Genomic DNA, 547,931 nt, shown 5'->3' with positions numbered 1-547,931 from the left:
GGTAGCGTCACTGTGGGTAGCGGGGAGCAGGGGGAGGGGCGGAGATGCAGACATTCAGGCCCCCATCCCTCCCTCTGAGACATCTGCTTTCTCCCACTGTCTCTTGTAAAGCCACCAGGGCGGGAGGGAGGGGGGCAGGCTGAGTCACCCACCCAGCTGTCTTGCCTGGGGTGGGGCCCTGCTCCAAGCCTGGACCCCAGGCAGGCCTTCCCTGTTCTCCCTACACTTAGGCTCCAGGATAGAAAGAATGTGCGTATGTGTGTTTATGGGGGGAGTGTTTCTGCTTGGAGCCCACAATCCAGCTCAATAAGAGGGCATCCCAAACCCCTGGGTGTGGTCGAGGTACCCAGGCCGGACCACAGGAGCTTACAGACAGCTCTGTATCCCAACACAAACCTTGACCTGAACTTGGAGCTCTAATTAAACACCTTCTCTCCAGGTTTTAGTGGGAGAAATTGGGACAAGACGGGCCTCTCCTCCTCTTCCAAATTCTTCATTCTACTCTTCTCCACCTCACCCTGGGCACAGCAGATGCGAAAGGGAGCAACAAATCCTAGCTCCTCCCACTGGGAACATAGAAGGTGACTGTCACCCCAGTCTGAGCCTTCTTTGTCTCCACCCTGCCGCCGCCCATCCGCCTAGGATCCAGGTGTGCAAATCCACCCCCCTTTGCCGGAAGCCCAGCCTCCCCAGCCAGGATCAGTGGGGGAGAAGAGAGGCAGGTGGCTAAATATAACATGTACACACGCCACCCCCGCCCCTACCCCACGTGTGCACACCCCCGCCTGGTGTCCCAGGCCTGGACAGCTGCACCAGAAGGCAGGGGAGACAGACTGCTGTGGCTGGCTTAGCATGGGACCAAGCCTCCACTCGTGCCGTTCCCCCATCAGCCAGGAAAGCCCTTCGCTGGGATCTGCGAAGGTGGTTGAGTGGACAGGTTTCCGACACTGACATTCTCTGGGACTCCCCAAGCTTACCTCCTGTCTGTCCTGCTAACTAAATCGTCCACATCACTAGTGAAAAAGACAGGAGCGACCCCTTTCAACAGGAATAAAAGCCCATCTCCCCACACGACTTGCAACTCACTACTCTTTACAAGAGATGAATCTGCCACACCTACGACCCCTGGACTGGGGACTGGTGAAGGCATGTCCAGAGAGCTAAGAGCAAAAGTTTGGAGAAGATAAGGGGAAGTCAAACCACAGGGCCCCCACAACCACAGATCTGCAAGCAGCATTAGTTCTCTTTGGTTTAGGTCTTCATGGTGAAAAGGGCAGTAGACAGGAGGAAACCAAATTCTTGGGGGGCTGAAGAGGGGCTAAACTTCCAGGCTCCAAAGTTCTTTTTAGAAGAGGGTGGAGTCAAGTAGGGTGGGGTAGGGTGGGGCCAGGCCGGGATGGGTGAGGGAGGAGTGGCCTAAAGCTTCCAACGGCTGGATTTCAAAAATGTCACTGTATTCCCGGTTTATTAAGGCCAAGACCAAAAAAAGTCAGACTGAGAGGATGGGACAGAGCAAAAGCGGCTGGGCCTGGCTGGGAAAATGAAAGTGGCTCACCCCAAGGGAGGGAGACCGAGAGGGACAGAGTCCTAAACCCTCCAAGACACCAGGCAGAGGGCGGGGAAGCTGCCCGCCCGGGCAGCCAGACCTGGGCACAACACAACTTCCTGAGTGGGAGCCTCTGCCTCCCTCCCTTGCATTCCTGGGCCAAGCAGGCCAAGGGCTGTGGGAGCTGCGGGGGAGCCTGAGCTGGGAGCCACTCTCCTGGAGCTGTTTGGGGGGACTGTCAGAGTCCAGAGAAGGTCCCAGAGATGCAGTGAGTGAAGGAGAGTTTCCCAGCTCTTAGAAAGAACCCGGATAGGGTCGAGCCAAGGGGGCCACCTCCATGCCCCTGCGGTGGGGGGTGGGTTGTCACCCTGCCTTGGTGACCTCTCTCCAGCACCAGTGGACATATGCCAACTTGGGAGTTTGTCTTAGTGGACCTCATGTATTCAGACCCAGGCTGGGCAAAATGGGCACTGTGCCAAGCCTGCCAAGAAAGTTCTAACTGGACCCTTTCACCCACTCCAATGTGTCCTGCAGTGCCCAGACTTCTTAGACTTGGTGGGGTCAGTTCTGCTTTGCTCAAGCCCCTCCCGCCGCTCCAAATGGCTGGCAAACCTTCCTGACTGAACGGGCCTACCACCAATCCCTCCTTGGCCCTGATGCCCTCACCCTTGGATACCCATCTCCCAGAGACCCCTCCCTTCTCTGTCCTGTCCTGCCGATTTCCCTTGGCACTGCCAGTCACCCGCTAGGGGCAGTTCCGGGGAGGGAGGAGACTATATGGCAAAGTTATCAGCCGCCTGGGGCCGGGCAGGGGTGACCAGTCTGCCCCTCCGCCGCCACCTGGGCGTGCCGCCACCTGGGCCCACTCACCGCGCTTTAAGCTCCTTAAACTCCTCGCGCACTTTGCTCAGCTCCAGCTGCAGGCGCGCGCGCTCCTTGGCCACCGAGTCGAGGGTCTTGCGGGCATCACCGAGCTCGGCCTCGTACGCGGCCTTGATGCCGGACACCTCGCGGCTGACCACCTCCTCCGACTCGGTGATGCGAAGGCGCAGACCTGCATTCTCCGTCTCCAGCGAGCGCACACGGTCGATGTAGATCGCCAAGCGGTCGTTGAGCTCCTGCAGGTCCTCCTTCTCCTGCAGCCGGGTGATGCGGGTAGGCGACAGCGGGGTGGAGCTGGCCTGCGCCCCGCTGCGGGTGGCGCGCCGCTGGGACGGAGTCTCCATGGCCGGCAGGGTGGCAGTGCTGCCCGCGGGGCAGGGATCCCGGGAAGGGCGCGGGGCTCGGGACGAAGGACAGAGGCGGGTCGGGGCCGGGGCCGGGGTCGGAGCGCGCCGGCCGGCAGGCTCTCAGCTTGCTCCTGGCAGGCGTGGGGATCTGGGCCCGGCGCTGTCGGACGTGGGATCCGGGTTGGCTGCAGTGGCTGCGGCGCTCCCGCGAACACTGAGTCACCGGCGACTGGGCAAAGGCTCTAATAGGTCCTGGGAATGGGAGGAGGGGCCACTGCTCTTAAAGGAGCCGCCGCATACCCGTGGGGTGGGGGCGGGAGTGGCGAGCAGAGCAGAGGACAGCCCAGCTCGGGCGGAGTGGAGCCCCACCCTCTCCCTCGCACCTCAGTCTGCCCCGGGCTTCGCTGAAGCTCGCGTTTTGGTTCCCGCTTGCTCAGCGCTCCCGGCTGCAAGCCTGCCCCCACTGCCTCAGGCCTTGCGGGTAAAGGGCAGAGCCAAGGGGTGAGATTGGGTGGGCGAAAGGTGGGAGTGGAGGGAGAGGGAAAGTGGATGTAAAGCAAGGGAGGGCGCTAGGCAGACAGATCCAGGAAAGGGGAGGGGGGAGGGCTGAGGCTGGTGCCCATCAGGGTGACTCACTCTTCCACCACCAGCTCCCCCTTTCCTCCCCATAGTAATAGTGAGTCACCCCTACCCCCCCCACACACACGTGGGCAGCCCATTCAAAGTTGCCATCTCAGAATGCCAGGGTGGGGTGGGGAAGGAATCCCTGGGGGCACACAGCAAAGTTCCAGATTCTGAGGTCCATCCCCTGACCACCTTCCTTTGGACCCAAGCAATTGGGAAAAGAGGCTGTGTAGGTCCCTCCCCCTTCATCCCTCCTACCGCTTACCCCACCCTGCCAAATCCAGGGCTGTACTGATTTTTTTTCTTTTTCCAGGACTGTACTTATTTTAATGGATAATTTAAAACAGATACCAGAGCTGTGTGTGCACTCATCACGTTGCCAGGACATCAGGTCCTAGATTTTTGTGGTTCCTGAAGGGGCCTGAAAGTGGGAGCAGAGCAGGGGGCTGGATGGCCAGTGGTGAGTCTCCATCCTGGTTTCATCCAGAAAGGGGGTAGTGGGGAACAGAGACAACAAAGCTCCCACAACCTTGCTGGATGCAAAGGCCAGCACTGCACTTATCTACATTCCTGCGCAGCCAGGTCTACTTTACAGCTGGCTCTGGGGAGGGGCCAGGCCCTCGCACAAAACAGGATCACCCAGGTCCCCAGGCTCCCACCCCAGGCTCCACAGCCTCCATCCTTGGGCCTCACCAAGGACCCCTTTGGTCAGTCTTCCACTCTCATCCCCTAATCCTGGCTCTGGCCCCACCAACCACATTATCTTTTCTAAGAGGTGGCAGAGCTGAGGCGCTGGAAGCCATGGGTGCCCTGCCCCTGGCATCCCACAACTTATTCTGAGGAGGAAACAGGAAAGTTAAATTATGTTGCTAGCTCCTACAGCTCCAGGACACCAGGATTTCTGTAATACGCAAAGGAAGCAGAGTTGGTCAGGCCCTCTGTTGTGGGTTCTGGAGCTGGCCTCAGATGGACGAGAGGGGCTGCAGTAGGATTACAGCAAGAGCTCTGAGTGTTTAGGGAGGAGCACCAGGAAGGGCGGGGATGCTCAGGTTCCCAGCTCTAGGAGGGTACTGGGCAGTGCAGAGCATCCAGGATGCACACATGTGAGGGACCCAGGACTCGGCTACCTCTCTCCTAGGGCGTGGCACCCACCCTGGGCTCCCCAGACGAAACAGTCTTGTTCTGCTTCTCCCTCTTCTGTTTCCCAAACTGGGAGCAGAGGAGGGGGTGGGAGAGTCAGTGAAATGTGAGGGGCAGGGCTCCCGCAGTCCCACTGCCTCAGCCCCCCCCCACACTCAGAGCCCCCACTCTGCCCCACCCAGTCCCCCGCCCGGTCTGGCTTCCCCTCCTGGCTGGGGAAGCAAAACCACACTTAACTCTTCCTATCCCGGACCTCCTCATCTTTGGGGAAAAGAGGCAGAAGAGAGGTGGGAGGAACCCCACCCCAAATTTCACTCTAGGCCCTTTCCAGAGTCCCAGTTTCCAGGGCCTCACCACCACCAAAATGACCTCAATCCTAAATCTGAGCTTCAAAGCTGGGCTTTCTCCTGAATACTCAGTCCTAACTCTGGATCCCCAGTACAGGTCCCCAGTCCCAGAGAAGCCGGAGAAAGTGGAAGAGGCCAGTTGAGAAGACGGAGCCTGCTGAGGGGTGCGTGGCAAGTTGGGACTGGGTGGACCCCAGGTCCCAGTCCTGCCGCTCCCCTACTATGTGACAGATAATACATCTGCTACTACTTCTCTGGGCTTCAGTTTCCTCATCTGGCCAGAGTGGCTACCAAGACATGGGGACTGAGCTACTCTGCTTGGTCTCAAGGCAGTTGCTCACTGGTGGGAAAAACATAGGAAGAGGCAAGACCAACCACAGTGGCTAAAGGGCAGTATAGGACCCTGACCTGGCAAATGAATTCCAAATGGGTTCCAGAAGCCTGGGAGCTGGAGCATAATCAGAACACAGTGGTTGAGTCCAAGGGATGGTTTGGGCAGTGAAGGAGCTCTTGTCTTGAAGACCAGTGACCTGGGAGGGGGGCCCTCCAATGTTTCCACAGCATCCTGGGCCTCCCTCGAGGACCCTTCCTCCCAAAAGTGCTGTGGGGACAGAAGGGGCCAAGTCTTGGTTATCTGTGTCCCCAACAACGGGCCCAATGCCTGGCGCACAGGAGGCGCTCAGTGTTTTGAAATGAACAAATGCATCTGGCCCTGCCATTTTCAGGAGAGTGACTCTGGGCAAGTTACTGCATTTCTTTCAGCCTCAGTTTCCTTATCTATAAAATGGGGATACTGCATTGATTAAGTTACAAGCATTTGAAGGGAAGGTCCTTAGAAGAAGTAGAGTGAGGGACTTTATAGAAGTGCCTTATATAGAGATAGAGAATTCACTCATCCAACAAATATTTATTGAACACCTACTATGTGCCATCCACTGCTCTAGACACTAGGGTACAATAGTGAATAAAACAGACAAAAATCCCTGTCCTCTTGGAGGTGACATTATAGTGGAGGGATATAGGCAATAAATACACAACATTACAGTTAGTCAGAAGGTGGTAAGCACTATGACAATAAAAATATAAAGCGGGACCTATATGCTTTCACCTACATTCTCAGGTTGGTCCACAAAACTACCTCATGGGTCGGAGCGTCCCCGTTTTACAGGTGAGGCTGACTTTCCCAAGACTAGACAGTAAGTAATAGGCCAAGCTCAGACTTGGACCAGGCAGCCTGGTCCAAATCCAAGATGTGCTTCACTATCTCATGCCACTTTGGCGGGAGGCGTGGGAGGTGCTGGGGTGGACTGGGGCCCAGAGGAAGTCTGGACACAGGCTGGGCAGAGGCTGGGCAGAGGTGAGGCGGGGAAGTGTGCGAAGAAGGGCAGGCCGGGAGACATGGAGAGGAGACAGGAGCTGGGGCTGCATGCGATGGGGTCTGAGGGGTAAGATTCTGGCTGCTTGAGAAGGCTGGGGTCAGGAAGGAGAGAAGAGGGGCATGGAGACCAACAAGCAAGGACGCAGAGGCGCCGGCCTGGCAAGAGGCAAGGCAAACGGAGTGGGCTTAGCAGAAGGATGAGACCAGGAGGGATTCCAGAGGCAGACTGACTCATGCAGGGAGTAGGTATGAGGACCTGTTAGCCCTGTTATCGGACAGTAGGGATCCGCGTTCCCTTGTGGATCCTACACAATAGCTCTACAAGGTACATACCCGCAATTAGCCCCATATGACCCACGAGGAAAGGCGTTCTTTTAAGGCAGGGTCTCTCTACTCTGGCTCTATTGATACCAGATAATTCTTTGGTGTGGGGAGTGTCTGTGCACAGGGGGATGTTTTGCAGCATCCCTGGTCTCTACTCACTAGATGCCAGTAGCACCTCTGCCCCTCAGGACAATTGAATATGTCTTCAGACATTGCCAAGTGTCCCCTGGGAGGCCAAATCTCCCCCAGTTGAGAACCACTTGTCTAAGGTCCCATGGTTGAGAGCAGAACTGGAATTTTAACACAGGCTGTCCTGACTGAATGCCAAGATGGTACCCTCAGGCTGTAATCCTGGACAGGTGGGGTGGGAGGGAGACCTCAAACGGGTCCTAGGCCATTGGGGAGCCAGTTCTACTCCCCCATAGGGCTGGTAAGGGGTGACTTTTGGAGGCGGGTCTAGGGAATGGGGTGATTTGGAGAGTCAAGGCCATGGTTTGGGAATGCCTTTACTGTGACTTAGTTCTTGAGGGAGGGTCCCTGTCTTGTTCATCCTTTGATCACAGGGTCAGGACGAAACAACTGTTAAAGTGCTGAGTCACTCATGCCTCATGCACAGGTGATGGTCATAACCTTGAAAGTGGAAGGACTTGCCTGTCCTTTAGGTGGCTGCCATGTACCAGGCACCGGGCTAGGGGCTGCCTGGAGGGCATCCTATTTCATTTTCACCTCAGCCTTACTTATGAGGTAGGTAGGATTATCTGCATTTTATATGCCAAGAACCCAAAGCTCCGAGAGGTTGAGTGATTGGCCTGAGGTTGCACAGCAGAGTAGACTGCCTTCTTCCCACCCAGACTCAGCAAGGAGGAATGATGCAGGTTCAGAGCGATTAGCTCAGTTTAGCTCAGTGGAGAAGGCTCTTAGAAGGAGCGGGTGATCAAGAGCCATTTGTAAAGCCAGAGAACCCCTCATCTCACCCGTAAAACCCAACATACTAAATGACAGAGGCAAAGTCTCTCTAGTAGTAAGGTTTGGGGGCCCCTGCCTGGTGACCTTTTGCCTCCCATGCAGGAGGCCTCCAGGGCTCTGGGGAAGAAGCCCCTCTCTTCACAAATGCAGAGGAGAAAAGACCTGCCCAAGGTCACACAGCCGGGCCTGCCCAGAACCCCCCAAATAGCACTCGGACCACATGTCACACTGTCACAAGAGACATCACTGTGGGCAGATCTGAAGGGGCTAGCCCATCTTAAGGGACCCGCATGAACGTTACTAGGATGGGCGGAGGCTATCAGCCAGAGTGGCGGTCTTCCCTCACTGCTCCAGCCGGGCCAGAAACGGCTGGATAACACCTGGCACCTGGCAGGGCTCTCCCTGGCGACCCTTTCACAATCAAGATCACTAACTTAATCCTCTCAAGTCTCTCTGAGGTGCACAGAGCAAGCACTGTGACCCCCCTAGTACACATGAGGACATTGAGGCTGGGCCCCTTGCTCAATGTCACACAGCTGACAAGTGACAGAAGCAGGCCCGAAACTCTACGTCTGCCTCCAGGTTAACTACACCCACCTCGCTTCCGCCCAGACCCCAAGAAGACCAACCCCAGCAGCAAAATCCTGGAGGCCAGTAGCTCCTTCCCACCATCCCAACCCCTCCCCCATGCTGTTATCAGCGTTACCTGATAACCAGTTGGCCCACGACCGTGCCCCCCCCCCCATGAGTCTCAGGCTCGGAACGGTCACAATGCACACTACAGGACGCAGTCCTGCCACAATACACACCAGGGCAGAGCCAGTGGAACAGAGAGGCAGCAGTGACATCCCCTTCTCTCCTTTCCATCCCCCAGCTTTGGCCCCGCCCGACCTGGTGGAGGTGGGGGAGGGCAAGTAGGGGTGGGAAGGGGCGGGGCAGCGGAGACGTGGGCGGGGCCATGTGGACGCGCCGCACCGCCCCCTTCTCCCCACCCCCCTCCCGCACAGCAGTTGGAGCTGTCGTCCTGGAGGCGGGCGGCGCTGCCGGAGGCGGCTGACGCAGGCGCCGCGTGTGGGCGGCCGCCTGCGAGTCTGCATGTGTTTCTGTGTGTATGTGTGTGTGTGTGGTTGCTGGGGCCTCCCTGGACTCCTAAATGGGGGTTTCCTCTCCCTGTTGCCAAGGAAACAAACAGAAGCGCCACAACTCCAGGCAAGGGGCTGGAGGAACGGGTCCACAAGCCCCACATCCCTGCACGCTTCCAGGAAGTGAGGCAGAGAGGGTTCCCCTTTCACCCTCCCCACGTCCAGGTGCCGGGCAAACGTTTGTGGGGCCTGAAACCAGAGTGGTCAGCTGTCCGGGTTTGCCGAGCCCTGGGGAGTTCCCCGGTACAAGGCCTTTCTGTGCTAAAACCGGGCCAGTCCCCGGCCAGCCGGGACAGTTGGTCTCCCCAGGAGTCCGTCCAGTTTCTGTGGGCGGCCCTCTTTTAAAAATATGAGGCTATCTTTTACAAATTTTACAGGGGCACATGGCAACGTGGCCACGTGGCAGGGCAGGCTCCTCACTGGGTCCTGGAAGGGCCTGCGCAGTGGGGGCTCTGCAGCTTCACCCGCCTTAGCTTCCTGATAAATAAGCCCGTCCCCAGCCCCTGCAATCCCCAAGCTCCTCAGGCCACAGGAGTCAAGTGGGAAAGAACTCTTACGGGAGGATGGTGGTGAAGCAGGAGACGTCCGGATGGGTGGGGCGGAGCAAGGGGCACTTTCTGGAGAAGTGGCGGATGGCAGGTGGCTAGGCATGGGCTCTGCCCCATCAGGAGCGCCTGGAGGGAGGGACTGTGGAATGGGGAAGGGACTGCCCAGCGCCAGCGCTTCATTCGTTGCGGGGAAGCCAGAACTTCGGAGCTAGGGGGAGTCTTGCGGCATCCTGCAGGCATCCTGCAGGCATCCTGCCGGCCAGCCGTTCACTTCGGGGCCTGACTCTGCCCAACTCCCAGATTCCTCTTTGCCCCGTAAGTCCAAAGCTTACAGGGCACCCTGAGAATCCACCTTACTTTGGCCCTTGACCCCTGAGGGGCTCTTTATGACAGGGACAGGTAATGGGAAAACCACTGGAGGAGGGGTGGGGCAGCGGGGCCTGGCTGGGAAGGACAGGATGCACAGGCCCAGGGAGGGGCCCAGGGGGCATCTGTTTCCTCTTGGCCATGGTTCCCTCCATTCTACCCCCAGCAGAGATGAAAATGGTGCTGGCTTCCTGAAGCAGAGCTTCCTGGCCTGGGGATGGACCAATACGATGTCCATCAAAACATCCCAGTTCCCTCACCTGTCTCCCCCTGCTGCTTCAGGGAGCTGAGCTCAGGCTTAGGGGTGGGGGTATATTTCCTGTTGGGGCAGAGAGGTGAGGTCCTGGGGCTCAGTGAGCACCAACGATTGCCAGGAGTGATAACCAGGCTGGGTTCCCAGTGGGATGGGGTCGGGGAGAGGCAGGGGACCGTCTGGCTCAGGGGTCGGGTCTCACTGAGGCACCTTAGAGGCTCTGGGTGGAGGATGAACCATGAAGGGCAGAACACAGCGGGAAAGTGGGATGAAGGGAGAGATAAGGGTGGGTAAAGGGAGGAGATTGGTGGGGAGCTAGTACCACGAAGGAGGAAGAACTGAGTTTTGAAGGGGTTGGGAATCACATCTGGAGTCTAGGCCAGGGGGCCAGAGAGTGGGGAGCTGGGCAGAGGGGAGGCCCAGGAATTGAGGAGAGGGGCAGCTGCCCAGGCAGACGCCAGCCAGCGCTCCAGCCCCAGATCCTGGTGGGGCAAATATTTACCTGGCAACGGTTGCTAAGCAGAGAGGAAGGAGGAGGGAGGCCAGTAGCTGGAGGCCTTGGAGGCTCCTCCCCATCCCTCACAAGAGACAGCTTGGAGGTTGAGTGAACCACCGGTACTGGCCTGGTAGGCCCAGGAGGATATAGCTGACTATGTCCCTTCATGTATCTTGGGGTCACCTCTACCCACCCAGCAGGCCAGAAGGCTGGGCGAGGTGGAATTTAATCCCTGGGCTGCCAGGCATTTTTCCCCCACCCCCCCACCCCACCCCCAGGACAGCTCTTGGCAAAACACCCACTTCCCAATCCGCTGGTCGGTGGGGGTGGAAAGGGGGAAGGTCCAAAGAATCAGGATACAGTGAGGACAGAGATGCTGAAGGAGGGAGTCAAGATGTCCAGGAGACGGAGAATGGAAGAGAGGATGAGGTTGCTGAAAGGAGGGAAAGGAGGGAGTCCATCAGAGGCCGTGAAGGGGCAGGTGGGGGTTGATGGGCCCAGAGAAGAGGGGTCCTCAGGGGCACTCCCTGCCCTGGCCCCTGGGCAGAGGAGGGGGAGGGGCAGAGGAGAGGAGGGTGTGCTCTGATGGAGCCAGATGTGGCCCATGTGACATGGGCTGTCTTTGGCATGGGCACAGTGGGCAGGATGAGCCTCCAGGAAGGATTAGTCAGAAGCTGGGAGGGCGGAGGAGAGCTAGTCCAGGACCCCCAAGGAAGCAGATGGGAGCTTTGGGGAGGCTGGAAGGGCTCACAGCCTGCGAGGGGGAGCGGGTAGGGCCATGGGTTGCCCTCCCCAACCACCCTTCAGGTTCCCATCCATTCCCCTGGCAGAGCCTCCATTTCCATGTGCAGAAAGACACCCCTTCCTAGGGCCCAAGATGTGTCCATCACACAGGGGGGACTCACAGGTCCCCTTCCTTACCCACCTCCTCAGGGTAAGGTCTCTGCTCTGCAGGGCTTCTCCCTGGGGGTCCACAGGTTCTCACCCTCTGCCACAGGCCCTCTGGAAATTGGGGCACAGAAATGGGAAGGCACAGAGCGGAAGCTGCTGGGGCCGAGAGGAGGGTCCTGGAGCCCCAGCTTCCCGGTGCTGATGGGGGTTCTCAAAGGTCGAAGGGTTGGTCAGAGTGGCTGCCACCCTGAATGGGGGCAGACAGAGGGCTGTCACTGTGAAGCGACACCAGAGGAGGGACTTCTCCAGGACCCCATAACAACATGAGCTGGGCCAGAGGGGTAGGGCACCCCAGAGCAGACCTGAAGGGTGGGCCAGGGCACAGCAGGTAAAGAAGACCTCTAGCAACAGAACGAGGGACCCCTGGAGAGCCCGGTCCAAGCTGGCAACCAAAAGAGTGTTGTTTTCCAAACTCCCATCGGAAAGTTTGAAAAATATACATGGAAACATGACTCACTGCCCCCTCCCCACGGCCCCCCTTTCCTGGTTTCTGTGATTTTTCTCCCAAGAGTTAATTCAAATCATATTCTCACAGAAACCAAGCTTAATGAGGGAGGGCAAAGAGCAGCTGAAGGAGGCTGAGAGGCGCCACGGGAGGGGCCGGAGATGGAGAACTGTGCTGGGCAGGGCACACAAGGCTGCAGGGATTGTCCCCTGTGGTCACCTGGGGGGGGGCGTTCAACTTCCAAACACCAGCCCAAGTGAAGGGTGGGTGTAGACTCCACTCACACCAGTCCCTCCGAAACTGGGATGGCCACCACATCCCAGGCCGAGAGCTGGCCTTCTGGCCTCCTCTTTGGAACCCCACCCAGGGCCACCACTGAGCCAGGGGCTGGGAGGGGGTGGTGTGGGGAGCTCTCTGAACTCAGCCATCTCCACTGCTCCCCCCACCCCCGAGACTTTTGTGGAACAGGCAAGGGCACACCCGTCCCTTTGAGCTAGGGAGTGTCCCACCCGACAGGGTGTCTCTGGGCCAAGAATTCCCAGCTTGTCCCTCAGAGGGGGACTGGGCCAGGATGAGTGGCCCTTCCACTCCAGAGTTCCTGGAACAGGACTCTAGGCATTCCCAGGGGTGATTCCAGAGCTTCCATACTCGCCATCCCTCCTTGGGTGTCCCAGATGGAGTCTCCAGGCCTCCCCAACTCCCTGCCCCCTCTGCTCCTCCTTCCTTAGCCTCTCCCTCCAGCTCCCTAGGCCAGTGAGTCCCCAAGTCCTGCGGGGTCTACCTCCACAATCTGTCTCCATTCTGCACACTGCCTCCAGCTCCCGTCCGCTCACCAGCACCCCTGGGTGACAGCAGGCGCCTCCCTGCCTCTTCCCTGCCTCCGTTCCAATCCCTTCTCCTCCCTGAACCACAGCCATCTTTCCAAAATGTCACCCTCCGGCATGTTTCCACCAGACTTCAGACTAACAGAGCATCCCACTGTATTCGGGACGGGGTCCAGATCCCGTGAGTGGGCTTGTCAAGCCCTCCACGACCAGCCGTGCTCAGTCTCCGGCCTCCACCCTCAGCCTGCGGATCCCAGCAATCGCGACCTCTCGCTTACGTCTAAGCTAACTCCACACACTTTACCGTCTGACCAACTCCTCCTCATGCCCCAGGCGCAGCTACAGGTGCCACCAAGACTGGACCGGGTGTCGCCGTTAAGCCAACACCTTTCGTCATCCTGTAGTGACGCTGTCTGTACACCTCTGATTCCCCCATTAGGGGAGCGCCCTGAGGGTACAGGTTGGGGGGTCTGGCCCGCCTGTCTTCCCAGCCCCCAGCACAGCGCCTCGGACACGGGAGGGGCTCTGTTCACGCTTGTGTTGACCATGTCACCATGCCTCCATCATGAATCAGCACCCTCAAAGTGCTCAGCGTCTCCCTCCACTTATTCCACACCCCACTCTTCAGTGCCTGATGCGAGCCTCCCTTTCCTCCATGCGGCCCTCACTGCCTGCCTTCATCAGAGCAGTACATGTGCCCTGACTCCACGTGTCTCCACACCCAGCCCGGGGTACACCGTCCCACCAGCAGTGACAACAGCTACTGTTTATACAGCACACACTATGTGTCGTGGCTTGTTCTAGGTTCTTTCCATTCATGGCTCATTTGATACCTAGAGCAGGAGCTAACGAGAGCTTGGCCGGAGAACCTGACTTGTCTGAGGGATCAGGACAGACCTGTCCAGGAGCCCGAAACCCCGCAGCCACTGCGTGTACCGGAGATGGGCATAGGTTAGGCCCTTAATGACTGTTTATTGAGGGAAGAAACAATACAATCACCTGCCTTTATAGCAGGTTGTGTCACTACTGAAACATTATCTCCGGGCAGCCCCGGAGTAAGCATAGCAAGGTCAATATTCTCATTTTATAGAGGACTTAGTCCAGGTGAGCGGGAGGAATGAGATTTCGCCTCACAGGTAGTAATGAGATTTCATTCAAACCTCCAGGGCTGTGCAGAGGGTCCTGTGTGGTCCAGGACAGGGGGCCGCTGTGCCGGGGGCTGGGGAAGGGGGTTACTGGAGCGTTTTCAGGGGTCAGGGCTGGGGGGAACCTCGGAGACCACACATCCAGTGGTTTCAACTCTCACTGGGCATCAACCCCACTTGGGGGAGGGGGCTTTCCAAACTGCCAGCGCCCAAAGCCTCAGATATGTTGATTCAGTAATTGGTCTGGGGTGGGACCTGGGCCTTTTCAGTAATCACCACTTCACTCTGTCAGCTTATAGATGAAGCAGCTGATGTGAGCAAAGTGGGAATTATGATAACAGCTAACAACGCACGATGCCACACTGTTCTAGGTCTTGCAGGTATGTTACCCACCTGACCGTCACCAGGACCCTGCACTGAAGGCACTTACTGTCGGCTCCGTGCTACGGTGAGAAAACAAAGCACAGTGGGTCCCAGGTCACACAACCAGTAAGTGGCGGAACTGGGATTCAAACCCCAGAGACCTGGCTTCGGAACCCACACTCCCGACCTTGACCCCACAGCTGTCAACTCCAAAGTCGCAAAGCAGCCAGTGGAAGAGCCAGGCCTGATCCCATGTGTCTGGGCAGAAAAGTCCGGAAGCCAGTGAGAGTGGGTAAACTGAGGTCAGAGACGCCACGGCCCAAGTGGGAGGCCTGGAGGCTCCTGACGGGGCTGAGTGGTGCGGGGGCTGGGCAGCGGGCACCTTCTCCCCAGGGCCACCCTTCACTGGCCTGCCTCCCTCCCCTCCTGTAGGGGAGCCCGGACCAGCCCCAGCTGAGCTGTCACCCTCCCTGAGCTAATTGATGCAGCCTCCTAATTGCTGATCACAAGGAGGCAATTAAGCCCAATTAGGGAGCAAGAGAATTCGTGCTCAGCTTCCTTGGCCTCTGCACTCCCCCCCCACCTCGATCTCCAGGCACCTGCTGCCCACCTTCCCCTCCCCCAGGGAACAGAACTGCCACTTGTATTGAGCATGTCCCAGTTCACATTCTTTCTTTGCTCTCCCAAGGGTCAAGGGTCAAGCACCTGTTTGTCCCCCACCCTCACTGCAGGGCAGCTCAGTCTCCTCTAGTCCCGCTAGACAAGGGCATTCATGTCACCTCATAGTTCACAAGTACGTGGCCACCATCCCATGCCCCCTACCCACAACCCTGGATGTAGGGTACCCCTCATCCTTGCTGTAGGGGCTCAGGGACAGCAAGTGATTTGCCCGAAATCAGAGTCCACTTTGACCCCAGAGCGCGTACCCTTGATGTCCATATGGGATAAGTCGGTTGATGGCACCTCCGTTATTCCTGATGTAACATGGCAGGTAAACGAACTGCTCCACTATGCTGGCTTGTCCCATGGAACCTGCTGTCTCCTTCTGTTCACTTGCCTGACTGTTCCCGGAGAACCCAGGGCCAAATTCAAAGCCAGGAGACGGGCTCGGTGTGAGGGCCCTGGGAGTGAGCACGAATTTACTCTGTAGCTCTGGAGAGACTGTTTCCCGCCCATGGGCCTCAGTTTCTCCATCTACAGAACAAGTGGACTGGACGGGAAGATTTCCACAGCCCTTCCTGCTTCCACCCTCTGCTACAGGGGCAGAGCTGGTCAGGGCTGGGCTTTCCTCCAGCGTGCCATCAGGGCCTGGGGGGGGCGGACAGGAATACCCCTTTCATACTGAAATTTGGGGGCCCCATAGCTCAACAAGAATGAAACCATCCTGACGGCAACTGGGGGAGGTCAGGAACTCCCAGGCTCCAGCGGGGGAGTTGCAGGACAGACATCACACACACACATACCCACACACACACTCCTGCCCCCAGGGCCGGAGCACAAAGAAAACTACGGGGGAGGGTAGAGGAGAGTGAGAGCCGGGCTGGGTCACAGTTCTGGCCCACGTCAGGCCACGCATTCTGGCAGCCTCCGACCCGCCGGTGTTGGGCCAGCAGGGACGCTGGGGAGCTAGGTCTTGGCCACACTCTAACTTCCATGCCCTTGTTCTTTCTTTACTGCTCTTTGGATCTTCACAAGCATGGTTAGAGTCAGATGAACCTGTCACCATGGGCCTCGTCTATAAAACGGGGTGACAGTAACCCAGCAGGGTCGTTGGGAACAATAAGTGAGATGCATGCTCAGTGAGAGGGCAGAGAACCCAGTTCCGTCCTACACCGGGCAGGGTATGGGCCCCGGGGCCGGGCTTGGGGGAGTGTGGCTGGACACCCAGGAACCACAGGGCATCCGGTCCCCGACACCCAGCACCCATTACCCAGTCCCTCTGCAGCAGCCTTCGCTTTCCTGTGGTGAATCACTGTTCAAAGGCTCTGGGGACCCAGGAGTCCCCGGCTTGCCACAAACACTACCATTGTCATAGAAACCGGGCCTCCCCTTCCTCTTACGCTGATTGATTTCACCACATTGTCCCCCACGCTGTGTCTGGTTCCTAGATCTCAGCTTTTGACTCATTGATTGAACCGCTTCTCGTTTCAGGTCCCCAAGTTACTGTCAGCCTGTCCCCACTCCGTGGTCTGTGGCCCCAGCCCCTGAGCCGGGCCCGTGCCCCAGTGGTCCCCACTGCCTTCGCTGTCAAGTTAGGCAGGGCACCCCCTTAGGAAAACATCTGTCCAGGGGCAGGGGCGGTGAGCGCGGCAGCCTGGCTGCCGGTCAGGAGCCGACAGCTCACCCGCCCCGCTCAAACGCAGCCCGAGGCTGTGAGACCAGCAAGGGCAAGGGAGGTGGCTGCGGGCAGAGACCGGCGGGCGCTGGCGCCACCTGCTGGCCGGGGGGACCGGGCCCCCCCGCCCCCGCCCTCCTTAGCGGTGGCCCTGTCCAGACTAGTCCAGAGTGGCAGAAGGCCCTGGCTCTGTGTCCTCTCAGGGAACAGCCATCCACACCATTTGTTCATCCGTTCACTCACAGATATTCACCATCTGTGTGTCCTCATGGAACCAGCAATTAAATCACGAGTGCCTCAAAAGGGGCAGCTGGGGACGGGGGAGGAGGGCAGAGGACCAGGCACCCGACCCAGGCTGCGGGTTTGCAGCGGCCTCCCCGGGGGCGGGATGCCTAAGCCCTGAATAATAAAAGCAACATTTATTAAGCGCTTTCTGTGTACTAGGTGCCATGTCAGCACTTACGTGCCTCTTCCCACTAACCACACAACCCCATGAGGTAACTGCTACTATTATCTTCGTTTTACAGACGGGAGAACAAGTTCAGAGACAGCAAGTGATCTGCACAGGCGCCGCCCGCTCACCTGCGGCCCAGGTTTGGAGGACATCCACACTCCCACGGCAAGGGAGGGGAACGCGTGATCCGGCGGAGGAAACCACAGGCATGGAAAGCTCGGGGCCTGGGCACAGGGAGATGGGCAGAGGCGCCGGATGGAAGCGCCCAGGGAGGGAGGAGAAACGCCAGGGAGCGAATAGAGTTTGGAAGTGGGAGGGACCAGCAGGGTCAGAGATCAAGCCAGATGAAACCTGAGATCGGTCACAGCCCCAGCTCTGAGAGGGCCCTGGTCAGTGTGGGAAGAAGGCTGGGCCCAGAAACAGGGAATAGCTGGCCCTTTTACACAGGTCTGAGGTCAGGGCTTGGGCCAAACAACAGACCTTGAAGTCTGCGAAGGCGGCGGGGAGATGCGGTTACCCACAGGGGAGGCATGGGAGCACTTCTAGAGAATGGGCACTAAGAGGCACCGGTCACCATGTCCTCCGCTCTCCAGCACCCAGCCTGAACCCATACGTGGCAGGAACGCAGTACTGGTGCGAATTCACTGGCAGGACTTCTGACTGGTGTGGCTCAGGAGAGATCTCCGAGCAGGTGAACCCCTCCCCTGAATCACCGAGCCTTGGCAGTAGCATGCCCTTGAGAGGGCAGGGGAGTCTAGATACACGGGTCAAGTGCTCCTGCCAGGCCCCCTCCACCCACAGGCCTTCAGGCACTGTTCTCCCTGCCGGGAGCCCTCTCTGCCCCCTCCTCTTAGCTGTCCCCCACTCATCCTCCAGAGCGGAGCTTAGGCAACCTGACCACGCAACGGCCCTCAGTGGCCCTCCGGAGTCCGCTGTGGCAGCCAGCATTTACCCTCCACAAGTACCTAGCCCACAGTGCTGTCAAAGCCAGTGTCCGCTTTCTGCGAGCTATAGCCCACTGAAAGCCCACCAGGACAGGGGAAGGGTCTCTCCAAAGCCTAGCAGAGGGGAGGCACTCGATAAAAATGTGTGTGGATTAATTGAATGAATAAAAGGAAGAAAATTACTGTGTGATACTAAACAAATCACTCCCCATCTTTGGGCCTCAGTTTCCTCTTCTGTAAAGTGGGGGCAGGAGAGTGTGGAACAGTGATGTGCTTCTATGTGCTTAATAACCTGTGGGGGAAGCCCTGGTTTGCGGCAATTGCCAATTTCCATGGTGCAAATTCTCTCACCATGGCTGGTTTCAAGTTGGGCTCTTACCAGCACGGGTAAGGCACCTGTAGCTCACCGCTGCAGGTGGGTGGCTTGGGCCAGAGGGCCTCCAAGGCACTTTCTAGCTCCAATATTCTTGTACAAGGCCCCTCCCAGGAGCCTGTAGCTCGGAGGTTAAGCTGCTCCCCACTCTCATTACCTCCCCAGCACCTCCAATTATCTCTTGTACCCACTTCCAGGACCTGGTGCCCTTTAACTGCCACGGTGTGCTCAAAGCCCTAAAAAAAAGGCCCATGTGACTGGAGTGGAGAATGGGAGGGAGGGCAGGGTCAGCTGGACAGGTGTGCTGGGGCCAGAACATGACGGACATTCTAAACCACACGAAGGCATTTGGTCTTGAATCTAAGGGCACAAGGTTTTAAGGAAGAGAGTTTCATGGTCAGATTTTTTTGTCAAATGATCTCTCTGGCCACTGTGTGGAGAATGGATTTGAGGGGGCAGAAGAGATGAGGGAAGAGGAGGGAGACCAGTTAGAGGCTACTGCAGACAGCAGATGATGGTGGTGCGGGATAGCAGGGCAGGCGAGAAGTTGTTGGACTTGGGAAATGTTTTGAGGTGTAGTGGAGAGGACTGGTTAATGGACAGGATGGGAGCAAGTGAGGGGAAAGGCAGGAACCTGGATGGCTGCGGACTGCTGGCTTGAGCACCCATGTGGATGGTGATCCTTTACTGGAAATGGGGGAAGAGCAGGTCTGGAGTGTTGTGGCAGCACCAGGACTAAAAACTCCTGGTACCAAGCCAGCGTCTGCCTTCCCCGTGGGGGCCGCTGGGAGAAGGCATGGAGAAAGTGGGTCAGAGGAGAGGGGACATGGCAGTGGGCAGAAGCCAAGGGCACAAAATAATAGTAACAACCGCCGACATGCTGCGCTTTATACAGGTCTGGTTAAATTCTCACAATATGAGCAAACTTTCTAAATTCGCCACCTCACACGTTTCTACCCCCATGTCCTGCTTTATTTTGCGCCATAGCGATTACCACTACCAGAAATCACATGATCTCCTTCTTTACTGTCTCCCTCCCTTCTCTGTCTCGTTCAGTGGTGTATCGTCCGACACAGCAAGTGTTCAATATATAGCATTTATTGGATGAAAGATTTTAACTCTGGATTAGGTAGGTATTACTATTCCCCTTCAGACTCAGGTAGTGGGACTCAATGCCTGTTTCCTTAGCCTGTCCCTTGAACAGTGTCTCCCGGGGACTCAGGAGGGCAGCTGGACGCGAAGCCAGTGTTAGGCAGCTGGAGGGGGCTCAGGATAACCTGGGGAGCTGGTCAGACCGCGGGGACGTCCAGGTCCCGGCCACCTGGGTTTTCATCCTGAGTCAGGAGTAGACTGGTAGCCTCGATGTCTCCCACATATCGGATGCCCTGCCAGAAAAGGGCAAAGTGGAGCTTGAGAGGACACCTGAGGAGGCAGGGCTGGGCAGGGAGCCCTCGCTGGGCAGGAGAGAAGCACCTGGGCCCCAGAATGGCAGCCTAGACTGGAGCCGCTCCCAGCAGTTGGCCTGCAGCGCCACCTCGTGGCCAAGGTTCAAATGCACTTTTCCTCCAACTGTCCCGTTCCTTAGGATCCAGGCAAAGAGGACACCTGCCCAACCAGCAAGCCCCCCTGGGCACCTCTGGCAGCAACCTCCACTCATCCCTCCAGTGCTTTCCCTTCGCGTGAACCTCACTCATCCTTCAGGGACTCAAGACCTACCTCACCCAGGAAGCCTCTGCAAACTGCTCCAGCGTCAGTGACCACTCCCTCCTCAGTCTCCAGAAACTCACTGGCTGTCACTGTTTACCTCTGGGGTCCTAGGCTCTGGAGTCAGACAGATCTGGCTTCAAACACTGGAGTGTCCACTTCCCAGCTGTGTGACCTGAGCAAGGTACTTAACCTTTCTGAGCCTTAGGTCTCTGGTGTTCAGCTAAGATGGCGATTCCAGCCTCACAGTTGTGACGAGGATTAGATGAGATCAAAGCTATGAAGGCCCAGAGAGCCAGGCAGTGAGCAGGCACTCAGGAAATAGCAAGTCCCTTCCCGCCCGACTCTGACTTCTTTCCTTTCCTGAAAAAGGAAGCATGATGGAACAGAAGGCACGAAAGAGGAGTCACAGGACCAGGGTCCTCTGGGCCATTAGGTAACTGATGAACTCATTCATTCATTCATTCATTCATTCATTCGACTTCGAGTCCACCTAAGACAGTGTATACAGTGAGTGTATCTTTTATATCTGTTAATTCACCTGTGCCAGGCTGTGTCTCACGCCTCGGTTTCCTGTTAGTGCCTAGCACAGAGAAGGCACTATACAACAACCCACCAAGGGCATGTATACTGCCTCCCCCTCCCTGCCCCAAGAGAGCACCCTGCTCTGGCTGGCAGCAGGAGCCTCTCCCCCTCCCGCACCCCAGCCCGAAACCAGAGCTGGCGCCACTGGGTGAGGAATCTGGGGACCAACTGTCATAGCTCCGGTATCACCTGCCTCCGGGACGCCTGGGTCCAGCCCTGAGTCCCAGAGAGTTCCTGTCAGCCAGCTGTCCTGCGGGACCCTAGCTCGGCCCCAACCCCTCTGAGCTGCTCTCCCGGGGGAAATCAGAGAGTGCAGGAGACCTGGTAGGGGGAGCTGGAGGGGTCCCAGGGGAGGAGCAGAGGTGTTTGTCTGTCCAGGTCCAAACCTCAGGCTGGGCTTCGAAGCCCTTGGAGGTCAGGTCCATAACAACAGAAGGACTGGCAGTGACCTCCTCTCTCCTCCAACTGCTGTAGCCCTCCGAGTCCCAAAGACCATCTGGCTCTCACATTGACGCCCATGATCACTGAGCCAGGTAGACTTGTTTCTGTCCTGCTGAGGGCAGAGACCAGGTGTGGTATTTCTTTTGTGTGTCCTACAGAATTTCCCCCAATATATTCTCATTGATCGAAATGAATGAGTTGAGTGTGTACCAACAACAGAACTGGCTGCACTCTCAGGAGCAAAGTGGACGTCCCGTAAGGGAGGGGGGCATTTAAGAAAAGAAGATGGAAGCCCCATGAAGCAGAAGAGGGGAGGTTCAGCTGACTAGGTAGGACACATGGACATGGGTGACATAACCTCTAGAAGGGCCAGCCAGCTTGGTAGGGCACTTGGTGGCAGCCTCCTGTGTCTCCCTCCCTCTCTCCTTCCCTAGAATAGGGCAGGGAGGGGCAGTATCAGGTGTGTGGCCCCTTCACTTGGTACCTGGTGTCTAGTCGGAGATATTAGGTGCCCCGTTTTGCTCAGAAAAGAGAAGAGACACAGCTCTTCACAAACAAGCAGTCTGGGTCACCCACCCCACTCCTGCCCTGCAACCAGGCCTGTGTGTGCACACGCGTACCCTTGCACAATGACACACATACAGCGAACTGAACAACGCCACAGCGTCCTTTGTTCCTCAGGCCTGAGGCCAGGAGCCCTGTGTGTGTGTGTGTGTGTGTGTGTGTGTGTGTGTCAGAGTTTGCCTGTACTCCAGTGCTCAACAGGAATTATTTTGGGGATTACCTGCTGTTTGTCTGAAAGGGTCTTATTGCTGCAAGTCTAGATCTAGAACTGACTTCAGGAGACTCACGGTGGGTCAGGATCTCCTCCAGTGCCCGGCACATTGTAAAAGCTCAATAGGAAGTAGTTTGCTGAATGAATGAATGAATGAATGAATATTAATTAATGAAGACCACAGTCTAGCCAAAGCCAACTGTAAGGGGAGGGCAACCAGGGCCAGGAAACTAACATTGATCGAACACCTAAGAGAAGCCATGCACCAGGCCAGGCATTCGGTTTATGATTTCCATTTTAGAGATGAGGAAATTGAGGCTCAGCAGTAAATAACTGCCCAAGGGGCAGAAGCCACAGGCAGCGTGTCTGGCTCGAGGCCTGCCCCTTCCTCTTACACCACAAAGCTTCAAATACACTGTTACGGTCAACACATGCTTACTGAGCTTCTGCTGTGGGCCGAAGCTGGGCACTGGGGGGCCAGGACAATGACAAACATGAGAGACACGGTCCTGTTCTCTAAGGTCCTGAGGGGGAGAGATATGTCACCTACACACCTTTCTGGTCATAAGGCAGAGAGTGGAGGAGGGGAGTCCCCCGAACAAAGGAGGCCAGCAGCCTGTGGGAGCAAGGAAAGGACTCATCAAAACCCCGCCCCAGAACCTGGCCCCTCAAGGTGCCCACCTTTGGGCTCCTCTGCTGCCTGGATGCTCTGGTGGTCCCTGCTGTGGGTGGACACGCCCCACACCGTCTGCAGGCACACACTCCCACGTGTATACCCGTGCCACAGCCACAGACCTAAGCTCGCTCACACACGTCCCACACTCCCACTCGGGTTCAGAGTGGCCTCTGCCTTGGATCTCTAGCAGGGAGCATGAAGGCACCCAGGGGGCTGATTTGTCCTTGTGGACCAATGAGGTGGGTGCAGCAGGGACCGCCATCTCCCTTACCCCATGCCTTTGTCTACCCCTTCCTATCCAGCAGCTGCCCCCCTCCCCACTCTTACACACTTGTTTCTGTCCTTTGTTTTCCACCCTGGCCAAATCCCCAAGGCTTCTTTGGTCATTAACCTCCTGCTTTAATTAGCTTAGCGGGGAGGAAAGTGGAAGCAGGGCAAATTCAGGGGTGGGTGTCTAGGGGGAAATCTCATTTGGGTGGGGACAGGAAGGCTCAGACCAGCTGGTGACAAAAAATGCCTGGCACACAGTAAGTCCCATGCAACTGTTTGCTATTTCTATTAATGTGAAAAAACAGTCACCTGGTCCACAGAGTAAGAACGTTCCCCTAGTGAGAGCCCCCTGGCCCCAGTACCTCAGCTCCCCCAATCCAGGGTCCTGGGGCAGAAGGAGATGGGATAAGAGTAGGGAACAGCCCACTCCCACCGGGCCTTGTCTCTCCATTTCTTCCTCTCCCACTCTTGCTTGGAGGTGGTAGGAAGAACCCAATCCCACAATAAGGTTTGTCGTGAACCTTCCGTTAAGTCCCTGATCCAGAGGGCACCCTTCCCAACTCAGGGGCCTTCCGTGGTTCATCAGTCACGGCTCCCCCTCCCCGAATCTTCTGCCTAGCGAAGGAGCAAGAGCCCCGCAGCGCAGCGTGCCAACCCCCAGCCCCTCCAGAGATCCTTTGGCTCCCACCCTGCCATTGGTGTGCAAATTTACTCTCTCCAAGAACCAGTTTAGGGAACTGGGCTTCGCAAACGTGCCAGGTCTATGAGGTCATCTCGTCTGTTCCCCCAACATCCAAGCAGGACTTTACTTCACAAAGTAGTTCAGATTTTTTTGTTTCCCAGCGCTCCAGAAAAGGACACTTTACCAGTGTAGCTTACCCACCCATTCTTATAAAACTCTTGTGCGAAGTTCTTCACGTCTGACCTCCAGCCCTCATGCTACAATCCCATCCTTTCTCCTCTTGGGAAACACTCAGGCATAAAAAGGTGACAAAAGAAATGGTGAGGATACGGGGTGAGGGGAGAAGAAAAGATTGCACCACATTTCAACTTCCCCAGACTCCCTCTAACAGTGCCCAAGTGTCCAATCCATGCCTTCAAAACTTATTTTTACTTTCACCAAATTTCCAGAGTCGGAGCTGAATTAATGGGTTTTCAAATGGGGGAGAGGTGGGTGAGTGGAATGATGGGGGGGCCAACGAACAGATGGCCCTCAAGTTGTATGCACGGCCCAGGCCTGAAGGAAGTCTGGGTCCCCAGTCAATCCGGTCTCTCCTTCCTCCTTCTGTGGCACCCAAAGCTCATGGCTCTCACCCCAAACTGTTCAGTCACATGACACCTTTAAGACTTTCCCTGCCTCCCCACTCTGTCCCCCACTTCTGTCCTCTCCCCCCACCCTTTCATCCTTCTCACCTCAATCATTCTACAGCCCTCCCGGCTCCCCTCCACTGGTCAGAAGGCCGTGAACTAACTCACCTCCCAGTCGGCGCCTCTCAGATCTCCGAGACTGGGGGGCGGGTGGGGATGAGGGGAGACGGCTTGCCGCTTGGGGATGAGGGGACCCCGTCTTTTGCCTGGGGGTCCCACCCTCCAGCCCGGCACCCCATCCTGGGCCCCACTGCGCGCAGAGCCGGGTTCTCTCCGCATCACGGCTGCGGGCTTTGTCTGCTCTGCGGAGAGCCTCTCCCCGCGGCCCGGAGCCGGATCGACTCTGGGAGAGCGGGAGGGGGAGCGGAGAGGGAGCGCGGCAGGGAGGGGGAGAGGGGAGAGAGAAAGCCGCAGTGACCCAGCCGGGACCGCTCCCCGCCCTCTCGTCCCCCCTCATTACCATAAGAAAGAGGGACCCGAGACCGGCCGGGATCGCGAGGGAGCCCGTCTTGGGAGGGGGACGCCCTCCATTAGCCTTTTTTCAACCGTTGCGTTTCTGGACACTAAGTCCTCTCCCCGCGCCCGCCCCTGGGAAAAATTAGGGACCTAGGCTTTCATCCCACACCCAGCTTGGCCTCCGAGCCGCGGGTAAAGACCGAAGGCAATTCCCTATCCTCCTCGGGTCAAGGAATTCGTCCCCGCGCCCCCGAGGGCGGGAAACTACAACTCCCGGCATGCCGCGGGCGCCCCCGGCGCGCCCCCCTCCCGTCAGTTCCATGCTGCTCCATCCAGTTCATTTAAAACAAAAGAGTTTGAGCGCTGGAAGGGGCTGGGCTCTATTGGGGGCCACTGAGCGACGCTCCTGGACTGGGGCTCGGTGCGGGAGCCTAAGGGGGGCGTCTGGACGGCGGGGTCTAGAGACTCCCGGGTCCGAGGCGGGAGGGGTGGGGGCAGAGATCCCGCAGCCCCCCGCCCCCCGTCACCCCCGGAGAGGAGAGGAGATCTGCTTTCTTGGTTTTGCTTCTCTTTCCCCCCACCCCCACCCCGGGGGCTGGGGCGAGGGGAGTCGGGTTACAGGGTGTTTGGGGAGGGGGGCTTAGGGGGAGGGTCTATCTTTCTATCTCGCTTTCTTCCCCCCTCCCCAGTTCTTTGTTCCCCCCTCCCCACACACCCCCTCCTCTCCTCTCTCCCCTCCCCTCCTCTCTCCTCTTTTCCCTTCCACCACCTCTCTCTCTCTCCCTCTCTCTCTCCCCCAGCTTTTGTTTCGCCATGCCTAGTCTAGTGGTATCTGGAATAATGGAAAGAAATGGGGGCTTTGGAGAACTAGGGTGTTTCGGGGGAAGCGCTAAGGACCGAGGGCTGCTGGAAGACGAGCGCGCCCTTCAGCTGGCTCTCGATCAACTCTGCCTCCTGGGTTTGGGGGAGCCCCCCGCCCCCACGGCGGGTGAGGACGGGGGAGGTGGGGGGGGCGGCGCCCCTGCGCAGCCGGCCGCCCCCCCGCAGCCGGCCCCGCCGCCGCCGCCCGCGGCGCCCCCGGCCGCCCCGACGGCGGCCCCCGCGGCGCAGACGCCCCAGCCCCCCACCGCCCCCAAAGGGGCCAGCGACGCCAAGCTCTGCGTGCTCTACAAAGAGGCCGAGCTGCGCCTGAAGGGCAGCAGCAACACCACGGAGTGTGTACCCGTGCCCACCTCCGAGCACGTGGCCGAGATCGTGGGCAGGCAAGGTAAGCGGGAGACGGGATCGCGGAGAGGGACTGGATTGGGGGCACCCCATCCCTAGCGCGGAAAGTTCATTTCCTCTCTCCTTGTCCGCCTCTGACTCTGTCCCTTCCCCACAAAGGGGGACCCGCCCCCTACCCTGATTTCCAAGTGCCACAAAGTTCCCTGCTACCCCCAGTCGGGACTGTTCTCCAGATCCTTCCTCCCCCAGGGCCCTGCCCTTAGACAAAGAAATATCCTCTCTTAGAGAGAGGGAAAAGGGAGGGGATCGGACTCCCAAACCAGGGAGGCTGTCCTGAGGGGGTGTCCACTCAAAGCCAGAAAAGCTGGAGGAATGTGCAAAGAGTTTACTTAGAGCCCCTACTCTGGCATCTGCTAGTGGGCTGGGGAGGGGGTACCCCTGGGACCCCCAGCCGCCTGGAGTTACAGACTTTGGGGGGAGACCTGGCCCAGGGAGCCAGACTGAGTATCTGTCTCTTTGTTGGGCTGAGTGTAGGAATGGAAGGGGGTGTGGCTCATGGGAGGGTCCCAGCCTTGGGAGGAGATGAGGAGGGGGCTCCTGGGAGGAGGGGATCCTGTGGTCACCCACATACCAAAGTTGGACGGTCTGTGGGGTTTTGGAAGGGGTGCCTCCAGCGAAGTGCCACGTCCTGGTGTGGACCTCTCCTCCTCCCTCAGGCTTTTGTTCTGGGCTGGCCACGGCCAGGGGCCAGAGGCCTGGAGAGGGGTCTCTGGTCGTGAGAGAGTGGGACAGGGCTCGAGGGGGCGTGCTGGGGGGCGAGAAACCTTCGCTTGGACATTTGGTGCAGGGCCTGTCTGGGTGCCTTTGGTGGGGGTGTAGAATTAATCCAGTGTAGTCTGTCTGATACCACACCCTCCTCCGCTCCAGCATCCCTGGGCGGGTGGGGGTGGGAGTGTTGGTGAGGGTCCAGATTGAGCAGACGGGATCTTGGGGACCCTTCCCTCTCCCGGTTTCCCAAAGGGGAGTGGGGGGGCGGGATTTGGAAATTGCTAGGGGGCCGGGCTGGGGAGGTGGGGTGGGGGAGGAGCAGGGGAGGAGCTGTCCCACAGTGGGGAACAATAGAGGAGCTGCATTCCGGCCGGGAGTGAGGGAGGAGGCCGGCTGCTGGCAGGGGAAGAGGGGAGGAGAGCCAGGGGGCCCTAACCCTCATCCCACCTCATACCCCTGGAGTGCTGGGGGTTGGGGGGGATTTTGCAGGGAGACCCAGAATGGAGGAGGGGCAGATAGATGCCACTGGCCTGCACAGCCCTCGTCCCCCCAGGGCACTCCATCTCTTGAGATTTCTGATTTAAAAAGTTGGATTTCCTCTTGTTGCCAGAAACTGGGGACCCAGAGCCCTAGAGTTGGGTGGGGACACTGATGTCTTTTCTTGGGTGTGGGGGTGGTCTTGGGAGGCCCCGGAATTTCATGGAGTCATTCTTTCCTCTTCTGCCTCCGCATCAGATGGGCCTGCCTCTCATAAAAGTAGGGGGGTTTCTCCTGTTCAGAGAGGATAAGCTTCCCCCTCATTCCTTAAGTATATTCAAGTCCCCTGTTGTGTAAACCCCCTTCTCCTGCAGTGTGAGTGCTCCACTATTTGACCTCTAGGAAGGTGAAGCCCAGTGGGTCTTCCCTTCAAGAGATGCTTCTTCGGTCTTTTGAAAGCCAGGGTGAGGTCCCCCACCAACTCTGCACTTCCAGGCGGCCAGCTCTCCTCCTTACTCTTAGGCCCTGGCCTGCCCTCCTCACCCCAACCCCAACCCCCAAAAGCACCTGGCTCTCAGCTCTCCCAAAACTTCAAGCCAGAACCCAGGTGCCTATCAGACTCCATGTGAGTAGAAGTTGTAGGAGCGGGGACATCACTGGTCCTCTATACTCCACGCCTCACAAATAGAACAATCACTTACTGGCATTAAAGCAGCAAGGATGTGAGCTCGACAACAGGTAGGACTTCTCAACTGCCAAGAGGTTTGAAGACAAAAAGGGAGGAGCAAATTCTCCTTCCTGAGGTCTTCTGAAGGTGAGGAGGAGCTGCCCCCAACCCACTCTGTTGTCACTTCGGCCAGTGTGCTAGGGTTGGAGAAGCCATCTGGAGTGGAGGAAGGAAAGAAAATGAGCTCCCTTCAGGCCTGTGGCTGGAGGGTTGGGGCAGAGTCAAACACCGAGGACTAGTGGCCTTGGTTTTGAGGAGATAGGTGTGTAGTGTGGCAGGGAGTGAGAAAGGGGATGGTGCGTCTGTACCTGGACAGGGGTGCGAACCCTCCATATGAGAATGGGGTGAAAGTTGTGGGGCGGGTATGGGCCTGTGCTGTTTGTGCTGGGGCGGGGAGGGGTGGAGGAGTCCTGGGGTGGAGGGAACATTGAGGAAGCAATCCCTGTGTGAGTGTGAGAGGGCTGTGTGCAAGTGCCCCACCAGTATTGTTTAGAGAAAGGTACAGAGTGCAGCATGACGCTCAGGCCCGTGTGTGTGCAAACTCACACACGTGGCATGTGTGCTGCGAGAAAGCCTGAGAGGCTATGTGCGAAGCTCGGGGCAGGGAAAGGGGACGTGGGAGAGGAGAGAGGCTTGTCCAGTCAGCCATCGAGGTGTACAACCTTGGGAGACGGTGTGGCCCGCCCAGCCTCCCTCACTCTTCTCTTTCCCCTTCTCCCTCTTTGTCTCTTTGTCTCGGCTTTTTTCTTTCTCTTCCTGCCTCTCTCCCCAGTCTCCCAGCTTTAACCCACTCCTACTTCAAAGCAGGAGTATGGGTCCAGAATACCTTCTACCTCACCTTATCAGCCGCCAGCCCCTCTCAGCTCTCCTGCTCCCAGGGGACAGGGTGGCAGAAGTATCCCTGGGGCCTGGTGCTCTCCCTCACGAGTCATTATCTTTATCTTCATACTCTTTTCCCTCTTGAAACTGATTCACAGGCCCTTGCCAGCCTCCCATTCGCCACTACTTGCTGCAAAGTTGCTGAATTTGAGAAACACTAGGGGGTGGAAGGGGTGGGGGGGGGGTGTCGGTGTCCTAGAGCAGGTGGGGGTCAGTGGTCCCTGATTAAGTTGGAGGACACTTTTAATGAATGGAGGTCACGTGAGGAATATAGATTGAGGGGTTACTGAGTGCACTGGGGTTCTGTGGAAAGATCAGGGTCAGCGCCAGATGGGGGATTAAATGGTTTGGAAGCTTGTGAGTAACCAGGAATCAGTAAAAAAATATAGGGAACTGCACGTGCTTGGAAAGGAATTACCCTGTTTCCCCAAAAATAAAACTTAGCCGGACAATCAGCTCTAATGCGTCTTTTGGAGCAAAAATTAATGTAAGACCCGGTGATATATTATATTATATTACATAAGACCCGGTCTTATAGTCAAATAAGACCGGGTCTTATGTAATATAATATAATATATCACCTGGTCTTATATTAATTTTTGCTCCAAAAGACGCATTAGAGCTGATTGTCCGGCTAGGTCTTATTTTCCGGGAAACACGGTAGTGCATAGATTTGAGGTTAGCAGCTTGTCTGGGAGGTTCGGTGATTATTTCTGGGTTTCAAGGAGTGAATGAATTTGGAGGGTCCTCAATGGAATTCGAGGGAAAGCTGGTACATCTGGAAATCTGTAGTTGATAGGCGTCGCGTACATCAGACATACGATGCATGGATTGTTCAAGTGGGGGGGAGGTTCAAAGGGTAGATGGAAAGGTTGGGGGGGTGGGGGTGGGAGCACAAACCTTCCTGCACCGTGAGCTCCTTTCTCAACCCCCTTCCCTCCCTACCCCAGGCTGCAAGATTAAGGCCCTGAGGGCCAAGACCAACACCTACATCAAGACTCCGGTGCGGGGCGAGGAGCCAGTGTTCATGGTGACCGGGCGGCGGGAGGACGTCGCCACAGCCCGACGGGAAATCATCTCAGCAGCTGAGCACTTCTCTATGATACGCGCGTCGCGCAACAAGTCGGGCGCCGCCTTTGGCGTGGCGCCTGCCCTGCCGGGCCAGGTGACTATCCGCGTGCGGGTGCCCTACCGCGTGGTGGGGCTGGTGGTGGGCCCCAAGGGGGCAACCATTAAGCGAATCCAGCAGCAGACCAACACGTACATTATCACGCCAAGCCGCGACCGCGACCCGGTGTTCGAGATCACGGGCGCCCCGGGCAACGTGGAGCGCGCGCGCGAGGAGATCGAGACACACATCGCAGTGCGCACCGGCAAGATCCTCGAGTACAACAATGAAAACGACTTTCTGGCGGGGAGCCCCGACGCCGCGCTGGACAGCCGCTATTCCGAGGCCTGGCGGGTGCACCCGCCCGGCTGCAAGCCGCTCTCCACCTTCCGCCAGAACAGCCTGGGCTGCATCGGCGAGTGCGCAGTGGACTCTGGTTTTGAGGCCCCGCGCCTGGGCGAGCAGGGCGGGGACTTTGGCTACGGAGGGTACCTGTTTCCTGGCTATGGCGTGGGCAAGCAGGACGTGTACTACGGGGTGGCCGAGACCAGCCCCCCGCTCTGGGCGGGCCAGGAGAACGCCACGCCCACCTCGGTGCTCTTCTCCTCCGCCTCCTCCTCCTCTTCCGCTTCCGCCAAGGCGCGCGCTGGGCCTCCGGGAGCGCATCGCTCTCCCGCTACCTCCTCCGAGCTGGCGGGACTCCCGAGACGCCCGCCGGGAGAGCCGCTCCAGGGCTTCTCCAAACTTGGTGGGGGCGGCCTGCGGAGCCCCGGCGGCGGGCGGGATTGCATGGTGTGCTTCGAGAGTGAGGTGACTGCCGCCCTCGTGCCCTGCGGACACAACCTGTTCTGCATGGAGTGTGCAGTCCGCATCTGCGAGAGGACGGACCCGGAGTGTCCTGTCTGCCACATCACAGCCACACAAGCCATCCGAATATTCTCCTAAGCCCCCCGCCCCGTGCCTCCTGGGGCCACTCCCCAGGGGCCCGCCCCCCGAGCTGTTTTCCATTAGGGCCTTTTGGAAATCAGTAATTCGAAGGGCAAGGTGCTTAGAGATACTCGCCGCTGGGGAGAGGGAAAGGGAGGCGATGGTGGCTGGAGGGTGGGCCACTTTCAGAGCCTCTGGTCACCCTGTCTGTCCTGGAAAGGTTGGGAGGGGGCCAGACCGAAAATTTACTAGAGTTACAACTCTGATACCTCAACACACCCTTCAATCTGGAAGCAGCTAAAAAACTTTCGTTTTGCCAGAGGTGGCAGCTAAGGCATCCTGACTCCCTCTGTCCACCTCCCCGTGTGTCACACTACCCCTCCCTCTGTGGAGGGGAGGGAGAGGGAGAATTACCACGTGTATCTAGAGGTGCTCTTTCTAATCCCCAAGCCCTCTGGTCCTGACCTCAGACCTCCTAATGTGACCCTCGACCCTCCACTGCCATATCCTGTTTGGGAATTCTTCCTGGGTTTCCAACAGGGGGAGGGGGTTGGGGCCCTTTCAGAAGCCTACAGAGATTGGGGGGGGGGATGCCAGTCAATAAAGGGCTCAGACTTGTCTGTCCCCACAAAGCTGGGCTACAGGAATCTGGAGGGGCCTCCCTCTGCCCCTTCAGCTTTCCCCTCCACTCTCCCCGTCTTTCCTCCGTTTGGGTTCTTCCTTTCTCTTTTGCTCTTGCCGGAGCTCTTCTCTTTCCTTCCCCTTGGCGGCTGTCACTCCCACCCTGTCTTGCTCTTTCTCTTTCTTCCTTTCCTCCCTACCTCCTGCCCCTTCCAGCCCAGCTTTGGGGATACCATCCCCCCTGGGGAGAAGTAGGGGAGGGACATGTTGGTGGTCCTCCTAATTTTCTGTCATCTGGACGCCCTCTCCCCAACTCCTCCAAAGAAACACCTCGAATTCTTGATGGAATGTATCCCCATGCTCAGTGAAAATTTGAGGAGGGACTAGTACTGGGGTACATAAAGGGCCAACCCTCCACCTGGGTCATCTTTGGGCATTACATTTAGGGAGCAGTTCTTGGGCTGGGTTCCCTGGCGGTGGGAGGGGCAGAGCAGGGGAGTGGGTCTGCTGTTTCAAGGAGCAGGAAGGGCCTGAGGCAGGAGAGAGGCTGCTGGAGGGCAGGGCTCTCCTCCCCTGCAGCACCCCACTTCCTGGACCTGACCTTTATCAGTGAGCAAATCATGGAGTCTCTGCCCTACCCACTGTGACTGAGGACAGAAGCCAGGTCTGCAGAGGGGTCAGTGCAGGGCCCCTCCGGAGAACCTTGGGTTACAGGCCTCCCGTCCCCTTTGCTGCTTCCCTACTGCTCACTTGGGTCTGCCACCAGCCTCCCACCCTCCTGGTTCCGCTGGCCGGGCCAGGAGAGAATGGGGGATGAGAGTCCCTGGGTGTCCCAGGAGATTCTTGTATATAGTGGTTGGGACTATTGTAAGTGATCTCTGAGCACTTAAGCTCTGGAGTCCCATTCTTCCTGGATGGAGAGGGGGTGCAGGGATGGGGGTACAGAGGGGATTTCCTCTCCTTCATCCTGTTGTGAATTCACTTACCTCTCCTCAGCCTTCCCCTCCAGACCACCAGCCAGGGAGGGGAGAGGAAGGAGGTCACAGCCAGGAGAACTGGCCTGTGACAACTTCCCTCCTTCCCGCCAATGTGAGCCATCCTGAGATGTCTGTACAATAGAAACCAAACCAAATGGGCACCCTCGGTCGTGCGGGAGGTGGGGGCGGGGATGGGACGTCTGTCGATCCCCCTCCCCCTCTCCACTCCTTACCCACAAAGGCAGAAGACTGTTACACTAGGGGGCTCGGAAAACTTAATCCCACCCTTACTCATTGAGCCAAACCTAGAAACAACAAAAAACATACATAGTGAGAGACAAAATAGAGGAGAGAAAGAGAGCGTGAGAGGGAGCCAGATAGGTGACCAACACAAAGGAGAGAAAACAAAACTAGCAAAAAAAAAAAAAAAAAGCAGTTCTTTATAATTTAATATTCTATTTTAATAAAGGCGTTTATTACCGTATAAATGTAGCAAAGAACCTGGGCTAATATGAAAAAAAAAAGACTTTTTATTAGGTAATTTATTATATGAAAAGGATATTTTATTTTATGATAAAGTGATCCTTAAAAAAAAAATAAAAAAACTTTAGAAGGTTTAGAATATATGTAGGGAGAGAAAAAAATACATTTGTATTCAGAGTTAAATCTTAAAAAAAAAAAGTGTTTTTAATATATGTTCGGGTTTACGTTCCTTTTTCCCCCCACTTTTTTTTGGGGAGGAATGTCATTTGCTTTTCCGGGGGAGCATCCTGGGATGGATGGTGGAGACCGGCGAGGGGAGCCTGGTCCCGCGGGGGCCCTGTAAGTGGATTGGATGTCACTCCGCAGGCTCCCCTCCCCTCTCCCCCTCCCCCTCGGGGGAGCCGGCAGAGCCAAACAAAGAAAGGGATTAACAAGAAAGGAAGAAGCTGGAGGACTGAGGACAGGATCCTGGGGTGCCCCCCCTTCCCCTGCCCTGTCCCAGGGGCAAGTGAGGAGGGCAAGTCCAGAACAGGCCTAGCAGGTCTACGGGACCCTCAGAGGTGTGAGATTTCAGAGAAATTGTTTTTGTTTTTGTTTTTAACCAAAAAAGAGAGAAGAAAAAGAAAGAAACCGAGGGGTTTAAAAGAAAAGAATACTACAAAATAATAATTATTAATAATAATAATAATAATTCAAATTTATTTCATATAATCCTAGAGAAAAAGAGAAAGAATTACTAGTTACTTAGTAGATGATATTCAGATAGCTTAAAGTTTAGTAGCATTGCGGGCCCCTGGGTCCAGTAGAATGTATAAAAGTAAGGAAAGGAAAATAGAGGAGGGAAGTGTCTGACCCACCCTGAGTCACCCCATCTTCAGATATCAGGGTGGGAGCTTCCGGTCTGCTGGGGTTGGTTCTGAGAATCCTTGGGTTTTTAACCTGTGGGACAAACATGAGGGGCTCAGTTGCCAGGGTCTTTGAAAGGATGGACGTTGCTCATCTCAACCAGATGGGGGCAGCAGAGGGGGAGAGCACGTCGCCCGCACCCCAGTAGCTGGGGGCGGGCCATCCTGGCTATCCTATCCTGTTTCTGCTGGGCAGCCCTTACTCCAAAGTGACATGTCCAGTCTTGGGGCGCTCTGGGAGGATGGAGACTGGCCAGCTCCAATGCGCCTGAGCCACCTCCCGGGCCTAACAGGAAGTCCTTCTTGAAGTGTAACCTCAATCCACTTCACTACGGATGAATTCAAGAGCCTGGCAGGTCATGCCACGGGCTGGAAGCACACACTTCTCACCTCAGAGTTTGGAGGGTGCTGGGGGAGTCTGTCCCCCATCCCTGTTCCCACCAGTATTCCACTCGGCTTTTGGCAGCTGTGGGAGTAAGAATCTCAATTGTTCCCCTTTAAAAGCTGTACTGTCCCATAGGAGTTAGATTCCAAGAAGGACTTCCACCGGGGTGCAGTGGAGACGCTGTCCTTGATGGCCTGGGAAAAGGGGCCCGCAGGGGTGGGAGCAGCACAGACTTTGGGTGACCTCCACCTCCATCTGTCAGTGTTCAGGGAGGGGTCATCCACCGAGCCCTGGTTCGAGGGAACACCACCCACCCCGTCGAAAATTGGGAGCTTGGCTTTTGCATGTGAGAAATCAACTAATTTTGTAAGCACTTGCCTTCTACCAACCCCAGCTTGCAATCATGTCAGGCCCCGCCTTCCAGGCTATCCAAGGGGGGGCAGGGGGCGGCTCTCCTTTCAGCAGGAAGAGCCTACCCCAATACACCAATGACTGTCAAGCCCCTCCTGGACCTAGACCCCAAACATCTCCCTCTCCCCAATGTACTCTTCTCGCCCCATCTCGGACAGGTTATCCCCTGCTCTTTTTGTCCTAGAAACCCCGCTAGTTTGGGAAGGTAGCGTCTGGGGTGGGGAGGGCCTCCCCTTCACCACTCGAGGGTGCGGGTGGGGTAGGGTGGGTGGGTGGAGACAGCCCTGGGGCAGGGGGGATGGTCTCTCCACTGTAGAAAGTAGAGTAGGATTGTGGTCAGACTTATTCTGAGGCATCTAGTGAGGACACATACAAATCCACCAAGGAAAAAATAGTTCAAAAGCAAAATAAAGGCGGGAAACAACGGACCCATGAATAACCGAGTCAAAGTGATGTTGCACAAAATGCAGAGAAACCAAGAAGGGGGAGGGTTAATGTATTAAATGTGCTATTAAGAACTTAATTTTATTAAAAGTATTATTACTTAAGGCTCTGGCTTTTCTCTCTGCATGTGGGCATTGTAGCTGGGGTTCTCTCTGCAGGGTAATCCTGGGTGCCTGGGGCCATGGATGGCTCCTCTTGTCGGTTCTCCACAGCTCCCCACTTACCCCTTCTATTTCTTGGGGGTGCAGTCAGACCCCCTTCCACCCGGCCCTGCAAAACGGGAAGGCTAGGCAGGGTGCCCGAGACCCTGCCCGGACAGCCAGCTCCTGGGCTTAATGGAGAAGGGGCCCAAGACAGACAGACCCTCCCCACTCACTCCCACCAGATTCAGTCCTCTGTACACATCACACCCCCTCTTCTTTGGGTCTGGCAGAAAACTGGATGGAGTACTTGGATCGTTCACCTCCCAGGCCTAACCCCCTTCTTGCCCCAACACACAAACTGGGCTGGCTCTGACACCCCCTTCTCTCTGACATCTCCCCTGCCTCCTCCCCTCACCCCTGGCATTGGCGTGACCTCAGTTCTTGGCACCAGGGCCCTGGGCACCAGATGGTGCCCGCCGATGGTTTCCTTTGTCTCGCCTTCCAGATACCCCCTCTCTGCCATGCTGTCCTCCCTCCCCCACCTGCCCTGAGGGTTGGCAGAGGGAAGGGTGAGCACCTCCCACCCCCTTGGCACTGTCCCCAGACCACAGGACTCCAGAGGCAGCTGGCCCTGGGGGACAGTGGGGATGGTGGGGAAGATGGAGGGAGGGAGCACTGGGAGGGAGGGGCCAGAGTTGAGGGAGGCAGCATAGCCAGGCGTTGGTACAAAACAGTTTATTTGAGGGCCCTAGTCTGCGAATTGGAGGGCAGATAATAGAGAAATGGGGGTGTGAAGAGCTTAGAACTCCGCAGGGCTGTGAACAGGGAACTGGCCAGGCTGGCATCTGGAACCACAGGGCAGCGAAGGTCCTGCAGCTGGAGTGGGGCTGGGGGCCGGGGTGAAGGTCAGAGGTTGATGCAACAGGACCTCTTCTCGCCAAGGCCGAGCTCCTGCCCGGCCTGGGCACTGCCCAGGGTGACAGCGTTGGGCCGCGTGCTGTTCTGCCTCTGCTTGGACACCTTTGCAAAAATCTCTGAGGGCGCAGAGGGCAAGGGTCAGGTCAGAAGGTGTGGAGCCCGAGCGCCCCGTCTTGTACACACACCACATGCCACGTTCTGAGTACGAGTGGCCACACCTGGAGGAGGCTTTGCCCAAAGGCAGTGGAGTTCGTGTCCCTTACTTGCCTGGGTGGGGAGGGCCTAAGACGGCTCCCCAGGAAGTATGGCCTTCTGGTTCCTTCCCTAAGCTCCAGGCTGCGGGGGGTGGGGTGAGGGTGGGGCGGGTGCTAGGGAGGCTCTGAGGAGGCTGGGGGTCCACAGAGGGGCTGAGGAGCAGTGGGGGAGGCGGGGCTGGGCGTCTGCGTTCCTCCACCGCCCGTGGAAGCCTCAGGGGTACGATGGGGTGCCCAATGGAGGCAGGGGCTCTGACCTTTGAGAACCGTCTGGAAGGCCAGCTCCACATTGGTGGAGTCCAGGGCCGAGGTCTCCAGGAACAACAGTCCATTGTTTTCTGTCAGGAAAGGAAACACACCAGTAATTGTGGGGTCAAAAGCAAAGGTAATGACACTTGCTGTTTACTGTGTGCTAAACCGTGGCGTGTGAAGCTCCTTTAATTCATAAAACCACCTGTGAGGTAGGTTTGCACACTATCGCATTTTCTAGAGGAGGAAACCGCAGCCCAGAAACAAGAGGACAAAGACCTTGCTCGGTGTCCTATGTCTAGTAACTGGCCAAGCGTCGTCAGGCAGGACTGTGGGCCTCCCAGCCTGTGCCCTTAACCACTGTATCTTGCTGCCTCTAAACCTCAGAGGACTCCAGGGGGAAGTGTGATGGGAGATGGCTGATGCTACATTTGAGCTCTCTGAGCACTGTCTTAAAATAAATAAGTGCCCATCACCCCAATCTCAGGGCAAGCAGTAAGACAGCACGAGGGACACAGGGTCACCAGCGGAAGGGCTGGGAAACCCTGTGGAACAGGACATGGAGGAAGTGCAGGCCGGCCCAGGAGCTGGAGCAGGGGCTGGCACTGCTGGGCGGGCGTGGGGAGGGGTCAGCCTGGGGCCTGGCAGGCTCTCTCACCAGCAAACATGCGGGCCTCGTCGGTGGGCACCTCCCGAGCCTGGCTGAGGTCGCTCTTGTTGCCCACAAGCATGACGACGATGGTGGCCTCCGCATGGTCGTAGAGCTCCTTCAGCCAGCGCTCCAGCACGGTGTAGGTCTGATGCTTGGTTAGGTCAAACACTAGGAGGGCCCCCACAGCACCACGGTAATACCTGTGTGGGGTACAGGGGTAGACAGACGCCAGGGCAGGTGGTTGGGCCCAGCCCTCAAGGCAAAGCCACAGATGAGTACCAGAGATTGGGAAATAGAAAACTGAGGGCCAGGGACCCAACAGGGGACAGGGCAGCCGGAGGCCCCACCCCCACCCCATGTCTGACACGGGGAGCCTTCAGAACAGGGGTCTTGGAGCCTCTGAAGACTCCCCTCCCTGCCCTACAACCACTGGCTCCCTCCTTCCTTCATGGCCCCTCTGCCTCCTCGGGTCCTTGGCTCTGATCTTAGCCCCTGCCATCCACCAGCACGGACCTGGGCTCCTGGATGCTCCACCTCCAAGGTCTGCCTCACGTGGCTGCCCGACCCACAGGCCCGTCTGCTCCTGTGGCCATCCTTCTAGGGCCAGCTAAACACTGCCCCCGAGCAGTAGCCCTGACTGGACATGTCCTCACAAGCACCTAGCCCGGGTCCTCGAGCCAGCGGGAGCTTCTTCTGATGGTGACATCTAAGTGCTCCCGTTTTACTGAAGACTCAGTCCACTGAGGCTCGTAGAGGTCAGGTGAGCGACCCCTTAAGAGCCCCTGGCAGGCGCTGCCCCCACCACACACACACAGACCCCCTTCTCACATGTGGCCTGACACTGGCTGGGAGACACTCTCCTGTGGTGTCCTCTGAGTCTTTGTAAAATGCAGCAGAGGGGTCCAGCCCTTCACCTTGGTGGTTAGACCGTGAGGGTTGCAGTGCTTTGTGAGGGTGCTCTCAGCCCCTGGACCTGCCCCATCCCAGCCCCACCTGGATTCACGGGCTTGGGCCTCGTGACGGCAGCCCCTCACGGCCATGGTACCCAGAGGATGGCACAAAATGCCCAGTGTGAGGCACCTGCGCCTTTCTGGGCACACAGCAGAGGCTGTGGTGGCAATGACTCTTTTGGGTCCCAGTGGTCAGGATCACTAGACCGGGCCTCAGACTCTGTGTGGCTCACAGTACTGGTGTGTCCTCAGCCAGGGCTGTGGCGACCTGCGGTCCCTGCAGGGTGCACATGGCTGTGTGCCCTGCTTCCTGTGCCCCACCTGTCCTCTGGAGGTGTCCCCTGACCTCCCCAGCACCCCCAGCCCGGGGCTCACGCCGAGGTGATGGCTCGGTACCGCTCCAGGCCAGCCGTGTCCCAGATCTGAGCCTTGATGGCGGCGGTACCCAACATGACAGTGCGCGTGGAGAACTCCACCCCGATGGTGGTGCGGCTGTCGTGGCTGAACTCATTGCGCGTGAAGCGGGACAGCAGGTTGGTCTTGCCCACGCCAGACTCTCCGATCAGCACCACTGAAGGAATGGAGAGAGAAGGGCTGAGTGGGCAGAGGGCCCAAGCCTTCCTGAGCCCCGGGGTCTGCCCACCAGCAAAGGGGAGCTGAGTTCAGAAGACCGAGGAGGGAGCTGAGGCTCCTGACCGCTGGGCTTGCTGAGTCCATCGAGGCAGAAGGGCTGGGAGCTGGACGCAGCTAAGGGTCTGGTGCTTTCAAGTTCCCAGGCCCGTCCATTGAGACAAGGCTGCAGTCAGCCTGGGTCCGGGCTGAATGATGTCTGGGGCCTGCTCGTGGGTGTTACATGGGGACGTTAGCAGGGCTGTGACTGCACAGGGATGGCAGGCCTGGGGGAGGGTGCACATTCCCGGCTAGGGGACACGTTGTTGTGCTTGTTTCTCTGTACATGAGCTGGGAGGATAAGTGAGAGGCTGGGGTGTGTGTTTGCACAGGAGCAGAGGTGTGACTAGGAATGTGGGTGAGGAGAAAGTTTGGCACATGGCACGTCCGGAGGTGAATGTGTAAGAAGCTATGATCCAGTTGTCCCCTAGCAGGGTCCGTCTTGCAAGGTGAAGACTCTGGGGCTGTGTGTGTCCCTCAGCAAGTTATTTAACCTCTCTGACCTTTTTCATCCGAAAAACGGGAATAACACTAGTACCTGTCTTGTGGGTTGTTGCAAGAAGTAAATGAGACATTGCCAGGATGTGGTGAGTGTGCAAAACCGTTACTGCCATGACTGTGGTTGGTGGGTCAGTGCGGTTACCCTCAGGTTTTCAGGGGCAGGGAGCCGCTGGGGTCCAGTGGCGGCTGACGTAAGCATGACCAACACACTGCCCGGTACTGAGCTGAGCAGCAGGACGAGAGGAAGTCAGTCATCGGGGTGGTTCTGGAAAGGCATGCTGGTGCCCAGGGACTGGTTCCCTCTCAGCCTCTGACTAGCTATGTGACCTTGAGCAAGTGGCTCACCTTTTCTGGGTTTGTTTCCTTGTTTATAAAACCTAGAAATGCACCCGCCTCCAGCTTAAGGCATTTCTCATTTGTGTAAGGCAGGAAAGAGCTGGGAACAGTATGGCTGTGTGTGTGTGTGTGTGTGTGTGTGTGTGTGTGTGTGTGTGTGTGTGTGTGTGTTCCTGCCTCTCCCCTGCAGGGAAGCTCATCCCCACTCACCCTGCTGGGGGGTGGAGGCCTAGCCTTGTCCTCAGGCTCCAGAGGCTCGGGCCTTTGGTGTCAGACAGACCAGGGCTTGTGATGCCTTGTGACCTTTTGTAAGCTACATACCCTGTCTCTCATCTGCGTCTGTGAAATGGAGATCTAATTCTTAACATTTATCTCAGAGGCTTTCCACATATGAAGTCACTTCATCCTCACAACAGTGCCACAGGCAAGTGCCATTAGTTCCACCGTTGCATTTTTTACAGACAAAGGAAGGAGGCGCTTGGGGGGTTAAATGACTTGAGCAAGATAACATAGCTAGTGCGTAAAAACACAGGTGTGCTGCCCAGATGTGTCCTCCAGGAAGGACTTGCCCCAGCCCAGGGAGTGCAGTCAGCAGGCAGCCTCCAGCTGCCCGCTCCGCTCCTCCAGCAGCTGCCTCCTCCTGCGTGGGGCAGACAGCTGCCTCACCCGAGGTCACGCGCCCTGGGCAGCCTGCATCCAGGGCCCCAGCAAGGCAAAGGTATTACGGGGCTCCCGGCCCATTGGCTAAGGCTTGGTGACCCTGTCTTGCGTTTTCACTTCCCTCTCTGCCCAATCCTGTTCCCTCTCCCTTCCTTTCACTGGTGTTGGTCCATAATAAGCATCTTGCATCCTAAACTTCTGGAGACCCCGCAACCTGCAGTAGGTATTAAGCGGCAGGGCTGAAATCGGAAGGCAGTCTGCCTCCTGACCATTACGCTTTCAAAATGAAAGAGAACTTTGGGGGCTGTTGTGGTGATTAACGAGCCAGCGGCTAGCACACAGTAAGGGTTCAATAAACAGTAGTTACTCCTGTGTTTCCCCAAAAATAAGACCTAGCTGGACAATCACTTCTACTGTATCTTTTGGAGCAAACATTGATATAAAACCTGGTGTTATACTATATTTATTGCATTATATTATTATACATTATATTACATTGCATTATATTAATTATATTACATTATTACAAGACCCGGTCTTACAGTAAAATAAGACCGGGTCTTATATTAACGTTTGCTCCAAAAGACACATTAGAGCTGATTGTCCCGCTAGGTCTTACTTTCGGGGAAACACGGTAGCAGTGTGATCGTCCCAGACTATTGCTAACCTTTACCCTGTCTCCCTTCCTGGGAAAGATGCTGGGAGTACAGGTTCCCCAACCTCAAGTTGCCTGAGTCCCAAGTGAGGGCGGGGCTGAGGCTGGGAGAGGCAGTGGGGTGGGGTGGCTGGACAGGGAACCACAGCCCCGCCAGCCCACCCTGCCCTGAAGGGGGTGAGGAGGTGGGGGTGGCGAACAACGGGGGAGGGGAACAGGAGGACGGGACACAAACACGGGCTGAGATAAAGAGCAGGAAAGACACGTGCACACTTTCAGGGACAGCCACGCTGAACCCAGTGCCTGGCTTTACATGCCAAGGGACAGACCGAGGAGGCCACGGCCCCAGGAGCCCTCAGAGTCCTGTTAGCCCCTGCTCAATGCACAACATCTTCCCTATATCTCCACCTAGCCCCATGACAGACAGAGCGGGACCCTCCTTTGTCCCCTTTTCTGTATATCTGCCCAGAAAAATGACTTTCTTCCCCATAAGTCTGCCTGAGGGAAGTCCTCTCTGAAGTCTGACCTCCGCCCCTTCTGCTGCAGTGGCTGACTATTCCTAGGGATGTGGCATTAGGAACGGGCAGAGGAGCCTCACTGGCACTCTTAGGGACCGAGGAACACATTATTGACACAGTAGAGCATTCGGGCCGCCCCAGACACCAGACCTTCCCAGCTCCCTGCAGCTTTCTTTCTTATCCAAATGATGAGCCCAGGGGGTGGGGGGGCGGGGGCAAGAGGGTGGATTCCTGGTTAGAGATTAAAACCAAACAAAATAGGAGGCTTTGCCTCTGGCTCTGTTGGTCTCTTTCTGGGTTTCTCAGGCCTCCTCTTTCCGAACCCCAACTCACCCTTGAAGACAAAGTTATAATCTTCCTCGGTCCCGTTCCCCATCTCGGCTCCACATAAGAGGGTACAAGTGTCTTCGGGGCACAGGTGACTGTCTCCGCGTTGGCTCAGCACCTTCAACCTTCAGCTCTTAAGAGACCTGGGTCCACCCCTCCTCTCATTGGGGGTAAAAGAATTTCCGGCCGGCCAGAGGGACTGAGGGCCTGTGTCAGGCCAGGCAAGGCCTGGGGACGCTCCGCTCTGGCAGGTAGGGGTGCTGTAAGGAAGCTGAGAGGACGGAAGCTGAGAACAGGAAGAGCAGGGCACTGGAGACCTGGGGCCCAGGTGGGTGGAGACGGTGACGTCAGACAGGTTAGACAGGTTGGGTGTCTGCTCTCCGCCTAGGCTCCCGCAATGAGGTGAGCAGGCTCCAGGGGGTGGTAGTGGGGAAGCTGGGGCAGACGGGACCTTCCGAGAGACAGCTGAGGACCGAGTGCCTGGCGCTAGGCTCCTAGCACCTGCAGCCCAGGGGGGCCCAGCCGCCAGTAAGTGACAAGGCCCCTCAAGGAGCAGAAGCTGGCTTGGCCTCCTGCTTTTCCTTTAGAGCCTCTGGTGGGGGCCCCAGGGGAGAGGCTGATGGGGTGGCAGTCACCTATCTGTGCGCAGAGCTCTGGGAGTTGCATCTTAGGCCCGGCAATTCCTGCCCCTCCCAGACAGCTCTGGGCCTGGGAGGGGCAGCATTTCTCATACTGGGTGGAGCTGGAACTTGCTACCTATAGGCTTCCCTGCGATGGGTCCCTTTCTATAGCACTGGGAAAGGGGCTGGTAGCTTCCCGCCCACACCTGCTCTAAGGACACAGGTAGGAGGAGACCTGGACAGAAACAGCCAGGTGGGGTGAGGGGTGCAAGCGTAGGGCCAGGGTGAGGACACGAAGGCCTGAGAGGTCTTCTGGTTTCTCCAGATCCCTGCCCAGGACCTGAGGCCTCACCGGAAAGCAATGGTGTCTGCAGAGGGCTTCGAGACCTGGAGCTGCGCGTCAGAATGTGAAGGCCTTGGAGAGGAAAGGGGTGGCCCCCTCCCAACCCCAAGAGTAGGAAAGGCAACCCCGCCAAAGTCGGGACCTACGGACACTGCACTCCCTGGCTCTATATTCTCTTTGTTCAACATGACGCCCACTGGCCCCGTTCCTCGGAGCTCACTTCCAAGGTTTTGCCAACCAGGTGGGTGAGACTCTGAGTGGCGAGGGCCAGGTGAGGCCACTCCACTGGAGATTCTGGTGGGGGCGCAGGACATGAAGAACCCGTAAGCCAGTCCTGCTCCTTTCCATCCCCTGACTCCTCCCAGCCAAGAAAGCAACCAAGACGTAAGACAGGACTGAAATTTATTCTTGGAAAAAACAAAGTCCCTCCCCTCCCCCCACACACCAGGAAGGATTCCCCAGGGGGCCCTGCCCCTCCAATGGTCATCTCTCTTGCCTGACCCCAGCTTCCACCAGTGCCCCTTACGACGCTGCTACCTGGGTAAGAGGTTCTTCCAGGTACTGCACCAAGGCTTGGGCCTGCGGGAGGGGGAGGAAAAGCGTCCCACATGTGGCCTGCCACGAAAGGGACCCCAAATCCAGGTCGACTCCCCATACCGAGCACCCAGCCCCCAGCCCCAGTGGACAGGGACTGGGTGACATGAGGACCCAGGAAGGCGGTGGGGACGGGAGTGGACCCTGACGGAGCACAGGGGCCGGGCCCAGGTGGCGGAGCAACGAGCACACATACCTTGGCCTTGAGCATCCCGAAGCCGACGGTCTCCTTGGCATACATACACAGCAGTAGGTTGGCCACTCGCGTGATGGCCACACGGCCCTCCTGGTGGGGGTGACATCGTGGGATGGGAGGCCCTGCTTGGCACCCTAAGCCCCCTTTCCCCACGGGCTCCTCGTGAGACAGACTGTATCTTCCTTCCACGCCCCGGGCAGGGTTGGAGCTTCAGCTGGGGGCTTTGGCCACAGCCCTGGACATGGGGTCCTGTGCCCAGATTCCAGCCTCAGCACAGCCACGAACCAAGTCACCCCAGAAAACTCAATCTCCCAGAAACTCGGTTCTCTTTCTGTAACCCCTACCTCATCCCAGTTGCTGAGGGTACTAGCACACGGGAAGGAATTCCGGGCTCTTCTAATGGGCTATGTTATTATTATGGGTTCACCTCCAAGACACTATAAGAGGCTTGAGAGCAGAAACCCCACTCCTAGTTCTCTTTTCCAATGGCAATGTGTTTCAAACTGCACACCCGACGTCCGGGTTAGGAGATTAATTAAGAAGGTTGATTAGCATCGAAAGAAAAAAGGAAGGAAAAGAAGAGAAATGAAGAGAAATGCATTGCATGTAGTCAGGGAACTTGTTTGAGCGAGTGATTGTTTGCACGGGGCTCCAGCATCAAATGTGTTTCTTACAGCTGGGCTGTGGTCAAATGTTTGAAAGCTATTGCCCTATAGCACTAGGTCTGAGCTGGGCACCCAGGAGTCATCGGCTGAACTGGAATGCATCCTTGGCTGGAATGGGGGCCAGGAAGTGGTAGGTAGCTGAGTACAGTGGAAACCCTTCATTCTTGCGGCCTTCTCAATTCGGTTCAGCAAACTTTCACTAGGTATCCAGTGTGTGCTAGGAACCATGTACTGCCTGTCTGGCATCATCTATCATCCTCCCCCCATTCTCATGCCACTCCAGCCACATCTCCCTTGTCGATCTGTGACCAGGCACCTTTCTGCCTCAGGGCCTTTGCACTTGCTGTTCTCTCCATCAGAAATGTTTATGCCCCAGACAGCCACATGGCTTGCCAACTTCTTTCAAATCTGTGATGAAATGTCACCTGTTCAGTGAGATTATCCCTGGCGCATGCCACCCTTATCTCAATTCCTTGCTTTATTTTTCTCCATAGCGTTTTTAGAAATCTAACATACTATTTTTTTAACTTACATATTTTTTCCTTCCTCAAGGGATTAGACAAGGGTCTGGAGACTCTTATAGGCCTGTGAGTCAGTGACTCTGGCATGACAGCACTTTGTGTGTACCTCACTCTACAGTTTACATCCACTCTGTTAGTTGATCTTCACCACAGCCCCTTGAGGTGGGGACCGGGGTTTATTGTTTCCACCTCAGAGAGGAGATAAGGAAGCTCAGAGAGGTTAAGTAACTTACCCAAGGTTCCACAGACGGTAAGTGGCTGGCTGAGACCAGAACCCCAGGCAGACCCGGGGTCCAGGGCCCCTTCCTCACCACTGTGATGCACAGGGTTCTGCCTATGATAAATGGTGCTGCGGGCCAACTCTTAGCAATCTTCCCGAGATCCTGCCCCTCCAACCATCCGGGACCGGGTCCAGGTCGCCCCGGGGATCCCTTTGGGGGACAGAGGAAGTGGCTTCCCACTCCATACCATGCAGTCCATGAGGATGAATTTGAGATTGTCTTCATTAAACGCTTGGTTCCCGTTCCGGTCGTAGGCGGCCCAGATGTTACTGGCGATGGCGGCGGTAACCCGGGCGTCAGTATCCCCGTAACCAGAGTAAGCCAGCAGAGATCCCTCGTTATTCAGCAGCCTGGCGAGGAACCGGAAGGGGCAGCGACGTGCTCAGGATGGGGAGTAAGAGTCCTGGGTTCCCATCCCAGCTCCCGCCACTGGCGCTTCTAGAAAGCAAGGGTCTAGGTTGAGTGTGTCCTAGAAGGTGCCCAGAGCACCCAGGCCGTCGCTTTCCCCTTTCGAGAGGGGCCCTCCAAGGCGGCTGCCCACTCTGCCTCCTCCCTTCCCGGAGATGTTTCCCCACCCCTCCCTCGGAGAGCCGCGCGCTGCCCGACTCCAGTGCTCGTCGCTCGGGTCCTCGGTCCGCACTCACAGGGTGCTCTGGACACCTCCAGTGTTGGCTTGGCTCAGCACCTGGGTCAAAGCCTTGGGACGTAGCATGCCTGCAGCTCCCAAACCTGGGTTTTTGCACCCAGACCTCCGAACTGCCTCCTGCGGGCCTCCGCCAGCCCTTTCCGGTAGTTCAGCTGACCTGCTCCGGAACGCCCTGGGAGTTGTAGTTTCTCCGCCTGGTTTTGTAGTTTTGACTCAACCCCGCTTTACCGCGGAGGGCACTGGGAATTGTAGTTCCTTGAGGCCTCGTGAGGCATCCTGGGAACGATAGTTCGCCTTTCCACTGAGACCACGCGGTTGTGGGGGAAAAGAGCGGGAGTGAAAGGACATTGGCGGTATTGGAAGGACATTTAACCCCCTCGGGGAGAGAAAAGTCATGTCCGCTTGACAATCCACGACTCAGTAATTAAAAAAATAAAAAAATAAAATCCCTGTGTTTGTTAGGCACACCTTTGGTTGCTTTTCAAAGCAATTTTCTACATTATGCACAATTCTGGGTGATGAAGCCATAGATACTATTGAGGAAACTAAGGCTCGGGAAGGCCATGCAGGCAAAACCCAGGTCGCTGGAACAGTACCTAATAGAGTTCATTCAGGCCACGATCCTCGGGGGAATGAAATCAATTCTAGAGATGAGATTTTAGGTGGACGTCCAGAAGTGGGAAAATTCATCCTACCAGTCGGCAGAGGCCCCAGGCCCGAGAAGGATTTGGGCTTCTCAATAAAAGACCAGCTATCGCAGGGGACGGAGATAAAGCGGCGACACAGAGTCCTTTGTCCCGCAGCGGGAGTGACCCGTGGTGGGGGCAGGAGCTGTTTTGGGTCGGAGGGGACCTCGGCTCAGCTCTGGCCCGCTCGGATGGGCTGTGGTCTCCCGTGGGGCGCTCGCCCCTCACCCCAGCAGTGAGGGACTCGCCCCGCCCCCGTCCCGAGCGCCCCAGGGGCCGCCGCCCAGCGAGGCCCAGACCAGGCTGCGGGACCCCAGGCTCGGCCCTGGGCGGACACTGCTGCAGTGGCCCCCCCAGTCCGCCCGGGGCGCTGTGGCTGCGGCTGGTCCGGAGGGGGCGGTGAAGCCTTGGGGAGGGGAGGGGAGGAGAGGGGAGTGTTGGAGGCGCCGGAGCCTAGCCGGGCCGGCGGGGCGGGCGGGGAGGAGGAGGAGCCGGAGCGGGCTGGCGGGCGGCCGGGTGGCGGCGGCGGCATGGCGGAGCCGAGCGGGGCTGAGACGAGGCCCCCCATTCGGGTCACCGTCAAGACCCCCAAGGACAAGGAGGAAATTGTGATCTGCGATCGAGCCTCGGTCAAGGAGGTACTACGGTCGTCGGGGGGAGCGCGGAGGAGGGGTCCGCGAAGAGAGGGGGGTGGCTCGGGACTGCCGGGCGCAAAGAAGGGCCTGGGAGAGGAGGGCGGGGGCCCAGACGGCACTCGGAGGAGCGAGAAGGGAGGAGAGGCGGGTCAGGGGCGTCCTGCGAGGGTAAGTTGGAGGAGCATGGCACGCGTGTTGGGGAAGGGAGGCCGGGGTTTGCCTTGTGGCCTGGACTGGGGGCGTGGTGGAGAGAGGGGAGGGGGACACCTTGCGCAGGGAAGGGGAAGGACCCTGGGCTTGCGCCCCGGTTACTTATGGGGGTTCGGGGCGCCGAGGCAAAATGGGGGCCGGGCATGGTGCTGAGCCGGGAGAGCGCGCGGGGGACGCCGCGGAGACCTCGGGTGCCTACTGTGCGCTTGGGAGGACGCCCCGCCTTCTTCGCCGCCCCGGCAGTGGGGGGAGGATTTCCTTCTGCCCAGATCCTTCCTGCGCTTTCCAATCCAGGTGGTTACATTTGGTTCTCAGCCCTCCGGGATTTACACAGTGTGCAGTAGGTGCTCAATAAAAACGTATCCGATGAGGGAGTGTTGCCTGGGTTCGCCACCCCCCTGTGGCTGCTCCAGAAATTCACATGGGCGGGGCTTAAGATAGGCCATCTGGTTGGAAGGGAGGGATCTGGAAGCTGCCTGGCTTTGCAAGTGCACTGGTTTGGGAGCGCTGATAGATTTGGGAGTCTAACTCTTCCCAAGCCAGCCTTTAGTACCCTCGCTGCCCACCCCCGACCCCCAACCTTATAAAATGGCTATATTCCGTAATTTAAATCCTTTTCTCTGCAAAGCTGGATTTGAAATCAGCTGTAATTGAGAGGCAGTGTGTTTGGTTAAGAGCCTGGGCTTTGGTGTGGAGACCTGAGTCCAGTCTGCGGCGTGCAAGTCACCTACCTGCTCTGCTGCTCAGTTTCCTCGTCTTTCTAATAGAGATGATGACTATTGTGTATCTCATAGGACCTAGACACTTAACTCGTGAATAGTTAGTGCCGGTATAATAACTGGGCTCCTTGTGTTGTAGTTGTTAGAAGCACTTTGGGAATGAAGAGGGGAGAGAAACTGGGGGTGTGAGACGAGAAGGCTGAGGGAGACTGGGCCTGGGTCCAAGGCTGCTGAAGAGTGCTGCCCAGGCAGTACCCTCAGGGACCTGGGCAGAGGGACTGGGGCAGGGGGACAGGTAGCAGAAGGGCTTCTTGGGATGGGAAGCCCTGGGCTGATTGAGGGAGGAGCCTCTCATTGGTCCATCGCCTTGGTTAACAAAGGAGCTGCTTATGGCAGTTGGAGCGATGGAGTGAAGACTGCAAGGGGGACGTCCCACACCTAGAGGTGGCAGCCGAAGAAGGCAGAGGCTCTTGATGGGCGGAGCCCAGGCAGCCTCCACAGTGACCTCTGCCTCTTGATCACAGTTCAAAGAGGAAATCTCACGGAGGTTTAAGGCACAGCAGGATCAGCTGGTCCTGATCTTCGCAGGCAAGATCCTCAAGGATGGGGACACACTGGACCAGCACGGGATCAAGGATGGGCTCACTGTCCATCTGGTCATCAAGACCCCTCAGAAGTAAGTTCAGGAGAGGAGCAGGCCGAGCTTCTCATTGGCCCACCTTGCCCCATCTGATACTTTCTCGCCCATCACTCAGCTCTGCCCGTGGAAGGTGGCTCCTGGGTGGTTTGCCAGGCAGGCCTGTGATCTCACCTGCAGGGGACTTAGGTCTCCCAGAATGCCCTGAAGACACCCGATGCTGGCTCCTTCTTCCCTCTGTCCGATTTATAACTGCCCCCCCCTGCCCCCGGCATCACCCCACCCCAGCCTCGGGGTTGCTTAGGACGCAGCGTGGGTTTGGGCAGTAGCTGCACAGCAAACACGGAGAGGGTTGCCTTCCCTCTTCCTGCCTTCATGGAAGCTAGGATCTTCTTTCTCTGTCGTCAGGGCTCAAGATCCGGCTGCCACCACTGCTTCTCCCCCCTCCACTCCAGACCCTGCCTCAGCACCCTCCACCACACCCGCCTCACCTGCCACCCCTGCCCAGCCCTCCACCTCTGGCAGTGCCACTTCGGATGCTGGCAGTGCAAGCCGGAGAAGCAGTGGAGGGGGGCCCTCCCCAGGGACTGGGGAGGGCCCTCCCAGTGCTACTGCATCCATACTCTGTAAGCCCTTAGGAAGGAGGACACTGTCCTGTTTGGGGGTTGGGGAAGACCCAAGGGGTCTGATGGGGAGAGGGTACCTGAGCCACATGGGGGACGAAAGCTAGCCTATGAGAGCTTCCCAGAGGAGGGAAGCATGGCTAAGTGTTCAGAGTGAGGGGAGAAATAGTGCTGGGGATTTGGGGGACCCTGGGTGAGCATATTGGAGTTAGGGGTACTCAGCAGGCCATCGGTGGTCACACCTGTGCTCAGGACTGTGCCTGGCTCCCAGCCTCTGCCACCAGAGGGCTCAGCCCGATAGGCTGACGTCTCTGCCAGCAGTGGGTCTGGGCTGGGCAGCGGGGATGATTAGAAAAGGGAGATGCAAGAAGCGGGGGGCCCATCCCGAAGACCTGAACTCCGTGGCTCTGGCCAGGTGGGGGCAGGGCTCCTGTGGCCGACTGTGACCTCGCCCTCCCCGCAGCTGGCTTTGGGGGCATCCTGGGCCTGGGTAGCCTGGGCCTGGGCTCCGCCAACTTCATGGAGCTGCAGCAGCAGATGCAGAGGCAGCTGATGTCGAACCCCGAGATGCTGTCGCAGATCATGGAGAACCCGCTGGTCCAGGACATGATGTCCAACCCCGACCTGATGCGTCACATGATCATGGCCAACCCCCAGATGCAGCAGTTGATGGAGCGCAACCCCGAGATCAGCCACATGCTCAACAACCCCGAGCTCATGAGGCAGGTGGGTGCGTGCGCGGCGTTGGCGGGGTGGGGGGTCCAGCACCCCGGTGCCTGCCCGGCCTGGTCCCACATTGTCCTGCCTTGACCTGGGCGTGCAGTCGTTCAGCAGCACACGGGGAGTCCAGTGATGCAGACATGGGCCTGGCCTTGCAAGAGCTGCTCGTGTCAAAGGAAGTGGGACGAGTCAGCAGGCAGTTGTAATATAGTGTGGTCGCCACGACCGCAGAGCTAGTCACAGGATCCCCGAGGAGCACATGGGGGGTCCTAATCCTACCCCGGGGCTCCAAGGGGGCCTCCTAGAGGAAGTGTCACCCAAGCTGAGACCCAAAGAAGGAAAAATAAACCAGAGGAAGAAAAAAAGAAGAGTGTCCAGGGCTGAGGGACAGCAGCACGCAAAGGCCTGGGAGTAAAAGATCACGGGGTGTCCCAGGAGTGCTGTGGCTGGCCAGGGCTGGGTGGGGAGGGGAGACCCAGGGGACGCAGTTTTGTGTCAGTCTCTGGGAGCTCCGTCTCATGGCCCAGCCCAGCAGGGAACAAGGAAAGACTGTCTCAGCTGAGTTGTGGACACCGTGCTGGACCCAGCAGAAGGTAAGTTCCATCAGGGCAGAGATTTGCAAGTGTCCTCTTCACTGTCCAGGACAGTGCCTGGGTCCCGGCAGTCACTCAGTGAATGCTCCCAGATAGCTGCTTCTGGACTACGAGTCAGAGTCTCATCTTAGGCGTAGGGTGCTTAGACGAGGCAAGTGTGGAGCAAATTTGGGAAGAAGGACAGGGAAGGCATTCCGAGTTGCATGGGAACAAGAAGAAGTCATGCTCATTTTCTCTCGTGCACTGCTGTCCTCCCGAGTTGACACAGACCACGCCTTATCGAGAGAGAGCCATTTGCTCTAAAGAGAAAACCTCCATGTTTCTCGGTCTTTAGTCAGGCCAGAGACCGGGGGTGGGATGAGAGGGTGTTGGTAGCGTTGTCTCAGCTTGAACCCTTTCCCTCTCCAATCTGTCACTGACCGGAAGCACAGGATGGCCTTGGTTGGACAGACCTGGCTCCACCACTGACTGGCTGTGTGTCCCCAGCAGTGAGTCACTGAACCTGTTTTCTCATCTGCAACATAGGGAGATAAATACCTCCCTGGGATGGTTATGGTGGGCATTAAATGACTTGAATTCTGTAAATTACTTAGACCAGTGCCTGTGTGTCATAGGTGCTCGATGGATGTGAATTCCCACTTGGACGTCCTCCCCTTTTTCAGATCCCTTCTTGCTTAGTTTCCTTGTGCTCCCTAATACTCTGTGGACCCCCTGGACCTGCGGGAGGGCAGCTGCTGCCCTCACCCTTTATGGGATCACTGCCCTCGCTAAGAAAAGCCAAGCAGAATGCCCACAGGGAGGAAGTTCCTCAGGCAGGCGCTGGGCCCGCCCGCCTGATGCAGGCCACCTCCTGGGCTCGATGCTCCTGGTTCCAGGGCCCTCTGTCTCGCTTCTCCCCCAGACGATGGAGCTCGCTCGGAATCCAGCCATGATGCAGGAGATGATGCGGAACCAGGACCGGGCCCTCAGCAACCTGGAGAGCATCCCTGGGGGCTACAACGCTCTCCGCCGCATGTACACGGACATCCAGGAGCCCATGTTCAGTGCTGCCCGGGAGCAGGTGGGGCCGGAAGTGGAGGTGGGCGGGGGGAGGGGGGGCGGGCATCTGGGCTCCAGACTCCCTAGCCCGACCCAGGCGAGCCTGGGGTGCTATCCACTCCTCTTTCCTTTCCCAGCCCCCCAAGGGTGGGCCTTGGCTCGAAAACCGTTCTCACAGTGACAGCCAGGGATGGTCCCAAGTCGTCCAGGGCTGAGGCGCAAGGGCTAAAGGTAGCAGAGTTAGTTGCGCAGGGAGGTGGGTGAGGTGTGGAGTCCACGGCACTTGCCGTGGGCCTGACAGACCTCTTGCACCAGGGGCTCACAGGTTGTGGGGCCGGCCTGGGGTCAAACAGCCAACCCTCGCACAGTGTCTCAAGTGTGGTCCCCGAGTCACCTGCGGTGGGTCACGTGGAGAGCTTATTGAGAATAAGATTCCTAGTCCCCACCTTGGAGCTACGTACCAGCCCCAGCTCTGGAATCAGCCTCTGAGAATATGCACTTTTAAAAATGCTTTATCAATTCTTTCCAAATGCATAACCAATGTAGATAAAAATAGCCTCTGTATCTGCGTTGCCATATATATAAATAGATTCAGGGCCTTTTTTGGTTCTTTATTTTTAAAGTTTAATTTACACTGAATACTTTATGCATTTACATGTTTCAAAATTCAAAAGGTGTGCAGAGGAAACAAAAGGGTATTTTAAAAATAGGGAAAGGTATACGAGCTCAAAGAAGTATACAAGAGAGACCCTTCTGTTTTCATATACCAACCACCTCTTTCCTACCTGAGAAGTCACGAATGTTGCTGTTGTGGACATTTTCTAGACGTATTTAATATTTGCAAATAAGACATTTCAGATGGAATTGCAGCCTTCACCTAGCCCTCTCCCATTGTCCGGCTTTCTTTCCCTCCACAGCTAACTACCACCCTGGAGTTGGTGTTTGTCGTTTTGATTCTTTTATTACCTATGCACGTAGTTGTAAATACTCGATAGCATTGTTTTGCACATTTTTCTACCTTATAGATGTGGTATCATGCTGCCCATATAATTTTTAATTTGCTGTTTAAACGATTTAAAAACATTTAATTGAAGGATAAAACGGCGACAGGAAGTACACATATCATAAGTGTACAGCTTGATGGATTTTCACAAACTGAACATCCCTTCCAGGTGGGAAGGTGGCATCTCACGTTATTTTTTTTGCTGTGGAAAGGAAAAAACACCACGTCTTGGGTGGCCCATGCTATTCCCACGCTGTCTCTGTCCTGCACCAGGTCTCCACAGATGAGTATGTGTCTTGCTGACTCTACTCGGCCCCACTGGTCTGTCTGTCTGTCGGTGCAGTGATACCACGTCTTAATAAGCCTGGGCATCCGGTGGCATGAAACCCACCCCACCATCATCTTCACCAGCATCTTCATTTGTTTTGGCGTTGCTCTTTCAAATTACTGTTTGTAGGGATCCACTCTGAATTTTTAAAGGACTTTTGGGTTTATTTTAAATTCTATTTAAGTAATTACAAATAAATATGCATCGGAGTAACGCATTCACCTAGCTAAAAAAAAAAAAAAAAAAAAGCAAGTAGTTAAGAGAGGCTTATAACAAGCACTCCAGCTAATTCGGAGGGACCCTAAGGTGTGAGAACCACTGGTTTAGCGCACAGAACTGGTTTAGCATTTGGCGTCAGCAAACCTGGCTTCAGATGCCTGCGGTGCCGTTTCCTGGTGATGGGATTCTGAGCGCGTTGCCTGACCCACCGATCTGGTCCTCGGCGCCCGGATGTTATAGCTGGTGGTTCTCAGTCATTTCCGTCTCAGGGTCCCTTTATACTCTAAAGAATTACTGCGGGTCCCAGAGAGCTTTGGTATTCACTGTGTCTGAAATTAAAATGAAGAGATTTTAAAAATATCTATTAATTCATTTAAAAATAATAAATCCGTTGTACGTGAACATAAATAGCATTTTCTTTTGAAAATAACTTTACGGAGAAAAGAGGGACCTTGCTTTCCATTTTTGCAGCTATAAGACTGCTGGATTCTCAGGTCTGCTGCATTCAGCCCGTTGCACTGTCACACGTTATATAGCTTTTGGAAAACTCCAGTCAGTACTCACAGGAGAAGGAAAGTGCAAACGGCAAATAACATTTTGGAATTATAAAAACAGTTGCGAACCTTGCAGGGGTCCTAGGACCACACTTGGAGAACTGGTGTATTAGAGGGATACTGTAAACATTCAAATGAATGTAGCAGGCACATAGTAGGTGCTCAATAAATGGCAGCTGTTACCCTGACAGGCAGTTCAGGAAGAGATTTGGTCCTTAGGGTGCACCAGGAGGAAGAACGCAGGGCCCAGGACCAGGAGGGGTTAGGTGCCAGGCCGGTGAGCAGAACAGGAAATCGGAAATGGACAGACTGAAGCTGTGGTGCCCGGACCCTGGCATCTGCTGAGGTGAAGGAACCAAGCTCAGAGCAGGGCAGTCCCCGATCAGCCCTGGTTCCCGTGACCCACTCTGAATACACAGGGAACGTGACTGGATGTGAAACCCCATGGTGGGGAGGTGCTGAGGCTGCTGAGAGACCTGCTTAGGTCCTGACCACCTGGGGACTCAAGACAGGGGAAACGGGCCTGGGATGTCCCTTGGACAGATTTTTCCTGGGAGCTGGCGGGTCCGGAGAGGGGAGGTCCAGGGGCCACCTTGAACAGCACGCCATATGATGGGTGCAGACCCTGAGCCGGTCCTGAGTGACACAGTGGGAGCTGGTGCTGAGGGGGACTTTGGCTGAAGCCGCCTGTCCGGGGAGGTAGGCCGTGGAGGGAGGGAAGGAGGAGATTGGAGACGGAGGGAGGGTGTGCCCAGCTGGCGATGTGTGCCATTGTGCCCCTGGAGGGGCAGCCCACTAGGGGACCCAGGCATTCAGGGAGCGGCTCTGGGGAGTCCCATCCGACCAAGGTGGTCGGGGACAGGGAAGCTGGGTCAATTCAGGGTTAATGTAAAAGCCAACAGTTACTTACTGAGCGCCTAGAGAGTCAGGAACGGGGTGCAAAGGTGCGCCCCACGTTGTCTCCAGCCCTGAGGAGCTGAGGAAGGCAGGGTCTCCCTGCACACTGGGAGTGGGTGTGAAGCCCTGTGGAGCACACGGGATTGCAGCCCACGTGCTGAGAGCCACTGGGAAGGTGGGAGGGCTCAGTGGTTAGCAGCAGCCAGCTCCCACCCTGCAGGACAGGGGCGCGCTGCCCATTGTGGGGCTCCCCATCCAGCTGAGGGCCTCGGAGCTCTGAGATCTCTCTCCCTTTCCTGGGGAAGGGGAGGCTGTCAGGTGAGAGGAAAGAAAGGGCGGAGCCCTTGCCCCTGATTTGTTTCAGTCCTTAACCCGAAACCTTTCCCTCCTCCCAGTTTGGCAACAATCCTTTCTCTTCCCTGGCCGGGAACTCCGACAGCTCGTCCTCCCAGCCTCTGCGGACTGAGAATCGAGAGCCCCTCCCTAACCCCTGGAGCCCCTCGCCCCCCACCTCCCAGGCCCCCGGGTCCGGTGGGGAGGGCACCGGAGGATCGGGGACCAGCCAGGTGCACCCGACAGTCTCGAACCCCTTTGGGATCAATGCGGCTAGCCTGGGGTCAGGTATGTCCTGGGGTGGAAGGAGCTTAGTGGGGTCCCCATGGCTGTCCCTCAGGCCCAGGACTGAATGGGGTTCACACTGCTCCAGAATATTGAAGACAGAGGTGAGACTGTACTGAAGCCACAGGGAGGGCTCTGCAGCCTGGGGTCACGGCCCCACCCCTGAGAGGGTGACGGCTGGTTCTGGCCATGTCCTCATGTCCCCGGGAGTGACCTAAGTAGTGACTTGTGGATAAACCAGACCCCACCTAAGCTCTTTCGGCATGACGGGGAATGGGGGTGTGGGAGAGGAATCAGGGCAGACCTGGGGACATGTGAGGCTGGGGCAGAGGGATATGCAGGCTGCCCTGTACAGAGGCGCAGGTTGCGCACTGCTCAACCCCGGGGCCTGCCCCATTTGTCTGAACTCTACACAGGACCCTGGGGGTGTGTTTGGTAGATGCCCTGATTTCTTTGTACCCTGGGGGACATCTCATCGCAATTGGGAAAGTCCCTTTTCCTCTATGTGCATCACTTCCCTTTTTTTATAAAATAGGGGACTTGAACCTGATCCTGGGTTCCAAGTTGTGCTCCTGAGTCCCAGGGGGTCTAGGCCATCTCCAGGATGAGGGAGGACCAAGCGAGAGAGGCTCCAGGCCTTCTCCGGCTCCAACCAGACCGTTGACTTACTTGGTTTCTGAGTGGGATTTGCTTTGAGGAAAGGGTCTTTGCCACTAAGACAAGTTGGAAAACCATTGATCTTGGTGATTTTAGTCAGATCCTTTCTGAGTCGGATGTTATCGTGGCAGGAACAATCCAGAGGGGCAGGAATCAGACCCAGTTTCCAAGTGGCTCATCCTTAGCAGGGTCTATGGGAAAGGGGCCAGGCCAAAGCAGGGCAAGATGACCTTGGAGTCAGGAGAGCCCTGGCCCACGCCCGGTACCTGGGTGGCCATTGTACCGTTGCCTTTCTGAGTCTTGCAACCACTCAGTGTGTAAAGGAAGGTAGACCCGCAAGGCCGCTGGTTTCCATCGGGACCCCTTTTCTCCTGTCTGGTTTCTCTTTTCCTGCTTGGTGTAGGGATGTTTAACAGCCCGGAAATGCAGGCCCTGCTCCAGCAGATCTCAGAGAACCCCCAGCTGATGCAGAACGTGGTCTCCGCCCCCTACATGCGTAGCATGATGCAGACGCTGGCCCAGAACCCCGACTTTGCCGCTCAGGTATGGAACTGGCCCCGGGGCGGTGGGGGGTGTGTGTGTGTGTCCATTGGGTGTGGTTACTCGGGACCAAAACACTCCAGACACAGCCTGCCTGTGTCTGTAGGTCAGGCTCCCCCCCTTCCCAGCTGTGTGAGCTAATAAGCAAGTCGTTGAACCTCCCAGTTTCCTTGTCTGCAAACTGGTAATAACAGCAATTCCTCGTAGACTGGTGAGGATTACGGGAGTCGGTGCATAGGAAGTGCTTTGAGCTCGGCACATGGTAGGCACCGTGCCCTTGGGGTTGTCAGCCCTCGACATCGTCACACGCAGGGCTGAGCAGCCTGGCTCCTGACACTCCTCATTGCCTGGAGTGTCGTTCTGTTCCCTCTCACTGTCCCACTTAGGTTGTCAGGACACTTAGGGGTCTGGCCAGATCTCCTGCAGGGGTAGTGGTGCTGAGGGAGGCAAGGCTGTGGGGGAATTCCCAGGGTGGCTAGGCCCTGGCCTCCCCCAACTACCTTGACCCTGGCAGATGATGGTGAATGTGCCGCTGTTTGCGGGGAACCCCCAGCTGCAGGAGCAGCTCCGCCTGCAGCTCCCCGTCTTCCTGCAGCAGGTGAGTGAGGAGCCTGAGCCCAGAGGGAGGGCCTGCAGGGAGCCTCAGGGTGCAGGCTGCCCCCTGCCCATTACTGCCTCTCTGCTCCTTCCCCACTAGATGCAGAACCCGGAGTCGCTCTCCATCCTCACCAACCCCCGTGCCATGCAGGCGTTGCTGCAAATCCAGCAGGGGCTGCAGACCTTGCAGACCGAGGCCCCCGGGCTGGTACCCAGGTGAGGGTAGGGGCAGGTGGGCAGTGAGGTTCTGGCTCCGGCTCCCCTCGACCCCTCCCTCCACCACTCAGACCAGCCGTTGTGTCTCTGAGGGTCCGTTTTCCTGTTTCCTCTAACTACTTTTCCTTCTGGACCTCATGTTCCCATCCCTTTCTCAGAGGCCATCTCCCACCTCTTGGTCTCTCCCGCCCGCAGCCTTGGCTCCTTCGGGATGTCCCGGACGCCTGCGCCCTCGGCAGGCGGCACCGTGGGGCCTGTGCCTGAGGCCCCCACCTCCTCGCCGGCCCCGCCGGCCACATCCTCTCCCGCTGGGGCTCCCAGCGCCCAGCAGCAGCTTATGCAGCAGATGATCCAGCTTTTGGCAGGAAGTGGAAACTCACAGGTACACGGGGCAGTGGGGCGGGGGCCGACTGCCGCTTCCAGCCTGGCGGTGTCAGGGGTCGCAGCAGAATAGAGACAGAATAGAGAGCAGGCTTTGGTCAGCCAAACCTGGTGTTAGCTCCTGGCCGGCACTTTCCGGCCCTAGGCAAGTTGCCGGTGGGGGTCGTTCCATTCCCACAGCTGTAAAATGGAGATGAAAATCGTAATAGCCCTTAGCATGTGCTTACAGAGAAGAGCTCATTCCTGTATTCCTCACAACTGCCGTATGATAATTTCTGGGTTACAAAAGGGGAAAACGAAAGCCCAGAGAGGTGCAGTGGCTTGCTCATCACCTCGCTGGGACGTAATGGAGCCAAGATTCAAACCGAGGCATGCCGGCTCCAGAATTTATACCTTATCCACTGTCTTATACCACTTCTGCTTCTATCAAAGGGTTCTTTTGCTAATTAGAGCAGTCTCCATCTCTGAGACTAGAGAGGAGGATTCTGGGAGGTGAGCTGACTAGAGCCCTGGGCCACAAAGTGAAGGCCAGGTGTTTAGGGAAGGAGTGAGGGTGACCTTGGTGAGCCCCTTAACCTTTCTCCGGCCTCCATGACTCATCTGGGAAAAGCCTTTCAGCAGAAATGTGTGCCCAGCTCAGGGCGAGGCAGCCCGTGCTAGGGCCGGGCCAAGTGATCGCCAAGGCCTGACTGGGTTTAAGCTGGCTTAAACCATGGATGGCACTGAGAAGATGCACAAAGGGCCGGACGGTGCTTTTGTTCTGTCAGGGGTCCTCTGTGACCCTCGGCAGGTCCTTTCCTTCCCTGGATCGCACTCCTTCTGTCAGCAGCCACCTGGCCTGTGATGTCTGGGCTCCTTCCAGCTCTGAGAGTCTTCTGTCCTCTGGGCTGGCACTTCCTCAGCCTCTCAGAAAACACTTCCAGGAGACATTCACAGGAGTGTCAGACAGGAAAAATCTTCTTTTTTTGTTAATAACTGTGCTTGTTGATTGGCTAAAATTAAACAGGTTCTGTCTTTCCTGGGGCCCTTCTCTGGCCTTTCAGATGGCTGTATGTGTGATGGTGGCCAGGAGGGGTTCAGCATGCACCTTATCGACTGCAGAGCATTTAGCTTTTGGGGTGCTTGTTAAAACCTCCAGACTGGGGCCTTCCCCGGTGGCTCAGGCGGTTAGAGCTCCATGCTCCTAACTCCGAAGGCTGCCGGTTCGATTCCCACATGGGCCAGTGGGCTCTCAACCACAAGGTTGCCAGTTCAATTCCTCGAGTCCCTCCAGGGATGGTGGGCTCCGCCCCCTGCAACTAAGATTGAACACGGCACCTTGAGCTGAGCTGCCTCCCAGATGGCTCAGTTGGTTGGAGCGCGTCCTCTCAACCACAAGGTTGCCAGTTCGACTCTCGCAAGGGATGGTGGGCTGCGCCCCCTGCAACTAACAACGGGCAACTGGACCTGGAGCTGAGCTGCGCCCTCCACAGCTAAGACTGAAAGGACAACAACTTGACTTGGAAAAAAGTCCTGGAAGTACACACTGTTCCCCAATAAAGTCCTGTTCCCCTTCCCCAATAAAATCTTTAAAACAAACAAACAAACAATAAAACAACAATCTCCAGACTGTTGATGGAAAGCCGTTAGGAAGACAGGCTGATCGAGGCCTATCTGTTACTTTGAAATTTTAAGAAAGATAACCCCTGCCTTATTATTACACAGTTGTTTAGTGACTTGGGGCGCAGGGCTCCTTGGCCCGTTTGCAACCCACGCTTCCCTGCCCCACTGGTTGACTCAGGACGTTCGAGAAGACCTACTGGTTGTCTTCTCTCCATCAGAAGCCCCCAGCTGCCGATAGGCCCCGCTCAGTCTTGCACCCACTTCACGAAGCCTGTCCCCTGCAGGTGCAGACGCCAGAAGTGAGATTCCAGCAGCAGCTCGAGCAGCTGAACGCCATGGGCTTCATCAACCGCGAGGCCAACCTGCAGGCCCTGATTGCCACAGGAGGGGACATCAACGCGGCCATCGAGAGACTCCTGGGCTCTCAGCTGTCTTAATCCTGCAGCCTGCCGCCTGGTCTCCCTCCCTGGATGCCAGCCGGTGGTTCCTGTCAGCCCCTCCCTCCCCTCTTCAGCTCGTCATCCCTTCCATCTTCTCCCCTGTCCCCTCCAGACAACAGGGTGGCTTTAGAGGCATCGGTGGGCCCCGACCCCGTAGCGCTGAGAACTTTGGTTCTACTTCTGCATCTCTTACAGACTCTCCTCTCCTGCTTCTGCCTGAGCAGAGTTGTTTAAACAGTTTTCACACTTTTGCTGATGGGCCCCACAGCTGCCTCCTGCAGTCTTTGAACTTCTCAGTGGCCGTGCAGAGTTGAAGGAGGAACTCGCACTCTGGTTTTACTGGAACAGGGTCTTCTGTCTGGATCACTCGAGTTTGCTTCTTGTGTTTACTTCTGGTAACTCTCTTCTTTCTCTCCCCAGCCCCTCCCTGCCCCAGCCTAACCAGCGCTAGGATGTCATACTCGGAAGGAGGGCCGGGTGGAACAGGCTGGGGTTTTCTTCCTCACGCCTAGTCTGGTCAGCACGTTTTCAGGGGGTCTGTTGGGACTCCCAAGGGGAGATGCCTGGTCTCCCTGTCTGAAGAGGGAGATAAAGACAGCCCTGCAAACAGGAATTAACAAGCCCTGGGCCAGCCCAGGGGAGACTGGTGCAGAAGAGGCCACGAGGTTTCCGGAGGAAGGGAATGTGCAGGGAGCGGAAGCACTAGTTACTCTGTCAGATGGGAGAGTCCCGGCAGAGGACACTTAGAGACAGATACTCATGGAACTGGAGTTGAAAGGGGCTCAATGAAGCTAAACCGTGTGGCTCACAAGGGGTCACACTGGCTCCATTTCCTCAAACACACGTGCCGTGTACAATCTGACACATTTCCGTGAAGCCAGGGCCTGCCTGTGTCCTCAGGTACCAGTGATTTGAGCCCCCCACAAAAGACATGAAGTGGATTGGGGGCTGTGTGGGGTCGGTGGTGCATGCATGCACACATGTGTGTGGGAGTTAAGTGGGAGGGTGGATTCTTAGGTGATGTCTGCTTCAGAGCTCCCCCACCAGAGAAGGAGGCGGAAGGACCAGTCTCGGGCAGTAATACATACCACCCGGAGAGCTCGGCCCTGTGGCCCCTGGATGTGGCGTAACCCAAGGGTAGTATGGATACCCCGTCTGAAGCTGCCAGGGCTGTGATCAGCTCCCTTACACTCACTGCTTTCGGGGAATGGTAGAGGGTCTTTCCCTCCAGAGCCCCTGCCCTTTGAGTTCTTCACTGTTTCCCCCAGGCCAGAAAGTGCTGTTTGAGCAAGGAAAGGAGAGGGTGGCAGTGGCGCCTTTGATCTGGATTTGGGTATTGCTCTGTTGGAGCACAGGAGGCTCGTTTCACCTCCACTGCTGCTTAGCCCGGCTGTTAGGGCTATTAGGACCCGTGGCTGAGAATATGGAGGCCCGAGGAACAGAATTTCCTCCCCATGGGAAAGGGTCCCAAGCGATCCAGAGAGGATGTCTGCGTGGCTTCCCTCCCTCCTTCAGCTCCCACACTGGCCTTTGTAAATAAATGGTGTGGTCTTTGTTGTGAGGGTGTCTTTGTATTTGTTTTGCGTGGGAGGAGGCTGGCTGAAGAGGACTTGGTTTTAGAGGGTTTTCATAAAGTAGCTCTAGGGGAATGTGCAGTTGGGTTCAGTTACCACTGGTGCCGGGAAACATTGAGGGTTAAGGGCTAAGCGGTCATGGGATAGCTACAGCCCCTGATTTAGGAATGGGAAGGATTGCGCTCTTCCGTTCCCGTCCCCATTGGTCAGCCTGGGAGAGGAATGTATGAAGGTGTTGGGAAGATAGCTAGGTCATTACTTAAATCCTCTGACCTTTTGGCAAGACTGTCCTCTCCTTCCCTCAAACAAAAGGAGCAAAACGAACCTTTGCATCCAGAACGTATGCAGGTGGAGTTTAGTCGTTCTTGGTCTTGAGCCCTGAGACTAAACCTGTTTCTACCACTGACTATGTGGATTTGAGGAAGCCTTCATGTCTGAGGTTTTATCCCTTGTACAGTAAGGTCGTGTGCTGGAGTTCTGTGATATATGAATGATCCGTGGGTAAAAGGTTCCACTAGAGATCATGGTAGACTGGGTGTTTCAGACCAACTCGCACTAAAAATTCTAAAAACGGGTGACATACTTAAAAAGAAAAAAAAAATCTGAAAAACATCAAAGGGCCAAGATTGGCTTGAAATCCAGAGAGAGAAACCTATAGGCTGCCTTTGACCTGGGGGCTTTGGCTCACTGGGAAAATGCTGCTGAGAGGGTTTCAAGGGCCTCGAATGATGAAGCTAGAGGATCAAAAAATTGGAATCTGAGGACAGCTGAAGGTGGGTGTGCTAGTAAAGAGGATGCATCAGGGAACAGCCAATTCCATTCTGCCTCCTAGTCTCCCACCATTCTGACGGGTCCAGAAGTTCTCAAGCCTCAAACTTGGAATAAGATGATCCCAGATGCTTTGTAGAAATCTTGACTGTAACGTCAACCTAGACCTCAAAAATATTGTGATAAATAATTTTTCAACTACAGCATCAACCACAATAAAAATTAATCAAGCACTTTAAATGAAACCAAACAAATGACAGTAAGTAGACCCACGGCAATTCCATATATAGGAATTATGCAGAAATTAAAACAACGGTGCTTAGTGTTTCACCAAAATAAAAGCCAAACTTGGAAATTTCAGCAGCTATCTGAAACTACAAAAACGGACATAGCACAATTAGAAAAGGACCAAATAGGAATTTTAGCTAGAAAAACATAATAAGGTCTCAGTACCATATTTCCCCGAAAATAAAACCTAGCCAGACAATCAGTTCTAATGAGTCTTTTGGAGCAAAAATTAATATAAGACCCGGTATTATTTTACTATAAGACCCGGTCTTATATTAATTTTTGCTCCAAAGGACACATTGGAGCTGATTGTCTGGCTAGGTCTTATTTTTGGGGAAACACGGTAGATGGGTTTAACAGCAGATTAGACATGGCTGAAAGGAGGAATTGGTGGGTTCCAGAAATAGGTCAGAAGAGCTACACAGAATGAAACTTGGAATAATAAAGAGGATGGGAAATACAGAAAAGACCAAGTTGGGCTAACATTTAATTGGCGTCCCAGGAGAGGAGAGAAGGGAAGAAGCAATCGGAAGAAATAATGGCAGGATTATCTAGGCTTGATGAAAACCATCAATTGGCAGATTCAGGAAGCCTAATGAGTTAAAATGAACTTGCACGCCGCAAAAAGCAAAGGGAAAACGGTTTAAAGCAAGTAGAGAATAAAGACGGTTTATGTTCAAAGGAGCATACAACTCAGAATAACTCTTAATATATGCAAACTGAAAAAACAGATGTCGTTTGGGAAGTAGGAGATCCCAGGATGGAATGAAGAAGGTAGCCAAAGAATCTGTGTCACAAGGGTATGAAATAATGTCACCAAAGGGAGAAAGAGTGGGTGCTGGCCTCAGTAACTTGGAAATGAGTGGAATTTGCAAGACGAAAGGCAAAAGAAACTGCACATACTCTAGTAGGTACATGTCCCACGGATGTACTGCTAACAACTGTTACTATACGTGGACACTAGAACTGAACAATTGAGTCAGTGGTGGGAGCCAGGTGTCGCACTGTTGGAGTTCACAGGTAAGCAAGGGGGTGAGGCTAGAATGACGTATGTAGTAATGGATTGGAGGGGGAGACATGAGTATGAATTCCCCGAATGTGGGTTTGGCTGATGTTTTCTCATGTTCAGATGGATTTTGCATTTTGACAAGCATGTCCCAGAAGTGATGTGCCTTTTCAGCATGTCATATCAGGGTACACAGGTAATGCTCATCTCCATCACTCGGTTAAAAGGGTGTGGTGTCTGGTTTCCCCTCTGTAAGGTTATTACCTTTACCTCTATACTTAACAAATACCTTGAAGGAGATACTTTGAGACTATGCAAATATCCTGTTTCTCCTCAAATGTTCACTCCCTAATTTTAGCATCCATTGTTGGGTCTAGCTGCGATAATTGTGACTCTGGTGTTTTTAATAGTGCTTTTCTATTTACTTCACTCCTTCCATATTTGTTGGTTGCAGTTCTGTAAGGAAGAGCCGTCCTTTGTCCCCCATTTGTAGGTTTATTTTTATGCACTTTTTATTATAATACACTTTTCAAGCATACATGGGACATTTACAAAAATTAACCATATACTGCGAAATGCAACACATCCCGATAACTTATAACAGTTGCCCACACGGTGCCCTGCCCAGATTCTCTTTACTGGGCCATATGTCCTTTCCCCTCTGCTGTTGGGGTGATTGCTAACCGCTCACAGATAGCCTCTTCACCAGAAAACCGCCCTCAGTCAACAGGGTGGCCGCCTTGCTGGAGAATTTTCGCCACCCAACCTTGGGCAGCCCACAATGACTGACGGACAGGGCCTTACAAAAGGCCAAACCTTTGCCTCAAAAGTGTGACCAGTTTTGAGGTGTAACTCATGCCACAGAGCTCCCTGGGGTCAGGCCGAGGTGGACTCAGAGACCACATTCTTGCTTAGTTTGTCCCCTGCCCTCCCCTGCTCCCTCACTGTCCTCCCTCCCCAGGGCGGTCTCTCAATAATTCACCTGCACAGGGCCCTCCCTCTCAGGCTCCGCTTCTAGGGAACCTGACCTCAGACAGCCACAGTCCCTGATCTCTGACATTCCTTCGGAATTATTAGCATGGGGGCGGGGGGAGGAGGGGAAAGACCCCGGAGGGTAAGGGCCCCTCTTGTTGCTAGGGGCAATCACAATCTTAAAAATGGCTTCTGCATTCACTTTGGGCAAACAGTGTTTGTTCGTGTCTTACTGTTTGATACAATTAGAAGCTCAAATGCTTTATTTTAGAGCTGAGAGTCATTAGGAAGAAAATGACACAACTCTGGAGTTGAAAACCTGAAAAATTAAGCCTGAAGCCTCTTCCCTTAGTGACCTCAAGACTCTTTCTCTTCAGGGGGCTTCTCAGAAATCCAGGCCTCAAGGGTTTAAAAAGCCGCCTCAAACCTCCCTCTCAAGGTCTCACCCACCCACAGGCTAACCCCGTGTCTTAGAGATGGAAATTCATACCGAGTTATAAAAGATGAGAAGATGTTCAGAGAGAGAAAGAGGGAGAAGGGTAAGAAGAAAGTGGATACATGTACCAAAAAGAAAAAAAGGTCAAGAAAGAGAACGACCTGGAATCATCAGGCTCATACATGCCATCCACAAAAACGAAATGTGCTTTATGTACACGCTGAAGGATTACACGCTCTGTTCTCCTGGCTTCTGCCCAGACCTTCCCTTGGAGTCTCCCCAGGGGCTCATTGCGACCTTCCCTCACTAACAGAGCCTGGGACCATGCCACGCTCATCCAGATCCCTCCTTCCTACGGAGTCCAATGCCTCGTTTTCCCCCACCGACTTCTGCCACCTGTGGCAGCAGCTACACAGGTATTGGCAGAACCAGGCCAAACTCCAGGGGCATGACTGGGTCTGGGAGGTGGGTTTGCTCAAGCTACTTTCCAAGATGCTCACGTGCTCCCTGGGCCTCCGTGGGCGGATCCTGGAGTATAGGCGTGGCTTCCGGCTCATCCTAGGAGATTGCAAAGAGGTTGGGGCCCCCTCGGAGTTCTCGCCCTCATCATCCGTGTCATCCTCCTCTTCCTCCTTTCTCTTTTTTCTTCTCCCCATCTGGAAAACGACAACCTTGCTCCGCTTCTTCCTCTTGGACTGAGCAAGGCCGGCATCTTCTTCCTTGGGGAATCCGAGAGCAAGGAATGAAGTTGCTCTCCATTGACCCATCCCATTACACAGCAGACTTCTAGTGGTGGGGTGGGGGAGTGAGGCGGAGGAGGACAGATGGGAAGGAAAACTTAAGGCGAGCACCCACCGGCGTGTGCGTACAGGTGGGAAGCACAGATAACCGAAGACTGCGCCGCTTGAAGTAGACATTCACTTAAAATTACTAAAGAGAAGTTACAAAGCGGTGTCTGCAAAGGACAGAGGCATTTTCTGAATGCGTTAGAAGAGAGCTCATTATTTTGAAAGGATTCTGATGCAGATACTTTGATTCAATACTCATTTTAGAAGGCAGATAGTAACCCTCTAACTTATCAATTCTAGAAATACTGGTTGTTCGTATTTGGGGGTGATATGTTTATTGATTGTGGCAATGGCTTCACAAATATGTACACACATATGTCAAAACATCGAATAGTACGCTTTAAATATGTGAGGTTTATTGTGTGTCAATGATAGCTCAATAACAAAAAACATGGCTAGCATTTCAACCCTCCTCCAAATAAACAAAGAGTTTATACATCAAGTGTGCTTAACAGCATATAAATGTTGAAAGAATACCATGGGGGACTAATAAAAATGTGGTAGTAACTGGGGTAGCTATCTCTGTGCGTGAGATCTTGAATCAGACAAACTGAGCTCAGACTCTAGCGTGTTTACTTCCTTCTTAAATGCTCTTGGGAGAGTTACTTAACTTGCCTGTGCCTCAGTTTCTTCATCTGAAAAATGGGGATAATGACTATCTACTTTATAGCGTTGTAATGAGGTTCAAATGAGAGAGAAATTCTTGTAAAGTGGCATGTAGTAAGTACTCGATAAAGGTAAGTCGGGATTGCTATTACTGCTGGTATTTTTTTTTTCTGGAAGCAGTAAATTTGAGCCATGTTGAGTAAAGCAGTGAATTGGAAGGATGTAGAGAAGATACGGAAGATTGCCACAGGACACCTTAGGGGAGATCAGTGAGCTAAAATGCCCACATGGGTGTACAGCATGTGGAGGAAGGGGTGTGGAGCAGGCTACTCACACTCGTCAGTTCCAGGCTCCCTTGGTAGCCCAGGTCTTCAGTGACGCTATGGATGGACGTCAAGGATACATCCAAGTTGCTAGAGGAGGTACTTTTTGTCCCTGGGCCTCCCCAGGCTTCTTTGGTTTCCTAAGGGGGAGCAGAAGGAGAGGTCAGTGAGGAGCAGTGCAGGTCACAGGAGCAGAACCACCCTGCCCTTGCTCCTGCCTGCATCCCATCCTGCCCTCTTACCCTGAGAGTCGAAGATGAAGACACGTTCTCATTCCTTATCATTATCCTAAGGTTCTGGGATCACCAGTGCGATGAGACTCTGGCGTGCCCCTGCCCTCCCTCACCACACACTCTAATCCCCATGTCCTCACAGAAGTGGTTGTCATAGCGATAGGGAGGGTGGGGTCCCAGGACCACCGGTTCAAGAAAGGCTCCTGTGAAGGATGGGAGAGCTAGCGCGCATGTGCGCGCACGCACACTATTTCATTTTTCAGAAAGAGGAGGCTGGATATGCTCAACCCCCTCCCCTCAACCGCCATCACCGCGAATAGAAAGAAGATGGGGCTTAAGAAGAGAGACTGGTCAAATTTTGAAAATGGGACCAAAACCCTAAAGGGCATCTGGACATAACAGATGTAGATTTCAGCATCCACCTGGGAATGCGCGTGTGCGGGAGAGAAATTCAGCAGGAAGCACAAAATAGTCCACCACCCAGTTCCGGTGGCTGGGTCTGCATGAGACTTCAAGGGATCCCGGGCTTAGCGGGGACCTTTCCGTGTCCGTTTCAAGAACCGGAGCTCTCTGTCTGAGCCTCCCATCCGCTCCGTGTGGCGAGGCAGTAGCCAAGATTCCATCTTCCATACATCGTTCTTTTCCCTCCACACCTCCCTGGCGAAGCTTCTTTGGTCTCCCCTGCACACATTTATCGATCTAATGCAAGCTGCAATGCATGATCCTGGCAGGGTCCTAGGTTTGTTTTTGAGAGTCAGAAAGGGCATTTGGGGGGACATTGAATATAGACCATATGTTAGATAATAGCATCAGAGCAATGTCAAACTTCCTGGGCGTGGCAATGTCACTGCGGTTCTGAGAAAGTCCTGGTACCTGGGAGATCCGTGTTGAAGCTCACAGGGGTGAAGTATCATGTGCAGCTTTCAATCAAATGGTTCAAAAAATGTGTGGTTGAATGTGTAGTGTTTGTACATGTGTATAATGTACACAGGGTGCCAAAAATGTATCCGCATTTTAAGAAAGGAAAACACTGTATTAAAATTACGCTGATGGCAACCACTTTGAGCACTTCTTGTAATTGCAGAAGTCAAATGTGACTTGTATTCGTCTTTTGTTATTAGTACATATTTGAATATTACAATTTTAATAGTTTTTCCTTTCTTAAAATGTGTATACATTTTTTTGGCACCCTCTGTATATAACATCCATACATGCAGTAATTTATACATAGATAGAAAGCAAATGGGCAAGATGTTAGCAACTGCCAAATCGAAGTAAAAGGTAGACAGGTATTAATTGAACCGTTCTTTAAAGTTTCTATAGGTTTGAAGTTTTCCAAAATAAAACAATCGTGTGTGGGGGGGGCAGTTATTGAGCACCTACTGTGCTCAGCAGTGTTCTGGGCTCTGTAGCCCGGCCTTCTTTTCCAGCCTGTCCTGTTTCCAGCCAAACCTGACTACTACGTGGTCAGCAGTAGTGGTTTTCTCCTCTTGCTGCAGCTTAGTTCTGTCCTGTGAGTATTTATTTCTAGGATAGTCACTCAAACTGACACAAACTCTGGGTGTGTCCCCGCCCTCTAGATGCTCGCAATCCAGTGAAGGGACAGACGTGGCAACAAGTCATTTCACTACAGTGTGGTGGGTGCGGTGGCCGTGTGGGAACGCAGGGCAGGGGCCCGACGACACTGCCAGGTGTCCCCTTGTGTCTGGAAGAACGAGCAGGTGGGCACAACTGGGTATCTGGAAGAAAACAGACCCGTCAGGAGCTGACCATTAACGCACACAGACTCCTTGCCTGGGAGGGGAGACGTACATGTGCTCACTTCCTCCGAAAAGTTGCCTTCTGGAGTCACTTCTGCCTGCCTGGAGTAGACACTTGAAGTCCCTTCTCACAAAGAACCCTTCCGTTTCCCACCACTGGGCCCTTCTTCCTGCTGCTGCCCCTTGTGGTGAGGCGGGGTGATCACTGTTTCTGATTTGTCTTCTTCAGAGTGGCATCTACAAACCAAACAACAAGCAAGGCGCTGTCTTGCTCATAGAGACAGCCTCTCCAGCACAAAGATGCTGTGCTAGTTTGCTAACGTAGCTCCTTGTCACTAGAGATGAGGGTCAGCAGGAACAAAAGGGTGAAGGGGCTGAGGGGGACACAGGGCCTTCATACCGCACTCTCCTACTGTGGGATGTCTTTTATCCCTCCAAGGGGGATTTCAGCTTCCTTCCCCACTAATGAGTCAGGAAACTTGAGAGGGAGAAGGTGAATCCCCTGTGCTTTCTACCCCCAGCCGCACCTGCCACCAGGAAGGTATCTTCCCTGGGTTCAGGCATTCAGTGGAGTCAGCCAAGATGCCGGCATTTCCTGGGGACTGGCTGGGAGCTGTGCCTCTTCTCTGCTTTTCTTCTGGAACAACACTTCATCCATCTCCCAGTGATGGAGAGAAGTGTTGTTCCAGAAGAAAAGCAAAGAAAAGTCTTTCTGCGTATCAAAACCCTGAGCTTTGTGATTTCAAAACCCAAGTCCAGAGATGTGTCAGAATATACAAGAACTGTACTGTCCAATACAATAGCCACCTATGGCTCTTCCAGCTTAAGCTGAAATTAGTTAAAATGAAATAGAACTAAGAAAGTCTGTTCCCCAGTCTCACCAGTCACAATTCACGTGCTCAATAGCTACATGTGGCTGGTGGCTACCGTACTGGACAGCGGAGGTATTACAGAACGTTTTCATCATCACCGAAAGTTCTGGTGGGCGGTACTGCCTTCGAATGAAAGGGAGATTTGTCTGTTTTGGCCACTGCTATAGAATAGTGTCTGAAACATGGGACAGTGATCAGCACATGTTTGTCGAAGGAATACTGGAGAAGTTAGAAGTGGTTTTCCATCCCATCTATCCCTTCACCCAAGTGTCTCCGCTGGATAGAGCCTGTCCAAACTGGGGAGGAAGAAAAGAAAGCGGAGAGAACGGAAGAGAGGGAATTTTAAGTACACACTGTTCCCCCAAAAAGTCCTGTTCCCCTTCCCCAATAAAATCTTTAAAAGAAAAAAAAGAAAGACATCAGATAAGGAGACTACTGTAGTAAAAACACCATACAGCAAGGACTAAGAAAGGATTTACATTCTTGGCACCTCAAAGGGCTTCCGAATAAAGCTCACGGCTTGGTGACTTACTGGGTGTAGGGGATGACTACGTGTCTCACCTGGAAGAAGGCTGGCAGCCCTGAGAGAAAGAGCTTTTCTCTAATTCCTAGTTCGACAGTACATTCGACATTCTAGATCCAAACCTCTAGGTGTGCCCGTTCCACAGAGCATCTCCTCGGGCTGGTCACACACTGTAAGGGCAAGCCAGCTTCAAAGGCCACTGAAGAGGGCCGAGTAACAAGCGCGAGCGTGGAGCACGCACACCCAAGCCTGTCTCCCGCGCCTCGCGTTCCCGAGGCGGGCGGGCACTACAAAGGGAACGGTGGGGCTTGTCCCAGAACTACAACTCCCAGAAGGCATCCGGCGGAGCACCGAGGTTTCCGGCCAGAGCCTATTTCCGGTCTTTCGGGTGCTGACGCTCGCTTCCGGTCTTGGTGGCTCCGGAAAGGCTTTTGGGCTGAACACGGTGAGTGCCGAGGTTTTAGGAGTGCTCGCCGGAGGGGGAAGAGTCTCGTGTCCGCACGTCAGTTAGCGGCTGAGGGTTAGCTCCGGGAGGGCGGGCAGGGCAGGGGGCGCCGCGGGAGGACGTGTAATCTGGGCGGGAGGGGGGAGGGGCAGAGCGGATTGAGCCCCCGGAGGGACCCAGAAAGGGATGTGGGGGGGAGGACCCCACGAGCGCGTGGGGGGGGCTCCCAGTGGAGCTGGGCAGAAGACGAGAGGGCAGCGGGAAGGCAGCAGCCGAGGGGACCCCTGTGTAAAGGAAAGCCGGAGGCAGCTGCAGGTCCGAGATCGGCCGAAATCGGGCACCCAGAAGAAAGCCCTGCTCTGGCCACGTGGTGTCATCCATCTCAGGAGACCCCACCAGTTAGGGAGCACCCCGGGCTCCTGGCAGAAAGAGGGTGGCGGATACGCTGGCGCTGTGGCCTCTACACTGTTCTGTGGAAGGGGCTGCTGCTTTGGTAGACGTTGTCCTGGAGGAGTGTTAGGAAGATGCTGGTGATTTTACACGCTTGGATCGACTGCTCACTTGGCTTTTTTCTGCACAGATGAGGCTGCTGGCATTTGTGGCCTTGGCGCTATTTGCTGTCACTCAAGCAGAGGAAGGAGCCAGGCTTTTAGCCTCCAAGGCACTGCTGAACAGATACGCGGTGGAGGGCCGAGACCTGACCTTGCAGTACAACATCTACAATGTTGGCTCCAGGTAAGGAGGCTCTGGGCTACAGGTGGGGCCCTTTTCAGGGTTCTTAGATGTCCCAGGTGGGAACAGGGACCAATAGGGATTTATCTTTGGGAGACTTCCACTGACAGACGCCATGAGTGAATGAATACACTGCTGGACCTAAGTTTGGAAGAGGAGGACATTCTCACCTGAGCTGCAAGAATTGTGCTGAAACAGGGACAGGAAAAAAGGAGAAGGCAGAAAATGTGTGGTCCTTTGTTACATCCTGGGTTAGCGCTTCTGCTTCCTTTGTCTCATTAGCCTGTACGCATTTTGGTTGCCTTTTCTTTATTTCGTTCCCTTTAATTTTCTCTGTCATATGCATTTGGCTCCTTCTCTCCTTACACACACACACACACACACACACACACACATACACACACACACAGAGAAATTGGGGTAGGAATGAGTTTGAGCCCATTCCTTCCTAGATACCTGAGTATTTTGGTGTCTTGGGGCCATAGAATCCAGCTCTTGACCTGGATTCTTCAGTGCAACAAACCCAAGCTACTGTGTGTCTCAATCTGTCTTTTGTAGTTCTGGATTTTTAGGGCATGCAGGCAGACTTGATTGCTGGTTGCTTCAATTTCACGTCCACGGCTTTCTGATCTTTTCTGTTGCCTCCGTCTTCTAGTGCTGCATTAGATGTGGAATTATCCGATGACTCCTTCCCTCCAGAGGACTTTGGCATCGTCTCTGGAATGCTCAACGTCAAATGGGACCGGATTGCCCCGTATCCTCTTCACACTGGGTGATGAAGGCTGGCAGCGGGGGAGGGAACATGGCCAGCAAAGCTGCAGCTCCCTTCAAATAGTTCAGGTGTGCGTGGCTGTTCTTCTGTCACCTCTCTGGATAAGATGGGGCAAGAGAGCCTGGTGACAGTTGTATGATCGTGATCTAGGTAGGCCTGAGGAAGGAGGTTACTGGAGTTCAGGTTTTAAGGTCCTAAAACATACTCTCTTGGGAAGGTGTAGGCACTTAGAACGATGTTGGCTGGGCAAGGATATATAAGGTGCTTTTAAAGGAAATTCAGTTGGATGCTAAGGGGTGACCTTCTAAAATCTCTTTACTTAGGTCAGTGAGTCTCTCGTTGTGATCTGTTAGTTATTTCCTGAGTGTTTTGAATTAGGATTCCCCCCCACCGCCCCCATGAATGGAAGTCTATTTAGATTTTCTCTCCCCCCTTCTCCCGCCTCCCCCCGCCCCACACTCCGTTTCAAGCCGTTGTTTCTCAGTCTAATCGTGAAGGACACAGCTCCCTGGCCCATGGTGGTATTGTGAGCCTTACGCTCCCCCCGGCTGAGGCATTCGGTCGCCAGTCGTCGGTCAGCCGCTCACAGCAGTTCACAGCCGCTCACGCTGGCTGCTGGCCACTGGCCATTCATGGCAGCACACAGCAGCCCGCAGCAGCTCACGCTAACCTCCGGCTGCTCACGGCAGCCCAGGTCCAGGGAGAGCTGTTGTTCACAGTCCCAGCTGCAGAGGGCGCAGCTTACTGGCCCATGTGGGAATTGAACCAGTGGCCTTTGGTGTTAGGAGCACGGTGCTCCAACCGCCTGAGCCACTGGGCTGGCCCATATTTAGATTTTCAGTGAGTTTAAATGATTAATTTTTCATCCATAACACAATATTGCTTTGAAAGTTTACTTCAAAAATCTCAATACTGAGTACATCGTAGAGCCTTAAAACTTGGCTAGAGGGCCGGCCCGGTGGCTCAGGCGGTTGGAGCTCCATGCTCCTAATTCCGAAGGCTGCCGGTTCGATTCCCACATGGCCCCGTAGTGGGCTCTCAACCACAAGGTTGCCGGTTCAACTCCTCGAGTCCCTAAAGGGATAGTGGGCTGCGCCCCCTGCAACTAGCAACGGCAACTGGACCTGGAGCTGAGCTGCGCCCTCCACAACTATGATTGAAAGGACAACAACTTGACTTGGAAAAAAGTCCTGGAAGCACACACTGTTCCCCAATAAAGTCCTGTTCCCCTTCCCCAATAAAATCTTTAAAAAAAAAAAAAAAAAAAAAAAACTTGGCTAGAAAGACGTCATATTGTACCCCACACTTTAGGCTTAAAAAAAGTCTCCATTTATAATTCTTGCAGAGGAACGCAAGTATGATACCACCACATGGGTCGGCAGCTCTTTTTGTAAATGGTGCATCTGGTCCACAGGTTGAAAGGCTGTTGCAACTTGAGCTCCATCTGTTTCCCTTCCTTAAGTCTTGGGCCAGTGCTAGCAACGTGTCCCACACCGTGGTCCTGCGTCCCCTCAAGGCTGGCTATTTCAACTTCACCTCAGCAACCATTACTTACCTGGCACAGGAGGACGGGCCCGTGGTGGTGAGTTGACGACGCTCAGGTCTGCTCTCCTTTGAAACCTCTTCCAGAAAATTATCAAAGCAGCCACTAAACTCTGGGGAAGATAAGAAGGACCGGAAACGGGGCCATTGTCCTTAGGAAAGAAGTGTGGTCGAGCCCTAGAATGAAGCAATTGAAATGGACGGGAGGGGAGTACTGCGGCAACCCCTTCCTCTTTGTTCCTTCTGCTTTGCTTTTCATCGAATGTGTCTTTTACTGCCCAGTGTACTGTTGTTCTTGCCCTTCCAATTCATCTTCTGTGCTGCTTTCACGTTATTCCCCGTCGTCTCTGTTTCTGCATCTTTGCCTTGCTTAGAATGCTCTTGCTATTGCATCAAGGCCGAGCTTTTCTGCCTGTCATTGCGGACCCTCCAATGTCCAGCTGTTCTCTGCCACTTGAAAAGAACCCTCCGTCCTAACGAGGCCAAACCCCTTCCTGCTTCCCGCCCCCAGTGCTGTTCTTTCCCCCTTGTTCTCTGTTTGAGGTACTCTCTCCTTCACTTCATTATCCGAGGCCTTCTCGAGACCCAGCTGTGAGCTGCAACTCCGCGTTTCTGGCTCCTCTGGCTCCTTTTACAGTTCCTACCGCTCTTTCCTCCTCATTCTTTCGATCACCATCCATGGACGGCGTCTAAACTTCTGCAGCTTGGAGTCTATGCCACTTGAACCGTTAATTATTTCCTGTCCTCGGTAGTTCTCTTTCTGGTGTGTCGGTCTTCTCCCACCCCCACCTCCCAATTTAATTATAAGCTCCTCGAGGCCAGGGACCGTGTCTTAGATTTCTCTCCATTCCCCGTATATAATAGAAACACTCATAAGCAGTCTTTTGATTGATGGATGTAAAGTCAACAGACATTTCTTGCGCCCCTGCAATGTGCTAGACTCTAGGGAATACCAAGAAGAGTAAGACACTGTGCCAGCCTCAAAAAGCTCAGGTCGTGAGTTTATACAGGCCTCTGACACAACCATACAAATGGGCTGTGGGCTCCTTGGGGAGTGCCAGCAGAGAAGGGACTTAGCAGTCGACCACTAAACCACTAAAAGAAATGGAAGATTCACTCACATTCAGTGCACTTTCTGAATGTTCTTTTTTTTATAAGCCTTGTGGAACTGTATTTTTGTCAGCCTAGTGACATTTTCACACTTGGGTCATTTCTGCTTTCAGAACCAACTTCAGGACTCTTTGGTTCTACCTGGTATTTGATGGGTTAAAAGACACGAAATCAAAGGCTCAGCTGCCACTTTAGAGCAGAGTTGTTTGCTGTGGCCTCCGAGTCTTGGCTTCTCCACGACAAAGGAATGTGGGCCAGACTCAGCCGTGCGCTAGTAACGTGTGTTTCGATCGGGCTTTCTACGTTTCAGAGTCCTCATTTCATCCGAGAAGAGTATTTCCACTTGAGGGATATGGAATGACTGCCAAATGCAAGCCATTCCATTCCACACTTGGCCCTGCAGAGGTGGTGAACAAGTCGCTCCAGAGTCTGAGGCTGGCAGGGAAGGATTTGGTTTGGATTCCGGCTGCATACCTGGCCTGCCTTGTTTAGTAAATGCTCGTGATGTGTTTATCAGGTCTCCTGGCTCCAAACTTTCTCCTCCTTACAGCACACGAAGAAACATCCGCTCTGTCTCGTTCAGAAGCTTTTCCTCCTTTTGAAGCTCTAAGAATCAAATGTTCGAACTAGGCTGGCTGGGACTGCCCCTTCTCAGATGAGAAAATGTGGGACTTGCCCTGACGCCCTTTTCTTCTTTCCAGATCGGCTTCACCAGCGCCCCGGGGCAGGGAGGAATCCTGGCTCAGCGAGAGTTTGACCGAAGATTCTCGCCCCACTTTGTAAGCCGAACAGTGTTCTCTTATCATCCCCCTGGGATTAGAACACCCTTCTGCTTCTGGGACTTCTTAGCCTCCTTAGAAGATTTGTGTCGTTGGTTGGTTCTTGCCATATCTGTTTTTTGGTGTCTGATACAGCCATCAGATACCCTGATTAAACCATGATTAGAGAGTTTTGGTGATGAGAGCACAATTGTCAGAAGCAAAACTGCCCTATTTCTCTCTCAGCCTCGGGTAGAGCCCCACCTTGGATTCCTGGGTCTATTTTGAGATTTAAAAGACTATCTGCTTAGATTCAGAGTCACAGAGCATTGGGAAGGTGAGGAGGGAACTTTGCCGTGGTCTAGGAAAGACTCTTTTGAAGATTGGCCTAACACACTGAACGAGGAAATTCATTTATTCATTCATTGAGGGAATAATTATGAAGTTCCGAATTTTGTGCTCCGTGCCGTGCTTTGCTTTGGGAAGTGGTGACCAAGACACAGTCCCTTCCATTAAATATCTTGGGGGCTCAGAACAAGTCTGGGGAAGAACGTTACAGATCATATACAAGGCGTGGGAGGTGTCCTGCGGCCTTTCTAGAGGAGGTGACGTTTAACCAGTCAGAGGATTAGGAAGAAGCAGCAGCTCCGAGTGACAGAAAGCCCGGCGCAGTCCAGGAATGGCAGGTAGTCTGATGTGGCCGGAGCGTGAGGGTGAGGTGGAGGAATGGGGGCCGGGCAGAGGCGGAAGTGGGATTAGAGCACAGGCTTGACTGTCAGGGCAGCTCCCGGCCGTCTCCCTCCTCAGAGCTCCCCTGGGAGGGAAGCGCTTCTCTTCCGGTCCAGGTTGGGTCAGGTAAGGACTTGGCGTCGCAGCTTCAGAGGTGGCTTGGTCTTCAGAGAGCCATTCTCCATCGGGTGGTCGGAGCGGAGCCTTCTGCCGAGGTTCTGCGTGAATCTGGGGCTGGCTGCTCCCTTTCTGGTCGGGCGCCTGCCTCCTGGCTCCCCTTCGCCGCGCCCCGGACCCTAAACAGGCCTTTTGTCTTCCACAGCTGGACTGGGCAGCCTTCGGGGTCATGACCCTGCCCTCCATCGGCGTCCCCCTGCTGCTGTGGTACTCCAGCAAGCGGAAATACGACACCCCCAAAGCCAAGAAGAACTGAGTGCGTGGCCCACAGCCCTCCCTTCCCGAGAAATCCAGGTGCTTTCTAGACTCCAGAGGGTACCTCAGACGCAGCCCTCTCCCTCAGCCTGGCCACCTCCTGGATCCCACCCTGCTGTCAACCAGAGTGAAGGGCCAGGCCCAGGAGTCCAGAGCCGCTGGGTCCCCTCCTGAAGCCATACAAGCAGGACTGCCATCGGCAACAGCCTTGAGCCGGCAGGGCCCTCGGGCGCCCCCCTGAGGTGCCGTGGGGGGTGCTGCCGGCAGTGTGACGCTCCCAGGGGCACAGGAGGGGGTGCTGGGGACTGCCTGACACCCGCCCCATCGCCTGCCCTCCCCTCAGAAGAGGGGGGGAGGTAAACCGAAAGCTGTGGGACTCTTGGAGGCGACCCAGTCTCTTCTGGGTGAGGGACGTGCTTACCAAATGGGGTTTTCTAATAAAAACAAATGCCACTCTGACTTGTCCATTTCCTCGTCGGCTGGGTGGGCACAGCTCGGAGCTGAGGCCCGAGTGCTGAGTCCCTGCCTCATGGCTGTGGGCTGCTGGGTCCCGATCCCACCCAGACCTGCCCCCACCGAGCACCTGTGTTTCCATCCCCAATTTCCAGCTCTGTCCTCACCAATCACGTTCCCCTAAACCTTCCTTGCCTGTTAGCTCCTCTCCACATCTGGAGGAGACACATGGGGAAAGATGGTCTGCAGATAAGCAGCTGTTCTGGTCCCAGGCCAACAGTCTGGTCTGATTTATTGCCGAGTGTTAATGAAAAGCTATCTTGCACCTGATTCTGGCCCGCCCTCTGTTTAAGAACCAGCTCTTCTTGATCTTGACTTTATTTTTAATGCCTCTGCACTGAGTTCAGGCTGGGCCGGAGTGCCTGGATGTCCCCACCTGTCCCCTAAGCATGGCGTGTGGAGAGGCAGTGGTTTTTGCAGCGGCTGGCAGCAGTGGGGAGGCCGCTCTGAGCCGAGTCTGTCCAGCCCAGGAATGCCGTGGTCGAGATCAGCCTCCCAGGCAGGGGAAAAGCCCAACAAACACCCGCTTTGTTCCTGCCACCAAGCTTCCCAGTTTTAGAGTCTGTTGGGCATGGGGGTGCTGCCCAACTGGTTTAACCTTTCCTTCGCCCAGCAGTGGAGTCTCTGGGCCCCAGGAAGGATGAAAAGGACATGGAGACAACGGGAAGCTCCGGGTGGAGTAGCCCTCCACCAGCTCACCTCCCTCCTTCAGGGGCTGCGGCTTGGACACCCCAGGGTGGCCCAGGTGAGGGCTAGGGTACGTTTGCTGGGTCCGTGTGCTCCTGGTGGAGACCTGGGACGTGCTAGAATGGGGGAAAAAGTGGGTCAGTGTGGGGTTGAGCCCCGCACAGGGAAGGAAAAGGGCTGGTGTGATGTGTGTCGTCTCGCTCTAGGACGATGAAGACTGAAGTGTTAGTCTTTGGAGCAGGGACCACACTGTCCCATCTGTGTGGTCTCCCCTTGAAACAGCGTGAGGAATTAACCCGTGGGAGGAGGCCGTCTACCTTAGAGGCCAGGATAAGCTTCACCACTGCGAGGTGATACAAGGTGGCTTCCTCAGTCTGAACTCGGAGGTGTGCCCTTCCCGAAAGCCGGGTGGTCTTTACCTTTCCTTGTGGAGCTTGGCACTGTGTCCTGGCCAGTGGGTAGGATGAAGGACGCTGGGGGGATGGGGGTGGGGGGCCCCAGGCCTGGCGGATGATGAGAGATGCCTTGTGGCGGCACTTCATGTCACAGGCACCTTGAAAAGGGGCCAAAACCAGATCCTTCATCTCAGGAGAGACTTCCTCAGAGTCAGGATGGAATTTGAGCCCCGTAAATAGTGGGCTTGGAGACTGTAAGAGCCTCTGACATCTACAGACAGACTTCGCTGGAATGGCTGGCTTTAAGACTGAGCCCTCTTAACTTCCTGAGGTAATCTGATGGGGGAGGAGTGGCCGATGGCCCTCCTCCACCCAAGGGAACCGCCCTAGGGAGGTTAGAACCCTGACCTCCCAACTGCCTGCTGGCAGACACCAGTAAGCCCTGGTCCCACATCCTTCCTGGAGGTTGGGTACCAAACTGAGGGGCTCCTCCCTAAAAGGCAATACAGGGAGTAGCCCAGCTGCCATCATGTTCTAGGTCCCACCCTGTAAACCAGCTGTCTGTCCCTCCCACGTTGTCCAAACTTTCAGCTGGCCCCTGCTCACCCACACACCCAGCCCTGGTACCAGGAGGAGCCAGGCGCCCGGATTCCACCCCCTTCACAGGCCAGGCCTTGCGACTGCCTAAAGAAAGTCTATGGGAGACGGTGTAAGAATGTCCACGAAACTGGCAGTAATGCAGCCGTTTGGGAAGTCCTCGAGGCTTGGTCTCTCGAGAATGGCTCAGGGTGCGGGGAGCAGCACGGACCACAGACAGAGGCCGTAGTGCTGGGCGTCCCCCCCATCCAACAGTCACTGGGTCGGGCCTCAGGTAAATCACGCCCCCTTCCTGTGTCCTTCTGACCAATTGTGAGATGGTCTAATTAGAGGGTTTCTGAGGACCTCACACCAGTAAAATGAGGCAGCTGTTTGCCCTGTGTTCTTGTGACGTGAGAAGCAACCTCTGTCACCCGTCACGTGGTTTGGGGCCCCGCCAAGTAGGGAAGGGCACCGTTCCCACAACTGGCAGCAACTACCCTCTTCCTGTGACCCAGAGTAAGAGTTTTCGAGCAAGTGCACACAGACCACGGATAACCTAATGTAAGCCTCTGCTTTGATGGAGCAGGATAGGCACAGAGTGAGGGTGACACAGCAGGGGGCCGCTAGACCGACTAGTATGGGAGCAGCACGTATGTGTCGCTGTTTGCCCATATCTCACGTGGCACCCCCATTTTACAGATGAGGAGACGAGGCTAATGGGTGACTTCTCCAAGGCCCCGTAACGAGGGGGCTGGCAACCCCAACGGGGCCGGCAGGAGGGGCTCCTCAGTACCTCAGGAAGTCCAATGTCTGCCCACGCTGTCCTCTGCCCCAGGGAAGCAGTGAGGGTGAGTCAGCCCCCCAAGCGTTATGGGGCGGGGTTGGGGGAGCTGGTCCGATATCCTGCGCCCAGTTTGCATAACAAGCTGGAGGGAGCCGTGTGTACGCGCTGAGCTGTTGGTCACTGGTTCCTGTTGGCAGAAGCAGAGCCCTCCTGAGAGGTGGCTGCCCTGGTGAGGGACCCTCCCTGTGTGTCCTTCATGATAGAAAATACAGTCCCCTCCCTGCCGTAACCTGCCCCTTAAAGGGCCCGACAAGCGGTTTGGAAGCCACGTGAGAGAGGGCGCAGGGCCTCCCTGACCCCAGGGGGACCTTGCTGTTAAGTAGGTTTCCAGCTGGGGGCCGTTCCCTGCGATGTCCTCTTTCCCCCTCAGCTCCACTGGTCCTGTCGGAGGGAGGGAGGAGGCTCCCTGGACTCTAGTTTCCCATGTACTCCTCTAGGGTGACCCCCAGCTTGGCTTGTCCTACCCGTTTCCACGTGAGTCTGAAATCTGGTGGCTGCCCTTTGTCCAGGGAATGCTGAGGACAGGAGACCCAGGAGCCCTCAGGATCAGCGATGGCACCCATGGGGTTAAAAGCCTGTGCACACACCATCCAGGGTGTTTGAAGTGGGGCGGGGAAGGGGAGGGCCAGAGGAGTGGAAGAGGCAGCTGGTCTGGACGGCGATGAGTCCCCCCTGTCTCCTATGCAAACTTCTGGAACATGAGCCTTTCCCTTCCACGGACCAAATGAGAGGCACCCCCATTAAGGTGCTGGGCTGGGTTCACAGAGGGGCTCCCTGGAGCAGGACTTCTTCCCACCTAGACATCACCGGCGGAGGGCAGGAGCAGGTGTCCCAGCTTTGGGATATCTCCCAGGTCTGGTGAGTTTCTCCCTTCCCTTTTCTTGGGTCCTCACCCTGGGACTGGGCATTCTCCCCACCCCCAGAAGCAGAGACCTTCAGGTACCCCCTGCACCCCAGAAAAGGGCAGAACAGTTTGTAGCTTCTCCGCCAGCCTCCTGCATTCAGCTCCCGTTTTTAATTTGGGGAGCATTGTGTGTGTGTGTGTGTGTGTGTGTGTAAGTGTGCAAATAGCGAATCACAGGATGGCCAACAGTTAACATTTACTACTTGTGTGACAAGTAATGCTAAGCCTTTTCTGTATGTTCTTAATCTTTACGGTCCTGTGGGGTTGACAGACCACAGTCCCTGCGTTAAAGAGGAGGCTGAGAGAAGTTAAAGAGCTAAGGCTCGTCCGTCGGGGTAAACTGCAGGAAGGGGCTTCAGACTCCTCGGACACCATGCCGTCTTCTGGTGTTTTTCCTTACTCGGGAGGTATGGATGGGAAGTACAGCTCTGGGGTTTCCAAATCTTGCCCTTCTAATTTATTCAGGGTCCCCTTCCTCTAGTGCCTGACGTTGTTCCTTTATCACTGTGGGTCAGTTGTGAGATTTAAAGGCCACCATCTCATAGCTGAGAGCTGGGTACTTCCCGATTCTCATAGCTGAGAGCTGGTGACCCCGTCCACCAGAGTGGGGCCCCCCACTCTGCCCCCTACTTTTGGCTGTGCCCTGGGATCTGATGGGTTAATTCCCCAGGACACAGTGGCCAAAGTCTTCTCAGGTGTGTCCCTCTGAACCTCAGACCCTCTCCCGCCCCACCCTTCTGGCACAGTACCCAGAAGGCATGCCAAGAAACTGGCAGGAGGTAGGACACAGGTGGTTGTCTGGCCCACCTGCCACGGGGAACCCTGGGTCCCCGCAAACATCCAGGCCCAGCAGAAAGGAAGAAGGTGGCTTTGCAAGGCTACGTTTGGTTTGCAAACCAATTTTAAGCAGCAGTGGCAAAAGAAAAGGGGGTCACGTGTAGAAGCCTAAAGCTGCCCAATTCCTGGCTGATTTGTGAGCCTGGCAGGTTGGGGCAACTTAGGGTGGGTGTTTGAGATGCCCGACTGCTGACCTCGTGGGAGGAGGGGTGGTGAGCTCAGGGGGTTGGGGATGGCTGACTCTGGCTTTGAACTTTGGAATTCAGCCCAAACAACGAAATCCATAACTCTGCCCTGTGGGCCCTGGAAGCAGGTGGGAGCCTCTCAGGAGGCAGCTGGAAGCTGACGTGGGCAGGTGGCTGGTGGCCATGCTTCCCGTCCCACTCAGAGCTGGTACACAGGTCCCACCGTTGTGTTTGTGCACAGACCCTTTGGGGTCCTCTTGTCTATTCCTGGCCCTGAATGAACGAACCCTCTCTATACACCTTCCGCCTTTCCTTTGATTTTTGGCATTTGATAGGAAAGCCAGAGAAGGAGAGGGAGTTCCGGGATGCCAGTGTTCAGTACACGGCAGTTTGCTGGGTTTCACACTGAGATAGAGTGGCGATGTGTCCAAACCGGGGGCTCGGGTGTAGGAACTGCCATACAAGGGGGTGTCCAGGGCGCAGCTGGGAAGGAACTGTGGTTGCCGGGGTCTTTCTCTGTGGCTGAGAGAAGCCCTGCTTCTCTCCAAGAAGTCTGCCCTCCTTGCGGGACACTGTTGCATTAATGGTTTACCTTCTACAGGAGAAGCAGCAGGTGGGTTAAATTTTGAACCATCAAAGGGTTTTCTATGACCCCATCTCCCCCTGAGGGCTTGGAGACCCGCAGGAGAGGCCAGCAGACCACTTCAGTCCTCTCCCTCCCATTCTTTATCACCTGGGTCTTCGGGGCCTCCCCATTATTGCCCCCTTCAGGAAATTTAGGACCCCACCCCCCACCTCGCACCCCCGCCATGTTTGTGGGCAGCAAACAGGCAGAGCCCTACCTGCCCCCATGGCCTTGTTCAGGTTTGTTTACAAGCTAACAGGAGGAATAAAAAGCACAGTTAGCTTCCCCCAAAGAAGTGAAATTCCTTTGGATGTTGCTTCCTTTCTTTGGCTGGGGTGGCGTGGGGGGTGAATACCAATATGGCCAGATGTCTCTCAAAGCCACTTGTTCTCCCTGGGAGCTCGTCTTGGGCTTTCAGAAAAGAACTCAGGCTCCGTACCGGGATGGGTTTGCTTCAGAAGCTCAGCTCCGCCTCCGACAGGCCTATGACCTTGAGCAGGTTACTGTACCTCTCTGTACAGCCTGTTTCTTCAGATGGAGAACAGGGATAGTGATAGGTTATGAGGAGCCCACAGATGAAGTGGGTTAACTCTCCTCCTGGAGGTTCCGGAGGCTACCGGGGAAATGGGTTTGCTGGGGTCTTCACAGTCCCCAGTCCCCCCAGCTTGATGGTGAGTGCCTGGTTGGTGTACAGTGAGCCTTGATATCTCTTATTCCTCCTTCCTGAGATGTTGAGACCTGGCGGCTGGATATTAGGAGTCTGCAAACATCTGTAGAGACCCGGTTGATAAGTATTCCAGGCTTTGTGGGCCACATGCACGGTCTCTGTCGCAACTGCCAGCTTTCCTGCCGTACTGCAAAGACAGCCAAAGACCACATGTAAATGAAAGAGCGCGGCTGTGTTCCCCCCAAAAAAAGGACTTGATTTATGAGCACTGGAATTTGAATTTCATACAATTTTTATGTGTCGCAAAGTAGTAGTCTTCTTTCGATTTTTCCCCCCCAATGTTTCAAAAAAAGATGGCAGGACAGATTTGGCCCACAGGCTATATATTATAGTTTGCAAGCCCCTGCTTTCGTGTACTGGAGGCCACTCTGTCTCCCTTCTCTTTGAAGGGGACAACTTCATCAGGGACCCAAAGGACAGCAAAGCGATTTCTTCTTGCTCTGGTTGTGTGTACTGTGTTCTATCAGAATTATTTATGACAGTTAGTCCCTGTCACAGTTGTGACATGTCATCCCGTGGGTTATTTATTCTCTCTTTCTTCAGAGAAGATGGTGGGGTAACCACCTCTTCTGCTTCTGTCTTTGGCCCCCGCCCCTCTCCAGCTCTCCATTTCTCCACGCCCGGCCTTCTCTCTGCCTCTCAAGAGCAACAGTAATAGTAGTATGTTTCAGCATCTAATACGGTCCAAACACGTTAGTCACACTGCATGCGTTGTCACCTAGTCTGTCAACATCCTTACGAGGTGTTATCATTCCCATTTTACAGATGATTCTGAAGCTCACCACCATTAAGTTCCCAAGGTCATGTGGCTTATGAAGGTGGCAGAGCTAGCCAGTCTGACGGGCTTCAAAGCCACTATGACACCGTAAAGAAGTTAGGGTCTCACAGTTTTGGATGAGAGACATCTCTCTCTATTAAAATATTATGTACTCCTATCCCAGCACCTGGTAGACCAGCCAATAATCATCGATGATTAGGGCAATGATGGGAGGTTACACACTCGGGGGGAAGCGGGGGGCCGGCGACCCTGATGGTCTGTGTTGGTGGGAAAACCATGCAATCCAGGGGAAGGGGAAGGAGTTAAAAGGACTTCTCAGAACCTTTTCTTCTCGCTTTCCTCTCCGTCCCCACCTCAGGCTGCTGGTCCCAGACCTAGTACATCATCTATCTCTGCTCAGCGGAAGCAGGGATGTGACATGATGTGACCTCATTGGAACTAAATAAAGCCATTGTGTGAGACCCAGCCCTGGTGGCTCCATTGCACCATTTCCTGAGCTCAGAAGGCTTGGGGAGCGGTGGGAGGAGGCTGGGAGAGAGCTAACAGAAGAAGAAGGAAGGAAGGGCCCAGAGCATGGGGGCGCCAGCTTGGGTGTCTCTGGGAGGGGGTTGAGGAAGCCTTGCTAAACCTCATCTCTTTGAGGGACAGAATCAAATGATTACCTCACCGCCTGGAGGGGTGGAGTTCAGGAAAAACGAAGAACTTTCTGAGAAGTGGAATGAAGATGCGAAGATGGAATCCATTTTCCCAGAGGGCAGAGACCATGCCCGACATGACAGAGCTCCAGGGAAAGGGTAGAGCTTCGAGAAGAAGTCAGAGTCCAGTGTTCTGAGGTGGCTGGAGAAGGATGAGACCAGGATCGGATCTGTGTGTGCAGTGGGCCAGGGCTAGGTAGGGTGCCATGTGCCGCAGGTGGCATCTCCAGGAAGGGAGAACAGGCTTCATTCCGTTCACTGTGTTTCGCTCCTCTTGCCGCATCCAGCCCTGCGGGCAGCAGTGGCTCAGCAGACAGAGGCTGGGGACTGGCGTGGAGCTCAATCAGTTTTCCTCTTGCGAGGTCACTGAATGCCAGGCCCAGGTCCTCAGTGCCCCCTCGGTGCCCTCAGGTGCTGTCCTGTCCCCAGTCCCCCTTCCTCTCTGCCCGGTGTGCACCTCCAGCCCTGACGCTTCCATCCACCCCTGCTTTGAACCCCCCTCACCCCCCAGCCTCAGCTTTGCAGACCGCTGTTGGCAGGGGCCCTGGCCTGGCCCTCAGGCTCTGTCCTTTCTGCCCCTGCAGATGTGCCTGTCATGTTTACAGCAGCACATCCGGTGGCAGGAGGCCCGAGTCTGCAGACAAGGAGAGACAGGACCTCCTGGTGGCTGCTGCGGGGTCCCCTCTGTGTTGCTTCCAGATGTGACGATCAGGCGTGAGCGCAGGGCCTGGACCTCTCTTTCTGTCTTCAGACCCAGCTGGCAGGTCCGCAGATGCCACCTGTGGAGGCCTGAGCCCTGGCCCCCCTCCTTCCCTATGGCGAGCGGGCACAAGCGCCCTCTCGGTGGTCCTGGGAAAACGGGGCAGCACACAGGCCAGTGACACAGGGAAAAGTAGACTGGACGCTCCTGGTGGGGTGGGGTAACAACAGGGGGTAGGCTTGACACCCTCACAGAAAGCCTTGGAGGAGGCAGGATTGTGGCTCCCTGCTCCTGGCCCGCCTGGCTGCCCCCACCATCTCGGTGGCTGGGGTGTCCCCAGAGAAGGGGAGCCTGGGAGACTCCTTCTGGCAGAAGGTCCAGAGGCGGAGGACGGGGCAGCGAGGTGTTGAGAGGTCTGCCCTCCATGTGGGGGCTCTCCCCACCCTTCCATCACCCTGGGACTCTGGTATCTGGTACTTGTTTCTGGAGTGCGGCTCAGCATTCCATCTTTACGAGAGCCTGAGGGTTCTTAACTCTGAGACATACTGAGGCACGCCCTGGTGGCAGCCAGGGGTGTTGGGCAGTGAGAACAGCGCCCACCTAGGAGACAGAAGGCCCTGGAACCACTGTGCCTGCTGCTGGAGGCCTTCCCTCCACTCCATGGGGAGAGGTCAGAGTGGCGCCCTTCCCCCCGTGTGACCCGTCCGGGAAGAACTCATAGGACTTCTCAGAGTTTCTCTGCCCAGACTCCTCCCTCTCCCACTTGGCCAAATGCTAAGCACTCCACCCCCCAGGCCCATCGCAAGGGCTGTTTTGGACCTTCGTCCCCCTTTCTGAGTCCTCCAGCTGGTTAAGCATGCTCCTTCCTTCAATGGCACGAGGGCTTTCGTTGAAACGTTTCTTGTGGCATTGGTGTGCCCGGGGCAGTCAGTCGTATGGTTGGTGCTTCTGTCTGCGTCTAAGCATGTGTCGCTCACTAGCTTGTGGCTTCCTTCAGGACAGGAACAGGATCTGTTTCTCTTCGCTCGCCTTGGTTTTCTGCCACAAAGGTGCCCGGGGAATGGAACAGTAACGAGTGAATGAGGACGTCATTCCAAACTGGAAAGAACACTAGGCTGGGAGTGGGAACACCCACGTGCTGGGTGATCCGCTGTGACCCAGAGCCAGCCATTGGCCCGCTCTGGGCCTCCCTCGGGAAAGGGTGGGGGGCCGGACGCCCTCGGCCAGCTGCCTGTGACACCTGTCTGGTTCCGAGGGTCCAGTGTTCTAGAACGCGGCTCACGGCTCTGTCTTCTTCACTCAGACTGGCCTGCGTGAGCCCCCCATGAGCAGAGACGTCCCAGAGGTGTTCCTCGCAGGGGGAGACCCACTGCCCCACGGCCACACTCGCCGCTGCCTGTCTGTGGTCGAATCTAGAGAGCAGCTGGAGGAGGAGGAAGAGGAGGAGACAAAGGAGGGCCATGGCGTCCACGCTGTGCCCCTCCGGAGGACGGGGGCTTTCCGTGCCCAGAGCCACCACTACGACCCCTTCAAAAGGCATAGTTGGGGGCCAGACGGGAAGCAGCAGGATCCTCTGAGCAGGTAAATCCCCAGGGCCCTCCTGTCCTTCCTTCGTCCACGTCCGGGGCCTGGGGGAACATGCCTGGAAAGGAATGGCAGGAGTTGAAGAGACCTGGGCCCCTTGTTCCTTCTCTGGAGACTCAGAAACCACCAGGCCTAGGGCGGGCCTTTGGGGACCACAGACCCAGCCTTTCAAAATGTGGCTGTCCCTACTGGGCCTAGCGCCTCCTCTCTACCTGCTCTCAAGGACAGGTGGGGGTAGGTATGGAGGGGGCAGGTACAGAGCTGGGGTGAGTACAGGACGCCTGGGTCTTGTTGCCTGCACCTCCCACCTTGGGTTTCATAGACCCGTACAACGGTGTGGCGCTGGAAGGCGCTCACGGATCACATGGCCTGATCTCCTCATTTTACAGATGAGGAAACTGAGGCCCAGAGAACTCTGGGAGGTTTCCTGAGAGAAGTGGGCCCAGGTTTGGGGCATTGAACCCGCCCCTTTGCCAGGTGGCGGCCTACCGGCTGGGTCCAGCCCAAAGCAGGCCCGAGATGTCTCGGGCAGCACACGGCAGCCCCCGTGACGGGGGAAGAACAACTCTTCCTCAGAGGCCAGCATGTGCTTAGGAGACCGGAAGACAGGGACCCATATCGCCCCCACTCCTGGAAATTCCCTGCCCACTTCCCCAAAGACAGAGGAAGTCAGAAAGAGAAGGCCGGGGGTAGCATCAAGAACTCAGTGTGAGGGATCATTGTGAGGGCCTGCTAGCCACGGAAGGGCACTGTCCCTCTGCTGTCAGCACGGTCCCCTTGCACAAGCTCCCTTAGCTCTGGTGAGTAGACCAAGCCCCTCTAGCTCCCGGGCGGGCTGGCTGGGCTGGGTGAGGGCAGAGGACTCTGTGTCTTGTCCCTGCACTGGCTTGGGTAAGACCTCGAGTGAGAAGGCTTGCCTGCAGCGCGCCTGGCACCTTGCTAGAGCAGCTGGTTGAAGGCAGAGGTGCCCTAGGTACCCCTATGTGGTGCCAAGTGGAGCTCACAGTTTTCCAGGTGTCACCTTTCACTATCAGGCGTGAATTCTGCCCCCTAGGTGGACAGGGAAGGGACCCCTAGGCACACCGTTTAGATGAGCAGGGACAAAGCTGGCTTCCGAAACCAGGCAAGGAGGGAGAACCCAGCTGGCCCTTCGCCTCCCCAACACTGGCTGGCTGTGGGAGGGCAGTACTGATCTTTACCAGCAGGGGCCACCCTTGCCCGCCGCCCGCCGGGCATCTCTCCTGAAGCACAGGCCCAAGCAGAGGCCAGCTTGGGTCTGGGCTGCTCTTATGCCAACAGGAAGGGCTGGGCTGGGGGCAAGCACCGGGCTGGGCTGGGGCTGTGTTCCTCCCTGGTGCCCGTCGCTGGCCCCTGGGTACAACGGGCAGTGGTGGCAATGTGTGTTTCAGGAGCACACTGCAGGCATCGGGATGTGTGGGCCCCCAGGAGGCCCCCTTACTGCAGAGCCAAGAGGACCTGGAGCCCTTTGTGGAGCTGCAGCACCGAGGTGGCCCAGCCCGCCGTGTGGTATGGACCCACAACCCCCCGGGGCGGCCCGCCCTCCCCGTCCTGCCCTTTGCCCGTCCAGCCATCACTCTGTGCCTTTCTGTTCTGCCAGCTGCTGGGTCTCTCTGTGCCCGGGCATCACCCTGACTCCATCTGACCAAATAGGAATCTGTCGTCTGCCCCCCACTTTTGGTCTCTTGCCTCTGCTCTTTCTCTAAGACCCTCTGTTCCTTCCTTTCTGGGCCTGTATCTGTGTGTTGATGTGGGGATCTCTGTTCCCCTCTCATTAAAAGGCCCCTGTTCCCCTAGTTGTTATAACCACTTCTTTCTGTGGACTCCACATTTCTCAGATTTGAAGCTGAACTCATTATCTGGGGGATGAAACTAGGCCTCTGGTACCCTGAAAGACAGTCGTTCTCTAACAAGATAGTCAGAGGATTATTGAATGAGGAGGGATATAGAGATTGCCCAACCTCTGGGAACACAACTGGGGGTAGAAGGCCTCACACCAGGATCTGGGGACCCCTGAGGGGGCACACCACTGGTCTGCCAGCTAAGGGTGCCTGAGTCCACAGAAATGTCTCAAGGCTGGTGACTAAATGTTGCCTCCCTTCCAGCACATCCCCTAGTGGGCAGGCCGGAGGGTTTATTGTTTAGGGGCCTATGGTCTGGGGGAGAGACTGGGAAAGGGGTGTTACAGCCTGTCCTGTCGGGGGGCAGCAGGAGCCGTCTTACCCGTCCCCCACTTTCCTCTGTCAGCATCTCTGCATGTGTTCCCTCACCCCCATTTCAATGTGGAACGGTGGAAAGAACAGGACTTCCAAGGCACACGATTCCTCGGCCTTTCCTTCACCAGCTGCACAATTTATTTCATTTTTCTGAAAATCAGGGTAATAAGAACGATCTTTTAAAGTCGTGATCGTCAGATGAAAAAAAGTTGTCAAAGTGCCCAGTACAGAGGCTGGCACACAGGATGAGAGGGAGAAATAACGGTTTCTTTTTCCTCTTCTCCCCTCCATTTCTTCGTACTTCTTTCCCTCTCTCCCACCTTTCTCTTCTCCTCCTCACCTCCCCGCCCTGTTCTTGGTATTCTATGTTTTCTTCTTTACCCCCGTTCCCTAGTGTTTTGCTCTGCCTTCCTTTCTCCATCTAATCTTGAAGCAATACCCTTAGATTTCTCCTTGTCTCTATGTTTGGGTGTTGTTTCTTTTCCCATTTCTTCCTGGAAGAGTAAGTGTGTATAAGTTTCTCCTCCAAAATCCACAGACGAAAAGTCTGAGACTCATTAAGCTAGACTGGGGCTTGCAGACTGGCGGCCCACGAGCCTAATCTCATTCCAAAATTTATTTTCTTTGGCCCGCTCGGTGCTTACACTTTTAAAACTTCAGATGTCCTTAAACGGGACCTGTACTCTCCAGTCTGCCAGAGTGGCGAAACTCTCTATTGTATTTTTCCATTTGTCTGTGAAGTAAGTGAATGCCCAGTAAATCAACCACCCATCCCAAGAACTAGAACGTCACCAATACATTTCTCTTTCCTTATGTCTTCCTCTCTTATTCCCATGGCTCCCTACCAGAGAGAGGCAATCACTATCTTGAATTTTCTTTATCGCTCATTTATTTTTTAAAAGAGTTTTTCAAATATATGGTGATGGAAGAACTGACTCCAGGTGGTGAACACAATGGGATTTATAGATGATGTGATACAGAATTGTACACCTGAAATCTATGTAATTGTACTAACAATTGTCACCCCAATAAATTAAGGGGGAAAAAAAGAGTTTTAACACAAATACATGCCTTATGAAGTGATGCATATTATTTCTTGTTTCTGAGCTTAAAAACAATGATGTCCGTAGTGTACCAAATTTTCTATAACTTGCATTTTCATTCACCATTCTATTTCTAAGGTTTCTCCCTAAGGTTGCAAATAGAGTTCATTCGTTTTCATTCTTTTCTTCTGTGGATGTATATTTGGATAATTGCCATTCCTTGCTCTTATGAAAAGCATCACCATAAACGTTCTTTTACCCATCTTCTGGTGCACATTGCAAGAATTTCTTCAGGGTAGATACCTTGGAGCGGAATCGTTGCATCGTCAAATGCACAGGTGTTCACGTTAATAAGATAATAGCAAGTTGTTCCTACTTCTGTCAGCGGTATGTGAGTTCCCTTTATAGCATTTGGAGTCATCAGACTTATTTTTTTTATTTTATTTATTATTATTTTTTTAATTTATTGAGGTGACAATTGTGAGTAAAATTACATAGCTTTCAGGTGTACAATTCTGCATTACATCATCTATAAATCCCATTGTGTGTTCACCACCCGGAGTCAGTTCTCCTTCCATCACCATATATTTGATCCCCCTTACCCTCATCTCCACACCCCCAGACTTCTTAATTTTGCCAATCTAGTTATAAATCTCACTGTGGTCTTAATTTGAATAATCTTTATTTCAAATGCATCTTTGCATTATGGGTATTGTTCATTTGTGTTTCCTCTTCTGTGAAATTCCTCTTCGTGTCTTTTGCCCATTTTTCTATTGGGTTCTTTGAGGGGTTTTTCTTTAATAAGCATGTATTTTAATTAGCATGAGTTTTTATTTAGATGAAGTCCAATTTATCAATTTTTTTCATGGTTAATGCTTTTGGTCATGTTTAAGAAATCTTGCCGACCACAACAATGTGAAGATTTTCCTCCAGTGTTTTCTTCTAGAAGCTTAATAGTTTTAGCTTTCATGTTTCTTGTACATGGTAAAAATCAAGGTTTTGGTGGCGGTTTTCCCATATAAATATCCAGTTGTTCCATTAAAAACCATACTTTTCCCATTGAATTGCTGTGTATTTCTGGGCTCTGTTCTATTGATCTATTTGTCTACCCTTATGCCTGTGTCACACTGTTTTAGTTAATGTAGCTTAATTGTAAGTCTTAAAAATGTAGTAGTGTAAGTCCTTCAAGTTTATTTTTCTTTAAGATTATCTTGGCTGTTCTAGGCCCTGTGCATGTCCATGTGAATTTTAGAATCAACTTATTAATTTCTGAAAAACAAAATTCCTGCTGGATTTTGATCAAGATTGTACTCAATTTAAAGATTAATTTAGGACAAATTGACATCCTTCTAATATTCAGTCTTCCTATCCTTAAAAATAATAATATCTCTTCAGGTTAGCTTTCTAAAAATATATGTCTTTTAATAAAGTATTAGTTTTCTTCATACGAATCTTGCCAATCTTTATTAGATTTATTTCTAGGTACCTGATAGTTTTTATTGCTATTATAAATGCTTTCTTATATTCAAATTACCCTTTATAGTTATTTTTGGTTTATTGAAATGGAATTGAATTAGTCATTCATCTTGCTAAGCTTTCTCTCTCTCTCTTTTTTAGTTATAAAAGCTTATCTATGGATTTTTTTATTTTTGTTTTTGGAAGTAGACAATTATGTTATCTTTAATCTTTAAGTGAGCTTTGTTTCTTCTTTTCCAGTATTAATTCCTTTCATTTCTTTTTCTTGCCCTACTGTGCTGGCTTAGAGCTCTATCGCAGGGTTGAACAGAAGGTGATAATGGGTATTCTTTGTCTTGTTTCTGATTTTAGTGGGAGTATGTCTTACGTTTCACTTTGAAATTGATTTTTGGCTGTAAGTTTTTGAAAACTACTCTCGATCAGGTTAAGGAAGATCTCTTCTACTCCTAACGGCCAAGGCTCTGGTTTTACAATGAACGGGTGTTGACTTTTATCCGATGCTTTTCTGCTTTTCCTGAGGTGGTTGTGTTTTTTCTCCTTTAATATGTTCTGGAGGTAAATTGCATTTAAAGATTTTTCTCATGTGAAATCACCCTTGTATCCTTGGGGTGCATCTAACTTTGTCGTGATGGATTATTTCTTTATACCTTGGTGGATTTCATCTGTGGTATCTGTGATCTATTGCTACGTAACAAATCCAACCCAAACTTCGTGGTCAAAAAGAGTAACCTTTTTTGTTGTTGTTGCCGCCTCACATTCTGTGGATGGGTAATCTGGTCTGCGTTCAGCTGGGTGTTCTTTCGCTGGTTTCATCTAGACTCACTCCTATGACCTTAGTTATCAAGGATAACCATACTCATCAGTTCTGATGCCGTGTTTCGTACCACATGGCCTCTCTGGAAGGCTTGGGCTTGTTCTCAGGGAAATAGCATTTCAAGTAGGCAAGAGTGGAAGCTTTTAAGGTTTCCTGAGGCTCACAAATCACATAATGCCACTTCTGCAGCGTTCTGTTCATCAGAGTAAATCACAGTCCCCGCCTACATTTCAAAGAGTGAAGAAATAGACTTCTTCTTGATGGAAGGAGCTGCAAATAATGTATGCCTGTTTAAAATCTGCTACAGTTTGCTAATATTTTGTTTGTGGTTTTTGTGCTTCTGTTCATAAGAGAAACTGGCCCATCATTTTCCTTTTGTCATTGTGTCTGTGTATAGCTCAAGGATCCAGGTTCTTCTCGCCTTATAGAAAGAGCTGGAGAGTTTTTGTTTTCTATCTTTGGAAGAGTTTGTAGTATAAGACCTCATTGATCTACTAGTATTCCTTGAAAGATATCTCCCTTGCCTGTAAAACTGTTTTGGCCTGCTGTGTTTTGTTTTGTTTATAGAAAGATTAACTACTGATTCCATTTCTTTAATAGGACCATTCAGACTTTCTATTTCTTCTAGATTCAATTTTGGTAAGTTATATATATACATATATGTTTTAAAGAATTTGTCTTGTTTGCATTTTCAAAACTACTGGCATTAAGTTGTAGGTAATATTCTCTTTCTAATCACTGCTCTTTCTGTAGTTAGCTCCATTCTATTTATATTTGTGCCGCCTTTCTCTTTTTCACTCTTACCAGAGGTTTGTCTATTTTACTTGCTAGTTCCTAAAAAACAACTCTGGGCTTTATTCTCCCTATATTATCGTTTACGACTTCATTGATTTCTGCTTTTACCTTTATTATAGGCTTCCATTTTCTTTGGGTTTGTTTTGTTGTTCTTTTTCCAAACTTTTAAAAGTTGGCATAGTTCATTAATTTTCTGCTCAAAAATTTTCCAATATAAGCATTTCAAGGCTACAAATTGCCCTTAAAATACCACTTTGGCCATCTCCCACAAGTTTTGTTATGTAGTATGTTCATTATTGTTATTATAAAATATCTTTAGATTTCCATTATGATTTCTCTGACCAATCAGTTTATTTAGGAGAGTGTTTTAACATTTCAAAATCTATAGAGATTTAAAAAAAAAACCTTAAAACATTTTTGAAATATTACATACAGAAAAGCATGTAAAACTGACATGTACAATGTAATGAATGATAATGAAGCAAACACCCATGTAACCACCCCAGGTTAAAAAAAAAGAGTATCACCCAAATCCAGAATTCCCCTGTATCCCTCCCCTTTCATAACCCTCTCTCCTGGCTGAGATGCCCACTTTCTTGACTTCTGAGATCGATTTTCCTTGTAGATTTGCCACCTTTATATGATGTATCTCTCAACAATATCATTTAATTTTCCCTGTTTTAAACTTTGTATGACTGTAATCATACAGCCCATAAATCTTTTGGGTCGTGATTCTTTCGCTCAGCGTCAGTGTTGCTGGGCGAGCTAAGCTGTGGTTGATTCATTTTTATTGTTGGATAGCATTTTGATGTATAAATACATCAGAAATTCTTTATCCAGTCTACTAGAAAGGGGCTTCTGGGTTTTTTCCTATGATCTCTGTGACACAGAGTATTGGAAATTGTGAAAATTTGCCTTATGGCCTGATATGTGGCCAGTTTTTGTAATGCTCCATGTAGGCTTGAAAACAACAAGTTATTTTCTAATGGTTGGGTGTGTAGTTTATACATATTTTCACTGCCTATCGTCTTAAACCCAGACAGCCTCAGTTGTTTTCTTTTTTGTTCGTTAGTCACCTGGCCTCTGTAGGTCGAGTTTATCACCTCTAGGGAAATCTTTTCAGGGTAAATCATTTCTAAGACATTCTCCATGTTCAGGAAGCCTGAGCTTGAATTGCAGCAGAATGGTGATTGGTAAATAGCAGGAGGAACTCCCCAACTATTTCAAGTGGAATAGCCCAGATATGAGCCGTGGAGCGGGGTGGGAGGCCTGAGGCCCTGACGAAGGGTTGTGCTGTGGGAAAGTGAATAGCATGGGGGGTGGGGGAAGAGGGATGAAGCTGACCTTTGTGTGAGGATTCTTGACATGATTCTAGGGTCAGGGTTCCTGTCATCCATCTGCTGGCCCTTTGGACCATTCGGCCACTGGTATGCTTCCCAAGTCTGTATCCATGAGTGGCATCAACTGTTTCTTGGGCAGCTCAGATCCAGCTGGTAAGTCAAAGTGGGGAGTGGAGCAGCCGTGGACCCCTCCCCCCGTCTGTCCCACCACCCCTCCTCAGAGCCAGGTGATTAGTCCTCAGATATCCTGGGTTTTGTCTAATCCCAATTTGGAACCCCCAAATACCTTTATTCAGATGAGAGATATGAATTCAGGACTCTGACCTTCTGGCATTCTCCTTCCAGTGACGAGAGCATAGGACACTATGAGGCCCTCCAGCTTCCCCTGTTCCCAGAGATAGAGGACAGTTACCTGCAATGCACCTTGTCCTCAAGGGCAGTGTGGCACCTCTGCCCTTCCCATCCACCAGAAACAGGCCTGGGACATGGGGCCCCAGGCCCCGTCTCCACATAACCCTGGTTCCCAAGGCTTTCAGCTGCTCAGACCCCGCCTTCCCTCCCACTCCCCAGAGCCCGCCCTCAGGAATGGCGAATGGCGTCACAAGCACCTGCAGCTTGGGAACCTGATCCAGGTGGAGGGGGTGGGGGAGGCAGCCCTGGACGCCTTTGTCTGGCTTCAGCTGGACACTTCTCGTCTCCTTTTGTGTTGGCAGGAAATTTACCCCAGTTCTCTGCCGCGGACCTCAGCCAAAGGTGAGTTGGGGGGATTTGGGTCCTTCAAAGGCCTAGATGGGGGAGGGGCAGTGGGACTGGGCCATGGGTTTGTCGCCCTAAGGGCCTCCGCTTCCAAAAACATTGCTCCCCTTAACATTTCTGATCAAAGACCTCCAAATGTCCTTCTCCCTGAGCTGCAAAAAATTCACTCTCTTCTCATTGGCCTGGGAAGGCTGGGGAAGGTTCCTGGTAGCCCCAAGGGATGGGGAAGAAATCAAGGAAAGAAAAGGCGTATCCAGGCGCTGGGGTGTCCGTTGAATAAGAGAGAGTGGGGGTTGCTTGCTGTCGTCAGTGTCAGAAAGGTGAGCAGGCAGACGGGCTGTTAGGCAGTCGCAGGGAGAGACGGTGACCACGGACCGTGGATCCATGTTGGGTGGCTCAGGTAATGGGGAGTGGCTGTAAGGAGAGCTGGGCTAGGGCTGCAGCCCCCCACAGATCTGGGCAGAGGGCAGGGGCTGAAGGGAGAGTTCAGAAATGAGGTGGAGGCCAGGAGATTTCCGAAACAATATAAACAGGCATGAAAATCAGCACCTGTTCCTTTGGCGTCAGCGCGGGCCAGCCCTCTGAGAGGCATGGGTGTGTGAGCCAGTAACGGGCCCTTTAAGATATCAGGCTCTGATTTGTGGTCCTGAAAATCTCTAGCTGACACATCCTCCTGGCTCTGGGTTTGGGATTAGCTCATGGGATGGGGCTGATGAAATCCCAGGAAATTCAGTCCTTATTGGCTTTAGGCCCAGAGGCCCAATCCAAGCAGCAGAGAGGGTCGTACTTACACAGGGCTCTTGTTTGGCACGGGGACCGTGCCCCTCCCCCCGAGAGCCCCCACCCCATATCACTTCCGTTGGGAGCGGCCTGAGAGAGGAGATTGGGCCAGGATTAAGTAGGAAGGGGTGGTCTGCACTTATCTGGGAGGAGCCTGGAGTTTTCCTCACAAATAGAGGGGCCTGGGAACCTGGTGTCCACATCCAGGAGGTCGCGGGAGCTGGGCTCTGGAGGTATCTCTCTCCTCCTCACCTTTCTCTCAGAGTCTTTCGCTCAGTGGATCTTTCTCTTCCTCACCTTTTTGTCTCAGTTTTTCCGCTCGCTCGCGTCTCCATTCTCTCCCCTGGTCATGGCACCTTCACCCGCCATCTCTCTGTGTCTTCACCTCTCCCTTCCCTCTCCACAGCTGTAGCCAACTGGAACGGAGCTCAGGGACCTGGGCCGGCTCCTCCCTGCGACGGACCTTCAGCTTCCTCTTGAGCATGACCGGAAAGACCAAGGTAGGAGTCAGACAGGGGAGCAGGAGGCCTGGGGACCACTGCCTCCCGTGTCCCCTTTCTCCCCATCCCATCGTCCTCTCCCTGCCCCAGCTTCCCCTGTAGACGGAGACTCCAGGCAATGTGCAAGTTTTAAGGGAAGGTGAGCCATCCCTCCTAGCCTCCCTCACCTTTCCTCTGCTTTCCCCATCCCTGCAGCTTAGCAGCCAGCTGTGGACAGCTGGAAGAGAAGGCCAGGAGCCTCAGTGGCCATGGAGTGGCCTAGCCCTCCCTGTTTAGGCCTCACATAGCTAAGAGGTGGGCAGCAGAATCATAACCATTGGGCATAATAATGGTAACAATTACAGCAATACTTTCTACTTCTTGCAAAGTGCCTGTAGGCTCATGATTGTATGGGTGGGTACAGCAGTCGCAGGAGTTGAAATCAGACACCAGGCAGAGTGGCAGCCAGGAAAGTTGATGGTTCTGGAAGCTGCACACCGTCGTCTGGGGCCATGTGCAGTGCTGACCCTGGGCAGGTGAGCACGCCGCTTTCCTCTGTCACCACCCCGGGCTCTGCGGAAGCCGGGAGCCCTGCTGCTGCTGAATTCCTTTCCACTTTCTTCATGGACCGGCAGAGTGTGCCCCCCCCGCCCCCCCCACCCCATTTCCTCTCGTGGGTGTACTCCCGAGCACCAGGCACACCTGCAAAGGCAGCAGCATATTCACCTGGAAGGACCATGGGAGTCACCCAGGAAGGTTGCCAGGCTCCTGAGGCCCCACCCACGGGGGTGCCAGGGCTCTGTCGTCTGCCAGCCTCAGCCAAGTGTGCCCTTCCTCTGCAGGGCAGGGAAAGCACAGATACAACCGGGCTGGCAGCACCTTCTCACCACAGGCCAAGGTGGGGACGTTGAGGCCTGAGACCCTGCAGTCTGAGAAGGGGAGGAACAACTGGAGAATTCTAGAGCTTGGGCGGGGGAAGGCGGGGGGACTTCTCCTTAACCATGGGGAGCAGGGCTCTCTAGAGAACAAAGAGAACACTAGCCTTGAGGTGAGTCCCATCCTGTCCCCTACGTGCTGTCCCCCACGGCTCTCTCTCTCAGTGTAGGGTGGGAGTCAGCGGGCAGAACCGTCCCCTTTTCCTGCTGTGGGAATGGCAGGGGAGCCAGTTCTGCCCAGCGGCTGTCCAGATCCCAGCTGGTGTGCATTGGCCCACCTTTGGCCTCACAGACTGGGGAGGGGATGAGGAACCGGCCGAAGGGGAATGTGGGCACAGACAGGCAGCAGGAAAGAGCACGTCAGGACACTGTCCCACTCCTCCCCAGGGTCCTCGGGTCTGTCCTCCTATTTCCTTCTCTGTCATCTCCTGGTCCATCTTCCTTCTACCCTCAGGACTGGTGTGCCGGCCTCACCAGATCTCTTCTTCCTGGTCCCCCCAGTCTGAGGTAGGAGGCTTACACAGGTGAACACTAGGGGGTGGGGCTAGCAAGGAGCTCAGTCAAGCAGTGAGAGAAGGAAGTGGCTTATTCTTTCCTATTTGATTAGCATGGTAGAGTTGACAAAACACTTTTCCAGAGGTCATCTCAATTAATTCTTATAACACTCTGGCAAAGATGGTATTTCAATCTCCATTTTTCAGACACGTAACTTCATAGAGGCTAAGTTACGTGCCCGAGATCCCACAGTTAGAAAGAGGTGGAGCTGTATTACAGAGCTGCAGTTTCAGCTATAGAATGCTGCCTGCGCCCAGCATGAACCTAATGAAACCGCCTATCCCGTCTTCCACCATCTTCTGATGGCTGGCCGCTGGAGTCAGTGATGTCTCCATCCTCCTTCCCTCCCAGAATGCACGAGGTCCCGAGCACTAGGAGAAGCAAGCTTTTTCCTGGGCCCAGGTCCCCCGTCGCTCTGTGTGTTACTTATAGGCCACGGCTCTGACAACCCGGTTCTTCCCTGGGCCGGCCTCCTCACCCCTACAATGTGGCGGACACATTTGTCAAGTCAAATGACCTAAAGGAGGTGATGGCTACTTTTAGCTTCTGGCAGAAATTCTGTTGGCTTTTGTTTTTGTGTACTTAAAGAGTTTCTGAACAGCTGGGTGGTGCCACTGGATAAGAGTAGAGAGGGTTGGGGTGAAATGGTTTGGAAGAAGGGGCCGGAGAGTCCAAGGACGAAGGAAAAGGGCTCATTGTTCCGGAGGATACAGAAAATGAAAATTAAGTCAAGCTGCAGGCTTAGCTCACTGAAAGCCCAGGTGTTTTTAGGGGTAGACCGTTTGTTCCCTTTACCCAACCTCCTGGTCCCCTTCCCTTCTACTCATCTCCTAAGAGGAAGTAGAACATAGGGTGACAAACAGCGGTGGGATGAACACTAGACTGAAGAAGTGGGGAGCCAGGAAGGGGTTGGAGAGTTGGGTCCGAAACTTTTAAGTTGAGTTTGGGGACTGAGATCCCTCAAAACACCTTGGGACTCAGGTCCCAGATTTATTGGGTACTCAGCCTGGAGTTTGGGCCTTTAAAATTCTATTCTTAGCTTGCAGCACCCTCTCATTCCCAGCCTGGGAGAAAAGCTGAGGTCTCAGCCCTCCCCTTGTCTCAGGGCCCCCAGTGGGCGGGGCCGTGAGGTCAGGGTTCTGGCTGCTGTTTTTAAATTTAGTGCATTCCTCAGCCTCGGCTGCCCTCTATGGGGAGGTGAATCTGGGGTTCCGAGCCCAGGAGCTGGTTTTAGGGGAGTTCCTGGGGCCTTGCCCCAGATGTTCTCAGCAGGTGCACCCCAGGAGGAATCACATCCCCTTGGGGCCTTAAAGTCCGTTCTGCTCTCTACTTTCCTTCCAGCCTAGAACATGCACGGTCCTTTCCTCTCCTTTTGTCTGGCCTTTGCTATATAAGGATCCTAACGGGGAATAGTGAAGAAGGAGGTGAAGAAGGAGTTGCTAAACAGGAGGTGAGGCCACAGGAGCCGTGTGGGGGTGGCGCTGGGGGTGCACAGCCCAACCAGCTTAGGCAGTGGTGAGGCAGTGACGCCCAAAATAGTGGCAGAGGCTAAAATTGGCACCTCCAAGAGTGCTGAGTTGGGCTGGAAACCTGCAGCCTGGCTCTGCGGTCCTGCGGGGCCCCTCCCTCCTTTTCCCACACCTTTTGGGACCAGAATCCCGCAGGACTCCACACGAACGAGGATGCGGTCTAGGGCATTCGGTGCTTCCGGTTTCTCGGGGGAAATGGGAGACCCAAGGAGGCAGAATTGAACTGCAGTGTGAATGGGCATACTGAGGTGGAGGAGGAATTTTCCCAGTTGCAGGAAACTCACCAAAGGTGGAGGTTGCCTCAAGGGCTGGAGCAAAGGGTTCAGAAAGAATGCACCCCACCCGCCTTCTTGTGGAGACACTGGCCACACTCCAACTGCCCCTGACTGAGGCAGGCTGGTCTTTTGGTTCTGGACTAACTTGCAACAGAGAGGACTGGAGTTAGACACAAGGAAGGACTTCCTCAGCTTGGCTTTCAGGAAAGGTGGCAGTTCCTCTCCAGCGGAGCTAGGGGAGGGGAATGGACCGAGTGCGGTCTGGAAGGCCCCAGAGGGGTGGGGGCTAGCCGGAGAAGTCTCTCCTCTCCCCATCTGTCTTCGACCTCGGTTAGTAAATCCTTTCCACGCCTTCTAAAGGTCCAGCCTTCAATTCCCCTTTGACTTCCCGCCTTCTCCCCACCCCTGCCCCCAGTCGTCAAAGGGGTCTGTCGGCTTGGCCTGCTTTGATGGGCTGGAGGGCCAGGAAGGAACTGGTGCGGGTTCCCTGGAGAGCTGGGGAAGGATGGGGGAAGGGAGACCGGGGCTGGGCAGGGGTGGTTTTTAGGAAGACCAGATCTCAGAGGCTGGTCTCCGGGGCCAGAGGACCGCCCAGGTGCTGGAGGGGAAACAGGCCGGGGGCCCTCAGCCTGTCCCGGGACGCCAGCACTTCTCCGAGCTGGCCCTGCGGGTACCGCGCTGTTGGTCTCCGCGGCACCCGCCCTGCTCTGCCCCGCCTCCCCCTTCCTGCGCCCGGGCGGGGGTGGAGACTCCGGTTTGAGGAACTGGCGCGGGTGCCGGGTGAGGGGAGTCCGACTTCCTGTATCCAGACCTCGCGTGCCTGCCCGGCCCCCACCTCCCCCACAATAGCTGGACGCCTGGGTCCCGCCGTGATCCCCCGACTCCCCCCATTGGGGGATTATGTCTCGGATAGAATCCCTCACGCGGGCGCGGATCGACCGGAGCAAAGAGCTAGTGAGCAAGGTGGGCTCTGCAACCCCTCTCCTCCGCGCGTCCTCGGGGTGCCCTTCGACCCCGGCCCGCCGCGCACTCCCCTGTCTCCCCTGTCTCCCCGCCTGCTTGCTGGGCGCCAAAATCGGGCGGAGCGTCGGCGGGCCGGCGGCGGCCGGGTGGGTGGGGACTGCAGTGAGTGGGGAGGGGTGGGGGGCCGTAGCCGCGACCCGCGCTCCAGCTCCGCACAGCACAGCCCCGGTGCCGGGTCCCGGGAGAGAGCGGGCCTGCCCTTGGTGGCCTCTGATTCGGCGGGACCGGGTGTTCGGGGCCACACCAAAGAAAGTTGCTCGTTGCTCGGGTAAGGGACAGGGCGGGCGGGAGGGGTGTGTACTGGGGTGGGGGCGACGAGAGCTTGGCTGCACCCCCTCTGCCCGGGTCCCCCAGCTTGCTTTCGGCCGTCCCCCCCACCCCGCAGTCGCCGCCTTGGTTGTTCCCCCTTTGTCCCCGCCATCCGGCCGACGGGACGGGAGGGGGTGGGTTCTCGGCTTCCTCCCACCGCCACCCCTCCGAGACAAAAGTCAGCTCCTCCTCCGCGCAAATGGACTTTCCAGCTGTGATTCAGTTCTCCCCTCGGGTGGGTGGGTGGCTGGGGTCAGGACGGCTGTGGCATGGCTGACTTCCCCCCAAGCCGCACCTTCAGGTGAGGGCAACAGAGGTCTTTGTGTAGCTGGGATCCTTTCCTCCATCCTTAGGGGCCCTGAGCACCCCTGTTCCTGCAACGCAGGGGCCCCCATCCCCGTGGGCCCCACCAGCTTCCCAGGTTCTTGTTCTCACCGCCTGAAACCACCTGAAACCCTCAGGCTGACCCACTGGGCACCGTGCCCCCTGCCCCTCCTCCCTTCCCCCAGCTCCCTTATCTCTTTTTCTGGGATCTGTTCACATATCCTTTCAAGAGTCTGGGTATATAATTATCCTCACCCCCACCCCCACCATGACCTCTTGGCCACTCTTTTCCGAGTATCCTTTATCCCTCTGCCTTTGTACCCAGGCCCACTCCCAAAGGCTATGACCTCTACACGCAGACCCCAGGAAGTATGAGGCTGACTCGGGGTGAATAAGTGGGAGCTGGGAGGAAGGCAGTATGTGCAGGTAGCCATGCCCGCCGCTCCGGACACCCATACCCGCCATTCTCAGAAAGGCCAGGATGTGGCCCACAGCTGGTTTAACTGTGGCTTCTGTCCTACCCCGCCCGGGTCCCAACGCAATGCTCCAGGCCCCCAGTTTTGCAGACCACTGTCACCACCTTCAGGCAAGAGCAGTACCCTTTGGAGCCCTCGAGGATGGGGGACACCTCCCCACCTGCTCCTAGCTCCTAGCCTGCCTGCCTACCTCTCTTGAGGTTAACTTGGAGAAGGTTCCATCCTGAAACTTTCCCTTGGGGGGTTGAGATGAGACTCCGCTAACGGGAAAGCAACTGGGGATTGGAGTGGGGCCTCAGACAAACCAAGGCTCTGGGGCCAGGAGGTGGCTGAAGGATGGAACAGTGGGGTGGCCAGAGGCCGCTCAGCTCAGCCCTGCGCCAGGCCAGGCCCCAGCTCTGAGAGTCTGTTTATTTTTCAACCGTTGGAGCTGAGACCCTGGAGTATTGCCAAGGGGGGTGGAGAGCTTTTTTGAAACCACGGAAATTTGGTTCCACCCTAAAAAGGAAAGCCCTGGGGGAGCCGGTGGAGGGCAGACCTGGAGAGAGGGGGTGTAGAGAAGAGTTCTGGGAGGATAGGTACTGACTGGGGGCTTTTCTCTGTTAATGGGAGGAGCTGGGGCGCTAGATCCCTGGGTCCTCATGCGCCCTGCTTTTTTGGTGGTGGGGACCTGGGAAACCAGAAGCTTTGCTCTTTCTATCCTGGGGCTGGCCGTGGTGGGGATAGTGGGACTCTGGCCACCTGGCCAGGGGCTGAGGTGGATTTGAGAAAAGTAAGGCCACTGGAGCAAGCTGGTTGTCAGTTTGGGCTGGTCTGAAAGGGAGGGCCACCTCCGGAAAGCTGTGGTTACAGAAGGGGGAGTTGGTTCTTAGCCAACAAACCCTGGATCCCCTCTTCCCCCTCCCCCCCAAACACACCAGCTGTCTCCTTTCTTTTTATACTGTGGTGGGAAATAGAGGGGGGCCTACTGGAAATGAGATTATTTGAGGAAGACGGTCTCTCCTGCTACTTATTAGGGGCATGTCAGCCAAGCCCTGACAGCCCTCCTTCCTTGACTCAGGCCCCAGGACCTCCTTGTAGGTGGAGAAATTGAAGTGGAACCTGCCTTTTCTTCTTCCCACCCTCATTGAGTCTTTCTGTGTGGCTCCCCTCCCCGTGCTTGTTTCTTTTCACTCCATTTCTGTCCTTTCAGGCTGTTTTCAGCCCTCCACCCCCTCAGTTCTCTCTGCTCTACTTTTTACCTCCAGGCCCCAAGCCCTGTAGGTCCCCATTCTCTCTTAGCCCCCTGTTCTCCCCTCCACCCCCCATTCCCAACCTTCAAGCATCTCAGAACAAAGGGTCTTTCCTGCGTAGGAGCAAGCAGGGGCCAGAGATGCAGCGATGGTTGTGGAGGGTGGGGGGTCCCCTTGGATCCCAGCATTGGAGTGGGGAGAGAGGAGGGAGACTTTCTTTGTCCTGAGGAATGGAGAGGTGGCTGGCTTTGTGTGCAGGACGAGGAGTGGAGCCCCAGGGGAGGGCTAGGTGAGCACAGGAGGGAGCTGAGAGGGGCAGCAGCTTTAGGGGGAAGTTGAAGCATTGGGGGTCCACAGGAGGTTGAATCTTTGGGGGGGCACAGGAAAAGATTCTGTGGGTCATGGAGGTTAGGGAAAGAGCTGAGGGGAAGGGGAGAAGGGAGGGTGGGGGAAGGGAGCTGAAAGCTTAGGGAAATCTCCGAGTGACTGCAGGGGTTGGAGGTGCCTGGAGCCCACTAAGGATTTAAAGGGGTCTGAGTCCAGTCCAGTCCCTCGGGCTTCCCTGGAACCCTGACTTTGGCATCAGGGAGGAGACAGGTTTCCATGTGTGAGTCCCATGCCTGCACGGGCCCCCCTCTACCTTGGGGGGTGTGTACGTCTGTCTGTCCGTCCCCAGATGCTCTGGGGCCTGTTTTGAATGGTGGTCCCCACAGTAGGAGGCTCGTGCTCTGGACACGAGGAAACAGTCCCAGTCTTAGCTTTAGTCTTTGGTGTGAAGCGTCCTCCCGGAGCTTGAGTTTGTAGATGGGTCAGCGTTCCCGGAGCTGGTACGAGACATGGCTGAGAGGATCTGGCTGGGCCCTTCTGGGTTTGTTTATGTCTCTTTGGGGGAGGGGGGTCTGCAGGCAGCAGCTGCCCCCCTCCCAGCTCCGCCGGCCTGCGCTGTGCCAGGAGGGCAGGGAGTCCTGGCACAGCTATTGTTCACTTGCACAAATGCCCGTCTGTCTGCACCACCCCGCCCCCTCTTCTGGTCTCCCTCTCCTGACCCGACAGGTGTGGCCGGGTGGGGGGCAGGCTGGGGTCCAAGATGCCTGGGTCTCGGGGTCTCTGGCCTGATTTCATTCCCTATGGCCCTAAGCGCTCCTCCTCTGCTTCACCGCTGTGCCCTCCCCCCTCGTCCAGGGTCTCATCCTCATTCATCAAGCAAGCGTGTATTAAGTGTCTTTGTGTGCTCAGCGATGTCTTTTTGTGTAACGTGTGTGGCTTTGGCCTTCGTGTTTCAGTTGGCCGCCTTCTCCTCAGCCTCCCGCCTTTATCTTGTCCCTGGAAAATCATCAAGGAGCAGAGCCCGGCTGTGACCGTGCCAAACCCTCTCGGCCCCACGGCCAGGACCCTGTCTCATTTCCCAGCCGTGTAGCTCATCCCCGTGACTCAGAGCCCTTTGCAGCCTATGACTGCACCCCGGCTGGCCAGGGCTGGGCCACAGATGCCTGGAGCCCCTGCAGGGCCTTCTGCTTGCCACACAGAGGGCCTGGACAGTCTCCCCGTGCGGGGAAGGCGCTGCTGGAGCAGAGGCCGGGCTGAGGACCATGTGACCCCAGGACTCTGGGTTGGGACACCCGATGGAGGAGCAGGGACAGCTGTGGGCTTAGGCCTTGCCTGGACAGGCTCTGCCATCCCTTGCCATCCGCTGGGAGCACAGGAAGCCATGGTCCAGCCCTGGGATTGCTTTGTCCTTCACCTGCCTTTTCTCTGCCTGGAGAGCAAAGTGCAGAGAAGGGGGCAGACTGCCTCTGCCTTTGAGCTTTTGGGGCAATGCCCTCCGCCATTTACCCCGTCTTTCTTTCCCAAAAAGTCACCAAGATCTGAGATGACAATCAAAGGAAGGTTTGGGTTGGCCGCCTTCTGGGCTCTGGAGGAAACCCTGAGGCTCTGAGCTCAAAGGAAGGAGGAGGAGAGAAAAGGGGAGATGAGGAGAGGACACGGAAGAGTCAGCGGTGATGCGGACTCAGGGCCCCAGAGTGGGGGAGGCTGCTGCGGGGGGCCCCCCGTACAGGTGTCTGTCCGTCCGTCCGTCCGTCCGTCCACTCCCCCCTTCCCTCCTTGCTTCCTTCCTTTCCTCTGTTTTCAAACATGTGTTGAGTGCATGTTGTGCTGGGTGCCTCACTAGTGTCACCCTCAGTGTCACAGTGGTATAGGTGAGGGCTGTGCAGCCAGAAAATCTCCCGGGAAGGTTCACGAGAAACAGTGACTCTAGACGCTGGACGGCAGAGTGCTGAACCAAGCAGGAAGGGCCTGGGGGTCCGTGGTGGGTGTTATGGGCTGTGGGGCAATGGGTCCTTTTCTTGGCGGACAGATTGGGGCGTGGAGGCAAAGGGCTGTCCTGCTGGTGGGTGGGTAGATGGGAGACCAGTGTAATGACCTTACTTGGAAGAACACCTGGCAGAGACAAGCCCATTCCTTGCTTCTCTGCAGTGGGCACCCCTGGTGAGCAGGCCCTGTGTGCTTGCGTCCCCGTCCGCAGCAGCCAGAGCCGAGCCCTGGGGCGGGCACAGGCTGCCTCTGGGACAATAGCGCTAGGCAGTGCCAGGACCGCTAGCTGCTGGGCAGCGCCCGTGTTGGGATGTGCTGTTGCTGTGGCTGCTGCCCGCTGCTGGCCCACCTAGAGAGGGGGTCGCTTGGCGAGAGGGTGAGTGTTGGAGGTTTTGGAGGCTGGGCCCAGAGCACCTGGGTTGCCTGTCGGAGGCATGGATGCCAGAGAGGGAGGGGCACAGAGACCCCATTCTCTGGCAGCCCCAGTCCTCTCCTCCTTTGCCCACCTCCTTCCCAGGTGAGCTCCCCAGAAGGCCTAAGGGTGGAGGGCAGAGGCCTGCGAGGGGTGGGGCGCCCAACACTAGGGCAGGTCTGCAGCGCTGCCCCTTGTGGAGTTGACCTTGATTCAGATTCAGATGTGTTGCTCTTTTTGATGATATTCATGGTTTTGTTTGCTTGCTTTTAATTCATTTTGTGTGTGTAATAGAGAAGGCTGGGAGGGCAGGAGAGGAGGAGAGAAGGGTGTGGTGAGGAGACATAGTTGGATTTGACCTTTGAGGTTCTCTAAGGTTATTATTCAGAGCAGGATTTGATCTAAAGAGCTACAATTTGGAGCAAGAGAGGGTTTTCTAATGGTTCAGGTAGGTGGGGACCAGAATGGAGAAAGGGAGGCCTGGAACATTGGAGGCTGGAGTTAGAGCAGGTCAGCTTCCTTAACCAGGCGGAGCTGGAGGGGCAGGGCAGGAAGAGGCAAGGGCACTGGAGGAGAAGCAGGGTGAGAGAGGGGGCGGGGAGAGGAGTAGAGGAGGGCCGCCATGGGGTGGCAGGGAGGCCAGGAGGTAGGAGGATGTGGCAAGACACGGAGACACAGAGGAGCAAGGAAAAATGCATGTTTGGGGTGGGGAATGACCTTGAGGCTTCAGGGCTCTGCTCATCAGACAGACCTGGAACCTCGGAGGGGGAGCAGGAGAGAGAAGGATCCCGGGCCACCAGCAGTGCAGGGGCCCAGTGCCCTCTGGCCCTGTGGTGTTGACTCAGCTCCCGCTCACTTCCCTTTTCGCCCTTAAGCACCAGTGTGTCCTGGCCCCTCCCCCACCTCTTAAGGGCTAGTGTGGCTGGAGCTGGGCCTCTGGCCTGGGCCTCTGAGGGCCGGCCTGAGGGCTCCCCTGAGTTCTAATTCTCTGTCCCAGGCCCCCTCCCCACCGTGTCCTCCGACTGGGGGCTCTTACCCTCGGCCTCAGCCGAATGATCCGCTCCGCTCGTTGGTTCTGAGAAGCTGGGAACCCTTGGAGGCTGTCTTGTCAGGTTCTTCTCTTCCTACTCTCTGCCCTCTAAGAGTGGAGGGAAAATCCAGGGTCTGAGGCGACCCCTGGGGAAGGCCCTGGAATAGGTGGGAGGGATGATATTTTGCCTTCTCACCTCAGGCTTTCGGGGAAGCTCTGGGGCTTGAGGAGGGACAGAAAAGAGGTCAGGGAGAATGAAGACCTACAGAGGATCTGCTGAGGTCAGGACAGCAGAAGAGAGAGCTGAGCAGGAACCACCAGCGTCCGAGGATCTGAGGAAGGGCTAGGTGTGTGCCATCTTGAGGGAGACCAGGAGAGCTGACGAGAACTGACAGGGGGGTAGATGCCAGAGGGACTTCCGAGGAGGGAGAGACCCCTCGGATGAGGAGGGACAGAGGGGGCTACCCTAGGTTTTGGAGGGTTGTACCGGAGGGATAACAGGGAGGCTGCAGGAGAGACTTCCTGCCAGGAGTGAGGCCCAGCCCGAAAGAGCCCAGAGAGGAGTCACCAGACCACAGCCAGGCTCCTCCTACCTCGGGGTGAATGGGGGACACGCGGCCTCTCGCTCAGGTGAACCCTGGCTGAGTGTGTGGGGGGCAGTCAGGCTTGGTACCCTGACTCTGCGTTGCTGGTGACAGTGGAGGCACTCTGCCCCCTTCAGGCAATCTGACAAGGGGATCTCCTGCCCCCCACGGTGACTGCCACGAGACAGCACCCGTTGTCATGGTTATAAGAGGAGCTAACTCCCATAGATTTGAAAGCGCTGGTGAGCTGGCACCCTCTGCGTCGTCTGCTCTCTGCGCATCTTCCCCGGCACAGAGGAGAGAGCACAGCCGCTTGGGGACGAACAGAGCCAGGGCTGGGAGGTGGAGTGAGGACGCCACGGTCGAGAGCCAGGGACATGAGTGGCACCAGGAGGCAGCCCAGCCGCAGAGGCCAGGTGGGTCCAGCGCTGGCCTGGTCCCTGCTGGACAGCTGCAGCGAGCTCCGCTGTGGGACTGGTGCCCTCCCGGCAGCCCCAGGCAGGCGTTCCTCCCTGCCCTGTGTCCCTGGACTCCGCAGGCATCCTGGCATCCCCCGGCCTCACTTCCTGTCTCTCTCACCCCTGCCACAGGCCCGGGAGAAGGAGAAGATGAAGGAAGCGAAGGACGCCCGCTACACCAACGGGCACCTCTTCACCACCATCTCCGTTTCGGGCATGACTATGTGCTATGCCTGCAACAAGAGCATCACGGCCAAGGAAGCCCTCATCTGCCCGAGTAAGTGGTTTGGACCCTGAATGTTACTCTGACTCGGTGCCCACTGACCCTGACCTTTCCATCTGTCCTTTCTGCCCTGGATCCCTAGGGATCACTCCTCTCAGGGCCCCCGCTGGGCCCACATGCCAGGTGCTTGATCCCTTGCTCCCTTTCCTCATGCCCGGGGAGGGTGGCGGTCGGAATCCAGCCTAAGCAGGGTTTATGCAGCATAAGCAGGGTTTATGGGAACATGGGGGAGGGGAGGCTGGGATGGCTCCCCGTGCAGCTGTCGTCCTCTGGGTGTCCCCGGAACAGCTGCTGAGGGTCCGGGGGACTGGCTGGAGAAGGAGCAGGAATGTATGTGAGGGCGGGTGGGGGGAGGCCTGGGGAGCTGGAGGGCAAGCTGCCGGCCTTGCAGCTGCCTCTGCCCGTCTTCTAGGCAGAACCGGACACTCCAGACTTCAGGGGCCCCATGCTCCTCCCTTTCGATTGACCGAGGGTGGAGCCTGAAATCTCGAGGTCTCTGCAGTGGGAAGCAGAGGATGGGTTTAGGACCCTCTGCTCATAGTTCCAGTCTGGCTGACCCCACCGCAGAGGAGGGCAGATGGCAGGGATGTGTGCGTTGGGGATGGGGTTCGAATTCCCACCCGGCTCCCGCCTCAGAGGGTGGCCCTGTGTTTGGGAAGTATTACACAAGCAAGGGCTTCTCCTCCCCAAGGGGCCAACACACTGCCTGTGCAGAGCCGCCTGGCCCACCCCAATTTATGGCAAAGAGCCGCTTGGGATTAGAGCGGACTGGGGTATTGCGACCTGCTGCTGCATGGCGGGGCCGCAGCTCTCGCCTCTCAATGCCTGAGGGACTGGGGGAAGGAACCCCCAGAGAGAACCAGCTAGGTCTCCCCGCTTCCTTGCAGCTCAGCTTAGAGTTATGAGGATGAGGAGGGAGTCCCAATCTAGATCCCTCTAGAGACCTGACAGAATTCCCAATCCAGAAGCTTGTTGCTAGGGGAACCTGTGAGGCGGGCAGCGAGCACTATTTTGAGAGCAGGTGGAAAGCGTGGGGAGGTTGGCTCCAGAGACGCGGTGCTGGAGGTAGGAGGGGGCAGCCCCCCCACTTCGGTCTGCCCCTCGGCCCCACCCCACGGGCCTTGTATTTGTGGAAGTGAGTGCGGAGCTGGGCATTGTCTGAAGGAGTGAGCAGTTTCCGGTGTTGCTTCCCCGGGGCCGGGAAGCTGGTACAGGGCATGTCGGGAAGGGACGGCCCGTGGTCCCAGCGACCGGGCTCAGCTGCTCCTCCCTCCCTCCCTCCTCTCCTCTCCTCTCCTCTCCGCCCCCATGGCAAGGTGTGCGGGGCTGGTGGGGGAGAAGCAGACGGAGGGTGGGAGCTGTGGGTGTGCCTCAGTGGGGGACAGGACTCCCGGCCTGGCAGGGAGAAGGCAGCCCGCCTTGAGTCGGAGCAGGCATCGCTGAGCAGTGCAGAGGCAGGCCGGCTGGTGGGGGACAGGACAGGCTGAGCCTGGCCCCATTCTCCCCCTGGCCCGTCAGCCTTCACACTGCTGGGGCCCGGCCAGAGGTCACAGACAGAGCACAGCCTTTGGACTCAGGCACACCTGAGCTGAAATCCCAGCTGCACCTCTCGCTGCCTGACGTCTGGCTGATCTGAGCTGCAGGATAGGTTCCTCACGTGTGAAATGAGGCTAACATAACGGAGGCTGCCTCCAAGGGTTGTTAGGACCGAGGCAACGTGGAACGTTTCCTAGACGCTCAGGGGAGGGATCCCCCCTCTGCCCCTAACCCCCGTCCCAGCTGCTCCTGTGCCATCTTCTGCTCTGTGGGTGTCCTCTCTTCTCTCCCGTCTGTCAGTCTCAGGCACCTTTGTGCTTCTTGAGCTCATCTCTGGCAGCCAGTAACCCCTTCTTCCTCTAGTCCACCCCTCAGATCACCTCTGAGTCATGATTGGCCATCCGCTTGATTGCTTAGTTGGGTTCAACACCTGTACCCTCACTTCATTTCCTGCTGGAGGGCGGGGGCAGGGGTGGGGCAGGGGTGCAGGGATGGCCGAGACATCTGGGAAGGGGGAGAGTCTCTGAGCCCGCGTGGCCAGGGGGAGATGGGTGTCTGCATGTGGGTGTGCCCCCTCCTGTACCACCCGGCCCTCCCTTCACCCTCTTTACCCCACCCTCCCAGCCTGCAATGTGACTATCCACAACCGCTGTAAAGACACCCTGGCCAACTGTACCAAGGTCAAGCAGAAGGTGAGACGGCAGGGAGGGCAGAGGGCTGGGGGAGAGGGCAGTGAGTGTGCGGTACCCTCAGGCCCTTTTCATTCATTCATTCCCTCCCGTGTTCCTCTGTCACCACGGGGCAGCCGGACCTCAGGCCCCAGCGAGCCAGCCCCCAGCACTGGGCTCAGCCACCCTGGTGCCCTTAGCCATTATGCCAGCTTTCTCCCAAGGGGGCCGACTCCCGCCCTGTGTGCCCTTGTAGGTCACCCTTGGGTGACAGCTGACTCGGTGTCTCTCTCGCTCTGTGTCACAGCAACAGAAAGCCGCCCTGCTGAAGAACAGCACTGCCTTACAGTCTGTGTCACTCCGCAGTAAGAGTGAGTAGCAGGCGCAAAGCGGGAGCCCCCAGGGACCCTGGGCCCCCTGCCTCCGAGCCCTGGGCTCTGCTGCCCCCTTGAGGTGGTTCCCTGGCACAGCATCTTCCCCTGGAAGGTGGAAACAGGTGATGGATGTCCAGGCTCCGGCTTAGGGACAGGGCAGGACAATTCCCATGGGAATGAGGGCTGGGGGGGCTGGGCGTCTGAGCCTGCTCGCAGCCTGTAGGAGTATTATTATCATTCTCTTCAGTTATTCACACTGCACTTGGGAGCGTTGGCGGTAGCTGTCAAGTGTCAGTTCACACAGCTTTGGTGGGACAGGAAGGGCATGGTGCTTAGTCAAGACCAGCGTCCGAGGCCTTGCTCAGCCACTGGCTGAATCGCCCCGACACGTCTTAGGACCTTTCTGAGCTTCACTTTGCTCCTAGGCTTGTTGTGGGAAGTGGGGAAGATAAGATTAAAAGTATTGCTCACCTGTAAGGTGGCATTGCTCTTATCGTCTCTCTTTGACTGGCGCGGGCCCCGGGTGGGCTGGGACAGGAGGCCTCACCTGTAGTCCTGGAGCCTGGGAGGCCTGAGGCCTGGGAAGGCACCAGGTATGACGTGTGCCTGTTTGGTGCCCCCATAGCCACCAGCCGGGAGCGGCCAAGCTCCGCCATCTACCCCTCCGACAGCTTCCGGCAGTCCCTGCTCGGCTCCCGCCGTGGCCGCTCCTCCCTGTCTTTAGCCAAGAGTGTTTCCACCACCAACATTGCTGGGTGAGCCTCCATGGGTGGGGGGCAGGCGGGGGAGGGCAGGGAAAGCCCAGCAGGCAGAGAGAGTGGCAGTGGGCACCAGGGGCCTGAGCAGGCCTTGCCACCCCTGGGTTCAGAATTACAGGCAGACGGGTGAGGAGAAGTTGGGTGCCTGCCTCTCGGGTCCTGCCGGGGCCGCGCGCCTAGGAAGGGCTCTCCTGCCCACGTCGGGTGTTGAACCAGCCCCTGCCTCCCTCAGACACTTCAACGATGAGTCTCCCCTGGGGCTGCGTCGGATCCTGTCCCAGTCCACAGACTCGCTCAACGTGCGGAACCGAGCCCTGTCGGTGGAATCCCTCATTGACGAAGGTGAGCGTGCCAGCCTGGGACCTGAGGGCGGGTGGGCACAGGCCTGGGAGTGCTGGGGCACGAGGGCCCGGGGGCCAGGGAAGGGTGTTGGCTCTGAGCTGCCCCCACTGGTGTCCAGGTGCGGAGGTGATCTACAACGAGCTGATGAGCGACTTTGAGATGGACGAGAAGGATTTCACCGCTGACTCCTGGAGCCTTGCTGTGGACGGCAGCTTCCTGCAGCAGCAGAAGAAGGAGGTGATGAAGCAGCAGGACGTTATCTACGGTGAGCCTGAAGACCCCTGAGCCTCCTCTTCCTCCACCAGGTCCTGCTGTCTGTCCTCCCTCTGCCAGCCCCCACCTCTCAGGACCCCCTGGCTTGGCCCCTTGGTCACCAACACCCTGCCCGACATCCCACAAGTTGCCTTTGGCCCCTGCCTTTTGGGGCCATTGGTCTCCAAGGCTCTGTGTTTCTCCCTTCCTGCAAGTCAATTCTTAGTCTTCTCTCGGTGCCTGTCATGCCTGGTGCTGTGCTAGGGACGGTGGGGACCCAGATGTGGCGAGGACACGTGGTCTGTGCCCTAAAGTAGCCAGTGACTGGAGAGGGTGACCATAAAGCCAAAAAACAATCTGTAAACGATCATAGGTCCTTGTCAGGCTGAATGTTAATCTGGAAGGGGCCTTGAGACCCTCCGACGAGCTCTGAGGTCCCCCGCCTCCCCACCCCCCCATGGCAGCCAGGCTGGGGTGGAGGCCACATGTGCCTCTATCTGTGCAGAGCTCATCCAGACGGAGCTGCACCACGTGAGAACACTGAAGATCATGACCCGGCTTTTCCGCACGGGGATGCTAGAGGAGCTGCAGCTGGAGCCCAGTGCCGTGCAGGGCCTGTTCCCCTGCGTGGACGAGCTCAGTGACATCCACACGCGCTTCCTCAGCCAGCTGCTGGAACGCCGGCGCCAGGCCCTGTGCCCGGGCAGCACCCGGAACTTTGTCATCTCTCGCTTGGGTGACCTGCTCATCAGCCAGGTGACAAAAGGCAGGGCCCATGGGCTACTGGTGGCAGGGGCTGTGACGAGAGTGGGCGTCTCTTGCCTCTGAACTCAGGCGGGGGAAGCCAGGACAGCTGGAGAGGCAGGAGGCCAGCCGTGGGCAGGTGTCCGGGGGTGCACTGTGGCTCTGGGGGGACACTGACCCAGCTCGTGCTCCGCCCTCCAGTTCTCGGGTCCCAGCGCGGAGCAGATGCGGAAAACCTACTCAGAGTTCTGCAGCCGTCACACCAAGGCCCTGAAGCTCTACAAGGAGCTGTTCGCGCGGGACAAGCGCTTCCAGCAGTTCATTCGGGTGAGCAGACCTCTGCAGGATCCACACCCAGGCCCCTTCCACGGCGCTCGTATGTGCCACAGCTGCATGGGGTCAGGCTCCGCTCGTGGGGCCCCTCACGGCAGCAGAGCAAGAGCTTCCCAGCGCTGGGCCCGTGGTGTGTGTCCCTGTTCCCCAGGTGCTCTCCCCTAGGCCAGCGTGAGGTCCGCGGCCGAGTTAGGGCCAGCCCCGGAGTGCAGCCTCCAGGTCCTGCGTTCTCGGAGCCGCCCTCCCTTCCGGCCCCACACGGGCCCTGATCCTGCCTCTTCCCTTGTAGAAAGTGACCCGCTCGGCAGTGCTGAAGCGGCACGGGGTGCAGGAGTGCATCCTGCTGGTGACCCAGCGCATCACCAAGTACCCGGTGCTCATCAGCAGGATTCTGCAGCATTCCCACGGTGCGAGGGGCCCCGAGACAGGGAGGGCCGCCTGGGGCGAGGAGAGGCCCGTGGTGACCGAGGGAAGGGGCCCCGGGCGGCCCCTGAAGGCGGCGGGGTCGGGACTAGGGGGGTGTGGGGCCGGAGTGAGGCTGGCTGAGCCACCCCCCTGCCGACCGTGCCAGGGGTCGAGGAGGAGCGCCAGGACCTGGCCACGGCGCTGAGGCTGGTGAAGGAGCTGCTGTCCAACGTGGACCAGGACGTGCACGAGCTGGAGAAGGGGGCCCGCCTGCAGGAGATCTACAGCCGCATGGACCCCCGCGCCCAGACCCCGGTGCCTAGCAAGGGCCCCTTCGGCCGGGAGGAGCTTCTGCGACGCAAGCTCATCCATGACGGGTGCCTGCTCTGGAAGACGGCGACCGGCCGATTCAAAGGTCAGTTGTCAGCTTGGCAGACTGGGCAAGAATGACAGTCAGGTGTAGGGAGGGCGAAGCATCCGTCCCTCAGGACCGCTGGACGCAGCCTGGCACCCAGGACGACAGGGGTGCAGCGGGAGTCCGGAGTCTGGATTTAACTTCTGGGCCCCACGGGGACTTCTGTATCCGTACGAAGTCGTTTCTCTGGTCCTTGCCTGCCCGGAGAGCTCGGACTTGAATGAGGAAGGTGGAGAAACTCCAGGACCAGAGGACAAGCCCGGGGCATTTGGCTCTACCTGCTGGAGCCCCAGCCACCAGGGCAGGAGTTTGGGAACACAGTGGGGTGTGTGTGTGGGGGGAGGCCCACAGGCGGGTGGGGTCGGGAAAATGTGGGGGGGGGGCGGGAGCGGGGCGGGGCACACGTTCCCAGGCTCCCTTCCCAGACTGCGCCGCCCAATCTTTCCTGCCCAAATCAGGGCCGGAGAATAGCAGGCCTTGGCTGGGGTGAGGAATGAGGGACGCAAGCAAGCCACACTGCCCGAGGCCATGGCCCGGCTGACCCTCTGTCCCCTGTCGGAATCCCCAGCCCCTGCTCCTAGAGGCTGCAGTCTTTCGCAGTCACTTTCCTTCATCCCTTTCTCTCCTTCCCATCCCTCCCACGCAGCAGCTAAGAATATAAGTGGGGGGGGGTGTTTAAAAATAGCAAGGCTGGAGAGCTTTATTTTTGAAGCATTCAGCAAAAGCCCTCCCCTTCCCGCTGTGTGCCCACAGTTGGGTAAGATCTCCAAGGAAAAAGGGTGAGTGTGTTTTCTTGACCATGACATCTGCGTTTTTGGATTTGACCTTTGTTTCCTCCTCAAAGTGCGGGACCTCATAGCCGTGGAGGGCCAGGCGGGTGGGGTAGAGGAGAGTGCAAGGAGATGGCTGCATTCCACTGCAGAGGGATGGATAAGGAGCCCAACTCTCCCCTCCCAGCCCAGCACTGACGAGAACTGGGAATATGCTGGGCCCCGGGAATTTAGGTCCAATATCCAGAAAGGTCTTCGGTACTAGTTAAGTGTTAGACCTGGAGCTGAAAGGCTGAAAAAGGGTGGCCCTTCCTGCTCTGGGAATCCCTTCTACTCCCAAAAGTCCTGGACCCTTTCACCCAGAAAAATACACGCGTGTTATATTAATACGCAGAGTTGCTTATGCACCTTCAGAGGGTTTGCAGAACCCCTGGAGCCCAGCGGTGGACCCCAGGTTAAGAAACCTGCCTCGGTTGAGTAAAGATGGGTTTCCTCAGAGGCACTGGCTGACCCTTATGGTCTCTTATAGCCCAAGAAGCTGTTTTACCGGATAACACGTGCATCTTTTTTTGCCCCTCGCATTTCTGAGCTGTAAGAATGGGGACGTGGGAGGTCTGCGCAGGTGGAGGGAGCAGAGGGAAGAGGGGCCAGGAAAAAGGGGCTCCTGAACTCCAGCTGGGGGTGGCCAGTCCTCGAGAGAGAAGCCCTGCTCAGACCCTCCCAGGCTAACTGCTCTCCGCCTTTGTCCCCCACCAGATGTGCTGATGCTGTTGATGACAGATGTGCTGGTGTTTCTCCAGGAGAAGGACCAGAAGTACAGCTTCCCTGCCCTGGTGAGGCCTTCCTCCTCCTTTCTCAGCATGGCCTGTGTTTCGGACCTTTCTTGCTTTCCTGCCTGAGCCTGAAAGCACCCTGGAACCCTCCCGTCCAACAGCTGTGAAGCAACCATAATAAAATGGCTGTAATGACTGCAGGCCCTTCTACACCTGTGAGGAAGGCCACTAATACCTCCTCTATGCAGATGTGGAAAGTAAAGCTTACAGTTAACTACCGTGTTTCCCTGAAAGTGAGACCTAGCTGGGCAATCAGCTCTAATGTGTCTTTTGGACCAAAGATTAATATAAGACCCGGTCTTATTTTACTATAAGACATGATATGATATGATGATATGATATGATATGATATGATATGATATGATATATGATATGATACCGGGTCTTATATTAATTTTTGCTCCAAAAGACACATTAGAGTTGATTGTCGGGCTGGGGTCTTATTTTCGGGGAAACACGATACATGGGCAAAGGTCTTGTGCATCTTGGTCCTCTCTGGCCGGCAGCAGAGCTGGGCTCTTGTCCTGCAGGCAGACTCTTCTGTCCTTTGATCGTCCAAGTATCCGAGTCAGGCTGCCCCAGCTTAGCCCTCCTTTCCCCCCAACCGCAGGACAAGCCCTCGGTGGTGTCACTGCCCAACCTCATCGTTCGGGACATCGCCAACCAGGAGAAGGGGATGTTTCTGATCAGCGCGGCGCCCCCGGAGATGTACGAGGTCCACACGGCGTCGCGGGATGAACGGAGCACCTGGATCCGTGTCATTCAGCAGAGTGTGCGCCTGTGAGTGTGTGTGTGAGGAAGGGTCATCTGTGTTCTCACACACACAGTGACAACCCGGTGTGAGCGGACGGGCAGAGGGATGCTCTGAGCTGCGATGGCCGCACACCTGCCAGCCTGCTGGTCTGTGGGCACGCGGCGATTCATGGGATCGTGTCGTCTGTTACCTTTATTTTCTCAAAATGAGTGAAAAAGATGATGACAGCAGCGCTGATACTGGAGATGAGAGGAGCCAGCCTCACAAACAAAACTCCGTACAGTAGCGGCAGGAGGGAAATTGTTTCGTCTGCTCAAGTAGCAGATCTTTACCCTCTGTTGGACACACATTAGATTTGAGGCAACCAGTCAGCTGTGTGTGTCTATTGGGACGAAACAAGTCAAGCAAAGAAGCATGTGAAATGTTGAAAAGGGATTCCGGGAGATAAAACTCAGGATGCAATAATATATATAGGGTGCCAAAAAAAGATACACACGTTTCAAGAAAGGAAAACACTGTATTAAAATTGTAATACAATGAAGGACGCTAGCATTTGATTAACGCCATCTTTTGAGTGAATGTCATACTACACATTGCTACAGTAGCATTCAAATTCAGAAAGTAATACATAGATAACATCTCTTAAAATGTGTACATTTTTTTGGTACCCCTGGTGTATGTATGTATATATATATATATATATATATATATATATATATATAGAGAGAGAGAGAGAGAGAGAGAGAGAGAGAGAGAGAGAGAGAGAGAGAAATGTTTCAGGGAATGGCTTCGCCACTTGATAATGTGTAAACCTGTTGTTTTAAAATGTCCACAATTTACACTTTTGAACAAACTTTTTCAGAAATGCTACAAAACTGTGAAATTGCATGTTCTAGCAAAACAATGCAGAATACGTGTCCCACGGACATTAGATCCATCGTAGCCGCTGTATCACTAGTACTAATGTTTGAAATTGTGAAAATTAGAATTCATATTCTTCGTTGTCATTGATTTATTGAGCTTCTGCCGTGTTCAAAGCACTGTTACATAGTTGCAGTTAATCCTGCCAAAGAAACCTGTAAGGAAGTTAGTATCCCCACTTTTCGGAGGAGGAAATAGAGCAGAGACCTTCTGGGAAATAGCGGAGCCAGGGTTTCAGCCCAGTTTGCTTGGTGCCAAAGCCTGTAGTTGTCCCTCTGCCGCTTCTCCAGCTGACCTTAGGAGAGGCACATAGAGACCCGTAAATGCAGGTGACCAGGTCTAAGAAAAGGGACGGTCATGGGTGAAGGGAGACAGGGCTGTGGCCGGTGGGTCTCCCCTGGGAAGCACAGAACGTGTTTGGGAGTCGGGAGTCTGTTTCCTGTTCTGTAACCTGGCCTTCTTCCCACAACACCCGACCCCTCCAGGTGTCCGTCCAGAGAGGACTTCCCCCTGATTGAGACAGAGGATGAGGCTTACCTGCGACGAATCAAGAGTAAGGCCGCTCAGTTTGTCAACTAATTCATGATATATCCACACAGTGGGAAACTATGCAAGTGTTTTCAAAAATGATACGGCTCCATGAGGGCTGATGGAGTGCTATAACTAAGATACATTGTTAGGTGAAAAGAACAAGGTGTAAAACAATGTAAAGTGGGGGTAAGGATGTGTCATGTGTAGAGTGTGTGTGTGTGTGTGTGTGTGGTGTCTCTAGAAAGATAAGGTATTACTAGGGCTGCCTCTGTGAAGGGGAGCTAGCAAGACGAGGGTTGAGACCCTAACCTACTGTTTACATAGGGCCTTATATTAGTTAGGGTATGACCTCGGTCTGTACAAAAAGATCAACAGAAATCAGCTGCCTAACCAAGGTGGATTATTTCTCTCCACATATCAGTCTAGAAAGGGGAAGCGCAGAGTAGTGGTCCCACTCTGCCACCTTCAATGGGCAGATTCCCACCTCTGGGTCCAAAGTGGCTACTAACGCTCCCGCTGTCACATCTACCTCCCAGTTAGCAGGGAGGCGTGAAGGAACAACGAGCCTGAATACCCATTTCTTTTAAAGGCCCATCTGGAAGACACTCATATCTGTCAGCCAGAATTGAGTCACGTGTAATGTCTAGCTGCAAGTCAGGCTGGGAAATGGAGTCTTAACTGGGCAGTCCTGTGCCCCATGGCTGTACACGTTCCCTAACTGGAGGGACATGGGAGAGAATGAAAACTGGTGGACAACCTTAGTCCCTGCCACTGATCCTTCTTGCTTTTGTTTTGAGAACAAAAGTGCAGATGTGACTTTTCCCAAAAAAAGTTTTTTCTTTTTTTGTAAATGCCAAAAAAATCAAATTTAGGTTCTGCCACTCTGCCCAGCCATGACCCCTGACCCCTCGGGCTGCCCATCCCCCACTGGCTCTCCTGGGCACCCTGGGCCTTCCTGTGTGCTCACCTGTCCTTACCCACAGTGGAGCTCCAGCAGAAAGACCGGGCACTGGCAGAGCTGCTGCGAGAGAAGGTCGGGCTGTTTGCCGAGATGACCCATTTCCAGGTGGAAGAGGATGCCGGCAGTGGGTTGGCCCTGCCCACACTGCCCAGGGGCCTGTTCCGCTCCGAATCCCTCGAGGCCCCGCGTGGCGAGCGGCTGCTGCAGGATGCCATCCGTGAGGGTGAGGAGCGCCTAGGGAAGCGTGTGGGCTCATCCGCTCATTGTCACAGACTGTGGGCACACGGCTAGACCTGGATGCACACGCACCGGGGATGTCAGCCCGTGGCCTGCAAAGTCCCTCCTGTGCCTGCTGGGAGCTGGGCAAGGCGGGGAGAGCCTGGTCTTTCCTGCTGGGACCCTCTCGCCCTGCGCACCCTAAATGACCTTTGCCTCGTCCAGCGCCTATGCAGTCACTGCCCGTAGGGTCCTGCTCTGCTCCTGCCCTCACCTCTCCTCTTCCCCTTCAGTGGAAGGCCTGAGAGACCTGCTGGTGGGGCCTGCCGTGGAGCTGCTCTTGACGCCCCGGGAACCAGCCCTACCCGTGGAAGCAGAGCGTGGCGGTAACACAAGTCCTGGGCTCACTGCCAGTGAGTAGTGGGTGTGCGGGGTTACGGAGAAGGATGGCACCAGGGGCCGGGCCTGTCAGCGTCCTGGGGAACTGAGCTCGGCCCATCCTTGCCCCTCAACAGATGGTGAGGCCAGAACCTTCAACGGCTCCATTGAGCTCTGCAGGGCCGACTCAGACTCCAGCCAGAAGGTGGGTCCTCAGGACGTGTCTGGACCGGGCCCGAGGGTGGGAAGGGACAGTCGGCCACGGATCCTTGACACCGAGATGTCAGGGACTCAGTGTGCCTGCTGACTCCCCCTCCTTGACCATTTCTGCAGGATCGAAATGGAAATCAGCTGAGGTCTCCGCAGGAGGTGAGATGGGAACTTGGTGGTATGGGAGGCTCCGCCCCGTCTGAGGAATTGGAGCCAGTTTGGAGGGGCGTGGGGGACAGTCTGCACCTCACAGTCTCCGGAGTCTGGCTGTCCCCACACACACACAGTTTCTGGGCAGCCCTCCCACCCTGAAGCTCGGGCCCTATTCCCACCCTCTCCTCTGTCCTCAGGAAGTCTTGCAGCGATTGGTCAATCTCTATGGACTTCTCCATGGCCTACAGGTGAGTGGGGCAGGGGCAAGAACGGGGGCAGTGGTGGGGATGGGGGGCGCCAGAGCAGAGCTGCCCGCCCAGGCAGGCAGAGCCTCTCCCAGTTGGGGTTCTCCTGGGCCTTCGGGGTAAGGTGAGGAGCAGAAGAAAGGGGGTTCTGATACAGCCATCTGTCCCCATTCCACCCCAGGCGGCTGTGGCCCAGCAGGACACTTTGGTGGAAGCCCGGTTCCCTGAGGGCCCCGAGCGAAGGGAGAAGTTGACGCGAGCCAACTCTCGGGACGGGGAGGCTGGCAGGGCTGGGGCCGCCCCTGCGGCTCCTGAGAAGCCGGCCACGGAACTGGCCCTGCTGCAGAGGCAGCATGGGCTGCTGCAGGAGGAGCTGAGGCGCTGCCGGCGGCTGGGCGAGGAGCGGGCCACCGAGGCCGGCAACCTGGAGGCCCGGCTCCGGGAGAGCGAGCAGGCCCGCGCCCTGCTGGAGCGGGAGGCCGAAGAGGCCCGCAGGCAGCTGGCCGCCCTGGGCCACACCGAGCCCCTCCCCGCCGAGGCCCCCTGGGCCCGCAGGCCAATGGACCCCCGGCGTCGGAGCCTCCCTGCAGGCGACGCGCTGTACTTGAGTTTCACGCCCCCACAGGTAAGGAAGGCGGGAGTAGCAGTGACGGGGGCGGATAGCAGGGCCCAGGAGAGAAGCTAAAGGAGCTGGGAATTTGAGCGATGGGCTCACAGCCTCTTAGGGTACTAGCTGGGGGACCACAGGATTCGGGTGGGCGCAGAGGTCAGGCACCGGGGTCTGCCGGGAGAGCCAGTCTGGGGGCCAACAGGGCACTGCCCCCGGCCGGGCGGGGCCGCAGTCTGCACCCTGCTCATCGTGGGGCTGCCTGCCTTTCCTGCCCGCTGGCTGCAGCCCAGCCGAGGCCACGACCGCCTGGACTTGCCTGTGACAATTCGCTCCGTCCATCGACCCTTTGAGGATCAAGAGAGGCAGGAGCTGGGCAGCCCTGACGAGCGGCTACATGACAGCAGTGACCCCGACACGGGCAGCGAGGAGGAAGGTGGCAGCCGTCTGTCTCCGCCCCACAGTCCACGAGGTGAGACCCTGGCTGAGACGTGGCAGAGAAGTAGGGTGCAATCTGGGTTCAGACCGTGGGGCTGCGGCTTCCAAGGGAGTCTGCACCCTGGAGCACAGGCCCCCCGGGCCGGGCAGGAACGTCCCTCACTACCCACTGAGGTCTGAGTGACTCTGGGAGGGACGCAAAGGACTTCCTGTTTTGTCTGATGGTGAAACTCCAGGAAGCCGAGGATGTAGGGGGCCACTCCTTCTCCAACAGCAAGTCGGTGATTCCCAACCTTTTGAAGTAGACATGGAGTTTTGAAATTAAAAAAAATGTCAAAGACCTCCAAGTTCTTACAGTTGGTTCAGGAAATACAAATAGCCAAACGCTACTGTAACCACCTAGGCATCTTAAAATAGTTTGTATTTCATGACTCAAAACTGTTATCTTCACATACTTACAGGGTGTACAGAGTAGCTAGCTAGGTGTGGGCACATTCCTGACGCCCACGGAGGTTTCTCCCACCCCCAGGGAGTCACGGACCTCGCCACTCCTCAGCCCACAGTGGGGGGGCACTTGTGGAGGGGTGCAGTTGCTCACCCACTAACTTTGCCCCGTCCCCCTCAGATTTCACCCGGATGCAGGACATCCCAGAGGAGACCGAGAGCCGCGATGGGGAGCCTGTGGGTTCTGAGAGCTAAGGGGGCCCCCCTCCCTGTGCCCCCTGAAGAACATTGCTGAGGGAGGCAGACCGTGGGGACTCCAACCTGCCTTTGACCAGAGAACTTTTGAAAGAACTGCTGTCTGTCCTTGCCAGCTCTTGGGATCCTTGCACACCTGGGGCCATTTAGGAAGCTGGGGAGTTGGGCCGCAGCGCCCCCTGGTGGCATCCAGACGCTACACCACAGATGCCAATCTTTCATGCCTTCTCCCCTCTACTTTAGGAAAATTTATTTATTTATTGTTTATTAGCTGTGGAGGGAGAGGGGAGACTTAGAGGACCAGGGACATGGGAACCAAGCCATAGGGGTCGGGGGGCCTTGTCCTTCAACACTACTGGGGTTCATTCAGGCTTAACCATGTGGCCACTGGGTTCTCGTCCTGACACCGCCCAGCAACCCCCTCTGAGGGGAGGCTGCGGCCACAGGACCCTACTGCCCCTTCCAGAAGGGCTGTGGGCAGGACCATGCCCCTCTCCCTCTCCTCTCAACCTCTCACTGCTGGTCTCCCTTCTGTCCGTCCTCCACGGACCCCCAGGGAGATAACGTGGCTTCCTGGAGGTGGTGGGATGGAGGTGGAGGAGGCCATAATGGTCCGTTGCGGGGGTGAGGGAAAACCCCACAGGGACCAGAATGTCTTTTTGTTATCGTTGTTTTCTTTTTTGTACCAAAGCCAACTGCACGTATTTTATATTTTTAAGAGAAGATTGTAGGCAACTAGAAATTGCAGCCTTCTATCTCCTCATCACTGAAGAACTTGAGGGATGGGGGAGCTTTGACTTCTCCCCTCATCTGTAGTAATGGGGAACCTAGTCTGACTTCTTCCCCAGCCGTTTGGAAACAGAGTTCCAGGGTGAGTTGGGGAACCTCTGCGAACCCTGACCTCACCTCACCTCAGCAACCATGACCTGAAACCTCAGCCTGAACTTGGGGGATTTTTTAATGGACCCCCAGTGCCCACCAGCCCCAGACCTTTTCCTGCCCATTTGATTGTAAAAAAAAGAAAAGAAAAAAAAGGATAAAGCAGGGAAATTAAAGACCTGGAACCCTGTGAAGTGCCATGTCTGAATGTCTGCCGGTTCTGAGGGTGCTTGAGCCAGGCGGTGACCTGTGTGCCTCTGACAGCGGCCTGTACCTCCCACAGGAAGGGCCGCCTCCCCGAAGCCGGGGTCCTAACAAAAGAAACTGTTGCAAACCTTTTTTGGTATCATCGTTGATCCTCAGACACAAGGACCAAAATGGAGGGGCCCTTGATCAGGTTCCGGTGGCCGTTGGTGATTCCAGGACATTATTAGAAAACGCGTTTCCATCTCATTTGCATGCCATGCTCAGAAGCCCAGCCGCCTCTCAGCCCCAGCCCTTTTGGCACAGTCCTCTGTGCCTCCCCCAAGTGTCATGGGTTTTCAAGTTCAGTGCCCACTCTGCCCTGGGTCTTCCGTGTCATGAGAGTAACCTCTTCAAGATGGTTCCCCTCCAGAGTTGCTGCTCTTAGCTCTTAGGCTCTGAGAGGCAATGAGGTTGGGTTGATTTCAGTTCTCGTTTTTGGCTAATTTTACTTCCTGTTTCTGGTTAGTAACAGCTCTGGGGTGCAGGGAGGGGAGCGAGTCTAGAGGTGCAGAAATGCTGGTGTAGAGCACATGTCTCTGGGAGCCCCTGGGGTGAGATGAGAAGAGTGGGGCTTAAGACCCCAGCTACAAAAAGGACTTGGAATCCCAAGAGGGGGGGCAGCAGCCCCTCCACCCCTGTTATTCTCCCACCAGCACCTGGCCTTTACCAGGTGCTTCCTCAGTCTGCGAGGTGCTTTGTCAGTCTGCGGTGGGAATTACTCTCATTTTACAGTCCTGGAAACCTGGGTGCAGAAAGGTTGCCAGGCCCACACAGGTGAGCCAGCAAAGGGTCAGCCCCTAGCTGCAGCCGTCCTCTGCTCCCTCAGTGACTGTCTAGAGGTGCCAGGGCTCCAGGTTTCCAAAGCAGTGGCTTAGCGGTGGCTGCTGTGTAGCCTGGGACCCAGGGCCTGTGAAAGTGGAGAGGAGGAAGGTCAGCGTGGGTGGGGGTCAGACAGCACCCAAAGACCCCTGGAAGGGGGGTTGCAGGCTCCTCCCACTGCCCACAGGGACCCCGTGAAGGATGCTGGTCGGGCCCTGAGCCTGTTGGAGGAGCCCATGGCTCTGTGCCGGGCAGCACTGGTCCCTCCTGCCACGGCTGGCCAAAACCCCCTCCCCAGCCTTGGAAACGTGATGTCACACTTTCTGAGAGATTGATGAGTCCGTCTCACACCTTTCACCATTCCTCCCGAAACCCCCTCCCTAATCCCATTTTCAGGGAAACGCAAATTGAACCGTCCCTCCTGCAATTTCAAAGCTCTGGCTTCGTGCCACGCAGATGCTTTCCCGCTGGAGCGGAGCTGCCCAGCCGGGCATCGCTGGTCCTCCCCTGCGTCTCCTCCCCTACCAAGGGTAGGCCTACTGTGTGCATCCACTCATCTGTGGCCAGGTCCTGTTCAAACATAAATATTTACCGCTGGGTCCCATTCCGCCGGCCCCCAGAGGAGCCAATATCCGGAGCCTGGCAGGGCAGGGCCATCGCAGGAGCTGCGGGGGCGGCACTTAGGCAGCTAAGCATTTCCAGTCCTGAACTGGCTGGGGACAGACCTGCAGTTTTGGAACCAGTTTAAACATTATCCAGAAGAGGAAATTAAACATCAAGAGGCTAATTAAATCTCTTTAACATTGCTTAATATGTTGCGAATTGGGTGGCTGTTTAGAGCCTCTTCTCAGAGACTGGAAGGAACCGTTGCGGGGGCGCCTGAGGCCCCCTGGCCGCCCTCCCGCCGCCCTCCACGCGCAGGCGCTGCTCCACAGCTTGCGGAGTGGGGGGCGACACGAAGTGGGAGCTCCACCCCATCGTCCCTCTGCCACCTCCCCCCTTTGCAGGGCTTCCCCCTAGAAAGTTCCTTCTGAAGGCCAACCTTGGCCACTGCTGCGTCTTGTTTCTGGATCTGGAAACCAAAGGGGAACCCCTGCCCTGGAGAACAACTTTAAGAAGGCTGGAGGGGCCAGCTCCTCTCTTGAGTTCTTTTGTAAAACTTGGATTTTACTCCAGCGCTCGCGATTCACCCCAGATGAGCCTCTGGCCCTCCAGCCCTGTCTCCCAGCTGCCCCCTCATTTCTTCCTTTTTCGTCTCTCTGTCTCCATTTTACACGAAATGGAAGAATAACAGTTAACACTATTTAGGGCAACAATCCGCTTTTCAGATGAGAAAACAGGTACGGAGAAGTAACTTTGTTCCCTCAGCCGGTTAGTGTGGGAGCGGGGCTGTGAACCCCGGGCTCTGACAGGGGGACTTGGGGTAGCGAGGGGACCAGCACCCCTCTCTGCGCCTTCCACTTCCCCCACCTTCAGCCTCCTCCCAACCCCTTTCCACATCTCTCACCTGCCTGGGCCCCACCCACTCACATCCTTGCTCCTCATCATCTTCACTTCTCCCTCCAAACCCGGATTTACACTCCGGCTGGGCCCGTGCCAAGACTGCAGCAAGACCCCTCATGTGGCTACGCCTGCTGGGGAGCTACAGCTTTTGCAGCTGAGGTCTCTGCAGGCAGCACTGAGAGGGTAAGAAGGTGCAGGTGTCCCGGGATGAGGGCAGTTTGGGCCTTGGCACCAGAGAAAGACAAAGGGCACACCCGGTTTGAGGGGGAGGGTGGGAAAGGGAGGCCAGGCAAAGGGAGATTAAGCCTTGACTCCTCCTCATCCACCAGCCTAGAACCCCTGGGGAAATTTCCCGGGAAATCGCACCGGAGGCAGAAGTGGGGCAAAGGCCGCTTGTGTCCCCGCTGAACTGGAGGTGGCACTGGGACAAAAGGTCAAGACAATTTGCGAATCATACACAGGTTTATTGTTAGACCCCCTCCTTTCCCACCTCCACATGGGAACTTCAGCTTTGTCATACCAGCCTGACCTGGGCCGGGGCGGGCCTGCCCCATTCCACCACACCCAGAGTGGGATCAAAGATCAGCCTTCCCAAGGGATGGCAGCCTAGCACAGGCCAGCCTCTCTCCGGGGGTGGCGCTGCCCCTGGTGGGCCCCAGTGGAGGAGACCGTCCAGCTTGCACCTTCAGGCAGGGGTGCCTGTGTCCCAATTGGCTAGCATAGTAGAAGGGCCGCTGTCCTGGTGAGCGCTCTGCGCCCCCCGCCTGCTCCCCACCTTTAAGGCCACCTGCTCTGCCCAGCCCTGGCCCTGGGGCCACAACCATGCGCGCAGGTCTCTGAAGGTGTGTGCCAGGGCCCGCCGGGGCTCCCGCCGCAGGAGACAGTACAGCATGGGGTTCAGGCAGCTGTTGCTGTGTGCCAGGCAGGTGGTGACCGGGTACACGTAGGTATGGATGGCGTAGAAAGTGCTGTCCCAGGGCACCAGGTCAAACCTCACCAGGACAGCCCAGAAAGTGACCACATGGTTGGGGAACCAGCAGAGGAAGAAGGAGGCCACCAGGATGCCGACGGAGCGGGCCACAGCCCTGCTGTCTTGCCGTCGCCGTTGCCGCCGCCGCAGGAAGGCCAGCAGCAGCAGGTAGCTGGTGGTGATGACACCCAGGGGCACCACAAAGGCCAGCAGCACCCTCTGCAGCTGGTAGGCCCCCAGCCAGTACCTGCTGGGGAAGCGCAGCAGGCACAGGCGTGCGCCCCACAGCTCCCCCTCGGCCCCAAAGACGGCTGTGGGCAGCGTCACCAGGGCGGCTGCCACCCACACCGCCAGGGTGGCCACGCGGGCCCAGAAGAGCGAGAGGTGGGTGCCTGGCCCCCCGGCCATGGCCACCACCCAATAGCGGGCGACGCTGAGCACCGTGATGAGGAAGATGCCGGCATAGATGTTGAGGACAGTGGCCGTGAGGACCACCTTGCAGAGGACACCGCCGAAGGGCCAGTGGAAGTCCAGGGCTGACTCGGCCGCCCAGAAGGGCAGAGTGAGTGCCAGCCCCAGGTCTGCCAGAGCCAGGTTGAAGACAAAAGTGTCAGATGGTGGGCAGGGGGCTCGCCGAGCGCAGTTACCCAGCACCCACAGCACGGCCAAATTCCCCAGCACGCCCGCAGCCCCCACGAGCACGTAGACCAGGGCGACCCCCACCCTCAGGGCGAGGAATTCCACAGGCATGGCAGCATCGTCCACGCTCAGCACGCTGCCTGCAGACCTGTTGCTCCAGAACACGGGCAGGGGGGCGGAGGTATTGGGTGTGGGCATCTCAGGGCATCAGAGGTCAGCGGTGCTGGGCAGCAGGGGCCATGGGATCTCAGCAGGAGGCTCCAGACCTTAGTGCTTCTCTGGGGCCTCTGGCTGCTGGGAGCCCCGGCCCACACCCACACCTGCATGGGCGGGGTGTGGATGGGACATCTGCCCTTCCCCATTCGTCTTGGTGATGGCTGGTGGGTGGGGCAGGGTGAGGTAGGACCCAAGCTGGTGTGTGTGTGTGTGTGTGTGTGTGTGTGTAGGGCTCTGGGGCAGAGGAGTAAAGGGGCAATTACCCCACTATGAAGAGCAGCCCCAAGCCTCTGCTCCAGGGAGAGGCCAGAGAGATCCTGTCTCAGGGATGACAGGAACCAAACTGCATCCCCCTTCTCTTAGGGCCTGGGGGAAGGAGCCCCCCCTCCCCGGGAGGGGGCATAAGGCAGGGAATGAATGTCAGAGAGAATGAGCAGAGCTTCTGGAGTCCCATATGTGCTACTCACTTGCTGTGTGACTTTGGGTGAATTACTTCACTCCTCTGAACCTGTTTCGTGCTTAAAATTTTCAGATAAAAGTATCTGCTTCACTAGACTGTTGTGATAAAATTCGATGATACATGTGCAAAAGTACTTTGTACGTTGCTATTTGCATTACTGATGATTATTTCAAAGGAAAAGTTTGGGGTGTTTATGGCAGAAGAGAGCAGGGTACTGAGCGGTTATCACCAAGCCCAGGGACCAGTGCCAACTAAAACACAGGTTGGAATTCATTGCAGCAACAAGTGACCTTGAGGCGACGGGCAGGGAGGGAAAGGGGAGAGGAAGTGACAGCTTCCTGCTCCCTCCCTGCTGGGAACTGGCCTGTGAGGACCTGAGGGAACCTGGGAATGCCCTCAGTCCTCTTCCTGCTCCTGAGGCTAACCTGTCACTCCACTGTCTTTCACCCTTTGCTGCTCTAGTCTATGGAGTCAGAGGTCAGGGGTTCCCCCCCTTCTCCCATCCCCAACCGCATTTCAGAGCTCTGGATCCCAGATATGCCCTCACCACGCCCCATCCTGTCTCCCCATGACCTCAGTCCTAACTGGAAAAAATGCCTCATTGGGCCCTCCCATTTTGTGCCCGCAACCCTCCCCCGTGCAGAATTTGCTGTGATGGGGAAAAGAGGAGGAGGGCCGTGTGAGAAGAGTGAGGCTTTCTCAAGGATTCTGAAATAGTCAGCACCTTCTTGCCCTCTGCCAGCAAATCAAGATGTTTGATGTTCAGCTCCCTTGGAGTGCTGGGGGTGGGGAGGGGCCCTTCGGGACCAGGAGTCAGCAGTGTGTTGGATGAAGCCTGCAGAAGAGACCCAGAGGCAGGCTCAGACAGGGTGCAGGATGTTTGGGGTTTTCAGCAAGGAATGGGTGTGGGGGGAAGGCAGGAGGGGGTGCCCAGCCCAAGTCCAGGTGAGTCCCAGGGGCTACCTCCCGGCCTCATGGACTGGCCGTGTTTCCTCTCCCACCCATCCAGTGTCACCTTACCCACCTGGCACGAACATGTCTGCTCAGTGCAGCACTGATTTTCTCTTAGCTCAGAGAAAAGGAGCTGGGTCAGAATTCCAGGCTTCTGCTATCCATTGGAAATATCTGGTCCTCTGGTCATTTCTTTTTTTACCTTTATTCATTTCTAATCAGTCCTTTCCCTTGGTCTGAGGCTGTGAACACCCGCTTGAGGTTATGTAGAGAGGTAATGCCACCAGCTGGCCACATCTGAGAACTTCACTTTGGGCCCATGATTTCTATTTCCTAGTCTTTCTCTTTCCTTCTTTCTTCTTTCCCTCCCTCCCTCATTCTTCACAGCATTTCCCAACTCCTTACCATGTGCTAGGCTCTGTGCCAGATGCTGGAGAGACAAAAACACATAAAATATGGTCCGTTGCCTCATAAAATGTAACACACTTGTTGAGATGGATGGGACCTTTAAGATCATCTCGTTCAAGTTACCGTTTTATAGGGAGTGGAAGTGACTGGCCCCAGGTCACTACGGATGTGGTGGCAGAGTCAGGATTCGAGATGAAAGTTCCCTGACTCCTAGTACCTGGCTCTTTCCACTCTGTCACAAAACATTTCAGGATAATCTCCTCCCCCTTCCCGAGTGTCAGACGCGCCAGTCCCTGCCCTTGGGAAGCTCCTAGGGAAACAGGAAGTGGACACAGGAACGGAGACAGCTCCTCTCTAGATGGTCTTCATTCACAGCTGCTGGGAGATGAGGAGCCGGAGTCAACAAAAACGGCTTTGCCATCGTCAGGTTCATGTACATCACCAGCCCGATTTTCTATGTCAGGGTGCGAGGACCTGCGGTGGTAGATTACCGTGTCAAGCTGACGTGGAAAGGACTTCTAATGATGGGCCGCCCTCATCACTGATTATCCACCCCGACGGCTTACCGTCTCCAGCCTCAGAGGAGGCGTCGCTGATGCCTAGAGGTCCTTTTCCGTGTCCCTGATGAGCTTGGGTTTCCGTACCTTCACCCAAAAGGCATTTCCCGGGTTTCTGGTAAGTGCCAGGCACGGTGCAGGGCTGGGGCACGACAAAGGCCAAAGTACCCTCAGAGAGCTCACTCAGGAAAGGCAACCGCAATAGAGACAATCCTTGTAAATGTGTCGGAAAGGTGCTGTGCTAAAGACTTCATAGTTCAGAGGGGGTACAAAGCAGCAAGTGTTCCATTTTACCTGATAGAGATGATTTTTGAATTGAGCTGTGAAACATCGGTAGATTTTTTTTTTTGTCCGGGAAAAGGGCATTTCAGGTGACGGGAGCAGTACTACCACCTGGGGACAGAACCGCATGCAGAATCTGGGAGATGCACGTGTTTCGGCTGGCTGGCACCGTAGTGTGTGTATGGGGAAGAGGAGAAAAGACGGTGGTGGGGAGGCAGTCACAAGCTCACGAAGGATCTTGGGCTGGGCAAAGAAGCTTCAATTTTATCCTATAGGATGAGAATCCATGAAAAGCTTTTTTTATTATTATTTTATTTTTTCAAAGAAGGGCCCAGCCCATAGTGGCCCACGTGGGGATCGAACCGGCAACCCTGGTGCTACCAGCACCACGCTCCAATCAACTGAGCTAACCGGCCACCCCCAAAAGCTTTTAATCTAAGCAGTGACAGAATCAGATTTATTTTTTAGAATTATCTATCTGTTGACAATGTAAAGGACCATTCGAGGAGGCTGAGATTTGCAGGAGGAATACCACATAGGAGGTTTTTGTAAACAGCAGCTAGAATAGTTAGGACGTAGAGGAGGGAAGGAATGTGGATAATATTTAGGAATATAATATTTAGGATAATATTTAGGGAAGGAATGTGGATAATCAAGTGACTAGGGATATAAAGTGATTAAGGAGAAGGAGGAATTAAGCATGACTATCAGTTTATAGGCTCGGGGAACTAAGTGTGTGGAGGTTACATGGATGGATGGCTGGATAGATGCATGGCCGTACCCCACCTGCCTTAGAACATACAGGAGGAAAAGCAGGTTGAAAATTTTGTGAACCATCTGGGTGTAATGATCCAGTGTGAAAGGTGCTGTGCTAAAGACTTAATAGAGAGTTCAGAGCAGGTACAAAGGAGGAAGTGTTTAATTTTAGCTTTTCAGTCCTTGGGCAAGTATGTACCGTTGGTTTAATCAGCTGTGGCCACCAAGTCATGAAATATGCAGGACTGTATTTCTGGAGACTGTGGGAGGGGTAAGCTCTGCAGAAGGGGCTACGTGCTGACAGCCAATGAAATGGCTGGCACATTTCTCTGTCCCCTTGCACACGCCCCCTTCTTATATGTACATTTCTAAAGATTCCTCCTCCACAAACGTGATCCAGTTTTGTAAACAACCGTGAATATACCCATCCCCTCAGCCTAACTATTGCATTCAGAAGAAATGTAATGGGGCCTCTTTACTCACTCTACAATCTCTAAGCGATATCCATTCTTTTCCAGTTCTATTGGAGTTGGCTCCAGGTACGATCCTTTGACACCTTACACCTTTTAGAAAACAAGTACCCAGACATCTGATGTACGATACTGCAAAACTTTTTACAGTTACTATAACAGGTGCCAAATGGTGCTTTTTGATGCCATTGTTTTTACAGCCATGGCCTTTTCCTGATAGTTATTTCTCTAGAACAATTTGTGGCCTGGAAGGAACCCAAGCCTGGATCTCCACTGCTCTTCTCCTACTGGCTTTGTCCTTAGGCCCCTGATGAGAAACGACACTTGGGACTGTCATAGTTTACATATCAACTCCAGGTCCACTCATTATAACCCTATGAAAAATCAGGAGAAGTATTTTTTTTTTTTTTTTAAGGAAAAGTATTTTTGAGCAGTCCAGATGTTAGGGGTTTCTGCCTCTCTTCTGGCTCTCCCAGAGTTCCACGTTCCAATTGTCAAGAACCTAATCATGGCCAATCAATGCATTAACTTTAGTCATAAAAATGTAGTATGGCAAACAATTTGGTATGGCCTAAAATTTGACAAGGAAATGATTGATGTTTCTTCACCTGGCCTTAAGTAGTTTCAGACTACAAAGAGAAAGGGTTTTCTCTAACAAGATTGCCTAAGTGCACTTTCCCCCCTATGCCTCTTCATCAGAGAAACCTGGGTCTCTTTGAGGACTGTGGGTCTCTTTGGGGACTGTGCTTTTCTTAACGCTCTAAATAATCAATGCACTGCTATCCTCCCATTTTGCTAACAGTCCCCTGAGCTGTACCCTGTCTACTGGTTTGTCACTGCTGACTTCTCAGTCAGCAATGGGTTAATCCATGCCAGCCAGTTCCACAGTTCCACTAAGGGTCTGTGATTTGCAAACCCACTCTTAGTTACCAATAATATCCACACGATGGAATATTATTCAGCCATAAAAAGGAACGAAGTTCTGATACATGCTAGAACATGGATGAACTTTGAAAACATTAAGCTAAATGAAAGAAGCCAGACTCAAAAGGTCACATATTCTATGATATCATTTATAAGAAATGCCCAGAATATGCAAATCCATAAAGACAGAAAGTAGATTAGTGGTTGACGGTGGCTGGCGGGAGAGGAAAATGGGAAGTAACTAGTAATGAGTATAGGGTTGCTTTTGGGGTGATGAAATTGATGTGGAATTAGATAATGTTGATGGCTGCACAATTTGTGAATACACTAAAAACCACTGAATTGTACTCTTAAGTACCCTTTTTAAAAAGGGTAAATTTTATGGTATGCGAATTAGATCTCAATTTTTCTCAAAAAGGAAAAAAATAAACACAATGTAATTACAATCAGAATCCAATTGCACTGTGTTTTGGGGAAACAAGGCAAAGGGAAAACAATGTTGTTTAATCTAAAATTCATTTGGGGGGTAAGAGCAGGGCGAATTGGATAAAGGGGTCAAATATATGGTAATGGAAGGAAACTAGACTTTTGGTGGTGAACACACTATAATAGAGTACACAGATACCAAATTATAATGTACACCTGCCTGGAATTTATATATTCATTTAAAAATTAAATAAATAAATTTCACTTGGAAAAATACACCTGTATGTAGGAAATGTAGAAGAATGAGAATCAGCTTGCCCTAACAGGCATTAAAATATACATAGAACAAAGCAATAGATCAATGCAACAGAAAAGAATGCAGAAATGTTATATCACACGAGTGTGTGTGTATACATATATATTATGTACATATATAAAATTACCTATATAATAAAGATGTTGTTTGTATGGAGGGGACACTTACTAAATGCTAAAGGGAACACACTATCAATTTGACTTTTAGATGAATTTGAATTCGATGCATCCTATCAGAATGTAGACTTATTTGAAAAAACAGCATTGTATTTCACTCATTCGATCTAGAGACTCCTTGCAGCTCCAAGAAACCCCAAATGCTGGAAATCTCTTGGCTTCCATAATCAACTAGAATTTCTCAGCCGGCATTCCGGGCGTTTCGTGACCTGGCCCCCACAGTGCAGCCAGGTTAACTCTAAGTACCTAGATCCCGGAACAGGTGTTCATAACCTATGCGGGATCACTTCTCCAGCCCTCCTCACCCAGATGTTCAGCTTCCGTTTCTTTCAAGCACCTGCGTCTAAGCCCCATCAAGTTGAGCCTTTTGTCTTCTTCACCATGGCTTATTATACAACCTTATTACTAAGGTATTTGCCTGCGTGTCTACCCCGCCACATTATGACTCCCAGAAAGGCAGGACCTGTAACTTATTCATCTTTACGTTTTTATAGATGGCCTCCTCTTAAAACTGGCGCACAGAAAGAGAAAAACCACAAAACACAGAAATTCTTCAAATGACCTTTGGGACGAATCATTTTTCTTTTCCTAAATAGGTAACTGAAACGGGAAGTGGGCAAAGGTCGCGAGAAACCTCTCTCCCCGGCCAGAGGTTGGGATTCCACGCGAGGAAAGCTGAGCGTGGGGAGAAACCTGGTTAATTCCCTGACTCATGCGTGTTGTCTTGTCGGTTACCAACGTGCCCACAACAAAGATGGACGCCCCCCGCCCGCCCCAATTCCGCCTTAAGCGGAGGTCAGTGTAGCCATCTTTCTCAGGGGCAAGGCGCGAGCAGGAAGGTCACACCCTACCTGTCTCCGACAACGCCGGACGCCTCGAAATCAGCGAGAGGCCAATCGGAATCGACGTTTTGACCGGAACTGCTTTGCCTCACGACCGGAAGAGACTGTGCGTGAGGGCGTTGGGGGCGGAAGTGACGGGAAGGTGGTAGTGGGGTAGTTGGCGGGTGGTTGAGCAGAGCCGGTCGCCATGTCCGCGGGGAGCGCGACGCATCCCGGAGCCGGCGGGTAAAGCTATGCGGGCGAGGGCATCTCGGCGAGCATGGGGCACAGGACAGGCGGATGGGCCGTGGGAGCTGCGTGTGGGCGGAGGGCGCTGCAGTGGGCAGTGTACGTGGTGGAGGGCCGGACTGTTGGGGAGGATGGTGAGCAGGCCTGGGGCCCCTGAGAAAGGCCGGCGGGGATCGGAGGGAGGAGGAAAGCAGGGGCTTTGGAAGGACGAGCCACGGGGAAGGCGAAGACGAGGGCACGCGGGAAGAGGCCAGTCTTTTGATAGGGATGACGGAATAGAAAGGAAGTCGATTCTGAATAAGGGTTGAAAGCAGTGAGGATTTAGAGCAACGTTGCAGGAATTGTCTGTTTAAGATGGTAATTTTAAGCCCCAGTAGGAGAGTCGAAGGTGTGAAGGGAACATGACAGACGGAAGAGGGGGCGCTAAGGCTTGGAGGAGAGTAGTAATATAAATAAAGGCTTTGAGGCCTATCATTTTCCTTGCCCTCACTGCAGGCGTCGCAGCAAATGGGACCAACCAGCTCCAGCCCCGCTGCTCTTCCTGCCCCCGGCGGCCCCAGGTGGGGAGGTTCCCAGCAGTGGGGGAAGCCCCGGGGGCTCCACAGCTGCTCCGTCGGGAGCCTTGGATGCTGCTGCTGCTGTAGCCGCCAAGATCAATGCCATGCTCATGGCCAAAGGGAAGCTGAAACCAGCTCCGAACGCTGCCGAGAAGGTACGCGAAGGTGAAGGGACGCTGCTAGTTGCGATTTTAGTACGGTTTATGTCGTGACCCTGGAATCTCACAGGCGTTTGTGTTAATGGAGAAAACGGCTACAGGACTTGAAAGATCACTTAGGCTTGGAATGTGTCACGTGATATTTTGTCGTTTGTTTTTACGAGGCGGTTGTGACCGGGCTGCTGGCACTTGTGGACCAAATAGCTTGTTTTCTCTATGTTTGCTTAGTTCAGCTTCCGTTCTACTTACCTGATTGTGTAAAGCCATGATGTAATATTTTTTTCTGATACATGTGCGTTTTCCCTAAAGTCGAAAGAGAGGTTCAGGTCAAGTAAGTGAGGTTTAAAATGTCTCTAATAAGAATCTATCTGTAGACCCCACTTTGTAATAATGACTGCGTAACTGAGGTGCCATTAAACATGAAATAAATGACTCATTCGTATGTGGGTGGTTTTGTTTTCACACAATTGAGGAAATTATTTGGTCATTTTCTAAAACTCCTGATCTAATTAGAATCTTACAACCAGGATGGATCTGAACTTTGAAGCCTTTAATGTACTTTGCCATCGAATGCAGGAATCTTCCTACAGGACAATGAGTATAGTGGCTCTCTGTGTTACTAGAATGCATACTTTGCACTTAAAAAAATCCCTACAACAATTCTATGGAATGGATGATTGTCACCAGTTTACAAAGAAGAATCAGGCTCATGAATGGAAAGTGACTTGTCCGAGTCCTGTAAGTGGTATGTCTACTTCAGACGCACGTAGGAAAATTGGGTGTTTAGCTTTTGCTGGAAAGCCTCTGTAGAGTTGTAGAATTCGGTGTCTTCCAAAGCAGCCCATCCCATTGTATTTATAATTTGAAAAAAATATTCTTTTGGCTTAAAATTTGCCTTCCTTGGTACCTGTGAAGAGATGAGTTCTGTATTTGAAAATGCAATTCATGTGAGGTGATGGATATGTTTATTAGCATGTTTGTGGTGATTATTTCGATGTATACGTATAGCCATACATCAAGTTGGACATCTTAAATATTCAATTTTCATTTTTTAATTATGCCTAAGTAACGCCGGGGGAAAATGGAAAATGAAATTCTTTGTTAGCTTTCCAGTTTATCAGTAGGTAACAGCCGGATGTTTTATCAGTAGGCCATAACCTGTCTGGATGATGAAATACTCAAATTGTGCAGAATCGGTGCAAATGTGTAGTGAATTGGAAGTTGATTACTCATTGTATTTTTATGGTTTGCAAACACTGTGAGTCAACTTTCCATTTCTAAGCTCTACAAGGAAATAATAAAAGGACACTGACGAAGATGGACTGCTCCTTGAATATTAAAATTCTTAATACTGATTTTAATCGTTTAGACTCATTTTTCTCTAAAAAGTAATCTTTGAAATGGTAAATGAACTCAGGAGGAGGCAGCAGGGCGCATAAGCACTGGATTTAGAATCAGAACACCTAGGTTTCAAACCCATAATCTCCTGTTCCTGGTTGGGTAGCTCTGACAGATGTGCCTAGGTTTCCTCATCTGAAATGGGATTGGTAATATACCTGTGCGGTCCAGTCCAGTAGTTACTAGCCACATGTGGCTATGCAGATCAAAATTTGAATTAAAAATAAAATGAAAAATGTAGCTTTTTGGTCACATTAGCCACATTTCAAGTGCTCAATGGACATGTGACTGTGACAGTCCAGTGGCAGCCATACTGGACTGCCAGAGAACACTTACGTTACCACAGAAGGTTCTGTTGGACGACACTGATAATCTTTAAAGGTGGCCAGCAGCCTTCATTGAGATAAGCTGTGTAATGGGGTGGAATGTTAATTAGATACCATTGAAAAGTTTTTGAGATATTGCAAGAATGGCATTAGTTGAATTTGATATGTTGTGACTATAGCGTTGGCACACACGTGACTTGTGAGTTGTGCTTTGGACTCGACCGTGTATTTACTACCCGCACAGCCAGCCAGTTGAGCTGTAAAGCAACTTTCCTTTTGGAGTTTGCAGTTTCTAGTCCATAGACTTCTGTAATGATGTGGTCATAAAAATGCAGCCATGACCAAGGTCGTAGAGAAGTCTGACGACCTTCAAGTAAATTGACTGAACTTGGCGTCATTTTGGTGAGGTTTTGTTTGCTTGTTAGTTTATTTACGAAGAATGCCCAAGGAGTGTTTCCAAGGGTGTTTGCAGGCTGGTAAAGGGAAAGGTAAGGAGGTGGCGGGCCTTGGGAAGGGGTGGCTGGACACTGGGCAGTGGGAAGGTCCTGTTTCGTCTTATGCACTTTTTAACCCGATTTCCCTCTTGGTAGCTTCAGGCCCCTGGCAAAGGCCTCACTAGCAGTAAAAGCAAAGATGATCTGGTGGTGGCAGAAGTGGAGATCAATGACGTGCCTCTCACATGCAGGAACTTGCTGACTCGAGGACAGACTCAAGACGAGGTGTGGAGCTGTTGGGCCTCTGGGGAAGCTGGGGGGCAGGGCTGTGGTTTCAGGAAAACAAGACTTCCAAATACAGACAGACAGGAGGCAGGCACTTGTTTGTGGACTTGGGTCAGAGTCTCCAAAGGCAAGGCTGGGTGTAATTTAACTGCACAGACTTCTTAGTGAAGGTGAAGAAACGGGTGAATTCCCTGGGGTGGCCTGAGTAGGGAACAGGGGAACGGGAGTTTCAGGTAGTGGCGAGGACTCATTCCTGCCTTGTTGGTGGGAGTGAATGGGTGGGGATACTCTGTCCTGCTACCTGTCATTGAAATCGGTCAGTTGCCGCATTCTCTTTTTAATGGAACGTTTCCTTTTTAGATCAGCCGACTCAGTGGGGCTGCAGTGTCAACCCGAGGGAGATTCATGACCACGGAGGAGAAGACCAAAGTGGGACCAGGGTGTGTGTGCTTCTCCTGTGCTTTGGGGAGGGCGGGACATACGGCTCACATTGGCTTCATAGTTTTCATTCTTCGGGAGTGTGTGTAAATGTTTGATTAGCAGCTTATATGGCAGCTGTTTGGTTATAGGTGTGTGTGTGTGTGCGTGTGCGTATGCTTTATCGCATTATTTGGGACATCTCCAACAGGTGGCAGAAGCATTGCCGTTATTTTCTTCCCTGTTGCTCTTGGGTTTTTTATTTCACAGTTAATGTTTGTATTGATGGAAACAAATTATACAGAAGTATCAAAGGAGACAATTAACCTTTGATGTATAGACTTCTAAACTTTCTTCCTATGGAAATAAATACTTCCCCCAACAGAGGAGCTCATGTTTTGTTGTAATTTCCCTTTAAAAAAAAAAGTTCTTTTATCAGACCCCTGAAGTCTCTCTGATTGTAGGTTGTAGGTTATCCATGTAAAGATTTCATCTCAGTTTAGTTTCATCCCCTCCATTATTCAATTTTTGAGGGCAGGTACTCAACAAGACAACATTTTAAACCTTGGCTTACACTAAATATAATTAGGAGGCAAAATTGCCTCCTGAAACCAAAAATGTATATGTGCTGGTTACTGTTTCAAACTGTTTTGTTTTTAAACAGTTGTCTTTTATCTACAGCTTTTATTAATTGTATGGCCACGGATCACTTCCTGCATTGTAATTCAAACCTGGCTCTAAGCTGCTGTTACATTTCTAAACTAAGGTGTCTCCTCGGTGGGTGTGGGCCTGTGGAGAAATGTGTGTGTGCCGTCACTCCCTCCCCATTAACTGGGGCAGCCCGGAGCTCATTTGTCCATAACCTGGTAGGCAGCACAAAAAGGACTTGTTCTTAAACACTGGCCTACGTGGCGTCACTGGATGCCAGTCCTCCCGAGCCCCTAAGAACAGATTTGATCCCTGTGTGAGCCAGTTAACTTGAAGCAACCAGAAAAGTTGATTCATCCTCCCGCTTATAAACCATGTTCTCAGACATTAGCACCAGTCCCTTTCGATGACTTGGAAACGGCACATTACAAATTAGTTGTGGTGACCCATTTGGCGCCCCTTGTAACCAGATTGGGACCATCCGTCATCTTCTATTTCTCTTTCTAGGGATCGTCCATTATATCTTCATGTTCAGGGCCAGACACGGGAATTAGTGGACAGTAAGTAATACTTTTGGCTCACATCGCTTTGTGTGCAGGGCAGAGCACAGGGCTGTGTGTAATAGGCTGGTAGACGGTCCCTGGGGGCTGTTTATGAACTACTCATGAGTACACGGGGGTGTGGAGAAGTTGGGAGCCAAATACTTGAGTCACCTATAAAGTGGATTAATACTTAGTAATTGAGTGTTGGCCTGTGTTTCTCATCGGGTACTAGCCAGCTCTTTCAGTCTTCTGGTACAGTATCTTATTCTCGGTGTTTTTCCCTAGGAGCTGTAAACCGAATCAAAGAAATCATCACCAATGGGGTGGTGAAAGCTGCCACAGGGACGAGCCCGACTTTCAATGGTGCGACCGTCACTGTGTATCACCAGCCAGCGCCCATCGTGCAGCTGTCTCCAGCTGTTAGCCAGAAGCCACCCTTCCAGTCAGGGGTATGTTTTGTGGAAGGATCATTAACAGCTTTGTCATTTCTATAGAAATGACACATGCCAATTAATACAGAAAGCGTGAAGAAAGAAAATCTGACAACACCTATTATTGACGTGCTATTAATGGACCACTGAGGTTTCCAAGATGTAACGAACACCTGAGCACACATCTCTTGCTACTGAAATATTCCAGAAAGGGACTTGACAGATCAAACAAAGAGTGTGCATATGGTACATTTGAAGTCAGTGGTTTGAATTTCTGTTTGTAAACTTGATGGCCCCTGGAGGACTAAGAAGGCTGAGTCTGATGAAGTAAGACTCTGCCGATACCATCCTCCTAGAAAAACGGGTTGCAGAGAGCAGCCCTCCCTGGAGAGCTCAGAGGGCTGACTGTACCACCCAACATTCTGCTCGCTTTACCGCAGGCTGTCTGCCCTGATTTCTTAATTGACGGGGCCTTCCGCCGAGGGGGCGTGGCCATGCCTACTCAGGACTGGATTTGGGGTTTTCGGTTCTTAAGTAGATTTTGCTGAACCGAGTAAGGTGTTAGTGTTGTAGGCAGGGGTGCGGACTGTGTAGTTCTTATTTAAACTATTTTCCTGGGCTCTTGGTAGAAACGATAGGGGGGCCTTATTCTAGAAGTGATGTAAAGTATCTGGAGGGTTAAAATATTTTGCATAATAGTTTTTCAAGGTTCTGTTTAATTATGTATTCTCTGTTTAAACTGGGTACTCTGCTCTTTACAGATGCACTATGTTCAAGATAAATTATTCGTGGGTCTAGAACATGCCGTGCCCACTTTTAATGTCAAGGAGAAGGTGGAAGGTCCAGGCTGCTCCTACTTGCAGCACATTCAGATTGAAACGGGTGCCAAAGTCTTCCTGCGAGGCAAGGGTTCGGGCTGCATTGAGCCGGCATCCGGCCGCGAAGCTTTCGAACCTATGTATATTTACATCAGGTACGCCGGGCTGGGTCCTTGTCAGTTACCAGTATAGGCAGGAATGATTGGGAGTAAGAAAATTGGGCTTCGTAAGTAACGTGAGGGACTTAGGTAAACAGTGGGAGGAATCATTTCATGATTAGTTGAAAAGCTTCCTGAATTAGGTTAAAAAGATGAACTTTTTGGTTTTCAAGTCCTTGGGTTTTATTCAAGTCCAGTCGTCCTAAGGGGAGCTGGGATGAGCCTCTGATGACTTACATTTAAATCTGTGGCAGTATTTTAACGTATCTTTATATCAAGAAGTACCGTCACTCAGAGAAAGACCAATAAAATATTGGTGGCCACAATCCAAGTTACATCCTAAAGGGCTCGTGACACTATTTTGTGATCCTTTTTTGTGGTTTTCAGAAGCTTAGATTTGTGCTACGTTGAATGTATTAAATTCATAAAGCAGCACACAAAGTGAAAGCAGAATCCTGTATCCTGTATTTTTCCCCCTTTGAATCTTGGTTCTTACTTTGCAGTCACCCCAAACCAGAAGGCCTGGCAGCTGCCAAGAAGCTCTGTGAGAATCTCTTGCAAACAGTAAGTAACATTTGTCTGGTGCTCATTTGGCACAGCTCCTGCCTTTGTGGACTGTGTCTTAGCTATGTTTCCCACCTATATTAGTTTCCTAGGCTGCCACGCAAAACTACCACAAACTGGGTGACTTAACACGACAGAATGTATTCCCCTCATACCTCAGGAAGCCAGAAGTCCAAAATCAAGGTGTGGGCAGGGTTGGTTCCTTCCAGGGCCGTGCGGGCGAATCTGTGCCAGCCCCCCCGCCCCCCCCAGCTTCATGTGTTTGCTTGCGTTCCTTGGCAAGCTGTCTCATGTCGGTGCGACTCCAGGCTCTGCCTCCATTGTCACCCGGCCTTCCCCCGTATCTGTCTCTCCTAAGGCCAGCAGTCATTGGATTCAGGGCCCTTCTCGTCCAGTACGGCCTCATCTGAACGACCTAATAAGCTCATAATCTGAGGTTCCAGGCAGACATGAATTTGGGGGATATTATTCAAACCACTCTACCATTCTGGCAACTACCATTCTCTATAAGGAAGTCAAAGTTCCCTACCCAGGGGCACAGTTGGTCTACATTTCTTCTTCGGGAGCTATTTCAGTGTGGAATTTTGAAACCGGTAGTACGTTAGTATCTCAGAGTCTCAGTGAGGTCGGTTATTGAAACCACCCCTTATCCCTGCTCGGGTCACTTAGGCTAAGTACTCCAGATACTTTTCAATACCAGCTTTACCCACAGTAACTATAGAGCTATAACAGTTCAAAAGCAGTTAGCAATGTCTCTGGGATCATTGCTTGATTATTTTAAAAACAAACAAGTAAAAGTTAAACTAGGACTGTCTGGCCAGCACCTAAAGGAGATTGGGTTTGGGGGTTCAACCCTGTGTTCGTTCCGATTTAAGGATGCCCTTTGGGGATGTGCTGTTTCCTTGCTTTTGTGACGGAACCCGATTTAGCTGCCCTCGTCCCAGATCTCTTCCCTGACTGCTCCCGGTCTTTGTTGCTGCTTGAAGTTACCGAGTTTCTAAGACGCTTACAATGAGGAACGAGTGGGAAAGTGCTGGACTTTTATTAAACCATGAGCTCCTCGGGCATAGATCATTCCGTACATGAGAGAATAAGGAAATCTAAATTTGACTGGAACATCGGTGGGAATATTTGAATTCCTGACTGTTTGGTCCCAGAACTGTATGTCAGATCTCTTAGAAATACTCAGTAATAAGACTGCCCCGCATTCATTTGTTTTTGCTTCTTTTTCAGGTTCATGCCGAATACTCTAGATTTGTGAATCAGATTAATACTGCTGTGCCTTTACCAGGTGTGTGTGTCTTGAAGTGTTTCACCAAAAAATATTTTGCTAGCGATACTTACGAATAAAATAATGATACCTGAGGCTAAACTAACTGCCTGGGCACCAATGACGTTCCCTTCACCTTAGGGTGATTTGGAAAGCCATTTGAGCCTCAGTGTTTTTCTTCCCTAGAGATTAAGTTTAATATTCGGCTAAAATGTCTCCTTCTGCTGCAGCTGATTAAACACTTTTTTTCTTCCCCCTCAGGCTATACACAACCCTCTGCTATAAGTAATGTCCCTCCTCAGCCACCATATTATCCATCCAATGGCTATCAGTCTGGTTACCCTGTTATTCCCCCTCCTCAGCAGCCGGTTCAGCCTCCCTACGGAGCACCTGGCATGGTGCCGCCAGCTGTTTCATTGGCACCTGGAGTCTTGCCAGCATTACCTACTGGAGTCCCACCTGTGCCAACACAATACCCGATAGCACAAGTGCAGCCTCCAGCTAGCACTGCACAGGTAGGATGCAAGGGTACGAAACGTGGTGCCACTGGGCAGGAGAAACCGGGCCAGGCAAGGGGCGGGAGGGTGGTGGTGAGACTGGGACTCGTGCGTGACATGAGGTGCCGTTTGCCTCTTGTCTTCGCCGTGTTACCAGCACCAGACTTCTGAGTACTTGGCAGTAGTGTGTATTCACCCCGAAGTTTACAGTTACTTTCCCGAGTCTTGCCCCTTACAGTTGTGCAGGCATTCTACGAACGGCCCGATGGTACATTTTTCGGCTTTGTGGGCTGCTCGGGGGTCATAACTCCCGCCACTCAGCTGCTGTGGCCCAGAAGCGGCTGCAGACAGTACCAGACGAAAGAGCATGGCCGTGTGCACATCACACTTGGCCGACAGAAATAGGTGGCAGGTCAGGATGGTGGTGTGTCATAGCGTGGGCCCTCGTTTGCCCGGGCGTGGCCTTCCTGTCCTCCCCTTAGTGATTGGCACGGGATTACTGATCAGAGGAAGAGATATTGTACCACATACAGGTGTTCCTATGCCAAGAGATATGTGAACTCGCCAAACTTAAGCATTCTAAATGCGGGTACATATTTCTCAAACCGTAAGAAACCAGAATTTTAGGGAAAGAGTAGGCAGCTGCTCCTCTAGGCAGGTTGTGTACCATCCTCCTCAGACCGGGGAGAGACCCATGAGATGGCATGGTAATGGATTTATGGCAGGCCCTTCTCTGTGGGTCTCTCATAGTGTACCCATGCCAGAGCAAACGGCAGCCTCGAACCATGGCCCAGCCGCCTTCCTGTGGGCTGTGAGCGCTGAACGGGGCTGTACAGGGCGAGACAAGAAGGGGTTCTGAACTAAACACTGTGTGTGGTCCCCGGTCGTCATTTTACCTTTCATAGGGAGGCGGAGCCATGGTTCTCCAGCTTTGAGCCTCATTCTTTGTAAGTAGAAAGCAGTAGAGCAGAGTGATTAAGGGTTGGCTGTAGAGATAGGCTGGCAGCATCCGTCATGCTTCGCTATTGTGAGCTGCGTGACCTGGGATGTACCGTCACCATTCCGGGTGTTAGTTTTCCTTCTATTTAATGGGCATAATGCTAATTAATATCTCAGAGGATTGCAAGGATCAAGGAAGGTGATACGATCAGTCAGTAAATATTAGCTGTTTGTTATTAATATTTTCCTTTTAGAAGTGCTTGTTTAATGTGTACTATCTTTGCTTTTGATGACCCTCATTCCTTTTTGGAACGACTTCTTAGAAGGTTAGACAGTAAGTTGCTCTCGCTCTTGACATAACAACTCACCATGGAAGGGGTCCAAGGACTTGCCTTTGCCACAAGCGTTAGCAGCATGTATGACCCAGAAGAGCTAGTCGCATTGATTGAAGGGCTTTAATAAGAGCGTGTCCTTCTTGGTAACTTCTGAACTGAGTAAGTGGCTCCAGGTACTACCGTTTGTTCATGGTTCTGTTGGCTCCTACTAGCTCAGATGCACAACGAGCGTTGTAGGGATGGTCGATTTCATGTTTCCCTACTACGAAGGTGGGCAGGCCAGGTAATAATAATAATATTGTTACTGAATTGTACATGAAGGAAGCTAAGAACCAGACAATGAAAGATTTGTCGTGACATATTGGTCATGACAGCATATCGTAATCATTGTTGACGACCCGCGCTGGGCTTTCTCACACTTGTTTTCCCCTTGGTTTGTTTTGGTCTCAGACTCCGCTGAGTGGACCTTTTATTCCTGCTGCTCCCGTCAAAACGGCCTTGCCGGCGGGCCCCCAGCCCCCGCCCCCGCCCCAGCCCCCACTCCCAACTCAGCCCCAGGCACAGAAGAGGCGTTTCACAGAGGAGCTACCTGACGAGCGGGAATCGGGACTTCTGGGATACCAGGTTAAATACAATCCCGTCTTACTTTCCAAGCCGTATCCTACTATATTTTCCCTTTAAAGAAAGAAGTTCACCTCTGTATCAGCTATCCCCCCAGTACTAGCATATCCGCCTTCTGGAGTTCTTTAGATCAGATTTTTATCCTTAGGGGGTCAATTTAAAGCAAGAGTGATGCCTCTTGGGTGGCTCTTGTTTTGGGGGTCAGTGTGCTTAGAGAATACGAAGCTCTCCCCCCAGATACGTCTCCTGACTGGCCTGTGGGAGGGGCTCGGTAGAATTCTGTACTTGCTGATCCGTGCAGCTGACTCTTGCAAGCCTCTGATAGTTTTACCTCCCTGCACATCTCACTGAAAGCTGTCATTCTACCAATACATGGTTTGTATGTAAAAACCTGGCTTTCGGTGTACTGTTCTTCCCACTCCTTCCCCCTAAAAAAAAGGTGATTTTTTCTTTTTTTTTTTTTTCAAATCCTATCCCTCCCCCAAAATGTAGTGATTCTGTGCATATATGTCATTATAAACACAGTCATTCACTAAAGAGTTTTTTAAAGTATTAAAACAACGTAGTTTTGGTGCAATTTTGTTGTATCAGAAAAAGCACCTTTACGTTTTACCAGAAACAGACTTGGAAGTGTTTTTGTAACTAGGTTTATACAAAGAAGTGAAGTATGATAGTTGAAAACAGACAGACATAGCGTGATGACTCCCAGCGCCCCCGACCATCCCTCCAGGGAAAAGGAGTGTGTCCTGTTTCTTTGCCTGTAGTTGTGCTCCAGATCCCAGAGAGCCGCGCAGTGTAGCTTACTGCAGTTGACCAGAAAGGGAGGTGCTTGACAGTTACATTAAGGAGCTAAAGTCAATGCAGCAGCTGTAGATTTGCTAATGCCACTGTATTTTTCTGCTCATAGCATGGACCCATTCATATGACTAATTTAGGTACAGGCTTCTCCAGTCAGAATGAGATTGAAGGTGCAGGATCGAAGCCGGCAAGTTCCTCAGGCAAAGAGCGAGAGAGGGACAGGTAAGTCAGGTGGGACGTAACGACAGGAATACGGCCGGGCGCCGTTGAGCGCACTGTCAGTGTGAAGGGTGATTGCTGTGAGCTTCCGTGTTCCAAAGCTGAGATGAAATCATTTGGATCAAACAAGTTCCTGCTTGCTGTAATAGCGCAGTACTGGAAAGGACAGTGATGTGACTTTTACAGTCTTGGATGCAGGCACGCTCAGCTTTGACTCATTCAATGCTTATTCGGGCAGTAACAAGTCACAATAATGCTTGCTTATTAAGGGTAGGCAGTAACAGAAGTGTTACACGGTTGAACCATTTTTGCTACTTAGAAGCATAGAATATCACGGGAGGAGGTACTTGACTGAGAGCCCAGCCTGCCAGCCAGTGCCTGATTTCTCCGGTTTTGTATTATTACGAGCCTTCGTAAGAGGGAGCTCACTTCCTGAGACAGTTATTCTGGTTCTGGCATGGCCTGGCTATGTGGGCAAGGCCTGATAATCGTACAACTTGAACATAGCTTGAAGGATGGGTCAGGTGGAAAGGGTTGAAATTGTGAAAATGAACTTGAAAATTTATCTGCGGACTGTATTGTTATTCCACTTCTTGTCTACGGGAGAATTTAAAATTGAAGAGTATTTCACTTTTTCTTTTAACAGGCAGTTGATGCCTCCACCAGCCTTTCCAGTGACTGGAATAAAAACAGAGTCTGATGAAAGAAATGGGTCTGGGACCTTAACAGGCAACCATGGTGAGTAAGGTGTAACGGGGGGAATAAGGAAGTGGCTAAGACTGGTCTTCAGCCATTAGTTTTCACACCTGATTTTTATTCAGCTATGACTCATTTACGTGTCCAGTCCAACCTCTTGGATCTAATGAGAATACTTTTTTTTATTTATGTGGACAGAATATAGTTATACAGGCTTTTATTTTCAACCGACGTGTGTCTAGAAAAGAGTCAGTCGACTTGTATTTTATACATAGCATCAGTGACATTAAAACCCTACGAAATACTAATGATTGGTAGGTCATTTCAATATTTCGTTGCCTTGTTGTCTAAGTACCTGGAGGTGATCTGACACAGACTTAGTGAAGATTTTGTATTGAGAGCTGAGCCACGCCCCCCGTCATAGCTCTGTTGGTGGGGGAATAGGTCAGCCTGTGGCTGTACAAACACAGCTGCTCCTTAGTGCCCCAGAGCTCTGAATCCTGTGAGGGCACTTGGGTTGCTGTTCTTTGCCTGTAGTCATAATAAAAATGAATAGGATAAAATAAATTTTTTTCTTTTCTTCTTTTCTTTTAACTCTTTAAAAGGTGAAATATCATCTTCCAGAGACTCACTTGCTAACTTTCCTTTTTTCTTTTTCTTTCCTTTTTTTTTTTTTTTTTTTTTATGTTTCTTTTTTCTTTCTCTGTTTTCTTACATGGTTCTGGTGGACCCACATTTGCTGGTGCTGATGCTGTTTTTCGTGTGATCTTCAACGTTTTTGGGTGACCACTGACCCTGTGACTTCAAAATGGTGTCCAACTAACCACTTAAAATTAACATCTTTTTTTTATTAACGAATTTATGGTATTGTCTTTTTTTTCTTTTTTTTTTTCTTGGTGGGGAATGGGGTTGGGATTGTTTTCCTCTGTTCTAGATTATCCAGTCAAGAAGATGAAAACTACAGAGAAGGGATTTGGTTTGGTGGCTTATGCTGCAGACTCATCGGACGAGGAAGAGGAACATGGAGGTCATAAAAATGCAAGTAGTTTTCCACAGGGCTGGAGTTTGGGGTATCAGTACCCTTCATCGCAGCCACGAGCTAAACAACAGATGCCATTCTGGATGGCCCCGTAGGAAACAGTGGAACAGAGTTTTGACCCTTGGTGACTCTTCTTTAGCAATAATGCATGCATTTGATTTACCAAGACGGGGGCCTGCACTGGGAACCATCGTGGACGTTCGTGGAACTTAGAGACGCAGTGTCCCCTTTCTTAAAGGGGTTGCATTCTTTTTAAAAACATCCCTTTTTCTGCAGTGGCATAGCATCTGTTCAAATTTACTTAGGATCACAGATTTGTCTCAGAAGCTTTTTTTTTTTAACGGTTGGTGACATGTGCTTGTTCAGCAAAGCTTCCCAACAGGGTCATTCCAGTATACATTGACCTGGTCCAGCCTTTTCCAAACACGTAGCCCTTATTCCGTCGTAAAGAAAGTTTTATTTGTATTTTACTACTGTTTGTTCAATTTTGATAATAACTGGTTACACACAACGCCTTACTATTTATTAGTGGGGAAATGATTTTAAGGCCATCCTTTCCTTTCTGTACTAAGTCTCTGAATTCCTTAGCCCCGTTTCATTTTTGGATTCCTTCTGTTTTGGAAAGTGCTGTTTTACTAATTTCAAACTGTCAGAGCTAGCTGGATCCTGGGTAGGAAAACAAAGTTATGTTTTTCATTGTGTCTTTTTATTGGAATGGTCCAAAGCTGGCACCTTCAGGCACACTTGTGTCATAGCCATGGCTGTGTTTATTGCTCAACTGGGTCAGAGAAAACTGCTTGATCAGAAGCTGGTCGGAACTCATCACAGAAATGAAACCCAGCGGTCTATCTCTCAGAACTGGTTGTCTTTTTATTGGAATGGTCCAAAGCTGGCACCTTCAGGCACACTTGTGTCATAGCCATGGCTGTGTTTGTTGCTCAACTGGGTCAGAGAAAACTACTTGATCAGAAGCTGGTCGAAACTCATCACAGAAATGAAACACAGCAGTCTGTCTCTCTCAGAACTGATTGCAGCGAAAATAGAGAGATGTGACTGCTCGCTATAGGATGGGGACTTAGTGACTTAGATTGCCCCTCCTTTTTCTTGGCATTACCGGTTTTGCCAAAAGAACTTTTTTGTATCAAATATATTGATGTGTGAAAGTGAAGGAGCTAGTCTGCCGAACCAGGAGTAGTTTGAAATACTGAACTGTCATTTTTGCACATTTGAATACTTTGCAGGCTGGCTTTGTATAAACTTACCCTCTGGTTTCCTATATGTTGTAAATATTTAGACCATAATTTCATTATAAATAAATGTATAAATATTCTGCTCGTGGTTTCTCTGTTCTCTCTTCCACAAGCTATCCATGCACTAAAATTCATAAATTTGTTTACTCATAGTTGGAATTACACGACAAAATTCTAACCCCCTCAGAAAAATACATACATAGACCCAAAAGTTGGCCCATGGTTTCATGAATTTTATGACTTTCCAAAGTAAACCCTTAGAAGTCCAGATGAAAATGTAAAAGACTATTATGCTGGATGTTTTCCATTTTCATATTTTAGCTCTCTTTTATTAAACACCGTTAAAGGGACTTTAAAGGGACTGAGTGAATGAAACCTATTTTTAAAGGAAATGCAAATTATTTGTGGGAAAACATTCTCAGAAAGGAAGGAGGGTGAGCAGAAGTTGCAACGGAAGGATTTCCCGGAAAGTTCCTTCTAGTGCCTGTGTGTGCTCCCTAAAAAGAGGAATATAGTGATCGTGCCTTCATTTATTTCTATATTTAATTCAAAGCTACCTGAAAACTCAAATTTCCTCTTGCGAGACTATTTGTTTACAACAAAACAAATTTTAATATCTTTCATTTACATAAGTTTAAATAGAGAACACGAACTATTGGGGGCACACGGCCTTGGAGACCTGGTCCTCTGTGTTCGAGAGCCCGAGTTCCTTGTAGCTGGTCCTTTGATGATATTTGCTTTTTCTGCTGCTGAGCGGGAAATTTGATGTCTGTCCTGTTTGGGGGAGGATTTGGTGGCTGACCCGTCCCGTTTCCTCCTATTTGGCCAAGTGAGTTGATACCACAAGCAGCAAACAGCACTAAGTTGCTCCCTCAGAGGCCGCCTGCGTGCCCTTGTCACATCCTCGGCTTTTGGCTCGCGTAGGTCATTGTTCGGCACGTTTGCGTGCGCGCGCGCCTCGGCTGTGGCGCTCCACCCAGGGACAGGGCTTTCGGAGGTGGTGAGTCGCCGCGCTGGGGTTGAGGACCTGGAGGGGACACGCCCCTCCCCGGAGGGGGCGGGGCCTTCGCTGCGTCACGGCGCGGCCCCGCCCCTCCCGCCGTGGCGCCATCTTCCCCGGCCGCGGGAGGGGTCACGGGTCAGTGCGGGAGCGCCGCTGTGAGTGGAGGGGGCCGCGGTGATGGGACCGGGCGTGGCCTTCCCGTCCCGAGTAGGAGCAGCGGGGTTCCTCGGGGCGGGGGCGCAGCTGGGGATGGGGGCGTGAGGACCCCTGCGGCCCGAGCGGCCCTGTGCCTTTGGTCCCCAAACCTCCACTCTCGCGCTCGGCGCCTCCTCCCTCCCGTGGCCGTGCCTCAGCCGGAAGAGAAATTCCGAATTCCTTTGTCTCGTTTTTCTTTTGGAAAACCTGTGATGTGTCACAGGACCGAGCTGCCCGGAGGGGAGGGTTGGGGAGGGGCAGTGTCCTCGGGCCGCGGGGACCCGGCCGCAGGGAGCTGGAGCACTCGGCCAGGGTAGGGGCGCTGGGCGCTGGCTCCGGGACTGCCGCGCCGGGTCACCAGCCTGGGTTCCCCGTGTTTTCCTTTCTCCCTTAGGTGCCTTTCTTTTCCTCGGGGCCGCGCAGGGGTCTCCGAGAAGACAATGGATTCTGGAACCCGCCCAGTGGGCAGCTGCTGTAGCAGCCCCCCGGGCTTCTCTCGGGAATACAAACTGGTGATGCTGGGCGCTGGCGGCGTAGGGAAGAGTGGTAGGTGACATTTCCTTCCAGATTTTAAGAAGTGAGGGTGAAAATGTCTGAACACGAATGACCGCCACTCAACCCGAACGGGAGACTGGCTTCGTGCAGTGTTGCTAACTTCAAATTGTTTCCGTGGCGCCTTGTGTGGACTTTAACTGTCATCTCTTCTTTTGAAGCTATGACCATGCAGTTCATCAGCCATCGGTTCCCGGAGGACCATGACCCCACCATCGGTAAGTCCAATTAGGGGTTAGATTTCCACAGAAACCCCCAAAAGCGTCTTTCCCGGTGTCCGTTTTTCAAATGGTTTTTAACTTTCTAATTTGAGCCTTTTTTCCATGTCTAATTCAGATTTATTTAACAAGAGAATCATAGCAGGATGGATAAACAAATGAATATTTCCCTTTCTCGGTTAACTCTCTATATACATAAGCATAAGCTGTCTTGAATCTGTCTGTCGTTAACCATTCATGGGACACTTTCTTTGTCATTGTTATGGGGGGGTATACTGTATTGCTAGATTAAAGGAAAAGTTTAAAGGCCACTTAACAAACCTTTTGCTGTCACTTCTCTAAGGGTCTGACTTGAGACTGACTCTGTAACTATGAGTCAGCTGGTTTGAACTTCCACAGAAGGAAGCAGAAAAACGAGTAGAGCCAGCCAGCTGAACTCTTAGAACCCAGGCTTGCAGAGCCTGGACCGCCCCTCAAGCTCTTCCTTCACGTCCTTAAGCTCAAGTTCATTAAATAATAAGACCCTCCATCAAGTCTTTTATTGTTCTCAATGCTCTGTTGTTGGCAAGACGCTGTTAGCATAACGGGTGACTTTATTTTGCCTTTTTAAAAAAAATTGCTGTTGTCTACAAAGACTAAGAACATCGCTGTCATTCCTAAACCATAAGGAAGTGGGTTGGATTCTAAGGGGTGTGATATCCCAGGAGAAAAAGGGTGGGGGGAGACGGGGCACAGAAGGTCTGCCATATTACTAGTATTTTCAGGATGTGGCACTCGGCTGGGGTCCTGGGTCTCTAGGAAGGATTTCCATTGGGCCAGGCCTCTGCTGCTGTTTTCTGCAAAGCCAGTGAGTGTTCTGTGCTAACCCAGCTTTGAATGTGGTCATTTTATCTGAGACCGCTGTGGATGGGAGAAATAGAAACAGTTCTTGTTGCTTCATGTACGAGATGAAATTTAGAACTTGTTCAGGGATTCAAACACTGTGGGAATTCTAGGAAGAAAACAAAGTCAGGGTTTAGGACAATTTACTTAGAACTCCAAAAGTATCTTTTCCTTTCTTTAAAGTCCTCTGAAAGAGTTATGTATTTCTTTTATCGACTTTTTTCCCAATCAGCTACTCTCCTGACAATATTAACTGATTCAGCAGCAAATACTTAATTCTCTTGAGTTCCTATTGTGTCCCAAGCACTGAGGTCGGCCCTGGCAGGTAGAGCCGTGAGCAAAAAGAAACCAGTGTCTGTTCTCACTGAGCTTATAATTTATTGCGTTTTGTTTCAAACTTTGGCTGCTAACTCCAAGAAGGAAAAGTTTACGTTGTAACCAGTACACATACAAGTGTGTGAGTGTATATGTAATTAAAATACCACAGAACTATACTTACCTCACTATGTGTGGTGTGCTCTGGTTATTTTCTCTTTCTTGTTAGGTTTCTGCGTGTTTATTTTAATGCTGGTCCCAACCCATTAAAGTCATTTACAACTCACTAATCCTACTGGACATTGACTTGTAGTCAGAGAAACATTGATTTAGTGAGTTCTTCACTTTTGAGGAAGAGTCAGATGCAGGGGTTCAAGAACAAAATTTTAAAAGGAAATACATCAGGTTGTAAGCAGCAATTGTTTGAATGATGGAACGATCAAGTGGGTTTTTTCTCTTTTTTACTTTCCTGTATTTCAAGGTTACTATAATATAATGATATGCATAAAGAAATTTGCTTTCATAAAGGAGAAATGGTGATGATATGGATTACTTGGAAAACAGGAAAGTAAGTTATGATTTTCCTCTTTTCTTTAGTATTAAAATGAGGAGGAACAATGGAGTATGGGTAAGCACAGAAGACTTTTGAGTCAAGGAGCCCTAGATTTTAATTCTGGCTATATCATTAATTATGTAATTTAATTCTGGGTATGTTATTAGTTAACTATGGGGAAGACGTATTAATGTTTTAATTTTCCTTATCTGTAAAATGGAGATACTAATTCCTCCCTCACTGGATTATTGTGACTATTGAATGAGTTAACGTATATAAATTACTTAGTATAATGCCTCTCATGTAATATCTGTTTAGTAAATGGTGAAGTTACTTTTCTCGCTTAATATTTAAAAAAAAAATCAGTAAAATAATCTCTCAGAATCCTTTTTTAGCTTAGAATTGTGGGTGAAGTCTTATAAACTTAAGTTTTGAATAAACTTACATCATGGCTTATGTGGAAAAACAAAACAAAACCTTAGTTGAAGACCCGATTTACGTATCTCAATAGACTTAGTATTTTTCCTGAGAAAAGGAGGGCCCTTAAAGAACGTTGGTGTAATCTGATTTTCCATTAGATGGATTTTTAAAGTAAGGTCGCATATTCATTGCTTGTGGGTTTACGGTACACCTTTCTTCCTTCCTGTAGAAGATGCTTATAAAATCCGGATCCGTATTGATGATGAGCCCGCCAACCTGGACATTTTAGATACGGCTGGACAGGTATCCACCCCCCGAATGCTATGAGTCAGGGTCTTCTCACTGTGGTAAAGGGGAGGGGAGGGCTCGTGCAGAGAAGGTCACTAGTTCATGTCTTTTAATTTTTCATGCACCCTGACTCAGGATAGCAGGTAATCAGTGCCTCTCTTCTTTAACCCGAAATAAAGAGCTACCGTGGACGTCGTTCTGGGGTACATCAGACCATTGATGACTCTTATCTCCCTCTAGGCAGAGTTTACAGCTATGCGGGATCAGTACATGAGGGCAGGAGAAGGGTTTATCATCTGTTACTCCATCACTGACCGTCGAAGTTTCCATGAAGTTCGGGAGTTTAAGCAGCTCATTTATCGCGTTCGCCGTACAGATGACACACCTGTGGTTCTTGTGGGAAACAAGTCTGATCTAAAGCTGCTGAGACAGGTGAGGACAGAGTTGAAAATGCCGCCTGTAATCTGGTGGGTTTAGTCATTTTTATTTCGGTTTATAGATTCCTCTGTCTTAAAATAAAAATTCAAAATTAGCTTCACCCTAACCTGGAAGACGAAGACTTCCCTCTATGTACTAGTGTGCTATGATTTTAGATAAAATCTGGATTTTAGGAATCAGTTTGCAGGACAAAATCTACCAGATAGTAATTAGATGGCAAGTAGGACTTGCATTAAATGAAGGATCATGGAATGGTCAGTCCCTAAAACCTCAGAAACAAATCTGTTTGTGTCGCACCAGAAGAAACTAAAATTAGACTTCCAGATATACTTCCGGAGGTGAGGGTTAGGAGCCCTGGGAGGGGAGAATAAGAGAAACTGTAGAGGATTTTGGGTAAGTGACACTCTGTCTAGGGCTTTGCTGCTTGGTGCAGAGTTTCTGGAAGCATAGGGCACGTTCGGGACGACTGGCGGAAGCAGTGAGTGGTACAGACTCCTTGGAAGTAGTTTGACAGTAGTTCAATTCATAATGCTTCTCAGTTAATCCTCATTCGAAAAATCTCTTCAGCGATTTAGATATAAAACGTTCACTGCCAGGCTCTTTATGGTAGCAAAAACTTAGGAAAAGACTTAATGTCCGAAAGTGGGAGAAGTTGTGGGACGTCCATGGTTGGATGTATCGATTTTGGGTTCCTTCGAGTTTTCAGGATCGTGGTTTTTTAAGTATAGCTCTCTCTGCCTTGCATTTTACTTTCTTAAAATGAAAAGTATGAAGAAAATTGGTATCTCTAACTGTTCCCTGTTCCGAAGTGCTGTTTTCGAAACAGAGTAGAAATAGATTCACCTAATCCGAAGGCAGAAGAAATCTCAGAATTTGCGTAGCCCTGCCCCCCAACGCCCCAGGCACCCCTGAGCGCTGAGCACCTGGAGATGTTCTCCCCCTGTCCAGGTGGCCCCTTCCCCTGTGGGTCATCGTAATTGTTTCCTCCGGTGCCATTACAAATTTTCTCACGGTTCCATTTGTAAAGGTCACCAAGGAGGAAGGGCTGGCTCTGGCCCGAGAATTCAGCTGTCCATTCTTTGAGACGTCTGCTGCGTACCGCTATTACATTGACGACGTGTTTCATGCCCTGGTCCGCGAGATACGCAGGAAAGAAAAGGAGGCAGTACTGGCCATGGAGAAAAAATCGAAACCCAAAAGCAGTGTATGGAAGAGGCTGAAGTCACCATTCCGGAAGAAGAAAGATTCCGTCACCTGAGGTGGCGAGGCGTCACCTGTGAACTGCAGTGCTTGGTCAGAGGGGTCCAGCACGTGCTTTCGTGAGCCGGGTCCTTGCTCTTTCTCCCGTTACGACTGTTGTTTTTAAAGTAACTGATGAAGGGGCCATGCCTCCTAGGAGTTTTCATGATGTGGTATTTCAAATATTGTCTCTTAGCTAATTCTGATTTATTAACCCAGTGGAGCACTGTCTGCTTTTGAATTGTCACATTAGAATTTGGTCTACCCACGTGTCGGGTTCTGTTGCTGATGGTAATGAATGAATTAATGTACGTTGTCGGTCCCCAGGGGGCCGCGTGCACCGTGCATGTCTGACTGCGCTCTCCAGAGGAATGCATGGCCCCGCCGCCCCCTTCGACTTCGGTTTCCTGGGACTGTCCCCGAGAAGGACCTCCGTCTTCTGCACACTGTGCCTCCTGGAGACATAACAAAATCCACACAGAGAAACTGGTGCCAAAGAGAGTGGTGCTGACGCCCAGCAGCTAGCTGTGGGACTGAGTCCTGTACAGACAGTGGAGTGACGAGATTGGGGGGATCGGGCCGGAGTTTACAGGAGCTGGGCTAGAAAGAGGGCAGGGTCAGGACGGCGTTCCCAGCACCACCGGGCTTCTGTAAGAAACGTGCTGGGATCGGTGACAACAAACAGGAGCGTATGACTTGCAGTGAAGGCTCCTCGTAGGATGTTATTTTGCTCCTTTCAGGGTTTGGCCTTCCTTTGCCTTCAGAGGCTAACGCTGTGGGAACCATTTCTGGATTGCTAACCTTGCTTCATCTAAATCCCTGCTTGGGACAGCCATCGCCTGGACAGGCTTGTTTTCCCCGAGGTGCACCTAGCAATGCACTTACATTCATAGCTTCTAGTGCTTTCCCTTAGCCTCCCTGCGCTCTCCAGGAGAGCTGGGCCTGGCCATCTGCTTTAGGCCCTTCATCAGACTGACGGCGTTTTCCAGGCAGAAGAGACATCAGGAGTCTGAGTAAAATTGTGTTGCTGGCACAAGCCTCAGTGCTCTAAGAAAGCCTGTGGTATTTCTGTTTAATGAGCCCGTCCTGAAGCTTTAAAACCCCCATGCGGCGAGTTCCTCATTGAAGATTTCTTGACGAGGACCCAGCTGAGTTCACCCCAGGGTTGTCTGAAGCTTGACAGAGCTCAGCCTGAGAGAATAGCACTTCCACAGCCTGTGCAGAGCTGACAGACGTCGTCCGAGAAGAAACAGCTTTAGTGTTGGTGGTGAGTTCTCTAGAATCAGGATGATTTTGATACCTGAGTACTGTGTGGAGGTTAAGTGCAAAAGTGCTCAGAGCAGTGTCACATATGCCGAACATTCCATGTCACTGAGTGGTGCTTGTATCCACTTTCGACCCTGAGAACTGTGTGATGCCTCTTAGAAAGCACACAGCTCAGCTTACTGTTTTCTGTTTTTATTACGGGCAGGACAGGGTCGTTGGGTTCTTCTAGTCAATGGCAGATGTTGCAGGTTTAAAGAAAAGTGCTGGCTGTGACTTTTTTAGCTGACTGGTGGTTTCTTTTAAAACTCCTGGAAATGTTTTTGCTACAAATGAGTCATGTTTTACGGTACTCAAGCCATCCAAAAATGAAAGACCTGGCATTTGAAAACGTGCAGGACAGAAATCTTACTGAACTGTAGCACTTTGGAGAAGCATGAAGACAGAAAAGAAATACAGCGCAATTCTGGATTTCACCATGTTTAAACCAGCTTTAAGCCTTCGAAGTGTAATGCCTTAGCTCTCATTACTGATGGCCTTGTTACGATGTGTTACTATCATCAGCAAGAACTTGACAGCTGTATAATTATTCGAGATAGTCCAGGTAGCAGAGAGCATTGTCAGAAGGGAAAGTCTGTTAGACCGGAGAGAATTTGTATTGTACAGAAGAACAATAACAAATCAGTGTTTTTAAGACTATCCCTGTCATCTGTTTGATTGTTGGATTCATTAGCCCATCAGTTGGGATTGAGACTTCTCTTCGTGGTGCTAAATAGTCTGACGCATACGATGTGTGTGAGTCAGAGTTCTCTTCTTAGTGACCATGCAGTGTACGTAATAAGCTCTAAATAGTCAGCTTTATCCACTTTGAGGGCATTACAGTCAATTACTGCCTGGAACTTGGAGGAGAAAAATTCAGGGAAAAGTTGAAAAGCACGGGAACTATTCACGTCCAGGGCAGATGGGTTACAAATTTAGAAGCTAGTGTCTAGAATCAGCTGTTTGGGATTCAGAAATGGACCTGTGTTTTACCTTCTTGATATGTTAGCAGTTACTGGTCTACTGGGGTGTGTGCGGAGGACATGTTTCCACTGACGCCCTTGTGTATGAAGACACTTTGTATGACGCAATACAAAACTCCTAAACCACTTGTTGGGCTTCTCCTTTACTTCCCGATGTGTGGGTAGAAATATTCGGAATCATTGTGAAGGGTCATTTTGAGAAAAACATTGGATACCGTGAAATTTTATATTCTGGTGTCATGCAGGGGACCCTGCTCCCTGTGCCATTTGTCATGCAGGATGTCATGCGGGGTCTCTGGTCCCGCTCCCCACATAAGAACGCAGGACATGGTGAGGCCAAAAAGGAACACCCACGGAGCCATAGGTAGGGGAGTCACACCACTGTAGTCTCGCTGGTGGCTGAGTTGAGGAAGCAGAAGCCACACGATTCGCAACCTGCCGTCCACTTCTCTCTGCCAACCAGCCTCACTTGCTATCTGCAATCCACTCTTGCTATCTCAGCCACCGTCTTCTTGCTGGCCCCCATTTGCTTGCTAGCATAGCCATGGCAGTTATATTAGTGGCCAATGGCTCACTGCTTACAGCTGACGGCCAACTAGCCACAGCTGATGGCCATTTACTACCTGAGCCAGCACCTTTCCACGTGAGGCTGAGAGCCTGGAAACTGCACTCCTGGCTCTGTCCCCACAGTGGGAAGTATTCAAAAACATGTTAAGAGCATGAGTTCTAGTACACGAGTGTCACGTGCTCGGAGCATATCATGGAATGCCCCTTCATTTGGAGAGGTTACGTCTTGGGTGGGGAGACGGGAGAAACACCCTGAAGGCGCTGGCACCTTTGCCAGCGGGGACAGGGTTAAAGTCGTTTCAAGGACGTAAACTAAGTGTGAGAGCGAGGAGTGAAATTGGAGGTGGTTGCTGGTAGCTCCACTATGCTGAATGGGCCTCCGTGTTGTGGAGAGGACTTAGTTTGGACACTAAGGGCGTGTATTTCGTTATTTAACAGTTACCCTGTGGCGCAGGAACTGTCCGTGTGGCCCACTATTGAAACGGGTCCCGAGGGCCCGGCACTCCATTTTCTGCTTAACATCTGTCAGGAAAGGCAGCGGAACCACGCGCTGTTTTAAGGGCCGTGAGGGATTCCAAGGAACACAAAATAGCCCTGCTCTTGAGCTCTGGTGAAATGCAGAGAAAAAACCACGAGAGCGCAGTCTTAGCGCAGTACGTTACGTGCTCCAAGCGGGGAATGTCACAGGAACTCAGACGGAATTAGTATGGCCGGACAGGAGGGAGAGTGAGGAGAGCCTGAATTTAACCTGAAGGGAAAAACAGATCAGAGCAAAGAGACGTAACTTCTGAAGTTTCTCCTCATTCCTGTTTCTGTACTGCTTATTTTCTTTAAAAAATTATTTTCTTATATAAGCACCCGACAAGGAATGGCTGGGGTTGCAGCTTTTCCAAACTCAGTCTCGAGAAGGGTGAGACGGAGAGCACTTGCTGCTTCCACAAGCTCCTGCCGTTCTTGGTCCGATACTGTGAATACTGGGTTTGCAGTAAGGCTGGATTTGTTCACCTTGGAATTAAAACCTTTTTATTAGATTATTCCTCCCCCATTTGACCAGCTCAGCTGGAACTGAATTTAGGTGGCACCGTGCAGGGAGCTAGTTGGAGAGAGAGCCTCGTCCTCTGACTAAGGGTTATTCACCTTGTTCTCAAAGTACCTCTCAGTGATCTCACTGCACACATCCGTTTTGTCTTTCTCCCTTTTCTGCCCGTTAAGAAGTGCTGTGACACAGGTAGGTAGAGCGTGAGTTAGAAGAAAACAAGAAAATAGCCACTGTGTTTATATTTTACTCAGAAGTTTCGACAAGTGTTTCAGAGCAAGTTGGGAGATGAGTCTGCTGCTTTTCCTCCTCGGTTTGTTGCTTAGCTGTTTCCAGGGTGTGTGTGCCCTTGGCCTGTTGGGCTGGACCGCACCCTCATCGGTGAGGAGAGCTAGAGCTGCCTTAGTGCTGGTCTGCAGAAAGACCCGGATGCATCGCGTGGCACTGCCGTGCCGCCTGTCTGGCCTCACTGTCAGGAGCACGGGACCAACTATGGCCTGGAGGCGCCAGGATGGATCTTTAGGACTTGTGGTCAGCGGTCAGTTGACCGTCCCATGTCTGGATGGCCAGAGCTGGCGCGCAGCCAGCTTCCTTCGGCTGAAATGCTCTAGCTGACCTAACTGAAGACCCCCAGCACGTCCTTTCTGCTCCTGGGGGGTTCCAGCTGATTGGGAAGACGAGGCCACCTAAAAACCGACATTACATTGACCAAAACAACCCTTGGCAAGGTCTAGGATTAACTTGGTAGGTGGGGTGGGCCCATGAAGGTGTCTCAGGAGGAGCAGTGGGACATGGAGCAATAGAAAGGCCAGAGCTGTGTAGAGGACAACTCCAACACAGGCTTGAGGGTAGCAAGTCCAGGCCGGACCGCGTGATGTGAGGGCGGGAGTACAGCCAGAGGCCAGCAGGGCCGGGCTGCGGGATGGAAAGCCAGGGAGGCCGGTCCGTCGCGAGCACAGCTCCCAAATACCTGGTGATTCTGCATCAGAGACAGCTGGAGAGCCATTTCGGTTTTTTCTCCTTTTCTCAGCTTAGCCTCTGGAAATGTTGATTTGACGGCTCTCTGGTAGGACCCGGGAATCTGTGTAAAAACAGAAACCCCCCCCCAGGTGATTCTGCCGCAGCCATGCAGCCGGCCCTGGATGACTAGGAGTCACTGAGCCCGCCCCGGGGGCCGTGGAAAGCGGTGACGGGCTGTTATTCACAAGGTGGGAAAAGTCAGTGGACGTACACCTGGGAGGAAGCGACAAGCAAGGCTCTGACAGTGCACAGGTAAGGAGACGGTATGGGACAGGACAAGCAAGAAAAACTTACAGGACGAAGGGCGGGGAGGTCTTTGTGTCGGGGGCGTTCTGAAACTGCCAGTCAACTTTGGAGCACGAGTTGGCCCATAGACAAAAAGGACTGGACGTTTTAACCTTGCTTAACAAACAAACAAGCAACAACCCTTGAGGGGCAGCTTTTGGTTCAGCGTGTACATTCCACAGCACACATGACCATGTCATGAAGGCACCCAGCTTTTTGAACAAAAGCTGCTGGGGTGGGGACGTGTCATTTCCTGCCTGTCCCAAAGCTGGTTATTGCTAGTGTTTATTACAGTTTGCTGTGAGCCAGGAGAAAAATCTTTCGCTCCCAAAACACCCCCACTAGATGCTCCCCCTGGATCCCCTGCAGTGGAGCGTGGAGGTGAGGGAGAAGTGGAGGCACGGGCTCAGGGACGGGGTAATCCACACCAAACGGCTGGTGGGAAGGCGTCTGCATGTCAGTTTGGTCAGAAATAACACAGTCCCACCCCAAACTGTGGCCACTCTTTACTTTCATATCCTTAGACTTCTCGAGAATATGTGGGTTTGACTGGCTGCTACACACCGACCACCACCAAAAACACAGTAACAGAAACCACTTCAGACCCAACTTCTGAAACTCCGACTCGGCCTCCAAGGAGGAAGGGGAAGCTAAGCCTTTGTGAGTTTGCCTGCATCCTAGATGGTACATATTTTGCTGCCGGCCTGTCTGCCTTCATCCAACAAGCCTTCACGGAGAGCCTGCCGCAGGCCAGGCTTGTGTTCAGTGTTGGACAGTCCCCAGTGACTAAACAGACAAGCACACAGTTCTCGGGGCACCTCTAATTCTAACGTGCAAAGTCTCATGGGAGATTTGGACCAAAGGGCGGAAGAGAGCGCAGGGGTAAGGGACACGCAGAGTGTCAGTCGCGTGCTGAACGGTCGTTACATGTTAGTGTGGAATCTGGTGGGAGGGCATGGAAACCATGCAAGTGCCCAGGTTCATGCCAGTGCAGGTGACCCTCTGTCACGTTCTTGAGGACCTTACAGTTAAGGTCACGAGCACATTCAAAGGTGTGTCAGTTCCCATTGGGCTCTTTCTGTGGCTTTCTTTGAAGTCTCCACCCGGTCAGCAATGATGGTAGGAAAATACAGATGGTAGAGAAAAAGCCAGGCTGCTAATCCAGGCTGCACTGCTTATGAGCCGTGGAACTTGGAACAAGTTATTCAACTCTGGACCGCAGTTTCCTCACCTGTTAAATGGGAATAATAACAATAATAGCACATATCCAACAAGGTTGTTGGAAGGACTAAATGAGTTTCACATGTATAAAGTGCTTAAAACAGTGCCCAGGACACCGAAACATTCAGTCACGTTAGCCATTTTTGCTATTATCATTAAACAGAAAACACATCGCTATTTAGGGCCCGTTACAGCTTTGAAATTAGATTGACGCTGAATATCCCAGGTGAGGAGAATTACCAGCCCCCCAGGCCTGAATACAAGAGCAGTTAATGAGTGCCCAGCCTTTTATCCAGGCTGTTCTGGGAGCACATCTCTTCCTGCGCCCGTGAAGCCTTACGGCTCCTGCAGGGGCTTGTTCCTGAGCACCAAGCAGAGTCCTGAGCATCCCAGAGGGGCTCAGAGGTGGTATTTCACCCAGTACCGTGTTAGGCCCTTGGGATGGTCTCTGAGTTACTGTCTTATAAAAGCTCCGCTGATGACAAATGACGTTCTTAGCCTTCCCAAAGAGGGGACACAAACACTAGACTGTTTTCTCAACCCACACGGCATGGTGGGCAGGGGGTAAAATCAGGATGTGAGGCACTTAGTAGGCTGGCAACGCTCCTTGGAGAGTGCGTCGTAAGATCCCAGGAGAAAATACTTAGAGTGAGAGGTCCTGCAGAAAACTGTGTGTGTTCTCTATTGGTTGCCTACCCGGCGTCCATTTCTCCTTCCAGAAAAAAATGATATTTTATTCAAGAATTCACCTGTTTCCCATACTCAGTTCCAGGGCAATGGCAAAGGTAATCCCATTCTCCTTGCCTGTGATTGGCTCAGAAATGCCCAGGGACAGTTGGGACCAGCAGGATTAGAGGAGAGAATTGCTAGAGGCCTCGGGGTGGCTTGCCTTATTTTTCTGGGAGGTGTGCTGAAGCAATCTCCTCTCTTCCCCTGGAAATGAATGAAGACGCATGGAGCCATGGAAGGGGTTCTAGAAACATCAGGAAAGCCTGGGTCCCTGATAGTTTCAGTGACCTGCTGCTGAAGTCAGCTCCAAAGCCTGCCCACCTTTGACTTGTAGTTGGGTGAACCAATGCAGAGTCATCGTGTTTAAGCCAATTCAAATTTGGTTTCCTGTTAATTGTAGCCAAAAGCATCCCGAATGCCGAGATTCTTTTACCGTCATTTTGTTATAGCATCATGTTACTCGTTAAGACTGTCACCTAGAAAAAAGGAATCTATAAAACTCCATGCGTGCCATGATTGCAATCCTAAGCTAGTTAAAACAAATTGGAAGGAGCTATGCCCAAATGAGGCATCTCTGTCTGTAGCTGGACTTTTCCCGTTTCTACGAACATGTGCTTTATTTTGCATGTTTTCTGCCATGATCCTGAGTGAAGGATCAGGGGAAAATGCACAGGAAATAAGACTGGGAGACAAAACGTTTGTTAAGGTTTTGGAATCTTGACGATTTTTTTCTAATTGTCCTATGGTACGCTTCTTATATTAGTTTTGTCATTTAAAAATGTTTTTTAGTTCCTTCAGGGACTCTTCCTCCCACTTCCTTTCTCTCCATCTCTAGCACACACTCTGGGGGGATCGTTTACCCAGAACAGAAAACGTGGAGAGGGCACCATTCCAGACCTTCAGGCAGCCAGGGAAATCCACAAGGAGCAGTGGTCATGTCACCCCAGGCCTTGGCCCCAGATCATGGGATTCAGCGGTGTGCCTTTTCTTTCAGAGCATTTCTTGGTTGGTAATGACACATTTATTAGTGATTATGCAACGAATGCTTGTCCCCTGTATTGTACCCACAGTATGTGGCACCTGGCGGACACTTAATATGTAGTTGTTGGCTGATGCGTGAGAGCAGAATCAGCTGGTCTCAGCATTGCTTTTTGGAATAAATATGTCCAATTACTGGGGTGCTAAAAAACATCATCTCTCCGTCTGGTGGTTAGGATCTTACGAATGACGTTTTGAGAGGAAAATAGAGAGACTACAATAGAGAGTTGGAACAAGCAGCAAACCAAGTTGCCTACCCAGTGAGGGGCTCTAGGACGGGAGCCTGGAATCTGCATTGTTTTAACAAGTGCTCCCTGCAGACGATTCTGAATCAGGTGGTTGCAGGCCCACACTTGGAGAAAACGCCCTAGAACGTCCCCTTGGAGTCCAAGTGTTAATTTCACAGCTGTTTAGGTTCCAAGAGAACCACGCTGACGTCACTCTGTCTTTAATGTCAGTCGGTTTTTATTTTGCACTTGTGTGGTGCGTTTACAAATTCAACATACAGGATAGCATTACATATCGTAGGTTAGCGATACAGCGTTATGCGAGTTCACACAATTTATGTTAGCTTTTTCAGGTTTTTCTTCTTTAATTTGACATGTTTATTTTATTCTTGAGTTTCCTTTTCACAAGAGAAGACACAAGGTAAAGAAAGACGACCACACTGGAGAAGGAGCAGAGTGAGGGATGTGTCACTATCATGGCCATAAGAAAAGCCTTCCAAGACGGACTTGCACTGTCCCCTCTCCTGAGCAGGCGCCCCTGTCCCCAAAACCAGTTCTGTTTTCACACCTAGAGCACATAAATGTGTGTGTCTTGGCCGTGCTCCACGGAGAACCGAAAGAAGAAATAACTCATAAAGGGACTTCTGTTATTAAGAAAAACTCTTGTCTTCCCAAAGGAATCAAAATAGGACAGAAGGACTGACTCTTGGAAAATCAGAAGTGACCATTCCCTAACCCTTCCTGACCAGGAGTGCCTTGTGCAAAGGCTAGGAAGTGAGTCTCTTGTCTTTCTACTGACTCTTAGGACTCCTCCACCATTACCAGCTAAGTCTGGGAGGGACGAATGTGAAAGTCAAGGTCAGCTAAGAAACTTTGGGGCAGCAAGGTCAAGAGCACGATGGGTCAGGCCTGAGGTAGGAGGGAGGGACCCTGTACTGTCTGCCTCTTGGCCTTTTTCTGGGAAAGACACCGAGGCAGCTCTCAGGCTCCAGAACTACTGGTTCCTCCCCTGTCACCACCCAGTGCTCGGTAGACCCAAAGAATGCCAGGAATAAAGCTACAAGGAGGTGGGGGCAGAGGAGCGGGCTGCGGCTGTTCCCAGACTTCCGTCAGGAGGAGCGCAGAGGCACACACAGCGGGGCGACCACCACCGGGCTGGCTCCACCTGTTGCTTTAGCATTGTTTCTGGGAAGGAAGCGAAAGCAGTTGCTCAGCGATTTCTGATCTTTAGACATTAAGGCGATGAAGAGGAACCGTTGAAATTCTTTCCTAATGGGGCTTCAGAGTGCTCCTGTCAGATGTACAGTAAACCCTCTCAAAATGCATTTTTAGAAAAGGAAAATTAATTTCTTCTACATATGATACAGTATTTACATTCCACAGAGTACTGGTGGTGGGAACCCAACGGATGGTGAGAGAGAGTCGGATTGCGGGGAGTGGGGGCTGACAGGGACAGGACAGAGCTTGGGCTTTGTGCCCGCTCATACCGCTCTGCACTGTCAAGAATCCAGGCTTCAAAATACAACTAAAGGACTGGGGGTGGGGGGTGAGGTTGGTGCAGATTGGTTCCAAATCCACAAAAGCTAAGGGCACATCAAGGCAACACCCACTCCTGCCACAGAGACCCAGCTTTTCAACCCCCTTCTCAGAAGCAAGTTAGAAAGCGGGGTTCGGGCACGGAAGTGGACCTTCCACCTCAGCTCATCTCTCAGGCCTTGCTTCAAGCTGCTGCTTATCTGAGTTCCTCTCCGGGCTGGCAAAAGTATCTCCTGCCTACCCAAGTTTCCTTATTGTCAGTGACTTGACTTAAGTCTCTGCCACCTGAAGCGTCAGCCTTAGATCCATGGCTGGACGAGGGGTAAGGGGGCTGATGTCTCATCCCCGCAGGGTGTGTGACGTTTCCAGGACGAGCATAGAACCCTGTGGATCCCCCTTCCCTCGACCTTGTTGTGAGGTCCGGAAGTTCCGAGAACCAAGCACTTTGTTTTGAGGGAAAGGACGTCCTGAAAGAATCCAAGTCACCATGAATGACTCGTTGCGTCACACTGTTATTTTTAAGAGCCATTACTGAACATTTTAAGGAGAAGAATCTTTGAAGGAAGGCCCTTTGCTTTCTGAAGCAAAACTAATCACATCTAAGCTACCTGAGAAGACTCTAAAGCTTCTCAAGGGTCAGCATTTCTGGAAAAACAAAGGCCAAGTTAATCTTTCAAACCTCTGATGATTTCTAACCCATCGACCAAGGAATGGCTGTCGCCCTCCATACAGAGATGCAAAGGGAGGGGTGGGGGTCAGTCATCTCACTTCTCTCTTTGTCCTCATACCTGCAAAGAGCGTTGGATCAGCGGGTACTGTCCTACCGCTGAGTTGGGAGTCTCCAAAGCTCTTTTTGGAGAAGTCATCTCGTTTTGTGAACCCAGCTCTACCTCCTAAGTCGGATGGGTCCATGTGCTTCATCACAATCTAACCACAGACTGCCGTCTACCCCTTCATAGCAGGAGCTGCGACGGCGAAAACACCCCATTTTTCAGAAACCCTTTCTCCCGCACATGCTGCCTAATCCATTCCACCTTTGTTTCTTGCCTGACTAACGGACCTGTGGACCTGGAGCTCAAAGAGCGGAGAAGTCAGAGGTAATAGGGAGAGAAGGTGGTGACAGTGTACATGTGAGGTCTTACAAGAGCCAAATACTCTTTTGCAGAGGTGGGGAGTGAGAGTAACTCCAGAGAAGCCCAATAAAAAGAGGTCAATTTCAGGTCATAAGCAAATACAATTCGGCACAAAACACAATTTTCATGGATTAAAATCTGTAACTTGATATTGGCAGTTAGGCTACTTTCTTCAGTTTGTATTAGACATGCAAGTATAAGGTTACATTGTTATATATAGACTCATAGAGGTCTTTCCCTCTCTTTTTTTTTTCCCCCATTAAAAAAAAAAAGAATTTCTAGTGCCTTGCAAAGGAGAAAAATCATCATCGCTAAGAACTGATCTGCAGCTGTGGTCATGTGGGATGTTCTTTGTGGGGTTTTGTTTTGTACGAAATTTTCTTCTACAACTAAAATGAGGTCTTGAGTCCACTTCTCTGTGTCACCCCTCTCCCCGCCACGTCCCTGCCCAGCCTGGCCCCGGGGGGAGCGGTGAGGGGTGCAGGATCAGTACTCGCTCAGACTGTGCCACTTGGCCACAGGTTTGCGGGGGCTCTCGCAGACCTCTCTCCAGTGTTCGGCACCGCTGGCGGTGACGCTGTGCGCCCCCAGGATCAGCCTCCCCACCACCTCGTTCTTGGTGGTGCGATCAAAGTCGATGACGAGGAATTCAATGCTGATGTCAGGCAGGAGGTCAGTGGGGATGTCATAGATGAAAGACTCGTTGAAGATGGGGTTCAAAGTGCACTTCTTGACATGGGTTTTCTTCTTGGCGATGCGCTTTCTGCCGTAGTAGACGTTCACCTTGACATAAGGATCTGGGGCCCCCAAAGAGATAAGAAAAAGGGAGACAGGCCTATGACACGGTCCTCTCTTATGAGATGTGGTCTTGTGTTGGAAGGGGGGGATCCTGTCTGTCCCTTTGATGGCCACCCCCACGTGGTTTTGGGTGATGGCACAAACATGCATGCTGACTGGGTTTCAGTCCGCCCGCCTGGACGAGGGCCCGGGGAACCAAGGGAAGAGAAGAACCTCTTCGAGTCAGGTTTGAAGAAACCCAATGCCATCGGGAAGCGCTTTCAAGGGCACAGAGACTAACAATTGCCTGCAGCCCTTTTGAGACGTCTCACCTGGAGCAGGGAGGGCCCAGCACCTGGCAGGATACCATTTAGGGTACCTCGCCGAAGGTAAAGACCCCATTTGCTCACCCAAAGCACCTCCCTGGCTAAGAAAGTCTATAACCTAGATATTCGTCAGGAAGAGGGGCAGAGAGACGGACAGGTGCAGCGAGAAAGGCGGGAGGGGGCCTGAAACGTGGGGGTGTGTCTGGGTCACGGGCAGGAGGCGGGGTCTGTTCCGAAGGTTAGAAATAGGTTGGAGTAAATAGCTGCTACCTGAGAGGCCGGTGATATCCATCTTCGGCAAGTGTCTGGCTTTGAGGACCACCACTGTCATTCTCTGGGCCACGGGCTGATAGGACAGAGACACCTGGAGCTCCCCTCTGCTAATGCACTTCTGTGGAGAAGAAGCAACAGGTGAGAACCCAGCAGGCGCAGGCCCTGGCGGAGGGCAGGGAAGAGCGGCCCAGAGAGGGAGCATGGGGAGAAAGCCGCTCAGCAGGTACTCGTCCCGTCAAGCTGTTACCGTCACACTGAACAGCGAGGGAGGTGTTCTAATTCGGATGGTGACACTACATGAAACCATTTGCATGGACAGACAGCCCAGCCTCGCATTCCAGAGCGCTGACTGCAGCCAGCCTGGTCTGGATTCACATCCTGCTGCCACTTGTCACCTGTATGACCCAGGCACAAGGTACCTGACAACTCTGTACTTCGGTTTCTCATCTATAAAATGGAGATAAAAACTACGCAACGCACGGGCTTAGGAAGAAGATTCGGGAAGTTAACCTGTGTAAAATGCCATGGTCCGCCCTACGAGTACATTCTCTCCTGTTCTCTCACTTGGTTCTTGTGATAAAAACGCTTTGAAGACGGTCCCGTAGGAGGTTGGAAATGTGGGTCTGAGTCTTAACCTTGCCACATTCGCATCACCTGGCCATGGGCGAATCCCTGAACTTTCTGGAGCCTGTCCCTCCATTTCCCAGGGTGACCAGCCACCCTGTATCGTGCGCACTTCACCTCTTCCTCAGCCCGGCCGGCTCCCACCCTATGCCCACATCTTTGTCTCCCGTCTCTAAATTTCATCAAGGCCCTATTTGGAGCTTGAAAAGCCTCTAGTCCTCCGAGAACATTTTAAACATTTGGATACTTACTCCATGCCCGGGGTGGGGCAGCCAGCGCTGACAGGACTCCCGAGGGTAGAGGAGACAGAGATGTGAGCAAACGTGAACTAGTCCGAGAAGGAGCAAGCCTGTCTACGTGCTGCAGGGAGGCCCTGGGAAGGCTCTGCCAGCTGACATCTGGGGTGCGTTTATGACCGGTGAGTAAGGGACCGTGAGACAACAGGCAGAGAGGGGGTCACGGCCGGCGGAGTGGCGGGGATGGCCGGTACAAAGGCACTGGGTCCTGAGGGGTACGCGGTGTTCAGGGAGGGACGGGGGAGGGGCCGTATGCCTGGTGTTGGGGTGCCTGGCAGGAGGGATGGGCCGGGAACCTGCGCAGGGAGAGCGGGAGGGGTGTGAGGGGAGGCTGCACGGCAGTGGGAACACTGGAACCTAGCAGCCGAGTCAGCCCAGCCAAGAGGAGGTCGGTCAACACACGAGTGACACCGTTACCGTGGTGGTTCTTAACATCTTAGTAGTAATACCATGATTGTCGTGAAAGCTGGGGAGTGAACTGCAGTGGACAAAGGCCAAAGTCAGAAAGCTCAGTGGCGGGGCTGCTGCAAGGCTCGGGAAGCTACGGGGAGGCCTGGCACCGGGGCCGGAGCAGAGGAGATGGACGGAGGGGAGCTATGTCTCAGGGAGAGTCGTCAGGGTTTCCTAGGTTTGGTGGCTACTTGGATGGCCGTGTGAGGGAGAGGGAAGAGATGCAGGGCTATTTCTCAAGTTTCTAGCTTAGGAAGTGGGGCTGGGCTGGGAGAAGGAAAACAATAGGAGGAGCATTTGAGGAATCGAGGATATCATAGGTTACATTTAAGACAACTTCATTCCCCGACTAGCAAATCTTTTTCCTTATAGTCTCTATAGCTTCAACGAAATGTCGCTTACGTCAGGAATTCTTAGATTGAGAAAAAATAGACTCTTCTCACCACCAGCTTTACTTACATACCCACCAAAATGACTTATCATGTATGCACTTACTAAGGGCCAGGCACTCTGCCAGCAGCTATGAAAAGCTAGACCATCAGGAACCCTCTCCTCAAGAAGCTGGCAGTCTAGTGTTCTACCTGCTCAGGTGTGTCTGGTGCAGTAGTAACTAATTTAACAAGCTTATTAGTGAAAAACGGGGGGGAAAAACCCTGAGTCTATGCTTTGATTATCAGCCTCAAGTCCTCTCAAGGGAAGAACTCTGATACTATTTCACATGGCTTAAAACACTTCTCGAGGTTCCATTTCACGCCAGGAGCATGTGGAAATGTCTCTTGTAAGGCACAGAACATGACTGATGAAAATTTAAACTTAGCCTCTAGCTTTTGAAGTTGAAGTACCAAAGAGAATAGATTTAAAAAAAAAGATTTTCATGGCTTTTCTCCAACGCCAGAGTGAAGCTCCACAGGTTTCCCTTCTCCAGGACATACATGTTGTCAGCGCCTGACTAGGTCCATGGGAAGAACCTTCAGCCAGTTTACAATGACAGGCGGGTTGCCCGTGCCAACCAGGACCCTGCTGGGTGGCTTCCTTTCCACGGGCATCGGACCGCAGAGACTGTAGACTCACTTCTGCGATGAGCCACGGCCAAATGGCAGCAGGAAAGTAACCCCTTGTGACAAAGCAAATCAGGTACCTTCCAGACATTCAGAACTGAGCTATCCAACACAGGACCCACTAGCTCCACACATCTATTTAAATTTCAATTCGTGAAAATGAAAGAAAATTGAAAGTTTAGTTCCTCAGTCACAGTGGCCATACTTCAAGGGCTCGACAGCCATATTTGGCTGGTGGCGGCCACATTGGGCAGTGCACAGAGGGGACATTTCCATGTCACAGAAAATCCCAGCACACAGCGCGGGTCGAGAAAGAACCTATGGATTATTTGGGCCACTGCTCCCCTTCATTTCCATAAATAATGAAACGTTAACTGGATCTGACGTCGATGTCTGAGGCCACCCTTGAATCCTGGTATCTAAGTGTTCAATATGCAATCTGTAGATATGGTTCTAACTTTATATACAGAAGAAGGATAGGTGGGGCAAAAAGGAGAGTTGACATAAAAACAAAGGGTTTTACTTGAAAAAATAACATTGACTACAGGATTAGACTTTAGGTTTCCCGATTATTTATTTAAAACTCTGTTTCCTACATCATCCATTACAGCCAAATCTTCTTCCTCTAATCCCCCTATGCCCCTTCCCTACTTCTCAGAGGACGCAGACGACTCCTTTTAATACTTTTCTCCCCTAAAATCGCTCCTCAGGCAACTGTTCTCCATCGGATCCCCCTCCGCCTTTGGTATTTTCCACGGGCAGAGTGCCTGCCGCTCTGTGATGCCCACATCCGCAGCCACACCACCACCTGAATGCCATTCCATTCTGCAGTGAAGACCAGAGTCTCACGTCCGTCCCCTCACCTCCCCCATTTCTCGTTCCACCCAATCCCGCTCCAAGCATCACTGTCAATGGCTCTTTGTCACAGGCTGGGAGCGAGCTCTGTTTCCCAGCCCCTTGCTTAGTGAGGCAAAGGCCCTGCTGGGGGGCAGGGAAGCAAAAGGCCTAGGAGGGGGGCAAGGGTGTTAGCCATGCCTGACAGAGCAGGGAGGCCTGGCTCGCAGAGGGCGGGATCCTTCTCCCTCAGTGGAAAAGAGACCAGGAGCAAGGAGCGGGGGTCCTACAGACATTCAGAGGAAGGCAACACTGGGCCAGGGGGCAGTCTATTTCTCTGTTTCCTCTAATGAGCAGAGCCCCTTCCAGAGTGATTTTCTGGCCAGAGTCTTTGCACTAGGTGGACGCACACATCCTCAATAAACCTTTCTTGGGGCTGGAAGTCCAGCTAAGGGCCACCTCCATCCACATAAATCACAATCATGGGAAAACAAAAGGAACAAAAGCCTTAATGTTCAACCACAGCCCCCCTGTATCCTCCCCAAGACTCAGGCGTAGCAACCTTCTTCATTGTTCCTGGAAACCTGACATTCCTTTTTCTTTCTCCCTTTTCAGTCCCTTGGGCTAGAATGGACGACCTCTAAGGTCCCTCGTAAATCTGAGATTTTAAGAGTCTTCTGGTTCCCATGACCATCATCCCAGGTCATCAGCACCAGAGCTGGCAGAGGAAAGACAGGAAATGCTTTGGAAAACAATGACCTGAAGAAATGAGGAGAAGGGTAGCAGCGCTTTATTATCTACTTTGTAAATCACTTCTTTCCCACTGTCTCTTCTTTATCCCCCGGCCCTCTCTGTATCGCCTCCCTTCTCCTTGTGGGGGATTTATTAGGGGAATGTAAAGTCACTTTAATTTCTATCTGAATGAAATATTTGGAAAAAAAGCTGCCATTAAAAAAAAAAAATCTAATCCTAAAGTCCAGCTTGGAGATTTGGGGCATCTCGGTAAGAGTTTATACTGTGATCTTCTTGCACTCGTGATCAAGGGTTAAGATCGAATGCTTCTTGTATCTTTTTGGAGTTTCCTAAGAGCTGAGAGTGCTCTCACAAGCCATCCCAGGAGGCTTCACGCTCCAGCCTAGAGGGAGGCTGAGCCCACAGATGATAATTGCTTGACGGGAGGAAGGCAGTGAACCGGTTAGAGTCAGAAATGATGACCAATCCTGTGCTGCTTCACCTGGAATGGACTGTCCAGTGCAAAGGACGGGCGTGCATTGTCTGCTACAGGCCAGGAAATGCAGTGAGGAGTGGGCGGCTTCCTTAGGGAAATGCAGTTCTCACCAGTGGCCACCCAGGAATCTCTGGAGGAAGATAATCTGGCCCCATGTGATAAGGGGATGCCTGACACAGAGTGTGGAATAGTCCGGAACAGCTCTAACTGATGAGCTAAGGGGAGATCCAGAGAGGGCGGACTCTCGGCCACGTAGGCAGAATTCAGGAGACGTTTGGAGGCTGTCATGCTAGGGAATCACAGGGACAAGTGACTAGGAGATGACAGTCATGGCTCCGATGGGACACAGCCCTGCCCAAGGCGCTGGCTGGGGAAGCCTGGGAGGCTGCAAGGCTCTGGAGTGGGACTGCACAGGCTCTGGTGTCCTGTCTGGGGCCTCTTCCAGCGGGGGTGTTGCCCAGCCCTGGTTTATCCCTCCCGAAGGGAGTTAATAAAGTGGAAAGAAATGTGCCTCTTGCCAAGAGCCCCTGGCAGCTTAGCAAATGCCATTGTCTGTGCTCCCTACGCCATGTCCTGGATTCGAGGCTCTTTTGTACGCAGCCCAAATCAGTCCCTTCCCTTGCCGTCGCTTCCCAGCTGCAGCTTGGCACAGAGCCATCCTCCCGTCTCAGCCTCAGGCTGCGAGTGCATCAGACTCGGGCAGAGTCTGGCTAGTTGGCAGCTTTACCAAGGTTGCGGCTACAGGGAAGGCTGTGTTGGAAAGGGTCTCCCTGTGAGAAGAGCTGGATGAAGGCAGGGAGGGGAACACTGGAGCCACTGCCAAGAGGAGCCTAGCAATGGGGGGGGGAGGAGCGGCTGGCAGAAACCTGTGGAAAAGAGACGGTGGGAGAGGAGAGCGGATGGAGGGGGTTCAACAGAGCAGGGGCTGCGGTTTCTGGCCCTGCCCTGCCCTGCCCCGTGGCCTCTGCCTCGCAGGCTATGAGAACCCCTGCTGTGTTAAGACTCTAGGATGTCTATTAGACCCTGCCGTCGGGCCTGTGTTTATGTCCTGACCAAACGCCTCTAATAGTCTTCAGAATGTTTGGGCTTCCTTGGCCCCGGGAGGTGAGCTGAGAGAGCCGTGTGACAGCAGCAGTGCTGAGGGCGGAGCTGGCCGCAGTGGGCCAGGCGCCTCTGGAAGTGCTGAGAAAGTGAGAACACAGCTCCAGGGGGAATTGCCCCTGCCCCCTGCCCCCTGCCCCGTCTCATGCGGTGCCTTCTTCATTCTTCAGCGGACAGACCTTGTACCTGCGAGTGCACTGTGCGCTTTCCCCCTGCTGGTCTGGAAGCTTCTTTAGTCCAATCCCGAGCTCTTGCCTCCCCACTGAGTCCAGTGTGGGCTTGCAGGTAGCAAAGGCATTGAGAGATGAGCGAGCGTGGCCCCTACAGCCGGGGCCCTCCCTGGGAGATGGGCACCTGTTTTTAGTGACCCTGACATCCTTCCTGAACCTTCTATGTGCTTCTCCACTGATGCAGTTCTCCCATCTTCTTTTACTTTGTCAAAACAAAATACAGACATCTTCAAAGGACATATATCTCCCGGGGGTCGAACGTTATTAAAACTAGAAATAACAATAACAGTAGTTACAGTTTACCGAAGGTTTCCTATGTGCTAGGGGTGATGTAAATCCATCGCCTTCCTTAACACCTTTAAGAAACCGAGACTTAGAGAAGCTAAGCCACTTGCCCGAGGTCACCTGACTGGCGGCACGTGGATTCAAACTCCCTCTGACTTCCAAGCCCTTGCAATTAACCACTTATGTTTTCTCCTGAAAAAAGATTGAAACAGAGTTCAAAGCGTCTACGTCTTCTTTCAAAGCTCCTACCACACTCGCAGCTTGGTTACTGCCAAGACTGTCTGTCTTTCTCTCTCACTATAGTAAAAGCTCCTCCAGGGCAATAATATGCCCCGGGGTAGTATGTCATTTGAGCCTCCTAACCCTGTCAGGAAGGCAGTCTTCACAGCTCCATTTTACACATGGGGAAACAAGCTTAGGAGTGTCCCTCACCCATGTCACACAGCTGGAAAGGGGGTGAGCAGTCCCCCCCTTGTGAAGCCAGGCAGCTCTGAGGCCCTAGCACGTCAGCACAGAAGGACACTGCCTTCCCCTTTGTGGGAGAGGAATGAACTAGTGGAGGATGGGGGCACATTTCTTGCACCCCTGAAGTTACAACGTAAGAGCCAGTGCTGGCGCCGTGGGAGGAGGGCGGAGGGAGGGCTCTCAGGAATGGGGACTGGCGTCTGTGGCAAAGCTTCAGGCCTGGGGAAGAGGCTCGAAGGTGAAGCGATGTATTAGAAAGCATTTATAAAATGGTTATTCAAAGACGTGTGTATAGTACGTGACGCTAGTGACACCCGGAACTTTGGCTTGGAAAGGGAAGTCGAGGGGAAAATCACTGAACTCTTTTCCCCGTTTTTCAGCTGTGAGAAATAAGTTCGCTGGAGGAAGACATGTTGTGGAGAAGAAACGAGCCCCTATTCCTTGATATGACTGGGGGTCCAGCCTGCTCCCCGCGAGCTGGACGCGGCGTCAGGGTGCCCACCACTAAGGGTATCTCAGAGGCCACCTGCCCGTCGTCTCCCCAGGAAGGCGCTCCTTAGAGGAGACCACCGCCAGGCCACGGCTGCGGGCTTCCTCCCACAGCCCCTCTTTGCCACCCATCCCATCCCCTTCCCTGCCATGCATCCTGAGATCTCGTCGCCCCCACCCACCATCCCGCCCCACCTCACGCTTCCTCCTCACCTGGATGTTCCTTTTGATGATGTCCCTGGTCAGCTGGACCTTGCCCGTGCTGGGGTCCACCCCGGCCAAGGGCACCATGACCTCCCCAATGACGTCGTCCCGCGAGAAGCGGTCAAAGCTGAGGACGAGGAAGTGCAGCAGCAGATCCTGCAGCTGGCTGTACGGGATGCCGTAGAAGGTGAAGGTCTCGTCAAACACGGGGTCCAGGGTCTTGCGCAGCACTCTGGTCTTCACCCGGTGCCGCTTGTCGGGAAGGATGGTCATTTTGATGTAGGGGTCAGAGCCCTGGGTCTGGTCATCCATCACGGGCAGCCCATGGGCCTCCTGGATTGTCACCACCAGGGCTTTTTTGGGGAAGTTATAGTCCACCGAGAAGGTGAGGGATCCTAGCATGACATCCTCCTCTGGAGAGGATGGAGAAGTAGTTTTGCTCTCCCCTGGGGTCAGGCTGGCCATCGGGCTCCTGAGTTCCTCCCCATAGTCCACTTTGATGGGTAGCTGGTCTATACACGCTCCAGAGCTGGGCCCTCGGGGACCCTTGTCCCGGCCCAGCAGGCCGGCCTCGGCAGCGTCCACCAGCAGGTTCCCTCGTCCACCGCCCCTCCCAGGGCCATCTTTGTCTCTCCGCACTTTGAGGATTTTCTTCTTGTTGCTGAGGGTCTCCGGGTAGATACTGATGCCCTTCAGCATATGGATAAACTTGTACGGGGGGTTCTTGTGCTTCTTCTCTGCCTGCTGGTGGCAGCATGTCCAGACAAAGACGGTCACCGAGACGCACACCACCAGCACGGAGGCCCCGATGAGGCCGGCCACCACGGGCGACACATCTGAAGGTGGAGACCAGAGAAGCGTCAAGGCAGGGGGACCTCAAGCCCCGGCCTGAGCTCCTCTGCTCGTCAGCAACCTACTCCCCCAAGCCAAACCGGCTCATCGGGGCTTTGAACTTCTCCCCCATCTTAGAGCTGCCCTCCCGCACCCTCTTCAATCAATGCATGGCTCTTCCTTTCCACCAAACCTGGGTGGAGTTACCTGGATGGAACCGTTACCTGGATGGAAGTTACCTTCCCCAGAAAGCCTTCCTGACGGGCCCTACCTGCCTTCCTGATTTTATTGGCCTTCCCTCAGCATGTATGGACTTGCTTAGCTCATATAGACTTGAAGCTGCCCTGTAAGTGTTACCAGGTCACCTTTTTACATGGGAACCCCTTCACCTCAACTGTTACACAAGGGCACGAGCTGTCTGGCATCCAGTACGGGTTTGTCAACAGTGGACCTGTGTTAACTGACTGACTAACAGACGGGGTGGAAGGATGTGGGCTTGACCTTGGATGGTTTTGGGGGGGTGCTCACGGAGGGGGGTGTGTAGAGTGGGTGGGTAGTAGTAAAAAGAAGAACTCTGGGTCTAAGTACTTTGAAAAGATTTTCCAAATTTCAGCTCCCAGGTATTTAAAATAGAAAAATTTTAAATGGAAAAAACAGACTGTGGAAAATGTCAGATCTTTCCTTAAATGTTACCTTCTTAGTAAGACCCTCCCTGACCACCTATTTAAAAGTGCAACCTTCTCCACCCCCGAGAGCCACACTTCATAGCCCTGCTTAATTTTCTCCACGTCTTCTCTCTCACGCACACACAAACACGAGAATACATGTAGACACACACACATACTCATATAATTTTACCATTTATTGTCTATCTTCACTAGAAGGTAAGTTTCATGGACAGGTTTTGTCTGTTTTGTTCATTTCTGTATGCCCAGCACTAAAAACACATAGTAGGCACTTAATACATATTTGTTGAATGAATGAATTACTAAAAAGAGACAGATCCTTTCCTTTCCTTTCTTTAGTCTTGTCTACCTTTTCCCACACAAGTTGGATCCCTGAGTTAGATAATTAGGTTTGGGTTATTTCCCCCTTAAATTCACTGAAGCCGATTAGTCTAGATCCATCTCCAACTGAAAACTTTCAAACAGAGGTTGGATTCCCACAGGTCAGGCATATTCTAAAAGGGATTTCTTCCATGAGGACTGCACTAAATGTCTGATGTTTATTCTACTTCAGACATTCCATGGTTCTATGAAAGTAAGAAAAGAAGGGCTTACATTTTTAAATAATCTAGATAAAGAGTAAAGCTGTTAACAAATAAATCAATTATCCATGGCATTGGAGAACAAAAGGAACAAGGAGCATGGGTCACTGCAATTGTCCACGGCCATACTGAACAATAATAGTGTTTATTCTCAGCGTATTAGGTGGAATGAATTATTAGGGAGAGGGTTCACAAAATGGGGCGTTCAGCCTTGAGAGTAAGCGGAAATAACATCCTGTCATCACTGAATCCCCAAGTCTCCTGCATCTGATACAGGCTCAGTAAATAGTTGTTTGAACAATTGATTGGTTTCAATTGTCAATCAGAATGGGCACAAGCTGAAAAAATGGCTCTCTATTCATCAATCAGGGACTTTCCTGAAAATTGTTTGCTACTGATTCATGAAACTGAACATTGGTTATCTCCATGAGAAGAGGAAAGCAGGGGACTACCAAGACAGGTATATTTTTGAGACTTATTCGAAAGGGAGCTCCAAAGGGCCAGGTTGGGAGATAATCTGCGTGACCCTTTTGGCTCTACCATAAATTTACTCTGTGATCTTGAGAGAACCCACTGCTGCTTCCCCGGCCTCAACTTTTAGTATTAGAAAATGGAGGTGGGGTGGGTAAGAGAGAACATGAAGGATTCTCACCTGTCATTGGTCAGAGAAGGAAAAGGAGAGAAACGGACAGATCCATGTACTGATCACCCCAGAGCTCGCCCCCACCCCACCTTATTTCCCACCTTTGCCCCACTTTCTTCTGTATTTGAGTGTTGAGATAAGCCCTGTCTATCTCCCCCATACTCAAGGCAGTGAAGAAGAAGAATCAGGGATGCTGAAACTCAGAACCCTTTGTCTTGCTTTCGTCAAAAGCTCGGTGGGAAAAAGAACTTGGACCTAATGGCTGAAATGTGTTTCAAAGTAGTTGTAAATTGCAGTGACGGGGGCTGCTTGCTCCTTTTGTCCTCCACGGTCATGGAAAATGGAGTGTTGGCTTGGTGTAGCTCCCAAGGGCTATGGCATTTGAAATGAAGTACTCTGGGACACTTGAAAAAGTCAGAAGTGGAAGTTCTCTATGTGGGAGACCCTCTGTACAGGTCAAAAGACCTGCACGACACATCGGGACTATGCCCAACTCAGTCAGCTTCTGATCTGACCCGTTATTGACACTCCCTTTATTAAAACAGCCTTTTCCTGTCAAGGTGGCCGGTGTGATACAGTGAAATGAGAATGATCTTTGCCATCAACTGGATATTGGTTTAAATCCTACCATCACCTCACTAGTTTCTTCGACTTTATTGTATCTCCCTGAGCCTCAGTTTCCTCATCTGGCAAATATATATAATACCAACACCAGAGGCTATTTGTAAGGATCTAATGAAATGTAGTATGTAAAAGGCTGATATAATTTCTTTTCTCTTTTCCACTAATATTCCCTCTACAGGAAATCATTACATTAAATTCACACCATTCACTTTCCAAGGAACTTGGGACTGCAATTAGAGAAGAAATATGTTGGCAAGAAGGCATAAGAAGAAAAGGAAAGAGCAGAAAGAAAATCATGGAGGGCTGTGCGACCGCAAAAGGGACATGTTTTGGAAATTTGGGACTGAAAGAGGAACGAAGCAAAAGGTGAAGGGGAAGAAACACCATAAAGATTCAGCCTTGGGAGTCCGTGGGACGAGTACTTAGAGGTGTGATCTGTTGTCTGCAGACTCTCCCTGACGCCATGTCCTCTCCTGTATTCTCTGGATATTGAGGGAGTTTTGCACAGAGTTCTGCTCATTTCCACGGACCCCTTACTGGGCAGTGAGAAAGCCATTTGCTGGTGGGACTGTGGCCCCACCCTAACCTTCCAGATTGTCTGAGGGTTAGGATCTCTTAGGGGTATGAAGGAACCCTAGGCTGACAGCACTCAGACTGGCTTCTACCACCCGAACTGGGGTCGAACTGACGGAGAAGCTGGGTAATTCTTTTTCGTTTTTGCACCGGGAGAGGACAGCACAGGAAGTTTGTTGCCCTAGCCTATTTTGGGGGAATCTCCAAAGGGGGAAAAACTTGCTTCTCGAGCTTTTCTTTCCCATCGTCCCCCTATTTTCCACTCTACTCTGCTCCAGGGAATGTAACGGATCTTGGAGCCCATCGGGCTGGGTCGGGGACCAGCGGCGCCGAGATGACGTAATGCTTTCTCTGGTACACAAAGCGGCCTCCCCCGGGCTCGGCCTCTCTCGCCCCTCCCCCTCGGGCCTGGATCGGGCCCCTGCCAGCGCCAGCGCGGGTGAGTCCCCCTTTTTGAAAAGCCAGCAAGCCAGCCCAGGGAAACAGGGAACAAAGGCCCGGGAGGAAGCGCCTAGGCGCTGCCAGGAGGCCCAGAAATAGACATCACGTCATCCCCCAGCCCAACAGCACCAAGCGCCATTTGGAGGCATCGGACGGACCCACCATTACGGTGCAGAATACAACTTGCAGTGCTCACGTTTCCTCCCAGCTCCAGCATCCGGCTGACCGGCTTAAGGAGTGGCTTCCTTTCTGCTCCCCACCCCCGCACCTCTCTCCCCAGAGGCCGCCGCCTCCCCTGGCTGCTAGCCACACAACCCCCAGTATCCAAGCTGCCATCTTGATGCCCCATCCCCCTTGCCACCTCCCTCCCCCGCATCCCTGAGGAGTAGGAGAGGGAGGAAGGGGCACCGCCCTGCGTGCCCCAAGGGGGAGGGCTCGGCCTACCCCACCTCTCCTCCCCCAGAGGGAGGGGTTCACGTCTTCCCGAAGCTCGCTGTTTTTCACCTCCAGCAATGCCGATGGTGCACCACGCAAGGTTTTCGCATCGTGGACCTCCCACCCTCTGTGTGGCTCTGGCCTTCCCAGCCCTGCAGCCCACAGCTCAAGTTCAGGCGCTGTCCACTGCCCGCTACTCACCAACACAGGCCCGATTCTAGCGGGGATGGCTTTTGAAGGCCCTGGTCTGGGCTCCATTCCCTGTCCAGCTGCTGGGCTCTCCTGGCTTTGCAACGGTGTCGACTACCCCAGGCTTAGTTTACCTCTTAAGATGCTGAAGGGCTGTACTTACCAAAGCTAGGTCGGATATTGGTGATCTCAGCCATGTCGTAATCACAGGTTATCGCTAGAAAAATGCTTTTGCAGCGGTCAGACAAACTCTGGGAACCCCCGGTCAGTACGGAAGCGGCCGCTGTAGACTGCTAGGTCAGGGGAGGGGGAAGGTATCAGGCAGACGCCTCCTGCGACGGTCTGGTCCCTGGTTGCCAGCTGCGGTCTCCTCTTAAGATGCTCCAGGGATGCTCTGAGCTAAGGATGCAGGTGCAGGCAGACTGGTCCTGATGCGAGGTAGGCCCCGCCTTCTTCCGAACGGCCCTCGGCAGGAGACTCCGCCTCTGTCCGAAAAGTTCCGGAAGGCAAGGCCCGCCCCTTTCCGGAAGATCCCCGGGAGGGGACCCCTCCCATCGCCGAGATTGCCTAAGAATGAGACTCCGCCCACTGACAGGCTGTGGGTCTATAAGGAGAAAACCCTGAGGCCTGAGTAAGAAGTGTAGGTACATTATCATATGAGGTTCTATAGATCCTGTGATTCCAGTTCCCTGGGCTTAATATAGCAGCAGAATGTTCTGGGTGCCTAGGATTTTGGAATAACAAAATTCAATGCTGCTTGCATTTCAGTATCCATTGCCATTACTGTTATGCATTTCTGAGACCACTAAAGGTTATAGGAAGCTTTCTTAAACTTAAGAAACTCTAATTAAAGACCAAACCTTGTGGTGGACACACAACTCTAAAAATTTACCTGTAATAATTTAATTCTATAAGTAAAACGGATGGATTTTGTGGTGTGGTGTGTACATTAAAGCTGTTTTTATAAAAAGACTAAGGAAGAGTGCCAAAGTTAGTGTTGGATATGTCTCTTCCAAAAGTTTCAGGAGCTTAGGGCTGCTTAGGAGGGAGGGGAGAAGAAAGGGGGGGGGTGACGGGTCGGGGGGAAGAGCAAACCAACAGATCTGTATTCTGTAGGTTCAAAAGCAGGACTCAAATGAAACTCCAAGCTTCCAGAGACTGTCTTGGCATTTGGGAGAGTAAGGGTGGTGCAGGTAGAGTCAGACAACTGGCAGGTTGTCCATGGTTCCATCAAATCACTCTTCATTTTGACTGTGGATACTTTTCATCCTGTCGGATTCTGTTTACAGACAGGATGGGGTCAAACAGAGTTTTAAATGGATAAATATCTATTGGTGGTTCATCTGTAAAATGAGAGAGTTGACTATTTTTCCAGCGTTGACATTCTGTCCTAGAAGAGCGGAAAGAACGCGGTTCTAGGAGTCATTTATTCGTTCAAAACACAGGTGTTGAATTATTGAACATCAACTATGCCCCAGGCACATTCCCAGGTACCAGAACGATGCATGAGAAGAAGCTAGTTAGGATACCTGATTCCCCTTGATAGCTGTGTATAGCTGTGTGAAATCACCTTCCCACCTGAGCTAGAAGTTTGTCTTGTGTAAATTGGAAGGTTTAATAATATCCATTGTCCCATTGGGTTTATTGTGAAGATCAAATCACCTATGATAATGTAAGTGAAAGCATTTTGTAAAATGCAGAGTATTATACAGATATGAATGATTACTATGGATTGAGTCCGAGACAGCTTTATTCAGGAAACTGCACTGCTTGTAACCCAGGGATTCCTCTTTCTGAAATTTTATGAATTCTCCACTTCCTTGGTCCCGTATTCCAGGTGTCGCGCCGCGAGAAGGATTAGTTGTCTAACTAAACCACTGAATCTCAACCCCCAGTTTTGTTTTGAGTAGGATCGCTCCATGGACCGAGAAAGCGAAGCGTTGCCTTTAAATTTCTTTTTGCCAGCAACTGACGCGCTAGTCTTTCGGCTTCATTCCGCCCTTACATAGGATGGCGCCTCGTGGTCTGCGCATGCTCCTCGACGACCTGACGCCGCGCACCGCGACTCGGGGTCGCGCACGTAAGTCGCTGCCGTTGGCTGACTTCCGGTGGTGCCGACACCGAGTTTCCGCGGGATCAGGCCGGCTGGTGAGCTCACTGGGTCTTGTGCTGTGGGGCGGGAAGATGCAGTGGGAGCTGGACGTTCCGGCGAAGCGTGGCCGGGCTGAGGGCGTCCGGGTCTGAGGGCTGGGGCGGGGTCGGGGCTGAGGGCAGGCGCGGGTCTGGCGCCGGGTGCGTGGTAGAAGGTAGTGTTGTGAGGGTGTTTTGCTGGGAGTGGGGACTTGGGCCAGGGCTCTCCGCTTAGGTCGACAGCGCAGTTAGGGTCCCTTTTTGAAATCTTTTTCCAGGAGGGGCCCGCCCTGGGCTGCGTCTGGATTCGCATTCATTCACTGTTGGTCTGACTCGTGTCCGAAGCGGGGGAGGGGCGTGGGGGGGGGCGCTGTTTAGAGCTAGTGCTGTGTTTTCAGTGCCTGGAGCCCAGACCTGTGCGCTGCTGACTGGATGGTGGCTGCCTCCTTTCTTCCCCTTCTCCCCTTTCTCCCTCCTTTTCTGGACCTCAGTAATTCATCTGTGAAACATAGGACTCGCCTAAGCTACTCCCTTCCCCACTCACCACCCTCCCTTACAGGGATCAGCGGAACCTTCACGTGTTTACTGAGCTTTAAATATCAAGATAAGGGCGTTGTTGATGGGGGTTTGGGGGGAGATCTTTCCTAGTGTCCTGGGGAAACTGAGTTAGGGAGGTTCAAGACTAACCTTATAGTTCAGACTCTTCGCCGTTAGAAAGAACTTGGTTTGGCAGCCCTCTGGTCCATGTTTTCATCTGGTGCCCTGATAGATGGGCGTTCAGACTTTCATTGAACATTGTCAGTGATGAAGACTCACTGTAATACACGGCAGCTTATTCTATTCTTGGACCTATTTCATCAAGGAAAGATTTTTTGGGGGGTAGAAAGATGCAGTTAGTTTCCACATAATGCTTAACTCTTGCTCTAAATGTTGCATAGGAATAAGCACTGAATAGGAAATTCATGCCCTCTTTTCATTCATTTATTCAGGGAATGTTCATTGAGCATCTACTATAGGGCAGATACTGCTGAGTAGTAGTACTGGTTGAAAGAGTCGTTCTCTTGAAAAAGTGCATAGTTTTGGGGAGAGAGGAGATGGGAAGAAGACAAGAAGCAAATCACAAAAGTGATATGTGCCATCAAAGAGATTTGCGAACAGGTGCTATGATAACGTAAAAGAAGATACTCTCCAGTTTAGGTTAGCGTTGCCTTCAAAATGTGATCGTTGGAATTGAGGGCGAGAGTCCAGAAGTAACACTAGAGAGAACAGTAGGAATCTCTCTTGCTTTCAATATGAAATTTCTGTTAACATGGCCTAACCTCTTCAAACAGCCACACTTTGCTTTTGGATTGTTTCTGTTAATGGAACTACCCCTTTATGGAAACAACAACAGAAGACATTTATTGATCGAATCATTTACTATCTCATGATGTAAGTGCTGTTTTTATTTTATAGCTGAAGAAAGTGAGCTTCAGGTTAGGAAACTTACACAAGGTCACAAAGCTGGAGAGAAGCTGACTCGGGAAACAAATCCAGACAGTTTGACTCACAGTTTGCTCTCAGGATCATGCTGTTCTATCCTCCTGATGGTAATAATAATAACGAACACGTACTGTGTAATTATAACAGCTCTATGAGGTAGCAACAATTATTTTTTACAGTTGTGGAAACAAGTTTAGAGAGGTGAAGTCCCTTGGCCAAGATAACTTACTGATCAGTGGTAGAGTTAGGATTTCAACTCAGGCCCTCTAACTGCTGTCTCTCAACTCTCCCCTAACGGGAGATTGTGTACTTGGTGTGAAGTCCTGTGTTCATGATTGAGCACGAGTAAGTGAAAAGATGCGTGAGGAAATCCTATTATCGTAATTAAAACGAGGGTGATAAGAAGCTGCTTTTACCCTTTCAGGATGGAACCAAAGTAGGACTTTAAAAATGTTGCCCGGTAAGAAGAGAAGGACTACGGCGACTGAATCCCCACATCACCAGGGCAACCAGGAGGAAGGTGACGTAGCCCCAGAGTCAGCCGTGAAACCAGAATCGGACCAGGTGGAAGACTTGGGGTCCGTGTCTCTGTCCTGGGGTCCAAGTCACGGCAGAGCAGCTGGCCTTGAAGTCCAGTCTGTGCCGGCAGGACATCAGCTGGGTGTGGAGGGTCTGTCTTTGAGTTCTAGGGGACTCAGCCAGGACACAGGTGCACCCGTTCCGGAAGCTGTTGATGCGGCCACCTCTAAGGGACTCACTGTCCCATCCTCGGAGTCTTCCCAGCCCCTTACTACACACATGGGGAAAGAAAACCTCCACGCCACTGGCTCAAGGAGAGGGAAGAAAATGACACTCCGGCCCAAGGCAGTTACCCAAGAAGACAGAGGTGATCGTCCTATGGCGAAGGAGCCTTTTGCAGGAGAAGCCAGTGAGGAAGTGAAGGAGGAAGGAGGTAAGAGATGCCAGGTCCTCAGGCCACGTTTTCCTCGTGTCCGCACGCTCGGCTTTGCCTCGACAGAATACACGTTTCTGCCAGTGGTGCCGATTCGGTTTGGAATTAGAACTGTGGTCCTCCTACGGGTCAGCAGTGAACTTGGTGAATGGGTGGAGACTTTCTTCTCCCCTCCCATTCCTTAGCTCCTCTTCTGGGTTCGTTTCTTTCTCGTATCCTGTCGTGTCCAGAGGGATGAACTATGTGTGGCCACTTGTGACTTGGTGGGTGTCCGCGAAGTGGGGCTTGTGGAGGAGAGACACTACCTGGGACATGGGGAAAGGCTCTGTGGAGGTGACAGAACCCTCAGAGATGACAGAATGGTGGCATGGGCAGGCATGGGCCAGCGACAGTCTGTGCAGAGGCAGGGGAGGATGGCGCCATGGTTGCTTAGAAGTGAGACATGGCTTCAGACAGGAGCCCGTGTTTAGGTTGTGAAGGGCTCTCTTTTTCACGCTCACGTATTTGACTTTTTCCTGGGCTTAGTGATCGCTAAGAGCATAAAAGAAGCAGAAGCCATAATTGTCACCTCAGGAAGCTTGTAGTGCAGTTGGAAAGACAGGACATAAACACACAATTCATTTGGAGCAGGTAAGACAGAAAGGACGTGACCAAGTGCTGGAGAGTGTGGTGCAGGTAACTAGGGCTTTTGTAATGGGAACGTGAAGGATTGCTAGGTTCTGATGGATTGTGGGGAAGGAGTGGAAGTGGAAGAGCACGTTCTGCAGACATGCGGGAGTGCTGTGTTTGTCGGGAAGTGTGGCGGCCTCAGATCGCTCAGAGCCTGGCCGTTGTTCCCTTGAGGGCTTGTAAAGGATCAGAATGCGTGCTGACAATAAAGATAGAGAAGAAAGGATGTATCTTAGAGACGTGACAAAGACAGAATGTGGCTCAGAGACCGACCAGTACCATTAGACATGCCTGGATTGGGGCTGGTGAAGCAGCCTTCATACGGGGAAGGTATGTGAGGGGCTGAAAATGAGTTCAGCCCTGGGTATGCGGAGTATGAGGTGACACTGGGGCCCTCAAGGGACAACAACTTCGAGATTCAAGTTTGGAAAGAGGTAGGCCTAGAAATGTTCCAAGTGTTAGTGGTGATGGTTCTTCATGGAAAGGAGCGTGGAGGGAGCAGACGGCCTTGGGTTGACGAAGATTACAGAGAAGGAAGGACAGAGAGGGGACAGTAAGAGTCAAGGAGGGCGGAGGATTTTAAGAGCTAAGTACTTTATTTAAGAGCGAGGGATGCCGGCAGAGTGTGTGCATCGTTACTGGTTACCTGACCAAAAGGACTGGAGCAAGATGCCAGTTTCCACATCAGAGGGTGACAGGACGGCAAAGTGTGAAGCTGTGTGTGCGATTCTTCCAGGACAACCTCAGCTGCGTCCTGGAGAGGAGATGCCGTCACTGCCGTCAGGCAGCCACGCTGCCAGCCCAGGAGCCCAGCCTCGGAAACCAGCGTGGCCAGATGTCGGTGTCTGCCCTGAAGGAAAGCCCCTCGGGGCTGCGGCTCACCCAGCTGAGGAGGACGCAGAGGATGACGGACTCTTTATTCCAACGGGTAGGCTTTCTTTTTCTGTCCTTTCTTTTTTTAAATTGAAAACCGCTATTGAAGTATAATATGCAGAAAATGGTGCCTGTCCTAAGACGTCCAAGTTCACTGAGTTTCCAGAGATTGAATGTTATGAGTACCCCAAAGTCCGCCCTTTCAGTTATTACCAGCACCCTACCCCCGAGTCACCGTCACCCTCCCTTCCAGCCGCATGGACCGGCCCCTCAGTTTTGTGCTTTATGTGAATGGAATCGTCTGGATGTACGTTTCGTGACTGCCTTTGCCCACTCAGCATTATGTTTATGACATCGGTCCACACTGTGTGCTTGCAGATGACTCGTTTTATTGCTCTGTAGTATTCTGTTTGAACATTCTGCATTTTCTTTATCCGTTCACTTCTTAACGGGCGGGTGTGCGGAGTTTCCAGGTGTGGGCGACCGTGAATGGTGCTGCTGTGGATGTTCCCGCGCAGACCTTTCGGCGAACACGTGCGCTCACTGTCTTCGCTGGCTGGAATCCTCCAGTTGTAGGACTCGGCCTCCTGAAAACTGCTTTGTTTATTGTGAAATGTAGTACATACAGACACGTGAGGAGAGCCTGCTTTATTTGACTTAACACATGGTTTTAAAGTGCGTGCCCGTGGTCCGTACCGCAAACGCTAGCCCTCCCTTACTGTGGAGGGTGGAGGTGGTGAGGGGGGCAGCCACCTCTCGCTTCTGAACCGGGGGGAAGGTGTTCCGTATCCCTCCATTATGTGTGGCAGTGGTTGTGGGCTGTTTCTGTATTGGAGCAGTTTAAGAAAACACTTTTCCTAGTTTTCTGACAGTTTTACCACATATTGAATTTTGTTAAATTTTTTTTTTTTTAAATCTTTATTAAGATGATACGGTTTTTCTCCTCTATTGTGTTAATGTGAAGAGTTATATTGATTCTTAATGTCAACTTTATTAAGATGATTTACATGCAATAAAATTTATGCAGTGAGTTCTGAAAAATGTGTAACTACCACCACAGTGTATGGAACACTCCCCCCCCCGCCCCCCCGCCCCGAGTTCCCTCATTCCCCCTGGCAGCCCTCTGTTTTCGGCTTTGGCAACCACTGATTTCATTTCTGTTCTTATAGTTTTGCTCCACACTGTCATGTATACATATGGTGTCACAGCACATGTAGCCTTTTGCATCTGGTATCTTTCACGTAGTGTAATGCTTCTGAGATCCATTCACGTTCCTCTTCGTTGCTCAGTAGCGTTCTATTGCATTGAGATACCACAGTCTGTTTATTTGTTCACCAGCTGATGGGCACTGGGTTGTTTGCAGTTTCTGCCTGTGTGACTAAAGGTGCTGTCACATATAGGCCTTTGATAGACCTAAGTTTTCCGTGTTCCTTGGGTAAATAACTAGGAGTGTCATTGCGGGGGCTTATGGTAAAGGTATGTTTCCCTTGATAAGAAACTGCCAAACTGTTTTCCAAAGTGACTGCACCGTTTTGTGTTCCCACCAGCATGTGTGAGATTTACAGTTGATCCTCATCTTTGCCAGCAGTTGTCAGACTTTTCAATTTTATTCATTCTAGTAGGTGTATTTCTTTGAGGTTTTCACTCGCGTTTCCCTAATGAATAATGATATGGAGCATATTTTCATGTGTTTATTTGCCATGTGTAGATTTTTTTGGTGAAATGTTTGGTCACGATTCTGTTTGTTTGCCTTATTCCTTTTGTAATTACTACACACCTTGCAGGAGATACTTTGCAACTGCACATACCCTGTTTCTCTTCGAAGTTTTAACCACTAATTTTAACATCCCTTGGATCGCCTGGATCAATTGTATGGTGTTGTTTAATGGTGATTTTCAATTTCTCTCGTTCCTTTGACATTTATTAATTGGAGTTTTTCTGTAAAGAAGAGCTGGCCCTTGTCCCTCATTTATTTATGCGTTTATTCAATTTTTATGAGTATGGACTCGTGGATATTTATTTTATTATTTGAGTTATAGTGCAATACTATCATTATTTATTTTGCTCAAATTGTTTCAGCGTTAGTCCTGGGGAACTACTTTAGGTTTTAGTTTTATGGGTTATGCCTTTGGTGTCATAATCAGGAGCTCAGCCTAGCGCAGTGTCACAAAGTTGTTGTTTTTCCTCTGTTTTCTTCTAGCAGTTGCATAGTTTTGCATATTACATTTAAGTATGTGATCCATTTTGAATTAATTTTTGTATAATGTGAGGTATAGTTGAGATTTATTTATGTATTTATTTGCATATGGATGTACAGTTGTTTCAGCGCTATCTGTTGGAAAGATTCCTTTCTCCACTGACTTACTGTTGCACCTGTGTGCAGAAATCATTTGACCATATTTGTGGGGGTCTTTTCTGGACTCTACTCTGGCCCATTGGTCTGTGTCTGACCTTCCCCCACAAAACCACACAGTCTTGATTACTGACTTTATAGGAAGTCTATAAATCAGGTAGTCTGAGTCTTCAACTTTGTTCTATTCTTTTTAAAACTTATTATTTAAGTGTGTTTTTCCAGGACCCATCAGCTCCAAGTCAAGTAGTTTCAATCTAGTTGTGGAGGAGGCAGCTCGCAGTGGCCCATGTGGGGATCGAACAGGCAACCTTGTTGTTAAGAGCACCGGGGCTCTAACCGGCCTCCCTGAACTTTGTTCTTTTTTTAAAACAAGATCATTGGGCTGGTCTAGGTCCTTTGTATTTGCATATACATTTTAGTATTGGCTTCTCATTTTCTTCAAAAATCCCTTCTGCAATATTGATTGGTAAGGAACCTGTGGATTAATTTGGGAAAGTTGCCGTCTTAACTGTATTGAGCCTACTAATCCATGGACAAGAGATATCTTTTGATCTGTATTTGTAAGTCTTATAAAATTTCCCTCAGCAATATTTCATAGTTTTTAGCATATACGTTTTCTTCACATATTTTCTTAGATTATGAAACACCTAAGTATTTCTTTTTTTATGCTAATATTAGTGTTTCTTTTCAATTTCTAACTGTTCATTGCTAATACTTGGAAATACAGTAGATTTTAGTATATTGGTATATCTTGTGACCTTGCTATAAATATACTTACTAAGCTTCTCCTGCTTTTGTGTAGAAACTTTGAGAATTTCTTACATAGATAGTTATGTCATCTGCAGAGGGCCTCTCCCTCCCCGCTTCCTTTCCTCTCCCGCTCCCTCTCACCTGTCAGTCCCATCTTACTGTACACCAGCTAAGACTTCAGTACCGTGTTGAAGAGAAGTGACCAGAGTGAGCGTCTTTCCTGTATTCCTGATCTCTTGGGGGAAACGCATTCAAATTTTTATATTCGGATGTTTATAGCTGTTGCTTATCATATTGAGGAAGTTCTGTACTATTCCTAGTTGCTGAGAATTTTTATTATGAATTGATGTTTGATTTTGTGAAAAACGTTTTCTGCTTTTTTGCTTTAGTATGTTGATATGGTGAATTATATTGATTGATTTTCAAACTTCAAAGCAATTTTGCATTTCTGAAATAAACCACCCCTTTTGATCATGATTTTATTATGCTTTTTATACATTGCTGGATTTGATTTGCTAATATACTTTGTTAAGGATTTTTGCATCTGTCGTCTGTAGTTTTCTTTTGTTGTAATGTCTGTCTTGTTTGGGTATTAGAGTAACGCTAACCTCATACAATGAGTTGGGAAGTGTTTCTTCTTCTCCTCCTCGTCCTCCTAAGTTTGTGTCAGTTAGTTATTATTTCTTCCTTAAATATTTTGTTGAATGCACCAGTGAAGCCATCTGGGCCTGGAGGTTCTTTGTAGAACGTTTTTAAACTATTCAATTTCTAACAGCTATAGGACTATTCAATTATTGTTCTTGAGTGATCTTTGACAATTGGTGTCCAGCCAAATTATGGAATTTATTGGCATAAAGCTTTTCATGATACTCCTTTGTTATCTTTTTTAATGTCTGTAGGATCTGTAATGATGTCTTTTTATTTCTGACACTGGTAGTTTGTGTCTTAATTATGCTGGCTAGAGGTTTTTCAATATTGGTCTTTTCAAAGGACAAGCTTTTGGTTTCATTAGTTTCTCTATTTTTCTGTTTTGTATTTCATTGCTTTTTGCTGTTGTCTATTTTCTTCTGTTTACTTTGCATTAAATTTGGTCTTTTTCTAGTTTCTTAAAGTATAAGCTTAGATCACTGAGTTGAGACTTTTCTTATTTTCTAATAATAGTATTTAATGTATCAGTTTCCCTTTAAGCACTGCATTAGCTGTGCCCTGCAGATTTTGATAATGTTAGATTTCATTAACTTGAGTTGACAGTATTTTCTAATTTCCTTTGGGATGTCTTCTTTGACACATGGGTTTATTCAGAATTGTGTTGTGTTATTTCCAAATACTTGGAGATTTTTCCAGCTATCTTTTTGTTACTGATTTCTAATTTAATTCCCTTCAGTTCAGAGTATACTGATCATACTTTGTATGATTTCAGTCCTCTTTTATTTGTTGACATTTATCTTATGGCCAAGAATATAATCTTTATTGGTAGCTCTTTTATATGTCAAGAAAGCCAAGAGTTGGTTCTTTGAAAAGATTAATAAAATTGATTAACCTCTAGCCAACAAAAAAATAAGATACAAGTTTCCAATCAGAAATAAGAGGACCTCTATCTTAAGGACATCCCAAAATAAGCATATTGTAAATAAATTTGATAATTTAGAGAAAATGTACAAATTCCTTGAAAAAGACAAATTACCAAACTGACATAAAAAGAAAGAGGCAAATTGTTAAAGAATTTAATCTATCATTTAAGCCTTTTTACAAATTAAACTCCAGGCCTAGCTAGCTTCCTTGGGAAATTCTTACAAAATATTTAAGTAAGAAATAATACGAGTCTTACTTACACAAGATCTTCCAGAGAGCAGAAAATAATGGAAAACTTCTAAACTGATTTTATGAGGTCAGTATAACCCTGATACCAACGCATGAAAAAGACATTGTAAGAAAGGAACATTCTAGCCAATCTCTCTCATAAACAAAGACACAAAAACCGCAAACAATATATTAGGAAATGGATCCAAGAGTACATACATCATGACCAAACAGCTTTCTCCCAGAAGCCAAGAACTGGCTGTAGATTGGTTTGTGAGAAGGGATGCGAGAGGGAAGGGAGGAGCCAAGAGCCGTGAAGAGAGTTTTGGAGTTGATGGAGAAAAGGGATAAATGAGGTGAGAAGAGAGATTTAGGGAAAAGATATACATGTATATATACACATATATATATATATATGTATATATACGTATATACACACACACACACACACACACACACACACACACACAAAGGACTTTAGAAAGTTTTGTTGTGTATTATACTACATGTATATGTAATACCCTTTTTTTCTGCTTTCTCAAAAGACCAGTAGTAAAGAGCTCTATCACTTTCTGATACTTCTTTGGAGTTTTATAGTTCTTTTGCATCTATCACCTTGTTGAGACACACCTCAAAACAGTCCTTTTTTCAAAATAAATTAAAGTGTATTGGGGTGACAATTGTTAGTAAAGTTACATGGCTTTCAGGTGTACAATTCTGTAATACATCATCTATTTATCACATTGTGTGTTCACCACCTAGGGTCAGTTCTTCTGTCACCATGTGTTTGATCCCCTTCACCCTCTTCTACCACTCCCCTCCCCCACTACCCTCTGATAACCATTAAACTATTGTCTGTGTCTATGAGTTTTTGTTTCTTCGTTTGTTTGTCTTGGGGGCAGTCCATTCTTGTTTAGGTTACATGAATATAAAATGTGTATGGTTGAATTCTACCTCTTTTTCCTTAAAAGTAATTATCAAAACAATTTCCATGTCATTAGAAACTCTTTGTAGACATTTTTTCCTAGTTTCCCTCCCACACTGCTTAAAAAGACAATTTTTTTTAAAACTTTTATTTAAGTGTATTTTTCCGGGACCCATCAGCTCCAAGTCAAGTAGTTGTTTCAGTCTCGTTGTGGAGGGCACAGCTCACAGTGGCCCATGTGGGGATCGAACCGGCAACCTTGTTGTTAAGAGCACCGTGCTCTAACCAGCTGAGCTATCCGGCTGCCCCAAAAAGATAATTTTTAGTGGCTCGGTAACAGTCTGGTGTAGGTATGTACCAATGTTCAGTTAACTGTTCCTTTAACATTGGACATTTAGCAGTTTTCTGTGTTTTTGCTAAAATAATTAATGTTCAAATTAATAACTTAATTATTCATTCTTCCAGCGTCTTTGCCTGTCTAACTATTTCCATAAGAAGAATTATTGGATTGAAAGTTATCAAATTCTTGATATATTCACAAGTGCAAAAGCAATTGTTTGAAGTTACTAATAATTTTTCACTAAGAAAATACTGCCAGGGTGCAGCTTGAAGGTTATAAAGTCTTTTAAACAGACAAGGTCAACTTGATATTAATTGTCTTTAATCCCTTGTTTTCAGACAGGGGCCGACCAAAAATATCAGACGGGAGCCTCATTTTGGAGTTGCATAATAATCTTACCAGATTCTAATAATCAAGAAGTTTTTCTTGGGGTGGCCAGTTAGCTCAGTTGGTTAGAGTGCGTTGCTACTAACACCAAGGTTGCCGGTTTGATCCCTGCATGGGCCACTGTGAGCTGCGCCCTCCTTTAAAAAAAAAGTTTTTCTTTTTGTCTGGTTGTATATGTGTTCCTTTCTTGTAGAGTAGAGACATTTTATCCCTTTTTTATTTATATAGTTCAGAGTGGAGTTTTTGTTGATTTGCTCTGTGTTTTTCTCTTTTACCTGAATAGTATTACAATAATGAGAAATTATATTTGTAATTTGTTTCATTGTTTACACAGCGCACGTGCGCGTGTGTGAAATTTTGCTTAATTTCCATGGCATCCCTGATGGGCAAATATCTGTATTTACAAAAGAAAAAAATGGGGCTTTATTGCCAAGAACTGGGCCACAAACCCAGGGTTTCCGATGTATTATCTGTAGAGTGCTGATTAAGACTGCAGATTCTAGAGCTGGAGTGCTTGGCTTGAAACATGGCTGTCATTACTAGCTTTTGGGAAAGTTTCTTACCTCTGCCTCAGTTTATTCATCTGTACAGTGGGGACAAGAATAGTCCCTACGTCATAAGGTTGCTATGAGGGATAAGTGAATTAATATGTATAACGTGTGTAGAAGACTGACATGAGATAAGTATTCAGTGAGTGTTAGAGATTGTTACTGTGACAGTTCTGCCATCTCTGTCATCTCAAAGTCTGCTTGGATTTCCAGGGCCAGACAGCAGCAGCTTGTTTTTCTTTCTGGGAGCAGTTGTTTGGAGATTCTGGTGATGTTCTTGGTTTGTTTGCAGAGGAGCAAGACAATGAAGAAAGTGAGAAACGGCAGAAGAAGAAGAAGGGGACCAAGAGGAAGCGAGATGGGAGGGGTCAGGAAGAAGGGGCGTGTGACCTGAAGCTGGACGACGTGCTGGACCGTACCCTGGAGGACGGCGCGAAGCAGCACAACCTGACGGCCGTCAACGTGCGGAACATCCTCCACGTGAGTAAGGCCGGGAGCTCGGGAAGCAAATGAGAATGCCCCGGAAGTTCCCGACTCCTGCCTGGTATGTGACTGACTCCTTTTGTGAGTTTCCGGGGCAAAACATTTCACATTCCAAGATAGCTTTCTCTTTACACTCAGCACGAGTTTGGAATCTGAACACATGGTAAAGAACTTAACTGGGAAGGTAAACTGTTCCTCTGCTTCCTTCCACTGATTTGAATGTTCAGTGTATTGTTTAGCACCTTCAGGACTAACATTCACACTGGATTTACCCTTTTGTGGGTTAACAGTTTGCAGTACTTTGCACATCTGCAAATACTGTTCTTTGATATGTAGCAACACAGCTGTTTACAAAGCCTTTGTTGTTTATTACTGTTTCTCTTAAGCATTTATTACCTCACAATCTCTTTTTATGTGAGCCATTCCTGTTCCCCAAAGCAGCTAATGAAATTGGCCTGTTCACTGCTGCAGTGTTTGGAGCTGTGTGCTTTTGTCCACAACTTGCTTCTTTGCTTTCAGTTCCCTTGCATCCCCCCAATCTGAAGCTGTTTGAGTATCTAGCAGAATTACAGAGACACGAGTATTATCTAGATGACACATCTTTGTTGCATAAAGTGAAATTTTATCTTTCTCCAGGAAGTAATCACAAATGAACACGTGGTAGCGATGATGAAAGCAGCCATCAGTGAGACGGAAGATATGCCGATGTTTGTGAGTAATCCGTTTGTCATGGAGCAGAGCTCCCTGTAAACTGGCAATGTGGGGCAGGTCACTGGGGGCTCTGTAAATAGTCTGACAGTTGGGGGCCAGGGCAGCGTCTCAAAACCCAAGGATCACATGATGATTTTTATTGACTCGTTTCTTCTCATTTTCCCCTCCTTAGGAGCCCAAAATGACACGCTCTAAACTTAAGGAAGTGGTGGAAAAAGGAGTGGTAGGTGTTATTTTTTCTTTATTTGTTTAGCTTGGTAAGTAACTTCTAATCATAGGTTATTTGTAGGGAAAAAATACAGGAAAGATTTATTGTTTGCCTGGGTTTACCTCCTTGAAGGATTTTTGCAAGGCTCATAATACCAGAATGGGCCAGGGAGCTGTGTTCTACACAACTAGACTGAGAAACAACGGCTTGAACCGGAGTGGGGGGCGGAGGTGGAAAAAGTGGGGGGCGGAAACGGATTTGTAAAAGACAAGTAGACACGGAATATATGAAACCATTGTCAGAGTTTATTGTTATTTTAATTGATGTGGAATTATTCCTTTTTGGAGGTACTAGATAGAGAACCATTTAGAATGGTAGAAAGCAGTGAGAGGTCAGATTTTTTTATCCCTGTTCTAAGATATGTGCATCGTGTTTAGAGTGTGTTTTTCAAAGTGTGTCCAAAGGGACCACTTAGGTCGAGATCACCGTGGTGTGGGGTCCCTCAGGAGTGCCCACTACCAGTGCACGTTCTTGGGCTCACCCCAGACCTAGGACTCGGGGCCGTGGGTGGGCAGGGGACTGTGTGCATTGGTGAAAACGTGCTCATTCCTTCCTTTGCACACGGAAGTACGAGAACCACTTCACTTCGGAAGTATCCTGGAGCGTGTCATATCCTGTTTAGCAAGCACCTGTCCTGTGTGTGCTTACCTTCTGTGGCAAGGCAGGCGATAGTTCGGAGGGGGCCCGTTCTGTCTCTGATAGGAAGGAATATGGACCCCAAATATATACTGTCGTTTCCGTCCGTCTGTCCAGTTCCGTTCCTTGCAACCTAATAGAAGAAATAAGTCTGTTCCTTCCATACAACCTTTCCTCTAGTTGAAGAAAGCTAGTATGTTTTTTGGTAACATTCTTTCTTGCTAGACAGTCCCATTTTTAATTGGTCTTTATGTGACAAGGCTTTGAATACCTTCACCAATCTGCCCCATTTCTTCTGAATGTGCCTAGTTTGTCAAAACTGTGGCTAACGTGGAATCTACTGCCCAGATGTGGTTCAGCTAATACGAGTGAGGTTATCCCTTCAGAGTTCCAGATACCGTATTTCTCTTAATGCGGCCTAAGTTTGCACTGGCTTTTTTTGGACAGCCACATCATTTTCTTTTGTTTAATTGACTGACTCTGGTTGCATAAAGTGAAATGTCATCTTTCTCCAGGGAGTACACAAATGGACATGTAGCAATGATGAAAGCAGCCATCAGTGAGACAGAGGTTGTATGTCTCTCTGACATGCAGAGTATAAGTAACATTGATTCCATATTTGATTTGGAAGAAAGACCGAGGAGATCCACCACAGGCTCTGGATTCTGTTTCCCAGCCCTGAATACAGGTGTAGAGAAGTTGGAGCACCGAAGACTCTAGTTCATGTGGGAGAGCAAGGAATAGGGTTCAGGTCTCCTGCTTCTTACGGCTTAATAGACTGACTCCAGCACACTTCCCGGTGGGTTTGGCAGTGGGGAAACTGACTGGTTCAGAAACAGACACGGGAAGGGGTGTGGACCTGAGTCACATCAGCGCCTGTCCCCCAACTGGCTTCCCTGCGCAGAGCGAGATAAAAGGCCAGGATGTGGCAGGGCTGAGAGGTGGGGAACCTGAGCTCCTAGTAGACACAGCCCAGCCTTGGATTCTGTTCATGAGAGGATTCTGATCGGGTCAAAAGGAAGTGGTCGAGAAATTGTGCCCCACAGTGGCCTTTGTTAGCACTGCGTGGGAGCTTTAAAAAATTCTTTATAAAATGTCCCCCCCCAACTCTGTTGTTTTAAAACATACAAAAAGTTGAAAGAATTGTAATGAATCTAGATTCTATCTAGATCTAACAATTATAACATTTTACCATATTTTCTTTATATCTCTCTATCTCTATTGGGTTTTTTTCCTGTACTATTTGAAAATAAGTTGTGGACAACTTGACAGTGATGTCAAAAGGCTACTGTATCACCTGTAATATCTTAGGTTTGTCTACTATTGTACTTGACAAACAGTTTTCAGGTTCATTATTCCACGTGAACCAAGCTGTGATACAAAGTAGGCAAGGAGGTCCTGTCTCCACTTATGGATGATACAGAGTCTTACTGGGGTTATGGCAGAAATGCTAATGATGGAAATGGATCCTCTCTCCTTTCTACTGTCAAGCTGACAGATAGCAGCGAGTACACCCTCAGGGGTAATCAGTGCCCCTAGCTCGCTGCAGCTGGCGTTAGGTAGACGGCTCTTTGTGATGGCAAAGAGGAATTAAAAATGAAAACAGCCTATTACAGTTAAGAGAACTTAATTATTTATATTCTTTGTTGGTAGGTAATTCCGACATGGAATATTTCACCAATTAAGAAGGCCAATGAAATTAAGGTAAACTTGGAATAGGTAATTCTTATTGTTTTCCAGAAAGACTTCGTCCCTTTTGAAACCTAAATGCTTCCTTTCTATTTGTTAACATTTTGGGGGACTTGGAATTGAAACTTTTAAAATCCCAGCTTTGCTCTTAACGCTGTGACCAAAGATTGAAGTTCTCCATAGGATGTAATAGTCACTTGCTAGTGCTTTGTTTTCCTGAGGAGATATATAAGATCAATGAATGGTGATAGGGGAAAGTAAATAAATGTCTCCTAAGTTTAAAAAAAAAAAAAATTCCCAGCTTTGTTTTCCCCTCCTGTTACTCTCAGATTTGACTCTCTTGCTAGGACTCTCTTGAAGCCCCGCTTCACTCATTGTGTTCTTAGATTTTTTTCCTCTTGCTCTGCCCTTTCCCCATATTTTCCACATCCATACGACTTGTGTTTCCTTTCACTTCATTTCTTTCTGGAACTGTACTTGTGTAGCCTCCTCAGTTCGTGGATATCCACCTTGAAGAAGATGATTCGTCAGATGAAGAGTACCAACCCGACGATGACGACGAGGACGAGACCGCCGAGGAGGTAGGCGGGGCGTGTGAGTGTCAGCCGCGGACACAGACAGAGTGGGGCCGGGAGGCCTTCGCCACCTCGCCAGTCCTCTTCTGTAGAGAGGACTGAGACGCGAGCTTTCCGAGCTTCCCCTGTGATGTAGCATATCACTGTAGCGCATTTTCATCACTGTGTGATACTCTGTGCGGACGTGTTTGTGAAAGGATTTTAAATGAAGGCCCTACAGGTTGCTCCAGTGTGCAGGGCTGGTGGGCATAGTGAGCTGGTCCCTGTTCCCACCTTCCGAATACTGAGCTTCTCTTTCAATTGTGTTTGCTCTCACTCTGACGGACCGACTGACTGATATTCTGTGATTCTGTCTCCTGAGACATTTCAGACTCAGTGGAATGACGTAGGGGCAGGAATATGAATGAAAGTGAATGGGGTTTGTTTTGTAGAGTTTGTTGGAAAGTGATGTTGAAAGCACTGCGTCATCTCCACGTGGGGCGAAGAAATCCAGACTGAGGCAGTCTTCTGAGATGACCGAAACAGATGAGGAGAGCGGCATGTTATCAGAGGTAAATGTGCGTCGCACACAAGAGAAGTTCTAACTATGGAAGGAAATATGTACCCGTGATTCTGAGCCGTCACCCTTTGCCAAACCCGATGCCAGATCAGTCATCGTGCCAGTATCTGCCCGGTGTTTTTCATTGGTTATAACTGTTTAGCAAAGTCTTAAGTCAGTGAACATCTTAGAGAAAGCTGAACTCAGTGAAAGGGAGAGAGCTGTTTTGAATTCTCCTTAAGGGGCCAAATATGAGTGACGAGCAGAGTTTCTTTTCTTCTACCCTTCCCTTTTTCATACCTGTTCTCTAATACTGTCCTAAAGCCATGTTTATTAGATTTCCCACTTTTGGTATCTAAGTAGCACCCTGTTGGCTTCATTGGAAAGAGCATGAAACCTAATTGTGTAGATCAATGCGAGTATACTTGACAGTGCCCTTGTTTTATGTCCCTCTATCTAGATGGGGAGAGAAAGATCACTAGACGTCAAAGATCTGTCTCTCCCTGCTTCTTTTTTTTTTTCTGTTTTTCTCCTCGTTCTCCCTCCCTTCCTTTTATTTTTTAATGTGCTTGCCTCTTTAAATCAGGCTGAGAAAGTCACCACACCTGCCGTCAGGCACATCAGTGCTGAGGTAGTGCCCATGGGGCCCCCGCCCCCCCCAAAGCCCAAGCAGACCAGGGACAGTGCGTTCATGGAGAAGTTGCACGCCGTGGATGAGGAGTTGGCTTCCAGTCCGGTCTGCATGGATTCTTTCCAGGTAAACGTGTTTCTAAATCGCTGAGAAAGTCAGATGGAGTAATTTAGTTGTGGCTCAGGTTGGGAAGGGAGAGGAGAAGATATTAAATTCTGCTATAATAAGTAAGAGCTGTGAAATTGTAGGTCTTTGATACTCTTATTTCGTTTGTGCTGTTTTACTGTGAAAGTGGCAGCTCCTGAGGACAGAATAAGGTATGTGACAGAGAGCATTTTAAAATGTGGAACATAGAAACAACCATCAGATCCCCCAAGTACTAACTTTTACCACAATTGCCTTATTCTCTCCCTCTTTCTCTCTCTATACACATAATTCTTTTCCTGAATCACTTTAGAGTATGTTGCAGCATGATGTTAAAAATTTCCCTAGGGTTAAGGTGTGCCAAGAGAGGAAACAGAAATGTGTTGGGAGGTTGTTGCAGTCGTCTAGGGAACACTTTCTAAATAGATCTGCCTTTTCACTAGAGCCCCTGTCCAAATCCCAGCTGCTCTTTCTTTTTGTAGAAATCGCCAAGCTTATCCTAAAATTCATATGGAAATGCAAGGAACCTAGACTAGCCAAAACAATCTTAAAAAAGAACAAAATTGGAAGTCTGTACTTCCTGATTTCAAAAGTTACTACAAAGTTACAGTAATCAAGACAGTCTGGTATTAGCCTAAGAACAGACATATAGATCAATAGAACAGGATTGAGAACTCCGAAGTAAACCCTTACATTTGTGGTCAGTTGAGTTTTGACAAGCGTGCTAAGGCCAACTAATGAAGAAAGAATAGTCTTTCCAACAAATGGTGCTGGGAAAATTGGAAATTCACAGGTAAAAGTATAAAGTTGGACCCTTACCTTATACCACACACACAAATTAACTCAAAATAGATTATTGTTATACCTGAAACTAATACAAAATAATATTGAACGTCAGCTGTGACTGAAAAAAAGAAGTAATTAAAAAAAAAATCACTGACCTAAATGTAAGAGCTCAAACTATAAAACTCTTAAAAGAAAACAGGAGTAAATCTTTGTAACTTTGATTATGCAGTGGTTTCTTAGATGTATCACCAAAGCCCAAGTGATGGGAAAAATAGGTACATTGGACTCATCAAAATTAAAAACTTGTGTTTCTTAGGGTGCCACCAAGAAGGTGAAGACAACCCCCAGAATGAGAGAAAATGATTGCAAATCACATACTTCATAAGGGACTTGTATCCGTAATACATAATGAACCCTTGTAACTCAACAATAAAAACACAATCCAGTTCAAAAATGGGCAAAGGACAGATGGGAGGGGGTTGGAGGGATGGATAAAAAAGAAGCAAGGGAGTAAGACGTATAAATTGGCTGTTATACAAACAGTCATGGGGATGTAAAGTACAGCACAGGGAATATAGTCAATAATACTGTAATAACTACATAAGGGGCCAGGTGGGGACTAGACTTAACAGGGGATCACTTCATAAGTTATATAAACGTCTAACCACTATTCTGTACACCTGAAACTAATGTATATCAACTGTAATTGAAAAATTAAAAAAAAAATTTTTAATGGGCAAGGGATATGAATAGCCAAGAAGATACACACAGGGCCACTAAGCACATGAAAAGATACTCAGCATTGTTGGTCATGAGGACAGTGCAAATCAATACTGCGAGGGGTACCACTTCACAGCCACGAGGGCGGCTGTTGTGAAAACCATGTTCGATGACAAGCGTTGGTGAGGATGGGGAGAAATGTGGACGGAAAGTGGTGCAGCCACTTGGAAAAAAGTTTGGCGGTTCCTCAGAAAGTTACACATAGGACCCAGCAGTTCCCCTTGAAGAGGGCTGAGTACACACGTCCATGTAGAAACGTGTACACAAATGTTCACAACAGCATAATTCAGTAGCCCCAAAGTGGAAACAAACGTCCATCACATGATAAATGAATAAACCAAAAATGGCATCTCTGTATAATGGAATATTACTGTGCAATAAAAAGGAAGGAAATATTGGTACGTGGTAGGAAATGGATCAACTTTGAAAACGTTATGCTAAGTAAAGGAAGCCAGAGACAAAAGGCCCTGCATCGTATGATTCCATTTATATGAAGCAGCCGCCTAAGCAAATCCACAGAGACAGGAAGCAGATGAGTGGTTGCTGGGGCCCGGGTGTGGGGAGGATGGGATTTCTCTTTTGGGGGTGAGGCCATTGTTCTGGAGTTTTGATGGTCACACAGCTCTGAACAGAGCAAAACCCACTCAGTTTTACCCTTTAAAAGGGTGGATTTTATGGTACGTAAATTCTGCCTTAATACAGCTGTTACAAATGTTCCTGAAATGTTGGTTTTAAAAGCTATGTCGTTGTCCTTCAAGTTTCTTGAAGAAGGCTAAACCCCAGTGGTGTTTAGAGAAGAGACCTGTGGTTTCCGCTGAGAAGAGCAGCACGCAGGCTCCGGGGAGGTCGGGGGCATTTGGAAGCTGTAGGTCTCAGTGACGTGTTTCTGTGTCTCCGTTGCCAGCCCATGGATGACAGCCTCATTGCATTCCGAACCCGCTCGAAGATGCCCCTGAAAGATGTTCCCCTGGGGCAACTGGAGGCAGAGCTCCAGGCTCCAGACATCACCCCAGACATGTACGACCCCAATACAGCAGATGACGAGGACTGGAAGACGTGGCTCGGGGGGCTCATGAATGGCGACGTGGGGGACGAAGGTCAGTGGCTCTGGTGGCGCGTATTGTCTGCTCTGTCCGTTAGCCCCGCGGTGCTGTCGTTTGTGAGGAGCGTAAAGCAAGGGGTGTGTTTGGTTAATTGAGCTGAATTTTGTGTTTAACCAACAGTTTATTTTAAATCAACAGTTAAATTTCCTGCCCTCCCGTTTTTGATTAAGAATCTTTTTGGGACTCTTTTGAATGCTAAGAACCCCCCCCCCCGAAACATGAATGCACACATAAGTTTAGATACCATTTTGTGAGAGTGCATTGACTCCAAGACTCTTGTGTTAGTTGAGGTTCTTTATGATGATGCAAGTGAAAGAAGACTAACTCCCAACTTGCAGAAGGTCAGATGAATCCAAATTCTGCAAGGGGAAGAAAAACCTGCAGTGGGATTGAGGCACTGCCCTTCTTCCCTCTCTACAGCCGTCATCTCGGTCAGCTCCATTTTCAAACCTGTTATTTTCCATAAGGCTGGAACTATGGTCATAAGCGCACCGTTTTCTTCTTGCTTTGCCCGCACATGAGAAGGACTCTCGACACGCTGACCTGTGAAAAGCCAGGAGAACAACTCAGACTGATTGGTCTGATCACATGCTCACTCTCGGTGATGCATGGGATTTGTAGGGACACTGCTCAGCAGAGAGTCCTGGATTGGCAGCACCTTTTAGAACAATGAGCTTGGATTAGGCACTTATTCAAGAGAATGGGTAGTGTTTGCACAAGTGGGGAAGGAGTAGTGATCAGACAAAAACAGTGCGGACTACAGTCATGCCTAGTGTAAAAATCCCAGCCACAACCCTGGTTTGGTTTAGAATACAGGCAAAAGTTCCTATTGAAATAAACATTAAAGTTGTCTTTGGTGCCCCATTCATCGTTTTGTGCAATGCGTCTGTGTAGGTTGCAAAGATATAAGGAGATTGTGTGTGTGGTGATTCCAGACGATGCCACATTCTTTTGATGGAATCAGGGCAATTTTGTTATTGTTCCCTTTTGAATTTCTTCAGTGGGAGTGACCAGAATATTTTATTAGTTGTGTTGTAGAGGAGTCACATGTTTTAAAAAAATTTATGTAACTGAACCAATGTCAAGGTTACTTGCATTTTTATGTAAGCAGAGTCATCCACTGTCTCACGTTAATCTGAAGCTAATTCATTGCTCCTGTTTGTGGATCAGATCGTGTCCTATCAAATCTACTTACAGACAACCTACACAGCCCATCTGTATTCTTTCCCTGCCTTCTGAGAACAACCACCATAAAGTGGTATGTTGAAAAGAATAATGCTTTAGGATAAATAGGAGAACATACAGTCTGGATGGAAATAGACGGAGTAAATGTTTGGGTAGGTAAGGCTAGGAATAACTGGAACAATGAATGGAAGAAAATAAATCCTTGAATGTACCTTATAAAGCTGTTAATAATTATATTGTACATTGTTTGGCAAATGTTTATCGAGTACTTTCCTTTTATAAGGCGTACTACGTAGGCTCCATGAGAGAGAAAGGTGCACAGTCGTTTGTCAGGAAATAAGACTTGTATGAGTGGTGCCTGGCCCATTGTTAGATGCGCAGTGTGTTTCAGGTGAATGAAGTTGAATAAGCTCAGATACATCATAAAAATGGCATAAATACTGTTCTAGAAGAGGGAGGAAGAATTCTTGTTTAGAATGATCAGAGGAAGTGGTAATTGAGATGGACCTTTGAGAGAGATTTGACGACAGTGACCGTGAGTGAGGGGGGAGCACGTAGGTGGAAGTGACGTGAGATGTGATACGTATTCTGGGTTCTGTACTCTGGGTCCTCCTAGGAGTTTCATTTTCTGTATTACATACGTGCTTGGTGTCAAGAAATCAAATTAGTCCTCACTTAACATCATTGATAGGCTTTGGGAGTTTAAGTAAAATGAGCTAGAATGAAACCAGCTTTACCATAAGCTAACTGACTGCTGTACACAAGAGGTAAGTTCCTGTGGCCTTCTATCAACGTAATAACGACATGATTGTGGTTGAAGGAAATAATGCTATTCGAGAACTGCCTGTGTTATATAACGAAAACTAAAGCCCCTCCCATGATGACAGTTTCGTACCCCAGCGGGATCACTGATAATATTTTGGTGTGCATCTCTTAAGAGTTTTCAAATCTAAAATTACCTTTTTGTTTTTCACATTAATGTAGAAGTAGGGAGAATTTTATTCCCAAATTTAAAATAAAGACTTTCCCCCAAACATTTAGAAAAGACAGATAACAAGTAAGTTGGTATGAATCTTAGCACTTTTCTTTTTTTCCACCCACCCTCTATAGCAGAACTGCTAATGAGTGACAGAATGCACAAAGTCGGACGAGGGGAAGATGAAAGCTGAACTTGAGTCATCGTAATCGACAACTGATATGTTACCCCATTAGTCTTTCTGAGGGGAGTCTAAGCTTCTGGCTTTTCTATTACTCACCCCTCAGAGAATCTCATGAAAGCTCTGTAGCCGCTCTAGAAAGCTGTACATATCTACATACATGGATTTTTTTTCAGGATTTGTAAATCTCTTTCATTTATTGACACTTCCTTTTTCTACCAACCTATCCCAAGGCCCGCGACACCAACGCTCAAATCTGTGCAGACAGAAATGAACAGGGACATAGGTATTTCTGTCGATTTTGGAGAAATCTCCGAGAAAGTCTTGTGCCAGTGGTAAGAAGCAGTTTGTGACACTGTGAGGCATAGAACCCAGTTTACCATTCCAGGAACATATCTGATAGCAGCAATCTCGGGACATTAAAGTGTTTTACAGATGAATATGACTCTTCATAAGCCAGCTCTGCTTTTTTGTCCTCAGAACTAAGCTGAGACAAAATTTTGCCAGTAATTAAGTCAGGTTCTCGTAGCTTCGTCAGTGGCAGCAGCTTCCGTGCCCTGACGTTCATCACCTTGGTTGGAAGAGCTGAGACGGTAGCTGTTGAGGGGGGAAGGCCAGACAGAGTTGGCTGTCCGGGTTTCGGGAGTCCAGGGCAGTGTTTTTTTATCATATATATGGTCCCTAGAACTGGCATCACAGCCAAGGAGGGTAAGGTGTGTGTTGGGTGGTGTTAATCAAAGCTGCAGATTCCAGGGCCTCCCCCCCCCCACGCCCACTTAATCAGCATCTAATGGGTGTGGCCTAAGGATCTAATTATTTATATCCTAAAGATGGGAGACTACTGGTCTGGGAGTAGTGAGTGCATGATAAGGGGAGATTGAGGAATATTGGTGAGTGCAGAGGGTGAAAATCTGTAAAATTCAGTATTTTTGTGTGTTTGCTTTTAGGACGGATTAAAAAGAGGACATAAAGCCAAAGACTGGGATAGGTGTGGGCCCCAGACCCACCAGCTTAATTTACGTGCTGGTAAATAGGAAACAGTGCTAGGTAGAGAGAGCCTGACGCCGCCCTTGAACCATATGCTGGTCTGTTTTTGTAGCATTACGTGGCTAACTGTTTTCACATGTTCCTAGTACCGTCTGATCTGCAGGGCGTTAAAAGGGAGAGTCTCGTGTATTGGAGGGGTATCCCAAACTGATGAGCTGAGACCCTGGTATTGTTAATCATTCAAAAAAGTACGGGGACTCAGAGGGCGTATTCCACAACCACAGTGCTGAAAGCTCTTTCAACATGTTTGCCAAGTGGGTTCTCGGAAAATACTGGCTGACCCATTTGTGCCTTGTGGGCAGAAGCTGTCTGTCACAGTTCTTGCACCGCAACAGCTGGGGGCCCAGCCCTTCATACGCTGCCCGTATGTTACAGGCTCTTCCAGAGCATTCGTCATACCCCAGTGTTTGGAGAGAACCTGCTGGGAAGAGACTTACAAGGAAAGTACCTGAGAGATTAGGAAGACAAGATTCTGTTCCTAAGGCTTAAAGAAAAAAAATTTTTTTTAAATAACTTTTATTTTTTATTTATTCCCCCCCACCCTCCACTTCTTCCACCTCCCCCTACCCCCCGCACCCCCCACTCTGGTTCAAGCCGTTGTTTCTCAGTCTGGTTGTGTAGGACACAGCTCCCTGGCCCATGCTGGTTTTATGGGCCTTGCGCTCCCCAGGCTGAGGCAGTCGGTTGCCATTCGTTGGTCGGCTGCTCACGGCAGACGTTTTACTGGGGAGATAAACCCGCAAATGGATGAAAAAGATTTGACATTTATATAGCCGTGTATAAGCAAGTGCAAATTAATGTATTGGAAACTGAGTATAAACATTAAACAAAGGATACCAGGTTAGATTGGGGTTAATCAGTACAGATTTTCCAATGATTGTGAACCAAATGTGTGTGTGTATTTTCATTTTTAATGAAAGATACTCATTTATTATGAAAAAAGTAAAACATGGAAAAGTACAAAGTTCAGAGTTCTATTCTTCAGGCTGTTAATACTTTCTTGATATCTTCCGTGTATTTAATCAAGCACATATTTATCTTAAATAAGATTGTTTTTTTCCACAAAAGGAGTCAAACTACATCCTGTTCTGCATCTTCACCTAGTTTCTTTCACTTGATACAGTTTATTTTATTTTTATTTATTTATTTATTTTTTTAAAGATTTTTTTTATTGGGGAAGGGGGACAGGACTTTTTTGGGGAACAGTGTGTACTTCCAGGCCTTTTTTCCAAGTCAAGTTGTTGTCCTTTCAGTCTTAGTTGTGGAGGGCGCAGCTCAGCTCCAGGTCCAGTTGCCGTTGCTAGTTGCAGGGGCCGCAGCCCACCATCCCTTGCGGGAGTCAAACCAGCAACCTTGTGGTTGAGAACCTACTGCTCCATGTGGGAATCAAACCGGCAGCCTTTGGCGTTAGGAGCACGGAGCTCCAACCGCCTGAGCCACCGGGCCGTCCCTCACTTGATACAGTTTAGACCGTTCCCTGTTGTAATACACAGATCTGTAATTCTCTGTCTTTTAATGGCCACGCACTAGTAAGGAATTTGTTTTGACATTTGGTAGATTTTTAAGGAATTCAGTCCTTCAGTTGTACTGGCCTCATTTCATGTTCTTGGTCGCTGCACGTGGCTGGTACCACCGGTACTGTCCACACGTATGCCGGACTTTTCCGTTATTGCAGAGTTCTGTTAGACTGTACCAACCTAAAGCTGTCCCAGGAGAAATGTCACCTTAGTATGACAATCCCACAGTTCATGACACCTTCACAGTTTCTATTTAGGAATAGGCAAGACATCATAGCATCAACATTAGAGAAAGTTAGGAAGAGAAGAACGCCCATGTTTCTGTACTCTAACATAACATGCATATTATGTTTGTATATTTTTAGTTATTTGAGTCCTATTTTAGGGGTATAATTTTTCATACTTAGGATTATTATGTGTATGATACTGTGTTGTACTTTATCATGTATGTAGTGAATATTTATGGAACGTTACATTTTATGTTTTATACATATATACTATTTTATACTAAGTTGTCAGAATTATAGTCATTCCCTAATTATGGGGAATTAGGGGTGTTCCTTTTTTTCACTATCACTACCTTTGTATAAATAGTTTTACAAAAGTGTTATTTTCATGAGATGCACTATTCAAAGTGGGATTACTGAGATAAATTATAATATTCAGTTTTCTGGCTTTTGCTGCATTTTGAGAGATTTGAGCCGTGTTTGAAGGAAGGAAGGAACTTGACTTATCGGAGAGAATACGAGGTGAGACGGGTCAGCTGTGGGAATGGTCTGTGCAGAGGCACGGAGGGAACACAGAATACGTGATTTCAGACCTTAAGAATCCATGTGCTTTATTGACACAGATTCTTACGGTGCTGAATATCTTACATTTTTACTGGAGAAAAGATTTCAGAGTGGGAAATAAGTGTCTGAAACATTTTTGTCCCTTAGATGAGGCAGATGATGACGACGATCCAGAATATAATTTCCTGGAAGACCGTGATGAGCCAGATACGGAGGATTTCCGCACCGACCGGGCCGTGAGAATCACCAGTGAGTCTGTGTCACATTCACGACGAGTCCTGCTCTGGCCCGTCCCCGTCTACGTTTGTTTGCTCTGGAGATCTTTGCGGGTGAAGCTAAGACATTTAAATTTCCTCTGCCCATTTATTTCTGTAATTCTCGAAATTGAGGAATATATTCAGGAAGCCTGTTAGACACTTGGACACCCAAGTCTTGTGTAAAGGCAGGGACTGTTCTTAGTACCCAAATGATTAAGACATGGCCTCTGCCTTGTAGGACGTCGGCTTAGTAGGGGACACAAACAGAGACAGTTAGAAGCCAAAGTGATAGGTGCTGTGAGAGGTTGTGTGCAAGGTATGCTTGTGGCCTCAAGGAGGATATGATTTAGTGTGTGATATGGAGGGGTGTGTGGGGGATTCACCAGAGGAGAATTTCATCTTAGTTTGGAAGGAGGAGCAGGACATTTTTGGTGAGGCGGGGCAGAGAGGGATATCTGGCAACCACGGAACTGGGAACCAACAACGAATGTGTTTGGAGAATCGTGAGTGGTTTGGTATAGTTGTGGCGTGAGTGGTGGTAGAAAGGTGAGCAGGGAACCTTGACTTTGAGTTTTGATCTATCGAAAAGGAGAACTCAGAGTTTTAAGCAGGAAACAAGGAAATGACTTGGCTTGAGTCATTTGTTTAAAAAATTACTTCATTAGCTAGTTTGCCAGTGATGGAAAACACATATTTCAGAAACTATTGATTTTTACTGAGTGTATGCGTGATCCTCTACTGGAATGGTATACACAACCCAGAGAAAGTAGGTTGTTGGCTTTTGACCAGGTTATGGAGAAAGCTTTATAAGCATCTAAAAGTATTTATTACATACCTAAATAACACAGTTTTTTTTGCAAAGAGAATTATGTAATCACGGTCCTTTCGGACTTATGTTCTAATTTGTTGCTTTATTTCATCTTTCATCTTGTTTTTAAGATTAGAATGCCACTTCCTTTATGAAGCTCTTCCATTTATGTTGGTATGTTACGGCAGTTAAGGAAAGGAAGCACTGACAGGGAAGTACCAGGAATCAAAGAGAAAGTACAGAATGAAAAAGCTTGAGGATCTAGGCTTGGAGAAAACTGTGAAGGAGGGCGTAGGAAAGTACAGGAAAAATCAAGAAAGTCTGGTGGCAGAAGCCAAGGGCAGGGTCTGTCCAAGAAGGAGCGTCTGGTCCACAGTGTCATATGCTGGGAATGAAACATCTGCTCGAAGCAGAAAACTAGATCTCCGTTTGGCTCAGCTCTCAGCCTGGAATACAGGTGCCTTCCCTTTCTGTTTGTGACTCCCTTCAGTTTACAATTTCTCAGGGAGATCTCCTCCTTAGGATCAATCTTCTTGCTTTGGACTCCATACCACTTGGTATGTCCTTTTTAATACTTATCACTCTCAGAATTGCTTGTTTAGTGTCTGTCTTCTGCCCTAGTCTGTGAACTTCTGGAGTTTGTACTTACTGCTGGTAGAGCCGGTGTTTTGCAGGGTGCTGACAATATTTGCCCATCAAATAGTGAACTTTTCTGGGATGCCGGCCTGCAGTGCCATCCTTTCTAGTCAGTGAACATAAGTAAAAGCTAGGGTAGAATTTTAATTTTGTTCTTCCTCCTGTTCTCACATCTGACGTTGTCATATGTAATTATAATCCCTTTAGGAGGACTTGCCCTTACATGCACAACCCTTACATGCATAACCCTTACATGCATAACCCTTACATGCATAACCCTTACATGCACAACCCTTACATGCACAACCCTTACATGCATAACCCTTACATGCATAACCCTTACATGCACAACCAAAATTTAAGAGTTAAAAAGCATAGACTCATAGAGTTTGAAAAGTTTCATGTGGTCATATCTTTTTCTCCCACTTGTTTCCAGTTTCTCATGTGGCCTTTTCGTCTGTTTGGGCACCGCTGGTGGGGAGCATATCCGTTGGCAGAAGTGTGTCTTCCATGAATATTTTCGCTACTGAACCCAAATCAACCTTTTACAGTCCCCTGTTTGTCCTTTGTGGCTGAAAAATGTAATTTACTCCCAAGTGTGCAGAGTAAAAGATGTTTCTTTTCCTGACTTTTTTCTTTCCTAAGCCAGACACACCAAGTTTGTCCAGTTCTCTGGGTGTCATGGTTTCCACACCTCTCACCGCCCAAGTTACCCTTCTCTGGATTCCAGCCTTTGTTTAAAAAAATTTCTCACTCATTATATTATGAAACTTTTCAAGCAGAGAAAAATTCAAAGAATTGTACAGTAGACTAACCCATGTACCCACCACCTAGTTTCTTTAATTAACTTTTAAAATATTTGCTTTATCACTCAGCTCTCCATCTCTCTATCTATAAATCCATATGTGTGTGTGTGTGTTTTAAATGCATTTTAGAGTGTGAATTGTAGATATCAATACACTTCACTCCTAAACATTTCAGCATGTTATCATGAATTAGAGCTCAATATTTGTTTATAATTTCTCTTTAGGTAAATTTATACTCAGTTTACTCAAATTTTAAGTGTACCATTCAGTGAGTTTTGACGTGCTTACACCTGTGTAACCCAAACCCCTCTCAGCATACAGAATTGTCACCCCAGAAAGTGTTCTCATGCCCCTACACCATCCCCCTAGAGGAATTGCTGTTCTGATTTTTTTCCATCACAGATTAGATTTGCCTGTTTTATGACTTCGTATAATTGGAATCATATAGTCTGTGCTCTGTTGTGTAAGGCTTTTTTCACACAGAATAGTTCTTTTGAGATTCATCCATATTGCGTGTATCATTAATTTGTTCTCTCTTACTGCTGACTCGGATTCCATGCGTAAATATACCAGTGTGTTGATCCATCTTTTACCCCCAGGTGTTGATGGACATCTGGGCCCTTGCTGAGTTTTGGCGACCTTGAATAAGGCTGCTCTGAACGTTTGTGTTCAAGCCTTCGTAGGCGGACGTGGTACTTCTCGTGGGTCAGCAGCTACCTAGGAGAGGTCAGAGGATAGATGTAGGTTTAGTTTTATAAGAAGTTGCCAGACATTTACCCCAGTGGCTTTCCATTTTCCATCCTCATTAGAATTCCAGTTGCTCCGTGTCCTCACCAGCATTTGGATTTGAGCCTTTTAGTGCCCTCTGGGAAGGGCCCACATAGAAATGACTGCAGTCCTTTAGAAGCCGTCCGGCTCTGCACTCGCTCAGTGAGGTGCCTGCTTTCCCGGACGTGAGCGCTATTTGCAGCAGCTGTGTCACACTGAGCTTCAGGTCAACCAAAACATTCTGGTCTTTTTCACATTCATTGGTTTTGAGCCATCTCACCTTTTTGTGCCCTTAAGAAACCGATGTTTTAAAATCCTAAATGCAAGCCTTTACATTTCTCCTCGTTATGATCTGTCCATTAATGTGAGAAAACAGAATTTGGAAGCTGTCATCAGTTGGTCTGGCAATCCCTTCCAGCTTTGTATCATTTACCGATTTGATGACTGTTTCGTGGGTCTCCTAGGTCATGGATGGAGTTGCTGAGTAGTTCAGGTACTAAGGCAGGGTCCTGTGACACACGGCTCAAGACTTCTGTCCTGACTCTGTTCAGTAGGACAGGTCAACGAACTGAATTTATCTTACCGTAAAGTCATCGAGCTCACATTCCATGTATATCTTCCCACTAGAATTGAAGCTTCAAGAGAAAGCTTCAATTCTGTTCGTTCTGTCATGTGTCCCAAGCATCTAGAACAGGGATAGAGCCCCCGTTGGTGTCCGTAAATGTTTCTGAGTGACTGAATGATAGATAGATGTGAGGCCACCTTGCTGAAAACAACACACATTGTCTTCTTGGAATTCTGCCTTATTGCAAAATGAAATGAACTGTGCCAACAACATACTGTTTGGCTCTTTTGCAGAAAAGGAAGTGAATGGGCTGATGGAAGAGCTGTTTGAAACTGTGAGTAATGATCCTGGAGTGAGAATTTGGGATGGCAAAGTGGGTTCTTCTGACCACCCTGAACCCCTTCAGTCCGCCTAGGAGAGAGGATAGTGGCAGGGGAAGTTAGCTAACTATTAGGTTGGTACAAAAGTAATTTTAAAAGGTTAAAAAAAATTGCAAAAACCGCAATTATTTTTGCAGTAACCTACTAACAAACTTTGATCACCCATATGTAGGTTATTCTCTTGCAAGCTTTGGATGGCCCGCCAGCTATCATTTGGTGCATCCATAAAGATTGCAAACTGGTTTTAGATTATTCTGAGCAGACATAGTTACCTTTCTCTTAAGTTTGTCCCGTGAAATATATTTATGAACATTTTGAGTTATGCATGCTCTGTCCTCACCGTTATAGGTTGGCTGATTGAGAGGTTTTTTCCCTGTGTAGAGTCATCACCCCATGTGTGGGACTATGGGTGCGTGAAGGGAGGAAGGTGCTGCTGCAGCTCTTCCTGGGTGCTGCTAGCGTTGTAACGTCCTGTGAACTGCTCTCCGCTTTCCCTTGGCATGGCTGCAGCGACGTCCGCATGCCCACCCCCCAGGAAAACCCACCTTTTTCTTCCCCTCAGTTCCAGGATGAGATGGGATTCCCCAGCATGGAAGATGACGGCCCCGAGGAGGAGGAACGTGTGGCTGAGCCCCGGCCTAACTTTAACACGCCTCAAGCCCTACGGTAGGCTAGCCAGAGACCTTGAGCCTCAGAATGGAGGCAAGTGTATGTCTGGAAGGGTTTGCAGAGATCTCCGTTTATTTCTCAGCCCTAACTGCCCGAGTTACTGATGTCGGTGCCCAGCCCTGGGGCCTGTTAGGTGTCGAGTGGCCAAGTCTCCTTACTATGGGGCAGTGCAGCTCTAGGCCACGCTGTATCTGTTTGGGAAGGGAGAGAAAACAGTAGCTGGCATCCACAGCAACCTCTCCAGGTGAGCGGTGCTGGAGGGGTGCGTGGGACTCTGGCCAGCCACAGAAACTGCCCAAACCGTTGGAGCCAGGTTCCTGTCCTGCTCCTCATTTGCCGTTAGCATCTGGTAAGTGGTGGTGAAAGCCTGCTAGTTACCTAGGCAATGCCTTTTTATTCCCCTTAATTAGTTAAACCATGAAGCACCTGCAGAAATGCCCTGGAGTCTGAAATACATGTACTGCCGTCTTCACACAAAGTTGGCACTTGTGTTGCCCCACCCAGATGGTAGAGGCTTTAATTTTCCCCCGTTTCTGTGATGGGTTTGCATGATTCGTCTATCTGTACTTTGTTGTTACCCGTTCTGAGTTGCAGCAGAGGGCAGGGTGTGGGTTATGCCACGGGTGGAACAAAGCTAAGCAGAGAGACCACGGCCTCTGAGTAGTCCTGCGTGTGACCTGAACAGCATTACCTAACTAGAGAGCTTGGGATCCATCTGCCAGCTGGACCTTAGTGCAAAAGACAAGGCATACTAAACAGCGTGCAAGCCAGACGTGTCAGTGATGTTCCATCCAATAAATGCCATAGTATAACTACCACAGAAATCTCAGGATTTCACTTTGTTTTTAGTTTTATTGAGGTGTAATTGACAAAGTTGTAAGATATTGAAAGTGTACAGCATGATAATTTGATCATGTGTATAAACACTGTGAAAGGATTCCCCGCCTTGAATTAATTAACACTTCTGTCACCTCACATATGTACTTTTTTTTTAAAAGAACATTTTCAAGGTTTCTAAGAATGTATTTGACCCACTTGCTGCAAGCCACAGTGCATAGAACAAAGTTCAGGTGTAGCAGAATGGAACCATTGCTCCATCTATAAACTTATTTCAGTTCCCAAGTCAACTCTATAAATTTTTAAAATTTGGGGATTATGTAACTACTTTAAAATCCTTGTTGAAATTCAGTTACTTCCGGCATTCAGTTGATTTGCTTTGACTGCTGCTGCTGCTGTTTCAGCAGGAAATGCAAACCTGGTTTTAACCTTTGAGTAAATAACGTATGGGGAAGGTGAGTTATCTGTGCTCCCCTTACCAACTCTCCAGGAAATACTATTACTAGAACGAGGTGCGGCCTGATTTGCATTGCCTGCTTTTTCTGGGCTCTGTTTTTCTGTTCCTATTAGCAGTGCAGATAATCAGGAGTTTTCTTTTCAGTTCTCAGTAAAGGGTGTCCAGAGGACGGTCCCATGCCCTTAGGGTTTTACCCTGTGTCTGTCTACACTGGTAGGAAATACTGTAAAAGGAAACGTAATCTTATTCTCAAAGGCTGTTGGAAAAAGTCATTATCATTTAACTGTTGCTACAATGGAGAGGATTTCTTGAAATACGATAACCTGGCAGTCATAGCTACCTGAGCAGGTCTTGCCCTGATGGCGCAACGTGTCATCAGCTCGTGCTCCATCACCCAAGTGTCTCGTGCTGCCTCCACTTCAGAGCTAGCACGCCAGGTGTTAGGATTCGTGCTTCAGCCCTGCCTGGACGCAGGTGCGAGGGTCGGGTTAGAAAACTTGGAGGAGCAAATTCAGAGGGATTTTCATGGCCGGAGTTAGGTAATACCAGCTTCTCACTGTTCATTCAAACTGCCTGTATTTTAGCATATCCCCTTCTTGCTTCATGCAAGAAGCTCTTGGACTTTTTAAGAAAGGAAGGCAGGGCAGCCTGGATGGATGCGAGTAGGAGAATGGGAGAAGCTAGACCTGGGATGGGGCTCATGGTAAGTTAGAGAACACATGCCGGGCTTTTAGAAGATCGTGTATCAGCGCGAAGAACAAGTCCCTGGTTAATGTGGGTGTCAGTATGACGCAAGAAGGACGAGTTCCCATAGCTCCTTGACGCTTTGTTATCCAGACCTTTCTCTGTGCCTAGGCTTTTGTTTAATTTCGCTGCGTTACTTGGAGGGCTGATGGTAGAATGGAGTGGGGCAGTTCAGAACCATCCTATGTAGATCTACGCTCACAACTCTGGGAAAGGCGGGTAGGCTGCAAGTGTCGCCTGTGGGCTACTGTGGGATTGGGTGATGGAAAGGACTCGGCCTCTTGGCCCACCATGAGGAGGACTCAGATGTGTCGTGGACCCAGGGCAGTGCTCACAGCCAGTCATCTCCCCATGGGCGCAGGTTTGAGGAACCGCTGGCTAACTTGCTGAATGAGCAGCACCGCACGATGAAGGAGCTCCTTGAGCAGCTGAAGATGAGGAAGTCTTCGGCCCGACAGCAGCAGGAGGCGGAGAGGGTTAAGCCGCAGGCTGAGAAGGTGCAGCAGACGCTGATCCTAGACCCCACACAGCGCCAGAGGCTGCAGCACCAGATGCAGCAGGTGAGGCTGCGTGGGGGACGGTGTTGGCACTGCCCGGCCCCCAGCGGCATAGCCAAGCCCCAGGGAGTGGCTTTGTGAAGGTCAGAAACGTGTCATCTTGGTGCCGGGGGAAACCGTAGGCCCCAGATCTTCCCACAGCCCTGACCTTGACAGTTAGGTTCAAGAGTCCTTGTGGCTCAGGCAAGAACACACGTAAGGACCCGACAGTGTCCAGAGTTCTGGATTTCAGTGAGTCCGTGGCACTCCATTCGGATTTAACAGCCTCCCTGCCAGAGTAGTTTTTCTTCTTTCCAATCTCAGTTTCTGTGGTTGGAGGTTAAGCTTCCTCTGGTTCCACCATTTTGCTCCAGGGGAATGGACGTATTTGCAAAGTTCATACCAACATACTATGTTGTTCTCGTACTCCAGCCAGAAAGCAAAACACGTGGCACAAAGTTGCAGCTATCTTGGTAAGATCTTCTGGGTTCTGGAAATGCTGTCCTAACGTGTCGCTGTGTTACTTGTTTTCACTCCCAGCACGTTCAGCTCTTGACGCAAATTCACCTTCTGTCCACCTCCAACCCCAGTCTCAGCTCGGAGGCCAGCACCGCCAGGATATTTCTGGTAAGATTCTAGATGTCCCTACCTCTGACTGGAGTGTGCAGTAGCTCGGCCGGTGGCTCTGCACAGGTGTTCCCCATCGTCACCCACATGGTTCTCCTCTCCTGCACATTTCGTAGCTCTTCTGGTGGCTTTCACGTTTGCTGAGACAACGTGAGCCCTGATTTCCATGAAAGTACAGAGTGTATTCCATGTTCTTACGAGCGTTCCTCATGTTTTTATTGGGTCCTCGTCCTCATCTTTAGATCCACCCTGACTTCTTAGGTTTTCGGTACATCTCTTCTCTTTATTGAATTCGTTCTCCATTCATTAGGCTCAATAACTGTGTCTTATGTAGAAAATTAATTTTGCTCATGACATTTTGAAGTATTTTGGAGGAAGGGCTTTTAATTTTGAAACTTTAAACTATAAAAATTGCCCCTGAACTTGTGGGCAGGTAATGATGGTGAGCTGTGCTTCTTGGATAAGTCTCTCTGGCGTTTGAGTGGTGTGTTGGCTGGTACTCCAAGCTGTCCTGGGCGTCAACAGGTGTGTTCACCTCTTCCTGTGTTCAGAGAATCGCGAGAAGTACTTTGTTCTAAGTGTTATTTGAGAAACCAAACGACAGAAAATTTTGAAACGCAACAGCTCTCGTTTTTGAGAACCTTGATTGTAGCTGGGAGCTAGACTCAACATCCAGCAGGGGCAGGAACACTCAGCCTGAGAACAAAACAAGAACAAAATGGGTGTGTCCCCATCACAATTCCTGAATATCTGAGGGCTCAGCAGAAGCTCTGTGGGGTAACGCTAAAGCTACCTTTGTCTCCTGTAGTAGGAAGGACACGTGCCTCCCTCCGAGGCTGAGGGCTGTGGGTGCTAATGGCCTGGAACTTAGATCTCCTTTGTGTCCGCTTTTCCCAGGAAGAGCTGGGAACCTTCGCTCAAAGCTCCATCGCCCTTCATCAGCAGTTCAACCCCAAGTTTCAGACCTTGTTCCAACCCTGTAACCTGGTAGGGGCCATGCAGCTCATTGAAGACTTCAGCACACACGTCAGCATCGACTGGAGTCCTCGGAAAAGTGTCAAGACTGGTAGGGGACAGACGTGTCCACTTCAAGTTTTTACTTGCAATGAGTTGGGAGTCGTATTCCATGGATAGTTTCCTCGGGATGGAAGAGATAGGAGATGTATAATTCCTCCCTCCTCTCTTCTGGGCTCCCTTTGTACTCATGATCTAAATTCCAGAATTGTGTGATAATTGAGTAGGGAATGGAGGCAGTGGACAGGCAGGGTCATCAGGGGTCGACATGGGCGCTCAGTACTAAGAATTGGACTGAAGTAGATACGAGGGTAGGAGCAAGAGCAGGACACTGGGGTCTGGGAAGATGGAAGCCACGTGGGAAGGTCGGGTCAGGTGTAGGTCTTCGCTCTCCTTCGTCAGGATCGTTTTATGTCCCATAACGATTATCGTGCTGTCTCCATTTTGAAGGAATGTTGGCTTGGGACAAGGCACAAATCAGAGATGTGGCCCATTCACCATGTTCAGTATTTTACAGAAATTTGCGGGTTTGGGTTTGGGTTTTACCTTGCGTCGGTTTAGTATTTTTTTTAAAAAATATTTGCTGTTCCCTGAATCCAGCTATTGGCTTCTGCTTTGTTTCCTGGTTTAACACATTAGTCGTGGTTTGCTCTGGACTTGGGTTTGTCTTTGATTTGATGTGAAATCCCTGACTCTTCTAGTGAAATTGAATATAGTTGGATTTAAGTGCATTTAGGTTGTGGACACTGATCTCAAACTGCTTTATTAGCTGCATGTAGTCACTGAAAACACCAAACGACTGCTAACTTAGACGTATGGTGTTCTGTGTTTTCCTTTTGGGCACATGAAAATCTCATTTATGGAAGGAGAAATACGGCGGTAGTAGTGCTTGTCTCTGGAAAGTTAGACGTGCCTGGAACCGAGAGGCTCAGACAGCAAGCCAGAGTGAACGAGACTGAATTGTCTCATTCCGTTTATGGTTTGTTTGTTCCCAGCCTCAGGAGGAATCTGGGAGAACTTAATGAAAGTTAAGTAAGAATCAAATCAAATCAAACTTGAAATATCAGATTCTTGAGGGAGATTAAGCAAGTTGGAATCTTATCCTGGAAGAAAGAACGCATAGTTGAACATCACCTACCGTTCAAGGATTTAAAGGGGGAAGGAGGTGAACATTTTTGGAGCGTACACTGTGAGCCAGGTGTCACTCGGTACATTGTAGGTGTTGATGTTACTCAGTGTTTTAAGTAACATAGTCTGGGAGAGAATGAGAGAATCAGCTTTTAATACCACTGAATGTGAAGCCCTTTAGGCAAATGCTAGGCTGAGAAAGTGGTGGAAACATTTGTGGGGAGGGTGTGTGGGTGGCAAGACATCAAGTTAGGTAGGACCAGCTCTCCCTCACGCAGAAAGGCATTCAGGAGCTTTTATGAATCCCTCTTGGTGCTAGAATGTCATTTATGAAAGATTTTTTTGTTTTCTTTTTCTTACAGCCTGTAAATTTCCCTGTTTGCCAAAGCAAGTAGCTTGGATCCTGGCCACAAGCAAGGTTTTCATGTACCCGGAGCTCCTCCCAGTGTGTTCTCTGAAGGCAAAGAACCCCCAAGATAAGAACTCATTCACCAAGGCGGAGGACAAGTAAGGGTTTGCTGTGAGGGGTGGAGGCAGGCCCCGAGTCCTAGGACAAGGCCTAGTTCTGTTCTGGGGGAGGTCAGGGCAGTAAGGTATGTGCAGTAAGACAAGATTCAAAGAGAAGGGCACACGTGGGAGAAGGTTCTCGTTCTACACGTGCTTGTTTCAGCAGAGCCAGACACTATTCTTCTGGGGAAATAACATGCACACTTTGGAACATTTAAAAAAAATTTTTTTTGTCTTTTACCGTGTTTCCCTGAAAATAAGACCTAATCGGACAATCAGCTGTAATGCGTCTTTTGGAGCAAAAATTAATATAAGAGCTGGTCTTATTTTACTATAATGTAAGACCGGGTCTTACATAATATAAGACTAGGTCTTACATTAATTTTTGCTCCAAAATATGCATTACAGCTGATTGTCCGGCTAGGTCTTATTTTCGGGGAAACAGTATTTAATGTATAAACTAATCTTCTCATGTATGTTATTAGAGGAAATTTTCCAAAGGAAAAATATTTTCATATCCATCATCCTAACCACCCCAAGACAATGATTTTCCTTTTTGCATTTCTTACATAATTATTGGCAGTTTAAATATAATTTTGTTTTGTTTTTTAAGCCTCACATGTTGAAATTGTTTTTCTCTGTGCTGTACCGTTGTCCTTTTTTGTTTCTGTATAGCATTTTTTAAAGCAATATTGAGTGGCCTGATGATAGTCCTTTTATTTGCTGGCACCCCCCCACCCCCCAGTTTTGCGGTTGTCAGAGACTCTTCACCAAGGATCTTTGGCACAGAGCTTTTGAAAATCCTTTGAGTTTATCCTTTTGGATAAATTCCCAAGAGTGAGATTATCTGATGAAGGTTAGGAACGTTTTTATGGCTCTTGATACGTGTTGCCCCACTGCCGTCAGTAAATGTGGCCATAGGCAGCCGGAAGTGAACATGTCACTATGGGAGGTGGTGTTGATGCTGATTTCAAATGGCTAACACGGTGCCCATTGCTCTTTTCGTATCTGTTGTTACACCCATCCTTCTTCCTCTGCATTCCTTTGAGCTGCGTTTGTATTATTAGTATAAAGATCATGTGATCTGACATTTATTAGTGATTTATGCCTAGGTTTTCCTCTTTCCACTTGATTGTGTCTTATTCATAGTACTTACGAGTACTCAGTAAATACCTGAAATTTTCTGTCAAGTAGCCATTCACTCATGTAAGAATTAGATGCAGAAAAAGTGGATTGGAGAATGGGGAGGGAGTCTGGGGGGCTTTGTAGAATGCATGTGAGGTGAGGTTTCACACCCCTGCTGCTTTCTCAGTCTGTTAGTTTTAGGACTGAAGCACTTTGAGGGGACCGAGTTTCCTAAGCCCCTCATCAGCAAGTACCTTCTGACGTGCAAGACTGCCTGCCAGCTGACGGTCAGAATCAAGAACCGAAGCATGAACAGAGCTCCTGACAATATTTTCAAGGTGAGCGCTCCCTGCAGGCGGCTGCCCTGGGGCCTCGCCCACGGGCCGCGCCCTCTTTCTCCGTGGGCCCCATGGAGAGAGGGGTCTTTACCTACAGCGATTCCTCCCGCCTGCGCTGAACTAAATCTCCTCTCGCCTTTCCAGGGACGTTGATCTAGCCTTTTCCTCTCGAGTATTACCTTCTTCCTCTGTTTGCTTAGAAAGGAAGCTGCCACGCGTCCAGGAGGGTTAGGGCACTGTCGTTGCAGCTCCTGAGAAGGGGCAAAGTTTAAATAGGATCCGTCTGACTAATCATCTCCTTCCTGTTCCGCGCGACCTAAACTCTTCCCTTCTTGGTGACCAGCCTGGAGATGAGCAGTTAGCAGACAGGCAGGCGTTGTACAGTCTTTACAGTTAGCGGTTAGTTGGATTTGAAACGCAGAAGCTGCTTCAACACATGCTGTTGATGTACATGGGTGTGTGCGTGTGCGCTCGTGTCCACCTCAAACCCCGCCCGCCCCACTCCCCCACCTGACAGAGGGCCGTGTCTGACGGGAGTGGGACTCGTGCTTTATTCTTCCTGCGCAGTTTTACAAGAAGACCAAACAGCTGCCCACCTTAGGGAAGTGCTGTGAAGAGATCCAGCCCCATCAGTGGAAACCGCCTGTCGAGCGGGAAGAGCACCGGCTGCCGTTCTGGTTAAAGGTAAACCTCCTGCTCGGAGAGGTGGGGCAGCAGGCCGCTAAACCCCGGCGAACACGCCAGCCACTGCACCGCTCTCAGCTTGCGCTGTGGAGCCAGGACTTCCGAGGTCGCCCTCATTCGCCCTTCTTCTGCTGCCCCCTCCCCGGTGGTTCTACAGGCCTTTATAAATAGTGGGGACAATGATTGTTTTCCCCGTGAAATTCCGAAAAGTGTTTCTGGAGTGTGCAGTTGGAATGTAGTCTTCGTAGAAATTTGATGTCGAGTAGGAAAATCTTGAAAAGATGTCTCGAGACTGTCCTGGAAAGGTCCCTGAAATCTGGAGAGCCCTATTTTCCGCCCCCCAAATTCTGACATGTGCTGGATCTGAGCACTCTTGTTGCCAACAGGCCAGTCTGCCGTCCATCCGGGAGGAGATGCAGCGTATAGCTGATGGTGCCAGAGCGGGAGGAAATGGCACTGCGGCCACTGAGATCAAGCCGGACCCAGACCTGGGGAAAAGCAGCTCCGACCCGGGGGCTGAGAGCCGGTACCCACTGCTGCTGCCCAAGGGTGTAGTTCTGACCCTGAAGCCAGCTGCTAACTGCTTTTCCAGGAAGGGCTGGAGACAGAAGCGCTCATCCACCCTGAAGCCCCTCCTAATCAGACCCAGCCCCTCTCTGCAGCCCAGCTCCAGCTCTGGGAAGACCCCAGCCAGGTCAGCTCAGTCAGAAGCCCCTCCGAGCAAAATGCTGCTCCGCCTGCCTCACAGCCTGCAGCCAGCCACTGTTTTACAGACCGTGTCAGGCGTCCCTCCCCTGAGGGTCCCCGGGGGCGATACTTTCGAATCCCCCACAGCACTGCCCACTGTGCCCCCTGACGTCAGGACCAGCTACCCTCTGTCCGAGCCTCAGACCCTGCTCTCCTCGGCTCCTGTACCCAAGGTGATGCTGCCTTCACTTGCCCCTTCGAAGTTTCGAAAGCCCTACGTGAAACGGAGAGGCCCCAAGAGAAAGGGGGCCAAGGCCTCCGTCTGCCTGAAGTCTGTCCCCCTCATCAACTCGGCCCCTGTTATCTTCACTGTCCCCGCCGCCACCGTGAAGGTCGTGAGTCTTGGCAGTGGCTGCAACGTGATCCAGCCTGTCAGTGCTGCTGTGGCCCCCAGTTCGCAGACGATTCCCATCACCACACTCCTGGTTAACCCGACCTCCTTCCCCTGCCCACTGAGCCAGCCCCTGGTGGCCTCCTCCATGCCCCCCTTAATTGTTTCTGGCAACTCTATGAAGCTTCCTGTGCAGCCCAGCCCTGAGGAAAAGGCCCCGGTGAACGGGGACATTGGCTGTCCTTTGGACGAAGGGAAAAATGCCTTCCAGGGCCTGGTACCCAAGTTAGAAGCCCAGGACCTGTCTCCTCTCTGTGCTGCCGTCTTCCCCACGAGGGAGCACAGCCCAGGGCCTGCGCCTGCAGATGGACTGTGCCGGGAGGACTCGCCGGAGAACAGTGCGTATGTCTGGACTGTTGTGAAAACAGAGGAGGGGAGGCATGTCGTGGAGCCTCTGGCTCAGGGCTTCCCGGAATCTCTCAGCGCTCTTCCTGGGGACTTGGACAAAGTGGTCAAGATGGAACCTAAAGACCATGGGCAGGAAGTGTGCAGTGCTCCCCCGGAGCCGGCCTTTTGTGAGGACATCAAGGAAGAGTGCTCTGGGGAGCCGGACGCCGGCTGTCCACATGAGGAGGCCGGCGCTGCCAAGGATGTGAGGACACAGCCGGTCCCCACAAAGGAGGAGAGGAGTCCACCCGCTAAAACCCCTGCAGCCTCGCAGGAGCCTCCTGACGGAGCAAACTCAGGGAATGGGAGCAGAGAGTCTGCGAAGAATGCTGCAGCCTCCACTGAGCCTGAAACGGCACTGAGCAGCCCCCCAAGGAAGCCCGAAGACTCGCCCAGCATTGATGGGCGCTCAGCGGGGACCCCAGCGGGACCAGAGGAGGAGGAAGAAGAGGACTTTGACGACCTTACGCAAGACGAGGAGGATGAGATGTCCTCCGCTTCTGAGGAGTCCGTGCTCTCTGTCCCGGAGCTGCAGGTGAGAGCTGGGGGTATTTGCAGGTGGTCGAACTCATCCTGTGTTTACTGTATCGGTAGGCCACCCGCTTGCAGGTTTTAGGACTTTAGATAGTCCTCAAACCATTTTTATTTGACTTTTGAATGCATTATGGGACATAATTTTGGGTTTGAGGTGAGAGGTGAGGGAAAGGGTGAAATTTTACTTATTACATTCAACTTCTCATTTAAATGTTAAATTGAATCAACTAAGCACATTATAAATGCCAAAAAAATAGGTCATAAGTGTGGACCATGGCAAAGGAAAACTATCTTCAGGGTAGTGGGGACCTTCTAGAATACCTCTTCTTCCCCCGCTCCTGTCAGACTGTGATCCCAGCTACCCCTGATAGTTGTGGGACCCCCACCACACCCCGATTGATTACCCTCGGCTCCTTCTGATGGGCTCTGTGCAGCCAGCACGTGGGGGGCCATCACCAGCCCTTCTGAACATTCTGGGGGTTTGCAGGAAACGATGGAAAAACTCACTTGGCTCGCGTCTGAAAGGCGCCTGAGTCAGGAGGGTGAGTCTGAGGAAGAGAATTCACAGGAAGAGAACTCGGAGCCCGAAGAAGAAGAGGAAGAAGAAGCAGAAGGAATGGAAAGCCTGCAGAAAGAGGATGAAGTGGCCGATGAAGCCGGCGGAGACCCTGCCGAGAAACCTCCTACCACCTTTGCCTCTCCCAAGATTGCTCCAGAAGTGGGGACCAGCAGGACCCCACCAGGTGAGCTCGGTGAGCGGATGAGGCCCGGTCTCAGTGGGCCTCACTGTCTAAAATACATGTGCAGAGCGGCTAGTGGGTAACCCAGGATCTGCCTCTCCCCTGCAGCCCCCCTTCCCCACACCGATGTTTACGTTGGTGCCTCTGCAAACAAGAGATGCTCGTGGCATTTTATATTGGATTCTCACCAGTTGCTCGATTTGTGTTAGGTTTATCCACATCCTTAATTCATCTGTCACGCGTGAGGCTCAGAGCTGTGCTCACTGCAGAAACACTGCTCATTCCTCACCGGAGCTCGTCCCCAGAGAGCCCCGCACAGGCCACTCTGCCTCGTAGACTGCTGGCTCTGCACCGAGCCGATGTGACAGGCTGACGGGCCTCGTCCCATTTCCCACCAGCTTCCTCCTGAGTTGTCCATACTGTCTGTGGAGTGGGTGCATGTGGTGGGTGGGTGGGCGGGCTGGGGGCTGGGGGCGGAGAGACAGCCCTTTTCACGTGTGCTCTAGGAGAGAACAGCAAGGCTGCCGGCAAGGGCCGCAGCGGCCATCGAGCTCGCAGCAAGCGGGGCAGTCGGGCCCGGGCCAGCAAGGACACGTCCAAGCTGCTGTTGCTGTATGACGAGAACATTCTCGAGCGGGACCCACTCAGGGAGCAGAAGGATTTGGCCTTTGCTCAGGCTTACCTGACCAGGGTAGGCAAATGCGGCTTCCTGTTTCCACCATTCCCACTGCAGGAGGGCGCTTTTCCTTCAAGGGAGGAGGGCTTAAACTGGAGTCTGCCTTCCAGGCTGCCCGACAGCCTTGTGTGCCTCTGCCTTTGCCCTCCTGGAATTACTGAGATCTGTGTGCGAGAACCACAAGGAGATGGAAGTCAGTGCCAAGCAGGGTGATTGTTAGTACCTCACATCAGCAATTGGGGAAAGGTGATACCGCCATCATGGGTGAGAGGCTGTGACCTCACTGCGGGGCTAAGAAGAACCTTTCCCGAGCGCTGGGCTTGAGCAGAAAGGCCTTTGGACACTGGCCAGAGAGTGGATCTCAGGGAAGCACCTTGACCTTCAGAGGCGTGAAGCAGCCTGTTCCTGGCAGCTGGCTCCTCCGCCAGCTCACACGGCTTTGATGCCCCAGCAGAGTGGAGGGCGAGCAGTGAGAGCGTGGCTTTTTCTTGTCTCCTGATGTTTCACTAACAGTCCTAATCCCTGTATTTACCCTCGGATAATCCACACTGAGATAGATGTAGCAGAACTCCTCGTGTATTTCCGTGTGGAGGTGAAGTCAGGAAGGCGAGGTTAGGGCTGTGAGCTCGAGAAAAGCTGGCCTGGTTTTGGGGGGGGTGGGCTGCGGTCCCTGGGGAAGGGAGGACTTTCGGTTGCCCACTACAGAAGGGGAGCTGTTCTTGCTCAGCGCTCCATGTCGTCCGCTAACAGATCTCAGGGCCTGTCGGGGGAGGAGCCTCTGAAGGATGAATCGTGGGGCTCCCCAGCAGTAACTCCTCCTCCCCCCTCGGTGCCCTTTTCTGTTGGGGCCCAAAGGAAGGGCACTGGCGACTGACGTCTTTCTGTACAGGTACGAGAAGCCCTGCAGCACGTCCCTGGCAAGTATGAGGACTTCCTCCAGGTCATCTATGAATTTGAGTCAGGTTCCCAGCGGCGCACAGCTGTGGATCTCTACAGAAGCCTGCAGGCTCTGCTCCAGGACTGGCCCCAGCTGCTAAAGGACTTTGCCGCGTTCCTGCTGCCAGAGCAGGCCCTGGCCTGCGGGCTGGTGAGTAGATGGGCACACAGCGCCTGGACTCGTGGGTCAGAGCGAGATGGGGTGCACAGAGCTGCCTGACGCCGTCCGCTGTCCCGACTCGGCCAAGGCGCCGAGAGCCATCTCTCCACGGGACACCTGCCCAACCCCCTTCTTCCATTTTCTCCCATGCGGGATGGGCGTTACCACTAGTTGCCATTGAAAACTGTAGTTAAATGATGTGCCTCTTGCTTGTCACTGTTGTAAAACAGGCGTGCAGTCAACACAAGTGATGAGTGCCTACTCTGTGGCAGGCGAAGTCGTAGGGATGAGAACTGGTAACCACAGAAGACGAAATCCTTCCCTCGTGGAGGTTTCATCCTCATGGGGAAAGTTAGGTGACATACAGTCAAGTATGTGTATTACACAAATTATAAAATAGACATAAATAGTAAAATATGTAGCATGTAATACCTTAGAGTGATACCATTTTGTAGAAGAACAAAGCAGAAAGGGGACCTGGGAGTTGTAGGTGAGGGGTGAGGGGCGTGTTGCAGTTTTACCTGCGGTGGGCTGGGAAGGCCAGGTGGTGAGGTGACGTTGGAATGTTGGAGAATGAGGAGCTAACCATGGGGCATGTCCCAGTAGTCCCGGGTGTTTGTCCTGGGAATAAAGGATACAATGAGACTATTCTGGGTGTCTTCAGGCAGTTAGCTGGTAATGGAATAATGCAAACCACGCCAGTCTTCTCTTCCTGTGTTATCATGAACATCAAATGAGTGGATGTGTGAAAATTCTTTAAACTGTGAAATGCCGCATGGGCTTGAGTGCCTGATTTCACAGTCCATGAAGCAATAAACACCGTGAGATTTGTCCACATCTTGACTCTTTCATTCACATCTTACTTGCCTGGGACCACGAGACCCCAGACACCCAAGGCGGGTAGATCCTGGGGTCTTAGGAGAGACTGGCTTTGTCAACCAGAGCCCTGCACCCCCCTGCCTGGCCTTGTCGTCTCGGCTCGTGTGGACCGTCGAGTTCTCTCTAGCAGTTCTAGTAGGTGACTGCTCTCGCCCTCTTTCCACTCCGGTAGTTTGAGGAGCAGCAGGCTTTTGAGAAGAGTCGCAAGTTTCTTCGGCAGCTGGAAATTTGCTTTGCGGAGAACCCATCGCAGCACCAGAGGATTATCAAGGTCCTGCAGAGCTGTGCGGACTGTCCGCCCCAGGAGGTCACGGAGGTACCTTTCCCATCCTGCCTCCTCCACCACCATCTGGGCCTTGGGCCTCTCCCTTCACCCTCCCCTAACTGGTCTACAGCCTTGGCTTCTGGGGTACCATGCGCTTACTGGAGGGGATGAAGGCAGGGATTCTTAGGCTGACTGGTCTTCATGCTCAGGAATGCCATAGAGCCTTGGAAGGAAGTTCCAGGAGGGAGGTGATGGGCTCGGCTGGGTGGTGCCCGAGCTGGAGGTCAGTGGGGCAGGGGCAGTGTTGTCACTAGGAGTCACACTTGTTGCTAATAGGCCTCCCGTGTAGCCAGGCACGGAGGGAGAGGGGCTGCAGAGTCCTCGGCTATCCAGGCGGACGTCTGTGTCTCCCAGTTGACTAGGAAAGCAGAGCTTGGAATTCCGTCCCTGGGGTGGATGGGGAATGCAGCCTGACTGGCCCTGCAGACTCCATCTGTCCCTACAACTCTTCCCAGCTCAAGACACAGATGTGGCATCTGCTCAAGGGCCACCACCACCTCCAGGATGAGTTCTCCATCTTCTTTGACCACCTGCGCCCGGCAGCTAGCCGGATGGGTGACTTTGAAGAGATCAACTGGACAGAGGAGAAGGAGTATGAGGTACAGGCCGAGGCTGCCGGGGGTTGGGGGGCTGGAGGCGGGGCAGGCCTGGCAGACGGGGGGTGTCTGCTGGTCAGTGTTGAGTGGCACCAACTTCTGCCCAGTTTGATGGCTTTGAGGAAGTGGCACTGCCTGATGTGGAAGAGGAAGAAGAGCCTCCCAAGATACCCACAGCATCAAAGAGCAAAAGGAGAAAGGAGACTGGGGCCCCAACTCACGATAAGGTACATGGCTCATTGGTGGTGTCCAGTTTTCATGAATCACGTCTTGAGCCTCTGCCGAAATGTCTGTCCACTTTAGGATGGCGCCAGGCCTGGGGTCTGAGGCTGCCGCGGGCGTCAGAGCCCGTGGGGGCATAGTGCAGCCGCTGGAGAGTCCAGAAGGACCAGTTCCCAGTCTTCCTAGCTCAGCTGTTTCTCTTGCCCTTGGGTCTTCATGTCTCCCTTTGTGTTCATGTGAAGAAATAGAACCAAGACTCCTAGTTGAAGGATAATAACAGCTGGCACTCAGCTGTGTTACAAAGTATCACGCATCTCTTGGGAGCTTTTTCATGGGTTATCACTTAGCTGACGCCCACAGTCACCTGTGCAGACAGCGCTCCCCTCTTCAGTTTACAGAAGAGGAAGCGGAAGAGCAGAGAGAGGCCACGGCCAGGTCTTGCTTTTCCTAAGAGCACGACTAGGATGTGAACGCATGTAACCCGGCTCCAGGCTGCGTTTACTCACTGCTCTCAAGAAGTTGCATTTTTCCTCCATGTCCCTTTACTCCATGTCTTTTGCTCTTGGGGAAAAACTGATTCGAGGTAGCTGCATGACATTGAGCCGTTCATTTAATCTCTCTGTTTCCTCGTCTCCACCGTCAGTGGGGATAATAATGGTACTTGGGTTTATTGAACAGTGTCACTGAATGAGCCTTCCATTTGTACAAAGCCGTCCCTCAAGGGGATTGGAGGACAGCGGAGAACTCAGGGCACAGGGAGAGACAGACAGACAGACAGACAGACGAGTGAGTAGATCGCAGCTCAGGAGGGCGCTCTCCAGTGACTGCCTCAGGCTGTGTTTGACTTAAATATTTCCTCAAACGTCTGGGCAATTGGGACATGTCAGTCTTTGGGTCATTTAAGGATGTTTCAGGGATTCATAATAGGCTTTCCTCGAGTTTGACGTTGATTTCCTCAGGCCATGCGAGGAGATGGTGTATGATAACAGAAAGGCCGGGCGCCGGGGCGGGCTTCGCTTCCTCACTGGGAACCACAAACGTTGGGCAGCTGACCAAGCCCAGGTCTCTCCTAGGAGGCTGAGTGGCCAGATGGGGTCAAAGACTGCGTTTGTCCCTGCCACGAAGGCGGTCCTGACTCCAGGCTGAAGAAGAACAAACGCAGAAATTGTAGTCACTGCAGCGGCAAGGTGAGCGGGGGACAGGTGTCCAGGGCAACCCCAGGCTGCCTGACCCTTGGGGCGTTGTTCCTACCACAGGTGTGGACCTTATTTATATCTGTGTACAGATACAAATAAGTTCATTACAGACACACAGAACACACGTAGAATCTTTTAAAAACATACGGATTTCAGCTTTTTAAAGAGAATCCTATGGGTAAAGGTTTTGGAGTTGGAAAAAATCTACCAGTTTAGATAGTTCCATCTTAGATTTTTTCCCCAATGAAGTAAACCTGTGTCAGGGACGCAGCCCCTAAAGGTGGTCTGGTTCTCTATAGAGTCGGGGTGGTGGGCAGCGAAAACGCATCCACAGGAGTGCTGAGCCCTGGGCTCGTCCTGGCCAGCCGGGTGGAGTGCGGCCTGGTTGCCTTGCTGAGCTCACGGCAGCGACCCTTCCTTTGGTCGGCCCCTAAGACCAAGGAAGTCAGGACGCCTGTGACCCAGAAGGCCATCTCTGCAGGTTTGTGACAGCAAGTCCTACAAGAGCAAGGAGCCTCCAGAGTTGGTGGGCGGCAGCCCCCCCCGAGAGACAAGTCCTGTGCCTGCTGCTAAGGAACCTGGACAGGGCAAGGACGGGACGGAGGAGGACGGCCCAGAGGAGCGGGGGGGCACTGAGGCCCCCCCGAGCAGGGCTGGCAGGAGTGCCCGCAAGGGAGAGATGCCTGTGCCAGGTGAGTGAGCCGACGGCCGCCCCGGCCTTTCTCTTTCTGTGTCTTACTGTCACACAGTTCAAGCAAGAACAGCTTTGACCCTGGATAAATGAGTCTTTTTAGCGATGGACTACCACCCATCCTAGTGACAAACCAGTGGGAAACACTTCTCCCGTCCAGCCTTAGCTTTCCCTGCGTGGCCTCTGTCCGCCTGCAGAATCAGCAGGATTCAGGCGTGCTCTTGTGTTCCCATGCCTGGATCCTCCCCCGTGGCCAGCCCCGCTGATCCGCATTCTAGACTCTTCTCAGATTGGCAGCCAGACTTGCTGTCTTCCCACTGTGCCCTCAGTCCCCAGCCCCGCCTCTTAGATCAGAACTGGATCTCCGTGCTTCCCAGCGTGAGCCTGTGGTGAGCTCTGCGGCGCATTGGCACTTGTCCAGACCCTTACGTCTTTGTTTTCTCCTAAGCAGGACCGGCAGTGGGGAGCAGTTCGCTGTCCCCTCAAGAAGTGATGCCTTCAGACCAGCAGTTCCTCCTGGATGGCCCACCGGCCCGCTCACCGGAGCCGCGTCAGCTTCCCTCCAGCACTGGAGCTGTGCCAGCCAGCGTGGGGAGAAGCCAGGCTGGACCTGAGGCGTCCCCCAGGCTTCTGCACGAGGGGGGCGGCCAGAAGGCTGCTGGGGAGTCGGAGGCTTCCGTCCTGGTCTGGGATGCCTCAGAAACTGAGAAACGGCCTGGAACTGGCGACCCCCCTGCTTCCTTCCCGAGTCCTGCTTCCTCGAGGACCAGAGACTTAGGGAGAAGACAGGTGCCTGGGAAACCAGACGCTCACGGGAGCTGGCTCCCTTCAGGCAGAGCCGGGGTGAAGACGTCAGACAAGAAGGCCCTTGTCCATGAGTCTTCCTCAGGAATCGACACCTCAGCGACTTCTCCCTCAGCCCCTAGAGGCGGTTTGGCTAAAGACAGTGGAATGCAGGGCAGGGGCCCAGAGGGGGAGCCGCCGCCAAAGGCCACGGAAGTCACAGTATGTGCCAACAACAGCAAGGTCAGCTCCACTGGGGAAAAGGTGGTCCTGTGGACAAGGTGGGTAGGGCCGCACGTGTGTGTGGGTGTGTGGAAAGCGCATGGAACGCAGCGGTTAGCGATGCAGGATTGACCATGGCATGTGCTTACAGGGAAGCCGACCGCGTGATTCTTACCGTGTGCCAGGAGCAAGGAGCGCAGCCGCACACATTCCGCGTCATCTCCCAGCAGCTCGGAAACAAGACCCCCACCGAGGTGAGTGGGAGGCACCAAGGGGGGCCTGGCAAGAAGAGGACAGGCTGGCCAGCCGGGAGGTGACACCCACTGTGACTATAAAGGTCGGCCCCGAGGAAGGGCCTGACTCGTCAGGGTGGTGGCACTGGTTCTAGAAGATTTCGGGGCAGCGGCCCCAGAGATCCCACAATAGTTTTGTTTTGGGGAGGGTGCGACTTTGGGCAAAACAGTTAGCCCCTCACCCCGAGTCACCTTCCTTGTTGAGGAGGACATGTTACTCCGTTTCCTTTTGTGAGGACACCTTGCCCCGAGTCTCCTTCTGTGAGGAGGACACATTACCGAGTCCCCTTCTGTGTGGGGACACCTCCCCCCGAGTCTCCTTCTGTGAGGACATGTTACCCCGAGTCCCCTTCTGTGTGAGGACACCTCCCCCCGAGTGTCTCTCTGTGAGGACGTTACCCCGAGTCCCCTTCTGTGTAAGGACACCTCCCCCCGAGTGTCTCTCTGTGAGGACGTTACCCCGAGTCCCCTTCTGTGTGAGGCACCTCCCCCCTGAGTCTCCTGTGAGGACACAGCCCGTACTGTGCGGGACAAGTCAGGCTGTTCACCTTGGCATGTGCTTCATGCTGACAGGCCACTAGCTTGGGAACAGGGAACAGCCCCCTCTCGTCCTAGGTGTCCCACCGCTTCCGAGAACTCATGCAGCTTTTCCACACCGCGTGCGAGGCCAGCTCTGAGGACGAGGACGACGCGGCCAGCACCAGCAATGCTGACCAGCTGTCTGATCGTGGGGACCTTCTGTCTGAGGAGGAGCTGGATGAGTGAGACGGGCAGTGTGCAGGTGTCGTCTGCACAGGACCCAAGCCCACGGACCCTGATGAGGGACAGGGTGCTTGTACTTTGAGCTCAGTGCACAGCTGAGGAGTGGGGCAAGGACCAGGACACGGCAGGCTGGCATTGCATGGCTCTGCCGTCTGCCTCGCTGTCTTCTCTGGACGTCCACTTTGTACATACACAGCGTCGACGGACAGGCTCAGCTCCATCCCTCCCCGCCCCCGTTCTTTGTCCCGAGGGTCCACTCGTGGTTCTGTCATCTGAGCAGTGTTCCTATGTGTCATAGGTGTGTGTGGTTGTAGCCAGTCCCGAGACACCAAGCGCCTGCATCCGCACTTTTATTGTACACCCACTCTTTCCCTTCCGGAACTTCAGCTCACAAGGCTGTCCCCGCCCTGGTAGCACTGGGCCAGGCTGCGGAGCTCGTGGAGCAGCTCCTCCAGGTCCCCCTGTTCCACCCCAGCCTCCATGAAGCTGGCCCAGCGCCGCAGGTCCACTTTGGTGAGCTCTTTGGCCAAGTTGCCCAGGGTCCGATCCAAGGAGGAAGAGGAGCAGAGAGCCCCAAGGACGGGGATGCTGTCCACTGCTGTGGAGGAGAGGGTGGGGAGACCTGTCACCGGGGTTCTCCTCCCCTGGGACTCCGCGTGTAGAGAGGGGACTCAGCCAATCTGTGGGCTGTCCCTTCAGTAGACCAGTACTCCAGAGGAGAGCAGTTCTCAGGAACCAGCGTGAATAAAGGAGTGTTTGACTGTGAACTTTTCTAAGTACCTTTACCCAGGAAGGGACAGAGTAAAACCGCTCCCATGCTTGACGTTGTGGTTTTCTTCCCATCCTACATACCTGCCCCGGTTGGGGGACTGTCCAGGACCGAGCCCTGCTGGCTGAGGCTTGAGAAGAGGTGGGGGTAAGGAGGGGCCACCTTGCAGGGCGTCAACAGCAGATGGGAAGAGCTGGGGAGCAAGAGGGAAGGCGGCAGTAAGAGGAGCTGGGGCCTGAGGGGGCCTGAGGTCTGGGAGCAGCCCAGGGAGCGTTGCACTGACCTCCGGGCTCCAGGCTGCTGCTGCTCCAGGTACCGGGCCAGGACTTCTTCCCCAGTGGTGCACGCGTGGAGCACGGAGGACACAGGTGTCCCTGGGGGGAGCTGACTGCCAGGACAAAGCCAGAGCACCTTAGTCTGGGGCAGCGTGCTAAGGAACCAAGAGTCTTCTGTTCTCAGGCCCTCAGCTGAATCGGGCTGCTCAGTCTCTTTTTTGATAAAGGGGGGGTGGGGGTGATGCAAGGGGCTGTGCCCTTAGACTGTCCAGAGGTGCCAGGGAGAAAAGGACGTGCAACAAGTGTCTGCCGGCTCCTGAGGCCGGCACTGCTCACCTGGTGTGGCACGCTCTGTTGAGACCCCTCAGCACCACTGACTGCGCAAAGCAGCGTGTTCCAGAAGTGTCCCCACATGCAGACAGCGGGGTCCATGGCGTGGCCCCTCCAAGTTGCACCAGGGCGTCGGGAAGGGACTGGTTTGGAACCAGGGGGAAGGGGATGGTTGCTCCTGCTGTCACCACCTGAAAGGAAGGATGAGATCCACTCCAAGAGCTTTGTCTCGGCTCTGACCCAACCCCTCCTGAAGCTTCCTACCTTTTTCCCAGAGAAGTTCAGCATGTCAGCCAGATGAACCATGGAAACTGGTGAGGAACGCAGGCGATAAGGCACAGTGACTGTGTCCAGGGCTGTGGCCAGGATGGCACTGCAGTGGAAGGGCAGAGTGGCCTGGAAAGGATACCGAGAAGAGCACTTGCCTTTCGGGGCTGGAAACGAGTGCAGGCAGGATAGTAATGGCAGAGAGGTCCAGGGCTTTGGGACAAAGCGGGTGTGTGAGGCCCATGGCGGCAGGCACAGGACCCGGAATTAAGGCCACCTAGTGGAGTTCAATCTGAGGCTGCAAGAGTGGAGCCAGTGACAGGCTGCCTCGGTGAGTCAGGATCCCCAGGGTCCCCGTCACAAGCTGTCACCAGAGCACTGAGCCTTACATCATAATGCAGGTGCGGGAAGTGGACGGGGGGCTCAGGTCGCAGCCCCAGGCTCCCGCCCAAGGATAAGGGGCAGACCAGGGAGCTGTGAGCAGACAGATGCACCAGACCAAAGGCTGTGTTCAAGAGACGGTAGATGTTTTTCTGGGGCTCCTGCTGAAAGAAAGAGTAGTTCGTGTGAGCAACTTTCTCACTGGGCTGTCATGCCCTCTTCCTCCCCACGTTCTACTCACCCTAAGACTGTAGGGACCAGGGAGCAGCCCCCAGGTCACTATTCCTCGCCCCGTGTACTCATCTCGAAGCAATTCTGAGGCCTTAGCGCCCAGCCCAGAGAAGCCATCGTGTAGGTCGCACAGGATCTGGAAGCCCTGGAGAGGTGAATGATGGCAGGTGGGACGGGATGGGAAGGGAAGCTCCCAGCCCCATGTCCTCCATGCACACAGCTACCTGCAGGTAATCACATTCCTCCACGTAGAAGTGCAGCCTGTCCTCCAGTTCTTCCTGGTACCTGGGTTCTTTCAGGATGCTCTCCCCTTGGCCAAAAGCCTCCAGGCGACTTGCTTCACTGCCATTTATAGACAGAGCCCAGGATTCACTGGACGCCCCTCCACCCCGCCCTGAGATCTTTTTCTCAGGGAGGGCACGGAGGATGGTTTCAAGAGCCTCATGCATCATGGGTGGGCCCCGGTTTCTCACCCCACAGCCTCGGCCCCCGTACCCATCGTGGTTGTACTTCTGAATCATACAGATGCTCCGAGGATGGAGATGGACTCTGAGGAAGTCTGACCAGACTTGGATGCTTCCCGCGGTGGGGATCCGTGGCTTTGGAGGTGTAGCAGTGGTGAGTGGGGCGGGACCTGAAGAAAAGCAGAGGAAACGTGCCTTTGTCGGGGTCCCTGATCTGCCCAGCCCCCATCCTGCAGAACCTGGACAAGTCTCACCTTTGCCACTGGGAATGGACTGGACCCTCCAGACACCATCACTACACAGCACTCCCTGGGAGGGATGGGAAAAATCTCCATTTAGTTCCAGGCAGCCCACAGGCAAAAGTGGTTTTCTACTCCCCGATTTTGCTGGCCACACCCTGTAGCCTCCTTTCTGTTTACGCCTTGGTCCTTTAGGAGGAAAGGGTGCCTCTCCCCAAAACCCCTTTGGGCATCGAAGGTGATTCAGGTGCCCCAGTGAGGCATGGTGGCAGCGCTGGGCCTGCAACTCAGGGCCGAGGCCCTCACCTCTGCACTCAGAAGGTCCTGGAGGTAAGAGTTCTTCGGATGGAGCTCCTCTGTGTGTGTGGTGAGCTTCCCCTCCCTGAAAGAGATTGGAGACGGGTCCTAGCCACAGGTGCCGAGTCCCCAGCTTCCTGTGCACACCCACACTCCTCTCCCTACGGCCCCAATACCAGGCTATCGCAGCGTCTCGCTGTGTGTCCCTGTAGAGTCCACCTTCTTGTTTTAGGGAATTCAGGCTACCTGCACAAAAATAACAGGCAGTGTTAGGTCAAAGCCTCGTCCCTCCACGCCTTCTGCTACTCCCATCCCCTGACAGTCTGCCGTCACCAGCACTTGGTGCTTCCAGATTTTCCTGAATAGACATAAGTTGTTCAACACCCTGGCCTAGGAGAATCCAGATTCCATCCTGTCCTTTGCTGTGGGACCAGAAGCAAAGAGCACACCCAGCGGGTCTTACAGGAGCGCCAGTTGAACACACCACTGTCTCCAGGGACAAGCAGCCCATTTCAGAGATGGCTCGGGAACGGAGCAGAGGTGTGCCTTCCTGCGTCCCGCGGGTGGAGGCCTATTGCGGTCAGCTCTCCCTAGGCCCCTCATCTCTGTGCTTTAGCCCAGTACGGTCTGGGAGCTTTGAAGCGAATGGGTGCCAGAGACTCCACTGGCACGCGAAGGGGAAAGTGGGCACTGGGCTGACCCCGGCCACCGCCTCACCCTTCAGATCCATGAGGATGAGCCTCGGCGTGTAGGTCTCCTGGCCGTGCAGCGTTCGGCCGGTCCGGTACAGGACGTCGGGGCACAACTCCCCGGGCGTCTCCTTGGCATCGGTCGGTTCGCGCAGCGCAGCATCCTGGAGAAGCACAGGAAGGACTGGACTCGGGTGGCGAGAAAGGCAGGACGGAAGTAAGGGCTGGAAGTCCCAAACGCTCCGCTGGGGCAGCCGCCCGGAGACCTCACCTGCTGGTTCCACCAGTGCGCTCCCACGAACCCCGCAAAGTGTCCCAACTGCAACGTGAGGACCTCCCGGGCCCCGCCCGCCATGCCGCGCGACTCCACTGGGTCGCGCAGCCGCCGCCTGCCCACTCGCCACTCCCAGCCGATTGGCTCAGTAGCCTTGTGGGCGGGGCCTCGTCCTCTGCGCCCTATTGGTGCATAAACATCTTTTCCTAGAGGGTAAACCATTCGTTGGCCTTTAGAGACACCGCCCATTATTCCCGCCTCTTCCTACCGGGAACCAATCCTGCTTATTCGTGGTTGTCAAGGGGCGGGGCCCACGCCGGAAGTTGTCGGCGCCCGAGCCTACGGGGCATGGTGCGGCTTTCTTGGTGCTGTGTTTGCATCTCCGGTGGGGTCCCTGGTGAGGCTCACCCTATTTCTTACTGCTCTCCGAAGCTTGTGTGTCTTCTCACGGGATACTTCAGGCAAAAGTGAAACCTTGCCAGAAAAGTCGACGCTCCCCTAAAGCCGCCCACGCGCCCCCTCCTCCCGCTCCACAAGTCACAGCCTTCCGGGTTTCTAATCCTGTGGACTGGGCTTAACTCAGTCTCTGTGTCTCTGTTTTCCTATCTGCCTATCGCACGCACATAAATCGGAGCACGTATTCTTTTGCGTCTGCCTTTTGCTCGCTATCGTTTGTGAAGTTCTTCCCTGTACTTACGGTTCGTGTTCGTTGCTTCAGAATAGTGATTGCATGAACATACCACAGATGGTTTGTTCTGCCGATAGTGGGTTTTGGCATTGTTTCCAGTTGGGGGCTTAGGTGCCGCGTTAACAGTCTTGTGCGTGGGCCCTGCCCACACTTCTGTTGGGTACACACCAGGAGTGTAATTGTTGGGTCGTAAGGAGGGGTATGTTCGAAGCTGGTGAATAACACCCAGCTGTTTTCTAAATTTACCAATTTAAATTCCACCACCAGTGTAGGGCAATTTTCAGTTGATGTTCCATAATCTTCCAACATTTTAAAAGTTGAGTCCTTATCGCTGGTTTTAATTTCCCTGACTACTAGAGGTTGACAGCACCTTTTGATATGTTTACCAACTATTTGGATATCCATTTTTGTGAAATGGGTGTTTCTTGTGGGTTGTCTATTACTATTTTGTAGGACTGAGTACTTTATTCTGGATACAAGCCCTCCGTCAAGTTATGTGTTGAAAATATCTTCTCCCGTGCTAGTTGTCCTTTGATTTCCTTAAAAGGGGTCTTTTAAAGAACAGAGTATTTTGTTTTTAAATATAGTCACATTTACTGATCTTTTCAAATATTACCAATGCATTTTATGTTATGTTCTGGGCTCATGATCCTGTTGTATTGGTTTGTTCCAATTTCAGTCTTTACACACCAGGTTTTAAAAACATATCTTAGATCTGTGAGTCCGCAAGACACTAAAGAAAGGGTAAGGGAGGGTGCAAATTAGGGGCGACAGAAGGAATAGCAGCAAGTAAATGTAGACAGAATAACAGAATTTAAATTTAGGTTGCAGCCATCAATTTAATAATTTATTCAGATGACGATCATCAATGGATATTAAAACCATTGGGTGGTAATTTGTTGGAAAATGAGGTGATTTCAGGATTCAAAGTAACCTTCCGCAGATAACTTGTTAATTACATTGGAGGAAATGTAGTTTCACAATGATGGATGCCAAAATTCACCAAGTGATCAAACTTAGTGTTACCAATAATGGAACAAACTGAAATGGTGGGATAGTGTGGCAAATACAAGATATCCCTCCTGTGTTATGCTGGTCAAAACCCTGTCAACTGTGTTTGATCTGGAGGAAACAATATACCAATCCAGAATGGGGGATAGTATGAACAACTGGCCCAACATTTAAAAAAATGTCAAAAGACAAAAAAATCAGAGGGTCTATCGAAGATAAAAGGACACAGTAAAGAGAGATTACAGCTTAAATGTGTGGTCTTTGATTGGAACCTGAACTGGTTAGGGCCCGGGGTGGGGAGAACCATAAACACATTGTTGGGATAATAAGAAATTTCAAAATAAACCATATATTAGGTGATATTATATCGATGATGAGTTTCTTTGGTGTGATAATCATGTTTTGCTTATGCAGGAGAATATCCTATTCGTGGGAGGTATGTGATGAAATACTTGTCTGTAATTTACTTTCAAATAGTATCTCAAAGTAAATAGAAAGATAAAGCAAATGTGACAAAATTAACAATTGAGTCTAAGTGAAGGTTATATGGTGTTCTTTTGTACTCTCAACATTTCTGTAGGTTTGAAATTTTTCAAGATAAACAGTTAGGATAAGTCTTGTCTATTCTGGGCTCTGTCTGTCCACATAGATTTTAGAATCAGCTTGTCAATTTCCACAACAAAATGTAAAATCCTGTAGGTGTTTTGATTGGGAGAGCATTGCATCTCTATAGATCAATTTGGGGAGAACTGGTGCATTTACAGTATTAAATTTTCCAATTTCTATTCTGCCTTTATTGAGGTCTTCAAATTTTAAATAAATTTTATAGTTTTCTGTATAAATGTCATATGTGCCTTTTGTCATATTTCTTCTTTTAAAATATTTTCTGTTGTTGATATAAACAAGACTGATTGGTACACTGACGTGACCAGCTACCCTGCCATGCTCGCTGATTAATTTTAATCATTTATATGTAGACTGTTGGATTTCTAGTCTTATCCACAAATAATGATGGTTGTTTTTAATCCCTTCCCCAAATATTACTGCTTTCCGTGCTTCAGAGCACTGACTAGGACCTCCAGCAGAGTGTGAAACAGAAGTGGTCAAAGTAAACACCCATGTCTTGCTCCCCACCTCAAAGGGAAGCTGTCACCATTTCACTTCTAAGTATGACGTGGGCTGAAGAGTTTCTGTAGATACTCTTTGTCAGCTTAAGGAAGTTGTCTTATATTTCTGTTTTGCTAAGAGTTTCAATCATGAATGGATTTGGAAATGAAAACAATTTTCTCTGAATTAAGATAATCATATTATTTTATCCTGTTTTGCTAATGGAATAAATTATGTAGTTTGATTTTTGCATATCATCTTATCTTGCATTCCTAGAGTAAACCTTGACTCATTTATGTTGCATTATTCCTTTAAAACATTGGCTCTGATTTACTCTTATTTTGTTTGGGATTTTTGCATCCAATATTTACTAATGAGATAGGCTTGTGATTTTCGTTATCTGTACTGTTCTTGTTAGGTTTTAATATTAGAGTAATATCGGCCTCATAAAACAAGTGGGCAAGTATCTCCCCTTTTTCTATTTTCCACAGGAGTTTGTAAGAGATTGGCATTATTTCTTGATTATAATGTTTGGTAGAATTTAATGTCTCCAAGGTCTGTAGTGATATCCTGTATCATTTATGATCCTTTATCATTTATGATATTTCTTCTTTTAAAGGTGAAAAATTCCTTTTACTTTTTTTTTGAATATTCTCATCAGAGTTGTTTTATCAAGTTAATAGTATTTTCAGGAAACTAAGTTTTTATTTAAGTTTTGAGTTTAGTATTTTCCTAATCATTTGGTTTGAATCACTTTCTGATTTCCATTCTGATTTTTTTCTCTGACTTTTTTTCATGGCACATCATGAAAATTTTTAATTTTCAAGCACAATGGGGATTTTCTATGTATCTTTTTGTTATTGATTTCTAGCTTAGGTTGTTGTTTTGGGATCAAAGAAGATGGTTCATATCATTTAAATTCCTTGAAATTCGTTGATTTCTTTTATGGTCCAGCGACAATCAATTTTTAAACAGGTTGTACATGTGCTTACAAAGAATGTACACTCAGAAGTTTTGGGGTTTAAAAAATATACTGTCATTTGGACAAGTTTGTTAATCATGCTCATTAAATATTCCTACTGATACTTTTGTCTCCATCAGTTACTGAAGTATGTTCACTCTCCCCCTATGATCGTCTGTATCTCCTTGGAGTTTTGTCGGTTTCTTAGGCTCTGTTGTCAGGACCTACCACTTTACATGTCTTATCCTCCTGATGAATGGAACCTTCCACCACTATAAAATACCCCCTTTTCTCTGGCTATGCTGTTTACCCTCGTGTCTGCTGCATTTGATAACAACACAGAGGACCTCCTTTCTTTTGGTTAGTGTTTGTAATGCAGCTTTTTTCACTTTTTACTTGCAGCTTTAGATTTGTGTCTGGAAGACAGCATCTGCTAGAAACCAACCCCAAGATGGAATGAGGCATGCAAGTGCTTTATCTGGAAAGCCTGGGAGGGACCATCCTGAGGAAGGAGAGGTGGCCAGGTGGCCGGGTGAGCCAGCAGACCACGATGAAGGTATGACCCCTGCGAAGAACAAAGGGAAGGAGGAAGTTTGACCGCAGTTTTTTAAAGACCCCATTGAGGTACCATTTTCATCTATTTTGAGTATACAGTGATTTTGTGAATATGCAGAGTTGTTCCATCATTACAATTCAGTTTTAAAACTTTTCCATCATCCCTAAAAATGCTTCTTTGTGATTACAGTTAAAGCCTGTTCCTACCCCAACACTAGGCAACCACTGCTGAACTTCTGCCTTAGAGATCTGCCGTTTCTGGATGTTTCAAATATTCACACAGTATGCGCTCTCTGTAAGGTGTTTGAGGTTCCCCACGTCATAGCACGTACTGGTTTCTCTTCCTTTCTGGTTATGCCTTTACAAATTGAAGGGTATTTGGGTCATTTCCTTTTCAGCTATTATGAATAATGAATAGTCTCACGCTGCTTCATCACAAATCTGTGTGTGGACATGTTTCCATTGCTGAAGGTTAGGTCCCTACGGGTGGAATGACTGGGTTGTGTGCAAACTGTTTAACATTTGGAGGAACTGCCAGACTGTTGTCCAATGTGGAAACATTCTGGAAAATTTCCATTTCTAGTTTATATTTGCACCAGCAATATCTGAAAGTTCCTGATTGTTACTGTCTTTTTTATTTATAGCCCGTCCTAGAGGCTGTGAAGGGGGGTCTCACTGAGGTTTTGATTTGCATTTTCCTAATCACTAGTGATGTTGAGCCTCTTTTCATTATCTTCTCATCCATTTCTATGTCTTCTTTAGAGAAATGTCTATATTTAAATTGTTTCCCTATTAATTAGTAATAGGAGTTATTTATATATTCTAGAAATTGATTTGAGTCACGATTTTCTCAAATCTCCCAAAGACGGCACACAGCTTGTACTCCTCTCTGTGCACTAAAGATAAGTTAATCATTACATGCAGTATCTGCGTCGGGGTTTAGTACTTGATTCTTTCAGGAACTAGTAGAAAGGGGCTGTACCGTACGCACACAGCTGCCAGACTCAGCTGCATTCAGTAAGGTTCTCAGGGACCCCGATGAAGGTGTATGTACAGGAAGTGAGTGCTCAGTGTCTGGGAGGGGAAGGGAGCTGTGACTCGCAGTCTCCTGACCTAAGTGGAGTCTGGAAAATAGTACTGTTGGAAATTTCTCTAGAGCTTAGTCTCTTTGGACACTCGCCAAGCAGAATGCCAGAGAAATTCAATTTGGCCAATATGAAGACTCTTTCCATCTTATAAATCGAACACATTTTAAGAAAGATAATTTAATTGTTAAGGAAAAAAACCATGATTAATTAACATGAAAACCACATGTAATAAACTGATGTGAGCTCCAAAAACAAGAGGACATCTTACTGCCATTACAGTCGCTTTACATTCACAAGGAACCCATTTCGGCGCAGGGTGCGAGCCGACTGCCGTCCTCTCCGGTCCCACGAGCTCCGCTGGGTGACAGACCCATCCGACGGGGTGTAACCACGGCTCAGAGGCAGGCACACAGCCGCTCCAGCTGCCCCGGGTTCGAGTTACTCAGGAACAGCAGCTCCCTTTTCCCTTCCTCCGTGTGGGCTAAAGTGGAGTCAACAACGATGTTGGGGGTTTTCTCCCACAGCATTACGTTACCCAGGAAACTCCGTGGTCAGAGGCGATAGTACCCAGACTGTTCTGATGTAACTAGCACTTGTGACACCTCACTTTTCGATGCTTTATCCTAATAATAAACTATTAGGCTTTCTAAGCGTAAATCCCTCCAATCCAGCATCTACGTCTCCCTCTGTTGAGAGTAGTATCTTCTGGACTTTGGGACTCTGTCAAATCCCCACCCCTTAGAAATGTCTCCACTGTGCTTCCCAGCCCACAGGCAGCAGCTTCACGCCCTTCCATAGCCTCCTCCAATTACAGCTAATTCTGTTCCCTAGTGATGGGACAGCCTTCCTCTTCGCCTTCCCCTGCACCTGCACCTCAGCCCGCCCCCCCCCGGCCCCCCGCCGGGCTGCGGGGACGTTTCAGATGCACGCCCTGGGACAGCCCCAGCACAGGCTAGTTTGCTGCTGGCCTCTCACACTATCAGTTATTCTGTGGGCGTCCTAGCTTCTGGGTCTCTCAGTCAAAGTGTGTTGAACGATGAGTAAATGCAACAGGAACAAAATAGATAAAACCCACCAAAACAAAGAAAAAAGGCAACAACGAGAGTGTGGCAGCTCCCACACCAGGTGCCCGCATGTGGTGTGGGCCTGTCGGCACCAGCCCGATCCTGGCCTGCTGCTGACACCAGGGAGGCACGGACGTCTTCGTAAATCCAACCTACTGTCCCTCTACTCAGCCAGAAAGGAGGCAAGATAAAGGGAAAAAGGCTGAGCTACAGATTACAGGCTGCTGCTGAGGGGAAAGACCAGGCTGTGTCTCAGGGGGGTTCTTCCTGAGAGCACAAAGGGAAACAACTGACCTTTCTCATGTTGAAGCCAGCTGTTCTCCAAATAATACTGAAGACAACTTTCAAATTCTTTTGGGTTATAGTTGGAAACCAGGATGGGAATAAAGGGGTCCAGGGCATCAAATCCTTCCTGAAGAAAAAGGACAAAGATACAGTAATCGGTAAGTGACATCGGCAGAGATCCAGTTATTTAAACACTTCAAGGGCACGTGCTTCTCTTCTTCTGCTCTGGTCCTTACTGAGGGCGCCCCACTCAGGGTTCCCCACTCAGGGCTCCACGCACGGCACTGCCTGCCGTGGCTCTAGCCAGCCACGAGTACTAAGTTTAAAAAGAGATGATGCTTGAGGGGGTGCCCCTTGTTTGTATATACGTAAACGTATACATACATATATACTTTAATGTTTTACAGTTCTGACTTGAATAGTCAGCAACAGTTTTGACAGTTCAAATATTCCAAATAGAAAATAAAACTAATAAGGATGTGGAAAAGACCCCAAATGGAACATAAACTGAAACAGACAAATCAAACTGTACCGCAGCCCCCCTTACCAGCCAGCGGTACTTTCTACGACCCCCAGGGGATGCCTGACACCTCGGGTAGTGCTGAGCCCTCCATATCCTGTGTTTTTCCGCTATGCACTCGTCTTTTCACTTAAAGGAAGCACTTGACCGCTTCTCTTTGAAATACCCGAATTGCCAGTGCTTTGGAGTCAGTATTAATTAAAACGGGTGACCTGAACACAAGCCCCGCGACACTGTGACAGCAGATCTGATGACCGAGAGGCTCCTAAGTGACGAATGGGCGGGGAGCATGAGCAGTGTGGGGGACACGGGACAACAGGGTGAGTCACGTCCCAGGCCGGATGGGGCACGAGACGGCATCGCGCTGCTCAGAAGCGTGTGCAATAGAAAACTTGTGAGTTACTGACTTCTGGAATTTTTCATTTAATATTTTCGGACTACAGTTGACCATGGCAAACTGAAATCGCCGAAAGTGAACCCGCAGATAGAGGCACTGCTTATCTCAAATTTCAAACATAATACTGAAGGGATGAGGGAAACTAACCCGTTAACTTCTGAACAGAGTATTTGGACTAAAGACCCTTAGGCTAAAGATAAAAACTTCTCTAAACAAATACTGCGACCCAGTTCAAAGCTGCTTTCCTATAGCATCAAGGGTTAGCAATTCTGAAGCCACTCTCATTGTAATCTGAGACGAGCTAGTGAGGAAATGTGCTGTGGCTGATGAGCGCGTTTCTTACGGTCGGGGAGGGTTACAGATACGGAAAGGGGGAGGATGTACCGCGTCCATGATGCTAGCCTGGGACATGCTTGTAACAGTGCATGAAAACACACGCACATGGGTATCACACATACTGGTCACGAGCTCGGCTGGGGGCCCAGAAGGGACACCCCCATTGCAGCACTCTTGGTTCCTAACACCATCTCCTCTGAAGCGAACAAGGCCGAAGCTAGGACAGGGACATGGGAAGTTCAAGATGAGTCTGGAACATAGTCTTGTGCCCAAGAGTAAACACATACAGAAAGAATGATGGGTACTTGTTAAAAGGACAGAGAAGCCAGCTGGAAAGGCTCCTGCTGGCCAAATCTGACATGATGTAAGCCCTGAAGTAAACAATGATAGAAAAGGTTACGAATTCCCAGGTCTGTGCTGAAACAAATACATAAGAGAAATGGAATAGAAAGCCAGCTGATACACTTAGAAGAAATGGTGCAACTAGAAAATACCTATTTTACAACTATAATGACTGATCTAGGGAAGAATCACCCCTGGGTACTAAAGCTGGTCAAGGACACGAGTGGAGTAACAGACACTAACCCAGTCTCCGCAAGGTACTCGCCGACTCCAGAGTAAACCAGGAACTTTGCTGAGGAGGAACCGGAGTGCTGGGGGGCGGGGGGGGGTCGCCTCACAACTAAGTGGTCAGAGTTCCCAAGGCCAGTGATGGGGGAACACTGAGGAACCGTCCCAGATGAAAGGAACTACAGAGGCATGACAACTGAAGGCAACACCTTACCCAGGACTTGTTCTCTACAGGACACCCGGGTGACTGGCAAAGTCAGCCTCAGCTCTACAGACGGGGTACGAGTGTTTCAGCGATGTCCTGTCCTGATCTGATAACTGCTGTGGTTAGATGTTGGGGAGCTGTGATTTTTAGGAAGTCCACGTGACTAAAGAGGCATCATGTCTCAGGTTACTGTCACATAATTCAGAAAAGAAAAGATAGCGGGAGAGAGTACGGTCGAGTATTAGCCGCTAGGAATCTGGGGGAAGTCATGCAGTGTGCGTTTCCTCCAAGTCTGAAACTAGGTCAGAATTCTTCAGACAGAATGACTACCTAAGGGAAAACAGACTTTCCAGTGATCTGACCTTTCCCAGCAACTCCTGAGGCAGCCAGGCTTTCCGGGGCTTAAAGAGAGAGCCAGTCTGGCTCAGGGTCAGCACAATGGCACCTCCGTTCTGAAAGGAGAAAAAGCCACATCAGAAAAAGCTGAAAAAGATAGAAAAATGCACTTTTATCGTCTGCAGATTTGTCTGCCAGCCATACAGTGGGGTGGCAGCGTGGCCCAGCACAGCTGAATGGCAAGAAACCGGTTATTAGTTCTAGCTTTGGCGCCCGCAGTAAATTGCTACTTAATCTTAAATTTATTAAGATCTTTTCCAAAGTTGATAAGAAGATACAAAAATACTCTGAACAACTGCAAGCAAAGTAATTACACCAACATTTAAATAAAATGATTTTGAATAGCTTACTCCAGCGAAGTGAAAAGATTAGAAGCCAAATACATAGGTTGTAAACTTGGTACAGTTACGGGAATTAACAAGATACAAGAACTTTCTGTCCATAAAGTCTTAGCGGTGAAGCAGTAGTGGCTCTGAAATGAGAGCGAACTCCCTTCTGAAACGTGTTAGCATCTCTGTACTCACCCAGTCGTTCCGTACCACTTTCCTCAGGTTGTAAATGAGGGCCAGCTCCTCTGGGGCGATCTGCACGTTGTCAGTGTGGGGTGGCGGGGACGGAGGGAGGGGGACGTGGGCGGGGTGGAAAGCAGAGACCATTACTTGCTTTGCCTGGATCACCGAAAAGCCCTCACCTACTAAAGGCGTAACCTCAGTACCCGAAGGTGTAGCCTGAGAAGCTCACAGCTGCTGGCCCTGAAACTGGCAGCTTCTGGAGATTAAAAGCAGTCCCCAAGGAGAAAACACCCACTGCTCCAAATACCTGCTCTCTCAATGCTTCCGAGCTCCTCTGCTTAGACTACAGAGCCTCATTTTGAAAAGAAGAAGAAAAAACGGACAAAGAAAGAAAACAGCTTTTGCTGTCATGTGCTGTTCAAAATACTCTCCCTTAGTTTTCCATGGATGGCGGAACTTGGCATTACCTCCTATGGATGCTGCTTTCACTCTACATCTTAATTCAAATACTTTGAGGGCAAGAAGACATCTCACATCTAGTGAGTCCCAGCTGCGTAGGTGACGGCACCAGAAACCAGAGGACCCAAAAGAGAGAAACTCAGTTTTCCTACCGGGCTTTTATCTTCTCTCTTCAGTGTCGTCTTTCCCCAGAGAGCATTGACTCCATCCACTGCCACGAGGAGGCGGAAAGTTCCCAGAGAGCTTTGTCTCTTCAGCTCTTTGAGCACAATCCCCACGGCATCGGTGGCGCTCCTCACGCGGGTCATGCCCTGCAGGGAACAAGACGAGACGGTGGTGCCGCCCTGTAACCCTGTCACGGGCCTTCTCAGGCTGGGGCACAGCACTTTCCTACCTGTTCAACCACTTCGCCCAGAGGGCTGCCTTGCTCGGTGCTTTCTCGCTTATTCCACACGTACTTCTCTTGAGTCTTTATCTACAAACAAAATAAAAATCCAAACTGGCTACTCAGCCGAAGGATGGCCATCCCTAGCTGACAGGTAGGAGGTTAAGGTTGTTAGGAATAGTTTTAGTGTATTTTTCAAGCCCTATCAGAGATCTCAGGATGGAAGTGAATGCAATCGAGACCATTTCTGCCTGGAGCTTAAAAATATCTATTATGTACGATTCTGACAAAAAAGGTCCAGGAGGGGGCCTCAGCACCTGCATTTTTAACAAGCTCCTCGGTGATTCTATCTAGAGCTGAAAACCCCTGGCCTAGAGATCATATTCAAGAGTCACTAAAGAGTAATTTTACCAATACATTTCTGGTTCCAAAAGTGGTCTCATCTGGAGAAAATCACGTAGTTGAAAACATGCTTTAGAGAGTATGAGGCCGTGACCTTGGAAAAGTCACTGAATCAGTCTGGACTTTAATTTGCTGCCCACAAGAAATACAAAATGGTATAGTTATTTCAACTACGACATTAGGTCTCCAGAGTCTACTGGTACTCAGAGCACAGGAGATAAAATCCATTGACAGAATGCCCAGCACCGAACTGCCAGGAGTGTAGTCACCTGACTCAGGAAACGCTCGTTTGCAGTTTTGAAATTCTTCAGCCAGATCGAAGCCTCTAGAGGTTGATCGAAGCGCTGTTTGTTGTAGGTGGACTGCATGAGATCCCGGCAGTTTTTCACCCAAAGATGAGCTAAAAGGAAGTACAAGAAAACAAGCTGTGCAGGAACGGACTGTATTCACGTCAACATACTCTGTGCTTCCCTGAGTTACGGGAATGACTTCGGTCTCCCATGGATATTTCTGAAAGCCTTGCTGTTCCCAGGTTTCCTTTTTTGTCTGGCCCGTCGTAAACATTATCATTACGATCAACACACAAGGCACACCGCGTGTGTGAAAGGTCGCCCCAGCTTCCTGGCAGTTTGTAAAGACAGTCCGAAAACATGGCTGTACACACAGGAGGGATGTATGCAAGTATGAGAGTTATGTTTTTAAGATGCACGCTGACGACTCTAGAATGCTGATAGCCAGCACCGTGTCAGAGGCGCTGACGGGCACTCAAGGTTGTTGACCGAGGGCAGTAAAGCCCACGATGACCTCTCAGGCGGGAGTTACGCGCTCTCACGTGTCAGAGTGAGGACTGCTGGGCCAGAGAATTTCATCCTTATTCCTGAAAGGCTCCCAGAGGCTTTCAGCAGAATTTCTCCTTGTTGCATTTACTTCTCCTTGCGCGCTGCTTGTCAGAAATGCAACGAGGTTATGAACGAGCTCAGGCCTGTGCACCTGGAGCCAAGGCCTCTCCCATGGCGGGCAGGGCCCTGTTGCATATGAAAGCCACGGGCTATCACAGTGACAGAACAGACTCCATCGTGGGGACAGGAAGGGCTTACCATCTGGAATATGCAGTACCAGCCAGTCCTGTTTGGCACAGAAATGAATAATGTGGCAAAGGCTGAGGGTTTTTCCTGTTCCCTTCTCCCCATCTAAAGCATTTGTTGTTAAAGAAAACATGACCAGAGGTGACCTTCTACTGTCAACAAGTAGTACTCTTGCATTGCTTCTTTCCCCCATCTGAGGGAGGAAGCATTGGCTCAATACAGCCGGGCAGGCAGGAAAGGATACAGAGAACGTATCGCACAGCCGGGTGAGCAAAATTGGTGTTTTTCAGGTGATGCAGAAGCTCGAGGGCTGGTTTCCTTACCATCAGGCAAGCTTCATTGAATGTCTTCACCTAACGCAAAGGGAAGGAGAGAGGAGAGTGAGGGTGTGGCTGTCCGGCCACGTCTCGGATGCACAGCCTACAGTAACCGAACTGCGTACAAGTTACATTATGATTTTCGTTTGCAGCACATGAACTATTGTCACGATACTTTCCTATGGAAAATATTAAATTCGTTTTTAACAACTACTTGATTGCCAAAGTTTCTAGAAATCTGTTGGTAACACAAGGAAAAGAGCAGGATATTGTTTATTTAAGAATATCTTGCCTGGCTTCAAAAAGGATTTTAAGTAAAGGAGATAAACATGGCCTGAAAGTAATTATAGCAGCAGCACTATTCACAGAAGATAATCAGTAACTGAATCTGTTTTTTCTGACTCAAATTTCATCTTTTAGTGTCCTGCTCACTTAACCCCGCCCTATGTGCTCACAGCTTGCGCGCTGGCCCCGCCCCCGTGCGAGCACCTGCTTCACGTAGCGCGGTGGCAGGCCCTGGGGGAACAGGGCCTTCAGGTCCGAGAGGGGGATGTTGTAGTGCTGGCCCTCGTGCTGCTGTTCGTGCTTGGCCTAGGAAACAGATGCGACAGGTGTAATGGGGCCACAGGCAGGGCGACAGACCCCATCGAGGACACAGCTCTCTCTCAGAGCTGGAACAGGTGGCTTTCATCTCTTATCGTAGACATAACGTGCTGGTCGTCTCGTTGCCCTAGTCCTGTGTGTCTATGAAGCTGCTGTCAGCCCCCCAGCACCCACAGATGGAGCTCGTTGCTCGGCAACAGTAAGCCCTAGACGTGGAGGTAGCAGAGTCAGTTCTTGCCATCTGGATTCTTCTATGCCGTGTATAGAGATGCTCCGGTCATGTGACAGCATCATCTGCATGCTGCTGTTTCCATAGAAACACCAGGGAATTGGCAGATAAAGGGACTACAATTACCGGGAAAGCTGAAGGACACTTCGATGAATTCATTCACTTGCTCTATTTCATTTTGTGAGTGTGCAGATAGCTGAACACTAGAGGCAGAAAGAAAGCACGCCCTGCTAGAAGGCATTGGGGTAATGAGTTATTTTTCCCCTCCCACACCCACAGTATCGCCTGTTAAGGTGGGACGACTCAGAAGGTAGGGACAGGAACAAAAAGAGAGAAAAAGCTGTTGAATGAAGCACAGCCCCAACAACTAACTGAATTTATGAGGCAGCAAGGATGCTGGGGAAGGAGAGGAGAAATCGGCATCCAGCCTAACAGGCCTGTGGCAGAAAATACAACACTGGATCCTGCTGGAACCCTGGCTCCCGCTGACAACCCTCCCTTTAAGGGCTGGTCTTCTCAGCAAGTCATTAGTTCCCCATCCAGAACCCGGAAATCCACTTAGAAAAGCAGAAACAGCCCCAGACTGGTTATGAGGAGAACCGGGTTCTCTAACTGCCGCGCGGTGATCTTAGGCCTCTCTGTACCAGGGTTTGTTCAGAAACTGGCTGACTACCTGTTTGAGGAGAGTTTGCCTGCAACCCAGCCACGTCCACTTGTCGACGTCAGAGCTAAGGCGTGTGACAGAGACCACTTTGGCTCATAAGCTTACAATTTTACTACCTGGTCCTTTAAGGAAAAGTTTGCTGACCCATCTAAATTTTAACTGCTAAAGAACCGACTTGCCAAGTATTTATCACGTGCCTACCCTGCCCAGCAGCGCTGCATTTAGTGGTGCGATGACAGCAGAACAAACGCGGACCGACCTGCCCGATTGTCCCGTCACCACGGCAGCAGACAGGGATGGGGCGGCCTGGTCTCAGCCTGCTGTCCTGGGTGCATCGTGTGACGACATGGAAATGTGCTTAGCTTCTCTAGGCTTTAATTTTCCTGATACGTAAAATGACAGCAGCACTAATTGTAAGCCCTGAAAACAACCCATACACACATGAGCAACTCACCGGGTCATTCTCACTGGTGCGGGAAATGGCTCTGCGCCTCTCACTTGAAACCTGGTCGTCCAGGTGAGCAGCAAGGTTTTGGGGTGCCTGGGTCCCCGTGTGCAAAAGACGTCCAGGGTCCAACTATAAAAGAAACCATTTTAGTGGTTTGGAATTGTAAGGCTTTTTCTGCTTGCTACAACATGTAGGCTTTAAGCCAGGTCTGCAACAGGGAAAAATGTCACTAACATACAGTTTAGTTTTATGTAAAGCAGGTCCCTGTGTTATTGACAATGCTCTGTCCACACTCTGCATCTGTTCCAGCATGTTGCTGAGTCAGGGCTCTGTGTCATATGGAAAGGACAATTCCTTAGAGTCTGTTGGGGACCACAGCACAGCCATTACCAACCTGAACAGGACCATTCTTTCAATGCTTCTCCATAGGGCTGAATGATGGTCAGTACTATACAGTTATCAGGGGTTTAGTGCAGCTTCCTGCGTGACAGGGACAAGTCCACCCCCCACCCCAACTATCTTGCTGGCTATACCCTGGAATCAAGAGTCTACTGATAAAAGGAGAAGGGAGTGTGTAAAGTATCCAGAAAAGTGAAAATAAACTGTTCTACAGGCAACTTGTGAACTGCACATGGAAAGTGCTGAACTGGGGAGGGGTGGGGGAGAAGATAATTCAGGAGACAGATCTGGCCAAGTGCGAACCGGAGAACCCCCAAAGTGAGCCTGAGGGTCACAGGCCTTGTGTACAAGTGAAGACGCCAGGTACAGGGGAATCTTAGGAGCGGGAGAACAGGAACGTGAGCGATGGCCGGAGCCAGGGAGCCGACTGGTAGATGAGCAGGTTAACAGGAAAGCTGCCGGTGTTTCTAGTCTCACCACGCTGCTCGGGAGTACGGGAAGTGTGTGTCGTGCCACCCCCACAAGGCTTACGACCACTTCCTAAGAAGACCCTGAACTCCGTGCCAACCTTCTAACTGGTATCTTTACCTCTAAATCCTTGACTTTCCATCTTTTCATAGTCTAAAAGATTTGTCCTCCCAAAATAACAGCTTTAACCTTCATCGAATGGAAAAGCTTGGTTTCCTACTGGTTTTAAAGTAAGCCCTGAAGTCCTGAGCATGGAAATCAAGGCCACGGCTGCCACCTGCCTGTCGTTCTCGTTCCTGTGTGAGCTCGAGGCCATGTGACTGCACTATAACACGGTGTTCACTTTTATGCCTCTATACTCCTCATTCGACCTCACCTTCCCTCTCTCCCTACTGAAGTCTTACTCATCCGTAAGGCCCATCTCAAACATCACGTCCTCTTTGAAGATGGCCTCCAGTCATCAGTCATTACCTTTCCCTCTCTGCTGATAGCGCAGTCCACATTTTCTCTGGGCCTCGAACTGCATTCATGGCTTTTGTTAATTGAGTGTCTATTCGAGGCTCGGCACTATAGTGTTTTACACACATTTTTGAGCCAACAATCCTGGAAGGTAAGTAGCATATCATTTGCCTGTTTTATGATGCGGGAAATCAAGAATGGGGGAAATTAAGTAATTTTGCCTAAGGTGACAAAGTTGGTAGGTAGTGAAGCCAGAATTTAAATCCAACTTTGTTTGACTCCAAAATCTCTATTCTTTTGATCAGATCATGGTACCTTACACGCAGGTTTGTCTCTTAGGCCACACACACTTGTAGAGATCAGCTTTATTCATTTTTGGATCTCCTTCTCTTGGTACCTGACACAAGACACATACTTGTGCCCTGGAAGGAAGACTCTTCCATTCGAGACACGTAATAGGGTGTGCGTGCAGCACCCAGCTAGGTGAAAGCACCCTGCACACACACCTCCGTGGACTGCACAGATCCCTGAACCAGAATGGGGAGATTTAACAGAACGCAATAGGGTCAAGTATGAGAGTCGTTCTAACTTTGTCTGAGAACAGCACACACCCGTGTTCACCGAATGTGCCACTTCTCTACATCCCCAGCCCCCCTTGGGCATACACTGGGGTCATTCGATTAGTTCTGGCTCACGAGCTGTACGTGAAGTACAGGTGCCTTTTTCTACAGAGCCGGCTAAGAGTGGATATCCTCTCTTTTCTTCCCCTGCTGCGGCAACCTTCAACTCTCCGTGCTGAGATGGCACCCCAAGATGACTGTCTACCCCTCTGCCTACCCCCTCCCACATTTGCCTGCAAACCACTTTGGAAATACAGCAACAGCAAACACAACACAAAGCATGTATACACATCAGACAGGATTATGTGCTGTGTTAGGCCCGTGAGAATTCAGGGGCTGTCAGCTGAGCAGAGCCATCCGAATAATACACCCTGGTGTTCATACGACTGTCTTTTCAATGTGAGGGGACAGAAAGCACCATGGCCAAAGCAAGCGGCAGTCGGTGTAAAATTAAAGACCTTCAAGGGCCACGAGGTGGTGCTGTTTCGACAAGAATCCTAAGACTGGTTAACTGCCTTTTGCAGCAAATTAAGAGCTAGCAAAATGGATTCCTTCCCTCTTACGGCGTTATATGTGGCATCACCCGACTAGTCTCGTTTCCAGAGAAAACAACCATATGTGCAGCTGCCTCTGCACAGTTCCAGAGTGAACACCACGTAGTTCCCGAAAGAACGAATGGTGTTCACGAGCCAACCAGTTACTCTAAACTGTCTACAAAGCAACAGACTTCTCACTGACATCTCTGCAGTGTGGATTCACATCGTTGTCTGCCAGTAAAGAAAGTTTAGCCTTTAACGTAACCAGTTGGGGCCAGAATCTATCCCTCTGTTGCCCAATGGGTTATTTTATGTACATAGGTTTATTGTGAATCCTGTAGCAGGAGGGGCTGCTTTTCTAGGAAATCTAATTTGTAACTAAACGATCAGATGGAAGTGACTAAGCCCTTCTGGCTCCTTCTCATCTGAGGACTCAGCTCTGGGAGCATTTCCTCTGGGTCCTACTGATCTGGGTTAGGTGCTCGCGCTGGGTGCTGTAATAGCACCACAGTGACAATCATTTCTCCATGATCCTGCGACTGGGCTTTGAGGTCCTGGAGAATGTGGACCCGAAAATACAATATAGCACAGCGGTTATGGCCACAGGCTTAAGTCAGACAGACCTGCCGTCTAGTCTGGGCTCTGCAACTTCCCAGCCTTTCTAATCCTCAATTTCTGCATCTGTGAAACAGATATTATCTACTTCATGAGTTGGTCACGAGAATTTAAAGAAATAAAGCACTGAGCCCAGTGCCTGGCACACAATGAATGCCCGACAAATAGTAACCATTAGTGAAATGAGTCACCTTAAAATCCTGAGTACCTGCCATATGGGAGGTACTAAAAAAACTATTTCCTAAATAAATGAAAGAATGGAGTAAAGCAACAGAATGTTTTTTTTTTCATATATGATTTTATTATTTTATTCAACTATCAGATGCTGAAGTTCTAAATTGGCAACATTTTCCTTTAAAATATTTCATTAAGGGTTGATAATTATTAATACAACTAGAGAATATTGATAAAATTTAATAAAGATAACTGCAATCAAGCTCTTTATTTTTGTAAAAAAATAACCGTTATCCTATGATATGCTGAGTTCTCAAGCACAACTGTCTACTGAGACCTATTGCAGATTTGTAGGGCAGCTGGGAGTGAAGTCCATGGGCAGAGAAATGGAACCGGGACTGTTCTTTTGAGTGTAAACTTGTAACTGAAAGCACTAGTCAGCTGAGGCTCTCCAGAGCACTTGATTCTGGGCATGATAAATCCATCTACAAGCAGTTTGTACAAAGTGTTTAGGTCAGTGAGGACTCACCTTGTGGACCCTGGAGATAAGCCTTGTCATTCCTTTCAGCATTGTCCCTGCACGCTTAAAAAAAGGGAAAAGGTCAGCCAGAACTGAGAAATGATATCTGTACAATGGATTAGTATCCAGAATATATAAAGAACGCCTACGAACTGATTTAAAAAATGAGAAGACACGTACAGACATTTCACAGAAAAGTTAATACAAATGGCTAGTAAACCCAGGAAAAGATTTTCATTCTCATTATAAACCAGGGAAATGTAAATGAAAACCACCACAGTGAGACCATTCCCAGCCACCATATTGGGAAAAACGAAAAGGTCAGACCACAGCAAATGGTAAAGAGGCTGTGAAGCTTTGGGAATCTCAGACCTGGGGTGGTCTGGGCCCCAAGACACAGTCACCCAGTGCCCAACACCGTCCAGCACCCATCTTTACCAGGAACCTCACCTACCTGGTACCCAGCCCCACCTGGCACTAATGCCAGCTCAATTTTCTTAATTCTTGTCATTCTCCCTCCACTTCAACTAACTCAACTCCCTGCCCCTGCCACTGTCTACACACTGGGACCCTCACAGATTGCTGCTGGGATATAAATGGTGCAGCCACTTTGGGAAGCAGTCTGGTCTGGCAGTTCCTCAAAAGGTTCAACGTGGCCTTACCAAATGAGCCAGCCATCCCGCTCCGAGTTACAACCCAGGAGAAATGAACACACGTGTACACTCAAAAACATGGGCACAAGCGCTCCCAGAAGCATTATTCGTGACAGCCAAAATGTGGAAACAACCCAAATGTCCACCAACTGACAACAATAAAATGCGGTGTAGCCATAGAATGAGTATTATTCAGTGAAGCAAGAAATGAAGTTCTGATACCTGCTGCGACATGTGTGAATTTCTAAACAAGGGAAAGAAGTCTGTCACAAAAGACCACATGCAGTATAATCCTAATGATATGAAATGTCCACAACAGGCAAATCTCCTGAGATAGAAAATTAGATTAGTGGTTGCCAGGGGCTGGGAGAGGGGAGAATGGAGACTACTGATTGGGTTATTTTGGGGGAGATAAAAATGTTCTATAATTAGATAATGGTGCTTATACAACTCTGTGACTATACTAAAAATCCACCAAATTGTACACTTTAAAGACACTGAATTTTATAGTATGTGAATCTCAGTAAAGCTGGTATTTAAAAATGCTGCCACTTAGCCATATTGAAACAGCAGCCACAGCAGAAGCTAGCATGACTCCCCCGCCAGGAGATGCGCTGTCTACATGAGCTTCACTGCGTGAGCTGCTGCTGCATAACAAACCACCCCAAACTCGGGCTGAAAACAGTAACTGCTCCTTAGGCTCCAGTCTGCGGTCCCAGGCCAGTTAGTTCTTTTGCTCTGGGCCGGGCCTGGTTCTCTCTGTGGCGCTTCCTCGTGCATCTAACCAAGGTTGGCTGGCTGGTCAAGGTTGGCATCAACTGGAGTGATTCTGCACCACACTGTCTCAACCTCCAGCAGTGTATCCTGGATTTGTCGTCATAGCGGTGGCAGTGGTCCAAGAGTTGAAATAACATAGTACCTCTTCAAACCTGGCTCAGAACCAGCACAGACTTCTGTCACATTCTACCGCAGCCTATTGTTGGCCAACCCAGCTTCAAAGCGGGGGAAGGAGACTTTTCCATTTTATGGGAAGAGCTGTAAAATCAGTTTTTCCGACGTGGAAACTGCTAGAAAATGAAGACGTCTGGATGTAAACATGGTTACTGGACTTAAGAGCTACATTCCTCATTGTTAATACCATATTTCTTCGTAGGTGGCCGCAGTCTTTTATTTGTGCAGCTATTTGTTGATTTTGATCTTAGCTAAGAATAAGTGAATTACTAAAATTCATTTTATTAATTTTGAACGTTATGTCAGTTTGCTGATATTTTATTAATAATTTATAATGTCACAATTTTAAACGTTTAATTATAAAAGTTAACCAATGAGAACCAAAAGTTGTTTCGATGAAATGCTAAATCAGAAATGATGAAACAGGTTCAGTTTCATATCAGTTTCAGCATCAAATGAATATCAGCTTTTATTTTGTATGCATAATATTAGAAATCTTGTCACACAGGTAAGTAGTTGCAAGTGGTAACCATTTGTGATAGTTTTTTGTTTTTACTTTTAAAAATTTTAGATCGACAGAGGTAGGTGTAAAGCAGTCTCAAGGACTTCCCTGCACCTGTCCCCTAGCTTCCCCGTTACCACAGCACAATAATCAGAACTGAGAAGTTAACATTGTCAAATAGTACCATCAACTAAGCTCCAGACTTTATTTGGATTTCCCCAACTTCTCTGCTAATGTCCTTTCTGTACAGGATCCCGCAAATGGAGAGCTTTCATTTTTTGAAATCTATCACGTACATATTACTACCCTTTAAAATTTTTGTGAAAATTATAAACTTGGGCCGGCCCGGTGGCTCAGGTGGTTGGAACGCCGTGCTCCTAACTCCGAAGGCTGCCGGTTCGATTCCCACATGGGCCAGTGGGCTCTCAACCACAAGGTTGCCTGTTCAACTCCTCGAGTCCCACAAGGGATGGTGGGCAGCGTCCCCTGCAACTAAGATTGAACACGGCACCTTGAGCTGAGCTGCCGCTGAGCTCCCGGATGGTTCAGTTGGTTGGAGCGCATCCTCTCAACCACAAGGTTGCCAGTTCCACTCCCGCAAGGGACGGTGGACTGTGCCCCCTGCAACTAGCAATGGCAACTGGACCTGGAGCTGAGCTGCGCCCTCCACAACTAAGACTGAAAGGACAACAACTTGACTTGGAAAAAAGTCCTGGAAGTACACACTGTTCCCCACTAAGGTCCTTTTCCCCTTCCCCAATAAAATGTTTAAAAAAAAGAAAATTATAAACTTGAAAAATATATCCTCAGTGATGTCATTCAAGTAACGATGAACAGGATACAGTTACCGGAAGAGTTCTGCAGCCTAGATCAGTGGTTCTCAACTTGGCTGCACAGAAGAAACATCTGGGTATAATTAAAACTTCTGATGCCCAGACTGCATCTCAGACCAGTTAAATCACAATCTCTGGTAGTGAGTGAGATTCAGACATCAGTATTTTTCCAAGTTCCCTAGCTGATTCCAATGTGCAGCCAAGCATGAGAACCACAGCAGAGATGTCATTGGTTAAGGAATTTTAACCCATTTAACTAGCACATAGTCTTTGGGTATGGTTATTCAACCAAATAAACATTCAATGCATATTTCTCCAAAAAGCCACATGAGACTGTCAAACACGTTACTTTAATGAAGATGTGATATGTACATAATGGCACTATTCTGATTTACCATTTTAGGAATTCTGACAAAAAGGATGTATTATCTGCCATGACTTTACTGATGTCATTTCCTGATGATCAGTAATTCTTTTTCTAAATCAGTGGTTCTCAACTGAGGCAATTTTGCCCCCTATGGGACATGTGGCAATGTCTGGAAGCATTTTTAGTTGTCACAACTTGGGGGAGTGGTGCTACTGGCACCTAGTGAGAAGAGGCCAAACTTCCGGATTAGAGGATTCTGCTAACCGTCCTGCAAGGCCCGGGAGGGGCTCCCACAGCAAAGAATCACCCAGCCCCAAATGTCTGTCAGTAGTGCCGAGGTTCACAAAGATTGTTCTAAATCCTGAGCCCTGCAGGAAAAATTTGGTGTATGGAGACTGATCTCTTTGTTTTCACAATCTCTGTTAGAATACATAGAATTTGTTACACTGCATTTTACAATCCTCATTATACCTGTCTCCCCAAGTTGGGATTCCTAGAGCAAAATCAGGGCTACAGAAGTAAGGGGTTTCTCTGAAACCCACTGATGATGACACACTTCAGCCCCTTGCAAACTCCTCCGAGCTCTCAGTATCACACCTCTAGTGTTTTTGCTAGAAACTGCGCACTTCATCTCCAAATGAAAAGGGAGCAACTGTCGAGGAACTTCACTAACTGTTCTAATGCAGAACACAGAGGAGGAAGGAAATGGAAGGGACTCCGACTGCTTCCTGCGTAGGCGAGAGGATACTCTGGGTATTGCTCAACAAACTAAACCTAGAAAATTCCTCAACAAATTGACTGCAGATGGGGGAAACATCAGAGACGGCCCTAAAGGCTTCACAAGAGGCATGTGAAGTGTACACATGTGCCCACGGTCCACACCCTAGAATGTTAGGGCTCGGGTACATCGAGCCCACTGTACGTGTGGATAATAATGGTTCTGGCATGGAGATGCATACGCGCTACAGACAGACTCGAAGAAAAAGATCTGCACAAAACAATCTGATCTACTTACTGTGCTAGTGTTGCAGGTAATTTTCTTCCTTGATTTTTATTTTTAATGTTATTCACAATAATAGAATATTAGTGATATTAATATTGTTTATATATTAAAAACTGTCCAAACTTCAATAAAGTTTCCATGGTAAAAAGTTTTTATGAGACCTCAGCAAAACCATTTTTATAGTGATGTAATAAAAACATAGGGGGCCGTATGTATATTAGATTGTTCAATTGCAGTACTGTTTCTAATATTAGAATGGGAAGAACCTAAATATCTGTCAACAGTGGATAAGCAGCATATCCATACAATCGAACACCATACCATTGTTTAAAAACAAAACCACCCCGAAACCATCTGGGTACTAATGAGGAAAAATCTCCAATACATATTAGGTACAAAAAAAAAATAATAATAATAATAAAAAAAGCAGGCAGTGTATATAGCAAGCTATCATTTGTGTAAAAAAAAAAGGGCAAAATATATCAATTTGTTTGTAAAAAGGTAAACATTTTGAATAACATACAAAAATTCGTAATACTGGTTGCCGTCAGAGAGAGGAAATGGGTCCCTCTGGGGACAGGAAAAGAGGGAGAGTGGTGTCTTCAGTAATTTTTGAATTCTGAACTGGGTTGCTATTACCCAGGCAGAGTAAATTTTTAAAAATTAAATCAACAACCCCCTAGTGAATCTTTTAAAGCTACAAGTAATTATTCTGTATGGATATTTTTGTATGTATATTTCTCCATATAGGAAACCCTGATGCCTCAGATTGTGTCATAGTGGGTCCCCGTTTCCAATCACACACCTAAGCCCACCTCTAGAGTGTCTGAGAGACCCTTTGGTTTCTCAGGTGAGCACCTTTCACATAACATTCTTTACAGGAAAAAGTAACATTGTTTTAAGCTTGTAAAACTATTTCCTCTCTGTGCCCAGGTTTCCTATCTGTAAAACAAGAGCATGAACTAGCCTGTTTTCCAGACATTTCCCCCTCTGGGAATAGAACTTTTACCAAACTAAGAGCAATTTCTAATACTGACATGGACAAGAGATCAAAGGGCTGTGCTGGTAAAGAGGCGTAAGGAGCACATACTCCCCCAGCTACTAAGTACTGGAAAAAATCTGAGGCTCCAAAAACACTCAAGTCACCGCGACAGCAATAGCTAACATGTACTGAACACTTCCTACATGGCAGGCCGAGTTCAAAGTGCTTTGTGTGACTTAACTCACTGCTTCTTCACAACAATACTATGATGTAGGTGATGTGATCATATCGAATCACAGACAAGGAAACAGTGGCAAGAATGGCAGAATGGTTCAAAGCATGGAGTCCACCTGAACTGCTAGGACTTGAAACCTGGCTCTCCTACTTACCTGGTGTGTCACCTTGAACTAAATACTTAAACATTGTGTGTGTTTCCTCATTTCTAAAATGGATATAAGGGTAGTATCTAAATATAGGATTGATGTAAGGATTAAATGACTTACAACATCAGTTGATCACTATTACTAAGTTTCTACCCAGGTTTACACAACTACCAAGTAGAAGAGCTGGGGTTTGAACCCAGGCAGTCTGGAGTGTGCACTGCTCCTTTGCTGAAAGGGAATCGTCTGAAGCAGGAGTTTAAAACCTTGGTACCCAGACAAAAATTTCAGTTCTTGTTAAATAGAAGATTATTCAGAGAATGTTACGCTTATATAGCATTTACCCACACCTTGTGCCGTGGAAAGTCAATCCCGATGATATTCCAGTACGTTTTATTTTTAAAATTTCCTTTAACATTTGAACCTTTATTCTAAAAGTTAATACTGAAGAGCTTTTCCTATTTATCTATTTTGCATTTAGTCAACATCCCAGCAAGGAAGCTGGGATGAAATAAATGTTTGATCGCTTCTGTTCCGGTGGGGAAGTGCGTGGGAAAGTGCAGGGCCGCTGAGCGAAGGGTGCTGCTGGCCAGCCACGTCCAGAGCCCAGCTCTCCGTAGAGCTGAGGGCTGGCGCCAGAAGCCCAGCGCAGCAATAGGGAAGCACAGGCGACCGGACATACTGCAGGTTTGGTTCCAGACCACCGCAGTAAAGCGAGTGAGGGGAAGGAATCCTTTTGCTGGAGGGTCTTGCCTTCCATTTGTAAAAACCACGAACACCTAGGAAGCGCAGTAAGAGGCGTGATACAAGGAGCCTGTGCTGGCAATCTAGCAGCTTTGCTGAGTGCTTATCACTGTTCTTAAAGAAAACTTTCAGTTAAACCACACACTTCATTTAAATGAAAGCACAAATAATCCAAGACAGAGAGGTTGAGAGGTTAGTCAGGATTTGGTTCCCCTTTCTCTGTCAGTTTCCTATCGCTGCTGTAACAAATTACCACAAACTAAGTGGCATAAAACAACACAAATTTGTCATCTTAGAGGTCTGTGGTTTAGAAGTCCAAAATCAGTGTCTGCAGGCAGGGCTGTGTTCTCTCTGGAGGCTCTAGCAGAGAATGTGGTGCTCTTCTTCTTCTTCTTTTTTTTTTTTTCTGTTTTTAGAGGCTTTTTCATCTTTACAGCCTGAATAGCTGGTCAAGTCTTTGTCACATGGTGTCACTGTGAGACTGACTCTTGTCTCCCTCTTCCATCTTTTCAGAACTCGTATAATTACAGTAGGCCTATCAGATAATCCAGGATAATCTCCCTATTTTAAGGTTAGTTGATTAGCAACCTCAATTCCATCCAAATCTTTAATTCCTTCTTGCCATCACATGTTCACAGGTTCCAGGGATTAGGATGTGGACTTTGGAGGAACCATTATGTTATCTTCCGTACCTTCCTTGGTTCAAATAATTCAGTGTTCATTGATTCAATACTATAATTTATTCAAAATATTGAGTACCAAATATATTTTGGCCTCTGGTAGACACTGGGGCACCCATTTAGCTGACAAATCATGAGTGCAGTTGCTGAATGTTAGCTGAAGGCAGAGACCATAAGTAACTTTCTTTACATATAGTGTAGTGGAATTCCGTTACAAGCACGTTTTTCTTTGTAGCATATGCATTATGTTGCTGATGAGAAATTTTACTATGAAGGCAATATGGTGTAGTGAAATGATTTTGCTTTCAAGAGACAGGCAAACTCCACTCTAAACTTACTGGACTTCTCTGAGCCTCAGGCTTCTCATCTATAAAATGGGGATAAGATGATCTATTTCTAAGTGTTTATTACAAGGATTCAACAGGAACACGCGTTCTCTTGGCATGGTATTCCACCAAGGTTAACTCTTTCCCCTCTCATGTGTTAAGTAATTCATTTCAACATTTCCATGACTCGTTTTGCACCAGACTATAAAATATAAAAGAAATGTGTTGGTAGGGTAACTTTTTACCATGGACAACTTATTGAAGTTTGGACAGTTTTTAATATATAAACAATATTAACATTGCTAATATTCCACTATTGTGAATAAAATTAAAAACGTGTTGGTAGGGTAACACACTTGCATACATAACACAATTTAAGAAACATCAATGTCAACTTAAACGGGCTCCCTGAAAGAGTTGGGACTTAAGACACGGTTAGGAAAAGCAAATACATAGGGAATTAAAACTGATTTCCTCTTTACCTTAAAAAAAAAACAAAGCAAGCAGACAAAACTTGATGCGTATGTTGAAACAAGGTAAGGGGAACATTTAGGAGTGTCTTCTTGAACTTGAGAGCTGACGAGGCCTTTGAGATCAGTCTAGCACAATGATTTTCAAACTATTCCCTCATCCCTAGACGTCCGCAGATGTTGGAAGGAAAGGGAAACCCAAGTAGATCCCTCCCTTAATTTATTCTGCTTTGCCCTTTGGGTGAAACTGCAAACTACTAGATAAATGTTGGGATTTTCTGTGTATTGTAATAGTCTATAGTTCCCCTGAATCCAATGTCTGTAAATGTTCATACAGAGTTTTGAGAAACAGAAATCTGATAGGCCTAGTTTTGCATTCTTTTTTATTAATGATTGGGAGGAACAGGACGCACACTACCAATTACACCCACAAACCTTATCAACATCAACAGTAGTGTGAACGATAACGTAATAGTCGGCGCTTAGTTGTGCCTAGGAGCTAATTCTACTTTACATGTTATTATTTGACACACCAACCCTGAAGGCAGATTTGTAGTTAACTAATTTTTTATGTCCAGTTTTTCCTTTCTTGTTGATAAAGAACTAAGAAAAATAACTCTCTGAAGGACACACCAGACATGGAAGATCGAGCCCAGAACCGAACTAGAACTGCATGGTTTCTTTATCCTCTACCCTCAGGCTGCCTCATGGGGTTCAAAATGCACCGTCCATCCACGAGGAGAGAGTAGTGCACGAAAACATCGCGTGCAGGCAGTGGTGCGAAATTCGAAAAATCTAAGCCGGGTTAAAAAAGAAAGGAAAGCAAGCCGCCCACCGCGCCGGTTCTTCCTCGGGTCCCAAGTCCGCGACACTGAGCCCGGAAGGAAGCCCCCCAGGAGGGTCGGCTGCCCTAGCGGCCTCCCTCCCTGTGCCCTGGGGGTCCGAGTCCCGCTCCTTCCCCGCACGGGCACCACGCCCGTGCCGGCCCATCCCTCACCGAGAGTCGCGGGCCAGTCAGTCCTCCTGACGCGGTGAACGGCAGACACCGTCAAGGGCCGGCTCCCCAGCGCTCGGCCGCCGACGGAGACGCGAGCTCGGCTCGAGCGGCAGGAAGGACTCAACGCGCAGCCGCCGCGGCCTCCAACCGCCGCCCAGCGGAGGGGCGCCAGGCCGTCCGCGACCCGCTCGCCGCGGCCCGCGCGCGGAGGGGGCAGCGAGCCGGCCGTCGCGGGGCCGCGGCCCGGGAGGTGAGCGGTCGCAGGGGTGCGTCCGCCACTCGGGTAGTTCCCGGCGGGGCCGTCGGCGCCGCTCGGCCCGCCCGCCCTTTTCTCCCCCGCTCCCGCGGCCGGCGGAATGGAACAGGCCCGCGGGGGGATTGTGGGAGGCGCACGCGCGAGGAGTGGAGGGAAGGCGGGGGGGCCGGAGGAGGAGGCGGCGGCGGCCGTGGCGGCGGTTGGTGGCAGTGGGGGCGGGGAAGGGGGAGGAAAGACGAGGAGGCGGAGGAGGAGGAGGCTGGGGCTCGTGCCGCCCGAGGTACGCGTGAGGGCCCGCGCCGGGGCCGGCTTGACAGGGGCCGAGGGGGCGCGGGGGGCCGTGCGCGGAGGCGCCCCTGAGCGAGCGCGTACGGGCTGGCGGGCGCGCGAGGCGGCCGAAGGCGGTGGTTGGTGGGAGCCGCGAGCGACGAGCCAGCTCCACTCCGGCGCGTGCGGGCGGGCGTGCGCGCTCCGCCGCCCGGGTCGGGGGCGGGGGGGCGGAGGGGGAGAAGCCGAGGAGGGAGGAGTGGGAGGTGGGGGGGCGCGAGGCGCCCTTCGCTCCCTCCTCCCGAGGAGCCGCCGCCGCCGCCGCCGCCGCTCTGCCGCCGCCGCTCCCGCCGCCATTTTGGGTTCGCTTTGCGGAGGGGGAGACGATCCCCGTCTCGGTTGCGGGACCCGCCTCCCCTCAGTTTCCCCTGCTGAGCCCCACGCCTTTCCCTTCTCCTCTCTCGCATTTCCGCCAGTCCGCTCACCCGTCGGCCGCCTCTTGACAGGAGGGAGGGATCCGCCGCGGACCACGGGAGCGGAGGAGCCTGGTGGCGGCCGTCCCCTCTTCCCCACTTGCCTGCACTCTCATCTGTGGGCCTCGGCCTCTGACACGGTGAGTAGAGGCGCCTGGGGAGGCCTCGGGGCCTACGGACTTCCTCGGCCACTCCGCCCTCGGCTTCCTGGGAGCGCCTGTCATCTCCCGGACCTGGACCTCCGGGAGAGCGGCGGGTGGGGGAGGGGAGGGCCGGGACGGGCTCCGGGGCTGCCCGGGAAGTCCCTCCTGGCGGGGCGCAGGGGTGTCCCTGACAGGCGGGCTGCTGGCCTGGGGGAGGGGGCGGGAAAGTGAGCGCGTGGAGGCGGAGTCGGCTGGGCCCCTGACAGGTTAGTTTGCGTGTTGTGCAGGCACGACTGGGGCATCCCCCACCGTCCAGCTCGTGGCGGCGCGACGGGCGAGAGTGGCGGGCGGGGTGATCTTCCGAGGGGACTTTACCTGCGTGATCGGCTCTGGCGTCCCTGACACGCCGCACGGTTCGAAGGGACGACAGGATGAGCTCAGTGTTCTAAGTTTAATAAATGTTACTGGGGAGTTTGTATAATACAGGGAAAGACATGTTTTTGGTCTAGAAGACAGATGGCCTGTTGGTGTATAGCGGCTGTGTTTGTGTGTGTATGCGAGGAAGGAAAGTGTTCCGGAAGAGTTTGCTTGTATTTGTGTAAGTGTGATGGAGTTCCCCTTATAAGTGAGTTTATTTTTAAAATAAAACTTGGGATGCTCCGTGCTGGTTGATACGTGTGTGCATTTAGGGTTTGGGAGCGCCCCGTTACTGGGCAAGAGCAGTCATGGCAGTAGTGTTTTACACACAGAGGGCATGTATGTGTGGGGTCAGGGGTGGGAGAAACGTGTCACAGCCAGCTGTGGTCTTACGAATAGTTGGTGTCCCTGGAGAGAGTGAATTGTGTAAACGTGAAGGCCCAGACCATCTGTAACGAACCATTTCTGTGAGCGTGTAAAGAATGCGTGGCCTTCTGGGTCGATCTGATTTTATATTAACCTTTTATAGTAGAATAAAGCTTTTCCATTTTTCAGATTGTATTTTTCAGTTTCTTTGTGATTCCAAATCTCTGTAGGGTAAATGTTTTCTCCCATTTTACAAAATAAGAAATTGATGCAAAAAGATAATTTTTCCAAGGTCACATGTTAAATTGGAAAGAAAGTTAGGACTGGAATTTAGGTATTATGACCACTAGTCCAGTGGTATATTCCCGGTACGCGGCCCTCCAGGAGGTCTTGGTCAGGCAAATCTGAGTTTATTGGAAAGGTAGGGGCATATGTGACCTGTTGAATTGTATTATATTTGGTAGAGATCGATTGTACCAGACATGTATGTGGCATGTAGGTTGTCCTGCCAGGTTGGCCTGTCTGAAATAGGTGTCCCTGACTATGTTATTTTTTGTTTATGGAGGAAGTAGAGCATTTCTAACACTTAAGCTTGTATGTTTGAAGGAGGGATGTCTTTCATAGCTTAACTTATACCAGAGCAGCTGTATGGGGACTGACAGCTTAACTTTAAATCTTTGAGAGGAAGGAGCTTCTTTCATTCATTCAACAGCTACTTATTGAATATAACTACTCAATAAATGGTCCTGCCTTGGGGTGAGAAGAATCAAGGTGACCCTGTTGAAACAGCCTGGATGCAAATGAGGGACGACTTATCTTGACAGTGATATGTGTTAATTTGAGCGAGGCAGACAAGTCAGTGTGGAACAAAACTAGAAAACCTTCCTAAAAAGTCTGTTCAGTTTGGAGGAAATTTAGATCTTCTGGACATTTTTAATACGGAAGGATACAAGTATATTTAAGCATCTTACAGGGTGGCCAGTTTGTGATAGAATGTGCCTTCTTTTTTTGTTGTTTGTTTTTGGCACTTAAGGAGTAAACTGTTTTGGGGGATCTTGGAATTGTTTTATGTGCCTGTGGATACTGGCACTTTTTGACTAGGATGAAGGAATGCTTTGAAAGACTAATCTTATAGTAAGGATCCCCTCTATGAATATGAGGGAAGAATACTTGGATGAAACCAACTTTATTTCTGTGGAAAATGGAATGTTTCTGATATGCTAGATTAGTGGTTCTTAAAGTTTTTTGGGGTCATTTATCCTTCTGAAAATCTGATGAAAGACCCTCATTATAGAAAATGAGCATAAGCACAGTGACACAAATTATGCATACAATTTCAGGAACATAAATCGTGATGAAATAGAACCAATTTATGTGTAGGTCTCATTTGAAGCCTTTTAAATTTATTTTTTTTTATAGTTGTGTGGTAGAGATGTTGTCATGAGTTTTTAAAAAATTTAAGTATAGCTGGTATACAAGGTCTGAGTTTAAGGTGAAAGATTCTAGAATAGTATTTGAGCGTGCTGACACTAAGGAGAACTTGAAGATCCATTTTTTTTTATTGCTTTTCCTTTACTCTTTGCAAACTTGTTTCTGTAATGTTAGTATGTGATTATGAATCAGGTGGTAAGAGAATATAGCACAAATGTTTATAGTTCTTTTCAGTATCTTTTTATTCTCAAACTCCTATTTTTTTCTAGTTGTGCACTGGTACTGAGGTGTTTTAAAGCTCATTGCCTGCAGTTTATTTTAGTTATAACAAACATTGAGTTCATTCTGTGCAGGGGACACAAAGATGAAGAATATATGGTGCCTGCCCTTGAAGAGATTCGAATCCGGTTGAAGCTGTGAATTGTATGATGATGGTAGGAGCTTTCAAAAGGGCAAGGAGGAGGGAAGCGTGTTCCTGGTTTAGGTTTTATGACTTCATTGCAGAGAATTTTTGCCATTACTTATTCTTAGGAAGCTGTAAAGCCTTTGTATGCAACTTTGTAAAGAAAAAGTGTGCTTTGGTATCAAATGATTGACCATCTGATGTTTTTGGATGAAGGAACTCTGGTTTGAAAAGGAGGTAATCACTGCTGGCATTCCCTATCTTGTTCTGGATGTGTTTCTACAGTAAGCTTATGTAAAAAGGTCCTAACGTCATTTTGGATATACATGCATCTGGGACACACTTCTAGGGTAAAATTCAGTAGTTATTTCACAGACTACCCATGAATCTAGTACTGGTAATTAAAAATAATTTCTGCATTTTAAAAAGAATAGAAATTCAGAAAGGTGTTTTACTTGGACAGATTACAGGATTCATCAAGACAATGGAAAGATCTTAAGAAAAACGGTCTGATGGTCTCCTTTATTGTCATGGCCTCTGTGTAAGAATGTCATGTAAGCTTGTCAAAATTTTAATATTTTCTCTAATTTTTAACTTGGGTATTAGGTTCATGGTTTTTTAAAAACATATGTCATGATGTGTGCATATCTGCATATAGATACGTAGGTAGTCTCTTCTATGTAGGAGATACTTCACAAAAATGATGCTTATAATAATCAGAATTATTCAGGCTCTTTAAGGATCAAGAGTGGAAAGCAATTTTTATGTCCTGTCCTTGCGTTGCATTCTAAACTAAAGCGCATCACTTGGATGTCTTGCTAGGCACTGTATCTTCGTAGTATTAGCAGTTCCACTTAAGGCTTTCTTCTCAGTCTTCCATACCAATGAATAAAGAATCAGCCGCATTCAGTCCTGCCCCAAATGGTCAGCCTACACACAGTGCAGAAGTTTTACCATATGTGTAGGTGGTGTGTCTCCAGTTAAATAATTTCATACTGCTATTCGAATTATGTATGTTGGTCTGAGTCTTTTAAAGGTAATGTACAGCCTTCCTGAAATCCACTGTGAGAGCTGCTTTGTGCCAGCCTTTTCAGGGCATGAGATATCTTAAGCCTGGCTGTGCTGAGAGGGAAATGAAAGTAGTTTTTGTTTTGTTTGGACCTGTATTGTAGTTTTTTTTCTTTTTTGTTGTTTATATTTCTTTGTATGTAGAGGTTAGATCTTCATACTTATGATTTGTCATCTTAATGATAACTATCAGTCTTACATTTCACGTTTTAGAAATCACGTTTTTTAGTGACTGCCTCATTGGAGATGTCAGTGGCAGTGTGATGTTGACACAACACAAGTGATGGGTTCGAGTGATGACAGAAGTTTGACTAATAACCTTACTGCTGCTTCAGAGTTGTATTTGCTTCATTGAACATCTTTTTTTATGTTTGAAGAATATAAGATTTTATTTTTAGCATTAATTGTTTTTGCTTTTCGTAGTTTTTAGTCATTTGCTCTCAGTCACATGCAAGCTGATGACAGGATTGTTTACTTTTTTTTCGTTTAATTGTGTTTGTTTTTAAAATGTGGAAGATTTCAAACATGCAGAGATGACTAGAACAGTATAATGAGTTCTCATGTGTTCATCATCCAGCTTCAACAGTTATCAACCCCCAGTTACCACACTGTATCCCCATCTACTAGTCTCTCCACCCCCCACTTCCCCTGCCCTTTTGAAGCACATCTTCCAGACATCATTTCATCCACAAGTACTTCAGTGTATACTTTTGTTGCACTCTAAAATGGGGAATTATTTCTCTGTAGTTAGGTTTATTTAACGTTTTAAAGTATCTAATGATAGTTGGAACTAAACTACTTGTACGAAATACTTCCGATCTATATAAACTGTCAGTAGGGAGTCCCTCTGCGAACTAAGAAGTGAGCTGAATAGAAGTTCACCTCACTGCTTGTAGGTGTTTGCATTGAAAAATGAAACAGATAGTTCCTGTATTTGCCAGAAAAGCTTATCAGCTTTTTCAAAGGCACAAGTGATAAACAATGTAGTTTTTTTGTTTGCTTTTGTTTTGTTTGTAGTCAGAGTGACAAGATGATGAAAACATTTTCTAGTTCCTCTTGGTTTTCTAACTGGATCCAGTTACCACAAAGAAATCAGATGATGCTGGTGATGTTGAACAGGAGCTAAAATTGGTCGAATGTCAACTTGCTGTTTAAAGACTAAAATGCACATTGTTTTGAATTTTGAAATTCTAATTGTGGACATTTGAAAGTCCATCCCGTTGCTTAAGTTGCTTCATATGAACCACGTTACAGAGGATGGTTATCATGATGAGTAGAAACATTGTATAAAAAGAAAGTTAGTGTTCCTATTGAGTTACTAAAATGAATCAGAGTATAGAGATTTGAAGTGGTTGCTAGTGAAGAGATGTACAGATATATTCCTTCCACAAAAGGCTGACAGTTATAATTCAGATGAATGTGAACTCCCATCATTAGTGAAAGTTTGGCTAATTTATCTCTTGTTAAAGCTTATAATCCCACAGTAGCTAAATCATGAATCTTCGACTTAATCTTCTTGGTTTTATATTTCTGTCTTTTCTACATTTGATACTTCTCATGCAGTTTTGTCCTAAGACCACAGGTGGACAGTGTGTCAGATTATAAAGTAGCCATAGCATAGTTTCTTGGTGTAAAGGACATTATTTAGAATGTGGAGGAGACATTCTTTATAATAAAGTTTCTTAAATTCAGCACTGCTGAAAACGCAAAGCTCCAGAGTTTAAATATTAGTATTTACTAACATAAGCCTAACAGGGCTGAATGGAGAGAATTTTAAAAATTGTCTTTGAAAGAAGAAGCTGCTAACTCTGATTTTGAGAAAATGGGGGAGTGAATCAGTCGTGTATGATAATTACTGGGTGAACAATATTATATATAGTATAAAGGTCTTCAAAGAAGATTGGAGGATGTAAATCTCAAGTAGAGATTCCATCAAGCTAAATGATAACACAGGTTGGGAAGTTAAAGTTTATGCAGAAGCGTAACAAAAAAAGCAATCACCTTTAAACTTCAGTGAGATAGAGATTTAATTTAATTGTGTGTGTGTCTAAGGAATAAAACCTCAAATGTAGAACAAGGTCAGGGTTTAATTTCAGTTTAACAAGTATTTCTTCTATTCCTTTGTTCGTTCGTTCATTCATTCACTCATTCGTCACTCAAGTTAACTAACATTTTCCCAGTGTTTACTCCATTCCCACTTCTGTGCTTAGGTGTTGGGGAAAAAAGACTTTTCCTTGCCTCAAAGAATTGTGAATCTAGTAAGAGGAACAGCTTTTTAACAAACATGACAAAATACAGTGTAACACATTATTTATTGCCAGGTAGAGAGGGGAGAAAGTTACTGAATCTTTGGGAAGAAGGGAAAGCTTAGGGATGTCTTCCTACACAAGTAGGAAAAGCCAGGTTTAAAAGGATAAATTGTGAGTTATTCAGTTAAGGCTTAGGGCATTCTAGGTAGAGGAGGGTCATGTGCCCAGTATGAAAATGAATATAACATAGCAGACTGAATTCAGGGGACTGTAATTAGGATCGGTAAACTTTCCACCCATTTTCCTATGATATCCTGTGTGTTCAGTACTATGTAAGATTGGCCTTTCTACTTAGAGATCGTCAGCAATATGAAGATGGAACTAGTATGTTCAATGCACTCTACTTAGGGTCTATTGTTACGGTTAAAAGTAATTTCTAACAAAGAATAAAATCAAGAAAATAACTGATTATGTTTTAGTTACTTAAAAAATTTTTTCTAGAATACACCCCGTTCCATCAGTATTTTAGTTAATCAAGCTTTGATTATAGTAAGTATCCATCCAGCCAAATGCAAAAATGTGTAATTGCTTTTCTTAATAATGAATAACTCTCCTAGCTTTCATATTGGTGTATTCCCCTCAATTTGTTGAAAATCCCAAACAGAGGTTAACTAGTCAGGTTGCCTAAGCTCAGATAGCAGTTTTGCTACTTACTGTCCTGCTTAGCAAAACACTGATGCTCTTTGGTTTTCTTGACTGGAAATTGATGATAATACCTGAGCACAGGGTTGTTGGAGGGGGGATGAGACAGTAAGTTTAAAATGCTGAGCATGACATGTGTCATATAGCAAGTGCGTGACAGAGATTTGCTGCTGTTAGCTATTTCTCGTCTTCGTTTCCTGACGAGAAATTATTTTTTAGCAAAGCCAATGACCTCCCTTATATTTCCTATAGGAGGTAAGAATATGCAAAATGCATTTTTGAAAGTGTATAAACATCTTCCTTAGATGTATATGTATTTTTCTAATTCTTAATTTCTCTTATTTTCCTCACATGTGAATTCTGCTTTTGTATTTTCCAACTTCACTCTACGCAAGGCTTTTGTGTTTGGCTTCTTTTTACCTTCTTATCAAATCAAGGATTTGTCTCCCAAGTGAACAGGGATGTATCTTACTGGGTGAATTTTTTGGAATGGAGAACCTTAAATCTTTGAACTGAAATGGGTTTGGTTATGACTATTCTCTTTTTAAACTGATCAGTATTTCCTTTGATTTTTAGGAGCCCAGTGTATTCGTCTAAAGCAGAACCCATCTCTTTCACTAAACCACCTCATTTGCTTCAGAAACAAGACCAGCATGTATTTATTAAGTGTCATGGTGTGCCAGGCAGCGGGATGCAATGAGGAACGGAATAAGGTCCGTGGGCATTTTCCTTTTCCTTCTCCAGGACGAGGTCTTTCAGTGCTGCTGTCACAGACAGCTTCTCTCACATTACGTGTGGTTCAGCAAGACTTCTGTTCTTAAGGTACAGTAGGGATTTCGGAAGGAATGTCTTGGGATATGATTATTTTATGCCAGAGCAAATCAATTCTAGGACAAAGATCTCTTCTTCTTGAGGAATCTTTATTGTGCGCCTGTGTTTTATCCAGTCCGTCCATTGGGCTGTTAGTCCTTCGGGATATCCGTGGGGTTAACTCCTCTGTTCAGAGTCAAATAAAAACCAGCATTCGGCCTTCTGTGCCTTCTAACAGAAGGAACATTTCTTTCATGCAACAACTATTCGTTGTCTACTTTATGCCAAGTGCCGTTCTAAGCCCAGGGCATATAGGAGTAAATAAAACAGTCAGAAATCAGCCTTCCTAGTTGGTGCTCACTTTCTAGTGCATAAGATAGAAATTAAATAAATAAGCATGACGTCCTAGCATTTGGGGGTTAAGTGTTGCACAGGAAATGCAGACAAGGTCAGGGGATGTCAGTAGGTTAGGGACGTCCTCTGAGGTGGTGGTACTTGAGCAGAGACCTGAATGCTGTGCAGGACCCATGCAGCTCTGGGGGGCGGGGGAGCCTAAGCCCTGAGGCCGTAGTGTGTGTACTTCAGTTAAAAAGTAGGAAAGTGCTGGAACAGGGTAAACGAGGTGGGGAGGAATGATAGGGAACAGGCAGCCAAGGGCTCGGTAATACGGGACTTGGAGGACTAAGGGTCCAGGTTTTATTGTAGATTTGACAGGAAGCTGCTGGAAGGTTTTGAGCAGGGAGTGACTTGATCTAATCTATACCCTTTGAAAGGCAAGAGGGATACAACCAGAGTGGCCAGTGAGGGGCTGTGTGACATTGAGGCAAAGGTGACTGAGCTGAACCTGGGGTGCTCTCAGGGAGGGGTGACTGGGGTACGCGGTGAAGGTGATGGGGACAATAACTTGGATTACGGGTGGGTCTGTGGGAAAGAGTCGTCGGGAGTGACCTGCGACCACCTCAGGAGTTGAATGCCATCGACTGAAATGAAGAGCCCTGGGAGAGGCCGGTGGCGGTGTGCTGCCGTCAGGGATCCGGTCTGGATGTACCACCTCTGAGATGTTTCAGGTGGAGATACCGAGTAGGCAGTTGGATGCGTAAGTCTCCCGTGGCGGGGCACGAGACGCCTGGGAGCTGATCAGTGTGGATGGAGTTGGTATTTAGAGCCAGGGCACTTGACGAGATGAGATGACCTGCAGGTTGGAGTTCTTGGACTGAACTGTGGGGTGTTCTTGACACTTAGAAGAATGTAATCAACAGTGCCAGGGCCTAAAGAATCTTTTGATAATTTTAGGAATTAAACCTTCCTAAGAAAACCTAACAGATACTAACTAGTCAAGATATAGAGACAAAAACAAAATGGCTGATGAACAAATTGCTATTTTTTTAATCTGTTAAATAGCTCTTTGATTATGTCACAGAGATCAGAACACTAATTTTATATGAAATTAACAACCAGAGTGCCTATTTCTACTCGATTACTCTGAAAAGATAGCCAGATTGGTCACTGCCTTCCTACCTATCCATTGTGGAGAGCGATGTAAGGTAAAAAAAAAAGTTGATAAAATGATGAAGTATCAAAAGACCTGAAGCTCCTTACCCATTAACACGATAAGCGTTTCTAGCTTTGAAAACTTAGAGTATGATATCAATCTGCCTCCTGATTTCTTTGTTAGTCTATCATTGGGCATTGTTAAACCTTCCTTTAAAGAAGCTGGTTCTTTAATGAGTCAACACATGTAATATCCTAGAAAACATGTGTAAGATCCACTACCTGTAAATATTAGGGGCTTCATGTCATTTAGGTTGATTTACTGCCTGTTTAGGGACATATTTTCTGGATGTGGGTAAGGATCTATTTAAGTATACTGGAGGTGTCAGAAATTGAAAGGAGTAGAAATAATGGACAATAAAGGCAGTCATAGCATAAAGGTTATTTGTTGTTGTTGATTTAAAAACCTTTTAGAAATCCTCTGAGCTAATGCCTGAAACAGATACTGTTCTCTTGCTTGAGTACACGACTCACACTTGCCAATCCACCTCTACCATTAGGAAAATGTAGGGCCCATCTGTTGAATTGGCACTGTGCCTAAAAGGCCGGTAGTTTTGGACTTTTATCAGTCCTGGAAGAGAAATTAATTTCAGAACCGTTGAGGGGAAACATTTCTAGTAACAACGTATTCCCCAGGGTTTAGTTGACCTCTTGTTGCTATTTTATAGAAATCACCAGAGAATTAAGGATCCGTATTGTGTATGATTTCTTTTTTGCAAGTCAAAGTAATAATCAGCAGTTGAGTGCATTAGAGAAGCCAGTTCTCTTCCAAGTAAATGGTGCCCTTATGAGGACACTACCAAAAATTTCCGTAATATTAGAGGCAGTCTTCTTAAGTAGGACTGAGATGTTTAAGATAGTAGTACGATCTGGGGTTCAAGTAAGCCTCTAACAATGCTTCTAAATGAATCTGTTCCACAAAAATCTGGAAACTATTCACTGAGGTGTAGAACTAGATGGTGAAAAATGGCCATCTCCTAGTGTCATGGGCATCCGTTTTGTACCTCACCTTAAAAATGGGAACAAAAGTCTGGTGGTGGTGGTGGTGGTGGTGGTCGTCATTGACCCCATTAAGAACGTAATGAAAGCTTTGTACCCTTTCCCCAAAGGTACACATACACCCATACAATTTTTGGTGTATCATTTTTTGGAGTTCATGGGCAATTTTGATTATAGGCCAGTATCCCTTGTTTCATAAGCATCTTAATTATGAATGCTATGGAATGACAGTTGCATTCTTTACCTGTTCCCCTACAGAGACAACTCTTAAAAATGGAAATACACACTTAAGGACGTGGCGGTTGGATGGTGGTTTAAGTAAATCTTTGCTGAACTGTCTGTCATCGTCCACCTTCCTTTCCCTTTCACCATTTTGGTAATGCAGTAATTTCTGGAGAATCATCAGTTAAAGCAACAGAGTAGTGTTAGAATGGCAGGCTGGGTACAAGAAAAGTAATTGTTCTCCAAAATCAGTAAAATGGCAGCAAAGCAATAATCGTGTGTCGTGCCTTATGCTGATTGGCTTCCTGCCTCTGGTTACCTCGCTTTCCTAACTGCACTCCACACACCTCTCTGCATGCGATTCCTAGATCTAAACCTGACCGTGGCCCTTGGTAGAGCAGACTCTTTAGCACTCTCTTCAAGATCTTGCCCACCTCTCCATCTTTGTGTCTCCCTGGGCCCCTTGCCCTTGTGTTTCAGCTCTCTGGACCTGCCATCCTTCCAAGCCTGGGTCATTTAGATCTCCATGACTCTCACGTTTCTTGCAGTGCGGAGCTGCTTAGAGGACATCTACCCATCTTGTGAGACAACAGTTTTCCGAATTGATTGTATGACTGTATAACTCTACCAGAATGCATAGATTTCTAGTTGCTCCACATCTTCGTAAACATTTGGTGTTGTCGTTCTTTTTAATTTTAGCCATTCTCGTGGGTAATAGTATCAGATCGTGGTATTGATTTCCATATCTCTGATGACTAGGGAGGTTGAGCATCTTCTTAAGTGTTTGTTGGACATTTGGACATCCTCTTTTGTAAAGTACCTGCTCTTAACATATTTTCTGAATGCATTTCCTTTCTCAGATACGTATATGCATCGCAAATATCCAATTTGTGGCTTGCCTTTTCACTTTCTTGGTGGTATCCTTTAATGAACAGAAGTTCTTATTTTTGACAAAGTCCAATTTGCCTTTTTCTTAAAAAAAAAAAAGGATGGTGATCTAATTTGAAAAGGCATGGACTTGGGGGTAGCGGGGCAATGGGGAATTACTTATCAACAGTCATAGAGTTTCAAGCAAGATGAATAAACTCCAGAGCGCTGCTGTACCTGTAATCAACACTGTGTTGTACACTTACAGTTTTGTTAAGAGGGTAGATCTCACATTTAAATGTTCTTACCATAGTAAAATAAAGTTAGGTGTGTAGTAGGTGGTAGTCTATTGAAAGGAATCAAAGAAGAAAGGAGTGGATTAAGAAAAGAGCGAGTCAGTATTAGGATAATGGAGTTAGAAAGGATGTGTAGAAGTTATTGGGTTAATTTTCTGATTTGTATGTAGCTTTGAACAAAACAACAAGACTATGAGAGGTGTGTGCGTATGGTAACTTAGGTAGTTCAAATCTTTGCAAAACATGTTTTTATTGGATTTTTGTTTATTATAAAACTAATACAGTTCTGTAATAGGTCAAGAGAAAATATATAATCTTGTTTTTTTAACTTCTAAACTTTCTCCCTAAAGTAACCAGTGCTGTCAATTGGTATATAATCATCTGTACTTATTCTGTGTATATACAAATATGTACGGTTTTTTCCTGCTCTTTACAAGTGTAAGATCATGCTTGATTTTTCACTTAAAAATAGCAGTCATGCTGTGTGTGTGTGTGTGTGTGTGTGTGTGTGTTTGTTTGTGTGTACTTTTTTTGTGGCTACATCAAGGAGTGCTGTAATAAAATTTGTTGGTGCTTTTTTCTATGACAGAGTCTCAAAAGTAGAATTACTATTGAAGTCAGAGTATGTAAAATTTAAAATTGTAATAGATACTATAAATACCACTTTCCAAAATAATGGTGGCTACTACTGGTGGCCACTAGTGCTCATTTTTCCTTGCCAGTATTAGCTGTTATCAGTTTTCAAAATTTCAACCAAACTGATGAGTGAAAAATACCTTGTTTAATTCATACCTCCCTGACTATTAGTGAGGTGGTACATCTTTTTATTTTTCTAATTGATTATTTCTATCTCTTTTGTAATTGCCTTTGCATATCTCTTATGTGTGTTTCTTATTTACTAGTTCATAGAGTAACTTTATATATTAGAGATATTAATCCTTTTTCATGTTAGTTATATTTTCTCCCAATCTATTGTTTGTCTTTTTATTGTTTATAATGTCTTACCATACAGATGTATTACGCTTTTAGATAAATTTGTGAGTATTTCTTTTATGTCTTCTACTTTCCTGATTTGACTGAGGGTTTCTCCACTAGAGGCTATAGAAATATTCACAAATATTCTTCAAGTGCTTTTATTTTTGCATATAGCTCTGAAACCCATGAGGAAATTATTTCTGTATGGAACGTGAAGAGTGGGTCTGACTTTCTCCAAATGGATTGCCAGTTAGGTCATGCAGCAACATACGTCAAATAAATCAGCTTCTTGCCATATTGAAATCTAGTAATTGGAAAAAGTTTTCACAGGACTACCACTAGCCCATATTTTGTTTTTATGCAAAGTAGGAAAGGAATCCCTTCCACAACATGCTTTATTTTGATATGCCAGATAATTTTTAAATGGCTTTATTGAGATACAATTCATGTACTATGCAATTCACTAATTTAAAATGTACAGTTCAGTAGTTTTTAGTATATTCACATAGTCATGGAACCATCACCATTAATTCGAGAGCATTTCAACTTGTATCCATTACCTGTCACTCTCCTTCCCAGGCGTTCCTCCTCTCCCCTGGCTCTAGGGAAGTAACCACTATCTCCTTGCTTTCTCTATAGATTGGCTTTTTTTTGAACATTGCATATAAATGGAATCATATACTATGTTGTCTTTTGGAATTCGCTTCTTTCATGAGCATATTGTTTTCGAGGGTCCTCCATGCTGTGGCTGTGGTGTGTGTCAGCACTTCATTCCTTTCATTGATGAGTACCACTCCATTGTATGGACACTGTTGCGTTTGTGTGGACATAACTTTTCATTTCTCCTGGGTAGCTCCCTAGGAGTGGAATTGCTGTGTAACCTTGGGAGGACTTGCCAGACTGTTTTCCAAAGCAGCTGCATCATTTTACATTTCTACTCCAACTTCTGCACAGAAAGTTTTTATAAAAAACAAATGTAAGATATTCACAATGTGAATGCTGCCCTCCTGGAAGTGCCTCTTTTGTTTAGTGTACAACCGCGTGCATCGGCCCTGAGTGGACAGCCCCCACCCTTGTCCCAGTGTAATCATTCATTAATGGGAAAATCGACTTCGGTTTCCGTCTTATTGCCGTTGTAGAATTCCCTAGGGACAAAGATAAATAAATGGCCCTATATATTCCTTGCAACCACAGTCCCTCCCACCCCACCTTTAAAAAAAAAAATTAAAATTATATATTTAATCCATGTTAATTTGGCTTCTTGGGAAGAGCTGAGTATACGGTTTGATTAAATTATCACCTGACGGTCTATGGGTATAATTTTTTACTCAGGATTTAAGTTTGGGAATGCTTTCTGTGTGTATCTTCCTCTTGTGGCTTACTAGTTGTAATTTATGTCTGCTCTTTCACTTTCCTATTCTAAGTTTCTAGAAGTAGTTTGTTTGTATAGTAGTTTTTCTTTGGTCCTGAGACATATTTTCCTCCCAGTTTAATATTTCTGAAATTAGGAAATAATAATTGATAATTACATTTAATATGATAGAGGTTTTTAAAAAATATTTTCCTGAAAATGTAGGCATTCATTCATAAAACCTCTTAAAATCGGTGGCATCATGGAATTTAAGAAATATATACAATATATCAATATGAAAATAAATAATTTATTGGTGATTAGTACTTTGGAAGTTAGGAATTATTGGTGATTGTCACTGTCTTTTAAATGAAAGGTCGCTCTGTAGTGGAGTGAAAAAGTTTAGTTTGTCCTACTTTGTAAGTGTAATTTATATGTTGTATCAGTTATATAAATTATTTAGGAATATAGTTCAAATTTTATTGGTGTCATCATGGAGGTAGTTAGCATTTTGTGATTTTAGTACTTATGTAAGTCAGTGATTCAGTGGTTTCATGTAAAACCTCTTAAACCAGTTCGGACTGCTTACCTTTTTACTTTTGGAAAGCAGATTACATGGTTATACACATAGCACTTATTTTTTAAGTTGTGAAAACAGTATGAGATGATATAATATCTAAAGAAAAATAGCAATTCTTTATTTGTCTGATGTCTTTTAGTCTTTGTCTTATATTCATGATTAAAAATATAGTAATGTGTATATTGTTTGTTTAGTCATTAAGTATTGAGTATCTTTTACTTTTCAGGTGGTTTGCTGAGGATGTAGCCGTGAATAAAATTAGGCAGATAGGATTCTTATTCTCATGGAGCAAGTGGTCTAGTGGAAAATAAGGTTATAACTTACTAGTACGGTAAGTGTAATGCGTGAGCACTTAGCAGGAGGTCTCTGGTCTGGGGGCTTGGGCACTGTCCCCCTGACGAAGTGACCTTTAAGCTGAGGTAGAAAAGAGGAGTAGAAGTCATCCGGGAAGGGGGTGGAAGAGAGAAGTAACGTGTAAGTTCTTCTAGAAGAGGGCAGACAGAGGCATTTGATGACCTGACAAGTCCTTGGAACACGTGTGTCACACGTATATCAGCTTTTGCTGTGTTTTGGTTGTAATTTGCCCCTGCTTGTGAATGGTGAACTAGAAGTAGTAGGTCGGGGCAGGTAACAACCACCAACACTGGTGTGTGTGTGAAGTACTGTTCTCAGTGCTTTCATATGTGAGTTCATTGAACCCTAACAACAGATGAGAGAACTGAGGCACAGAGAGCCTTGCCCAAAATCAAATGAGCGCAGCAGAACTGGGATCTGAGCTGTGTGTTCTGGGTCCCTAACCACTGAACCATACTGCAATGCACATCTAAGTTGTAAGTTATGATTAGGACCAGGAACTTCCATATCGGAAAGCCAGTACGAAAGAATTCCAAGGTTTGAAGCAGGAAATGACATAGATTGTTAAATCATTTCTGGCTGCATCTTGGAGAAGGGACTAGAGGAGAGCAAGGGGGTGTACAGAGCTGTTAGGAGGCTCCTGCTATATTCTGGGCAGCGATGGTTTTTTGACAAGTCAGTGACCGTGGAATTAAAGAGAACTGAGTGTAATTGAAAATTATTTATGTGGTCTTCACAAGTTTGGATGTTAGATCGAAGATTGGGAGTAGAGGAGTGAGAAGAGTCAAGGATGATGGCCAGATTTTGACTTGAGCCACTGGTGGTACTGTGATTACTTGGCTAATATGATATATTCCAAGAAATATGATGATCATCTGTGAGGATTTTAAAGGCATGAAACCTAGGACAAATTAAAATGTATACCGTGCTGTAAATTTTTGAATCTTACAGAGTTAACTTATACTCTGTTTTTCAGTGTTGGGAAATAGAACAATGATTACAGTCTCTAACTATATTTTAAAGACCACAAAGAAAAGCAAAAAATTATCACAGATGAGACAAGCTAACTTTACTTATTTTAAGCTGAAAATCTGCCAACATTGTGCTGTCTGCAGTGATCATTTTAGATAAGTATACTTACTCAAAAAGAGAGTTATTTTTATATATTAAAGAAAGTTAATAAGATAATTACCTTTCTTACCTAGTTTTTTAAAAACCGTATAAAATTTACTTTGTATTTATATGTTGTTGTGCTGCCTCCCTTCGTATGTATCATGTTCATATTTCCAGCTGTCTGCTTGGTCTTCCCACGTAAATGTGTGCCAGGCATCTATAATGTAATGTATTGATTACCGAGCTCTTCATCTCCCTGTCAGTCTCATCCTGGCAGACAAGTTCTAGAATGTCGACCACATGAAGGCAGGGTTTTTGTGATTTTTTTGCACAGCTGTATCCCTGGCTCCCGTTGCAGAAAGGGCCTCAGTGGTACAACTCACTCGTTGCTCAAGTTTTGAAAGTTTCTTTACCTCCCTTTTCACTTCTTATTGACAAATTATGTGAGTCACACCTCTAAAATACCTCTCAATCAACCCATTTTCTTTATTTCCAGTGCTACCACCTTAATCTGTCAATCTTATGACTGGTATTCCAGAATCAACTTTTGCTGTCTTTCTAAGCATTCTTCCACAGCAAACAAGAGAAGTTTTCTTAAAATATAAATTGTGTCTTGTTACTCCCCTACTCAAAGTTGCTTTTTGGATTCCAAATCTTTAATGTAGCCCAATAAGGCCCTTGGCAAGCTATTTTCATTTATCTTTCCATTTTCATTTTGTGCTGTTCCCCCTTTGGATTATCTACCATTAATCTTTACAATCTGAGGGACTTCTTAAACATACTGCTCCCTATTTTTAGATCATTTCTACCTCCACATTTTGCCTAGCTATTTCCTACTCAGTCTGGGTCTTGCTTATTAAAGTTAAATATTCTTCTAAGATGTGTCCCCTGTCCCTCCAAGTTCCCTTTATACACTACTTTATATCGTAGTACCTTCACAGTGATTATGTTATAATTACATATTTATGTGATTAGTCATTTGTCTGCCTATCCCTCTAAAAAAGTTCATGAGACCCAGGACCATATTTACATCACTTACGACTGTATCTACAATGGGTCGTCCCAGTTCTCAAAAATGTGTGTTGTGGCTCTTGAAATATTTATTGAATGAATGAAGGGATAGATTAAGAGTGATAAATTCATAAAGGAAATGATGGCATGATTAGAGAGCTGGTTGGAGAGCCAGTAGAATATATCATAGCAGCCAAGTGAGCATTCCAGATAGCAAATATGCCAAGTGTAGCAGGAAGAGTAATAAGATCAGGACAGAATTGACCTTTGGGAGGCAGCATAACATAGAATTTAAGAGGAGCCAGACAGACGTGGGCTGTACCTTTTATTGGCTGTTAACCTGTTTTTCCATCTCTGAAAAGGGAATAATAATAGTAACTGCCTCGTGGTGATCGTGAGGCTTAAATGAGGTAATCTATAGAAGCGTTTAGCATAGAACATTGCACATATCAAGAGCTCAGTGCATTTTAGGTATTTTTTATTACTTTTAATTTATTAATGCTGAGCCCACTGTGAGGATTCATTGTCGCACGTAAAGAATATGAAGTTGATCGTATGTCGCCTTGCTGAAGAGGGTTCTGTCAAAGTGTGTCTGTCCCCTTCCCACCCCTACGATCGGGTATCTACACGAAATGGTCTCCAAGCACAGTTGAGTTGTTTTCCAGTGGTTTGGTGTGTCCCGAACCAGGCTCTGTAGTAGCAGCGAACGTGTTCATTTCAGTCAGATCCACGGGATGTGGGATTCGTAGGAGAGGTTGGGTGGGCAGTGGTCTTCACTCTCTGGAGGAAATGGCGCCTGAGTCGGAGCAGCTCCCGTTTAAAGTCCGTATTTGTATTGCTCGCCAAATGTTCAGTGGCCCGTTGCAGAACCTACAGAGTGGCATTCGTAAATCATTGTGAATGGTGATTTATTTTGTTAATGTATACATAGGCTCTAACGTGTTCTTAGATTTGTGTTGATATGACGTGTATATTCTAAAAAGTTTGTTCACAGCTAACGTGATCTAGGCACAAGAGCTTCATGCTGTAGGTTTAATGGTAGTTTCCCTGGAATTTGGACCAGACTGTTCCAGATTGTTTTAGTGATTTGAAAACATACTATAAATCCCAAAGTTGCATGTGAAATGAATGTTGAACTTACCTCTTTGAGTGAAGAGACTTTTACAGTCTTTGTTCTGTGTGTCTCCTGGGAGCTGTGTTTTAAATTGAATATGTGGTGGTAGGAAGCATAGTAAGTTGTGTAACAACATGGCATCCTTGCCCCAGGATGGAAAACCTAGATTTGTGGAGATATCTTTCCAAAAGCTGAAAGAATATCATTCACAAAGAACATGCTTTGAAAGTTCAGAACAGCTTTCTGGCAGCTGCTGTAGGGACTGCTTTTCAAACAGTTTACATTTAGCAGATAAAAAGCATTCTTTGTTGTGAAGTATCTTCAGAATTTGGATTTATCTTTACTAGAAACACTTAAATTTGGTATGTGGGGTTTGCCAATCATGATTTTCCAGCCCCCACTGCCTAAATGGATTCACAAAATATGCCCTTCAGCATACTGTTCTTTTTCCTCCTTGATCAACTTAGGGGAACAATCTCTTTCTATTTGTATGTATGTTTTTAGGGTGGTGGTCAGTGTTTTCCCATGAATTCCTTTTTAGCTTAGTGATATTCTGCTATTTTGTAATAATGCGTGTCACTTGAGTTCAGTTTTTTCCTTTTTTAAAATAAAGAGAATCACGCTTTCCCAAACACTTTTATGGAATAGTTTGAAAGTAAGGACTGTTAAAAAATGCTTTGAGTTCTTTGGAAGCAGTACTGAAATTCGACTTTACATTTATAAATATATATTAAGACTTCTGAAATTCTTTCATTATGAAAAGCACAAGTTGTAGTAAATTTTAAAATTGTATACTTGCACATATGGATATAAAAGCAATTGTTTTGTGTAAAATATTATTTATTTTTATTCCAGAAAGGATTTGTTTTAATAACTCATCCAAAAGATACACAGCCGGTCCATCAGTTCACCATTAGTAACAGGATGGGCATTAGAAATTAAGAACCAAGGAAGAAGAGAGAGGAAAAAAGAATTAGAAAAGGAACAAATTAAAGCCAATGAGATAAAATCCACATAAGGCGTGAAATTACTTCAGGTATTTACTGAGCAGTGCCCGGTACTATTCCAGGTGCTGGGCTTCTCCGTTCAACTAAGCTGCCAAAAGTCCATTTCCTGGTGGACCTCACACTCCAATGGAAAGGTGTAGACAATAAATAAATATGTTGTACACCATATAATGAGAAGAGCAATGGAGAAAAATGAAAGAGAGAATACAGTGTGAGAAGAGGGTGGTGGGATGGCTGTTCTAGTCTATAAAGGATTGTCAGGGAGCACCTCTTCTGTAGGTTACGTGTGGGCAAAGACATGAAGGAAGTAAAAGAACAGATCATGCAAGTATCTGGGGAAAGGGTGTTTGTTCTAGTCAGATGGAATAATAACTGCAGGCCGTGAGGTAGGAGTATTTGTGTTGTATTTGAGAAACAGAAGGAGGAGGCCTGCGTGCCTCTCTTTTGGGAACTGAGAGGCGAGACTGGTAGGAGACTGAAGAGAGATAGAGGGTATTGTAGGGCAGATGAAATAGGCCTTCAGACCATTGGAAGCACTTGGGCTTCTACTTGGAGTGAAGCAGGAAGCCATTGGACAGACATGGAGTAGAGGAATGACGCGATCTGACCCAGGCTTTACGAGGATGATCCCGCTGCTGAGTTCAGAAGACCAAAGCGCCCCAGGGCCGGAGGAAGCAAGGAAGGTTAGGCTATTACAGTGGTCAAGCCCAGATACGTTATCGCTGTCAAATTAGTGGGAAGGGGAAAATTTAAGAAAATTAGTGAGAAATGGACTCTCACTGATTATGTGACACTGTAATTCCATTACTACGTTCTGCACATATTTTGAAGGTAAAGGACACTTTGTTGACCATACGGGTATGGGGGGATTAGAAATAGAAAGGAATCAAGGGTGATTAGAAATTTTTGACCTAAATATTTCTGGTTGAAGTTGCATTTATGGAGATGAGGAAGCCTGTGGGAAGAACAGATGGTGGGGGCGAAGATGAAATGATTTTAGACATATTAAGCTTGAAAGTACCTAATTAGTACACATCCAGTCAGTGTCAAGTAGGCATTTAGATATATGAGTCTGGAGTTCCAGGAAGAGGTCTCAGCTGCGCACTATCTGGAGAGAGAAATTTGTTAATCATCGATGTTGGATGGCGTTTAAATCCAAAAGCTTAATTCTGGTCCTTTAGGAAGTAAGTGTCGACAGAACAGGGAAGAAGAGCATGCCAGGGTGTGGAGTGCGGGGAGGAAAAGAACTGGCAGGGGATGGCTCACTAGGGGGCGAAGAATCCCGAGAAGGGTCCTGGAAGGCAAGTGAAGGAGGGAGCGGCCGTTCAGCTGGTCAGATACTGGTGACAGGTCAGGTTAAGGTGAGAGGACGGAGACGTGGCCGTGGTACCTGGCGGTGGAGGGGACATTGTAACCCTGACCAGCAGTTTCTGTGCAGAGGTGGTGGTGAAAGTGTAAGTGACGTGTTCAAGAGGAAAAGACGGGGCATTGGAGACGGGGAGTATAGACAACCCTTTCGAGGAGTTCTGTTGAAGAAGTGGACAGCTGGTGGAGGGTACGGGGCAAGAGGAGTTGGGAGCTCATTGCATTGTGTGGAGGAAAGGGGAGAAGTGGGGGTGTGAGGGAGAAAGGAGATGCGCTTCCCTGAGTAACGCCCCTGAGAAGCCGGCAGGGACAGGATGCAGTCTCCAGTGCAGGCGTGGTGGCAGAGACAGGTGATATATTCTGATCGAAAGGAGGGCAGGATCGATGGGAGCAGGACGGGCGAGCGGGGAGATGCAGGCTGGGAGCTGGCAGTTTCCTTCTGAGCGGTCTGCTGCCATCAGATTGGACGCCAAGTCAGCGCGAGTGGAGATGCTGTGGAATAGATGGCCAGGGTTGTGGCTGAGTGACCAGATGAGGGACACGTGACAGCACTGAGGGCCACTAGAGGTCAGTGGTCAGGAGCAGAAAGGGACATCAGTGAGCATGATGGTTTCTCTTCCACCAGCTTTGATGGTACAGGGATAGAAGGGTCATAAGGTATGATTTGGAGGCTCTTACTCGTGCAATTAAGATAGTTTAGGGATTTTACAGAAAACCACTGTGGGAGGTACAGTCAGCAAACAATAAGAAAAACCTCGTGTATAGGTTTCAGATTTATAACACAAGATGAAGTCATGTAAAAAAAGGAAAGGAACATTTTCTACACGCCAAACATTATGTTAGAAGCTACAGTGGCCTTAAAATTCACTCATTCATTCAAATATTCTTTGGGTGCTATTAATAAAATACGTGATGGTCATTGTTCCAGGGGTTGGGATGTAGTGGTGAACAAGCCAGGAGAGGCAGGAGAGGTCCCGACCCGCGTGGAGCTTACGTTTTAATTACAGTCTGCCTGGGGATGTAGCTGACAAGTGGGGAGCAAGAACACAAAGTGACCTGAATCGTGATTCTCCATGGATAGTAGGTGCTTAGGGGAGGGTCAGGTCAGGGCAAGCTTGAAGGCTGGTCTGAGAACACAGGTCCACAGTTCATCATCCACAAGTCTGTTGCTTTTAGAAAGATACCAGGATGCGGAATGGGTTACTTTCACTGCAGTGTATAGAATCCCACTCCTTAATCAAACACGGTGATGTTTCAGCATTGAAATTCACAACTATTCACAGATATTGTGGCAATTAAGACAAAAATGGATCCAGATCAGGTTTTGTCACTAATGAGTGATGAACAGGCTTTTGGTTTTCAGACTTTGAATTTCAGGATTGTGAACCCATCATGGAGAAGATAGAGCTTTGTAATCATAAAGGGGAAGAAAGCACATGGCGCAGAAGCAGAAATGAACCCCATTTGTTAGGGACAGTCAAGAAAACAACTGACTAAATCACAGGGGATGAGTGTTAGGAAGTAAGGGTAAGACCAGTCTGGACAGTCAGAGCCAGATCATGAAAAGCCCGAATGCCGTCGTGGAGCGTTACTGTGTGAAGTGAGAGCAAGAATTGTCCGAGTGCACTGACCGGGAGACCCTCTCTCAGCTGTGAGTGAAGAGAGGGGACAAGCTCAGAGGTGTAGTGGGCTGCCCAGTACTTATGGAGAAACTACTTAAAAAGCTGCTGCTCCCACTGGGGATAATAATAACATTGAATTGTTGGTACCTTTTATTGAGCCCTTGCTATGTGCTAGCCATCGGGCTATACGTTTTACTTCCATTCCTCGTGAGAGTTACCAAACACTATATCACGTGGTCTTTGTCCTCGAGAATCTTATAATCTTGTTGGAAAGAACAGCCTTAAGGCATATAATTTAAACTATAAAATATTCTACTTCATAAACGGAACTTTCTAAGGGTTAGGATGTTCGTTTTCCAGATACTAGTCTGGCTTTTGTTCTAGATACAGGCTTGAAATAAAGACTAGTCTGTCATCCTCAAGAATAGTGAGTTGTTTTCTTTTGGTTTTACGTTTACTAGTCAGCCTTCTGATTATATAGTAATCTGGTTTCCTGAGGATCTTTATTTATCAGAAGGGGGTTGCCCTGTGTAGAGATTATTCAGTTTCTCAAGTAAAATGTACCACCTGCTGTAAAATAATACATTGATGTGCAGGTTTAAAAGTATTTTATGGATTTGGGGAATTGAAGCATGCCAGCTGACTACTACTCTTAGGAAAACTTGTAAAAATAAATTTCTGGTTTTCATAGTTTTTATAACAATTGTTATAAATCATTTGTGTAATTAGTTGTTTACCATTTGTCTTTCTCACTAGTGTATAAGGCTTTTAAGGTTGGAAACTGGATCTGTTTGGTTGAGTACTGTGTTTCCAGCACAATGCCTAGCACATGATAGGTGCTCAGAAATATTTTTGAATTCAGAGTTGAATTGTACAACAGAGATAATTCCAGCCGAAGAGCCCTAATGTAAAAAAAAAACAAAAAAAAAACACCTGACAACCTCTTATAAACGTCTGGAGCAGTGAAACCAGCCCAAAACATGATTCTTTACCCTCAGTGAAACTGATTTTATTCAACTGAAAATGTAAGAAATACATTCCTTTGAAACCGAGAAATGCTAAAATATATGAATATAAAATTATTTTTATCTTAGGCTTGTGTTTGCAAAAGCTTTTTGGTTGAGTTCTAACAGTGGTTCTTAAACATTGATTTGCACCATACCCCTGCCGCTTGTTTATGATATCTGTAGAATAATAAACTTATTCTGAAAATTTATGTTTAATTGTAACTAAATGAATTTAAATTCAATTTGAACTACATTTTGATTTAACTGTGATTTGAGTTTCTTGCTGACTTCCTTGACCCCCTCCCCGAACCCCATTTCTCTTGTTAACCAGTTGTTGCCTCTATTCTGATAAATTTTTGTTATGGTCTATCCTGCAGAGAAAGAGATGCTGGTTGCACATTTTGGAGATCCCTGTTTTTTGTGGAACACAGTTCTGTAAAATATTCCTAGGATTCCTTGGCAATAACACACACTTGTGATGGACCCTAGAAATACTGCTATGTTAGGATTGGGCTCTGATTCCGAAGGATTTTCAAGAAAGAGTCCCTCTGCCATCAGTACTGGCGTACTGGTCAGCAAGAGAGAAGTGGAGCTCGAGAGCAGCACGAAGGAGGAGGAGGGCCCTCGCAAGTGGAACCGGGACCGAAACAGCGAGGCAGGGAAAGGTGACGGGCTGACTGATGCACAGCAGCAGTTTTCAGTGAAAGAAACGAACTTTTCAGAGGGAAACTTAAAATTGAAAATTGGCCTTCAGGCTAAGAGAACTAAAAAACCTCCCAAGAACTTGGAGAACTATGTATGTCGACCTGCCATAAAAACAACTATCAAACACCCAAGGAGAGCACTTAAAAGTGGGAAGATGACAGAAGAAAAGAATGAGCACTGTCCTTCAAAGCGGGTAGGTGGCATCCCCACGGTGTGTGGTCGCTGGCAGTATCTGGGTTCCTCCAGTAATTCTTCTCTAACCTACATACCTGTTTTGGGAAGTGGGACTTGAATCCTTGTGTGTTATTTCCAAATAGTCTGTTTCGTAAGCCTGATGCAGGCTTCGAGGCTTTCCAGAGATGGGTGCGCTAGTTACCCACGTATGTATTTGGTTTGTAAAATGACGCCGCAGATACTCCCAAGGGGGCGTGTTAAGATCCCTGCTCCTAATGGCTTAGTGCGAAGAAGGCGGGATTGGTAGTTAGGAAGCCTCGACTTGAGTCTTGCCTTCCTGTGTACTAGTGTGACTCTAGACAAAAGAACAGAGAAGAAACTGAGGCTCAGAGATGGTAAATGATTGTAATACCGCCTACTTTTTGAATAGTTGGAAGGATCCAATTCATTAACATATGTTGAAAGCTTTTGTTAAATGAATTGTTATGCAAGGATTAATTCCTGTTGCTCCTCATAGGCAAGTTAATATATTAAAAATTGTCCCCTCTTTCCCACCAGCTATCCAAATATAATAACTAATTTTTCTTAACTTGTTACTCTGTCTAGTAAAGATACTAAGTTTGTTTTGGACTATGTGTTGATCACAAGTTTTAGTCACTCTACACAATACCTAGTTTCAGGCTGAGCAGATTTAAATTGTATGTGTACATAAATAAAACAATGGTTTAGGCAGAAAGTTTTGGTGGAACATTTTCGCTGGAATTTGGGAATATTCCTGACTGTGAAATAACTTGATTTTTACTGTTAATTCCTTAACATAAAACTCTTATGCTGTCTGAATGATACCAGAAACTGTAATGATGCAGGCTCTTTGTTCTCCAAATTGCTATGGCACCCAGAAATGTTTAGTAGTTGCCGTTCTGCACAAGATAATAGACATACATTGTAGCTTGGGAAGTTTTATTGATAAAATCAACTATGAATGAGTTGGATGATAAGTCAGGGAAAAAATGGGTACTGTACCAATCAATTTGTGAAAAAATTAACTGGATGATTCTTAGCTAAATTGATTAATCTACCCTGAGCCTTCCTTTCCTGATTTCTGAAATGAAGACATTACCTGTTTCTGCTGACCTCAAGTATTGTCATAAGATTGAAAAAAGATTTTTATTTGGATCTTTTTATTTGAAACAGTGTTACAGTTTATTTGCACAGCTAACTTGTAAAGGGATATAGGATGAATGATTGTCTTTAGTAATCTTTCCATGGTGTTTTTAAAATATTCAGTACTGAGGATGAGGTTTTGTACTGAAAAAATTTCACCCACAATGCATACTTACTCTCAATATATAAGTTGTTTATATCCCACATATCTTGTTTGTAGTGGAATCCAGTCTGTGGTTTCTGAGGGAAGGTATCTGTATACTTACAAAACTGCTGGTGATGGGTGGCTTTTTATTTTTCCAACAGTTACGTTAAGCATAGACTGTTGAATATATCACCCCCCTCTGAATTAGTTCAAACATAATGTAAAGAGCATGGGCTGTCTAGGCAGAACCAAATTCAAGTGCTGGCTTAATAACTGTGCACTGGCGATTTGGTTGATCTTACTGGGCCATGTTTTTCTCATTTATAACATGGGACTTAATCCCGATGTTAAATGGTTATATAAGTAATTAAATTTATGTGTAGTATCTGGCATGTGATAGTTTCATACGAATGTTAGGGTTTAGGGTTTAGGGTTTAGGGTTAGGTCTTCGGGTGTCTCTCTCATCCTCAACTTGCTCTCTGAATTCAGAAACTGATTAAGATAGCAAGGGATATACTTTGGACATGGGAAACCTATAATAAAATTTAATGTATAAGAGTGTGGATATTGGACCAGCAAATATTTGATTAGGTAATACCCTCCTATGATTGGGAATTTAGAAACTACAAAAGGAAACAATGAAACATTGTTACCGCCATCACCCTTCTCCCCCCTCTGAGTAAACCCACTTTGGAATTCCATTTTAGGCAATTGTGCGAGGACCCCTTATTAACTTATGATAATTCATTAGGCAGAACAGCCATTAATCAACCAAAATGAAGAAAACTATTCTGTATATGACTATGTCCTCAGGTTTACATTTACTCAGAAAATAATGCCACATTAAGAACAAATTGCTTGGAACCAAAATTGGTGCAAAGAAACTTCCAGTAAAGGAATTTGAACATCAGTGTCTATATCTCCCACAAATATATACAAGCAAATGCATGCCCCCCATTTAAAAATAATAAACAGTAGCACACTATGCACACTGGCCTGCATCGTGCTTTTGTCACTTAAATAGTGTGTTCTGGAGATTTCTCCATACACAAACTGAGAAATACGGCTTCAGCTCTTTGAAATACAGGTTACAAGTATTTTTTTCTGGTTGGTCGTTTGTCTTTAGATCTTGCTTATTTTATTTTGCCACACGGAAGTCTTTAGTTTTTTACCTAATTCAATTAATCTTTTCTTTTATGGCTACTAGAGTTCGACATATCATTATAAAGACTTTCTTCACTCCAAGTTTATAAAAGATCTTATGTTTTTTTGTAGGATTTTTTTGTTTCATTTTTAACATGTAAATCTTTGATCTGTTTTGAGTTTATCATCTGTAATATGAGTTGTGAATCCAACAACTTTATCTTTTTCCAAATGGCTACAGGTTGTCCCAACACTTTTATTAGTAAGTCCTCTTTACTCCTTGGAGTTTAGACACCGCCTTTACCGTACACTGACTTTCCCTATGTACTAGGGTGTAGTCTGGTTTCTCATTTCATTTTATGTCATTGGTGTCTCTCTTTATTTGAGAGCGTGATAGTTTTATTTATGTCTTATATCTGGTAGGGCTAATCCTTTTGCATTACTCATTTCAGAGTGCTCTTTGCATTCTTGCTTATTAATTTATAAACAATATGATTTCAGTAAAAACAGATTTTTTTTCCTAGAACTTGTCCAGTTGATTATGCTTTATATTTTGTGCATTTTCATCTGTGGCTGAACTTGGAACCTGCTTGGAGAATGATTGAGAAGCTCTGAATTTGCTTTGTCAGGAATTAGGGTGTGTTACTAACACCTTTCCTGGTCCCCACTTTGCCTCTAAGCTGTGGCTTGGTGCATTTTCCCTCTGGACGACTGTACCTACTTAGGTCAGCCTCCTTTTTCCTTTCCTTTTGGTATCCTTGGAGATTTTTCTTAGTTTCTGTGAGGTCAGCAGGCCAATAAACATTACGTCTTATGCTGTATTGAGTTATTTTGTTGTAATAGAAGAATCTTCACGGTATTTAGCCTGCCATATGGCTAGAGTGGAAATCACACCTGATTATTTTATAAGAAATATGTTCATTATTAATTTTATAGCAGATTTTCCTGTCTCACTTTTGTTTTTCTATTGTGGAAAGAAATTTTTTAATTTCCTGTAAAAATTCAGGCTATCATGCAACTTCATGTGGTACCTGTGTCATTTCATAAGTTGTCAGAACAGTATATTCATTCTTCTGTAGCAGTGTTTTCGAAAGTGAAAGTAGAGATGGAAGTCATAATATTTACTTAAATTTATCACACATTAACTTATAAGGAGAAGAGGCAATAGTACATTTCTTTCTGGCATTTAAACAAAATCCCAGTTTGGAATTGTGAAACATAGCTAGTTAATGTGATCTTAGTTTACTTAGGATACAAAGCCAGGGGGGAAAAAGTGCTTTTGTGACAAATGAAAAATACCCAAATGAAAAATAACCAAAATATCACCTGCTACAGGAAGTAGCAGGTGATTAAAAACTGAAACTTGTGTGAGCAGGAAGGGTTTGGGGTGTTTTGGTTCTCCAGTATACTGATTACAGGTTAGGTCAGGTGGCACGGAAGCTTGGAACCGTGTTGACTAACACTTTGTCAGTGAATAGTTTATTTAGCCTAGTTGAGTGGATTTCGTATGCACAATGAATTGGAAACAAAATTTACAGCCCTAGTTATAATTTTTCCTCCAAAAGATAGTTTCCTGTTCAGAAAAGAAATGCCTCTGCCAACTTAATATATTGTTTAAGAAACATTTCAGTGGAGATGGAATTTTAAATTTCAGTGGTTTTTCTTTTTTTTTGATGGAGAGTTATTAAAATCCACATGAATCCGAGTTTTCTAATTAAGGCCTGTTGAGCTTGAGATTTTATTAAGTTATACAACTGATAGATGAATGTGGTTTCTTTAGTAAGAAACCGTACAGATAATAGTAGTGACCGCATAGCTCGTTTGCCTCGCGATTTTTCAGTTGCCACATGCAAATCCCAACTGTTTTGAAATGAAATGTTGAGGAAAAAATAGGTTTTCCCTTGGCATTTCTGCAAAATAGCAATAGTATGTTTGGTTTTCTACATATAGTCCTTCCTTTAAATTGTGCCCTATGTTGGATTTGCCCAGTTTTAGATAAAATGTATGTATTTTTTATTGAGATATAATTCAACTACCACAAAATTTGCTCTTTTAAAATATACTGTTCAGTGGTTTCTGGTCTATTATTAGCTACATGCAAAGTTTTACAACCATCAGCACTATCTAATTTCATTACCCTAAATATGTATTTTTATTGTGTCGATTACACTGTAGATAACTGATCAAAGAACTGATATTTTACTTTGTACTTTTCACTGAGGGGGATCAAGTTTTGTATCATTTAATTTTCAACATAATCTCTAGTCAAAACTCACAGTATTCTTTGATTGATTTATTCCTCCAAAAAATATGTGCATCCCTATCCTGTATGGTAAACAAGTAATTGCGATGTAATGTAACTTTCATAATGGACACACAGTGTTTATGGAATCACAGAATGGTTGGGAGAAAGTGGTGAGCAGGAGTATATGCAAGGAGAGCTTTCCAGAGGAGCTCTTGTTTCAACTTGGGTATTGACATCTTTGTTAGAATTGCTACAAAGAGAAGGGCTTTGGGGGCAGAGTAAATAAAGGGCAAAGGCATACTTAGCATGTCTCCCAGAGGCTTGTCTGCTGGGCTGTGAAACAAGAATTTGCCATCGTGTAGTATAGTTGAGTACTGAGAAGATAAACAGGAGAGAGGACAGGCAGGATACTTATATCATCAACTTAGCGCTGCACTCAGAAAACTTACAGAGCCTTCGCGACTTTGCTTTTTGTCTGTGTTTACTTCTTAACAGATCTTGGGTTGAAGTTTCTTCTCTGACTTACAAAATGGGTTGTTTTAATTTTTAAATCACGTCGTGTTGCTTTTAATATAAAATTTAAAAATAAAAATTGCATGACTATACTCATTCTTCCTAGGATTTTTTTCTTTGTTTTTAATGTTTTGTGGTCTTACTTTATCTTAGTATTCCTCTTAAAGGAAACGTTCTGAAGTTAAAATTGCTTTTTTGTCAAGTTTTTCTAGTTGAGAAATTTGGGGGTTTTTTTGTTGTTTTTTTTTTTGTTTGTTTGTTTGTAGTTAGTAGGAGCCCTATAGTTTATGACTGTATCGTTAAGTCTTACCAAAGATTAGTACCTGAATTTTATTTTACAAATCTGTTGATGGTCTTTGTGCAGGAGTGAAAAGTCAAGTAGGAATAATATTGGGGCAGATGGGTAGAGCTTCTCAAGGACACAACTACAACAGCAGGTGGCATTAGAGATCAGGTTTAAGGATGAATTGCAAGGATTTAGCTGTTAAAGTGGGGAGGGAAGTGAGGTGTTTTGGGGGTTCATCGCACAGGTGGCAAAGCTCAGCATGACCCTTGAGCGTCATTGGTCTGTTTAAAGATTATCTGTCGGTGTATGTATTTTTCTTAAACCAACTACTTTGAAATCTAGGAATTAAGAATTCTCTTCCAAGAAGAAAAGGAAACTTTTGCTGTATGTCTAATATCCCCTCTCCCCTCCTAACTAAAAGGTGGAAAAATAGGAGGGTGTCATCCAGGATCTGTTTAATAACCGTTGCCTTCTTGTTATAAATGAGTATCGCTTTGCATCAGCAAGTGCGTGATGTCAGGTGTTAAGAAAGGTACATGCAATTGGGTAAAGACCGACCAGGGAAGGGGATGGCAGTTTGCACTTAACTGTGGCTTCTTTGGAACCCATGTCTTTCTAAAAGCTGCATTCGTGGTGTTCTTAAGGCTTCAGTTTCTCCAAAATCTATTCTCTAAATTGAGAGAAAACAGATTAGCAAAAGAAGATAATGTCAATAAAGGTGTTAGAAATGATAAGTGTGATTAAAGTGAAATAATTATGGTATCCAGAATTCACTCTTTAAACAAAATAGGTTCTGAACTATTACCTGTGGTCTTTTTCTACTCTTTATTTTTTAACAGCCAAGTTGTGATCTATTGTTTTACCTTCATTTTTGGAAAACATCTCAAAGGCAAGTAGACAAGCTTGCAGTATAAAGTTCTGCTGCTATATTAGGAAGTCAGAGTTTAGGAGGTGTGCACGAGCATTTTGACAGAAATGCACAGATGGTAGATATAGATACTAGAATATTTTTGCTATTTTTAGCCAAGTTAACATAGAATTCTAACATCTGAGAATATATGGGAAAGCAGAAAGATGAACCTAACAATTGCAGGATGCAGTAGTAACTTTCACAGTAAAAGCCGTGAAACAAGGTGGAACCTACTTCTGAACCCCACCTTTTCAGCTTGGCAAAATTACTGAGTGTCATTATTCTGTCGCTCCTTGTCTAGTCCTTGGTTGCATGGGTAGGGGGCTACAGACTGCTAAAGAAATCTCAGGCAGATACTGAAAATGACAAGCCAGAGGCAAGGGGAGCTTGGTAACTTTTCTTTTTAAGCCATTTGTTTGTTATTTATGACCATTAGGAGTTATCAAAGAAGTGGAAATTCTCCTAAGCATATCTGGTGACATTTTTTTCTTCTGTCTGTTTAAACCTCAAGAAGTAAATTATCTAAGATAAAAATGAAAAATTAGAAAAATAAAGTTAAGGTTATTAAGTTCCTAACCAAAAAGAAAAAAGTTCTAGAATGTGCTGGAGAAAGGAAGGAGGAGGAGGGAGTGGAAAGACTCCGCTCACGTATCGCTCGGTTCTGTGAAGTGTTGCCTGAACCCTCCCAGGCAGCGTTACGCTAACTTTTGTGCTTCCATTGCATGTTTTTCTGTTTGTAACCTATATCACGTACTGAAATTAATTTGTCTTTTATTAGTGAATGAATGCTCTTTGAGTGTCAGGATGATCTTTCTAGTTTTTGCATTTTATCAACACTGAACATGCTTTAAAATAGTCCAGTATGATTATGGACTGTGGGTTACGCATAAACGAATTCACCACCACCACCACCAAAACTGCAACCTTTAAAATACAGGTTAAGGATAAGAGGATTTGTTTCCCTAGCCCTAAATGGTGCTTTTGCATATACTTTCATAATGGAGCTGCATAAAGGTTACCTCTCCTTTACTAAAAGTGTATATTCAAACTTTCAGGTCAATTTAAAATAGTCTGTAGTTTGCTGCTTTTAAGACGTGAGTGTTACTACTACTTGTAATGCTACCACCTGGAGCAGTTTCGTGAATTTCCTGCTAAAGGACAGCTTAGGTGACTACCCTCATCTTATACTAGGTCACACAGAACTTTTTTGGTCACAGCGCAGTGGTAAACTAAGTTGTATATCGTATCTCCATTTAAAAACAGCCCTAACCCTAACATGTTCTTGGTTTAAGAAAACATTTTCAGATGTCAAACACCTTTGGAAAGTATTTACACATCTTAGCGACTCATCCACCAAATGGTACCAGATGAGCCCAAGTGAAACTTTTGTCGTTACTTATCAGCATTATGTTTATATCAATGCCTTTTGAAAACTGTGTGTGTGTGTGTGTGTGTGTGTGTGTGTGTGTGTGTGTGTGTGTTCAGGCTCTTTAGCTCTAAGCAGAGAATTTGAGGCTTGCTAAATGGTCACATTTTCTCATCTTACCTGTACCTTGAGGGTTGCGTGCCATCTATGAGTGTGGTCTTTTTTATACCAACTTACGAAAAGGTCCAGAGTACAAGTCCACATCAGTCCACTGCCACCTTTCCACTCCCATGTTTTTGTTGACAAAAGTTATTCAAGCAGGGAGATCTGATGGTATATACTAGGTATCTCCAGATCCTGCTTCAAATGGAGTTCTGTTATCTTACCTCATATATTGTTTGTTTACTTTGGAAGCTGCTTGAGCTCCAGTTATTTTGTAGTAGAGAAGAAGAGAACCGTTGGCGCAGAGCCCAGCTTCTCTGTAGCAGCAGCTATTATGCAAATTCTCCTGGAATTCTTCACATTTCGGTAAAGGCTGCTTTTCTCCCTTTACATACACAAAACAGACAGTTAAGGGGGCAGCCATGATCTGTCCTAAGCCTTGGAGACAAAACAAGGTACCCTGCCACTCTTTTCCCTCGAATCACACCCATTAGGGAAGCATATGCTCCCATACATGGAGGGGAAAGCAGATCCCTGCTAGTGCGGCATCTGCTATAAATACACCAGGAAGATTAAAACTACCATCATCGGTTTCGTCTCAATTCTTGCTTTCATTTTGCAGTGGAAACTTCTCTAATCAGCCCTGCATTTGGCTGATTGAGCAGTTCACTTTCTCTTAAAGTGTGGAGTATTAGGGATAGCTGCTTCAGTGTGTGCTGTGGTTTGTTTTAATGGTGTACATAATGAGGTATGGTGAGTGGGAATGTTCTCGTTTCATTGTTGATCTTGCTAATGGAAAAAGTCATTATTGAACCAAATTGACAGAAGGCATAGATAGCTTCCTTAGTCCCAGAGAGTGAAGCCTAAATATCATCACATTGACTCACTAATTCACATGCTGCTTTTTATGGTTGTCTGTTCATATCTTTTGTTTTAATGACTGTAAATCACTCCAGAGACGATCACATACAGACTGCTCCATAAGTGCACGTTGCTAGTTAATTCTGAGATACAGCTGCATAGGAATGAGTGAAGACTTTGGGGGAAATATCAGAATGAAAGGCCCTATGTGATGAGATAAAACCCAGAGCCTTTGTGAGACTTCATCAATAGGGAGAAAAGGTTGAATACTTGTTGAAAGAGAAGTTGTTTCCTGTCTGACCTCACTTTGTGAGTCAGAATTACAGGGTACATACTTCTAAACTGTACGTCTTTCCCAATTAGTCAGACAGGGATTTGGGGGGAGAAATCCTGAGAGAAAGATTATAGATTAAGTTAGATATGTGTGTGGTGGTGGTTTGTCAATTCAGGAATAAAATAGGTAATAAAGAAGCGCCGGAAGACTTTCTTTCCTCTCCCATTGACACCTGGGACAGGTTGGCATCGTGTGATTGTTCCTTAAATTCTATTAAACAGCAAGACGAGCTCTTTGCTGGTGGAAGTTCATATCACATAATAGTTCTATGTTGTTATTGCTATTCTTTTATCATAATATTCTCTGAAGGAATTAAACTTCCGGTAGTAATATGTTTTGGTTGACTCTTGATTATAATGGAGCAATATAGTATAAAGAGAATGAGCATAGCTGGAGTTTGGGCTTTAATCCGGAATGTAGAGTTCAAGTACAGTGCTTAATGATATTGTAATTTAAGAAAAGCCCTTGATGGTCTGCTTTGGAAAGAAAATAATTGGTGATTTTTTTTATTAAAATGCTCAACTTACTCATCTATATGTTAAATTTTCTTTAATATTTTTGTTTAGAGAACCCCCCGCCCCATCCTCAGATGTTTTGGTTCTCTTTTGATTACATGCTACAAAATTGAAACTATGTACCTTTCTTGAAGATGTTTTCTGAATATCTTCAGGCACAAACTTAAGGTTCTTGCTTTACTTACATTTCTAATTTCTAACGTAGTTTTGTGAGTAACATGTTTCATACATTTCATTTGGGAAAATTTTGTCCATACACCTTTTTCTTTACATTTTTAGTGTTTGTCCTAGAGTTTACAATATACATTTACAAATAATATTAAGTCCACTTTCAGATAACACTGTATTGCTTCACAGGTACTTTATAATAACAAAATAATTCAAATTGCTTCCTCCCTTGGCCCTTGTATCATTGCTATCATTCATTTAACTTATATATAAGGATATATAAATATAAAGCCATACATTATCAAACACGTTATTGCTATTATTATTTTAAACAAATTGTTAGATCCATTAAGAATAAGAAAGATAAAAGTTTTTATTTTACCTTCACTTTTTTGTCCTCCAGACAAGTGCTCCTCCTTTCTTTATGTAGATATAGGAATAAACTATCAAGGTTTAAGATCTATATGAAGAAAGCTCTCAAAACATTACTGAGTCTTGAAAAAATGGAAACGCTTAAGATGATTTTGAATGAGAAAACATCATTGAAAATGTCAATTCTCTCAAAACTTATTTGCAAATTATTTTATTGGAGTAAAATATAGATAACATCACATTTATTTGAACCATTTTTACATGTACAGTTCTGTGGGCATTAAGTACATTCATGTTGTTTTGAAACCATTGTCCCCATTTATCTCCAGAGCTTTTAAACGGTGACTCCCTATTACCCCCTTCCTGCTACCCCTGGCAGCCGCCATTCTGCTTTCTGTGAATTTGTCTGCTCTAGGCACCTCATATAAGTGGAATCATGTGGCATCTGCCTTTTTGTGACTAGCTTATTTCATTTCGCATAGTGTCCTTGAGGTTCATCCATGTTGTAACATGTCAGAATGTCCTTCCTTTTTAAGGCTGAGTAATATTCCATTGCATGTATGGACCACAGTGTGTTCATCACTCATCTGTCGACGGAGTTGCTCCCACCTTTTGGCTGTTGGGAATCATGCTGCTGTGAGCATCATGGTACAATATCTTTTCAAGGCCCTCCTTTCATTTCTCTGGGACGTTTGTAAATACAACAATCAAAGTAACATTTGCTGGCACTAGATAAGTTGCTTGTAAAGTTTAAATGAAAAATCAGCAAAAGTAGCCAAGACATTTCTGCAAAGAACAATAGTGCGGGAATCAGACTTATTAGATAATAAAGCAAAGTTAAAATCATTAGGACGTGTGAAGGCGGTGCATGGATAGACAGAAAATCAGTGACCCAGAGTGGAGCCTGTAGCAATAGACCCACGTTTGTACGAGAATTCAGTACACAAGAAGTGTAGCATTTCCCATCAGAGGACGACTGATGAAGTGATTCAGTCAATTCCACTAAACTGGGTAGCTGTCTAGGAGGTGTTACACATACGCATACACACATGTATTAAACTTCAGGAGTGTGTGGCTTTTTATCTTTTCACTGCTCTATTTCCTTTGGGAATAAAAAGATGCCATTGTTTTCCACATTTTAAAACTACTTCGATTCCACTTTATCTTCTAGCTCTGACCCCCATTTCTGTTTTCCTACTGTTCGCACGTGGTTTCAGATCTCTCTGCCCATTCTCTTTTAAACTCATTCCAATCAGATTTTTGCTCTTGCACTTTATAGAAACTGCTGGGCCAGGGTTTACCAGTGATCGCCCCGCCCCCAAGGCTAAATCCAACAAACAAATCTGTGTTCTCATTGCTCTTTGATCTGTCGGTGGCCACTCTTAGAAACATATTCTTCACTTCAGTTTCAAGGTACCACAGTTCTTTCACTCTGTGTCTTTTTTTTCCCCTTGTTACTTTCTGGCGTCGGTCTTTGCTGGTCGGTCTTTGCTGGTCGCCTTCATCTTCCTGATCTTTTAATGTTGCTGTGCCTCAGTCAGCCTTCCGTCCTCTACTCATCTCTCTCTGTTCACCCTCCCCGGGTTGTACCAACCAGTCTCAGGGCTCTAAGTACCTGTATGCTGTTGACTTCCAGATTTGCATCTTCCTGCTCAGACTTCTCTGTTCGGATGTTTAGAAGTCATTTCAGTCTTACCATGTCCCGCACTGAACTCCTGATGGTCATTTTTAAGCCTCCTCCTACCAGTCTTTACCTTCTCATCACTCCCACTGTTGTACCATCGTCCAGCCTCTGTCATCTCTTGTCAAGATAAGGCAGCTTGCCACCAGGAGTCCGTGCTGTTAACCTGACTCCCTATAGCTTTATGAAGAGAGCAGCTAGAGGGAGGACTCCTTGAAGACGTAGCTGAAATCATGTCACGCTTCTGCTCAGAACCTTTAGTGCTTCCCCATTTCATTCAGAGGCAAAGCTCAAGCCTTTGGACTGGCCCGAAGGCCCTTCGTGGGCGGCTCGAGCCTTCTGGTTACGTGCCTTACTCTCCATAGTTGCTCCAGGCCTGCTGCTGCAGCCGCTCTGCGGCCCTGCTGGCCTCCTCACTTCACCTTTGCTCGAAGTTTCCGCGGCAGTGAGGCCCAACCCAGTCCCCTAACTCAATTTCACAGACTCTCCTAGAACTCTCAGTTACTTTCTGTTTTTCCCATAGCAGTTACCACCGTCTAACAAATAATATTTTAAAATTGTACTGTTTTTCTCTCTTGTCTTTCTCTCCCACTAAAATGTGTGCTCTGTAAGAGCAGGCATTTTTGTCTTTATTGTCTTGGCTGTATCTCTAGCAATCAGTAGTCAACCAATATTTACTGAATGAAGAATTATGTCATATACCTTTTCTGCATAAAACCTTCCAGTGGCTTCCCCTCTCTCAGACTGAAATGAGTCTGTCCCCTGACCCCTGCCCGACTGCTCTTCCCTTGATTACTCCAGCAAACCTGGATTCCTTCAATCCACCAGCCCAGCTCCTGCCGCAGAGCCTTTGCTCTGGCTGTTTCCTCTTCGGTATCGTTCTTCTCCTGGGTAACTACGAGGATGCTCCCTCACCTCCTGTGGGTTTCTCCGGAAATGTAATCTCGATCAAGACTTTCTTGACAGCCTGCTTTAATGCTGGAAGTCCTTCTAACCCTAGTCTGTTTCTTTTCTCCTTCTATACTCTGATTTTCTGCATAGTTCATTTTACCATCTGATATACTGAATGTTTTACTTATCTTTTATTGCCGCTACCCCTCTCATGTATTAGAATGAAATTTCCATGGTGAAAGGGATTTTTTTCCTCGCTGCTGTTACCCTTAGCCCTTAAATAGTAGTTACTTAATAACTATTTGCTGAAAAAATGAATTCCTTATGAAGCAAGAATTTTAGATTATAAAGTAAATAAAATCAGTAGTGTTCTTGAATACCATCAATTTATAGAGTTAGAAATATAACAGAAAAGAATTTATTCACAAAAGTAACAGCAGTATTTATGTAATATTTAGAAGTAAACTTGACAGCAAGTGTTTAGGATCTATATGAATAAAATTATCCAGTAACACCAAAAGGCTTGACTCAGTAAATAAATTTACTTTGTTATTGTGGAGCTAATATTAATGTTGAGATAGCTTTTTTCTATATTAATACACAAAGTTAAAGCCATTTGGAGTTTTTAAACCTTCAAATGGATCTCACGGTCATCTGGAAGTATACATATGCAGAAATGACCAGAGAGCCTTGTGAAATGTTCTGAAATTACTGGTAATGGTTGCACAGCTCCATGAATATACTGAAAATTATTGAACTTGTGCTTTAAAAGGGTGACTTTTATGATATGTGAATTGTGTCTCAATAATGTTATTAATAAAATAAGGAATTTCTATAGGAATACAAAAAGGAAAGCATTAGTCTTTTTGAAGTATTAAAAAATACAAAGTTAATATATTGTATTAGTGACTTAGGAATAAACATAAATATTCAGGAAGCAAAATGGAGAGCTTAGAGAAAGACCCAAATAGGAGTAGGAATACATGATGAAAGTATTTGAAATCAGTGAACATGATATGTTATGAGAAATGGAAAAACTCTTAGAACAATGGACAAATCTTTTGAGGTAAAGGCTACTTCCCTACCCAACAGATTACATTTTAAAAACTCAACACAGATAGATAAAAAGTTTTAAAAAAAATGAAACCATGAAAGCATCCATTGAAAATGTCATGAAGGTTGTCATATTTGGGAGGACATAGTCTTTCCAAAGATGACACGAAACCAGAACTAGAAAGGTAGAGACTGTTTCATATAATACAGTGTTTAAGAGCTTTGGCTATGATGTCAGACCAGGTTTAAATCATACCTTGGTCACTTACTGGTTAAGTGACCTTGGGCTGGTAATCTAATATCTAAACTGTTTTAAAAGCTGTTTAGTGAGGATAATTATAGTAACTTCGTCACATGGTTGTTGTGAGGATTAAGTGGCAGATTACGTGAGGTACCTATGTGGTACAGTTTTTCATAGGTATTCGAATACGTAACGTACTTTAACTGCTTTTTAAGAAAAATAATTACAAGTGGAAAGACAACGGATAAATTAGGGGAAGTAGGTGCAACATGAGAGAAACAAAGAACTGCTATTCCTAAAATAGGAAAGGTTCTTCTAAATCAGAAAGGATACACCTCACGGTTTGGAAAAATAATTGTGAATCGAGACCTTCAGCTGAGGAATTTCACTGCTGAGGAAATACACGTGACCAGTAAAATCATGTGACAAGACATTCAAAAGAATAGGTACTAAAATGTAAACAGAAATGCAGAAAAAGTCTGTCTGTAGGTTGTAAAATATTAAATACTGACAATGGGAATAAAAAGTCTTTCCTTCACCCCTAAAACATTAAACTCAGATGGCTTAATAGGAAAACATCACAAGCCACACAAGAACACAGAGCAACAGTAGGGAAAGAATCAGCAGATCAATAGATCGATGTAGACTATAGCCAGAGAACTAGGAATATTGAAACCATCTGAAAAACTTCAAAGTGAGGAAACAGTAGCCATTTATAAAAGGTTTTCAGGACAATAATAAGTGGATTGAAAAATGAACTAAATAGTAATTAATCCTAGAAATAATGACATTTGAAATGAAAACTCAGTGAGTTTATTGGAATAGTAAATGAGTCACTTTCTGGAGCTTGCTGTAATCAAATTACCTACTTCCAAGGTTTGGGAACATCCAGAGTAACATGAATACTGTTAGTGTAATGTTTAATTTCAAAATGGTCAGGCTCAGGGTTGTCAGATGTTATTATTTCTGCCGTAAGAATCATTGCCTAACAATGTAGAATATCACAAGTCATAAAGTATTATCTTGGGTTATAGAAATGTAGTGTTTATACAGTCTGGATTTTTATCATCAACTTTTTTTTTGTTACAGTGTTTTGGTGCTTTGCTTTCCACCATGTAACTATTGTATTAATATATACCCTTTAACCTTCAGGCAATTCCCCCTTTAGACATTGATCTGAAGGAAATAATTGGACAAGTAGGCAGAGATTTATATAATTTGATGTTTATCATTATATTACTTATAAAAATAACGAGAATTATTTAAAAAGCAGCCAGTAGGTGGCTGACTTTATGAATTATGGACTACTATGAAACCATTGAATTAATCATCAAACTCAATTTATTTACATAGAACGGTGTCTTCCTTGTATTAAGTAGGCTAACAAAACAGCAAGCTTTTTCGGCCCTGTTTTTATAAAAGAATGTACATGTGTATATTTCTGGGTACATGATGAAATATCTGAAATGTAAAAATATTTATACATGGATGATAGTAGTCCTACTTTGTCTCTTTTTAATGAGCATACTTTTATATTTGGAACAAAACTATTTTCATGTTGAAAAAGATTATATGCCTAATGGGATATTTTGATACAGTTCTTTTTCATTGGCTAATATATAACATACTCTCTTAAAAATGATACCTCTTATTGCTAGTTGTCATTTTAAAGGGTTCTTAGAAATGCAATAGAATAATATTACTGGTGTGAAATATAGTTTTCAATATCTTATAATATTATCTTATTCACTCAGTTTAGCTAATGTCAGGATTTAGAAGAAAAGATCTTTGAAACCCAAGCGAAATTATCTGTGTATGTCTCCCCCCACCCCCCTTTTTATCATAGATCGTTTACTGGGGGATACTAACTCTGTTTTAGGCTGATTTTAATTAATCTGAGATACTTATTTCTGACAAAGGTGAAAAAACAGATTTGAGTACAAATTCTTCATCAGGTTAAGGGAGTTGGGTACTTTTCTCGTAGAATTTTTAAATTTACTTACTAGTGAAGGGTAACATACATATAAATTGTAAGTGAAACCGCTCAGTGAATTTTCAGAAACTGCCAGCCCACGTAACCAGCATCCAGTGTAAGAAGTAGACCGTTACCAGCCCCAGCAGGGCTCCGTGCGCTTCTTTCCCCTTCTGCCCCACACCTGACTGTTAACGTCATGATCAGTGATGCTGGTCGGTGTGGAGCTCCATGCAGGGGAGTTGGGAGTAGCCGCTTTTGTCGTGGCCCCTTCACTCAGTGTTGTCAGTGAGCTTTTACTACGTGTTATCACGTAGTCATAGTTTGTGCCAACAGATTTTTAAAGGTGTCACAAACAATATTGAGGGACTTGAAAGTGTCATAATTTTCAGACATAAATATAGTTAATACTTAAAATAATAAAGCCTTTTAATTTTTAAGTTTTAAAAATAAGTGTAAAAGTGCAGAATGGGAATATTGTTTCTTTAATAGAATGGGAAGAAAATGTAAGGGTTTCTTTAATTACAAGCTTAATATGTATCAGAGATTCTCAGAAAAGCCAGTTTCTTCTTGGGCAAAATTGTAGGGTCCAGTCCAAAAGAAGAGATGGTTCCCTTAATTCTGAGTTGAGCAATTATTGATTGCATTGTTCTATTTTAGTTGCTATGTGTAAAGAGAAATATTGACAGACAGAAACATGTACTTCAGGAAATGACCAGAAAGAAGTGGAACTGCTTGGGGCAGAAGGTTTAATATGTTGATTGAGTTCAAATGTGTGAAAAGCTGTTGAGAAGAAGAGGAATTAGACTTATTCTATCTGATTCAAGAAAGTGAGACTCAGATCAGTAAATGAAAATTGTGGAAAGGTAGATTGTACTTCACTCCGGGGAAGAACTTTTTCTTAACCATATTTCTCTATGGTACATTTCAAATTAAGTAGAGTGACTAGGACGCTAGTGAAGGCACTAGAGATGTGTACCCATTTCCAGGATTATCTTGTACATTTCCTTCCTAACACTTGGAAACAGTCCTTTGTACAACGAGCCCTGGTTCGTTTTAACATGAATGCTGTTTAGAGACCAGAGTCTTTGAGTGTTAGAGGTGTGCGTTGTTACTGGGTTTTCGTTGTTTTTAGGTATTTCATTGAACAGAGGTGTGTGTGTGTGTGTGTGTGTGTGTGTGTGACAGAGAGAGAAAGAGAGGCACTTCATGTATTTATAATTTTAACGTGAAATTACTGGGGTTTTACTTCTTTGATTTTATATTGTATCTCCTTTTTTCTTCCAAAATTTTGGTTCCTATTAACACTCACTAGTAACTTACTTGATCTATGTATCTAGCAATCATCTTATCCAGGTTTAAAATAACCGAACCAATGTTACCGCTAATATGTTACTCACTGGATGCAGTTTAGGATATCTTTATTGGCAGTCTTTTTGTCTTTAGAATATATAGTGTGATCACTGTTTTAAAGTAATTCAAAATAATTATTTTCCATATAGTTATGTAATTAATTTGATAGATATATTTGTTTCCATTGTTTTCAATATTTAGAGACTTGGGATATTTTTCTTTATGACATAATTTTGTTTCTTAAATATGTAAAAGATTTAATTGTAAAGTCAGAACCATAAAGCAGATTCACAGAAATCTTACTTGTAGACTTGTTTCTTCCCTCATAGGTCACTGTTTTTATTAATCTTTTGCCTTATTCTTCCATTTTTCATGTAATCAGGTGTAATGTAACGATTACATTGCCTCCGTTCCCATCTTATACAAAAGATAGCGTATTATATATGTACTGTTCTAATAGCAGTATGTTGATATTTCCTTTTTTCCCCCCCATTTCATACTACTCAGTTTTACAGATGTACTTTCGTTTATTCAGCCAGTCTCCAGTAGGTAATCATTTGGATTATTTTAGGGCTTTGCTATTAAAATATTGGTGCATTTTATAGCTTTCTGGAGACGTTATGTTTTTGCCAGCGTATCTGGGGATAAATCTCCTAAAAGTGGGATTCCTTGGTTGAAAGTATAGGTAAATGGATGTGGTATTTTTCTAGTTATTACTAATTTCCCTTCTATAAGGATGATACCATTTGATATACAGCACATTTTCACAGATGTATGTTTGAATTTGTTTTTCGGTTTTCTGTCTTGTTCCATTGGTTCTTTTGTCTTTTCATGTGTTAGTTCTATACTGTTTTAATGATAGAGGCTTTAAAAAATAATATTTGGTACGATTATCCCTTTGCTTTTCTTATTTTTAGATTTTGCTGGCTATTCATGCTTGTCTACTTCTCCCAATGAATGTTATAATTTTTCTTATTACTCAAAGAAATCTTGGTATTTTTTGGGATTGCATTAAATTTATAAATTTGCTTAGGGAATATTGTCATTTTTATGTCTTCTAGTCACAAACACAGTATGTGTTTTCATTTGTATTTTATAGTTAAGAATTGTTTATGTCAATAAAAAAAAATTGTGCTGAAATGTGAAGAAAAAACCCTTTGTCATCCAAAAGTAAAACAGACTGCTGTAAAAAATAATGGATTTATTTGTAAAGTATATAGTGAGGATTCATGCATTAGATAGCAAGTTACATTAATGACTTAAAAGTTACTTCCAACTCTAAGATTTTATATAAAAACATTTTAAAGAAAATATGAATGTATTTTATTGTCTTTTCTATGCCCCTCAAATTAAGGGAGAACTTGATTGTTTGTTAAAGACTAATTGAGAAGAGTTAAAGGAGTGGAAGTAGGTCTGAGATTGTCCTGTATTGGTTTGAAATCAATGGAGGAGGCGGGCAATAAACCATGATTTGAAAAGAGGACCATGGGATATTCTCTTTTCAAAAACAGTACATTCATATGCTAATGTGTATTTAGTCAGTCTAAAGTAAGATGAAAGTAGACTATTAATTTGCCTTTTAAAAGCATGTCACAAAATATCATAGGGATATTTCTAAATACCCAGTAAAAACTAGGTGTACATGGTTGAAAGTCAACCAGCATAGCATGTTGATGGCCTTTGATATAGCAGCAGTAGAACTAGCATACTTTGGCATTCTTGTAACATTATTAGGTTTTTTTATTTTTATTTTATTTTAATTTAAGTATAGTTGGTATACAATATATTAGTTTCAGGTGTACAATGTAGTGATTTGACATTTTTATACCTTTCAGTGTGATCACCACACTAAATCTAGTAGTCATCTGTAATCATGCAAACTTACCGCACTATTGTTGACTATATTCCCCTTCACCTCTTTTACCCATCCTCCCAACACCCCCACACACCCCGCATCAGCCATCAGTTTGATCTCTGTTTCTGTAAGTCTTATGTTAGATTCCAAACATAAGTGAAACCATACGGTATTTGTCTTTCTTTGCCTGACTTATTTTACTTAGCATAATACAACAGGTCCATCCGTGTTGTCATAAGTGGCAAGATTTCATTCTTTTTCATTGCTGAGTAATATTTCATTGTCCATATGTCCCACATCTGTAATCATTCATCTATCGCTGGATACCTGCCGTGTTTCCCTGAAAATAAGACCTAGCTGGACCATCTGCTCTAATACGTCTTTTGGAGCAAAAATTAATATAAGAGCTGCTCTTATTTTATTATAATATAAGACCGTGTCTTATCTTATAATGTAATATAATATAATATAATATAATATAATATAATATAATACCAGGTCTAATATAATATAATATATAATACCGGGTCTTATATTAATGATTGCTCCAAAAGACGCATTAGAGCTGATGGTCTGTCTAGGTCTTATTTTCGGGGGGACACGGTAGGTGCATGTATCTTTTTGAGTTTGTGTTTCCTTTTTCTTTGTATAAATACCCAGAAGTGTAATTGCTAGGTTGTATGGTGGATTTTTAGTTTTTTGAGGAACCTTCATACTGTTTTCCAGAATGGCTGCACCAATTTGTAGTCCCACCAAAAGTGCACAAAGGTTCCCTTTTCTCCACATACTTGCCAACACATTATTTGCTGGCTTTTTGATAACAGCCATTCTGATTGGTGTGATATGATATCTCATTGTGGTTTTGATTTGCATTTCCCTGATGATCAATGACGTTCAGCACCTTTTCACATGCTGTTGGCCATCTGTGTGTCCTCTTTGGAGAAACGTCTCTTTATCTACTCTGCCCATTTTTTTATTGCATTGTTTGTTTATTTATTTTTATAATTGACTTGTATGAGTTCCTTCTATATTTTGGATATCAACCCCTTATCAGATACATCATTTGTGAATATTTTCTCCCATTCAGTAGGTTGTATTTGTTTTCTTGATGGTTTCCTTCACTGTACAGAAGCTTTTTCGTTTGATGAAGTCCCATTTGTTTATTTTTGCTTTTGTTTCCCTTGCTTGAGGGGACACGTCCAAAAAGATAGTACTCAGATTGATATCAGATAGCTTACCTATGTTTTCTTCTAGGAGTTTTATGGTTTCAGGTCTTATATTTCAGTCTTTAATCCATTTTGAATTTGTGTTTGTATATGGGGTATATGAGTGGTCCAGTTTCTTTCTTTTTTTGCATGTATCTGTTCAGTTTTCCCAACACAGCTTGTTGAAGAGCCTGTCATCTCTCCATGGTATTTTGTTGCCTCCTTTGTCGTAGACTAATTGACCATATACATGTGGGTTTATTTCCGGGCCCTGTATTCTGTTCCGTTGATCTGTGTGTCTGTTTTTGTGTCAGTATCATGCTGTTTTCATTATTGTAGCTTTGTAGTATAGTTTGAAATCAGGGAGCTTGATACTTCCAACTTTGTTTTTTCTCTCAGGATTGCTTTGGCTAGTCATGTTTTGTGTGTGTGTGATTCCATATCAATTTTAGGATTATTTGTTCTAGTTCAGTTAGATTTTTTTTTTTAAAGCACTATTGCCTATCTTATATCTGACATGTGATTGATTAGTTTGTTCAATGTAATATTAAACTGAAGTGGTATAAGCTTTACTCTCTCTCTGAAACCTTTTTCTTGTTCAAATTGTAGGACCCTTCAAAATTGTACAAGAAATCAGGTGATGTTGCCGCCATTGAATGCCAGTCTGAAGAAAGCATCCATCTTCATTCTCAGGGAGAAAGCAATCCTTTGTCTAAGAAGCTTTCTCCAGTCCACTCCGAAATGACAGATTACATTACTGCAGCGGCCTCCGCTCTGGTTGGTGGCCGGGATCCTGACTTAAAGGACAGAGCGTTACTTAATGGAGGAACGAGTGTGACGGAGAAGTTGGCACAGCTTATTGCAACTTGTCCTCCCTCCAAGTCTTCCAAGACAAAACCGAAGAAGCTGGGGGCTGGCACTGCTGCTGCAGGACTGGTGGGCAAGGGCTTGAGCAGGAGCGCGGGCGTCGGCTCTGTGGCTGGGGTAATACACAAGGGCTTCATAAGGAAACCCGCGATCAGCACAGCACTGGGCTTGGTAACTAAGGATCCTGGGAGGAAGCCGGTGTTCAATGCAGCGGTGGGACTGGTCAGTAAGGACTCTGTGAAAAAGCTAGGAACTGGCACTACAGCGGTATTCATTAATAAAGACTTGGGCAAAAAGCCAGGGGCGATCACTACAGTGGGACTGCTGAGCAAGGACTCAGGGAAGAAGCTAGGAATCGGGATTGTCCCAGGTTTGGTGACTAAGGAGTCTGGAAAGAAGCTAGGATTTGGCACTGTGGTTGGACTGGTTAACAAAGACTTAGGAAAGAAGTTGGGGTCCACTGTTGGCCTCGTGGCCAAGGATTGTGCAAAGAAGATTGTTGCAAATGCAGCAATGGGATTAGTTAGTAAGGACATTGGCAAGAGACTAGTGAGCTGTCCTGTGGCAGGACTGGTCAGTAAAGAGGCCCTGAACCTGAAAGCCGAAGCACTGCTCCCCACTCAGGAGCCCCTGAGGGCTTCTTGTAGCACAAACATCAGTGGTCATGAGAGCCAGGAACTGTCTGAATCCCTGAAGGACAGTGCCGCCAGCAAAACGTTTGAGAAGAGCGTCATACGGCAGAGTAAAGAAAGCATATTGGAAAAGTTCTCAGTTCGAAAAGAAATCATCAATTTAGAGAAGGAAATGTTTAGTGAAGGAACATGCCTTCAGCAAGACAGTTTCTCATCCAGTGATAGGGGCTCATATGAAACCTCAAAGCATGAAAAGCAGCCTCCCACATATTGCACTTCTCCAGACTTTCAGATGGGAGGTGCTTCTGACGGGTCTACAGCTAAATCCCCGTTTAGTGCAGTAGGAGAAAGCACTCTCCCTTCCCCATCACCTACTGTGTCTGTAAATCCTTTAACCAGAAGTCCACCTGAAAGTTCTTCACAGTTGGCTCCTAACGCGTTACTTGTGAGTCCTACCACAGAACTAATGGAAGAAATTTCTGAATCTGGTGGAAAGAACCAATTTACTTCGGAAGGTACCCACTTGAACATTGGTCATAGGTCTGTAGGTCATAGCATGAGTATTGAATGTAAAGGTATTGATAAAGAACTGAGTGATTCCAAAACTACACATATAGATATTCCACGAATAAGCTCTTCTCTGGGAAAAAAGCCAAGTTTGAGTTCTGAATCCAGTATTCATACAATTACCCCTTCAGTTGTTAATTTCACTAGTTTATTTAGCAGCAAGCCCTTTCTAAAACTGGGTGCAGTCACTGCATCTGACAAACACTGCCAAGTTGCTGAGAGCCTGAGCTCTAGTTTGCAGTCCAAACCATTAAAGAAAAGGAAAGGAAGAAAAACTCGGTGGACTAAAGTGGTGGCAAGAAGCACATGCCGGTCCCCAAAAGGGCTAGAATTAGAAAGATCAGAGCTTTTTAAAAACGTTTCCTGTAGCTCACTTTCAAGTAGTAACTCGGAGCCAGCCAAGTTCATGAAAAACCTTGGACCATCTTCATTTGTAGATCACGACTTCCTGAAACGCCGGTTGCCAAAGCTGAGCAAATCCACCACTCCGTCTCTTGCTCTGTTGACTGACAGTGAAAAACCATCTCATAAGTCTTTTGCTACTCACAAACTGTCCTCCAGCATGTGTGTCCCTAGTGACCTCTTGTCTGATATGTACAAGCCCAAAAGAGGGAGACCTAAATCGAAGGAGATGCCGCAACTGGAAGGTCCACCTAAAAGGACTTTAAAAATCCCTGCCTCCAAAGTTTTCTCTTTGCAGTCTAAGGAAGAACAAGAACCCCCAATTTTGCAGCCAGAAATTGAAATTCCTTCCTTCAAACAAAGTTTGTCTGTGTCTCCTTTTCCGAAAAAGAGAGGCCGACCTAAGAGGCAGATGAGGTCCCCAGTCAAGATGAAGCCACCTGTCCTGTCAGTGGCTCCATTTGTTGCCACCGAAAGTCCAAGCAAGCTCGAGTCGGAAAGTGAGCACCATCGCAGTAGCAGTGATTTCTTTGAGAGTGAGGATCAGCTGCAAGATCCAGAAGATCTAGATGACAGTCCCAGGCCACCCGTCTGCAGTATGAGGGACCTGGAGATGGACCCAGACAAAAAAATTGCAAAGAGAAACAATGGACAGTTGATGAAAACAATTATCCGCAAAATAAATAAAATGAAGACTTTAAAGAGAAAGAAACTGTTGAATCAGATTCTTTCAAGCTCTGTAGAATCAAGTAATAAAGGGAAAGTGCAATCCAAGCTCCATAACACCGTGTCAAGTCTTGCTGCCACATTCGGCTCTAAATTGGGCCAGCAGATCAATGTCAGCAAGAAAGGAACCATTTACATCGGAAAAAGGAGGGGCCGGAAACCCAAAACTGTCTTAAATGGCATTCTGTCTGGTAGCCCCGCCAGCCTTGCTGTTCTTGAGCAGACCGCTCAGCAGGCAGCCGGGTCAGCATTCGGACAGCCCTTGCCCCCTTTACTGCCCTCGTCTGCCAGTAGCTCCGAGATCCTTCCGTCCCCCGTTTGCTCCCAGTCCTCTGGGGCTAGCGGGGGGCAGAGCCCTGTGAGCAGCGACGCAGGCTTCGTGGAGCCCAGTGCGGTGCCCTACTTGCATTTACACTCCAGACAGGGCAGTGTGATCCCGACTCTGGCCATGAAGAAGGCCTCCAAGGGGAGGAGGCGCTTATCTCCTCCGACTCTGTTGCCAAATTCTCCCTCCCATTTGAGTGAGCTCACATCTCTGAAAGAAGCCACTCCTTCTCCCATTAGTGAGTCACACAGTGATGAGACCATTCCCAGCGACAGTGGAATCGGAACAGACAATAACAGCACCTCAGACAGGGCGGAGAAATTCTGTGGGCAGAAAAAGAGGCGGCATTCTTTTGAGCACGTGTCTCTGATCCCCCCCGAAACCTCGACAGTCCTCAGCAGTCTTAAAGAAAAACACAAACACAAGTGTAAGCGCAGGAATCATGATTACCTCAGCTATGACAAGATGAAAAGGCAGAAACGGAAACGGAAAAAGAAATACCCGCAACTCCGAAATAGACAGGATCCAGACTTTATTGCAGAGCTGGAGGAATTAATCAGTCGTCTAAGTGAAATTCGAATCACCCATCGAAGCCATCACTTTATCCCCCGAGACCTCCTGCCAACTATTTTTCGGATCAACTTCAATAGTTTCTATACACATCCTTCTTTCCCCTTAGACCCTTTGCACTACATCCGAAAACCTGACTTAAAAAAGAAGAGAGGGAGACCCCCTAAGATGAGGGAGGCAATGGCTGAAATGCCCTTTATGCATAGCCTTAGTTTTCCTCTTTCGAGTACCGGATTCTATCCCTCCTACGGCATGCCTTACTCGCCCTCACCCCTTACCGCTGCCCCCATAGGCTTAGGTTACTATGGCAGGTACCCCCCGACTCTCTATCCACCTCCGCCATCCCCTTCTTTCACCACTCCACTTCCCCCTCCTTCCTACATGCATGCCGGTCATTTGCTTCTCAATCCCACCAAGTACCATAAGAAGAAGCATAAGCTGCTTCGCCAGGAGGCCTTTCTTACCACCAGCAGGACTCCCCTCCTTTCCATGAGCACCTACCCCAGCGTCCCCCCCGAGATGGCCTATGGTTGGATGGTGGAGCACAAACACCGGCACCGGCACAAACACAGAGAACACCGGTCCTCCGAGCAGCCCCAGGTTTCCATGGACGCTGGTTCTTCCAGATCCGTCCTGGAGTCACTAAAGCGCTATCGATTCGGAAAGGACACTGTCGGAGAGCGATACAAGCATAAGGAAAAGCACCGGTGTCACATGTCCTGCCCTCATCTCTCTCCCTCAAAAAGTTTAATAACCAGAGAAGAACCGTGGGTCCACCGAGAGCCTTCAGAATCTAATCCTTTGGCCTTGGGATTGCAGACACCTTTACAGATTGACTGTTCGGAAAGTTCTCCGAGTTTATCCCTTGGCGGATTCACTCCCAATTCTGACCTGGCCAGCAGCGATGAACACACAAACCTTTTCACAAGCGCAGTGGGCAGCTGCAGAGTCTCAAACCCTAACTCCAGTGGCCGGAAGAAATTACCTGACAGCCCCGGACTGTTCTCTGCACAGGATGCGTCACTTAGTCGGCCTCACAGGAAGGAGCTTCTGCCTGCCAGCGGGAGGCCAGCCCAGGCCTCGGCAGGTAAGGGGGCCCTCGCGGCCTGTCGCTGAGTTAGAGAAATCGATAATTGGGCCCACTGGTTGCCTGGCACATGGACATGAACTTTGAGTAGGTCTGTTGGCTTTTGTTTTTATAAATGTGTGTTGAAATGTCATCTTGGAAGTTTTCATCTTCAGTAGATGTGAGAAGTGAGATAAGGCATGTCTTTGCATTAATTCATACTCATCTTTTCAAAACCAGGAAAAGTAATTTATCTTTCTTAACTCAAAAAGGCTATTACACAGTTTCTTTAGTGAGGAATGGCTCATAGATATGTTAGTAGCTATGCAGAATTTTTAGTGTATACTAATGCGATAATTATAAATGCTTCCATGTTGCAGGAAGAATATTCCGTATGTCTCAAAAATCTAAGCATCCAAATTATCAGCTTCACAAAATGTAACTGAAAATTCAGAGGGACTTCATTTTGCAGTTCCTTTAAGTAACTTTATAGAAGCTGCTTCTATTCATGTAAAATGACATAAAACCAACCTAGATAATGCATTCGTAATGTCTAGAAAGTGTCTTAAGAATTGAAAAGAAGGTAGAAACACGAAAGCGGAAGCACTGCCCATTCATATAGAAGCTCTCTAAGTCAGGAGTTTTTTAGCAAAGATCTCAAACTTATGTGTTTGTAAATTAACTCTAGGAAATCCATAAAACTTCTGGTGCTATAAGGAAAATTACATGCGTGTATGCTTGTGTGTAGTTTTTAAGAGAAGGTCCATACATTTTATTGGATTTTCCAAGTAAACTCTTTAAGCCTCAATATCCCTTCCTATAAAGTGGGATTCAAAGGGTATTATAAGAAGTAAATGGGATTATAGTGTAATCAAAGTGATTTGCACATAGTAATCACACAGAGGCTAATTGGTATTGTTACTCACCCGAAAGATTAAAAAGCTGAATAGTAGAGGAAATGATGAGCTCCCTCAAAGACAAGAATCTTTGTTCCTAGTTTTCATTATTCATAAACTTGAAAAATAAAAGATACCTTGATGGAGAAGCTGAGCATTGTTTAATTGTTAACAATGTAGTATAATAAAAAGGAAAAATAATCCTAAACTTTAATTAGGTTCACTCAACAACAAAAATTTTTTTTCACATCTTTAAAATTTGTTTAATAATAGATAGGTAATCTAGGACTTTTTAATAAGGTATTTAATTATAATCATTCACTCACTACTGTTTTTTAGATTTTATTTTTCTAATTTTTAATCATAGTTGACATTCAGCATACAATGTTATATTAGTGTCAGGTGCACGACAGTGATTCAACATTTATATACCTTACAAAGCAATCACCACAATAAGTCTAGTAACCATCTCAACAAATTTATGACAAATATATATTTAATCAACAAGAGTTGTGGATTATGTCCTGTCTGCCAGGCATTCTGCTTTGTGGGTCTCGTGATGGCAGGGGGAACAGGGCAGTGGGCTCACTATTCTCAGGGAACTTCAGAGTGGAGCAGACAGTCCTTAGTGCACGTTAATGTCATTCAAATCGCCATGAGGGCTGTGGAAGCGAAGGAGAAAGTACAGGGTTCTGGGGCCTCACTCAGCCAGATCCCGAGAGAGGGACCCTAACCTGTTAGCTGAAGGCGGAGCCGCAGTTAGCCAGGTAAACAGAATTCCACTCATTTATTGACTCCTCATTCGCTCATTCACGTACTTCCTGAATTCCAGCGCGCCTCGCACAGCTCCAGTCCCTGGCACATACTAGCGGCGAGTAAAGGCCTGAGGTCTCGCTCATTCGCTGGCAACGTAGTGAACGTGAACCATAGCGAGGAGAGCACGTAAACAGTCGGACCTGAGCAGACTCCTGCCAAGTTGGTGTACAGTGTTAGGGGGAACAATGAAGGGGGGCGCTGACCTGCGCGGATGAGAGTTTTTAGTTACGGCTTAAAACTTGGAAGATGAGGAGCCACTAGTTTCTCGAGCTGAGGCGTGAACGGAGGACACTTTGAAGATCCGGAGCTGGCAAGGAGCTTCTGTATTTAAAAGCCTTGGGGTGGGGGTGTCATCGTGGGAGAAGAGGGGCTACAAAAGGGAATGGTGAGAGTTGTGGCGAAAGAAAGGGGCCAGACCGTATGACAAGATTTGGGGTTTTATACTAAGAGCACAGGACGCGGGAGTATTGGTTTTAGATTTGCATTTTCAAAAGTTCATCCTGGCTCTGGTGTGAGCACTGAATTGTAGAGGACAAAAGTGGTTGTAGGGAAGGCAGCTGCAGGCGGTTGCGGTCGTCTGGGTGAGGTGGGTGGTGTTCCCTACACAAAGGTGGGCGCGGACCGCGTGTGAACATGTGGGTGTGTGCTGTGCCCTCATCCACAGGCTGAGGCAGAGCACACGCTACACACCTGAGCCGGGGGAACATTCGGGCGGCTGTGGAGCAGGCAGTTGGACGTCCAGTTGCGGAGCTCAATAGAGATGCTTGAGCTGGACATACGGGCATTTCACTCTGAGTTCTGAAAAATTTGTTTGGCGGGATCATTCACTAAAAATCAAAGGCCTTCTGGGAAAGATTCCTAAAACCTATGAGCACCAAGAAAAATAATAATTCTAGAAAATACCAGCAACCATTAAAAGGACTTTAAATTGTTTAATAAATAAAAAAAGTACTACAGTAAACATAGGGACATTTTAGGAAAATTATGAAGGTAGCCTGATAGGTGAAAAGAAGGGATGCATCTGCTGAGTTGTAGACACAAAAGCGTTTCGTTGGCAGCGAAATGAAGAGATGCCAGGTAGAGCTCATTCTGGTGCGTTGCCCTTGTTTGTTTCTTCTGTGAAGATTGGGGAAACCACACAGTATAAGGCCTTGTAGAAAAGTCTGGCCAGCGGGAGCCGAGAGGAAGAATGGAGGATGAACGTGCATTGGGGACGGACTGCCTCGGCGTTTCGTTTTTGTTAGTGTTCTCTTTGTTCCGCTGCTTCTAAACATGAATGTGTTTGGAAAATCGTGTGAATTCCTACAGCTGCCATGTCATCCTGGTATTCTGCTGTTTATCCGTTGTATATGAGCAAGTTTCCTTTGCAGAAACACGATAAAAAATAGACTGTGCACTTACGAATCATCTATCGACCATCACACGAGTGGTATTTCCCTAAGAGAGAATGGCGAACACGAAAAGGAGAGCCTGGGACAGCTCTGAGGAGCTGCAGTATTTCAGATCGTGGATAAAAACTGTTAGCCTTTGGTTTGTGTGATGATCTGTACAGTTTTTAAAAAATTGATTGCTAAAATTTAAAAATACGGAGGTTTCATGTAAAACTTCAGAATTCTTCTTTTTTTAAAAGAAATGAGAACATCTGCCAATCCACATTTGCTGGATGTCATCGATGGCTAGGTCTCCGCCTTGGCAGCCCCCCGCATTCTGCAGTTTGCCTCAGTCCTGTTCCCTGTGTGTTACATGGCCCCGTTCAGCAATTGAAATAGTGTATCGGCTTCCAAGGAACCTTTTTAGTTAGAGGCCCCTGATTTAAGAGTTGTGAGAAGGAGCTTGTAACAGGTGGGGAATTGAGATGAAGGTGAGGTGAGATGACAGGTTAGGTTGTTGAATGTGTCATCTACGTGGGCATTAAAGTTACCCAGGGGGCCGGTCAAAGGAGTTGGGGTGAGGAGGAATGTGAGCCTGATTTCAGGGTCTTCAGGGAGTGGGACAGCAGGGAAGTCTAACCAATGCAAAGATACGTACTTTAGGAACAAGAACTTGCCATGTTTGCTCTCTCCTTTTAAAAAATAACACACAAAAACATTGAGACCGCTGTGATGTCACTGCTCTGACCCCAATTCTCTGTCACCGACTGGCTGTCCTACAATTCATTCCAGTTCTGATACTCCCACCTGGAGTCAGGGAAGACCCCAAAGGTCAGGAGCAAAGTTGTTGGACGACAGCCTCCACTTAAGATGCCAGCTGCAAGTTTCATCGTCTGCAATTCACCCACACTTCTGCCAGCCTGCTACCAATTTGGGATTTCCCACAATCCTTTGGGTTTGATAATCTGGTAGAATTTACTAATACCACGTATTTATGAATAAGTACAGTTTTCTTATAAAGGATACAGATCAGAAATTGAAGAGATGCAGAGGGCATTGTCTGGGCAAGAAGGGGACACAGAGCTCCCATGCCCTCTCTCAGTGGAATCTGGGGGGTGGCCCTCCCACCCAGCTCACCACCGTGTTCACCAGCCAAGAAGCTCCCCAGCCCTGTATGTCCAGGGTTTTGGTTAGGGCTTCATTCCATAGGTGTGGTGGAGTTAAACCAGTGGCCCTGTACTGGAACGCAATCTCTAGCTCCCCTCCATCCACTGTACCTGATGCTGGCCCAGAATTTCTTCCCTCTGATCATGTGATTGGTCTTTGTAGTAATCAACCCCTGTCCTGAAGCTATCTCGGGGTCCACCTAAAGTCACCTCTTTGACATAACAAAGAAAGACACTTCTATCCCTCAGGAAATTCCAAAGATTTTTGAAGCTCTGTGCCAGGACTCAGAGACAAAGAACAGATATATTCTTAAAAATTTTTCTTTGAAAAAACAAGAACAAATGTATTCGTTATTATATCACACGTCTAAATTCTTGTGTGTTAACTGGTCTATATCTTGGAATCTCTCCATCTTCTTCACAATTACTCTTTTGATAAGTGGATAGGAATGACTTTATTTTCCAATAGGAACTTTTTTTCAGGTACACATGAAAACTGATTTACCTGTCCTCTTAAAACCAGTTGAGGAAAAGATTTTTAGTTAAGGAAAATAAGTAAAAAGTACTAAATAAGGCATGTGGTGTTTTCTAATTGGATCACTTTGAAAGTCAGAACTTGTTTGGTTCAGACAAAACTTTATATACTTGATTTTTCATCTGACCAGTATGATGGTAGCTGTCCCTTCAGCACTTACTGTGTGTCTCTTGTTGCCAGATGCAAGGAGTACAAGCAGGAGTAAGGTACTATTTCTGCCCTCACGTTTACAGTTCAGCAGAGAACACAGACATGTATGTAATTATCAATAGCTGCTAAAATTGAAATATTCACAGTGTTTTGGGGAGCACAGGAAAGAGGGATTCACTTAAAAGGAGCTAGGAAGAGGTTTTGAGTTGGGTGTGCGAAGAATAGAGGGTGAAGATTGTTTCTTACAGAGAAATAGCTTCTCTGGGTCAGGTACTGTGCTTGGGTACCTGTGAGTAGTCAGGTACGGGGCCCCAAGATGAGGCTGGAAAGATAGGCGGGGGCTGATCATAAAGCCCCTGGTTTATATACAAGTACCAAAGAGTCTGGAGTTTACCCTGTAGGCAAAGGGCGGTTTTAGAGCAGCAGAATGACAGCTGTATGGTGGACGGATTAGAGAAACGTCAGGTGGACGAGTTTGGAAATTGTCCCAGCGAAATATTACGGGGTTTTAATAAGGCCGTGATAGAGATTTTTTCAGAAGTACCGTGTTTCCCCGAAATAAGACCGAGCCGGACCATCAGCTCTAATGCGTCTTTTGGAGCAAAAATTAATATAAGACCCAGTATTATATTATACCCGGTATGGTATTATATTGTACTATACTGTACTATATTACATTACATTACATTACATTACATTACATTACATTATATTATATATTATATAAGACCTGGTCTTATAGTAAAATAAGAGCGGGTCTTATATTAATTTTTGCTCCAAAAGACGCATTAGAGCTGATGGTCTGGTTGGATCTCATTTTCGGGGAAACAACGAAAATAAGTAGATTTCATAGTAGATTTTTAAAAGCGGTAAGGAAAGGGGCAGCGATTTTAGAGTGTCTTCAGACAGCTTTCTTGGGCAGTTGGTTGAATGGTGATGTGACAAAGGAGGCACGCAAAAGGAAAAGGCTGGAGACAAAATGGATTGAGTTTATGCTGTTGAGCGAGATAAGTGGGTCTGTAGCTCAAAAGAGAAATCAAACCTGAAGATAAAAGGTGTAGACGTGATCGTTGAAGCCGTGAGAAGGAAGGATAGATAATATTTAGGGGGGACACACTCTGGGTTTCCTAAGGGAGCTTGTAGTCAGGCGTTGTCAGTGCTACAGAGACCAGTTAGATAAGGATTGAAAGTAGATGGTTTGCTTTGCTTTGGCAGATTATCTTAATCTAACAGCCGTGATCTAAGAGCCGTTTCCATAGTATCAAATGTTAGATTTCTGGGGGTTAAGGAATGAAAGGGAAATGAGGAAATGCAGACAATTAAAATTCTTACAGCTTAAAATTTTACAGCAGTTTTGACTGGTTTATTATTTACTCTTTCTTATAATGTCTTCTCAATCTGTGATTATTTTACAGTTTTTCTTCAAGTATAAAAAGAACATAACTAAACTTCGTGTTATTTTAATTTGACCTTCTCAGTCTTCAGTGGATATTTTCTCCATAAATAACGTGAAGAGATAGATTCATTACACATGAATTGGTATCCTGTTAAAAGATCAAAAAAAGTACTTATTGTACCATGTATTACAAAATCGTCACTTGTGACGTTGTTATCCTAAAACAGCTCTGAATGGCCAAAGCTGGGCAGTTTAAGCAACAAAATAAATAATAACAGTATTGGATTATAACTTAAAGAATAAGGGAAATATCCATGAGCCCATGGCAATATAAATGAATGACTGATTAAATAAATAAATGGAGGAAAGGGACACCTCTTCCTTACAATACATGTAGACTGTCCCTTTCAAGGAGCTGGAGCTTAAGCCCCTCTTGCTGGTTCTGGGCTGGATCTCGTGACCTAACTCCTGAGAACAGAGTATGAAAAAGGAGCAGTAGTAACTGCACAGGAAGGAGGCCTAGCAGGCAGCACCTTAACCAAGTGCAAGGTTAACTTCCCTCGTGATCAGTCACGATGGGAACAGGTACCCTCTGGTGTAGTATGATTAGAAGGGAGCTTCAGTCCTGTGATACTCTTTCCAGAAACTCATAACCCCCGTCTTATCATAAGAAAAAACAAAAAAAGGAACAAAATACCTGACCAGTATGCCTTGAAAGGAACAAAGACCTGAAAAAACAGGAAAGGTTGAGAACCTTTCACAGATCAAAGGAAATGGGTAAGGAGACATGACAACTAAATACAATGTGACGTCCTAAATTGGGCCCTGAAATAGGAAAAGGAGGTAAATGAAAAAGTTACACCAATGTCAATGTCATAGTTTTGACCATAGTTACGTAAGATGTTAACATGAGGGGAAGTTGGATAAAGGATGAGAATTCTTGCACTGTACTGTCTTTGCAACTTTTCTGTAAATTTAAAATTATTCCAAAACCAGTTCAGTTTTTTAAAAAAGCGGACTACCAGTTGTGAAGTGAAACCTATCTCAAACTGGTAACTGGTTAAGGAAAAAATAGATTCTTTACTATTGATATTGAGTTGCCTTATTGTAAGTGTTCGTTGGAATAAAATAGATGTAATTGATAAGTTATGTTGGTTTAAATTTGAGGGAAAATAAGTGAAATCAGCTCGGGGCGCAGGCAGGAGTGATGGTCCTCCGTATGTAGCCTGCGGCCCGGCATCTCACCTTTCTCTCCTGCTTTCCCGGATGAGGACTCGGCCAGACTTAATCGTGGAGCGGTTTGGGATGAAACAAATTGAAGCTTGTAAACTTTTAGCAAGAAGAACAGGTGTGATCGTGTGAGAAATGATGTTCGTGCTGTGATTAGTGAACTCCTTTTTACTTACACACTATGTAAGTACTGTTCTGTACCAGCGGTGTGAGATCAGCTTGATGCGAATGAAATTGTAGTGAATTTAGACACTTTCAGAGAGGCCAGGTTTTCTGGTTTCACCCAATCTTACTAACTAATTCTGTTTAATTAAGTATCTCCCTTAGGTAGACGTGAAATAGGCCTCATCTGAGATGTCATGTCACGAGATTCTGTTGCTGTTTGCCATGCATTTCAACTCATGGCTGGCTCCATGTGCCAGAATCTGCAATCTGATTTCAAAAATGGGGAGAGCAGAAACATAGAGCATTTTACACTTACAGATTCCAAATTACACAATCAGCAGGCAGCGGGACGTTATTGTAGGTGTTGATAACTATTTTGCCTCCCAGGAATAAATTAGAGGTAAATCTTTTTGTTTGGAAAAAGTATATTCACTGTAAAAGTATAATGGTCGAGGCAAAGCATCCCGAGTTTTATTTTGGTTTTTAACTGAAGAATTTTTTGATTTCTGACATTTCTCTACATGGTATATAGATAAACCCATAAGTGAAGTGTGAACATATAGAGATGAAATCAGAAAATTGATTGTGGTGATTAGTGCGGTTTGGGGAATTTCTAGAGGAATTCCATTTCAGTGAATGATCTGATTTGGGCGTTATGAGAAATAGCCCAATTAGAAAGAGAAAAACACAGACTTCTAGCTTAAAAACCACCAGCACAGGCTCTGAATCATAGTGCATTTAATTGGTGAGTCAGATGAAATGTACTGCTTTCAGTAAATGTATTTCCCACAATTGGAAACAGCTGTTTTCATTGTGGAGCCAGCTCTTATCTCAGCATTCGCCTCATTCAGAGAAGCTTCCAGCGTTCCTGTGAACTGTGAACCAGAGCAAAGGATTCAGAACTTGAAACAAAAAATTTTGATCAGAGGTTTTCAAATAGTTTGGTTTTAAATTTTGCAACTTGCTTTAGTTTCGATGGGAAAGAGTGATTTAAATGTTAGAAATTAAGTTTTAAATATATTATTTTAAAAGTAATTTATATAATCTTTGAACTGACTATTTCATAGTATCCGTCCAAATCTAGCAGACTTACTCTGTTTTTCCATCGTTTACCCAAAGATATTTCTAGTATTAGAAACATCAAACAACCCACTCGTTCAAACCATTCCCTAGTTACTTGGGTCTGTAATGTTGAACTCCCAACTGGGTGTGACCAAAACTCATGCTATATTAAGTTATAAAAGTTTTAATAGTGGATCTAGTCTAAGGAAATGCACGTTTAATCCAACAGCTGCTCATTCACTGTGTTCTTTGCTAATTTACGTTTGGAAATTCCTCGTCTTTTAGTCTAGGATACTCAGGGCTTTAGTGAAATAGGTTGAGTTTTTATTCCAGTGTTTTCTTTGTGATGGCTCCCCCCACACACACAGACACTATTATCTGTGGGAATTTTCTCTATTTATGCTCATATCTTTGCCCATTTGACTCTGTCCTCACACCCAGGCATCTATCTGTAAATGTATTCCTTTTTTATCTTCGTTTCAGTTCCACATGTGTAGACATCCATCAAGATCTCTTGTGACGAATCAATTTCAGAACCTCTTCTTGGTTTCCACCCATTTTTGTGTATAATGTAAAGATTTCCACATTCTTATCCCTTTAAAATCCAGTTATATTCTTTGTTTTCTCCACTTTCTGGCATTCTTATTCATGAATTCATCTTACGCTTTTGCCATAAAACTACCATCTTTCCCCTTTTTTGTCTAATTTGATACAGATGTTTCCCCAAAACCTGTCTTTTTTTAAAAGCTCATCGAATAATGGCCAAAAAAATCCAGAGATCCTACAATCAAAACAGCTGCCAGGCTCCTTCACATCTCTAAGTTTGGTTTTAATTGTTAATTCCCTCTTTATTGTCCCAGTTTATGATACTCTGTTTGTTTTTCGGTTTCCCTCCTTACTAGTAGACTGCCTTCTTTTTCACATGGAGGCCTCTATTCTAACTGAAGAAAAAATTTTCTTGTAGTAATCAACTTACATTTGTGTTGAAGTCCAGTTTGATTTAGGTACTTTTGCGATTAATCTGTAATTTCTGCTTCCTTCGTGTGTCTACAACTTCTAAACATATTTCTGAAGCTGTCATCTGAGTGATGAGAACTCGGTAGTGTTTCTACCCAGTAGTTTTGTGAATTGAGGAATTCCCACTTATGTTCCTTGTCGACTTCCAAAGTACTTTTTATTCAGTTTTACTCTATACCGAAATGAGAAGTGATGGGAACTCTGATATCTAAAGCTATACGTGTTCTCCGTGTGTGTTCTTTGAGGAAGGTTCTGATTTTCTTACACTGGAGTCCATACAAACTGCTTGTCCTGTGAGGAGTGGACAGTCTTCACAGATCCCTCCAGGCAGATCTGAAATGACCTCTGATGAGACAGGAACAAACATTCGTCACATGATGGAGATGGCAACAAAGCAGTAACTCCCTTTAGGCTCAGCCATGACTTAGAGGCACCAGAGGAAGCAGAGGAAACAGAAAACTGCTTTCTCTCCAGGTCCAGGGCTGAATAGAAAGCCAGAAACCTCCTGGTTCTGACTCATCATTTGGGCACGTCCGGTTCTGTTGATGTAATCTAGAACATAATCCCAGCCCTGGAGAAGAATCGGTGAATTAGAAGCTTCGCTTCAGAGGAGCTTTTTCCAACTTGACAGTTACCTACCAGCCGTGGAGGTACCTATCTTACTAGTACTTCTTAATTGGAGGTACTTAACTTTATTAGTGTTTCTTTATGTTTAAGATAAATGCTTGATATCTTAGATCAGTTCCAGTTCCTAAGGGGGCATAAGTCCCTGCCCTTCTTTAATTTTTTTTCTAATATCGAATGGTTGCCTGTGAGTGTCAATGACATTGATAAACCCAAAGAGTCAGATTATGTATAATAGTATAGCATTTATAAAAACCTTTTGCATTTTTTTACGTTAATCTCATTTTGGATCTCACAACAACCATGTGAGTTAGAGTGCTTTATTAAACCAACATTGAAGTACGTTTCCTTGCGTAGATCTTACAGTTTAATTATGGCAGAGCCAGGAAGCAGTCTCACCAGGCATGATTCCATACTCATGTACTTATCTCTCTACCCCACTCACTCTGCCTGGCCTTCCGTTGTAGGTTTTGAGATATTAACTACGTTGGTCTCTTTTGAAATGGACATGCTAGTTCTTTGGGGACATTATCTTGCTCTTCTCCAGCCCCCCAGCTGCGTAATGGCACTTAGGAAGCAGTGTATTTCTGGCAGTACTGGAGATGACGTTTGCAGATTTCACGTGCTCAGGCCAGTTTTAACAGCTTTCGAACATCTTTAGCATGTACCTCTTGCACATGAGTTTATATCGTCTTTTTCTAGTCTTGAGCTTGGTTGCTTTACATCATTAGGTAATAGTTTTTTCCAATATCCTCATCCTCTTATTGCTTAAGCAGTGTTTTTAAATGAAATAAGAGTCAAGATCTGATGATTCCCGAGCCCTAGAGACCGTGTCTCAGGGCTACAGCCTGATTCCCTCAAATACAGAATGTTGTCAAGAACAGCTTCGCCCTGTATGAACAGGGGATTCAAACAGACTTTTGAAAATGAAAGATGAGAACCTTCCTGAATGAAGTTTTTTTCCAGTCTCCTAATAAATCCTAAGAGTAGGCTGCTGGCCTCCATTACTTTCAGGAAATGACAAATGGCTCAGAAGCTGAGCAAGCTAAGCCATCTCTCTCTCAATTGTTTCAGTTTCTCAGGAATTGCTGTACAAGGCTGCCAATAACAGTCTCCGGGGATCTGCCCCGATTCCACCTCCCACTGCCTCCTCTGCAGCTCCAGATGCCACCAAAAGAAGGAGCTTTGAAGAAAGTGCCTGTACCCTCCTTTACCCTGAGGTGGGTGAGGCCAGGCAGGGTGGTTCTCAGGATAGCCTGATGCTCAAAGGTGTAGTTGAAGCCTTCATCAAGATTTTCTTGAAGATGACCAAGAAATTTGGGAAACGTTACCAAGTAGCCTAGAAACTGAAGACGGAGCTCAAGAGTGGGTGGCACAGATGCCGCCTGAAATGTAACCCATGATGACATACAAGACCCTAAACGCGCTCCTGGAGGGCACAGACTACTGCGCTGCGTCTTACGTCTCTCGCCACCTCTGCAGTGCCCGGCATAGGCCCAAGCACTGAAACTGTTCCATCCGTGTTAGTTTATGACTGAGAGAGAAAGCTGTAGAAGGCGCTGTCCAACCCTTCTTTCCTCGCACTTGACCTAAGATTGTTTGCCCAGGCAGCAGGAGAGTAGTGACAGAGAGTTCAAGGAGGTCTCAAGCGTCTTGGCCACTGTTGTCTTCTGTCTTGGTTGTGTGTCTGAGTAGGAAATATTTACCTGTCCAGTATATGAATTTTTCAGTATTAATACTTAAAGTTAACGTCTTCATTAATGCCGGGGCTTTTACTTCTTTGATACCTTGTTGTGGCATTTAGCTCTTTAATGGAAATCTTTTCTGAACCCCACTCTGGGGGGATGTATTGTACTGTTTTAAAATCCCTTTGAGTCTGTTTTTAAGATGCAATACTAGACCTTCTTGCTTCTTGATTAGATCTGACCGTGGTCATCACTGGGTTTCGGAAGTAGGATGAACTAGCACAGCACCAGTTTCCCAGAATCCAGCTTTTTACTCTTGAATGGCAACACATGGGCTTCTGCCTTCCTGAGTAGTGCAAAAAGAGCCTGCTGAAAGAGAATTGACAGTGGTGTGATTTAAGATCGCAAGCGATTCAAACAAAGCCCGTGGTTTAGTGTTTGTGTTAGAGCAAGGGAGACAGTAGCTTAGCTCCATTCAGTTCTTCTGTCCCCAGGTTGTCTGTCGGTGAATGAGTCACTTCTGCAGTAAGCAGTTAACTCATTTAGAGGAGATCTTACAAAATCACATCTTTAAGTATTTGACTTCTTGTACCTTTTGTGCCTCCAGTTATATGTCAGGCTTTTTATTTGCAATGTTTTTCAAGTTAAAAGGGAACATTTCAGAGTGCTAGTAGTTTTTTGACAAATGTGAAATGGACAGTCGTTGTGTATTCTCAACAGCTGGCTTCTCTCTCTCTCTCTCTCTCTCTCTCTCTCTGTCTCTCTCTCTGTCTTTATTTTTTAAGCAGGGCGCAGCTCACAGTGACCCATGCGGGGATCGAATTGGCAACCTTGGTGCTACCAGCACCACACTCTAACCAACTGAGCTAGCCAGCCACCCCAACTGCTGGCTTTTTAAGTCATAAGGAATCCAGTACCAGAACCAAGTATATTTTTTTCAGGAAAATAACCTTTCCTGAATGACATACTTTTCTCTTGAGTAGATGTGTTAAATTATGCTGCATTAATTTGGGGTTTTGGTAAAAGTACGAGACTTGCCAAAAGGACATTGACTTTCTTTGTCTTCATGAGCTTTTATGTAATAACCAAAGAACCTTAAGTGTATAGCTTTAAAGGAAGTTTATTCTAGTCCATGGGTAAATTAGTCAATATGCTACACAGGAAAAACAGGCTATGAAAATGACCTCTGTGGATTATCTCGGATATGTAGATTTTAGGTCCAACTCTTTAACTTTCATCTCTGATTCTGTTGAATGAAATGCTCAGGTTGGACCTGCTTTTTTCACATCAGTCGTTCCTAATTAATTGCATTGTAAGTATTGTCAAATTTGTGTGATAAATTTGAATCAATAATCAGGAACAGATTTGATTAAACCATTGTTAGTGATTTTTATCAATAAAAGAGGGGTCAATAAAAATTTTGACCAATAAAAATCTCAATTACATGTTTCATAATGGTAATATTAGGTTGGTGCAAAAGTGATTGCGGTTTTTGAAATTATTTTTAATCTTTTAAACCTCAATTTCTTTTACACTAACCTAATACATAGAAATAAAATCATTCATTCTCTTCATTCTTCCACTCAAACTAGTTTCCTGCTGGTACTGTCATGGGAGAAATCACGTGTCTGAGACCTGTGGTATTCTGTCGGGGTATCCAGTGTGGCATGTCCACTGCTCACTGTCCCCTACCTGCTGCCTTTGAAGTCCTGTTATTACAGGGAATAGCAGTAGCAACAACTGAATGATTACAGTGCTGACACAGAATAGCTCAACAGTCTTTTTAGACTGGAATTTTCCTATGATTTCTATCTTTTCCTGTCTTTCCAGGTTCCCAGCCAACCTCAGATAAGTCTTCCCAGCGAGCGTCAGAAAGCACAAACTGTAGCCCAACCCGGAAGCGGTCTTCATCTGAGAGTACTTCTTCAACAGGCAAGTGCTGTCCAATTTACCAGCCATTGGAGATAACGTCCCATCTGTTACTTACGAACAGAATTACAGCATAATACTGTAGACTTGCAACATAAATGGAAACGTGTTACATAGTGACTTACACCGTAACAGTGTAGGAAAAAACGAAAGTGGTTCTGGGGTGTGAGAACCACTAATGATGTACACTGAAACAACGTAACAGTCTTCCTCTTCCCTGTGGACCCCTCTTTGTGTCCAGCTAGATGCAGAGTAGTCCTCCCTTACCCGCAGGGTTCTGTTCCGAGACCCCCCAGTGGGTGCCTAAAGTCAAAGGAGGACTGAAAATCATGGGAGACAGGACAAAATAAACGGTGAGAATGTATTTAACACAGTGACAACAGCATGTCTGAGAAAGGCACAGAAGCATAAAATAGAACCACACAGCGTTTGGTCCTAGAGTGTCCAGAGGGTGTATGATGGGGGTTGGCAATGAAGCTGTCAGAGTAGTGATGGGCTGTTTCGTATATTCATATATGCTCCCGTAGGTGGTTTGGGGGTTTTTTGTTTTGTTTTGTTTTTCGTTTGAAGGCGAAGCAGTTGGGAGCCATGAAGGAATTTGAACAGGGAATATAAAAATTGTTTGATATTTTGTATCAGTCAGAATAGGCTGAATTTCCTTGGCGTAAAACACCAGAGATGTGGGTTTTGTTCGTGCTGTGTGGCCGTCCTGACCTGTGCCTTGTGTTCTTCTCTGCAGGACCCCATCTGACAGCAGCCTCTGTCTGGGACGCTGCTTGTCTTGTGGAAGAGGGTCAAGGGCCATAGTAAGCTCTGATTGGCTCTTAAAATTTCTGCCCAAGTAACATGTTACTTGTCACATTTCAATGCCAGAGAGAGTCACAAGGTTAAGTCTTACATCAAAGAGGTGTGGGAAGTATAATTGTATCGAGAAGGAGCAGCAAATATTTATGAACTGTAATAATCTACCTCACATGCATTTTAGGAAAAGGCTGAAACATTACATTGTGGAGAACGGAGTGGGGAGAACAAATGCATAAAGACAGTAGATAATGGCTTCAGGTTTGGATATGTTACATGTGAACTGTCTTTGGGCTATTGAGGTAGAGATGTTGGATAGCCATTTGGAAGCAGTGGTTTATAATTTGAGGCACATGGCAGAGACACGGGTCTAGTAGCATATTATAAACTTGAGTCTGACCGTGAATGAGATTGCCCAGGGAGAAAGTGTAAATTGAGAAGATGACAGGAATGGAGATTTAAGAAGCATTAGCATTTGAGAAGGAACTGGAAGAAAAGATGTCAATGAATGACATAAAGATTTTAAATAAGGTTTTAAATAGGAAAATCAGAGAGTACATGTCTTAGAAGCCTCTTACTGTCAAATGTCATAAAGAGGTCGGGTGTCAACTGTTATTGAAAAAATAAATAAAATAGATTATCTTTCATTCAAAAATATATATATAAAGGCAAAATAAACATTATCAGAAAAACAAGTTTAAAGAATTTATTGCCCGTGGGCCTACAGCAGCAGAAAAATTCTTCAAGCAGAAAGGAAGTCATACTAGATGGAAATGGATTTACCAAAGGAATGAAGAGTTCCAGAAATTTTCAATAACTAGACAAATATAAAGCACCTTTTTCTCATGTTGTTTTGAAGTGCATGTAGAATTATACCAAGATACCATCATTCTGGGCCATAAAACATCTCAATAAACTCAGAGATTGAAATCATACAGAATATATTGTAAGAACAGTGGAATTCAATTAGAATTCAGTAACGCAGGATATCTTGAATTCTCCAAATAGTTGGAAATTTAACAACACACTTCTAAAAAGCCCATAAGTCAGAGGAAATTCACAAACAAAATTCGAAAATATTTTAAAGTGAATAACAAAATGCATACAAATTTATGGGATATAGCTAAGGCTGTATTTTGATCTTCAAAGAGTTACAGTATTAAACAAGAAAGGTCTATAAATCAGTAGCCCAAGCTCTCACCATTAGACAACTAGAAAAAAGAAGAGCAAGCTAAGCCCGAATTAGAAGGAAGAAAAGAGCAGAAATACACAGAAAACATAGCGAAATGACTGAAAGCTTATGCTGGTTCCTGGTGGAGCTGGGGGTAGATAACTAGCCAAAAGGATTAGGAAAGAAGAAAAGTTGAATTAGAGATGAGGGACTTCTACAGTTACATTAAATGGAGTTGCAAGTAATTGGAAGATCAAGTGTATTGTCATAGAAACAAAGGAGGCAGGATTTTCAAGAGTAGTGATATAAAATATAGCTGAAGTTTGAAACTTTAAAAAATACTGAATTTAAACAAGACTATTGGATATTATTTGAAGGAAGTTATTGATAATTTGAAAAAAAAAATCAGTGTAGTCTGATGAGATTGGAATCCAGAATGCTTGTAAAGGAGTAGCTAGAGTAGTATCCTGTTTTAAAGTCACAGAGATAAGAAATCCACTACCTCTGGAAAAGTGTAACCTGTGATCATTAGTAGTAAATTAGGCATCTTGAGAAGTGGCCTGTTTTGATCTGTTTGACCTGTTTATAATGTTGTGAGACTAGCATAGCTTGCCCAGAGGAAACTCAGTATTTCCCACGTTAACTACAGTCATAAAAAGTTGCTGAGTGGTTTCGGAAGAAACAAAGATTACCAAATCATTGGGCCACTGAGATAACAAGGTTTATCTAAGACCACTTATTTTCTAATTTTACTAGAAACATATTCTTTCTAAACTAGTTTATACAGATGTTTTCTATTCTAATTTTGAAGCTTTCCCCAAGAAGAAAGTTTCACTTTCATTCCTTTGCCCTTACTGTCAGGAAAAGCACTGAACTAGACAAACATCTATATTTAAAGTTTAGATCTCTAGCCAAGATCCAAGATTGATTTAACTGTCAAGTTCTTGAACTGGACCTTCATTTTTGAAGAAGTAAACTCTTACTTCATTCTGTTCCTCATCTCAGAGAGTAGGAATTGTTTTTTTAATCCACATATTATTAGGGAAATATGGGCCAGTTTTGAATGTATTATGGTTACTGTAATGTACCTTGTTCAGGAAGGTAAACTACCAACTTACCTGTGAAAGATGCGTATGGTATTATGATATTTATTTAATCTTGCTGTGAAAAATAGAGCACTATCCCTTGACTTTTAATCCAGTGTAAAAAGCTATTTGTATAAATAACGAGCTGTGTTCAATTTTCATCTCTGTGATTTGTCATCAGTGAGCGGCGTTCCCTCTCGGAGTCCAAGGTTGGCTGCGTCTGGGGACGACGCTGTGGACAGTCTGCTGCAGCGGGTGGCACAGCGGGAGGATCAAGAGGCCCTGGAGAGAAACCTGGACGCCGTGGTGGCATCTGCCTCGGTGCCGCCTGCCTCCAGCCCAGGCCTCAGCCACAGCAAGGAGCGGTCCCTGGGGAAAGCAGACAGCCTTCTCGTGCCCGCGGTCCCCACTGACCCCTGTGGTAATGGCATCTCCCTCCTGTCTGAGAAGTTGCCAAGCAGCTGCTCCCCCCATCATATCAAGAGAAGTGTAGTGGAAGCCATGCAGCGCCAAGCTCGGAAAATGTGCAATTATGACAAAATCCTGGCCACTAAGAAAAACCTGGACCATGTCAATAAAATTTTAAAAGCCAAAAAACTTCAAAGACAGGCCAGGACAGGAAATAACTTTGTGAAACGCAGACCAGGTCGACCTCGGAAATGTCCCCTCCAGGCTGTGGTATCAATGCAAGCATTCCAGGCTGCCCAGTTCGTCAGCCCAGAGCTGACTGAGGGTGAAGAGGGAGCAGCACTCCCCCTCGGGCCTGACACGGTCACAGACGTCATTGAAGCTGTTGTTCAGAGCGTAAACCTGAATCCAGAACACAAGAAGGGACTGAAGAGGAAAAGTTGGCTGTTGGAAGAACAGACCAAGAAAAAGCAAAAGCCATTCCCTGAGCAAGAAGAACAAGAGAATACTAAGAGGTAAGCCCTCGTTTAACATTTTCTCTGAGTAGGGGAAACTAGCTTTTGTACAGATGTAACATAGCTGTGCAGCTGATAATTCACTTCATCTTAGAACCTTTCGTTAGATAGGATCTGTCCTATGTCAAAGTGTTCTTATTCATGGCTTTCCAAAAGCATAAATAATTACGAAGCAAAGAGGATGCAGCAGTCCAGTTCAGAGCCCTCACTTTGCAGAGGAGGAAATCAAGGCCTGGGGAGGTCACGGATCCTTTCCAGTAGCTGTAGCTGTGTGGGCGGGGTCACTAGTACTCTCGCACCATCTGTCTTACCTTCACTGTGCTCTAACCTTTTCATCCTGTCATCAAAGACTTTTTTTTTTTAAACTTTTATTATTTTAAGTGTGTTTCTCCAGACCCATCAGCTCCAAGTCAAGTAGTTGCTCCAAGTCAAGTAGTTGTTTCAGTCTAGAGGCAGCTCACAGCGGCCCATGTGGGGATCGAACTGGCAACCTTATTGTTAAAAGCACCATGCTCTACTCAGCTGAGCTAACCAGCCACCCCGTCAAATACATTTTTAAGTTTTCCTACATGTTAGATTTATTTTATTCGTAGTGTCCTTTTCATATTTTTTACTTTTTTCTAAAAGGTATAGAGCAGAAAGTAAAACAAAACATTTAATCCTTTTGTTATGTATCCAACCAGGTTCTTTTCCTGGAGATTTATTTGATATTTTTAAATGAGTCAGTACAACATATTCACCATTTGAGGTGGCTTTAGGTTTACTAAATACAGCATGCTTGGTGTCACTTACATTGCACCCCTAGCTCACAATTAGAGAAATTAAACCTGCTAGATGCAGTTTTAGCCTTTTAACATAATAGTGTCAAATTGATATAGATTATCAGATTGACCTCTTGATAGCCACACCTATTGATACTTTTACTAACGTTATACAGTAATAGTTGTGTACTACTTACCCCACCCTTATCTACCCTGGAAATTATCTCTTTTTCAATCTTTATCAATCTGACAGAAGTGAAATGTACTTCCTAAATGTTACTTCCTACTTGTTTCAGTTTGTACTTTTTGCGTATTGGAGATTAGTATTTATCTTACCTATTTTTAAGTGCTCATTATGTATAGTAAGAATATTAACCCTTCATGTTTGTTGTTTGACATTTGATTTTGTTTATATTTTTTTGCCATACACCAAGAGAAGTTTGTCAGCCTTTTTCTCTATCATCTGCCTTGATGAATCCTAAATAGAGAGGTTTTTCATATCACTCTGTGCATACATCTATAAAAAAATACTTTTTATCCTAGCGAATATATGGGATTTAAATTTTTCCATGAGTAATACATGCTTGTAAATAAATCAGTGAAACTAGAACTTTACTGATTCAAAAGTTAAGTCTCTTTTCACAAGGCCTCATTTCCTCTCAAATCCTGTCTTTCTCAGGAGTAAAACTGTTAAACGAGTTTGTTGTGTATCCTTTGATACCTTTCTTATGCATTTACTAATCCATACATGTACAAAGCTGTTGTTTTATGTAATTGGTAACATGCTAAACTTAATTTTGTAACTTAACTTTTTATCTTAATGTGTCTTGGAGATTTTGTCATCGGAACGTACAGAATTATCTTATTCAATGCTAAGAATATATTATCATTTATTTAGTTATTCTCCTTCAATGCATTGCATATTACTTTTTTACATGTAGGACTTCACATCAGTTGAAATTTGCTTTCATATAAGGTATGAGTTAGTGCTGTGTTTATGACTGGTCATTAGTTGAAGTTGCAGATTTGTGAGTGAGCATTGACCGTTCTTATGCTGGATGTAGTTGTTTCTGTTGTCAGTGGATTTTAGTAAAGGGTTTCTTTGTTTTGGTTTAGTTTGGTTTTTTGGAAAAGCAAAAAAAGATTTAATTTAAAAAGAGATTTAATATTTTTGAATTTTTGAATGGTGGCTTGCCACTATTAATTTATCCTTTCCCTACTTATTTGAAACAATACCTTTATTGTGTATTAAATTCTTATACATCTTTGGGTCTCAGGGTCTTTCTTTTATATTCTTATATTCTCTTCCCATCAGTCTGTTTTGGTATCTGTTATTCCATTTTAGTTACTGAGGCTTTAAAATGCCAACAAAGAGAATAATTTCTGCCTTTACTGTAGTAAGAAAGTGACAGTTTGTGACATCTTGATCATTCACTTCAGAAAGGGTCACCTTAAAAATGTGCTTCGAAGAGAAAAGGCTTTATTTCGGATAAGCCTTTCTGTGCCAGTAAATTCTAGTGTCATACACAGTCAGCAATATGAAACACTTATTTTCAACAAAGTTATATTCTGAAATTTGAAGAGATTATGAAGAGAAAGATACAGTTTCACAGTTTCTGCCCTTAAGAGATTGTACACGAAAGGACATGACACAGTGAGTTCCCAAAGACAGCAAGTATTTCACCTTTCTCTAACTGAACCTACTCTCGTACTTGTTATGTAGTAGGAGTTTGTTCATTTATTTATTCAGTAAGTATTCATTGCAGAATTAGTCCATGTGCTGAGGACAGATAAAATGTGAGCACATCTCGATACATTCCCGAGTGTCATGGATCTCAGAGTCTCAGTGCTAATAGGAAGAGTTATGTAGGGTTATGAGGGGATACCGCAGAGATCAGTAATTGACTTCTTTCCCTTGTAGAAGTAGTGATTAAGCTGAAGTCTGAAGAATAGACATCATCGGTTCTTTGAAAGAACAAGGCTAGAGCAAACATTATAGGCAGACAAGTGTGAAAATGCATTGGAGGTTGAGGGAGGTTAAAGCTTTTGTGGCCAAAACATAGTAAATTAGAGCAATACGGTATCAGATGAGTCCAGATGGGTACAATGGTTATGTGGGTATAATGGCTATGAGCTGACCTCTAGACTCAGAAAAATCTGGGTTCAAATTCTGCTTCTAAAAGGGAAAAAGATAATTTTTTTAAACTTGTGTAAAAAATAAAATCATACTAAAAATATTAGTAATATTTAGAACTGAATACTGTGCTCTGTAGTAAAACTTATCGGTTGGATCTAAAGAGGTACCTGGGGCAAGATCCATAGGCTTTAATGCTTGTATTATTTTTTAAAATGCTGAAAATTTATAAACTAAGAGTCCAATGAAGAAATTAGTAAAACCAGAGAATAAGCTCCAAAATGGTAAAGAAAGGATATAAAACATATACATTAACGAAATAAAGCTGCGGTACAATAGAGAATCACTAAAGACCAAAGTGAGTTCATTGAAAACGAATAAAATATACAAAGTCCTGGTAAGGTTAATCAATAAAGAGAGAAAGGGAATAATAAAATTAGGATTAAGAAGGAGTGCTATATATGAGATGTTATAAAGTGACTACTGGAAGAACTTCCTGAGCAACAAATTGGAAAACTCTATTGAAATGTGTGCATTTCTGAAAAAAACCTACTCTGGAAGACATGGCCTGAGCGCTCCTTTAGGTGACTTGATCTATAATTTAAAATCTTGCCACATAGAAAGCATGAGGACCAGACAGTTTAAAAGAAAGTTCTACCATACTTGAAAGAAAAAGATCATTGCAGGCTCATTACTGCACTTTAGAGGCTACGAGGGGCGGGGGGGACACATACCGGAAGTACGTAAATGTCAGTAATCGGGTTAAAAGCTTGATGACATTGACACCCATGGAGACACAGGACAGGTGACCATATAGAACAGCGCTGGCGCCCCGAGGTCCTTCCTGTCCTAAGCCGCTGCCTTTCCACTAGCCCGTCTCCTGGGTTTGAAAGTAACCATATCTTTACCTTTCATGCCATTGAAGTATGTAACTGGAGACAGTAGAGTTTAGTTTATCCTCCCTGAACTTCATGGTTTTATGTCTGTAGACTTGAATAATTATAACAATAAAAAGCTCAAGTTGTCAACTTAAGAGCAGAGGCTGATTTGCATACTTCGGTACTTTGGACGTACTTCTCATTACTTATTTATTTAACACCAAAATGCTCTGAAACAATGAAACACTGAATCTGCTTTAGAAAGCAGGTTTAGAAAGGCCCTCGCTTCATATTCATATTAATATTAGTAACTTCCGGGATTCTGAGGATGACCCTTGTGGCCCAGGGATGACAGTGATCTACTAGAAACCATGAAGCACCCAGGCTGAAGCAAATCTGCTGATACTGGGTGCTGGCTGTTCAGCTGGCTCATCCCTCTTTGGGGGAGAGCGGCCAACAGGTATTGGGGGTCATGACCCACCTGTGGGGGAGGTGAAAGAAAATTGCTCCTGACTCCCTGAATTTCATTGGAAAGCAATTATACAAGACGTGCTTTTGTGTCTCACGGCTTTTGCTCAACATACACACATTAAACAGTTTTTGTTGTTGCATGTTGCTGTAGTTACCTCCTTTTTGTTACCGTATAGTAAGCCATTATTTGTATATAATACAGTTTTTTGATTTTACTGTTGAGTTATTTACAGTTCGAGGGTATTATCCAAAACTGCTGCTCTCTCTATTCCTCTAATGTCCACTGGTGGGTATGGGCACTCATTTCTCTAAGGTACATACCTAGGAGTGGAATCACTGAATAAAGCAGTGGATTTGTCCCAAGACTTACTTTCAAGCTGTGGTATATTAAGCTTGTGTGGAAGTATGTGGGTAAGAGAAAGAGACCCCTGCATGCATACCAGCTTCTTACATGACAGAGCTGACACTGCATGTTGATAGGGAAAGAAATCAATAGTCAGTAAATTGTGCCCCCGAAGTTGGTATTGCGTAGGAAGGAAAGGGAATGAAACTGGATTCTGCCTTACCCCATACACAAAAATTAATTCCCAACTGATGAAATACATAAACCTAAAAAGCAAAACTTGAAACTTTTAAAGTTTTGGAAGGAGAGAAGCTTCCTGACCTTGTTAGAAAGGATTTCATAAACAAGGTATCAAAAGCAATAACCATACAGGTAAAGATTGATGGACTGGATTATATTAAAACTAAGAATTTCTGTTCATCATACATTATCATGATAAACATGAAGACTTGCTACAAACAGAAAGGAAATTTATAACATATAATGTGTACAGTTTTGGTATTCAGAATGTATGACGACAACAACATAATCTAGCCTGCATAATCTAGCAATTCCCTTTTAAGTAATTTAGGAAAACTCTTGGCCAACTGGCACCAGAAAACACTTTTTGAAAAAGTAGTGGCAAGATTGGTTATAATACATAGCAACTGGAAATATCCCAGATTAACGGAAATACGTATATTGTAGTTTTTCACACAATGGAATATAACATGGTAATACAAATTAATGAATTACAGCTGACGTGTAATAATCGTGGATGAATCTTAGAAACATAATACTAAATGAAAGAAACAAGTCCCTAAAAATGATACAGTAGCGGATACTATTTTTTTTTTTTTAGAAAAACACAGAAACTAAGCAAAGTATTGGTGTAGATGAATATATCATAAACCGTATTTTAAAATGCCATACCTCTTCTTTCCTGAAAAATTCAGTCTTAAAGCCGTTAGGTTGATATCCAGTTGGGGTATGGAAACCATGGTGACCCCGAACTGGGCTTTGGAACCTTAATGGAGGGAGGGGTTGGGCTGTAAGATGAGAGAGAGGAGAGAGAGAAAGAGAGAGAGGGAGAGAGGGGATCAACCCAGCCTAGGGTGGCAGAAGGCAAGTAGAATGAGAAGGACACTCTTACAAAGAGTCCCCACTGTGGGGTATCAGGGACCAGCAAGGTTAGGAAGATGTCCGTCCCAGACCGCAGTGGAAAGGTTTAAAATTCTATGAGTAGGCATTTGCATTTCTTATATGCCCGCAGGGTGATTCTGATCTATGTGGATAGCACTTGGAAAAACGTGGCCGTTGGTGGGAGGGAAAATACATACACATACACACATGTGTGTGTGTATGTGTATGTGTATATATATTATATATGTATATGCAGGAAAACAGCAAACATTTTTGATTGAAGGAGAAAGATAAGGTGAAGAAGTAGAAGTGAATATGGCTGGTATGGAGGACAGTAAAAAAATAATAAATGAGTAAATAATAAATAGATTCCATGATCAAGTAAAATTTATCCCAGTTATGTCACACTTGTTCAATATGCAAATGTCAGTTAATGTAATCTATCACAACAGGCTAAAGAAAAGTCACATGATCATATCAATAAATGCAGAAAATGAATTGGACAGAACAATGACAAAACCTCTCAGCAAGCTAGAAATAGAAACTACCTCAACATAACAAAGACCACATGTGAAACCCCACACCTAACAAACTCAGTGGTGAAAGACAGAGCTTCTCCCCCAACAAGGCAAAGATGCCCACTTTTGCCACTTCAGTTCAAGAGTGTTTAAATTCCTAACCACAGCAGTTAGGCAAGAAAAAGAAGTAAAAGGCATCCAAGCTGCAGAGGAAAAAGTAAAATTAGCTCTGTGTCCAGATGCCACGTCTTATATTTGGAAAACCCTAAAGATACCACAGAAAAAATTGTTTAAGCTACTAAACGGATTTAGCAAAGTTGAGAATACAGAATCACCATACAAAAATCAGTTGCATTTCTCTACACTAACAACTTTTCAAAAAGGAAATTAAGAAAACAATTCCATTTACAGTAACATCAAAAAAGAATATAAAACTTTATAAACTTAAGAAGGCAGAAGATTTACACATTGAAAACCACAAGACGTGGGACAAGATTAAAGAACACAAATCATTGGAAAAGCCTGTGGCTGTGGATTAAGATATCAGTACTACCTACCCAGAGACATCTAGGGAATGAGCGTCATCCCGACCAAAGTCTCAGTGTCGTTTTTTGCAGAAATAGAAAAATCCATCCTAAAATTCATAAGGAATTTCAAGGGACGCCAGATAGCCAAAAAAGTCTTGAAAAAAGAACAAAAGTGGAGGACTCAACGCTTCAAGGTTTTTTCCTTTTTCTCGCATTTTTGCACAGGCAGGGACGTTGACCATCATGCTGAATATGAGTGATGAGAGCAGACGTTTGCTCTGTCCTTGATATTAGGGAAATTGTATTGTCTCTCGCCACTAAATGTGAGGCAAAAAAAAAATCGAGGAAATCCCCTGCTCAGGCCCCACGGTCCCCAGCCAGTCTGTTTGCGTATGTTTATTTGCTGTATAATTTCCAGGGTTTTTAGTTGTACTTAGTGGGAGGATAAGTAGACATGTCTATTCCATCTTTGCTCAAAACTGGAATCACCTTAATTTTTAAAGATGTTTTCGATTCATTTAGAATTTGTTTCGGCAGGCGTTTTCCTCTCCTTTCTGGCACTTACAGATTTATATCATTGACTTCTGGCTTGCGTTGTTACAACATGAAATCTACACTCATTCTTATTTTTGTACTCTTGTGTAGATTGTGTATTTTTTTCTCTGGCCCTTTATTTTCTTTATCAGATAGTTTTCAGCAAGTTTATTATGATACACCTTACTTGTTTTATTTGAGTTTACATTGTTTATGGCTTGCTTAGCTTCTTAGAACTTTGAATTTATATTTTTATCAAATTTGGAAATTTTTTGACCATTACTCTTGAAATTCTTTCTTTCATTATGAATTTTTGTTACATTGTGAATGCTTCATTATTGGGTGTCTGGTGTTTGTTCTTTTCCCACTGTTGAATTTATTTTGGTAGGCAGTGAAGTTACTTGCGATCGGCTTGGATTCTTTCGAAGATTGTTTTTAAGCTCGTAAGAGCTGGCCTATAGTCCAGGGGTGGCCGAGCCCTACAGAAATGGATACTATTACCCTCCCCCGTGTTGGACAGTGTCTGTCCACTCTGCCCAGTGGGCCCCGAGTATCTCCCATCATGTCTGAGCTCTGGGAGTTGTTCAGGCGATAGTGCTGTGGTCATTCTTCGTGCAGCCTTAGGAACTGCCCCTGCACAGGCGCAGTGTCCTGAGGGACACCCACACGTAGATCTCTAGAGCTTGTTTCCTGCACAGCTTTCTGCGCTCCCGTGCTCTGCCCCGCAGGCTCCTGCCGCCCTAGCCTCTCTGCACGGACTCTGGTCTCGCTCTGTTTTCAGCTCATCAAGTTGGACGTTCTCTCTGCTTTGGTTCTGCTGCTCTACCACCGTCCTGCTCATAAAGGAAAAGTGGTTGCAGGACTCTACTCACTCTCTCTTTTTTCTTTCCGTTTTCTTGGGGGTCACAGTGCTGCACTGTTGTCCAATGTCTAATATAATAATTGTTTCATACACTTTCCAGGTTTACAGTGGTTTCCAGGTTTACACCAGGGTTACAATGGTTCCCTGTAGTTTGACAGTTGTTTCTCGTAGTTTTCTGTTAGTTTCTGTCAGTAGGACAAGTCTGCTATCAGTTACTCTAGCATGGCCAGATGAGGAAGTCTCCATATCTCTTTCTTTAATTGCTGTTATGTTTTTATAAGTAGACAGTCATTTGTAGGAAATTATTTTTTTCACCATGAAATTATCTTTAAACTTCTCTTTGTAGCTTTACTGAAGCAGCAGTTGAGATTCCCAGTCCTCCTGAAACCCCAGCCAAACCTCCCGAACCTGAAAGTACCTTGCAGCCTGTGCTTTCTCTCATCCCAAGAGAAAAGAAGGCCCCACGTCCCCCAAAGAAGAAGTTTCAGAAAGCAGGGCTGTATTCTGACGTTTACAAAACTACAGAGTAAGTAATAGTACCTATCAGCTAACATCCGTTACAGACCTGTTATTGTCCCATGTTTGAGAAAACACTTTGACCGTCAGAACAACGTGCATAGAATGAATGTACACGAGTAGGAACCGCATCACAGACACCTCAGGTTCTCTGTCGTCCTGACACTGCACTGTGGTTTGGGGGCTGGTAGATCTTCCCCCGTCTTTATCTTCTCTGTCTTTGTAGGTTACATTTCTATAGTTTGGATTCAGATGGTGCTTTTTTGTTCATTAAAACTAACAAGAAGGACATTATGCATGTATCTAAAATGACCTTGATGATTTTTGGCCGCTCGTTGCTCATCAATTGTGTTCCAAGCAGTTTGCCAGATGAGTAAAATCCTCCTTACTTTTAAAACTTCATATTCCCTTGGAAAAGCATAGCTTGATAAGCACTCTAATTGAGAAGTTTTAAAGCCCCAAAGAGTTCTCACTACTTGTATCATGAGTAAGAAGTATTTCACAGAATCGAGTTGGGTTGGGTTCGGAGCTTCAGTAACAGTTCGCAAGGTGGAGAAGGGTATTCCATTCAGAGAGCAGCACGTACCAAGGCGCATGCTGGGTTGCAGAGATTTTTCATATATTAGAACAACTCAGAGGTTCAGTGTTTCTACAATGTAGTACTGTTGTAGGAAATAAACGAGTGATAGCCAAAACCATGGACTTCACTGACTCTTAAGGTATTTATCCGATTAAGCGACAGGAACTTAAAAATGGTATTTTGAGAAAGGAACTGAAAAGTACAAGTCTGTGCTTTAAGATCAGTCGGGAACAGAGTGGAATATGAATTGAGTGAGAGTGTTCCTACTGGCAGAAACTCACACTATCCATTAAAAGGTCATGAGGGTCTGAATTTAGGCAAGAAAGAGTAAAATTGAAAGAGGAAAGGTTAAATGTTAGAGACACATCTGACTCGGTCAACATGTGAATCATAGAACTTTATTAGCATTGAAGGATTTTTCATTGATTCACCACTGAGTTAAATGTCACATAAATTCTTTGTACTCTATTCCTGCTTCTTGATCATGAAAATGTTTTATTACTTAGGTTTAGTTTCAGCTGCCAATCATAGGAAATCTTCTCAAATAACCAAGACTGAAAAGATAGACATTTGTTTTCCTCTAATTTAAAAGAAGCTGTGAAATACACAGTTCAAGGTTACTATGGTATCAAAATTAGATTGAGATAAAACCAGTCTCGATATGGAAGATGCATTAGATGAGGAAATATTAGAAGATCGGTGGGAAGCTGGACGCCCTTGAGGTTTTCCAGGATGGAAGTAATGTCATGAACTAAGGAGACAGTAGTGTCAGGATGTTGGAAAGGGTGGAGTCGTGACACTTTTCGCACAGTAACATTGAAAGGAATTAAAGCCTGATTGCATTGTAGGGAGTGAAGGACAGGGCTAGAGTCCTGCCGATCCCAGGGTTTAATGTTGCGTTCCTGGGTGTGTGGTGGTGTCATTAGCTAAGATGACAGATACAAGTGGTGCAGCCCGTGCTCCTGGGTTTCCGAAAACCTCTCACTAATGATGTAGGCACCAAAAAAATGTAGTGTATTAGTCATCAGACTATTAAAAGCGGTTAAGCTGTGGATTAGTATTCAGTGCCTGCTGTAACAAATTACTTACGTTGTTAAAAGCAACACACATGTATTTTCTACTTCCTGAGGTCAGAAGTCCGATACGAGTCTCTCCAGGCTAAAATCAAAGTTCTGGCAAAGTCTGGCAAAGTTCTGGCAAGTCTGCGTTCCTTTTGGCGATCTGGGGTAGAATCCTTTGACTTGCCTTTCCAGCTTCAAGAGGCTGCCCACATCCCTTGGCTGCCCACATCCCTTGGCATGGGGCCCCTTCTGTCTTCCAAGCCAGGAGTGACAGGTTGAGTCCTCACATTGTGTCACTTCCACCTTGGCTCTGTTTGCACCTCGGTTTTCATTGACTCTGCCTCTCTCACACCCCTCTTCCACTTACAAGGACCCTTGTTATTACATCGGGCCCACCCAGATAATCCAGGATGGTTTCCCTATCTCAGAATCAACAGATTAGAAATTTTAATTCCATCTTCATGTTGCCAGGTGCTGGGGATTGCAATGTGAATGTGGGCGGGGTGAGGGGCGGGTATTACGTGCCTACTGTACCCCTCTAGGCTGTAGGATTGGGGATGGGGAGTGGGGTTGTCACTTCTGCTTTTATGTTTGTCTTGAAGTTAGAAAAATGCTGTATTACTTTTAGAATTTAAATTTTATTTTCTCTAACTGGAGGATATTAAGTATCAGACATATATCAGATGAATTCGAGAAGGACCTTCAGGCTTCAGAGAATATGTGACAGTAAACAGCACAGTATGCAAAAATTCACACGACTCTGACAGGAGCCATCAGCTCTACTCTGAGTCCCGTCACTTGGAACATTTTGGGCAAATTACTTTCTCTGGGAATCGTAAAAATGAAGCTTGATGTATAAAATGAAGCTGTTGAACTATAGATCTCATATCTTACGATTATCCTAGCTCTCAAATACTGACTTCTAAGTTTTATAAAATAAGAAACTCTCATACACTTACTTTGATTTATGGGCTAGATTTTGAGTACTGAATCTATTATAGGAAATGGGGTAACTACAATTTTATAGCTTGCAGACTTATTTTCATGGGAATCATATATAAAATATAGATGTACTTTATAATATTTATTATGTATCATATATAATGTTTGCACTTAGCTGTCATTTCCTCAAAATAGTACAGATCATTAGAAATAAAATCATGGTACCATCTTGCATTTGATATGTCATTTAAATTTTCAGAATACTTTTATGTTAAATCTGTGGGAAATGCTAAAGCTGGTAGTTACTATATCTACTTCTTAAGAATCTGACACAGAAAGGTTAAGGAACTTACCTAAACTTAACAGAGTTTGCCTTTAAAACCAGTTCTGGAGTCTTGAGTGCTTAAGGCCACACCACTTGTTTTACCATTGACTCCTGCTGCTTTTCAGAGACAGATTTATAGGGTAGAGGATTAAAATTTCTGTCTTACGTACAGAAAATCTGATGATTAACGTAGGATGAAATACCAGAACCTGGTTCATTTTCCCCTGCATTGTTTTAGGAATAGTCGAGGCTCTAAATCTAATTTGAATGTAGGAGTGTGGAGAGAATGAATGCTGACGTCACACCATTCCCTGTATGAAGTAGATTCAGGCTTTTATTTGTTTTAATTAATAAACTATTTTTTAGAGCAGTTTTACGTTCACAGCAATAATGGAGGAGAAAGTACAGGGATACCCTTGGCCTTAAACCGCAGCCGTCAGCTCTACTCTGAGTCCCGTCACTTGTAACATTTTGGGCAAATTACTTTCTCTGGGAATCGTAAAAATGAAGCTTGATGTATAAAATGAAGCTGACACACCTCCCTCATTTCTGCTCGACCTAATCCTGTGTTTGATAGGTGATAACACGGAAGCTAATGAAAGGTTAAATGACTTGCTCAAGTCACACAGATTATTTTTAGCTAAACTAAACCAGCTTACAATTTCAGTTTATCTGATCTTTATTTCAGTCATTAATCAAGGAAACAAAAATAACCCATGTAAAGTGTTTTTTGAATCATTTTTAACATTTTATTTAGGTATAGTTGAAATACAACATTATATTAGTTTGGGTATGCAATGTGTTTCAGCATTTGTGTATATGGCAAAATGATCACTACAATAAGTGTAGTTAACATCTGTTGTCATACATAGTTAGAAAATTCATTTTCTTGACAGAACTTTTAAGATCTACTCTTAGGAACTCTCAGATATCCGATACAGCATTATTAACTATCGTCACGATGCAGTACATCCCGTGACTGACTGGTTTTATTCCTGGAAGTTTGTCTCTCTTGACTCCCGTGGCCCATTTTCCCCACCTCCCACCCCCTACCAGTCTGTTCTCTGTATCTATGAGTTTGATTTTTTTTGTTTTTGTTGTTTTTAGATTCCACATATAAGTGAGATCATATGGTCTGTCTTTCTCTGACTTATTTCACTCCACATAATGCCCTCGAGGTTCATCCATGTGTCGCAAATGGCAAGATTTCCTTTTTTTTAAATGACTGAATAGCATATCACTACATTTATTATATTGTAAATAATGCTGCATGAACATGGGGGTGCATATGTCTTTTCCAGTTAGTGTGTTCCTTTCCTTTCGATGCATAACAGAAGTGGAAGTGCTGAGTCCTATGATAGTTACATTTTTAATTTTGGGGGGGAACCTCCATACGATTTTCCACACTGGCTGCACCAATTTACATTCCCACCAACAGTGCACGAGGGCTCCCCTTTCTCCACATCCTCGCCAACCTTGTTATTTCCTGTCTTTTTGATGACAACCATCCTAACATGTGTGAGGTGATAGCTCACTGTGGTTTCGATTTGCATTTCCCTGGTGATTAATGACGTTGAGCACCTTTTCATGTACCTATTGGCCATCTGTGTGTCCTCTTTGGACAAATGTCTATTCGGATCTTCTGCCCATTTTGTGATGAAGTTGTTTGTCTTTTTCCTATTGAGTTGTATGAGTTCTTTATCTATTTTGGTTATTAACCTTTATCAGATATGATTTGTAAATAAGAGTAAGATTGCTTTTTCATTTTCTTGTTGGTGTCCTTTGCTTTGTAGCTTTTTAGTTTGATGTGGTCCCTTTTGTTTATTTTTGCTTTTGTAGCCTTTGCTTGTGGTGTCAAACCCAAAAAAATCATCACCAAGATTGATGTCAAGGAGCTTAACCCTCTGTGTGTTCTAGTTTTATGGTTTCAGGTCTTATTTTCAAGTCTTTAATCCATTTCTAGTTGATTTTTGTGTATGTTGGAAGATAGTTGTCCATGCTAAGTTGCTCTTTCTCCAAAATCCAGGTGAAAGTAATTTTGAGAACAGTATTTTATGTCTTAAAGATCACTTGTAAATCCAACTAATTTTGTTCTTAGAAACAACTACAGTATATCATTCATTGACTCTTATTTCATAGTTTTCATATCTAGTAATTAGTTCATAGTTTTCATATCTGAATGGCTGTTAACACGGGTAGCAAATTTTGTGAATGGTATTATGACAGGTAGCCTTTTTGATCTTAGGTCTGTAATGTTTATATTTAGGAATTTGCAAGTGATTTCCCACGTTTAATCTTTGTCTATTTGTCTTTGATGCACTCTTCTCTGCTTGACTTTGTGTTGTAATGTTTTAGTAGTTTTGCCTTTAGCTATCTAACAAAGGTTGTAGAATTGTCAGGATTTTAGTGGCTATTGACTGAAAATATAGTACATGTTGCTAAGAAGGCGCTTTCATTTGCTTTTTGTGTTCCAGCCACACTTGGGTAAACTGCCTATGTCACCACAGCAACTTAAGTCCATGTTCTAATCTGTGGGTCTGTTCCCACGTTGTTTCTTAACCATTTACTATAAACAATGTCTAGCCAATCCATTAGTATTTAGAACTTATCCTATGAGTCATTTCTAATCAACCAACAATAAAAAAGAAAGTACATTTAATGAAACTTTTCTTTGTTAAAAAAGACTAAAGACAAAAAGAAAAATATATTTAGTTCCAGAAAAAGTTTTAGAAGCAAATCCAGGCTTTAAAAGAAGTATTCTTCATAGGAAAATATAATGGGTGAATTTCAGTGCAACACACCCAAGAACACCAAGATTACATTTGTTTGTTCTTGGCGTGGAAGAAAACAGCCGTTTTCTCACATGATTACCATATTCACAAAGATCATGACCTCCCATCTCTTTAGACATCAGCATTGCAAAGGGACAGGATTGTTAGGGAGTCAGTAACTTCCCCAAAATGGCTGTGGTTCCAGGTGTCAGTTTCACTTGCACAGTCCTTTTTGTAGTGAAGTCTCCACCTCGAAGGTGGATATTTTACTGCATAAATCTGTTCAGTGATTTTTCTGATTCAGAATCATAAATTGGATGTTTATTGAACCAGTTTTATGTGCATATATAATATACAATATTGATTAATACACAAAGATCTCTTTTGTGGTTTGCTTCCTGCTACGAGAGCAGCATGCTTCTAAGCCTTCAGAATCAGCTTTGGCTTGGAAACATTGATAACATTTTAGCTTACTTTTATGTGTCAAAAATATTTTATTGCCCTTAACAACTCAGCTACGGAGATAAGGAACCAGAATCCTTCCGCCTTACCTCTGTCAGGTTTCACATGGAGGACCTGGGAAAGAATCCTCTTTCTCTAAACTCCCACATTTGCCTGTGTTCCTAACCTGCCAAGAAGTGCCGTTACTTATTCCCTTAAATTACGGGGTTTTCTAAGCCATGGTGCAGATGGCAGTCCAGTTTCCTGAGGATTTTATAGGTATCATTATGCTTATGAGATGTACTACTTGGATTCTTCATGGTCACCAGTTTAGTGTATCCAACTACGTATCTTATTGATCCTACCTAATAACTCCGTGGTCCTAAACCACATAGGAACTGTGAGCTATCAGAAAACACCTGTGTCGCTCTCTGCCCTGGCTCGTGGCACCAAGTCCCTAAAACCCTGGCGATTTCCTAAGTGACGAGAACACAAGGAGCGTCCTTGTTCTGACATTTGTCTTTGGCCCTGACCCTGACACAGGGCTCCTAAAACCTTTGGAAATTCCTAAGTGATCAGAGCGCTGGGAGCATCTTGATCCTATTGAGGGGACGCCGGGTGGGCGCCTGGCGGGGGGCTGTCCCCAGAAGGACCAAGCCCTGAGGAGAAGCTGGGAATTTTCAGCCCCACGCCCTGTCCTCCAAAGGGGAGAGGGCCTGGAAATCGGAGTTACTCGTCAGCCATGCCTGTGTGGGAAGCTCTGTAAAAATCCCCACAGTGCAGGGTTCAGGGCGCTTCCGGGTTGGGGCATATGTGGGGTGCATGGAGTGTGGGCCCAGAGGGCACCAGTACTCCGCCCTCTCCCTCATGCCTGGTCCTCCGCAGAGATGCGTCTGGATGTTCACCTGGGTCCTTGAGCACATCCTCTAATAAGCTGGGAAACAGGAAGTGAACTGTTACCTTGAGTTCTGTGAGCCGCTCCAGCAAATTAATCAGACCCAGGATGGGGTCGTGGAAGCTCAGCTGGCAGCCTAGACTTGTGACCGGCGTCTGGGGGCCGAGGGCGGGGGGGGGGGGGGGGGGGGCAGGGGAGGATCTTTGTGAATATGGCAGTCTGTGGGGCTGGGCCCTTAACCTGTGACGTCTGGTGCTCGCTCTCCAGTGTACAGTCAGCATTGACACCCCGCTGGTGTTGCAGAAGGGCTTGGGGTGGGCAGTACCTCCACACATTTGATGACTGGGAGTTGCCACAGTAAAGTGCTACCTGTAAAAGTAAAGGGGACACACAGGAAAGAAACTCAGTGGGGAGCACTGCGGTGTCCCCACACAGGCAGGGAAGAGCTGGTGGTCTTTCTAAAAGGGGACAGGAAAGGTACTTTACATTATACAGATACTGTATTCTGAAGCATTTTTTAAGCAGGCCAGTGCGGGAGACATTCAGCGCTTGTGCTTTTGTCTCCTTTTTATGACTGCTCCGCTGACCATGCCTTTTGCGGAGGGGTGAAAAGAGATTTGAAGTAACAATGTTTAGAAACATTTTTTAAGTTTATCTTTTTTTGTTTTTTACAGAAATTGTATTAAGTTTTCGGGTAGGCTTTTAATCGATATTAAGAATCTTCACAGGATAGTTTTTCTAAACTTAAGACATTTGGAACAGTATACCAGTTAACGGATATTTCGTTCTAATTTATACAAGTATAGCCTATGAACTTAACAATTATAGAAATGTGAGGTGAAAGAAATGGTCTTTATCATGCACTCATTAAAAGTAGAATATTTACCACAATTAAATCAGTTTGTTCAGTCCTAGATAGTTAATTCTTGTTTTGCTGGTCTTGAGTTATAGTAAGTGACTTTCACAAAGTCATTTGTTTCCTTGCTTAAAACTTCTTGGAAATTCTGTCCCTTTTTATAATCCAACAAGCATCTGTTTGAGGTAATGCTGTCAGCTAATAAAGGGAAATCTGTCCCCATAAATCTATTCCCAGTAGTATCATTAGTCAGAAATAACTGATACAGTCATTTCCTGAGGCCGCTTTGATGTTTCTTCTGACAGTATCGGTTTTTGCTTCTAGCTGTGGCTTTTAGGCAATTGTACGAAACAAATCAGAAACCACCTTTAGATGATAAGAGTGAATGGCTTTGGTTAACCTATTATAATTACCAATAATATCATAATGAATGGAATGGAGTCCTTTATAAATCACTCATAAAGATTTAACCAAAAGTTACTCAGAGAATGAAAACATAGAAAGTGAAGGCACTGACAATTCTCCAGACTTTCCTGATACATCCAATAAAACGTATGTTATGATTGTCACCAATTGACAAGGGTAATCAAACCTAGAAAAACAAATGTTCTTGATAAAGAGGAAAAAGTTTTGACAGTTACTGTTCCGGTGCAGTATAAGAACGTTAGTACGCTTTTGTTCAACCATCAAAGTACGCAATAGCTCAAATGTACGCACATGAATAAAATATGGCTTAACGTAATTAACCTAGGGAACTTGGACTTCGTTTTGATTTGCCGGACAGGAAGCTCTTGGAATAGTGATGTGTGTGGTATGAGGTGGGGGACAGGCCCTTCTTGTGACTCGCTCAGCATCTGTCTGGGCAACTCCAGGGATAGTTTGAGGATAGACGACATCTTAATATATTGTTTTATTATTTTAAGTTTGGGGCCTAGAGTAAAGGTGACACGATTTGAAAATAAGGTGACAAGTGCTTAAAGCCAAGAAATATTTAAGATAAACTCAATAGCAATTAATGATTGTTAGGAATCCTAGCTTTTTACATTTCTTTCTGAAGTGCTTATATACTCTTTCTCCAGTTTGGTGGTGGATTTGCCTGTCTGGATTAGATACCCCTGTATTGCATCCAAATGATAAATCAGTAAAACTGCTAATGACCATGGAGTGAGAAAGCTGGCCACAAATCCTGAATGGGTCACCTCTATAAATAGAGCATTATGAAAAGGCACGTTGCCTTCTTTTGATAAGAAAAGCAAAAGGGTGTTTTTATTTACACTCATAGAACAAGGAGTCTCATGTTATTTATACACATAGACATAGAACGAGGCGTCTCTTCTCTGCAGCTTAAGCCATAGGCCAGAAGTGAGCACTTGTCACAGAACCGGGCGTCCAGCTTTCTGTCTGCAGCGGCCGCTCTTCAGTCCTACAGGCTGGAAGGTTTTCCTCCTGAGTGATGTCGATGAACAGTGGCTCACAGTCAAATGAAAACCACAGAAAACGCTGGCCGTGTTCAGTCTCCAAGACGAACTGACAAAGACAGCCAGATGCTCTCTCTTAACCTGCCAGCCCGCAGCACTCACACAGAGCAGAGTCCTAAACAAATGAGAGGCCCACGTTGTTACCAGCGACAGGGAAGTAAGTGGCCATGCTTCGCCTAGCACCGCAGCTGGACCTGGCCAAGAACGAGGGAGACAGTTGCTCACGTGATCCGCAGACCTCTGATGGTGTCACGTACCGTAGATATGAGGGTTGCAGAATCAAGGATGGAATCATTTTTGTTAGGCAGCCAGTCAGTAATTGATGGGATGTATTCAGGGTTCATTTATTTGGGGGACTAGAACTATGCAGGTGACCCTGGAATTTCTTGTGGTTTTGTATGTTTGCTCATCTCAGGCTGCCAAATGTTTATTTCCCTGTCTGTTGTGTGCTTGCTTATACCCTAATGGCAGCAGGGTAAATGTCGGTTTGGCTTCGTTCCTGTTTTAGCTGAATGTATAATTCCTAAAAGGCTATTCCAGAAATGTAGGTTTTAAAAATATTTGGAAGTACTTGACATCTCTCCCCCCAGAAATGTGCATTTAAGACTTAAGCCACTGTTAAATCCTCTTGATAGAGTGAGGAAATTGCATTGACTCTGACTGTTTTCCATTCTTTTCTGATCATAGCCCAAAGAGCCGATTGATCCAATTAAAGAAGGAGAAGCTGGAGTACGCCCCAGGAGAGCATGAGTACGGGTTATTCCCCGCCCCCATTCATGTTGGTGAGTACCAGTCAGTCCACAGGACATTGCTGAGAAGAAATGCTGTTTCTCGAGTGTGGGCAAAGGGTCTTCTGTGTCTCTGGTGGGGTCGAGCTCTTCCTTTACCATTTAGTTTGTATACTCTCTCTGAAGAATCCTGCAAACTGTTCGCTGCCTAGGAGTCAAAATGACGTAAATCTTCCTCACTGGAGTTTCAGTAAGCAACATCCATCTGTAGCATTTGGTTCCCTAAGCACATGCTATAGGAAAAGCCAACTATTTGGCAGCTCGGTTTCAAATGTTTCCTGTGTTTAAAAGGGGTGAGATGACTTATGGATATGTAATAATCAAAGGAAGAAGGCCCACTGCTTTTCCTGATCATTATATAGCTGCTTGAAAATTGAGCGAGATTTCTCCTTCTGTTTATTTTTGGAGAAAATGTCAAGGCTTTGTTTAGCATTTGGGTAATAGTACCTTCTAGGATCTTACTATGAACCGTGTCAGACAAGCAAAAGGTACCTGGAAGTCATCCTAGATTCCTCCCGTTCTTTCAGCGCCTTATCCAGTCCATCTCCAAGTTCTGTTATTTCCATGCTTGAACTGTCTCCTACGCTCTCCAAATTCTGTTGCCACCGCCCAGCTCCGTGCCACTCTACCTTTGCTCGGGCTTCTGCAGTAGCCTTCCGACAGGTCTGTGGACTTCCACGCTTGCCCCTGCGTTCCGCTCTCCACGCAGTGACAAGAGATGATTTTCTCACTTGAACTGGATGATACTTAACACCTTCCGGTGGCTCCGCCTTAGAGTCAGATACAAACCCCGTAGCCTGCCTTTGAAGGGGCCTGGTCCCTGACTGCCCCAGCAGCCCCCACCTCCGTTCCCGTCTTCTCCTTGTTGACTGTATGAGGTCATGTTGGTCTTCTTTCAAAAGAACATACCAGCCATTTCCCTCCAGACGATCATTATGCTTATTATTCCCATTGCCTGAAAAGCTCTTCTTCAAACTCTGACCATGATTGGTTTCTTCTCATCCTTTAAGGATGAGCCTAATGTCAGTATCAACTTAAATATCATTTTCTTTCAAATCTCTTTCCTGGTTTTCCCACCAAAGAAGGTCCCTTCCTTTATTCTGTATTAAGGACGCTGTCTTTCTTTCTAGACTCTATAATGACTATATGTTTACTCACTTGTTATCTGTCTCCCCCATTATATTACATGTTCCAGGAGTACAGGACCACATGTCTTATTCTCCTTTGATTTCCCAGTGTCTGGTACAGAATAGAACTTTAACAGTTATTTGTTGTATAAATGAAAGAAGAGGAGGAGAAGTGAAGCTAAGTTGCTGAGTGTGGATGACAGCGTTTTCTCAGGAACACCTTTCCTGTGCAGAAGATGTGGATCCCACGTGCAGAGTGTTGCTCTTCACCTGTGCCCCCTCGACCGTCCTGACCATGGGGCTCGTCTCTGTGTCCCCATTATCTAATCCCCGGCTTCTCCGCAGAGGGCCCAGCACCAGGGGGATTTAGAGCAGCAGGCTCGGACAGGTTCTGCGCTAAAGATCCGTTGGCTGTAATTCTTCTGTGTTGGGTGGCTGGAGAAGGGTTTAGCTACAAGCCAGAGTTACAAGGCTTAATTCTCAGCTCAGTAACTCAGCTAGTGCGCACTTAATGAAGGTAAGAATTAAGTGCCATTTTCTCTGGGCTTACTGCCAGAGTTCTCTTGAAAAAGCCTTTTGTTTTTCCTAGTGAGGTCATAGCAGTGGAAACAGATTCTCAACAGATTTACCTATTTCCTAGAACCTACTAATACTAAGTAGGCTTTGAAAATAAGAAGTAATTTACAAGTCCCCTTTAAAGGAAAACATGACCACCTTTCAGAGAGAAAAGTAAAGGATTTCGTTGCTCCTTCCGTAGTGTTGGGTGGCAGGACTTATGATCTCAAGGCTTGAGCACACAGTTTGAAAAATTCACCAAAAAATTAGATTTGATCTTATTTTCACCTGGGATTTAAATGATTTCCCCCCCCATTTTTCAAACGAAGATTAGCGAAAGAATGATTTTTTTCCCCAAATAAGGAGCTCCTGAATAGGTTACCCTGAAGTATCAGCTCCAGCAGGATTTGATAAAGAAAATCTCTAGGTGGGGCTCACTTCTTAGCCGTGCGTTAGCTGGCTCTGGTTTCAGAAATGTTTCGGGAGAGGAACCATGTTTTTGTTCCAACTCTCAATATACGGATTGGAGAGGAGGAATACAAATAATAGTAGGAAAAGCATCGTTAACCACCGGGGAGACTCGTTGCTAGGAACAGGCAAGATGGCAGGCGGCTGTGGCAGAAAATTGTTCTTTGAGATTAGTGGAAGTAGATGTAGAAATTTCTTTCCTAGAAAGAAAAAGAAAAGGTATTCTTTTAAAAAATTCAAAACTTACGATCTCCTTCATTCTTTTACACCCTCTTCTCTACAGTAAACATGTAAGATATTACTGGTAAGGAAGAGAGTTAACTCTTCACATTCAGGGGTTTTTCCTTTTAAAAAGCTCAGCTGACTACATTGGAAGATCTAATTGGCTTTGTTCAGCGTTTCATGAATCGGGCAGCATCCCGTCCAGCGGATAGAACGGAGCTCCAGGTTGCTGTACAAAATGGGAGACTTTTAAAGACAGAAAGGGGTGGGACAGGAAGTCATCATACACAAAAGAAAGGATTATTTCAAGCACCGTCACCTTTCTTTGGGGGAGGGGAAGAGTCTATCAGGCAGATTACCCCACTAGTGCTAACTAGGAAATTACTTTGGTAGGGAAGGTTGAAACTGTAATTAAGTCTTACGTTTGGTGACGTGGGCTTAACACAACTGACTCCATTTGGGGCCTGTTGTCTCTTTTTTAACAGTCCTATCTTATGACCAATTTTGACTTTCTTAAAAATTATTTTTATATTGTTTTTAAGAAACAGTACATATTGATAAAAAAATTCTAATATAAACGAGTGTGAGTTAAAAGATAAAGTCTCCCTTCCTAGAGATATAATGGTTTAGCATATGCCCTTTCAAACTTTTTCCTGTATAGTTGTCTTTTTCCAACACTTCATTATCAACCTTTTCCCCCCCTTCTTCCGCTTTCCCCCTCACCTCCAGTTCAAGCTGTTGTTTCTCAGTCTAGTTGTGTAGGACACAGCTCTCTGGCCCATGCTGGTGTTATGAGCCTTGCGCTCCCCAGGCTGAGGCAGTCGGTCACCAGTTGGCCGCTCACAGCAGCTCATGGCAGCTCTCGCCGGCTTCCGGCCACTCACGCTGGCTGCTGGCCGCTCCTGGTGGCACATGGTAACCCACAGCAGCCCACGGCAGCAAACGCCAACCTCCGGCTGCTCACGGCAGCCCAGCTCCAGGGAGAGCTGTTGTTCACAATCTTAGCTGTAGAGGGCGCAGCTCACTGGCCCGTGTGGGAATCGAACCCACAGCCTTCAGCGTTAGGAGAAATTTTAGTGAACATTTCACCTAGATTTTGTCATTAACATTTGACTTTATTTAATTTACCATATATTTATCCATCTGTTAATCCATCTCATTTTTGAATGCACTTAACAGTAAACTGCAGGCATTGATATACTTCCCCCGAAATATTTCAGCATATACACAGAACCAAGATCTCAGTATTTGTTTATACGTTTTTCTTTAGAGGTGAATTCACCGTCAATAAAATGCACAAATCTTAAATGTACATTTGCTGAGGTTTTTAGATTTTCCATGCACCTGTGCAACCCAAACCCTCCCAAGGCCGTTCTCATCACCCCAGAAAGTTCCCTCATGCCCTTCCCCAGTCAGACCCCATCATATATAGCTAGTTAACTTTGTTTTAAGTTTTAAAAAAATGAGCCTGTGCTATAATGTTGTTCTGCAACTTGGAGAATATGTTTCATATGAGTAAATATACACCTCATTTTGCTTTAATAGCTGCACATCTCGTATTCAAATGTACCAAAGCTTACTTCCCATTGGTAAACCTTTAAGTTGTTTCCAGTTCTCATTATAGGCCTTGTAGTTATACGTTCAGCTTTGGTTCCCTATCAGCAGCTGGACTCTAAACTTCTACCAGGTGTAACCCCGGGATCTTATTATATTACCTTACCTCCATATTTATTTCTTCCTAGATATACCTGTAATCCATGCTGCGGTGTCATCAGACTTGTCAATAAATAAACTCATTATACAGTACATGTTAAAATAACATTTTTATAAAAAATAACTTTCCCAAAACTTTTTTAATGAGAAAAGTAACTATTTTACATTTCTGCAAATGTTTTTAATGCCTGTCTTCATATAAGACAGCTAGATTTTCTAATCTGTTTTTGCATTCCATCTGTTGGAATGTTAGTTTGGTTTAAGTTCGTGAAGATATCTGACCTCACAGATAAAAAGTTGTAAAAGAGAAGAATATTTTCATAATTTTAGGTAATTGTAGATATTCTTTGACAGCAAAAATATAAATGTAATATTTCCTTAAAGGCGCGTTGCAGTGTAGAGTTTGAAATCAATGAACTTTTTGTATTCTGTTACATTAATAGCCATTTGTCTTTCTTGGACTTTAAATGGATTTTTACCCATCTCTGATTTTTATCATTTCATGCATTGGTCATCAAAAAATACTGCTTTGTTGAATTCTGTTACTCTTCTATTCCCTATATATATCCAAAACAGTTCACGTTTGTTTGTGTTGCCACTTATTTTATGAGAAAGTTTTAAGTATTGGAAAACAGAGTCTCACGATAGTGGACATCAGGTTTTCCAAACTCCCAGTGTTCACTTCGGACTTGCATGTTATCATTGGAAACAGGTATTTTCAGTTGTTTCTAGGAGTAACAGGCTCACTGACCTCTGCTCAGTTCCTAAGTCAGAATGACTGGAGTTCGCCAGTTCTTTCAAGGAAAAATGGTGGCCATTAGCAAAGCAGCTAAATCAGCCCTCTGGTCCGGTGTTTGCACAGTGCATTTCATGGGACAGTGTCACGCCTCCGAATGCAGCTTTATGCACACTGCCACCGTGTCCGGTGGACAGTTACACGGTTTGACTCGGGTCAGGATTTAACCTAATTTTTGTTACTTCATCAAGAGCATCCTAACTGGAGCCGGCACAGTTCGTTTCTGCTGGTTTTGTTTTGCTCATACAGTTTGGTGCCACTTGCCTCGATTTACGCAGGTGCCTGCAGTTTCACCCGCCATTGCTTTACACCTTGAGGACGAGTGTCAGCGTAATGACAATGGGTGTAACATCTCAGTAGTCGTATTAAAGTAGTTTCACCTCTGGCATCACTTTTAGACAAAACAATCAGGACCAGTATCCAAATAATTCGGGAAAGTGTAAGTCCTACAAGAAGTGTGTTGACCATGACAGCGCATCAAGGACAGTAAGGAAACTGAGGAGACCTCTCTAAGGAGCCTTTGAAATTGACATATCTTACATATTAAAAAGTAGTGGTGTTTTAATAGAAAAACTAACAAATCGTAAATTTCCATGTAAACACTAGATTAAGTTCAGGGACTGCCATTTTAGCAAACTCTTCTGCTTCCCCTCTTTCTAGTCACCCGTAGATTATATACAGTAATGGAAGAGAGTGGAGCGCAGGTGCGCCAGTTAGTGATCTTACTAATCAGACAGTTCTTAGGATTTCATTTGCTTCATAATGTCCTGCGTACTGTTGGTAGTAAATTTGCTATGTTGTCTTATACAGGCTACTATTAAAATATATCTTTAACGTATACTACATGGTAGAAAATAGTAGCTAAAATAAAAATTGGTGATGGAAAAAATCCATAAAATTAAAATTAAATCTTTATTTTTCTGGTCAGTGCATATTAGCTCTTATGGCTATTAGGCCCGTCTATAAATAGACATTGACATTTATAGTATTTTTTTGTTTGTTTCAGGAAAGTATCTAAGGCAAAAGAGAATTGACTTCCAGCTTCCCTATGACATCCTTTGGCAATGGAAACATAATCAGGTACAATGAGCCTGTCTTACCAGGTTTCATTCTTAAGTGGTAACGGGGGGGGTGGGGTACAAGTCTTTTTCTCTGCCTCCTTGTTATGCTTTCATTTTAGGAAGTATAGAGAAGTGTCCCTGTGAAGGTTAGAGACTTTTAAAAAATGAATTTGCATCCATATTTAATGTGACCTATTTGCCTTTATTCATACTTCAAAATAGCAGTAAGTGCCTACTTCCCTAGGCAACCTTCTGTTATTATTCTGGACTTTTATTTTGGTAGCAAAGATTCTGTTCTGTAAGAATCCTGTTTGCTGCAAGTCTCCAGAGAATTTAAATGTACTGCCAGCAGCACTAAGAAATTTCAGGCTTTATTTTTGTTGGCTCCTTCCCATCAGTTTGGAATTTATTTTTCACATACAAAAAGAATTCTTCTACCAAAGGAAAGAGGGAAAATGTTTAACACTCTTCTACTTTTAAAAGATCTTGAAATATATTGGGAACTAAAAATAGGAAGGTGCTGTTTTTCTCTTGCTTCCCTAATGGAAAAGTTTCCCCCAGCAATTTTTGTATTAAGCTATAGCCCCAAGACCCCATACATTTCTACCACTGGGAAATAAAAATAGTCATGCAAATGAGGTGAATAAGCTCCTGAGTTTTGCCAGAATTCCATCAAAGTTTAATTTTGGAACGCTAGAAGCAATGGACATTTTCTTCTGCACTCTCTTCTTTGGTGGCCTTTCTTGAATTCTGAAAGGATCATATCTTACGTATTTGTCTCAGAGAGTCCATAAGAATGAGGGAGACAGTGCTTTGACTATACCCAGCGAAAAATGACAGCGGGGTTATTTTTATAGATCAAGGCACTCTAGCTTAGACCAAGTGGCTACTTTTTTATACTATCTTCTATGGTAAAACACTGGCCAACTGACTGCCTCTCTTCTAATACATTCTTTTTTTTTTCCTCCTAATGTGTTCTTGATTACAGTGTGAGAGTTTCATTTTCCTGCCTGCCCTAGCTTCTTTATTCACTAAATTAATTGCCTTAATTAAAATGTAAAATGTGTTTTCCTGCAATACCCACCCTGAAAAAGCAAGGGTACTCATCTTTTTAATTTCATATACCTACTTAGATCATCTGAAAAGCCCTAGGCCAGGTTTCCCTTTTTTTCAGAGGGAAATAGAATCTTAATTTATCCAAATGAATAGCTTTGATCTGCAGTGTGATTTTCATTAAAGTCTATCCAGCAACGTGCTAAAGCAACATATAATTCAAAATGCATTTTCTTTAAGCCATTTTATATTTATATATCTTCTGTGAGTCTAGTTCTCTCTTACCCTGATCTACTAAGTCACCTTTTATTTCAGGGAAAAAAGTGATCGCACCAAGAGTTTCTCTCAAATGTGTCCAACCCAGAAAATCTTGTAAATATTTCCATATGGGCAGAGCACATGGATAATTTCCTGTATTTTTAGTGATTAATGCTGCTGTCTGGCATTTGAAGTTAATGCTATATCAAGATTTTTCTTTTTTTTCTTCCAGCTATACAAAAAGCCAGATGTCCCCCTATATAAAAAAATCCGTTCAAGTGAGTAACTTGGGAGCTATTTCTTCTGTCTCCGTACCATCAGTGTTCTTCTTATCCTTTATTTTCACAAATTATTCTTTGCTGTCTTCTCTCAAGATGTCTATGTTGATGTCAAACCGCTTTCTGGTTACGAGGCTACCACCTGTAACTGTAAGAAGCCAGATGATGACACCGGGAAAGGCTGTGTGGACGACTGTCTCAATCGGTACTGTGCTAAACTGACTCCTCTAAAAATGTAGGCTTTGCAATATGTAAGACACTTCATTTGGAGGGCTATGTAAAACACTTCATTTGGAGGGAAACATTAAATAGCCTCTTAGACTTTTCCTCAAGAAGTTGCACAAACATAGTTGTTGGGCTGTTGTAGTTTGCTCGGGCTGCTATAACAAAATACCATAGACTGAGTGGTTTAAACAACAGAAATTTATTTCTCACAGTTCAGGAGGCTGTGAAGTCCAAGGTCAAGATGCCAGTAGATTTGGTGTCTGGCGCAGACCCACTTCCTGGCTTACAGACAGCTGCCTTCTCCCCGTGTGCTCACGTGGTCTTTCCTCAGTGCACACTCGTGGGAAGAGAGTGAGAGAGAGATCTCTGTCTTCCCTTCTCGCAAGGGCACTAATCCCCTCGTGAGGTCCCCACTCCCCTGTCTGCCTCCCAAAGGGCCTGCTTCCAGATACCGTCCGGTTGGAGGGTAGGGCTTCAGCTACGAATTTTCGGGGGACACACATTCAGACGATCCATGGGATGAATAGAATAACAGAAAAAAAATGAGATTTAGAGTCTTATGTACCCAGGTTTCAATCCTCTTACTATTTGTGATTCCTGAGGAAAGTTATTTAATCTCTCTAATAAAAGTAATACCTGTTTTCTATAGGGGGGTTTTGTGAGGATTATATGAGACAAAGTTCATGAAGTATTAAGCACAGTTCTAGAAACATTCCTAGGTCTCAGTATGTAGCCATGAGCGAGTAAAGTAGGATGATGGCAGTGCGAGAAAAGGAGGACATGATATATTTGAGGGGAAAGCTGGGTTAATAAACCATTAGCGTGAGACAAATACGGACATGATTGAGTCAGTGATGTCAGTAAGAGGTGGTAATGCGATTTTCAGAGATAGAGAGTGTGCAGTGTGACTGGTTTGGAGATAAAAATTATGATTTTCATTTGGGACCATTGATATTAACATGACAATGAGATTTCAAAATGGAAATGTCTGATGGAGATAAAGAAGTACAGATAGTTTGTTGGTTTCAGTAACATAAGCAAATTTACAGCAAAAGGACCCATTGAAATGCACACCAATACTCCTGGATAGTTTTCTGGCCAAGGACAGCTGTTTCCCTGGTCTCTAGTCACCTGTCCTGATGGCTGAGGGAGTCAGCGTTTCAGTACCTCCTGCTTCAGCATGCCGGTGGGGAAATTCTACTTTACCTACATCACTGTAAATGTCTTGGTATTGTACAAGGTGTGATCAAACAATACGGTGAATGTTTAAATTAAAAAAATTATTACAGTAAAAGACACATTGCCAGTAATTCCCGTGGAAATACTCCTCCTCGTTTCGAACACACTCATCCCATCATTCTTGCCACTTTCTGAAGCAGTTCTGGAAGTCCTCTTTCATGAGTGTCTTTAGTTGCGCTACCGTGGCTGCCTCAATATCCTGAATCATTTTGACTTTGGGGAAGAGCCAGAAGTCACAGGGTGCCAGATCCGGTAAATAACGTGGATGAGGACACTGTGTAATGTTTTTATTTGACAGAAATTGCCATACCAGAAGCGATGTGTGACACAGAGCATTGTCATGATGGAGGATAATTTATGGCACACTTTAAAACACACTTTCCCTCAACCGTAGCTCACACCCGACTGACTGCTCCAAACAAGTTGAAACTTGTCACACACTGTCACTAAGGTTCCATGTGCCACTTCCCATGTGGAAGATCCCTGCCTTTCCGTTGGATGGCACTCGGCAGCAGCATTCACTGTATTTTGTGATCACAACAAAAAAGCTTCATGTCACACATCGCTTCTCGTATGGCAATTTCTGTCAAATAAAAGCATTACGGTGTGTCCTCATCCACCTTATTCACCAGATCTGGCACCATGCGACTTCTGCTTGTTCCCCAAAGTCAAAATGACCATGAAAGGTAAATGTTTTGAATCGATTCAGGACATCGAGGCAGCCACAGTATTACCTTGTTAACTAGTCTAACCTTGTTAAAATAATTTCATGTATTCATTTTAAAAATTCCTACAAAACATTAGATGGGTTCATGAAGGCATATATAATGTTAATTGACATAAAATTATTCCTTTTCTTTCTAGAATGATCTTTGCTGAGTGTTCCCCCAACACTTGCCCCTGTGGTGAGCAGTGCTGTAACCAGAGGATACAGAGGCATGAGTGGGTGCAATGTCTAGAACGATTTCGAGCTGAGGAAAAAGGTTGGGGAATCAGAACCAAAGAACCCCTAAAAGCTGGGCAGTTCATCATTGAATACCTAGGGGAGGTTGTCAGCGAACAGGAGTTCAGGTACAGTAGTAAATGATGATACCCAGTAAGATGACAAAGGTACCAGATTGGAATGGAAAAGGGAACATTTGAAATGACTTTCAGCTTCACCAGTAAGTGGCTTTCCGTCATGTCTCTCCTCAGGAACAGGATGATTGAGCAGTATCACAATCACAGTGACCACTATTGTCTGAACCTGGACAGCGGGATGGTGATTGACAGTTACCGCATGGGAAATGAGGCTCGCTTCATCAACCACAGCTGTGACCCGAACTGTGAGATGCAGAAATGGTAAGGAAGCAGGGGAGGTGAAGCCAAGAATCCAACAGAGCAGAGGCATTGAGGGCATCCAGAGATTGATCTTTCCAGTGTCACTCAGCTGCCACACAGCAGCGCAGGCAGTTTCCCATTTACTAGGCCCTCCAGGCTGAGAGCAAGCTTCTGATACTTCTTCACTTCAGCCTAACTGCTCACTCCCAGGAAATTATAATTACGTGTATGTGTATAGAAAACAATGATAATACCTACTAGTTACTGACTGCTTATTATGTCCCAGGCACAGTGTTACATGGTTCTTCTCCTGTCAGTTCTTTCAGCACATTACGTGCCCACTGGATTTGTCACAATGAGAAATAAAAACAAGGGCAATAGATTAGAATACAATTGAGAAGAAAAAAAATACATCTGAAAAACAATTCAAAAAAGAGAATAGGATAGGAGAGAATTCTGGGAAGATGGAGGAGTAGGAAGCACCAGAAATCTACCTCTCCTTAGACAATTGCACAGGCACCATCAGTCTGGCAGAATGATTTTGCAATTCTAGAATCTGTTGAAGGCTCACAACTGCCAGGGGAAGGCTTCGATGGTAACTTGCAGTTTGTTTCAGTCAGTTTGAGCTCTTAGAACAGTAGCAGCTACCCATCTTCCATCACCAGCCACATGGCAGGCAGCCGTACAAGTGTTCCTGGAACAGCTTGTGCACAGTTTGCGGAAACCAGGGTGGGTAAAAAGGACCCTGTCCTCCAAATACTGGGATCTGTTCTGATTGTCGGCTGCTACTTCTGTCCACAGAGGTGCAAAAGAGGCAGGCAGCCGTTGCTGCATGTCCCATTGTTGTTGCAAGCACCTCTCCCTCCAGCCGAAGTAACTTCCGGGAGGATTTAAATGGCCAGTGCCCTCTTTTTCCCCCCTTCATTTTTCACTTTTCCCCTTTCGTGAGCCAGGCATTAAAGATTAGGTCATTCAAAAGCAACTGCATATATGGGGGAAAATTTAATGTGACTGTGCATATCCAAGAAAAGGCTCAGAATAGACATAAGAAGACAATTGAGGTTACACCTCCGGCTGATCCTTGGTACAGAGATAGCTTACAACAACCACACGCCAAAAAAAAAAAAAAAAAGAAAGAAAAAGAAAAGCCAACCTTGGGGAAGGGAGAGAATCTGATTTCCAGAGTTATCACATTATTAAATTCCAATGTCCAGTGTTCAACTTAAAATCATAAGGAATACAAAGAAATAGCAAAGAATGGCTCATTCAAAGAAAAAAATAACTCAACAGAACTTGTCCCTAATAGAGACTTAAAGGCAGATATATTAAACAAAGACTGAAAGAATCAGTGAACTAGATGATAGATAGGACAATGGAAATTATCAAGTCTGAGGATCGGAAAGGAAAAAGATTGAAGAGAACAGACCCTAAGGAACCTCTGTGACAACCATCAGGCAGACCAACATATACATCATTAGTGTTCCAGAAGGAGAACACAGAGAGAAAGAAACAGAATATTTGAAGAAACAGTGGTTGAGGTTCCATTTATTTGAAGTTCAAAACAGTCAAAACTAATCTGTGGTGATAGAAATCAGAATAGTGCAGTCCTTTGTGGGGAGGGTTCTGTTTGGGAGAGGAGCTTTCTGGGGGGTTACAGAGGTATATATATAGAGAGAGATATATAAAATTGAGCAAGCTATATATTTAAGCTTTGTGTATTCAACTCCATATAAGTTATACCCCTCAAAAAACATTTTTAATACAGTATATAATCAAATTTTAAAATGCTATGATACAAAACTTTGGGGTGTGGCTGTATGCCAGTAAAAATGTACAAAGACATTGGGGGAGTTTGTCACATTTTTCCATTCGCTGGTGTAGACTAAAAATGCTTTGTGAATTTAGAATAAAGAATACCAAAAACTGAAGATTAGAGAAATTCACATTTGATAAGGGAGTATCCAAGCTAAACCTGGACAGAAGCAGAAAGGAAGAGAAGAGAAGTTTGGGGGTCAAACAGCCTAGGTTTTAACCCCCTGGTTTTGAATGCAATTGCTGTGTGACCGTGAACAGAATCTCTAAGCCACATGTAACCTCATATATAAAATAGGAATCATAACACCTGCCTCATAGGGTTGTTCTGAGGCCGAATGACAACCTATTAGCAGTATGGTGTAGTGGGGAGGCCTGTGAAGCCAGACTGCCTTGACTTGAAACAATTCCTGCAGCCATTGGCTGGAGGCAAGTACTTACCCTCTCTGTACCTCAGGAAATGGGGTTATAATACTACCTAATAATGGTACCTTTTTTAATGCAGTTGTTGGGTGGATTAAATAAATTAGTACAACAGAATGCTATAACTAATATAATAAGCACTCTATAAATGTTAGCTATAATTATAGAAAGCATCTAGAACTGGGCACGATAGATCATTAATAACTTAATGTAAAATAGAACAAAAGAGACACTCACGTACAGGTGAGAAAGGTGGAGATCAGTAGGAACTAGAAGCTTTTCTTAGGTATGCGATAGGAAACCATTTAACTTACTTGTTAATAACTAAACTAAAACCATGTTTTAGAGGAACTTTGAATACCAAGCAGGAAAAGTTAGACCTATTCTAATCAACAACATAGAGCATGTTTTCCAGGAAACTGATTTAGGACTGTTGGTCTGACAGTATCCTGTAGGCGGGATAGAACAGGAGACAGACTGAGTGGGGAAAGATTGGCCAGCAAACTCGAGTGACTGGAGACAGAAACAAAGGCAAATTGGGAATCCGTGCACCGTTGGCGGTAGTTTCCAGGCGTGGCAGTAAGCCTCTGCCTCTACTCTGCCTTTCTCTCCAGGTCTGTTAATGGCGTATACCGGATCGGACTGTATGCCCTGAAAGACGTGCCAGCTGGTACCGAGCTCACTTACGATTACAACTTTCATTCCTTTAACGTTGAAAAACAGGTAAGAAGAATAAATACAAGAGGGGAGGTTGGCTTTGTCACAGTGCCCTGCAGAATACAGGCCTTCAGGAAACATTGCTCATCTGTAGCCATTCATTGGAGAAAAGTTGTTCTCTTCACTCCACTGAGCTAGGACACAGAGGTCCCTGGTAGCATTGTAGGAACAGACTGCCCGATCATTTTTGGTCTGCAGTCAGTTCTTAACTATTCTGGTGAAGTTTTCCCAAATGTAATCTTTCTATTACAGTGGAAACCCATTTGTATTTATTTTACTCTCCGTCAGGTTTTTCCTCTATGTGAAAATGCCTTGATTTAGACTTAGTTTTGGGTGTCCAGATGCTCAGGCATCCTGTTTGAACTTGTGAATGAGATGGCAGGCTACAAGCATTATTCTCTTTCCTTCAAAGCAACTATGTAAGTGTGGCTTTGAGAAATGCCGAGGGATCATTGGAGGCAAGAGCCAGCGCATGAATGGACTCCCCAGCGGCAAAAGCAGCCAGACTGTGGCCACACACAGGAAGTCCGGTCGGTCCAAGGAGAAGAGGAAGTCGAAGCACAAGCTGAAAAAAAGGGTGAATAACCATCTCCCAGCCCTTTCCTCAAATAGCCACTTAAAGCGGTTGCTGAAATTAGGGGACTACCACGGGTGGCGTCTTTACAGTCGTTTTAATACTCTTCGAGTTTATCTCTGATCGTTCTTTTCTTTTCCTGCAATCTGATCCGTCTGTTTTTCAGAGAGGCCACCTCTCTGAGGAACCCAGTGAGAACATCAACACCCCAACAAGATTGACCCCCCAGTTACAAATGAAGCCGATGTCCAATCGGGAGAGGTAAAAAGGAGGTTTCTTTACTGAATTTAAATTAACGTGATTTGCTCGTCAGTTTAAAAATTATTAAACATCTGTATAGTTGAGCAGGTCTTTAAACAAGGATTCAGGGGATTGGTGAACTCAGAGTGGGGAAAAATTATGTCTTTATTTTCCCGAATTTCTAACTGAAATTTAGCATTTCCTTCGACTGCAACCTGTAGGCAAAAAAAAATACACGTGTGTGCACGTGCGTGCGTCGCATTTGCAGTTTCCATGACTTCGTCACCACGTTCAGGTTTTCATGTCATGTTATAGGTGTTACAAGTATCTCAGAATATCACTTACATTCATCTCCACCTCAGAAGTACTAGGGTTGTTAAAGCCACAACTAGATCGGCCATGTATGCAAAATTAATGTTTATGTCTATATCACATTTTCAGGTTTTTTAATATTCCGAAAACAGTATTTCAGTATGTTTAGTTGCCTTTTAATCCTATGTGTTAAAATTACTTAAAATTTTATATTATTTTAAAAGTACTTCTAAAACATTGAGCAGAGAAAGGTTACACGGGCTTCCCCAGGCTGCCGGGGAATCCATGGCCAGAACAGGTTAAGAATCCAGGGTCTTCAAAAGTTCGTCCTTATGTGTGATTTGACTATCATTTTAGCCCCTTTTATCCTATTTCTCTTTGAGGGATGGAAAGTTTAAACTTGAGTAAAACAGAAATAATCTAAGCCAGTGGTTCTCGACTTTAGCTGCATTTTAGCCTTGGTGCCTGCAAACTCCTGATGCCCAGGCCACACCCCAGAGCCCTGAAACCAGAATTCTCAAAGGTGGAACTCAGGTATCAGTGTTTTATAAAGCTCCGCAGGTGATTTCAATGTGAGCCAGAGTCAGGCGCTATAACATTAGTCTAATCTCCACCTACTGAGGCCCATAGTTTGAGATTTATTCAAGGTCACGTCTGTTTATATGTGTGCTAGGGTTAAAAAGTATAGAATCATCAAGCTTGTGTGGGTTCGATCACAATACGCACAGCTCCTTTAAGTTCAGAGGTGTGGAGGCCCCGCCCCTAACGGGGTTTGCCCCGTGGTTTGCCCAGTACGCGCCTATCTCCAGTGCCTTTGCTTCTGCCTGCCCGGCCAGGCTCCTTGTCATAGCTGAGCCTCAGCCTGTACGTACTGCATCTCAGCAGCTTCCTCTAGGATTTGTACAAACCCTCCACAAAGCTCTGCCTTCAAGTCAGGCCGCTTCAATTGCCATCTATAAATAATATAGGGAAATGTTTTCTGTTTTGTGGGGGGGAAGAAAGAATCAAGATGCAAAACTGAGTAACGTTGCCCTGTATGTAATTCCTTTTATAAAGGCTGAATTCACTGAGTATTCATTGATAACATCTTAATAGTGGCTTACGTAGAACAGACATGGAGTAAATGCGGATTGAATTCATGAATAAAGGAACACCTTTCCTCTTTCTTGGCAGGAACTTTGTATTAAAGCATCATGTGTTCTTGGTCCGAAACTGGGAGAAGATTCGGCAGAAACAGGAGGAAGTAAAGCACACCAGTGATAACATTCACTCGGCATCTTTGTATACCCGCTGGAACGGCATCTGCCGAGATGATGGGAACATCAAGTCTGGTGAGTGAGGCCTGGGAAACGGCCCTAGGAAACGGTTAATTCCTAAGATTATCTCAAAAGTGGTGATTTCAGCTACTTTCAAACAATCTATTCAAAGATTCCTTTTAGTCGGGACCAAAACAGTTAAGATCCAAACATACAAGCATCAGTCAGCAGTAACCTGTCCCTCCCAGGTCTCCGGCTGCCTTGTTTCTACTCTAGGGAACAGGAGGAAACCCCCTCCCACCCGTCCCCAAACAGCATTGCCAGCCTGCAAGTCCCTGGACGTGACAGCGGTAGTGGATCCTCTGTCCGCTTTCCTGCCTGGACAGGAACTTGCAGACGGGGTACATAACTATGCCATCTGCAGGGGGAGGTGACACCAGTGTCGAGGAAAATAGAGCACATGGCAGGAGCCCGTGGGGAAGAGAAGCCACATAGAGTTCCGTTTTCCTGAAGCTGATTTCCGCTTCCTCCTTGCAGACGTCTTCATGACCCAGTTCTCCGCCCTGCAGACAGCCCGGTCTGTTCGCACAAGACGGTTGGCAGCTGCAGAGGAGAACATTGAAGTGGCCCGAGCAGCCCGCCTCGCCCAGGTCTTCAAAGAGATCTGTGATGGGATCATCTCCTATAAAGGTAAGGTGGCCACGTCCCCGTCCCACACAGTTGTTACCCTCACCTGCGACATCCAAGACCAGAACAAGGGACGCTTTAGGGTCGCTTTAGGGTCAGGACTGTGGAGAGTTACAGGACTGACTGGATGTAGTCTTTGGGGATTGTTTCAAGTCCCTACATCTTATATGTCGACTTTTTGTATTAATTGTACCGTAGTTAAGTGTTGTATTTTTTTTCCCCACTTTTTCTGCTCCACCCCCCCCACACACACACTCTAGTTCAAGCGGTTGTTTTTCAGTCTAGTTGTGTAGGACACAGCTCCCTGGCCCATGCTGGTATTATGAGCCTTGTGCTCCTCCCGGCTGAGGCAGTCAGTCACCGGTCATCAGATGCCCGCTCACAGCAGCTCTTGCCGACTGCTGGCCACTCATGCTGGCCACTGCTCGTGGCAGCACACAGTTGCTTACAGCAGTTCACGCCAACCTCCTGCTGCTCACGGCAGCCCAGCTCCAGGGAGAGCTGTTGTTCACAATCTTTGCTGTAGAGGGCGCAGCTCACTGGCCCATGTGGGAATCGAACCAGTGACCTCAGCGTTAGGAGCACGGTGCTCCAACCACCTGGGCCACCGCGCCGGCCCAAGAGCTGTATTTAGAAATCACATTTCTTAGCTATGGGATAGAAAGAAGCAGGTCTCTGTCTTGGGTGTAATTTTCCTGAATGAGGAAGTGAAATAGCAATTTAAGAAAGAAATACGAACATGTGACATTACGAGTGGTTCTTAACCCTTTTTGTTTGACAGATATTTTTGAGAATCTAATATAATGAAAGCTGTGGACCCTTTCCCTAGAAAAGTGTATATACATAATTTTGCATATATTTCGGAGGGTTCACAAAGCCCTGAGCTCTGCATTAAGGAAAAGGACGTAAAGCTGCAAGAAAATTACTTACAAAGCATTTTCATGCAAACACCTTTACCCTACTCCTTTCCTTTTTCAAGGCACATGTTTTGGATGTGTTGGGGGTAAGGTTAGAGGAGAGAGTTTTTAATTTGGTGTGGGAAGTTTGGTAATGTACATGACTTTCTATGACCAGAAAATTTGGAGATGTTTACAGTGAGAGATTTTTAACAAATGCTGCTTTGTGTCATCAGCTTTGGCTGGTCTTTCTTCCTTTCCCTAAATTCTGAGGAATTTTTTTTCTCTTTTCTTTCTCTGTCTGCTATTTATCTTCATAGTTTAGTGGCTTTCTGCCGTTTTGTTAACCTAAGGTAATAGAGAGGTAAAGGGGAACCAGGCTGTCCTGAAACGTCAAGTTCTGTGGCACCTACGTGTACCCTTTACCTTCCCAGAAGATCACGCTGCGTCCTCAGCCACCCCCTCTGACAAATGTGAGGCAGCAATCGGTCTGTGTGCCTGTTCCTGCGTTCTTGGGCATGGAACCAAAGGCTTTCTCTCTCTAGGAAGTTACTAGAAGGGATGTAAGGTAGCAGGTGAAGTAGCCCCACAGCATGAGTGCTGTTTTGATACAAAATAAACTGTTCTAGAAAATATTTACAGTACATACTATTCATTATCTGGAATTTAATTGAATCCAAACCAACAGAGAAATAATGAGAACTAGAAAACAGTTTTTGGGTGAGATGGTCTTTGCTGAAGTGAGATTAGTGGAGCTGGAGTCTGCCTGAAGTAGCCTAGCTACTTTCGTAAGCTCCCATGTCTCATTCTTTCTTCACAGAAAGTTCTTCTCATTACCCAGCTAACGTGTTACATATCAAGTATATATACTGTGTCTCTTCCATTTCACCAATCCTGAAAGTATCTTCCGGTCCCTGTCTTTACCCACATTTCTGAAAAGGCCTTGCATTTTTTATAGTCAGGCCGCCAAAGAAAACTTAGATTTTTTTTCTAACTTCATTTGGGGGGTTCTCCTTTTTCGGTTTCAGAGTTAATACTTGCCTGCCTGGTACCTTGTAGCCCTTCCACTAAGCCTGGCATTCTTTTGCAGATTCTTCCCGACAGGCACTGGCAGCACCACTTTTGAACCTCCCCCCAAAGAAAAAGTAAGTCCGCACGTGTGGTAATCCTTGGAATTTTAGAAAAGGCCTGGGGGTAGCAGACTGACACCTGGCTTTATGTTCCAGGAATGCTGATTACTATGAGAAGATCTCTGATCCCTTGGATCTTTCGACCATTGAGAAGCAGATCCTCGTCGGCTATTATAAGACAGTGGAGGCTTTCGATGCTGACATGCTCAAGGTCTTCCGAAACGCAGAGGTAGGTGCTTCTCACGGCCTTCAGACTCGGGTGAGGGAGTGGGATCGGAAGGGAGCTGTCCCAGGATGTTCAGGATTTTCACTCTATTCTGTCAACCTTCGTATTTCTGGTTAAGAAAGGCAGCAGTTGTTTTTGAGTACCCTTAGGGTAAGGGGTACATTGCTCAAGATAATAAATACATGTGAAACGCACAGACATAGGTACAGGCAGGAAGTTGTAAATCTGTCTTAAGAATGGAATTGAGGGGTGCTAGGCGAATAGGTTGTAGAGTAAGTGAAACTCATGAGAGAAGGAGAGGACGGACTAGTGGATGGTGCATAAAAGAGAGGGAATATTAGCGACTTTGAAGCACCTGGGAGAGGGGTTTGAAGGGCATGAGAGGGAACTAGATGCAGGGAGAACTGAGGCTGAAGACAGAGTGAAAGAAGAAAACACGTGCGGGAGAAGGATTCGAGCCGTCCTTAGTATAACCCGCTTTCTCCTGAAACCCAGTTTCCACATGTCTTTAAAACCCGTGGCTCTGTCCCTGATGTGTCAGGACAAGGGTGACAGAGCGCTTCTCCCCCACGATATCTGTGTATTTACCGAGTGCGCAGAGGGCCTGCGGAAGGCGCCGCCTGCCAGCAGGAGAGCACATAGGAAAGGGACCGTGCAGGCAGGTCCTGACGTCTGTGCGTTTTAGTTCACTTTCGGCTGTTTCCAACTACCTGGCACTCACTGGATTTGATGGTACTGAAAAGCTTTTCACCAAAACGGGAGGATGAAGAAAATGCCGTTACCGTGTAGGTATGCTTTAAGCCACAGTGAGAAGAGCAAACAGGTTAGGTTCTCTGTACTGCTTTCTGCAGAAGTACTACGGGCGGAAGTCCCCAACTGGGAGAGACGTTTGCCGCCTGCGAAAGGCCTATTACAACGCCCGACATGAGGCCTCAGCCCAGATCGATGAGATTGTGGGAGAGACAGCGAGTGAGGCCGACAGCAGCGAGACCTCGGTGTCTGAGAAGGAGAACGGGCACGAGAAGGACGACGACGTCATCCGCTGCATCTGCGGCCTCTACAAGGACGAAGGCCTCATGATCCAGTGTGACAAGTGCATGGTGAGGGTCAGGACGGGAAGCCGAAACCGGTCCTGATGAGCATAGCGCCCGGGCTCAGAGACACGGCTGGCCCAGGGTGGGCTTGGCGGCCTTTGTCAGCGTGGACTTTGCCTGGTTTATGTGAGGGGTCACCTCACTGGTGGTTAACCCTATCATCTGTCCCCCTTTTTATTTTCTTCTCTTTTGTTCTTTCCGTCCCTCCTTTTCCTACCTCCCATTCTTTCTGCCCGCTTTACACTGTACACGTCTCACGGAACCCGGCCCAGGATGCTGGCATTTAGGGTGGTGCTTTTCCTTGAGAAAGTGCGAGTTCCACTGCACGTGCACTGAAAGCTCCTGACAAAGGACTCCAGGCCTGGGCTGAGCCCTGGCATCCATCCCCGTGTGCTGTTTCTGAACTTGTCACCATACGTGGCCAGTGGAGCCATGAGCAACACACAGGGATGCTGGCAGGAAATAATTAGATGAGGGGAAGTGAACACTTCGTAAGTGCGAAGCCTTTCGCAATGGCCATCACTGCGGTGTATTGTTTAGTGAGCAATACTGCGGTGCTATTGAATCATTCCCCCGTTCTCTGTCTCCGTCCTGTTTGCCCAGATCTGTACAGTGTGAACCAGTCTGCACACTTGTGTTCAGACAAGTCCTTGTTCTTCTTTCCCACTTTATCATTTATCCCTCATTTTTCACTCACACACTTACCCTTCATTTGCTCCTGTTTGATTTCACCATCTCCTGTTGTGAACTCTTTATTCTCAGCCCCCAGCACTTCTATGGTGAGTCTAAGCCCCACCCCTGCACCTTTCCTGCAGGTCTGGCAGCACTGTGACTGTATGGGGGTGCACGCAGACGTGGAGCATTACCTGTGTGAGCAGTGCGACCCGAGGCCCGTGGACAGGGTGAGCAGCCTCTGACAGCGCCCTGCTCTGAATGGCGAGGACTTACCTGTCCTGGGGCACCGAGTTTCCTCTGACAAATCACTCCCCTCTCTGGGCCGGTTTCTTGTACTTTCCATCGAGGATGATAATTCTGCCCTTCCTTTTCTCAGTGAGCGAAAGGAAAAGAACATACTTAGAACTCAGTGGAAGGAATGGTACTATATAAAACTGTGGTTTTTATAAACACTAGCAACGACTCATAAAAGAAGTAGCTTGTAAAGCCCAGAACTTGAGTGCTCTGAATACACTTAACATTAGGCGGCATTTAAGTGGAAGAGCACTCGACTCCTAGCCAGCAGAGGCTATTCCGAGGCCCACTTCCCGGACAGCCGGCTGGCGGGCTGGGTAACTGGCCACGGTATGAAGCGGGTTTTGTGCTGGCTCTGCTCTGTTTCTCCGAGTGGCTTTGGGCAAGTCACCTCTGTAAAGGTGTTTAACGGGCTGCTGCTGTCACTGCATGGCCAGCTCTTTGTGGAATGTTTGTTTTCTTCGGGGCCCTGGCTCTTTATATGCTAGGAATCCCCCCACGCCCCCACCATCGTTGTGACAGAGACCCCTTTTGAAATGCCCTCTAGAAGGCACAGAGCAACCGCACAGTTAATGCTTCGTAGCATGTAGTTTGGGAGACTCCGCCTGTCAGTTTCGTCCTGTACCTCACTTTTCCAAGTTGAGCATCTCCACTTGCTTTCGTCCGTTTTTGTACCTGTGGTGTACGGGACGACCGAACAGTGCGTTAGTTGGCTGGGAATTCTAGGTGCTGATCCTTCTCCTCTGGAGTAAAGGTCAGCAGGCGGGGGTGACAGTCCCAGCCCTTACCCATTGGCTTTTCTTCTGCTCTTGCCAGGAGGTACCCATGACCCCTCGACCCCACTACGCCCAACCTGGCTGTGTCTACTTCATCTGTTTGCTCCGAGATGACCTGCTGCTTCGTCAAGGTGCGTTCACAGGCGCTCGCCCGCTTGTCAGAGCTGACCTTTCTGATAGAAGGAGGACCTGCTGTCGGCATCGCAGTTCCGTCTCCACGGGACCCGTAGTAGCGATGGAATAAAGGGTGTTCTGTCCTTCAGTCCTGAGGTTCCCCACATTCCTCTCCACCAAATAAAGCTGGGAGAGACCGGGGGGTCATAGACTAATTGTAAGGCTGGGCAGGACACTCAGGACCCAGGAGGTGGAAGACCTTCCACGTGTCCTTCTCATAGTCCGGAGGTGTGATCGCCACCATTAGACAGATGCTTGTCACTCTGTCCTGATGGTGGTGCATTTTCAGTCCCTTGTCCATTGACCTTGCGCCAGACAATGGATGCCTAACAGTGACACAGGAATCGTTTGAACCTCGTCCTGTGTTCTGTGCCCTCCTAGGTGACTGCGTGTACCTGATGAGGGATAGTCGGCGCACCCCTGATGGCCATCCGGTCCGTCAGTCCTACCGACTGCTGTCTCACATTAACAGAGAGAAACTGGACATCTTCCGCATCGAGAAGCTTTGGAAGAATGAAAAGTATGTGTTGAGGTCTAGCCCTTCCTTCCAGCTGGGCCCCTCCCTGCACAGAGCTGAGTGTTCACTAGGGTCTCGCTAATCAACGAAACCTCTCCCTTCTCTTTTGCTTTTTTTAGAGAGGAGCGGTTTGCCTTTGGCCACCACTATTTCCGTCCCCACGAAACCCACCACTCTCCGTCCCGTCGGTTCTATCACAATGAACTGTTTCGGGTGCCGCTGTATGAGATCATACCCCTGGAGGCTGTGGTGGGGACGTGCTGTGTCCTGGACCTGTACACATACTGTAAAGGTAAGGGACCTGCGCCCGTCCCCTGGTCACTGCGCCCTCTCCACGCTTACCGTCTGGTACCGGATTGTCCGGGGCCAGCTGGAGCTTCTGAGTGCTGTCCTGTGTTTGTCCTTGGTTCTTATTAGTATTTGTGGGAAGATAATGCTCCAGCCATCCCAGAATCCTTAGGGCCATCATCAACTGTGTGCGTTAGTTTTCGTGGTTAAGAGTTGGGGCTGCGGACTCAGCCCATCTCAATTCATCCCCCAGTTCCACCTCTGTGCCCTGGGTAGGCAGGTTCCTTAACCTATTGAACGTAGGGATTGGTATCTATTTAAGAATTTTTTATAGGGTTTTCTATTTTTATTTGTATTTATTTATTTTGGGGGGGCAGGTTTTGAGGTTTGTTAAAGCATTAGCAAACAATATGCAAAAATGAAGTTAAGATACTTGAGAGCGTGTTATAAAGCTGAAATGAGATCTGTGACGGCGCTTAGCCCGGTTGATGGCTCACAGGGAGAGGGCTCAGTGAGTGTAGCTGTCGCAGAGGTCAGTGCCAGCTTTCCCGGTGTCACAGTGGAGTCCAGGGGAGAGTGTAGGCTATTCGGACCCTGACTGCTTGGAGCTCCGTTCCCCCAGTTAGAGAGCGTGCATTTCCACATGTGCTTTCCTTAGTTATGCTGCCTTTTTTCTTTTCGTTAGGGAATGTTGGGGAACTGCGTTTCTCCAGGGCCCATCAGCTCCAAGTCAAGTCATTGTCCTTCCATCTAGTTGTGGAGGGTGCAGCTCAGCTCCAAGTCCAGTTACGGTTTTCAATCTTAGCTGCAGGGCGCACAGCCCACGATCCCATGCGGGGATTGAACCAGCAGCCTTGTTGTTGAGAGCTCGTGCTCTAATCAGCTGAGCCATGCGTCCACCCTGCCCTCCTTTCCTATAACTTGCCCAGAATCTGCTCTGGTTTTCCTTCAAACTCCGCCGTGCTCACATAACCTACGTTTCTGGCTTCTTCCCATCCTGGGGTCTGCGCTTCGACTCCAAGTTGCTCTTGTCCTTTCTCGACACTTGTGTCTGAGAACCCTCCTTCCTCTGCAGCCTCCATGCTTAGTAACGGCTCCAGGGTCTCGCTGCTCTCCCAGTGGGGTGTGCTGGCCTCTGTGCAGCTCAGGGAAATACACGGTGATTTAACAGTGTTTGGACCCGTAGGGAGACCCAAGGGAGTGAAGGAGCAGGACGTGTACATCTGCGATTACCGGCTCGACAAGTCGGCCCACCTGTTCTACAAGATGCATCGGAGCCGCTACCCCGTGTGCACCAAGCCCTACGCCTTCGATCATTTCCCCAAGAGGCTGGCGCCCAGGAGAGATTTCTCGGTATGTCCTTCGTGCTGACCGCGCGGCAGGACCAGGACGGTGTAGGTCCTGCTCAGAGGGAGAGCAGGACCCCGCAGGTGGCTCCCTGCTCCCTCCTCCTGCTTCCGTCCCAAACTGTGCAAACGTCCGTCTCTGCTGGGGGTGTTGGCATAGCATCCACACATATATCTGCGTGGCCTGGCGTGGCTGTGTCTCAGGAAATCTTGGATTTCCCAACTGCACTTGCCTCTTTTTTCTCTCACCTCTCTATAATCTTTGCCCTGGAGCCCCATATTACAGTGTTTGGTTTTGATTTTCACACCCATAATTTTAAAAAGCAAATGCTAGCAAGAACCTTGAGAAACCTTTGGTAAAATAGTTCACTGCTTTTTCTTTTTGTCTCTGGATTTAAAATGTAAGACATCATTATATAACATTTGAAGAGCACAGAAGCATTAAGAAAGCTTGTATACAGTCATGCAGCACATAACGACAGTGTTCCCATAAGACTGTACTAGAGCTGGAAGCTTCCTGTCGCCCAGTGACCGCGTACCTGTCCTGACGCGTGCCTGGTGACGCTGTGCAGACAGACCTACGCTCTGCCCGTTGTGTAAAGTACAGCACACACAGTCATGTACAGCACGTAATACTTGGTAATGAACGAGTGTTACTGGTTTATGTGTTTACTACACTGTACTTTTTAATCATTTTAGACTGTACTCTTTCTACTTACATAAAAGCAAGTTTACAGAAACCACGTGCTGTGTCACGCCAGCAGCAGCCTCACACATCGCGTGTTGTTTTGTAAATGTAGTGTAGCTTGTGTGCTGTGTGTGTACAGTCTGCAGTAGTTACAGTAGGCCTAGGCCGTCACACCCACTCCCCACGCCCTCACTGACCCCCAGAGCAGCTTCCGGTCCTGCAGGTTCCATCTGTGGGGAGTGCCCTGTCCAGGTGTGCCGTTGTTCTCTTTTATAACGTAGTTTTACTACGTACGGCAATGGCTTAGATACACAACTACTCACCATTGTGTTCCAATTGCCTACAGTGTTAGTACAGTGACCTGCTGTACAGGCTTGTAGCCCGGGAGCAATAGGCCACACCGCAGGCTGGCCTGGGTGTGGAGCAGGTTACGCCACGTGGGTGTGTGTGAGGGCCTCTGATGTTCGCACGGTGACCAAAGCGCCCAATGACACATTTCGCACCCTTAAGCGGCACACGGCTGTATTACCCCACTACCCAGGAAGTCACCTCTGTTAACATTTCACTATCAGCCTTTTTCCTATGTGTACTTTTTCTCAAATTGTTGTGAACGTACTCCTGTTGTTTTGTGCCTTTCCATAAAGCTTTTCACTGCCCATCTGTTTGCTGTAATGGAAGCCAGGACTGGCTTCTGCATCCTTGAGGCTTCTTTTAGTGGGCGTGTCGTAGCTGTCATCCTGGAAGGCTTAGAAATAGTCCGACCAGAAACCAAACCTTTGTGTCCCTAGTTTTCCGATTATTTTTGGATTTTTCTAAACTAGATTCTTTCTGCCCACCATCCAGTCCTGCCTCTCAACTAGACTTCTCCGGTCTTCTTGCTCAGTCAGCTGCTCCCTGATTAGCTTTGAGACCCCAATTATGAGTCCTTCAGCTTTGGGGTGGGGCAAGAAGAGTTGTGAGCCAGTGTCACTGTCACTTCAGGCTTACACATTCAAAGAAGCGCCGCGGCCTGCAGATTACTAGAAGTGCTAAACTCCTGACTTTACAGTCACCCACTTGTAAGGGCTTCAGCCCTGTTTTCCTCCTCCTTGACCACCCAACCTCCTTTAGCCTGGGGTGGCCCAGGTCCTCTGCTCCAGCTTTATCAGCTCCTACAATACACTTACCGCTTCCTTTTCTTCTCCGCAGCCTCACTATGTCCCAGACAACTACAAGAGGAACGGAGGGCGGTGAGTCCCATGGGGATGTGAGGAGCCTTGAATGGAGCCAGACCACCACCGACCCGCTGGGCCCAACCCCTAGGATTGGGGGTCCCTGGCAGAGTAGCCCACTGTGGCCAACAGAAAGGGCAGGGAGGGAGGTTAGCAAGGATTAGAGATAGAAGAGAAAAGGGTTTGGGACAGAGTGCTTGGCAGACCCAGAAAAGTCTCTCTCTTAGATTTCTGCAAGCTTTCCCCTTTACCCCAAGGTGTGTCAGCTCCTGGGCCCTTTGTCAAGGAGCAAACGTAGCTAGAAATGCACAGTTTCAGCTGAGCACTTTGGGCTCATCGTTTCTATTTGTGTTTGTTTTGTACATAAAAGGGGTATTTTTGGAGAAAACACTGAAGGCTTTTCTTCAGTTTCTTTTCCTGTTGAATGGCAGCCTAACTGCTGTACCTCCATTGGTAGCTTACATGCGGGAAAACTGGATAACAGGCGTGACGAGAGATGCAGGAAAAGTAAAAACTCCATTTACGTTCTTACTGTGGTTGGCCCATAGGTATCCTCAGGCTGTGCCATGTTTCTCTGTACTCGTGAAGCCGTCAGAACTAGCTGAGCAGTTTCACCCACTCTGTTAAGTTTTGTCGACTTGTTGGATTCCTGAAAGAAAGGAGAAAAATGGAATTTTACAAATAGAAATTAAATTTCAGAGAAAGGCAGTGATTTGCTCAAAAGATAATGAAGTGAAGGCCAGAGCCAAGTTTCTTACCTTTGAGCCAGGGTCTAGCAGCCGAACCCCGGGTCTCAAGCCATCTGAGGTCTCCCCCCTTCACCCCTTCCGTGCCCAAGTGCCCTGCTCGGCCTTACTCTGAAATCGCGTATCCTTCTGGCAGATCATCCTGGAAGTCCGAGCGCTCAAAGCCACCCCTAAAGGACCTGGGCCAGGAGGATGACGCCCTGCCCTTGATCGAAGAGGTCCTGGCCAGCCAGGAGCAGGCCGCCGCGGAGATGCCCAGCCTGGAGGAGCCCGAGCAGGAGGGGGCCGGTGCCGACGGCCGCGAGGCCGAGAAAAAGCCGGACGAGAGTAGTCAAGAACCCCAGGCAGCCTGTACCCCCGAGGAACGGCGGCAGAACCAGCGGGAACGACTCAACCAGATCTTGCTTGGTCTCCTTGACAAAATCCCTGGAAAAAATGGTAAGAGTCAGGCTAACATCTAGGGTTTGAGAGAAATGGGAAGTTAGGGGAGAGGGAATGAAAAAGAACCACTTCTGACTCCTTACCCAGAATAGAAAGTCTCCTAAGAAAGATAGAATTCTTTCACGGGCATGAAACTGGGGACGCGAGAGGATCCCTTCCCTGGAGGACAGCGTGTGAGAGCTGGGCTTTGAGGCCCGTAAAGGAGCCATTGAAGTCCGGGGATCTCCTCAGAGCTCACTCACATCTGGAACAGGGAGTGGGCGGCTGCTGTTTGATGAGCCCCCTTGGTTCTGTTTTCAGCAATCGACGTGACCTACTTGCTGGAGGAGGGATCCGGCAGGAAACTGCGAAGGCGTACTCTGTTTATCCCGGAAAGCAGCTTCCGGAAGTGAGCCGCGAGGGGCGAGCACCTCCAGCCTCTGGGATCCAGAGCAGCTGGTAGTCCTGCCTCCTGTTCTCTGCGTGCAGACAGGGGTGGGCAGGTCCGGCCAGCAGGGGCGTGGGGCCATGGCGTGGACATTCGGTACTTAGTAAACCTCGGAGCTAGTGGAGAGGAAGAGGAGGGTCTGTCTAACCCGGATGGCTGAACTTGTTTTCCTCTCCAGCTCTTTACCCTGAGGGTTAACAATGCAGGGACGAGGGAGAGCACGTTAGGGGACCAAAACCTTTTGGCTCCCCCAGCACCCGCCCCTCCCTGCCACCCCTGATCCCAGAGGCACTGCTTCCTATACCCAGGTGTAACTCAGTCCACAGGGATAGACCCAGGCCGCCCGCCCCTCCCGCATCTGTTCTCGGTGGGCTCCAAGAGCTCCCGCACACCGAGGACACACACAGTAGCTGGGCCTCTGCCCAGATCCCCGACCAGGAAGTCCCTCTGTCCTTGCTCAGCCAGCTCAAAGTCAAACAGGAGTGGCCACCTCAAGCACTTGGATATGCTGCCTGCCCCGCCTCTGCCCCAGTTGGGGGGGGGGGCAGGGGCCCCCCAGTCAGCAGGGCCCGTGCTTCCTGGACTGTCTTAGTGTGAACTTCAGAACCTGCCCAACGTGTTCTTTCTAGCGTGAAGGCCAGGCCCCCGCCAGCACATGTGCGGTTTACGCGCTGTAGTTTGTGTGTCTGCTGTGCTGTGCGAATGGGAGATTCATTCCAAGAGAAACTCGTTTTAAAAGCTACATAAAAATGAACTCTAACCCCCGCCAAACAAAAGTCACTACATGAACTGTTGAACAGTATTCACCTATCAGAGTATTTGTTGTGAGTGTAGATTATCAGTTGAAAACACTACCCTTATTTTAATTGTACAGTTTTCAGTGTCCATCTCTTAAAGAGACAGTGTTCCCCTCGCCCCAGTTCCATCTCTTCACCCTCCTGTTGTCTTCTTCATCAGGAGGGAGATCAGGGTGTTTCCTTCCTTCCCATTCTCTTGACCAGAACTTACCAGACAATACTGTCTCTTTAAAAATAAAATTTAAAAAGCTTTGCTTTGTTGTCCTCTCAGACATACATATGCATATATGTTTTAGATGTTCTTATAAGAGAAAAGATGGTTTTTAAATGTGCCAAGTTGTGTGTGTATATATATATATGTATGTACATATATATATGTATATATATATATCTGCTGCGTGATTAGTAAGCAATACAGTAGTAAACAGGTCCCCATTACTTTTTTCTAATACCGGACCAATGCTGTCTGATTGTACATTTTCCCTTATGATGACGACGCTCTGACTTGTTTAGGTAGAAACATTGACCACCTTCCATTCCATTGAATCTTTTTCTTTTTCTCCTTTCTGTGTCAATCTTGAGGGAAAAAAAAAAAAAAAAAAAAGACCGGGGATGCCAGAGGTCCCCTTGAGCAGAGAAAAAGCAGAATAAATATTTTATTAAAGAAAAAAGAGAATTAAGAAAATAGTTTGGAGTATTTTCTTACTGTAGAGAAGCACTGTACGTTACTGAGAGGCCTGGGTATCAGACGCTCACGTGTGGAGCTGGGAAAGCGCATGTCCAAGCCCATTTGAGTGGTTTCTTTTGGTTTTCATTTCAGGGAGCCAGGTGGGAGGGAGGTGGGGATAGGGGCACTTTGGGGGTCTCCTTTTAGTCAAAAGCAGGAAAGTGACAAGAAAGAGTTTAAAATTCAATATTTCCTTTAATAGTGTTAAACACTAAAGTTTTAAAAAAGACAAAAAAAGAAAAAAGAAAAAAACTTTGTAAAATGCGAAAACAGAAGCAAAAGACACTACGCTCTGTCATTTTATCTTTCTTTTGTTGAAAGACTAAAAACTGAAATGTTTTTTAGACAATCAAATGTTAGGTAAGTGCAAAAACTTGTTTTTTCTTACTGGTGTAGAAATTAATGCCTTTTTTATTTTTCGGTTATTTTATAATAACGAAATAAAAAGAACCCCCTAGCTGCCAGGTGGGTTTTGGTGTTTGAAATGCGGGGCAAAGCACTACATCACTGCAAATAGTTACAGTTAGTCTGCATGTCTGTAGGCTGTGTGATTGCGGAAAATATAAATGCTGCTAATATATTTCCTTTTTACAAAAGCATATCTAAATAGATGATTGTTTTGATGTTAATCTTTGTAAATTATGTATTACCAATTTTAACATTGGATGTAATTGCATAAAAAGCTTGCATCTCAATCCTTGAAAGTCTAGTATTAAATGGAAAAAACTTTTCCTAACTACAGAGTGGTGAGCTTGCTATTTTTTTCCTCTTTCCTAGCCTCCATTTCTCTTCCAGTGTCTTCTCCATCCTGTTTCCAAAGAGATCTTTTTAAAACCATATCTTCAGCATCCTGGGCCCCGCTGGTTACCACCGGATGAAGCCGTTTCCTCAGTACTGGGACCTGTCCAGTCTGGGATAACGCTCATGTCCATCTGTCCCTTGCACACACACACCATCTCATGTAATGCTCATTCACAACCTCCAAGGGTGGCAGTAATAACTTCCAGCCACATTTTTTAGCCTACCATCTTAGACTTTCCATCGTAAGCAGTTGACATGTGTTCATTTATCTGCTCAATCTTCAGAACAGCCCTTTTAGGTCAGCACCAAAACGCAATTTTATAGACGAGAAAACTGAAGCAACGGAGAGGTGAAGTCATTTGCCCAGGACCATACAGCTCGTGAGTTAATCCTCATACTTGCCCTCTGTAGTTACTCCCATTTTGTGGGAGTGGAAACGAGCTCAGGGGGGTTGGTTAGGCAGCTTGCCCAGCTCGCCTCGTCACTAGTGTTGGAGAAGTTCAGAATTGTCATGTTCATCTGCAGACAGCAAAGTGGCAGGAGTCACCACAGTGTGGTCCTGCCAGCGGGAGGGTCAGTCCACTCCTGCCCAGAGCCCTACGGAGTGCTGCCTGCTGTGGGGCTGACAGGTAGGCTCGAGTTCAGCTGGAAAACGTGCACGGAAGCACCAGGACGGCCGGCTGCAGGGGTGCCGTCCGCACTCCTGAGGTCCCCCTGCTGACAACAGTCTCGCGACTGCAGGACAGTCCCTTAGACGTTAATGTTTCTTCATTTGTTTTTTCCCCTTGAATGTTTTTAAACTTCAGGACCTACTGTTCTCTTCTAGATAATACATAATAGTAATAGAATACTAAATTGAATTTTGGATCAATGTTTGGTCTGTTTCCTGACGCTCTACAAGGAGGTCCCACTGTGCTCTTACCTGCCGCCCAGCCCTCAGGCCACCAGGCGCTGACGGCAGGTGTCACCAGGCCTCACTGATGCTCCGACAGCACTGAGCTCAGGACTCTTCGAGTAGGAAGACCCACTCTAAAACCAAGTACTGGGCACAGGAGTCAGAAAAAGGAGAGGGCAGGTAGAATCATGGAAAAGAAAAGCTGTCAGTGTGAAATTTCTGCAACTGTAGACATCACAGGCCCCCCAGATCAACACTGGTCCCCAAGTATGGAAGTCTTCACTATGTACTGTTATACCTGCAGACGTTATAAAATGCAACTTCTTTTGCAGTAGTAATTGCAGTTGAAGAAGCGTCCCAAGCTGGAGCAGTCCAACCGCTAAGACTACACCTAGGACTCCAGGTGTTGTCAGAGCCCAGTGGAGAAGCGTCACCCCAGAAAACAACTGAGATGCAAACCAAGGGCAGCCAAGCACAAGACGCAAAAGGAGCGCAAGGAGCAGGTGAAAGATGCGAACTGGCCAGGAACGGGGTCCAAGAAGTGAGAAAATGCCAAAGTGTGAGCCATTGGCGTCTCACCGAGCCTGCTCCTGGGTACTTAGAAAGCTTTGGCCTAAGCCTGTTTCCCTCTCCTGTCACCAGCCCACTGCCCTCTCCAACCACGTTCCCAGAAGCCAGGGGAAAAGACCAGGTATCCCCCGTGTCACCTCGGCTCAGCTTCCCCCAGCCGTCCGGTTGCCTGCTTGTAACCACAGCTACCTGTTCTTTAGGCCTTGGTGATTGTCCTCTAGCCAATCGTTTAGTGACATCCAGCCCATCCTGGACTCCAGAGTACCTGGGCTACTCCCCTTTCACAAGACGGAAAGGAGGCTCCTTAACTCCTAACAGTAACGGATGTCAGGTTCTTGTGCTTCTGAAGTCCTGTCACCGCACCATGCTGATGTTAAGTAGGAAAAAAATGTGTCACTTGTTGCAACCCTGTAATCCTCCCCATCACCCCAGATCTGATGAGTACAATTCAGGGGCGAGCTAAGTCTCCCTGCTGTCCCCATTTACTCAGGCTCCTGCCGCATCAGTCACAACGAAGCAATCAAGTCGCAGGACAGACGGAGGGGCCCTTCTGAGAGTCAGGCACCGTGGGGGTCACGTCAGCCCTCAGGGAACAGTAAGGACTGACCTGGGCTTCCATAAGGGGGTCTCCCTCCTCTACCCCACAGGCCGTCCGGAAACCAACAAGAGACACACACACATTCAACTCCCACACTTTATTGCAACAGGAGGAAGGAGGCCGACCACCACCACAAGACACCCGCCAGGGGTGTCTGGACTTCAGCACCTGGTACAACACGAGGACACAATAAATACATTAGGCGACATGGGATGGAGGGTCACAGCTGGCCCTTCATTGTAAGAAGAGGCGTCCACTGTACTGGCAGCGTCCACTTACACACCAAGAAGGGAGCGGGGCTGGATGGCCGCTGTGCAGAGAGGAAGGGACGTTCCCTTATGCAGATGGGGAAGAGGCAAGATGGCATGGAGGGAAATCCCTTTGATATACTTGGAAAGGCATGGGAGGGAAGAGGCAGATTTCTTTTAAATATCAGCAGAAACGGATATGGGAGGCAAGTGTCACTTGGTGACACCCGGGAGAATGCTTCTGGGATGATCGGTTTACACGGGTTAGTGTGCAGAGGCCATTCCGTTCCCGGGTGACAGGAGGGAGACAGGCGCAGGAGCAGAGGGTCCCGGGCCTAGAGAACAAGCGAGGTGTACCCCACGGGCACCAGCCCCTCCGCCCCATCCCGCCCGCAGCGCAGCCAGTCCTCATCCACGGTGGCGAGGACACGCAGCACTTCCCCACGCCGGAAGCTCAGCTGGTCAGGTCCTGCGGCCGAGTGGTCACAGAGCGTGCGGACTGCCCTGTGGGAGCCAGAGGGAGAGGCTGCGATGAAGTGCGCTGGGTGCTAGCTGTGTCTCCCACTGTGTGACGCGTCCCTTTCGGTTCAGCTCAGGGAACACTGATGGGCTCACGGGGACCATCTACCCACAGGCGGATTCTCGGGGCCCCTGCGCTCCCGAGCTCCAGCCTGCTGCTTACCTGACACGGTTTACACGTCTGTGGACTTCACTTCAACGGGAGCCAACTACTTACAACCTGCAAACCATTCCCGCCTGTGCCCTCTGCTGGCAGACCGCACCTGCCACCTGCCACCCAGCTGCTCCCAGCAAATGCCTCCGGTCGCCACCTGCTTGTCCTCTGAAGCCCTGCATAGGATCCAGCCGCTCCTCCTGAATCGCAGGCTCCCTCCCTGCACACAGCAGGCGGTGGTCCTTCCCAGGCTAAGCCCCCAGTGGCTCCCACTGCCTCGGTGAAGTCCAGGCTCGTGCCTCACCCACTGGGGCCTCTGGCCGCCCACTCACCACTGCCAGCTGCCTCCCCTCCAGCCACAAGCGGCTGTGCACCCCCAGTTCCCCCTTAGCACACCTCGCCTCCGCTTTCGCATCCTGTTCATTCTGCCACATGTACACCCCACACCATCACTGGGCCTTCCCCGAGTCCCCAAACCTGGGGAAGAAGCCGTGTCTCTACGGCCCCAAAGGACTTAGCCTTCCTCTCCCAGAGTCTTTACCACAGAATTTGCACGGCTGGTTTCCTCACTGGTAGCTTCACTGGACCACACGCTCCCTGAAGGCTGGGGCACCCCTCCCCTCGCAGAATGCTTGGCACATAGTGCTTGGACGTATTGCCGAATGAAAGACAAAGCGAGAAGCCTAATTCCGTGGACAGAGAGAAACCAAAGGAAGCCAGACCCCAGAGTAGGAGCAGCCCCTGGTGCCAAAGTAGGACACCCCACTAAAAGGGAAGCCCCAGCCCTCAGGGCACACATGTGGGCACATGCACGTCCATGTCCTGCGCCACATGGTTTTCTAACATTGTGCTTAGGTCTTACAACAAGCATAACAAAGGCATAAATTACCCTCCGTACAGAGAGAAACGAAGGCTCAGAGATGACTGTCACACCAAGAGACAGCAAAGATGGAATGCAAACTAAGCACTGCTGATGTCACAGCCCTCCCCTGCGCACGCGCACACGCTCCCTCACGCACACCCGGACCCTCCTTACGTGTGGGTCTGCAGCGTGCTGGGTTCTGAGGCCTCGAGCTCCTCAGGAGAACAGGAAGTCTCGGGAGGTGCCCCCCACTTCACCAGAGCCAACACACTCACTGTGGGAGGCAGCCAGCTGGATGGTCTCCTGGAGGAAAGGACACAGTCACAGGTCACCCCACCTCCAGAAAAAGAGCCCAAGAGCCCAGGGCTTTGGATGAAGGACGAGGCCGAGGGGCCTAACCGTGGCTCAAAAGAGGTCAGGAGTTGGTCACTGCCAAGCAGCGGCTGTGGGACCCAGGTGGCTTTAGGGTGATTAGGGAGGTGACGACAAAGGTCTACAACACCGGCAATCACAAAGGGACCTGTGAGATCCAGAGGCTCCCTGCAGCGCCTGAAGCCACTACAGCGCAAGCTGCGTCAGACCCCAGAGCAGAGTGCTGGGCACATTTCTTTCTCTCGAAGGGACACATAGTGGTGTTTTGGCGGAGGGCCAAAATGGACAGCCGTCACCTACATACCTACTTAACCATTCAAATGTAACCCCTTCAGAATGGAGCCATTTTTAGCTCATGGCTGTAGAAAAACACTGCCAACCTCTGACCTGAAGGACCCCTGTGGAGTTTCAAAGTAGGATCGCTGGGGGCTCTGGGAAGGAGTCAGAGGTCATGGAAGGGCCCAGAATCCCATTACCTGGACTTCAGAGCTCCACCTGCCGATTCTGTGGGGCCCCCAGGCGCTCCAAACAGTCTCCCCAGCCATACGCCTCTGCCTGGTGCCACGTCCTCCGCGGGCTGCGCTCTCTCCTGAGCGCCCTCAGCCGCAGTCCCGGGCCGCCTGGATCCCCAGCGGGGAAGGGAGAAGCCCTCGGAGCCCCCAGAAGCGTAGACCCGGGAGGCCTGGGTCAGCTGCTCCCACCAGCCGCCTGGTGTGGGGGTACTTGAGGGAGCTGAAGGGCCTGGAGGGGTCGCCCCAGAAGCCCCACGAAGGCTCTGGGCCAGCCGGCCCCCCCAGTGCAGCATGGCTTGCACAGTCTGCTGCAGGGCTGGGGGTGAGCCCGGAGGGGCAGGGGCCGGTGGCGGGCCCGGGGGCAGCTGGTGGTGGTGCTCAAAGAGCAGGTCCAGGTGGAAGGTGAGCACCGACAATGGCTGCAGCAGCAGCAGCAGCTCTGTGGACAATGAAGGGCAGCCGCCCCGGGCCAGGGCGAAGAATCCGGTGGGCAGGTACAGGAGGGACAGCAGGCCTGGGGGAGAGAGGCCAGCATCAGCCCCGCCCTGCGCCCGCCCACCCAGGCATGTGCAGGGCACTGGGGCAGACAGGGACATGGTGGGGACAGGCAGACACATCCCTGCCCACGAAGAACCAAGGCCGAGCGGGAGGCACATGTGGAACAAGTGGTGACAACAAACTAAGTGATTGGAAGTGGCCTCGAGGGTCATGGGAGCAGAAGGGGGGGTGGAGCCTCAGTGAAGGAGAACCCCAAGGATGAATGAAAGAAATGAGGGGGCAGGAGGGGCCTGTTCTAGGTGGAGGGAGGAAGCAGAAAGGACTGGCAGGACCAGGGATGCAGGGAAGGAGGCGGAGGCCAGATGACGAAGGCCTGGAGGTTACAGAGAGGACTTGGGTCTTTCCCCCTCTGGGCTACGAGACTCCTTGCTTTTTAAGCAGAAGAGTAAGAAGATCTGAGACGCGGGTTAAGATCATTCTGGCCTCAGTGGGGACCGGCAGAACGGATCCCTTTCCCTCCTCCCTCGTAGCCTAGCAACCCCATCCTCTCCCATTTGAGCCTCTAACCTGCATCTTCCTGGAGGCTGGAAAACCACAGCTCCAACTGCTTAGTGCTGGGGGGGAAAGGAGGAAACAGGTTCAGGGGAGGAGGACTCCAGCCTGCTCTGGGCAGAACGGCAGATGAGACTGGAAGAGGAGCGGCCTTCTCTGGGAACACGGGGCACCACTACTGTGTCCCACCCACCATACCCCTGCCGTCTCCAGGCTGTGGGAGGGGCGCCAGAAGGACGGCCACTCACTTGAGAAGGCCCAGAATGAAGGCATGGAAGCGGCTCCGGCTGCTGGTCAGTGGGGCCAGACGGCTGACCTGGTTATACAGGGTTCCGAGGGTCCGGGTGCTGGAGCCTGGGGACACGGGGTGCTGTCAGCCAGGCCCCAGCCCTGCCCCAGTGGCTGTCCTTGCCCTGTCACACTCGCCCCCTTCACCTGGCTTCACCGATGCCTCCACCACGCTCCAGGGGCTGCTCCTGCGCTGCCCGGTGATGAGGTCCTTCTTGAAAGGCTTCAGCCCGTCAGCCACCAGGGCGTGGAGGGCCGGACAGAGGGTGGTCAGCACCAGGTGCCCCACATCTGGGCTCAGCCGGCTGTCCCCCAACTGGGCCTGGAGGCAGCACAGTGGGTATGGGTCCAGAGATACCTCCAGCCCCCTCCTCCCATCCCAGGGCTACATTCCTCTCCTCACTCCCCAAAACCCTCCCACAGCCACCTTCACCTTTTGAACCAAGTTCCGGGCCGCCCCAAAGTGCGAGATGATTTTATCCACTGAGGCGCTCACAGCTATCAGAAGACCTGGGAGCAGGGCAGGGAAGGAAGAAGTATCAAAGCCCCCTGTGCCTCGGGGCACACCCAAGGGACTTGGAGAGCCGGTTCATGCCATCTGACCATGAGAGAGGAGGGCCGAAGGGAGGTGAGGGCAGCTGATTCCGAAGCCAGGGGTCAAGAGGCAGGAGGTCCTACCTTTCTTCTGCTCCTGCAGCTGGCCAGTCCCACTCTGGGCTTCTGCCATCCACAGTCGCTGGGCCCCGGGGACACCGGCGAAAGACCAGGAACTACGGACTGGAGGAAGGGAAGAACGCGGTGACACTTACCAAGGGTTACCCCAGGACTCCAGGCTTCCGCACAGGTCACCTCCAGCGAGTCCACAGCGCCCCCGCCCTTGAAGAGTCTTGGGAGAGGGGATGCAGGGCTGGGTAGAGCACGGGGCAGGTCGACCCGGGCCCCCGGAGTGAAATCCTGCTCAGATCCCTGCACTTGCCGCCCCTTCCCCGTTCCCATTCCCTTAGGGCCGAGCTCCCACCTCCTCGATCCCGGAAGTCCTGGCGCGGGGACAGCCGCGCTCACCTCCCGCCCGCCCGACTAGGGCCTGTAGGGCGGGAGATGACAGGCCGAGGGAAGGGAGGGGCACCCTGCGCCCGCTCCAGGCCCTCGTCCCGCCCGCGGAGACCCAGGGTGCACGTGGGGAGACCCGACCAATGGAAAGACAGACAGACAGGAATGGGAGGAAAGAGGGAAGGAGAGGAGACCCAAGGACTGGGAGGCTGGAAGGCGCCGGGAAGGGGAAACCCGGGTCTTCCGCCAGCATTCGGTGGAGGCTGTCTCCGCAGCCCATGTGGGGCTGGCCTCACGGGGAAGGCGTGACCAGGACCACTTGGGCCAAGGGGCCCGGGGAGCTTCCCGAGCAAGGTGGGCGCCAGGGAATCCACAGACTGTGTGACCCAAGGTCCCTAAGAATGGACTTGCTGGGACCCCCCTTAAACTCAGTGTGGAAGCTGCACAAGCCCACTTCCACTACGCCCGGGCCTCGAGGGAGAGGGGCAACCTTCCCCCAACACAGGAACCTGGCCAGACTCCCCAGAACCAATGAACTTGCTAGGAATCGGCCCGGGGTCAAAGGGCGGGGCCGAGCCGGGTAACCCGGGAGAAAAAAACTGAAGCAGAGGCCTGGGCGGGGCTTAGGAGTGGGCGGGGCGGCCGCCTGGGGCGTGGCCTGCGGGGCCGGCCCGTGTCCGTCTTACGTAGCCTGGGCGGTGGCGGTGGGCTCCTGGTCCGGCGAGGGGCCTTCGGCGGACGAGGTGGCGGTGGCAGCGTGGGGGCAGGTACCTGGCGGGATGGGGGAGCCACGGCAGGGAAGGTGCTACTTCTGGGAAACAGCGGGGACAGCAGCAGTGCCAGCTCGGGGCTGGCCAGGCAGGGCAGGGCCCCCCGAGCCGGAGGCGAATAGGCTCCCACTGGGGACAGGCGGACAGGCAGCAGCTGCTTCTCTGGGGGACTCGGCGCCCCCAGCAGCCGCAGCCCGGCGCCGGGCCAGCCGGCCAGAGGCGCCAGGAGCAGAGACCCAGCTGAGCCCGTGCCCCCACCCTCCAACAGGGGGCGCCCGTCGGCCGAGAACCGGAAAACCAGGGGCCGAGGGAGCAGGAGGGGACGGGCTGCAGGCGGGATTGGCGGGGCAGGTGCGGAGGGGAAAGAGGGCAGCGGGACCGGCAGCCAGGCAAGGAGGGGCGGGAGAAAGAGGGAGCAAAGAGTTAGTCCCGTAACCCAACGACCCACCCGGTTTCCCTTTCCCGGAGCGCTCCCTGGTAAGGGGACGGGGAGGATGGGTAACACAGAATGGAGGGGAGACGGGGGGCGGGTGGTAAGTAAGCTTTGGAGGCGTGGGCGAGGCCGAAGCCCGGCCCTTCTCTGGCTTCCTCCGGCGGCCTCTTACCCTCCAGACCGGCCTGCGCGCTGGGCTCGTCCGGCTCCTTTGCGGCCGGGGCCTCCTCGCCGGCCGCGGGGCTGACCGCCCTGCCCTCCTCCGGCTGCCCCTCGGCTATGGGCTGCAGCCCGGGTCGGTTCTTCTTCCTCCGGGGAGGGACGGGCGGGGGTGGGGGCCGGGGCGGGACCAAGGCCCAGCCAGCTGGGGGGTCTCGGGGCGGGAGTGGCGGGGGCGGGGCCCGGCTTCGGGACCGAAGTTCCTTGAAGGTGGTGACTTCCCGGGGAGGCGCCGGAGAGCCGCCCAGCGACCCGGTGGGGGGCTGCTCGGTGTCGGGCGAGAAGACTATGAGCCAGTCACTGCGGTCTTTCTTGGCCTGTGGCACGAGGGGCAGCCCCGGGCCCCGCTTGCGCTTCTGGGCCAGCTCGTGGAAGGACGTGATTGTCCGGTGGGGCACCGGCTCCTCGTTGACGTCACTTCTCCATCCCCCATCAATTTTCCCTGCATCTGTTTTCAAGCCAGGAGCAGATATTCCTGCGTTGGTTTTCCAACCGGAGTCGAATTTTCCAGGTTCAGTTTTCCAACTAGAGTTAGTATTCGCATTGATTTTCCAACCAGAGTTATTGTTGTCGGTGATTTTCCAGCCAGCTTCAGTTTTCTCTGTGTCAATTTTCCAAATGGGGTTGATTTTCCAGCTGGGTTCGGTTTTCCCAGCGTCGATCTTCCCGTCATCCACCTCCGGGAGCTCGGCGGTAGGGAGGTCCTGCTCCTCACCCTCATCCTCTTCCTCTAGCCCTGGAGAAGGGAGGTCCTGGCCGGTCGTCAGGGCGTTGCAGTTGGAGTCCAGGCCAGGGCCGGGTGCGGAGGAAGCCCCAGAGCAGGAATCAGGAGAACAGCAGAAGCTGTCGGGAGAGCAGGCGCCAGGGCCTGCGGAAGACAGTGGGGAGCCCTGCTCCAGGGGGATGATGCTAGGCTGCGGGTGGGCATCTTGGTCGCCAGGGAGGTCCCGCGAGTAGACTGAGATGGGGGACTCGTCAGGGCTGAGATCTGAGCAGGAGCTGAGAGAGGACGAGCAGCCCGGGTCCGAGGGAGAGGCAGCCCCCTCTTCCTCCTGTGCTGGGTCCTGCCGGGTTTCTAGGCCGGGCCCGTGGTCCTGGCAGCATCGGCAGGGCACGGCTGGGCTGTTGGAATTGGCGTCCACAAGGGTCCCGCTGCAGGGACCCCGCCTCTCCTTGCCCCCGGTGTCCCCTGGGGGCGGGGATGTGCTCAAGGGCCCTTCGCGTAGCTCAGGACGGCGGGACAAGTGCAGGCCCAGAGATACATGCTGGAGGTGGATGTGGTTGAGGTTGCAGAGCAAAGCCCTCTGAGGGGACAGCATGGTGCCGGCGGCGACGGGGAGGCCTCTAGAGAATCAGGAACAGCGGGCCTCTCACATCCGCCTACCTGGCAACCGCCGATGCAGACCTAGAAGACAGGGATGGTGAACCCCAGCCAGTGAGGGCGCGTAGGCGGGAAGGACACCGAGGTGACTGACGGCTGGAGCTCGCCTGGGAAGTCTGCTTTGTGAAATATTCAAATGAGATGCAAATGGCCATCCACTGGCCTTTAGTTTCCTCTGCAGTGTTTGCAGGTGAAGTCGAATGTAACCCCCCGGGAATGGGGTGGGGAGGATCAGAGAGTGCGGCTGCGCTCTGGATCTCCGTGGAAGTGTGGGGGCTTGAAAAAGGATGCGGCCCAGAATGGACCCCGGGTCCTCTCTGCCGCAATCACTCCCAGAGGAAACGGCCACGGGAGGCCCCGCCCAGATGCTCTGAAAACCTGGGCGGACGGGAGGCGCGTCTGGCTGGTTAACGCAGGAAAGGGCTTGGCGTGGGGGGAAGGACCGAGCCCCAGTCAACCTGTCAGGCCGGCCCGCACAGACCCCGCAGGGCTCCAGCCTACAGGCGAGGTGCACCTACACCCCGCTGGAACCCCCGTGTGTCGGTCCATTCTCTCCGCACTTGTCCATCACCCAGCCACCACCCCACCCCTATTCATTTTTACGACTCCCTCTTGCCCCACCCCGCATTTCCGATCCATTCATTTACACCCGCAGGCCGACCTCCTCACCGCGGTCCTCCTGCAACCGCTCCGGCCTTGGTCTCCTCTGGCTTCCCCGGAATCGCCGGTCCCTGGTCCCCGCAGGTCTCCGCACAGACCGGAGGGGAGGGGCGCTAGGACAACCCACAGCGCTGCGCAGCCGCGCCCCTTCACGCATGGGCGGGGCGGGGCTCTGACCCAGCCCCCAGCATTTGACGTCTCGCTTGTGTCACCCACCCCGGCCCATCTCGCAATTCTAGGGATGTCCTGGGGATCTGGAAGACAAGGCCAGCAGTCCTGGCTTCCGTGCGGACACCCTCCCCCACCCCCGCCCTACCCAGTGGCCAGAGCTGCACCCCTGGCTGGTACGGGCAGTGAGAGCCACAAGGTTCATATAGCGGGTCCTGGGATGACACGGTCCATCCACCCTCGCTTGCCATGCCATTGAGGAAAAAACCGTTCGGCCTGGGTCCGCTGTGTGGAGTTGGCACGTCCTCCCTGTCTGTGTGGGTTTTTTCCGGGGACTCCGGTTTCCTCCCACATCCCAAAGATGCACACGGTTAGGTGACGCTACATAGGTGTGTGTACACTGTCCCCTCTGAGTGGGTGTGGGTATGGGTGTGAGCGAGCCTTGCAAGGGTGTCCTGTCCAGGGTCGGCTCCCACCACCCCCGCGGCCCCAAACAGGATTAAGCAGGTTGGAAAATAATCTTGCTTTGAGTCATCTTTCTTAAATGCATGTGTAGCTCACGTTTATTTCAATGTTTAATACTAAAAGTGTCCTGGGTCTTTATTTAGAAGTTTGGTGTTTTTTTTGACCAAAAACATGTCGTGGGAACTTAACTCTTGTTTCTATCGATTAGCCAGAGCTAAAACTGCAGTCAGTACATGTCCCTTTCCAAGAGCCTGTGGAAGGTCAGCAGACTGACTGGTTGATTGGGCGCCCCCTCCCCGGCCTGGCAGCCTCGAGGTCACTTTTTCCGCTTGTAGATCTTCTGTGCCAGCCTCAGGAAGATGGCGGGGGGCAGAGGCGAGGCACACTGCTCGATGAGAGCCACCAGGCGATTGTAACTGTCCTGCTCGTACTGCGCGAACACGGCTGGCAGGTCCAGTTCCTTGTACAGCGCCGTCACCTGGGCCACCTTCTCCGCCTCCTTCTGCCCGTAATTCTTCTGCAAGGGGTTGGAGGCAGGAGGACGGGCTGAGCCTTCCCGCAGCACCGCCAGGCCCCCGCACCCCGCCGATTCAGTGTCAGTGTCTCCGATCCTGAACTTCCTCCGCCCCATCCCAGTGCCCGGCCCTCCGCTTCCTCTCCCCAGGGTCTCTGAACCCAGGCACTGTTGACATTTGGGGCCAGGTCACTGTGTCGTGGGGACCGATGTACATAGTAAGGTGTGTGGCCCTATTCCTGCCCTCCCGCTGGCACCTCTCAAGGTGTGACGAGAGAAAAGTGCTGATGCTGCCGAATGTCCCATGCGGTGAGCACCAGAGCCCATTGCCTTTCCCCTCAGCTCGGGACCCACAGCCCTCCTCCCCTCCAGCACCTGCAGGATCTGCTGCTGCTCTGGAGAGGCCCGGAGCAGACACTGGACCACCAGCCAGCTGCATTTGTTCTCCTGGATGTCAGTGCCAATCTTGCCCGTCACACTGGGGTCCCCAAAGAGGTCGAGGTAGTCATCCTGGGCAGGGAGCAGAAAAGGGGGTGAAGAGGCTCCGGGGCGGGGAAGGAGGAGGGCCAGTGCCTCGCGCCTTCTTACCTGAATCTGAAAGAACTCTCCAATCTCCAGCAGGATCTTCCTGGCACTGCTGTGCTCCTTCTCCCCGTCGATGCCCGCCTGGCGAGGGGTGAGTAAACCGGTCACCAGAGCTGCCTTCGCCCTCCTGTGCAGCCCCCAAATCTCTCCTCTCCTTTCCGACACCCCGGCCTCCTCATACTCCAACCTCTACCCCCCCATTTTTAGCTAGGCCTTCCTAGACATCATAGCAGAGATTAAGCTGTTGTGGGTGCCCTCAGACTGTCTGTTCTTTCACGAGGATGTCCCTGGGTCATACAGATCCTTCTTCCTAACCTCTTTGCTCCCTCCAACTTCTTTCAGGATGAAAAGGAAAGTTGGAGAAGCAAGGGCAGGGAAGGCAATGAATACCACTGCCGCCCGTGAATGCTGCCTGAATTCTCTCCTCCCGACTCCTGTCCACAGGCAGATGGAGGATTTCTTGTTCCCCTGGGATGGGCCGACCACTTTCATGCCACATGCCTCAGTGAACCTTTACAACAATCCTGTGAGGTGGGGATTGTATCCTCTTATGGCTGAGGAAACAGACTCAGAGAATACCCAACTTGCTCAAGGTCACCGCCACCAGTGGGGGCACCACTGTCCGGAGTTGTGTGCTCTGTGCCCACCTGAGTGGGCAGCAAGGGGTAGGGCACTCACCATGTACATGGCTGCAGCTACAGGGAGGTAGAAGGAGTAGAAAGCTGTCTTGTACCTGACGATAGATTTGTACCTGAGTAGGGGGAGAACAGACTCCTCAGAAGGGGAAGGCTCACTGGAGCCCCCTCACTGGGCAGGTCGGGTTCCCACTGTCCCTCACCTCTTTTCAGTGAATCTGCTGAGATCCACATTGCCCTTGGGGGCTGTGATCAGGTCCAGGGTCTGTCCAATCTCAGTCTGATAGGAACTCTAAGGAGGAGGATGGCTCGTGAGCCGGGCTGGGGAGCCCTGGAATCCTGGGGCCCACATCCCACAGCAGTTGACAACCAGCCAGAGGCAGAAAGGCAGTAACAGTGAGAGCGCACCCCAACTCAAGGCCCATATTCCTACACACATGCAGCCCTTCAGCACCCCCGCCACTCACACAGGGAGAGCCCCCTGTGGTGGCCACCACCACTCCCACCCTCGCCAACTCCCTCGCAGTCTTCCTCTTCCGGGCAGGCCTGGGCCTCCTACACTCTGAACCCAGCTAGATGAGGACGGATGGCCTGCAGGGGTCAAGGCGACCGGCGTGGCCAGGCTGGCGCCCTGGTCTGCAGCCCACCTGCAGGAAGAGCTCCATCAGGTTCAGGTAATAGGGCTGCTCCCGGCAGTAGAACTTCAGCAGTCGGTAGATAGATGCTTCCAGAAGAAATGCGTCGTTCACAGCGTCCAGACCTATGCCTGGCTGTTGGGCAGAGAGGAAAGCAGGCAGGCAGTATGAGCCCAGACTGAGCAAGAGCCTGTCACTCTGGACACCTCGACAGGCTGTGCCCACCTCCCTGTGGCCTGCTCCTGAGCCACGTTACCTTCTGATACCAGCAGCTCTTCCCCCGTCGGGTGAGGGACGCATCCATGATGTCGTCTGACACCAGGAAGAAGGCTTGGAGCTAGGAAAAGAAGGAAGAGTGGAGTGCAGCCCTCGGGGCTTTTGGTCACACTGCCCCGTCCACCAGCCACACAGCTGGTCGTCGAGAATCACTGAGCAGGGACGGAAGGTCGGAGTGGGGCGGCCGAGGGCTCGTTCTGGGCTATGGGACTTTGGCAAGTTACGTGACCTCTTAGGCTCCCACTTCCCAACTATAAATGAGACTGAAACACCTGTTTTCAGACTAAGAGACTGCAACAGATCTGTGACATCTCCAGCCAAGCAGCCCTAGACGGCCCCTGGCATCAGGGAGGCGACGGAACTGCTTCACCTACTGGACTCTTGCCAAAAACATCAATGATGCTGACAGTAAGATTTCTTCGTGCAACCTGACTTTGCATGACTTCTGAAACAAAAAGGCTGTTCCCAGGTTGTCCCGAGGCTGCTGACACACACCAACGGCCAGGAGCGAAGCCCCCTTCAGGAAGCTCACGTGGGGCTGCAGGTCTGATGGGCCTGAACTCATGAGTGACTCCGGGTGACTTTCAGCCGTGGCTCTTGAGCCTCCTGGAGCTCTCCTGAACCCCAGAAAGCTCTCCCACTCCGAGCGCCAGTCCCTGGAAGGCCCCTGAACGTGCTGGTTTCGAAACTAGACTGGGCTCCTCGGAGGCAGGGGCGTTCCCAGAGCTGGCACAGCGCTCGTCCCAGAGCGGCTGTGTCACAAATGCTCGGCCAATAAATAAATAAATGAAATGCCATCATGTTCCCCACGGTGCTTCTTGCTGTCAGGCTATAGATTCTGGCTCCTTAAAACAGCTTTTCAAGACATGTTTTTTAAATCTTCCCCCCGTCCTCATGTGTGCGCTCTGGTGGGTCTGTACTGCTCAGAGGAAGCACCGGACACGACCCAGGGGCTCAGGTAAAGCAAAAAGGGCCGTGCCCACCATTCCAGGCCAAGCTTGGGGAAGGAGACTTCATCTGCACCTCGACCTATTCCCGCACCTTGGCGTGGGGCCTGGACTCTCCACAGGGGGCACATGCTTTATTTACATTGTGTTTGGAGTGACATGGTCCCTCTGAAGCCACTGGTGCTTTCAACCAGCACCACCCCACCACGACTCTCTCCAAAGGGCCCCCACGCTACGGCCCCCCTCAGTCTCCTCTGTCCCCCAGCGGTGATTCTGACCCAACTGCACAACTTATTAGGGGAACTTTAAAAAAACACCAGTGCCCAGGTCCCACACCAGATCAATTAAGTGAGAACTCTCTAGGGTTGTTCATGTGCTAAGTCTTCTCAGGTGTGTGCCCCAGTAGGAGGTACCGGGGAACAGCACACCACCTGTGTCCCATTCTTCCCGAATGGTTAGCCTGACTGTCAGCATGAGAAAACAGACAAATCCAGACTGGGTTACGAGCCACTCCACCAAACTACTGGCCTAGACTTCAAAAAAAAAGGTCAATTATGATGGACGGACTATTCTAGATTAAAGATGGAAGGAAAACTACCAAATACACTGCATCGTGATTGGATCCTGGATGTTGAAATAGAAGCTACCTGTAATGTACATTTTGGGGGCATTAGGAATATTTAAATACAGACTACCCATTAGATAAAATTGTATCAGTGTTACACATTTTGGATTTTGAAATGGTCTGAATGGATCCCCCAAAATTCATATGTTGGAATCCTGCCCCTCAAGGATGATGGCATTGGGAGGCGGGGCCGGGGGGGAGCTGATGGGTCATGACAATGGAACCCTCGTGAAGGGATTCGAGTCTTTTTTTTTTTTTTTTTTTTTTAAGGAGGGCGCAGCTCACAGTGGCCCGTGTGGGGATCGAATCGGCAACCTTGGTGCTACCAGCACCACGCTCTAAGCAACCGAGCTAACCTGTCAGTGCCTGGGATTCCAGTCTTTGTAAGAGACCCCACAGAGCTGCCTGGCCACACCCACCACAAGAAGATACAGCGAGCAGGTGCCAGCTCTGAACCAGGAAGCCGGCCCTCACCCCCCCACGCTGGTGCCTTGACCCTGGACGTCCCAGCCTCCAGAACTGTGAGAACCAAATTTCTGTTGTTTATAAACCACTCAGTCCCCGGTATTTTGTTGCAGCAGTCCACACAGCCTAAGGCAGATGTAATAAAGGTACTGTGGTTATATAGGCAAATATCCTTGTTTTTCGGAGGTAAACACTGAAACCGAAAAAAGAAGAGGTTGAAGGAGATGAGGCAGAAGTAGAAAGACAATAGAAGCAGAGATTAGAACTAAAATCGCCCAAGGAAAAACGGCAGTGGACAGCTCAAATGGCAGCGGGGAGATATGATAGCATTCCAGCCGTGTTTTCCAAAAAAAACACCACTCCCAGGTGAACCCAGGTGCCAGCAGGGTTGACAACTGACTCTACAGGTGAGCTGCTGGCCCTCCAGGTCTCCCTTTCCATGGCCGCGCAGCTCTGCTCCTCTCCTCCACCCCTCCTTCCTTCTTCACCAGTCGCCTCCATGTTTATGGGCATCTCAGCCCGTCCTGATTCCTACAGGGACCCTCTGTCCCCCGGGGCCCTGTCCCTCAGGGATGCCGTCGTCCCTTTACCTCCTTGGAGGCAAATCCCCTTCTCCAGCCCCATGTCGCAAGCTCGTCTGGAATTTTCCACACCCACAGGACAGACAGCTCTACCAGCTCCAGCAGGACCGTGAGTGCCGTGCTGCTCCGTCTGATCTCGTCACCACTCCCTCCGGAGCCAGTGGCTCCTTTCCTGGGCGAGGCACCTCACTACCACCTATCATCCACCAAATCCTGAGCGGCTCATTGCCACGCTTCAGGGCATGGCACCCGCCCAGGATTCACTGCCTCCGTTACTAATGAAAGCTTGAGGCCAGGCCACCAACTATCAGTGGGCCTCCTGTTTCCAATCTCTGCTCTAGAATAATCTTCTGGAAGAACTATGTCCCTTTGCTCAGAGGAGAGGTGACACGTCTATGCCCAGTTCCAAGGCCCTGGCCCACAGGAAGCCTGCAGGTGAAATGTGTACCTACTGGCAAGAGTGTCTGTTAGCCCGTAGGTAATTCATTGTGTAAATTCGGCCGCAGCACCCAAGAGGCACAGAAACATAAATAACCCAGAAACGAGTTTCAGGCCCATCCTTCCCGCTCCCACCCAGGGCACCCCCACCAGGAAAGCTCTTCTTCTCCGGCCCTTTCCCCACCCCTCTCACCAGTTCCACACACCAGCCCACAGTCAGGGCCCGCTGAAGACTGTCAGCATCCAGCTCTCTCGGCTCCACCAGCGTCTTAAGTGTTACCAGCACCGTCAAACCCCGCTGGTACTTGCCTCCGATGGCATTGTACTCCAGGACCTGGGGGGCAAGGGCAGAGGTACAGGCCATCAGCGTCCACAGAGCAGCTTCTCATCCTTCCCGCTCCTACTTCCAACCGCAACTCCTCCTCCAGGGAGCCCCCAGAATTGCTCCTCTTTTGGTTACTTCCCCAAGTCCTGGAACGCAGCTAGAGCAGGTCCCCAGCCCCAGGCTCTCTCTGTAAATTCATTGTAGTCCTCAGCAAACAATAGTGCAACGTGAAAATCCACTCCCAAGCCCAGGGCAGGGATTGAACCCAGGAGCACTCTGTTCGTGCTGTGGACTGGCGTGCTCAGGTCTGTCATCCTCTGGTGCCAGCCCTTCCACACCTCCCCCAGACTTCCCCTCACAACCCAGACCCCCTTTCCCAGCCACTTCCTCCTACCCACAGTTCAACCTTTCTGCAAATGAAAAGCCTCCCTCACTGTATTAAAGACAAGCCCCGCCCCTAAAGTTAGTCAGAGGAGAGCTTGCAGGGGACCCAGATTGGGGGACCCAACCCCCATCCCCCCAATGGTATCTCCTGCTGGGGCCCTCATTTGCCGTCTGCTGCTCTGCTGACAACCTGTCTAATTCACTGGGGAGACTTTCCTTTTATTCTCCATCCCAGTGTAGACAAACCTCCTCCTTTTCCTTGGTTCCCCTCAGGCAAATGAGACAGCATTTATAAAAAGAATTAGTAGACGCTCCAAAAGAAGCCAAGGAGTAGGCAACGCAAGTACCCCAGCAACAGTGTCTGTCCCAGAGCGGGTTTCTGATGGTACACGCACGCCTCACGGAGGCCCCTCAGACCGCCTTCATCCCTGGTCCCTGCCGACGTAGCACCTTATGACTTCCTTTCTCCACCAAATCAAAAACTCAGAGCTTCAGGAACTTCTGCAAAGCAGTTTGGATGACCCGCCAGGAATGCTGGCACCGGCCCCTCCACAGCTGACCTCCACGGCTCCACAGGAGTCACTCAGGTGAAAGCCTGCCCCCACTCCTGTCCAAAGTTCCCCCCACACCACAGCTGGATCCCACACACACCCAGTGAGCGAAGGTTCACTCCCTCAGATTGCAAATCCCTCACCTCCCGGAGTCGGGCCACAGCATCTCCCGTGTCTGGACATTTCATGTCATCTTCAGTCAGCACACTGACAATCTGGGGGAAGTGCTGGAGGAACTTCTCCTTTTCTTGGTCATAAACATCCAATTTCTGGTCTCCATTCATTCTGAGGGAGGAGTAAAGTGCTCTGAGAAGAAGGGGGACAAATCAGAAACCTGATCAGCCGCTGCCTCCCCAAGACCCCTCGCACCCACTACACTCACCGAGGCTCCTCTGTCCACGCTTGGCACCAGCAGCGGCCACTGTGCCAGGCCCCCAGGACTGAGCCCCTGTACACCAGGGAGGGCCGCCGAAAGGGACCCAGCCACCTCTCCAGGGGCACCCAGCAGGGGGCTGGCAGCAGGAAGACCCCCACAGATCTCAGCCAGCGGGACAGGGGCATCATGGGGGGTGGCATAGGGAGGAGGCACCGAGCACTGCAGGGGCAAGCACCAAAGGCAGATACAAGGTGGCAGCTCCCCAGGTCACCCCCCAACCTTTGACTTCCAGGCCCTGGCCACGCCCTCTTCTGGAATGAGCTTAGGGGAATTAACAGAAAGGAACCGCAGGCAACAAAAAGTATGACTGAGTGACTGAGACTCAATGCCACCTAATTTTATCCTCAACTGTCAATTCCTTCTCCAGAGAGCCTCTGAAATTACTACTCTCTCGGCTTCTACTCCCAGGTTCTGGGGGCACAGCTAGAAAGGTCCAGAGTAAAGTGCCTCAGGACTAGGGGAAGTAAATCACCCAATTTCAGAGATCAAAGTGAGGTTCTGGGAGGTGGGAAAATACGTTGGCAGCGGCGGCGCCAAATCTGGAACCCAGGTCTGCCTGGTAGGCGGGAAGAGGCATCCAGGCGGAGATGCCCCAAGAAGAGAAGAATTGGAGCCAGAACCCCTGGGTGCTACGGCCATGTAGCCTGGGGTTCTGAGACTGGGCATCCCGAGCCCCAAAAGTAGCTCTGGGACTGCGGACACAGACCCGGAGCAACTCTGGGTGAGTGAGGAGGGTTCGCAGCAGAAGAGCAACCCAGGTTTGGGCATATTGGGGGTGCCAGGAAAGCACGACAGACCTCGGGCCTCTCCACACATCCAGAGGCTCGGCCAATCGGGCCCACAGGCCCCCAAAACCGGGGAACTCCGACACAACACACCGGGCCTGTGCCTCAAAGTATCACGACAAAGGTAAGGCCGAGTCTCTATACCCTGCCTCCCATCCCAGCCCTCAAACCTCTCACCTGCTCCGGGATGCCGGTTCTCAGTCCAGATGGTAGGCGAACTAGTTCTAAAAGCTGTGCCTGCGCTCAGCTCAGCTCCTTGGGTCTAGTAGTTCTCGATCCTATTGCATTGTTGAAGGAAATGCTTCATTAGACTACAATTCCCGGCATGCTGCGCGAGGGACAGCGCTGACACGATCTAGCGTAGACAGGCTGCGTGGGACCAAGCCATGCTGATTGGCTGCTTCTCCTCGTAAGAGCATGGGGCCTTTTAACGAACAACCAATAGAAGGGCTGCGCCCAAGGCCAAAAGACGAGCGGGACCCGACTGAACAGAAGCGGGTGGTCCTGGGGGCGGTACGTAGTCAGAGATTGGAAACTGGCTGCTCTGGTCCATCTTCCTGTTCCCCTGAATGTTCCTACAACCCCAGCAGGACCAGCCAGGTTTGTCATTTACTGGTTCTCAGGCAAGTCATTTAACTTCTCTGACTCCCCGGTTAACTTCCTTAAAACTGGCTTTGCTCATCTGTTAAACTAGGATAATACCATGAGATAGTGTACATAAAGTGTTTTAAGGGTTCAAGAAAAGTAAGACAGAACAGAAATTAGAAGCCTCACCCCTACACACACACACACACACACACACACAGCTCACCATGGCTTCACATCGTTGCTCTACCTCCTTTAACCCTCCCAAATCGCAGTAAATTGATCCATCTGGAAAGGTGCCTGAAACGCCAAACCACCTAAGGACATAAATGGATTTCGTCATTATGGAACAAAAATCATTCTGCAAGGATCCGATTTCACCACTGCTATTTCAACATTGTACTGGAAATTCTAGTCAGCTACTAGACAAGAAAAAGGAAACAGCCAAATTGGAAAAAGAAGTAAAAATATCTGTTTTTCATAAGCAATATGATTGGCTATATAGAAAATCTACAAGAAAGCTGCTATAGCTAATAAACTCAGCAAAGTTGCAGGGTACAAAGAAAATATGCAAAACTCCACATCGTGTTTCTACACACCTGCCGTGAAAAATTTCAAAAAGGAAACAAAGAAAGCAATTCTATTCACAAGAGCATCTAAAACAATAAAATACCTACGAATAAAATTTAACCAAGGAGGTGAAAGACTTGTACACTGAAAAATAGAAAACATTGCTGAAAAAAATTAAAGAAGACCTAAATAAACGGAAAATATTCCACATGAAGATGCCAATACCACCCAAAGCAATCTAAGATTCAAAACAATCCCTATGAAAATTCCAACAGAATTTTTTGTGGAAATGAAGAAGCTGATCCTCAAATTCATATGGAAGTGCAAGGGGCCATCAACAACTAATAAAATAATCTTGATAAAGAAGAACAAGACTGAAAGACTCACACTTCCCAAATTGGAAACTTAATACAAAGCTTTAGTAATCAAAACCATGTGGTAGGTCTAAGGATAGACCTATATACCAATGGAACAGAATTGAGAGTCCAGAAATAAACTCAAAATGGATTAAAACCTAAATATAAAAGCTAAAACCATAAAAGTCTTAGAAGAAAACATAGGGGTAAGTCTTCATACCTTGGATTTCGCACTGGATTCTTAAGTATGACCCCAAAAACATAAGGAATGAAAGAAAAAATAGATAAATTGGACTTTATCAAAATTTAAAAACTTTTGTGCATCAAAGGACACTATCAAAAGAGTGAAAAGAAAACCTACAGAATGAGAAAATATTTGTGAATCATACATCTGATGAGGGTTTAATATCCAGAATATATGAAGAACTCCTAAAACCCAGCAAAAATAGAAACCCAACTAGAAAATAGACAAAGGACTTACACAGACATGTCTCCAAAGAAAATATACAAATGGCTGATAAGCACATGAAAAGATGCCCACATCATTAGTCATTAGGAAAATTAAAATCAAAGCCATAATGAGATACCACTTTACATTTATTAGGATGACTATAGTTTTTTAAAAAAATGAAAAAAACGAATGTTGGTGAAGTTGGAACCCCGTACATTGCTGGTGGGAATATAAAATTGTGCAATATAAAATTGTGGAAAAGTTTGGATGTTCCTCAGTGTTAAACATAGACCCACCATATGACCCAGAAAATCCCCTCCTAAGTGTAAACCCCAAAGAACTGAAAACAGAGACTCAAACAAAAACTGTACTCAAATATTCATTACAGCATTATTCACAATAGCCAAAAGGTAGAACCAACTCAAGTGTCCATCAACAGATGTCTAGATAAACAAAATGTGGTCTTTCCATACAATGCAATGTTATTTAGCCCTGAAAAAGAAGGAAGTTCTGACACATGCTCCCACATGGATAAATCTTAAAGATATTATGCTAAGTGAAATAAGCCAGACACAAAACAACTAATACTCTATGATTCCACTTATATGAGGTACCTAGAGGAGTCAAATTCATAGAGATAAAAAATAGAATGGTGGTTGCCAGGGGCTGGGGGAAAGAAGGAATGGCAGTCGTTGTTTAATGGGTATAGAGTTTCAGTTTGGGAAGATTTAAAAAGTTCTAGAAATGGATGGTGGTGATGGTTGCACAACAATGTGAATGTAATTAATGCCACTTAAAAATGGTTAAAATGGTAATTTGTTATGGTAACAAATGGTATATTTGTTTTGTATAATGGTAATTATGTTATGTATATTTTAACACACACACACACAAAACAAAAACAAAAAAAACCTGAAAACCACTGTGACTACATGGAAAACTAGAGGGAGGTCCAGAAAAATGTCATCACATGGTAAATGACAATCCAGGTGAGGGGGTGTGACGGTGATCTCACTTGGCAGGTTTGGGTTTGCAGGCCAGTCCAACTCCATCTTGGGAGTGGAGTCCGTAAGGAAAAAATAGTAACCTCAAAGGAAATTAGAGATCAGGTCATCAGAGCCTTGGGTGCTAGGAAACACCTTAGGGAAAGACACAAAGCTGAAAAAGAGGGAATTCTGACTCCAACTTCCCCCACCTATACCATGAAGGCCCCGCCTGTCACCCCATTCAGCCCCACGCAGCTGGCCAGGCACTCCTACCTATTGTTGTAGCTTGGCGTGAGGTGAGGCCACTCAGGAACACTTCCCAGAGCTGTGTTTTGTAGCACATGGAGCTCCCAGAAGGGATCAGGAGGAAGAGAATGGACAGAAAATGGAGACAAGAGTGGGTGGGGGAGGCAGCCCTGGATGAGCAGCTGTTTCTTTGAGAAGTATAGCACATTCTTCATTTTCTGTTGGGTCACTTGGCATTTGAAATTTGTACTTTCACACACCCATGAGCTCACTGAGCGGTCACCAGTAAGTTTCCCCTTTGGCCTGATTACCTTGGTCAAAGCTTTACATTCCGAAGTGGCAGGGCCACACCCAGAACCGACCTCATCTCCCTTTAAGTCTGTAGGCGGTCTCACCAGGGACACTGCCAGAGAGCCTGTGGGTTCCTCCGGGACCCACTCCTTCCTTCCCTTCCCAACTATCTGTCAAGGCCCTAGGTCACTGCTCTCCTCTGGGCTGGGGGTGGGGGTGGGAGACAAACAGAGGAATTAACAAAGTATGCAGATAAGGGCCATGCAGAGGAGTTGAAAGAAGCCCAGAGCAATCCAGAGAGCAAGTGATAAGTCAAGGAAGACGGACATTAACAGCGTTGAAGACACTTCAGGAAGGGGCACAGCCTGCTCCATCAGGGGTCCACGGAGTAAGAGCTCCAGGAGACGGGTGCCTCGCTGATTTAATATCCACCCGGCTTGTCTTCTGTGGTCTGATGGGAGTCAGGTATCAGCTGCCAGCTAGCTCAGCTCAGAGAGAGCAATTGACAGGTGAGGAAGGGTTCTCCCAGGCCCAGCCTAGGCCCCCTCGGGCAATACTCGGCAGGGCAATGGGCCAGAGTCCCCTAAACACACTAGGTCCCTGGGAAGAGCCACCTCTCCTCCCACTCACCAAGAAGCCTCAAGTACTCAGCTTCGCCCTCAGGCAGTTCTGGCTTCAATTCTTATGTATTGGTTGTATTGGGGTTAATTACCTAAACTGTTTTTTTTTTCAAAAGGGGAATATTGGGGAACAGTGTGTTTCTCCAGGGCCCATCACCTCCAAGTTGTTGTCCCTTCAGTCTAGTTGTGGAGGGCACAGCTCAGCTCCAAGTCCAGTCGCCGTTTTCAATCTTAGTTGCAGGGGGCGCAGCCCACCATCTCATGCAGGAATCGAACCGGCAACCTTGTTGTTCAGAGCTTGTGCTCTAACCAACTGAGCCATCCGGGAGCTCTTGGTGTGCCCTGATGAGTCAGCAATGTCCTTGAACATAGCAGGCTGATCAGACCTGGGGGTTTTTTTGGGTTTTTTGGTGGGGGCAATATTGGGGAACTGTGTTTTTCCAGGACCCATCAGCTCCAAGTCAAGTCATTGTTTTCAATCTAGTTGTGAAGGGCGCAGCTCACTGGCCCATGTGGGAATCGAACCGGCGACACTGCTCTCCAACCAACTGAGCCAGCCGGCCGCCCCCAGACCTGATTTTTAGACAGACAACTTTGGCTGCAGTGGACCGCTCCCCCGCAGTGGGGGTCCCCAGCGATGGAGACCCTAGGCAGGACAGGTCTGGGCAACTGATGAGCAGAAGCAGGCCACAGTAGGCAGCCGTGAGGACAGAGAGGAGGTGGATTTGGAATCTGCAGGTTTTGTTGGCTGATGTCAGGTATGGGTGGTGAGAGACTCACAGTTTCACTAAGATGCAGAGAGAGGAGGCGGAGCAGCATGGGGTGAGGTAAGGGAGCAAAAAGGAGTTGCCTTGTCCTAATAGAAGGTGCGGGAGAGAGGAAGGGGGCCCCCACCGTGGGGGTGAGAGGCGGCCATTGGAGGTGAGGGGCTGCAGCCCAGGAGAGGCTGGGCCGGCCGGACCCTGTTGAGTCTCACTGAGTGTTGGTCCCTCTCACCATTCACTCATCGTTCAGTTATTTACTGAGCACCTACAAGGCACTAGGAATATAGCAACGGACAAAACAGACAAGATCCCTGCCCTTCTCAGACTGACTTTCTAGGTGGGATGAGAACACAGTTAGCAAGTCAGATGTTAAAAGTCTGAGCTGGGAAGGAAAGGAAAGCGAGGGGGAAGATTGCCGTGTTCACCGGTGTGCTCAGAGAAGGCCTCACCGCTCAGGTGATACCTGAGACGCAATTGGAAGGAAGTAATAAGCAAGGCAGAGCGGACGGCAGAGGGGGAACAGCAAATGGCACGAGTGGCCCGGCCCTCCCTGAGGCGGGAGCTTACCTGCCTTGTGTGAGAAGCAGAGAGATCAGTGTGATGGGAAAGAGACTGTGAAAGGGGCAAGAGGCCGAGGAGGAGGAAGAGGAGGAGGAGGAGGGAGGCAGCAAGGCCTTGAGAGGACTTTGGCTTTTCCTCTGAGTGTGATGGGGACGCTAGTGGGTGTTACATGGAGTGCTGTGCTCCCCACGTCTCCCCCTGCCTCCTGTTCCCCAACCCCTCGAGGGTAGGGCTGTTGTGCTTCTCCCCCCTCCACCAGCGTTGAGCCCTCTGCCCTGCCCCACCTGCAACGCAGAGGAGGACAAAACGTGGGAGACCTTCACAAAACGCTCCAGCAGGAGCCAAAGACCAGGGCGCGTAGACACAGCAGCCAGCAGGTGGGAACAGCCCACGTGGCCGTGGACAGATGAGTGGATCAACAAACTGTGGTCTGTACAGACGATGGAATATTTATTATTCAGCCTTAAAAAGGGAGGAAATTCTGATGCGTGCTACAAAATGGAGGAACCTTGAGTACATTGTGCTGGGTGAAAAAAGCCAGTCATAGACAAATACTGCACGATTTCACCTGTATGCGGTGCCCAGAGTAGACAAATTCAGAGACAAGAAGTTAGATAGAAGTTACCAGGCGCTGGGGGTGGGGAGCTATGTGTAAAGGGTATAGTTTCTGTTTGGGTTGATGAGAAAGTTCTGGAAATGGATAGTGGTGATGGTGCCCAATATGGTGAATGTACTTCAGTTGGACACCTAAAAATGGTTAAAATGGTCAATTTTGTCTTATGTGTATTTTACCACAATTTTCGTAAAAAAGAAAGAGACTGGGCCCAGGCTGGCCTGTGCCTCTAGGTTCTCTCTGGACACGCTCCCCCTGCCCCCCATGCAAGTGAGGGTCCCACCAGTGGAGTTCAGGGGGCCCATTACAAAAGCTATGAACAAAATTAAGTCCTTTCTTTGTAAGCAAGGAGAGCGGGATCTAACTGGGGCAAGACAGACTGGCGTGTACAGGCCCGGCTGCCCTTTGCATTAAAAAGAGAAAGGTCGTACATTGTTTGTACCTGCATTGTCTATTTCTGGACAATACACAGAAAATTCAGACGTCTGATGGCTGCTGGGGAGTCGGGAAGGGAGCAACCCTTGGCCTGTACCTCGTGCCTCCAAACTGTCATTGTGTAAATTGCACAATTGTTCGAGTGTGACTGCCTTTGGAACACATTTTACGACACCTGTGGAGGTCCAGGCGCAGGGCCGCACCCGGATGTTCTGATTACGGAGGTGGGGGAGGCGGCACGCGCGGGCGGGGACAGCACTGTCCCGGAGCTCGCTGGTGCGCCGCACGTCCACGCACCTTATCGCACCGCGCCTCCCGGAGGCCCCTTATCTCGGTTTGCAGATGACGAAGCTGACGTGCAGGCGTCTCTCCACCCCGGCCTGGCCCGCACATGCGTCCGTCGCCTCCGGGACCCAGAGCCCCGGCCTCGCCCTCGCCCTCCCGCCAGCCAGGGCTCTCGGCTCTCGGGCGCCGCTCGCAGGCGGCCGGCGGCCCTGTCCCGGGGGAGCGGGCGGGCGGGCGTCGGTTTGCAGAATAAAGCTGCTTTGGGCTGGAGGACGACCTTGGACTCACGAGTGTGCGTGTGCATGCGTGTGCGTGAGGGTCAGGTGTATCTGTAATTGTGGGCATCTGTTGTATGAGCGTGTGCTTGTGGCCTGCGGACTCCGTGTGTGGGAGGGTTAGGGTGTTGCGTGTGCACACGTGGAATGGGGGGGTTTGTGTGTGCCTACATGTGTCCCAGCGCTGGGGCTCTGTGTCACCCCTGACTTCCCCCTCACAAAGCCCAGGCTCCCCACGTGCCCCTCTGTTCTGAACACACCTCCATCAAGCCTGAGGCTTTATTTATTTATTCCTGTTTCTCCTCTACCTGGGCAGGAACCTGACCTTGGTGACCTCATACCCTCAAAGGCCACATGGACAGGGGGTAGGGGGTGGAGGCTCGCTCCATGCTGGTGTCTCTGGGGGGGTGGGGGCGGCCTGCCAGCGGCCCTCTGTGTCTCTGAGGGCAGCAGCGTTTATGGGGATGGGGAGAGAACTTACCTGAGAAGCGGGAGTCACCTGTGCTGTTTGTGACCTGTTGTCCTTCTCAGGTCTTCTCACCTACAGGCCTCCTGTTCAGGGCTGCCTGACCCTGTGACAAAGTGCACATTCTCCTACATGGTCACTTGTGGCCCCAGGGTCAGCCAGACTGCTTCTCCTCTTTGATATTAGGCCAAAGCTTCTGTCCCTCAGCTGGATAGGACAGGGGCCACTTTGAGGCACCAAGTCCCAGTTGGCCCCTGGGAACTTGAACTTCCGGGATTCTTGTCCTCTCGGCTGGTCCTGGAATCAGTTCACAATTGCCAGGCCGACCGTAAACATGTCCCTCTGCAGTCCCCAAGCACAAGTCCCCAGTCCCTGAAGTCTGTCATGTCCCCTCTGGCTGTAACTGTTGTCCATCTTCCTTCGTTCTGTCTTCTGTGTAGAGAGCTTAGGACCTCAAGCTCCTCCCCCTTGGGAAGTCCTTCCTACTCTCTAGCCTCTTGGTTCTCTAACCAGAATCTCAGGCTTCTCCCATCTCTGTCACCAAAACCATCATGAGAGAGAAGGAATGGACCTTATAGCTCGGATTCCCTGGGCCTGAATCCCAGCTCCACCCAGACAAGCAGGGTTCCATCAGGAAACTGAGGACTTTCTCAAACTGGATAATTTGAGGAGAGTTTCATAACAGGGTTATACACAAAGGTTACCCCAGATGGGGTAATGGCGGTCTTAGGTACCACCCTCAGGGACCCCGGGGACGGGGAGAGAATGATTTCTCAGATCTGGAGGAAGAGAGATGCTGGCAGGAGCTGGGACGCACAGCAACCTTGCAGGGAGCAGGGGCAGGTAAGTGCCCCGCCTCCCTCTCCTCCATCTCCTTCTCTGTCGGGGCCCTTCTCCACCAGCCAAGCCCTACAGAAGCCTCCTGGCCCCTGGGCAGAGTGGAGAAGGGTAGAGAAAGGATCTAGAATAGCAACCGAAGACGCCCCGCTCACTTTGCTCACCCCAGTTCCCTCATCTGTGAAACCAGCTGTTAGTTAACCCTCCGTTCCTTCTAGGTTGTTGTGATGATAAAGGGAGGGGATGCACCGATGCATTGCGGACAGACCCCACTGCATGCCTGCTGATTTTAGCGATTGATTGGCTTCTCAAACTTAGCTGAGGTAAAACGGACACCGTGAATGTTTGCCCTGCAAACCATTTCTTCCCCAGTCTGGGTGAGTGGCCCTACCACGTACCCAGCTGCGCAAGCCCGGCTCCTCAGGCTCCTTGAGGAGATGGAAACCTCCAGCTCCCTCTGCCCACATCTCTCTGTCTTTCCAGCCTGTCTGCTCTTCAAAATTCATCTCAGATCTGTCCCCCTCTCTCCATCTCCACCGCCACTATGCCAGTCCATCACCTCCCACTGGAGTACACCTAAAACCCCTCATGGGTCACCCTGCACCTACTGTCTATTCTCCATCCTGTCTAGTGCATCCATTGGATCCTGTCACTCCCCTGGGTAAACCCAGTGCCCTCCAAGGCCCTGCTGAGGTCTCCAGTTTCCAGGGACCACGCCTTTCCCCTCTAGACATGTGGCCTCGCTTCAGGCTTCAGTGTTCCCTCTCCTTAGCACCAGGCTCCTTCCGTCCTCAGGGCGTTGGCATATGTTATTTCCAACCCCACAGAAAACTCCTTGCTCCAAATTGTCCCCACTGGTTCCTTTTCATCCTTACAATTTCAGCTTAAATATGACCACATCAAAGAGGCCTTCCCTGACCACCTCATCTCAAAGACTTTCCCCTCCTTTCTCCCCACTGGCTTCTCTGTTCTGATTGTCTCCATTCTAGCACTTTCGCAGTTTGTACTGACAGACTGATTTGTTTACTACTTGTTTGTAGTCGGTCTCCTCACCATATTGTAAACTCCACAGAAGGACAAAGGCTCTGCCTGTTTCGCTCACCCCTGTGTCCTTGGGACCCAGCACAGAGTAGGTGCTCCATAAATATTGGAGCGTGGTCAGTGAGCAAATGGCAACCAAGGTTAGGGTGACAGGGATGCTATCAGAGCCCTTCCAGAGAACCCGACCACACTGTCACTGTGCTCCCCACCCCGTCCTCTGGCTGTAGCCCCTACCCCAAAAGCCCGCTTCCTAGAGCCGTCTAGGGCTAACTTCAGTACGGGCAAAGAAAAAGGGGCCATGTCACTGGCAAAAAAAAAATCTCTGTTCAGGTTGATGACCAGACAGTATGAATGGATTTAAAATTTATCAGGAAAAATGGATGAGAGAGGAGGAATGCCAGAAGACAGGGGAAGAGAGCCAGTAGGTCTGGGGGAGGGACTCGGTGTGGGGCCAGGGGTGGCCTGCTGGGTGTGTCCCTTTTCTTCTCTCTGGCTCCCTTAGATAAGACAGCAGTTGTGTCGCCCTCTCCCCCTCTCTGCACAGTCCAGGCAGCCCACTCCTGCAGCCCCACTCCTGCACTTGAAAGCATGTCAATGCAGGACAAGAACACACAAGTGCAGCAACTTTGGGCATGGGTCTCTAAACCCCGCAGGGATTTAACAAAATCCATCCTGACTGGGGCTCCAGGAGGTAAGAAGGGTCCCCAGCAGCCAGTGAAGAGAGGGGCAAGATGAGGGTGGAAATCAGGAGTAGAGACGAGGGTGCAAAAGATACATGCCTGCTGCTGGCTAGGAGGGATTTGGGGGGCCTTTGTGTTCATCGGGGTTAAGTTATGGACTCTGGTCCGGGCCTCTTCTCCCAGCCCCTGGAGGCAGGGCAGAGGGGAGCCTGCAAATAGGAGCCACGGGACGTTCGCGTGGTTCCTGGACTCTGACCCGTCGGCTTCCAATGACAGAGGAGACACTGGTTGACATTTTAACCAGTCGGCAGAACTGGCCCCCACCCAGCCAGGCCTCATGCCTCTGACAGCCCGACACTGGAGCAGACCACCAGCGGCAGGCAGGCGTGCAGTAGCATGGAGGGTACGCTGGAGCGGCTCCTCTGGGCTGGGTCAGGCTACAGGGATCCCAGGTCCTGGGGTAGCGCTGAAGGGGCTGAGGATACTCGGAGGGGAGAAGGACCCAGCACCTGGAAGAAGAAAACAGAGACTTAAGGAAAGGGAACTGGCTGATACTGGGCCTGGATAATGAGGGGTCACTGTGGACTAGATATCAAGGGGGGCCGAGGCTGAGGGAGGCCAGCGGCTGAAGGGCAAGAAGTCAGGGGTTGTGAGGGATCAGATAGCTAAACGGTCAAGAACTTGCTCCTACAGTTCGGCCTGGATGTGAATCCCATCTCTGTTACTTAGGAGCTATATGCTGTTGGGCAATGTGTTTAATCCTTCTCGGCCTCAGTTTCCTTATCTGTACAATGGGGATCATTATAGAGCATGTAACAATCCCCGCTCCTCGTGATCACATCAGATAATATACGCACAAGGGCCAGCTCACAAGGACCAGGAAGCTGAGGGAAGGGGTACAGGGCTTGTGAGGTGAAAGGCAGGGAGCAGAGGCAGGTGCCCATGCAGCGCCTTCTCCTGCAGGCCCAGCGGGGTACCTGCGACGGGCCAGCGTGGCCCAGCTGAGCCAGGAGCTGGGCACTGCCTTTTTCCAGCGGCAGCAGCTGTCGGCTGCCATGGCAGACACCTTCCTGGAGCACCTTTGCCTGCTGGACATCGACTCGGAGCCTCTGGCTGCTCGCAGCACCAGCATTATCGCCACCATCGGTAAGCACCCTCCGTGCCCCGCAGCCTCAGGGCGCCCCGGGGGGTTGCTCAGGGTGCTTCCTCGTCTTTTGTCTCCTTTGAGACTTTTCTGTACTTAACAGAGTCATTCATTCAGCAAATATTTGCTGAGCACTTGGCAGATACGGTTTTGAGCCCTGGGAGTAGATCAGTGACATAGACAAAGATCCCTACCCTTGGGAAGCTGACAGTCTAGCCGGGTGGGACAATAGATAATACACACAATAAATTATTTAGTGTGTTAGAAAGTGGTAAGTACCATACTATGGGAAAACAGAACAACAGAGCATGGTGAGGGGCAACAGGGGTGCCAGGGCGGGAGGTAGGAGATCTAAGGAGAGAGTCGGTGAGCCATTACTGAGAAAACCAGACCTGAGCAAAGACTGAGCAAAGATGAAAAAAGGAGCCATGCACGCATCTGGGGAAGAGAAATCCAGGCAGAGGGAACAGTGAGCACAGAGGCCCTACGTCAAGGAGGCGGGCATGGCTAGCAACCGTCAAAGGGAAGAGTAGCAGAAATGAAGAGATTGGGGGGGAGGGGAAGACCATGTAGGGAGACTGCTGTGTTTTGAGCTGGGGGCTGGGGGTGGGGAAGACAGGCTCTTCCTGATGCTTAATAGACCTACGCTGGCGGCTGTATTAAAAATAGGTTGGAGGTGGGGGTGGGGACAAGGGCAGAAGCCGCTCCTGCAGTATTTCTGCCTCAGACCAGGTGGTGGCAGTGCAGGGGGTGAGAAGTGGTCCGATTCTGAATGTATTGATTTGGAAGGTAGAGCTGACAGGATTTATTTCCTGATGGATTGGATGTGGGGTGGGGTGAGGGTGATTCCAAGGTTTTCGGCCTGAGGAACTAGAAGGATGCATTATCAACGCAGCAGGAAAGACTGGTGGACAGGTGGGGGGGGAAGGGGGAGGAAATCAGGAGTTCAGTTGGGGGCAAGCTGACTTTGCATGTTAGACATCCGCCTGTGGTACGTGAGGAGTAGGCGATCAGACACACAGCTCTGGGTTTGGGAGAGAGATCTCATTTGGAGATATAAATTGTTGGCATATAGATGGTACTTAAAGCCATGATGAGACCAGCTGAGACCACCAACGGAATGAAGGTGAAATGACAGTGAAGAGAATGGGACATCTAATGTTCAGGGGAGGGGGGCAGAAAGAGAGGCTAAGGAGAGCCAGGGAGGTAGGAGTGACTGAGAAAGGTGGTGTCCCGAAGCCAAAAAGGTGCGTCAAGGACATGTGCCCAGTGCTGCACATGGGCCAGCTGAGGACTGAGAATTGACCACTAGATTTAGCAAAAACACAGATTCTCGGTGACCTTGACAAGAACAGATGCAGTGGAGAGATGGGGGCCAACGCCAACTGAAGTGGGTGCAAAGGAGAACAGGGCGTGGGGAACTGGGGGCAGCAAGGACAGATAACTCTTACAATGAGTTTTGCTGCAAAGGAGAGCAAAGAAATGGGACTGGGGGTGGCCGGTTAGCTCAGGTGGTTACAGCTTGGTGCTTTTAATAACAAGAATGTCGGTTGGATCCCCATATGGGCCCCTGCGAGCTGTGCCCTCCACAACTAGATTGAAAAAACTACTTGGCTGGAGTCGATGGGCCCTGGAAAAACACACTTAAGGAAAAAAAGAAATAGGACTGGAGTTGGAGGGGAAACTGGGATTTAGAGAATTTTTTTATGATGAAGAAGGAACAGCAGGTTTCCATGCTGATAAGAATGATCCGATAAGAAGGAAGACATTAATGAAATGGCTGAAAAATGGCTGAATCTGTCTCTGAGCAGACAAGCCAGAAACCTAGTGCACAAATGGAAGAACTGGCTTAGGAGGGGCCGCAGGGCCCCTCAACTTAACTCTCCTCAGTCAATATGAGGCCCATCAGCTCTGCAGCCCCGAACCCAAATGCCCTACCGGCCCCCATCCCCTGATATACCCCCCTCATAATCTGGGGTTACCCCCACACAGCCCACACCCCTCCAAGCCCCCCTCCCACCGCAGTGCTGCCTCGGCAAGGAGGCAGGTGTTGGCTGGAGAGGGGAACGGAGTTTCTGACCCGTGAGCAGGGGTTGCGTCAGATAATAAGGGTCAGGTAACGTGACTTCTGTGGCGTGCGGTGTCCCTGAGGGTGGTGGCGTGCTCGGTTGTCTGAGGTTTGGGGAGAAAGCTGTCTAAGCAGGATCTCTGGTTCCAGGGCCGGCATCTCGCTCTGTGGAGCGCCTCAAAGAGATGATCAAGGCCGGGATGAACATTGCACGACTCAACTTCTCCCACGGCTCGCACGAGGTTCGGGGAGGGGCCGTGGGATGCGGCGGGGCTAGAGGATGCCCGGGGTCCTGGCCACCTTCCCCTGAAATCCCGCTCGGTTCCGTCCCCAGTACCACGCTGAGTCCATCGCCAACATCCGGGAGGCGGTGGAGAGCTTTGCAGCTTCCCCGCTCAGCTACCGACCGGTGGCCATCGCTCTGGACACCAAAGGACCGGAGATTCGCACCGGGATCCTGCAGGGGGTGAGAGGCGGGGGTCCAGCAGGGGGCGGCAGGGCGCAGAGGCAAGTGCTCTGGGGGCGGAGCGTGGGGAGGAGCCGAACTCGGGACTTGTGGCTCCGCCCCCAGGGCCCAGAGGCGGAAGTGGAGCTGGTGAAGGGCTCCCAGGTGCTGGTGACCGTGGACCCGGCGTTCCGGACGCGGGGAGACGCGAACACCGTGTGGGTGGACTACCCCAACATCACCCGCGTCGTGCCGGTGGGGGGCCACATCTACGTTGACGACGGGCTCATCTCCCTAGCGGTCAAGAAAATCGGTGCGGACTCGCCTCGCGCCCGGGCCGCGTGCAGAGCTGGGCTCACCTCTCCCCTCCGGCTCCCGCATTCGCCCGGTAGACCCACCACTCCTTGCCGGGGCCGCCGTCCTTCCCACCCGTCCCAGGAGCCCCTGGCATCCAGACTGCTGGGCTCACCCTGGCTTGGGGCTGGGCTGGCGGGGTAGTCGTTTCTCCACCGTGAGCTTATTCAGTGCGGAGCCCAGGCCGAGGGCCGAGGCACGAATAGGACGTGGTCCCTGATCTCTTGAGGATCCAAGCCCCTGTTCCCTCTGCCGTGACTCTGCGCCCCGCCTCACCCCTGGCTTAGGCTGGCTCTTTCCACGCCTGCAGGCCCAGAAGGGCTGGAGACCGAGGTGGAGAACGGCGGCGTCCTGGGCAGCCGGAAGGGCGTGAATTTGCCCGGCGTCCAGGTGGACCTGCCCGGGCTGTCCGAGCAAGATGCCCGAGACCTGCGCTTCGGGGTGGAGCATGGCGTGGACATCGTCTTTGCCTCCTTTGTGCGGAAAGCCAGCGACGTGGCTGCCGTCCGGGCTGCTCTGGGGCCAGAAGGACAGGCCATCAAGATCATTAGCAAAATTGAAAACCACGAAGGCGTGAAGAAGTGAGGCTTGGCCTTTGTCCCCATCAGGCCCTTAACAGCCCCATCGTCCCTCTCCGCCCATCTCCTGTCCCTGGCATGTCCCGGCTCTTCTCCAGCCCTGACTCCCCAACTGCCCAGGTTTGATGAAATCCTGGAGGTGAGCGACGGCATCATGGTGGCACGGGGCGACCTGGGTATCGAGATCCCAGCTGAGAAGGTTTTTCTGGCTCAGAAGATGATGATTGGACGTTGCAACTTGGCGGGCAAGCCAGTTGTCTGTGCCACACAGGTCTGGAGTGAGCCTGGAGAGGGCTTGGGCACTCAGTGGATTTGGGGACACCTGAGGGTGAATACCTGCACCTTAGGTCGATAGCCCGTTTTGCTGTCCAGTGTTTGCTCCTCAAACAGTGAGGTTAAGAAGAGATATTGTGACCCTCATTTTCAGATGAAGGGGCAGACGAATGGGGCTGAACTGCCAGGAGAACAGACTTGGTGACTGGCCGGGCTTTCAGGGTGCTCTGAGGGCGTGGATGTCAGAGAAGTAGCTGGGCAGGGTCCCTCATCACAGTGTGACTCCTGCAGCTCTGACCTGCACGTGTCCCCCAGATGCTGGAGAGCATGGTTACCAAGCCCCGGCCGACGCGGGCAGAGACGAGCGACGTGGCCAACGCCGTGCTGGATGGGGCCGACTGCATCATGCTGTCAGGGGAGACCGCCAAGGGCAGCTTTCCCGTGGAGGCCGTGATGATGCAGCACGCGGTAGGAGCTCAGAGTGCCAGGCAGATGGGCCGCACGGCCACCCCCCAGCCAGCCCCCGGGGCCCCTGCCCAGACTGACCGCCTGCTGCCTGCAGATTGCCCGGGAGGCAGAGGCCGCCGTGTACCACCGGCAGCTGTTTGAGGAGCTGCGCCGGGCAGCCCCCCTGAGCCGTGATCCCACCGAAGTCACCGCCATCGGTGCTGTAGAGGCTTCCTTCAAGTGCTGTGCTGCTGCCATCGTCGTGCTGACCAAGACTGGCCGGTGAGGGGGACACCAGGGACCCTAAGACGGGCCTCTGGGTCAGGGGCAGGCTGGGATGGGCCCCAGGTTCAGGCTTTGTCTTGTCAGAGATAAAGAGTATTAATTTGGGGCAAGAGGAGGGGTAGCTATGGGACCTGGATGCCAGGAGGGGCAGGTCTGGGAGCACACCAGGAATTGTGCCAGGGAGCCCCGGGGGGGGGGTGTAGGGGGAAGATGGCCTCACCGGGAACGTGGGCTTCCAGACCATGTGGGCTCTTAGGGCTCAGAAGCAAGTCCTCTGCATTTCACCCCCAAAACCTTACGCTGCTGAGGTGTTGCAGAAGGGCCCAGAAGGTCCGAGTTCAAGTCTTTGCTCTGAAATGACACCTTGGGTGTCACCCAGGCTCTAAAGCTTCCGCCGTTTCCTCCCGGGGTTGTGAGAATTAAGCAGACATTTGTAAGTGAACTACTGTACAATGGCACCTCCTCAGAGGGGTTTTACGTTTCTCAAAGAGGTTTCTCCTTCCTATCTCATTTGATGTATGCGTTATTATCTTCCTTGTGTGGTAAGAATGGCAGGCATTCTCATGCCCACTTTATAGGTGAGGAAAACCAAGGCCCAGAGAAATGTGATGCTTGTTGGTGACACCTGGAACCAGAACCGAGCTCTGGCTTCCTGGGTCAGCGCTCTTTCACGGTTCCGGCTGACCTTCTCCACCTCCCTCAGCTCAGCCCAGCTCCTGTCTCGGTACCGACCCCGGGCAGCGGTCATTGCTGTCACCCGCTCTGCCCAGGCTGCCCGCCAGGCCCACCTATGCCGAGGCGTCTTCCCCTTGCTCTACCGTGAGCCTCCAGAGGCCGTCTGGGCAGACGACGTGGATCGCCGGGTCCAGTTTGGCATTGAAAGCGGTGAGCCGCCTAGAGGTCCTCCCCACCCCACCCCTGGATGAGGATCATGAGCCCCCCCCCCACTGCTCACACCCACCCAGAGGGCCTGGCCTCTCTCCTCTGGTCCCAGATTTTCTCTGTGGGGTTCACTAAGACTCGGAGATGTTTTGGCCTCCATGGGACGTGCTGAGGGAGGAGGGCAGAGGGAGAGAGAGGCCAGGGCCGTCCCTAAGAAGTCAGCCCAGCTGCTGCCTGCACCAGGTGGCTAGAGCCTGGCGTGACATAAGGCGCAGGAGGCGAGAGGAGAAAGGGGACCCGGGACCCAGTCCCCCTAGAGCAGCTGGAACATCAATCTAGTTTAAAACTGGCTCTGAGCATACCTCACCTCTTCCTATCGGCATAGCAACCCAGGTGGACAGACTTGCTGCTTAGCAACACAGCCCATGCCACCCACGGACACACCTGCAGCTCTAATGCACTGCAGTGGTCAGACTCCCCATGGTGCCACCTGTGACAGGCACCGCGCAGCGTGCCTCAGGCCCCTCGTTCCCTACAGGGTGGCATTGAGGAGGTAGACGGTAGTGGTTGGTTCTCATCACAGGGCTGGCTCGGGTCCCTCAGTGGCTGATTGCCGCCTTCTTCCCTTCCGCCAGGAAAGCTCCGTGGCTTCCTCCGTGTTGGGGACCTGGTGATTGTGGTGACAGGCTGGCGACCTGGTTCTGGCTATACCAACATCATGCGGGTGCTAAGCGTGTCCTGAGATGCCCCTCCCCGTCTGACCCAGCTGGCTCTGGACCCCCTCCCTCCTCCCGGCCCCCTCCACCCCATGCCCTCCGTCTGTCTTCTCTACTCCCAGAGCTCCCTGCCCGAGGCCACATCTGCCACGTGCCCCGTTCCAGGGCCCCTTCCCCTCTCCATTTCATGCAGGCCCCGAAAGTCTGTGCAGTTAAGCACTGGCCATCCAGCAGCACCAGTCGTGCAATGCCTGCGCTCGGTGCTCTCAGCTGACCCTAACGTGCTGCGAGCCTTGAATCCCAGCTTACGGGTTAGTTCTAGTTCCCCAGGCTTCCCACACCTGGGGTGGGGGACTCATGTGCAGTCTCTACAAAATCACCATTTTAGAAATAGTTCACGTCCATGAGTCTGATATTCTCCTATGTGGCCCTCATGGTAACCCGGGCATCTCCTGAGGAGTGCCACCTCTTCCTTCGTTGTAACAAAGTGACATCGAAGCAGCACCCTTCTGGGGAAGCCAGAGGAGGGGGGTGCTGGGAACACTGACAGCCTGGCGAGCTCATCTTACCGCTGTCTTCGTGACCCCTCCCTGACCGCTCTCAGGGCCACCTCACGCCTTGCTGGGTGAGATGCCCTGCTGTCTCCTGCACCCAGAAATTCCTTCATGCCCACTTTGTTCCCACACACAAACCAGGAGCCAAAACGAGTGTCTCTATTTTCTTTTTAAACCGGCTGTTTGGAAGTTATAATTAAACTTCTCCCACACACCCAGAACTCCAGAACTCCCCACCCCGGAGAAAAGGGTCCTGGCCCCACATTCTTGGGTGCTGCAGAGTAGGCATGGAGACGGGGTGGGGTAAGGGCTTTCTCTTGTCCCTGAGCAGGCAGAGGTGCTGGCTAGCCTAGCCTTCCCCAGGCTCAGATACTTGGGGCCCTCCCCCTACTCCTACTCCTGCACCTACAGCAAACTTAGTAGGAAAAAACCCCTAAAAGAAAGAACAGCCCTTCCCGCTCCGGTGGCCCGTCCTGTCCCGACCTAGACAGGGAGAGGGCTCCACTGCTACCAGTGGTGTTGGGCAGCTGGTATGGGGGAGCCCTGCCCCTGCCTGTCTCCCCACTGGGAGAGGAACGGATAAAGGGATGGGGGAATAAAGTGAATTGGTAACAAAACTAGCAAATGAATAAGTACAGTTATTAAATGATTGAATAAATATGAATAAATAAATCAGGAAGGGAGGAAGAAAAAAAATACCATGTAAGGATTCAGCCACTTGCCCCCAACCTGGGGGGATCTAAGCTGGCACACTCAATAAGGAGGTGCCAATCACCCCTTAGCTTCAAGGGGGACACCAGTGGGCAGGGACCCATGGAGGAGGTGGCTCCCAGTTTGCAGAGAGACAGTTCTGCCACAGAGACAGACAGCACTGGGAACTTGTCAGGAGTCGTGTGTTCCCACTCGGGGGGCGGGGGTATAGACAGGGAGAGCCCACACATGGCAGTGAAGGTGGGTGCCCACATTGAGGACCCACGCATCTGTTCACAGCAATGGGCACAGGTCACTGGCAGTGCCCGGCTATGCTAGGGGGACAGAAAGGTAACCATGCCAGGCAGAACCTGTAGGGTCACGGGAAACAGACATCTAGTTACTTGGCAGTGATGGCAGTGGCAAGTACTTGTGCTTAGTAAGGTGGGATTCTGGGCCCGGGCCTGCACCTGGCAGGACCATGGCCAGGGAAAACCCTCGTCCAAGGGCCGAGTCACTTGGACTTGGCAGTGGAGATGTGCAGCCCCTGGCAGAGCCTTGCACGGTGGCGCAGTATGTTGGATGGATGGGTGAATGGGTCAGGAGGCTACGGGGTGCCTGAGCTGAGGGCAAGACCCTCTTCTTGGCAGTACGGGGACATACTCCCATAGGGCAGTGCTTCAGGCCTGCCCCAAGAGGCGTCTGCCCTTGGGCACACGTTACTGCACCCGAGAGCTTGCCTAAGGGTTTCACATGTTGGCAGAGAGCTGGGGGCCCCGGGCGGTGGCTGGCTCAGGTGCTGGTGGCCTGGGGGACTGGGCCGTCCCTGGAGGCTTGGCCAGGAGCCCTGAGGGGGGCAGGCGTTCACTTCCTGACCCCTTCCGTCCAGGAGAGCCATCACCTGCTGCCCGCTGGGGCAGAGAGGGCTGGGACGCGGACAGTGGGCGGCCCCGAGGTCCTAGTCGCCGGCCGCCTCCTCCTGGGGGGGGGCCCAGCAGGGACACCTGGGAGCGCCCAGCCCGGGACAGGCTGGCGTGAAGGGTTCGGGCAGGGGGGGCAGGTAGGCGGGAAGTGGATGCCCACGGCCCCTGGGCCAGCAGAGGGCCAGCTCGGACAGGCACCAGTGGGGAAGCTGGGGAGCCTGCAGAGCGTCGAGCGGAGCGGGCAAGGAGTGTGGCTGGAGAGTCAGGGGACAGGGGCTGGGGGCCCCGCTGGTGGGTCAGGGCAATGGCCACACTGGAGGTCATGGCTGCTGCCTGCAGGGGCGCGTGCACCAGTGGCTCCCACAGCACCGGCTTGCCGCTGAGCCGCGCTCCTGTGCCTGGGGCCAGGCCCCGCACGCCCCGGGCCATGTCCCTGTCATGCTGTACCAAGTGCTGCTCCACGATGCCCCCACTGCTGCCCGGACTCGGCTCAGAGTGCTTCCGCTGCAGCATGGAGTTCTTCTTGCCTGGAAGTTGTCCCGGGAAGGAAACCAAGATAAACAAAAATGTGAGGGCCAAGGGATGGCGGCGGGGTGGGAGGTGGGGTTGGAGGAAGAGGGTCAGGGCCTGAGAGTATGTGTCAGAGAGGGGGAGTGTCAGGGACTCGCCCGCAGTGTCCAGGACTAGGGGACGCTGAGACAAGGACGTAAGCCGCTGTTGAAAGGCCTCCTGGGGGCATGTGCGGGGACTGGGTGGGCCGGGGCATGACACAAGCACTGAGCCTGGGCCCTGGGGCCCTGGGGCTTCTTGCCATGCCCGTGGGCTGAGGGCCCGGCGGGACAGGTGGGACAGGCCGGACAGGTGGGCGGGCCTCACCGATGCGGTGCAGCCGGTCCATGGCCACCGTCTCAAAGGCCCGGCGCATCATGGGGAACTCCTCCAGCACAGCGTTGAAATGGTCCACGCTGAGTGAGTAGAGGCGGCAGTAGGTGTCAGCCCGCACGCTGGCTGTGCGCCGGCCCCGCGTCAGCAGGCAGATCTCTGCCGAAATTGGGGGGAGGCCTTCAGAACCACTGTCCCCAGGAACCCCTCTCACTGGGCCTGCGGCCCCTTACCCAGCTTCCCCAGGCTCCTCCCCAGATGGGAGAAGCAAACGATGACCCACCCAGGGTCCCTAACTGCTCCAAGCCCTGTCATTCCAGACCGGCACAACGATGGTACTCACTCTCTCCAAATTAAAGCGGACAAACAGGCCGGTCTTGCTGGTCCCTGGAGTCCTAGTTAATCCCACGCCACTTTGATTCCCACCCACACTGCTCTATCCCAAGGGGTAGGCCTGGGGCAGCGCCCTCTGTGTACCCCTCCCCTCCCACTCCTTCGAATGAACACCAAGGCCAACCCAGGAGGAGAAAAGCAGTGCCAAAGGGCAAAGGGCAACACCACAGGGACGCTGGAGGGCGGTAGGTGGTTTAGGGACTGAGATTACGTGAGGCTCAGGTCACTTAGCACAGCAGCTGCAGAACTGCCCCCACTGCCACGGGCTGGGTCCCTGAGTCACACCACTGGGGAGCCACCAAGCTCACGCTTCTGCTTCATTCCTCAGTCCCTCATCTCAGGCTCGTCACCCCGAGTGGGTTCTAAGAGGCTCAGTGGCCCAGAATGGGCAACCTGCCTGTGTGCGTTGGAATCTCTTAAGAAGCATCTTAAAAATACAGAGCTCCAGGCCCAGAGACCCTGATTATGAGCCGGGCAGAGGCTGGAACTCTGTGATTCTCCCCTGATCCAGAGGAGCAGCTGCCCTTCGTCCTCTGCTCGTCCCCCCACCCGCCCTGAGGCCCGCTGACCCCCAAAGTAGGATCCATCAGTGAGGCGGGTGTCCCGGGCGCCGCGTGCCAGCACACTGAGCAGCCCATGCTGGATGAAGTACATCTTCCTGCCCACGGAGCCCTCACGCACCACGAGGTCCCCCGGCTGGAAGACCTCAAAGCGCAGCTTGGTGAGCACCGCCGTGACGAAGCTGGGGTCGGCGTGGGCGAACAGCGGCATGTGGGCCACCAGGCCGCGGCAGGTGAAGTTAATGATCTCCTGGGCAGGAGAGGGGCCTGTCAGGCAGGCTGTGCCCCCTGCTGCAAGGGACCCCCATCGAGCTCATCTGTCCCCAGAGGCCCCACCCCTGGGGTCATGATCTGCAAGGACGGGGGTGCTTCAGTGGGCCTGGGACCATCCCCCAGCAACTGCCTTCAGAGCTCTCCATGAGCCCTCCAAGGGCCATCCCCCCAAAACAGACCCCTGCAGCCCCTCCCCATGTATATTTCATGCCCAAAAGCCCTTCAAGAAAGACGGTAGCCCGTAAAAGCCCCCCAAAGACCTGGCCTCCCCTGGGGCCCCGTGCAGGCCCTGCTCTCCTGGGCCTCGCCCCCTGATGGCGGCCAGGAAGCCAGGGCCTGCCCTCCCAGCCCACCTCCCGCAGCGGCTCGCTCAGCTCGCCCAGGATGCTGTCCTCGTCGAACATCTTGCCCTGGTAGCGGTGCTCGTAGTACTCGTGGATGCGCTGCCGCGTGTCGGGCGGCAGCTTGTGGAAGGACATGTACTGCTCCACCTGCTTGTACTGGAGGGAGGGCCAGCCCCGCCGTGGCCGCAGGCAAGAGGACACAGAGGCCGACGTGGGACCGCAGCAGCGTAGGTGGGTGTATATGGAGGAAGGTCACAGACACGGGCCAGACCCAGACGGGGGAAGGGAGACAGAGGGGGACACACGGGGCCACAGCAGGGCATAAGGACAAGGGTGGGTACATGGAGAACACAAAGCACAGTCACAGGAAAGCCCAGAGGGCGGTGTCCAAGGACAGGGGCACGGGTCCAAACAAGGAAAAGGCGCACACAGGGGCACGGGGCAAGGAAGGACAGAGACCCAACATGGGCACGTGTCAGAATGGGCCTCCGGGGAGGCCGCCAGCCCCCAGCAGCCCTCCATGCCCAGCCCTGCCGCCTCCTGCCCCTGCTCACCTTCTCCTGGTACTGGCGCCGGGAGGAGTCCAGGGACTGGATGAGGGCGGTGGCGTGGCCGATGAACATGGCGTAGCAGGTGGCGCCCACGATCATGCTCAGCATGGTGAGCCAGACGTCAGGCATGCCTACCGGTGCCTGCTGCCCATACCCGATGCACAGCATGTGGCTCATGGCCTTGAACAGGGCGTGGGAATACTGGCGGCCCCACGAGTGGTTCTGGGGGGCAAAGTATTGCACAGCTGGGCAGAGGGCCCTCCGAGCCTCATTCTCCTCCTGCCCCCTCTTCTCTCTTAGTCCGTCTGCCTGCCCCCTTTGCTTCCGACCTGCCTCCTAAGAGGCACTTAAGTTGGTTCTGGGGGGCCCCTGAGGCAGAAGGGGCCGCTTTTGCAGCTTGGGGGGAGCCTCAGTTTCTGCCTAGCTTTCCTTCCCTGTCTGCTCCCACCGACACACAAACACTTGCTCAGGGTCTCTTTCCCTGCTCCTCTTACTTCCCACCTCTTCACTCCGGTCTTCTCTCTTGGTCATCTCTCCATCATCTCCCACCTCCTGCCCCCTGCGGTCATCCCGCTGCTCCAGCAGCAGAGCCCTTAGCAGGCCCAGGAGGCAGCGCCGTGGGGAGTTCTCACCGCCATGTGGTTGATGGACACCCAGCAGTCGGGCGGGAAGTCCTGCAGCATGGGGACCAGGAACTGCAGGCAGCCGTCCCAGTGACACAGCAGGAGCATCATCCCGATGAGGTTGAAGATGCGAATCACAGCACTGGCCAGGTCGTAGGTCATGTGAAAGATCTGAGGGGTCCGAGGGAGGGCCACTGTGGACACGGACCCTCCCTGCCGGGCCCCCTCCATTCCCAGCCTTGCAAATTCCCTTTGACTGTCTCTCTAGCTCCAGCCCCATGAGTTTAAACCACGTGTCCATTATCTGTACAGCACACGTGTGTAGCTGATACGAAGTGGGTCGGTCATGTTACTGCTCTCATCTTATAGACAGGAAATCACTGCCAGTCATGTGGCCAGAATCACACAGGAAGCATCACGGCAGAAACTCAAAAAGGTCTGCTGTGCAAGCTGCCCAGGTGGAGCCTGGAAAAGAGCAGGGGGCATTTCACAGTGTAATGTCCCCAGGGCATGTGTAGAAGAATTAATGCCAGCAGTTCTCTTCCCCTCCAGTAATAATAATTGTTACAGGTAATTTGCTGAGAACTTAAGCTATGTACCGGCACAGTTCTCCGTGCTTAACTCCTCTAATCCTTATATTATAACCTTATCATATGCAAATATATTTAACATTCTCATCTTATGGAAGAGGAAACCAAGTCTAGTAAACAGTAAAACTGGGATCGGACCACAGGCAATGAGACTGCAGGACCCACGCTTGAACCATTAAACTCTGCTGCCCTGAAACCCTAGCTTCTTCCACAGCCTGCGATTCCTGGCTCCCCTCCCACGTCTTCCTCCCAGGGTCCAACTAACCTTCAAGTATTTGCCCCGCAGCTGTGCTCCGCCGCTGCACCACCGCGTTCACCTCGGGGCCCCACCCCCGGAACCCTCATTCTGTTCCTGCTTCTCCCCCAGCAACTTGGTAGACAGCCACCCTCAGAAGCCCCACCTGCCCAGGAGTGCCCCGGAGCCCCACCCACAGCGCGGTCCGGGAGGGGGTCCGCGAGCCCCCCTGCCCACCTCCCTGCCCCACCTCCTCCCACTGATGAATGTAGCGGATGAGGCGGGAGAGGCGGAGCAGCCGCAGGAGGCTGAGGATCTTGGTGAAGCGCACGATGCGCAGGGCTCGCGCCGTTTTGTAGACCTCGGCGTCCAGTCGCGGCTCCAGCTCCACGACCAGGAAGATGTAATCCACAGGGATGGAGGAGATGAGGTCCACCAGGAACCAGGTGCGCAGGTAGCGGGTGCGGATGGCCTGCGGTGCCAGCAGGATCTCGGCGCCCTCCTCCACCACGATGCCCGTGCGGAAGTTGAGCACCAGATCCAGCAGGAAGAAAGTGTCAGACAGGACGTTGAAGACGATCCAAGGCGGGGAGTTCTCCTCCTTGAAGAAGGTGATACCCACGGGTAGCACGATGAGGTTCCCCACCATCAACAGGAGCATGACCAGGTCCCAGTAAAACCTAAAGTGGGTGTGGAACGGGGAGTGAGACCACAGTGATGTTTCACCAGCCACTAGACTGACAGCAGATCCTCTGCCCTGGCCAAGACGGGCAAAGATACAGGATACGGGACTGACCACTTACAGCTGCTGGGAGTGGACATTGGACCACCATTTGGGAAAACAGTTTGGTATTATCTCGTAAAGATAAACATTGTACTCCCAGCAATTCCATTCTCTGGAGGAGGTATATACCGGAATAGCAGTGTTAAATCCAGAAACAACCTGAGTGTCCGTCAGTAGGAAACTGTAGATAAATGAGATAAATGCATCTGATCTTTTCATGCCCCTGTATATATACTACGCAACTGTGAAAGCATCCAACTGCAGCCACGTGCCACAGTATGTATGAATCTCACATATTTAATGTTGAGCAAAAGAAGCAAGAAACAAAAGCATACACATCGCATGATGTCACTTGTACAAAGTTCAAAAGCAGCCCAACTCAAGTGCATAACTTAGGGAGTCACAGAAAAATGGTAAAACTATAAAGAAGAGTAAGAAAAGGAGTACCATAAAAGTTATAATAGTAGGTGTGGGAAAGGAATGTGAAGGCAGTAGGGAGCTTATAGGGTACCGCTCTTGACCTAGATAGTTGTTACATTGTTGAGAGTGTGCTTTAGAATTACTCTTTCAAATATATATATATATATATTTACATAATATATATGTTTCAAATATAATGTATATACATAATATATATATAAAACATATCTCAATCATATGGTCCACTATATACTATACCACTCTCTCCATATCTACTATATACATATATAGATAGATAGATAGATACACACTATGTATCTATATATATATATATATATATCTACTACATATCTGTTATGTATAGAATATTATCTATACCCTTAATATATACATATATATCTTCTTAATATATATGTAATATCCTTACTATATATGTGATATATGTCACTATTATTAAATATTTTTAAAGTTAAAAATCAAGTTCCCTGTGCTAATCTCACGGGGTTGTTGAAAAAATATGCACTGAGACAATGGCTGTGACAGTTCTGTACAAGCACTAGCTGGTGGTGTGACTCACCCACTCTATTCCAAGACTCCTCAAGAGGTTGTTGCCCCCCCATCTCAGCTATCTGCCCATTCCTGGTGTAGTACTTCACCCTCTCCCCAGCCTTCCCCACCCCCACCCACCTCCCCAAGACAGTCGGACCCATGGTTCTTGTTTCTCTGCTGGGATCTGCTCTACTGTGTCCCAGGCTGGGGGTGGTCTGTCCTGCCTCCCATCTAAACTGAGCTTTTCAGGGATGCTGCACCCCACTCCACAGAACCTCAGACAGGACTGCCCGTGGAGAAGCTCCATAGGAGATCCTGCGGCCCCTGGGCTTGAAGTTCCACCCTCCTCTCCTCCCCTGACCTCCCTGTGCCCACTGACTCTGAGCCCAGGCAAGGGCATGAGCAGGGGAGAGCCACACTGCTGTGGTGGAAGCTGTGGAAAGAACAGGTCAGGAAGGAGCTAGGTGAAGCCCTCATTCAGAACAAACAAACAAACAAACAAAAAACACCGGACAATTTGAGGGTCCCAATTAACTATGATGGTTTTATTTCCAGGACAAAGCTAAGCACATCATTGACCCAGCACCCAGCCCCTCTGACTGTAAAATCAATTCTTTCAGCCCCCGAAAGAAGCTTGGTGGTCCCCAAGTCCAGGCCTCCAGACAGCCCCTCAGAGTAAGTGCTTTCAATCAACCAAAAAAAAAAAAAAATCCTCGACCCCCTCTTCCTCCCCCGCCTGGGCCACTGGAGAAATCCTGTACTGTGAGCTGGGAGAGGAGCGGGAAAGAGGGTTCTCCCAGCCATAGAGCAACTTCACTGCCAGCTCACAGGCAGGCACAAGCCCGGCGGGTGATGCAGTGGGGAGGACAGATAATGAAGCACCATAATAAGGGAGAGACATGGCTTCTGGGGGTACAGCAGAGGGTGAAATGGGGGAGGGGAGGGAGATCCACAGGAGACTGGAAAAGGGGCATGGTGAGGGGGGAATGAGGCAGTAAAGGAGATGGGAGTGGAAGAAATAATGGGAGAAAGGAACAGTTAGGGAATGTGGAGGTTCGTGGATTCAAGACGATGTCTAGGTCTCCAATTGTATTTCCAGACTCCTGATTTCACGCCTCATCCCTTCGGCTCATTTCGCTCCCCGGGTTGGGTGCTTTACACATATCCTTGCCTCACCCAAAAGCTGTCCTTCGTTTCCCGCAAGGACAGGATTGCTCTCCTCCCCTAGCGACCTTGATGTAGAGGTACAGCCTGACGGGGACGATGAAATGGCCCTGCCCTCACCCTCAGTGCCTTTTCTCTGACAGTCACCTGGGCGGTGGCCATGCCCCCGCCTTGCTGCCTCAATCGCGGAGCCCCAGCCATGCCCCGCCGCATCCCGCCTTCAGCACCAGGGACAGCGACCAGACTGCTGTCAGAACACCCCCCTTTCCTCAGGGTCCCTCTTTTTCCCGGTAACCTGCCTTGCTGAACTAGGCAGGTGCTAGGGGTGGGAATAGGGGGTAGGGTGGGTGGAAGGTAGCGGAGCTCGGTTTCTCCACCAGGCTGACCGCGAGCCTCGGAATATGCCATGATTTCCCAGGTCCCCAGCAAGCAGTACTGGAGGACGCAAGGATCCCTAACTCCAGTAGTCCCTGTGGTCCAGGTGGAGTGCCGGGTTCCTGAAACGGGAAATCCAGGTCTCCGGCGTCTGCTTGTCCCTTCCGGCGCCCCCAGCCTGAGAAGTCATTGAGAATTCCCAGGCTAGGCTGGTGGAAGTGACTCTCTCGCCCCACCCGGGAACCCCTCGGCCGGAAATGAAGTGACCGTGGAGGGTGAGGCGGGCCCGGTCCCGGTGCCGCGGCCGTGGGGGTGGGATCTGCGTCCCCCGCCCTCCTTGCCGGGCCCCCAGTACCGGAAGTCGCTGTAGGGGTGGATAATCCAGGCCCCCGCTGACTTGACCCGCTCCTGCTCGATTTCCACTGCTCTGTGGCTACCGAACACGCGAAGGCAGAACTTGTTGACCGTGGGCTGGAGCAGCGTGCCGAGCTGCCTCCTCTTGGACTCGAGTCCGGATCCGGACCCGGGGATCGGACCCGAGGTCGCGGTCGTAGGCGCCGGGGCAACGGGAGGCACCGCCTCCAGTCCAGGGGTCGCCCGGTCGCCGGCCCCCGTCGTCGGCCGCGGCTCCGCCTCCATGACTCCCCACGGCTTACACGCTTGGCTTCTTAGATCCGGCCGCGGCCATCCGGGACCCCCGGCCCCTCCCGGAATCGGAGCCCGCGCAGCCCCGCGGGCTCGGAGCGGAGGCGTAGTTGGCTGGGAACTGCCAGCGTGCCGGGCAGAGGGGGTGTGGTGACAGATTCCCCCGCGGGCGACGGGCGGGTTGCGCTGCGCCCCCTGGCGAGGGCAGCGCGAAAGCTGGGCAGGGCAGACGGGGGCGGGGCTGTCCGAGAGCCTTCCCTGGAGGAGGCGGAGCCAATGAAGCCGGTACCGGGAGGGACTCCGGGGTAGGCGTGGCTTAGCGAATGGCGGCGGTTGTCCAAGTGCAGGAGGAGACCGCGGGTCAACGCTGCAGGAACAACGGAGAGGGCGTGGCCTAGAGTTGACGGGCTTTTATTCATAGAATGCCAGGGAGGGGGGGACGCCTTCAAATGGCGGGAAAACCGGAAGGTGGTTGTGGTTTGTGAGACCAAGGAGGGCGATGAATTGGGGACCAATAGAAGAGGTGGGGAATGGCTTTTGAGATTCTTCTTTCCCACTCTCGCTCCTGGACTTCCTGCATTCCACTTTCTTTCTCTCCACACTCTAAGCATATTGCTTTCTTCTGTTCTCCACACTGCTCACCCTAGTATTTCCCTTTCCGAGTTCACTCTGCCAACCTTCAAATGCCACTCTGCCCGTCCCTGAGTGGACCCTGAGGACACAACAGTTGGTTCAGATCTCATGTGCTCTAGGAAACATAGAGACACATTTCCCAGGTAGGATCTAGCCTAGAGCTTTCTAACCACTTTTTTCACAAGGCTGCCCTTAACTGTTTACAGGCCTTTCTCTCCCACTAGACTGTGAAGCTCTAAAGAACAGGAGCCTGACACCTGGCACAGTGCGGACACATCGTGGACACTCAGTAAATGCTTGTTGAATGAACGAATGACCTGGGAAAGTGTACTTGGAGGAGGAAGTGGACTCGCCACTGTCCTCTCAGCACCTTCATTAGCCTTCCTCTTTTATTTTAGGGAACTTTTCCTAAACCATTTCTGGCTAAGTGATCTAATCTCCATCTGACAATCCTTCATCCCAGCTCCCCTGATATTCTGACTTTAACAGAGTTATCCTCAGGCTCTTTTACATTTCCCTTTCTATTTCTCAGTCCCTTCTATAGCGTCTCTAATTGCCCAGTTTGTCTTAAGGTCTTCTCTTTCCTCTTCTTTTTTTCAATGCAATAAACTTACACTTCTTATATGGTGTGTAAGTACGTAACATACCGTTCTCAAGTGATCTCCCCTTTTTCAGCATCCGATTCTATATCCCTCCATCTCAAACCGTTCCTTCACGGCCATGCCCCGACCCCACACGTGCATAGCTTTTGTTGAGGAGGAAAGGCGGGAGGCCCTCTTTGCTGTGGTTAGACAGGCGGATTGCTTTAAGAACTGGATATTTACAACCTACGTTGGGAGAAGCAGACCTCAACATCGAGCCTCAAAAGGTTTGCGGAGCGGCGACACTCCCTAAATGACAACCGTTTTTTTGAAACCTCCAAACCGATTTCAGTGAGCCAGGGAAGTCTCAGGAAAGGGGCAAAAGATCGAGAAGGGATAGAGAAGGACACGAGGCGGGGCGGAGCGGGCCTGGCGAGCCCCAGCGACTCCCTCTCCATCGCCATGAACTTCCGCCCCCGGAACCTCCTCGGCTCTCACGGGTCCACGCCCGCGAGCTAGTAGGCGAGGACGCGGTGGCGTGCGCGGCCCTGGGGGCGGAGCCCAGGGGTAACTGGGAAGCGACGCAGGACGTGCGTGCGTACGTACGTGCTCGCTCACGGTGGCGGCGGCGGATCGGAGAGGCCAGACCCGGAGACCCAGCTGGGATCGGGCCCCGGGCGGGGGCGGTGCGAGCGGCGCCCAGCGGATCCTGGGGGCGGGGACAGAGCCGGGGCGGGCGGGACTGGAGCGGAGCCCGGGCACGAGGCGGGAGGTCCCAGGGTCTCGGGTTCGGGGGGTGGAGCCGCACTTCGTCGCCGCGGGGGTGCCGGGACTCCGGCCGCAGTGCCGCCGCCATCACGGACTTCCTGTGGGACAAGCGCACGGGCCTCGCCGCCAGAACGGTGAGCGCGCGGGCTGGCGGGCCGCGGGGTCGCGCGGAAAGATGGCGACCGCGGGGCGGGCGGGGATAGGGTTGAATTGGGGGCCAGGGACCCAGGCGAGATTAGGAGAGGAGGAGGGCTGAAGACCTGCGAAGCGGTAGAGGAGAGAGGTAGGGAGTGGAGGTGGAAGAAGACCGGCTTGCCTTAGACGGATCCGGGAAAACCTATAGGAAACTTGGGAGGGACCAAAGTAGAAGGGATGATGGAGTAGGGATAGGAGTGGTTCCAGAAATGACAAGGAGCAGGATATCAAAGTTGAACCAAGGCTGGAGAGGGGCAAGACACCACCGTGTCCCTTGGAGGATATGGAAAGAGTTTGACTTCAGAAATTAGTTCTGGATTTCCTGAGTGAGAAAGGGAAACAAAAGACTTAGAAGTTGGACAAGGTTGTAGACGGGAGACGCTTTGTGGGGTTACTTTGGTGGCAGTCTGTATGTGGGGAGGTGACATTTATGTGGCTGTGCTAAGCAAGGTTGGGTTACCTGGGAGAATCTTGTGCTTGCATCTTCTTGGCTTCCTGCAAGCCCTGTTAGGCCAGGCATGAATCAAATACCAGCCTCCTCCTCAAATTGAGGAGGTTGGAAAGAAGTAGCTCCGAGTGGGAGCCAGATGCCGGAGTCATTAGCCTTTCCACAAGTAATGCTCCCTCCACCAAGACTTCTGTCTGTCCCTGGGCCTATTGCATTTCATTCGGCCCTCCTGTTCTCATCTTCCTGGATTGTGACAGTGATTTATCTTTTGATTCTTTCCCTGAAGGAAAAAAAGGATTTGTGCGCCACACCATTCCATTCCCAATAACTGGAAGGTGGCTGGCCCTTAGCCAGGTGGTGCTGATACTAATGAAAAACCAGTTATTCTGTACTTCCTAAGCACAAAAGGGGAGGGGCCAGATGGGAAGCTGTGGGAAGCTTGGGGCTGCCTGAATTAAGACCTCTCCAGGGCGGTTTGGCTGGAGATGTGAGAGGTGATTAAGACCCAGGGCCCTAGAACTTGCTTATACACTGCTGTATGTAGAATCCTGGTAAACGGGATTCCTGCCCTTAGAACCCAGATGGTCTAGTTGGGGAGGTAAAATGCACCTTTAATAACCATAAAACGTTTATTGTAACAGTGTGCACTAAAGCTTTATTCTGTAGAGTTGTGAGGAACTCCGATGGCACAGACCTGGCTTAGATTCCAGCCAAGGATGAACTATGGCAGTTGCCACCAGCTCCACCATTTCACTCGTAAGGAGCTGTGGCCCAGGCCTGCACGGCTTCATGGAGCCAAGTTGGAGGAACATCAGAGGAGGGCAGTGCACTGAGTGGGGCAGAATTAAGGGATCCAGGGGGTGAGGGGAGGCTTCCTAGCGTTTTCACCCAGAGTTAGTAGGTGAACGTATACTCCATTGAGGAGGTATTGTGGGTACAGAGGAAGACTGAGGAGGTTGGTGTGGGTGGTAAAAAGAGAGAGAAAGGCAGAAAGCGGCTTAGCACCTGAGTCCTTGGGGACACTTCTGAAAACCCCGAGCTTTCCACACTATTTCTGTTTTTCCTTCCCTTGCAGATGCCCCATCCCCGAAGGTACCACTCCTCAGAGCGAGGCAGCCGGGGGAGTTACCATGAACACTACCGGAGCCGAAAGCATAAGAGGCGAAGAAGCCGCTCGTGGTCAAGTAGCAGTGACCGGACCCGGCGGCGGCGGCGGGAGGACAGCTACCATGTCCGTTCCCGGAGGTGAGGCCTCATACTCGGCGTCCCTCGTGTAGTCGGTTTACCTGCTAAGCAGCTGGGAGAAGGGGTGCTCCCGGTGGACAACAAAAGGAGGCACATGCCCTGTGGTGTGAGAGGGCTGTCATGGAGGAAGGGTACAGTGAGGGGCCGAGGAAGCACCCAGCAGGTTTGGTTCAGGGAAGACATCCTGGACAGCATGGCATCTAAGCTGGTCTGAAAGATAAGGGAGAAACGTCCCAGACAAAGAGTAGGAGCTAGACGTGGCTAATGAGCCAATAGACGAGACAGGGAGGTCTGCATGGTTTTAATAGCTTAGTGGCATATTCAGGGGGAGCGATGGCTTAGGGACAGTTTGGAGCAAAGCTGGATGTCAGGAAAGACTCGAGAATGAGATGGCTGTTTGTTCCATTGAGTCAGTGCAGGGGTGAGGAGCACCCAAAAGGCAGTAGTTCTGCCCATGTCTTTTCAGAGGTCTTGGTGACAGGCAAGGGGTGAGTCGTCCTCGTGCTTAGTTCCTTCGCATCTGTCATCCTTGGTCCTGTCGGAGTGACGTGTTGAGTGTCTGAGAGCCATTTTTCCAGCAGTACTTTTTGTCCTCACTGAGGGAGGACGTCGTACTTGATGTGGCAAGGAACGTGGCCTGAACAGATGCACCTAATGGGTGTTTATTGTCCAACAGCAGCTATGATGACCGTTCATCAGACCGGAGAGCATATGACCGGCGGTACTGTGGCAGCTACAGGCGCAACGACTACAGCCGGGAGCGGGCCGAGGCCTACTATGACGCGGACTACCGCCATTCCTACGAGTACCACCGGGAGAACAGCAGCTATCGCAGCCAGCGCAGCAGCCGCAGGAAGCACAGGCGGCGGAGGCGGCACAGCCGGACATTCAGCCGCTCGTCTTCGGTGAGTGCCAGCCCAGCCCTCTGTCCCCACCCCCTCCTCCAGCCCTCCGGGACCCCGGTAAGTGACAAGTGTCCTGTGCTCAGCGGAGCGATAGGGCATGGACACAGGTGGCCGCTGAGTCTGTCTGCTCTCCTGGAAGCTCTCTGGCTCTCGGAGGGCCCTGGCACCTGCTTTGGAGATGGATGGGCACGGGGCGCTGTGAACCCCGGTGCCCCCCCGGCATGCGGGCCTTGTGCTGGGAGCAGCTCCTCCCCAGAGGCCTGCATCCTCTCGGGGGGCCCTTGCCTGTGAACTGCCTTTCGTCCCCAGGGCCCTCTCAGCAGGTGGGCTTGGGTGGGGGCAAGGGGAGAGCTGTGCCTGCCCGGAAGGGCACTGTCGAGCATGGGGTTGTGGGTGACACTGGCAACGACACCACTTCTCTGCGCTGCCCGCGCCTCTCCTTGTCCCGTTTTGGGTTTGGGACTTGGGGTCGTGCGCCGCTCTCTCTTCTCACCCCGATCCGCCTACTGCATCTGACGTGTTCCCTTCCACTGTCCCCCATCATCGTCTGTCCCCCCTGGCTGGGCGCCTGTGACCGGTGGCCCTCCACCACCCACCCCGCCTCCCTCCGGCCCCCGCTCCGACACCTGGCTTGCTCCGACCCCCCCCGCCCCCCGACAGCAGCACAGCAGCCGGAGAGCCAAGAGTGTAGAGGACGACGCTGAGGGCCACCTCATCTACCACGTCGGGGACTGGCTACAAGAGCGATGTACAAGCCAAATCGTAACAATCCTATAGCCTGTAATGGTCCCATAGCCATCTAACGTCCCAAGCCAACCCAAGTCACGGCCTTTTTTGCCTTTTCTCAGTGGTGTTGTTTATCTGGGTGGTTTGAGTTGCTGTTGAGAATTGACCTCTGTCGTCCACTCCCAGCTCTCATGGCCCCTGGGTTAAAGGTGGTGGGACTCATGCAGGGGTTTTCTTCCCCTGTGACCATCTGTATCTGTTCCCCCTTCCTTCATCGCACCCCAGGTTGCTGTGCCCTTTTTCCTTCCGACTTAGCTCATTCCCCACCTTCTCTCCCTCCCTCTCCCCGACCCTGCTGTTTTTCATTTCAGATGAAATTGTAAGCACCTTGGGAGAGGGGACCTTCGGCCGAGTTGTACAGTGTGTCGACCATCGCAGGTAACTGTCAGACACACACACACATATCCCACCCCCATCCCCTCCCCCTCTCAGGCAGCAGTACCATACCTGCTAGGAAGAAAGAGGTAGTGAGGGTTATCCGGGGGTTTGTTGCTGATTAGCCAAAGGTAGGATTTCTTAATGCCCAGACAACACCATTCGATTTGAGACGTTCTTGAGAACCCAGCAAAAGCCCCTTCTGCCAACCCACAGGGGCGGGGCTCGAGTTGCCCTGAAGATCATTAAGAACGTAGAAAAGTACAAGGAAGCAGCGCGACTTGAAATCAACGTGCTGGAGAAAATCAATGAGAAGGACCCTGACAACAAGAAGTAAGCACGCACGGGGGACGAGGGGAGTCAGAGGCTCCACCCCTCCACAGGGAACCCTTCCCCACCGGGGTCAGGCAGGCGGGGGCCCTCGCCCTCCTCCTCCATCCATTCATCTTTAGTCCATCCTGGGAGAGCAGTAGGACATCGGAGTAGAAGGGCGGGTCTCAGATCCACTTCCCGTGTTTGCAGGGCCAGTAGGTTGCTCTGCAGTGCGGCTCCAGCCCACCACGGTGGGCTCTGTAGGGATTTGCCCTGGAAAAGACCCTGAGACTGAGAATCAATATTTCCATCAAGAAATTAATTGAACTTTAACATCTAGAAGTATGATGATGAGGCCACAGACATTTACATGTGATATTTTTGTTCACACACATTCCATAAGCCAAAATAGAATTAAGAGTGTTATAAGCAAAGATAGGAAAAAACAATAGGTACAAATGTGGGCCTGCAGTGGCTGACGATGAGTGAATTTCAGGAGTGGGGGTGGGATCGGGATTTAGGAGTGACACTTGGACAGCTCAGGGTCAGCACTGGAGCCTGGCACTCCACAGCTCTTCAGCAAATAGAATTTTTGTACCCATTTAAAATTCTGCAGGAAAATGAGTTGAAGCTTGGCAGGTAGTCCATCTCTTCTTGGCTGTGCCAGAAAGGCCATTCCCTAGCTGAACGGAACTTCGGTGGCAGTGCCAGTATGCAGTCCCTCCTTGTGGGGTGGGCATGTGGGAGCTCATCAGCCACTCCCCTCCCCCATCTCTCTTCCCAGCCTCTGTGTCCAGATGTTTGACTGGTTTGACTACCATGGCCACATGTGTATCTCCTTTGAGCTTCTGGGCCTTAGCACCTTCGATTTCCTCAAAGACAACAACTACCTGCCTTACCCCATCCACCAAGTGCGCCATATGGCCGTCCAGCTGTGCCAGGCCGTCAAGTGTGAGTGGGGCGGGCCAGGCGGGCTCTGGGCAGCCTCTCCCTCCTTTGGGCCTCTTCTGTCTCAGTTGTGCGCTGGTGAAACCCCTAGACAGTCAACTCGATTATCTGCAGATCTTAGTCACTGTCACGTTGACATCTCCTCTTCTGACTTGACTCCTTGGCTGACTTCCTCACCAGCACTGATGGCTCTCACTCCACATCCGGCCAAGCAGGAGCTGGAAACAGCCTCTGAAGTCAAAGCACCTCAATATCTCTTTCCCTTCATTCCCCTCCCTTGGGAAGTGTGAGGCAGTTAGCAAGCGCAGAGACAAAAGCGCAGTTCGAGCTAGAGGTCTTCGCGTGTCTGAGCTGGGGTGCTGTCCAGTCCCAGCAAAGCAGGTGCAGCCCAGGGGCCAGGGAGCCAATCCAGGCCAGGACACACAGTTCCTCTTTAGTCTCCGGAACAGCACGGTTTGGCAGAGTTGAAGTCACAGAATGTCAGGTACACACGTCAGAGCCAGTACAAAAATACAAGCCGTAGCCAAGTGCTTCCACTGAGGATCACATACATATCTCACATGAACAGACGGGGCATTTCCTGTGGACGTAGAGCAGGAAGCAGCCCAGCTGTTCTGGACCAGCCTCCTCGCCAGCTTTGAGCTGGGTGACCAAGCCTGGGTGTCTGGGGCCCCTTGGCCCTGGCTGCCTGGACCGACCGTGATGTGGCCTTCCCCCTGCAGTCCTCCATGATAACAAGCTGACACATACAGACCTCAAGCCTGAAAATATCTTGTTTGTGAATTCAGACTACGAGCTCACCTACAACCTCGAGAAGGTAAGACGGACAGGGTCTTTCCCCTTGGCCAGTTTTCCTTTCTCCTAGCCCTTTCTGTCCTCTTTTTCTCCCGGCCTGACTAAAACCAGAGTACTAGAATACATTGAAAGGGAGAGATTTAAGACTTAAATTGGGGAGAACTTGGGAAAAGGACCTCAGATCATTTTCCAGTCGCGTGGAAATGCTTTTAAGGTTCCAGCTTTGGACTTCCCTCTCTCTTTTTGTAAGGAAAGCTCAGCTCCCTTGACTGAGTTCCTGGAGGTCTCGCCTCAGGAAGCTCTCCCTCCGTTTGCTACCTGTTAGGCATTTGCAGAAAAACTGCACCCGTGCGTGGGGTGTAGTCTTCAGGTGCCGACTTGCGTGCTGTTCCGTACTGGTTGCTAATCCTCTCCCTCCCCGACTCCTGCAGCGCTCTGCTGCGAGGCAGGAGGCTCCAGCGTGCGTGGGAGCAGGCGGGAGGTCACAGGTGCTTTCGTAGGGGCCAAAGCACTTCTGAGGATGGTGGTGGAGCCTTGGGCTGTGGTGCGGAGGTCCATCGTCTTCCCGCTTTGCTCCTAGAAGCGAGACGAGCGCAGCGTGAAGAGCACGGCCGTCCGGGTGGTAGACTTCGGCAGCGCCACCTTTGATCATGAACACCACAGCACCATTGTCTCCACGCGCCATTACCGCGCGCCGGAGGTCATCCTCGGTAAGGCGGGACAGCGTCGCGTGCCGGAGCGGGCGTGGTGGCGAACGCGGCTCCCCTAAGCCTCGTGACCCCTTTTCCCTCCGTTCCTTCCCAGAGCTGGGTTGGTCACAGCCCTGTGACGTGTGGAGCATAGGCTGTATCATCTTCGAGTACTATGTGGGCTTCACCCTCTTCCAAGTAAGTGGTGGGGTAGCTCATAGGACCACCTGGTGTTCTGCTGCCGGACTTCCCTGTTGTCTGCCGAGGACCTGCCTGCTTACCCCTCCACATTGCCTCTCCCTGGCAGCTGGTCCTCAGCACCCCCTTCCCGGACCCACGTTCAGTTTTGGCTTTCTTTCCCAGACCCACGACAACAGAGAGCATCTCGCCATGATGGAAAGGATCTTGGGTCCCATCCCTTCCCGGATGATCCGAAAGACCAGGTGAACCTTGAGTGGGAGGGACTTAACCCTTTTCCTTTTCTCTCCACAAAATTGGTCTATATCACGTCATTTTCTTTTTTCTTTGACACCTCCCCTTCCCCCAACTACTCTCAGATGGGGGAATAAGGGAATTATCCCACGAGAGGAACCTCCTGATTCCTCAACCTCCCCTTCCCCTCTAGGAAGCAGAAATATTTTTATCGGGGTCACCTGGATTGGGATGAGAACACATCAGCTGGGCGCTACGTTCGAGAAAACTGCAAACCACTGCGGGTGAGCTGGGCTGGGGATCAATGGTGCCCACCACCCAGAGGTGTTTTGTTTCTGGAATGCATTTCACAAGCAGAGGGTTAGGAAAGAAGGGGAGGAAAACTGAAAGAAGACATCTTTGGTTAATGGAAGAGAGATAAGAGGGAGTTGTTTTATGGAGGGAAGGAGATTAGACAGCCGTGTCTTTCTTGAGCCAACCAGAGATCACAGCAGTATCCTGGATTCCTTAGGCCAGACAGTAAAGAGTACACTACCTTTGAAGAGCTTACGTTTTAATGAGGAGCTAAAGAAGATTCATGAAGTTGACAAGCATATGCAAGTAGAAAGAACGTCCAGAGTATGAAGGAGTAATGGTGCTAGTGGGAAGGTAGGCTGAGCTGTGCTAGCAGAAGGTAGCATTCGTAATGGCTGCAAGCAGACAGAGCCTTGGGCCTCAAGATGGCAAGCTAGGGCCGTGAAGGAGAAGGCAGGGTCTGTAAGGCGTGGTGCCTCACCTTCTTCCCGCCCTCCATCACCAGCGGTATCTGACCTCAGAGGCAGAGGAACACCACCAGCTCTTCGATCTGATTGAAAGCATGCTAGAGTATGAACCTGCTAAGCGGCTGAGCTTGGGTGAAGCCCTTCAGCACCCTTTCTTCGCCCGCCTTCGGGCTGAGCCACCCAGCGCCAAGTTGTGGGACTCCAGTCGGGATATCAGTCGGTGACGATCAGGCCCTGGGCCCCGCTGCATCTGTAACAGCAGTGGGTGTCCAGTCCAGGACACTGGTGCTTTTTTATACAAGAGAACAGAGCCGGAGCCCACTCCTTCCTCCTGGCTCCTTGTATACCTGTGAATATGTGAGATAGTGTAAATATGAAAGAGCTCGGACCCTGCCTTGTACATAACGCGATACCATTCCACACTCTCCCCACCCTCACTTGCCCCTTCACAGTTGAGTCGCATGGGGCAGAATGAGGTAACCAGGTGGCATCCATCCCATGTTTTATAAGGAATTTTGTACAGTCTTTGTGAAATAAAATGACGTGCTTCATCCGACCTCCATCCCTGGAGTTTGAGGTTTGGGACGCTGGGGTGCAGGGGTGAGGAGATTGCCAGCCTTTCTGAGTTTGGGTATTAAGGGTGTCCCATCTTACTCCCAATTAACTAGTCAGGCCACCAGTTTAACGGTTTGTCTCTAGAGGGTAGTGATGAGTGGGGTATTATTTCTTGCAGTTTAGAACGGAGAAGGGCCCTAAGGTGGCACTTCTTTCATCTGGAATAATGAGGGTTGGGTCCGACTACAATAGCCATTAGTCTGGGCCTCAGGACAGAACCAGAAATTCAGGTGAAAAAAAACTTGAATCAACTGGGCTCCTGGGAGGCCGCCACCACCGGCGGGAAGATTCCCGTCGTACATCTCGGGAGACGGACGGACCGGGATTCGGGCGCGAAGCTTGCTGGGAGGTGTAGTTCGCTAGTGGGGGTGGAGTCACGTGGGGAAAGCGGCGCTAGTTGGCGAGGAAGACTGGGTTCGAGGTGTCACGTGGGGGCACTTCCGGCTTTGCCTCCCGGGCGCAGGCGCAAGCCGCTGCTGCTGCGGGGATCCTTGTGACCCTTCCGGTCGGTGTAGCCAATCGGTGCACAGCGAAGCGGGGCGGACCGAGAGGAGCGGAGGGACCGCTGAGAGCCGCCGCCACTGCCGCGGCAGGGGCGTGGAGGCCGGGGGCGGCCTGGGCCGCAGTTGCAAATATGGCTCAAAACAGAGACGGTGGAAACCCGTTCGCCGAGCCCGGCGAGCTTGACAACCCTTTTCAGGTGACTTGCGCCGGCCTTCTTTGGGCAGCTGGGCTGACTCTTCTCCGTTCCGGAGGATGGGGCTAAGTCGTATTCCCTCTTGTGACATTTGATCCGCGGAAGGGCCGCCACGTGGGGGTGACGGTGACTCCAGACCAGTGAGCACCCTGGAGGGGCGGGCCCTGCCCCTGTAGCGAGCTGGTACTGGCATTGTAGGGCGAAGGGTTTGGAGCAAATGTTGGGACAACAGCGTGGCCCCCAAGGTGCAGTGCTTGGAGCCACAGGCAATTTGGAAGGGGACCCTGTGAGTTCCCCCAGAGGCACCAGGTGCCAGCTGAGCCTCAGCTCTCTGCCCGCAGGACCCAGCTGTGATCCAGCACCGACCCAGCCCGCAGTATGCCACGCTTGATGTCTACAACCCTTTTGAGACCCGGGAGGTGAGATTCAGGAGGGCAAGGAAAGGGAGGGTGTGCCAATAAGCCCACTGTGTGCAGGGGACTTTCCTGCATGCAAAGGAAGTTTGCTCCCTGAGAGGCCGATTTGCGGTGGGATGCCTAATCCTTCCGGAGACCCTAGGGCCACCGATCCATCCAGTTGGAGCCCTGAATATTGGCCCTGGGAGGATCTGGAGTGTGGCAGGGCCTGAACCAAGGCTCTGTCTATGGTGACTTCTTTGAAGAAATTAAAGGATGGAGGAGCTGGTCGGAGTTGAGGAGCAAACAGACTCGGCTTAGGTTTACAATTACAAGGCAAGAAATGAGGGAGACTAGATCTGTTGTCTTCGTGGGACAGGAACTAGTAAGAGTTTTATAAAGTGAAGGAAGTACGGTAGAGGAGTGCTTTGAGCCCCGACTAAGGAATTTGGTGTGAGGGGTGATGAGGGGTGCTGCAGGTCTAAAGGAGTTCTCGGACATAAACACAAGAAGGAGCTTCTAACAACTGGGGGAGGGGCTGCTGCCTTGGTAATGAGTTCTGGGTCTCGCGGTATTCAGGCAGACTAGATTCCTGTGTTACGGGGGACCAGATGGTCTCTAAGGTCTTCTCCATACCCGACAGCCACCACCCTCCTTTGAGCCTCCTGCCCCTGCCCCGTTGCCTGCACCCCCGGCTCCCCCCTTGCAGTCTGCGAGAAAACTCAGCCCCACGGAGCCCAAGAACTATGGCTCCTACAGCACCCAGGTAAAGGGGCTGTGTGGGAGGCACTTGGGGAGCAGGGCCAGCCCTGGACCCTGGATTCATGTCTCCCTCCTCTGCTCCTGCTGGGCAGGCGTCAGCTGCAGCAGCCACAGCTGAGCTGCTAAAGAAACAGGAGGAGCTCAACCGGAAGGCAGAGGAGCTGGACCGGAGAGAGCGAGAGCTGCAGCATGCTGCCCTGGGGGGCACAGCTAGTAAGCGGGGCCTTGGTCGGCTGGGGAGGGGCTCTGACAGTTTCGAAGAAGGAAAGAACCCTAATATCCTGGGTGCTGGAGCCAGCTTGCTGAGTATGAATCTGGGCGCTGTTGCCTACTAACTGTGAGCTCTTAGGCACGTTGAGTGCCTCAGTTTCTTGTAAAATGAGAGTAACATTGGTACCTATTTGACAGGACTGTTGTGGGGGTTCAGCAGGGTCCTTGTAGAGAGTGCTTGGCCCAGTGCTTGCAAGGTGAAAATATAACACTCAGTGCTATTACTGCCCCCCTGCCTTATCTTCTTGGACCCCGAACTGGAGATAGAAGAGAGGACCTGGGGATGGAAGGAAGGGGGAGCCATCTTCTTCCGTCTCTGTTCATTTCTGAGGTCCCCCTGCCTTTTTGCCTTACAGCTCGACAGAACAATTGGCCCCCTCTGCCTTCCTTTTGCCCAGTTCAGCCCTGCTTTTTCCAGGATATCTCCATGGAGATTCCCCAAGAATTTCAGAAGACAGTATCCACCATGTACTACCTCTGGATGTGTGAGTCGTGAGAACCCTTTCTGGAGGAAGAGTACAGGGAGTAACTTGTACATCTTTCCTGCCGTGGAACCCATGCACCTAGGACTAGACACTTCACCCCTCTTCAGTGTTTGAGTTGAAGGCTAATTTCTCCAGGATCTTTCTGGGTGGCTCCTCTTCCAGGATGTAGAACTTACTCTCCAGCCTGCCAGCAAATGGATGTTCTGCCCCCCCCCCCATTCCTTGTGCATAAACGGATTTGGAATCCTTTAAATGTCTTTGCAAAGGGGAGGGTTACGTGTGATGGGGATTGGCTCGTTCTGTCTCCTCTGGTGAGTTGAGGATTCCGTGAAGGCAGACGCTGTCTTCCTTTCCTTCCTCTGCCACACTAGGCGAGGGCTGTGGGGTGGCCTTCTACAGGAAGGAGCTCTCACTGCAGTCCAGGAGGACCCATCGTCCTTTCCCTCTGTCCCTTAGGCAGCACTCTGGCTCTTCTCCTGAATTTCCTCGCCTGCCTGGCCAGCTTCTGTGTGGAGACCAGCAATGGCTCAGGCTTCGGGCTCTCTATCCTCTGGGTCCTCCTTTTTACTCCCTGCTCCTTCGTCTGCTGGTACCGCCCCATGTATAAGGCTTTCCGGTAAGTTAGGGGATGGAGGTTCCGGGGGGGACTCGGGTGGACCCTCATGCTCTGCTCCTCCAGCCCTAATGCTTCTTCCACTCCCTCCACTTTTCTCCTCACAGGAGCGACAGTTCATTCAATTTCTTCGTTTTCTTCTTCATTTTCTTCGCCCAGGACGTGCTGTTTGTCCTCCAGGCCATTGGCATCCCAGGGTGGGGCTTCAGGTCCGTGAGGCTGCAGTCCACCCTCATCCCTTCCTCCCACTCCTCTAGACCCAGTCAGGGTACTGGGGTAGGAGTCGTTCAGCAAAAAGAAGTGTGGTTTTTATCCTTGGGAAGTGCTAGTTTACCGAGGGAGACAGGACATACTTCCAGCTAGAGAGAGCCTACACAGAACTCTAGGCAGCCGTAGATGAGGGGAAGAAGGTCGGTCAATCTGGGAAGGCTTCCTAGAGGAGGTCTGTAACCACAGTGGAGGAGGGGAGGAAGAATCTTCAACAGAAGAAAGGGCTGGCTGGAAGAGCTGGCAGAGCTAGGAGCTAATGTTTCAGAAGCTGGGATTGAGCTACGAACATTGTGGATGTAGTTTGGGATCGTGGTGTGTGGAAAGCTGCCAGATTGATAGGGGGTGAACGCTGCCACCCGATAGGGAGGGTGGGAATAGAGCATGTTTGCGACACCAGCAGGAAGGAGGCAGGGGGGACAGAGCCCTTCTTCACGGCCATGTGCTTGCCCCCCACAGTGGCTGGATCACGGCCCTGGTGGTGCTGAAGTTCAGCCCGGCTGTCGCTGTGCTCATGCTCCTGGTGGCCCTGCTTTTCACCGGCATCGCTGTCCTGGGGATCGTGATGCTAAAGCGGGTGAGGGGCTGTGCTAAGGTGGGGCCAGGAGAGAGAGCTCACGTCCCTAGGGGCCTGGGTGGAACATTCAGGAGGAACTTGGGAGGGCCAGGCTGATGGGCAGCTTCTGGGCTAATGGACCTCTGAGCTGGGGTGGGGGTGGGGGCGTTTTGTGGGGTGTGTATAGGGGGAGTTAAGAAGGAAAAACCAGAGCAGCAGGCTCGGGAGTGGTGGTGGCAGTGTGAGGTTGGCGTTCAGTAACTGTGGCTGGAACGTGCCCTGACGTCTCTGCCTTCTACTTGCAGATCCATTCCTTGTACCGCCGCACAGGTGCCAGCTTTCAGAAGGCGCAGCAAGAGTTTGCGGCTGGTGTCTTCTCAAACCCTGCGGTGCGAACCGCAGCTGCCAATGCGGCCGCCGGGGCTGCCGAAAATGCCTTCCGGGCCCCCTGAGCCCTGACTGGGATGCCCTGGCCCTGCCACTTGAGGGAGCTGACCTGGCCCCCAGCCCTGCGGACTCTGGGACTTGGTGAGACATCACCACGTGATGTCTCCTCTGTAGTGCCCCCAGCCCCACAGCCGTGACTGCTGAACCTGACTTAGGGATGCCGGAGCCCACTGTGACCCAGTCACTGCTCCCCCCCTCACCGCCCAGTCAGGCCACACTGCTGCCACTCTTACACACCCCAACCCAGCTTCCCTCTGCTGTGCCAAGGCTGTTGCTTCGGTTATTTAATAAAAAGAAAGTGGAACTGGAACTCAAACTCCCGTTTCCTGAATTTTTACTGAAAACTAGGCCTTGTGAAAGAGAAAGAGGAGCATGAGATGGGGACTGGAGCGGAGTGTGGACTCGAGGGAAGGTCAGATCTGGCTTTAGTGTGAACTGCCAGCTGTCCAGGGCGGGGCAGCAGAGCCCCTGGGCTGGGTAGCTGGTGCAGGAAGAGGGAGGGCAGTCCACGGTTGGGCGTGGAATCCCGGAGCCTCTCCATTAATGCCGGGAAAGAACCACTGCCTCTGCTGGGAACACAGCGGGCCCTGGGGCCTGAGAGGCTGGGTGGGGCTCAAGAGGGCCCCGAAAGTGATGTTAGCTTGGGCCTCGGTCCAAGGAGAGGCAGGGGCTGGAGAGCACGCCCGCCGGATATGTCGCGGCTGCTGCTCTCCCCTCCCACAGCGTGTCTACCGGGACTACAACTCCCGAGGTGCACCGCGCCGGCCAGCGCCGCCACGCCACGCCACGCCCCTCCTCTCGCACCATCCCCATCCCCACCCCCCCACCTCCAGTCCCAGACCCGCTGCAGCCCGAGCTGGGGGAGCGGATCGTGGTGGGGAGGGGAGCGAGGCAGGCGACCCAGGGGGCAGCGGAGCTGTGGCCTCTCCCCACCAGGAGGCCCTGGATCCCACTGGACACTCCGCGGGCACACCGACCGCTCCTCCAGAGTCACCCACGCCGACCCCTCCCCTCTTTGGACTTCTTTCCCATCCTTCTTGTCTTTACCCTCCCCACCCTTCCCTGGGTTGCGGACCGCCGCCCTCTCCTCACTCCCGGACCAGCCCTTCTCGTTGCTTCTCTTCCCTAGAGATGCGATGAGCCTGTGCCCCGGCGTCCTCATCGCCGTCCCGGGCACGGTGCCCGTCCAGTGCCCGTGCTGGGGAGGGAGTACTCCGCGGCCCCTCCGTGACGCCCCTCCCTTGGGGAGCCTCCCAGCTGGAGTCCCTGGGCCATGCCCCAGGGGACCCAGCCAGGGGGTGGGCTCTAGAGCGAGGCGGGTGGAGAGGAGGGACGGGGCCTTGGGCGCCTCTGAGATGCTCCCAAGCGCCAGGGGGGGCCGAGCGAGGCTCAAGCAACCGGGCGGCAGGCATGATGCCCTCGCCTAGTGACTCCAGCCGCTCGCTTACCAGCCGGCCCAGCACCCGGGGCCTTACCCACCTCCGCCTCCACCGCCCCTGGCTGCAGGCCCTGCTCACGCTGGGGCTGGCCCAGGTGCTCCTGGGCATCCTGGTGGTCACCTTCAGCATGGTGGCCTCCTCCGTTACCACCACCGAGAGCATCAAGAGGTCCTGCCCATCTTGGGCTGGATTCTCGGTGAGTTGGGTGCACAGTGGTTGGGTGGGGTCGGCTCCTTGGGCCCCACCCCTCCACACCAGCTGCCAGTCCAAATCCTGGCCTCTCCTCCCTCTCCTGGTCCTCTCCTTCCTTACAGGGCTGAGTGCACCCTGTGGTGAGGAGCTCACTCAGGTGCCTCCCCTGCCAGGCTGAGCCTGTGCCCACTCTGTCCCCAGCTGGCGTTCTCCGGGGTGGTTGGCATTGTGTCCTGGAAGCGGCCGTTCACTCTAGTGGTAGGTGCCAGGGTCTGGTGCCCACTGGGGGGCAGGTGCCCAGCACCTGAGGGGCTGTCCCTTTAGGCCCTCGAGAAGGGAACTGGCTCTCCAGTTCGCGTCAGCCCAGCACAAGTGTGTGTGAGGAAGGGTGGTGCCCTCCGTGGTGGAGGGGCACTCCTGAGGGTCCCAGCCTGAACCTGCACCCTTTACCCCCCAGATCTCCTTCTTCTCGTTGCTGTCGGTGCTGTGTGTCATGCTGAGCATGGCCGGCTCTGTTCTGTCCTGTAAGAATGCCCAGCTGGCCCGAGACTTCCGAGACTGCTCCATGGTGAGATCTGAGGAGGGCGAGCCGAGAGAAGTAGTTGGGGGAGCTGTGTGGGACGCCTGGGTGTGCCCTGACTCAGACTGCCTCACCGTCCCCACTTCCACTCAGGAAGGAAAGGTGTGTGTGTGCTGCCCCTCCGTTACCCTCCTCCGGCCCTGTCAGGGCTCAGGGCAGGAACTGAAAGTTGCCCCTAACTCCACCTGTGATGAAGCCCGAGGGGCCCTCAAGGTGAGCACGCACGCACACCTGCACCATTCTTCCTTCCCCATGCATCCCCTCCTGGGGTCTTCACAGGCCGAACCTGTGGGATTTACCCCTCCCCTCTCACATCCCCCTTCCTTCCCCAGAACCTGCTCTTCAGTGTCTGTGGGCTCACCATTTGTGCCGCCATAATCTGTACCCTCTCAGCTATTGTCTGCTGCATCCAAATCTTCTCCCTGGACCTTGTGCACACGGTGAGGGGGGGCCAGGGTCAGTGCCAAGCAGGTATGATGGGGGCGGGGACTCCGGTCGAGGGGATGTAGCTAAAGCGCGGGCCACCTATGAGGCATGTCAATTATTGGAGGGATGCTTGGGTGACCAAAGAGGGGGTCGAGGAGGGGAATGACAGGGAGTGAAAGAAGTATGTCATGCCAGTCTGGGGCCAGGGGAGGGGCCTTAGAGAGTGAGACTGGAAGTTGGGCGGAGTCAAGAAGGTCCTCGATGGGGGTGGGGATAAAGGGTTGATGTTCTGGAGGTGACAGAAAGTACGTGGTGATTCTGGGTGCAGACCGGGTCATAAAGGAGTCGTTTCTAGATGGGCAGGGCCAGAGCTGGAGGTCCTTGGTGGGGGCAGGGTTAGAGGAGGAGCTTGTTCCGGCTGAGGGAGGGGCCCAAACTGAGCTTCTTGGAGGGGGTGGGGCCAGAAAAAGGTAGATAAGAGAGGAGTTTGGGAGCCAGAGTTGTGTTCCCAGAAACCAGGCTTGCTGACCTGCTTGCTCCCCAGCAGCTGGCTCCTGAGCGCTCAGTCTCAGGCCCCCTGGGGCCTCTGGCCTGTACGTCCTCGCCCCCAGCCCCTCTCCTGCACACCATGCTGGACTTGGAGGAATTTGTACCGCCTGTACCCCCACCTCCCTACTATCCCCCAGAGTACACCTGCAGCTCAGAAACAGATGCACAGAGGTGAGGCCTGCTGGACCCTGCTGAGGGAGCTACGGCAGGGGGAGGGGGCGGGGCTGCAGCCTGGGATGGTGGGGAGGGTCTTTGTGGAGCAGGAGCTCTCCAGGCTTTGACCCTCTCCCCTCTCCTGCCAGTATCACCTACAATGGCTCCATGGACAGCCCAGTGCCCTCGTACCCTACTGATTGCCCCCCTTCTTATGAGGCCGTCATGGGGCTACGAGGAGACAGCCAGGTAAGAGCACGGCTTGGTATGGGCGAGGGAGCCAGGGCTAGAGCCCAGAAAGCTGAGTGAGTTGGCCACAGTCACTGGATACAGATAATAGTTCTCACGATCCTATAACACTAGTGCACCACTTTGATCTTCCCTAGAGCGCAGTGAGGTGCGTGGGGTAGGAACTATTATTTCTATTTTACACATGTGGGAACTGAGGCCCTCATGAGTGACTTGTGCAAAGGGACACAGCTAGACTGCACTCCAGGCCCCCAGTGCGCTGTCCAGCACATGGGGGTGCCGTGTCAGTGTGTGGGGCTGGACTCTTGACTCTTGTGCCTTCTGCAGGCCACTCTGTTTGACCCTCAGCTTCATGACAGTTCCTGCATCTGCGAGAGAGTGGCCTCCATTGTAGATGGTGAGCAGAAAGTGGTGGGTGGGGGCACACACAAGGGCCGGCCGCCTAGGATAGCAGAGCTGGGGAAGGAGCAAAAAAGGGGGAGAGGAGGCTGAGTTGGTGGTGTAGGGACAAGCGAGGGCGGTGGCTTCTTGGAACCCTGGACTTACCTGTCTCTTTTGAGATAAAACTGGAGGCAGCGTGGCCCCCCAGAGGCTGGGCCGGAGAAGAACTGCCCAGGCCGGGTGGGGCTGGTGCTACCCAGCGCCCCCTGCCGCCCACAGTGTCCATGGACAGCGGGTCTCTGGTGCTGTCAGCCATCGGCGACCTCCCGGGGGGCTCCAGCCCGTCCGAGGACTCCTGCCTGCTGGAGCTGCAGGGCTCCGTACGCTCCGTGGACTACGTGCTCTTCCGCTCCATTCAGCGTAGCCGCGCGGGTTACTGCCTCAGCCTGGACTGCGGCCTGCGCGGCCCCTTTGAGGACAGCCCGCTGCCCCGACGGCCGCCGCGGGCCGCCCGCTCCTATTCCTGCTCTGCCCCGGAAGCCCCACCCCCGCTGGGTGCCCCAACAGCCGCCCGCAGCTGTCACCGGCTGGAGGGCTGGCCGCCCTGGGCGGGACCCTGCTTCCCGGAGCTGAGGCGCCGGGTCCCCCGGGGAGGCAGCAGGCCAGCTGCAGCCCCTCCCACCCGAGCCCCCACCCGCCGCTTCAGCGATAGCTCAGGTTCCCTCACCCCACCGGGGCACCGGCCTCCTCATCCGGCTCCCCCTTCCCCGCTGCTGCTGCCACGGTCCCACAGTGACCCCGGCATCACCACCTCCAGCGACACCGGTGAGCAGCCCCCCCACCCCGCCCCACCGAGGTTCAGGAGGGTAGGTACTGGGAGGTGGAGGGCCAGTGCTGCCAGAGATCTGGGACACTGTCGAGGTCCCCGAGGAGAAAGGGTGAGTCGCCCCTGCGGCAGACACTTCTCGAGTGTTCACCTCCTAGAAAAAACAACATCAGTATAGCTTTGTGGCTAAAGGGAGCAGGATTTGTTCTTTGAAACCCAATTCTATAGCTCCCACCTGGGCCATTTACGAAGCCTCAATTTCTCACCTGTAAAACAGGTGTCACAATGGTACCCCAACCATAGGTACGGTAGAGTTACTGAGAAATGAGATAACGCGAGGAAAATGCTTAGCCTTGGCCCAGGACGTGCTCACTACCCCCATGTGTGCCCGCCCGCCCCGGGGAGGTAGCCACTGTGAAGGATGCCGCCCCTGTCCCTTTGTCGGTGAACTAACTGTCCCATCTCAGAGCAGAGGGGATGGGGCGTGGGACCTGTGAAAGCGCCTGTGGGCTTGAATCCTCACAGGAGGGTGGTGGGCTGCGTGGGCGTGTCCCCTGAGCATGTCCACTAGGTCCATTTCTCTCCCCAGCTGACTTCAGGGACCTTTATACCAAAGTGCTTGAGGAAGAAGTTGCTTCTGTTTCCTCTGCAGATACAGGTCAGCCATGTGGTCCGTGCCCAGGGGTCGGGGCAAGGCGTGCTGCCTGGCACTCTCCGCACGTGTATCCCTGTCCCTTTCCACCCACAACCTCTCTCTCTCTCTCTGCAGGGCTCTGCTCTGACGCCTGCCTCTTCCGGCTAGCCCGATGCCCATCCCCCAAGCTGCTGCGTGCCCACTCAGCCGAGAAACGGCGCCCTGTGCCCACCTTCCAGAAGGTCCCCCTGCCCTCGGGCCCTGCACCCGCCCACTCCCTGGGGGACCTGAAGGGCAGCTGGCCAGGCCGGGGCCTGGTCACTCGTTTCCTCCAGATGTCCAGGAAGGCCCCAGAGCCCAGTGGGAATGGAGCCCACGGGCATAAGCAGGTAGGCATTAGGGGAGCCTGGGAGGATACCCAGGAAAGCCTGGAGCTGCCGGTTGGGTTGGGCCACACTGATGCCCACTCCTGTGTCCCTTCAGGTGCCCCGGAGCCCGTGGGGCCGGCCAGGCCGAGAGAGCCTCCACCTTCGAAGCTGTGGCGATCTGAGCTCCGGCTCCTCCTTGCGGCGCCTCCTGTCTGGCCGCCGGCTGGAGCGTGGTACCCGACCCCACAGCCTCAGCCTCAATGGGGGCAACCGGGAGACTGGGCTGTGACCTGGGCTTCTTGCCACACTGAACAGATGAATACTGGGGCCGTGGGCACCAGCTGGTTGGGACCAGCAGCCCCCAGCATTCCCTTGCACTGGCTGGCACAAAAAGAAATCCGCTCAACACCCCCCAAAAGAATCCCTTTCCCTCCTACCTCTGGGGGCTCCTGCTGCTTGCCTCTGTTCCTCTGGCCTGGGAGAGCTTCTGTCCTGTGGTGCATGGGTGTTCAGGCTGTGGGGGAGATGCCCCTGCTTACAGCACTGGAGGAGGAAAAGTCCTGACCCCCCAGCACGAGAGTAGCTCTCTTTGATTTGCCAGGGCAACTATGGCCGGACAAGGCATGTCCCGGGTGTCTAAGCATAGGGGGCTGTGTGTCTGCGCAATTGGGTGGTGAGGCATGAAGTCATAAAAATCTGGCTGGCCTCTCAGCTCTGCCACCTCTAGCTGCATGACCTTGGGCAAGTTATTTAACCTCCATTGCCTGACCTGTAAAATATGGTGAGGACAAATGTTTCTAAAGCTAAGAAGCCTTCACACACTAAGCCTTCAATAAATTTCAGTTTTCCCCTTCTCTTCTGGATCATGCTTTATCACCAATGAAATTTGTTCTAGCATCTCTCCTAGTTAAGAAAACTCTGCCAAAACTCGTACATTTCTTTCCAGCTGCCACACTGTATCTCTCCTCCTTTTCATAGAAAAAGGTTTTCTTCCTTCCCTGAACTTACCCCCACAGCTGCTGACTCTACCTCTCCTCAGGCGCTACTCTGACAATTTTCAGTAACCAAAAGATACCAGACCCAGTGAAATGACCGTTTCTCTACCTGCATCTCACTTGACCTCTAAGAAGCATTTACTCAGAAAATCTGCGTCTTTCCTCTTGACTTTTTCCCTTTCTAGTCTTTGAAGACATATTCTCTTTTTCCTCCTACTTTACCCTTTCGTTATCCTTTGCGATTTTTATACCTTACTGGACTGCTTAACTCTGGCAGGCCCCAGGGCTCTCCCCTCGGCCCTTTTCTACTTCCACTCTGTCTGTTGCTGTCTCTACCAAAACCCACGGGCTCCACGGCTTTAAATACCAGCTATGTGTTCACGAAGAACTCCCTCCTTGACCTCTCCATGCGCTCCAACCTCCAACTCGAATCTCTCCTGGGATGTCTAAGGGCATCTCAGCCTCAACGTGGTCACAACTGAACTCTTGATTCCCACCTCCAGAACCTGTTCCTCTTGCAACGGTTCCTTCTCAACAAGTGGCGCCGCCACTCACACAGCTGCACATTCCAGAAGCTTGGGACTCATCCTGATTTCTTTGCCCTCAAGCAACACATCCGATCCTATCCTGAATTCATCCATGTCTCACCAGCTACCCAGCTCAAGCTACCAGCCTCTAAATGGATCTATTTCCATTCTAACAATCCATTCTCCACTCGGCAAAATGATAAGAAATCATGTCACATCAAGGTTCCGCCCAAATCTGATGGCTTCCCATTGTATTTAGAATAATCTCCAAACTCCTCCTGAGACGATGGTCAGCGCCTTTTCGCCAGCTCTTTCCCAAGCACTCAACGCGCTCTCCTGTGGCCACTGCCTTTACCTAATTCGGGTCTTAGTTCCATTCTCACCTTCTCACTGAGCATCCCCACACCCCCACCCCAGTCATTCTCTCACACTGCCACAGTGTTTGGGGGCACTTAGCACTATCTAAAATTACCTTGCTTTCGTCTGTGTGATCCCATGGAACGTAAGCTCCTGAGAGCAAGGACTGGCTCACTGCCCTGGGTCTAACACTTAGTAGGTCCTCAACAAGCTCAAGTTACTTAAGTAACAGAGTGGGGCCTGGAAAGCTTCCCGACCCTATGATATTGGCGACAGCCGCGTGCCCCGCAGGGAAGGAAGGGAGGAAGGAGGGGCGCTGTCCACAGATGGCGGCAGGCTGCGAGGCTTCTTGAATAATTCACCATCATAACAACCCCGCCCCAGGGAGGGTTGGGGTGCGGCCTGGATGACAAAATGAGGTAGGAGCGACTAGAAATTGGTGCTCCCAAAGGGACAGCTTCTGGGCACTGAATGTTCTCTATCCTGAGGTTCTCGAAGGAGGAAGCTCAAGAATCCCGCTCAACTTCCGGGGGCTGGACTCACTGAGGGAATTCAGTCTCCCCCCGCCCAGGACAGCGTGCTGGCGGGTGTGCGCCAAGGCGCACGCGCGCTTCCCGCCGCCCAGCAGACCCCCGAATACGCTTGCGCCGCATCTGGGCTACGGCTGGTCAACGAGAACCGTTCGGCCCCAGGAAGACCAGTAGGGAGCGCGGAAGGGGCCCGGTCCCGCCCCGCCCCGCCCCCTGCGCGTCTCGCGGACGCGCGTCTTGGGGGCGCAGCCTCTCGGGCGCGGGCTCGGCGGAGCCCCCTTCTCCAGCCCCTCCCCCCCGGCTTTGCGGGGCTGCAGTGGGATTTCCCTTCGCCTCCGGATGGGGTTGCTGTTTCGCTTCGCCCACGGTAGGCGCGCTGGATGTAGCACCGTTTGCGTCTTAACTCTCCCCTCCCTGCGTTTGCACTTCTCCTTTTCGTCATCATTGCTATTATTTGTAGGGATGGTCGTAATTTAGTAATGAAGAAGAAGGGACCGAATCTTCGAATCCTCCTCTTGTTTTTTGAGGGGTGGAGTGGGAATAAGGTCTGTGTAATTGATGTATTCTTCAGTCATTCGACACACGTTCAGTGGGGCCCTGGACCAGCGCCCCGCGCGCCCCGGGGATACGCCTGGGAGCCAGGACAGACTGGTCCGTACCCTCCTGGGCTTACGCACCGACCCAACAGCAGGCAAACGAGTTAGCAGGCCACTGGGCGCCGTAACTGACATTAAGCCACTTGTACAATTAATTCATTGTGATAAGAGCTACAAAGGAGACGTAAGGGCTATGAGCTTGTGTTACAGGAGAGGTGTGTGTGGAGGGAGAGAATCTTTTGGAGAAAATGACGTCTGAAGTGAGTTCTGAAAGATGAATAGGCATTAACTAGGCTGAATGGAGGTGAACAGGAATGCATACGGAAGGAAGACCCTTTGCGAGGACTCAGGGTCGAAGGATGGAGAACAAGGGGTCAAGTCCTGTGGCCAAGGGGACAAGTCCTGTGGCAGGTTCCAACTGGCAGCTGGTCTCCCTGTCTTGGCACTTGCCCCTTACAGTCTGATTTCTACACAGCAGCCAAAATGACCTTTTAAAAATATAAATCTGATCTTTTCACTTCCCTGCACCAAACTCTCCAGTGGATTTCCATCTTAGAACAAAATTCAGATTCCTTGGCCACCAGGGCCCTGCAGAAGCTGGCCCCTGGCCTCCTTCTCTAAAGTCATGTCTTACAATTATCCCCCTCACTGGTTCTATCCAGCACGCCTTACCCCTTTATTTTGCTTCCTAGTTCTCATGGCCACATGAGTTTGCCTGGTTTTGTGTCTACCAGCTTCTAGGACATAAGCTCCAAACAGCTAGGAGCTTCATCATCGTATTTGTTGCGGTAGCCCCAGGATCTAGAACAGTGCCCGGCACGTAGTAGACGCCCGTTATTTGTTGACTGTATGAGTTGGGGAGCTCATTGAAGGGGTGCCTAATCCAGCCAGCGGTGTCAGGAAAATGGTACTAATGGCAATAATGGTAAGGCTGAGGCATTCGTGATGGAAAAGAGGAGTTACTCATTTTTTTCAAGAGAGAAAAAGAAAGGACGGGTGGCGTAGAGGAGAGCAGAGGCAAGGTGGAACGCAGCCTATGAAAGGAAATGGGACGCAGCCCAGTGGACCATATGTGCAAATGGAGGGGTGAGACGTGAAGGTGGGACAAAGATCCCCGAAGCCCTCTTCAGGGCAGAGTGGAACCCACTGAAGGAGTGGAGGATGGAGAGTGTAGCTTCGGAATTTATATTTTAATTAGACCATCTAGTTCTTCTTGGAGGATGGATTGGAGGAGAAAAGGGGAGGTTAGGAGGCCAAGAGAGAGGCTTCTGTAGTTCAGGAGAGAAATGATGGGGCGAGGGGGACAGGGGTTACAGTCAGGAAGGAGCCCCAGGTTCCGGGAGGAAGGGCTTCCATTCCTGGGGAAAGAACACAGGAGGAAGAGCGGGCTTGGCTGGGTGAGGGGACGATCTCATGATGGGCCTGCTGAGGTGTATGGGAGACACACAGAGGAAAGGTCTGGAAGGCAGAGTTCTCACGGCCCCATGAGATTGCATTCCACCGCAGGAGAAAGATTGGGGTTGGAGGTGGAGATTTGGGAACCAAAAGCGACTAGTAGGTAATCAAAGCCATGGGGTTGTCTCTTCGGAGTGGGCGTGATTTACGAGAAGAGAAGGCCGAGGATAAAACCTCAAAGAACACCTGCAGGCAGAAAGAGGCGGGGAAGCCTGCAAAGGAGAAGGAGCAGCCAGAAGTGGGGGCGACATCCAACCAGGAGAGGGCAGAGTCATGGGAACAAAGGAGAGCACTTCAAGAAGGGAGGGGTCCTGTGTCAAGTGAGGTAAAAAGTCAGGTGAGAGCGGTTTTGGAGCCGGGAGGGCGGAGTTGGCCTTTGGAGAAGAGGAAGTCTGAGAGAGGACTCGTCGAGTGTAGCAATTCGGTCCAGAAGTTTGGCATGAACAATAACATTACATGCAGTGTTGCATTAAATCCTCCTAACAACCCTTGAGGCAAGAGTTTTGGAGATGAGGAAACACGCTCAAGAAGTCAAGTAACTTCCCAGTATCTCAGAGGTAGGGAGTCATGGAGCGAGGATTTAAATTGTGAAATCCCTCCGGTGTCCATGCTAAAACACCCTTCCCCGTGTCTTCTCCTTTAGGGGACAGGAGAGAAAGGGTGGCGGCCAGAGGAAACAAGAAATGAGGTAGAGGTCTTGGACACACGTCTCCTTTGACTACCGGAGGGAAGAAATAAAGGCTGAATAACTATAACGGTTATACTTCCTGTCTGTCCCCTCAGGCTCAGAACAGTGGGAATGTGCCAGCAGGTCCTGGGTGTTCAGTATTTGAAGCCGTCCTTCCGGTAGCCTGAACCAAGCCCCCTCCACTGGGTCTCTCTCTGACCCTAATAATCATGTTCAGAGTTAGGTTCGTTCTTTCTGAAGTTCATTCTCCTTCAAACCACACCAAGGACGCCCCTGAAACACCCGACAGGCAGGGCCTTGCATAGCGGACTGTGATTGATAACAACCTACTTATTCAGCAAACACTGAGCCCCGAGTCTGTGCTCTCCTCTGAGTGGAATGTTTTGAGGTTCCAAAGAAATAGGACCCATGAAATTTACTCTGCACGTGTTTATCACATTAAGGAAGGCTAAAAATATGCTACTGAAATATCGGGGAGCATATTTCTTGGACTCTTTCAGGGAGCATATTTCAGGGAGCATTCTTGGACATAACGACTAAGAGTGGCTTGGGCTTCAGCGTAGGACGGATCTGAATTTAGGCTTCGCTCTGCCACTTACCTACCTTCTGTTGGTCTCAGTCTTCTCATCTGTAACGTGGGCCCGTCGGGCCAATGCATGTAATAGGCACTCACGAAAGATTGGCTATTATCTTGAGAAAAAAATACAGGATAGCGCGTGAGGTTCAAGTCCTTTCCGTTTGCACTGGGCTTTACCGGGAATGCCGTGGTTATTGTTTAAGAGTTGGTTAATCAAACTATTGTAATCATCGTGTAGTGTATACATTTTCTTAAACTGGCACGATGTTATATGTCAATTACATCTCAATGAAGCTGGGGGAAAACAGAGTTGGTTAATCACATGGATGCAAGAGGGAAGCCATACCCTAGTCAGGGGCAGACAGGGTCTTACTGGAGAAAGGAGTCATTTTGGGGACCAGTCATCAGGAGGAGTGGGGTATCTTCAGATCAGAAACCAGAGCTGAAAGGTCAGGTCGTGGGTTGATTGGTTTATTCATTCATCCATCTGGTATTTTTTGAGCATCTACTATTCTGTGCATGGAATGAGAAAGTGTCTCTCTTTGATTTGACCTTGGAGGTGACAGTGGGACTTGGGGGAGGGGGTGGGCGTCCTCTTTAGGGAGTTGGTTTGAGGCTTAAAGAGCAAGGAGCGTATGACATGGAACCTAACCAGTCTCCAGGGCTGGAGTTTGCTGTCAGAGCCAAGCCGCAGCCTGGCACAGGGCTGGCCCAAGTGGAATCAGAACTCCACTGCTGGGTCAGCCAAACTATTTTTGCACTTCTGCTCTTCGCTTATGTTCATTTCTCAGTTGTCCATCCATGGCATTTAGCTACATCTTTTAAGAAGGGGACAGAGGAACACAGTATGGCCACCTGGTACACCCCTAGTGGACACTGCACTGAGTCCCAGGCGTTTGAGGTGACTCCCTAGGGCAGTGGTCGCCCCCTAGGGGACATTTTGGGAACTTGCGTCTTTAGTGGAGACCACCCTTAAGAGGCACTTGGAGGATTTAATGGAGCCCAGGAAAAGGTAGACGTTCTAGAACATGCAGGACAGCCCTGCACAAGGAAGAATGGTCTCTCATTCTCCTTGACTTTGGACATTTCTGCTCAACAACATATGCAAATATAAAATCAAATATAAATCAGCCGGACTTTATTATGTAATAATGCAGAAAAGATTTACAAGAACTTTTCTTCTGGAAAAAGTCCAATAATTTAGAAGATCATTGTGGAGAAGGAAGCTTGAATAAAAGGCATTGCCTTGAAATCACTGCATCTGCCTACTCAGTGTATTAGAGCATTTCCAACTATGGAATATATTTAGTTGAATATTTTCAACACTGTAGTTGCAGTTCCTGCAAAAGCAATGAACCAACTGCAAATATGTCATAAAATTTTTACTAGCTTAATTGAGGTGAAATTTACAGACTATAAAAATCTCCTTTTAAGTGTACAGTTCAATGATTTTTAGTAAATTTACTGAGTTGTGCAACAGTTAACCTCCGTTGCCACCCCAGTTCCAGGAAACCACTAATCTGCTTTTCTGTCTTTATAGCTTTGCCTATTCTAGAATTTCATATAAATGGAATCATACGATATGTAACCTTCTTTGCCGGGCTTCTTTCACATAGCGTAATGTTTTTGAGGTTTACTCACGGCCGTAGCTTGTATCTGTATTTTGTGCCTTTTTATTGCCGCGTAGTATTCCATTGTATGGAAATACCACAGTTTGTTTATTCTTTCACCAGTGGATGAACATTTAGGTTGTTTCCATGAATACTGCTGCTCTAGAAACATTCACAAGCAAGTCGTCATGTGGGCATGTGTCTTCATTTCTCTTAAGTAAATACCTAGAAATGGAATTGCTGGGTCATATGGAAACTCTAGGGTTATCATTTTGAGGAATTACCAAACTGTCTTCCACAGCGGCTGTACCATCTGACATCCCCACCAGTAACATACGAGCGTTCCAATTTCTCCACATCCTTTCCAACACTTGTTATTGTCCACCTGTTTTATTATAGCAATCCTATGCAAAGTGGTATCTCATAGTGGTTTTGATTTGCATTTTCTTTTCTTTTTTCTTTTTTAAGGAGGGCGCAGCTCACAGTGGCCCCTGCAGGGATCTAAGTGGAAACCTTGGTTCTAAGCCTGGGTTTAGTGTTATTAGCACCACGCTCTAACCAACTGAGCTAACCGGCCACCCCTTGACTTGCATTTTCCTACTGATTGATGTTTGTTGAGCATCTTTTCCTGTGCTTGTTGGCCATTTGTATATTATCTTTGAAGAAATGTCTCTTTAAATCCTTTGCCCATTTTTAATTGGGTTATCTTTTTGCCATTAAGTTGTAAAAGCTCTTCGTATGTATATTTTAGATACTAGGCTCTTATCAGATACGTGGTTGTAAATATTTTCTCCCATTCGATGGGTTGTCTTTTTCCTTTCTCGATGGCATCCTTTGAAGCACAAACACATTTCCCTTTTCGTTTTGATGAAGTCCAGTGTATCCTTTTTTTCTTCTGTCACTTGTGTTTTGGGATCATATGTAAGAAACCATTGCCTAATGAGACTCTGGACTCTAGCTATGATAAGATGAGACTTTGGGGAACGTTGGAAGGAGGTATGAGTATTTACATGTGGGAAGGCATGACCTATTGAGGGCCAGAGAGTGGACTGTGGTAGATTGCCTCCTAGCTGGCCCCAAACGATCTCCGCCTCCCAGTGTTCACCCCTTGTTTAGTCACCCCACCACACGGTATAGGGAAGACCTGTGTAACCAATATTGCAGATATGATGATGTGTGCTGCCTGAGCTAGGACATGGTGGCTTCTGCCTTGCTCTGTCTGCAGTCACTCACTCTGGAGGAATCCAGCCACCATGTTGTGAGGACGCTCAAGCAGCCCAGTGGAGAAGTCCACATGATGGGGAACTGAGGCCTCCTGCCAACGGCAAGCTCCGCCTCACCACCTGTGTTAGGTAGTGGCTCCTCTGGGAAGCAGAGCTCAGCCCAGTGAAGCCTGAAGATGACTGCAGTCCTGCCAACGTCTTGGCTACAGTCTCATGACAAACCTCAAATCGGAGCTGTCCAACCAGGCCACTCCTGGCCCACCAAAACTGTGTGAGATAACAAATTGTTTATTGTTGGTTAAAAAAAAGAACAAAGAAACCAGTGCTGAATCCAAGGTCACAGAGATTTACTCATATGCTTTCTTCCAGGAGCTTTGTAGTTTTGGCTCTTACATTTGGGTCTAGGATCTATTTTGCTTTAATTTTTGATGATGGAGTGAGGTAAGGGTCTAAGTTTATCTTTTCCACGTGGATATCCAGTTGTCTCAGCACCATTTGTTAAAAAGACTGTCCTTTTCCTTATTGAATTGCCAAGACTTAGAATCAAATAATAAATTTGTGGAGACATGTGGAATGCACGGACTTAGTCACAAAGATTGGCTTTTAAACATTTCAATTCATCATATATTTAATACTTTTGCAGCATAATGATAATTACATATTATGAAAATGACATATGATGAAAATTACATATTGAAAGTCTTTATTAATACATGGGCTGGTTTTGCTTCTATTATTTCCTAATTTATTCCATTTAGGTTAGTGCAAGATCTGAGTACATTATGTCTCCTAGGTAATCATGGCTACACATTTTCTTACATTTTCTTATCGAAAACATATTTTATTATCAAGATAGTCCAATTATTTTTCCTTCGTATTCCAATTAAGGCAGCTATACTGATTCTTTTAAATTATGTGTGTAGGGAAGCCATAGAATCTATACGTTTATTTCAGGATTGTAAAGAGTATGTTAGAAAATACTTGGCATGAAAAGGGGGTGCTTGGGTTGTTGGGCTGAGATCTTGAGGGTGGGGAGAGTGACGCTCAGGGACAGGGGCAGAGCCATCCCTCCCCAGCTGAAAACCAACCATTCTTGCCCTTCCTGGGAGTTCTGGGTTTTGGTGCGCTGTTGAAGCCGTAGACCCTAACTGGTGTCTTTGGAGAACTCGGAGAACACGGAGAAATGTTGTTGCCACGTAGCCAGCATTTCAGAAGCCAACTGGGCCTTCATCTTGGGCAGGTAGAACTCTCTGTAAAAAAGAAGGGGCGCTTTTAAAACAACGCAAAGCACACAGAGCAGACTGACCCAGCAGCTTTGGAAAACAAGCAGCGCCTCGTGTAGCATTTGGCATACCAGAGGCTCTCATTAAATATGTGGTGTGTTTAGCCAAGGGACTCTGAGTAGCCAGGGGATTCAGGGCAACTTAATGACCTTTCTTAGGCTCCTCATCTCTAAAGGGGGGGAAAGAATAGTATCTGCCTCGTGAGAATGAAATGAGAGTAAGTGTCTAATGCACACAAAGTACTCCCTAAATATTAGCCCTTATTATAACCAGCTTTAGAAGATGAGCTCTGTAAGCCTCATCTGTAAGGGAAAATCAGACTGGGAGAGAAATCTGTACGATGAGGTGGTGTCTCACAAACTCTGTTCCCGCAGAGCGCAATAGGGAGGGGCGGGGGCCCCCTCCCCCCCTCCCCCAACAGAGCAGACCATGTCTACAAGCAACGCCCTGTGGAATGAATGAACTAGAGGGAAGTAAGGTATAGATCCCCTGTCCTCCTCCCAAGAGAGCTCTGTGCCGCATTTCCTTGAAAAACAGGAAGTCTGGATGGGGCATCACTGACACAGTGATGATAGTTCAATCCAGTTCAGCAGTTTGGCACGTCCCCACTCGATGTCAGGCCTTCTACCTACAATGAGTAAGACATTCTTTGACAGAACTCCGTAAACATAGACGCAACTTGCTGCGATATTTGGTGCCCAGCAGTGTACTAGACACACACATGATGGTACTTACTCGTTACAACAGTGCTATGAGGTAGGAGCCGTCACTCCCCTTTTATAGGTGAGAGACTGAGGCTTCGAGTGAGTGAGTCATTTATCGAAGGTCAAACAGCCAGTACACAGTGGAGCCAGGCTTCAAACCCAGGCCTCACTGAGACAATCCTGAAATGCTATGGAAACCTAGAAGAAGAAATGATTGACTTTGCCTGGAGTGTGCCCGGAAAGACTTCGCTAATTACAGAAAGACACAACAAGCAGTTGCTGAGCACCTCCCGTGTGCCAGACACCAGCGTCTGTCCCTGATTCCAGGAATGACCCTGGGAGGCTGCGGTGTCGCCTGCCGAAGGGCAGGGAGTTGGTCAGGTAATCATTGCGTGTGTCATTCCCACTAAGTCAGGTGTGGTGTGGTCCATGTGTGATGTGGTGGTAACAGCAGGACTAAGGCTCCAGCTTGTGCACTTTCAGTGTCTGAAAGACTACCAAGCCTCCCCATCCTGTGAGAAAGCAGCCGCAGCATCTGACGTGAAACAAACGTGGCCTCAGAGTGCAGTGTTGACGACTCCCTCCCACGGCTCCTACCATCCCTCTGCCCTGGGCCCATCCTCCCTGCACTTCACTGCTTACTAATCCCCCGCTCTGTCTCTTCCAGGAAGTCTTCCAGGATTAACTCCCTCCCTCCATGCGCACTGTCTTTATCTTGTCTGCGTGTCTGACTCCCCGCCTGCTTCACGAGCCTCTGCAGCGCAAAGCCTGGCTTAATCCTCTCCCAGTATTGTGCACAGTGAACCTCTTTCATTAGTATCAGCTTTGTTAGTATGACTTTCACATTTTTTTCTCCAGAAAGTCATGTGCCTGCGGTGGTTCCCATCCTCGGGGATCTGGGAGCCTCTGCCCAATCCCCCACTTAGACCTTTGATCTGCATTCTTCCTGAAGTTGTCATTCCAGAATTTCACGGGGTGTATAATCGCCAACAGCCTGGAGGAAGCCAGGCGCCCTTTACAAGTATGGTTGCAGTTGCCTCACTTCCTGTATCATGTGACTGTCTCGTCGTCATCACATGACCCATCCACTCTATTATGCCGGAAAGAACCCGAAAGGCTAGTCCGCTGTGGGTAGCTACCCGGGTACCTGCATCCCTATTCTCGTTGACTGAACCCTCTGTCTTCTCCAAGGCTTGGGAGCCCTGCAGCCTTCTCATCTGGTGATGGAGCTTTCCAGACAGGTGAGTGAGCCAGGACTCCCCACTGCTGTTGTCTGCTTCTGGAATCCTGGCCATCCAGGCTCTGGAATTCAATGAATGACAGACTCTCCTTGGACTCAGGCCTTCATAGCACTTTGATGGAGGGACAGATGGAGGAGGGGAGGGGTTGAGGGAGAAATGAGTGGGTAGAGGGGAGGAGGAGGGTCCTGGTTGGGGTGGGCAGAGAGCTGTCGCTAGCAGAAGGCCTGTTCCATCTCCATTAAAGGTGGGAGACAAAGCTGTGGGCGGCCACAGGCAGCCGAGCGCTGCCCAGGAGAGTAGTCGTGGGATGGAGGGGACCTTGCCCTTCAGCCTCTCCTCATTCTGTTCTCAGGAGTGTCCCAAGCCCCTGGGCAGGGTACATGTGGTGGCTGCCAGCCTCACCGGGTTGCTTCTACTCCAGGCAGTGTCTTGGGCATCAGGTGAGTGACTCGAGGAGGGAGGTGTACCCGAGACTCCCTTCTTGCCTGTGGTCCTTCGGAGCCTTCTGGCAAACTGGTGGTGGACTTCAGTAGGTGACCGAGTGACTGAGACCGCCCTCAGGGTGGGGGGATAGCCGGAGGACCTCTGAAACCTGCGTGCATCCCTGCTGACCAGTGTGGCATCACCCGGCCTCGTGCTTCAGCCGATCGCTCTGCTCACGCGCCCCCTCCCTCCCTCCCAGGTGCCCGCCCCTGCATCCCGAAAAGCTTCGGCTACAGCTCAGTGGTCTGTGTCTGCAATGCCACGTACTGTGACTCCCTTGACCCCCTGACCCTGCCTGCCCCTGGCACCTTCAGCCGCTATGAGAGCACGCGCAGCGGGCGCCGGATGGAGCTGAGTCTCGGGACCATGCAGACCAACCGGACGGGCACAGGTAACCAGTACACCCCTCACCCCTGAGCCAGGCTGGGGTTGTCCCGGAGCTGAATCGCGCCAGAGATCACACGGGTTTCTCCCCTGTGGGCTGACACCCTTGATTCCCTGCAACGTCCTCAGGGCTGCTACTGACCCTGCAGCCGGATCAGAAGTTCCAGAAAGTGAAGGGCTTTGGAGGGGCCATGACAGACGCTGCTGCTCTCAATATCCTGGCCCTGTCACCTGCTGCCCGGAATTTGCTACTGAAGTCGTACTTCTCTGAAGAAGGTGAGGAGGAGGGGGCCGAGAGGACCGTGCGCTTGGTGCTTTGAGCCTCACTTCTGGGTTCTCTCTTAATACCCAAATACACAAGAGCTGTTCTGCCGGGGCCCACTGATTGCGCAGGGACGCTCGGGCTCAGAAGGCCTGTGCTTCAGGGAGCCCACGTTCCCTTCCGTCCTGACTCAGACATATTTAGGACTGGCAGCTGGTCGGCCGGGTCCCGCATTCTCCCGCTGGCTCAGATGCCCCTCTTTTTCTGCAGGAATCGAATACAACCTCATCAGGGTACCCATGGCCAGCTGTGACTTCTCCATCCGCACCTACACCTATGCTGACACCCCTGATGACTTCCAGTTGCTCAACTTCAGCCTCCCGGAGGAAGATGTGAAGCTCAAGGTGGGTCCTGTGGCTGCCGGGCCCTGGTGGCCCTGACCCCTGGTGGCTGAGAAGCCTCTGGCTAGCACACTGTGCAGACAGAACCGGGCCCCTGCTCCCTGTTTGGTCCTGGGGGTGGGAGGGCGGGGGCCAATGGCGAGGCCCGATGCACTGGTTGGGCCAGTCTGTCTATGTTCCAACTCTGGGTGTCTCTCCTCACTCACTACCTTTGTTTCTAGATACCCCTGATTCACCAAGCCCTAGAGATGGCCAAGCGCCATGTCTCACTCTTCGCCAGTCCCTGGACATCACCCACGTGGCTCAAGACCAATGGGGCAGTGAATGGGAAGGGGTCACTCAAGGGTCACCCGGGGGACCGCTACCACCAGACCTGGGCCAGATACTTTGTCAAGTAAGGGAGCAGCAAGGCCGTGGGGTTGGGACCAGCCGCCCCTCTGGGACCCCTGGTCTGTGTCCCAACCTGGTTCTGCCTCCAGATCTGCCTCTCCTCAGCTCGCCTTTCTAGTTTCTGGGCCTTGCAGCTTTGGGACCCCCATTTCTCCCCCTTACTGGGCCTGTCCCCCCAGGGTCTTGGTCCCCTTTCGTGGTCGTGCTCACAACACCCTTCTCCTGCCAGGTTCCTGGATGCCTATGCTGAATATAAGTTACAGTTCTGGGCAGTGACAGCCGGGAACGAGCCCTCTGCTGGGCTGCTTAGCGGATACCCCTTCCAGTGCCTGGGCTTCACCCCGGAACACCAGCGAGACTTCATCGCTCGTGACCTGGGTCCCACCCTCGCCAACAGTGAGCACCGCGGTGTCCGTCTGATCATGCTGGATGACCAGCGCTTGCTGCTGCCCCGTTGGGCACAGGTGGTAAGGCCATGACCTCCATGGGTACCCGTGACCCCCAGATCCAGCATCCAAACGACTGACTCCCAAACAGAGTGCCTTCCCTGCCCCAACTCGATTCCTAGAGCAGCCTGGGCTGGGTCCAGGTGCCCAGGTGGCACCCATGGGGTGCTGGGATGGTGATGACGCCTCTGGATGTCCAGGGCCCCATGGGTGTCCCTTCAACCCGTCCAGTTGCGTTCATCTCACTGCCCGTTTCTCAGGTCCAGAACTCTCTGTGCCGGGCCCAGGTTCAGTGGCCTCCTTCCCCTCCCGTCCCCGGTGCAGGTGCTGGCAGATCCAGAGGCCGCTAAGTACGTTCATGGCATCGCTGTCCATTGGTACCTGGACTTTCTGGCTCCGGCCAAAGCCACCCTGGGGGAGACACACCGCCTCTTCCCCGACACCATGCTCTTTGCCTCGGAGGCCTGCGTGGGCTCCAAGTTCTGGGAGCAGAGTGTGCGGCTTGGCTCCTGGGACCGGGGGATGCAGTACAGCCACAGCATCATCACGGTGAGCCCCGCCCCCACCCCACCCCCAACGCCGCCCGCCCCGCCTCCCGCCCCCAGCCCCGCACGCTGCCAGCCAGCCCTGTCTCCGCAGAGGATGAGGACAGGCCCTCCTCTCCAGTTGGCTTGCTCTGGGGGACAGATTTCAGGACGTCGTGATTCCCTGTCTTGCCTTCCCCTCACCGATTCCCCCCCCCCCCACTCTCATTCTGAAGGTTTGGGTCTCGGGCAGTTCCGTCTGCCTCGGAGTCGTCGGTTTCTCGTCTCTCCTTAGGTGCCAAGGATACGAGCCCCCCTCCCAGGGCTGAGGCAGCGGAGCCCGTCTCCATGGCGTGACCCTTAACCACGTTGTCTGGGGACCCAGCGTGGAGCCTTTGTCTCTCTGCCCTGTTCCCACCCTAGAACCTTCTCTACCATGTGGTCGGCTGGACCGACTGGAACCTCGCCCTGAACCCCGAAGGGGGACCCAACTGGGTGCGCAACTTTGTCGACAGCCCCGTCATCGTGGACATTGCCCAGGACACATTTTACAAACAGCCCATGTTCTACCACCTCGGCCACTTCAGGTGAGTGCAGGAAGGGCACCCCCACTCCACGCCAGGCCCAGCCTCACCAGCACTGGCTTACATCACCCCACACGAGGAGCAGGGAGGTGTTTAGGGTGGGAACCTTGAGAGAGGCACACCTGTCCCTCTTGCACCATCTGGGCAAGAAGTGGCTTGATGGCATCAGACACAGACAGCCCCTGAATGCCTGCTGCTCGGCTGGGAGGCAGGACGCCAGGGCGTGCCAGCAGCATGGCTCAAGAGCTGGAGTTAGGGCGGAGGTTTGGCAAGGGTTCGGAGGTGACTTCTTGGGTGAGAGGTCGATGGGAGCTGAGCTGCCTGCAGGGGCAGAGGAGCTGGGCTGGGGTCCCTGGGTCCCTGACGACGCCTGTCCCCACTTCAGCAAGTTTATTCCTGAGGGCTCCCAGAGAGTGGGGCTGGTTGCCAGCGAGAAGAACGACCTGGAGACAGTGGCGCTGATGCATCCGGACGGCTCTGCAGTTGTGGTCGTGCTGAACCGGTGAGAGCAGAAGCAGGGCCTGGGGACGGGGCTGAGGGCGGGGCCAGTGGGCGTGGCAGGGCCACCCGCTCAGCTCCTCCCCTCCCCCCACCCCCAGCTCCTCTAAGGATGTGCCCCTCACCATCAAGGATCCTGCGGTGGGCTTCCTGGAGACTCTCTCACCTGCCTACTCCATTCACACCTATCTGTGGCGTCGCCAGTGAAGGTGCAGATGCCCAAGCAGGCGCCTGGGCTCGACATGGGCATTAAAAGGGACAGAGTCAGCTCGCATGCCGTCTGTGGCTAAAGAGGGTACAGCAGGGCCGGGGTGAGCTGGTGATGTAACCCAGGGGCAGTGGTTTGGGTGACTCACTCTCCCCTCTAGCTGGTGCCAGGGGCTGGAGGCCCCTCGGGAAAGGCTTGGGGAGGCCCAGTGGCCCCCCACCCCCAAGCTTGTGTGATCGTGTGCTCTGTGCTGGTTGCCTGTGGAAACTGGGCCCAGGCCCAGGGTGAGCTCACTGTCTGTACAAACACAAGATGGGAGTGGGGGGAGAGTGGGGGACGGAGAGACTAGGAAAGCTGGACCCAGAACCGAGGGCTGTGTCTTTCCTGGAGAGGCAGGAACGGGCCCTTGTACGAGCAGTGTCAGGATCAGGGCACAGGCAGCTAAGAAGCCAGGCATCGTGGGGGGGCTCAGGCACCCACACGGCCCCTCGGCACCAGCTGGCAAAAACGGTGGTGCCTTGAAGGACGGAATGACTGACCCCAATCAGTGTGATCAGGTTTATTCTGGGGGGACACCCCATTTCTGTCTGTACCAACAATGGGGAGACACAGGGTTCTCTGGAATGCGTGACAGTAGAAAAATCAGTCCTGGGAACACGAGGACCAGTCATTCCTCCTCGTCCTCCTCGGCCATGCCCAGAGCCCGCGTGTCTGGGGTCCGGGCAGGCGCTGCCCGCTGGATAGAGACAATGCCACTGAGCAGGGCATAGCCTGCCATGGCCGCCAGCCCCGCCAGCACGGACAGGATCTGGTTCCGGCGGCCGTACGGCTCCTCCTCAGTCTCTGGGCCTGCTGGTGTCTGGCGTGGAGGTGGCACCTCAGCTGACGGGCAAGGAAGGAAGGTGGGCGGGGGGGCTCGTTCCTGGAGCCCCTGCCCACTGTCCCAGGGGCCGGTGCCCCCCCTCCATCTGGCCTTACCTCCATCCCAGGGGAAGTAGAGGCTGAGGATGTGGGTGCAGTAGGCACAGAGGTTGGGCAGCCCCCGCAGATGGGCCTGCAGCTTCCCACTGGGCAGCTTCGCCTGTAGCAGCAGCACCAGGTAGCTGAAGACAAAGGCGTCTAGGGAGGCAGGGCTGCAGCAGAGAGGGAGGGGTGGGATGGAGTGGCCCTGGGCCGCCAGGGGAGGAGAGGACACAGTCTGGACCTGGTGTGGGGGGCTGCCTAGGTGGCGCCAGCCTGGCCCTGAATGGGACTCTATGCCAGGGTTGCATAAAGGGCACATTGAGTGCCCCGCAGGCCCCTCCCGTGCCTGGCGGCCCTCCCACCCTCCTGTACCACTGAGGCGGCTCCAGCCCCACACACAGCCCCACTGTCACCAGCTCCAGTGTCTGTCCCAAGGACCTCCTATCCAGAGCCGGCACCCACCCCGGCCCCTGCAGCTGCGTCGGAACCGGCATCTTCTTCCCAGCCACCTCTTAACTCCCCTGGAGTCAGACTCACGCGTCTCCAAAGAAGAATCTGTGAGAGCCCAGGCGCTGAGCAAGGAGGGTCAGGCATTCCAGAGCCTCTTGGTAGAGCTACGGGGAGGACACAGGTAGGCTGCGGCTGCGGGCGCGCGCCGGCCGGCCACCTCCCCTGCTGGCATCAGCCTCGGGCGCCTCGCACAGTAGCCGCCTGTCCCAGACGTACCTCCTTCTCCAGCTCCTCCTCGTCCTCAGGCCTGTGCTCGCCACACAGCAGCTGCAGCCGCTCCAGGTGCTGCCGCTGCATGCGGCCAGGCAGGAAGAAGTTGAGGGGAAAAGGCAGAGCCTCTGCATACCACTTCCGGGTCACTTCCACAAAGTTCTTGCTGTCTACCCAAAACGTGTGGATCTGCATTGGGGACACAGGAAGGGAGAGGCAGGTCTGGGCCAGTGCACCTGCCCCACTCCAGCTGGGCTTCCGATCCCCGTGCCCCTCCAAGCCTGGGGAGGGGGTGCCTGCCCCCCTCCCTCGCTGGCCCTGGACCCTGGCAGGCCTGGCCACACTCACTAGCACTGGGAGCAACTTCTCCTCCAGCAGAGACATGAAGGCCAAGGTGTCTGCCCCTTGGCGGGCAGACAGGTCGTAATCGGCATTGTACTTCTGTGGAGGAAACGGCCACCATGAGATGGATGCCAGGGGATTCCAGGGCACGTCCCCAGGGGCACCCTGTCTGGTGCCACCGCCACTGGCCTCTGAGTGTAAACTGAACTGAAGCAGAGTAAGAAGCTTTTCCCACCGAGGCCCCCTGGCCTGGGCACAGCCAGTAGCCTGTTGCTGTTGGCGGGAAGCCTGGGCCTTGGAGCCCGCTGGCCGTCAAGGTCCCGCGCCTACTGGGGGGAGGAAGGAAGGCCCAGCCACAAACCAGGACCAGCTCCCAGAGTTTCCACAGAAAGGTGGCAACATGCCTGCTGACGGCAACTTACTAACAGTAACTTCCCCAACCCAGACACCACAAAGCTAGCAGCGTGGAGCTCAGAGGCAGGCTGGGCCTCCAGCCACACCTCAGGAACTAAGGGACGCCATCCTTGTGCTCCTGGGACCCAGTGAACCCATGCCCAGGGCCCCCTGGCTTGTTGCAATGCCCAGCTCTTCATGATTTCCTCTATTTCATTCCATGGCCCAGGCTCCACCATCACACGCACATTCCAACTGTACCCCCAGGTCTCAGGCTGCCACACCGTCCTAGGCAGCAGTGTCTGTTCCCCCTGCACATCCTAAGTAAGCCTTGTCCCCAAATCACCTCCTGAGCACGATCCTTAAATCAGTCTGAGCCTTACTTTCTCCGCTGAGGAATGGGGACACTAATCTCCCAATATGGCTACCAGGAGAAAACGCTGGAAACTGGCAAAGCTATGCTCATACGTAAGGAAACTGCAGTGATCCAGTCCCTGCCAGGAACTGTGGCTTTTACCCGCATCCCTTCTCTCCGTGCCTCCCAAACCTCCATTAACTTTCCAGCTCTTTAATTTTGGAAAAAGTAGAAATGAAGAAGAGGGTCCCACTTCTGACAATGTGTTCCCTTTTAGAACCAGACCAGGAAAGCTAGAAGAACTCTTGGAAAGCATCCTGGCTAAGCCCCCTAGTTTTACAAATCAGGAGCTTACGGCTGTGGGACGTTAAGAGATTTGTCGAAAGTCACACACTCAAGGACAGAGGGAAGAGCATAGCCTAGGCCGCCCCACTCTTCTTGTCATGCTCCTGCAACTTCCTACCCTGGCTCTACGCCTTGTCCACCCTAAGCCCCACATCCTGCCCAACCTGGTCCCTGGAAAAAGGCAATGGCCCTTAGAAGTCCCTTTCTGAGCTCATCTGAGCTCCCTTTTACTCTTCTTTCCCTTCCTTGTGTCATCAGCTTGTCATCTGTCCCCCTGCCCAGCAGGCTGAACGCACTGTGCCTGTGGATGTCCCCACCGTGCCCCAGCTTAATCTCTGTGCTCCTACTCACTGCATCGCACCATTGTTCCTTGAAGCTCTGGGCCACCTGTGTCTAGCTTGGCATATACTTGGTACTCAATAAATGTATGTTGCACTGAACTGACTCAACTTTTCTCACTGGCAGCCCCCCCTACCCAAGCCACCTACCTCTTTTCGAAGGTGGGTGATGATCTTGTGTGGTACCGAGATGACCTCTCCATGACTGGTCCGAAGGGCAGGCAGAGTTCCTGACATTGAGAGAAGAATGCCCACCAGACCCTTAGCTGCCTGTCCAAACGTGTCTGCACCACGTCCCTGTCTAGCTCCTGTTCCTCCCCCTGTACCCTCACTCCCTTCCTCACCCCACCAGGGACACTGGGTACCTGAAGGGCTCCGCCAGGGGTTGGTGATCTTGTGCACCTTGAGTGGGGCACCAGTAAATCTGGCATAGGTCTGCAGGAAAGGAAGCAGAAGGCAGGGAGGCCAGAGACATGGCCCCCATGGGGAATCAAAGAGAGAAACAACATTTATTGAATACTTGTTGTGCTGTGGTATATGCTTAGTACTTGCCTCACACACACACAAAAGAGGTGAACATAACTATGCCCATTTTACAAAGGGCGACACAAGACTGTGGTGATGGACACAATCATGATTACAAGTCAGCCAGAAAAATCCTTCCCTCTGCCTCCTCTCCTACCATCTACCTGGTGAGCACCTAACCTCAGAAGTTTGTTCTAACCAGTACATCCCTTTTCTTAGAGGCACTGACCGTGCCCTTCCCGGTAGTCTGTAGCCTGTTTCTACTCATACCTTAGCACCCGAACATTTTATCCCATTTCTTTGCTGACATGTCTGCCTTTCTGTAAACAACTCCAGGGGAGAGACCAAGCCTTTATCTTTGCATGCCAATGTTTGGTATTTGGAAAAGACCTAATACATGCTTAATAAACGATGGACTGAATGAAATGAGTAAATCTAACTCCAGAGCTTGCTCTACAGAGCCTCACTGTGGGCCTTTTGGTTCAAAAAAACAGTAAGCTCAATATAAACTGTTTAATGAGGAGGTGGAGGAGGAATAAGAAGAAAGGGAGGCTGAGGAGACGACAGGAATGCCAAGACCGAGAAGCCTGAGGCTGTTCAGCTTTAGTAAAGCTTCGGGGGAAGGAACAAGCGCACAGAGAGGAGAACGGATCTCACCAAGGTCACACAGCCAGTAAATGGATGAGCAAGGACTGAAACCCATTTCTTGAACCCCCGACCAGGCCTCTTTCTATTGCTGCACAAAACCTAGGCTGCTAAAGCATAGGGCACTGAGCCCATATCAGCCTGGCACGCTCTTTGATTGCCCCAGTTTCCCCCCCCCCCCCAGCGCCCGGGCTGAGGCGCCCTGGCAAAATTCGGATGATCGGCTAGTTCGGGCCCCCTCCCTCGTCCTCCAGGGCGCAGCAGAGGACGCCGGCACCAACCCTCACCAGCACCGCCAGGCTGTCCAGGTCCACTGACGGCAGCCCCCAGCCCCCAGACCAGCAGAACAGCTCCATGGGCGCCGCCATCTTGCCCGCCCTCTGTCCCGGAAGCACCTCCCTCCCCGCTTCTACCCGCCCCAGCGCGGACCCGCCCTCCACCGCCGCCCGTCGGGTCGCTCGAGGCGTCCTGGGGAGGGAGGCCCCGGAGGAGGCGCGGCTTCATGGGGCCCGTGAGGCGGCGGGACGGAGCCGAGGGCTTCTGGGAGGGCGGCCGCCGCCAGATGCACTGGCAGCTCCGGAAGGGGGTGGGCTCTAGACCTGGCGCGCCTCGGAGAGTCGGGGCGCCTAGGCGGAGGGGAGCCCAGAACCCCCGAAGGCACGGCAGCCGGAGAGAAGGGGGTCCCGTGCGCCTGGGTCGGCTCTGGGGGCTCTCGCAGATCCGCACGTGGCCTGGACTGCTCCGGGGCCCCTCAGGGCTCGGCCCCGAGCGGGGGCTGCGGGAGGGGTCCCCCGAGGCGCATGTTTTCCACAGCGCGTTATGTTTGGAGCCGGCCCCGCGCCGCCTGTCGCCATGGAAACAAAACAGGGGCGGTGGCGGCGGCCGGAGCGTAGCCGGGCTTGGGCCTGCGTGGGGGGATGGGAGGTGGGCTCGCGCGCTGTTGCCTTGGTAACGGGAACAGAGGCGCCCCTCCGCTTCAACCGGGTCACGGCCTGTCAACCAGTACCCCCGGTGTTCCCAGTCTGGCCCCCTTTCCTGGTCTACTCTCCTGTTCCTAGTGTCCCTTTCCCCTGCTGATTTCTTCACTCCGACATCACTAACCACTGTTTTAGGCTCTCCCTCCAGTTCCCATTGAACACTTCCAGGTTTTCCTAGGAATGAGGGAAAATGGAGGCACAGGCACGTGTCAGGGGACCCCCCACCCTAATAAAAAGCACTCGCCCTGTCAGAGCAGCGTATTTCATGCCCTGTGTGCATCCCCTGGACACTATAGCGAGCTCGTTTCCACCACTCCCTTGGCATCGTCTCATGCCAGCTGTGGAATAATGCCCACTGTCGAGCACTGCAGTGCCAGGGGTTCCTGCCTTCCCCAACTATGCCTTCCAGAAAACAGTAGCATTTGGTAGTGGCCCCCAACAATGAGGTGCCAGGAGAGAGGGAGGCAGCAGGGCGAGAGGACCATTAGGAAGAGGCAGGAGACTGGAGGCCTCCAGGGCTCTTCCCCGGTGCCCTTGGTTCCCGGAGCTGGGGATGCCTCCAGGGTGATTGGCAGCTCTTTGTTTCAGCCCCCCCTCACCCGCCTGCTGGCCCCCCCTCAACTCCCCCTTCCAGTCCCTCCGCCCCCCGCTCCTGCTCTCTCCGCCTAGCCTTTTCCCCTCCCAGCCGCCTGCCTGCCAGGGGTAGTGAGCCGGCTGAGCGGCATGGAGACGCAGGGACTTCGAGGGGCCCTGGCTCTTCTCGTCCTTTGCACTTTCGCATCTGCCAGTCAGGACCTGCAGGGTAAGTCTGTCTCCATCCTCTTCCACCCCTCTGCCTCCTCCCCTTTTGCCTCCAGCCTAGTAGCAGGGAACATGTGGGCAAGGGTAAAAGGGGAGAGTCCTGAGATTGAGCTGGAGAGATGAGTTGAATTATGGCCCTGTGGAGAGGAGTGAACCCCAGAGGGTGGTAGGTGAGTGGGATCTGGCCAGGGTCAGCCTGAGGCCAGGGCACAGGACTCAGGAGCTAGATGCTAGCGCTGCCTGGCTGGGTCCTTGTCTGAGCATCCGCAAGTACCCCAGGGTCTAGGAGAACAGCGTGAAGGTGGGGCACCGTGTGGGCCCCTCGGCTTCAACGTCCACTGGAGTGCTGGCTGCCCCAGGACAGGGTGGGGGTGGGGACTGAGAGGTCTGGGCTCTCCCGGAGGTCTGGTGGTGGGATGGGCCTGTGGGTGTGGGAGAGGTAGCTGGAGCAGATGACACAGGCACAGATTCTTTACTGGCTGGAAGGGAAACCACAGATTGGCCAAGGCACAGGACGCAGCGGAGCTGGGTCCTCTGTTCCCGAGGGAGAGAGTCAGACGGCGGGAGGGTCGGAGCCCTCGGTGGGCAGCTGTTCTCATCCAGAGCGAGGGTGCTGAGCCCCCAGGATGGGGGGGGGGCATTACGGTGTGGGATGAGCCAAAGCCAGCGGTGTAAAGAGAAACTGCCGGCCCCGTTTTGCTCCGTGGGCACCAGGTGCTACTCCTGCCGCGATCAGCGCAGTGACTCCCGTGCGCCACCTGCTGGGCACATCTCAAGTTTGTGGGGCGCTGTTTCTGTGTTTCCAAGTGAGCCCCAGGCCTCTGGGTTCCGAGGATGGCAGTAGGTAGTGTTGAGGGGACAGAAGGCACCATGCGCTGTCCTCTGATAGCGACAAGGGTTGAATTTCGAGAAGGTGACTAACACTGCCTGGTGCTGGGAATGATGGAGGAGGCCCCACCCGAGAGCTCAGGGGCAAGGGCAGGCCTTCGAATTTGACCCCTTTCTCCGACCTTGATAATCCCTGCCTGGCCAGTGATTGACCTGCTGACGGTGGGCGAGTCCCGGCAAATGGTTGCTGTGGCAGAGAAGATCCGGACAGCCCTGCTCACGGCTGGGGACGTCTACCTCTTGTCTACCTTCCGCCTGCCCCCCAAGCAAGGTGGTGTCCTCTTTGGCCTCTACTCTCGCCAAGACAACACACGATGGCTGGAGGCCTCTGTTGTAGGCAAGATCAACAAAGGTGACTGGTGACCCTCATCCCCACTCCACATCCCTCTCAATTTGCCTTGGGCCCCACTGGAGACCATGGACCTATCGGGCTGTGTCCAGGCAACAGGGGGCACCTGGTTTGGGGTGCGTAGGAGGTGCTGCAAAGGCCAGATACCCAAACAATAGGGTGAGGCCTGGTATTTGTAGGGATGGGAAGCTGTACTCGGGGATGCCTGGGTGGGGGGCATGAAGCTGTGCAGGGAGGGCCCTCGCATCCCTGGGGCAGTTCAGTGGGTACAGAACCAGCTGCCGCCTGGCAGGGGATAGAGTGATCTGATGCCACTGAAGACTGAGAAAGTCCTAATCTTTGCACCAATTTAAAACGCACGTATCGTGTACCTACCCCGTACAAGGTGTCGAGTGGTACCTAGCTGAGTAAAGGATCGCAGCCCTAGCGATGTAGCATCCACAAGAGCTGAGCCAAGGCTCAACTGGGAGACGGGATGGGGGACGGGGCCCATACTGACGTCCGCTCCTGGGCAGTGCTGGTGCGGTACCAGCGGGAGGATGGCAAGGTCCACGCAGTGAACCTACAGCAAGCAGGCCTGGCCGACGGGCGCACGCACACCGCTCTCCTGCGACTCCGAGGCCCGTCCCGCCCCAGCCCTGCCCTGCAGCTCTATGTAGACTGCAAACTGGGCGACCAGCATGCTGGTCTTCCGCCGCTGGCCCCCATTCCTCCAGCGGAGGTCGATGGGCTGGAGATTAGGACTGGACAGAAGGCTTATTTGAGGATGCAGGTGAGCAAGGCGGACCCTGGGGTGTGTGTGGAAATAGAGTTTGCCCCAGCGGGAGAAGCAGCCGGTCAGTCCTCCCACCTTACTCTGCTCCTGTCCCCCCTACCCCCAGGGCTTCGTGGAATCCATGAAAATGATTCTCGGCGGCTCCATGGCCCGGGTCGGGGCCCTGAGTGAGTGTCCGTTCCAGGGGGACGAGTCCATCCACAGTGCAGGTAACAGAGACTTCTGCTTGCTGACATCCTGGACCCCAGGTCAAATCCTGTGGACTTCAGGGACTCACATCCTCATAACCTTCCCCCTTAACACTCATTCCTTTGGCTCCCCTATTCCTGGGGCTCTGACCCTGTCTCCCCAATCTCCTTCACCTCTGACACTATAATCTCTAAGGACTACAGCCACCCCAGAGGTGTGGGTCAGAAACATTGCCCCACCTACCAGGGTGGCCAGAAAAACAAAACGGGAAGACTAGACATCTGAAGAACTCGAATGGGTGAGGAAGTTCACTGCTTGGTCAGGGTCTCGGGTCTTTCTTAGCTCCCACTGGTGGCTGTCACCGACCAGCAGTTTCTCTGAGCACTGCCCATCTGCTTGGGCTCTGACAGGGGTGTTCAGAGGCTCTTACCTAAATAAAACGCCCATTCTCCCAGATATTTCAAAGAAAGAGCTCTTGCGGCAGAAGCCTAGGAGGGACGAAATGGGATGTATTGGGGTCCTGGCCCTGCTTTGGGTCGCCTCCCGATCCCGTCTGCCACTGCCAGGGCTGGGAACCACGAGAATTGGGTTGTGACTGCCTCTGACGCGCTCCCTCAGGGGCCCCTCACCCTGCTTCTGTCACCTCTGTCCTTCTACCTTCCAATACCCCATCTGTATTCCAAGGCTCCAGCCCTTTGTCCCCGGCCCTTCCCCGTCCTCTTCACCAGCCAGGCCCCTCTTCGCATGACCACCCTCTGACTGTGTTTTTCCTTCTTCCTAGTGACCACCGCTCTCCACTCCATCCTAGGTGAGCAGCCCATGATGAGGTGGGAGGGCCTGGAGGCTGGGGAGGAGGTCCCAGGCTTTGGCAGCTGCCTGAAACGAAGTCCTCTGGGGCCAGGAATGGGGGGGGGTTAACGGTGCTGAGGAGCGGGCAGCAGTGGCAGGAGCTGGCTTATTACCCAGAGAGGGACCAGGGCTGCCGTCCCAGTTCTAAGCCTCCCCCACCCCGTGCCCTGACAGGGGAGCAGACCAAGGCGCTGGTCACCCAACTCACCCTTTTCAACCAGATCCTGGTGGAACTACGGGATGACATCCGAGACCAGGTTAGTGGGTGGGCCAGCGAAGGTGGCACTAGGCGGGGTGGGTGGCAGCGGCCGCGAGCCGAGTCCTCCCCATCCTCCTCCTGTCTGACCGCAGGTGAAGGAAATGTCCCTGATCCGAAACACCATTATGGAGTGTCAGGTGTGCGGTGAGTGGGAGCGTAGGGGAGGGCGCCAGGTGGCACCGCTGTGCTCCCCCCGTGGCTTTGGCCCCCACTTCCGGTGATTTGACCTCTCAGTGGCTGACTGTGCCCTCCCCCAGGCTTCCACGAGCAGCGATCCCACTGCAGCCCCAACCCCTGCTTCCGAGGCGTGGACTGCATGGAAGTGTACGAGTACCCGGGCTACCGCTGTGGGCCCTGCCCCCCTGGCCTTCAGGGCAATGGCACCCACTGCACTGACATCAATGAGGTGGGGGAGGGCACAGAAAGCTGGGGGGGGGTGTTAGGAGGCCCCAGAAGGCAGGATGAATGTGGGTCTGAAGTAGAAGAACCTGGGGCTCAGGAGAGGTTGGAGACCAGAAAGGAAGTGTGAGGAGCCTGGGAGGCAGAATCTCTGGGACAAAGACTGAAGGGCCACCCAGGGAAGGTGCTGGGAGGTGGCAGGGACAGTCTGAGACGCAAGCCAGGCGGAGGGCAGGGGGAGGCTGGGGGTGGGGGCTGAGCCCTGTGACCTTGGCTGGGGACACAGGGAGCAGTGGTCCTAGGAGCACAGGCAGGGCCTGACTTCTCCCCTGCTCCCCAGTGTGCTCACGCCGACCCCTGTTTCACGGGCTCCAGCTGCATCAACACCATGCCTGGCTTCCACTGTGAGGCCTGTCCTCGGGGCTACAAGGGCACGCGGGTGTCTGGTGTAGGCGTCGACTACGCCCGCGCCAGCAAACAGGTCAAGTTGGGTAGTGTGTGTGGACAAGAGAGCTTGGCCGTGCAGGGGCCGGGGGCTTCTGGGTTGGCCACGGGGCCCTGGTGATAAACGGGATGAGTGACGCTACTGGCTCATTGGCTTTGCATTGGTTGGCGGTCTGGGCTTCACATGGACGTTCACAGATGGGGCCACCCCAGTGCCGTCCCCTGAGGAGAGCCAGCACCGGTCTGGTTCTACCCAAAGTCTGCTTCTTCAGGTCTGCAACGATGTCGACGAATGCAACGATGGGAACAATGGTGGCTGCGACCCGAACTCCATCTGCACCAATACGGTGGTGAGCCCGATGCCCGAGTGTCTGGGTGCCGGGAGCGTGCAGCCCCTCTTCAGACTCCCTGCACCCCCTCCTCCTCCCCCAGGACACCTCCCCCAGGGGTTCCACACGGACCTGCCCCTTGCCAGCTGGGACTTTTAGCAAGTTATGTAGCTTTTCTGAGCCTCAGCGTCCTCATTTGAAAAGTGTTGCTATTACTACTTTAAAGCGCTGTCAGGAGAACCTAAAGGAGATAATTGATAAATAGTGGCTCACTGATATGTCCCTGGCATGTGGCCACGTGCCCGTCCTACACCGTGGAGGCTGTCCTGCTTCCTGAGACGCTGCGTCCCTACACTTAGGGCTCTTTCAAGTGTGGTCCCTGTCGCCTGGGCTTCCTGGGCAACCAGAGCCAGGGCTGCCTACCAGCCCGGACCTGCCACAGCCCAGCCCACAGCCCCTGCCACGTCCACGCGCACTGTCTCTTTGAACGCAATGGTGCAGTGTCCTGCTCGGTGAGCTAGACCTGGGGCTTGGAAGAAAAGGGAGAATCTGGGGGAGGGGCAAGGCTAGTGACCCTGACTGGGGATTGGGGTGGGGGCCTTCATGGGGAAGGGAGGGGGGCTGGGGCCCAGGACCGGGTTGCTGAGAGGAGAGCCTGAAGCAGGGGAAAGGCTGGGGTGGGAAGCCAGCCCCAACCGCTAACTGCCGCCTTCGTGTCGCCGCAGTGTAACGTGGGCTGGGCTGGGAACGGGAACGTGTGTGGGCCTGACACGGACATCGATGGCTACCCGGACCAGGCTCTGCCCTGCATGGACAACAACAAGCACTGCAAGCAGGTGCAGGCGGGCACGAGGGCAGGGGGCAGGGAGGGCGCCCCAGCCACACGCCCCGACGTTCACCCTCTTCCCCACAACCGATCTTTAGGACAACTGCCTTTTGACACCCAACTCTGGGCAAGAAGATGCTGATAACGACGGCGTGGGGGATCAGTGTGACGATGACGCTGACGGGGACGGGATCAAGAATGTCGAGGTGGCTCCTGTGCCCCCCGCCCCTTCGGTTCCCTGCCCCCAGCCCCTGGCAGCTCCCTGGTGCTCCCAATCAGGGAGGCAGTAGCCTGCCGGCCAGGACAGGTGGACTCCTGGATGTGGGGTGGGTGGGCTGTGCCAAGCAGGTGGGCCATCACCGGGCTGGTGACCGCAGACAAGGTGGGTGCCAGGCAGCCAGCGCTTCACGAGAGGCCTGATTCTTTCCCTCCCCAACCAGGACAACTGCCGGCTGTTCCCCAACAAAGACCAGCAGAATTCAGATACAGATTCATTTGGCGACGCCTGTGACAACTGCCCCAACGTTCCCAACAATGACCAAAAGGACACAGATGGCAATGGGGAAGGGGACGCCTGTGACAACGACGTGGATGGGGATGGTGCAGCCCGGGCTGAGGGGGTGGCTGGGAGACCTGTGCCGCTTTGGATACGGTGGGAATGAAGCCGGGAGGCTAGGAAGTCTGAGAACTGGGGAGGTCGGCCTGGGTGAGAGATTACCTGCCGCAGAAGTCAGTGGGAATGAGGGAGGGCGCGGACAAGGCAGTGGGACAGGGTCCAGGCAGATTTCCTGAACAGCTGTCCTCTGATGGAAGAGAAAGCTTGGGGCTTCTACGGACCTAGGAGAGAGCGTGACAAACTTTTACTACCCGCGTGTCTTGTAGGCATCCCCAATGGACTGGACAATTGCCCTAAAGTCCCCAATCCCCTACAGACGGACAGGGATGAGGATGGGGTGGGAGATGCCTGTGACAGCTGCCCGGAAATGAGCAATCCGACCCAGGTACAGGGGATGGAGAGGGCAGGGGACAGACGGGCGATGGCTGTCGGTTATCGAGAGGGTGACGACGGGCCCCTCTCTCTCAGACAGATGCAGACAGCGACCTGGTGGGGGATGTCTGCGACACCAATGAAGACAGGTAGGGTCTTGACCAAGATGGAAAGTTTTACAGGGCCTTTTTACTTTCCTCTAAGTGTAGCCTCGGCTCTCTGTGGCGTGGCCTTTATCTGCACACCCGTTGAGCAGGTCAGGCCCATAACCTCCCCTCCGCTCCCCCCACTGGGCCTGCATCTCACCTGGCTGACCGCAAGGGGTCAGGTGAATGGGGGCTCGGCCGCAGAGGCTCCTAAGCAGAGACAAAGAACGTGGTGCCTTTCGGGCCTTCATGTGGTGCCTGTTCTCCTGGGCAGCGATGGGGATGGACATCAGGACACCAAGGACAACTGCCCCCAGCTCCCCAACAGCTCCCAGTTGGACTCAGACAACGACGGACTCGGGGACGAGTGTGATGGGGACGACGACAATGACGGCGTCCCCGATTACGTGCCTCCTGGTCCTGACAACTGTCGCCTCGTCCCCAACCCCAATCAGAAGGACTCAGATGGTGAGGCCGGGGTCCCAGAGGACCGGACGGGGGTGGGCTTTGCCCAGGGTGCGGTGGCAACCTTGCTAGGAGTGAGGAAGGGCAGCGTGGGGCGAGTCAGGACCCCCTGCGGCGGGCATGGCTGAGCGCCCGGCTGTACTCTGCCCAGGCAACGGCGTTGGGGACGTGTGTGAGGACGACTTTGACAATGACACGGTGGACGACCCCCTGGATGTGTGCCCTGAAAGTGCGGAGGTGACCCTCACGGATTTCCGGGCCTATCAGACGGTCGTCCTGGATCCCGAGGGGGATGCTCAGATCGACCCAAACTGGGTGGTGCTCAACCAGGTATCAGGCAGTGGGCTGGGCGGGCGCTGTCACCCCAGCCTCAGTGGGCAGCGCACCCGGACCAGGCTCTCTTCTTTCTGCCCACCCCCAGGGCATGGAAATCGTCCAGACCATGAACAGTGACCCCGGCCTGGCAGTTGGTACGTACGGGACACCCAATTCCATAATTCCAGACAGAGGAATCTGACAGGGGCAGAGGGTGGCGGGCGAGCTGGCCACATATGCAGCAGGCATCCTGCCCACCCCCAGCACACAATGGGCCGCCGGTAGCTTTGCCGCCTGACCTTGACCTCCCCCAACCCCCAGGTTATACAGCCTTCAATGGGGTGGACTTTGAAGGCACCTTTCACGTGAACACAGTGACAGATGACGACTATGCAGGCTTCCTCTTCAGCTACCAGGACAGCGGCCGTTTCTACGTGGTCATGTGGAAGCAGACGGAGCAGACCTACTGGCAGGCCACACCTTTCCGGGCTGTCGCCCAGCCCGGGCTGCAGCTCAAGGTCCCATAGCCGCCCTCACTCCCCAATCCAGGGCCCTTGGCCACACCTCCCCTCCTGCTTGAGCTTCAGGAACCCTCTCCCGCAGATGCTGGGCCTAGAGGTTGGCTCCCTTGGGCTCCAGGACATTCTCCTCATCACCTAGATGCCCTTGTCCACCTGCACTTACCCACCTGTTGTCTCCCCTCCTCCGGATCCTGTGGGTGACCCACTGCCTTTGCTAATGTCCCCCAGGCAGTGACATCAGTGTCCGGCCCAGGCGAGCACCTCCGGAATGCCCTGTGGCATACTGGCCACACCCCTGATCAGGTACGACTGCTGTGGACTGACCCACGAAACGTGGGCTGGCGTGACAAGACCTCCTACCGCTGGCAGCTGCTGCACCGGCCTCAAGTTGGCTACATTCGGTGAGGGGAGGGGCTGAGCCCTCCGGAGGGACCCCAGGAGGGACTCACCAGTGACCCCTCTACTCAGTGACTTGGTACCATGGGCCCGGACTGGGACCACTTCTCTCCATCTCCCCCTCACCAGACACGCGCCTCAGCCCTGCTTTCCTCCTGGCATCAGGTGGCCTGGGCTGTGGTGCCGAGGACACACAGGCAAAGTGGGGCAAGTCCTTCCTTTTCTGTGCCCATTTCCCCTCTGTAAAACGAGGGTGCCTCTCGGAGCCTGCGAAGGCCAGGCCAGTCTGTGGAGAGGCGCGTGACATCCAGCCCCTTCGCTCATACAGCCCAGAACCTGCCTCCTCACGGTGTCTGACCTGGAAGGGACCGTCATTTATAGAAGCTCACAGCAAGTCCCAGACGTCACAGCTCTTGGCAGCACCGCTGAGGCCTCAGTTCTTCACTTTGTCCACAACTTTGCCTAGTTGGTGGGGATGACAGGGAGGGGAGGGGGAATGGCCAAGCACCCAGAGTCCAGGCACTTGGGCTGCTTTCCCTTTAAGGTGCCTGGGGCTGGGGGGTGGACTAGAGCCTGGGAAGCGGGTGACTTCACCCCCCAGCCCATTGTGCTCATCGTCATGGCAACCCAATCCTCGCTTGGAATGCGGCTGGTGCTTTGAGATGCAAAGGGGCTGGACAAAGAGCCAGGGGCCCCAAGCCTGAGAAAAGCACCCCCTTCCCTCCCCTTTCCCCTTCCCTTCTCTCTCAGGCCTGAGGAGGCCAGGGGGGCTGGGGATGAGCAGGGCCCTGGCATAGTGGCACAGTGCCCACCGGCACCCTAGCACCAATGGAAACCACTATTCTGGACAGAGTGAAGCTCTATGAGGGTCCCCAGCTAGTGGCAGATTCCGGGGTGATCATTGACACATCCATGCGAGGGGGTCGTCTTGGTGTATTCTGCTTCTCCCAAGAAAACATCATTTGGTCCAATCTCCAGTACCGATGCAACGGTGAGGCTCTACACCCAGGTCACCTGACTCTCCTGCCCTCGTGGGAGTCCCGTCTGACCTTATGGCTTCTCCTCCTTCAGACACAGTGCCTGAGGACTTTGAGCCATTCCGGAGGCAGCTGCTCCATGGAAGAGTATGAAGAGGTGGCTACCCGATTTAGAATCCTGATTTTAGATCCTTTGGCCTTGGGGTCCATACTGGAGGCCCCAGGGTCTAATCTACAGCCCCTCAGCCAAACACTCACCCTCCTCTGGCACCCACCAATTCAGCCCCAGAGGGTTGGTGACCCCACTGTTGAGATGGGACGTTTTCAAGGGGTATTTCTCAGGCGCTAACCCCAGGAAAGATAACAGCACATTGCCATAAAGCTCCAGTTTTCTAAGCCAGTGCAATTGCTTGTTTTAGGCATTTTCGGGGAGAGTGTGGGAGCAGGAAGGAACCTGAGGGGGGCAAGGGAGAGGACTGGTAGGATGGAAATTAAAGATCTAGAGGAAGTTTGGCTCATTTGGGGGCACGTGAGGAAGGTGGTGGGTGGGGGTTAGGTGAAGGATGGGGGTTCGGTTAAGGATGAGGTGCTGTCCGGGAGGATGGCTAAAGTCCGCCCAGCTCCACTTACCCACGGTGGCAGCAACGACACTCCAGTCTATCTTAGATCAGCCGTGATCGAGAGCCAGGAGGGCTGGGGCTGCCCCGCTCGGGGTGAGGGGGAGGCCGGGGGGCCGGGGGGGCCGGAGGCCGGGACGAGTGCAATATTGGCGGGGGAAAGAACAACACTGCACCGCGTCCCGTCCCTCCCGCCCGCCCGGGGCCCGGGATCCCGCTCCCCACCGCTGGAAGCCGGACCAGCCCAAGGTCCGGGGGCACGCTGGGGAGCTGGGTTCACCTCAGAGGCCAGAGAGACTTGGCCCCGGGAAGAGGGTGAAGGGGACGGCGGGGGGAAGGGGGGGAGGGAGAAGGGGCGATCGCAGTATCCCGGAAGGCCACTTTCCGATGCCCGAGCGTTGCGCGCGCTTGCTCTTTAAATACTCGGACGGCGCGGCGCGGGGCCGTCACCATGGTAACGCGTGTCCCAGCAACCGAACTGAATGGCTGTTGCCTGGCAACACCGTGGGCTGAAGTTTTGGGGCCGCCCACCTAGATACGCGCGCGTTCTCTAGCTGGAGGGTAGGGGGCTTCCCCGCCTTTCCGGCCCGCGCGCCGCGGCGCTGACGTCAACGCCCCCCGCCCCGCGCCGCACAAAGCCTCGCCAACGAGGCGGAGCTGCGCGCTTCGGTCCGTCGCCTCCGCGCCGGCTTCCTTCTACTCCCGCCGCACCGGAGTGTTTTTAAAGTTCCTTTTCCGATCTGTATTCTGGGGGCTAAAAATTGTTTTTTTAACGTCGTACTGCTTGCGTCGGCCTAGGCCGCAACCCAGGACCTCCGGATGGGGTCTGATACCCTAAGTTCCACTTGCTGTGACGCTAAATACGTCCCTGGTCGCAAATATTTCTGCACTTCAGAATAAGTCTCGGTCCTCCAAAATGACACACCCTCACATACAGTTGTGCCCACCACCACCACGTGCCTACCTGCCCCAAATACCGCTCTGCTCCCCAAAGGATATAGTTCAGTGCTCCCAAATACCATTCTATCGCCCTACGTGCTCTCTGTCTCCTAAATACGTAAACTGTCCCATTTCCTCTCACATTCCGATGTCCTCTCTCACGTACTGGGTGACCTTTCCATGTACCTCAGGACCCCACCCACTTAGTGCCATTTCCTCCAGATACCGCCCCACGAACCCCAGAGTCCTCTCCTAAAGTTCCTAGCCCCTCCATCGAAAGTACAATGCGTTCCTCGCCTTCTCTGTCCAAACCACTGACTCCTCTCTGGGGCGCTGCGCTCCCCAGCTTCTCTCTGCTCCCACCTAGGCAACGCCGCCCAACCTCACCCTCGACGGGGGCAACCCCCTAGCCCGCCCAGGCAGGCACCGTGAGGCTCCCGGTGACCACTAGATGGCAGGAGAGCACGACCAGCCCAGCTCGCTGCCGGCCGCTACCAGGTGGAGGGCTGGGAAGGAAAGACCCCAGGGCTCGGCGGAGCCCAGGTCTGGTCCTCGTTTAAGTGGAAATTTCTTTCCCCGCCCCCTTCTCGGGAGAAAGCCAAGGAAGGAACTCAGCTGCTGAGAAGTGCGGCAGGGGCGGGGATTGTGGGTTTCGGGGTAGAACTGCGTGCAGAACGGGACCGGGAGCGGTTAGCAGGGTGCGGCTATTCCGGGAAGTGGCGGGGGGAGGGGGTCCAAAACTAGCACCTAGTCCCCACTTTATCAAGCCCTCCCATTCCTTCTCAGCCCCCAGAGTTGGGCTTCAGGGGGTGCAGGGAGAATGGGGAGGTGGAGTAGGGGATCTGAGCGTGAACTTCCCGCCTTGACCTAGCGCGCTTTCTCGGTTCCTTTTCTCACCTTGGCTGTTGCCTTGGGGCTAAAACTGGGACCCAGGTCCCAGACTCCCCCTTTTCCCCACACACACCACCTTCTGGGGCCGAGGAGTGGTTGGTGAGAGGACGAGGCCAACTGAAGAACAAACAAGTTGTCAGAGGGTTGAGTGATTGGGGCCGGAGTAGCCTACCTGAGGGGACAAACGGTTGGGGAGGAGGAGGAAGAGATAGGAGGTAGGGAATGGGGGAGGGGGCGGGGTTTTGTCACCTGTCACCTGCTCAGGCTGAGCCTAGGGCGGGCGGGGGACCAGTATAAAGCAGCAGACGCCTGTGCGCTCCACCTCACACGCAGCGCCTGCCTGAGTCTGTTCTGACCCTTCCTCACCCGGCTCACCACCACCATGACACCAGGCATCCAGGCCCTTTCCTTTCTCCTGCTGCTTCTATTGCCAGTGCTTACAGGTGAGAGGCATAAGGTGGGGAGGGGTTGCTCTGCTCTTGTGGTCTTTCCAGCCTTTCTGTGGGTTTTGTTTCCTGGCAGATGGCACCCCAAGAGGCAGAACTTGCAGGCAGGTGGCTTAGTCTGTGCCAGAACAAAGGAGAGAGGCTATGGACAGGCTGAGAAGAGGCGGTCCCCCAGGAGAGTGGGCGGCAGAGGCAGGCGAATTTCCCCAAGAGGGGGTGGGGGTGGGGGTGGGAGCATCAGGAGAGGTAAATCTTAGGGGTGGAGAGTGGCCAAGAGAGGGGTGTGGGAAGAGAGGAGGCTGCCCACGGGGAAGGAGGGGGAGGACGGACTCAGGGACCCACTCCCCAAAACCTCTTGGCATTTCTTCTCTGGATGCCAGATGATATATTTTCTCCTTGATCTGATTTGTCCCGGAACACAACCCTGTGACCTCAACTTCTTACAGCTGCCATGAGCTCTGACTCCACAACCCAACCTCAAAGTACACAGACTCCCCTTAACAAAACAATGTCCAGCTCCACTGAGGGGAGTTCTATGAGCGCAACCAGCCACCCTGCCACAACGCCGGCCACCACGCCAGCCCACGGTTCCACCTCGTCCCAGGCCACCAGCCATGCCACAACGCCGGCCACCACACCAGGCCACCATTCCACCTCATCCCAGGCCACCAGCCATGCCACAACGTCGGTCACCATGCCAGTCACCCGTGCCACCTCATCCCAGGCCACCAGCCATGCCACAACGCCAGCCACCACGCCAGTCACCCGAGCCATCTCGTCCCAGGCCACCAGCCATGCCACAACGCCGGCCACCACGCCAGTCACCCTAGCCACCTCGTCCCAGGCCACCGGCCCTGCCACAACACCAGCCACCACGCCAGCCCACAGTTCCACCTCGTCCCAGGCCACCAGCCATGCCACAACGCCGGCCACCACACCAGGCCACCATTCCACCTCATCCCAGGCCACCAGCCATGCCACAACGTCGGTCACCATGCCAGTCACCCGTGCCACCTCGTCCCAGTCCACCAGCCCTGCCACAACACCGGCCACCACACCAGGCCACCATTCCACCTCATCCCAGGCCACCAGCCATGCCACAACACCGGCCACCACACCAGGCCACCATTCCACCTCGTCCCAGGCCACCAGCCATGCCACAACGCCAACCACCACGCCAGTCACCCGTGCCACCTCGTCCCAGTCCACCAGCCCTGCCACAATACCGGCCACCACACCAGGCCACCATTCCACCTCATCCCAGGCCACCAGCCATGCCACAACGTCGGCCACCACGCCAGTCACCCGTGCCACCTCGTCCCAGGCTACCGGCCCTGCCACAACACCAGCCACCACGGCAGCCCACAGTTCCACCTCGTCCCAGTCCACCAGCCCTGCCACAACACCGGCCACCACACCAGGTCACCATTCCACCTCATCCCAGGCCACCAGCCATGCCACAACGCCGGCCACCACGCCAGTCACCCGTGCCACCTCGTCCCAGGTGACCAGCCAGTCCACAACACCGGCCACCACGCCAGCCCACGGTTCTACCTCGTCCCAGGCCACCAGCCATGCCACAACACCGGCCACCACGCCAGCCCACGGTTCTACCTCGTCCCAGGCCACCAGCCATGCCACAACACCAGCCACCACGCCAGCACACAAAAGCACCTCTGCCAAGGCTACCACCATCCCAGTTGGCAAGGGCACTTCATCCTCAGTTTCCAGCCATCACTCTGATATGCCCACCACCCCTGCCAGCCACAGTACCAGGACTACTACTGGCCATAGCACAGGACCCCCCACCTCCCCCGGCCATAAGACTCCTCCCCAGTCGTCTCTCAGGATCTCCGTGTTCTTCCTGTCCTTTAGCATTTTTAACCTCCCATTTAACTCTTCCCTGGAAGTTCCCAGCACCAGCTACTACCAGGAGCTGCAGAGAAACGTTTCCGAGTTGGTGAGTATCTGCCCTTCCTCCACGTGCTCCCTCCCCCCTGCAGCAGCCCTTGGAGCTGCTGGAACCCATGCATTGAGCCTCAGTGCTTTCCCTCTCACCCCAGTTTTTGCAGATCTACACACAAGAGGAATTTCTGGGCTCCTCAAATGTAAAGTTCAGGTACAGTTCTGGGCGCAGCCTCGGGTGGGTAGATGGTGTCATGACTTTAGGGAAGCACCGGTACACGCGTGGTTGGGGGGAGTGCCCAGCAGCTGGGGCCCGCGGTTGAGTTGCCCATTTGCCTGTGAGCAGGCCAGGATCCGTGGTGGTAGAATCAACGCTGGCCTTCCAAGAGGGCACCACCACTGCCGACAAGGTGGAGCTACAGTTCATAGAACACAAATCAAAAGCACAGAGATACAATCTGATCATCGGCAGAATTAATGGTGAGGCCACGCCCCTTGCTTTGGGCCTGGACCAGGCCGCCAGGGCCCCTCTCTGTCCAGCATCTGGGTTCCTGCTCTTCCCTGGGGAGGGTCACCTCCTTGGGGAGACTGCCCTGACCACTGCTTTTCCTTGCAGCGTATGATGTGTCATTTCCTTCCTCTGCCCAGTCTGGGTCTGGGGTACCTGGCTGGGGCATCGCCTTGCTGACGCTGGTCTGTGTCCTGGTTGCGCTGACCATTATCTATCTCATGGCGCTGGTAAGTGCTTAGTCTACGGCCCTGATCAGACCCCCCCCCCAGAGGGAACTCCATGGCCCCCCTCCGACCTCCTATCTCCTCAGGCTGTGTGTCAGTGCCGCCGAAAGAACTGTGGGCAGCTGGACATCTTTCCAACCGGAGACACCTACCATCCTATGAGCGAGTACCCCACCTACCACACCCATGGGCGCTATGTGCCCCCTGGTAGTACCAAACGGAGCCCTTATGAGGAGGTGAGGATGGGCCCCAGGGGTGGGAGGAGACAGAGGCTTTGGCTGGGAAGGGGTTCTGAAAAGGGTACTTGGAAAATCCAAAGAACTTAGAAGAGGTGAGAGGTGACATGAAATAAGTAGTGCAGGGAGACCACATGGAAAAGAGGGGACCTCAAGAGGGAGTGTCGCCACTCCCAGCATTTCCAGAAAAGCATTCACTGGTCAGCTGAACTGGTGCCACGGCCATGGCTGGGATGCCCAGAGGTGCAATGGGTGGGGCACCATGCCCAGGGGAGCCCTTCATGCAGGACTCACAAGGAATGAGCCCCCATGGCCCCACTCTTCTCCTAAGAATGGAGGGTAGATTGAGAAAGGCTGGTGGGAGGGGCCTCTCTGATGCAATGCCGATGGAGGAAGAATTCTCACCAAGCCAGGTGGGCCTGGGTGGGGTCTTAGGAGTCTCAGGAGAGCACGGACCCTCCTCCCTCTTTCCTCGCCAGCCTTTCTGTCCAGGACCTAGTAAATAATTACTTTGCTCCCCTGGGGCTGGAACTCCATGTGGGGGAGGGGGCTTTCCTTTCCTTGACCCTATTTTCCCTCCTCCTGGGACTTCCTTCTCCCGGTTTTACACAGATGAGCAGACGCACAGCTCCTTAGGCCGCAGGGGCAGAGAATGGAGGAAGAGGTGGCAGGAGGGGAGAAAAGGGGGCTGATTAGAACCAAGGGGAGGGAGTGAAGGGGAGCAGAGGGAGGAGGACTGGCCCTGTTTACAGTCACCAGGCTGTGACGGTGCCTGGCAGGTGCCCTCTCCGAATTAACCCTGTGAGAACTGGTCAGGCACCTGGACCGGTGACCCCAGCCTGTGGCGTCATCCAGGGGCTCTGGGGTGGTGGCTTCTACCAGGAAAGCTTCTGCCCCTCAGCCTGGATCCCTTCACCTCCCCCACCTAGGTTTCTGCAGGCAATGGTGGCAGCAGTCTCTCTTACACGAACCTGGCAGCCACTTCTGCCAACTTGTAGGGGCATGTTGCCTTCTGAGTCTCCAGCCAGTGCCAGCTGCCGCCGTCATGGTCTTCCCTGGCAGAGCGTCCCCCGCCCACCGTTCTGGACGGGTGAGCTGCGAGTTCAGGTGGGCTACTCACAGCCTCCCTCACAGACCCCACCGTGTGCCCTAACCCATCTGAGCCCCGGTGAAGCCCATCAGGGCCCCTGGGGACATGCCTGGACTGGCCCGGAAAGCCCCCAGGAGGGAGTGGGAACCTGAACATGGCTGAATAAAACGTGGGCCTCTTCTGCGCTTGCCACCAACTTCTGATCTGTCATCTGTGACCCTCAGATACGAGGGGTGGTAAGAATGTGAGGGGGGTCTGGAGGGGCCTTTGGGGAAGAAGACGAGGGGAGAAGAAGGCAAGGAGCTGGGTTCATTTGAGCAGCAGGGGCTGAGGAGAGATGACACGGGGCGCTTGACTGGCTAGTGGAAGAAATCAGTCACCTCTCCCCCATCTCTGGCGGCACAAGAGGAAGGAGGAAACGAAACCTAGGTGACCAGGGCTCGCCCCTGATTTCACCCCAGCGAGGGGCTGGCGGCCCACGCCCTCCTCTCCCGTTGGCACGATGCCCTCAGGCAGCTCTATTCTGAGCTGCCTGAGTGTGAAGTAAGTGCTCAGGCAGCGATAATAGCCGCAGAGTCAACAAGGCCAACATAAGTGTCAGATCCGGGGCTGGCGCCAGGCCCGCCGTATCCACCCGCCCGCTCTGGGGTCTGCTCCCCGCACCCTGGGAATGGGGAAGTGGTTCTGATTCACTGACCCCTTTGGACCTAGGCACGGTGCCCGCCCCCTCCACCACATTCCCTCCGAGCCTAGGAGCCGCCGCCCCGACGCCCCGTTGGGGAAGTGGGGGAGAGGTGGACTGACCGGAGGCCACCAGAGCGATGCGCCCCCTGGAGGCCATGGTCGGCTCAGGCCCGGGAGAAGTACGTGGGAGGAGAGACACAGGAGGCGTGGAGCGCCTGGCTTGGGCACTTCCTTCCCTCAGGCGCTATATATATCCACCGGGCAGCCCTGCTCTGAGCCATGGCAGAGCACCCTGGATCCCTCCCGCCTGCCACACAGAAACTAAGGAATGACAGGGCTCAGGGAGATGTGCCTGACATCACAGTTTATTATTTATAAACTATGAAAATGACAGCTGTTGCTTGGCACAGGCCTAGCCGTGCCTACCGCAGGGGGGCAGCAGCGGGCACCAGAGGCCTTGCCTGGCCCAACCCAATGGGGACAGCCACCCTCCGCTGGGGCCCCAATGGAGACTTGGCACGTTGGCATAGGTGCGGGACAAGTAAAGCATGCAAGAGGGAGAAGAGACGTGTAAGAGGCATGCGGCTGAGGAGTATGGGGACCCACATAAATAAAGCAGGACAGGGTCCCCTTCCCCACAGGGAGTGACTGCCTGGGCAGTGTCCGACCAAAGAGCCTGCCCGCTCCCAGGCTGTAGTTCAGCATCAGTGGGGCAGAGAGCTTGGCAGGGCAGAGAGCAGAGCTGGGGATCGTGCCCAGTGTTCCAGGAGCCGTCCCTCCCAGTCGGCCCGGGGCGGGGCACAGGGCAGGGACAGGGGTGGGGGGGCTCTCTCCATGACCTCGGTAAGACACCGAGGACAGGCCATGGGGCAGAGGCTTGGGATCAGGCCTGCATTAACAGGTAATGGAGATAATGGGGGACATACAGGGAGGTGGGCAGAGGACAGTCCCTTGGTCAAGGGACGGCGCTGGGAAGACAGACACGGGGGAACGGACAGGTCCTCGTGGTAGGAAGGGTTGGAGGGAGAAGCTGCCGGAGGAATAACCGGGCTCCAGGAGGCTTGGAGGGCCAGGGCCCAGGAGGGGCCAGAGAAGGTCAGTCCAGCTTGGCGAAGCCCCCAATGGTGACCTTCCTCTCAGGCTTAGTGCCCACGGGCTCCTGTAGCTGTACAGCGCCACCTCCAATGAAGCAAAAGGCAGGGCACACAGGCCCAGAGCAGTCCAGGGGGCACTCCAGGAGCCCGCGGAAGGACACAGCATCCAGGAAGGAGACCCGGCCCCGCTCGTAGTCCAGGCAGATGCCCAGGCGGGGCGGCAGGGGCACCGTGCAGCCGGCTGCGGGGCCATCCCTCCCCGTCAGCCCTGCACCGGAGCTGGCCCCGGACCCCAGCAGGATCTTGCCCATACCGATGGTGAGGAAAGCGAAGGGTGGCGACGCCTCCACGGTAGCATCTTCAGCCCCGCTGTCATGTCCGCTGTCCGGGTCGTACCTGCAGGGGAGGGGGTGGACAACAGGAGGTTGGGGGTGGAGTGGGGGAGGGGGGAGCCCAGAGGGCTGAGACGGTGGAAGGATGGAGTGTTGGGGAGCAAGCGGTATCGAGGAGAACACATGTTGAGGAGACAGGCTAGAATGCAGGGGGCTTGGTTTGGCAGGAAAAGGGTACGGAAAGGAAATGACAGAGGGTAAGGCAGCTCCGGGGCAAAGGAAAGACGTGGCACACTGAAGCATGCAGCCTTTGCGAGGTAGGAAGGCGGTGAGAAAAATGGTGCTGGGGACATCATGCCGGGAGAGGGTTCTGAGGGTCCGAGAAGCTGCTGGTCAGTGACTGAGGTGCTGGGGGCACAGGAAGAGCAGAGAGGATGTCGGGAAGGTCAATGGTGGGAGAGCCATGAGGGTGCATCGGTGTCAGAGACGAGGGGCGTCAGGGGATGCGGGTGGGGACGGAGCTGGTGTTAGAGAGAAAGCATTTTGAAGAAGCGGGGTATCAGGGCAGAGAGTGCTGAGGGGGGGAAGAACGTGTGGGGGGGTGTTCGGTAGGGGTAGGGGATAAGAGGGTTTGGAGATGGTAAGTTCCAGGGAAGAATTTTAGGGCGTTGAGACAAGATGTGTGTGGAGAAGGCACGGGAGGCAGGGAAAGGATGTTGGAAAGGGGGTGTCAGGGAGAAAGGACATGGAGGCTTGGAGAGAGGGTAGGAGGGAGTGGAGACGGCCCCCTCTTCTATCATCTCTTTCCCCGGCCACACACTCCGAAACTCGATCCTCACAGCCCTTCCACTGAGCCCACTTTTCGCCTGGCCACTTCCATTATCCTACTGCTTCCTCCTAATTTCTTCCCAGCTCCACCCCGGCAAGTCTGTGTTCCCCTTGCCACCCTGCACTGTCCCCAGCTCCTCCACCCAGGGCCCCCACACCCTATCCCTTCCCGAGAAGCCTGACCTGGGGCTGATCACATCGGGGGCGCCCTGGAAGCTTTCCTGAAGCTTGCTCTCCAGCCCGACGCCCACCTTGACCAAGTAGGAGGCTGGGTCTACGGCGCAGGCCCAGTAGCTGCGGCCCTGGGTCACAGCCACATCACCCAGGACCACATCCACACTCAGGTGGCAGCCAGTCAGCAGCCGCTCCGCAGCCAGCAGCAGGGGCAGCCCCGGAACACTCCGCACCGCTCTCTGGTCCTTGCTGATGGTCAGCCGCTCTCGGCTTGTGCCCCAACGGCCATCAAGGAAGAAGTGCAGGACTGGAGTGGGGGCGGCGTTGAAACAGAAGGAAGGACTTCAGGGACAAACACTGGCACTGGGGACTGTGAGGTGTTAGCACAAGACACTGGGACATTTCAGGACACGGAACAAGTTGCTGAGGGGTGGGCAGGAAGCTCCGGGAAGAGGGCTTGGAGAACTGGACTGGGGAGAGGGCATAAGGAAAAAAGAAGGGGGCATCCCAAATGGGCATGGGACCCCAGGAAGGGTTTTAGTGATGACTCGTGGACACAGAAACCGGTCTCCCAGATCCAAGTGACTCCGTGCTTTCTCTCACCCCTTTCCCATGGCTGGCCCCGTGGACAGGCCCCACTGCTGTTCCATTCCACCTGGTGACAGCCCCACCACCATCTGCCTACACCTTCCAGCCCATACCCTGGTGCCCACACCGGGTCCTTACAGCCAGCCCCTCCCCTTGCTGCCCTCTACGTGGGTGCTGCTGCTCCTGGTATGCCTACATCCCAGGGTCCGCACGCTCTGGAGAGTCACTTTACTAACATTTATGGAGCCCCACAGCCAGAAAGACTGCTAAGACTTCACATCTATCAAGTCACTTAATTCTCACAACAGCCCTATGAGGTAAGTATTGCTACTATCCCTGCAGAAGAGGAACTTGAGGTCCAGAGACGGTGGATAACGTGCCCCAAGCCACACAGTTGGCCAGAGGCAGAGCTGGGATTTGACGGAGGCAGCCTAGCCCCAGAGCTGGCAGATGTGCCCCACTGCGTCATACTCCCCCTCCAGTGCCTGGGTCCCAGCATACCCGGGGCCCTCCCGTGCCACTCACCCGGAGCTGGGGGCGTGTGCAGGTGTACATCTTCGCTGTACTCGCCGTAGCCAGCCTTGTTGCAGCCACGGACACGCAGCACGTACACCGAGCCTGTGTCAGGGTTCTCGAGCAAGGCACTGGTGCCCCTCACCTCCTCCCGCCGCTGCCAGCGTGTGGGGCCCGGCTGGGCAGGCACGTCCGTGCGCCGGAACTCAATGGTGTAGTGCCAGGCAGGTGGTGAGTGGGGGGGCAGCCGCCAGCATAGGAAGATCTGGTCGTAGGCAAACGTGCGCTGGGTATCGATGACAGGAGCCTCGGGCACTGTCGGAAGAGACAGTGGGGTCAGTCAGGGCCTGGCCACTATCCAGGCAGGGAGGGCAGGCAGGAAAAGGGGAAGCAGCGGGAGCCGGGGGGGTGAGTGTGGGTGAGAGGGTCCTGGGGAAGAGACCCGTCTGGGCACTGGGCAGGGCACCGGTAGGCAGAGCCCAGGGGAGGAGAGAGGCAGGCAGGAGGCCTGGGTGCTAGTCCTGCCTGCCACCCTTTCACTATGGCTGTAGGTCAATCACTTCCCCTTTCTGGGCTTCAGTTTCTTCCTCTGTCAAATGAGAGTATCAGACCAGATGGGACCCTTCTTTCTATGACCCTTTTTATTCTAGGAATAAAGAGGAGCCCCAGGGAAAGGCCACTGGAACCCAGGCAAGAGGGCACTGAACAGGAAAGAGGGAACAGAATGGGAGGGAGATGGATAACCAGTCAGTAAGATAGAAATGGGAGTAAGATAGAAAATAACCAGTCAGTAAGATAGAGGGTGAGCAGAAGTTTGATGGCAGGGGACAAAGGTTAAGGAAAAGAGAAGGAAAGTCCAGAGGACGAGCCACAAGGACAAAAGATCAGACAGGCAAGGCTTAGGCAAACACCTAAGGAAGGCAGAAGAGAGCCAGGGCACTGGTCCGGGAGGACTGACAGTCTGGTTAAGGCAGGACAGTGAAGAAAGCAAAGAGTGGATGGCCGAGCTGCGTGGGGGCGGCGGGGCGGGGCGGGGGGGCCCGGCGGGGCAGGGTCCCCGGGGCAGGGCCGCTGACTTGCCTGGGGTTCTCCGGAGCAGAGTCCGCGGTGGCCACAGCCTACAAACAAAGAGAGGGAGAAGCAGCGCTGAGCGCGGTAGGATGGTGTGGCTGGTGGGCTAGGTGGGAGGGATGGCTGGCCAGGCCGGGCAGGAAGCCGGGAGGTCCCCGGTGGGCACTGCCCCCCGGGCCCGCTGCTGGGGAAGAAGGGAGAAAGGCTCTAACTGGGCACGGGGCCTGGCCATCTCCTTACCTCGCAGAAAGTTAAGCTCGGTCAGCAGCTTCATCTCACGCCCCACGTCCAGCTGGCAATGGCGGAAGGAGGAGCTGGCAGCTGGTCGAAACATCTGGAGGGCCTCTGTAGCTCGGGCAATCCTGGGATGGGGGCAGGCAAGGGTCAGGCACTGCCACCTGGGCAGCCACCCTTCCCCTCGATTCTGTCTGCCCACCCCTGGAGCCTTGGCATCTGCTTTGGTTCTCTTCCTCGTCCCTTCAGGCAAGCTGGGTATCACTCTGGCCTGGTGACAAGCCCCGGGGCCCAGCTCTCCGTTGGGCGGTACTTGAGACATTGTCTTGGGCAATATCTACACCCATGATGCCCCTGCCCACTGGGAGCCCGTGCCCCTGAGCCATGCCCGGGAGTACCTGTTGTGTAACTGCTTGGCTGCTTGCACAAAGCAGGGCTGGTCTGTTTCCTTAAGGACCTCCTGGGCATAGCCCACCAGACCTGAGCCATCCAGCAGGCTGCGGTGCTCCTGGAGCTGGGCGCTGAGACGGGCCAGCCGCTCCTGCTGGCACTCCTCTATGGCCTGAAGCAGTGATGCCCGCTTCTCCTCCAGCACAGCCCCCAGCCCCCGCACCAGCTGGGACACCTCCTCCTTGGCCTGCTGACCACTCACCTGCCCAAAGAGCAACACTTACTATCTTCTTGAAGGCAGTGCCTATGCCGGCTTCCTGGGCCCCCACACCATGGCTAGGATCACAAAGGATCCGGGGAAATGTGACCCACCTGCTCCAACAGGGCCAGGCTCATGGTGGCAAAGGCTCCTGTACATGCAGATGGGCTCCGCTCCTAACCATCTGTGCTCACCTGGAGCCCAGACCACGGTCTCTAAGGACTCCCCCACATAAAGGAGACGGTGAGTGCCCTCACGTCCGCTTGGACTGCACTAACACCCGCCAGCATCTGTGCCATCCTTATTGCCCATCCCCACGTCAGCGGGTTCAAGCAATCTGGCAGCAGGCAGCTGAGCCCGAATGCATCAGCGCTACATCTCAGGGGCTTTTCCAGCTTTCCCTGTCCTGGGCGACAGCCACCCTTTCCCCACTGGAACTCCAGGTACAGCCTGGCCTAGGGCACTGATGTTCCCGCCAACCTGCTTTAACCAAAACCCTGACACAACCAGGGACCCCACACGGGCTTCCTGAGCGTGCAGCCAGGTGACTGGGCCACGCCATTCACACCTCCTTGCTGCTTCCAGGCCCAGGTAGGGCCCAGGGCCACCGCCATGCCCTCCCTCACCTCAGTATGCCTCACGGTCTCCTCCAGCTCACAGATCTGGGTCTGTACTGTGTCCTGGTTTCCCAGGATGTATGTCAGGCTCTTTGTCAGCTTGTCCTGAGGAGGGAGAAAGAGGTGGGCATCACGCCGGGCTCGGCGGAAGCCAGGAGTTAGGAGGAGGTGTGAGTGGGTTAGCACTGGGGCCTAGGGAGGGGTCTTCACCTTGAGGGCCTGGTAGGCGCTGAGCACCGGTGTGATCTTGTGCCCGCTATGGGTGCGCCTTACTCGGCAGAGTTGGCATACCAGCCGTTGGCATGTTTTGCAGTAGTGAGTCACCTCTTCCTTGTGGTCTGGGCACATCAGGCCCTAGGGACAGAAAGCAATGGCATCTTCAGGTAACGGTGTTTAAGAGTGCTCGCCTCCACTGGCCAGGTGGGGGTGCAGGGGAGCTCAGCTGGTGGTGCTCCACAGTGCCACCTGGTGGCATGCACTGGCATCAAAAAGAGCCTTTCCTGCACCTTCCAGGCACCAGCTTTGCTCCTCCCTTGGTCTACCTTGGAAAACGCCGCGGTGTTAACAACAATCATCATCATGGTAATTGATCTTGGCCTTGTGGTTAAATCATTAACCTCGTCTATCTTGTTCACACCAAATCCCAACGCCTAGAACAGCACTAGGCTTATAGGTGCTTGATAAATATTTGTTTAATGAATAAACGCATACAGACCTTTTTAGTGTACAGATAACTTTCACAAACGTTATATCACGTGATCCTCAGACCAGCCCTGCAGGTGTGGGCATTGCAGAGCAGGTGTCATCAACCTCATTGAACAGATGAGATGGAGGCTCAAAGACATGCAAAGATTTGTCCAGTGCCTTTTGTTGTTGTCGTCGTCACAGAGAAAGAAACTTGGCAATGGCAAATCCCTGCCCACCTCCTTTTGGGGGCCCACAATGCCAGGCACCCCCACCCATCCACATGGCATCCCTTCCCAGGCCCTGCAAGAAGAGCTGGCTCACCTTGGGGCGGAAGGAGAGGGTGGGCAGGGTGGGCTCATGCTGGGCCTTCTGGGTGCCCCAGGGGTGGAAAAGCTTGAAGCATTCGTTGCAGAAGGTGGCGCGGCACTCGGTGCAGCCCTTCGTGGCCTCTAGTGGTGGGGGCTTGCACAGCTGGCACAGGATGGCGCCACCCACACTCACACTCTGGCGGTAGCGCTCCACCACACGCTCCAGGGTCAGGTTCCGGAACAGCCCCGCCAGGCCCCGCTCCCCCAGCTCCACATCACCCTGGCAGGCTGGGCACGGGAAAACAATCACCTGGGGATGCAAAGCACCTCGCTTGCGCCCGGGGTATGTCCCAAAGCCTGTGGATGGGCCAGGAGATAAAAATTACAGCTGGCTGGGGGTGGAGGAAATCTGTTCAACTTAAACATTATTTTTCATTATGCCATAGCTCAGCCGAGCTCCTAGAGCCTAGATGAGCAGTATCTCCACCCCGGGAAACACAGACAGATGCCCCTGACCAGGGATGGACCCTTTCCAGCTTCCTGATGGGCATCCCAGCATCCCCACCCCCACCCTGTAGGTCCCAGTCCCACCTGACTTAAGCAGCCTGTCCAAGCGATCGGGCTTGGGGAGAGTTCTGCGGGAGAGGCGGGGACTGCGGGTGGAAGGGGTGGAGGCAGGAGAGGTGGGCTCGGAGCTGGGGTCCCCACCATGGCCTACATAGCCCTGCTGGCCCAGCACCTCGCGGGCACAGGTCTGGCACACATTGTGGGTACAGGGCAGCACCAGTGGCTGCTTGTACATCTCTTGGCACACTGGGCACAGCAGTTCCTTCTCCATGTTCTTCATGCTCGTCTGTGGAGGGACCAGGAGGTTGAGTCAGAGCTTGGACACCTGGCATATCTTGACAGGCCCCTCAGCTGCCCTTAGAGACCAGGGGTCTCAGGAAGGGGTAAGGCAAGCTACTTATAGCTTTTCCCCAGCACCAGCCTGGGCTTGGTTCACAGACCTTCCCAGTTCTGTCTCTAGCCTGCTTCTCTCCTGCAGCTAAAGGCCTACGGAGGAGGAAGGATGGTTGGAGCTCAGGGTTGGATTTCGTGCCTCCCCCCAGCCTCAAGCCCCACCCCCATTACCCCTCTGCTCAGGCGAAACTGCAGCCCCTCTCACCTGGTCATTAGCCCCCTCCCCCATTTCTGCGCCAGCCCCAAGCACCCTCTCAAGGACACCGCCCATTCTGCAGCTCGGTGTGGACCCCCGCCTCCTTCTCTGGAACACCAGCCCCCCACCTGCCCCCCCACGTGACTCCTCCCTGTAGGTAGGCGTCGCTCCCTCTCCATCCTGCTCACCCCCGCGGTCTTCTGGCCGCGGCTTTGGCCTGCGGCCGCCCCAACCTCCATCCTCCATTCTTCACTTCCCCAGCCTTCTCCTCCGGTTCCCCGATACTAACCCATTCTCCTTGCCCCCCCACCATCCCGCCCTCCCGCTCCCACCCCCGGCACAACCTGGCTAGCCGCAAACCCCTCCCCAAGCAGTGGGGAAACAAGCGTCCCGCCTACTCGCCCCCTCCCCACCGGAAGTACCCCTCCTTTTCTTGGTGGCGGGGGTCCTCGAGCTATGCCCCACCCCCTCACCTCACCTTGGTCCCTCTCTTCGCAGCCATCCCGATCAGGGGCGCAGCTGACACAAAGGAGGGAGGGACACGGAGGGAGGGGGGAGGAAGTAGTGGGGGGGAGCAGGGTTGGCACCGCCCCTGGGAGAGCCGGGCACGGGTTGCCAGGACAACCGCAGGAGGCTCGAAGGCAGCTGGGAGAGGGGTACGGTGGGTGGGGTGGGGTCGTGGAGCTGTCCAAATTGGGAACTACACCTTGGGGCGGCTCCTTCATCGCTCCCCAGCAGTCCTCAGTTTTCTTGGAAATTTTCCAAGCTCACACACGCCCGCTCCTCACAGTAAAGCCTCCTTGCCCCGCAGCCCCAGCCCTGGTGCCCTACTGGCCGCTACCCTAGCCCACCCTCTGCGTCCGAGCAGCTCGTTGTTCCCCACATCCCAGCTGATGGACGCCTTCACGGCACCTACTGCCCGGCTGCCCCAGCGATTACCCTCTCACACCTGCATCCCGACCCTCTCAGTACTTTCTGCCGTCACCAGCCCCCTGTCTGCATCCCAGCATCTCGCTGGACCCCACCTGGGCACGGTCCCGGTCTGCCCCGGACCCCTGTACCAACCCCCTTCCCTCGACCCCACCTTAACTCACACTGAGGCGGACCAGTGCATCCATGATGGAAGTGAAGGTCTGCATATCGTCACCCTCAGCCATGGCCCTACCATGCCCGCCCGCCCCCGGGTGCCCGATCCTGGCCGCGGCTGCGAACCCCGGGCTTAATGCAGGAGCCCGGTGGGGGTGTGCGGAGGGGTGGGGTGAAATATCACTGCGCATGCTCCAGGGACAAGCCTCGAACAGCGCCTGTCGGGGTAGGAGGTGGGAAATAGTTTTCCCCACGTGGTTCTCAGAAGGCGGTCGGGGGGTTGGGTAACATGGAGTGGTATTTGAGGGGATGACCATTTCTCAATGTTCGCGTTCTTCATCGGCTCCTGATCTTACTCATATATAAAGCGGGAGGGTAGTTTTAAAGATGAGCTCCACGATGGCAGGACTAGATTTTGGTTTGGCCAAGAGTCTACGGGAGACGTCGAGGCAATGATGGTGGGGGAGGGAGGTTTGAGGAACAGGCACTAGAGATGACATATTCGTAAATGGCTAAGAAGACAGAGGTGGGCTAGAGGCTATGGGCCATGGTCCCAGTGACTTGAAGAGTTAAGTGCAGTTGCCATGAGAGGCAGCAGATGCTCCGGGTGCGGGTACGGGAGGGGGACTGGGGCGGTGGCCAAGGATGCTTTCGGACGCAATGTTTCCTCCACGCCGGAAGAGGGCGCGACGGGCAGGCGCCGAGACGGAGACAGGAAGACGTAGGGGAAGCAAGTTCGCGTTGGTGCTGACGCGTGCGCACGGGCCGCCGCGCCCGGTTCGGCTCCCGTCTTTCTCGGCTGGAGGCGCAGATTGGACCCACGGGCAGGGCGTGATGGGTAACGGGGCCAGCGGGATTCCCCGGACGGACTAGTGGGGGTCGGAGTTGGCACGGACCAGCCTTCCTGGTCCTCTCCCCGCAGAGCTGACGTGTCCTGGGGCCCAGGGGGCGGCATTGGGACGGGACGGGACGGTGCCGGGCGTCCCGGGCTGAGACCTTCCTGGGGGTCGCCGTGGGGAGTTGTGGAGCGTGGAGTTGGGGAGTGTGGCTGCAGACCTGGGATTGCTTGGAAGTGGTCGGGCCCTTGAGCCCCGGGACTTGCCGAATCTGCCTGTGGCTCCTGGAGGGAGAACCGGGCCCGATTCTCCGTGTCTTCTCTCTTCCCCTCCAGTGGTGGGTACGGGCACCTCGCTGGCGCTGTCGTCCCTCTTGTCCCTGCTGCTCTTCGCTGGGATGCAGATGTACAGCCGCCAGCTGGCCTCCACCGAGTGGCTCACCATCCAGGGGGGCCTGCTTGGCTCCGGCCTTTTCGTCTTCTCCCTCACTGTATCCTCCCTGCGGTGGTGGGGGGCGAGGTGTTTGAGGGTAGGAAGGGTGGAGGGCCACGCGGGCTTGTACCCCTCCCGTTACCCACACAGCTCTGTCCCCACTACACGCCCTACTCCTTAATTCCCTCAACCCAGGCCTTCAATAATCTGGAGAATCTTGTCTTTGGCAAAGGATTCCAAGCAAAGATCTTCCCTGAGAGTAAGTGACAATTAGGGGTTGAGTATTTGAACCCTCTCCTCTAACCTCCCCCAACACAGTACTGAATTTTCAGGTGCTTAGAAGGTAAAGCAGACGGCAATATGTTAATAAGACTGTCTGGAGACAGATGACGCCTTTGGATCCGGCACTTTTTCCAGCTCCTGGAATGGGAGCCGGAAAAGAAGACCCCTGAAAGCCAGAAACTCAGTTGCCTTCTGGCCAGTTCCCAGGGAAGGTTTGAGGGGAACAGGCAAGTTTGGACCTGTTTAGCATCCATCTGTGGGGAGGTGTTCTTTGTTCCCAGCAGCAGAAGCAGGAAGAACTGAGTTCCTTGAGGGGGTTCTGATGTGAAATTAACTCGATATTAGTGAATTCTATTTGAGATGAGTTTGAAGAATGCCATGTCAGAAATCTTGACCAAATCGGATTAACTGTTAAATTGTTTTCTGTTTGAAGTGATCCTTGTTACTGCTCCTCTAATTGAGAATTGATGATGTGGTTATTTATGGAGAATTAAGTTCATAAAGCAAATTAGGCGTCAAAGCCAGATCACCTAAGGAACGCCACAGGCTCGGAAATTGGCAGATGCCATCTGGTGTGAAGCGTGAAGCCTTCCTCCCGCAGCACAGATCTGTCATCCTTGCCCTCCTGTAGGTCTTGTTCTCTCCACCTAGCCCTATTGTGGGCTTCCAGAGCTCCTTCCATCCTGCAGCCCCAGGACTTCTCTCCCTCTTGAGATTTTGTTTCCATGTGAATTGTCTTCATTTGCTTCTGAAAGAAACCTTTGTTGTGGGGCTGCGTTCTTGGCTCTCTTTGCCTGCCCTGCCCTGCCCTGCCCTGCTCTCCCCACCTGTCGGGTGGGGTTTGCTCTTGCTTCCTGCCTTCCCACCGTTTCTCCATTCTTACTCTAGATAACCTGAGACCCTTTCCTGCCCCCGTAGGCCTGTGTATCCAGGCACTCTGCCCTCCAACCTGTGTCCGGGGAGTGAGGCTCTCATCTTCCGCCCCTGGCCAGCCAGTTTAATGAATTGATCCCCCTTGGCTGGTGTCTGTTGGAAACACCTTGACCCTTACTGAGCAAGTCTTGCCCTTCAGACTGCTATCACCTTTCTTTTTCCTTTCCATTGGAGGAAAGCCAGGACAGGGCAGAGCTGGTGTCCTGGGCATCATTAAGGCCCTCTGAGGTCCTCCTGCTGTTGTCGTGCCATATCCCTCCATGCAGGTTCCCCAGGATTCAGAAGGCCCCAGATTGCTCCTGTTCTTCACATAGGAAAGCCTGCTGTGTCCTTTCTGACCACCACCCTCCGTGTCCCCTCTTGCCTCCCCAGTTCTCCTCTGCCTCCTGTTGGCTCTTTTTGCATCTGGACTCATTCATCGAGTCTGTGTCACCACTTGGTAAGTGCCTGACAGCTAGTTGGGTGAGGGGTACAGCATCTTGTCCTTTGGCCCTGGACCCTCCTGTGGTGGTTCCAGCCTCCCCCATCCCGCCCTCCCCTTCTGTTCTCCGTTCTTCCCCATCCTTGCCTGGTGCTGGTGTCTGCCCTAGAAGGCAGGCTGGCCGCATGCCCACGGATGCCGAGACCTTTCTGTCTTCACCCTGTAGCTTCATCTTCTCCATGGTCGGTCTGTACTACATCAACAAGATCTCCTCCACTCTGTACCAGGCAGCAGCTCCAGTCCTCACACCAGCCAAGGTCACGGGCAAGGGCAAGAAGAGAAACTGATTCTGAATGTCCAATAAAGTTGGTTCTTTGTAGCTCTGTGAACTGTGATAAGCTGCGGACCTCTTCTGCCAGTGCCTGCATGGGTGGGCAGAATGTGACGGCAGGTGGCCACCGGCTGTTTTCAGACAGTGGGGAGGGTGGGGCTTTCCTTCCTCCAGGGTTCATTTTTTCATCAAATATGTATGGAGAAGCATCAGTGGCAGGTACTCTCCCAGGCTTTGGAGTGTACGTGCTGTGTCTCATGGAAGGAAAGTGTAGCCATGATTGAGAAAAGGCGTAAAGGCTGCAGTACTGGAAGGCCTCCCCCTCAGAATTGGAACAGGTCTTGGGACAGGAGGGTAAGGGGAGGAAAAGCTCACCCTACACCCCCCATGGGGTTCTGGTTACACCTGTGGGGGCTCTTATCCAGCTGCCCACCCTGAGATAACGAGCCCCGCCCCCTGCCCCAAGTGTGTCCGTGGAACTCCCTGCTTATGTCCCCTTCTAGACCCATCTCTCCTACCCCAACGCATGCCAGTGATTAGAAATACTCCCAAGATTGGTCACCCCCATCCCCTTTGTTTTGGAGCCATCATTTTCCTGCAATGTCTAGTAGCCAAGAGATGAGGAACTTCCTAAGTTTTGGCCACGTTTGTAGAACAACAAGGTCTAGGCCATCACCTCAGCGCCAGCCCTGAGGGGAATGAGGGATGTGGCTTCTCAGGTCCTAACCTGTCCCCGCTCTGCCAAGAGGAGCACCCCTGTCCAGAGGGTATGCACCGTGCCTGATGACGGGCAGTAGATGGCCCTTCTAGAACAGAAAATCCTGCATGTAGGATGTGCCTGAGTTAGGGAAGAAGACCTAGTGAAGATGAAGACGTGAATCAAAGGAGTTCTGGTCACGGATTCGAGGCCCCCACCCCCGATCCTGTAACTAGGGGCTCCCCCAACCCACCTATCCCATAGGTGGTGGGTACCCCAGATCCTTTCTCTAGAGGGAGTGCTGTGCAGTTTACCCAGGATGCCTGTAGAGGGCGCCATGAGCCCACAACTCCAGGAGACCAGCAACCTTGTCCTTTGCAAGCCGATCCTGGGCCTGGGGAGGGTTGTGGCTGGGGATCCAGTGGAACCGGACCTGGGACCCAAAAGGCAAGCTCACTTGGGAGGACAAGCCTGAGTTAAATCTCCTTGCTTCCCTAGGCTGGCAGCAGAGGCAGAGAATTCAATGGAGACCAGAGCTTGCCTGAGGAAATGAGCGCTCTGGCTCCAACTTATCTAGTGATTGGGAGGGGTTGCAGTACGTGGGACCCTCTGGGGGAGGAGGAGGAGTTGTCCAAAACGGATCCTGGGTGTACTGGGAGGCTGGGTTGGTTCTGGGTCTGTATCAAACCTTGGCTTTGTCCTCACCTGGGGTGGGAGTGGTGGGCAAAGGGCCAGGTCCCAGGCCTGGTGAACACAAGACACAGCTGCGGGGTCTGGCCACCTGGGGGCACCTTGCCTTTCAAGATGAGAGCTTGGGCGGGGCCAGGCTAGGAAGGAGCTGGAGATCAGGTGCCAGGGCAATGCCAAGGGATCTGGGCACCTGCTGCCACCCACTGCGTAGGAACCAGTTACAGTATGTGACCCAGGATTAATGACCCCTTCCTCAGGGAATGGGTGCATTTACAAGGCAGCTTGGCGCCAACCTGGGCTCTCCACCCAGCCTATCTGGGGTGCCTAGTTGCAGGCTGCCTACACCTGACCTACCAATTAACCCTGGCAGGGGTATCCCAGCCACCTGATCACCACCATCATTAAGTGTGGGGGTGGGAGGCCATCATGGCTTCTGGAGACCTGGAGGTGAGAAGGGCAAAGGTGCTAACCTCTTGGCCCCTGCACTCCCGAGGCTTTACTCCACCAAGGGAGGCTGGAGGCCTGGGGGAGAGGGGCGGTCCCACCCATGAAGGACAGAGGGAAGCCAGATGTTTCCTCCTGCTCCCTCACACGTGGCCCCTACACCCTGCGACACCCGCCTGCCTGCTCCGGAAACAAGAGTAAATAACATGGGGGAGGGGATGCGAGTGGGGAGGCGGGCTGGCCGGCCGGGAGGTGATGCCACAGAACAGAAGGCGGTGGAAGGTGAGACAGGTTAAGAGGGCTCCCTGTCCCGGCAGAGGCTGGACTCGCCTCAGACTGGCACTGGCATGAGGGGGACGCCTGGCACATAGGGCACGCCAGAAGGTCAGGGCGGGGTAGGGGCGCCCAGGGCGGGCAGGGAGGGGGAGCCCACGCCAGGCCTTGGCTCCAGCCCTTTCCGGCCCTTATTGTCCTTGGTGAGAACAGGACGCTGCCCCGTTCCCACTGCCTGGCCCCCCCAGCTCTGCTCCCCTGGGGGCTCGGGAAGGATGTTGGGAAACAAGAGTGAGCCAGAGACTCGTAGAGACAGAGATGCTGAGAGACACAGAGACATACAAAGGGGAAAGGTTCAGTCAAAAGCGAGCACTGAAGCTCTTTGTGAACCCAGCAGGCCCTGGGCCTGTGGGAACCACGAAAGAATGGGAAGCTGGAGGCCCTGCCCTCGGGGACCTCCGGGCCAGCGGGCCCTGTGCACACTCCCGCTTGACTTCGGGTCACCCACAGAGCCGCCTCCTAAGCAAACAATGGCTGAATCCTTGTGCAGGCACAGTTGGTGGCACTTAATCACTCGCTTCAGATACAGTGATTTGCCTCTCTCCCTGCAGACTGGAAGTTCCTCTGGGGGCAGGGGCAAGACCTTGTTTCCAAGTCCAACCCCCACAGAGCAAGCTGGCCGCACAGAGGCTGCACTGTCAGTGCTGTTTGGTTGAGTTCCTGTAGAGGCACAGAGAGACCCCACCACCACCACCACCACCACCACCACCACCACCGTTGGCCCTGGAGTCAGGACCGTGTATCCCCTGGGGGGAAGGGCAAAGCAATGTGCCATAGGCCTGCACTCTGCAGGACTCCCACCTGAGATTCCCCAGCCCGGGACCTGGAGGGGGCATGTCTTTCCCATCTCTTCTACCTGGGCCCACAGTTCTTAGCAACTGTTCCCTGGAAACAGGTCCTCCAAAACCTGGGGAGCAGCCAAGGTCCCTTCAACTACTGAGGCTTTAAAATGAGGAAAAACTGCGGCACATTTGAAGTGTTTACATTTAACAAATTAACACTTTTTTAACACAATCAGAACTTGCACTTGTGCCAGTCACAAGATCATTACAGGAGTTTTTAGAACCTTTTCTCTATAGAAACTATAGGCCCCTGTTTTATTATATAAAGTCCTGTGATGAGGGCCTATCAGATTCATTGTATGATTCATTCTACTTTTGTATATATTTGAAAATTACGTAGTGAAAGTTAAACCACTTTGTGGTAAGTCCCTCCTTTCTATTCAATCGGAGAGTAACCTGTGACCTGTGACCGTCTATAGACACACTTGAAGATAATATCCAAAGTCTACATTTGAGGCCCGTGTGACAATAAGGTCTGAGCCAAACGGCCCTTGAGCCCTGTGAGGAACCCTTCTCTGAGAACTCCCCTTGCCCCAAATAAGCTGGCAGAGCAGGAAAATCCCCTACCCATTTCAGGCTGAGGGCTGAGTTGTTAAGAGTTAGTGATGATCCCATCAGCACAGGATTCTACAGAAAAAAGCCTTCCACAGACACCCTTTCTGGGCCAAGAGTTGCCACAGGGCTGACCTCAGGCTGCTTCAAGGGACTTTCTGGGACCGAGGTGTGTGTACACCTGTGTGTGAGGTGCTGAGAGTAACAGCAGGGAGACGCCTCCCCTTGCTGTTCTCAGCCTCCGGCCTTGATGACCAGGGCCTTCTCCTGACTCAGCTAAGCTGTTTCAGGTACTAGTCAGGACGTGGGACAGTGGGAAAAACCCAGGTCTTGAAATCAGACAGACCTGAGTTCTAGTTCGAGCTCTAGAACTAGACAGTTAGTTACCTCAAGCGAGTCGAGTGACCTCTCTGTATCTTCTATTCCTCAACTGTAGAGGGGGGATAATAATCCCTCTGTCAGACTGTGGTGAGGAAGATTGGAATTAAATAATAACACGGAAGAGCCTATCCAGCCAGTGTTCGACCCACTAGGCACTTGACAAATGTTATTTTTCCCTGTGTGATGATAACACCACCTTTGGTTGAGTACTTACCACTTGCCAGCCGATGTGTAATACCTAGTGCTTGACAGAGATTCTCAATGTCAGCCATCACTTCAGCCTTACGAGACTGCTATTCTTATTCTGTACGATGCTTAACTTTATGTGTCAACTTGGCCGGCCGTGCTGCCCACATACATGGTCAAACAGTATTCTGGATGTTTCTGTGAGGGTGTTTTTGAGTGAGATTTACAGTTAAAATCGGAGTAAAGCAAGCTGCCCTCCCCAGTGTGGCTTGATCTCATCCTATCCACTGAAGGACTATCCTGGACAAAAGACACCTCCCCAGAGCCAGAGGGAATCCCGCAGCTGGAGGCCTTCAAATTTAACCTGTAACAGGGGGTCTTTTCTGGGTCTGCAGTAGCTGGACTCCCGACTGGGTCTGTGCTCCCCGGGGCTGGGAGCTGGCCCTCTACCCATTGCCCCCACCTCAGGCCACGAGGAAGTCAAGTTTTCACAGAGAGAAACCCTGCAGACTTGGGACGTGCCAGTCTCTCTACTCATGCAAGGCATTTCCTTAAAACAAACAAACAAATCTCTGTGTTTTCTCTGGAAAACTCTGACTAATACACCCACTTCGTGAAAGAAAATGAAGTAAAATGAAAAAGAGGTTACAATAACCTGTTCAAAATGATAAGTGACCTTTCTGGGTTCTGGCCTGGTGTGCGGGGATGTGGCTAAACGCACAAAGAAGGTCGGCGTTGGTAAATATGGGACCCGTTATGGCACCTCCCTCAGGAAAATGGTGAAGAAAATTGAAATCAGCCAGCACGCCAAGTACACCTGCTCCATTTGTGGCAAAACCAAGATGAAGAGACGAGCTGTGGGGATCTGGCCTTGTGGTTCCTGCCTGAAAACAGTAGCTGGTGGTGCCTGGAGCGCCAACACCACTTCTGTCACAGTCAAGTCCACCATCAGACGACTGAATGAACTGAAAGACCAGTAGAAGCCCCACAATGGAAACATTGCTGGCCTAGAATAAATGGGTTCATTTCTGTAACAAAATTTTAAAACGAAAAAAAAATGATAAGTGAAGGCAGGGCTGGAGTTGAAAGTCAGGTCCATCGGTGCCTGTCATGCCACTTAAACAATGTGGCCACAACGTGCCATCTGGCCCCCACCCCCTCTCTGACCTCCATTCCTTGCACTCATCCCCACGCTCACTCCATCCCACCCCCGGCCTCCACGTGCCTCCTGTGCCAGGTATGCTTCCATCTCAGGCTCTGCACTTGCTGTTCCCACTGCCTGGAGCACTAGATCGGTGGATGTGTATACTTCTCCCTCCTTCACCTCATTCAGGTTTTCTTGCAATGTCTCCTTCTTAGAGAGGCCCTTCTGACTGTGCTCTGTAATAGTACACTCTGCTGCCCTTTAGCCACTTACCTGCCTATGTTTTTCTTCACAGCACTTCTCACTACTTTATATCTTAAATATTTGCTTGATTGGTTCTTGTCTGTCTCCCAGCACTTCATAGAATCTGCCTGTTTTGTTCATAGAACACTGCTTGATGTCTAGTAGGTTCTCAATACATATCTGTTAGAAGAAGAACCAGGAACCCCTTCAACACACCACTGCCACAGCTCTTAGTTAAAGCTAAGCTCCCAATTACTGAATCCCCAGAATCAGCTGCCAGGCCTGTTCCTGGTCCTTCCTCCCTCAGGCTATCTTCTTGTCCCATCTTGGTCTCCTCTCCCCTACCAGCACCCAGCCCTTTCTCCAATCAGCTGCACCATCTCGGATCTACCATTGCCTCCTAAAGCCTGGCTGTAATTTTGAGAGTGTGTGTTTTGTTGATTACAGGTGTGTCTGTCCTGTGGCCCCAATGGAATGGTGGGTGCCCTGAGGACAGGAATGCAGTCAACACAACCTGACCACCTGGAACCTTTCCAAGGACCAGTAATAACCTTGGCACCTGTGGGCACACAGAAAGCTCTACTGTCTGACATGATACACACAAGCACATATGGGGGTCACCTACTCCTCTAAGGGGTGAAGCTGCTGACTTGAGGGACCAACCCCCACGTCCCACCCCCCCCCCACACACACACACAAATACTTTGAAGGGGTCTTTAACAGCCTGGCCTGCTTTTCCAGCTTCATCTCCTGCCGCTCCCCAGGAAGCCGTCTTTGTCCCAGGGACAGCCACAGAGGATTACTCACCAGACTCTCAGCCTGTGTGCCTTTGTTCACGCTTTCCCTTGGGCTCGCATGCCCCACCCCCTCACCTGAACAACTCTTAGTCATCTTTCCAGTATCAACTCAGATGTCAAGGGCTCTCTGAAGTCTTCACACACACACACCAGCCCTGTCAATTCCCTCCTCTGTGCTGTGTTGTATGTAAGTTTGCAACTTCCCCCATCTTCTGTGCACTTTAGAATAAAAGCTACCAAATTTGGAATTTGTCTCCCTCTGAAATCAAAGCTTGCAAAAACAGAAAACCCCCACAAACATGAGCGTCGCCATCTTCAGAAGGAATACCTCAGAAAATGGTTTGGGAGTGATGGGAAGGAGGCTGGGGAAATACTGCAGGAGCAAAGGGGCCTCCTCAGCCCTGAGCTGGAACTCATGACAGTGATTCATAACAAGAACAAGACTAACACTTACTGGGTGCCCCCCAAATGCCGCACATTGTTTTAAGTACCCAACCTACCTTATTTCCTTTCATCTTGAAAGCAACCCTACGAGAGAGAGGATCAGTTATTGATTCCATTGTGCAGCTGAGAAAACTGAGGGTCAGAGAGGTTAAGTTACTTGCCCAACGTCACATAGCTAAGTAAAGGACCCAAGTCTGGAAAACTGGGCCCTAAAAGCCCACATTTAAAATCCCCAAGCTGTGCTGCCCCTCATCCCCTGCTCTAATCATGTGTACTGTGCCCTCTTGTAACAGCAGAAGGGTGATTGATGGTCTGCAAAAGATTGGCAAGCAAGAAGCTGGACCATCAGAAACTGCTGGCTTTTTTTATTTTATTTTATTGGGGAATGTTGGGGAACAGTGTGTTTCTCCAGGGCCCATCAGCTCCAAGTCAAGTTGTCCTTCAATCTAGTTGTGGAGGGTGCAGCTCAGCTCCAAGTCCAGTCGCTGTTTTCAATCTTAGTTGCAGGGGACGCAGCCCACCATCCCATGCAGGAATTGAACCTTGTTGTTGAGAGCTAGCACTCTAACCAACTGAGCCATCCAGCCGCCCCCAGAAATGGCCGGCTTTCGTCCAGGGCTAGCCAAGGCCAAAGACCCTGTCCGTGTTTGGCAGATGACAGTGTCTGGAGTAGTTATATTTCCTGGGACCAGGAAAGCTGAGTCAGTTTCCCTGGAGACCGTCAGATGCTAATCTGTCCTTCCCTCTGCCCTTCATCTTACATTTACAGGCCTGCTGGGTTTCCCACACTGTGCTTGGTCCTGGAGATACACTGGTCCTGGGCGGACCAAGCAGGGAAACAACAAACCTCCAGCTGGATATGGTAAGTGCCATCTAGAAAAGAGGCTATGGGAGCTCAGAGAAGGAAGATGGTGAACAACGCTGCAAGACAAGGTCAAGTGCCAGGAAGGCTGGTTGGAGGACCTGATGCTTAAGCTCAACATTAGAGAAATATGTGCCCACATTTTCTTGTGGCATTATTAGGGTTTCACTTTTCACATTCAATTTTTTTGTTGTTGTTTAAATGGGGCACAGCTCACAGTGATCCATGCGGGGATCGAACCGGCAACTTTGATATTACTAGCACCACGCTCTAACCAACTGAGCTAATCAGCCACACCCACATTCAATATTTTTTCATGCACTAGGAATTAATTTTGGTGTAAGATGTGAGGTTGAAATCTAACTGAATTTACTTTTTCGAATGGTAACCTAGTTGCAAATGGTTTTCAAGCAACTCATCTTTCCTTACTCTCTTGAGTTGCCCTCTCTATCGTATACTAAATTGGTATATGTTTGATCTGTTTCTTCACTTTTTATTCTGTTCCGTTGATCTCAGGAGGGAGGTACTAGATTGCAGTGGCAGGGCTTGCAGCTCTAAAGTCAGATTATCTGGGGTGTGCCTCAGTTTCCTCATTTGTGAAATGGAGATAATAATAGTTCCTATTTCATATGATGGCTGTGATGACAGAATGAGATAATGCACAGAAAGTACTCATTACAGTGCTTGGCAGAGTAATCCATCAATGAATGTCAGCTGTCATGGTGGTTACTATGATGGTTCCTGCCCACCCCTGGGCCAGGAACTCAGGGGGGTGAAATTACTAAGCACATACCTTTGAGCTAATGGGACAGCTCTGCTTCTGCTACTTACTATGCATGACCTCAGGCAAGGTACTCACCTTTTACTATCGCTCTCTGTTCTGGTTTCCTCACTCTTACATGGAGATATAAAAGTACCTACGGCGGCGTGTATATAAAACATGAGTGTTGGACAGGGCATGACACATAATGGCCCCTCAATGAATGTTTACTCTTCTTCTGCAGATTATTATTACAACGTTATAATTTATTAGGTGTCTTTATGTGTTGTAGTCCCTTCTCATTATCTTCCCCCCAAAAATGTTCTGGGGAGTGGCAGTTGTTCAGAGCCAGGTCTACTGTGGGTGAATAAAACAGAATTTCCGGGTCTGCCAAGCTGTTGCCTAGCCCCTGGCCTGTGCTGAAAGTAGCTGAGACCAGTGAGGTCTTGAGTGAACAACCAATAGGATTTTGGGGGGAATGGGGAAGGGAGGGGGTGGGGCTTTGAAATTCCTATAGCAGGTTTTCAAAAATGTTTTTATTTTGTCTTAATTCTTACTTTAACAAAGGAATTTGCATAGTTTAAAAAGCCAACATTTCTGCAAGGCATTTAATGAAAACTCAGCCTCCTGCTCCACTCTCCCGCCCCTACACACATGCCCTTTCATAAACCATTCTCAAGTTTCTTGGCGGCTTCTTTTGGTATGTCCCTCTTCATTTCTAAATAATATGCTTATATTATTATCTTTTTTTCTATTTTAGATATACTCAGTTGACTGCCTGCCATGGACGATGAGGATGTAGTTCTCTCCCCACCTCCACCCTCTCACTTCAAATGTATTGCAATTTTTAGTTAACTCAGTCTCTCAGTGTTCACATTATTATGGCTGTGAAAATATTCTTCACAGCTGAGTTATGTAGTGTTTGTACGAAGACTCCGTAAGTCTGTAAAAACTGCTTTTGTTAATCAACATGAAGGACATAGGGCTGAGAAACTTCATTCTCTAAAATCATGGTCATAAACTTTGCTGTTTAAAATCAGTGAGAATGGAACGTCCCACTCTTGCGTGGAGGTCAAAGCCAGGTGGATTACTTTGGCACAAAGCAGCAGCGATTTCCAACATGGGTGCCAAGCTCCAGATAATGGGGTTTTGGACACAACAGTCTAGATTCATCTTAATTGTGTTATCTATTACATAATTATCTACAATTAATTATCTTAATTTTGTTTGCCAGGTGGACCCTCAGTCCACTTCTCAGGCGAGGCTTGCTGTTGATTCCCTCACTTACGTCCATGCTTACCTTGAACCTATCAAAACACTGCTTTATTTCAGTATTACCTAAACTCCACCTTTCCCACATCCTGTAAGGAACCTGTTTTTTCCTTTGACGAGCCGCTCCTCAGCTCTGCTGGTGTGTGGGCTCTCTCTTGGAGCAGCAAGTTAATAAGCCTAACTCTGTCCAACATACAGTATGTTCCTACTGGTCTTTATCAGGCAGGTTTTTATCAGTTCTTTCTTTCCGTGCTTTTATAGCTGTTTCCCTGAAGTTGATAATTGCCTGACCTTTGCTTTTATTTGGTTTTCTATATACCTATCAGAAACTCATCCACCAAGCTCTTTGAAAGATGTGTGGACCTTCCCTCAATACCTTAAGTGTGTCAGGTAATTCCTCTGTCCCCAAACTTTTTTCTCTAAAGACGACCTCCCGGAGCCCTTCTTCCCCTGGCTCCAAGCTGTACTGGTTGCTCCCCTGCGTTCCTTTTGAAAAATATGACCACCTTTGTCCTAACACCTATCTCAAGCAGTGGTCAATGCATCTGTGTACCTGACTCCTCCTTCCCACCTCCGCCCCAGGAGGGGCCCAGTACCTTGATATCTCTATTTCTCCAAAACCTATCATGGAGCTCAAGAAACGTTCGAATGCATGAATAAAAGAACAGATAAAAGAATGAACCAGTGGGATTTCTCTGTAGAAGTGAAGTTTAAGAGAAACGACGTTACATTCCCATTTTGTTGCAAGGTTTATCAGTGGCCTCAGGCTTTCTGCAAGCCCCACGCCAGCTTGGAGCGGGGTCCTGAGGGAGAGAAGCAGCACCGACAGCCCTCAGGACCCAAGGCGGTTTGCAGAGCAGAGCCAGCTGAACTCAGCTCAGCGAAACGGCGCGGGCCAAGAGCACTCCGAGCGCCACCACGAGGACTACAACTCCCAGAAGGCCGCGCGGAGGCGGAGCGCGAGCCGCGGAGGACTCCTGGACGTGACGTCAGAAGTGCGCGGAAGGGGAAGCGCGGCAGAGTACGTGCAGCTTGAACGCTGAATGAGGTGGGCGAGAGAGATGGCGGAGCGGTGCTGAGGGTAGGTGAAACGGGGCGGGGTAGTGAGGGGTGGAATGGGTCTCGGATGAAGTGAGGGTCGCGAGGCGGAAGGACCTCGAACTCTGCTTTCTCTTCCCGCAGCGACCATGACGAAATTAGCGCAGTGGCTTTGGGCACTGGCGCTCCTGGGCTCCGTCTGGGCGGCCCTGACCATGGGAGCCCTGGGCCTGGAGCTGCCCTTGTCATGTCGGGAGGTCCTGTGGCCACTGCCCGCCTACTTGCTGGTGTCCGCCGGCTGCTATGCCCTGGGCACTGTGGGCTATCGCGTGGCCACTTTTCATGACTGCGAGGACGCCGCCCGCGAGTTGCAGAGCCAGATACAGGAGGCCCGAGCCGACTTAGCCCGCAGGGGGATGCGCTTCTGACACCCTCACCCCTTGGCTCCGGGACAGCCCGCCCCTCTGTCCCCCATTAAAGAGCGCGCTTACTCCCTAACTTTGTTTTCAGTTTGAATATGGGGAATGGGAATTGGGGCTTCTGTGTACCAGCTGTGGAGAAGTGAGAGGCGGGCGAGCCACCTTCCTGAGGCCATTTGAGCCTTTATGTTTGCAGCCTGCTGGTGTTTCTGCTTTTTGCTCCAAAGGAGACAAAGACCCCCTTCTCTTCTCAGGATGGAGATGTTTTTCACATTTCTGGTCCTTTTGACCCTGTCAGGAAATATTTGAAGCTGAACTTACCAGCTTTTTCACAATATCCAAGCTCTGTTCTTTTTAAGGCCTTCCTAGGTCACCCCTAGGTTGCTCTTGGTTCTTTCTCCTTCTCTGCTGAGCCAACCTAATCAGCCCAAGAGTAACTGTGGATCTGGTCGTGCACCTCTACCCTTCACCCAACCAGGCAGGTTGAGAAGCACTGAAGAGCCATGATGGGCAGGGATAGGGAACAGTTTATTTTAAGGCACATTCTAAAGATTTCACCCCAACCCCAAAATTAAAAAATATAATTTCCGAAAAATAAGTGTTTCATCTCCCAGGGCCCGCGCAATCTTCTAAGTAAAGCTCTTTCTTTGGTCTCTCAATTCAAAGTTGTCTCTTTTTCTTGCCCATAACCCATGGCACCTGTGAAACTGGTCAGCAGAAACAGCTGAAAGAAGGAGCTCTCTTTGGTAACAGGTGGGCATTAAGGTGCCCCGTGGTCAGGTGAACTGCCTCAGGTCTGCAGGAGCTGATAATTCCTGTCTTGTGCCTGGGGGTATTTCCAGAAAAGCCAGAGGCGAATGAAGCTGGTTAGGATTCCTGGAAGGTTGGGTACCTGGAACCACAAGGGCTGCAATGAGGCAAGGAGCTGATTTCCCACCTTGTACACCTGTCAGCCCATCCTGGTGCTGCTTACCATGATGTAGGGATCTCTGAGTCGAAACCCATAGAGGGTCCAGGAGGCAGAGGCAAGGAGGGTGGCAATGGTGAGTGAGAAGGAGAGACGCTGGGTCGATTTAGTCTGAATAACTTTGGCCTGTTGGAAAGGATGAGAGACACTCCTAGCCCAGACGCAATAAAGCTCCCACGTTGCCTGAGAATTTCCTCGGAAAAAAGGTCAAACATGCTCCCTGATCTTGTCACCCAACCTTTCCCTGCTGCCTCCCACTCACCCGTCTCCTTGCAGGATTTGTATCTTCCCTTCTTTGGGGGCGTGTAAGCTACAGTCTCTAGCTATGGGAGCCCGACCCTTCTTATCTCCCGCACCTCCCTGGACATCCCCACTCACCAAGTCAGCCAGTGGTGAGAGGTACATACTGATGGTGAAGACACTGCAGAAGAGGCCCAGCTGCTGAAGCCTGGCCTCAGTGTTGGGTACCAGGAGCCAAAAGTAGCCAAAGCCCAGGAGCAGGACCCCCAGCAGGGCTGCAGTCTGGAGGAGCACAGCTTGCTGCAGGGGAGGAAATAGCCTTCTAGATGTGCCAGGAGCCCTCTCTGACTCCCTGCTGGAATGAATTCAGCCTGCCCTCTCCAGTGGGGGAGCCAGCCTTTGCCTAAGCTCCAGAATTGTGCTCCTCAGGGCCATTTTCCCACCAGTGACTTCCTCCACCCACAACTTTGGAAGTGAGGAGGGGAGGGAAAGATCTTTTTCTTTGTGAGCTTGGTATACACAGTAGGAGCATAATAAATGCCTTTATGATTGAACGGGGAAGCAGAGCTAATCATCTCATTCGCAGCCACTGGCCCTGACTCTGAAGGAAGTGTGGAGACAAAAGCCCTTTACCCTTAGGCTTCTTGGGAACCAAGAGGTGCGGTAGACCTCCAGCCTTGCCAGACTAGGGGGCGCCGTGGGAAGGCTGGCTTCATGGAGGAAGGACTGCAGGGCTGGAGGGCCCTTCCAGGAAAAGGTGGCAGTGCCAGCCTGTTAGTCTTCTAGGAAGCAGTGTTTGCCCTGCAGCGGAGACGTGGGTCCAGGGAGGGCCTCTACCTTTCGAGGGCAGTAGTGCAGATACACCAGAATGTACAGGCTCTGAAGCATGGCTCCCACTGCGTTGACGACGATTAGGGTCCAGTCTCCCTTCAAGGTCCCATAGCTCAGCCAGCTCAGGTTGCTGCAGGGCGGAGGGAAGGCATATTCGCCCACGGGCTTGTGGGAGGGAGACCCGAGGGGTCGCTTCCCGGCTTCTCCCCCCCACCCTCACCTCCCTCAGTCTTTCCCGCCGCAGTGGTTGCTCCTCTCACTTGACATCCGTGGTGAGAAAGGGCAGAAACTGGACATTGTCCACTCTCCGGGCAATCCGCATGTGCCTCAGGTCCGAGCTGTAACGGGGCCCCAGAGGCAGGGGTGAGAGGAGAGAACAAGGTGTTGGGGAGTCGAGATCCCCAGTGCCTGTCATCCTCCCCAGGCAACTGCAGATCCCCGACCCCACCCTCAGCTCCCTTGCTTCAGGTTAAATGACCAGCCTCTCCCAGGCCCCCTGACCCGATTCCCATTGACCCCAGGTTCCGGCCGCAGCCTGGAGCTGCGGCCACGTCTCCGTCCCCTCGCGTCCCTTTCCTGACTTCCTGGTCCTGCTCTAATCTGGCCCCGCCGCGCTCTCACAGGCCGGTGGAGAACATGCCGAGGGTGAAGAGCACGCAAGCTCCGGAAAGGAGCGAATCGGCCACGCCGCCCGCCTCCATCCCCCGGAGGTCGGCTCCCGCGCTGGGCGCCACGGCAGGCGAGCTGGGCGCCTGACCCGAGACGTCGGAGCCCCGCCCCTCCGCGCCCCGGCTCCGCCCCCGCGCTGGGCCGTCCCCCCGGAAACTGAGCCGGAACTCGGGCCCCGGCTCGCAGGGTTGGCCGCCGTGACGTTGCCCTCCCGGTCTCGGTCCGTCGCCTTCCTATGGCTCCCCAGTTTACCCCTTGGATCACCTAGGTCCCCGCCTCTACTCTTCCCCGCAGGCCCCCGAGGCTACGTGGTGGACCTCAAAACGAAAGCGTGCTGGGCCGAACCAGACGTCAACGCGCGTCCCATCAGAGCTGGAGACTAGAACCTCAGGGGCCCAGGGTTTGGGAGGCGTTTTCGTTTGCTGAAGCCTCTTCCTAGTGTCTCCCTAAATAACAAGGATTGCCAGGAATGACCAATTGTGAGGTGCCCCCCCCTTCAGCCACAGCACTAAGTTTGCCCCCACCCCGCACCCCAGTCCAACCGGACTTGCTGCTGGGAAGTGCTTACTCCCAGCTTCCCACAAGTCTCGTTGGTGGGGCTGCGGGGCGGGCCTCATGCCCCAGCTGCCTTCCCAGGGCCGCCCTGACTCACCCAGCCGCCTGAGTACCTGCATGGCATGCCAAAGCCCAAAGCCCGGCGTTAGGAGGGTGCGGATGAGGCAGAGGGTGGACAGGAAGAACCTCCAGAGTGGGGTGCAGTCTAGAACCCGAGAGACCGCGTGGGGGGCACTCCTGTCCCGGACAACCCTGAGGAGGAAACACCCCACCCGCTGGGGCTGGTGAGGGTATGCTTTCCAGAGGGAGGGTAAAAAGTTCAAACCCAGTTGCGACTGGTATCACATAGCAGGGACTCCCGGGTCATTCATAAGTTAGGACGGGTGGGAAAACACTTACAAAAACACAAACATTGCTTTATTTGAGACAAAGAACATTGTATAAAAAAATTCCAGTTGTAGAAATCAGACACACCACAAATTTATATACAGATTCTGTACACGCGGGCCCTGCCCTCACAGCTACACTCTAGGCACAGGTTGGCGCAGCCCCCCTGCTGGCACAGCTCTGGGAGTGCTGTCCCCCGGATGGGGGAGGGTGCAGTGGCTGGCTGCAAGCCTCTCCACAGATGGAAGAGGCGGGTGGGCCCAAGCATCCCGCCTCTCCTGTGGCTCCCAGGCAGGAAACTGTCTTGCTTTTCCTTCAGTCGGGTCATCCCAGCATCCTGGGTCTCTGGGAGGGGCATCTTTGCCAAGCTCAGTGTCCACCCACATGACCCTGGACCCCTTCCAGCTCAGCTCCCACAACGCCCTTCTTAGGAGTCCATGTGTCACAGCTTGTTTCTTTGGCTTAAGGGCAGGAATGGTGGGGGAAGGACTGTCCCCACTTCTCTGCCCATCCCTTTGAGGTGGAGGCAGGGATGGCACTACCGACCTCCTTTGGGTTGAAACCCTTAATACTGACCAGCTTTGAGGCTGCTGGGTGGCAGCTTGTACATGTGGCAGGAGTGGTTCCCAGGACTGGGGCTTCGGGAGGGACCCCCAAGACAGGTGAGGGTGCCTGCACCTGCCTCCTCAGCCCAATTCCAATCCTTAGGCCAGGTGTGGCACACACCTTCACTGGCTTTGCAGCAGCAGGAGTGGCAGGAGCAACACGGCCCAGGCAAGTGGGAAGAGGCGGGGGGCAGCACTGTGGCCGATGCTGTGTAGAACCTGCGCCTCCGGGTCGTCTGCAAGGGGAGGGCAAGGGTGCCTAGGTGAGCAGCCCCACTGCTGGCAGGCCCGCAGCCCAACAGGGCTTCCTGTACCCAACCGCCTCAAGCAGACCCCCTTCTGTGCCCCAGCTACCTACCCGCTGGGAGTCTCTTCTCCTGCGGATTGGCATGAGCCTGAGGGCTGGGAGCTACAAGAGAGGGGGGCCGTACCTCAGTCACTGTACCAGGGAGGGGGGGGTGCCGGGCAGTGGGACTCCGCCTGCATCCCCGGACATCAGGCCAGGCCCAGCAAAGGGATGGAAGAAGGAGGCCCACAGGGACCCTGACACTCACTGATTTTGCCATTGACGGTCACCTTCAACCTCAAGCACAGGTCTTCTTGGTGGTGGATGGGTTTGGCTGCAAGATAAACCCACAGGGTGTTAAGGAACCTTTGTTGGAAGAAAATAGAAGCACAAATGCCTTGGTCCCTGCTCATTTTAATCCCTCTTCCGGTAAGCTTTGGGGCTTACCTTCCTTGGGTTCTGTCCACTTCCTGCCCCATGTTCAGCCCAACCTCCCTTCTTTGGAATAACCCTTGGCTTTGGAGACGGTGGTGAAAAGAACATAGCCACTGTCCCCTCCCCACAGTCCGTCTGTCACTGCTCCCAGCCTGTACAGTTCGTTCCCCTTACCTGGCCACGCTCTACTCCCCCTGCCCAGACCTCAAGGACAGGATGAGGCCTGGATCCATTCTACGCAAAGCTGATCTTACCACTCTTAAAACCCGCCAGTGGCACTCCACTGTCCTCACGATAAAGTCACACGCTGTAGCACTTCTCAGCCCCTGTGACCTGCCCTGTCCACCTCTCCAAGCTCCATCTCCCCACTTCCGAGCGTCCCTCCTATTCTAGGCAGGCTGACCAGATGGAGTTTCCTGAAGGTGTCATGTTCCCTTTGCACACGGCCCCTAGTTCACGGCCAACTCCTCTGCTTGTCCTAAGCTCTGGGAAGCCGGGGAGCCTGCCCTCAGCCTGGCAGGTGCTCATATCATACTGTTCTAATGGTCTGTTAACCTGTGTCTCTTCCCAGGTTCCTTGAGGACAGGGACCCTGGAGTGTTTTATTTAGCTCTGCGCCTGCAGAGCCAAGCCGAATGCCCAGGACACAGAAGCTCACTGGACATGTGTCGCGTGAACGAAGGAAAACAGAATCCAGGACGGGAAGGGGTCGTCTGCAGCTTGACTCCCCACCGAACAGGTACCAAGCATCTGCACCCGCTCCCGCGGCCGCCATGCCATGTCGCGTCCCGTCCCCGGGCACTCACAGATGTAGTAGTAGCTATGTCCCTCTTTGAACTCCTTGCCCAGGGTAAAGGGTGTGAAGCGCTGGAACTTCTCAGACAGCTTCTCGGGGCCGTGCCTGGCACTAGGCTGGTTGCACTGCCAGCGGACCTGGTCCTTGGATTGGGGTTGGCACTGCTGGTACTGTTCTTGCTCCACCAGGTACAGTGTGTACTGCTCCATGGCAGCCTCTGCCACAGTGTCATCCTCGTAATGGGGACAGATGATGTCCAGGTAGTCATTCAGCCGGACGTGTACTGTGTAGGCTTCATTCCGGAACCTGTGCATGCGCAGAGGGAGGGGAGGCAAGCAGTCCCTCAGAAGCCAGACCAAGTGGTCCCTCAGAAGCCAGCTGAACCTCCATGTTCACTGACCCCTCACAGGTCACAGTGCCCCCCCCCCCACAAAGATGTTTCAGCAATCTCAACTTCCCATCTTGACTGGCCTCGATCTCTTAAATATCTTTCCACCATCTCCAAACACCCCCCCACCATTGTCTCCCATAATCCTCTAGCTAGCATCCACTTAGGATCTTTCAGGTAACAAAGCACTTCCCATAATCCCCCTGATATTTATTTACCCAGGGATGGGCTTCTAAATGTTTCCTTTGCTCACTCATCATTCTCTCCTACCCGTAAATATTGAAACGTACCCTACCAGGTGCTCCTTTCCATGCGATGAGAACTTAGTCTGAGACCCCAATGGCCCATTCCGCCGTCAGGGTCCAAGTCACCCTGTGTCTTTACCAGGCTAGCACGCAGCCCCCACGCAGCCCCCACGCAGTTATGTCTTCCCTTCTCTTCCTCCGCTCATTTTGTCCCCTGACCCACGGAGTACACGTCACATTTCTAGGCCTCAATCCCCCCCAGGCCCACGGGTAGTGCCCAAATCCTGTAACTCAAATCACTTTCATCAATTCATTCATTCTCAAGTGTCCCCTTCCAGCTACTCGAATTTATGCTCAGGTCTCCTTGTGCACTTCTCTCAAAGCACCCCAAAACATTGCTGTCCCTTTATCTCCAGAAGCCACACACTCACCTCCCAAGAGGTGAGCCCCAGAAGGCCGAGCTCGGATCTGAGACTGCCTCTCCCCTCCCCTCTTCCGAAGGTGGAGCCAGCTCCCCTCCCCCAGCCCATTGCCCCCAGGCTCCGCAGGCTCCAGCCAGACTGCCCACCGGCCCCTCCCCCCAGCTCCAGACACCTGGCTCCAGTCTGGGTGGGGTCCTAGGAGGGGGAAAAGTGCCTCCCCACCTCCCTCTCCAAGCTGGTCAGCTTCTCTAAATTCCCCCAAGCACTGCCAGCTAGACACTCAGCAGAGTTGGCTGCCAACTTGCTGCAAACCAAAGCCCTGGGTATGGGGGGGGCGGGGCAGGAATTAGGCCAAGAGGCCTGAGGTGGGCACCCACTGCCCAGTCAGCACCAGCCCTGAGAGGCCTGGCTTTGCAACTGAATGCCAGTGCTCCAGCTAGCTTCCCAGGGCCCCTCCCCCACCCTAGGGAAAGAGAGTCAAAGAGAGAGAGAGGGAGGGAGGGAGGGAGGCAGGGAGAGAGAAGGAGAGGAGAAGAGAGAGGCTTTTAAAATTCCTCTCCAGAGAGATAAACATAGAAGCCATTTCAGAACAGGTATTTCAGCTCTGGGCCTGGCGTCTTTCCCTCCTTCCCGTGACGGGCACTGACTCATTCCTCACCCACCTCTGCCACCCGCCCCAGCATTCATGAGAACCTGGAGAAATGTACCTTGTCATATGTGGACAGTCCCTAGGCCCCAAGGATGGCACTGTGCCCACTTGCCCTGGGCACTGTCCTCCAGGCAGAGGGAGCCGGCGGGTCTGAATGGGCGGGGTACCTGCCCCTCCAACACCAAGGAGACCAGTGCCTAGCTCACACTGGCACCGCCCTTCTTCCCACGCTGCCTCCCCCCCCCACTGCCTGGAGACAGATCCCAGGGCAGATGCCCACTGCCCTGAGTCACCCATGCCAGCCTCACACCCGCCCAGCTCATTGCCACCTCATCTTTGCCCCCGAGCTGGGCCCTGCTTGGCTGCCTGTGGACTCCACTCTGGGCTGGTTTCTCTTTCCTCCTGGTTGTGGTAGGAGTGTGTGTGGCCTGCAGGACAGGGCAGAGGCTGTGCTTGGTGGGGGTACCCGTCACCCCCCTCCTGGGGTACAATCTGCTCCACTTAGCCCCCTTTTGACTCTTGCTCTCCATCTGGGAAAGGGGGGCAGCGGCGTCAGGGAAGGGGGGCAAGGAAGAGGCTCCTTCCTGAAAGAGAGGAAACCTGGGAGCTTGGGAACGGAAAAGGCCAGGGCCCCCCCTCCTACTCAAGGCTTCCTGTCCCCTCCTCCTCCTCCAGCCAACACCTGGCATGGGCATAAACAGGGACTTTGCTCTCTCCCACTAGGACAAGATGGGGTCAAGGAAGCAAAGAGCAGGCAGCAAGGAGGAGTGTGGGAGGGCTGACTGGGCCGTCCCTGTGGCCAATGGGCAAGAGGGCATTGCCCTCTGGGGTTGGCAGCTGGCTGTTCCCTCCCCACCCAACACACCACAGATATACACGCCCCCCCACCCCCCCCACCCCCCCCACCCCCCGCAATGCTGCCACACAGTTAGAGGAAGCTGGCATAGTATATTCTCAAGGGGGGGTGGGGGGCAGGCGTGCTAGGGCTGGGGTGGCCTGGCCTGAGTGTTCTTCCTGACCCCGAGCTCCTGCCCTCCTCTCCCAGCTCCGCCCTACCCGCCTCCCGTTTTCCCGCAAATACTGTTCCCATAACTTCAGAAAACTCAAGGGCAAGAACAAAGGGTCCCACGGAGCTTCTTCCTTCCAGTACCATTTGCTTCACAGCCCTAAACCTGCCCAGGAGAAATTAACTCCTTCCTGCCCAGAGCCCTTTGTAACCCCTTAACCCCTTCCGTTCCTTCTGGACCTTTTCCCGTGACCCCCCTCCCCCATCGCTTCAGTTTTACTACTTGAACACTATAAACAGGTGACTCCCTCTGCCTATCTACACAGCATGTGCCTCACTCACGTCACCTCAAAAGATCCCTTGGGGGGGGGCTTTCCACAGTCACCTAAATACAGAATGAACACTTGATGCCTGCAGCCCAGGTCCCTGCCCAGGGGTCCTTGTACGATGACAGTGAGCCTTCTGCTTACTTCTGACGTCGTATCAGGTACCTGTCAGTGTGGGCAGATGCCCAAGTGACAGACAAGCAGAGGCACAGGGGCTTTCGTGGGGGAAGGGCCTAGAACAAGAACCCTGGCAGCCGGGGTTGGGGGGATTCCATGCTGGAGGCAGGAACTGTTCAACACGGGGCCCTCACTTCGGAGAAATAGGGATGCCAGAGGGAAGGAAAGAAGGGCACAGACAGTGCCTGTGCCAGCAGACCCGGGCAGGTTCCTGCCCTGAGGTGCCTACTCCCAGCTATGGGGGACAAGCGAAGGCAAGGACAACTACGGAATCCCTCCCGCCTCTTGTCACCTCCCCAGGACTCCGGTCAGGGGCTGGCCGGACAGTTACCCTGCGGGGCGGCAGCGCCAACCGGGCGCCAGGCTGTCGGCTGGCGACTCGGGACTTACTTGGGGTTTGAACTGTTCCAGAAGACGGTGTGGCGGTCGGCAGCAGCCAGACTGCAGCAGAGACCCAAGAGGGGGGCCCAGAGGAACTCCATAGCGCGGGGCCTAGGCAGGCCGAGCGAGGACGCGGGGCTCCTCGGGGTCTGGGCTCACGCCGGCTTTCTCAGCGGCGCACTCCGCGCCGCGCTCACAGATCTGGCCCCTGTGCTTCGCGGCTCCGCCTTTTGGGCCCACGCCGCCCGACACCCCGCCCCGCCCCCGCCCCGCCCCGCCAGAGGCTGCCCAGGGGCTTGGGGGTTGGGGAGGTGGAGGAGGGGAGCGTAGGGTTGGGGAGCCGAGCGCGCGCCTCTGCCGGAACAGATCGTCTCCGTGCGGCGCGTTCGCTCGCCTTGGGGGCCTGTGTGGTTTGGTGGGTCCGGGTCCCCGGGCGCAGAAGGGAACCAACTCCACCGGCAGCTCTGTGAACACGCGGGGGAGGGACCTGGCTTTGCAGCTCCGCGTGCGCATCTCGCGGGATGCAAGGTTAAGTCCCGCGCTTCCCGAGCCTTGCACCCCAGGCTCGGGTGCTGCGTTCCCACACTTTGCTTCCCCGACCCCCCCTTCCCGGACTCTGCGCTCGGCTGCCCCTCCCCACACACGCTGCTGTTTGTTTTTGTTGGATTTGTCAATGTTGTCTTTGTTCGCGAGCTGTGTCATCGCCTAGATGCCTGGAATAAAGCGCGACCCTGTGTGATCAAGTGTGTAACGTGTGTGACCGGGGCCAAGGGCGCCCCTGTGCCTGTGAGAGAGAGGGCCACTCGGGATCCTGGGCGAGGGGGTTCGGTCCTGTATCTAGAGCGTCAAAGGGCACTAACAGCCTGTGTGTGTGTGTGTGTGTGTGTGTGCCGTGCGAACGTGCTTTCACTATGGACTGAGAATCAGCATGAGAGGTGACAAACGGTAACCACACATGTGCATATGTGCATCTGGCATGTGCAGATACGTGTGATGGCGTGCAAGTGTGAAAGCATCTGTAAGTACTAGTACAGCGTGTGTGGGATGGGAAAGCGTGTGAAACTTGGACGTCTGTATGCTAATGTTTGTGTGAGGAGGAGGGGAACCGGGCACTGGCGAGCAGGGTACCTGTGGTGGGGGCGGGCGTATTTGCACGGCGTCCCGGGGCAGGGCGGCTGGATCCCCGAGTCTTCAGGCGCTAGCTCGGCCCCCTCCCCCTGGCCCTGCCCTGTAAACAAACCCTCTGGAATTCGCTCTCGGGTGGAGGGCCCTCCCCCGCCGGGGTCTACTGCAGTCTGGAGCGGGGCTAGTGGGTGGGTGTCAGCTTCTCAGCTCGCAGGGTGGAGCGGGCGGGCAGGTGTTTCACTGGGCTCGTGTATGTCTGGCGCGGGAGAGTGGGGTGCTGTGTGCCTGCGTGTCAGGTGGCCTGTGTGTGTATGATCGCGTGGCTGTCTGTACGCGCGCCCTCGGTTGGTGTTGGAGTGTGTGCACACCCCTGGCCAATCCCCCACACGGCTGCGCAGCGCGGGAAGCCGCACACCCCGGGCGCCCAGCGGCCGCTGGCCCAGCTTCCCCGGTTCCCAGGCCGTTTCATCTTTCTCTTTTACTGCCAGGCCTGGCGACAGCCCCTGTAATTATGCGGGCCGGGACGCCAAGGCTAGTCCAGCGCTGACCGGCTGGGGAGGAGCCTGGGGCGGGAGAGGGCCGGGCCGGGCCCCCAACCCCGGGGCGCAAGCTGCTCGAGGCCAGACTCTGCACTGAAGGTGCGCTGATGGTAAATATTTACCCAGCGCCAACTAGGTGCCCAGCCCGCCACCGGCCAGCGACACCGAGGCCAGGTCCCCGCCTGGCTTTGCTCGCCGCCCCCCCCACCCCCGCGCGCACCTGCCCCAGGCTACGTGCCCAGCCCAGCGTTTACCCGAAGGGCAGCCTGCCCCTCCCGCCGGGGCCGAAGTCTACAAGTCTACCCCCGACCTGTTCCAGGGTGGAGCTTCACACGCATTTTCCACACCTGGGAGGGCATCTGGGTGTCGGCCTCCCACGTGTGTCCCCAGCGAGATTACCTCATCCCTGCTCCTGTGTGGCACAGAATCGAAGCTCCATGAGGGCAGGGATGGTTTTGGTTCACGGCTGTATTGGCAGAGCCTGGCACAGCGCTTAGCACCAGAAGCTGGTCAGTAAATATTTGTTGAGTGGGTGACATAATTGTGTAGGGAAGGTACTGCTGCCGGACTCACTGCTCTGAAAAGAAACAGGAGGAGGGTTCGAGAGGGAAGGGGTGATGGTAGCTTAAAGAGAGGCGTCCCAGAGGAGACGGTTTGGGGCGCATTTCCTGGTTTCTCTGGCCACCAGGTCGGCTGCGGAGGACCGTCTGGGGTCCCTGGGCTACACCGCTCGGGCCTGGCAGGTTCAGGCACGTTTGGCCCAGTCTGGCGGAGCCACGTCCGTTCCCGCCCTGCCTGCGTCTAGGACTGGGGCCAGCCGGGTAGAGAAGAAGTGGGGGGAAATTTGGGCACGAATGGGACGCGGAGGCTTCCTTCCCTGGCTTGGCGCTGTCCCCAACATTCTCTCTTAAGGCTTTGATCTCGTCACTCTTCTATGCATATATTTGAGCGTTTGGTGGTCATTCGTCCTACCTAACGGGGCACCCCTAGGCGCCGGGTGTGGTAATGGGCACCGAGGGTAAGGGAAGAGTGCGTTTAAGATAAAATTCCCGCCCTTGGGGAGCCCCCAGACCAAGAGAGGAAACAGACAAGCCAGCCTTGTTTTGCCCTGAAGTGCCGTAGCGTTGGCTGCAGACCCACCACCTGCCCTCGCGCTGCCCTGACTCTCCGAGAGGCACTGCGACACCTGCTGGCCTGAGAGGGCAGGTGCAAGCAGCGTGCGATCCAGACAGACAACCGAAGGGACGACAACCTGATGATGACCAACTCAGCTCGCATGCTGTCACCTCCCCCACCCCAGCCCGCAGCCTGCCCAGGCGGGCCTCGTCCGGGTTCTGGCACTGGGCTACCTCTCACTGCAAAGCTATGCGCCTGTGTAGGCTCAGCACTGCCACCCCCGGCAAACATCTGTGCTATTGGCGGGAGCTGTCAGGTGTCTGTCTGTCTGTCTGTCTGCCTACCTGTCTGGGAAATTCCCCTCGTGAGTCCTTTCTGGGAATTCCTAAGAGACAGGATTAGCCCTCTGAGTGCCCAGGGGGAGACCCGGCCTCGGGAGGGAGGGACGTGACGTCCACGTTTGGGCGCCCGCCCGTCTCCCCTGGAGGCACCGCTTCCAGGCCGAGCTGCTTGATTGCTACTCCTTTACCGAGCTCCCTGTGGTTTGGGGAGCGAAGGCCAGAGACACAGCACCCTAGGGGGGCATCTCTAGACAGTGGGATGGGGGTGGGGACCCTGAGCCCTGAGCAGCCTCTGCTGCACTTCATGGATGTCATTTTGAAAAAGAAAGTGTATGTTTCCCACTTTATTCATGTGTGAAGTTGGAAAGCAGAGAACAAGGTGGGGAGGGAGCCACCCACCACTGTTACTTAACACCCTCCCCCCTCCCTGCCGGACTTTTGCTTGTGAGATTTTGTTTGTTTGCTTTCACACAGGGTGACAAGCGCCACTCATTTCTAGTTACCCTTTAACTTTATGACAGGGGACATTTTCCATGTTGTAAACTCTGTGGACAATATTTTTAATGGCAGCATGACACTCCATGGAGTGTTTCGGAGTTTACCGATGTAATGAGGCAGCGGAGAGGTAAACAAACACATTCACACACATACTCAAGCTCTCCTCCGTTGCTGAGCGCTTGCGTTGACTGGTCTTAGGACTTAGAAACAAGCCTGAGCTTGACTCTCATTCAACAAGTATTTATGGAGCATCCACTCTGGACTGGGCTCTAAATTGGGGCGGGGGCTTAGGGGAGGACAGTCAGTGAGTTTATGTTTTAAATGAAGTCTGGGCACCTGCTTTCCTAGACAGGAAGACTTTTTTGGAGACTTTCACAGATGTGGGAAAATGATGTTGCCACACTAAAGCCAGATTCTTTTCCTGGGGGCCAAGGTCACCAGAACCTAATGGATTTGCCCCCCTCATCCAACTTTGGGGAGGGGAGACAGACTCTAGGGGACAAGGTGGAATTGTCTCCCCAGGGTCCACTGCAGGGGAGAGGAGGGTGGGCAGGATGGGGCCAGGCAGGAGGCGGGAGGAGCCGCAGTGCTCAGGAGGGTAAGACTGTGGTTTTTGCACAGAAGACCCCAGGAGCTGCCTCTTCCACCAAAAACTGACAAATCGCTCATGTCAAACACTGTACTGGGAGGTGCTGGGGACTCTGAAATACATCCTTGCCCTAAAGGAATCTAGTCTACGGGCAATTATATCATTAGAATAGAAGATAAGAATTACCATAGAGGGATAAGTGGAACAACAGGCTATGTGCTCACAGAGGAAGCAATGTTTACCTGAGGTGAGGAGGGCTTCACAGAGGAGGGGACATTTGAAATGGGTTTTGGAGCATAAGTAGGCATTCACTCCAGGATGAGGGAGCAAAGAACAGAGGTTTGGGGTGAGAGTTTGTGCACTGGTTTAGCTGAAATTACAGAATGGGCTTGGGGAGTGGCAGAAGATAAAAGCAGAAGGTGCTTTGGGGGCCATGTTGCCAAGGATTTGGAACATTATTCTGTAGCCGTAGATACTTACATCAGAAACACGATCAGATTTGTATTCTAGAAAAATCCCTGTGGGCAATGGGCTGTGGGTAGCGCAGAGGTAGGGGGCTGGTTAAGACCTGAGTTGCAGGAGTCCCAGTGTGAATGAGAAGGCCTGCCGCTCAAGAGTGGCAGAGGCAGGGACAGCAGAGGACACATTAAACAGTTGGACGAGACCTGAGCCGTGGGCATGAGGCAGGGAGGAGCGGAGAGGTCTTGGTGGGCAGAAGTGCCACTTACAGATGGGAAGTGGAGGGAGGGGAAGAACAGACCTGGGAAGGAGAAATGAAGAGCGCAGTTTTGTTCCTTGTATCAAATTGGAATGATTTTGGCTGCAAGGAACAGAATACCTGGCTACTACCGCATTTCCCCGAAAATAAGACCCAGCCGGACCATCAGCTCTAATGCGTCTTCTGGAGCAAAAATTCATATAAGACCTGTTCTTATTTTATTATAATATAAGACCGCATTGGTCTTATATGAATTTTTGCTCCAGAAGACGCATTAGAGCTGATGGTCCGGCTGGGTCTTATTTTCGGTGAAGCACGGTAGCAGTTCACACAAGTTCTCTTTTTCCCCATGAGAAAGCACTCTGGAAGTGGGACAGCCACAGTTCAACAGTGCTGACGAAGCCCCAGTGCTCTGTCTGTCTCTGCTCTGCTGTCCCCTTGACCCTGGTGACAGCGGCCACAGGAAGAAGGGGTGGGAGCTCTAGGTCCTCTCACAAGGCTCTTTTTATCTGGTAAGAAAATCTTTTCCAGCAGCTTCCCAGCCAACTTGCCCTCAGGGGACAGAACTGGCTCAGTGTCCATGGCTATACCCACTTCTGTGAAGGAGGAGGGACTGGTCCTGCCAGGGCTGGGGCTCACCTCCCCAGTGGGATCTGATCTGCTTTGCCCCCCCGCCCCCGACAAAGAGCTGGAGGCTGTGAGCCTGGGAACAGGGCTGAGCAGTAGACAGTACCTGCCAGACATGTTGCATTTGAGGGGCCTGGAACTTCCTTCCAGGTGGAGGTGTCCCCGGGGCAGTTGGGAGATGGGGGTCTGCAGCTCAGGAGTGCGGGACGTCAGAGCTCTTGTCCCTTTGGGATGACATGGTGAGCCTCGGGGCTCACAGGGACTTCTCCAGACTGCATGCCCTCGGCTGGGACGAGGAATGGTGGGTGTAGGGCATGGAGTCCTTTCCCTGTGATTGTGACTGGGGCGGAAGCCCTCCTTCCCAGGTCCCAGCTTCCGGGGTGGAAGACCTGGTGAGGGTTAGGGTGAGTGTGGGGGGGGCATTCCTCTCAGGGCAGCCGATTAGCCCCCTCTACCGCTGGCCAGACGCTGTCACCGTAACGGAGTGTAAGAGCAGGAGTTCAGGTAGTTTTATTTCCGAAGCATTACTTTTATATACCTTTTTTTCTTCTGGTTACAGAAGAAATACATGACCAGTGCAAAAAACTTGGAGAAGCACACACGAAGAGAAAAAAGTCACCCCCAGAAGGGAGATCTCAGGAGCAGGCCCCCTTCTTGGTCCTTTCCTATGGCTCTGTGATTTTTGTCTGGCAAATATGTTGGAGAGGTTACAGTTTAATGGTCGTGTTATGGCCAGCTCGGAACCCTGTACAGTTGTGTAACATTTTACGATCTCCCAGGGTTTTCAGCTGTGTATTTTATCACGTACTATTTCATCTTTATAGACTCTGACACATTATGCCCTGCCTAACTCGGTGAGGAAACTGAGCTCAGAAAGCTGATGGTATTCAGAACGCAGACGCTATCCTCTATCCTCGGTGGGGCTGGGGACCACACGGGGTCCTTCCTCCCACACCTTGCCGCCCAGCTGGCCTGGGTACAGAGGAAAGGCTTGGCACAAGGGGCTGAATTTGCTGTGGGTAAATGGAGGAGGTGTGTCTAGAGAAGGAACTGGAAGGGGCGGGAAGGGGGAGCCCCTTCTGGCTCCGGAACCCATGGGTAGGGGAAGGGGTAGAGGGCACAGGGCGGTGGGCGAGTCCCGGAAGGGACCTGAGGGACTCATGGGACAGGCTCCTGAGATTCAGTCCCCCAGGGCCTGGGCCCGCCCTAGCTGGTCGGGCAGGCAGGAGGCATCAGATAATGGGTCACTTTCCACTTCACCAAACATTCACTGAGGTCAGTTGTTTGTGTATTAGGTACCCCAGGGGGTGAGTGACAACAGGGAGAGACTGGGTTTGAGCCCAGCTGCGGAGACTTTAGAAAATCATGTAGCCTTCCTGAGCCTCCTCCCCCCCCACCCCCTTTTTTCCATCTGTAAGACAGTGACTTTCTTCATGGAATTGTAGGGATCCAGTGAAATGACAGCTGTGAGGACCTGGGGAGCACACGCTCAGTGAGCACGTCCGGCCCTCCTGGGCTGACTGGGGGTAACTACTGGAGGTAAGCAGGGGGAGCCTCCAGGTACAGGGAATGCAGGGGCACAGATATTATCCTACCAGGTCGGACTTGACAGATGTCCCAGGGACATGACAGCCAAGAGCTCTGAGGTCCCATGGGGCAGGAGATGAGTGGGGGAGACACGTCTGAGGGTTCCCCAGGAAGGGATGGCATTCCAGCGAGGGCATTCCGTGCCCAGGGGGTGGTGTGGCCACACTCCCCTACCTGCAGGGCTAAGGGAAGGTGATGGGGAGAAAACCTGCCCCTCGGGTGTCCTCAGTGCCCCCTGGTTCCTTACAGCCCCTCTCTCCCCTCACAGCTCCTGCTCTTTCTCGTGGCCTAGGCAGCATTGATGCCACCAACCACAGGCCAGGCACTGTTGGGTCCTGGGTTTCCGGAACTGCACCTTGGAGAGCAGTAGGAATCGGGGGAGGGTGACACAGCCTGGGCTTGGGCCTGGGGAGGGGGCTGGAAGCGCCCAGAGAGCAGGGGCGGGAGGGCAGCCGTGCACAAACGCAGTAGCTGGAACGCACAGCAGAATGTGGTGAGCGCCTTAGTGGGGGCACGCGGTGCTGTGGGAGCAGGAAAACGAGCTCGTCTCAGGGCAGAGCCCCCATGTGCGGGAGGGCATCCTGGAGGAGGCTCACAGGGAGACAGGCCATCCCAGCTGCGCTGGAGAAGGGCTTGGGTCCACGCAGCCTGGCCTGGGACACCAGCCAAGGGGCTGTATGTCGTCGGGGAACAGGCTGAGGGCCGGCAGAGAGAGGGGGAAGGTCGGGAGACTCAGGAGTGGATGATGGGTTAGGTGCAGTCAGGAGAATAGCAGCAGCTCACCTGTGTGGGACACAGGCTCCATTCCAGGCTCATCTGAAGAACTGCATACATTAACCCACTTTATCTTCACAGTCACGAGCGAGAGATAGTATTATTATCCTCGTTTTACAGATGCGCAAGCTGAGAGCACAGAGAAGTCAATAACTTCCTGAGGTCACACAGCTCGTAAGTGGTCAAGCAGAGTCTGAAACCAGGCAGTCTGGGTTGAGAGTCCTGATTTAACCTGCACCAGACAATCCAGCTGTTCTGGCAGCTGTTCCTAGAGAGGAGTGAGTTTTAGTCTGGGCTGCAGGCCCCTGGGGACACAGAGATGCAAGTTATGGAAACAGTCTTTACAGAGTGTAGCAGCTGTTTGGATGGGGGTGGTTAGATGGGGTCATCCACCTAGCATCAGTAGCCCAGGTGGGAGGCCAGGCTGTGAAAACCTACAGATAAAGTACTCGCTCTACAGGCCTTTTCTGCTAGAGCTCAGCCAATCAGATGCTTCCACCGGCCTTGGGGGTGGGGGTGGCTCCAAATGCAAAGGAAGGACTCAGAGTTGTGGGGAGTTTAGAATTCATTTCCCAGTAGACTCTTCTGTGGTCCTGGCTGTGGTTCTGGCTGCTCCGTGGACCTTGCTCCCTGCCTGCCTTTCCTCCATTATGTGACCTACTGGATTTCCTCCCACTAAATCCTTTTTCTGCTTTAAGTGACCTTGAGTCCGTTTCTGTCATTGGCAAGACAGAACCTGGGCTGGTAAAGAAGGTGCCTAGATCTAAAGCCTAGGAGACTGGAAGGATCTAGAAATGAAAGCCAATGTGAGAGGCAATGAGCATTTATTTGAGAACCAAAAGAAGTCGGGAAGCTCTGATTCAGGCAGGAACCCAAATGGTGTTCCGATTAGGAGGTGAAGTCAGGGGTGTTTATGAGAAAGGGAAGGAGAACGATTCCATCAATAGAAGTGTTGACGTAAGAAACGTCCAAACCTGTAGAGAATTTTTACAAGAGTTGTGGATGAAAAAAAAGGCCACATACTAAACCTGACAAGCTCAGGGGAGGTCTGCATGGGGGGCCTTAAAAACTCAGAGACCGAGAGTAACCATACAGGATGGTCTGAACATAAAAATTCCTAACTGAAAGCGGGTCACGGCAGGTAGTCACGTCCTAGGCCTGTAGCTTTCCTGACAGAGGTCAATCTTTACCTTAAGGGAGCCTGACTATTTATTGTCTTTTTGCATCTACGATAACATACCTTTGAAAGGATAGCGTAATCTCCTTTTCCAGACCCCTCAGGGCACAACCTCCCACCAGAGCACAGACCACAGAGCCCCTCGTTGTTATCTTGTCCCCCCATACGATCTCTGCGTGCTGTAAATATTAAACACTAACTATCTTGCACCCACAATGGGAAAGAACTATGTGTCTCTCCCTTTTACTTTTTATCCAATCCCAGGAGTCCCCCTTTGCTTTCTCCCGTCTCCCTAACCTACCACCCGTGGATTTCAAGTGTCCTCCTTAGTCTCCTCCTTTGATTCTAATGTATGAAATAAGCTGCAAAAGTGCCATTCTCGGGAGTGTTTTCTCAATCCGTTGAGATTTTGCTTCCAGGCGATTGTCATCAATGGGGCTCAGATAAAGTCATAAAAATTTTCTATAGGTTTGGACGTTTCTTACGTCGACAGAATTTATTTGAGCCCAAACTGACAACATATACTGGGGAAGCAAGATCTGAAATGATCCAGAATTTTGCAGTTTGTTTTATGCATTTGAGATCAAGGAGGGAAAGTAAGGAAGATTATGTGGGAGAAAGCAAGGCAGAGATTGGATTACAGGACAGTTAACCAGATGATGTGCTCTCTTGATGGTTATGGTTTATTTCAAAGGGATGTGAGCCTAGATGCAACAAAACAATGGCTGCTTAAGGCACAGATAAGCCTTTTACTAAAGCAGCTGTAGGCCTGGGGCTGAGGAGGACCCACTGTGACCAGCCCAGTTAGGAATTTACATCAGATCACCCTGTGAGATTACTTTCTCTAGATAAGCTAACATGGCAATGCTAATTCTAAAGAATACTTTCAATCTTCAGTCCTGTAATCATAATATCTGCTTTCTTGTTATCTTTGCAAACAGTTGTTTGTGATACAATGCTTGCTGCTTTCAGCCCAGTCCAAAGGTTATTTTGCCCAATTTTAACATTTCGAAGGTTTGAGGAGTAAGACGTGCAGGGAAGTTCCTCTGGGAGGGCAGCCCCAGGTCCTTTTTTAAAGTGGCTCCATTTCTATTATTTTTCACAATCAGTTGCATTGGTGTTTTGGGGGAGGACGGGGCCTCTATTTTAGCAGGTTAGGTTTACAGTGCTTGGGAATGCCTGGAGAGCTGGGTAGAGAAGAAGTTGCATATCAGAGACCGGGGTTGGGGACATGCTTTGAGTTAGAGGTGGGGAGACAAGCAAAGACCTGGATCTGAGGCCCCGGAAGTGAGCTGGGAGAGTGGAGGGCTGGCTTGTAAACACAGCGCCTGTGCGGAGCCAGGCAGGAATCACAAAAGAGAGGACCAGGTATATTTGTCAGAGAGGCAAACATTGGCTTCCGGCTGGCGTCCCATCCCCTTTGCCATCCCAGAAGGAGAGCACCTCCACAGCTGTAGCCAGGGTCTGAGGGTCGGTCCACATGCCATTCCCTATGGCCTGGGGCTGCTGTGCTGGGTGACAATGGCCAGGCTCAGGACCTGGCAGTGCTTGAGGATGAGGGGTCCCTGAACAAAAGCTCCTGTCCCCAGACGGAGGAAAGGATTCTGGGCAAGCAAACCAGCAGAGGTCAACTGGGAGAGGCACCTGGTAGCTTGAGAAGGTTTCAGAATGGAGGGAAGGACTTGTTTTGATTGGTGAAATCTGGGCCCAGTTATAGGTAAAGAGAGACCCATTGGAGAGAGGCTGGAGTTGCCTGGGGACACTGAGGAATAGGTCCCAGAACAAACATGTGGGCAGAGGATAGGAGTCCATCTTGGCGAAGGGAAGCCACTTCTCAGTGGGGCAGGTAGGGAGGTGGCGGGAGGGCTGCGGGGTGTTGGAAGGACGTCAGGACGGCCTGCTCCCTGTCACCTGCTTCCCAGGCCCCGGCTGAGAGCCTGGGAGGATTCAAGTTCCAACTCTGTCACTTCCTAGGTTGTGAGCTGGGCCTGTGTCCGCATTTCTGAACCGAGGTTGCTGACAATAATAGCGCCCGCCCAAAGGATGGTGGTGAGGATGAAATGAGGTACTGTATGCAAAGTACTTAGAAAGCCTGTATAGGAGGAGACCTTGGGACTGGCTATTATGATGGTAATTACGATTTTTAGTGCAGAGGGCTCCCAGTGTCAGCAATGAATTCCAATACGAAGGGCTCCTGCGCCTACCTGCTGACACAGCACCTCCAGCCCTCCGTCAAGGACCCCCTCAAATATTGCTCATGGTCCCCGTAGGGCGTTTCCGTGGGCCCACAGGGCATGTCCTTGCTGAGTGCTGTGGCATTTTTCTCCAGGTGTCGGCAGGAACCGCCCTCCCCAGCCCTGTCACCTCTGCACGTGTTCCCCGGAAGGGCAGCCAGCCGTCCACACATACAGTTTGGTTGTGTCAGCTCTTCAGCTTTCATGGGCAGCTGCTTCTGTCTGCAAGGCCCGAGCGGCCGTTGGGGCTGGACTGAGTGTGGGTTTGCGTGGCTCCCACTTCTCCTGTGCTGCTGTGGGATTTCTAGGCCTCTGAGGAGGCCAAGTCCCCTGAGGAAAGCCTGGGCAGAGCGAGTGACCAGCCCTGTCCCAGTGAGGGTAGCCAAGGGTGTGGGGGCTGGGGGCTCAGCACCTGCCGAGCTGCGCTCCTGGGAAGGCAGGGTGGAGGCGGGTCCTCTCTCTGCCCCTGGGCCACACTGTCACCAAAGGGCTCGAGTCAGGCCCTGAGGCCCCTTATTAAGGCCGGTTATCTAGCTTCCGCGCCGCCCTTCTACCAGGCCCAGGACACACCCAAGACCTCTCGGCCTCACCCCCATCTGCCCGGGCTCCTGTTGGTACAACTCTCTCCTCTTCCTCCTTCTAGACGTCCGGAGGGGCTCCTGCAGGTAAAGGCCCTGTGCCGGGCGCCCCGTCCCTGCTACGGACAGAGGGCCTTTCCTTGGCGCACAGCCGCCCTGGTTCTGGGAACTGTCGGATTCGTGGCCAGGACACTTTTCCTTGAGCTGTTTCCTCCTGGGCCCGCCCAGAACCTGAGAAATGGTCTTGTCCTGGGCTGCTTGTGAGGCTGGTGCTCCGGGGAGAACCGAACAGTCCCCCACTGGCTACTGGGAGAGGGCCTATAAAATAAACATGACCGAAACAGCCAGTGACCACAGAAGACACAGATGAAATGAAAAAAAATAAAATAAAAATAAACAAAAGCCCCCAAACCCACCCTGGGCCTCCCCTAGAAAAGCCAAGAGCCCCGAGCCGGCTGGGGTGTGGAGCTGGCCTGTTTGGGGTGATATTTATACAAGGGGCTCGGTTCCTCCCCCGGGCAAGTAAAGCAAGTTGTAAAATTTGAAGGCGCAGTTTAAAATTGTTTAAAATCCTGCAAATGTGTTTCCTGTCTGGCGCTGTGGATAGGGAGCTGGTGACGTGTGTGCTTGTGTGGCCTGGAGCGTGGTTAACGAGGGAGTTAGAGGTGGTGATGCCAGAAGCCGGCAAGATTCAGGCACAAGAGAAGGAGGCTGTTGTTAGCCAGGCTGTGTGTTCCAGGCTTGGAATGTGTGTAAAGGGCTGCGGGACCTGGGAGGGTGCTTTCGTCTGGGATATTAGCATCTTTTAAAAAAAACCACTACACTTATAAATCATTGGTTACAGGCCCGTAGGGGCAATAAGGCAGGTATGGGATTTTTCCTTCTGAAGCAAGGAGGTGCGATCATATTTGAGGACGTTTAATCATTAGAATAACGCAGCGTACATTTTGATAAATGAGATGGCCTTGAGGCGTCCTCCCACACATCCTGGCCTCCTGCCTTTGCTTAAGCTGTTCCCTCTGCCCGGGGGGCCTTCAGCAGCTGTCACAATGCTAGTCATCCATCCTGGCGGGCTCAGTACCACCTCCCCACAGGGCGAATGAATCACTCCCTCTTCTGGGCCCCCATGACATTTTCTCTCGTTCAGTGTTTACTCTGTTCCTTCCCTTCCTTTGCTGAGTATGTGTCCGCTCCCCGTCATGCGTCCAGTGAGGACCAGCACTGACTCTTGGCTGTCATGTGTTGTTCCCTGCAGCTCGGTGCCCAGGCTGGGCTCTCGGTCAATATTTGTTGAATTAAACTGTATTTTTTTTGTTGTTTTGTTTTTTGCTTTTTTTAAGAGGATTACTTTGCAGACAATAAAGACGCTACATTGGCACAGACCTAATTTGGTAAAAGCCATCACACACTCAGATATTTTTTGATTTCATAGTTTTTGAACTTTGCCTCAGAGGGTAGATATCATTGCACTGAATTTTGAATTGATGAAATTCAAAACATAATGTGAAGAGAACGTGGTTTTATTTTATTGTAGTTCCAATATATACACGATAAACATAATGTCTGTCTTGTTAGGAAATCCTTTGTTTGGGGATAGCATTTGTGGGGGACAAGATGACCTGGGGTCAGTTTGTCTTTATTACGAAATTGCCTGGCACTTGATTGATGGAGGATGGTGACACCCTGGTAACTGGTGGTTTCTGGGATGGATAACATGGAACTCAAAACTGAGCGTGGAAGGAACACTTGATTCGTATGAATAATTCAAAGACGTCCAAAATGCAGCCTATAGAATGGAAATGTGAAAGGGGGTGGCAATCTATGAGTCTAGCTACGTGTTCAGCTCTCAGAGAGAAATCACATACACATACATACACACACACACACACACACACATAGACACACACACACACAATCATGGGTCCTTGGGGGGAAATAGTGAGGCTGTGTTGGCACAGAGTCTGCGTTTGCCTCTCACATGAAGGGGGGTCCTCACGCTGCCCCAGACAGGACTTTGTGCTGGGGACAAGCAGGTGCTTAGCAGCGAGGCAGACCAGGCTGCGCTTAGACACCAACGCACAGTGGTGTTGAGTCTGAGGCCCTCATCTGTGAGGTGTAAGGAGTAATAGACACCACACAGGATTGTGGCTGTCTTGTAAATCGCCCCGCACAGCACCTGGCAGAGCGAAACACACACAAGCACGTCAGTTCTCCTACTTGCCTGGGAGGTTCCCCATCTTCTGCTCCCAGATTTGGTGTTTTTTTTTCTTTTATGCTTGACAGTTCGATTTTTCTTTTTTTTTAAATTTTATTGGGTAACAGTATGTTTTTTCCAGGACCCATCAGCTCCAAGTCAAGTTGTTGTCCTTCAATCTAGTTGTGGAGGGCGCAGCTCACTGGCCCATATGGGAATCGAACCGGCAACCGTGTTGTTAAGAGCTGGCGCTCTAACCAGCAGAGCTAACCTGCCGCCCCCGGCTTACCGGATTTCACAAATAAAAATAGGGCATGCCCGGTTGAATTTGAATTTTCACGTAAGTAATGAAGGCTTTCTTAGCATGAGTACTGTGCAATATTTGGGACATATACAGGAAAAGTCTTTATTGTTTATCTGAAAGTCAAATTCAACTGGGAGTTCTGACCACTCTGTGTCAAGTTCTGCTTCCTTCACGAAGCCTCCCTGTCAGCTTAGGAACAGTGCCACCCTCTGCACTCCAATAGCCCCCCATGACTTGGACACTTTGCAGCCATCTAGGCAATCTAAGAAACAGCACCACTGTTACTGGTTATTGATAATACGGATGGCCGTTGTATGAGTATCAGGCACGTAGGAGCTGCATGCAACCTGCCATGTTCACCCTCACCCGAACCTGCAAGCCTCTCATAGAAGCCCCAGGAGAGTCAGTGCCACCCTGTTGGCCCACGGTGGCATCGTGCTTCAGGCTACTGTTTCTGACGGGCAGGGACAGGGGCTGACACCTTAGGCCTCTGCCAGTGACCGGCCCATAGCGGCATCAGCCCATGTTTCCTGTTACAGAGAGTGGGGTCCCGAAGTTGCAGCACCACTATGGAAATTGACTGGGGGACCGTGGGGTTGTGATCTGTTTCCTGAGCCCTAAACAACATTATGACAAAGACATGGATTATAGACAAGAACAAGAATGTTCCTAAACTTCTAGAAATTTCCAAAATGCTGTTTGCTTTCATGTGTGGATAACTGTAGCATTGCTGCTTGAAGAACTGGGAAGCTCGTCCCCGAGCAAAGTCCTCTCTGACATGGCCCGTGGTATGGTGTGTGTGGGACACACAGTGGGTTTACGTGGCGTGTGGCAGGCCGGGACCAAGGACATCCAGACCCCTGGGCTTCTTCAGCTTGCAGGACGCTGTGGTCGGTCTTGGAGGGCACGTGAGGCACAAGTGAGCGGTCACGTTCGATATCTACCTCCGTGGACGCTCTTCCCTCAGATGCAGAGAACCTGGGCGTGGGGTCGGGTGCCTTAGGTTTCTGAACAACCACCTGGAAGTGCATCTCCTTCTGTTATCTGGCCCCAGTGATCATATTAATATGACTTCCTTGCTTGTGCTTCGAAGTTACACAAATGCATCGTGGTCAGGTACATTTAGTTCCCACGACAGGAAGAAGTGACCGTGAATATTGCTGTGAATTTACCGGACCTAGGGGGTGGGGCTTTGTCCCCGACCCGACCCGGCTGGCTGCCTCCTTCCTTCTCATCCCTCCTTTGTTTTTATTCCCATTCTAGTTTAACTGGGGAGTCGGCTTTATAAGAGGGTGAAGCCTGCAGGCAGCAGACTGTCCTGATAGCTGAGGCGTGGGTATCTTCTCCATCCCAGAGTGGACACGGCGTGGGGCGGAAAGCCTGTCCAGGCTCACAGGTCTGTGAATGGTGGAGCTGGGACTTGAATTCAGGTCCGTCTGACTTTCAATCCTCAGCTCTTTCCACGGTGACCCTCAAATCCTGCCCTTCAAAAGACTTGGGGAAGCGTGAGGGGTTAATTACACGAGTCTGTCTCTCAAAACCACAGTGAGATGACTGAGAATCATTATGTAATGACAGTATGGCTTCCCCACGGATGGGAGAAGAGCCCACAGTCCATGAGGGTTTCACGCATTTTGGACTGGACAGCGGGTAGAGGAGTGGGAACTGGTGTGCTGAGAGAGGAAGAAGCGCTAAGGTGGGTGCCCACAGACGGAAGTCTTGCCAGAAGGGAGTCTGTTGGAGTCTGGAGTCTTGCCAGGGAGGGCTCAGGACTTTGGAAGAATAAGGCACCTCTCAAGGCAGGATGTGGCTGGGGCTAAAAATGAGGAGGGGCCCAGGGCAGTTAGGCCCCCAGGCCTTTCCCGCAGGCAGGAGCTAAGCAACTACAGCCCACTGCCACCTGGGGGGAGCTCCCCTTCAGCGGCCCTGCCCCTTCTCAGGTGCTGTCTGCTCCCAGCTCCCTGTGCCTTCAGTTTGAGCCGTGCCGGGTTACTCCCAGGAACGTCCCCACTGCCCTGAGTGCACTGACTCCCGACGCGTCTCAGCAGTCTCCCGGCCCTGACAGCACCCACAGGACGAGGACTCACAAGCTGACATCTCATGGCACAGTTTGCAGACCCGCTGCGCCCTGGACATCTCCACCAGGCTGTCTGATCGCATCCCGCACTCAACCTGGCCGAAATGCGCCGGGCCACCACTCAGTCCTTCCTCCCAGGGTCTCCCACCTCAGAAGAGGTACCACCACCACCAAATTGCCACCATGAAGACAAAACAGGAGTCATCCTGGACTGTCCTTTCTCTCAGCCAGCTTCCCATCCTTGTCCTGAATCCTGCTGCAGCTCACCATCGTCCCCTCCCACCTGGGCAGGAGCCTCCCCTGTCCCAGCTTCCACTCTCACCCCTACCATCCTACTGTTTACACAACAGCCCAGAGGTCCTTTTAAGTGTACATTTTATCGGGGCGCCCCTGGCCAAAGCCTCCAGTGGCTCCCAGGCACACTGAGGATGAAATCCAGTACTGACTGGTCTTCCAGGCCCTCCGCGACCTGGGCCCTGGCTCCCTCCCCACCTGACTCACCATTCTCCAGGCATATGACCTTCTTGATGGCCCTCGACCTCCTGGCCAGCTATGCCCCAGCCTCAGGGAATTTGCACTTTGTACCTCAGACTGAGGAACTCTTCCCCAAGATATACAGTTGACTCATTCAAATGTCACCTCCATTGAGAGGTCCTTTCTGATGACTCTTGCATACACGAGCTTGCATGAGCAAACTCTCTTCTGCTTATTTGCTTTATCTTTCCTCATGGCACTGGTCGCTACCTGACATATAGATGTATACACACACACACACACACACATACATGGGGTGCCCAAAAAATGCACACAAGTGGACAGTTTGGTCAACGTTGCTCAAGCAGTAGTTCACCATAATCAGAAGTGTCTGGACGCTGAGGGGAACCACTTTGAGCACCTCTTGTCATTGCAGAAGTCAAATGCGACTTGTATTCATCTTTTGTTATCGGTATATATTGAGTATTACAATTTTAATAGTTTTCCTTTCTTAAAATGTGTGTACATTTTTTGGCACCCTCTGTATATATATATATTATATATATATAATATATATATGTGCGTATATATATGTAAGTATATATACACATACATATGCATGTACACATATATACATATACATATACACACACATATACATACAGATATATTCTGTCTATGTTATGTTTCTCCCCAGTAGATTGTAAGCTTCATGGGGCAGGGACTTTGTTCCCTCCTGTAGAGAGTGGTGCCGAGCATATGAGTAGGATTTGAAAAGAGTAGGAAGGGCATGACTCCGGCCTCAGGAACACCAAGCAAAATAGGTAAAAGGAGCATATGGATAAAAATCACAATCTGCAAGCTGAATGGTGAGACCCCGGCCCCTGTCCCTGCCTGCTTCCTGAAAGCCAGGGTTGCACTCCTAGGAACAAGATTAGAGGACTTTTCTGGAAAAAGTCCCAGGGCACAGGCCAACTTTTAGAAAAGATGAGATATCCTTTTACTTCTCCCTTGTATCCTTCACTCCTTTCATCTTTCCCTCCTTTCCTCCTTCCCTCCCTTCCTTTCACAAATCTTTATTAAGCACCTACTATGTGCCAGACAATGTTCTCGATGCTTGGACTCAATCTGTAAACAAAACTGACATAGATCTTTGCCTTGAAGAGCTAATATTCCAGCGGGTACAATCACAAACCCGAGTTGTACATGCAGTTACCCCACAGCTTTTTTGTGCCTTGTGTTGAAATAAGAATGGGTAACCCAGGATGGATAGGACGCTGGTGTTTGAGGAAGTGTCCAGTAGGAAAAGACAAGAGACAAAGCACACAGAGAAAAAGCAATCACAAGAAAATAGGAATAATCATTTTTTAAAAAAGGAATAATGCAGAGAGTACAAGAAATTGTTAAAAAAAAAAAATGGTAACGGATACAAGAAACTTTCTAAGAACTGAAATTGTAGAACCAGAGTGATGACGCATCCAAACCAAGGATCAGGCATCTGTTGAGTCTTAGATTTCTCCATAGCAACACTAAAAGCGAGGGGACTGGAAGAAAGGAGGGGGCCTTGAAATCCTGAGGGGAAATGTTTCCAACCTAAAATTGTACCCCCAGCCAAACTAGCGAAGAAGAAGAAGAACGGGGCTAAGACAGAGTACTTTCACTCACTCAGTGACACACAGCTTTTCCCTCCCACGCAGTGTATCAGGAAGCTCTTGGAGGTCTGTCCACAAAATGAGAAGTAAACACAGAGAAAAATGACACATGGGATCCAAGACACAGGGTCTAACACAGGAAAGAGGGGAAGGGAATTCCCAGACTGTTTATGAAAGGAAGCTCCAAGGTGGCAGCTGTGCCCTTGAACTAAAGACATACCAACCTGGATTAGAGCAGAGGGGCGAAGGCCCCTGGGAAGAGCGTCTCCGAGAAGAAGGGCACTGCCCAGTTACCCGATGCGTCTGCCCATGGGGAGAGGAAGGATCGATCGATAGGAAAGTTTAGGGATACATGAGTAATAAGGAAAAGAAAACTAAAATAAATAAATGAAAGAATCCAGGCAACATTTTACATTGAAATTCATTTTTGAATAGGTAATACATTCATGTTGTTGAAAAATCAAAATGATATAAAAAGCAAAATAATTGACTCCATGCACCCAGTCTCCTCCCAGACAGGCCACCTTTTTTTTTTTTTTAATTGGTGGAAAACACATAACATGAAACTTACCATTTTGTAACCATTTTTAAGTGGACAGTTCAGCTGTGTTGACTATATTCCAACTGTTGTTTTCCAGTGTTGTTTAATGAGGTATTAGGTGGGTGCAAAAGTAACTGCAGTTTAAAAGGTTAAAAATAATTGCAAAAACCACAATTACTTTTGCACCAACCTCATGCAAGTAAATATGAATATGCCATCTTATTTTTCTTGCCTTCTATACACATTGTTCTACACTCTCCTGTTTCCGCTTTACATTGTATCCTGGAGCTCTTTCCACCGACAACTTCCTCATTCTTTTGTCCAGTGGCCTAGTGTTCCATTGTGTGGATGTGCAGTAGTTTATTTGACCAGTTCTCTATAGAAAGACACTTGTTTATTTCCCAGTATTTTACTACTAGGAATGAATGTCACAGGGCATGACTATATATACATACATTGTTTCCAATGTGTGTAGACAGAGCTGCAGGACTAGTTCCCAGTAGTGGGATTGCTGGGTTAAAGGGTAAATGCATTGGTAATTTTGCTTGATATATCCAAAATCCCCTCCTTGTGAGCTGTCCTGTTTTCCTTCCCCCTGGCAATATATGAAAACGCCTGTTCCCTGAAGTCTCATCGACAGACTGGGTTGTAAACTTTTGGATTTTTGCCAAGCTGATACATGCAAAATGCTATCTTAATGTAGTTTTAATTTTCATTTATCTTATGTGTGAGGTTGAGCCTATTTTAAAAAATTTTAAAGCCATTTGCATTTCTTTTCTGCGAAATGTTCGTGTTCTTTGGCCATTTCTCTGTTGGCTAGTTGGTCTTTCCAGATAGTTTTTAATGACAAGGAAAATAAAAAAGTTTTTGAAGAAATAGAATGGATCATAGTATATTATATGGCTCAATTGTGAATAATTGTTACACTTGCATAACAATCTAAGTGCTAAATACCGATTTAGACAAAATTTTGGCTTGAATTATTTTGGGAATGTTGGTGCAAAGTGTGTGTGTTCTTGCATTGAAGGGTAGGACACAGAGGACAAAACCCTCACCTTCCATAAGAAGACAACAATAGATAAAGTCTAACATTGGGAAAAAAGGGGGGGGGACAGCAAAATCAGCTAAACAAGGTTATTTAGAAATATGAAAGTAAACATCAGAAGAAGCAACTAGAAGGTTTGAGGCTGGTTGCCTCTGGGAACAGGGCTGGGGAGTGTTAGACGGATGTGGCAGGGGCTACCATTTCTCATGAAAGCTATTCAGTCCTATTTGGCTTTTAAAACTATGTAATGCATTACTGTGATAAAACAAAATTAGTTATGTACACTTCCAAGGGATGGTGTATACATTACAGTATAAAGCCTCCCCTTTTTCAGTAGAGGGGTATTACAGAATGTGACATACGGGAGTGTTTGTGCTAGTTACTGTAGCCAGAAAGGGTTCAAAGACTGAAGAAGACCCAACGAGGGCTTTTTGAAAAGCAAAGTCATGTCTGCAGGAAGTCTCTTCCAAAATCACAGGCCAACTTCTGATTCTGGCCATGATGGAGTAACAGGGACCATCCTTTGCCCTCAGCATCAAACAACGAAAAAGAAAGGACAGATGATACGAAATAACGATAATCAGACGTTGGACAACAGGCAGAACAGAACAGTGACCCCTGAGAGAAAGGAAACAAAGTGAGTGCTACGATTGCCCAAGACTGTTGTCTGAAGAGAATTTCCAGGCTGAGCCCGGTGACCTCCTGGGTTGGGGAGAGGAAGTGGGAAGTCTGAGGAGGCCTGGTGGGCAGTTCACGGGGCAGGATGCTGGAGAGCCGGGAGCTGCACAGAGAGAATACTGGAGATCTGCAGAGCGCTCCCCTCAAGTCATCAGCTGTGTGCATGTAGGGAAAAAGCCGTGGAAAAGGAGGAGGCAATCCTCAGGGCTCAGTCAGGGACAGGAATGCTTTGTGTTCTCACAGCCAGAGTGGACAGACCTCCCAATAGGTACCACTTGGTGCCAGTTATTAATTGATTGCTTCTCGGCTCTAAATTGATCCTTCATCACCTGCTCTGTGAAAATGGAGATGAGCCCTTCACACGCTTTTCCTTTGCCAGTGGGCAGGGTGTTAAGCTTTGTAGGTGGATGGTGCTGGAGAGACGTTACAGGAGGAAGGGGTTCTCCTTCTAGATTCTGGTTCTCCCCAAGGGTTCTAGGGCACAGGCAGCTTCTCACACGCAACTGGGGGAGAGCTCTTTCTTGGGAGCTCTATCTCAGCCCTAGAAGTAGTGGTTCCTGATGATACCTGCTATTCCTAAATGCTCCCAGAGTTCTGTTTATTTCTCACTAACCAATCTCTTGTTCCAACCAGTAATTCTCTATATTAAACTTTTGGGGCAACCGGTTTGCTCAGTGGTTAAAGTGCAGCACTCATAACACCAGGGTCGCTGGTTCGATTCCCACATGGGCTAGTGAGCTGCGCTCTTCACAACTAGATTGTAGGTCAACGACTTGGAGCTGATGGGCCCTGGAGAAACACACAGTTCCCCAATACAATTTATTTAAAAAAAATAATAATTACCACACATACAAAGAAGAGGGAAAATTTGACCCAAAACAACGAGAAAACTAGCCAATCAAAACAGATCCAGAAATGACACAGATAATGAAACACAGAGAGGAAAAAAAACAGAAAAAGAAGAAGGGGCAGCGGAGGAGGAGAAATCAGTGAGCTGTGGAATAATATCAAGTGGCCTATATACCTGTTTGGAGACTCAGAAAGGTGGGGAGAGGGGTGACAGAAAAATATTTGCAGAAATAATGGCCAAAAGATTTTCCAATTTTGATGAAAACTATAAACCCATATATCTAAGAAGCTCAACGAACCCTAAGTACAAGAAATAGGAAGAAAACTACATGAAAGCATACCTTAATCTGCCTTAATCATGGCTGAACACCAGTGATAAAGAGAAAATCTTCAGAGCAGCCAGAGGAAAAACCATATTATGTAAAGAGAAAAAAGAGAAGTGAACTTCTCATCAGAAACAATGCAAGCCTGAAGACAGTGGGGCTGTGTGTTTAAAGACTAAAACACAAAAACTGTCAACCTAGAATTCAGCGGAGATATTTTTCAAAACTAAAGATGAAATAATGATGCTTTCAGAGATTCAAAAGCTGAAAGAATTCATCACCAGCGTTATAAGAAAATTTTATAAGCCCTGCAAGCAGAAGAAAGATGATCCGACATGGTAATTTCCATCTATACAAAGGAATAAAGAGCACCGGCAATGGTTAAATAAGTGGGTAAAAAGAAAAGACTTTTTCCTCATTGAAATGGTAGTGCAGGGATTAAAGCAAAAATGATAATGTGTGTGGGAATTCATAGGATATGTAGAAATAAAATGCATGACATTAGCAGAAAGGCTGGGAGGTGGGCCATAGAAGTAAGGTGCTTACACTATAAAGTGGAGCAATACTACTGAAGAAGAAGGTAGACTATGATAAGTTAAACATTCTGTAATCCTAGAGGAAGGGACCATGAAAAAAAAATAAGTATGCTTAATAAGCTAATAAAGAAAGTAAAACGGAGACCCGGTTCCCGGCATCCACAGGGGCACCAGGCCGCAGACAGAGCTCGGATGGGTTCCCCAGCCCAGGGGGTCCAGCCGGACCTCCAGGTGTTTGGGGGCAGAATAAGTACTGTACTTGCGGACTGTACCGCGGTCAGAAAAGAGCTTGCTCTCCTGCCACCTTCTGGCCGTCAATTCAGTCTATTTTTAACTCAGGCCTCCGCTTTTGGCCGAGAACTTGGCTCTCCTGAGCCCCCGGCCGCCACAGTTTCCCTGGCTTCCCCGCTGTCCCTAGCCCCAGAAGGCTCAGGGACTGCTCGCATGCTCCCAGCTTCCCAGCCACCTGTCCCAGAAGGAGAGGCCCACTCGCAGTGGGCACCCACGATAGGCAGCCCCTCGGCCCGGGCGCAGGGGTGCGGGAGAACCTCTAGAGGGCGCCGTGCTCACAGATACCGTGGGAATGGTGCCCGCAGGGTTGTCCTGGAGGGAAGGCGACCGCAGACTGGTGCTCAAGAAGGGTGTGCGTGGGTGTAAAGACGCTCTGTGTGCAAAGGGGTGTGCTCGGCTGTGAGTGTGGATGTTATTGTGACTGCTTATGTTTTGAAGCATAAACAAGAGCCTCTGACCTTCTGGTCGCGCCGCCCCGCTCTGCCGATCTGTCTGCCCTCCTAGCCCCCAGCCACCATCCACACCCTAGCTGGCGACCTGCCAACAATCCCTCCAGCCTCTCATCTCGCCACAGTCCTTCCCTGACAACCCTGCCCACAGGCCCCGCCAAATGGCCCCTTTATTCTGGGTCTTAGCACAGGGCCTGCAGTGTGCTGAGTCTGGGTGACTGGGGAATGTTCTGCAATCCCTTTTGGGGGCCGTCCTCGGGATCCATTGAGAGCACCCCTTTCCCCACTGTCAGACCAGGTCCCATCAGGTCTGGAAGGGACCCCAAGTGACAGGCCTCAGGACATCGAGGGGTGCCAGGACCACCTTCCATGCCCAGGACTGGGCCTGGGGGTCCGTGCCCAGAGTGGGCAGTGCTGGTGCCCAGGGAGGTAGATGTGGGGGCATGGTGTCTGTGTGTGTGTGTGTGTGTGCACGTGTGTGCAAGCGTGTCTGTGGTGTGGAGAGAGGGGTCTCTGGTCCCAGGCTCCTTCTTTCCTTCTTTGTCTCCTCCTTGGCAGCATGTGGCAGGGGTGAGGTGGGAGGGGCGAGCCAGGCGGGGAGGAGTTGGGGTGGGTATGGTGACTCACACCAGTGTGCACGTGGATGTGAGTGGGGAACCCCTGCCTCACCCTGTGTTAGTGACTGTCGGGGTACACCCTCGGGGCCCTAGGAGTTTCTGTGTCCCACGTGCCTGGAAACATGACCTGTAGGTGTCCAGCGTGTGTGAACGTGGCTCTGCTCTCCCCCACACCCTGCCCCGTCCGTCCCCTAGACTTTCCCGGACTCCAGACTTTGTCCAGTCGGTTTGGCTGCTGCCCTTCCCGGCACGAAACACTGTTTGTTTACTTGGGACTGTCAGCATGGTCTGTGTCAGCGACTGTCATCTGTTAAATGCCAGCCCTCAAATGTGTCACCCTGGGTGACCCTGGATGCAAGTGTGGCTCTGGGTGCCTGTGAGCCCCTCCAAAGAGCGTGTTAGATGGTGTGACATTCCTGTGTGTGCCTGATGCCTGTGAAGGCTGTGAGTACGGCTTTGAAGTGTGTTGAACACGCCTGCCTGAATGTGTGTGGAAGTGTGTGTCTGCGTTCCTGGCTGTGGTGCAGGGGTGGAGGTGGCCTGTGTGGGGAGGCGCCTGGGCTGCTCCCGGAGGCCTGGCGAGGCCCCTTCCACTTCAGCTGTGTAAACAAAGCCCCTGCCTCCCTTTCTGAGGCCCCTTCAAGGTTGTCTCCCCTCAGGCCCCTCTCTGAGCCGGGAGTTTGATTGACTGTGTGGGGTCGCAAGGTTGGCGGGGTCCTATGATGGGGTGTGAACTGAGTGTGCAGAATTGTGTGTGAGCGTGACGTGAGGCACGGGGTCCCTGGCCAGCACCAGCCTCTCAGGGGCAGTTTGGGGAACTCCAGGCCACTTGAGTGGAGCTCTCCCAGGTCCCTGGCCGGTTCATCCACCTTTTTATAGCCAGGCTTGGCGACAGCCCTGTAATTAGCTGGGGCCAGACGCTGTGGTGAAAGCCAGGAATTTGGCGCTGACCCTCCTGGGGAGGGGCCCTATCTGCACCCCCTGCCCTTCCCGAGTCAGAGGCCAGACTGCCCCAGGGTCAGACCCCGGGTTCTGGCCCCAAGTGTCTCCGGCTGTCCTGGCCCCAGCACGTCTGGGCTGTTCCCTGTGTCAGCACCACACTGCCCAGCCTCTGGTCCCGGGGTGGGGCTACCCCCCCACCCGTGTCCCCACCACTTCCCCCCCATTCCTCATGCCTGCTGTGCCCCTGCACAACTCAAGCCTTCATTCACACCTGTGCTCCCCCGTTCCAGTCCATGTGTCCTGGTCCCAGCTCATGTCCCTCCTTTCCAGTCTTTGTCCCCGCCCAGCCATGTCACTGCCACACCCAGCCCATGACCGTGTCCCCCAGTTCCGCCAACTGGGCAGAACAAGGAGGGTAAGGGAGCACGTGTAGGCTTTGGGGAGTAACTCTAGGCTCAGGTGTGGGCTGGGCCCCAGTTCACTCCCAGCCCCGTAGAATCTAGTACTGGAGGGAGGGAGAGAAGGGGGGGAGGAGAGGGGTAGTGAAGTTCTGGGAGGGTCCGTGGGCTGGGAGCTCCCCCTCTGCCCCGGCCTGAGAGCAGGCTGCGCCCAGCTCATTGCAGACCCCTGCTCCCCTCAGGCCAACACCCGCCCTGCTGGCCCCTGTCATGTAAGAAATGTCCAGGCCTGTAGAGAACTTTTATAAGAGTGTATTTGAGCCAAACTGATGACACGCTGGGAAGCCAGGTCTCAGATGCTCAGGAGAAGAGTTTTGCAGTTTCTTTTATGCACTTGAGATTAAGGAGGGAGAAAGCAAGGCGGGGACTGGATTACAGGATAGTTAAGGAGATTGTGTGCTTGCTCCAGGGTGGTTATGGCTTATTTCAAAAGTGTGTGAACGTAGATGCACGGAGACGGTGGACGGGGCTGCTTATGGCCCAGATAACCTTTCACTAACAAGTTGTGGGCCTGGGGCCTGACCACCCACCAGACCTGCCCAGGTAGGAACTCACGATCCCATCACCATGAGAAGCTACTTTCCATAGAACCCCTTTTCTCATCCACCCCCCACCCCCGCCCCCAACCCAGGGGACAAGGCTCAAACCCAGCCTGGAATGCAAACAGCCCTGCTTCTCTTCTCCACCCACAGCAAGCCTACAGTGGCCTCTCATTCAGAAGGAGAGGGCATGGCAGCTGCCAGCCTCACTCCCCAAGCCTACCTCTGTGCCCAGTGCTTGTTGCTGTTGTTTTTCCCCCTGAGGAGGGCAGGAAGGGGAGGGAGTCCCTGGGGAGGGCAGCTTGTGGTGATGTGACCCCTTGAGGCGCTTGCAGAGGCAGCCAGGAGGAGGCTCCCCAAGGGTGGGCGTGAGCCACGTTTGCAGCTGGCACAGCTGGCTGCGATGTGGGGTGGGCACGGCATAAGGCCCTGGGGCACTAACTGGCAGCCTTCGGCAGACGCTCAGGGCACCTGGGTGCTGGGCTGTAGCGTTCCCGTCCTTGCCATTGTCCTGTGGCGCTCTGGCCCACTGCCCCAGGATGGTGCACACTCAGCCCCGTGTCCACAGCTGTTCTGTTTTGTCCTGGGCCACCCTGCCCGTCCTATCCTATTGTCAGAAGGCATTGAGTCTGGACTGCGGGCCCCTTTCTCCCACCCCCCCAGGCCCTGCCACTTGTGTCGTCTCACACCTGCACTGGCCAGGACACCCTGGGCTGTGCACAGCTTGTTACCACAGGGCAAGGCTCAGGGTCACTGGTGACGGTCCATCTAAGCACTGACCCCTCCCCACCCCTTAGTGCTCTGGTTGCTGAAGCCCTGTCTGAGGGGAGATCCCAGCAGGACCCCGGCTGGGGGGAAATGAAAAGGGATCTTTGAGGTGCCCCTCCTACGGAGTCACAGCTCCCTGTGGTTTCAAACGTCAGCCTTAGGTTCCTGGGAAGACCATCGCCGTTTGCTAGAAAAAAGATGGGGTCAGGATCCCTCGGTTCTGGCCCTGGCTTTTCCCTGGGCATCTAAGTGGCTGTGGGTAAGCCGTTCACTCTCTCTGAGGCTGTTTTCCCACCTGTAAGACGCAGGGTTCGGATTGGCTCACCCAGTCCAGATCTGAGGTCCTCGGATGTCTCTCCAAAAAGCCCAAGTAACTTTTGGTGGAAGGGGTGACACAAGGCAATCAGGATTTCTGGGAAAGGGTTCCAGGTGGTGGCACAGGTTCCACCAAAGCACGGTGACAGACCCATCCTGAATGCCAGACTTACCAGGCTGTGGGACCCTGGTCAGTGGACAGAGCCTCCCAGGCCCTCAGTTTCCCCATCTGGCTATTGGGATAGTACGGCTCCCAAGGGCACAAGCTCCCAAGGCACCTGGAGCACTGGGCACAGTGCCTGGCACATAGTGAAACCAAGGCCAACCGAGTTGGGGCTCGTCCTGCCTGCACCGCTCAGCCAGTGGACCGACAGGAGCTGGGCCATAGAGTAAGCGTTTATTGTCAGAGCACCTGTGGTCTGAGACGGCAGCGGGTTACCACCTCCAAAAACTGCCTCCACGTTCTCAGACCGGCTTAGGGATATTTAAGGGAAAACCTGGGCGTTCCTCTAAAGGCTGTGTGGAGGTTCTGGGGTCTGCATGGAGCCTTCCCTCTGGCCACGTGGTTCTCTGGTGACATCAGCAGCCCAGGAACAATGATGGGAGAAGCCTGGAAGGAACGCTAGACCACAGAGACTGTGATCAACGGGCACAGGGTACAGTCATAAGTCTCAGGGTAATTTTCTAAAGCAGGGAACTGGGACGGGACATTCCGTGCTCGAGCTGTAGGGGATGGTCTGTTGTTAAGCCACAGGTCAGGGAAAGGTGAGGCCATTCGTTGCGAGGGGTCCCTGCCGGGCCTGCTTCCTTTCCGGGTAGTAAAAGGAACCGGCTGGTTCTGGTTCCTGCCTCCAGATGCCTGCCCTCTTCCAGTCTTCTGGACTGTTGAACCCAGGAGGCCCTCTCCATCCCAGCCTGCCGGGCCCTGGGCCATGCGGCCCTGGCTTGGAGGGAACCTGCGTCCCAGGCCCACGGCTATGGCTCCTTCAGAGGACAAACCCACACCCCTCAAGACTGTGTGTGTACCTCCTCCTCCACGCAGCCTCCTGCCTAGGTTCCCAGGGGAGACTGCTTTTTCCTCATGTCCCCACAGCCTCCTGGCACTTAACCGTGTAGCCTCTGGTTAGTAGGTCGTGTGTGTGTGTGTGTGTGTGTGTGTCTGTGTGTTACTGAGTCCTCTTTGCATATCAGCACATGCTAATAGGAGCTTATTGAGAGCAGACTATCTTCCTTGTACCCCAGTGCCCAGGCTGGAGCTTGGCACTCAGCAGGTAGTCAATGTCCGTCAGTTGAATCCACAGTCGAGTGGGTGGGTGAGCCTACCTTTTCCGCCTTGTCTCAGGAGGGGGAGCCTCAGACGGGTACACTGGCCGCGCTTGGTTCTCTCCCACAGTCCTCCCACCCAGACTCCTCCCCGCTCTGCCAGCAGGAAGCCTACCACCCTCCAGGGCCTGGCTGAAATTCCGTTTCCCATGTCTTATGCGGGCAGAGCAGAGCACACAGCCCCCGCTGCCCGGGGACTCCCACAGTGCCGCTGGCAAGAGCCACACAGACACACAGGAGGGGCACTCACCCAGGACCCAGCCTGCCCTCACAGTGCCAGTTAGGGAGCATGGTTGAGATGCAGAGCTAAGGGTGCACAGCTTGGCAATGAGAAAAAGGCACCCCCTCCTGGGGCCAGCTAGGCAAGCGGAGGCTGCTTAGATTTGGGCCCCTGTTGGCGACCCCACTCAGTGCCCACCTGTACCCACCTGACCTCACCCAGTCTGGCTCCTGAGAAGAGCCTTGGACTTCTTCCCCTCCCCCTCTGTCCCCTCACTCTCCAGACCGATGCAGGGAGCTGCAGTATTTGCACCTCCAGCTCCAGCAAACTCTCAGCCCTTTGGTGGTGAGGTCTTAAACGGATAACGTGACAAAGCAAACCAATTATATTGAAACACAGTTCTCAAAACATTCACTTTTTTTTTTTTTGGGCCGGCCCGGTGGCTCAGGCGGTTAGAGCTCCATGCCCCTAACTCCGAAGGCTGCCGGTTCGATTCCCACATGGGCCAGTGGGCTCTCAACCACAAGGATGCGGGTTCAACTCCTAGAGTCCCGCAAGGGATGGTGGGCAGCGCCCCCTGCAACTAAGATTGAACACGGCACCTTGAGCTGAGCTGCAGCTGAGCTCCCAGATGGCTCAGTTGGTTGTAGCGCGGGCTCTCAACCACAAGGTTGCCGGTTCGACTCCCGCAAGGGATGGTGGGTTTTGCCTCCTGCAACTAGAAACAGCAACTGGACCTGGAGCTGAGCTGCGTCCACCACAACTAAGATTGAAAGGACAACAACTTGACTTGGAAAAAACGCCTGGAAGTACACACTGTTCCCCAATAAAGTCCTGTTCCCCTTCCCCAATAAAATCTTTATAAAAAAAAAATTCACTTTTTTTGGCACAGTAATATATATGCTTCTTTATTAACACATTGTGGGGACAGAGCCCCAAAAAGCAGTTTCCAGGCTCTCGGCCTCACATAGAAAGGTGCTGGCTCAGGTAGTAAATGGCCATCAACTGTGATCAAATGGCCATCAGCTGTGGCTGGTTGGCCGTCAGCTGTAACCAGTGAGCCGTTGGCCACTAATATAACTGCCGTGGCTACGCTAGCAGCAAATGGGGGCCAGCAAGAAGATGGTGGCTGAGCCTGCAAGCGGCGCAGTGAGGGTTGCGAACAGTGTGGCTCCTGCTTCCTGTGTCTCCAACCCAGCTGCCAGAGACAGTATAGTGGTCTGACTCCCCTATATGGCTTCGTGGGTGTTCTTTTTGGCCTCACCATGTCCTGCGTTCTTGTGTGGGGAGCAGAGACCCTGCAGGCCGCCCCGCATGATACATGGCGCAGCGAGCAGGGTACAGTGCCGGCCAAAGCTCTCCGAAGGGCGGTGGAGCAGTTTGTGCCTATGAACACTCAGTCTCAGGAAGACCAGGAGGAGCAGCTGCCTGAGAGCTGGACCCCCGTGGAGGGGTGGGAAGACATGGATGGTTCCCCAACCAGCAGAGGCCAGAGAAAGCGAAGGTCGTGGTGGCCCTGTGAGCTGGGAAGTGCTTGCTGAGGCAGCCCGGATGCAGGACTTGTAGCCCCAGGAGGAAACGCTTGCTGAGTCCTCTGTGGGAGATAAGGGTGAGGTCAAGGTCATCCCTCACCCCCAGGACAGCCCTGGCGAATGACTATGGACTATGGGGAATTGCCTTCCATCCCTAATTTAATGGACCACTTGACTGTTTGGGAACATACCACCTTGTAGTGGAACTGGCGGATGTTTGCTTTTGTGTCTTGACCGGCCACCATTGAGAATATGTAAGCACCTTGACTGTGAGCCGCTGTTGTTTCAGCACGGTGCCCTGAGAGGCCCAGAGAGAGTGGCCGTGCCCTGAGAGCCCTCGCTGTGCCCGGGGAGACTAGTGGTACCCTAAGAAGACCAGGAAGTCTGGCTGTGCCCAGAAGTACTGGTGGTGCCCTGAGAAACCCTGGCTGTGACCAGAGAGCTTGATTGTATCCAGGAAATAGCTTTTACCTCCAGGTTCCTCGCACAGGGCCCCTCGCGGAAGACGCTTGTCGCGTAGATTGTGAGGCGAGAACCTGTAGGGGTGGAGTGTGGGGACAGAGCCCCAAAAAGCAGTTTCCAGGCTCTCGGCCTCACATAGAAAG

The 547,931-nt window shown here is 50.6% G+C and overlaps 32 protein-coding genes, 3 long non-coding RNA genes and 2 other non-coding genes across 98 annotated transcripts in view; 22 read left to right on the top strand and 15 right to left on the bottom strand.

The window, feature by feature from the left end:
* Positions 1-3,027, bottom strand: part of LMNA (lamin A/C) — a 17,695-nt gene extending 14,668 nt beyond the window's left edge. The window contains exon 1 of the mRNA XM_033093066.1: positions 2,417-3,027. Within this exon, the coding sequence (XP_032948957.1) occupies positions 2,417-2,772 (356 nt within the window). The 5' untranslated portion in view covers positions 2,773-3,027. The remainder of the gene's footprint in view (positions 1-2,416) is intronic.
* A 22,254-nt stretch (positions 3,028-25,281) lies between these two features.
* MEX3A (mex-3 RNA binding family member A) lies at positions 25,282-31,069 on the top strand. Its single transcript, XM_033093259.1, has 2 exons — positions 25,282-25,735; positions 29,494-31,069. Exons 1-2 carry the CDS (start codon positions 25,282-25,284, stop codon positions 30,594-30,596), a joined length of 1,557 nt encoding a protein of 518 aa, XP_032949150.1. The 3' UTR covers positions 30,597-31,069.
* A 4,597-nt stretch (positions 31,070-35,666) lies between these two features.
* Positions 35,667-41,939, bottom strand: RAB25 (RAB25, member RAS oncogene family). Its single transcript, XM_033094000.1, has 5 exons — positions 41,643-41,939; positions 38,346-38,541; positions 37,027-37,220; positions 36,377-36,457; positions 35,667-35,981 (listed from the first exon to the last, which is right to left on the bottom strand). Exons 1-5 carry the CDS (start codon positions 41,683-41,685, stop codon positions 35,854-35,856), a joined length of 642 nt encoding a protein of 213 aa, XP_032949891.1. The 5' UTR covers positions 41,686-41,939; the 3' UTR covers positions 35,667-35,853.
* A 1,049-nt stretch (positions 41,940-42,988) lies between these two features.
* Positions 42,989-45,679, bottom strand: LAMTOR2 (late endosomal/lysosomal adaptor, MAPK and MTOR activator 2). Its single transcript, XM_033094001.1, has 4 exons — positions 45,501-45,679; positions 45,044-45,206; positions 43,390-43,479; positions 42,989-43,178 (listed from the first exon to the last, which is right to left on the bottom strand). The coding sequence occupies exons 1-4, from the start codon at positions 45,566-45,568 to the stop codon at positions 43,122-43,124; spliced, it is 378 nt and encodes a 125-aa protein (XP_032949892.1). The 5' UTR covers positions 45,569-45,679; the 3' UTR covers positions 42,989-43,121.
* A 947-nt stretch (positions 45,680-46,626) lies between these two features.
* Positions 46,627-60,973, top strand: UBQLN4 (ubiquilin 4). Its single transcript, XM_033092193.1, has 11 exons — positions 46,627-46,826; positions 48,277-48,428; positions 48,798-49,015; positions 49,476-49,738; positions 51,227-51,385; positions 54,760-54,985; positions 56,043-56,182; positions 56,694-56,777; positions 56,877-56,992; positions 57,188-57,374; positions 59,260-60,973. Exons 1-11 carry the CDS (start codon positions 46,719-46,721, stop codon positions 59,410-59,412), a joined length of 1,806 nt encoding a protein of 601 aa, XP_032948084.1. The 5' UTR covers positions 46,627-46,718; the 3' UTR covers positions 59,413-60,973.
* Positions 60,974-69,970: 8,997 nt separating this feature from the next.
* Positions 69,971-76,603, top strand: SSR2 (signal sequence receptor subunit 2). Of its 2 annotated transcripts, none has more exons than XM_033092213.1 (6): positions 69,971-70,069; positions 70,650-70,804; positions 71,457-71,555; positions 73,047-73,155; positions 74,927-75,004; positions 76,035-76,603. In XM_033092213.1, exons 2-6 carry the CDS (start codon positions 70,650-70,652, stop codon positions 76,143-76,145), a joined length of 552 nt encoding a protein of 183 aa, XP_032948104.1. In that variant the 5' UTR covers positions 69,971-70,069; the 3' UTR covers positions 76,146-76,603. The 2 variants fall into 2 exon arrangements, with proteins under 2 accessions (XP_032948104.1, XP_032948105.1); XM_033092214.1 differs by having other exon boundaries at positions 70,060-70,144.
* Positions 76,604-79,313: 2,710 nt separating this feature from the next.
* Positions 79,314-122,264, top strand: ARHGEF2 (Rho/Rac guanine nucleotide exchange factor 2). Of its 9 annotated transcripts, none has more exons than XM_033092176.1 (28): positions 79,314-79,331; positions 85,917-86,194; positions 87,607-87,724; positions 92,365-92,403; positions 93,935-94,052; positions 94,613-94,652; positions 95,842-95,935; positions 107,502-107,646; positions 109,813-109,880; positions 110,164-110,227; positions 110,856-110,985; positions 111,221-111,330; positions 111,449-111,595; positions 112,088-112,338; positions 112,528-112,653; positions 112,949-113,066; positions 113,231-113,479; positions 115,006-115,082; positions 115,693-115,862; positions 117,243-117,310; positions 118,272-118,472; positions 118,759-118,878; positions 118,981-119,048; positions 119,177-119,212; positions 119,404-119,454; positions 119,633-120,076; positions 120,347-120,530; positions 121,122-122,264. In XM_033092176.1, exons 2-28 carry the CDS (start codon positions 85,938-85,940, stop codon positions 121,193-121,195), a joined length of 3,567 nt encoding a protein of 1,188 aa, XP_032948067.1. In that variant the 5' UTR covers positions 79,314-79,331; positions 85,917-85,937; the 3' UTR covers positions 121,196-122,264. The 9 variants fall into 9 exon arrangements, with proteins under 9 accessions (XP_032948067.1, XP_032948066.1, XP_032948065.1 ...); XM_033092175.1 differs by lacking the exon at positions 79,314-79,331 and adding an exon at positions 79,889-80,020; XM_033092174.1 differs by lacking the exon at positions 79,314-79,331 and having other exon boundaries at positions 120,413-120,530.
* Positions 122,265-125,120: 2,856 nt separating this feature from the next.
* Positions 125,121-126,551, bottom strand: RXFP4 (relaxin family peptide/INSL5 receptor 4). Its single transcript, XM_033092209.1, has one exon. The coding sequence runs from the start codon at positions 126,447-126,449 to the stop codon at positions 125,328-125,330; it is 1,122 nt and encodes a 373-aa protein (XP_032948100.1). The 5' UTR covers positions 126,450-126,551; the 3' UTR covers positions 125,121-125,327.
* A 6,609-nt stretch (positions 126,552-133,160) lies between these two features.
* KHDC4 (KH domain containing 4, pre-mRNA splicing factor) lies at positions 133,161-147,732 on the top strand. Of its 3 annotated transcripts, none has more exons than XR_004421503.1 (14): positions 133,161-133,260; positions 133,759-133,975; positions 136,293-136,421; positions 136,782-136,861; positions 137,994-138,046; positions 138,314-138,477; positions 139,221-139,432; positions 139,939-139,999; positions 141,233-141,290; positions 141,531-141,784; positions 143,491-143,664; positions 144,597-144,681; positions 145,325-145,416; positions 146,309-146,365. XR_004421503.1 is itself a non-coding variant. In XM_033092191.1 (14 exons), the coding sequence occupies exons 1-14, from the start codon at positions 133,223-133,225 to the stop codon at positions 146,506-146,508; spliced, it is 1,845 nt and encodes a 614-aa protein (XP_032948082.1). In that variant the 5' UTR covers positions 133,161-133,222; the 3' UTR covers positions 146,509-147,732. The 3 variants fall into 3 exon arrangements, 2 of the variants coding, with proteins under 2 accessions (XP_032948082.1, XP_032948083.1); XM_033092191.1 differs by having other exon boundaries at positions 144,569-144,681; positions 146,309-147,732; XM_033092192.1 differs by lacking the exons at positions 144,597-144,681; positions 145,325-145,416; positions 146,309-146,365 and having other exon boundaries at positions 141,632-141,784; positions 143,491-143,631.
* LOC117015512 (small Cajal body-specific RNA 4) lies at positions 138,755-138,882 on the top strand. The gene has a single exon (XR_004421744.1). It is a non-coding gene; the product is annotated as a small Cajal body-specific RNA 4 (non-coding RNA).
* LOC117015510 (small nucleolar RNA SNORA42/SNORA80 family) lies at positions 142,469-142,604 on the top strand. Its single transcript, XR_004421742.1, has one exon. It is a non-coding gene; the product is annotated as a small nucleolar RNA SNORA42/SNORA80 family (small nucleolar RNA).
* A 1,000-nt stretch (positions 147,733-148,732) lies between the features above and the next one.
* On the top strand, positions 148,733-156,177 carry RIT1 (Ras like without CAAX 1). Of its 3 annotated transcripts, none has more exons than XM_033092212.1 (6): positions 148,733-148,821; positions 149,256-149,407; positions 149,575-149,631; positions 152,031-152,104; positions 152,330-152,521; positions 153,555-156,177. In XM_033092212.1, the coding sequence occupies exons 2-6, from the start codon at positions 149,302-149,304 to the stop codon at positions 153,783-153,785; spliced, it is 660 nt and encodes a 219-aa protein (XP_032948103.1). In that variant the 5' UTR covers positions 148,733-148,821; positions 149,256-149,301; the 3' UTR covers positions 153,786-156,177. The 3 variants fall into 3 exon arrangements, with proteins under 3 accessions (XP_032948103.1, XP_032948101.1, XP_032948102.1); XM_033092210.1 differs by having other exon boundaries at positions 148,750-148,873; XM_033092211.1 differs by having other exon boundaries at positions 148,766-148,801.
* A 6,213-nt stretch (positions 156,178-162,390) lies between these two features.
* SYT11 (synaptotagmin 11) lies at positions 162,391-178,957 on the bottom strand. Of its 2 annotated transcripts, none has more exons than XM_033092197.1 (4): positions 178,650-178,957; positions 173,493-174,319; positions 166,214-166,337; positions 162,391-165,649 (listed from the first exon to the last, which is right to left on the bottom strand). In XM_033092197.1, the coding sequence occupies exons 1-4, from the start codon at positions 178,681-178,683 to the stop codon at positions 165,330-165,332; spliced, it is 1,305 nt and encodes a 434-aa protein (XP_032948088.1). In that variant the 5' UTR covers positions 178,684-178,957; the 3' UTR covers positions 162,391-165,329. The 2 variants fall into 2 exon arrangements, with proteins under 2 accessions (XP_032948088.1, XP_032948089.1); XM_033092198.1 differs by having other exon boundaries at positions 162,391-165,640; positions 178,650-178,953.
* A 1,524-nt stretch (positions 178,958-180,481) lies between these two features.
* On the top strand, positions 180,482-229,196 carry GON4L (gon-4 like). 4 transcript variants are annotated; one of them, XM_033092168.1, is made up of 32 exons: positions 180,482-180,634; positions 182,523-183,050; positions 184,456-184,647; positions 191,988-192,175; positions 192,815-192,889; positions 193,062-193,112; positions 195,447-195,497; positions 195,968-196,063; positions 196,489-196,608; positions 197,182-197,352; positions 199,841-200,033; positions 205,884-205,985; positions 209,870-209,910; positions 210,519-210,622; positions 213,025-213,223; positions 213,740-213,826; positions 214,724-214,892; positions 216,331-216,475; positions 217,788-217,938; positions 218,506-218,622; positions 219,009-220,682; positions 221,169-221,424; positions 221,928-222,112; positions 222,987-223,184; positions 224,245-224,388; positions 224,853-224,996; positions 225,101-225,220; positions 226,289-226,402; positions 226,893-227,103; positions 227,554-228,166; positions 228,259-228,361; positions 229,016-229,165. In XM_033092168.1, the coding sequence occupies exons 2-32, from the start codon at positions 182,549-182,551 to the stop codon at positions 229,163-229,165; spliced, it is 6,666 nt and encodes a 2,221-aa protein (XP_032948059.1). In that variant the 5' UTR covers positions 180,482-180,634; positions 182,523-182,548. The 4 variants fall into 4 exon arrangements, with proteins under 4 accessions (XP_032948059.1, XP_032948060.1, XP_032948061.1 ...); XM_033092169.1 differs by lacking the exon at positions 180,482-180,634 and having other exon boundaries at positions 182,549-183,050; positions 229,016-229,196; XM_033092170.1 differs by lacking the exon at positions 180,482-180,634 and having other exon boundaries at positions 182,549-183,050; positions 227,554-228,128; positions 229,016-229,169.
* Positions 229,197-229,416: 220 nt separating this feature from the next.
* MSTO1 (misato mitochondrial distribution and morphology regulator 1) lies at positions 229,417-233,533 on the bottom strand. Of its 3 annotated transcripts, none has more exons than XM_033092190.1 (14): positions 233,376-233,533; positions 233,133-233,268; positions 232,592-232,661; positions 232,425-232,500; positions 232,134-232,188; positions 231,911-232,049; positions 231,640-231,757; positions 231,426-231,560; positions 231,193-231,345; positions 230,801-230,932; positions 230,543-230,727; positions 230,215-230,319; positions 230,011-230,124; positions 229,417-229,784 (listed from the first exon to the last, which is right to left on the bottom strand). In XM_033092190.1, exons 1-14 carry the CDS (start codon positions 233,457-233,459, stop codon positions 229,448-229,450), a joined length of 1,839 nt encoding a protein of 612 aa, XP_032948081.1. In that variant the 5' UTR covers positions 233,460-233,533; the 3' UTR covers positions 229,417-229,447. The 3 variants fall into 3 exon arrangements, with proteins under 3 accessions (XP_032948081.1, XP_032948079.1, XP_032948080.1); XM_033092188.1 differs by having other exon boundaries at positions 229,444-229,760; positions 230,015-230,124; positions 231,193-231,348; positions 233,376-233,528; XM_033092189.1 differs by having other exon boundaries at positions 229,511-229,760; positions 230,015-230,124.
* Positions 233,534-233,690: 157 nt separating this feature from the next.
* Positions 233,691-251,443, top strand: LOC117014401 (uncharacterized). Of its 5 annotated transcripts, none has more exons than XR_004421512.1 (3): positions 233,691-233,775; positions 237,548-237,701; positions 249,331-251,443. It is a non-coding gene; the product is annotated as an uncharacterized LOC117014401 (long non-coding RNA). The 5 variants fall into 5 exon arrangements; XR_004421509.1 differs by having other exon boundaries at positions 237,548-237,769; XR_004421511.1 differs by having other exon boundaries at positions 237,548-237,769; positions 249,297-251,443.
* On the bottom strand, positions 238,946-261,720 carry DAP3 (death associated protein 3). 5 transcript variants are annotated; one of them, XM_033092208.1, is made up of 13 exons: positions 261,445-261,720; positions 251,466-251,519; positions 247,672-247,794; positions 246,211-246,312; positions 245,649-245,757; positions 245,417-245,509; positions 244,589-244,719; positions 243,927-244,007; positions 243,685-243,843; positions 243,086-243,145; positions 242,528-242,617; positions 240,147-240,264; positions 238,946-239,269 (listed from the first exon to the last, which is right to left on the bottom strand). In XM_033092208.1, the coding sequence occupies exons 1-13, from the start codon at positions 261,562-261,564 to the stop codon at positions 239,184-239,186; spliced, it is 1,326 nt and encodes a 441-aa protein (XP_032948099.1). In that variant the 5' UTR covers positions 261,565-261,720; the 3' UTR covers positions 238,946-239,183. The 5 variants fall into 5 exon arrangements, with proteins under 5 accessions (XP_032948099.1, XP_032948097.1, XP_032948098.1 ...); XM_033092206.1 differs by having other exon boundaries at positions 251,466-251,512; positions 261,445-261,561; XM_033092207.1 differs by having other exon boundaries at positions 261,353-261,478.
* Positions 260,821-376,382, top strand: ASH1L (ASH1 like histone lysine methyltransferase). Of its 5 annotated transcripts, none has more exons than XM_033092163.1 (29): positions 260,821-260,880; positions 261,344-261,480; positions 284,741-285,261; positions 306,287-310,853; positions 324,775-324,876; positions 328,112-328,853; positions 337,350-337,529; positions 347,556-347,650; positions 353,544-353,617; positions 355,142-355,187; positions 355,284-355,392; positions 357,516-357,722; positions 357,846-357,992; positions 360,821-360,929; positions 361,336-361,500; positions 361,664-361,758; positions 363,223-363,380; positions 363,843-363,995; positions 365,979-366,033; positions 366,115-366,247; positions 367,096-367,344; positions 368,154-368,240; positions 369,124-369,214; positions 369,639-369,777; positions 369,894-370,066; positions 371,249-371,415; positions 373,285-373,325; positions 374,190-374,491; positions 374,795-376,382. In XM_033092163.1, exons 3-29 carry the CDS (start codon positions 284,842-284,844, stop codon positions 374,884-374,886), a joined length of 8,898 nt encoding a protein of 2,965 aa, XP_032948054.1. In that variant the 5' UTR covers positions 260,821-260,880; positions 261,344-261,480; positions 284,741-284,841; the 3' UTR covers positions 374,887-376,382. The 5 variants fall into 5 exon arrangements, with proteins under 5 accessions (XP_032948054.1, XP_032948058.1, XP_032948057.1 ...); XM_033092165.1 differs by lacking the exon at positions 260,821-260,880 and adding an exon at positions 268,696-268,832 and having other exon boundaries at positions 261,372-261,480; XM_033092164.1 differs by lacking the exon at positions 260,821-260,880 and adding an exon at positions 268,696-268,941 and having other exon boundaries at positions 261,372-261,480.
* A 3,009-nt stretch (positions 376,383-379,391) lies between these two features.
* RUSC1 (RUN and SH3 domain containing 1) lies at positions 379,392-388,407 on the bottom strand. 5 transcript variants are annotated; one of them, XM_033092182.1, is made up of 11 exons: positions 387,829-388,407; positions 385,740-387,191; positions 385,051-385,461; positions 383,993-384,091; positions 383,748-383,824; positions 383,462-383,636; positions 383,275-383,380; positions 383,042-383,088; positions 381,941-382,490; positions 381,267-381,395; positions 379,392-380,061 (listed from the first exon to the last, which is right to left on the bottom strand). In XM_033092182.1, exons 2-11 carry the CDS (start codon positions 387,103-387,105, stop codon positions 379,893-379,895), a joined length of 3,129 nt encoding a protein of 1,042 aa, XP_032948073.1. In that variant the 5' UTR covers positions 387,106-387,191; positions 387,829-388,407; the 3' UTR covers positions 379,392-379,892. The 5 variants fall into 5 exon arrangements, with proteins under 5 accessions (XP_032948073.1, XP_032948074.1, XP_032948075.1 ...); XM_033092183.1 differs by having other exon boundaries at positions 387,837-388,407; XM_033092184.1 differs by lacking the exon at positions 385,051-385,461.
* On the top strand, positions 385,012-396,813 carry LOC117014400 (uncharacterized). 4 transcript variants are annotated; one of them, XR_004421507.1, is made up of 7 exons: positions 385,012-385,131; positions 389,317-389,475; positions 389,593-389,650; positions 389,902-390,090; positions 392,948-393,198; positions 395,144-395,457; positions 396,090-396,813. It is a non-coding gene; the product is annotated as an uncharacterized LOC117014400 (long non-coding RNA). The 4 variants fall into 4 exon arrangements; XR_004421504.1 differs by lacking the exons at positions 395,144-395,457; positions 396,090-396,813 and having other exon boundaries at positions 392,948-394,317; XR_004421505.1 differs by lacking the exons at positions 385,012-385,131; positions 395,144-395,457; positions 396,090-396,813 and adding an exon at positions 385,597-385,611 and having other exon boundaries at positions 392,948-394,318.
* On the bottom strand, positions 388,541-397,106 carry FDPS (farnesyl diphosphate synthase). Of its 4 annotated transcripts, none has more exons than XM_033092201.1 (11): positions 396,820-397,106; positions 395,804-396,016; positions 395,565-395,706; positions 394,355-394,495; positions 391,086-391,166; positions 390,842-390,964; positions 390,398-390,486; positions 390,238-390,310; positions 389,563-389,640; positions 389,350-389,484; positions 388,541-388,977 (listed from the first exon to the last, which is right to left on the bottom strand). In XM_033092201.1, exons 2-11 carry the CDS (start codon positions 395,995-395,997, stop codon positions 388,777-388,779), a joined length of 1,257 nt encoding a protein of 418 aa, XP_032948092.1. In that variant the 5' UTR covers positions 395,998-396,016; positions 396,820-397,106; the 3' UTR covers positions 388,541-388,776. The 4 variants fall into 4 exon arrangements, with proteins under 4 accessions (XP_032948092.1, XP_032948091.1, XP_032948094.1 ...); XM_033092200.1 differs by having other exon boundaries at positions 395,565-395,727; positions 396,820-397,104; XM_033092203.1 differs by lacking the exon at positions 395,804-396,016 and having other exon boundaries at positions 396,820-397,094.
* A 9,445-nt stretch (positions 397,107-406,551) lies between these two features.
* On the top strand, positions 406,552-415,067 carry PKLR (pyruvate kinase L/R). 3 transcript variants are annotated; one of them, XM_033092195.1, is made up of 12 exons: positions 406,593-406,715; positions 406,981-407,107; positions 407,668-407,850; positions 410,067-410,158; positions 410,251-410,382; positions 410,488-410,674; positions 411,026-411,296; positions 411,414-411,564; positions 411,882-412,034; positions 412,129-412,295; positions 413,002-413,183; positions 413,816-415,065. In XM_033092195.1, exons 2-12 carry the CDS (start codon positions 407,101-407,103, stop codon positions 413,920-413,922), a joined length of 1,632 nt encoding a protein of 543 aa, XP_032948086.1. In that variant the 5' UTR covers positions 406,593-406,715; positions 406,981-407,100; the 3' UTR covers positions 413,923-415,065. The 3 variants fall into 3 exon arrangements, with proteins under 3 accessions (XP_032948085.1, XP_032948086.1, XP_032948087.1); XM_033092194.1 differs by lacking the exon at positions 406,981-407,107 and having other exon boundaries at positions 406,552-406,715; positions 413,816-415,067; XM_033092196.1 differs by lacking the exon at positions 406,981-407,107 and having other exon boundaries at positions 406,697-406,715; positions 407,739-407,850; positions 413,816-415,066.
* A 181-nt stretch (positions 415,068-415,248) lies between these two features.
* Positions 415,249-424,706, bottom strand: HCN3 (hyperpolarization activated cyclic nucleotide gated potassium channel 3). The gene is made up of 8 exons (XM_033092187.1): positions 424,162-424,706; positions 420,765-421,194; positions 419,699-419,860; positions 419,070-419,288; positions 418,525-418,671; positions 417,908-418,148; positions 416,940-417,104; positions 415,249-416,590 (listed from the first exon to the last, which is right to left on the bottom strand). The coding sequence occupies exons 1-8, from the start codon at positions 424,443-424,445 to the stop codon at positions 415,890-415,892; spliced, it is 2,349 nt and encodes a 782-aa protein (XP_032948078.1). The 5' UTR covers positions 424,446-424,706; the 3' UTR covers positions 415,249-415,889.
* A 1,562-nt stretch (positions 424,707-426,268) lies between these two features.
* CLK2 (CDC like kinase 2) lies at positions 426,269-434,886 on the top strand. Of its 6 annotated transcripts, none has more exons than XM_033093170.1 (13): positions 426,269-426,567; positions 428,152-428,321; positions 429,001-429,226; positions 429,890-429,974; positions 430,324-430,390; positions 430,604-430,720; positions 431,484-431,650; positions 432,370-432,464; positions 433,023-433,152; positions 433,247-433,329; positions 433,495-433,574; positions 433,757-433,847; positions 434,363-434,886. In XM_033093170.1, exons 2-13 carry the CDS (start codon positions 428,152-428,154, stop codon positions 434,546-434,548), a joined length of 1,497 nt encoding a protein of 498 aa, XP_032949061.1. In that variant the 5' UTR covers positions 426,269-426,567; the 3' UTR covers positions 434,549-434,886. The 6 variants fall into 6 exon arrangements, with proteins under 6 accessions (XP_032949061.1, XP_032949059.1, XP_032949058.1 ...); XM_033093168.1 differs by having other exon boundaries at positions 428,998-429,226; XM_033093167.1 differs by having other exon boundaries at positions 428,998-429,226; positions 429,887-429,974.
* A 516-nt stretch (positions 434,887-435,402) lies between these two features.
* On the top strand, positions 435,403-439,747 carry SCAMP3 (secretory carrier membrane protein 3). Its single transcript, XM_033093173.1, has 9 exons — positions 435,403-435,639; positions 435,978-436,055; positions 436,675-436,797; positions 436,886-437,006; positions 437,420-437,548; positions 438,005-438,164; positions 438,269-438,370; positions 438,888-439,005; positions 439,290-439,747. The coding sequence occupies exons 1-9, from the start codon at positions 435,574-435,576 to the stop codon at positions 439,434-439,436; spliced, it is 1,044 nt and encodes a 347-aa protein (XP_032949064.1). The 5' UTR covers positions 435,403-435,573; the 3' UTR covers positions 439,437-439,747.
* An 87-nt stretch (positions 439,748-439,834) lies between these two features.
* On the top strand, positions 439,835-446,094 carry ENTREP3 (endosomal transmembrane epsin interactor 3). Of its 3 annotated transcripts, none has more exons than XM_033093988.1 (12): positions 439,838-441,066; positions 441,264-441,320; positions 441,520-441,630; positions 441,736-441,855; positions 441,975-442,082; positions 442,613-442,788; positions 442,920-443,019; positions 443,347-443,416; positions 443,680-444,225; positions 444,816-444,884; positions 444,996-445,249; positions 445,344-446,082. In XM_033093988.1, exons 1-12 carry the CDS (start codon positions 440,842-440,844, stop codon positions 445,515-445,517), a joined length of 2,010 nt encoding a protein of 669 aa, XP_032949879.1. In that variant the 5' UTR covers positions 439,838-440,841; the 3' UTR covers positions 445,518-446,082. The 3 variants fall into 3 exon arrangements, with proteins under 3 accessions (XP_032949881.1, XP_032949879.1, XP_032949880.1); XM_033093989.1 differs by having other exon boundaries at positions 439,839-441,066; positions 442,616-442,788; positions 445,344-446,094; XM_033093990.1 differs by lacking the exon at positions 444,816-444,884 and having other exon boundaries at positions 439,835-441,066.
* Positions 446,095-447,837: 1,743 nt separating this feature from the next.
* On the top strand, positions 447,838-461,738 carry GBA1 (glucosylceramidase beta 1). Of its 5 annotated transcripts, none has more exons than XM_033093475.1 (13): positions 447,907-448,004; positions 455,853-456,154; positions 456,965-457,014; positions 457,367-457,454; positions 457,697-457,888; positions 458,011-458,157; positions 458,414-458,547; positions 458,766-458,938; positions 459,164-459,401; positions 459,705-459,929; positions 460,328-460,491; positions 460,874-460,990; positions 461,088-461,738. In XM_033093475.1, exons 2-13 carry the CDS (start codon positions 456,103-456,105, stop codon positions 461,191-461,193), a joined length of 1,686 nt encoding a protein of 561 aa, XP_032949366.1. In that variant the 5' UTR covers positions 447,907-448,004; positions 455,853-456,102; the 3' UTR covers positions 461,194-461,738. The 5 variants fall into 5 exon arrangements, with proteins under 5 accessions (XP_032949367.1, XP_032949369.1, XP_032949368.1 ...); XM_033093479.1 differs by having other exon boundaries at positions 456,632-457,014; XM_033093476.1 differs by lacking the exon at positions 455,853-456,154 and having other exon boundaries at positions 447,838-448,004.
* Positions 461,739-466,680, bottom strand: MTX1 (metaxin 1). Its single transcript, XM_033093480.1, has 8 exons — positions 466,108-466,680; positions 465,016-465,085; positions 464,801-464,880; positions 463,226-463,318; positions 462,884-463,066; positions 462,695-462,771; positions 462,173-462,327; positions 461,739-462,076 (listed from the first exon to the last, which is right to left on the bottom strand). The coding sequence occupies exons 1-8, from the start codon at positions 466,186-466,188 to the stop codon at positions 461,862-461,864; spliced, it is 954 nt and encodes a 317-aa protein (XP_032949371.1). The 5' UTR covers positions 466,189-466,680; the 3' UTR covers positions 461,739-461,861.
* Positions 466,681-467,393: 713 nt separating this feature from the next.
* On the top strand, positions 467,394-477,109 carry THBS3 (thrombospondin 3). 3 transcript variants are annotated; one of them, XM_033093473.1, is made up of 23 exons: positions 467,394-467,599; positions 468,632-468,838; positions 469,351-469,607; positions 469,717-469,819; positions 470,581-470,607; positions 470,823-470,905; positions 471,000-471,051; positions 471,165-471,313; positions 471,647-471,787; positions 472,023-472,100; positions 472,439-472,591; positions 472,805-472,915; positions 473,004-473,111; positions 473,346-473,505; positions 473,788-473,906; positions 473,990-474,042; positions 474,314-474,507; positions 474,656-474,834; positions 474,926-474,974; positions 475,141-475,337; positions 475,569-475,741; positions 476,065-476,201; positions 476,588-476,694. In XM_033093473.1, exons 1-23 carry the CDS (start codon positions 467,521-467,523, stop codon positions 476,590-476,592), a joined length of 2,814 nt encoding a protein of 937 aa, XP_032949364.1. In that variant the 5' UTR covers positions 467,394-467,520; the 3' UTR covers positions 476,593-476,694. The 3 variants fall into 3 exon arrangements, with proteins under 3 accessions (XP_032949364.1, XP_032949365.1, XP_032949362.1); XM_033093474.1 differs by having other exon boundaries at positions 476,065-476,205; positions 476,588-476,626; XM_033093471.1 differs by lacking the exon at positions 476,065-476,201 and adding an exon at positions 476,808-477,109 and having other exon boundaries at positions 467,521-467,599; positions 476,588-476,727.
* LOC117015105 (uncharacterized) lies at positions 473,564-477,644 on the bottom strand. Of its 2 annotated transcripts, XR_004421669.1 has the most exons (5): positions 477,344-477,644; positions 476,095-476,198; positions 475,178-475,249; positions 474,200-474,305; positions 473,564-473,742 (listed from the first exon to the last, which is right to left on the bottom strand). It is a non-coding gene; the product is annotated as an uncharacterized LOC117015105 (long non-coding RNA). The 2 variants fall into 2 exon arrangements; XR_004421670.1 differs by lacking the exon at positions 475,178-475,249.
* Positions 477,645-479,448: 1,804 nt separating this feature from the next.
* Positions 479,449-483,758, top strand: MUC1 (mucin 1, cell surface associated). The gene is made up of 7 exons (XM_033092047.1): positions 479,449-479,603; positions 480,053-481,566; positions 481,670-481,725; positions 481,858-481,991; positions 482,128-482,249; positions 482,333-482,482; positions 483,412-483,758. Exons 1-7 carry the CDS (start codon positions 479,543-479,545, stop codon positions 483,478-483,480), a joined length of 2,106 nt encoding a protein of 701 aa, XP_032947938.1. The 5' UTR covers positions 479,449-479,542; the 3' UTR covers positions 483,481-483,758.
* An 831-nt stretch (positions 483,759-484,589) lies between these two features.
* Positions 484,590-493,783, bottom strand: TRIM46 (tripartite motif containing 46). 4 transcript variants are annotated; one of them, XM_033094060.1, is made up of 10 exons: positions 493,602-493,782; positions 491,943-492,204; positions 491,365-491,708; positions 490,567-490,710; positions 490,366-490,461; positions 489,489-489,742; positions 489,097-489,218; positions 487,798-488,100; positions 486,694-486,991; positions 484,590-485,746 (listed from the first exon to the last, which is right to left on the bottom strand). In XM_033094060.1, the coding sequence occupies exons 1-10, from the start codon at positions 493,662-493,664 to the stop codon at positions 485,353-485,355; spliced, it is 2,280 nt and encodes a 759-aa protein (XP_032949951.1). In that variant the 5' UTR covers positions 493,665-493,782; the 3' UTR covers positions 484,590-485,352. The 4 variants fall into 4 exon arrangements, with proteins under 4 accessions (XP_032949951.1, XP_032949952.1, XP_032949953.1 ...); XM_033094061.1 differs by lacking the exon at positions 493,602-493,782 and adding an exon at positions 492,986-493,038; XM_033094062.1 differs by lacking the exon at positions 493,602-493,782 and adding an exon at positions 492,981-493,005.
* Positions 493,784-494,279: 496 nt separating this feature from the next.
* KRTCAP2 (keratinocyte associated protein 2) lies at positions 494,280-496,876 on the top strand. Its single transcript, XM_033092006.1, has 5 exons — positions 494,280-494,431; positions 494,765-494,919; positions 495,057-495,120; positions 496,449-496,515; positions 496,724-496,876. Exons 1-5 carry the CDS (start codon positions 494,428-494,430, stop codon positions 496,842-496,844), a joined length of 411 nt encoding a protein of 136 aa, XP_032947897.1. The 5' UTR covers positions 494,280-494,427; the 3' UTR covers positions 496,845-496,876.
* A 2,001-nt stretch (positions 496,877-498,877) lies between these two features.
* LOC117014572 (60S ribosomal protein L37a-like) lies at positions 498,878-501,933 on the top strand. The gene is made up of 2 exons (XM_033092623.1): positions 498,878-498,941; positions 501,626-501,933. The coding sequence occupies exons 1-2, from the start codon at positions 498,878-498,880 to the stop codon at positions 501,931-501,933; spliced, it is 372 nt and encodes a 123-aa protein (XP_032948514.1).
* A 5,474-nt stretch (positions 501,934-507,407) lies between these two features.
* Positions 507,408-508,011, top strand: DPM3 (dolichyl-phosphate mannosyltransferase subunit 3, regulatory). Its single transcript, XM_033092977.1, has 2 exons — positions 507,408-507,556; positions 507,658-508,011. The coding sequence occupies exon 2, from the start codon at positions 507,663-507,665 to the stop codon at positions 507,939-507,941; it is 279 nt and encodes a 92-aa protein (XP_032948868.1). The 5' UTR covers positions 507,408-507,556; positions 507,658-507,662; the 3' UTR covers positions 507,942-508,011.
* Positions 508,012-508,155: 144 nt separating this feature from the next.
* Positions 508,156-510,755, bottom strand: SLC50A1 (solute carrier family 50 member 1). 2 transcript variants are annotated; one of them, XM_033092975.1, is made up of 6 exons: positions 510,592-510,755; positions 510,231-510,308; positions 509,977-510,100; positions 509,278-509,439; positions 508,906-509,025; positions 508,156-508,758 (listed from the first exon to the last, which is right to left on the bottom strand). In XM_033092975.1, exons 1-6 carry the CDS (start codon positions 510,669-510,671, stop codon positions 508,723-508,725), a joined length of 600 nt encoding a protein of 199 aa, XP_032948866.1. In that variant the 5' UTR covers positions 510,672-510,755; the 3' UTR covers positions 508,156-508,722. The 2 variants fall into 2 exon arrangements, with proteins under 2 accessions (XP_032948866.1, XP_032948865.1); XM_033092974.1 differs by having other exon boundaries at positions 508,156-508,824; positions 510,592-510,752.
* An 834-nt stretch (positions 510,756-511,589) lies between these two features.
* On the bottom strand, positions 511,590-517,541 carry EFNA1 (ephrin A1). Its single transcript, XM_033092976.1, has 5 exons — positions 517,306-517,541; positions 513,713-514,008; positions 512,741-512,806; positions 512,545-512,595; positions 511,590-512,422 (listed from the first exon to the last, which is right to left on the bottom strand). Exons 1-5 carry the CDS (start codon positions 517,395-517,397, stop codon positions 512,310-512,312), a joined length of 618 nt encoding a protein of 205 aa, XP_032948867.1. The 5' UTR covers positions 517,398-517,541; the 3' UTR covers positions 511,590-512,309.
* Between the last annotated feature and the right edge of the window lie 30,390 nt (positions 517,542-547,931).

Source organism: Rhinolophus ferrumequinum, chromosome 22 (assembly GCF_004115265.2).
Source record: "Rhinolophus ferrumequinum isolate MPI-CBG mRhiFer1 chromosome 22, mRhiFer1_v1.p, whole genome shotgun sequence".
In the NCBI taxonomy this organism is placed as follows: domain Eukaryota; kingdom Metazoa; phylum Chordata; class Mammalia; order Chiroptera; family Rhinolophidae; genus Rhinolophus; species Rhinolophus ferrumequinum.
This window is presented reverse-complemented; position numbering and strand designations above follow the sequence as displayed.

Excerpts from the sequence above, each read along its gene's own strand:
- FDPS (XM_033092200.1), bottom strand. The coding sequence starts at position 395,997 with ATGCCACCCCCCATGATGCCCCTGTCCCGCTGGCTGAGATCTGTGGGG. Across the intron at positions 390,965-391,085 it reads AGAGCTGCTGGTATCAGAAG|CCAGGCATAGGTCTGGACGC; the intron begins GTAACGTGGCTC and ends TCTGCCCAACAG. Across the intron at positions 390,487-390,841 it reads TGATGGAGCTCTTCCTGCAG|AGTTCCTATCAGACTGAGAT; the intron begins GTGGGCTGCAGA and ends CCTCCTCCTTAG.
- RUSC1 (XM_033092182.1), bottom strand. The coding sequence starts at position 387,105 with ATGCTGTCCCCTCAGAGGGCTTTGCTCTGCAACCTCAACCACATCCAC. Across the intron at positions 383,089-383,274 it reads TTCATTCTGGGCCTTCTCAA|CACTAAGCAGTTGGAGCTGT; the intron begins GTGAGTGGCCGT and ends TTTCCCCCCCAG. Across the intron at positions 382,491-383,041 it reads CAGCCTCCAGGAAGATGCAG|GCCTGCTGTCCCTCCTGTAC; the intron begins GTTAGAGGCTCA and ends TCTCTCCCCCAG.
- DAP3 (XM_033092208.1), bottom strand. The coding sequence starts at position 261,564 with ATGACAGGCGCTCCCAGGAAGCCGAGGGCGGAGTGGCCGAGGAAGTCC. Across the intron at positions 245,758-246,210 it reads CACCGCGCTACGTGAAGCAG|GTGAAGACATTCAATGAAGC; the intron begins GTGCTCGCACGG and ends CCTTTGCGTTAG. Across the intron at positions 239,270-240,146 it reads CTGGCTTCAACATGAGAAAG|CCCACACGGAGGAAGGGAAA; the intron begins GTCAGTTGTTTC and ends ACTCCACTTTAG.
- ENTREP3 (XM_033093988.1), top strand. The coding sequence starts at position 440,842 with ATGATGCCCTCGCCTAGTGACTCCAGCCGCTCGCTTACCAGCCGGCCC. Across the intron at positions 443,020-443,346 it reads GGCTACGAGGAGACAGCCAG|GCCACTCTGTTTGACCCTCA; the intron begins GTAAGAGCACGG and ends TGCCTTCTGCAG. Across the intron at positions 443,417-443,679 it reads AGTGGCCTCCATTGTAGATG|TGTCCATGGACAGCGGGTCT; the intron begins GTGAGCAGAAAG and ends TGCCGCCCACAG.
- DPM3 (XM_033092977.1), top strand. The coding sequence starts at position 507,663 with ATGACGAAATTAGCGCAGTGGCTTTGGGCACTGGCGCTCCTGGGCTCC.
- CLK2 (XM_033093167.1), top strand. The coding sequence starts at position 428,152 with ATGCCCCATCCCCGAAGGTACCACTCCTCAGAGCGAGGCAGCCGGGGG. Across the intron at positions 429,227-429,886 it reads CATTCAGCCGCTCGTCTTCG|CAGCACAGCAGCCGGAGAGC; the intron begins GTGAGTGCCAGC and ends GCCCCCCGACAG. Across the intron at positions 431,651-432,369 it reads GCTGTGCCAGGCCGTCAAGT|TCCTCCATGATAACAAGCTG; the intron begins GTGAGTGGGGCG and ends TTCCCCCTGCAG.
- SLC50A1 (XM_033092974.1), bottom strand. The coding sequence starts at position 510,671 with ATGGAGGCGGGCGGCGTGGCCGATTCGCTCCTTTCCGGAGCTTGCGTG. Across the intron at positions 510,101-510,230 it reads TTTCTCACCACGGATGTCAA|CAACCTGAGCTGGCTGAGCT; the intron begins GTGAGAGGAGCA and ends TCCGCCCTGCAG. Across the intron at positions 509,026-509,277 it reads TCTCACCACTGGCTGACTTG|GCCAAAGTTATTCAGACTAA; the intron begins GTGAGTGGGGAT and ends CCTTTCCAACAG.
- RAB25 (XM_033094000.1), bottom strand. The coding sequence starts at position 41,685 with ATGGGGAACGGGACCGAGGAAGATTATAACTTTGTCTTCAAGG. Across the intron at positions 38,542-41,642 it reads TTATAACTTTGTCTTCAAGG|TGGTGCTGATCGGAGAGTCT; the intron begins GTGAGTTGGGGT and ends CCATTCCTTCAG. Across the intron at positions 35,982-36,376 it reads CTTCCAGACGGTTCTCAAAG|AGATTTTTGCAAAGGTGTCC; the intron begins GTCAGAGCCCCT and ends CTGCGCCCTCAG.
- SYT11 (XM_033092197.1), bottom strand. The coding sequence starts at position 178,683 with ATGGCTGAGATCACCAATATCCGACCTAGCTTTG. Across the intron at positions 174,320-178,649 it reads CAATATCCGACCTAGCTTTG|ATGTGTCGCCCGTGGTGGCC; the intron begins GTAAGTACAGCC and ends CTCCACCTTCAG. Across the intron at positions 166,338-173,492 it reads TCATCAAAAGGAACATCCAG|AAGTGCATTAGCAGAGGGGA; the intron begins GTGAGGAGGAAG and ends TCTTCTCCACAG.
- LOC117014572 (XM_033092623.1), top strand. The coding sequence starts at position 498,878 with ATGCGAGTGGGGAGGCGGGCTGGCCGGCCGGGAGGTGATGCCACAGAA. Across the intron at positions 498,942-501,625 it reads AGAACAGAAGGCGGTGGAAG|TGACCTTTCTGGGTTCTGGC; the intron begins GTGAGACAGGTT and ends CAAAATGATAAG.
- THBS3 (XM_033093471.1), top strand. The coding sequence starts at position 467,521 with ATGGAGACGCAGGGACTTCGAGGGGCCCTGGCTCTTCTCGTCCTTTGC. Across the intron at positions 469,820-470,580 it reads CGAGTCCATCCACAGTGCAG|TGACCACCGCTCTCCACTCC; the intron begins GTAACAGAGACT and ends CCTTCTTCCTAG. Across the intron at positions 472,101-472,438 it reads CCATCTGCACCAATACGGTG|GGCTCTTTCAAGTGTGGTCC; the intron begins GTGAGCCCGATG and ends CCCTACACTTAG.
- HCN3 (XM_033092187.1), bottom strand. The coding sequence starts at position 424,445 with ATGGAGGCGGAGCCGCGGCCGACGACGGGGGCCGGCGACCGGGCGACC. Across the intron at positions 421,195-424,161 it reads CACCCCTACAGCGACTTCCG|GTTTTACTGGGACCTGGTCA; the intron begins GTACTGGGGGCC and ends CACCCACTTTAG. Across the intron at positions 418,672-419,069 it reads GGCGCCAGTACCAGGAGAAG|TACAAGCAGGTGGAGCAGTA; the intron begins GTGAGCAGGGGC and ends CCCTCCCTCCAG.
- RIT1 (XM_033092212.1), top strand. The coding sequence starts at position 149,302 with ATGGATTCTGGAACCCGCCCAGTGGGCAGCTGCTGTAGCAGCCCCCCG. Across the intron at positions 149,632-152,030 it reads GGACCATGACCCCACCATCG|AAGATGCTTATAAAATCCGG; the intron begins GTAAGTCCAATT and ends TCCTTCCTGTAG. Across the intron at positions 152,522-153,554 it reads ATCTAAAGCTGCTGAGACAG|GTCACCAAGGAGGAAGGGCT; the intron begins GTGAGGACAGAG and ends CCATTTGTAAAG.
- KRTCAP2 (XM_033092006.1), top strand. Across the intron at positions 494,920-495,056 it reads TTTTCGTCTTCTCCCTCACT|GCCTTCAATAATCTGGAGAA; the intron begins GTATCCTCCCTG and ends CCCTCAACCCAG. Across the intron at positions 495,121-496,448 it reads AGCAAAGATCTTCCCTGAGA|TTCTCCTCTGCCTCCTGTTG; the intron begins GTAAGTGACAAT and ends TTGCCTCCCCAG.
- SCAMP3 (XM_033093173.1), top strand. The coding sequence starts at position 435,574 with ATGGCTCAAAACAGAGACGGTGGAAACCCGTTCGCCGAGCCCGGCGAG. Across the intron at positions 437,549-438,004 it reads CATGTACTACCTCTGGATGT|GCAGCACTCTGGCTCTTCTC; the intron begins GTGAGTCGTGAG and ends TCTGTCCCTTAG. Across the intron at positions 438,371-438,887 it reads ATCCCAGGGTGGGGCTTCAG|TGGCTGGATCACGGCCCTGG; the intron begins GTCCGTGAGGCT and ends TGCCCCCCACAG.
- KHDC4 (XM_033092191.1), top strand. The coding sequence starts at position 133,223 with ATGTCCGCGGGGAGCGCGACGCATCCCGGAGCCGGCGG. Across the intron at positions 138,478-139,220 it reads AGCCACCCTTCCAGTCAGGG|ATGCACTATGTTCAAGATAA; the intron begins GTATGTTTTGTG and ends TGCTCTTTACAG. Across the intron at positions 143,665-144,568 it reads CGGGACTTCTGGGATACCAG|CATGGACCCATTCATATGAC; the intron begins GTTAAATACAAT and ends TTCTGCTCATAG.
- SSR2 (XM_033092213.1), top strand. The coding sequence starts at position 70,650 with ATGAGGCTGCTGGCATTTGTGGCCTTGGCGCTATTTGCTGTCACTCAA. Across the intron at positions 70,805-71,456 it reads ATCTACAATGTTGGCTCCAG|TGCTGCATTAGATGTGGAAT; the intron begins GTAAGGAGGCTC and ends TCCGTCTTCTAG. Across the intron at positions 71,556-73,046 it reads AAATGGGACCGGATTGCCCC|TGCTAGCAACGTGTCCCACA; the intron begins GTATCCTCTTCA and ends GTCTTGGGCCAG.
- LAMTOR2 (XM_033094001.1), bottom strand. The coding sequence starts at position 45,568 with ATGCTACGTCCCAAGGCTTTGACCCAGGTGCTGAGCCAAGCCAACACT. Across the intron at positions 43,480-45,043 it reads TCATCCTCATGGACTGCATG|GAGGGCCGTGTGGCCATCAC; the intron begins GTATGGAGTGGG and ends CACCCCCACCAG. Across the intron at positions 43,179-43,389 it reads TCGGGATGCTCAAGGCCAAG|GCCCAAGCCTTGGTGCAGTA; the intron begins GTATGTGTGCTC and ends CCCCTCCCGCAG.
- RXFP4 (XM_033092209.1), bottom strand. The coding sequence starts at position 126,449 with ATGCCCACACCCAATACCTCCGCCCCCCTGCCCGTGTTCTGGAGCAAC.
- TRIM46 (XM_033094060.1), bottom strand. The coding sequence starts at position 493,664 with ATGGCTGAGGGTGACGATATGCAGACCTTCACTTCCATCATGGATGCA. Across the intron at positions 490,711-491,364 it reads CCCTCTCCTTCCGCCCCAAG|GGCCTGATGTGCCCAGACCA; the intron begins GTGAGCCAGCTC and ends TTCTGTCCCTAG. Across the intron at positions 490,462-490,566 it reads GCGCCTACCAGGCCCTCAAG|GACAAGCTGACAAAGAGCCT; the intron begins GTGAAGACCCCT and ends CTCCCTCCTCAG.
- PKLR (XM_033092194.1), top strand. The coding sequence starts at position 406,613 with ATGTCAATGCAGGACAAGAACACACAAGTGCAGCAACTTTGGGCATGG. Across the intron at positions 410,383-410,487 it reads GCACCGGGATCCTGCAGGGG|GGCCCAGAGGCGGAAGTGGA; the intron begins GTGAGAGGCGGG and ends CTCCGCCCCCAG. Across the intron at positions 410,675-411,025 it reads CCTAGCGGTCAAGAAAATCG|GCCCAGAAGGGCTGGAGACC; the intron begins GTGCGGACTCGC and ends CCACGCCTGCAG.
- ASH1L (XM_033092163.1), top strand. The coding sequence starts at position 284,842 with ATGGACCCTAGAAATACTGCTATGTTAGGATTGGGCTCTGATTCCGAA. Across the intron at positions 366,034-366,114 it reads AACCTCCCCCCAAAGAAAAA|GAATGCTGATTACTATGAGA; the intron begins GTAAGTCCGCAC and ends TTTATGTTCCAG. Across the intron at positions 367,345-368,153 it reads TCCAGTGTGACAAGTGCATG|GTCTGGCAGCACTGTGACTG; the intron begins GTGAGGGTCAGG and ends CCTTTCCTGCAG.
- GBA1 (XM_033093475.1), top strand. The coding sequence starts at position 456,103 with ATGACCCTGGGAGGCTGCGGTGTCGCCTGCCGAAGGGCAGGGAGTTGG. Across the intron at positions 458,158-458,413 it reads GTCGTACTTCTCTGAAGAAG|GAATCGAATACAACCTCATC; the intron begins GTGAGGAGGAGG and ends CTTTTTCTGCAG. Across the intron at positions 458,939-459,163 it reads TGGGCCAGATACTTTGTCAA|GTTCCTGGATGCCTATGCTG; the intron begins GTAAGGGAGCAG and ends TTCTCCTGCCAG.
- ARHGEF2 (XM_033092176.1), top strand. The coding sequence starts at position 85,938 with ATGAGCAGAGACGTCCCAGAGGTGTTCCTCGCAGGGGGAGACCCACTG. Across the intron at positions 92,404-93,934 it reads TTCTTCTAGATTCAATTTTG|GGTCAGGGTTCCTGTCATCC; the intron begins GTAAGTTATATA and ends ACATGATTCTAG. Across the intron at positions 118,879-118,980 it reads AAGTCCTGGGCTCACTGCCA|ATGGTGAGGCCAGAACCTTC; the intron begins GTGAGTAGTGGG and ends GCCCCTCAACAG.
- EFNA1 (XM_033092976.1), bottom strand. The coding sequence starts at position 517,397 with ATGGAGTTCCTCTGGGCCCCCCTCTTGGGTCTCTGCTGCAGTCTGGCT. Across the intron at positions 512,807-513,712 it reads ACATAGCTACTACTACATCT|CCAAACCCATCCACCACCAA; the intron begins GTGAGTGCCCGG and ends TTTATCTTGCAG. Across the intron at positions 512,423-512,544 it reads GGAGAAGAGACTCCCAGCGG|ACGACCCGGAGGCGCAGGTT; the intron begins GTAGGTAGCTGG and ends CTCCCCTTGCAG.
- UBQLN4 (XM_033092193.1), top strand. The coding sequence starts at position 46,719 with ATGGCGGAGCCGAGCGGGGCTGAGACGAGGCCCCCCATTCGGGTCACC. Across the intron at positions 48,429-48,797 it reads GTCATCAAGACCCCTCAGAA|GGCTCAAGATCCGGCTGCCA; the intron begins GTAAGTTCAGGA and ends CTCTGTCGTCAG. Across the intron at positions 57,375-59,259 it reads CAGGAAGTGGAAACTCACAG|GTGCAGACGCCAGAAGTGAG; the intron begins GTACACGGGGCA and ends TGTCCCCTGCAG.
- MSTO1 (XM_033092190.1), bottom strand. The coding sequence starts at position 233,459 with ATGGCGGGCGGGGCCCGGGAGGTCCTCACGTTGCAGTTGGGACACTTT. Across the intron at positions 231,758-231,910 it reads CAGAAGTACAACCACGATGG|TGAAGCAAGTCGCCTGGAGG; the intron begins GTACGGGGGCCG and ends TATAAATGGCAG. Across the intron at positions 230,125-230,214 it reads CAGCAGCCTGGAGCCCGGAG|CTCTTCCCATCTGCTGTTGA; the intron begins GTCAGTGCAACG and ends CTTGCTCCCCAG.
- MTX1 (XM_033093480.1), bottom strand. The coding sequence starts at position 466,188 with ATGGCGGCGCCCATGGAGCTGTTCTGCTGGTCTGGGGGCTGGGGGCTG. Across the intron at positions 465,086-466,107 it reads TGGACAGCCTGGCGGTGCTG|ACCTATGCCAGATTTACTGG; the intron begins GTGAGGGTTGGT and ends CCTTTCCTGCAG. Across the intron at positions 462,328-462,694 it reads AGATTCTTCTTTGGAGACGC|CCCTGCCTCCCTAGACGCCT; the intron begins GTGAGTCTGACT and ends TCTCTGCTGCAG.
- GON4L (XM_033092169.1), top strand. The coding sequence starts at position 182,549 with ATGTTGCCCGGTAAGAAGAGAAGGACTACGGCGACTGAATCCCCACAT. Across the intron at positions 196,609-197,181 it reads AGAGCGGCATGTTATCAGAG|GCTGAGAAAGTCACCACACC; the intron begins GTAAATGTGCGT and ends TCTTTAAATCAG. Across the intron at positions 224,997-225,100 it reads CAGAGGAGAAGGAGTATGAG|TTTGATGGCTTTGAGGAAGT; the intron begins GTACAGGCCGAG and ends ACTTCTGCCCAG.
- MUC1 (XM_033092047.1), top strand. The coding sequence starts at position 479,543 with ATGACACCAGGCATCCAGGCCCTTTCCTTTCTCCTGCTGCTTCTATTG. Across the intron at positions 481,567-481,669 it reads AGAGAAACGTTTCCGAGTTG|TTTTTGCAGATCTACACACA; the intron begins GTGAGTATCTGC and ends CTCTCACCCCAG. Across the intron at positions 481,726-481,857 it reads TCCTCAAATGTAAAGTTCAG|GCCAGGATCCGTGGTGGTAG; the intron begins GTACAGTTCTGG and ends GCCTGTGAGCAG.
- MEX3A (XM_033093259.1), top strand. The coding sequence starts at position 25,282 with ATGCCTAGTCTAGTGGTATCTGGAATAATGGAAAGAAATGGGGGCTTT. Across the intron at positions 25,736-29,493 it reads CGAGATCGTGGGCAGGCAAG|GCTGCAAGATTAAGGCCCTG; the intron begins GTAAGCGGGAGA and ends TCCCTACCCCAG.